We start from the raw sequence: 562888 nt of genomic DNA, 5'->3' as shown, positions 1-562888 counted from the left end.
CAAATGGCCCCGTAATGTAATCAGTCATTCCTGCTGTCCCGCTCCTGCCGTCCATCAGACTAATGACGATCCGGAACTGTGAGAAAGAAGTAAGGCGGCCGTGATCTCATTCCCGTGTCTGGAAAAAATGTCAACAAAAAAAACAAAAAAAAGAAATCGTCCTTCCAGGAAGCTCTAACTCACTCCTCTAATCAGAGCATCCAATTCCTTTATTGTCATGCAAAATCATGATCAAAATCCATCATCTTAATCCTGCTTTGTTGGCACAACCACGTCACGTTTTTTTGTTTTTTGTTTTTTTTCCTTGTCTGTCTGTCACAGAGCATTAAAATGCACGGACAGACGAGCGGTAATTAGCGGGCAAAAATGAATCCACGTGGCGCGAACGCAATTAAAGCGCCGTTTGGAGCACTTGGTAATCTTGCGTGACGAGGCTTACAATTCAATTAACCTCCGTTTTTTTTTTTTTTTTTTTTTACGCACTTTGTTTCAACTTCCTGGGAAGGCTCGTTTGCTTTCAACTTCACTTCAGTTTCGCTAACGGGGCCGCAGGAAATGTCCAGTTTGCGTCACGCGGGACACTTCGGCGGCCGCAAACATTTGTGAGTTAATTAAAACGGGACGATATCATCATTATTTGTGCGTATACTTCTGGTGACATTCTTCTCATAATCAAATATATTCCTTGTTTGGATCAAGTTTATTTGGCCCAAATTTGAAATTATTATTCAACACACGACTGAAATGGAAAAACCAAATCAAATGGCAAATGTGTAAACTGATATTGATGTCATTTCACCTGCACTCAATCAGCGCTGATTGGCCACACAGATGAAGGCAACGAGCTCTGCAAATCCTCAGTCAAAAAGCAAATGGCTGCCATGTCAAATACAGTCTTTTCATGACTTTCTGTCATTTATTTCAATAGACTTTTGACCATTTGTTATTTATTGTTGTTTGTAATATAATGGCCCAAAAATGGAAGCACAGAGAATCTCTAAAATGGTGAGTCACTCACACCTTGCCAATGCCATTAATAAACTATTGTGGTTGTAGTTTGTGGACTACAACCAAAATAAACAAATGAAGCATTTATATCCCTTTTTTGTCTTATTTTGCATATCTAGGTTAGTGAAAGACGACATTCTGGAAAAATGTGACCCCATCCAATGTGAGTTGATTTTATTTATTGATTTTTCAAAAAACGGGATTAACTCCCAAGATTGTTTGCTAACATACAACAGATTTATTTATTTTTTTTCATATTTATAAACATCATGACAGAATGTGATTGACTACCATTGACCTGAACTAAAAATGACAAAAACTTGCTGTGTGCTTGTGCTGCCAGGTAAGTTTAATATGAAGTTTATTTTGAATATTAAAATGAGTTAGCTGAAATTTTTGATATGTTGTTCAAGACAGGATTTTTGGGGGGGGCGTCAGTATTTAATTATTTTTTTTAATATTATTGTTGTTACTGGTATTGTGGCTTTTCCTATTTGTCTAGCACAGCACCAAAGGTAATGTGAAATGTTATGGCCCAATTTTTTTTATTTTATTATTTATTGATTGATTTTTTTTTTTCTTGTTCTGCTTTTTCAGTTTTAGTTTTTCCTTTTCTTTTTTGATGGTTGTTCTCTCTTTGATACGTTTTCATGTGGGAATATATGTGTGAAAAAAACATTTGAATAAAGATATTTTGAAATATAAAATGAATTAGCCAGTAATTGATTTACCTGATGGAAAAATATTTTGTTGAAATGGAGATAAAGGGGTAGGAATCTAAAAGTTAATACTTCTTCCTACTCCTTTTTAAACATGTAACTTACTCAATTGTGTTTTTTTTTTTTTTTTTTTCATTTTAGTTTTTTTTTTTAATCATTATTTTTTGCTGTTTACAAGTTTTGGCTTCACAATTTTTATTTTCATAATTTAAATTATTTTTTCCTATAGAAAAAAATTCAAATATATATCTTTTTTTTTTTAACTCATCACTGCCATTGATGTGTATATCCGTCAATGGCAGTGAATGAGTTAATGTGGTAACTTCATTATTTTTTATGTCACTTAATACCTTTAAAAAGTAATTTTTCTACTTGCTGTCGACTGATGATGACATCACCTGTGCTGAGGAAGTCGGCAACGACCAATCATGGCACAGTTTGCTGACCAAACCCAGAAAACAGGTGAGCTATGATTGGTCGTTACCTACTTCCTCAGCACAGGTGATGTCATCATCAGTCGACAGGAAGAGGAAAAAATTGGTTTTAAAGGTATTAATTGTACATGAAGAATAATGAAGTTATCAAATTCATCCTGGACAAAATATGAACATTTCACTGCTGAAAATTGTTCAATGAGTCAAGTATCCCTTTAAAAGTAAATTACACAGATAATTTTACCAAAGAGGAGGTTTATGGATGTAGTTCAAGAGGACATGAAGGTAGTTGGTGTGAGAGCAGAGGATGCAGAGAACAGGGTTAGATGGAGGCAACTGATTCGCTGTGGCGACCCCTGAAGGGAAAAATAAATTACACAGATGATTTTAAAGAAAGACCCATATATCCCAAATTTAGCATTTTTCCTTATTCTTATCCTTAACTCTTTGACTGCCAATAACGACGACTAAGATCACAATGTACGCCGCCATAAACGTTAAATGACGTCAACTACGTTTTTTTGTTTTGTTTTTTAAATCAATTTGAAGTGCTAAGTGCAGTGCTGCCTGGTCAATGGGTTGTGGAATCAAAAACACCCACTAACTATGGCCAGCAGATGGCAGCATTGTATCTCTTTTCAATGGGCTTAAGATATATGAAATTGCAATGAAAATGACGACATCTGATGAAATGGAACATTTACAAGGCTGACATGAATGATCAAAGCCCAAGTTCAATTTAATCTAATTCACAGAGCATCACCAAACAAACAAAAAATATTGGTGATTACTAAAGAACAGAATAGGTTAGAAATATACATTTTTCTTTTCTAATGAAGGAACGGAATGCAATTTTTCATGTGGTACCCACCAGGATTATGTAGTAAAAGTACACAATATTAGTTAAAATGCTCCAAATCGGCTGGCGCTGGTTGTTTTTTTGATAACGTGTGGAAAAAGTTTATTTAATTAATTACATAATACAATGAAATAAGGCCAGATATAGGCTGTGTCCGAAAGGAAAAATAAATGGAAAAAAATAAAATACAAATACCTGGCATCGGAATTCGACCATCCCTAGTTTGTTTCAATGGCTCTGCTTTGGTTAAATAACAAAAAACAAAAAAATGCCGCCAGGAAGTACATGTGACATCATTATAAGAAGGCGTTTATTGTTTTGCATATTGTTGACAAGTATTGTCAAGCAAAACTCTCCAATTTGTCAGCATTCACTGCAGTTCCCGCCTTGGGAATGCAATGTTTAGTGAAGTCGTCCATGTTTTTGACACAAATCATCCTTTTGTGTGTGTGTTTTTCCTCAGGTCAAGCAAGACGCCACGCTGCCATGTTGGATCACTTCCACTCGTAATGTGTGCATCTTGGCCAAGGGCAACCGCTTTCCCATGCAGTCCCGTCACTGACACCACAATCAGGAATTAGGGCCGCTTGTTTCCTCATCACTTGTCAAGAGGTAAGCGTGCGCGCGTATAAGTTTTTATCAAACCATTTGCGACAAGGGCAAGAACGACTTTGATATCTGTCATCTTATCTGCCGGCGGCCTGGGGGGGGGCGGCGACATGTTAACAAGAAGATGGCTCCAATGTTCTTGCAGTGTGTCAAATTCAGCGGATGCTATTTTTTTATTTATTTTTTTATTTGTTTTTTTTGGGGGGTAACGGCGCATCCCCGCTGAGGATGTGACAAGCAACCCACACATTTTCGGCTAATTGCAGCTTTGGATACTTTGAAGTGGCTGCTTTAATTCGACTTGTGGTGCCCGTCACATTAATGGTGGGCAAAAGTTTGTGAATGATTTTTTTTTTTTTTTTTTTTTTTGCGTGACAAAAATCTGACATTTGAACAGAGGTGGAGACATTTTTTTTTTTTAAAGTAACTTTAGCTTTTCAATTTCCATTTTCAATTACTGTCGCTTGTTATAACTCGTTAAAAGACGACGAGTAAGCGCGTGTAGCCGGCGCCGACATATTTGCAGAGTGCAGACACGGCACAATTTGGCCGAGTCGGCGCAAAGAGGGAGAGCGAGTTGAGCCCCAGAGAAAGCGCCAGGGCTCACCGTTTGTTTATTATTTTCCGACGCGCCGTCTCTTCCTGGCCTACTTTTGAGCATTGTTGAAGTATGTGGCAATTTAGCGCTGCACGCTTATGCAAAGAAGGGGGGGGAGAGTCTCATCATATGTTGCACACGACACCATTGTATTGTCTTTTATATGGGCGGTCAATTCTGAATTTTTATTTATTTTTTTTCCATCCTACATGCGACATGTATCTGACTTGTTCGTGATTGTGAACCGAAGGATTTTTTTTTCAAATCCAATCTTACAAAAGAGGCATTTTGTATGTAAATCAGATGTGCAACAGTTATAGGAGCAGAAAACCGTAGCGAAAAGGTGACATGAAATTATTTTGGTTGAGGAAAAAGTTGACTCAGTTTGCAGAAAATCTTTTCAATTGCCGCAAATGTGTCGGGAATGAGAACTGCATTGCATGTGTGTGTGGACGCAGTCTGTTCACGTTAGAAGTTGTTTTTGTTCAATCAATGAACATGAGATCTGATTTAAAAAAAAAAAAAAAAAAAGTGTACGTAGCATACCCATAACAAAACGTACCGGTAGTTTAATTCAAACACGAAATTTCACAATATTGTAGTTTATAATTTTGATTATTAGAGATTATAGCTTAAAAAAGTTGCATTAAATGAGAAAAGGAAATAAATTGATTACTACACTTTTTTTGGTTTATTTATTTATTTATTTATTTTATTGTAATAAGTACCATCGCTTTAAGCGACCGCTTCAGGTCAGAAACTGCATCAAAACCTTCATACAAAAACTCTAGCATACAAAAACCTAAAAAACGTATAAATACGTTTTTGGGAGTGAATGAGTTAATTATTAGAGATTGGAGGTTGTTTATATGCATTGCTGTTATGTACAAAAACACAATATTGTGTGATTTTTTTTTTTTCTTTTTAATATTTTCGTATACAATTATCGTATCGTGGCCTTCATATCGTGATATTTAGATATCGTTACATCCCTACTGCCACCCATTGGTGTGGCATGCACACTGCACTGCAGCTCTCAGCTAGGATCGTTTCATGTCCATTCTTTTGATTGGCTGTCATGGTCACAGCCTGTTTTAAAGCCACATAATCTTCTCTCCACATCGCATTCCCTCAATCGCTCGCTAACCCTTGTAATTGGGAACGCTCGAGACGCACTGATTTTCCTCCTGTACGTCCCTTCTGAGAAGAATTTGCTTTTTATTATCCGCCACGGTTTCCAATCTGGCAGTGTCGATTTTAACCAGGCCTTTCTGCCTGCTTGACTGCCACAATCAACGCCGGCTCCAATTTTATTTTATTTTTAATTTTTTGCTCAGTGTGCAGCGAGAGGCCCAAAAATTGCTGGCGTGCCGAGTCGGCGGCAGACAAACAACATCCACGCGGCGATCTGACACTGCAATTTGCGTACACGCGGAGAGGCAAATCCTCGCTCGCCGGCCTACTTTGCAAATCGATCATGCGGCACAAAACAGTGGCTTATATTTGTGCAGATGTGGAGTGGGGTGCAAAAATATGGTGGCAGTGTGTTTACGGAGAATATGAATGAAGGTATCATGCGACTTTTATACCTCCTAATAAGCCCCCAAGGCGGGGAACATTATGACTGGACATTTTTACAACCTCGGATGGTCTGCTCAATCATGCGGGTGCGTGTTGTTCAATAGATGAGTGTTTATATTACTTTCTCCAATGAAGGTGGCTAATTCCAATTAAATCCCCCACACAAATTGCTGTATTCATGTTAATATACATCTCATTTGTTTATTGGAGGCATGAAATGGTGCTTTACAAATAATGTGCCGTGCGTCTTTAATATATGTTCTTTTTTTTGTGTTGCACTTCAAAGTTGCTGAATGCTTCGCTTTTCGGGTTTGTTATTCAAATGCGCGCATGCCTTTTGGCCCTTCATAAGCATATTAATAGTATTTTGTCACACAAAATGGCTGGTGGTCATGGAGGCGTAATCAAACAATGAATTGCACCATAAACGCTTTCAAGCCAGGATGTGCTCATAATAACGCCGGCCAGTCAACTACTCGCTCGTTTTTTCGAGTGTTCGTAATCGGGGCCGTTAATGAGCGTCTTCGTGCCTTCTGTGTCGCCTTCTTTTTTTGGATTTTCCCATACTTCAGACAACTTGAACGCATCTCCCGCCCTGCAGTTTGATGAGTCAGCTGTAATGCACCGAGCATGCTAAATAAGTCCAAAAGGTTTTGATTTATTTACCGTATTTTCCGCACTATAAGGCGCACCTAAAAGCCTTCAATTTTTTCAAAAGCTGACCATGCGCCTTATAATCCAGTGCGCCTTATATATGGATCAATATTGAGCCGCAACAGGTCTCGCCATCTTGGATCGCTCGCTAATACGAATACTTTAGCTCAGAGAAAATAATAAAACAGCTGTTTATTCATTTTGGGAGTGAATGGAGTCGTCAGAAAGCTGGTTTGTAATCTATTAATAAAATTTGACTGACCTATCTGGCTGTTTTGTTGACATTCCCTTTAGCGCAGCACCATCTAATGGATATATAACGTAACCCCAGCCTCTACTTTTGCGACTTTATATGGGAAAAAGTTTTAAAATATGTCATTCATTGAAGGTGCGCCTTATAGTGCGGAAAATACGGTAGTTGAATGTTAAACTATTTGAAAGGATTGTTTTCAAATTTTATAAAAAATTGAACAAGTCTTTCTGAATGTGTTACTCGCCAAAGCACAAAAAAAAACATCCGGCTGTTAGAAAACTACAGTTGCTTGTTTTACTTTCGATGTCAGCTTGTACGGTGATGTCGTCACCTTTTCATTCCGCCGCCCTCATACTGGTTAAGGGAAACGTTCAGTCTTCGACAGCGTCGAACAATAACGTGCAACAGGACGGAATAAAACTTGTGGTGTCTTTTGAATAGAGAAGAATATTTTTGTTTGGTTAATTATGATTGTATTATAATTATTTTGATAGAGGGAAAAACTGTTTCTGAAATTGAAAAAAGTCAAGGTGTTAGCGAATTTTTAACTCATTGACTGCCATTGACGGAAAAAGACGTCAAATCATGCATTTTTGTTGGGCTGGCAGTGAATGTGTTAAACACAATGTGCCAATATATTTTGTGATTATATTGCAGCATCCTCCAATTGTTGCTTAAAAATCCATCAATTTTGGTTACATCTCATCTTAAGTCATTGACTGCCATTGACGGAAAAATACGTCAAATAATGCATTTTTGCTGGGCTGGCAGTGAATGTGTTAATGTTTCTGGTATGCCAATCAGAAATTCCAGGCAAAATTCTATATTTGTAGCTGAGTAAGACATCTTATTTTATGACTATATGGATGACCAATCAATTCGGTTGAATGGGTCTAATACAGGGTGTCTTGTGTGTAAATCATTTATGTATGATGATGTGCTCCCACTATGGCATAAATCACGATATTATATATAATGTAAAAAAAAAAAAATGTGTGGAAACCAATTATCTTAGTCATAACATATCTGAGGATTGGATGGATGACAAATGTATGTAAAATATCCTTACAGGCTAATTTTCTGATTAGAAAGTTTTCTATGTGCTCTGATTCTGTTAAGTGCTCATTGTTTAGAACATCTCGGCTATTACACCAATTTATACTGCTCAGCTGTGGTCCAACTATAAGAAGTAAAGTTTACGAAGGCTTAAAGTCGCCTACAATGATGCAATGAGGCTCCCTCCTTCGAGTTCCAAGATGGCGTAGTGCCAGTCAATTGGTCAGCCCAATGAAAACTGTTCTAGATTTACCTCGAAGGTTAGATTGCATTCATGCACAACTTTGTGTAGATTTTAATTTGCAATGTTTAGCATCGTTACATTTTTTATTTTTTAAATTTCGTATGGACCTGTCTGCAATAAAGAATGACTTGAATTATGTTTTGTGTCCACAAAACCCTGATAGTCATGCAATGTTCACTCGTCTTTCAGTTACCCTGTTTTCAAATTTGTTTATTTTCACATCCGCTAAACCGATGAAATGCAAATTTCTGGGGTGGCGCCGCGAGCTTCCAATCCCCCATAACTGATGACACATTTGCGTCATCCTCAGAAATATTTCACCACTTGATCATCCATTAAAGGAGTTAAAACGTGCGGAATGCTCTCAATGAGCCCGCACTTATTGACTCGCCGCGACGACTCCCTGTTTTGCGTTCGTTTATTACATATGCGAGCCCGGGACATAAATAAGTGTCACGTTTTTTTTTGTCTGGCGGGGCTTCCCGGAACACGGCGGGCCGATAGAATCGATGACTTTCTAAAAGCGCTTTTCTACGAGAGAGGATCAATGGGAGAGATCATTCCCACGTGTACACAAATAGAGCCATTGATGCTATTGAGTGCCCTCAGGACTGGATGCTAATGTTGGAGTGGTGACGGCTGCTGTATCTGCTTCCTACACTTTTCTCTCTCTATTTTATTTTTTTTTTTAACATCTCATAATGCAAGATGGAGCTGCTGTGATGGAACATAACACCTCGGGCTTAGAGTAATGCCCGTGAAAGGCGGCGCTCGCCCCGCCCCCGCCCCGACGTCTATATTTCTCCTCGGCTTTCGGGACAAACTTTTCCGAGCGCCGCTCTTGTCAAGTTTGTTTGCGTTTGGCTCGCCGCTAAAACCTTTTGATTGCTATCTGTCTATTGCCGCCGTAGATATGGAGGAGCTTTGCGTATTGTTATCCCAGGAAACCGCCCGATTCCCGCCGTTGCTCCGGTGACTCCCAATCCTTCCAAAAAATGATTTTGTCATGGATTTTCGGAAGAGAACTGCACGTTTTTCGAGTGAGTTTGTCACATAGAAAAAGAAGGGAAATGCTTCTCTGAGTCCTTTAGGAAATTCAAAAAAACACAACTATAATCCTGCGCAATCAGTTTGTAGTTCCCTTATGGAATTTAGGAACGAGGATGTTAAGTGATTGGTGGCTTGAAGATGTGCTGGCATAAACATTATTCGAATCACTTACCTGCATTCACATCCTGAATAATTTTTTTTCCTCTTGAAATTGGATCAATTTGTTTACAACATGCAGTCTATTGTGGTGGTTCTTAACCTTATTAGATGGAGTGAACCCTATAAACGTTCACCGAACCCTTCTTTTTTGAAAAATTACAAAAATATATTTTTTTCTATTAAATTTTTCAAATTCAAAAACATAGGCACATTGTAGCTGGATTGGCTGGCAACCAGTTCAGAGTGTACCCCGCCTACTGCCCGAAGCCGGCTGGGATAGGCTCCAGCAACCCTTGTGAGGAGCAAGCGGTTCAGAAAATGGATGGATGGATGGATGGATGGAGGTACACTATCGAGTAGCACTTTCACCCCATCTGGCTCTCCTCACCTTGAAATCAGAAAGTGTTGTGCTCTTTTTCTTCTCCATCTCAATGCAGATGAACTCATTCACTCCCAGCTGTTTTACTGGCATTTGACTCATTTTGCAAGGCCCACAGAATATTGTGTTATATTTGTTATAAAAACATGGAACCTACCAAAAGGTTTAGCATCTCTTCTTTCATTAGGAAAAAAAAAGAAAAAAAAAAGGATATTTTTATGTTTCCGCTTTGCAGCAATTAGCATTGGAATATAGCTAAGTTTAATAATTATTCACAAATCTGTTTAAAACAGTGGGGAAAAGAGCTTTTTGCAACATGGCCCCAGTTGATCTCTTATACTCTGCTGCCACCTGCTGGCCGTTTTCGTAATAACTACCTTTGATTCAAGCGTTCTCTTCAGTTCAGAGGCTGCATCAAAGCCTTCTGTATGGTCTAGCATTAAAAAAACAAAACAAAACAAAAACATATAAATACGTCTTTGGGAGCAAATGAGGATGTCTGAGGTCACGCCAGGGTTACGTTTGAGTTCATGACCTGTTAAGTTAGGGTTCATGACCGTGCGGTCAAGTGTCTGTTTCGTACTGATGTAACCATCATCTGGTTTCAACTGGAATGACGCTATGTGATGTCAGGACCTGTGTGATGTCAATCTTTAATCCTTTACTTTGTGACAACCAATCAGATCGATTCACTGTCTGTAGTAGCGTTCTGAGAAGTGTTTTGTGTTTGCCGGATTATTGCTTTCTGTCACTCTGTGCAACTCTCTTTGTTTCTCGTCCAGTCAAGTTTGTTCGACGCCTCTCGATGTGAATAAATAGTTCAAACCTTATTTGTGATCCAACCTTGAGCACATGACATATGGAAGTGTTCCTTGTTTTGCAAGACAGAATTGAGTTTGGAACATAGAAGGCAGCAGATACAATGAAAACTGCACAGGCCCCAGAGTTGAACCCTGTGGAACACCATATATTTGTGAATTCATATTACACATATTCCTCCAGGTACTAAATGTACCTGTGTACATACATGCACGGCAAACGTATCAATCATCTCCCCCTTCAATCATACATTTTCGACCGCAACCTCATGAACACGATTGAGAAAACCCGAACAGAGATGCTTTTCTTCCATTTTCACTTCCTGCAGTTGAAATGGTGTCGCGTCACGAGCAATTTTTTTTTTTTATGATTTTGATGTTGCTCGACTGCTTAAGTGAGTACAAGCATAAGCTGAAGTCTATCAGCTGCCACTTCCTCAAATATCCCTTTTAAACATGCTCTGATCAGCACAACTTTTAAGCTCGCGTCTTGTCGCCGATGTATGGAGGGAATTGGCTCGGAAATTAACACCATCATCTCCCGTGACCCGGCTTTTACTCGGGTCGAGCCGCCGAGCTCCGGGAGCCCCCTCCGGGGCTGTTCCCGCATCTTCAGGATCTTCCTGAGAATGCCGGGGTTGCTAGGCAACAAGCGGAGGAGTGGCCGGAATCACCGTTTGGGAACGTATCTGAATATAATTCACTCGTGTTCATACTTATTGATGTTTTCATCCGTTACTTGTTTCCATGTTAATGCTGTCATAACATTATCGCAAGCGTTCCTCTCGTGCATTTTATTGTGGAAGAGGCATTAAATAAAAATTGTTTTGGTACACTCCATCGCACCGTTGGCTTTCCCCTATTAAATTCTCTCCAATTCACTCATGTAGGACAACATTTCTAATTGCCATATTTAACATGTTCATTATTTAATTATTCTTTTAATTAATTTGTCACGACTAAATGATTACCGTCATGCAAGGGCTCTGGGCGTAGACCCCCCAATCCTCACCCCTCCCCCTTTTATGTCACTCGCTGGCGTTTCAATATTTTAGATTGCAGATGAGAAATGGGATATTCAGAGATTATATTCTCAGGTGTACTGACACTTTTTTTTTTTTTTTTTTTGCTGCAAAAGGCCTGAAAGTTTCACTGATTGTAAAAATGAATGCGGGGTGACTTTACTGCTGCTCAGCATGCAGGATGTGTGACGCATAAGAATGCATGTTAATTATTTGAGAGCCGTTTTTATATAGGGCAGTCACGTATGTAAGGTAGTCAGAAAAAGGATGCCGGCAAAGTTTATAAAGCAACACAACAGGTGTCCTGGCTGGTCCGCCGATATTACACTTGAGCATAGTTGAGGATACGCGGTTGCCATGGTGATGACCCAGCTGTCATTTACCCCAGTTAAAATGCCTGCCGACCTATCAGGAGGATTCTGGCCGCTGTTAAGGAAGTGATTGAGACTTAAAGCAGCAATAAGGATCCGCCAGAAATATTGTACACAGAAGACATGACTACGTGTGTGTGTACGTGTGTCTAGCAAGATGCTCACGTCGCTAACTGGCCTGATGGAGCACCATCACGTGTAATCTGGGGATTAATTACTGGAATTCGCCGCACCGCCGCTGATTTTTCTTGGAGACGTGTGCCGCTTTCCAGGTTAATCTGGATGATGTTGGATTTGGATGGCAGTTGGGGGGGGGGGAGGGGGGTGGGGTTGATTTGCAGGTACAGTGAAACCCCCTCATATGGTGGATCATCCTTGGCACACCAGCAGAAATGTCAAAATTTCAAGTTGTTTTACTGCAATATAAAAACCTAAACGTGAATTGGTGTCCGCGAGGTCGCCAGGTGTCAACATGGAAGTGGACTCAACTCAACTCAACTTTATTTATAAAGCGCTTTAAGAACAGGCGTTGCTGTATACAAAGTGCATAAACATCAGTTTTGCAGTAAACAAGGACAAAGCAAACGTTTTGAAGTGCGAATTTTTTTTTTTTTTTTTTTTTTTTACAAGTAAATACATTTTACATCAGTAAATAAAGTAGTGAATAAAGAGATAAATAAGTCGAATAAACATCAAATTCATACACACCACAAAACACCAAAACAGGTCTCATGGTGCGCCAAAAGCCAAAGAATACAGATGTGTTTTAAGACGTCTTTTTAAAAGAGGATAACGAGGCGGACTGCCTGAGATTTGAAAACAAATAGAAGAATCTTAAAATGGATTCAAAATTTCACGGGCAGCCAGTGAAGAGAGGCCACGATAGGGGTTATATGTTCCCTCTTACGGGCACCAGTAAGGAGATGAGCAGCAGCAGCATTTTGGACAGAGAGAAAAACAAAAGGGACATTTTTTTTTTTTTCCCAGTGCCTTTTGCTTTTGTCAGGGTTCCAGTAAACTTGAACGGGCGTGACAACAGCTTGAAGGAAGCACACTTTTGCATCTTTTCGGGAGAACCGCGCGGACGGAACAGTATGTTTGACAGCGGGAGAGTGAGAACAGGCGCTTAGGAATACTTTTTTTTTTTTTTTTTTTTTTTTTTTTTTTAAAGTGTTTTGATACGTGCATGTGGGAGGGGTACACATACATTAAAAATGTTTTTCAACAGTAAAGCTCTCGTGTATCGTGGGCGGGTCTGCAACGCATCCCTTGCGATAAACTTGTATCGCCACAAAACGGAAGTTGTTCTCTGAAGTGGTTAATTGTCAAGCGTGACATAGAACACGCCTGTATTTGTGTCAGCTGAAGGAAAACATACAAGAAACTTGCGGTTGCGAGCGAGTGAGTAGCGAGTAGAGAAGAAGCGTGACAGGGAAGGGCCCACGCACCCTGTCGAGCCGCCGGTGTTTACAGTGAAAATATTTGCCTGTCTGGGGGATCTGAGAGGCGCCAGATAAGGCAGCGACAGGTCCTGTCACCGGCAAAACCGTCCGTCTCCCTCCCACCTAAAGTCCTCTTTTTATGAAAAGAACATTGATTTCTCGTCGCTGTTTTGATTAGGCCGCCACCGCCACGGGAGCCTCATCAAAACACATCAAATATTCGCCGCCGCCGAGCACGTCAAACGGAACCCGCGCTCGCTCGGCGCGTTGTTCTTTTTTTTTTTTTAACTCAAATGAAGAAAATACCATGAAAATGTATTTATTTATTGATCTGAAACTTCAGTTTTAGAACTGTGAGCCACTGTATTTAACAAACGGGTTGCAACCTTTTTTTTTCATGTTAGAACAGCATTGAAATAAAATCTGAAGGCTTAATGTTCCATTAATATAACATTCTTCCATGCTTAAGGTGTGAAAGTTAGACGTTTTGTTGAATATTTTTCCGTCAAAAAATGGACATTAAAAAATTGATTCGGCTGCCTATTGAATCGAGTCGAGAATAGCGTGCTATAGTATCACGATATATTGCCGAATCGATTTTTTTTTTTTTTTTTTTTTTTTTTTTTTTTTTTTTTTAGTGGATACCATATGAAAGATTGGATTCCATTCTTTCATGAGAAAAGAAAAAGTATGTTTCTACCTTGTTTTTTAGTAATCACCATTTGAAATTAGATCATTTGAGTGACATAAGCGAAAATATAAAGAGAAAACAAGCTTTTTGTGAAATTATTATGATTATTTTTTTGCACAAAAGTGACTTTGTCACTAATATTTTTTTTTTTTGTGACAAGGCGGCGCTGCACAAGACGTTGCGCTGCCCATTGAGAGGAAACAAAAAAAAAAAAACGGAATAAAAGCAAATTAACGTTTATGGTGGCATTTTAGAATCCGTCATTAAACGTTTTTGGCCGTCAGAGTTTAAATTGCATCAATCTAGTGTGTCTTAAATAATCCTAAACTATTATCAATCTCATATTTAAGCGTGGAGAGTCCACTCACCTCCCAATTCTCCACACTCATTTTGTTGTTTGTGGTTCAATAAAAAAATAAAAAATGTGGCACCTTTTTGTTGGTGTAAAAATATATATCGTAAATATCAATAAAACTCTACTTTTACCAAAAAATGTTACAAAAAGCCAAAGAAAAAGTGTTTTCAGCTAATGGATCGTTATTTCCTGTATACACGGCCTTCGACTGTTTTGAGGAACTTCTCATCCAGTTGCATTAGTGTGAAGCTATAGCTGATGTTTTATTTATGTATGGCCTCGCATAACCTCGTTGCCCGTTTCTCTTTTCCCCTGACGAGAAAAAAATAACAAAAAAAAACCGTCACTGTCCTTGCACCTGCTGGTGCGTCGTGTGCATGCTTCAGTGATATTCAATGAGACACCTTGGCTCGGACTTGAAGTCTTTATGCACGCTTGCACGATACTATGTAAGCACAGTCAAAAGGTCAAATCAATCATTTTTCGACCAATCGGGTGAAATGAGATCTTTCGCCCACTCGCTGATCTCTCGCAACGCCCTTCGGGGAGTCGGTATCTTAATAAATGCTGAGTATTCATTTTTTAAAACTACTTGCAAGACGTAAACGTAGACTCGCTTTACTAATAACAGGAAAAGAATTGGTAGGCCTGCATAAACTTGACATTTGCAATTTCTTCAGCATGTGAATGTTGGATGACAAAATGTGGATCCATGTGGAATGATTATAGAATGATGTGAATCTGCAATTTTTTGTTAGCAAGGTAAATTGTTGAATGTGTTGAATGTTTATAATGTCAAATTGGATGTGAATCTGTTGGTTGAATCTGTCAGTGGGAATGAATGGGTAATTTTTGTGTGGGAATTTTCGTGTTGAAAATGAATTCACTGGGAATTTTTGGCAAGATGAAAATTATTTTCAGGGTGAATTGAATGAACTAAATGTTTTGAATTTGAAATGAGAACATGTGAATCTGTTATTGTGATATTGAAATAGCAATGAATGTTTTTTTGTTTTTTGTTTTTAATGAATGGGTTGAGAATGTTGACTTTTGGAAAACTACATATTTAGAATGGGGGGAAAAAAAAATGAATGGAATGATGTGAAACACGAATTAAGTAGATGCATGTCAAAAAATAATGGACAGAAGAAATATAGGAACTAGACATTTGCAATTTCTGGAGAAGATTCCGTGTGAAGGCTAAAAACAAAAACAAAACATTGAAGCATGTGGAATTAATTGGTAGGATTTTGAATAATATGGAACAACGTTGAATGACATGGAATTATATACCAGGGGTGTCCAAACTTTTCCATTTGAGGGCAACATACAGAAAATCAGAAGGACGCAAGGGCCACATAATGTTACGAAGAGAAATTGTGTTGAGTCCTAAAAATTGTACAAATTTATTTGTGCTTTTGCATATTTAGAAAAATGCTACAGTATATAAACCAATTTATTTGTAATATGTCAGTCGGCTTATTATAGTTTTGGAATTTTTCATTTTAGTTAGTTTTTATTAGTTTAGTTCTTTAAAAAAAATGCTTAGTTTTAGTTTAGTTAGTTTCAGTATTAGTTTTTTTTTATGTGTATTACTTGTGCGCATGAGAGCAACGTCATCTTTTGGTGCTTTTCTATTGGCTGCTGCTAGATGACGTCACTTCTGCGTGACATACTTTCAAACGTCATTTTTCCGGTTGATATCAAAATAAATCCAATAAAAATCACATTTAAAATCATACCCAAAGGCGAAGTACATGTTTGCTGTCATTATAGTTTGTTTTAGTTTTGTAACCATAAAATGTAGTTTGTCAGTTTTCATTTTTTAAAAAGCATTTTCATTTTTATTTTATTTCGGTAACAATATTTTTTGAATTTTAGTTTTTCCATTAGTTTTAGTTAACTAAAATAACCTTTTAATGGAATCTGTTTTTTGACACCCTCCCTTCTTACTTTGACCATCTCCAAACATTTTTGTTTTGTTTATTTTTATTTGAACTGAGTCAAATGCCGTTTTTAGCATATGTCGCGGGCCACTGAAAAATGGACGGCGGGCCGCAAAATGGCCCCCGTGCCGTAGTTTGGACACCAATGTTATATATATATATATATATATATATATATATATATATATATATATATATATATATATATATATATATAAATAATTAGCTGTAATGAGATGAATCTGTTGAAGTTGGATTTGGTCAATACATATGAAAACTGGAGGATGATATTTTGAATTTGGGGCTTTTGAAAAGTTTGTGAATCGGAACAAAAATGCACTTTGATTCTGAACCTTCGCTCTGGCAAGCTAACAGGTGACTTCTCCTTTAAAGTTTAGTGGCTGCACAAATGCAGTACCACCCTGCTGAAAACCCTAAAAAGGGACGACGAGAGTGCAGTTTGCATCCCAGCTGCTGTTCGCTGCCTCCCACGAGTGTCTTTGAAGAACTAATTGAGGTGCTCCTGTGTCAAATCGGCCAGGATATATATTTATTTTCACATTCTTCATCGCCAGATGTTGCCGTGATTAGAGGATGAGGAAGGAGTGATGAAGAGCAGAGTCCCCTTTCCACTCGCACCTTACTGAGAGCTGATTGCGCCCCCCCCCCCACGGGGCCGCTATCGTTGTCCCAAATTTGTCAAGTCTGGCCGCGCGGTCGTCCCTCCGCATGCTCGCCGGGCCTCTTGGCGACGCCGAGGCAGATGCTCGCCGCCCGCGGGAGGGACGAGCGTGTCTGCTCTAAAAAGGCTTAATGAATGGGAGCCGCCAGTTTTTGCGCGGACGACGCCAAGTCGCCGCAGCTGCACGGGTGCCTTCTCTCCACCTGCGACAACTCTCGCACGATTGGCTGAATCCGTTGACGGGCGCCTAAACCAACACGCCGGGAAGGATCCAATCCGTTCCAAATGGGCTTTTTTTTTTTTTTTTTTTGTCCCGGTGTCGGCTGATCTTATTGATGGGATCGTTTCAACAGCCCACGTGGCGAATTCTCGCCTCTTCTGCTATTTTTGGCTTAATTAGCCTTAATGAATTTATTTCCCCCTCATTGTCCTCCGGAGGGCTGCAGACTGGCCTCGTTGAAAACGCCGTCAAAATACAAAAAGCCGCATTGTCAGTCCCTCATCAATCTCAAGAGGTTAAATTGATGTTTGGTCCCGCTTTGATATTTTACATTTTATTTGCAAAAGCCTTTCCACTATTATTTTTTTTTAATTGTATTATTATTCCATTATCTTAAATCTGCAATGGAGGCTTCGAAGAACAGGTGATGGGGCTAATTAGTCATTAGTGAGGAGATTAGGGTCCCAAATGACAAGCGCATGCTTTACAAGGTCATAATTTGATTAAAGTCACCGCAACTTGATGGGAGAAGCGACTCTCAGATGATTAACTCAAGCCACCCTCCCCATCCCCACCACAACGAGCCCCATCTCCCGTTTCCGTCTCTGCTTCTAGAACTGACATGAGAATTGTTTACAAATGCATTATGTGTTGTTTGTTTTTTATACTGCACCGGACAAACTTCTTTAGCTGTCCAGTGGTAGTCTTACACTGGGAAACAATTGTGTGTGGGGGGGGGGGGGTGCAACAATCTGTTGTTCGCGTACCCTCCAAATAAGCAAAGTTCCACTGAATAGAGTTTATCATGTTTGGACTCATCTACATCTGGAAACAAACTATAATTAAGGCAAAAGTCATGCACGAAAATACAGTAGTGTGTCAAGTCCATTGAACTATTTGTAAATATCTGCAGTTGTCAGAAAGTGCTGTACACATAATATAACAAAATATATAATATAGACACAAAATAAAATAATTATGATCAGAATTGGTGCTGTCAGGTGAATTTTAAAAAAATAATCTAATTAATTTCAGGATTTTTAATGAATTAATCTAATTTATAATAATATTATTATTATTATTATTTATTATTAATAATAATAATTTATTTTAACCTCATATGTGCTGAAGGTCCCCAGATAAAGACATTACAAAATTGTCATGCATGACTAATCAATTGAATACACCAAAGAGAAGATTTGAAATCCACATTTTTATTGTTTGTGTGCTTCATAAATGAAATTAAAAAAAAAAAAAAAAAAGTTTAAACACATCAACAAACCAATTAGGCCAGGCATTTGTTTTTAAAAGATAATCTAATACTTTTGCTAAAAAATAAAAAATTAAAAAATAAATAAATTTAACCTAAACGTCCCAGCGACGTGAAAGATATACATTGAAATCAAAATGACAGCTGTGCTGCACTCGCGTCCACGTCTGGTGTGGTCGCTGCACCGTAGTGATGCGCCATTAAAGCCTACGGGTTCCTCAATGGGCCAAATTTCAAATGCTTGCACATTGACTTGCCACTCACGATCAATTGCGTTATTTGTTTTTTTAACGCGCTAATACGCAATGTAATTAATTAATCTAATTAGTGTGTTAAACTGACAGCCCTAATCAAAATTATAAACCGAACAAATGACAATCTTCTTCTCTATACGTCGCCCTCTTGGAGCAAAACTGTAGTTTTCGAACAGTTGGTCCATATCGGTGCGTTTCCGTGTGCGGAATTTGCTTTGCTCGACTTTAGCGCATTTCAATGGAGAAACGCTTCCCGTTGGATTTGAATGTGGTATACGTTTCCCCGAGGTCCACTGAAAGCCACACCGCCACTTTAGATGTGGTGAACCGCTCCCTCCGCCAGTGAATTATAAATACGCAAAAATCGAAAAGTGAGTTAACGTTTTCTAATGCACGTCCTAAAGTGGCCTTCTGGAGGAAGTAATAACCCTGAAGAATGAAAGAGACGGCAGACGGCGGCATGAGGAGGCCGAGTGGGCGATATTGAACCCGTCTCGTTTTGGTTTAATAACTAGGCAGGTGAGTTGGAGGTACTGTCGGTCGTTGAGGCCAAATTAAAGCCATGAGAAGAGAGACGGGTTTGTGTGACACTTTGTCACTTGGGCGACACTCGTTGATTCGTTTAATCTGTTTCTTGAATGGAGCAAACGAGTCAAACCCAAAATGAGAACACTCAAAAGTAACGACCGTATTTTCCGCACTATAAAGCGCACCTAAAAGCCTTCAATTTTTTCAAAAGCTGACCATGCGCCTTATAATCCAGTGCGCCTTATATATGGATCAATAATGAGCCGCAACAGGTCGTTGACCCTGCATGATCGGTGACACGCATGCTAGCTAATACTTTACCTCAGAGAAAATAATAAAACAGCTGTTTATTCATTTTGGAGTTGTCAGAAAGCTGGTTTGTAATCTATTAATAAAGTTTGACTGACCTATCCGACTGTTTTGTTGACATTCCCTTTAGCGCAGCACCATCTAATGGATGCATAACGTAACCCCAGCCTCTACTGTAGCGCCTTATATATGGAAAAAAAAGTTTTAAAATGTGTCATTCATTGAAGGTGCGCCTTATAATGCGGAAAATACGGTACAGTGATCCAAAAATTGACCTCCCGCGCCTCTTTCGTTCTTTTTTTTTTTTTCTTGGAAAATGTCATCGCAAGCAAGAATCACTTCAGTCGACGCGGAAATTTACTGCCACCAAAACTCTTAAATGTGAACTTGTCGATTTTCTTTTGTCAAGGTCCCACTGTATTTACATAATTTCAATAACGAAGGTGCTATTCAATGAATTAGGGGAACCCTGGTACTTTAAATTCCAACCTGAATTCCCCTGAAAAGTTTCCTGACAGTAAGTGCGTTTCCATTACCCTTTTTTTCGCAAAAATAAAAGCGATATTGTACTATTTCGATAAAGTACAATTTCGAATTGTCGGTGTTTCCATTGAAGAGAGTTTCACTTCTGAGGCGCAATTCTCGGAAAACACTCATCGGGCGGTTTCGGACATTTAGTCTTGGTGTTGTCTTTTGCGCTCATGACGTCCGGTAGCCGATACAAATCACTTCAGCATGTAAAACTCACATACAAAACCGAAATTAATAATTCTCAAAACAAATAGTAATTGCATGTTTAATAAAAAATACACATAAACAACGTGTTAGTCCTTTCCGCCGTCACATCACTACTAATGCGCAAAAAGTGTTTCCACCATTGCGAAATACTTCTTTTTCGATACGTCTCAAAAACCACCTCATGAGAGCGCAAAAACTTTTTTTGCGATATTTGAGAGGTTTTTCCGCAAATCCGGTGTTTCCATTACCAGCTTACTTTTGCGAAACATGCCTATTGCGCAAAACTGAGGGTAATGGAAACGCACCAATTTTCTGGTTCAGCCGCACAAGTTGGAGGTTTTGGCAGATGATCTCGGTTTTGGTTTGATTCTTGAGGGTGTTGCTCTGTTTAATAGATGAGAACTTCGGCCGCCAGGCTCTCGCCAACAGATGCGCTTTAAGCTTTTTTTTTTTTTTTTTTAATACCACACGCCGCCTTCCTTCCTCCTGCATGCGGCTCGTGAGCATCTCCAAGAGGGCCCCCCCCCCTTATCTCTGACTATATTGGTCATTGGGATCACCAGTCCATTACCTCTTAGTGGTCTCAGCCTTACTTTTTTTTTTTTTTTTGTTGAAAGCCTCTCCGTGTTTAGCCGAGTATCAATACGGCGAGGTGGAACCGCGCTCGCCCGTGACTCTCTGAGGGCGCTTTTGCTTCTTTTTTTTTTTAGACGCACGAGCGGTGCAAGCCGGGGTCGCGTTACACGGAGGAGCGCGCCATGAAACTCCCCATCCATTAGTCATGAAATAAGAATGCCAGTGAGTATAATGATGGTCTTTTTTTTTTTTTTTGCCTGAAAGTGGCCTTTGGGCGGCTCAGTGATCCCGCCCTTAAAGAGGGCACTTGATGTGGTTCACAAGAGATGGGAAGGGTTGAGATGAATCACAACGGGGTCATTAATGGGACACGTGGAAGAAGCGGTGGCTCCGCTGGATCGCAAAAATGTATGCTAATAGTCCAGATGCAATGAAATGCATAAAATGAAGAAACCACTGCAAAATGATGATAGTAGCAAATGTAATTTTTTTTTTTTTTTTTGTTTACTTGGACTAATCCTCTTTCTTCTCGTGGGTCCACTTTTAGGAAAATGGACGAGTGCACTAAAAAAAAAAAAAAAGTATAGTTAGACATGCATACCCATCTCGGTCATTTCCCGTGAGAAAATAGAATTGGGGATTAAAAAAAAACAAAAACGTATTTCTTCCTATTGGGGTTGGCCAACTGCACTCTTTCCCCCGTCGTCACTGAAAGCAATCATTTTACAATTGATTTTCATGGCTCAGGGAGAAATAATGGGAATTCTTTCTAATATAGAAATGTATGTGTTCCTTTTGGTTAACCGGAATGGACCATATTTCAGGCCTTGTCAGTTAGAGGGCAAAAATATCGCTACTTCCTGGCTCGGCTTCTGTTGCCTTGTCTCGAAAAAGATGGTCTGTGAAGACAAAGGGGCATCAACAGGGAATCAGTTTTGCTCAATTTTAGCAGCCATTGGCCCCAACAATACTTTGTGTTTTCCCATTGGACTCCCTTTCACAAATCCAAATACTTCCCCATCTATTTTCCCAGGGTTTATTCATTAGCAGCTGTCGACTACCCTGCACGGGTACCACTACTGTACCATTACATACCCGATCCCTCCAGTTTATTACCGCTATAGGAGTGTCTCAGCTATTATTAATTATAGCTGAAACCTATTGATTGACAGAGGAGGTGAGCGGGTTGAGGATCGCCAAGGCATTGGCATCCCCTTCGACTCCAAAGCAATCTCGGAGCAAAGTCGGCAAAGCTTGCTGCGATCGTGAGCTCGGCTTCACGTCGCCAATCATGGGGAAGAGGTGCAGATGTGGAAGCAGCTTGCCAAACACGTCCTGGCGGGACGGTAAGAGCTGCGATCGTGATGGAATTCATAAACGCTAAGCGTCGTCGACAGCCGTTCGCGATGTGGCGGTGAGAGATCGAGTCATTTTCAAGAACGAGTTGGATTGCATGGTGGCTCCCCCTGCTGGTTTGAAGTGGAATTGACTTTTTGTGAAACATTGGTAAATATGGACGAACTAAGCCCAACTGTAAACATTAGTAGGAAACGCTAATTCTCGACCTGACATCTTCATCTTTTTGTTTTTGTCAGCTCTTACATACTGTTCATTTTCTATGAATATTCTCATAATAGTCGATATAAAATAATGAAATACAGGTCTTTTCTAAATGTATTAATCGGACGCAGTGGCGAGCGGTGACTTTTTTTGAATGGGCATGCTGAAGTGTGACAAAAAAATTGGGGGGTATTTCAATGTTAAATATTATTTAATTATTATTTTATACTGCTGTGTAGGTATAAAATTAAAGCGGAAATATTCAAGGCTAACGCAGGCTGATACGCACACACTGTAATGTAACCAGCTCCGTGGTGCATGAAATGACAAAATCACAATTTGCCAATTTGTTGGAATTTACAGTATTCGAAACTGGATCGTGCCCATGATGTGGGCTCAACCCGGGAGAAGAAAAAAAAATGACAACCAACAATAAAGTTTTTTCACCAAAACTTCACTGGTTTGGAAATACTTCAAAATCGTGAATCTTAAACTAAAAGAGCATTTTTGTGCTTTTATTTTGAGTGTTAAGACTATTGAAGAGTGACTGTGCTGTTTTTTTTTGTTTTTTTTTGTCAAAATTAAAGGAAATATATTTGTTTAAAAATATATTTTAGTGATTTTTTTATTTATTTTTTTTATTTTTTTTATTTGTCAAAATGTACTACTGGTATCGGCAGTTGGTATCGATATCGGTGAGTACTGAGGGTCTGAGTATCGGTCTGAAAAAAAGTGGTATCGAACATCCCTCTTAAAATGTGAACATTTTTGTGTATTTCATGTGAGGAAATCTCATCAAAAATCAGGGAGTTTTTATTGTATCAAAATGTCAAATTCGATTCAAACACTGTTTAAGTTAATGCAGCGTTACCAATTCAATTACGGATATCTTGTTACCAAATGCTGCTAATCGTTACGTCCACCGCCAAACCGGCAGAAACCGCTTGAGTTGTCTTCATGCCAATGAATGTCAATTTATTGGACGATCTTTTGTAATAACACGCAGCTAAGTGTTTGAACTGATTTCGGGCTGCCGCAGTGTTTGGCTCTACACAATAAATAACTGAGACGTCATAAGTCATTAGCCTCAAACAAGACGATCGGAAGAACTCGTAAGCATTTTGGCCGGGGCCGCGCTTTTGCCAAATTATCATCAGCCGGTGTCGGGAGCAATCTGCATCCTCGGCCGAATCCTCACGGGAGAAAGGTCCTCAATTTGACCGACGGAATATCAATGAGCTTCTAACTAGTCAAAGTGAATGACAAAGGAAAAGAACGTGACTGTGTCTCGTCTCGAGTTCTCATTTGAGTTGAAGCTCGTGTTTATCATCTGATCTCCAGTCTTGACATTTACCTCCAAAAGGTAGAACAGGTGTTTTGCTAATGGCCTGTCATTCAACAGTTGGCGGGAAAGTCGCCGGGATCCCACTGAGGCAAAATGCCACCAATCGCGCTCACTATTTTCAACACGTTCATAATTCGGTACCAAGCAGCGGAGTTGAAAACCGTTTCTGTCGCTGGTCTCCATCTTGATTGCCGCTTCTAGAAACGGCCGTGTAACGTTCCTTTCACGTTAGTTGATATTTTGGTCGCCGCCTGCGCGTCCCCTTTTGGTTCAAACGCTTCCAAACTGTTAAGTGGAGTCGTTTCAAAAGCGGGCGTCATTTTAAAACTGCCGGAGTCACAATTTGAACCGAGCGGCAGATGTTTTGAACGACGCGTTCCGGTCCGAACGGAAGGATTAAAGTTAGCCGCTTTTTGGACCCGTGCCAGCGGAGACGCTGTTGGGAAGTATTAAGTCGAGTTATTCCGTTCGCGCCTGGCAGCCAAATAGTTGTTTGGAAAAACATTATGTAAATGATTACGGGATTAAACTTTGGTGGAAATAAATAAACTAAGAGCGTCATTACGTCGTAATATCAACTTGAAGAGCTTAAAAAAAATGATCGTGTGAGAACATGGTTGGCAAAGCACGGTTTGCTTGTTAACAGATGGTTGACGGAAGATGCAATAACTCTGCACTATTGCAGAGGAGGGGTCTTCTCTCTCGCATTGTGCGAAGGGAATGAAATGCGACACTCCAGAGGGCCCGAGTCGTTTCTTCAAAGCTAATGAGCAAAGAGCCGGCCGTGTCTCGCTCTCCCTGGAAGCATGTGCCGTGCAAGGTAATGGAGAAGCGGGACCGTTGGCCGGCGGCGCTCTCGTTGTAACCCGTCACGGCTCAGTAAGCGTCTGAGCGAAACATTTAAAAAAAAAAAAAAAAAAAAAAAAAAAGGGGCCAAGTTTTTATCTCCAATGAATTACCTTTTGCAGTTCGGGAGCTTCTTTAGGAATGGATGACTTAGGACGTGGACAAAGTCCGACGCCGTGTGCGTCAAGCGGCTCTATTTGCGCTGGCAGGCACAGGTGCGCGAACGGTATGGCAGGTTCCAGAAAGTTATTGGCTGACAGATGGAGAGGAAGGCGGGGTGCACTGGAGAGGGGAGGGGGGTCGGGGGAAAGGCTGGGCGACTCTTGGATCTGCTGAAAATATATATGCCGCTCCCAGGTGCTGATGGTTACCCAAATGAATGCCACTATTCTGTCAATATACTTATTTATTCCATAGCATCGAGTATGCAGGACCAAAACTGAAAAATTCGAAATAAATAAATGATTAAATGAATAAATAAATGACTAAAATTCCAAAATTATATCGACAAAAATAAATATAAATGGAAATAAATACGTTTTTATTTTAACTTTTTGTCATTTATTTATTTAGACATTTATTTATTTAGTCTTATCTATTTATTTAGTCTTTTATTTATCTATTTATTTATTTATTTATTTATTTATTTTGAATTTTGGCAGTTTTGGGCCGTACAGCCAAGTGGAAATGTTATTCAAATGAGGGGGCGGTCCTAAGCGGATTTATTTCCATTTCTATTTATTTTTGTAGATAAAATTTTTGGAATTTTATATTTTTTTTAATATTCATTTTTATTTTCACTTTTAGACATTTATTTATTTAGTCATTTATTTATTTTTATTTATTTATTATTTAGTCAGTGACGTCTTGGTGAAAAGATCGTTAGATAAAATATCGGGCTCCACAAATCCTGCCTAGCAACAAGCAGGCAATGTAAACAAAGTAACCTGACATGATTCTGCCTGCAGATTATTAAAAAAAAAAAAAAAAAAGAATGAAATGCATTAATATTAATACAGAGGAGAGTGGAAGAAGGTGTGTGAAAACAGGGATGTCAGAGGTTCTTTGCGAGTTTAATACCACGGCCGCGCTGTCTGGCTCATATTTTCCATTAATCTGCACTGCATGAATACTAATAGCCCAGTGGCTTATTGGCCCTGCCCAAGTCCGCGTATTTGATTTCCACGACCCAAAGTGACCTTTTTCCCATGCAGATGAGCTCACCTGTGTTACGGCAAGGGATAGGTGATGATTTCCTATCTTTTTCCATGCAGCTGTGCAAAGCGAGATCGACTGTTTTCATCCTTGAAGTAATTCATGTTGCATCGCGTGCTTTGTATGTTTTGCCACAGATATGCCGCGTTTTCTTTGCATATCGAATTAGCTCATTTATTTGAGTAGCATGCAAACAGATATGAGATGCCTTACAAGGTTACGCGCAAACAAGCTCGAGAGCCACTTTATCGCTTTACAATGCTAATTAATGCCTGGCGTCTTTATTTTCATTTGCAAACTTGCAACTCGCTCCTTTTGCCTTCGTCCACTCCATTTAACTCATTCACTCGCCGCCATTTTCACATTTCGCAATCCCGTTCGATCCCGGCTGTTTTACTGGATTTGGACTGATTTTGCAAGGCCCACAGAATATTGCTATAAAAGCATGGAACCTCTCAAAAGAAAGATTAAAGTCTCTTCTTTCATCAGGAAAAAAAAAAAGTAGTTTCTATCTGTTTCAGATTTGCAGCAATTAGCATTAGAAGAGAGCTGAGTTTCATCAGTTTTCACAAATCTATTCAGAATTGTAAGTACTTGAGCTTTTTTTCTAGATGGCTCTGGTTGATCTCCTTTGTTCTGCTGCCACCTGCTGGCCGTTAGTGTAATAACTACCATTTCTGCAACCGTTCTTTGCAGTTGAGAGGCTGCATCAAAGCCTTCTGTATGCTCTAGCATAACAAAAAAAAAAAAAAAAAAAACGTACAAAATACGTCTTTGGGACACTTAGAACATAAAAAAAAACGTATTTACACGTTATTGGGAGCAAATGAGTTTTAACCATTCAAAATATTGGTGATGCGTCGCCGTAACTTCCCTGCATTTGATCGACGCATTTTCTTCGAATTCAGACTCTCTTTGGCCTGTCTCGGAGCGCTGCTGCACATTATAGAGTTCTGTCATCCAGAAAACCTCCCCTGTGCCTCGTCACAAGTCATGCAGGTGGCAGAACCGCAGGGCTCTGCCGGTGACAGAGCTATGCGGGTCCTGGTTGCCACCCCAGGCGGCAGGATGGGGGTCCAAATTGTTTTTTTTTTTTTAAATGCTAGAGCAAACAGAAGGCTTGATACAGCTTCTGACCTGAAGAGGTCGCTTAAAACAATGGTAGTTATTACAAAAAAAAAGCCAGCAGGTGGCAGCAGAGTATAAGAGCTCAGACTTAGACTTGACTTTATTGATCCCTTTGGGATGGCTCCCTCTGGGAAATTTACATGTAAGTTTTTTTTTTTTTTTTTTTTTTTTTTTTTTTTTTTTTTTTAAATGGATCCCCTTTAGGGTCATTTCCGTTCTTGGTAATAGAATGTAAGTAGCAAGGTGTGGATGGATGAGGCCATGTCATTGACAGGATGGGGATGTGGTGTATTTATGACGCTTGTTGAAAATCACGGGGCTTTACAATGTTGCTATCATGCCAAGATCTCTGCGTTTATGGCTCACAAGCAATGGGATGTTAAAGATATATGACGGAGTCAAACAGATTTGCTCATTCAATATTAAAGCATCCACCTGCATTATTGCGCTCTGTTCAAATCGGAGGAAATCCACTGTTTGAACGTAAGAATCCAGAGTAAGGAGCAGAAGAGGTACGTTGTTGTCAGGATTTGTCTCCTGGTTTCTAAACTTGCAAATCGTACGTCCACTCTGTGCTCAGTTGTGCGCTCATACATGAACTGATGATGAAAACAAACTCACAAAGCATTCTCAAAGCTGGCCAATTGTAAAAAAAAAAAAAAAAAAAAAAAAAATTGTCTTTCGGAAGGGAAAGCCTTCCAGGATGTCTTCCAGGTCAGAATAGGACGATCATCATCTGGGATTAGCAGCCGTCCCGGTTCGCGTTCGTCGATCGCGGCGAAGCCTTCAATCCTTCACGCGTCAATGTCGTCGTCCGCCTTTCGAATTCTCACTATCTGCGTCCGTACTTCTCCTTCGCTTTCCCCCTCCAAGGCCAGCCTTTATCATGGCCCTTTTCAACCGCCCGCTCATCCAAAGGGGCGCCATCCATCATAATCAAGAAGACGGAGGGAGGTACGGGAACGCGCACACTTCAAGCATAGACGAGAGGAGACGCACCAGATCTGCAAAGGACAGTCAAGAAGACAGTTTAACAGTTTCATTTGAGATCACCTAAGTCTTAGAACCAGTTTTTCCATCTTTGGCACTATAATAGTGTATATACGAGGAACTATACTTTGTGATTAACTCATTTACTCCCAATAACGTGTAAATACGTTTTTTTTTATGTTCTAAGAGTCCCAAAGACATATTTATACGTTTTTTGTTGTTTTTTTTTATGCTAGAGCATACAGAAGGCTTTGATTCAGCCTCTCAACTGCAAAGAACGGTTGCAGAAATGGTAGTTATGACACAAACGGCCAGCAGGTGGCAGCAGAGCAAAGGAGATCAACCAGGGCCATGTAGAAAAAAAAGCTCAATTACTTACAATTTTAAATAGATTTCCCCATCATGTGTCATGCACGTATATACCACGAGGACACACATGCATATACAGCAGTATGCGAGTATTGGTAATGGGCTGACCATATAATCTGCTGTGAGCTTATGTGGGAGGTTGGCAGGATGCCAGCAGATGCAGTGTCAACCCCTCTCCCATTATTCCAGAGGTAAAAAATAAAAAATCCTATATTGATGCCTTCGAAGGCACAGCGGCCAGAGGCTTGTTGACTTGCTAAACAGCCCCGCTAGCAGACAGGCATTTTTCCCAGGATAAGTGCCGGGTAGGTGTCCACCGCCCCTTTCTGCAGCCTTTACAATGGCTGCCAGCATCTTTCCATTTGCTGCCAGTTCACCTTTCAGGCAGAGACCTACCTCTCCCTCGCTGCCGTTTGTGCGCGCCATCTGCGCGCAACACATTACGGCCACATTTAATTGGTTTGTTCCACACGTGCACGATATCCGATCCGACCCCCCCTGGATACGATTACCATGTTGATGAAAGCGCGTTTACACTATGAACGCGTCAGAAATGTGTCTCAGAAAATGCCCTATGAGTGACGGCACGGCTTTTAACTCATTGACTGCCATTGACGGAAAAAGACGTCAAATAATGCATTTTTGCTGGGCTGGCAGTGAATGTGTTAAACACAATGTGCCAATATATTTTGTGATTATATTGCAGCATCCTTTTTTCCTTTTTTTTTAATTTTTTTTTTTTAAGGCAAATGTTTAAAAATCCATCAATTTTGGTTACATCTCATCTTAAGTCATTGACTGCCATTGACGGAAAAAAACGTCAAATAATGCATTTTTGCTGGGCTGGCAGTGAATGTGTTAACCATCATGATTTTAATCCCCGTAATCAACTTGACCCTCTTTCGGCCATTTTGGCAACCTTCACACCAAGCAGAGCGTCAACAAGGGACGGCCACGTGAATGGCGCAAATTGATTTTAAGGGCGCCGGGAGGAGAAAAGCCGTGAGCCCCGCTTTTTTGCTATCAGCCGCTGTGTTTACTGCCTGATTACGTTAACAAGGCACATATATCACATAATTAATCCAGAAGATTACCATCAGAAATCTATAAGGCTGCAACATGCTTGCTCGAGTGCCGCCGTTAATTATATTTGTGATGCTGAAAGTGATTGAATGAAAACGGGGTCGAAGAAGAAGAAAACAAACTCATGCACAATTTCCTCCCTACATACTAAATATACAAACACTCTTAAATCCGACGTGTGTTTTTGTGCTCAATCGTTGTCAGAATACATACATTTTCCCCCGTGCTGATTGAGGTTTCAAGGTGCCAGGGTCGATTTCTGAAGCCCATTATTTCCTCACTGACGGATATAGACATTGTCAGCTAGACATTACTGCCCCCCGAGCGTAGCCAGAGGACGAACGGTGCCTGCCTTTGATTCCATTTCGACAAACTTTCCCTGTCTTTCCAGGCATTTTATGTGCACGCACATATATTCCCATACACATGTACACATATATACACGCTAGGGACGTAATGATAAGGGCAATATCATGATATTAAAACTGCCACAATGTCGTCATCGTCAAGTTCACAATATTTAAAAGGAACACATCTGTTAAAAAAAAAAAAAAAAAAAAAAGTCAGGTTGATTTCCATTTGTGCAGTTCTAGCACCCTCTAGTGGCTAGTTGATTAGTGCATTTTAATTTTCATGAGGGATGTTTTGGCCTTCTATGTTCAAAATCTATGCTAATTGCCAGATGAAGGGGAACCTAATTTGCTTGTGAAGCGATCAATGTGTGCTTGCATTACCAAATATGTGCCTCAATATTATTAGCGATTATGCAGTTGTTGTGTACTTTTTTTTTTTTTTTTTTTACAATATTGTGATCTTTTTTTAAATAACGCCAACGCCCCCACAATATCGTGATAATTATCGTATCGTGATGTTTGGATATCGTACATCCCTACTGCGCTTGTCCTGTATTTACACACTATCGAGCCATCCAGACATGCTCTGTCAATGGGAGGTGCCACCACACCAAATTTCTCGGGGTTGTATTGATGTCGGGTCACTAGAGGAAGGCAGTAATGGATACATAGTCTGCAATAAGAACTGCTGCCAAGCTCAGAGTGCAGGGCATTATTTATTTTTCTCATCCCCCTATCTTAGAACCGCTCAGGGGTCCTATAGAGAGAATCTTTGCGGGCATCCAGCAGGACGCGGTGTGGGATTTCCGCGGAGGTTTCGAGTTGCCATTTCCTGGCTGTGATGGATTATTTCTCGCGTCACCTCCGCCCGTCGCCGGCCGTGCATCTCGGCCCGCCACGCCGGTTTTGGCAAATACGGATGTACATGTTTATATTTATGGCTTTCGATATAAAAATGAGTGGAGGGGGCGGAGGAAGGTTTATCTCAGCACTTTGCTGGTCCCCTGACGCCGCCTCCTATCTGTAAATATCTCCAGACAGCCGTGTCAGGGATTTATGTGAAGGTGACAATGACAGGACGAGCCGTCCAATTGTTTCCGTCGGCTCCGTATCAGAGCCGTGTCGAAACAAATGGAACAGATAACGCGCGTTCTCGAAATGCGTGCACTTCTTGTTTTGCTGAGAAACGCCGCGTGCAGAAATTCCCACCTTTTTTGAAAGCGCTAATCTCGGTTACCATGGAGTTGACTTTCTACAAGAAGTCGCAACCTGTCCTTGCAGTGACGAGATGGGAAAAGTTGTCAAAGGCGTGCATGGATTGTCCGGGTGTGGCTTCAGTATTATAGTTTCATTGGAGTTTTTTTTTTTTTTTTGATTCAACCGCACTTTACCGCTCTTTTGGAGCCCGTTCGACCTTTGCATAAAATTGTCCAAAATGTTTATCCGCAGCACGGTAGAGGAGTGGTTAGCACGTCCGCCTCCCAGTTCTGAGGACTCCGGTTCGAGTCCAGGCTCCGGCCATTCCTGGGTGGAGTTTGCATGTTCTCCCCGTGCCCGCGTGGGTCTTCTCCGGGTACTCCGGTCTCCTCCCACATTCCAAAAACATGCATGACATGTTGATTGGGCGCTCCGAATTGTCCCGAGGTATGAGAGAGTCCAGAGCATCCCCCACCTACTGCCCAGTGCCAGCTGAGATAGGCTCCAGCACCCCGCCGCGATCCTCGTGAGGAATAAGCGGTCAAGAAAACGGATGGAGGTATCTATACCAATTCCTGATTGCGGAATACATTGATAAGGAGTGTGAAGTTTAATCTACGTTACGTTCGCTGTTTAGGGAACCAAACACAAAGAATAACAGCTCATTAACTCGTTTGCTCCCAAAGACGTATTTACTCGTTTTTTTTATTTATTTATTTATTTTATGCTAGAGCATACAGAAAGCTTTGATGCAGCCTCTGAACTGAAGAAAACGCTTGACGCAATGGTATTTATTACAAAGACGGCCAGAAGGTGGCAGCAGAGTATAAGAGATCAACCAGGGCCATGTTGCAAAAAATACTTTTTTTTTTTTTTTTGTGATGAAACTTAGCTATATTCTACTTCTAATTCTGCAAAACTGAAACAGATAGAAATATACTTTTATTCCTGATGAAAGAAGAGATGGTAATCTTTCTTTTGGTAGGCTCTATGTTTTTAGAGCAATAGAACACAATATTCTGTAGGCCTTGCAAAAGCAGCCAAAATCCAGTAAAACAGCCGGGAGTGAAGGGGGTTGCTCAGGCGAAAATGGCTGGGAGTGAATGAGTTAATTTTGCCTCTGCTTCCACAAGGGCCCGCCGAGCACGGCGTTCCACATGTGGTGCGCAGAAATGTATCTACTAATTTGTGTTATCTTAATTTGTTTTTGTTTTGGCATCTTTATTATTTTTATTGCAAACCACATAGTACCCCAAGCGAGGCGATGAAGCCGTCGCATGCTAATGCACGCGACGCGCCGTTGCGGGAATACGGATGTTTATGATTATTGGGACCTCTCAGTCGATGTTTTCATCTTCTTTTTTTTTTTACACTCTTCTTCTCGCTTGCTCTGATAGGCTCCTCGCTCGTCATAAATCTTTCAGCAGTGGTGAGAAACTGATCTTCTCATCCACTGTATGTCCCGTGCAACCGGTGGCGTAAAAGCGGCGAGTTTTTTTTTTTTTTTTTATTACTGTTAACCAAGAAAAAGGTCAGGATGTTTCCACCACAAAGAGGGACTTAAGTTATTCTGACGTAAATAGTATCCATCACATTTAGCTGCATTATTGGAGGATATAATAGCTTGTTACGTAGCATTTTTAGTAAAGTGGGAAAATTCCACTCCCAGGAGGAGAAAGCGCAAATGTTCCCGTTTGTACTCCAAGTCGGATATAGTTTATCATTCCTCCTAATTATTGTGCCCTCTTGCGTCTGAATTTAAAGCGTGTGACATTCATGCAGAAAACCACCTTGATTTGTTTCTTTTCCAATAACAAGTTGGGCTTGAGGCCTGAAAGTCAACCTTCCTCCCGAGGCTCGTCGTTGCCACTAAATCGTTTGTCACGTGCGGTACCGGTATATCTTAAGGCGCGCCAGGCAACTCCACCGCCAAACGAAGCGGGTGATGTGGTCATCAGATTACAGATTAAGCATTTGGGAAATGTTCATCTCAGGACAAACAAAGTGTCGCACATTTTGCCATTTAGATTTACAGTTAAACTTCGGTTTTCGAACGCTTCTGTTCTCGACTCGAATTTTATGTCTCAGAACTCGTCCAAAAAATCGGCTCTCGACCAAACTGAAAAAAGCCGAGCGTTCCTGAACGCAACTCACTCGGGAGCCGAGCTAACTCGAATGCCCGTAGCACATTTGTGTTGAAAGTTCGTTCGGAGCAGACCTGTTCATTGTTATTTACGCAAATCTGACTTTTTTTTTTTTTTTTTTTTTTTTTTTTTTTTTTTTTTTTTTTGCATCGTGTATTAGCCCCTAATCATGGGTTCAAAGAAAGCAAGTGCATTTTTTTTTTTTGTTTTTTTTTTTCATCATTTTAAATAGGATATCTTCTATTAAAATAAAACTGTCTATTTCTACCCTTTTCTATTTATGGTAAACAGTATATAGTGCAGTTTATGGTGTAAAATAGTAAAAAACAACAACTTTTTTTAGACTTGGAACGGATTATAATTTTTTACATTAATTATAATGGGAAAAATTGTTTCGGATTTCGAACAATTCGCTTTTGGAACAGCCTTCTCGAACGGATTATGTTCGAAAACCGAGGTTTGACTGTATCGTGTATTTTACATAAGACACAAATTATCACATGGACATTCAGTGGCAGTCGTTTTTTTTTTTTTTTTTTTTTTAAGTATCAATGAAGCATAACCAAATCAATTTATAAACAGTCTTATCTCCTCACAGGCACAGCAGTAAAGCAGGAGCGCTTAACTGTGCGCATATAAAACTACCACTAAGCCAAGCTTGAAGCTACCAGGAGGATAGGAGCACTCGTATGTGTGTTTCTCCATGATTTTGTGTGTGTGTGCGTGCTCGGAATTTTTGTAGTGTCATTTCAGAAAATTGAGTTTTGATAACTGACAATTTGTTCAGCTAGTGAAATGTCAAGAGTCCAAAAAAAAGATTGATGAAGTGCATAATAGATGTCTCAGATTGACTCTCTCTGCTGTGGGCTTCTTGAGTCCCACGTGCACGTCGGACCACCAAAATGGCCCCGAAATGAGATCCCTCCCGCACGCGCACACGCAAAACACACACGTGCGCACCTCCGAAATGGAAAACTTGCGCCGTCAATTGTGATTTCTGTCGGAAGTGTCCTTCAAATAATGGAGGCCGCTGACTGCGGTTCCGGTTCATTTGTGAGGCTCCATCGACACACCCGTCCGTCCGTGCTGGCTATGCTAATCTGGGCTGGTGCTCATGTGGAAATCGAGGGTGTAGTGGTACAGTCAAACGGTCTGTTCTGGCAAAAAAGCAACATCCCTAAAGGCATGGTTGGATGAATTTAGTCTAGAAAAGCATCTCATGTTAGTGCTAACCTTTTTCCAAGTCAAATTAAGTTTATTTAATCATTTCTACAGAGGTAGCCGCTCAAATTTCCACAGGTTGTTGTGTGCTGAGAGGTAGGATCCCGAACGCAGACACAAGTCTTTATTTATTTATTCACATTGAGAGGCAGAAACTAAGAGAGCGGTACACAGGAACAGTTGCGCAATAATCCGGCAAAACACACACAATTCTCAGACCCTTAACTCTTTGACTGCCAAAAGTTATCCAAAAAACAACCCCAACGGTGCCAGCCGATTTCGAGCATTTTCACTCACCTTAGGAATATTGTGCGGTATGACTACATAAACATGGTGGATACCATATGAAAGATTGGATTACATTCTTTCATGAGAAAAGAAAAAGTATGTACTTTCTACCTTATTACGTTTTCTAGTAATAACCATTTGAAATTAGGTCATTTGTGACATAAGCGAAAATAGAATAATATAACGATAAAACAAGCTTTTTGTAAAATGATAGATTATTTTTTTTTGCACAACAAGGACTTTGACACTAATATTTTTTGTTTAGTGACAAGGCAGCGCTGCACAAGACGTTGTGCTGCCCATTGAGAGAGAAAAAAAAATGAAATAAACGTAAATTAACGTTTATGGCGGCATTCATTAGGATTTTAAAATACGTCGTTAAACGTCTTTGGCAGTCAACGAGTTAAATAGACAGTTAATCAATCTCATTGGTTGTGGCTAGACATGTGAGTACTCGTACTGACATGGAATTCTCTGATTGGCTGTTGACTCCGTAATTACTGACATCAACAAACATATAGTCTAGAGATCATATAGCCTAGTTGAAACTGGATGCTGTTACATCACAAAAAAAACATATAAATACGTCTTTGGGACACTTAGAACATAAAAAAAAACGTATTTATACGTTATTGGGAGCAAATGAGTTAAATAGGAAGGACAGCGTCTTCAGAGTTCCTTATCCCTTCTTAACTCTGACCAGCATTGTGAGTGTAAATTCCCTCCATCATATATCCTGTCAAGATTGTTTGTTAAATTTGTCCCATCAGAGTTATCGATTTGATTTGTCCTGCATTGTAACACATTAGAATGTGGAGCTTGTAACGCTCCCCGTCTTTATCTGCCCAGGACGCCACGGAGCGGCGACCAAGTCTCCCCCCCCCCCGTGCTCAGCCACACGTGTAAGCGGACGCACCGGAACGTAACTTATTCCCCGCCGCTTGTTTTTCATCACCGCAAGACACCTGGAGATTAGGCGCTTCAAAACCCAAACGAGACGTTTTAAAGTGAGATTTGCAAAGCGTCGAGCGAGCAGTAATATTTATGCTTAATTTTTGTTATCTCGCCGACGACTGAAGTCCGAGGCCACGCTTGTTTTTAGACATTTATTACATTCAGATTCAATTTCCCTTCTTGGCAGGTATTAATTCTGTTTTCCATGTGTATATTCTTTCATCCCTGAATAGAAGCTTCATCTATTGGTCCGGGGTGCCTGTGGTATTTCACTCTGTTGCATAGGTACTGAGTCGTCCTTCTATGGCAGGGGTGTCCAAACTTTTTCATTTGAGGGCCACATACAGAAAATCAGAAGGACGCAAGGGCCACATAATGTTGTGAAGAGAAATTGTGTTTAGTCCAAAAAAATTGTACAAATAATTTATTTGTGCTTTTGCATATTTAGAAAAAATGCTACAGTATATAAACCAATTTATTTGTAACATGGCAGTAGGGTTATTATAGTTTTGGAATTTTTCATTTTAGTTTTTATTTTGTTTTGAGTTTTGTTTTTTTAAATTGAGTTAGTTTTACTTAGTTTTCATGATGGTTCTGTTATTTTTTATTTTTTAATAATTTTAGTTCTTTAATAAAGGCTTAGTTTTAGTTTAGTTAGTTTCAGTATTAGTTTTGTTTTTTGTTTTTTTGTGTAGTGTGCGCAATATTTAAAAAAAAACACCATGGGCGACGTTTTTATTCCGATTTCTATACAATTAAATCTACTAAAAATCATATTTAAAATCATCCCCAAAGGCTCATGCATTAAATTAATTACCAAAGACTAAAACAAAGGACGTTTGCTATAATTCTAGTTAGTTTTATTTTAGTTAGTTTTGTAAACATAAAATGTAGTTTCAGTTCGTTTTCTTTTTTTTTTAAAAAGCATCTTCGTTTTTATTTTATTAACGAAATTGTTTTTGGAATTTTAGTTTTTTTTCCGTTAGTTTTAGTAAACTAAAATAACCTTTTAATAGCACCTGTTTTTCGACACCTTCCCTTCTTACTTTGACCATCTCCAAACATTTTTGTTTTTATTTTATTTGAACTGAGTCGAATGCCATTTTTAGCATATTCTATGGGATTATAACTGCACACCAACATGAGAATTTCCTCCTCTGAGTTGTCGCAACAGCCAGGAAATTGCCTCCGATTGGCCACCTGATTGCACTATGATTATGTTGTCACTGGATGCTGTGATTATGATAGCCTGTAATTGCCGGTGTGCATTAGCTGCTTTGCAAAACACAAACCTCCCCGCCCCCTTTTCTAATGATGATGCGTGTTATCGCATCCCCCCCCCCCACCTCCATTTTGGACTCGCCGCGCTCTCAATCCAGCTGGCTGTCTTCTAAATTAGGCTCGATTTCATTGCCGTTATCTACAAAGCGAGGAATGACGATCCGTTGTCAACTTGCGACTGGTTGTACGTCAGTCACGATCGGATTGATTTTTGACCACGCACAGTTCAAGCAGCGTTATGGCAAACTTTCCGAACTTCAAGCCTCTTTCTGTTTCAAAAACAAGCATGTTTACTTCCGCAACGACTCAAAATTATCGACAGGTGCATTGGTCACTTAACTGTAAGATTTTTAGACCAGTGGTTCAAAACTCCACCAGTTTCCAAGTTTCTCAACTTGGCACTTTAAAACGACCACCTCTGGTTTTTATAACCCAGGTGCAGCAGATCGAATGAAAACAGCAGAGGCCCCAGAATTGAGCCCTGTGGAACACCGTAAGTTCCGTTTATACATGTGAATTCATACTGCACATATTCGTCCAAACACTTACCGTATTTTATTATTATGACCATGCGCCTTATAATCCGGTGCGCCTTATATATGGATCAAAATTGAGCCGCAACAGGTCTTGCTGTCAAGACGCTATCGGTGACGCGCATGCGCAGAAGATCCCGCCATCTTGGATCGCTAGCTAATACTAATACTTTACCTCAGAGAAAATAATAAAACAACTTGTTTATTCATTTTGGGAGTGAATGGAGTTGTCAGAAAGCTGGTTTGTAATCTATTAATAAAGTTTGACTGACTTATCTGACTGTTTTGTTGACATTCCCTTTAGCGCAGCACCATCTAATGGATGCATAACGTAACCCCAGCCTCTACCGTAGCGCCTTATATATGGAAAAAGTTTGAAAATATGTCATTCATTGAAGGTGCGCCTTATAGTGCGGAAAATACGGTACTTAAACAAAAATATATATATATTTTTATTTATTTATTTATTTATTTATTTATTTTTTGCTCGACATACTATGAAACTAATACAGTGGTTGGGAATCACTGAGTACTTCACCCTGTGAGAATAAAACCGAAATAACTGAGTCATTTTTAATGAATGAATTTTGTTCCCGATGAAATCACACTTGTGCAACACTCCTTATAGCTTCTCGTTGTGGTTTTGCTGTCAGGATTGATTGTGGCAATGTTTCTGTTTATTTCAGGAGAGAATAACACGGGAGGAATTATGTTTTCGAAAGGCACCTGCGCAGTTTAATGAGTCCGCCACAGTGTGTGTCGTAGTAATGAGCCGGCAGTCGGGTGGCGTCCAAGTTGCGCAGTTGTTTGGAGTGCGAAAAACACGGACGTGATTATTTGCGCTGGTTGGGACTGACGGCGTGCCCCGTCGTAGCGACGCTTCAGCTGTCTGCGTTCGAACAAACGGCGGGCTCATTTGCATCTCATTAACGCGACAACCCCCCACCCCCCCCCCCCCCCCCCACCAGTCGCGGCTCGCTTCTGAAGGATTTGGCTGGCCCGCGCCCCGTCTGAATTCCCCCCGCTGCTTCGTGCAGGTTACCGTCTTGAAGGCAAGCTGATTAAAAGACAGCAACTGTTCTTCGGGTCCGGTGAGTTGACTGATAGACTCGTGCGTTCGCTCTCTTCACGTCTGTGAGTGTCGCTTGATTAAAAAGGCACGACTCGGACCCTTGATGAGCATATGGATTAAAAACGGTTTGCCGTTGCCTGGACAACTCTTAATTGAAAGCCTAATGTGCACCCGTCGCATATTAATTAAAACCACAGGTTATAGCCCCTTGGGGCCGCACCATTTAGGTCCTATTAAAAATTAATAGCCTCTGTTAATTGTTATTGTGGTGTGAATCACATCTGTGGACAAATAAGACAATTTGGTTGAAAGCAAATATTTATGAACAACAAAAACAAAAAAAAAGTTCAATCGTCAATAAACATACAACATAGGGTGGTATTCATCAATTTGCCTTCAGGCCAAAACCATGTCTACAATAAAAGTATTGCTTTGGTGCCATCTGGAGGCATCTTTTTTTTTTCTTTTTTTCTAGAGCTCAGAATTGTTCATTCGGTAGTCTTACCGATTCAACGTCTTTTCATTGTTCTTTATTTTTAATTTTTTTTATTTTTTAATATGTGTGCGTTTGTTTGCGTGCATGCAAATACTTATACATTTATAATCATGAATTCACCTAAAACCTAATAAAAATCCCATTACCCTTCACCTTAACCGGATACTTCAGAGTCTCGCCAACCCCAGAAGCCTCTAAATTCCAACAAATTAACAAGATCTCAAGAGACCAGAGGAAAAACTAAAGAGAGGAAGGAGGGAAGGATCGATGAGGCAGAGTGAGATCCATAGAAACCAGTACATCCAGTCCATCAAAGTGAAATCCAGCACCAACCAAACACCGAGAACTTATTGAGACTACAGAGCATCGAGAACGAGACAAGACCAAGACTGTATATAGTCAAGAAAAACAAACTAAACAAAATAACCAGCAAATTCTAAGTGTTGTTTCTGAAATAGTACACAAATCTCAAATCTAGGGGACACTGGCACTCCAGGCGACATCGGGAAGGCAGCGCAGAACTCACTGAACACAGTACTACTGTCCTGGTCTCGACCAGTCTTGATGGAAAAATCCAGAGTCCACCTTCTCCGAGACCAAGACAAGACAGAGTGAAAATGCCTTCGATACCCGAGACGAGCCAGAGACCCTTAAAAAAGGGGTCTCGAGGTCAAGACCAATCTCAAGAACTAGTACAATATTACATCTTGGTACCAAGCAACGACAAATTAAATGAGGGGAGGAGCTTCATTTACTCAGGCCATTGTGTCGCTACCATGTGGCATCGAAAGACATTTACAGACCTTTTCGGGTGGATTCCGATTACTCCGGATTTTGGCTTAGAAAAACCATACAAACCATATAAAAAAAACTGTAACAAGTTACAAATTATGAAATATGTAATCTGCCGTGTCCGTGTCTTGCTTGGTCATTCCTGCGTTACGCCAACGGTGCAGACATGTTTTGTTGTAATTCAGAAGGTGTCACACCAAAGGATCGATTTCCCCATAACATTTAGCATTGATATTTTATGAATGTAGACTCAGGATTTATGTTAGAGCAAGATCTTCTTTTTTTTTGGACCCCCCACCACCACCACTTTTACAATCTGTGCAATCTAGCTGGAAAAAGCCCGTCTTCACCCCACTTATTTTACGCCCTGCCACTTAAGTGTAACTTATGGCAATGCGCCGAGACGGTTTCAACGCATATATCGTTGATTAACGACGTGCCAGCCTGGCTATGGAGCCCAATGTCATTCAGGGCTGCCCGGCGACAAAGGGAGCTCCATCACCTGCCGTTTCTGCCTCCAGCGATGATGACCTCGCTTCGCCTCGTCCTCGCTTGGCATCTGTTGACATCAATATTTTTTTTTTTTTGTTCCTGAGGATCAAACGGGAAGCTCCGGTTATCCGGGGCCTGCCTCAGAATCAATTAATCGATCTTATCACGGTGATGGCACCCGCATTTCTGGTGAGTCATCACTGATAAAATAAGACATTCCAGTAATATACAGTGGAACTTCTACTTACGAACGTCTCTTCATACGAAATTTTCGAGTTACGAAACGCCTCAACGGGAAAATATTGCCTCTTGTTACGAAAGAAATTTCTAGATACGAAAGGGAAAAATGCATTACCGAACGCTATGGCTATTTCCTACCATAGGTACCTATGAGCGTAAATACTATATCGGTGTTGGAGCATCGTTCTGGCATCCCATTGGCTAAGAGGAACCTCTACCATAGGTATCTATGAGCGTATACTAGATCGGTGTCTATACAGCGTCCTCATCATTCATCCCGCGGCCCATGAGGTGTTCCGATAGTTTTTCGTAAATGTATGAACTAACGGCCGACGAATTTGTGCAAAAATTCAAACAATTGGTGATTGATGAAGGCACAGTAAGTTTTTAATTGCGACGAGACGGGCCTTTTTTTGGAAAAAGAGATGCCTCGCCATACCGTTTCAGAATTTGTTTAAAAGAATCGCCTAGAAAAAGTGTTCACCAGTCGGGCGTTTGCTCACTAAGATGATGTTTGCCTTGGACAAAAAAAAAAAAAAAAAAAAAAAAGCAAACATCCATGGATCAGTTCTTTACAAAACACCAGGCAAAAAAAAAAAACACACTTCTGAGAGAGAACATGAACCAAAAGAGGGCAAAAAAAAACGATGACAACAGCAGTTAAAAAGGTAAATGACCATTTTTATTCTTTACTCTCTTTGTTTTTTACATTACGCACAACTCTCATTTATTGTGCAATAATCTAATTGTAACATGTATTTGTTACATGTTTTGATGCATTTTTATGCTTTATAAAACATTTATGTCTGAATTTTGGGAGGCTTGGAACGGATTAGGGCATTTACATGGAAAATGCGTCTCTACTTACAAAATGTTCTACTTAAGAACTTTCTTCCAGGACCAATTAATTTCGTGAGTAGAGGTACCACCGTATGTGGTTTCTTGCCTTACGAGTTGTGAGCGTAAAACAAGGTTGCAACTACGGGAATATTTGCCCCTTTCGGTGCCACGTGTCAGTCAAGCCAAGCGTTGGTCTCAGGAAGGCAACTGTTGGATTCTGCCTAAGGATTATTCAAGGAGAAATGGCACCTGGCCTGGGGGGAAATCAGCGGCGCCTTCAGCCGGATTACTCCTGGCACAATCCGGACATGGTCTTGTTTGATGTCCCCCACCCATCCGTCTTGTATGTAGTCTTTTATCTCACTCTAAAGTAATATAGTCTTCACTGCAATTTAATAATGGCCCAGCCCAGCCTGTCAGGCCGAGTTTGGCCGTTATCTCACAAAGGCCTGTCCACTCCAGCGACGAGCCACTCCATATTTGTGTGTGCGCGCACGTGCGTGTGTGGAAGTGATTTCATCCCCAGGGGAGGGACCTCATGCCTGTGTGTTTAAAGGAGAGGGAGAGTCGTGGACGGTGAGGGGAAAGAGATGGCGAATCAATTGATGTGAGTCTGTGCCGTGTGGCCGGAGCGAGGGGGAAACTGGGGGGGACAAGACACGACACGACAGGCAGGCAGGCAGTCTATTTATCCATCACTGTGTTTGCCTGTGTGTTTTGACCGCTTATCCGACTTGAGATCTAAATTAAGAAATAGCGCAGCTGATAGGACGGATGCTGCGGGCAGCACCTGAACGTGCGCTTATTTATGTGTGAGCTCGCTTCGTCATAAGTGAAGAATTTCAACTCGGTATTTGATGGAAAGGGCCAGATTTGATACAAATACATTGATATCCACCTCTGAAGTGATGAATTGATCAATAAAGGGTTGGTTGGGTTCGGCCCCATTGGGGGTCTTTTGATGAAATGTGACAGCGGCTCTTGTGGAAAGAGTCCGCCCCCCCTAGGACCGTATTTTATTTTTTATTTTTTATTAAATATGAAAAAAATGTGTATTAGTCCAATTGCAATCAGCTCTTCTTACTACAGTCTTACTACAGCAAATCAGTGGAATTTTGCTTATCTAGAGGGTAGGGCTGCGCGATATGGCCAAAAAATAAAATCTTTTTTTTTTTTTTTTTTTTTTTTTTTTTTTTGCAGTCATTCAGGACGATTACGATTTTAAGCGATTTTAACCTAATAAAACGTTTACTTAAAGGTTTCATTTATAATAATAATAATATAATATAATATATATATATAATATATATAATATATAATATAATAATTCCTGTGCAAAATGTTCAGACACCAGAAACGTATACTGATTCTCGATCAGTTTTAAGGCAAAATGACATCACATAAAAGCATTTGGATGTAACAGGACACAAGAACAACAGCTTTTAATCATCCAGAAGACAAAATTTGATTTCACGATTTAGCAAATTTTCAACGATTCGAATTTTTAAAATGAAGATGTATCGAATTAATTCGATTTATTGCCCAGCCCTACTAGAGGGTAAGTTGTAGAGGAAAATGTTGATGAATGTGCTAGAAAACTGACTTCAATTTTTAATCAACATGAAAATCAAACCCAAAACAATTTTTTTCAAGTTATTCCCCGATGTTATTGATTATACCCCTCCCCCCTTTAAAAAAAAAAAAAAAAAAAAAAACAATCCTATGACACTACAGTATATTGATTTTTGTTAAAACTGCCCTGAGGAAATGTGAAAAAGCAACATTTTTGTACTTGTTATATGGTTACGGTTTGGGACTGAGATTTCAATCACCATCTTAACTCATTCGTACCCAGCCAGTTTCACTGAAGCAACCCCCTTTGCTCCCGGCTGTTTTACTGGATTTTGACAGATTTTGCAAGGCCCACATAATATTGTGTTCTATTGCTATAAAACATGGAACCTACCATAAGAAAGTTTAGTCTCTTCTTTCATCAGGAAAAAAAAAGAAAAAAGTATTTGTATCGGTTTCAGTTTTGCGGCAATTAGCATTCGAATATAGTTAAGTTTAATCAATATTCACATTCCTGGTGAAAACACTGATAAAGAGTTTGTTGCAACATGGCCCTGGCTGATCGCTTATACTCTGCTGCCATCTGCTGGCCGTTTTTTTTAAAATAACTACCATTGCTTTAAGCCACCTCTTCATGTCAGAAGCTGCACATCAAACCGTTCTGTATGCTCTTGCAATAAAATATATATATATATATAATGTTTAAATCCGTTTTTGTAAGTGAAGGACAAAGTATTTAAAAAAAAAAACGTTTTTACACAATTTTGAGTTTGAATGAGTTAATGATAATGAATTAATATCTGACTTCACAAGTCCTCCACATCAGGTGACAACTGTTGTCATTTTTAATGGTTCCTTTTGCTTTTGATTTCAAGGGGGCAACATAATCGAAGTGCAAGCATGACCCCGGTCCACGCAAGCGCGCCGATACATCGACGGCCCCTTGCTGAAACCGTGAGCGAGGGCCTGTCAAACACGTCTGAGTAACCCAAATTGGATGCGCGGGAAGATTGACTGAAGCCCCCGCCGGGAAAAAAAATAAAAATAATTCCCCCGGGGACATCATTGCGCAGACTGATGAGTAAGGATGCGCGGTCGCGCATGATGGATAAATCATAAATATAAGCAAATGTATGGGTATGCACAGAGCTCGACATCGCCCGCATAATGTTCAAGGCTATTTTCCGCGGCGTCGTAAATGCATCTGCATAAGCGAGCGGATTTCATTTACCTCGCGAGTCGCGGGGCGTCGTGTCCAACAGCTCATTCGGCGCATGCTAATATATGACTGCACAGGCCTCCCCGTCATAATCACCCATAACACTAAAATGAGACGCATGACAGTAAATAGCAGTCAAGCCTTACAAAGACTATTTGGCACGGGAATGATTTTTGTTGCGAGCAAACACTTCAGATGCCAATAAATCAGACAGGTTTTTTTTTTTTGATATATTAAGCTGCTCCTTTTATTGTCATGCCCGGGTGCGGGCTGCGCATGCAAATAGAAAGATATATTTACTGTGTGTGCGTGTGGATAAGAAGAGAGCGAGAGATGCAATTCCGCCATCAGACGGCAGATTTGTTTTTCAATCAAAAAAGAGAATTTGATTTAAGAGCAGAAAGTGAACAAAGCACTTTTCCCCGGGCATAAGCAAACAACTCGAGAAATGAACACAGAAAACATTTGTCTCTTATATTCTCACTTGCGATAGCTGGCCGCTTTCCTTTAGCATGCAGAGCACGAAGCGGCCATATGTGCGCAGTGTGACGCGCCGTGACGAGGGTTTCGAACGGCGAGCGCGCCGGCCCCCGGCATCTGCACGGAAGGAACGTGACGGAAACACCCCCCGCTGATGTGGGGGGGCTCCGATGGGGTCAGCTCGACTTAATTGCACTGAGGGATCATGTGCGCTAGCCCGAGCCGGCGGCACGTCGAGCGTGGAAGGGGGGGTGGGCAGCGCCGCCATCTGCCATCCTGTACCTGCTAAACCGCGGGAAGACTCTTGGTTGTGTGCGGCCTTTTTCAGAATGTTTGTAAACAATTGCCGTACTTACAGGCGTCAAAGAATGAATGAATGAATAATTTGAGTGCAGAGTTAAGCTAACACTAACCTATTCTGGACGCCATTTCAGTTTAACCCTGAAATATTTCACTGCAATTGTTGCTGTGTACCAAATGGGAGCATTTGCATTCGGGATGTAACGATAAGCGCAATATCGTGATATTAAAACTGCCACAATATCGTCGTCATCATGTTCACGAGATTTAAAAGCAACACATTTGTTTAAGTAAGTTTGATTTCCATTTGTGCAGTTCTAGCACCCTCTTGTGGCTAGTTTTTAATGCAATTTAATCAAAAGAAAGATTCATGTATCTTCTTTCATTAGGAAAAAAAAATGTTTATGTTTCCGTTTTGCAGCAATTAGCATTAGAAGAGAGCTAAATTTCATCAGTTTTCACAAATCTATTTAAAATTCTAAGTAATTTAGCTTTTTTTCTAGATGGCCCTCGTTGATCTCCTTTGCTCTGCTGCCTCCTGTTGGCCGTTTGTGTAGTAACTACCATTTCTGCAACCGTTGTTTGCAGTTGAGAGGCTGCATCAAAGCCTTCTGTATGCTCTAGCATTAAAAAGAACAAAAAAAACAAAAAACAAAAAAACGTATAAATACGTCTTTGGGACACTTAAAACATAAAAAAACGTATTTATACGTTATTGGGAGCAAATGAGTTTTAAGCTCCTTCATTGTTGGCCACAGGTCATTGGGCGTATTAAAACGCATCGTGATGAGCGAAATTAGACATTAACCAAAGGAGTGGGCTGCTCCTGAACGCACCTGTCCACCTGCACTCAAACGAGCATCAGTATGTGGTGCATGACTGCACACCACAGATTCAACAGCAGTTAGGGCAGAGTTGAGCAATGGGACATTTTGTGTGTTAATGTCTGTTTTGAACTGGGAGGGGAAAAAAAAAAAAAAACAGAAATGAAGGCCTTCACTCATATCGCACCGCAACCACGCACCTCCTGCCTCCTCCATTTCCACTCATATTTCCCCAACGGTCCATAAAAAGACGGCCATTTGAGCGGGCACATTGATTCCGGGGCCTATCTGGCGATAAAATGGGCTCCTCTGCTTGCAGCTTCCTTAACTACCCAATTTGAGGGCCCTGATTTGGCCAGGCTGCGCGGCAACTATAAATAGTTGCAATTCTGAAGGGAAGTGGGGGCATCTTTTGCTAAAGACGCATGCGACTCGTCGACACCAAGCGTTTGGGTCTCGCTACCAGCTCTCCAGCAATTAATATTCAGAAACTGTGCTCAGTCAGCACCGGTAATCCCTCCTTTTATCACAGAGTTACGCTCCAGACAACTCCAGGAAAAAAAAGACACTAACAACTGAATATTCATTTTACGTTTCAGTATATATTAGTCGTACCAACAAGTATGCATGTGAGGTGCAGGTATGACTTTTTACTCACTTGGCCTTGTCATACTTGCATTCTACACTGTATTATGTGACACTGAATGTTTGTGTGCCTTTTAAAAAGGGGACTGTCGTGTTGAGCGATGTGAAAAATGTTTTAAGAAAAATGAAAACGAACAAACTAAATCTTAGGTTTATAAAATGATACAATTAGAGCAATAATGTCCATTGTTTTCCCAATTTTCAGTTAATATTACAAGTACAAATGAGTTTTAAGGTTGGAAAAAAAACTAATACTAAAATGAATACCAACATAACCAAAATGGATTTAAAAAATAATAATTAAAAGATTAACAAACTTCCCCCCCCAAAAAAAACACAACTAAAATTAGATTTTTTTTTTTATATATATATAAAGTATTCGTTTCAGTATTGCTGAACATCCGAAGCTACATAAGTACTCAACAAAAACTCTTAAAAAAACAAACAAAAAAACTAAAACTAATACCAACATAACCAAAATGGATTAAAAAAAACTAATTAAAAGATGAACAAACTTTTCCTAAAAAAAACAAACAAAAATTAACCAATTTTTAATTTTTTAATTTTTTTAATTTTATATAAAGTATTCATTTCAGTATTGCTGAACATCCGAAGCTACATACGTACTCAACAAAAACTCTTAAAAAAACAAAAAAACTAAAACTAATACCAACATAACCAAAATGGATTAAAAAAAAAAAAATTAAAAGATTAACAAACTTTTCCTAAACAAAAAAAAAAGAAACCCTAAAATTAACCTTTTTTTTTTTTTTTTTAAGTCAATACATACACCTGACTCGTATGCTTCGCGAAGACACGCCCCTGCTTGATCACGCGACATTGCTTGGTTGGCCTACTGTGGTTGGACTAATATATGTGCAATATGAATTCACGTGTAGCTACAACGGAATGTATGGTGTTCCACAGGGTTTAATTCTTGGACATCTGCCGTTTGATTGTATGTGCTTCCATCTTACTGCATGATTCAATACCAAGTTGAACTATTATAGTCCAGCACATCTATATATCTAGTAAAACTAACCCCCATATCTATATTTTGAATTTGAACAAAAAAAAAGTATTATTTATTTATTTATTTAAAAAAAAAAAATGGTGAAGGCACATAGGTAACTGGTAGGGTTCAGTACCACCAACAAAGTAAAAATTAGACTGACTAAAGCTTGACATAGAGGCACCCAGCTTTAGAATGTTGACTTCTATCTTTGTGACCTTGCATAAAAGTTCTTATAATTTTCCGTCTTATTAAGGCCCAAAGGGGCGTTTCTCGAAATCCTCCTCGAGCCCGTGTCCTTTTCTGACCATTAATGAAGCATCGTCGCCGGCCGCGTCGCTTTATCATGATCTATGAATCTCTGATTTTGATGCGATAGAAAAGCAATCACTTGTAGCGAGTCTCAAGGCGACACATTCGTCATCATGTCTTTGACGCCGCCCGAGAATTGGCTCATTCTTTTATATTAAAAGCGCTCATTTGTAAATATACACTCGGCGACGCAAAAAAAGAGACGCACTCGCTTCTTATTTTGATGTATGGTGGAATAAAGCAACAGTGCTCAGGTGAATGAGTGCCTGCCCGCCGAGCCGGAACCCTCGCACTGCACCCGCGTGAGGAAATTGAACTGGGTGGAGCAGATGATGGAGCACTTTTGCTTAAATGTGCCGTTTGTAAATGCGTGGATTTATTTTTCGCCCAGCCCAAGCATCCATTTTGCCACATCGAGACAACACATTGCAGAGCGATGCCGATAACGTGCCAATACATTGTCGCTTTTTCATCCATCTTTTACTGTGCGGCGTATAAAATCCTTAATGCTCAGTGGAGGAGAGCAGTTTCCTGATAGCGTCTGAAGTTGGCCATTCAATAAAGCGAAAGGCGTGAGACGAGTTGTGACTCGGATGTAGGCACGCTGGTTTAGAGGACATTTCATGACGTTTGCGTACTTCCGGGTGGCAAAATCGGGAGCTTTCTCTGATTGCACTGCTAATAAACAACCCCTTTCAAGAAGTAGTGGTTAAGAAAACAGTTTGAATGAAGATGTCGGCCTTTTAGTTTGAATGTGGTTGATCCTGGTTGATCTCCTTTGCTCTGCTGCCACCTGCTGGCCGTTTGTGTAATAACTACCATTTCTGCAACCGTTCTTTGCAGTTGACAGGCTGCATCAAAGCCTTCTGTATGCTCTAGCATTAACACATTCACTGCCAGCCCAGCAAAAATGCCTTATTTGACGTCTTTTTCCGTCAATGGCAGTCAATGAGTTAAGATGAGATGTAACCAAAATTGACGGATTTTTAAGCAAAATTTGCCTTAAAAAAGAAAAAAGGAAAAAAAGGATGCAGCAATATAATCACAAAATATATTGGCACATGGTGTTTAACACATTCAGTGCCAGCCCAGCAAAAATGCATTTATTTGACGTCTTTTTCCGTCAATGGCAGTCAATGAGTAAAAAACAAACAAAAAAACGTATAAATACGTCTTTGGGACACTTAAAACATAAAAAAAACACGTATTTACACGTTATTGGGAGCAAATGAGTTAATGAGTTTATTTTTTTCGCCCCTAATCCTTCGTCGTCTCCATCCTTGGCAAGGCACATGCGATCGGAGCAACAATTGACGCAACGTTCAAAAGTCGGGAAAGTACAAGAGGCAAAAGGCTAGTTTTTGTGAACAACTTCCGTCCTTTCTCCAGTCCTTTCCTGTAAGTAAGCTCTGCGCCCTCTTCTAAAGCATAATCACATTTACGCAACGTGTGCCCATTTATATGCAGCCGTCTGAGTAATGCAGCAGGCGAGCATCTCTTTGTTGCATTCAAGTGCTTCGTAAGTGGGGTTACTTTAAGAACAATCGCATAAGGACATTATTATAATGGAATGCAGAGAGTCTGTGAAAGTACCTCTGTTTGCCAGCCCACGCTTAGTCTGTTTCGAAAGAAAATACCCGTCTATACGAGAGCCCTTTTTGATGTCTTTCTTTATTTACTACTTTTTTTGATATTGAAATAAGTTGGGATCATGCCATTTGTATTCCAACGATCCATTTTTCAGATGGATTAGCTGTGCACGGTATTTCCGATCTCGGCACATTCACTTCCAGCCGTTTTCGAAGTATAAGGGTAACCTGACGTCCCGGTGTGTTTCCAAGTCGTGAAGGTCATGTTATCAAAATCAATCAATCAACTTTATTTATATAGCACCTTTCATACAAAACCCAACAAACACATGAAAACCACAACATGGCGGGGCACAGAAGTACCCTGTAAGGAAAAGGCACCCAGGAGGAGTTCATCCGCAGTGAGATGGATGAAGACCAAGCATCCCTCTCACTGTGGAGGCTCCCCCATGAGAAAACACTGGAGCTAAAAATTTCATAACTACCAAATAAAAACATTTAAACACGAAAAGAAAACAGTTAAACACGATAGGGGAAATAAATAAATAAATAAAAACAAAGCTACAAGACAATATAGATTAAAATAGTTAAATAAATAAAAGGGGATAAAAAAAATATAAATAATAATAATTAAAATAATAATAATAATAATAATAATAATATAAAAAAAAGATCAATCAAATGCCAAACTAAAAAAGTAAGTCTTAAGCCTCCTCTTAAAAACATAAATAAAGGCAGCTTCACCATGGGGTAAAAGTAAGTCAGATAAATAAGACGGGCCAAGACCGTTAAGACATTTAAAAACTAATAAAAGCACCTTAAAATCAATCCTGAAACGCACGGGGAGCCAATGCGGCGATTTTAAAACATTTAGCATTTAAAAAAAAATGCAAAATCGGTGCCAGTAACTTCCACACATCACTTAGGCCCAAATGCTAACGCTAAGTTTTTTTTGCGACTCGGAATGAACTTGACTCGAGCCCGACGTGACCTCAAAGGTGTTTCCGACGCCACATTTGCGCCCAATCGTTCGTAACTATCGCCCATAAATATAGTCACCTCGAGAACGCTAATAATGCGTCAATGCCTTTATGTGGCCTGCCCGTTCCGCCCATTAAGTCTTACACGCGTCCCCCATTGTCACACTTGTGTGACACCTTGATTGGCCCTCTCAGAGCAAAAAGTGGAACAAGCGTCGCCGAGTCGGCGGCGCTGAGCAAATGTATTCCACCTGCGTGACTTTCATTTTCTGCACGGTGTTTAGAGGCCTTCTGAAAATAGTTTATGTTCTGTTACTCCCACGCGCCACGAGAAAGCGGCAGACGTCTCCCGCAAGATGGAGAGCAATCTGATATCTTGGCGAGCCGGCGTCATTTTAAAATATGGCGAAGCCTTCTGCTTCGCTCGGGAGAGATGCTCTCTTTTTTTTTTTTTTTTTTTTTTTTTTTTTTTCTCCTGCCTGCGTGCACCCAACACTCCGCCGTGATGCATAGACTCTGACACTTTGACAGATGAACAGATTTGGAGTCCTCGAACCACCAGCCTGTTCGATATATAGGCCAGAGTGACGAGAATGTGTGTGCATGCGCCTTTTGATCCCGTCAATTCATTAACTGCCCGTTTCTGTGGCCTTTTCGAGTCAATTAATTTTGCAAGAAACCTCGAGAACTGAACAAATTTAACGACATTACATCAGACGTAATTAGATTTGTTTTAGACCGTGGTTACAGATGACTTTAAAAAGTCATTGTTCCTAAAATTAAATCACATTCAGCTGATTGAAGAATTAAGCGCCCAGTGCTACGTGAGTTTTTAGGACCTTTTGTGAAAATGACTCTGGATTTAGAAGGATGACGAGTGTGATTTCCAGTACCTTACTGTTTAACTCTTTGACTGCCAATTGTGATCCAAAAAAACAACCCCGATTTTTAGATTTTTAGCATTTCCACTCATCTTTCAAGGCAAACAAAATATTGTGCGCTACGACTACATAGCTATAAAAAGTATGTTTCTACCTTCTTCCGTTCTTTAACTCATTCACTCGCCGCCATTTTCACAGAAGCAATCCCGGCTGTTTTACTGGATTTTGACTGATTTTGCAAGGCCCACAGAATATTGTGTTCTATTGCTATAAAAGCATGGAGACTATCAAAAGAAAGATTAAAGTCTCTTCTTTCATCAGGAAAAAAAAAAAAAGTATGTTTCTATCCGTTTCCGTTTTGCAGCAATTAGCATAGAAAAGAGCTAAGTTTCATCAGTTTTCACAAATCTATTTAAAATTGTAAGTAATTGAGCTTTTTTTCTACATGGCCCTGGTTGATCTCCTTTGCTCTGCTGCCACCTGCTGGCCGTTTGTGTAATAACTACCATTTCTGCAACCGTTCTTTGCAGTTGAGAGGCTGCATCAAAGCCTTCTGTATGCTCTAGCATAAAAAAAAAAAAAAACTAAAACAACCAAAACATATAAATACGTCTTTGGGACACTTAGAACATTAAAAAAAAACGTATTTACACGTTATTGGGAGCAAATGAGTTAATAATTACCATTTGAAAATAGGTCATTTGATTGACATAAGCGAAAATAGAAAAAAAAAATAGAGAAAACATGCTTTTTGTGAAGATACGTTTTTTTGCACAACATTGACTTTGACACTATTTTTTTGTTTAGTGACACTGTGAATTAGTTTTAACGTGACAAAGACTTTGATCATTCACGTCATCGTTGACAACGTTCGATTTCCTCAGATTGAAAAGAGATACAATGCTGCCATCTGCTGGCCATAGTTGCTGGGTGTTTTGGGATGATTCCACAACCCATTGACCAGGCAGCACTCCACTGCCAATTGATTTAAAAAAAACAAAAAAAAAACGTAGTCATTTACGTCATTAAACGTTTTTGGCGGTCAAAGAGTTAATGAGCAAATTAAAATTAGTCAGTTGTATTGGACTTTTGTATGTGGCGCACGTCGTCTGCAAAACTCACCACGTGCTTACCGATTCACTGGAATCAGCTCCCTCGTTCCCGTGTTCCAAAAGCCAATGTTCTCCTGTCGAAAAGTGCCGAACGCAGACAAAATGTTCACTTTGTCTGCCTAAGCAAATAATTACTCTGATTAATTAGCTATGTTCAGGATATCCCGAGGCCAATAATCCATTAATGTAAAGTAAAAAACACAGTGGAAAATAGCTGTTAAGCTGACTCCCGGATGGTGCTACTCCAGTGACCTTCTCTTCCACCGCCTTGGAACTGCTTTTGAACAACAGACACTTTAACTGAAGTTGTTGAGTCTTGTGAATGGCCGCCATTGGACCGATGCTAATTCCCGACAGGAGGCGTATGCTTTTTCCGGGAATGTCATTTCAGCCTTTCCCCAGCTGTAAGGACTCCTCTAAACGAGTTTTCCCGGTAATCAAATGGTATTAAACGTGAGGTGTTGCAACCGCTCACAATGGCCTGTTTGTCTTTATGCAAAGAAACAACATTGTGGAATGGAAACGGTGTTGCAGACGATGATGATGACAGCCGCAGCGAAACGTCCCCCTCGAGGAGAAAACATTAGCACAAAGGGGAATATTCGGTTGGACACAAACACAACTCCAAAGAAATGTTGCTCCATGTCTGCTAGATGAGGCAGCTGTTTGCTTCGCAATGCCCCAAGTGGTCAAAAAGACACAAAAAAAAAAAAGGTGTAAAACTTGGCTAGCTTAGCTCGTGACAGCTGGAGAACGTCGGTTCAGCACATTCCTCAATCGCTGTCGGTGTGAATTGAAGTCGTAGCCTGTTGCGCCGCCGACATTAGCAGCTAACGCCGTCTGTGACGAAAGCCCAACGCCTTTCTTTTGCCGAGCATAAATCTGCAAGTGACTGCATAGCAGCTGTGAGTGTGAGATTTAGTTGTTCTACTTTTTGTTTTTTTAAATCATCCGGGAGGGACTCCAAGTCGAGCGGCTGCTCCTCCGCGTTGAGAGGAGCCAGCTGAGGTGGCTCGGGCATCTGGTTCGGATGCCTCCTGGACGCCTCCCTGGAGAGGTGTTCCGGGCATGTCCCACCGGCGGGAGGACCCAGGACACGCTGGAGAGACTATGTCTCCCGGCTGGCCTGGGAACGCCTTGGGATCCCGCCGGAGGAGCTGGTTGAAGTGGCTGGGGAGAGGGAGGTCTGGGTTTCCCTCCTAAAGCTGCTGCCCCCGCGACCCGACCTCGGATAAGCGGAAGAAGATGGATGGACTTTTTAGGTTTGGTCAGTTGCTTCGTTAAAATGCTGCAGGACAAACAAACGGGTGCATCAGGTTTTTACGGTGTTTCACAATGTTTTTCAACAAATGGAACAGAATTGCCCTGCGATTGGCTGACAACCAGTCCAGGGTGTCCCCCGCCTACTGCCCGGAGCCAGCTGAGATAGGCACCAGCACCCCCCGCGACCCTTGTGAGGAATAAGCGGTCAAGAAAATGGATGGATGGATGAACAGAATTCATTGTCGGAGTCAAGACCACACAAATCCAAAACATTTTCGAGACTAGAGAGTATTGAGATCGAGACAAAAGGAAGACTTTTGGAGGTCGAGACAGAAACAAGATCAAGACAAGTAAAAATGTCTTCAATTCCAAGACGAGACTGAGACCCTTAAAAAGTCTTGAATTACAACATCCATCCATTTTCTTGACCGCTTATTCCTCACAAGGGTCGCGGGGGGTGCTGGCGCCTATCTCAGCTGGCTCTGGGCAGTAGGCGGGGGACACCCTGGACCGGTTGCCAACCAATCGCAGGGCAGACAGAGACGAACAACCATCCACACGCACAAGCACACTTAAGGACAATTCGGAGCACCCAATTAACCTGCCATGCATGTCTTTGGAATGTGGGAGGAGACGGGAGTACCCGGAGAAGACCCACGCGGGCACGGGGAGAACATGCAAACTCCACCCAGGAAGGCTGGAACCTGGACTCGAACCGGAGTCCTCAGAACTGGGAGGCGGACGAGCTAACCACTCCTCCACCGTGCCGCCTAGAATTACAACAGTAGAACAGATATAAAGAAGAGAGATACAGTGTTCGTGGTAATCGATTCCCGTACCAATTAAGTGGACTGGAATCCTTTCCTGTGGCACACACGGTGATGTCTCACGAATCGCTAGTTTACGGTGTTTAGGAACCTTGGCAGAGGGCTGCGCTCTAGTGCTATTCTAGTTCTGATGATGTTCACACATGACTGGACCCACCCTGGGGTTAGAGCGCATCACCCACCTCCCCAAATCCCCCAACCCCCCCTTTTGGCGCCACGCCACGGATGGTTGGGTAATGTAACCAAATATATTCGCCCCCGCGAGATGCGCGCCGACAGCAGGGCCGCGATCGCGGCCAAGGCAATTTACAGCTCTAACAGGTATGACAATGCGGGCGGCTCTGTCAAGCCTTGTAAAGGTTAAACGGCCCTCATTTAATGAACCGTGGGGCCGCGATTTGGGTTTGTTATAGGTCATGTATTGCAGGCAATCGTAGCGCGGGTCTTCTGTCACGTGGATGTGTGATTGGGAGATGGATGGACAAAATGGCTCTCAAGGTTGGAGCAGACGAGTAAGTCAAGGACAGAGCGAATCTCTAAGCACTTGTAAAAAAAAAAAAGTAGACGCAGTCAACCCAATTCTTGCTCCTACTCCATTAGATGGAGCACTTGCGGCCGCCTCGATAGCATCCGCCATCTATTTTATTTATTTTTGCCCTTATTCTTATTTTTCAATTTCTAGGCTGGGGAAAGGTCAGGATTAGTTATCGACGCGGCCGTGTCGAAACCACACGAGCTACCCCGAAAGCAGTCCTCCCGATCCCCATGCAGTCGTCTAATCTGTGTGTGGACATGCGGGTTTATTTCAAATGTGTAGTGCTGGTGTTTTTTCTTCAAGGATCCTCACATTTGCATATCCTGGTGGAGTTGTATTGTGCGCGTCTGTGTGCAATTTGAAATATGCGAATTACAGGCTTTGGTCCGCCTTGCCCGAGCATCCTACTTTTTGCAAGCTGGTGATGATTCCCAGTTTGAGGGCCATGTCTCACAGTCCCAGGCCTGTGAAATGATGATAGAGGAGCATGAGCCCCTCACCCATCAGTCTTTAGCGCTGGCTTTTGCACCCCGTTCTTCACCTGCCACTTCCCTGTATGCTACTTCGAGGCTTGGTCGCGGTCAGTCCGACAGTGACGGATGTTCCTGGTCGGACGCGACTGCAGAACCCTCCCCAAAAGTCTTCCCAGCACCTGGTTTCAACCCCACCCGACTGGCCTGCTGCAGGTTTGAGCTGAGAGCAAATGATGGGATGGAAGAGTTACTCGGAGGAAGCTTTCGTTTGTGATTTCAACCACCTCCGATTGTTATGCAGCTGAAGTTTTATTTAGAGGATGCTTATCACATAGCTCGGAATCGCTATCTTGTCGAGACAACCCGTATCTCCGGCGCTCATCAAGCATCTCATCTATTTAACCAGAAGAATTTTGAGGTGCACAAGAACGATTTAGACGTTGAAAAGTCTGATCTTTATCCGCCCGCGTTTGCCTTTTCGCTCTTTGTGAGCCTTTTTCGAGACATTAACTACACACTGTACGAAATAAATCAAACAAATGGATTAGCAGAGTTAAATAGGTGTCAGGAACCTCACTGTGCCTTATGAAGACAGATCTGCCTCTTAGGGAGGCAATCAGGTATGGAACTTATCATAACACAAATTAGGAGGGATACCAATTTTTTATTCCACAACCCAGGGCTACATTTCCATAAAAAACGAATGGCCGCATGTTTTATTCTATACAGACGCCTTCGCTGTATTTTAAATATACATCTATATGTGATGCTGGAATTGCCAAGATTAATGCGCTAGTGGATTTTGAGATAATATGAAACGGGGTAATGAATGTCATTAATGTGTGATGCCCTTGCGACAAAGGCAGGGCATGCTCGTAAATTTCTTTAGAAGTGAACCAAAAAAAAGCCATTTTGTCCCCCCCAAAGACGAGCTACAATGTTGGGAAAATTTCAACATTTTGGAGATTTGTGAAAAACAAAATAGCAAAAAAGTTGCTAATAAGAAGAATGGGAACAGTTTTTTCTTTTATTTCAAAGAGGAGTGTGGCGCTTTCTACAAGGAGAAGATGTGGACCCGTCTGCTGTCCTAACATATTTGGATCAAATGGCTCCTTGTAAAAAATTAACAAATCCAAAAGCGTGGACGCTGCAGTGAGCTGTGACAGTGCCGACATGTCAGCTTATGAATTGAACATGAACTTCCTTTCGTTCTGTTTGGAGGTAAACTCTGTGGACACAGATATCCCTCCTTTGCACTTTGAACAACTTCAAACCTTCAGTTTTGGCCTGACAAAGAGTTGGAAGAAGAAATCAGCAAAAATTTTGGAGATCCAAGTGAATCGTGTCTCATACTGACTACGTCTGCATGCAGTAAATAACCATTTCATAACCTGAATATTGCCGGGTCACTTCCTGTTGATTTTAGGTCATTTTCTATTGAAATCAGGTCACTTCCTGTTAAAATTGGGTCACTTCCTGTTGATATTAGTTCACTTCCGGGTCACTTCCTGTGGAAATTGGGTCACTCCCTGTTGATATCAGGTCACTTCCTGCTCAGGTCGGCGCATATCCTGTCAAGAATCCCAGGCGTACCTAATCAATTGGCCAAGATGGCCGCCGCCCCAGGTGGGCGACGGGGCGAAAATCCTAGGCGTACCTAATCAATTGGCCAAGATGGCCGCCGCCTTGGTGAATTTTGGAACTGAAAGGCTGGAAGAGCTTATGGCGGAATATATTGAAGTTGGAATGAAGTCAATCGGATGAATAACGTGGAAGTAAATGGAAAATGTAGAATGTGGGAAATACACAAGCAGAAGTAAACAAAATTGGCTAAATATTGGGGACGCAGGAGGAGTATGTGAATATGTCTGTGTTTGTATTGACCATAGAAAGTTACAAGCAGAAATGATGTCCGTGCGTTGCGGTTTAGATGGGAGATGTATACATTGTGTTCTCACGCAAGTAAAGGGGTTATCCCGAATGATTCCGAAAATGGAATTTTGACCTTAACCCAAATATTGACTGCATGTAAACATAGTCATTTCAATCCGCGGACCCTTGATGCCATTCTTGAACACATCGGAAGGCATTTTTTTTTTAAGGGCAAGACAGCTGGCGTGTGAAAATGTCACGCCTGTAAAACTTGCCCCCACATGGACGTGGCAAAGGTTGGGAAGGGAGGGAGGGGGGGAGTTGTATGGCACGAGCCAAAAGGCCATTAAAAACTGTGATCATTTATTTTCACTCCTTGGCCTAATCCATCTCTCCGGGGAATGGTTCTGTCCTTATCCACCCAAGGCTACCAATCTATTCTCCTGTCTGTCTCCATGCATCAGAATGAAGCGTTGAAACAGTCAGACATGTTCTCGCCCTTCATTACCCGCTCACTCCCTGACTTGTTTCTTTTTAAGACTCCCCTCGTTCCCATTTCCCCGATTGCTCATGTCTTCCCGTTGTCACTTTTTTTTTTTTTCCTCCCCCGTCCTTTTAGCGCCCTCCCTGCTTTTTACACTGTCACAAACAGAAGGAGTTTCAAATCGTATCTAGAGAAGACTTTGCCCGGGCGACTCGGATGTTCGCTGTCATTTTTCACACTGGATGGATTTGTTTCTCTCAAAGAGATTTTTGCATCCCCCGCCCGCGCTAACCTTGCGTTTCGGGAAGAATACGGATGAGGGATGTCGGCCGCACGTGGCTCATCGCTCGCCAGCGAGTAAAAGTGACGCCTCGAATCAAGGTCCAATTCGGACGAGTCCCTCAAGGTTAGCCCTGCCGTTGTGTTGTCACTTTGCGGAGGGGGGGAAAGTGTTTCCGTTTTTACAACTCCTTTTTATAAATGACTCCAACGCCCCCAATACAACTGAGAGTGAATATTTATAAAGCACGAATAACCGCCGCTGTCACCCATGCATCGATTTAGGGCAATTTCACCCTAGAATAACCTAAACCATTTGTGGGTCCACACCTCATACTGTCATACGATCCAAAGTCATTAGTGTTAAGTCAATGACACTGTACAATCGTTTGGAATAATCGTAATTATTTGAGGGATACCCGGTGGGATTTCCAAGACTGCTGCGAGGGTTTCATGTTATGGAGGCCATTGTGTCCTCCATCTGCAGGCTTTCTGGCAAATGTTCCCGAAAAAGGTGCAATTCAGCCGGGTGCCTACTCGGGGACAATGTTAAATACATACAATTGGGCAAGTAATTCGATTAATAAGGCTTAAAATGCGCACGGAGGCAATGAAAGCCCAAATTCCCCCCCCCCCCAAACCCCCCCCCCCCCCCCCCCCCCCCCCCCCCCCCCCCCAATCCACTGAGTCTCGACTGGAAACACATTACAGTTTGTGTTCAAAGTTTAAATGGAGTCTGGGAGGGGGAGAAAGAGTTTTTGCGCTCGTTTCCGACTTGAATCCCTCCTGCTCATCTCTCTCTGCTCACTAGACTAAAAAAAGACACTTAACACGAGTCATAACGAAGCAAACTTGTAAAGCTTTGCAAGGAGAAGAGGAGCAAACCGGAGGATGAGAAGAAGCGCTCAGATCACTTGCGTCTATTCAATCTTTTGTTCGCACAAGTTTGATGTCAAATTGACTTTGATTTGGCTCGTCGTGCCGTAAAAGATCCGCTTTCGTACCTGAAGCTTTCCTGATAAAAGAAACCGTGGGGGCCAAACTCGCTCGGCTGGATGCAAGGGTGGGGGGGGGGGTGAAATTTCCCCCAGAAGAGTCGAAGTAATGAACAAGACTAAAGGTGTGTTCAAGCAGAAAGTGAAGCCAATTTTAGCCATGCATTCAGTCCAATTTGAGCGCCGGATCGCTTGTTGTAGTCTGCAATTATTCGGCCCCCCAAACATCGATTACACCGACAGCTCGGCTCCGGCTTGTTTACTTCCCTCTTAGCGCAAATCCTTTTCCTTTTCCTTTTTAGTCTTCCCGTCGCGTTAGCGCGCTGCTAATTTATCTCCGAGCGCAAGTTAAGAGTGGAAAGCGCTCGCAAAGTCATTACTTTGCGAGCGCGCCTTCGTCAAAAGTTAACAGTATGTGTCAAAAGGTAGAAAATAATAAAACTCCCGTTCGATGCAAGCGTCCTCAAATGCAGCACTGATTAAAAAAAAAAAAAAAAAAAAAAAAAAAAAAGAGGACTGATAGAGGTGAAATTATATCACCAAAAGAGGGAGTGTAATGAACCCTTTCACCTCCATTAAGCCTGAAAATTGGTTGTGGAGCACTTTAACTCTCCAAACAAGCCCAACTTTTTGGAACAGTATCCCCCCCCATACTTCTTTACATATTTTAAGCTTGTGCATTTCCTTTTCATAACGCAAGCTTATTATGTTGTGTTCATCAGATCAGTTTTGGAAGAATAAGCACAACGTTCCATGCGCACACTAATGCAGAGCAACGTATACTTTATTATTCGTTGACAAATGCAACCATTTCAAGCTTCCAGATATATTTTTTACAGTCTATTTATCGCACTTTATCATGCCACTCGAGTCATGCAGGAGGAAATGTTTGGGTCTTGTCTCATGTCTGGGGTCATCACGCTTGGGGTTGAGTTTGCGTTCATGACCTGTTAATCTAGTTTCAACTAGTTTTAGGCTGTGTGATGTTATATGACGTTTGGAACTCTCTGTAAGAACTACGTTGTGTCAGGAATCTTTCATCGCGTTACTGAAGAATCTTTGATGGTATATGATGTTTGTTGATGTCAGGAACTATCTGTAATTACTTGGGTTAACAGCCAATCAGAGAATTCCATGTACTGGTACTCACATGTCCAGCCACAACCAATGAGATTGATTGACTGTCTATGTAAGTGTCTGAGAAATGTGTGTGTGTTGGCCGGATTGTTGCTCACTGTTCTCTGTGCTTCTCCGCAGCCCGGGGGGGGGGGCTTGGCGTCGCGTGATTCTCGATGCATTCTCGTTGCTTTTCGTTTAGTCAAGTTATGTGAATAAATAGTTAAAACCTTATTTGTGTCTGCGCTTCGGGATCCAACCCTTCAGCACAAAAACAGTTTGTCCACATGACCCGCTTTAATGTGTTCAGGTGTCCGTCGCTACATAGATTCGGGTGACCACTGACTAGTTTTGCTTTTGAGCTTTGCGTCTCGAGTCTTGTCGGATTTCTGTTAACTGTTAAATCGCTAGCGGGCGTTTTTTTTGGTTTTGTTTTGTTTTGTTTTTTTCATCATGCCAGAGCGAGTACTTATTTACAGCTGTCAAGCAGGATAGATTTAGCATTAGCTAAAGTAATAGCACAGCAGAGCGGAAAGCTATTAACAGCAGTTTTCAAATGAAAGATATAGCAGGTGGACGCTGTTAATTACCGTATGTGTTTATTGTATAGGGACGGGGGCGAGTCGCGATAAAAGGTATCTTATCGGGCCGATAACCTGTTGGCCCTATTTCAAGGTATCGGTACTCATGACACGCGGCCGATACGGTATCATTCGCCAATCAAGAACTAGAAATGAGAAGAATAGGAAATTGATATTAACTCGAGTTGCGTAATGGTGCTGGTATCAATATCGAACATCGCTAGTTTATTGCATCACCTCAGATGAGAACACCCTTGATGTGCAGTGGGGGCACAATGAGTTATTGACTAATGTTACTTTGCCAGTTGCTGCCGACACCTCCTTGGCAGCACCGCTTTGGCCCCGCAAAAAGGTCCCCCGCCTGCCAGCGAGCCCGTCCCATAAGGATGAATGCATACTATAGATGAAGTAAATGTCAAGGCGCTCCCATGTTACATTTCAGGAATAAGTGCCACAGACAGAGCCTGTACTTTCTAGATATTATTATTACCATCAAAGCATACTCGTGGACGAAAAAAAATAATAATAAAAGGCAAGGATCCTGTGTAGTCCATAAAACAGAGCGCCTGTCTCCATGTAAGTGGGGGCGTTTTATCACTTCAAGCTCTGGGAGTTCACCCCTTGGTCGGCTCTCGTAAACATGACCCCCCCCCACCACCCCCCACTCCGCATCACCTTCCCTTCACCCTCCCCACCCTTTGCCGCAAACGCAAAAGAGGTGCGAGTGGCGCAGCGCGTTCGGGCGTCTCATTTTCAAGCGTCTTTTATTCGCCGCCCGCCGCACTTCCAGCGGCGCGGTAATTAATCCGCTTGGAGTGGAAGGAGGAAAGGGATGAAACGGGGAGGAATTGGTTGAATATTGCATGCTTGGATCGGCTGACGACAACAACACGCACGACATTGCGAGTCGCAACGCAGACGAACGCCACGCTCCTGACGGGTCACGTGCAAAACCAGCCAGTGGCATTCTTGTTGTCAATGGTGGAAAAAAACATGAAGAACTGATGGAAATATATGCACATTGGAGCCGTGAGATACCTGACTTACAATACAAGCGCTGTATGGTGACAGACGAGTTCGCTCACGTCACGACAAGCAGCAGTTTGGCAAACGAGTAAATATTGTTTCAAAAAGTGTCTTCAAGCTGTTTATTGCCACTGTGAGCTGAAGGTAAAACATAAAAAAAGGAGAATTACACATTGCGTAAAGTAAACACAGGGTGGCCAGGTTTTCAAAATTAGAAAGTGGGACACTATAATTTTGATGAAAATCAAATATACGATAAATTATCACCAGGAACTATTAATTAAAAAAAAAGTAAAAAAGTAATTAACTCTTTGACTGCCAAAAATGTTTAATAACGATCAGTAAAATCACCGATGTCTGTCGCCATAAACGTTAAATGACATCAACTACATTTTTTTATTTTATTTTATTTTTTTCCTCGGTGCACCGTTTAAGTGCAGCGCTACCGGGTCAATGGGTTGTGGAATCAAAAACACTCTAGCTATGGCCAGCAGGTGGAAGCAATGTATCTCTTTTTGTGAATGATCAAAGCCTTTGTCAGATCAAAGTTTGTTTTTTTTGTTTGTTTTTTTTAGAACGTGTGGCAGTAAAAGAGTTAAAACGTGTACAATTTTTCTAATGGGGAAAAAAATAAAATAAAATTAAAAGTATTAAAATATTAAAATAAAATATTGCCGAGTGTAAAATGGCTCTGTTTTTTTTTTTATCCGAATACATTTTGAAAAGTGACGGGAGGCCTGGGGCCAGCAGGGCAAAGGTGCGGCCCATCGGCGTCCACTCGGGTTAACTGGGCTGGGAGGAGCGGGCGACAAGGGAGGCCATCTTGGCCCGCCATGACCAACCGGTGGATCGATGCACTAAAAGGCGAAGGCAAAGGTCGCGCTGCTCTGTGGCAGCTCGGGGAGTCGCTGTGACAGCCACAAGGAAGAAAAGGAGGCAGGGGGGGCCTAACACCTTCTATAGCTTGAGACCATAAACAAAAAACACTCACATGTGCTTATGCAATACAACAACTGCTTCAATCAAAAGATTTAGGCGGCAACATCACTTGTTTTGCCCAAGAGCTCCCCCTGCAGTTGAAAAGTTATTTAATTAATGAAAAAAAGCATGAGCAGTTGTTGGGTTAGATACCTTGTGGTTGTCTACCGCCATGGATCATCAACCTCATTTATTATTATTATTATTATTATTATTATTATTATTATTATTATTATTAAATTTTCTTGACCACTTTATTATTATTATTATTATTATTATTATTATTCATCCATTTTCTTGACCAGTTTGTTATTATTATTATTATTGCATCTAACCACATAGAACCAACTAATGCACTATTTATTTAAACACTAGAGCTGTCAAACGATTAATTTTTTTAATCAGATTAATCACATCGCAGAATTTTGATTAATCATGATTTTTTTTTTTTTCCCCAACATTTTTGCTCGCTGCACATGCTCATCCTGCTTTTTCTTATCAATTAATTATTTGCATGAGGCAGATTAGATTGACACGGCAACCTAGAGAGACTGAAATATGATTGGCCGAGAGAGTTAACTAGATGAGCCACATACGGTCAAATGGAAAAAAAAAAAAAAAAAAAAAAGAATAGCCTGTTGAAATAAATGTAGGTCAGTGTTTGTGTGAGTTTGGGCCAGCAGACATCACAAACGGAGTTGCGAGATGCCACCACAGATAAATTTGATGAGCGCCAGATTGAGGGAGCAAAGCAGACCACCCCCCCCCCCCAATTTATCCTCCCAACTCCCGCTGTGCATTCAAATTGGTCTGCTCAATTTGACAAGCCGCTGTAGAGAAATTCTCCAGGATTAGGTGGCGTGATGTTGTTTATTTATGCGAGATCTTTTCACTGCGCCGTCGGCGGTGACAAAACTCCTCTCGGGGGCGGGAAAAGAGCTGACCCTTTTTATGATGCGCTCATCCTTCATCTGGGCCGCGACCGGAGACTCGGCTAATGCGCGTGTGCATGTGGCGATTCCTGAATGCCTTCAAATATAATCTTGAAGGGCAGCGTTATTAATACACTCGGCCTCTTTTGTGCTCAACCTCGACACATTCAAATGCAAAAAAAAAGCCTGCTCGTCAAGAATAACGCCATAAATAAGCCGGGACTTCGACTTTGGAGTTTAATTCCTTCCGTGGGCAAAATGAATCGAAACGCAAAATGAATCCGTTCCAGTCCCTCCTTGCTTGTGTTCTCATTTTGTACTGTGCCGTCCGACAACTGTGGCTCTCCTTGCCCACATGTGAGGGCATCGCATTATTTTACTTACTCCTTTTTCACGTCACTGCATCATTAAATCGGTTCCCGTTGACACAAAACGTGGTCGTTTTGTTGCCATACTGTGAATAATGTGAATCAAACGCTGAACGACGGTTTCGTTGGATTTCGATTTTTCCCAATTGGATTCAATTCATCTCAGTTCTAGCCAATATTGATTAATTATGGAACATCAATTCTTCTTAAATGTCAAGGACATGATACAAACTCCGCAAGTATTAAGTAAATTTTGCGGAGGCAGTGAAACCGGTCAAAGGATTTAGCTTAATAATGAAAGTAATAATCACTTAAGTGTTACACAAACAAAATTAAAATATTTTCATAATTCTAATTTAATAATTGTGACTATAAACTTAAAATAGTCTGAATTGTCTTAAAGTACAATAAGTCAGGTCTTTCATAAATTTAAGAAAATAATTTTAAATTCATGTGAACAGTAAATTTCAAGAAAACGGTAAGATACAAAGAACGGCCTATACAATTCAATTTTTTTCAGAATTTATGGGGGGAAATTAGATATTCAAATAATTCATGGTTTTATACCGTATTTTCCACACTATAAGGCGCACCTAAAAGCCTTCAATTTTTTCAAAAGCTGACCATGCGCCTTATAATCCAGTGCGCCTTATATATGGGTCAATATTGAGCCGCGAGAGGTCTCGCTGTCAAGACGCTTTCGGTGACCCTCCACGATCGGTGACGCTAATGCTAATATTTACCTCAGAGAAAGTAATAAAACAGCTGTTTATTAATTTTGGGAGTTGTCAGAAAGCTGGTTTGTAATCTATTAATAAAGTTTGACTGACCTATCTGACTGTTTTGTTGACATTCCCTTTAGCGCAGCACCATCTGATGGATGCATAACGTAACTCCAGCCTCTACTCTAGCTGGAAAAAGTTTTAAAATATGTCATTCATTGAAGGTGAGCCTTATTATGTGGTGCGCCTTATAGTGCGGAAAATACGGTAAATTGATATTGGGTTCGAAAAGGAAAAGCGATTTGATATGATTTGATTTTTTTTTTAAATCCCAGCCCTATTGTACTGTGCACACCCCTATTTGTGTTATATCACCTGAGGGTTATCTTAACTCATTCACTGCCAGCCCAGTAAAAACGAATCTTTGGCGTCGATTATGGGAAGAATAATAATCAGGATTATTTTGGCAATAGTTGAAGTCACGATTATTTATGTTTTGGCACAAAACAAGAAAATGTTTGTGTTGAAAAATATTAGGACCAAATTTAAAAAAAAATAGAAACACTATAATTAAGTTTTGGACCAAACAGAATTTATAATAATATATATTTATTTATGTTGGCAAAAATGTGAAAGTTGGAGTGCAGCATATGTACTGTGCAGTAGGGCAATATTTTATTTATTTTTTTGGTACAGAACAAGAACATTTTTAAACATAAAAAATATTAAGACAAATACAATTATTTGAAATACTATTTATGCAAGTTCCTTTTGGATGAAACAAAATTGATCAAACTAGTTATTTTTAAATAAAAAAAAAAAAGGTGCAAATGTATAAATTTAAACAACTCAATAATCTTTTTACTTTGCGATTATGCTGATTTTGCCATTGTGGAGTGTAATAACTGAAATTATAATTGAATTTCAATTAATTGCACAGCCCTACTTTGACGTGTATAGCCGTCAATGGCACTGAATGAGTTAACTACAATGTGACCCGTAATGAAAACAAGTTTGGCACAATTCACCTCGAATTGTATTCTTTTTTTTTTCTGGGTGTTGCCTAAAAGAAAGATGACCACAATGTTCCGCTTTCCTCCTACTTATCATCAAAAAGGTGCTTGTTTGTTTATAATAAGGGCCGGGGATGGAAATCTCCGCGAAAGGGAGAAGGTGAGGCAAGCGTGAGAAGGAGGCGGAGGGGATGATACCTGAGGAAGCAACGGCGGAATCCTCCCGTTGCTTAGCCAAGCGTTTTCTTTGCGAGGCAGAGGACGGCTTAGCCCAGAAATAGCAAAAAGATAGGACACAGTGTTATTAAGCACGGTTAGAAGGGTGAAATAAGATAACGAAGAGCGAATGTGCTAGCTGTGCAATCCAGGCCAGGGAACGGGGACGTTTGCTTGTCGTGCTCTTGTAAACACGAAGGCAATATCATGGCCGCCAATGGAGCGCGTTTCCAGTCGCGCCGTGTATTTTATCTGGGTGCGGGCGAGGTCACTCGGCAACGTGGCGCCCAGAGGGGAAAGTCGCCCACCGCGCGTTAATTTCCATCTCGCGCTCGACGTGGAACATAACTCAGGTGGGGGGAGAAAGGTCACGGCGCGCATAAATTTGGGGTCAAATGTTACAATCGCGCTGCCGTGCTCGCCTTTTATCAGCCCGCCGCCGCCGCCCTCTGCAGGCAGGCCTTGTTTGTTTTATCTGCCGCCACTCGGCTATTTGAGTTGGACACGAGGTTCATGACCACCTCAATTCGATCTAACGATTCCGTCGCTCAGCCTGCCCGCTTAACGTATTCGGCGCGGGGAGGCGATACGTGTCGGAGACAAAGCTCACGTCCGATCTCATTAGTGCAAAGGTTCCCCCCCTCCCTCCAGCCACACCCCCGCCCTTGAAGTGATGAATGTACACGAGCTGTGCGGAAAAAACAAAAAAAAACACGCCTCATCAGAATTGCATGTACAGTGCCACCTTGACTTGCGCGTTTCGGTCAGTGCCGAAGCTTGTTTGAAAGTTTTTGTTGATGAAAAATAGCACTTGAATTAAAAAAAAAAAAAAAAAAAAAAAAAAAAGTCAGGATGTACATATACTGTTTTTTTGCAGTATTCATGTGTTGGATGTGTGCGCTTAACTCATTCACTCCCAGCCATTTTCATATACTATTGCTATCAAAACATGGAACCAACCAAAAGAAAAATGTCTCTTCTTTCATCAGGGAAAAAATAAAAAATAAAAATAAAAATACGGTATTTTTTTTTTTTTATCTGTTTTTATGTTTTGTAGCAATTAGCATTAGAATTAGCTAAGTTTCATCATTATTCACAAACCTGTTGAAAATACTGGGAAAAAGAGGTTGTTGCAACATGGACCTGGTTGATCTCTTATACTTAGCTGCCACCTGCTGGCCGTTTTGTTTTTTGTTTTTTTTGGTTTTTTTTGGTAATAAGTACCATCGCTTTAAGCGACCGCTTCAGGTCAGAAACTGCATCAAAACCTTCTTACAAAAACTCTAGCATACAAAAACCTAAAAAAAACAAAAAACAAAACGTATAAATACATTTTTGGGAGTGAATGAGTTGACTCTTTTACTGCCAAATGTTATCCAAAAAGAAATCCCCTAGAGTGCCAGCCAGATTTCAAGCATTTTCACTCATCTTTCAAGGCAAACAGAATATCGTGTGCTATGACTACGTAAACATGGTGGATTCCATATGAAGGACTGGATTCCATTCTCTCGTTAGGAAGAAAAAAAAAAAGTATAATTCTACCTTATTATGTTCTTTAGTAGTCACCTTTTGAAAGTTAGAATGTAAAAAAATGAAAAAAAAAAAAAAAGCTTTTTGTGAATTGAGACGTTTTTCTGCACAACAGTGACTTTGACACTAATATTTTTGGTTTAGTGACGCTCTGTGAATTAGTTTTGATGTGACAAACGTATTTCCTAAGATCTGCCATGTTTTCATGTAATTTGTGAGCCAATTGAAAAGCGATACAATGCTCCCAACTGCTGGCCATTATGGTTGATTTAAAAAAAAAAAAAAAAAAAAGTTTTCAACTCATTCATCAAACCAGAGCTGCACAAGACATTGCGGTGCCCCATTGGGGGGGAAACCCCCCCCCCCCCACAAAAACAGTTGACGACAATTAACGTTATTGGCAGAACTCCATGGGATTTCCATTAACGTGAATTACCGTTCTTGGCAGGAAAAGAGTTAAGGGGCATGGCCAAGTGAGTGACATCAGGAGCTCTGACTCCAGCTCAAGGTGGTTTACCATGCAGTGTTTGCGTGTGCGCCTTATGAGCCTACGAATTCCAACAAAAACTGCAAATTTCACCATCAGTTCACTTGAGCGGTGGTGCGTCCGAAGCTTGCTCACAACATCGACCAAGCGACCAAGCTCATAGTGGAAAAACTCACAACGCGTAACGCGAGGTACCGCAGCACAATGGATGCTCCGAAGAGTTAGCCGGAGGTAACGGAGGTCCGCCTTTCCCGTTCTGCGCCGATATTCCGGGCGATGCCGAGAAGCGAAGCGGCGCCTCGGAGACGGAGAGGACAGGGGGGAAGACAAATTGAGGGAACCAAATAAATATCTATTTAAAAATAGCCTCTCAGCGCGGAGAGATTTGAAGATATTATCCTCAAAGGCTGCTGTGAGTGAGGCCGCGAGACGCGAAGGGCTGTCGACGGTGAAATATGGACGGCGCGTATATTCCCTGACAGCCTTTGGCTTTTCCTGATAGCGCCGCCGCCACAAGCTCGCTGCAGTGATCCATAGACTCTTTGTGGGGACTTGTGACATAAACGCTGAGGGCGAGATGCTGAAGATCCACCGATTTTTTATTTTATTTTATTTTTTTATTTTTTTTCCTCCCCCCACCCACCACATCATGCATGGGGGGGGGGGGGGGATTTTTCTACCTCCGACACGTCAGGACGACGGCAAGGGGACGGTTAGACCGACTCGTCCTTGTCCCTTTTTTCAATTTGACAAGGCAAAACAGCCTTGGGGGACGTTCAGGTCTATTTTCAAATTGACCATTTATAATCAGTTTTCTAAAAGAGGAAAGCGTTGTTGTGGAAGGTGGCGGGTCGGTGGGAGGGCGATAATATTGGCAGCGTGTTGTCATGAGCGTCAGCAGGTTAGACGAATAAAAAAAAAAAAAACATAGTTGCATAAAAACACAGTGGGGAACTGACCTCTTCAGAAAAGGAAAAAAAGGAAATGTATAAAGCGGATAAATATGCACAGCCTCTCTTTGTCGAATTATGTACCACCTAACGGTGAACCCGCACGCATTTTCTTGATGCTGCACGCATCAACACCTGCAAGGTCGCACCGGTTTGCACACTAGTTTGGGGCATCTCAACCGAAAATTTGGAGGGAGAGCATGCGCTTGTGCCAATTGTCTTCTGTTGCATTTAACTCATTTGCTCCCAATAACGTGTAAATACGTTTTGTTTGTTTTTTTGTTTTAAGTGTCCCAAAGACGTATTTATACGTTGTTGTTTTTTTGTTTTGTTTTTTTTATGCTAGAGCATACAGAAGGCTTTGATGCAGCCTCTCAACTGCAAAGAACAGTTGCAGAAATGGCAGTTATTACACAAACGGCCAGCAGGTGGCAGCAGAGCAAAGGAGATCAACCAGGGCCATCTAGAAAAAAAGCTAAATTACTTACAATTTTAAATAGATTTGTTAGGTTGATAGGTTCCATGCTTTTATAGCAATTGAACACAATATTCTGTGCGCCTTACAAAATCAGTCAAAATTCAGTAAAACAGCCTGGAGCGAACAGGATTGCAAAATGTGAAAATGGCGGCGAGTGAATGAGTTAAGGGTTAAATCAGGACTCAAATGATAGGGTAGTGGGGGGGCACAATTTTTCATCAGTGTTAACGGGGAGGCCACATAACCACGCACTTCTTAACCAGATGTATGACAAAAAAAAAAAATGTAATTAAGAACCAGCGCAAAGTGCTCTCTTGCATAAAAAGATTCAATTCAAGGACGGCGCAAAACTGCAGAACAGCAGAACTCATTTTGTGCATTTTTTTTTTTAACTCGAAATTTTAATAGCATTGGGGTAATATGTTTGACCTGCATGTCATTCCAAATCCGCAACAAATTATTAAGCATACTCATTTTGCAGTATAGGGCGGGCAAAAGACCACAACTAAACCATGTCTTCCATCTAGTGGTGAATGGTCATATTACACCTTAGAATTAGAAAATGGAAATGCTTCTATTCGTGAGGTGTAGGCCTGAGAATAGACAAAATCCGCACATGATTGACAGCCATTGAAATACATTGGGGCAGTGGTTCTTAACCTGGGTGTTATATTGTTATGTTATATTAATGGAACATTAAGCCTTAATATCTTATTTCAATGCTGTTCTAACATGAAAAAGGTTACAACCCGTTTGTTAACTCATTTACTCCCAATAACGTATAAATACGTTTTTTAATGTTCTAAGTGTCCCAAAGACGTATTTATACGTTTTGTTTGTTTGTTTTTATGCTAGAGCATACAGAAGGCTTTGTTGCAGCCTCTCAACTGCAAAGAACGGTTGCAGAAATGGTAGTTATTACACAAACGGCCAGCAGGTGGCAGCCGAGCAAAGGAGATCAACCAGGGCCATCTAGAAAAAAAAAGCTAAATTACTTAGAATTTTAAATAGATTTGTGAAAACTGATGAAACTTAGCTCTCTTCTAATGCTAATTGCTGCAAAACGGAAACGGATAGAAACATACTTTTTTTTTTCCTGATGAAAGAAGAAACTTTAATCTTTCTTTTGATAGGTTCCATGCTTTTATAGCAATTGAACACAATATTCTGTGGGCCTTGCAATATCTAGTAAAACAGCCGGGAGCGAACGGGACTGCTTCTGTGAATATGACTGGGAGTGAATGAGTTAAATATCGCCTACCCCCCCACAATATCGTGAAAATTAGTGTATCGTGACCTTCATATTGTGATATCGTATCGTGATGTTTGGATATCGTTACATCCCTACTACACAATGCGATGTATACATCCAAACACCAACCCCCACCCCGGAAGAATCCCGATTTTTGGCCATCAGACGGCACGCGCGTCGACTCATTGACATTCCCCAGGCGGAGCCCTACTTTTGCTTATGTAGTCACGGCGAGCCGGGGCCCCTTTCGCCGCGGATGAGAGGCCGCGGGCCGCTTTGCATAACGCCGCTCGATTTTTGGGGGAGCGCCGCTTGAGCGGCTGCTCAGCGGCCCGTGGCCCGCTGGCATTTGAGCAGAGGACGTCGGGGGCGGAGATTGCCTCAGGTGTCAGAGTGGCTTTGGAAGGCGGCAGCTGGAGGTCGTTTGTCCGGCGCATTGATTCCATCGCACCACCTTTCATTCTCTCCAAGCATTGATCCAAAACCCTTCCACAATGCACGTGCCCGCACGGGGGAATTGGGAATTGTGTCAATGTGGCACAGCTTTTAAACAAGCAGATTTTCAATCGGGGTGCCACCATAGCACTATACAAAATGGACATTGTTCTTAGAGGTCATTTGGAGTTATTGAGAGGAGAGCATAGATATACTGGATGTGTTGATAGGGCTGTGGGGGGTCCTCACTCCTAAATGCACACAGAGGCAGATTTCCCATGCCTTTTAGCATGTCACCCTGGCTATGAATCACTATTACGGCACCTATTTTATTTTTTATTTTTTTTTTCTTACCTGGCCACCTCAAAAGCTTTTTCATTACAGTAAGAGGAAGGCACGGCGAGAACGAGAGCGGGGCTGTGTTTGGTGAAAGGAGGGTTGGGAGAGTTGGGTTGAGTGGGTTAATTACAATAACAATGGGGGCGGCCCAAAAAAAAAAAAAAAAAAAAAAAAAAAAAAAAAAAAAAAAGGCATGCCATGGCAGGGGTTGAGCCGCTCTCATTTGTTTCAATAAGGTAAATTGATTCCTCTGTCCTCTGGTGCCATTTGCATCGCATCCATTTAGCATTTGTCGGCCCACTCTCCTCCCACGCTTTGACACCTGCACGCACACGCCCCCCCCACCACACGTGTGGCGGACACGGCAATCTTGTGGGAAATGACAAACATTTTTGTTGGCAATGTGGAGACTGGTTATGACAGTTGGCTAACACAAGTAAATATGAGTGCAAAAGTGGCTCAAAGCATGAGCTTGTGTTGGCGGCATGTTACCGTATGGCAGTGCTTCTCAAATAGTGGGAGGGCCCCCCCCCAGGGGACTCCATCAAGGGGCCGTTTGACCTCGGGGAACATGCTTTTTTATTTTCTTATTTTTATTTTTTTTACTGTGCTAGAATAAAGTGCAATTGCACCTCAACTACATTAGGGGGCAGTGGCGCTCATTATTGGCAGAGTGTGCACAGGGAGCATTCGCTCGGTGGTGTAGGGGTTTTGTTTGCACTGAGCATGCGCGCTTTGCACACAGCAAAAAAAAAAAAAAAAAAAATCAGCACAAATTATTTTAGATATTTTTGTTTTGCAGGTTAAAGTTTGAAAGTTGTTATATATAGTTGTTATATATATATATATATATATATATATATATATATATATATATATATAGTGCTCCTGAGTTAATGTTGGTGATCAGTTTGAATGCATTATTATTGATTTTATGTAATTTTATTTTGATTTTATGTAATTTTATTTTTCCGTATCATACGGTTGACATGGTCAGTCAAAAACATGTTTAGTTTAATTAAGGATTTTATTTTTATTATTTTTATTTTAATGATTGACACACTTGTGACATCACTTCCGTGAATAGCATCCAATATGGACGCCCCCGTTCTAGCAAAAATTTAGCCGTAAAAGTGCATTTTTTAGCTTTTAGCAGTCTTTCTTAAACATTTACTACCATCATGCCATACATTTTTGCTCACAGCAAAAAATTACTTTGCAAGAATGTTGAGCCTCTATGAAAGTCAAAACGTTGTATTCTGATTAACTCATTTGCTCCCAATAACGTGTAAATACGTTTTTTTAAATGTAAGTGTCCCAAAGACGTATTTATACGTTTTTTGGGTTGTTTTTTTTTTTATGCTAGAGCATACAGAAGGCTTTGATGCAGCCTCTCAACTAATTGCTGCAAAACGGAAACGAATAGAAACTTTTTTTTTTTTTTCCTGATGGTAGGTTCCATGCTTTTATAGCAATAGAACACAATATTCTGTGGGTCTTGCAAAATCAGTCAAAATCCAGTAAAACAGCCGGGAGCGAACGGGATTGCGAAATGTGAAAATGGCGGCGAGTGAATGAGTTAATATTACAGTGCTGGAATAAGAAATCAACTTTCCCTTTAAGACTTGCACAGATGTGACTCCCCCCCCCCAGTCTGAGAAAAATGCTTCTGTGCCTGCCTCACTGCCACAGACACACTCGGAGGTGCGAACACGTTAAACTCCCTGCATGGCAGCTCCATCATCAGTCAGTGCCACGGCAGATAGCAACAGCCGTCAGGCAGATGAGTGACGAGCAGGCACGCTACCCGGGCACCGGCATGATAATCGGCCCGCGGGGTCGACATCGACACACAAGCGGGCCGGCGCATTTCGACTGTACAATCAACATGCTAACGTGTAAGCTGTCAAACGGAGTTAGCAACAGTTCAGATGAGGCTGTGACGGTTAATTGACCATTAACTGGACCTTGTTTTGCAAATAAGGGCCACGTGTCGTTCCGGTGTGCCACCAGATGGCGCTGTTTGTCTTTTACCAACCTCTTTTTTTTTTCTTTTTTTTTCCCCCCCACCTTTGTTTTTTGATTTTGTAAGCCCAGCGATGATTGTTGCCCAGCAGCATAAAGTAGCCATAACGTGTAGTCAAAGCTATTATATATTTAACAGTAAGAAAAAAAAAAAAAGAAAAAAAAAAATCTTTATTGCTTGTGTTACTCTCAACAAGTTGGAGCGTAAAAGAAATCATTGTTAAGCTTGCTGCACATTAAACCCGCATTAAACCTATTTCTAAACGCTGATTGGTCAAAACAATATTTGGCACGGCCCGCATCAGTTATTTTGTTTTTAAGTTTTTCATTTGAGGGCCACATGCAGAAAATCAGAAGGACGCAAGGGCCACATAATGTTATGAAGAGAAATTGTGTTTAGTCCTCAAAATTGTACAAATCATTTTATTTGTGCTTTTGCATGTTTAGAAAAATGCTACAGTATATAAACCAATTTATTTGTAATATGGCAGTAGGGTTATTATAGTTTTGGAATTTTTCATTATAGTTTTTATTTCATTTTGAGTTTTGTTTCATTCGTTTTCAGGGTGGTTCTGTTAGTTTTTTTTAAATTAGTTTTAGTTATTTAATAAATGCTTAGTTTTAGTTTAGTTAGTTTAAGTATTAGTTTTAGTTTTTTTTATGTGTATTACTTGTGCGCAATATTTAAAAAACACCATGTGCGTGATGTCATTATTCCAGTTTATATCAAAATAAATCTATTAAAAATCACATTTCAAATTAGCCCTAAAGGCTGATGCATTAAATTATTTACCAAAGACTAAAAGAAGGACATGTTTGCAATAATTGTAGTTTTATTTTAGTTAGTTTTGGAAACATAAAATGTAGTTTCAGTTAGTTTTCTTTTTTTTCCAAAAGCATGTTCGTTTTTAATTTATTTCATGAACAAAATTGTTAGTTGAATTTTAGTTTTATTTTATTTTTTTGTTAGTTTTAGTGAACTAAAATAACCTTTAATAGCACCTGTGTTTTTCGACACCTTCCCTTCTTACTTTGACCATCTCCAAACATTTTTGTTTTTATTTTATTTGAACTGAGTCAAATGCCATTTTTAGCAAATGTCGCGGGCCACTAAAAAATGGACGATGGGCCGCAAATGGCCCCCGGGCCGTAGTTTACGTACACTACCCTAACATTCCTACAAAAAAAAAAAAAAAAAATCTGTAAATTTCAGTTCTCGGTCACCTAACAAAAATTGTTCTATCACAGAAATTCGCTCATTTCATTCGGTAAATATTTGATGTCCGACGATTAGTGTTGAGTGTAAACATCGCCGAAAAGCTCGACACGGGATTAGGGACTCCCCTTAAATGTGAAGCAGTTTATGTTTAGCAAACACTTAAGCGGCCCACAACCTGCAGCACTCGGCATAATACCGACGGAAGCCCCCTCGACTCGTCCCGGACAATTAGCGCTCTCCCCCGGATCAACAAGTTGGCGGCGTCGGGAGCAGAGGGCCCTCCCGCTGCGGGCCAGCGGGCACGTGAGAAAGCACTTCTGATTTCTATTAAGTGCTGGAGATTAAAGACGGCGTCTCGTAGGTCGGGTCGGGCCGGTGTTAATTTGAATGCATTAGCGGGGTCCGAGGCGAGATAATTCTCTCATTAGCGCCACTCAAACCCTGAGTGACAACACGGGTGAGAAGGGGAGCATGTCGTACAACACTTAGAGTTAATTAGGCCGTTGCTTCTTGAGCCGCCGCCGCCGCCGCCGTCGTATTCCCCAACTTGGACAACGGACACCATGACTCTGACAACAATAATCCAGTCATTTCCTGCGTATTCACAAATTCACTTATTTGCCCTTTTTATTCTGACAGCTATCCCTGCTTAACTCATTTGCTCCCAATAACGTGTAAAAACATTTTTTGTTCATGTTCCAAATGTCCCAAAGACGTATTTATATGTTTTTTTTTATGCTAGAGCATACAGAAGGCTTTGATGCAGCCTCTCAACTGCAAAGAACGGTTGCAGAAATGGTAGTTATTACACAAACGGCCAGCAGGTGGCAGCAGAGTAAAGCAGATCAACCAGGGCCATCTAGAAAAAAAAATTAATGACTTACAATTTTAAATCGATTTATGAAAACTGATGAAACTTAGCTCTCTTCTAATGCTAATTGCTGCAAAACGGAAACAGATAGAAACATACTTTTTTTTCCTGAGGAAAGAAGAGACTTTAATCTTTCTTTTGATAGGTTCCATGCTTTTCTAGCAATAGAACACAATATTCTGTGGGCCTTGCAAAATCAGTCAAAATCCAGTAAAACAGCCGGGAGCGAACGGGATTGCGAAATGTGAAAATGGCGGCGAGTGAATGAGTTAAAGGGTATTTTAAACCCTTCCACCGTTAACTATAAGCATATAATGATTAAATCTTACTTTTGACACCATAGTGATGTAATTTTTTTTTTTTAATTAAATATTAGGTGGTCTGCTGGTTATTTTTCTAACACGGAAGTAAAACACCCGGTTCAGTAAAACTCTCCCTTGTGTGATTGCCAATCCCGGGCGAGGCACAAGATATTGTGGAGAAGGAGGGGGGGAGAGGGAAGATGAGAGAGGGGAAAAAAAAGAGAGGAGAAAACAAACAAACAAACAAACAACCCTGAGCAGGTTGTGAACCAGGTACCTGCTGCTTAGAGGGTGATGTGCTAACCACTATCCGATTAATTCAGTTAGGTTCAGCAGCACAAAAGTCTTACTTACACAAGTGCCAGCCAGAATCTTTCTGGGATTTTAAAACAGCCAATTGTCATTGCACTTTGGCAATGCAAAAGTGAAGGATAATTGATTGCTTTGAATAAATTTGGACAGAATGTTTACTGATAAAGTCTACTTTTGTCACTATGCCATGGAGGCCTCAGAGAAGGTGGGCGTGCACTTAGTCCGAAGAGGCAGTGCGGGGGTGGGTCCGCACCTTATGACATCATAGTGTTAATGTCAAAATATTATGGTATTTTTATTTTTTTTAATATATTACGCGAATACACAAGTAATTTAGCTGATTAATCGTGATTAATCAAAATTAAAAAGTGTGATTAATCAGATTAAATATTGTAATGGTTTGACAGCACTAGACAAAACACAGTTGAAAACGGGTCCACCGCATATCTGCCTTTGTTCTTGACATGATCACAAAAAGATAAGACGTCGCTCCCAAGCTTGTTTCCTGGGGAGATTTGAAGCAGATGATTTTTTAGTTTTTTTGCTAACATTGTGTGTGAATATTGGGAGCACAAGGTTATGCACACGTCATTAGTCGCTCGGATTCCGCCCCGATAACTACAAAAAAAAAAACGCAGATTCTATTCTTGTGAAGGCCCTATAAATTGTCTCTTTTCCCCTTTTTTATTTCGAGCTCCGATTCACTCGCGCTTCCTGTCATTGTTCCCACGAGGCCGTGCGCTCGCCTCATTTGCCAACACACACGTGCGCGCACCCACACAGGTGTGTGTGTTGGGGGGCGCGCGCACACCTTGAATACAAATTCCTGCACCTCCCTCGGCCAAGCTTGAATATTCTAAGGGGGCTTTCAATTTTTCAGGCAGGTCCGCGAACTCCACCGCCTCTCCTCAGTGGTGCCACATCGCAGTCGAGAATTTCCTTCGTCGGGGTCATCGGCAATCCCGAAGAGGCTGAAAAAGAACTAACAACTATTTGAGTCGCCTTTCTACTCGGCGTGGCTCTGTCATAAATCCACTTCCTGTCTTCCGGGCAGAACCCAGCTTCTACCCCTCCCCCCCAAGCCACCCACTCTCTGTCTGTAAGCGTTTTTCATAACTCTGATGTCACGCTTGCGACATCCAAACACGGCTGGCGACGCTCGGAATAAGAGAGCAAAGATTTCGGTGTTCTTTTTTTTTTTTTTTGCGCTGGCGTTAAATTTTCTGTAAAGTAGGTCAATGGGATTGTCAAAGTTTTCTTCTTTCTTCTCTTTCCTCCACTCAATAGCAAATGAGCAATTGGATTGAGATTTGGGGAAGGGAGTGGCCACCGTTCATCTTGAAATGGAACCAACAATCTAATTAGAGATTCCTAATGGGAATATGCAAATGAGGCTAATCGGTAAATAGAAAAAGGTAATTATTTGCCACAAGTTGGCACGTTGGCGAGTGAGTGAGAGAGAGAAAAAAAAAAAGGGGGAATTTTGAGTTCACAATTGACTGCTAAATTATTAATCTAATTTAGAATAACTCAATAAATCCTGACTATTTTCTAACGCTTGTCCAATACAAATGGCCTCGTCTTTAGTCATTTGCCGGAATGTTCCTCGGGGTAAATCTCCGCCTGCGGTGGGGTGTGATTGAATGTTACAATTAAACGCACTAATTCATCGTCAAAAGCAACTTATCTGCGCGCGTGATATATCTGGCGCTTAATTGGAAGGCACATTTCGAAATGCTTTCCTCCGACTCTAATCACGACGAATTGGCTCCAAGTAAATGAATAGAAGGGCGATATTTGAAGTTTGGCTACTGCAATGAGTGAACGATTTCGATGCTAATTGATATTTTCCTACGAGCGCCAATCGTTCAGCGTGACGACGAGTGGACGCGTGTTTACCAAAGGAAACGATCCACTAGGGGTGTGATCAAAAAAATCGATACGGCAATATATCGTTGCGGGCCTCATTACAATACGCGTATCGATACGCAGGCGTCAGAATCGATATTGCTCGTTAACTTTAAATAGGCAGTTTGCCTTTGCAGCTTGCATTGTACCAAAAAAAAATAAAAACCAGCAGCGTCTTTGAAGTTAATTGCCTTCAATTAATGCAAAAGTAGCTCACCAGTGATTGGACACTGTGTCTTGCTAAGAAAAATGATAACAGAGGAAGAATATCAACATTTATTTACTTCTAAACTTAACATGGCACGTGTCTTAATGTACCAATTTTCCTATATTTTGTTTAGAATGTGTTACATGAAAAAAAATGCTGTTTTTATTTCCCCAAATATGTCAAATAAACACATTTTAGAGCTGTAATTTTAATACTTTGATATTTTTGCTCATATCGGCTCATGCCTATTAATAAATGTTCCCGGTGTGTCTATGAAAGCGGCTCCTTGCTCTGCACACATTTTAGACCAGCATGCCGCTAGGTGGTAAACCAGAAGAGTTACTAACAAAAATATTTTTGTCAGTCAGCATAACAAACATATCCTTTAGGTATACATATGACTGTTACTATAAAATGCAAGAAAATTTATGTAATATATCAGGATACGTATCGCCTTGAAGATCAAGTATTGGGCTACATATGTATCGCGATACGTATCGTATCGTGACCCCTGTATCGTGATACGTATCGTATCGTGACCCCTGTATCGTGATACGTATCGTATCGTGACCCCTGTATCGTGATACGTATCGTATCGTGACCCCTGTATCGTGATACGTATCGTATTGTGACCCCTGTATCGTGATACGTATCGTATTGTGACCCCTGTATCGCGATACGTATCGTATTGTGACCCCTGTATTGTGATACGTATCGTATCGTGATACGTATCGTATCGTGACCCTGTATCGTGATACGTATCGTATTGTGACCCCTGTATCGTGACCCCTGTATCGCGATACGTATCGTATCGTGACCCCTGTATCGCGATACGTATCGTATCGTGGCCCCTGTATCGTGATACGTATCGTATTGTGACCCCTGTATCGCGATACGTATCGTATTGTGACCCCTGTATCGTATCGTGACCCCTGTATCGCGATACGTATCGTATCGTGACCCCTGTATCGCGATACGTATAGTATTGTGACCCCTGTATCGTGACCCCTGTATCGCGATACGTATCGTATCGTGACCCCTGTATCGTGATACGTATCGTATTGTGACCCCTGTATCGCGATACGTATCGTATCGTGAGGTTGGCGGCAATATCTAGCCCTACGATCCACCTCCTCAGACTCCCAACAGGGCCCCTCAGATATTCAAATGCGCGCTTCAGCTTTGGAGCCCGCAAAGAAGTTGGATTATTCATGGCTCCGCAAAAGCGCGCCGTTCATCATAAGACAAAGGAGAATCTCACCGGCTTTGACGTAGATGGAGAGGGGCCACGGGGGTGTTATTATTCACACGTGTGCAGGGAAAAAAAAAAAAAAGAGAGATAATGCACAGCCAAACGGGTGCCGCCGTGCCACATGCTTAGGAATGCAAATAAAGTCTCTCGGCGGCGAATATAAATGACATTTTCTCCCGAGCGGGAGCATGAATATTAACTGTTGTACACCTGTGATGCATCGTGCCGCTTATTGCTGCGCTGACAAGACGCGTTTCGTGAAAGGTCACTGAACAACAGCGCTCCACCGAGTTAGCCATTTCTAATGATTTGTGATAAGAAGCACACTCGACGAGATGTCCCGGATAATAATAATAAATAAATAAATAAACTAAATCTAAGCCAGGAGTGTACAAACTTTTTCATTTGAGGGCCACATACAGAAAATCAGAAGGACGCAAGGGCCACATCATGTTGTGAAGAGAAATTGTGTTTAGTCCTAAAAATTGTACAAATAATTTTATTTGCGCTTTTGCATATTTAGAAAAATGCGACAGTATATAAAGCAATTTATTTGTAATATGGCAGTAGGGTTATTATAGTTTTGCAATTTTTCATTTTAGTTAGTTTTTATTAGTTTTCAGGGTGGTCGTTTTAGTTTTTATTAATTTATTATTTAAAAAATGCTTAGTTTTAGTTTAGTTAATTTCAGTATGAGTATTAGTTTGTTTTTTTTTTTGTTTTTTAAATGTGTATTACTTGTGCACAATATTTAAAAAAAAAAAAAAACCATGGGAGAAACATCATTTTTTGGTGCTTTTCTATTGGCTGCTGCTAGATGACGTCACTTCTGTGTGACATAACGTCATTATTCTGATTAATCTCAAAATAAATCTACAAAAAAAAAAAAAAAAATCACATTTCAAATCATCCCCAAAGGCTCATGCATTAAATGAATTACCAAAGACTAAAACGAAGGATATGTTTGCTATAATTATAGTTTTAGTTAGTTTTGTAAACATAAAATGTAGTTTCAGTTAGTTTTCGTTTTTTAAAAAGCATTTTCGTTTTTATTTTATTTGGGTAACGATATTGTTTTTTGAATTTTAGGTTGTTTTTTTTGATTAGTTTTAGTTAACTAAAATAACCTTTTAATGACACCTGTTTCTCGATACCCTCCCCTCTTAATTTGACCATCTCCAAACATTTTTGTTTTGTTGATTTTATTTGAACAAAGTCAAATTTTTAGCATATGTCGCGGGCCGCTGAAAAATGGACGGCGGGCCTCAAATGGCCCCCGGGCCGTAGTTTGGACACCGCTGATCTCACCTACCACTAAAACAGTGATTCTCAAAATGGTCTACGTGGCCCCCTCTAGTGGTAAGCGAAAGAATCATTGTCTAAGTACAGTTCAGTTCTATTGAACTTTTGAGTACAATACAATAGCATTTAATCTACCTAATGAGGGTGAAAAAAAAAATGAATGCACGGAATAAATTAACATCATTTGGAATGCAAAGCGAGTATCCAACGCGTGAAGCAACCCGGAAGTGATATGCAGTGTGACGTTTGCAACAAGGAATTTCCCATGTATCAAGACTTGTTTTCCTTTATTTTAGCGTCCTACTTAGCATAGTGATAGAATTACAATGTAACGGCACTAAAAAAAAAAATACTGCCACCATTGTAAATAACCGGAGAAGTGTTTTCTTGATGTTCTAAAGGATGAATTATTGTATTTTACGCGTGTCTTTGGAGGCAACACATGGTGGGGGCGTGTTTCTTGCGTGATGACGTCGGTTTAAAAAGACTGAATTACTCAAATTTTATTACACCTAAAATATAATGGGGATAATGTACACGTCCGCTCTTTAAAAAGTCAAATAGTGTCACTGTGGATAGAAAATAATCTTTTCCTTGCATTTACAGTGTTGTGCCACAAGATGGCACCAAAATCAAGGAAGTGACGCCTGTCTTCAGTCTGTAAACAGCACCGCCGTTTTTATGTTTGAAATTACATTTACATTCAGTAAAAATTGGAATGATCAATTAGTATTTTTTTGTTTTTTTCTAAAAGCATTCCAGAGTTTTGTTGTTGTTGTTGTTGTTGTTGTTGTTTTTACATTCGAGAAAGTAAACTGTACTGTACACGTTTATGTTTTAGCACCAGATGGCGCTAAAGTAAACAAATTTTAAAATGCGTTGCTGGGATCACCCGCATCACTTAAGTCATGAAGGATAGGGGCAATCAGAATAAGTTAGCATTAAAAAAAATATAATAATAAATTAGCATTGATATCAATAAGAGGGGCATTAGTGTGGTCGAGCAGGATACAAAAATAAGCTCTCGGGTTTCCACTGTCGTAGTGTGGCGGTTAATGGAGCTGGGTAATGGATACTTGTGTGCTCCTCTCCTGGGAAAGCATCACCTACTGTCAGAGGGGGTTGAAAGTGGACAACTGGACATATACCCACTGAGAGGCTCAATCAGCAGTGGAGTATGATGATGTGATGTGACCCCGTAACCACCATGGGAATGATGTTTTTTCTGAACTCATTCACTCCCAGCCATTGTCATAGAAGCAGTCCCGTTCGCAATTTTGCAAGGCCCACAGAATATTGTGTTCAATTGCTATAAAAGCATGGAAGCTATCAAAAGAAAGATTAAAGTCTCTTCTTTCATCAGAAAAAAAAGTATGTTTCTATCTGTTTCCATTTTGCAGCAATTAGCATTAGAAGAGAGCTAAGTTTCATCAGTTTTCACAAATCTATTTAAAATTGTAAGTAATTTAGCTTTTTTTTTTCTACATGGCCCTGGTTGAGCTCCTTTGCTCTGCTGCCACCTGCTGGCCGTTTGTGTAATAACTACCATTTCTGTAACCGTTCTTTGCAGTTGAAAGGCTGCATCAAAGCCTTCTGTATGCTCTACCATAAAAAAACAAAACGTATAGATACGTCTTTGGGACACTTAGAACATTTAAAAAAAAAACGTATTTATACGTTATTGGGAGTAAATGAGTTAATGATTTTTGACAACAAGGTGTAAAAAAAAAAAAAAAAAAAAGTCTCTGTGTTGCGCTGCTTGCTGACCTCTAAAAAACTGAGGCCGTCCGGCCAAGTTACGAGAGGGAAAACTCCACTCGTAACCGGTCTCGGGTTTGCGGATTAGGAAATCTAATTGAGAACGATCCACAGCCAAATGTTTACAGAAAACAGCTGCTTAAATCGCCACTTAGAAGGAATTAGAATAACATTTTTGTGTTGGCAAGCGCGGGCAGCAACACAGGCAATGTCTTTGTTTTCGGGAGTGTTGGTTGAAGGCCCCCGGCTGGGGGGGGGGGGGGGGGGCGGACGGGAGCCAAGAACAATCTGGCTCGCTTACTTTCCCTCGCCAGCGCTCTACCTGACCCCAGGATCTTGTTTCGTGTCATTCACGCTATGCGAAAGAGCACCGCGCGACCCTTTTGTGCCTCTCTGAGCTCTTGAACTCCTTTTGAATGGGGATGCGCTGAAGTGAAAAATGAAAAGACTTGAATGCTGCATTTTGACCGGTTTGTGATGATTGTCGTGATGATGATTGATGTTTTTTTCAGACAAGTACTCAACTCTGGAGTCGTCACCTATAACGCTATACAACTAGTACTATTGACATAAAAACACGAAATAAACAGTGAGAGATCATTTTAAACAAAGACCTATTCATTTGTCCTTAACTCATTCACTCGCCGCCATTTTCACATTTCGCAATCCCGTTCACTCTGTTTTACTGGATTTTGACTGATTTTGCAAGGCGCACAGAATATTGTGTTCTATTGCTATAAAAGCATGGAACCTATCAAAAGAAAGATTAAAGTCTCTTCTTTCATCAGGAAAAAAAAAAGTATGTTTCTATCTGTTTCCGTTTTGCAGCAATTAGCATTAGAAGAGAGCTAAGTATCATCAGTTTTCACAAATCTATTTAAAATTGTAAGTAATTGAGCTTTTTTTTCTAGATGGCCCAGGTTGATCTCCTTTGCTCTGCTGCCACCTGCTGGCCGTTTGTGTAATAACTACCATTTCTGCAACCGTTCTTTGCAGTTGAGAGGCTGCATCAAAGCCTTCTGTATGCTCTAGCATGAAAAAACAAAACAAAAAAACGTATAAATACGTCTTTGGGACACTTAAAACATAAAAAAAACGTATTTATACGTTATTGGGAGTAAATGAGTTAAAATTGCATGAAATTAGTGTCAATTTTCTATTCTTCTAATTTGTACTTCCTGATCGTAAAACGATCACGACGGCCACCATCACAACAAGGTCGCGAGTATTGGCCTGATGCTGACACGGTATCTGTCCCTATTTAGGATTATTTGGATACCAATATATCACAATATCAATAATTGCCCATAGATCCCGTATTGTGAGCTAACGTTTTTGTTTCATATCCGTTTCATGGTCAAGTTAAGTTGTCATTTTTGACCCAATGAATTCCGCCGTCTCTGGTGAGGTACACCAAAGCTCTCACGAGTTCTTCTAATTATGTCTCAATTGGCCCAACATGCTGGAGCAGACGTTTTGAGTGCAAAAAACAAACTCGCCGCTGTCCCACGAAGGGGCGCGTAGCTGGGCAAATTCCTTGCCCGCTCTTTGAACAACATGTGACAAGCAGCACTTTGACTCCCGGGCCAAACTGGGCCGATCAAAACGACTCTCGTTTGGGCTTGGCCTGAAGGGGAGACAAGCAGGTTACTCATATGGATGTGAGGGAGGGGCGGCGAGCTGACCCGAGGGGAATGCTGAGCGAGGAAATCTCCACACGCAGCGAGCGTCACATACTGCAAAACCCTCGTGCGCACGTTTAGCCGAAAGTCAAATGAAAACAAACCAAAGCATACGATTGCCTTGTGAGAAAATTCTTCGCCTATTAAGCGTTTCCAGTGGCTAAAAATAAAGCGGCAACCCAGGAAAGTTCATTTTGAGCCAGTGTAACATGAGGATGCGGCTGAGCTATTTGTGATATTCGTGTGGTGCGGAGGGGGGGGTCAAAGTTCAAGAGCGCCTCGTGAATTTGCCATGAATAAAACACGGCCTTTTAAGAAATATTTCCAGAATGAAACTCGCTCTGTAGGTGGTTTGTCTACCTTTCCTGGGGGGGTCATAAACATTTGCATTCCTGCGCTTGGCGTGTTAATGGAGATTAACCCGAATTGGAGCCTGCGTGTCAGCCAGTAATTCAGGTGGCTCATACCTCGCATACCTGCAACTATTGTGAGCTTGCTCGCGTCCTCTTGGAGCGATGAGGTTCCAAAAAAACAAGACGGCAGAGCCTTTGATATTCCCACACTTTGTACTTCTCTTTCACGAGTTCTTTGACCCGCTCACTGTTTTGAATAACAAGAAATACGAAGCAATCATCTTATCTCAAAGATGACAAGAGGGTCAAGCTGACATTTAAACCACCTGCACGTGGGAAGGCGTTCATGCCATTCTTCTCATTCAAAACTCATTCACTCGCCGCCATTTTCACATTTCGCAATCCCGTTCGCTCCCGGCTGCTTTACTGGATTTTGACTGATTTTGCATGGCCCACAGAATATTGTGTTCTATTGCTATAAAAGCATGGAACCTATCAAAAGAAAGATTAAAGTCTCTTCTTTCATCAGGAAAAAAAAGTATGTTTCTATCTGTTTCAGATTTGCAGCAATTAGCATTAGAATACAGCTAAGTTTTATCAGTTTTCACAAATCTATTCAAAATTGTAAGTAATTGAGCTTTTTTTTTTCCAACATGGCCCTGGTTGATCTCCTTTGCTCTGCTGCCACCTGCTGGGCGTTTGTGTAATAACTACCATTTCTGCAACCGTTCTTTGCAGTTGAGAGGCTGCATCAAAGCCTTCTGTATGCTCTAGCATAAAAAAAAAACAAAAAAAAAAAAAAAAAAAACGTATAAATACGTCTTTGGGACACTTAGAACATTAAAAAACGTATTTACACGTTATTGGGAGCAAATGAGTTAAAAGAAAAAAAAATGGATTTCTGAAGAAAATTAGGCCGATTTGAGTTTGCCTTTTAATTATTGTTCTCTTCAAGTATATTATTATTATTATTATTATTATTATTATTCTGCATGTGCTGACAGCAACTCCGAATCTGATTTGAAAGTTGTGCATGCGCAAAGACTCAATGGACGCACGGAAGCGTCAAGTGCGTAAACACTGTAGTCGATGAGCGTGTTTCTCTTTAAGAATCCCCCCCCCTCTCGCTTTATCTTTTTTTTTTCTTTTTTTTTTCTTGACTCGTGCCTGGTATGCAAACATAAATATAGCAGCAACGTGTTCGCACCGGGAGCAACATATCTCCAAATGTTACGTCAGACGTCACTTTTCCGCGCGCGTCGTTTCTGAGCTGAGTCAACAAGCGCCCCCCCCCGTCTCCCACGCCCCCTCCGCACTGTCACACGCACGCACGCCCACCAGCACACAGGCACCAAGCGGAGAGGGGGGAAAACGAAAAAAGAAAAAAAAAAGAGACGCGATCACTCGTCTCCATCGAGTGCGCAAAACAAGCGGAATTGTGGTTGCGAGATGACGCGGGGCGGCTGGGGCGCGAGCGGACTGCTTCTGATCGCGGTTTGGGTCAAGGTAAGGTTCGGAACAGCAAGTTGTCAAGTTCTAATCGTGACGAGTTAACTTTGAACAAGTACAAGTCGATGGGTATGTGCTGCTGTTATGAAAAAAAAAAATAATGCTCAATTGAATAGTAAACAGTTGATGATTCTACTGTATTATAATATATAGCTATGAGAGTGTATTATGTCACAATAGTTAACAGTATGTTTCACCATCGAATTGGAACAGGATTTGGACACAACCTGACATGTTTGTATATCTAAACGTCATGCAAAACTTGGGTGGCACTCTCAAAATGAACAGGAAAAAAAATATATATAAAAAATAGATAACTTATTTTGATTGTATCACTTGCCTATTAAGTATTCACTCCGATTCAGATCTTTTCGTTTATTGCTGCGCAGCAATCGAGTGGATCATTTTCACTTATTGTACAGCTCTGTTTAGTCCGAATCAATTACAATAAAGTTTGACAATTTGGGTCTAAAATAAATACAAAAATCACAACAGTGTTTTTAAGGATGCAACGATACCCAAACATCACGATATGAAGGTCACGGTACGATAATTATCATGATATTGTGGGGGTGTTGGCGATATTTAAAAGAGATCACAATATTGTAAAAAAAAGAGAGCTCATACTAAATTTTTTTTTAAAAAAAATAAAAAAAATAAATAAATTGATAACAAAATTGAGGCACTTAATTGGTAATGCAAGCACACATTGATCGCTTCACAAGCAAATTAGGTAGATTTTAAACATAGAAGGCCAAAACATCCCTAATGAAAATTAAATTGCACTCATAAACTAGCCACTAGAGGGTGCTAGAACTGCACTAATGGAAATCAACCTGCTTTATTGAACAAACTGTTGCAAACTTACAGTAAATATCAACAAGACGATCAAACCAATGCAACAATCAAACAAAACAAAAAAAAACAGTTAAAATGCCAGGGGAATACAATATTCAAAATAAAAATACTTTCAAATGAAAATAAATGTCACTTTTTAATAGGGATGTAACGATATCCAAACATCACGATACGATATTACCACGATATGAAGGTCACGATATGATAATTATCACGATATTGTGGGGGGCCTTGGCAATATTTACAAAAAATCACAATATTGTAGAAAAAAAAAGCTCATACTAAAAAAAAAAAAAAAGCACAATATTGTGCTTTTGTACAAAACAGCAATGCATATAAACCACCTACAATCTCGAATAACAATATTGAGGCGCTTACTTGCTAATGCAAGAACACATTGATCGCTTCACAAGCAAATTAGGTTCCCCTTCATCTGACAATTAGAATAGATTTGAAACATAGAAGGCCAAAACATCCCTAATGAAAATTAAATTGCACTAATAAACTAGCCACTAGAGGGTGCTAGAACTGCACAAATAGAAATCAACGACTTTTTTTAACAAATGTGTTCCTTTTAAATATTGTGAACATGACGACGACGATATCGTGGCAGTTTTAATATCGCGATATCACGATATTGCCCTTATCGTGACATCCCCAAGTGTTTTCGTGCTCATGTTCTGAATAACCTAGAAAAAAAAAAGTGGAAAAAGTGCATCACCCTTCCTTTGGGGCAGCACCTGACCTTTTTCGACGTTCCGTACCCTCGGGAAAGCCCCGAATATGATTTCGATAAGAGCGCGTGTCATCCTTATCAGCGGCGTGTGTGCAATCAGCTCTCGCTCATCGCCACCCCAGCATGTTGTCTCCTCTCGGCGGCCGTACGCTGTAGAACTGAAACGGACGGCACTGCAGGTGCTGAGAATGCATCACGGTGGTCCGGCCTTGATTTAGTCTAATCGGTGACATGAAGGCCGTCATCCAGCCAGCTTGGGTGTACAACTTCCTGTCTCTTTTTTTTTTTTTTTTTTTTGGCCCAAGAAAAGCTGGAAACTGTCACCTCGATGTGCACTAATTAGCTCTAGCTAGGCTCTTCCTAAAGGCGCCTTGAGTTTATCAAGAAAAAGGCAAGAGCCCACCCTATCGTGACTTTCTGCTCACCACGCATACCACCACCCGCACTTTTTTTTTTTTTTTTTTTTTTTTTTTCTTGCAGTTTTGTGAACCTGCTGGTTGCGAAAGTCAGCTCTACTTTTTTTTTGTTGATTGTCTTTCAATGTTCTAACTCAAATAGCTGGAAAAAAAAAATCGACAACAACACGACAGTGGCGGCAGGCGAGCGTCCAAAACATGACAAGCATGTGGCTAAGCATGAATCAGCACATTTGCAGGCCACTGCAGTGACACCCCCCATCCCCCCCCCCCCCCTCCCCCGCGGCGCTTGACTTTCGAGACGTCCGGTCCGCAAGTGGTCCCGGCGACTCTCCTCGTGTTCGACCTCGGGTCGGCGTCTTATTCTGGTGAAGAAGAATGGGGCTTCTATACTTGTGTCTTTGGTCTTTGGAGGTCCTCTTGTGTGTGATTTGCGTGTGTGGGCCAAGTGGCCCTGTGGCTCTGACCCTAAATGGAAGAGACCTTCCTTTGTGGGTGACATAATGGCATACCTTAAAGCGAGCCTTGGAGGACTCTCACGCCATTCGCTCGATCCGTGCAGCCATGCAGAATCTTCCCGGGAGGAAAAAAAACAAAACAAAAAAACAAGACAAATGCGCCCTTAACTCATTCACTGCCAATGACGACTATAGACGTCAAAATCCAAGCAAACAGCCAGTTTTAATTTTGAAAAAAAAAGAAAATTTAAAATTTTAATTTTAATTAAAAAAAATAATTTAGTTTGTTATATATCTTCTGACTAAATTTAATTAAAGCCTTAGTTTTATTTAAATTTAAATTTAAATTTTAATAATAATAATAAAAAAAAAAAGAAATTTGAATTTAGTTTTAGTTAGTCTTTTGACTAAATTTAATTAAAGCCTTAGTCATAACTCAGTCACCTGATTGTATTTTAGTTTTAATCCAACTTTAGTCAACAAAAATAAAGAGCAATTTTAGTCGACTAAAATTGGGCTTTTGGAGGCCGAGACCCAGTATGTGGTCTCAGTAAGACCAAGACCGATCGCAAGAACGTCAACGCCCGTGTTGTAGGGTAACAGGAATCCGTTCTACGCACAATTGTAGCACTTAGCAATGAAATTGTTGTCATCGTCGTTATTCATAACAACAATGATTAATAACTATGAATGAAAACAATGAATAACTAAAACTTCAATTCAAATTTCTTGTCAAAATTCGCACTGGCTGTTTGCTTGGATTTTTGACGTCTATAGTCGTCATTGGCAGTGAATGAGTTTGCCGACAACAGCGCAACAATTTCTCTTCTGTCGCAGTGCTCGGCAGCCACAATTCTTTTTCATGATCCCGCTGGAATTCACAAGGAAGTTGGCCACAAGAAGCAACAAATTGTCTTTGTTTATTCAAGGAAATGGCCCCACTTAACGTTTTGAATGCAGACTCCCATGGACACACACAGGGAAGCTGTTGGCAGGATCCAGATGGGCCAAGTCATGTAAATGGTCCCGAGTGAGCGGGCAACATCTACCGGTGCCCCCCAAAAAAACAAACCGATAGGACTTAATTGATTCTCCGTTTAGATTTGACGAGTGTGTTTGCTTGAGGGACGGAATGGGAAGCAAATTCATATGGAGAAGGAAAACTAAAAAGAGTTGGGTCATTTATGGGTCAAAAATGGACAGATACTCTACTTGGGTTAATTTGACACGACACTGGGTAAAAAATTGGGTCATATTGTATAAAACAACCCAGAAAGTTGGGTCAGATCGTCTTACTTGGGTCAGTTTGACCCACATTTGGGTAAGAAATGGGCTAATTTTCTGTTAAACAACCCAGAAAGTGGGGTGCAAAAAAAAAAAAAAAAAGTTGGGTCAATTTGAGCCACGTAGAGGATATCACCCAACTTTTGTTTTATTTGTTTGTGTCTTTCACAAAAAATGAAATGAAATAAATAATAATAAAATAAAGGGTCAATTTGTAAAAAAAAAAAAAAAAAAAGTATTAAAAAATCCTCTATTTGGGGCAATTTGAACCAAATTGCTGGGTTGTTAAAAAAAAAAAAAATGTTGGATCAATTTGACCCACGTAGAAAATATCACCGAACTTTTGTTTTATTTGTTTGTGTCTTTCACCAAAAATAAAATAAAATAAAATAAAATAAATAATAATAAAATAAAGGCTCAATTTGTATATAAAAAAAAGTATTAAAAAAAATCCTCTATTTGGGGCAATTTGAACCAAATTGCTGGGTTGTTAAAAAGAAAAAAAATAATAATAATAATTGGATCAATTTGACCCACATAGAAGATATCACCCAACTTTTGTTTTGTTTGTTTGTGTCTTTCACAAAAAATAATAAAATAAAACAACAACAACAACAATAATAATAATAAAATAAAGGGTCAATTTGTATTAAAACAAAAAAAGTAAATAAAAAAAAATCCTCTATTTGGGGCAATTTGAACCAAATTGCTGTTTTCTTTTTTTTTTTCTTTTTTTTTTCCTTTTTTTTTTTTTTTTAAAGGTAATTTTGTATAAAACAACCTGTAAAGTTGGGTCAGATCCTCCACTTGGGTCAATTTTGACCCAACTGTGTGTCAAAATTTGTGCCATTTTGTATAAAACAACCCATTAAAAAAAAAAAAAAAAAAAAAAAAATTTTGCATAAAAACAACCCAGAAAATTGTGTCAAATTGACCTATAAAGTGGACCAATCCATTTTTGATACATAATTGGGTTACGTTTGACCCAACCATTTTTAGAGTGAACATCTGGCTTTGGATGGACGGACGGACGGACGGACGGATGGATGGATGGAGCGAGCAAGTTTTTGGAGCGTGTTAACAAGGACTGTTTTCAATTCCACAACAAAAGCTTTCATTCTCATCTCATTGTCGCCATCTGGTCTTCATCTCTGCAGAGTGTGCCATTGCTTGAAAAACGGCCGTGTGTCATGTCAGGCCAAATCGAAGTGATACATATGTTTGCAAAAGCATCAACTTTTCACCGAGTGTTGCTGGCATTCTTGTGTGAGCAACTTGCTTGAAGGTGTGCCGGGATGCTCCCGTTGCAAATATGGGCCGAGCAGGCGTTTTATCCCGCCGGAGCTTGGCTGAAACGGTGAAACTCCATCCCGCTCTTGGTACACTGGTGAATAAAAAAAAAAAGTCACCGGGAACAGAATAAGAGATGACAGATGCCAAAGAAAGTCGATGGACACTGGCAAAGAGCGACTGAAGGCTGTGGAAAATGGGAATGAGAACAGGAATCCTCAGTTGAGACACTGGCACTTGAAATTGTTGTGCAAAGCTGATGGTTAATGCAGAGGTGGCTTGACTTACATGTTTACGTAATTTAAAAAAAAAAAAAATTTTTAATACTGAGCCAAAATTGCTGCTACCGGGAAATGTGGAAAAGAGTGAAGCAATAAAGGTAGTGTGATGCCCTCAAATGTGGGCAAGGAGAGCAACAGTTGCAAATTTATTTTCAGCTGTTTACGGGGTTATATGCCACGGAAGAGGCGGGACCACGTGATTTTGCACATCGGTTTATTTCCGGTCCGCGCAACCCGGACAGTCTCGCCTCTTCCGTGGCATTTTTTTTTTTTTTTCTTCATGCTTTATTGAACAAACTGTTGCAAACTTACAGTAAATATCAACAAGACGATCAAACCAATGCAACAATCAAAAAAAACAAAAAAAAAACAGTTAAAATGCCAGGGGAATACAATATTCAAAATAAAAATACATTCAAATGAAAATAAATGTCACTTTTTAATAGGGATGTAACGATATCCAAACATCACAATACGATATTACCACGATATGAAGGTCACGATACGATAATTATCACGATATGGTGGGGGGCCTTGGCAATATTTACAAAAAATCACAATATTGTAGAAAAAAAAAGCTCATACTAAAAAAAAAAAAAAAAAAAAAGCACAATATTGTGCTTTTGTACAAAACAGCAATGCATATAAACCACCTACAATCTCGAATAACAATATTGAGGCGCTTACTTGCTAATGCAAGAACACATTGATCGCTTCACAAGCAAATTCGGTTCCCCTTCATCTGACATTTAGAATAGATTTTAAACATAGAAGGCCAAAACATCCCTAATGAAAATTAAATTGCACTAATAAACTAGCCACTAGAGGGTGCTGGAACTGCACAAATAGAAATCAACGACTTTTTTTAACAAATGTGTTCCTTTCAAATATTGTGAACATGACGACGATATTGTGGCAGTTTCAATATCACGATATCACGATATTGCCCTTATCGTGACATCCCTACTTTTTAACCATATAACTCAAATTTCGCACATACAGTCAAAGTCCTCGCAGCCTTTTTTTTTATTCTGGCAGCCACTGATTGATTCCATATATCATTGAAGGTCTTTATAAAATAAAGAAAATGGTGGTTTATGAGTCCCAAATTTGCATTTGTGTAAATTAGAACTTTGCTAATATAATTAGCAGACCATTTCTTTGTCATATTCACCACTCTTTACAAAATAACCAGAAACAACATGCTCATAAAAACCAAACCAAATGTTCAATACCTCTTCCGAACGGGACAAAAAGAGGGTGTGGTACACGTCACTTGGGCGGGAAACATGTCAGGAAAATTAGCAGCAAAAAAAATAAATAAATACTCACACGATATAACTCCTGGCAAGATTTGCTTGGATTGACTTTTTAACGGCCACCTGTTTTACTTCACACCGTGCATTGCCAAGTGGCCACCAGTAGATGGCAACGTTACAGCAGAGGGACATTTATTTTATTTTATTTTTTTGTGTGGCGTCCCTCCTTTATCGTCCACAGTAGTGCGGCTTGTGCAGGTGGTTACCAAATCTCATTCGTTTCTCACCATCCAGCCTCTGTTTTCGTGAAACATGTTGGGACTCCATCTGTCTCTCTTCCGTCACTGCAATCCAGCCAGCGCTTGTTGATTTATCCCCGTTTTGTTTTTGTCCCGTCATCTGCTCACCATATTTTTTTTATTTATTTTTTTTTTGTACGGCTGCTCATGACTGGAGCTTCTCCGCTTGCACGCGTTCAGCTCTGTTCGACTCTGCCCCACCCTTGACCTCAGATCACTTCCCGGGGCAGGCCGCTGCAGTGGAAGTTGAGCTAACGAGAAGGGAGCGACCCCCCCCCCCCCCTCGGGGTGAGGACTAATTAGGAGGGGAGTCGAGCTAGGAGGTGCGCGCGCGCTCTTGTGTAAGTGTTGAAAACGGTACTTGAGAGGCCCCATTTGACACTTGAGAGGGCCTGACGAGGAAGGAATGGATGTAAAGGTCAACGAGGATGTTGAAATAGGAGAAAGATGAAGTGGAAATGTTTTTTTTTTAAGTTAAAACAATTACAAGACTACATTTAGCTTAATGCTAACAGTTGCTATCAACAGTTTTAGAAGCTACAAAAACGGGTGCAACACATTTAGACCAACTATACATATTGCTGTCATATATTCTTTATCCTCTGTAGAAAAACAACAAATATTACAGCATTTCCCTGAGCTACCAGTAGTAGTAGTAGAAGAAGACTCTTCTGTCTGTTTCTGCATGACTGTGTTAGACAACTGCCACTTTTCACACAATCTCAATGCAAGTATTTACATGCTATTTAATTATATTAATTTTCTCTTTTTTTATATATAAAGTACAATATGGTAGTGCTGATTTTCCTTATGGAAAGAAAAATGCTGGAACGCATTAATGGCATTTCCATTCATTCCATTGGGTAGTGGTGATTTGAGGTATATTTTGAATTAAACGCGTTTGTCAAGGCACTTTCCAGTGCCTTGCAAAAGTATTAGACCCCTTTGAGCTTTCTGACCATATTTTTGGAGGCAGTTGGCTGCACTGTGAGAAAAGGGGGTGAATATATTTGCATTTTCTGCTTTTCTTTCTTTAAAAAAAAAAAAAATAATTTACAATATCATAAATTTCGTTCCACTTCACAATTGTGTCCAACTTGGTTTTGATTCTAAAAAAAAAAAAAAAGTCCTCTGACATGGATGAAAACAGATGGAATAATCTGTTTAATTTTTATTCCACAAACACAATATTAAATCAGAATATCATGTTTAGACTCGTGGGGCACAAAGAACATTTTTTTCCCCTTTGACGAACCACTGGACTATATTATTGCCGCTTATTTAATTTGGAAAAAGACGGGATTTTTGTCTAAACATTATATTTTTTGTCATGCTTCCAAATGCTCATATCAGGTGACAGCTACAAGCATAACTTGAAGACCTTAGCATGAACTTGACTATGAACTCAACGCGACCCTTTTTATTATTTTTATTTGATATTTTTCTATAAGCTTTGCAGCATGCTGTTTCAATGTTGAGCGCTGATGGATGTTTGACCTGTACAATGACCAAACAAAAAAAAAAATACAAAAAAAATACAAAACGCACCCGCTGGCTGCTGTTTTGTTTCGAGGCATTGACTCGCTTGACGGCTTTTGTTTGTGCGTGGCGGTAAATTTCAAGTGCCACTGCGGAATTTCATCCCGGCACACCGTCGTCTGATGACTTTGCGCTTGCTGTGACTCACGTTTGCCCCATCGTGTTGGAATCTGTCATCAATCCGTGTCATCTGCCTCCTTTTTGCCCCTTTTGCACTGCTCATGTGCTGCTGCAGAAAAAAAAAGAAATATCTGTAATACTAGTAATAATAATAATATAAAGTTGTTGTTCAGTTTATAAAATTACGACAAAAATCAAATCTAAAATTGACCCTCCATCGAGTAATGTGCCAGGCAAACGATTGTTTTGCCAATCGTAGGGAGGAAGGAATGTGTGATTTAATTCTGACTGACAAAGCAGGAATGTTTCCACTTGCCAAAAAATAAATAAATGTTTGCAGGGCACTGTGTTGTCTTGGCTGTTTTTTTTTGTTTTTTTTTTAATAGATTTTTTTTTTTTTTTTTTTAAATCACAGCTGTCAAACGATTACATTTTTTTAAACAGATTAATCACATCTTGGAATTTTGATTAACTGATTCACTCGCAGCCATTTTCACAGAAGCAATCTCGCTCCCGGCTGTTTTACTGAATTTTGACTGATTTTGCAAGGCCCACAGAATATTGTGTTCTCTTGCTATAAAAGCATGGAACCTATCAAAAGCAGCAATTAGCATTAGAAGAGAGCTAAGTTTCATCGGTTTTCACAAATCTATTTAAAATTGTAAGTAATTTAGCTTTTTTCTACATGGCCCTGGTTGATCTCCTTTGCTCTGCTGCCACCTACTGGCCGTTTGTGTAATAACTACCATTTCTACAACCGTTCTTTGCAGTTGAGAGGCTACATCAAAGCCTTCTGTATGCTCTAGCATAAAAAACAAAAAAACAAAAAAAAACGTATAAATACGTCTTTGGGACACTTAGAACATTGAAAAAAACGTATTTATATGTTATTGGGAGTAAATGAGTTAATCATGATTAATCACTGAATTAAAAGGCCCCCCCCCCCCCCCCCCAACATATTTTGCCCGCTAAACCTGTTTTGTGTTAATTTTTTCGACATTTAATGTGATGAGGACATCTTCAAAAATTTATAACCACTGCACACGCTCATCCTGCTTTTTCTACTCAATTATTTGCAACAAACAAACAAATATTGTCTTACTATCGACTGTAAGGTCACTATTACGTGTTCTTGATTTCCACCATAAATAACGCGGGTGCCATTTTAGTACTTGGCCCATAAACATAAACAAGCCAAGAATGGTGTTTTCCTTTTAGCTCGGGGCTAATATTAAACTTTTATAACGCATGCTGGCTTCATGTAATTGCCCGTCTTCTGCGAAAGTGAGCGCAAAACATGTTAATTAGCAGCAAAATCCTGGCAGCTGGCAAACACATCAATATATTTGGCCAACGAGTCTTTTTTTTTTTTTTTTTTGCACAACAGTTGAAGTATTTATTGCTTTTTCCCCCCGACGCCAGCGAAATGTGCTAGCTCGGTAATGAATAATGCTTACCGGCTTGCTGTTCATTTTTGCTTAGCTTTCACACATGGGCAATTTACACAGCATGTGCAAATGGGCGGCGTACTGTAAACGGTCATGTGACACTGAAAAGGGTGTTTTATTACATCAAGCAAAAGATGCTATATTTGGTTACGTATGCAAATTGATTGCAAACATGTGTACCTGCAATACAATCGTAGGATATTCTTTTGCTGATATACCCCACTTCATTTTTTCCCTATATATCTGTATTTTCCATTAATTGTCCAGTTTTATGGAAATCTTTAAGCGTATGACACAAGCAGCGTACAGATGTACTTTTGTTGTAAATCCTGATTTCATGTCATCATACTGAGCCTCTCCCTTTTCCTGGAACGAATCGATTTCTGGTTTCCTGCGTCTCACTGGTTGGACTCTCCAAATGGATGACCACTGCTCCTTTTGCTGGCCCTGCAGAGTCGAGTTAAGTGTCACTGAAGGCAAAATGATTTCCTCTTCTAGAGTGAAAAGGATAGGGTTGTTGTTGTTGTTGTTTTTTTTTATGCTAACTTCCCATCCCAGATTGTTCGATTGAAGCTGTATCGAAAGTTGTTGCTGTGCCCCAGCGTGTTTTTTTTTTTTTTGCTCGTGGACACTCAGTGAACCCGCATGCCCGAGTTATCTGGATGATGCAAGAGAATCAGGGCAGATCCAGCACTTGTGTCTCATCGGTTTCAGGCACACCCAGCTGTTGTCATTATTCACCCCCGTTTGAAAGGCCTTCTGTCTTCTTGAATTGTTCATGTCACCGGACAGGAGCAGGGATTTGATCATTCTTGACCAAAACTGCTCTCAAAAACCATGAGCACGATGAACTGAAAATACAAAACCATATGTGGCCATTTTGGAAGCCACAATCGGCTTTAACTCATTCACTGCCAATGACGACTATAGACGTCAAAAATCCACGGTGTAAATTTTGACAAGAAATTTGAATTTAGTTTTAGTTTTTCATTGTTTTCATAGTTATTAATCATTGTTGTTATGAATAACGACGATGACAACAATTTCATTGCTAAGTGCTACCATCGTGCGTAGAACGGATTCCTGTTACCCTACAACACGGGCGTTGACGTTCTTGTGATCGGTCTTGGTCTTACTGAGACCACATACTGGGTCTCGGCCTCCAAAAGCCAATTTTAGTCGACTAAAATTGCTCTTTATTTTTGTTGACTAAAATTGGATTCAAACTAAAATACAATCAGGTGACTGAGTTATCACTAAGGCTTTAATTAAATTTAGTCAGAAGACTAACTAAAACTAAATTCAAATTTCTTTTTTTTTTAATTATTATTATTAAAATTTAAATTTTAAATGTTCTTTTTTTTTTTTCCAAAATTAACACTGGCTGTTTGCTTGGATTTTTGACGTCTATACTTGTCATTGGCAGTGAATGAGTTAAAGGGATTACGCTGTCCAAAGCGTAATGTCCAATCCACACCTAATCGAAATGAATCCAGACCGTCGCACGGTTGGATCTGCAGGATCTAATAGGGTTACCTTGTCAGAACCTTTAGCGTCCTTGGTTGAGACTTCTGCCTCTTTGGTCTCTAGCTGGTCTAAAACCTTAACCCATCTGGTTCCTAAGCAAAGTCCTCGAGAAAGTCCCTCGAGACCACTGTGTCTCAAGTGTTGTCATGTCCTTTGCAAGTGTCCGACAACCACCTGTCTTGCAGCGTCCATGCGATTCGCTTCTTCCTGCCCGCCTAACCCATCAAGATTAACAGTCTACTCAGCACATGTGCACCTCCTGAAGGCTTCACGTTTACAGGACCGGTATTTGGTTGTGATATTCAGTTTCCAACAGGATCTGTTGTGCAAGTTTTTCTTTCAGCACTTTCTGGATTCAGAGTGAAAAACAGTATTTGCCGTTTTCTGCGCACCATCTCTCCATTTCTTGACTTGACAAATACTCTTACAGTCTTCGTGTGCTGTTTGGATCGCCCCCGGACCCACAGAACGCGACAGCATCTGTTCCGCCCGGCAACGGTGGCCCCGTTGAATGGGCATTGGAAGGCTTTTGATGGCAGAAACAATTTGGGGGTCTATCGGATTGAAAGCTGAGATGCCAGAGCGAGTCTGAGCTTGAAGGTCTGAGGTGAGTATGCACATTTTGAAAGCTTTTGCTGGCTGTGACTGAATGGAAAATGTCTCTGGTTAATGTCTTTGAGAATGTTCGGTGTTCCTTTGAGATCCAGCGTGATCACTGTCTTTTGTTCCCAAATCAATTGTTCTTTTTTTTTTGGGGGGGGGAGTTTGTCTTCCACTGGATGTTTTTGGATATGCCCAGTCACGACTTTAAGCTTCTCAGCATTGTCTTTGTTTAAAAAAAAATTCAGCTGTTTTCTGTGTCGCTTAATAAAGCGCTTCAGATTCTTATTTGGTGAGCCTTTTAACTCATTCACTCCCAGCCTTTTTCATTTTCTATTGCTATAAAAACATGGAACCTACCAATAGAAAAATGTGTCTCTTCTTTCATCAGGAAAAAAAAACCCCATAGCATTTGACTCCGTTTAACCTGGACCTGGTTGATCTCTTATACTTTGTTGCCACCTGCTGGCCGTTGGTAATAACTACCATCGCTTTAAGCGACCACTTCAGGTCAGAAACTGCATCAAAGCCTTCATACAAAAACTCTAGCAAACAAAAACCTAAAAAACGTATAAATACGTTTTTGGGAGTGAATGAGTTAATGAGTTTAACCTGCTTGTTTTTTGTTTTTTTTTTGAAAGGGGAAGGACAAGAGTTAGGACAGAAGCCAGGGATTCTTCAGCACGCTTGTTCTGTAGCTATGCCCGACGTTGCCAAACTCTGCTCCCCACTGAGATGACCCTGGGCATGCGCTCCAGCTGTACAAACACAGCCTTATTGCTGAACACACTCTCATGTTTAAACTGAGCCAAATCCAATTATTTGGCTAGCCTTGAATCACCCTCCGCCCCCTTTTTTTTTTTTTATATATATATATTTGAAAATATTTCAGTAGCACATATTCAGCCACCATGTTCAGAAAATGAGCGCTGCTCTGCCAGGCTAAACAAGACCACTGTTCTCTTTTACATCTTTCTCGTGGTTGTTCCAGCGTCTCCCAACATGTTCGCTTGACACTTTTTATCCACTTTTGTTTTAAAAGAGAAACGCCAAAGTCGACAGGGAGGGGGCCGCGAACACTTTATCACTTTAAAGGTTGGCTGTGCTCCAGATGTCAGCGGTTCCAATTCATGCAAAAGCTCCTTGTTGCCAGCCATGGCAAAAGAATGACAAAGAGGTTTTAATGATTGGTCAGCATACTGGCAATCCTCCACCGAGGTTCCAGACGCACGTTTTTGGAATGTCTTTCAACTTCACCTTCTTTAAAGTCTTCTTGAAAGCAGCTCAATCGTTTGTTTTGTTTTCTGCTCTCCCAGTTTGTAGGGTACCTTTCAATGATGTTGTCTCGGTTAATTGTACCCTTTAGGAGTCGTTGAGACCGGTGAGAAAAACCCAACTGCCTGTGATCTCCATGTCGGAACCCTGTTTTCATCCGTGAGCCGTAAAAGCTTCTGAGTGAGCACGAATGCCTTCGTCGCTAGGCACGGCCGCATTCAAGATGAGGTTATGGATGACGCGTTCCACCAATTAACTCTTTTACTGCCACACGTTTTCAAAGAAAAACTTTGATATGACAGAGGCTTTGATCATTGACGAAAAGAGATACAATGCTTTAGGGGTGTTAAAAAAAAAAAAAATCGATTCGGCGATATATCGCGATACTACATCGCGCGATTCTCGAATCGATTCAATAATCGGCAGAATCGATTATTTTTTTTTTTTTTTTTTTTTTTTTTAGGATTCACACCTTGAGCATGGAAGAATGTTATATGAACGGCACATTAAGCCTTAATATTTTTATTTTAATGCTGTTCAAACATGAAACAGATTACAACCTCTATAAGACTGAAATTTCAGATAAATAAATAATACATTTTCATATAAATCTTACACTCTACAAGCTTACTGATTAGTATTTTCTAAATATGAATGAAAAAAAAGCGCAACAATCGACTTATAAATTCGTATCGGGATTAATCGGTATCGAATCGTGACCATTCGTATCGGGATTAATCGGTATCGAATCGAATCGTGACCTGTGAATCGTGATACGAATCGAATCATCAGGTACTAGGCAATTCACACCCCTACAATGCTTCCATCTTCTGGTTCAGAGTGTTTTAGATTTCCCATTGACCAGGCAGCGCTGTACTTAAGACGTTGAACTGAGAATAAAAAAAAAAAAAATGTTGACGTTATTTAACGTTTATGGCAATATACGTCGTGATTTTACTGATCGTTATTAAACGTATTTGTCAGTCAACGAGTTAAGGAACGTCGTACGCTAGTGGTTGAGGCATTGACCGCAGACTGCTCATGGCACATGTTGCTGCTGGCAAAAGAAGTTCAGGAAAACTCAACAAACTTGTGCTTGTACGGGAATCTTCATAGATTGCGTTTTATACTTAATGGTTCTTGCTTTCCAGTGCCGAGGTTTCATTTCCTTCATTGAGTGTGGTCGTGATTCGGGCCAAATGCTTGCCAGTTACAGCTATTATTGCATTGGTCTTCTGGGAGGTCTGGCATGGGCAGCTCGCTTGTGTGTTAAAAAGGGGGTCGGTGTTTGGGGAACTGGCCCAGTTCATTCTACGAGAGACTTGCGTTGTGATGCCGCATTGTTACAATAGAAATGGACAGAAATTAAATGGATTGAGTGCGTGTGTTCTCAGTTGCTGCCCCAGGCGGGGGAATGTTACTGTTACAGCTTGAGTGATAAGACAATTGAAAAATGAGCGACTTTGCTCCAGAAATGTCTGATTCAAGGCAACATTTTTTTTTTTTTCCCAAGAGGAATTTTATTCGTGTTATCTCTCAGGTCAGTATGAACTTGTGGAGCAACTCCTACTTAGGGTATTTCTCAGACACGTAGATCCCGATGAAAGTGAAACTTCGTTTTTACTAGTGATAGACCGATATGGCTTTTTCAAGGCCGATACTGATACCGATTATTAGTAGTCAAGGAGAACGATAACCGATATTTCAAGCCGATATTTATTTGCTGTAGAAGAGAAAATATTAGTGTAAAAATTAAAAAGTACTTTTTCTTTTTAATTTTAAACAATATTTAAAAATTATATTTAAAAAAAAATTGCAGGGAGTTTCAACATTTTTTTTTTAACTTTTTTTTTTTTTATTCTTAAAAAATAAAACTTGTATTGAATTCCCAGTGTCAATATCATTATTTATAAAGTGGAAATTGAAATAGATCCATGAATGAAAAGTTCCTGTATTTCACTGTGCAAAAAATGAATGCAAACGTAGCAAATTTGGGGTTTTCATCAGGATTCATAAAAAGTTTCAAAAGATTTTTGCAGAAGGTGAAAAAATTGTCAGAATGTGTTCAAAATACCCGCTTTATTGGCCTTCAGATTGGTCAAAAGGCCGATACCGATATTTGTCGAACTGCCAAATATCGGCACCGATAATCGGCCCGGCCGATAATCGGTCTATCCCTAGTTTTTACACACTGTTTTCAAGTGCAGCACCTTCAAGTGTTGGACCTCCCATATGAAGCGTTGTCGTCCATCATCCTGCGGCAGTCACCTTTTGAGTGCGGAACATTGTGCCGCCCAGCTGTCAATCTGATTCCTCAACGAGACGATATGATGATGAGGGTTTACGTATACAGTGTGTGTGGTTAAGAATAAAACTCTGAATTTGAATCTGCTGCCTTTTGTTGTTATGCTGCAACCATCCATCTTTAGCGATGCTGTGTGGTCTTGTGCTCAGTGGCTTCGAACCACACCTTGCTTCATTACTGCTTATAGCCAGTGATTATGGTTATTTTAATGCAAGCCACAACCAGACTATTAAGTCAATTGCACCTATTCAAGGGAGAACTGCAGCACAGTTTTGCTTATTTGCCAGTGAGAGACGAGACAGACCGAGACCGATCCCGAGAACTACAACCGTATCTCTAGCCATGACTGAATGACGTGTGGGATAGACTTCAGCACCCCTGCGAGCCTCGTGAGAAGAAGTAGTATGGATAGAAACAGTAGATTATTCTTCTGTCACCTGTTGACCGTTACGCAAATTGCCGCCTGCGGTTCAGAGCTACCCGCTGTCACATTTGAACGCTGATGCAAAGTTTTCCGAAAGTCAAGTCTTGCAGCTGAAAACAATTCTGAAAATACAAATCATGCAATTTTTTTTTTCAGTCCAGGGAACCTCACCCCAGCCTCTCCTCTCCGTGGAAACCTCCTTGACTAGTTCAAAACATCGAATTGCTACAAATAAGTGCAACTCAATGCTTTGTTTTAATTGACATGATTTGTAGCATTTATTGCTCAATATGTAGTCACAGATGTGTTGCAAGTTGTTGCATCATCGGCGTGAATCGACTCTTGATTTTGATTTAATTGGATCTCCGTGGCTTCAAGTCTCCACGGGCTCCTTCATCTCTGCCCTCCTATATTCAAATGAATAACATTTCGAAGCGCCGCTTGGCTAAATGATGGATTGGTCAATCTGCTTTTGGACCCAAGGAACGGAGGAGATCTCAGCAGAGGAGCGAGAAGATGAACGATTTAGGGGAAACAAACTTAAGGATTGTCCACCCTCGCTTGCTTGAGTTTCACATTCTTACATAATCTCCCGCCTGTGCTACATGCTGCAATCCACGAAACGCAAGGCCAAGGCCATCAATCATGGGTAGAGTCAGTAGTCAGGAAAAACAAGTGGCTTTTTTTTTTTTTTCATATTTAAGTGGGTGTGATGGAGGATGCGTTTTGGGTGGATGTCATAGCAAAAGTCAGAATGAAGCCTTCCAGCTGCCTCTTTTTGAAGCACTTACCCCCGGGAGAACGTCAACAAAGGCATGCCAATGCAAATGACCGAAAAGAAATGGGATCGGCATCTGTGAATTTGCCTCTTTAATAACCATGGAACATTAGTACCTCGGAACGTTGCTCCCGTCTTTGTTGTAAGCGTTCTTTCAGGAAATGATGAGCGACGGTGCCTTCGCCGACATCACCGTGGGAACCAATCTGGACCTGTCAGGACTTCCTGCAGCTGATACGCACTTGAAGCACCAAAAGGGCCAAACGTGTCAACTTCCTCTGACACATGAAAGCCCACTGAACTTTCCAGGATCCACGTTTGTGCACGTTGTTGCGTTGCGATTAGGCGGTTACTAACTTTGCTGCTGTTGAAAAGGCTGTTCTCAGGGCCTCCACGTTAAACCTAAAACTAGCTATTACTGAGTGGGAAAAACCACAGTTTCTGGTACAGAGATTAATGTAAATGGTAAATCTCTTTTGGTGACATTTTCCCTCGCTCCGTAATAGTTTCTAAAAGCCTTCGGCGGTGGATTTCACGGGTCTTTCTGTTTGTCGCGTCCCACCACATAATCGGCTTGTAGAAGTCGGGCCATTGTGGCCACACACATGGTTGGCAGGTGGGCTGAATCTCAAAGGAATTATGCGATTTTGCTTATGTTCCACTCTTTGGTCAAATGTCACTTTTTTTTGTCAGGTCCGGCGTGATGAATGGTGATTTATAGCGAGGCGAGGACACAGCCGGTATGAACATTATAGTCTTCGCTCCATGTTTGTATTGTAGTTTACGGTCCCAGACGCCAGCAGATAGTTGAAAAAAAAAAATGGCTGCCGACAACTATCATAAAAAATGATAGATGCTGTAACATTCGTAAGATTAGTTATCCAGTTCCCTGTACACAAACCTTGACACTAATATGCTTTATTATGCCTGTTTGAGGCTACAGCTGCTGCACCAATTACCACGTAGTTGCCTTGGTCTTCATTCGAGTTCATCCCAAACGTGTTTGAAGAATAGATAGTCACAGTCTTTCTCAAGCTATTCCCGCAAAGTTGGAAACATCGAACGGCCTTCATAAAGAATCCTTGTTCGGCGGACAGACGACACTCCAGAGACGGAGAAGTTAAAAGAAATCTGGCAGAAGGGCTTTGAGACATTCAAAGAGGGGTTTGGAGATTTGTAAGATAATTAAACAATCCATCAGGAAGTGGAGAACGTGATGAAAGTGCGAGTTTTGGTTTCTCAGGTATCTTACGTGTGAAAAGGGAAAATTGTAACCAGGAGGGATCTTTCGCAAGGGAAGCCAAAACTATGTCATGGCCTTCATTACTCATATCTGTTGCAAAATTACAGAGTAGCCACAAGCAAGGATTTCATTATTATGAGTGGAAAAATCTCACATTTTGGATAAGGTTCGGATATGGCAAAAGTCCTTCAGATACGAGAGAAATGTTCCTTTCATTTCCTTTGACGAGATTAGCGGTGAACGTGAGGAAAAAGAAGGCCACAATGTTTCCGATTCCAAAAAAAGTGTTAAGTGAATACTTGCATAAATCCCTTGAATGGGGATTAGCAAAAAATATCTTTTGCTCTTTGGTTTCATTCAGACAAGAGCAAGTCTTTTAAAAAGGCCTGTCCTTATTTAAACATTGGACGTGAACTTAATCAAAGGCAGACCCGCCTGTAACACAAGTCCAGGTTTTGGTCTTTGCTAGCATAGTAGTCAGTCGTTGGCTTTTCTTTTTTCTTTTTTTTTTTGCTGGAAGCGGGCACAATGTCAATGAAATAACATAAGTCTGATGTGATTACTGCTGATTTATGCAAGACCCTGCGTAACCCTGAGTTAACTTCCTCACTGCTTCCTTGCATGAGACTTTGAAATAATCGAACTGACCTCAGAGGTTAATGAGTCGTTGACCTCGTCGTCTGCTTTACTTTCTTCACTTGCCCTTTGTCACACTTGACGCAAACATTTGAGTCCATGTGGGATACCTGCTGCAGGAATGACTATTTTCTTAACCTCTGTCAGGCTTTGACGTCATACGCTGAGCGGACCTTCCAAACGGATTTGAGACATTCCAGGCGTTGTTGATCTTGAATTGTCATCGCTGCTGGGCAGGGACGACACGCTTGGGTGCAGCGCTGGGCGTTGTGGCCGAGGGTCTCGTGTTGCGTCCATATTTTGATAAGGCTTTCTCATGCTGGCCATTTGTTTCCCCATATTAAGCCCATTAAAATGTGCATTGATATATTGTGCGGGGGTCTTTAAACCCTCGAGACCGGTTGAGAAACGTGCAGTTGAGCCATGTTATTAGCTTTTCTCACATGTATAAAGTGAATTTTAGTGGTTTTCATATCTGACTGGCATGCCTCCAATGTAGTTATTTTGCTGGTGGCTAGGAAAAAAAAAATAAAAAATCAGCATTCATGGATTAATATATTCACCCCAACGCTTAGACCAAATTTGATCCAACCTACAAGTTTTTCTCACACAAGGCCTCACTGATGCAATTTTTGTGCCAGTGTGGAACCTCTAATGTTGAACAAAATGAGCTCCAGGATGATTTTGAATCATTTTTTCCCCCCACAACTTTGACAAACTTGAAGTTGAAAGTCCTATTTTATCGATGTGCATTCCATTCTTTTTGTGCTTTTTAAATATGCTTTGAATAAATTAATCGCAGTCTGCAAAATGGTATCGGCTCTCTAGCTGTTAGCTCACATGAGATAGAATGGAAGTATACTATAAGCAAAGCTGTTGTGTGCTGAAGGGTTGGATCCCAAAACGCCAAACTACACTAACTGACGAAACTTAAAAACAACGAGAATGCAACCGAGAATCACGACACGCCAAGCGTCCCTTGGGCAGCGGAGAAGCACAGAGAAACAGTGAGCAATAATCCGGCGACCACACACACTTCTCAGACCCTTATATAGACAATCAATCAATCTCATTGGTTGTGGCCAGACATATGTGTACCAGTACTGACATGGAAATCTCTGATTGGCTGTTAATTCAGTAATTACAGATAGTTACATAGTCCAGACATCATATAGCCTAAAACTAGTTGAAACTGGATGCTGTTACATCAATATCAAAACGGACACGTAACGGGCCGTGAACTCTGGCGCACGGTCATTAACTCTACTCAAACTTAACCCAGGCGTGATCCCAGACCTGAGACGAGACCCAAACGTTACTCCTGCATGACCCGAGTCATGACAAAAGCAGCAGGTAATGAACTGGCATTATCTAAATTAAGCAAAACGGTAGTTTTTGTTTCATGAAACCTCGACTGTGGATTATATGACAATTACTTATGGGGCGGCATGGCTCAGTGGTAGAGTGGGTCGTCTCCCATCGGTGAGCTTCTGGGGTTAACCCACACCCCTGGTGACCATGTCGAAGTGTCCTTGAGCAAGACACCGATTTGCTCCCAGTGGACCTGGCAGCGCCTTGCATGGCAGAATCCGACCACTGGTGTATGACGTTGTGAATGGGTGAATGTGAGGCTTCAATTGTAAAGCGCTTGGGGCACCATATGGTGTAGTTAACGCGCTATATAAAAAGCAGTCCATCTACCATTTTACTTCCCAAAGGGGTTTTGGTACATAGTCTTCAGTGAACCCAACATGTATGTTTTCGGAATGTGGCGGGATGACGCGAAAACTCACTTGAGCATGAGAAAAACGTACAAACTTCACACAGGCAAGCCGCAGATCGGCTTTGATACCTCAACTCAGGACTGTGAGGCAGATATGCTAAGCGTAATCCAATATGTTTTTATTGTCAAAAGCAAAATTGTGGCCCGGACAGAGACGAGCGTGTGCCCGCGGCGTCGTTAAGATGCGACCTCGGGGGCCCGTTCAAGAATCGTCAAGAATCCCCATCCGTGACGTTGACTCTGCTTGTTAACTAAGTGGAACTTGGCAAAGGTAATTGACCCGTGTCTTTGCCGGGTGTTTACGAGCGACGGAGAGCAGCTGCGGGCCCCCTGATCTGTGAATCCTCGAGAATGCGGGTCCTGCTGCGTTGCTAATGGGCCCTGTCCAACATTCCTCCCGCTTGTCCCCCCCACCACACGAGACGGGGTACTTGCTTAAGTCCGATGACATCACATCCATTCCCACATTTCGCCTGTCAGGAAGGACTTAAATGATTGCGAGCAAAAATAAAGTTTCCCTACGATATAAATGACCCAACTACGTAGGGTCATTCCAATGATGTTGCAATGCTTGGATTTACATTTTATCTTTCATCGTGATGGTCATTTTTCTAGCTAGTCCAAGGACACTGGTGATGGAATCTCTTGTTTCCAGGTTGTCGTGTGGGCCAACAACGGAGATGCAGTGTTCATCCGAGAGTTCACCCTCATTCGACGAGACCACTTCTCAGAGGAACCTCTCCACGACGCCAGCCAAAAACCTGAAGATCCGGTAAGCGTTTTGTTTTTTTTAATTCCATGTCGGGACGATTTTCTATACATTCCTTTATAATTCCTGCGGAAATGAATGAGTGTGTCCCATGGTAGCAAGAAAGTGGCAATAAATCAAATATGTTTACGCACGGGAGGATCCCGCTTGCTTATTATGTGAATGTCGGTGCTGTTGTTTTGTGTTTTGATGTGAAACAGTGCAGAAGATGCAAATACACACTCGCCGTAACCCATTTCCACCTCAGCTAGTTGAATACGGCAAAACCCCGCGATTGGCGAGGGATAGCGACAGTCCTGCCGTGAATAGTTCACGGCTTTGACTCCTAATCAAATATTGTGATTTTTTTTTTTAAGTTTCCTGAATCTGTGATAGTTTTTGAGCAGGACCAGGAACATGCTTACAAATCATGATTTATATATTAGACCAGCATGAATCCTGCGCGAACCTTTTCACCTGTACGGAACAAAATCTTCTATTTTAGAGTGAAATAAATGAGTTGATATTCTGTGAAAGATACATATCACAGTAAAAACGTTGTGGGATTGGAGGGCGACTAAACAAAAAGTGAATGAGTGATGTCACCAAAGACTTCTGAGGCCGCCTGTGTGTCATGCGAGCACGTCTTAAGACCAGGAGGCCGCAGACTCCCTGGAGCCATATTTGTGATTCCTTTCAGCACTCGCTTGGTCAAGGACTCCATGTTCCATGTTGGATCTTGGTTCGATATTGAGCTTGATCCACAGCCAAGATAAACGAGGTTTAATTAGCAAGCGATCCAGGAGGTGGATCCCGGCCTCTGATGACTATTCGCTTTGACTCCTGTGAGTATGCCAGGGCCGCTTCTGCGCATGAAGGCTGACCTCTCCTGCACCCTTTAACCCCGCCCCTCGGGAGGGACGAGACACGTTTGCTGTCTCTCGGTTTTCCAGGTGGCCGCATTCCAACACACTTCGGCGGACTCGGCCTTATAGCGTAGCAAGATTCATAGACAAATGTTCGAAGTGTGCGGGGGTCTGATGACTGAAATGTTGGCTGACTTGAATGAGTCCGAGTGAGGATTATGAGATGATTCCAACTTTTTCCACTCAGGGAAATTTTCCCCAGACGATTTGCTGCTGTTCAAGTTCAAACCGAGTCAAAAAAATGCCCGTTTGGGTGAACTCTTTCAAAGCCCAGTTTGTAAGCGAGATCTGAGACGTGGGAGAGGAAAACCTTCGGTTCTCCTCAGCCAGCTCCCGTCTAGACGGCAAATGTGTTCATCCTGTTGATAGGCGACTTTAAAGTCACTCTGAAAGGTGATCTCTTATTTAAGTGTGAGCTTATCTGGAGTCTTCCCAGAACTTCCCACCAGTGCTGACCAAGCTTGTACGGAATCTCCGTCATGGAGGTGCATCAGGACGGTTGCTAGTTTTGGAAGGTGTTGAGGATGGTTTGATTGGTTGCATTCGCAACTTGTCTTGGTATACGTGCAGTCACGCTTCTGTCAAAAGCAAAACTTCATCCATTCATCCATCCATCTTTACAGTTTCCATACTGGTTACCCTCACAGGTGTGATCCCAGCTGACTTTGGGCACGAATAAATCAACCTTGAATGTTGAAATGTTTGTAACAAAGGACAGAGATTATTTGCAAAGTAAGGAATGATGCCATTAACTCATTCACTGCCAGCCCAGTAAAAACAGATCTTTGGCGTCGATTATGGGAAGAATAATAATCAGGATTATTTTTGGCAATAGTTGAAATCACAATTATTTAGGTTTTGGCACAAAACAAGAAAATGTTTAAGCGTTTAAAAATATTAGGACCAAAAAAAAAAAAAAAAAAAAAATAGAAACACTATTATTAAGTTTTGGACCAAACAAAATTTATAATAATATATATTTATTTATTTTGGCAAAAATCTGAAAGTTGGAGTGCAGCAAATGCACTGTGCAGTAGGGCAATATATTATTTTATTTTATTTATTTTTTTGGTACAGAACAAGAAAATTTTTAAACATAAAAAATATTAAGACAAATAAAATTATTTGAAACACTATTTATGCAAGTTCCTTTTGGATGAAACAAAATTGATCAAATTAGTTATTTTAAAAAAATGTTTAAAAAAAAGGTGCAAATGTATAAATTTAAACTCCTCAATAATCTTTTTACTTTGCGATTATGCTGATTTTGTCATTGTGGAGTGTAATTGAAAATGAATTCTAATTGAATTTCAATTAATTGCACAGCCCTACTTTGACGTGTATAGCCGTCAATGGCACTGAATGAGTTAAAAGCACAGAATGGTTCTTTAGCGAATGAGCCCATATTTGCCTCCCTGACATGTTTGCTTTGACTAACCCGTGTATATTTACAAGATTGCTGTTTGGACAGAAGCTCCGGAGCAACGAATGTGGTGTCGAGCCACGTGGCGTTGGCTCTTCGGAGCGTTCTGTCATCCCCCCCCCCCCCAAGCCCCCCCCCCCCCCCCCCCCCCACCGTGTGTTGGTTCCGTCAACATACGCTCTCAGTAAATCCCTGGCAAGCCATGTGACCACCCTAACTTGATGTGGTCTTGCACCATTGCACTGTGGGTACTGCAGTTATGCTGCTGAGGTATAAAGCTTCACCACATAACAAATGTGGGTTTGTGCGCAGCCAAGAGTTGGCCCGCTACTGTTGTGTGCACGTTTTACACACAGATGCACACACATCTCTGCCATATTATGTTGAATCACTCGATTGTTAGTGTCACACGATTTACTATTCGGTGGACCGACTCTGTGGTGAAAAATTCGGAAGCCAAGGCAAGACTAGGGTTTGTCCAAACCACGTCAAGTCACGCACACATTTCCCGGTCAAGTGATTCCTATGTAATTGTTGACATATCAGGTCACACCGATGTTTATACTCCACAATGTTTGGCATGCATTTCCATAAACAGATATGCTCGTACAACTGGGGAAAGAAAAAGTCTCATCCAAGGATTCTTGGATGTCCTTGACTGCGCCTTGGCACGGCACACTCCAATGGACTCCAAAAGGAGGGGATTGTTGCTGTTAAGCCCCTCCTCGTTCACCGTGTGTTGGGATGGCAAGCGTGTTATTTTTATCGGGAATTCCCCAAACACCTTTCTTGCTTTTGGACACAAGTGCTGTTTTAAAAAAAAAAAATCGTTCCAAGCCCACCTATTAGCTGTTTATTATCGATCACAGAATGGCACTTGAATAAACTTGAAGAAGAGTGCGGCGCGATCTTCTGCATGAGTTGCTCATTGTGGGCACTTGGCTCAGACAGCCTGCGCTAATCTCCAGTGTAAGCAACAGTGTTATCCCGGCTGTAATTACCTGCCGCTGAAAGATCCCCCCCTGCCACCCATGCGGAGCGGAGTTTAGGTTAACCACTGGGCAACATGCAACCCTAAACGAATCCATCTCTTTAATGTGGGCTCTAATGGCCCGAGAATTACGTGGTTTTCAAGTCCAGAAAGATATGTCACGTTCCACTCGCTGTGAGAAAAAGGCTTGTTCTTAACTACCACTTGAAATCAGACGAAATGCTACAAAATCAACGTATTTTTCGGATTATAAATCGCAGTTTTTTTTTCCCATAGTTTGGCCGGGGGTGCGACTTATACTCTGGTGCGACTTACGTGTGAAATTATATCATTTCACGTTATTTTCACACTAAACCGCAAGAGGGCGCTCTCGGCCTGTGTCGATAAGTTCAACATTGCATCGTCTACCTCCCGAGTTGGGAGAGTTGTTTAAAAGTGACATCGAGGATGAAGATTTCATTGGATTTCGTGATTTTGGAGTGAAACTGATAGTTTGGTAAACTTGTTAGCATGTTCTTTATGCTAGCGTTATATGAATAACTTGTAGTGATGGGAACATAATTCACCCACGGAACGTTCCGGGTGGGAAGGTTTTGTTATGTGCAAAAGGGGAGTTAGCCTGTTAGCTTCTAGCTGAGTGGGGAGTTGCTGTTAAGACCTCAGAAGCTGATGTCAATAAAACGCCAGCCTTTGGCTCCGCCCTTCAACACTCCGCCTCCGACCCGTCACTGCTCGCTACGAACTCTTAATATGTTACGTCGTTACTGACATTAGCAGGCATGTCAGCCATGTAACGTTAGCATACCGTACGCTTATTCAGCCTGTTGTTCTCCCTTTTATTTTTATTTTAAATTGCCTTTGAAGATGACGTATGTTTTTGGTGTTGGATTCTACCAAATACATTTCCCCCAAAAATGCGACTTATACTCCAGTGCGACTTATATATGTTTTTTTTCTTCTTAATTATGCATTTTTTGGCTGGTTCGATTTATAATCCGGAGCGACGTATAATCCGACAAATACGGTATGTATGTGACAGTTCTGAATTGTACATCATACTCGCGTTCCCTTCATCCAGCCGTTCATCCTCACACATGCTTGCGTGCATGATTGACATCATAACATATTGACAGACGGTTCCGGTCTTTGCAGTTGAGAGTGCGCGAGCGTCCCTGTTGCGTACCCCAAGAGTTCATCCCTTTCCAGCCGCTGTGAGCGCACGCTTGCAAAAAAAAAAAAAAAAAGTCAATTGCGCGGCACTCCTGCTGGGCCACACCTGCACTTCTCACATGTGCACGCACACCCGACCCGCACACACTTTTTCAATACGCTGGAGCCCGCCGAGAAAATGTTCACAAACCACAAAATTGGAACGATGAGCTTGACGCGCTCGCCAAGCTGAAAAAGTGAACAGTGCTTGGAACTCAAGGCGCACTTGGACCAAATATTTATAGAACGCAGAGATAGGCCTTTGACTTTTATGAATAATTTAAGCCTCTGAGTGCTGATGGTCTGTGTACTTTAGCTTTAATTTGTTTAAAAGTAGCCAGTCTTGTAAACTCAACTACTGTGAATCTGACAAAAGGAGACAAATGTTGGGAGGTGACATGTGACGAATCCCTATAAAACAAAACCATAAAGAAGCGGTTAGACCAGCCATGATGTACGGAAGCAGCGCCACTTTTTGGAAAGTTGCGAAAATTAGCTTGATGGTATGGAAACGAAGATGTCCGCGGTGACTTGAACGGACAGCATAACTTGAATACATCAGGCAGTCCGTGATGGGAACCCAAATGAAAGCAAGACTTAGACATCTGATGAGAAGAACTGAAGGACGGCATGTTGGAAGAGAAGATCCAGATGGAAGTACAGGGGTCTTGAAATTAAGGAAGACCAAGTACAGAGACCGTTTGGATGAAAGGAACAGACTTAAAAGGACACAATTGGAGGAGGCTCATACGAAACTTTGGCTTCAAGTATGGAAAAGCTGCGAAGAAGATTGCAGTTTCAACACTTGACAAATATGGTTGCATTTATTGAATTTGATAAGGTAAGGGGTCTTGTCTACAAAAAAAAAAAATGGACTTGCGAGGTCTATCAGTGTGTTTACAGAAGAAGTTAAATGGTAGCGATGATTTCTTCTTGAGGGACTATGCATCCTGTTGCAACATGTGTTTTCCCAACTTTCCACCTATTAGTTCCATCCCCAAATCACAATCTGAGGCGGCGACCCAGCGGAGCACTGAAGCCTCCAAATTTATGGCTGATTACACACCAATGAGGGTCTCCCCCGTGAAAACTTTGCATTCTGTTGCGCGGAAACATGTGCCTGTGATTTATTATCCGAAATAGGATATCTGATCGGATTCTCAACCATCGATCAATTGATCATCTCGATTGTGCCAAAATCAGGCAAGTTATCGTCCTCCCCCGCCGCCGCATTCTTTACAGTAATTGCGATAAGGAAGGGTTTGTTTGGACTGTAAATTGTTGGCCAATTATTTGTGGCGCCTGGGGTTTTCCAGGTTGTGGACCACAAGCAAACCGACAGCATTCCTCAGCAAATTCTCAGTGTGACCTCACTTGGGGTAATGACAGGGGGTGGAGGGCGGCTCCTCCTCAGAACGGGGTGAGGTGGAGACGAAGTCTCTGTTTGAGTCGATTGCACGGTGCGACAAAGTAATGAGCTGGCGCTTGATCGTGTTTTTTTAGGCTTTTTGCAGTTTCTAATCCGTGCCACTAGGTGCCACCGCTGAGCTGAATGCTGCAGCTGCAAACGAGGCTTTGGAGGTTGTAGCGTCGGTTGAAATAATGAAGCTTTACTGGTGGTCTGAAGTTTTCTTTTTAATTCTCCTTTCCTTTGTCCATGCATAAACCGCTTACACCGTAAGAGCTGGAAATAAAACAAACATGACGCCATCAATTAAACATATTCTCATTTCCTCTAAACAGATACATTTAGGCTAATTAAACTCAAAATGTCAACACAAACTAAACAAATCTATTTAAAGTTTAGCTTAATTCTTCACCTTGTTACCACTTTCAACCGGGCTAAGTAACTTTAATGTTTGATTCGTCGTGCGTGAAACTATTTTTACTGCTTCAAACGTCTCGCGCTCTGAATCCACTTCCGTCTCTTACGTCATTCTACCTTTCCGCATACCTTCAAAATAAAGTTCCGCCGAAAGAGGAAGTTAGAAAATAAGAGTTCCAACATTGACAAAAAATTAGAAAATAAACTCGTTGTCCATTACAGAGGTCTTAACAGTGAGCTGCAGAGTAGTTTTACAAGTGAAAAATAAGTCTTAGTTCTTTCCTTGTTTTCCTTTCCTTGCCTCATCTCGGTGTTTACTGGCCGAGCATCCATTAAAGCTCTCACCACGGTAGCGTATTTAGACAGCTGTGAGGCTGAGGAAAAGCACTTTGAGGGGTTTTATGCGGGGATCGGGGTGCTGTTTTAGTCATGCATTCACATTTCCTCTCTCTCTGTGTCCATCAAGCGGAACCCATTTGAACTCCACAGAATGAGCTCGATTATGTTCTGTAAACTGTCACAGAAATTTGGGGCAAGCGTTAAATGCCGATTGTCTCGTCACAGGACGCAAAGTGCTGACATCGTAAGCGTCAAAACGGGTTCTTTAATCCTCTGATGTGTTCCTATGGCCGCATACTGACGGGAATATACTTTACTGTACAAACAAATGGTCTTGGGTGGTGACGAGTTTGCTCCATTTCAAGCTTTATTGGACATTTCTGGGGATCAAGGTCTCATTTACCAAACTCAGAAGTCCAGTGCAGTTTTATACCAGGAGCAACCGAGGTCAAGGCATTTTTCACGTGCTTCGTTCATATTTGAACTTTGCTGGAAGAGCTTTCGTGTGTGAGAGGTGGAGTCATTGTTTGATGCATGCCTTGTTTGAAAACTTAATTGCACGTATATCAAAAGAGTCTCATTGAATTTATGGCTTTTTCTAAGGAGATTTGGCGCTTGAGGTTTCCTTTAAAAAAATAAATAAAAAAATCTTTAATCATTGCCATATTTACAGGTCAGGCGTGGGTCATGACATGGAACTCAAGCTCCTTCTTGTGCTCCTTGTTATTGCATCATTATCTAACCGAGGGGAAAATGTCCGATACACGAGGACGCTCCAAAGCCTAACTTTGACCACCTTTTATCACATTACTATCGCTTTCAGTGGATGTTCCACAGCCAAAGACAACACAAAATACATTCCCAACAATGAAAAACACATGTTACACCGATGTGACTCAATTTTCAGGTTGAAAACCGAAACCGTGGCTCTTTATAGAGCCTTTAGAGCAGATCAGACGTCTCTTTTGGTGGTAATAACGGCTTTGCCTCACTCGGAGTTGTGAATGTTCCGCGCTCTCATCGGGTATAATAAGCTGCTGAGGCAAACCAGGTGCCTCGATGCTCGCAGTTGCATGGTTGTGGATCTGTTTTGTGTTGATGATTTAGTCACTTGGTACCATCTTGGTTTTGACCACAAAGATTCAGCTCAATTTTAATTAGATTTAGTATTGAGGAATAACATCCATCCATCCATCCATTTTCTCAAGTCACCTCAGTTGGTTTTATGCTAACTAGGGGTGTTAAAAAAAAAAAAAAAAAAACGATTCGGCAATATATCGCGATACTACAGCACGCGATTCTTGAATCGATTCAATAGGCAGTTGAATCGATTTTTTAACATCCATTTTTGTTGGAGAAATATTCAACAAAACGTCTAACTTTCACACCTTAACTCATTTGCTCCCAATAACGTGTAAATACGTTTTTTTAAATGTTCTAAGTGTCCCAAAGACGTATTTATACGTTTTTTTTGTTTGTTTTTTTATGCTAGAGCATACAGAAGGCTTTGCTGCAGCCTCTCAACTACAAAGAACGGTTGCAGAAATGGTAATTATTACACAAACGGCCAGGAGGTGGCAGCAGAGCAAAGGAGATCAATTACTTACAATTTTAAATAGATTTGCGAAAACTGATGAAATTTAGCTCTCTTCTAATGCTAATTGCTGCAAAACGGGATTTTTTTTTTTTTTTTTTTTTTTTTTTTTTTTTTCTCCTGATGAAAGAAGAGACTTTAATCTTTCTTTTGATAGGTTCCATGCTTTTATAGCAATTGAACACAATATTCTGTGGGCCTTGCAAAATCAGTCAAAATCCAGTAAAACAGCCGGGAGCGAACGGGACTGTTTCTGTGAAAATGGCTGGGAGTGAATGAGTTAAATACAGTGGTTCACAGTTATAAAACTGAAGTTTCAGATTAATAAATAATAAATTTTCATACAAATCTTTGTCGAAGTTTACTGAATGGTATTTTCTAAATTTGAGTAAAAAAAAAAAAAAAAATCGCAACAATCGACTTGTAAATTCATATTGGGATTAATCGGTATCGAATCGAATCACGACCTATGAATCGTGATACGGATCGAATCGTTAGGAACCCCTAATGCTAACCGTAAAAAAAAAATAAATAAAAAAATAATGCAGCTAGAAACTGTGGTGGCCACAAAGTTACAAAAAAAAAAAAAAAAAAAAAAAAAGAAACTATTTTATGAGAAGTACTTCAAAGAAGTATATAAAACTGCAGTTATGCTGCTCACCTTCCATCTGTCTTAACTTGGACTGGCGCTGGGGAATTACATCTCTATTCCGATCATCGGATTTGGGCAAGCATTGGGAAATGTGGTCGCTACTCAGCTGTAAGTCGTTAAAAAAAAAAAAAAAAAATCTATCCTGGTAAAATATTTGACGGCAGGAGCCCAGAAAACCGTTTTAACAATAACTTTGATGTAAATCATGCCTGAAGCACAAAAGAACGAGATTAATGCGCTCGCCGCGCACACTTGATTTGAGCAATATTCGGCATGTCCTGGCCAAACACTGAAGCAGGTGATCTGGGGCAGCCGTGGTAACCACAAAATCTCTTTTTATTTTTTATTTTTTTTTGTCGGCCCATGAATGACTTTTCAAGCTTTTATTTGTAGGTCTTGTGTTGTTGTTGTGTTGTGTTGAGATTTCAATCAAAGCAGCCTATTTTGGGAGTTACATTATTCATCCTCACGAGCTGTTTGAAGTCAAGACACCTCCAGCAATGTTGCGGTTGACGACGGCTTCCAAGTGGCTTGTCAATCAAAACGCGTTCGTTTCCCTTCTCTGGCATCAATAGTTGTCAAGGCAAATTGAGGCCGCCGTTTATTTTCTGTACTTTCACACTTGCAAATATGAGAAGGATTTCTTCTGAAAGCAAACACCAGGGTTCGCGAGGCTTGTGGAAGAGGCCCCGCCCCTTGGCGCTGCCGCAGCGGGGTCAAGCGGATGACCATTTACGGTGCGATTGCCGTGTTTTAATGAAAGCCAGAGTTGATTTGATCACAGGCTGGCACTAGATTTATAGAATCCATTATTTCTTTTGTTGTTGTTGTTGTTGTTGTTTCGTGCAATAATTGCAAAACGGGAAATTCTCTCTAGGATTATGATCCAATGCCTCTCGGCCAAGAGCTGTCCATCTACAATGGAGGTGTCCAAACTGCGGCCCGGGGGCCATTTGCGGCCCGCCGTCCATTTTTCAGTGGCCCGCGGCATATGCTTAAAATGGTATTTGACTCAGTTCAAATATTTATAATACATTTAATTTTAATACAAGTGCTATTAAAGGTTATTTTAGTTCACAAAAACTAACGAAATAACTAAAACTAAAATTCAAAAAATTTCCTTAACAAAAAAAAAAAAAAGCTTTTTAAAGAACGAAAACTAACTGAAATTACATTTTATGTTTACAAAAACTAAATCTAACTATAATTACAGCAAAAATTTCCTTCGTTTTAGTCTTTGGGAATTAATTTCATGCATGAGACTTTGCGGATGACTTTAAATGTAATTTTTAGTAGATTTATTTTGATCTAAACCAGAATAATGACATTTGAAAGTATGTCACATAGAAGTGACATCATCTAGCAGCAACCAATAGCAAAGCACCTTCAGACATTGCGTCCATGGTGTTTTTTTTTAAATATTGCGCACAAGTAATAGACATTTAAAAAAAAAAAAAAACTAAAACTAATTAAAGAACTAAAACAAATAAAAACTAACAGAACCACCCTGAAAACTAACTGAATTTAAAAAAACAAAACTCAAACCAAAATAAAAACTAAATAAAAAAAATTCCAAAACTAGACTAAACCAATTTATTTGTAATATGGCTATTACCATATTACAAATAAATTGGTTTATGTACTGTAGCATTTTTCTAAATATGCAAAAGCACAAATAAATTATTTGTCCAATTTTTTTTTTAGGACTAAACACAATTTCTGTTCATAACATTACGTGGCCCTTGCATCATTATGATTTTCTGTATGTGGCCCTCAAATGAAAAAGTTTGGACACACCTGATCTGCCAGCTTGTTAAAACACAAAAATAAAACACACAAATGCTCTTTTAGTTGAAGATTGACAATTTTGAAGCATTTCCAAACCGGTGAAGTTTTGGTGAAAAACTGCTGCAAGCTAGCGCCACTTACAGGCAAGGAGGACTCACTTAACGTCTTCCCCCCTCTGCCATCGCTCGCTTGTACTCGTCTGCGTCACCAGTACTCGAGTACTTGAAAAAAAGGCTGGTATCGGCCCCATACCGATACCTGGTATCGGTACTCGCCCATCCCTAAAAAAAAAAACATAGTTGACGTCAATTAACGTTGTTGGCGGTGCTCGTTGAGATTTTCCATTAACGTTAATTCACGTTGATGGCAGGAAAAGGGTTAAAAATGACGTCCATAGCCGTCAATGGCAGTGAATGAGATAACGAACTTCATATGGACGATATGTAATACCTGTTATGGTTCCAAGCCCGTTGTCTCACTAAAGATGTGGCAATTACCTTAATTTTTAAAATAGTATTTAATTTAATTAATTTTTTCTAATTTTTTTTTTTTTTTACATTTCCAGTACAAACTTGGTGGGTGACATTTTGAGCATTCAGAAGAATGAAGTCAGCACGTTTGACATCACAACGTGTGAAGTTGCAGCCGCCTTCCAACTCCTTGTTTGAATGAGCACGCTCGACTTGAGCCCATTTATTGATTGGCTGCTGTGCCAGACTTGAGGACCCCCCGCCCCACTCCCCCCTACTCCTCACATTGCACGTACAAATATACACTCCTCCCTCCCTCCCTCCCTCCCTTCTTCCATACCCTCCCCTGAATCCAAGTTACTACTAAGCAGCACAGGCACACGGAGAAAAGACTCCTGGCGGACCGGACGCATAGATTGACCCAAAGAGGAGCAAAAACGCCTTCATGAAGTCATGGAGGGTTCAACAGCTTGCAAACTGCTGGTGACGGCTATTCTTATCATGGTACTGTAATACCTGTTTTTTTTTTTTCTGCTTGTTTCCTATATAATGTTTTGCATTTCTTTACCATATTTGCAATTTCATCCCTAAATGTCACATGATGTTGTTGTTGACTATGCGGCATGTGACTCGCGTTGTCTCGCCTGGAGGTCCTTTTTAGCCTTACTGCAGAAGCTGAAAAGTGTCTCTTCCTTCCCTTGAGGTCAAATAGACCCCCCCCTCCCCCCCTCCCCCCCTCCCCCTCCAACCCCTTCGGTTAGGATGCATAAGAAAAGAGATCGAGCAGATGTGTGGCTATCAAATGTCTTGCCATCCAGCCTGCGTATTTAATAGAAGGTGCATGAGTCAGGTTTCTCTCTTTCCCCCCCCGTCCAGGAAAATGTCCTTAACGTGCTGACAGGTGACCTGCATCCAATCCGTCCGTCAGCGAGCGTCAGCGTGCTTGCTCATTTCCTCCTTTGCTTGCTTGACCGAGTACAACGGGAAGAGAGGCCACCTTTCTGTTTTTCTCATTGACAAACGAGCGGAGTCTGTCCCGTCCCGAATGCGCTCCAGCGGCGAGCGGGGACGGGATGAGACGGGATTAGATGGCCGCCAAGCGGACATGCGAGCCGTTTGATTGTTAGCGCCAAAATCCCGGCAAGGAGCTTGCGTTATCCCGCTTTGGCGGAAAACAATAGCGGAGCCAAAACGCCGTCGTCATCCTCCTCCTCCATCTCCATCCTTCTCGTCCTCTCCTCTCTCCACCAGGCTTGTTGTTGTGACTCACTTGGCTCGCCAGTTGACTGCAAAATTCTCTGATTGCTTTTCAAAAGGAGGAGAATTAAGAGGCTGCCCGACAAAGTCCGTTTATTTGCCGTGGATCCGTTTGCAAAGTCAAAAGTAGCGCCATCGCTTTGGCTGCGGTCCCTGGTTGGCTGTGTCAGCCATTTTCATCAGTCCACGCTAACTTCGAATAAAATCAACCTTGGGTCCCTGTGCTGTTCGGCAGCATCTTTGTTTTTTTTGTTGTTTTTTTTGCTCCTGTGCCCCAATGAAAATAAGATCATTTTACATAACTGCTTTCGTGAGAAGAAAATGGGCCAAGGTGGACTTGGGTTGCCTTCTGAATTGTGAATGCATTTTTTTTTTTTTTTTTTCCGCCAGAGGATCTGAATCTGGTTGAGAGACCGATATGTTTTTTTCGGGACCAATACGATACCAATTATTAGTAGTCAAGGACACCGATAACCGATATTTGGAGCCGATATTCATTTTCACTAAAAAAAAAAAAAAAAAAAAAGGGCAAAAAATATTAGCATCAAAATCTGGAAAAAAAATACAAATTCCAGCTCTTAATTTTGTTACAAATTTAAAACAAGTTTTAGGGTTAGTAAAATATTGGGATTTTTTTTTAATTTTTATTTTTTTATCTTAGTTAATTGACTCTTTTTTTTTTTTCCGTTTTTTTTTTTTTTTTTTTTTTTTTTTTTTTTATCTAACAAGTTCTGGGCTCTCCCAGGGGCAGGAACATGTTTTCAAAAGTTAAATAAAAACAAATTGTTTTCTACATGAAATAAAGTATTCCAAAATTTCAAAATATCTGATGCATACATTTTTACATATCTCAGTTTTAATTTCAAACCAAAACAGAAGGTGCAGAGAGTTCCCAGGGTCGGCAAAAATGAAAATGAAAACTTATATATATATATATATATATATTTTATTTACATTTAAATTAGTTCCCTGAAGTTAACACTTTTTTTTTTTTTTTTTTTTTTTTTAATGGATCTATTATCGGTCATATGATTCTTCGAAATGGCCGATGCCGATATTTGTCAAAATGCTGAATATCGGTGCCGATAATCGGCCCAGCCGATAATCGGTCTATCCCAAGAATCTGGAATAAAATCTTTGCAAAAGAAATTATGCAAGTGACTGGTAGTGGTGAAACCTGATGGGACGAGACAAAAAACATTCCTTGTTTTAGTCCGACTTCAGGGGCGTGCAGGATGAACTGTTGTGTAAACTTTTTCTCCAAATATGCTTTGATGGCCCACCAACATCAGAAAAGCCGTCTTTGTGTTTAGGTTATTGCGTGAAATGATACGAGGGACTTTTTTTTTTTTTTTTTTTCCCCCTCCTTTGCACCAATTTTCTTTTCACAGCCTCCAGTGAATGACAGATTATTTGATTGAATGTGTTTGCACCCCGAGTCTTTTCAGCCACATTCCGACTACCATGGGAGGTGGATGATTTGTCCCAGCGTTAGTGTTTTTTTTCAGTGAAAAAGAGGCGGGGTCTCCGGCCTGTCTTTTTTTTTTTTTTTTTTTTTTTTTTTTATTTTGCAGCGGCCGCTTTCTGAAGCATGCCAGCTTAGGCAGCCTCGCTTCTCGCCCTCCGGTGTCGGGCCAAAAGAAAGAAACATAACACGCGCGCAGTCAGACGGAGGTGATGCGGATCACATGACCGTGCCAGCCTTTTCAAAATAAACACCTTGTTTTACAGCTTGATGAATCTGTCCCATGAAATCAATTTAGAAGAAAGCACCGCCCCCAATCTCCATTCCACCCACTGCCAGGCTTCCTGTGCAGGATTCGAAGAGACGTGGGGGTGGGGCTTGATTGATTGAAGGGTGCGGAGGGTCATAGTTATTTTGGCTGTCACGTGCCATCTGAGATGCATGTTGTCCTCTGAGTCGCAAAAAAAATTCACCTTCTCACAATATTGACTTTGGATGCTGCGGTAAAATTCCGAAGGCCTGCCGCCAAATGCATCGCCCTGCGATTGGGCTCCGTCCATTTGATCTCACGTTCCCACCTCTCCATGCGCAGAGCTCGCGGACAGCCCGTTCGGAAGAGGACCGAGATACTCTGTGGGACGCCTGGGGCTCGTGGAGCGAATGTTCCCGTACCTGCGGAGGAGGAGCGTCGTATTCCCTGAGACGATGCCTCAGTTCCAAGTAAGTCTTCCACACACACAAAAAACAAAAAAACTTTGTGCTATTTTTAGGGATGTCACGGTAAGGGCAATATCGTGATATTAACTCATTCAGTGCCATTGACGGCTATACACGTCAAAGATCCATTTTTACTGGGCTGGCAGTGAATGAGTTAATGGTTAAAAAAAACAAAAAAACATTGTGCTATTTTTAGGGATGTCACGGTAAGGGCGATATCGTGATATTAACTCATTCAGTGCCATTGACGGCTATACACGTCAAAGATCCATTTTTACTGGGCTGGCAGTGAATGAGTTAATGGTTATAAAAAATAATCACTTGACAGCTCTAATTTTTGTTAAAAAAAAAAATCTAAGTATAATTATTCTTACACCCCCTTGTGGCCGTTTTACAGGAAATATAAATTAGAAGCAGAAAATTGCTATTAATTTCATGCAATTGTAAGGTAAAATGCTATATTGGGATGTATGTCTTCATTTAAAATGATCTGTTATTGTTTTATGGAGGAAATTTATTTTAAAAAATCACATTTTTAAAGTAATTAACTGATTAAAATAAGAGGAGGATGAGCGAGTGTGCAGTGGATCAAAAAATGTTCAAGATGTACTTTCAACAATAAATGTAGAAAGAATTAACACACAACAGGTGTTCTTCAAAAAAAAAAAATGTTGAAAAAGCCTTTTTGATTAGGTGATTAATCGAAATTCTCAGACATGATTAACTCATTCAGTGCCATTGACGGCTATACACGTCAAAGATCCATTTTTTATTGGGCTGGAAGTGAATGAGTTAAAACTGCCGCAATATCGTCGTCGTCATGTTCACAATATTTAAAAGGAACACATCTGTAAAAAAAAAAAAAAAAAGTCAGGTCGATTTCCATTTGTGCAGTTCTAGCACCATCTAGTGGCTAGTTTATTAGTGCAATTTAATTTTCATTAGGGATGTTTTGGCCTTCTATGTTTAAAATCTATGCTAACTGTCAGATGAAAGGGGAACCTAATTTGCTTGTGAAGCGATTATGTGTGCTTGCATTAGCAAGTAAGTGCCTCAATATTGTTATTCGCAATTGTAGGTGGTTTATATGCAATTGCTGTTATGGACAAAAACACAATATTGTGGTTTTTTTTTAATATGAGCTCTCTTTTTTTTTCTTTTTTTTTTACAATATTGTGATCTTTTTTAAATATCGCCAACCCCCCCAACCAAACCCCACCCCCACCCCACAATATTGTGATAATTATCGAATCGTGACCTTCATATCGTGATAATATCGTATGGTGATGTTTGGATATCGTTACATCGCTAGCTATTTTTAGTCGGCACAAATGACAAACGTTTATAGCGCTAGCCTGAACTCAGAGAGGCTTGGATCACACGAGCCGTATTTAGAAAACGGAATACCTCGTTGACCTTTCGATAAATGGAAACAAATTGTAAGCCAATTTGTACACATGCGTTCAAACACTATCCAGAGTCATTCCGACTTTTTTTTTTTTAAAAGAGAAACTCACTGCCTGCAAGTCTGGCTGCTTTCTATTAAACTGCCATATTTTGTCTTTAAAATTCAATCTGGTCGGCGTCTCTCGGCTGCTCCCAATCGTTCCGCCAAATAAACCCAGACAATTGGCCTAATGGTGTGAGCCAACCTCCCATAGTCTGCAACGGGAGTTCCCGAAATGCTGTTATGTCATCGGCCGGCCGCCACTAAAACTGTCCAGACATCCAAAGGGGCGGTGCCTGAGTTCGTTCCAGACAATAGGCACTGAAATAGATTGACTATTTATACCAAAGTCAAATCCAAGGACGTGGTCTTTATCGAAAAGGTTTGTGGCAAAAGGACAGAAATATTGGGCTAAAAAGACACATTTTCGAGTAACCAGAATGACTTCATTGCATTGCGCATTACTTCACACTTCACCTAATGTACCACCCACCCAAACCACCAAACGTAGCCAACTCGATTAGCAAGTGGAACAAAATGGCATGCCAGCTTCGTTCGTTCCACCACATCTTACTACCACACACGGTATCACACTTAGGCACCCTTTTAACTCTTTGACTGCCAAAAACGTTTAATCACGATTAATAAAATCACAATGTATGCCGCCATAAACGTTAAATGACGTCAACTATGTTTTTTTTTTTTTTTTTTTTTTTTTTTTTTTTTTTTTTTTTTTTTAATCAATGGGCAGTGCAACATCTAAGTGCAGCGCTGCCTGGTCAATGGGTTGTGGAATCAAAAACACTCACTAACTATGGCCACCAGATGGCAGCATTGTATCTCTTCAATGGGCTGCCCGTGTATCAAATCACAATGAAAGATGACAAAATCGGATGAAATAGGACGTTTTCAAGGATGACGTGAATGATAACGTTTTGATAATGTGCGGCAGTAAAAGAGTTATATGTGTTCTAAATCAAAATCTATGCTAACTGTCAGATGAAAGGGGAACCGAATTTGCTTGTGAAGCGATCAATGTGTGCTTGCATTAGCAAGTAAGTGCCTCAATATTGTTATTAGAGATTGTAGGTGGTTTATATGCATTGCTGTTATGTACAAAAGCACAATATTGTGCTTTTTTTTTTTTTTTAGTATGAGCTTTTTTTTTTTTTTTCCAATATTGTGATCTTTTTTTAAAATATCGCCAACCCCCCCCAATTATCGTATCGTGACCTTCATATCGTGATGATATCGTATCGTGATGTTTGGATATCGTTACATCCCTCGTAGCTATTCTACTTTTCTCATATTTCACCCCAAAAACTCTTGACGCCGTATTGAATTCTACTTTGACCTTGAAATTTGTCAGGAAAGGAAAACGTGTGTTGCTCATCCCGGACTGATTTGTTCCCCGTCTCTCCGACTTGGCAGAAGAACGAGTCTGGATTTGACTTAACGTTGTTGCGCCACGTGCGCTTCGACCCCCCCCCCCCCCCTCCGCCTCTGTCAGAATCATCTGTCATCTGTCCCTCCAAAACCCTGCCGTGTTGTGTCTAATTGCGGTTCCGCTCTGGATTTCCTCTGAAAGGTTTTCCAAAATAAACCGAATTGCCTTTGATTGGTTTCCTTGGAGTCGCGGATAATTGGCCCGTCATAGTCGCCGTCGATGTTTTATCATCAGTCGGCAGCATCAAAGCGCTGCAAAAATTCTGTTTGCTTGATAATTGGAGCGGAGATACTGGAGATTGTCGTCCTGACATGCCAAACTGTTCCAATGTGTTTGACCAGGTGGCAGGGTTGACTTCACTGTACTATTTGCAATAATTTGAGGATACTTTCGAGGCTGATCTGTCGTATTATCGCAACAGTCTAGTTCAGGGGTGTCCAAACTACGTCGGCCATTTTTCAGTGGCCCGCGACATATGCTAAAAAATGGCATTTGACTTAGTTCAAATGAAATAAAACAAAAATGTTTGGAGGTGGTCAAAGTAAGAAGGGGGGGTATCGAAAAAGAGGTGCCATGAAAGGTTATTTTAGTTAACTAAAACTAATGAAAAAACTAAAACTAAAATTCAAAAAACAATATTGTTACCGAAATAAAATAAAAACGAAAATGCTTTTCAAAAAATGAAAACTAACTGAAATTACATTTTATGTTTACAAAACTAACTAAAACTAACTAGAATTATAGCAAACATGTCCTTCGTTTTAGTCTTTTGGTAATTAATTTAATGCATGAGCCTGTGGGGATGATTTTAAATGTGATTTTTTTTTTAGTAGATTTCTTTTGATATAAACTGGAATAATGACGTTTGAAAGTATGTCACACCGAAGTGACGTCATCTAGCAGCAGCCAATAGAAAAGCACCAAAAGACGACATCGCTCCCATTTTTAAATAATGCGCACAAGTAATACACTTTTTTTTTTTAAATACTAATACTGAAACTAACAAACTAAATTAGAACTCAGCATTTTTTAAAGAACTAAACTAATAAAAACTAAAATGAAAAATTGCAAAACTATAATAACCCTACTGCCATATTACAAATAAATTGGTTTATATACTGTAGTGTGTAGCATTTTCCTAAATGTGCAAAAGCACAAATAAATTATTGTTCAATTTTTAGGACTCAACACAATTTCTCTTCATAACATTATGTGGCCCTTGCGTCTTTCTGATTTTCTGTCTGTGGCCCTCAAATGAAAAAGTTTGGACACCCCTGGTCTAGTAGTATCAAAAACAACCGGAGGCCAGATACATTTGACAGATACATTTTAGTTGTCTACCCACATGCGTTTGGAGTTATTTGAGATTTATCTTAGCATGGATCAATGTAAACTAGGGATAGACCGATTATCGGCCGGGCCGATTATCGGTGCCGATATTTGGCAGTTTGACAAATATCGGTATCGGCCTTTTGACCAATCTGAAGGCCAATAAAGCGGGTATTTTTGAACACATTCTTACAATTTGTTCACCTTCTGCAAAAATCTTTTGAAACTTTTTATGAATCCTGATGAAAACCCCAAATTTGCTACGTTTGCGTTCATTTTTTTGCACAGTGAAATACAGGAACTTTTCATTTATGGATCTATTTCAATTTCCACTTTATAAATAAGGATGCTGACACTGGAAATTCCCTACATGTTTTATTTTTAAGAATTAAAAAAAAGTAAAAAAAAAAAATAAAAAATAAAAAAAAGAAATGTTGAAACTCCCTGCAATTTTTTTTAAATATAATTTTTAAACAAAGCTGCCAATATCGTTTAAAATTGAAAAGAAAAAGTACTTTTTAATTTTTACACTAATATTTTCTCTTCTACAGCAAATAAATATCGGCTTGAAATATCGGTTATCGTTCTCCTTGAAAAAGCCATATCGGTCTATCACTAATGTAAACATGAATAAATGGTGATTTTTTATTTTCATTTTTATTTTATTTTATTTTTTGTCCTGTGTAAACGTCTTTATTTCATTGGAGGTCAGCAGATTTGAAAGTGTGATAAATCTCCTTTCACGATAGTGACTACAGTGTATGGTCACGTTGTACGGGCGCTATTATGTCTTTGCGAGCTCGTCGCAGAACCTCGCACGCTCGCCGCATGCGAAAAGTGTTGAGCTAACCCGCTGGTGCGTATTGTGGTTCGCCTCATCATTCAACACCGCCCAAAGCCAGTTTGACACAAGTGCTCCTTTTTCCCCTCCTTCCTCCTTCCTCTAGGACCTGCGAAGGGCAGAATATCAAATATCGCACATGCAGTAATGTGGTAAGTTCAGCATCTTCATATAGCGGAGCTTCCAACTGGGGGGATTTGTTACAGTGAACTCCTGCTTTTTGGCAGGGGGCGGGGATAGAGGCCAAGCCCTGCTGTGAATCGCTAAAATCAGAACGGCAAAGTAGATTATGCAAGTATTTGGAAGTACAAAGTTTTACTTTCACTTCCGACATATTTAATCGGTTGTAATGTCTGTAGATGTGAGTTGTTGTTTTTTTTTTTTTCCATGCTCCTACTGTGCTCCCCTTTGAGAGGACTCAAAGGGTTAGGGTTAGGGTTAGTCTTTTTTCTTATCTAAGTCAAGTCTTTTCTTATGTGAGATTTCAAGGCGCTGAAAAGAGTGTCGTCATTCATTCATTCATTCATTCATTCACCAGGTCCATTCGAGGACTTCCACCAAAACAGGACATCTCAAACTAGATCAGGGGTGTCCAAACCTTTTTTTTTATTTGAGGGCCACATACAGAAAATCAGAAGGACGCAAGGGCCACATCATGTTATGAAGAGAAATTGTGTTTAGTCCTAAAAATTGTACAAATAATTTTATTTGTGCTTTTGCATATTTAGAAAAATGCGACAGTATATAAACCAATTTATTTGTAATATGGCAGTAGGGTCATTTTAGTTAGTTTTTATTACTTTTTAGGGTGGTTGTAGTTTATATTAGTTCAGTTCTTTAAAAAATGCTTAGTTTTAGTTTAGTTACTTTCAATATTAGTATTAGGTTTTTTTTTTGTTTTGTTTGTTTTTTTAGTGTATTACTTGTGCACAATATTTAAAAAACAACATAGGAGCAACCTCATCTGAAGGTGCTTTTCTATTGGCTGCTGCTAGATGACGTCACTTCTGCGTGACATACTTTCAAACGTCATTATTCCGGTTTATATCAAAATAAATCTACTAAAACAAAATCACATTTAAAATCATCCCCAAAGGCTCATGCATTCAATTCATTACCAAAGACTAAAACGAAGGACATTTTTGCTATAATTAGTTAGTTTTAGTTAGTTTTGTAAACATAAAATGTAGTTTCAGTTAGTTTTCGTTTTTTAAAAACCATTTTCGTTTTAATTTTATTTTGTTAACGAAATTGTTTTTTGAATTTTAGTTTGTTTTTTCATTAGTTTTAGTGAACTAAAATAACCTTTTAATGGCACCTGTTTTTCGATACCCTCCCTTCTTTCTTTGACTATCTCCAAACATTTTTGTTTTGTTTTTTATTTCAACTAAGTCAAATGCCATTTTTTTTAGCATATGCCGCGGGCCACTGAAAAATGGACGGCGGGCCGCAAATGGCCCCCGGGCCGTAGTTTGGACACCCCTGAACTTGATGAAAAACACTATCAATTAATTAGAAACCTATACAAGATCACCCCCAAATATGAATACTTGACTGCTAATAAGCAGGAGTTCACTGTAACAAGCAAGCTATTGCACCATGTCATTTCACTTTGACATCACGTTAATGCTCAGGACTGCCCCGTGGATGCCGGAGACTTCCGGGCTCAGCAATGTTCAGCCCACGCTGACGTCCGCTACCAGGATCAGTTCCACGAGTGGCTTCCCGTCTACAACGACCCCGACAACCCCTGCGCCCTGAAGTGCAAGGCCAAGGCTTCCGGGCTGCTGGTGGAGTTGGCGCCCAAGGTCCTCGACGGGACGCGCTGCTACACCGAGTCCTTAGACATGTGCATCAGTGGCGCGTGCCAGGTGCGACAGAGACCTGCAGTATTATTACGAAAGAGCAGCCTGAACACAATCTTCTTCAAATGACGACGCGTCTGTGCATGCGTTCCAGATTGTCGGCTGTGATCACGAGTTGGGAAGCGCGGCCAAAGAGGACAATTGCGGCGTCTGCAGTGGCGACGGGTCCTCGTGCAGGCTGGTGCGAGGGCACTACAAATCCCAGCATGCCTCAGGAAAAAGTATGTCCGACGCTAGAACGTAATTTTGTCATTGCACGGGTTAAAATCAGAGGTGTCAAAATGAGTGCATTAATTTTGAGTTAATTTAAAGTTCCTTTAATGCCACTAAATTTTTTTTTAACGCACGATGAACTCATTTGCTCCCAATAACGTGTAAATACGTTTTTTATGTTCTACGTGTCCCAAAGACGTATTTATACGTTTTTCAGTTTTTTTTATGCTAGAGCATACAGAAGGCTTTGATGCAGCCTCTCAACTGCAAAGAATGGTTGCAGAAATGGTAGTTATTACACAAATGGCCAGCAGGTGGCAGCAGAGCAAAGGAGATCAACCAGAGCCTGTAGAAAAAAAGCTAAATTACTTACAATTTTGAATAGATTTGTGAAAAATGATGAAACTTAGCTCTCTTCTAATGCTAATTTAAAAATGCAATTATGCCATCTAGTGGCAGAAAAATAACCAACACAAATCAATATCACACACTTTTTTTTTTTCCCCAGTACATCTTTTTAATTTTAACTCAATTTTATGAATGAATGAAATGTATCAATGGCTAAAAGATGCAGCCATATTTCTATTATTTTTTTCCGTTTTGTAATGAGTATGATAACTTAAAAAAAGTTTTTTTTCTTCATTTAGAACAGAAATAAAAGTTGCGATTAATCGCGAGTTAACTATTGAAGTCATGCGATTAATTACGATTAAAAATTTTAATCGCCTGACACCCCTAGTTAAAATACATTATTAAAATATATTTTGTCTTTTTTTTTTTTTTTTTCCTCCCTCTCCTTCTCAAGCGGAGGATACTGTGGTCGTCATCCCCTTCAAGAGTCGACATGTGCGTCTTATCCTAAAAGGCCCGGATCACTTGTGTAAGTCCTGGTAGGTCCAGGATGCTCTTCCATCCAAATCAGATGATGCTGTACTTGTACTTGATCGTGTTCAATGCATTCTTTGACTGTGCAGTATATCCTTAACTGCATGTTCACCCAAATATAGAGCCTTTGGACCCAGCAGACGTGTCCATCAACAAGTGTCAACAGCAGACAAATTGAATCCGTTGCTAATTAAGTTGAACCTGCTGTATGTTTTCATTTCAAGTTAGCCTTTTTCCTCAATGGAGAGCTTTTTCATTCTCCTTTTTGGCATACAAATTAGAACCATGTGTGCACAGATGTTGACTGATGTTGGTTACTGCTCAATCCCGTGCTCCCCAATGTTTCCGTTGCCCTTAACTCTTTGACTGCCAAAAACGTTTAATCCCGATTAATAAAATCACAATGTATGCCGCCATAAACGTCAAATGACGTCAACTACGTTTTTTATTTTTATTTTTTTAAATCAATGGGCAGTGCAACGTCTAAGTGCAGCGCTGTCTGGTCAACGGGTTGTGGAATCAAAATCACTCACTAACTATGGCCACCAGATGGCAGCATTGTATCTCTTCAATGGGCTGCCCGTGTATCAAATTACAATGAAAGATGACGGAATCTGATGAAATATAACGTTTTCAACGATGATGTGAATGATAATGTTTTGATAACGTGTGGCAGTAAAAGATTGAATGCCCTTGTTGGAAATCCAACATGGCCGTCTTAGGTCAGGGTTGAAGTGAGGTCAAACCCAGTAAGAGCGAAGCTGCGGCATGTCAAACTTTGTCTCCAAACCTTCGAGCACATTTCCTGTCCGTTTGTTTAAAGTGCGGTCATGGTTGGCTCGTCAAGAGCGGGCACTTGCCAAGGATGCAAAATGTCAGCGGGATCCAAGACTGTGACAATTGTAGCACGAGTCGAAGAGTTATTTCCCTCCCATGAGTGTGCCCGTATGTTTTTCCCTGGTTTTTTTTTTTAGATGTGGAGAGTAAGACTCTGCAAGGGGTGAAAGACCGACGTATCTTGGATAAATCAGGGCAGTACCAACTGGAAAACACCACCTTGGACTACCAGAAACTGGCCGATAAGGAAGTCCTGCGAATTCCTGGGCCACTCGGGGCTGATTTCACCATCCAGGTAAGCACTGAGAGTCGTTTCACGTGCTTCAAATCTGTTTCGACAGTACTGTTCAAAAGTCTTACCCAGTATTATCAGTTTCTTTTGGAAGTTACAGTAGAATTGTCATGACCTGTAACTTGTAACAGTCACGTATGGAATCTCACCAATGTTCTTCTGGCAGGTCCAGTTTACAGGTGGACCGGACAGCGTCGTCCAATACATATTCTACCAACCCATCGTCCACCGCTGGAGGGAAACTGACTTCTTTCCTTGCTCTGTCACGTGTGGCGGCGGTAAGTGAGATACTAGCTATAAACCTGTGCATAATAAAGTTTGTAAACAATAAGTGGGTAGATACAAAGTGCTGTACATAAACATCAGTTTTGCAGTAAACAAGAACAAAGCAAACGTTTTGAAGTGCGAATACAGGTTGTTGTTGTTGTTGTTTTTTTTGTTTTTGTTTTTTTACAAGTAAATACATTTTACATCAGTGAATAAATAAGAAGTAGTGAATTAAGAGATAAATAAATACATAAATAAGTAGACTAAACATCAAACTCATACACACCACAAAACACCAAGAACAAGTCTCGTGGCGCGCCAAAAGCCAAAGAATACAGATGTGTTTTAAGACGTCTTTTAAAAGAGGATAACGAGGGGGACGGCCTGAGATTTGAAAACAAATAGAACAAATCTTAAAGTGGATTCTAAATTTCACGGGCAGCCAGTGAAGAGAGGCCAGAATAGGGGTTATATGTTCCCTCTTACGGGCACCAGTAAGGAGACGAATTCTGTGTTCGCCTTGGGTGCTCCGAGTCCCGCACCGCCCCACTGCCATATGGTGTTCCGCAAGGATCTGTATTAGGGCCCATTCTATTCTCATTATATCTACTGCCCTTGGGCTGTATGTTTGTAAACAATAAGTGGGGAGATGCAGAAAGGTGATTGAATATACTGTATTAAGTAGCCCAAAAGTTTTAGGATGAGCAATATGCGGGATATCATAGTAAAAATGTCTGATTTCCTTGTGTCAGGGTACCAGCTGACCTCCGCAGAGTGCTTTGACATGCGTAGTGGTCGTGTGGTGGTGGACCAGTACTGCCATTATTACCCAGAGAACAGCAAGCCCAAACCCAAACTGCAAGAGTGCAACATGGAGCCCTGCCTGGCCAGGTTACAAAGCCTGATTGTTTTTTTTGTTTGTTTTATTTTTTGAAGACACATGATATAATCTTGAATGGTTATCTTTTGTCTTTTAGTGACGGCTACAAGCAGATCATGCCGTATGACCTCTACCACCCCCTTCCTCGGTATGTCGTTGTGACTTCTTGACCCCCAAAAAAACGAGATCCAGTACATGCATACGCGTTTCAAACTTGCTGCATTGTAAGGTGGGAGAGCAGCCCTTGGACCGCCTGCTCCACTTCCTGCGGCGGGGGCATCCAGAGTCGCTCGGTTTCCTGCGTGGAGGAAGACATGCAGGGGACCGTCACCGCAACGGACGAGTGGAAGTGCCTTTATGCCCCCAAGATGGCCACCTTGCAGCCCTGCAACACCTTTGACTGCCCCAGCTGGATGGCCCAGGAGTGGTCGCCTGTAAGTTCAGTGCATTTTCGCTAATATAAAAGACATTTGTTAGGGGTGGTGAGGCTCAGGTGGTAGAGTAGCCCTAGTCTTGCAAAATTGACTGAAACATTTAACAGTTTACAGTGTGGTTTATCTTCATTCCGATTTTTTTTTTGTGAACGTAAATACTGACCACCAGCTCTGATTTCGACCCGGCAGGTTAAAAAATGTCACCCTTTGTCGCATCAGGCTCCATGAATTCATCTTAAATCTTCTGTGGCAGTCGTACAAACACAGAGAGGCAAAAAAAAAAAAAAAAAATCTTGGATGCAGTTTACCTTGCACATTCTTCCCGGAACTTGCCGTTTAAATGCTTGCTTTGGCAGAAGACATGCAAAAGTTGACGCTTGTTCATGCAGCAGTGGGGGATTTTGGACCCCCCCTCGAGTCAAAGGCCAAGACATTTAGTCAGTCAGAAAAGGATGAGAGCTGGCCAACTAACACAGATTTATCTCTGAATATATACATGGAGAAAGGTATTAACGAGGGATGTTCGATACCACTTTTTTTCAGACCGATACGCAGACCCTCAGTACTCACCGATACCGATACCAATTGCCGATACCAATAGTACATTTTGACAAATAAAAAAAAATCACTCAAAGATATTTTTAAACAAATATATTTCCTTTAATTTTGAAAAAAAAAAACAGCACAGTCACTCTTCAATAGTCTTAACGCTCAAAATAAAACACAAAAATGCTCTTTTAGTTTAAGATTCACAATTTTGAAATATTTCCAACTGCTGCAAGCTAGCGCCACTTACAGGCAAGGAGGACTCACTTAACGTCTTCCCCCTCTGCCATCGCTGGCTTGTACTCGTCTGCGTCACGAGTACTCGAGTACTTGAAAAAAGGCTGGTATCGGTACTCGCCCATCCTTAAAATATTGTATAAAGCCTACCGTGAAATTCTACCAGTTAATATACAAACTAGATTCATAAAAAGGGAAAGTGAGTATAAATTAAGAGGAATATACATTTTCTCTTAACCTAAATACAGAACAAAACAAAAAGAAGGATGTATTTCAACTCAAGGATTGGATTGTAAAGCAAAATCTTCTCAATCGATTTGTATTTTTTTTTTTAAATTTCAAAGCATATTTACTGCAAATATATATATCATAAAAGGACATGCAGTTGAATTATTTTTGAATTGTTCGGTAGTATTGTAACAGCAAACGCATCTTGACCGCTTGCTGTCATTGATTTTGTGTTGATTCTTTTTTTGTGTGTGTTGATTAGGGGCAGACAAAACAAGTTTTACTTCTTTCTGTCCCTTTTCAATTTTTTTTATTTTAAAGAGTGAAATAAAGTGATTTGATTGATTGATGGATTGATTGATCCCTAGTATTAACTATTCCGCCCATCCCCACCTGATTTCAGTGCACCGTGACATGCGGTCAGGGTCTGCGCTACAGGGTGGTGCTTTGCATTGATCACAGGGGGCTCCATGCAGGAGGATGCAACCCCACCACCAAGCCCCACATCAAGGAGGAGTGCCTGGTGACTGTACCCTGCTACAAGACCATCGGTGGGTTCGGAGTCATGCGAGGGAAACGGTTCCAAAATACGCCTGACTTGGTCTTCTGTAAAGTTCTGGGTGGGAACTTCCACTGGTTCTTCAGAATCGTCCCTGCACTCATACTGTCTAGGCCGCCCGCCCACATGGGCGAACGGCTCAGCCTCCCCATGTGAGAATGTGTGGCCTGATGGCCTTAACTGTTTTGTTTTTTACTGGATACTAGGGGTGTTAAAAAAAAAAAAATCGATTCGGCGATATATCGCGATACTACATCGCGCGATTCTCGAATCGATTCAATTAAAAAAAATCGATTATTTTTTTTTTTTTTTTTTTTTTTTTTTTTTTTTTTTTAAAGAGCTCAGAATTGTTCATTCGGTAGTCTTACCGATTCAACGTCTTATCATCATTGCCTTTTTTTTTTGTGTGTGTGTGTGAATCAATTTTTAAACTTCCATTTTTAATGGAAAAATATTCAACAAAACGTCTGACTTCGGGTTAGGATTCACACCGTGAGCATGGAAGAATGTTATATGAACGGAACATTAAGCCTTAATATTTTATTTTAATGCTGTTCAAACATGAAACAGATTACAACCTGTATAAGACTGAAATTTCAGATAAATAAATAATACATTTTCATATAAATCTTACACTCTACAAGCTTACTGATTAGTATTTTCTAAATTTGAATGAAAAAAAATCGCAACAATCGACTTATAAATTCGTATCGGGATTAATCGGTATCGAATCGTGACCTGTGAATCGTGATACGAATCGAATCGTCAGGTACTAGGCAATTCACACCCCTACTGGATACGTATGTCAGAATGCAGACGGCGCCAAGCAAGGACGAATAACAGCGACGCAACGGCCTAGCTCAAGTCATCTATCTAGTCATGAAGAGCCCTAATCTAACACTTCCCTCTCTCTGGGTGCTTCAGATACGCCCCCTGTGGAGGCCAAGCCGCTGTGGCATAAGCAGGCCATCGAGCTGGACGAGGAGATCGCCGTGACTGAGGAGCCGAAGTGAGTTACTGCACTGACAGTCCGCATTACGGCGAAGCCCTTATTGCAAAATAGGACTCGGCGTTGACAGTTTTCCCCCAAAAAACCTCGACGGCGTTGCGGTTGCGCTGGCGGCAGTTTCGAAAATGCACCTGTCGCCCGCACCTGTCAAAACACCGCATGCGCTGTTTTGGCTTGGAATATGTCATACGTGTGATATATCGGCGTGAAGGGGCCGAATGAGCAGCGTGGATAAACTCAATTTACAGTTGAACTAGATTGGGTTGAGCCCAGGAGGGATTTGCGTGCGTGTCGAGTTCATTGTTGGCCTGGTTCCAACTTCGATGTTTCACGCTTCTTTTCCTCCGCTGAAACACCTGCGTTGTCAGATATCGCTCGTAAACGTGATGGATGGGGTCACGTAAGGTGACAAAGGGGAAGTTGAAAGAGAGAGAGGAAAAAAAAAAAAAAAAAAAAAAGCTTCTGGGGCAGGTCCGCCTCCTTTGTCACAGGCTCGCCCGCAGATGTTGCAGATGTTTTTGTCCTTGCATATCGATTGACTAATAAAGGCCGTCCTCCCAAAGACGTTTTGGAGCGCGGCCCGGGCGCGTTGTTGCATGACTTGCGTTAGCGAGCGTGTTCGCCAGTTTGAAACATCTGCGACTTTGACTCATCTCTGAAGTGAGAACGCCGCAATGGCGGACAAACGAAGTGCGTCTTTCACCCGACAAACCACGCGTGTAATATGGGCTCGTTCACAAGCCAACACTAATACTGTATCTGCCAACCATATGAGGCAAAATTACAAAGACTAGTCCTGTATTGGATTTAAAAAAAAAAAAAAAAAAAAAACACTCAATGAAATATTTCCACTGTCGGAAATGTAATTGATGAGATTAGGAAGGAGCTTTGGCGGATATTGCAAACATCTGCTCACGGACAGACATCACGATAACTCACAAACATCTTTTTTTTTTTTTTGTCAACGTCTTTTATTTGTTAACGCTAAACACATCGCGGCCTTGTGAAGTAGCTAGCATGACTGCAGTTGAGGTCTTGTGGGAAGATGATTCAATTCAAGCGAGGAAAACATATTCATCCTTCAGTTGGGGATTGTGTTAATGAACAGCAGCTCGTTTTTACCAGCCAAAACATCATTTAGTCATCACAGGCAACCTTGAAAACAAGTCTGATTTAAAACAAAAAAATCCTTTCTTTGTTCTGTTCAAGGGGGAGCCAACAGAAAGTTTTTTGTTGAGAATATTGTGTTTGTGGTAAACGAATTAAGCAGCAAAATCCTTTTTTTTTTTTTTTTTTTTTTTAAGTTTTTATCCATCTCAGAGGGAGGCCATTTTGCCACTTGAAAATGCTCAGGTCACGTCCAATCGCGGCTCACCTGTTTTCCGAGTTTGGTCATGTGACATTTGCAAGCTGAGCCGCGATTGGTCGCCACCTCTGAGCCCTGAGCGACTGTGATGTCGTTTTCAGTCGACAGCACGTGACAAAATGGCCGCCCCCCCTGAGATGGATAAAAACAAGTGCATTTTGCTGCTTTATTCATATTCCACAAAAAAAAAAAAAAAGTGACTCTGACACGAATATTTTTTGTTTAGTGACGCGCCGTCAAATTAGTTTTAATGTTACAAAAGCTTTGCTCATTCACGTCAGCCTTGAAAACGTTCGATTTCATCAGATTGCGTCACGTTTCATTGGAATTCGCAGCTCTAATTCGGGCCCGAGCAGCTACCGCTGCCATCTGCTGGCCACAGTTAGTGGGTGTTTTTGATTTCACAACTCATTGACCCGGCTGCGCTGCACTTGGACGTTGCACTGACCACTGATATATTCACAGACAAAAAAAAAAAGTAGTTGACGTCACTTAACGTTTATGGTGGCATACATCGTGATTTTACTAAACGTTATTAAACGTTTTTGGCAGTCAAAGAGTTAAGGTTGATTTAATATCTTAACTCAAGTCAAAAGACCACGTCGAACTGAAATAGTGGAACTCTGGAATTCAAGCCCCCTCCAAACAAGAAAAATATGCAGGTTCTATGAAAATATGGAAGCAGGAAACGAGAGAAATTGCTGTGGACTTTGATGAAACGCAATTCAACACCTGTCATCCTAATTCGATGGGACTTCAGATCAAGTTTCAATGAATCAAATTCAAAAATGTATTTTTCTACTCCATGGCGAGCCTGCAAGTGATTCGTGTCCCTTTTCCCAGCTTCATCCCTGGCGCTTGGCAACCTTGCAGCAGAACGTGTGGTGCCGGGACTCAACGTCGCACGGTCAAGTGCCGGGTGTTGCTCTCCTTCTCTCAGACTGTCGCCGACCTCCCCGGTGATGAGTGCAAGGGCAGCAAACCTGCCATGAGTCGAGCCTGCTACCAAACTCCCTGTCAAAACCTACAAGGAGACAATGAAGAGGAAGAGGAGGACGAGGAGGAAGAGGAGGAGACCCTCCAAAGAGAGGAGCTGCATGAATGGGAGTATGACGGGTTCACAGAGTGTTCAAAGAGTTGCGGAGGAGGTAGGGAACTTTTCCAGTCACAATCGACTTATATTTATTGTTGTGGAATTTTTTTTTTTATTTTTTTTTGTGTTATATTTTATTGTCAGGGTCTACATTACATTATTTAACTCATTTACTCCCAATAACGTATACATACGTTTTTTTTTCAATGTTCTAAGTGTCCCAAAGACGTATTTATGCGTTTTTTTGTTTTTTTTGTTATGCTAGAGCATACAGAAGGCTTTGATGCAGCCTCTCAACTGCAAAGAACGGTTGCAGAAATGGTAGTTATTACACAAACGGCCAGCAGGTGGCAGCAGAGCAAAGGAGATCAACCAGGGCCATCTAGAAAAAAAGCTAAATTACTTCCAATTTTAAATAGATTTGTGAAAACTGATGAAACTTAGCTCTCTTCAAATGCTAATTGCTGCAAAACGGAAACAGATAGAAACATACTTTTTTTCCTGATGAAAGAAGAGACTTTAATCTTTCTTTTGATAGGTTCCATGCTTTTATAGCAAAAGAACACAATATTCTGTGGGCCTTGCAAAATCAGTCAAAATCCAGTAAAACAGCCGGGAGCGAACGGAACTGCTTCTGTGAAAATGGCGGCGAGTGAATGAGTTAAAGTTACCCAAAAATCATTTCCTGCATGTTCGTTTTCTTCTTCTTCAAAAAAAAAAAAGACCAAATGAAAGACTCACAATGGCTTTAAACATTTTGCATCCTATCTTCCAAAGTTCAGCAAGAATACAATTCAAGACAATTGAAGATGATGCTGTGCATGTCCTCTCAGTAGTCCAGCATCTTTCTTGAGTTCTCGATTTTGTATTTTACGTAGTCTCAGCTTGTGGAAGTCATGTCGACTGGTCATCCCGACAAGTTCCGTTGATCAAATACGAAGGTTCGATCGATACCTCGTTCGATTGTTCCTTGTCCATGATTGGTTGGATTGGTTCTCCGTAGGGCTGTGCAATTAATCGAAATTCAATTACAATTTCAATTATTACACTACACAAATTACAAAATAAGCATAATCATAAAAAGGGTACAGTATTAATTCCAATTTTTGAGTTGTTTAAATTTGTGCATTTGCACCTTTTTTTTTTTTTTTTTTAATTTTAAAATAATTTAATAAACTTTGTTTCATCCAAAAGGAACTTGCATAATTAGTGTTTCAAATCATTTTTTTTTTGTCTTAATATTTTTTATTATAATTGTTGTATTTATTTATTTATGTATTTTTACGTTTAAACATTTTCTTGTTTTGTACCTTAAAATAAATGATTGTCCGACTGGACAGTGCACATGCTGCACTCAAACTTCAAGTTTTTTCCAAAATAAGTAAATAAATAAATAAATACATATTATAAATATGGATTATTAATAATTAATTAATTAATTAATTAATTAAGTAGTGTTGATGGTTGTTCTTCTCTGTGTGCCCTGCGATTGGCTGGCAACCAGTTCAGGGTGTCCCCCGCCAACTGCCCATAGCCAGCTGAGATAGGCTCCAGCACCCCCCGCGACCCTTGTGAGTAGCAAGTGGTTCAGAAAATGGATGGATGGTTGTAAAATAGTGTTTCTATTTTTTTTTAATTGGTCTTAATATTTTTCAATGTGCAAACATTTCCTTGTTTTGTACCCAAAAAATAAATAAATGATCGTTTGAATAATCGGGATTTTATTTTTTGCCAAAATAATGGTGATTATTATTTTATTTTTAATTGTGCAGCACGAGTTCTCCACCTGGAAGACATATTTGCACAATCTAAAGTACATCTCGTACAAACTGTTGCAGTGGGTGACGTTTAATTCTGACCTCATTTGACGATAGTGTTTTTGCAATTGACTTTTTGTATATTAAATTGTATATTACTGTTTTAAAAAATGTACGTAATATGCCATATTTTCAACCTCACTTGCGTTTGAATGTCAGGTGTTCAGGAGGCTGTGATCATCTGCCTGAACAAACAAACCAGGGAGGCGTCGGCAAACCAGAGTTTGTGCGTGAGCACGCGCAGGCCTCCGCCGCTTCTCATGGACTGCAAAACGCAACCTTGCCCCCCCAGGTAAAAGCTTCAATGTCATAGTTCGAATGTTATTTTTCGTCAAATGTGCAGTGACCCGGGTTGTAAGGTTTCCACGAGCTCTTGCGCCTCCGCTCGCCTCGCACCTGCGACCAACTTGACTTGTGAGAAAACACATGGCGCTATTAAACGAACATAATCCCGTCGTACACCCGTGACATTATTTCAGTAAATCAGATGGAGACGGATTGCTGGCCGTATCACGGAGAACAGGAAATAACAATTGACTGCGGACCACTGATGGCGCACATTTGGATTTGACGCTTCTGCTGCTCCCTCTCGTCAGCGAACGCGGAGGCTGGAAGCCTGTTTTTGCAGGCCTTGAGTCTTGTTTTCAGGCACAACAAACGCTTGTATTGGACGTGTTTCCTTTGGCCTTCCGCTCCCTCCCTGAGGCCTCCTCACGCTCCCACATTAAACTGCACTCTTTGGATAGGATTAAAGTACGCTCGATTCATGAAGTGGGAGAGGATTTAGACCAGTGGTGTCCAAACTACGGCCCGGGGGCCATGTGCGGCCCGCCGTCCATTTTTTTAGTGGCCCGCAACATATGCTAAAAATGGTATTTGACTCAGTTCAAATAAAATAAAAACAAAAATGTCTGGAGATGGTCAAAGTAAGAAGGGAGAGTGTCGAAAAACACAGGTGCAATAGCAATCCCGTTCGCTCCCGGCTGTTTTACTGGATTTTGACTGATTTTGCAAGGCCCGCAGAATATTGTGTTCAATTGCTATAAAAGCATGGAAGATTAAAGTCTCTTCTTTCATCAGGAAAAAAAAAAAAAGTATGTTTCTCTCTGTTTCCGTTTTGCAGCAATTAGCATTAGAAGAGAGCTAAGTTTCATCAGTTTTCACAAATCTATTTAAAATTGGAAGTAATTGAGCTTTTTTTCTAGATGTCCCTGGTTGATCTCCTTTGCTCTGCTGCCACCTGCTGGCCGTTTGTGTAATAACTACCATTTCTGCAACCGTTCTTTGCAGTTGAGAGGCTGCATCAAAGCCTTCTGTATGCTCTAGCATAAAACAAACAAACAAACGTATAAATACATCTTTGGGACACTTAAAACGTAAAAAAACGTATTTACACGTTATTGGGAGCAAATGAGTTCAAGGTTATTTTAGTTAACTAAAACTAATGAAAAAACTAAAATTCATAAAACAATTTCGTTAACGAAATAAAATAAAAACGAAGATGCTTTTTAAAAAAGAAAACTAACTCAAACTACACTTTGTTTTTAAAATTAACTAAAATAATAATTAACTATGATTATAGCAACAATGTCCTTTGTTTTAGTCTTTGGTAATTAATTGAATGCATGAGCCTTTGGAGATGATTTTAAATGTGATTTTTAGTAATTTATTTTGATATAAACTAGAATAATGACATCGCACCCATGGTGTTTTTCAAATATTGCGCACAAGTAATGCACATTCAAAAAAAAAAAAAAAAAAAAAACTAATACTGAAACTAACTAAACTAAAACTAAGCATTTATTAAATTAACTAAAACTAATAAAAACTAACAGAACCACCCTGAAAACTAATTAAAACTTTTAAAAAAAATTAAAAAAACAAAACTCAAAAATAAAAATAAAAACTAAAATAAAAAAAAATTCCAAAACTATAATAACCCTACTGCCATATTACAAATAAATTTGTTTATATACTGTCGCATTTTTCTAAATATGCAAAAGCATAAATAAATCATTTATACAATTTTTAGGACTAAACACAATTCCTATTCATAACATTATGTGGCCCTTGCGTCTGTATGTGGCCCTCAACTGAAAAAGTTTGGACACCCCTGATTTAGACTTCACAGCGCGTGGGTGAGCAAAATCAGAAGTGTGTAATCGCGCTTTCCAAGTTGCAAAACGCATCAAGAGTTGGACATTGCAACACAGGCGAACGCGACAGCATGTGGCTTGTTGTCGTGATAATTAATAACGATATTTACAGGTGGGAAGCGGGGGAGTGGAGCCAGTGCTCGGCTTCCTGCGGGGTTGGCCTGATGTCCCGCACCGTAGCGTGCGCTCGCTGGCCGTCCGTGGGCGGCAACAGAACCGACATCCTGCCAAATGAAAAGTGCCACGGCCCAAAACCAAACCCCGTCCAGGCCTGCAACCGCTTCGACTGCCCTCCCATGTGGGAGACGCAGGAATGGGGGCAGGTAAAAAAAGACAAAGTCATCCCGAATAAGAAGATGATGTCACAATGGTTTGCTTGTTGTTGTTGTTGTAGTGCTCCAGTCGTTGTGGAGACGGAGTTGAGCGGAGACGGGTTGTGTGCAAACAGCGTTTGGCCGATGGCAGCAACCTGGAGCTGCCCGAGTCATTTTGTCCCTCCAAGATGCCAGTAAACCAGAGGCGGTGTAACGTGGAGCAGCGGTGCCCGCCTTTGTGGGTCACGAGCTGGTCCCAGGTAGGCTTGGTCCAGTCAATCACGTTAACTCATTCACTGCTAGCCCATTAACTCTTTTACTACCAAACATTAGCCAAAAAGAGAGCTAGCCGTTTTTTAGCATTTTCAAGTCAGTTCTTTAGGAATCACCATTTGAAAAAAGGGGGGGGGGGGAAGCATTTTTTTGTGAAAAGATAAATTTTCTGGCCAACAGTGACATTGACACAAATATTTTTTTCGTTTAGTGACGCTCTGTGAAGTAGATTTAATGTGACAAACACGACACGACATCCTCGGAAAAGTTGTTTCAGCCATGTTAGGTCATTATCCCATTGAAAAGAGATACAATGCTGCCATCTGCTGGCCATAGTTAGTATTTGTTTTTTATTTATTTTTTTCCAGCTCATTCATGAAACTGCAGCTGCCCAAGACGTTGAGCTGCCCATTGGAAAAACAAAAAAACAAAAAAAAACTAGGCATGTTCGATACCACCTTTTTTCAGACCGATACCGATACTCAGACCCTCAGTACTCACCGATACCGATACCAACTGCTGATACCAGTAGTACATTTTGACACATAAAAAAAATCACTAAAATATATTTTTAAACAAACATTTTTAACGCTCAAAATAAAACACAAAAATGCTCTTTTAGTTTAAGATTCACAATTTTGAAGTATGTCCAAACCGGTGAAGTTTTGGTGAAAAACTGCTGCAAGCTAGCACCGCTTACAGGCAAGGAGGACTCACTTAACGTCTTTCCGCTCTGCCATCGCTCGCTTGTACTCGTCTGTGTCACCAGTATTCGAGTGCTTGAAAAAAGGCTGATATCAGCCCGATACCGATACCTGGTATCGGTACTCGCCCATCCCTAAAAAAAAAAAAAAAAAAAACATAGTTGACGTCATTTAACGTTGTTGGCGGTGCTCGTTGAGATTTTCCCTTAACGTGAATTAACGTTGATGGCAGGAAAAGGCTTAAAAATGACGTCCATAGCCGTCAATGGCAGTGAATGAGATAACGAACTTCATATGGACGATATGTAATACCTGTTATGGTTCCAAGCCCGTTGTCTCACTAAAGATGTGTCAATTACCTTGTGAACTTTGGTTTTTTTGTGCAGTGTTCAGTGACCTGTGGAAACGGTATGCAAAGACTTGAGGCCGTGTGCAGGAAACAAGGCGAGGACGGACAATATCACACCGTCGATCCAAACAATTGCTCCTCTCTGGCGCGACCCACCAGGATCCGACCATGCTCCCTTCGGCTCTGCAAGAGTAAGAGAACGTCTTTTACGCTTTAACTCTTTGACTGCCAAAGACGTTTAACGACGTATTTTAAAATCCTAATGAATGCCGCCATAAACGTTAATTTACGTTTATTTCATTTTTTTTCTCTCTCAATGGGCAGCGCAACGTCTTGTGCAGCGCTGCCTTGTCGCTACACAAAAAATATTAGTGTCAAAGTCCCTGTTGTGCAAAAAAAAAAAGTATCATTTTGCAAAAAGCTTGTTTTCTCGTTATATTATTGTATTTTCGCTTATGTAACAAATTAACTAATTTCAAATGGTGATTACTAGAAAACGTAATAAGGTAGAAAGTACATATTTTTTCTTTTCTCATGAAAGAATGGAATCCAATCTTTCATATGGTATCCACCATGTTTATGTAGTCATACCGCACAATATTCGTCTATTTGCTTTGAAAGGTGAGTGAAAATGCTCGAAATCGGCTGGCACCGTTGGGGTTGTTTTTTGGATAACGTTTGGCAGTCAAAGAGTTAAGTGGAAGATTGTAAAGAGAATAACCGAAGCGGTGCATCTTTTGGTCACAGATTCGCTGAAACCGGATCCGACTATCCTGGCTCAGAGGAACGTGTATATTCAGTGGAGGAAGAGCAAAAAGGTCCATTTGGTGGTTGGTGGCACCGCCTATCTGCTCCCCTGGACTACTGTGGTCCTTCGCTGTCCAACCCGCCACATCCGCAAGGCAAATATCCAATGGTTGAAAGACGGGAAGCCTCTGGTGAGTCGCCCACAAATGTCTGTGACACCTCTGGGGTTAGTGAAGATCCAGCAGGTTGGTGCGTCCGACGCCGGGACGTACACGTGCGTCGCAGGTCAGGACAAGGAACATTTAGTCCTACAGGTCATTGGCGCCAAGCAGAAGTTGCACAGACAAGAGGCAGCAAGGGGACAGGAGCCCTCCATCTCCGAATCCATCGTCGAGCGCTTGCTCCAGCTCAAAGTCGAAAAAAACAAGACCACGTCCGAAGACGTTTTCGACATCCCCGATGTTGTCGTTCTTGATAGCCAGAGACTGGATGAGCTCGACGGCCTCAGAGGAAAGCAAGGCGAGCAACTCATTGATCAGCTACTCGGCGAGCTGTCCGTATCCCGCTATGAAAGCAACGAATCGTCTGTTCGCGATTCAGAAATGGACGTGCGAGGGCCCCTTCTTCGTAAAGCAAACACGAAAAGCCACTCAACCAGGTCCAGAAGTCCGGTGATCATCCAGAGCCCCGGGAAAGTGTCGTCGTCGGATGTGAGCGTGAACGTCGGGGTGCCGGTTTTGCTGCGGAAGCCCTATGCCAGTTTGGAATTCAAGTGCGAGTCTCTTGGTTACCCGGAACCATCCCTAACCTGGACCAAGAACGGAGAACAGTTGCGCTACGATAGCAGGTATGACCGGATGACTCGTGAACAAAACTGCAGGTGATCGATGATCATATCTTTGCACTGGCAGAATAGAAACGTTGCCTGGGGGCTCGCTAAGGATCCGGTCTCCGAGCCGGGAAGATGAGGGTCTTTACACCTGCACTGCCAAGAACCGACTCGGGTCCTCGTCACGCTCATCTTGGTTGCAGATTACAGGTGAGGACCAGGGTTATTATATCCATCCATCCATTTTCCGAACTTGTTCCTCACAAGGGTCGCGGGGGGTGCTGGAGCCTATCTCAGCTGGCTTTGGGCAGTAGCCTGGACTGGTTATCAGCCAATCGCAGGGCACACAGAGACCAACAACCATCCACACTCACAAGCACACCTCGGGACAATTGGAGCGCCCAATTAACCTGCCATGCATGTCTTTGGAATGTGGGAGGAGACCGGAGTACCCGGAGAAGACCCACGTGGGCACGGGGAGAACATGCAAACTCCACTCAGGAAGGCCGGAGCCTGGACTCAAACCGGAGTCCTCAGAACTGGGAGGCGGACGTGCTGACCGACTGGCACCATGCTATTATTTTAGTTGTATTTATTTTATTTATTTTTTTAATTAGTATGCATGGTGGTTATGTAACACATTTCTTACCTAGCGTTGCATTTCGGTTGAGCTAAATGAAAACGCAGGCGAGCTGAGCCATCGGAGTCAAAAGTCAAGCAGGCAAATTCATCGTCATCTATCGGCTGCCGCTAGATGACATCACTTCCCTTTGACACACTTTCAAACGTCTTTATTCCGGTTAATATCGAAATAAATAACACTTAAGATCACATTTAAAATCATCCCCAAAGGCTCATGCATTAAATTAATTGCCAAAGACGAATTTTCGCTACAATTATAGCTAATTTTAGTTAGTTTTGTAAACATAAAATGTAGTTTATTTTTCATTTTTTAAAAAGCATTTTTTATTTTATTTTATTAACTCATTTGCTCCCAATAACGTGTAATACGTTTCTTTATGTTTGAAGTGTCCCAAAGACGTATTTATACGTTTTTTTTGTTTGTTTGTTTGTTTTTTGTTTTTATGTGAGAGCATACAGAAGGCTTTGATGCAGCCTCTCAACTGCAAAGAACGGTTTCAGAAATGGTAGTTATTACACAAACGGCCAGCAGGTGGCAGCAGAGCAAAGGAAATCAACCAGGGCCATGATGAAAAAAAGCTCAATTAGTTACAATTGTAAATAGATTTGTGAAAACTGATGAAACTTAGCTCTCTTCTAATGCTACTTGCTGCAAAACGGAAACAGATAGAAACATACTTTTTTTTCCTGATGAAAGAAGAGACTTTAATCTTTCTTTTGATAGGTTCCATGCTTTTATAGCAATTGAACACAATATTCTGTGAAACTTGCAAAATCAGTCAAAATTCAGTAAAACAGCCGGGAGCGAACGGGATTGCGAAATGTGAAAATGGCGGCGAGTGAATGAGTTAACAAATTTATTTATTTTTTTTTTTTTTAGTTTTCGTTAACTAAAATAACCTTGGTGAGGACCATATCCCCTAATAGGTTAAGTCATTCACTGCCAGTCCTGTTAAGATTGATTTTTGACGCATATAGCCGTCAATGGCAGTGAATGAGTTAAAATAGCAAGTAAACGATCCTTTGGTTTGCGTTTTAGCCTCCCAGCTAACAGTTGCTGCATTGTACAGGCACATAAATGTTCCAAGTGTATTAGTGCCGGTCTAACCCCCAGGGACAAGCCTCCGTAAAGGGACAATGTTCGTCCATTTTGAGGCGAGATGCGTCTACTTTTCCGGTTGGAGCTCGGGAATTTCTGGGAAGTCGCACAGTTGAACACGGCCACCGCGAAGCAGCGGCTGGCTGGCCCGGCTGAGTCAGTGGTGGGGAATGTGTGCTGCGTTCCATCGGCACAAGTCCCCCCCCCCAGAGCCGCGTTGTCCCGCCTTCCCATCAAAGCGTGACCACTTGCAACCTCTCTGGATCCCAATCAAAGTGACGGTGCCGCCGCTTTCTGGCGCTTTTCTCACCCACATGACAACAATTAAATAGCTCGGGGGGGAAGTTTCAAAGAAGATAAGCCGAGTTTCAAAGGATAAAGAGGGATGTCAAGGGACAAGCTATTCTGTTTTTTCCCTCCGTTCACTGTATTTTCAGGAAGCAGAGGAAGAAACTGCGTCCAAGCTGTTGGAGACAATGTCCTCATTTGCCCTGATAGGAGCAACAGCAGCATCAGGTTGGCAGCCGCGATGCACCCGTTTTGGTCCGTTTTCAAATCGGGGACACGTGAAACTCTCTCCAAGTAGTTGGCGTGCGGACCCTTGGGCGCCGTGCTCAGCCAGCTGCGGCGGCGGCTCCCAGACCAGACGAGTGCGCTGCGTGGAGGGTCCCGACGGCGGCTCGACGGAAGTGGAGCGACATCGCTGCCTCGGCGGAGGCCGGAGACCGTCTGACACCAGGATATGTAACGTCCTGCCCTGCGCCACTTGGGCTACGAGCGCCTGGGGATTGGTAAGCTCGCTCGTGGTAGCAAATCGTCATGACAACTAGGGATCTGACGTGATATCGTGATATTGCGATATTAAAACCACAATGTCGTCGTCGTCATGTCACAATATTAAAAGCAGCACATCTGTTAAAAAAAAAAAAAGTCAGGTTGATTTCCATTTGTGCAGTTCTAGCACCCTCTGGTGGCTATTTTTTTTTTAGTGCAGTTTCATTTTCACAATGCATGTTTTGGCACTTCTATATTTAAAATCCACACGTAATATTCTTGTGAACTGAATCGATATGTGGAGGAACTCAATATGTGTGCGCCTCAATATTAAGCGTTATTAGAGATTGTTATGTACAAAAGAACATTCATTACAAGCACATTCACATCCTCCTGACTACCAGCAATTCAAATTTGTCCTCTGTAGTGGACCTTTTTAAACCTGAATATCTCCCACCCAGTGCATACGATTGAATTAACTCATTTTTGTGCTCTATCGGCGACATTCAGAGCTTTCCAATGATACCAAATGTGTAGGGGTGGGGCTTTGCTACCTTTGACTGCATCGTAAAAGAAAATGGCTTCCCTCAGCGCAAGCACTTTTTATGGAAGAGGAAAAGTCTTTAAAAGACTTTAAAAAAGGCTTTAAATGTTGTTAGCATGTTTTCTATAAGACTCTTAAGAACACATTAAAGTATTGTTTGAATTATTTTAACTGTATTTGAGCCTAGCATTTATGTTTTAAAAAATGTCCTCTGTAGTGGACACATCAATAGTGTAAAAATATATATATATTTTTTCTTTTGCAGTATTCTAGTTACTTCACAAAGATTGGGGAATATCAAAATAAACATGAATGGACAATATTTTTCTCCTGGTAGTCAGGAGGATATTGTGTTTTTTAGTATGAGCTAATTTTTTTATCGCCAACATCCCCACAATAACGTGATAATATCGTATCGTGATGTTTGGATATCGTTACATCCCTGATTACAACATTCTCTGACAAACTTCCGTACTTTTTGAATGTTTTAGTGTAGTGGTCAATGTGTGGGTCCAAGATTGGCCTCACAACACCGCAGTGTTTTCTGCCAGGACACAAATGGCACCAAAGTCGCCTCCAGGATGTGCAGTGGACTCCGACGGTAAAAAAAAATAAAAAAAATCACTGATCCGATGCAACGTTTCCCCCCATTAGATATCATTTTGTGACTCCGATTGATTCCCCTTCCAAGGCCGAGCTCCACGAGAAACTGCTCGGCGGACGCCTGCGCCCCGCGGTGGCGAGTCGGACCGTGGACGCAGTGCACCGCCACCTGCGGCCGCCACGGCTTCCAATCGCGGCGGGTGGCGTGCACGCAGCCGCCCAGCGGAAGCTGCGCGCGGAGGCCTCGTCCCGCCAGCTGGCAGCGATGCAACACGGTGTCCTGCGGCAGAGGTGAGCCTTTCCAAATTTGACCGGGCAAATGTCCGAGACGCGATGAGCATCCGTTTCATGTCTGAAAATGTAATATGTCACATTAACTTATAACATTTTCAAACAGTAAATGTACATAACAAAAAAAAGTCTTATTTGTAATTCAAGAGACATTTTTATGTAATTTTGGAATTAGACCAGTGCTTCTCAAATAGTGGGGCGGGCCCCGGGGAAAATGCTTTTTTATTTTTATTTTTTTTACTGTCCGAGAATAAAGTGTAATTGCACCTCCACTACATTAGGGGGCAGTAGCGCAGGGAGCATTCGCTCGATGGTGTAGGCGGGTTTTGTTTTACAGCAAATAAAAAAAAATGTAAAAAAAAATTAATTAAAAAAAAACGTTTGTACTGAGCATGCGCGCTTTGCACACAGCAAAAAAAAAATCAGCACAAATTATTTTATATATTTTTGTTTTGCAGGTTAAAGTTTTTTTTGTTTTTATATTGTGCACCTGAGTTAATGTTGGTGATCAGTTTGAACGCATTATTATTTATTGATTTTATGTAATTTTATTTTTCTCTATTATATGGTTTGACATGGTCAGTCAAAAAATGTTTATAGTTTAATTAATTCTATATTTAATTCCATATTTTTTTCTTTTTTTATTCTCTTATACGTTAATACGGATACAGTGTTATGCAGAGGTGTGCTTATAACAATTTATAGACAAATGATACTATTTATAGTTGCGGGGTGGGGGGGGGGGGGTCTTCTTACTAGGGGTCATGACAGAAAATAATTGAGAATCACTGAATTAGACCAACATTTTGGGATTACAGAAGGGAATCCATAACGTGAAAATGTTGAGTACAGTAGATGCTGTGCATGTTAAGCCTTAACTTTTTTACAGTAAGTGTTGTAGAAGTGACAGTCACTGATGCTTTGATGACCGTAGCCGCCGGAGAGTGTCACGACAGCACCAGGTACTGCGAAAAGGTGCGGCAGTTGGAGCTGTGCACGCTGCCGCAGTTCAAGACTCGCTGCTGTCACTCGTGCCTCGACACCTGATGGAAGGGGAACGTCGGCTGCCCGTCGAGGACCTCCCGCTTCTCCCTGTGACGCTGCAGGAATTCATTGAATGAAGGGACATATCGTCACACGATGGACATATTCAGATGTGATGTGATAACCACTGGAAAGGTTTCGAAACACATTTTCCAAAGCATTTCGGGTAGGCCAAAAAAAAAAAATTCCAATCTGAGTTTTGAATTCACAGATTGAATAGGATGGAGTTTGAAGTGAATGTTGCACTCATGACTGAAGCAAGCACACAATGCGAGGAAATAGGAGGAGAAAACTTATTTTGCACTTGAAACTCAACTAAAGTCTTTGTTAAAAACATGACTTGTTGATTTTTAATATTACATTTATATATTTTGCTTGGTGATTTTTTTTAAAGCTATTTGTCTAGATGTCTCGTTCAACCACTTTTTTTTTTTTTTTTTTAATGCTTTTGCACATTGAGTCGTGGCATGCCCATTTATGATGTTGCCTGTTTTTAATTCCTTCTTTTAGCTCCCAAATGACAAGCCAGCACAATGCTGAAAAACAGCAATATTGAAGCATGATTATTGAGTTTCTCCTTGAATTATTTTCTTTCTACTATAATTTTTTCATTATTTATTCACCAGATGGGCACTTTTGGATTCGGGTGCAACACGTTCGAGATGCTTTACATTTTGTTGAGTTGCGATTGTTTGATTTTATGAGAAGAAACCGTCATCAACATATCAAGTATACGCTTCAATTGAGTGTTTGTATTTTGTGTTATTTATTTCCATGCGTGTCTGTGTGTATAGTTTTGTAAATAAAATATTTGGGTTTATGTTGAAGTCGCCTAGTGATGATTGGATTTGATGTACATGCCGAGGCCGCCCTCTGCTGGTAACTTTGATCTGTCACGCCTGTTATTTTGTTCATGAAATAAAATGAAGTGCATTCCTTTCATAACATGTTTTTCCCATTGTTTTGTGTTATAACCACCTGAGGAACATAAAAAAAAAAGAAATGAAAGAAGTAGGCATTATTAATGGTTAATAACAGAAAACCCCGTAAGCTTATGTTATAGAAGTAATAGTTATTATTATTATTATTATTATAATTATTATAAATAATTATTGATATTACTGACATTGCTGCATGGACCATTATTTTCTTTGTTTCCTATTTTTTCCTTTTTTTTTTTTGTCAACGCTACGAGTGTGGCGCATACGAGTGACGTAATATCCTGCGACGGCTGTATAACGTGAGTTTTCATGCACAATAGAGGCTACTAGCATTCTTATCACCTTTTTTTTTTTTTTTTATCCTGCTACGTTTATTAATTTTTCAAATTATGTCCATTGGCGCATGAATTTCCACTTTACAAATATTTGCCGGACATGACTGCGTGTTTTTTTTTTTTTTTGTTTTTAACGTCAAAAGCCTCGCAGTAGCCCAACTGGGTAAGTGACTGCTGTAGTTTGGAAGTCATCTTTGACGCCGTGGTTGCGTTTTGGTTGACTCGGGCTGCGGAAGGAAAAGGAATGGACGAGCCGAAGACAATCGCGGATGACGGAGGAGGTCCGAGCAAAGAGACGGACAAGAAGAAAAGATCACGGGTGAAGCAGCTGCTGGGAGAAGTGAAGAAGCAAGTGGAATTCTGGTTCGGAGACGCCAACCTGCACAAGGACCGCTTTCTAAAAAAGCTGATTGACTCTTCGGACGATGGCTGTAAGTCACCCACATCGGACACAATTCATCGGACGTGTTTTTGATTGTTTTGAACTTGTACCAGATGTTGACTTATCTGTCGTGGCGAGCTTCAACCGCATGAAGAAGCTGACGAGCGACACCAAGCTGATCGCCAGGGCTCTGAAGAATTCGTCTGTGGTGGAGGTAACCTTTCACCAAACTCCTGCTTGTGTATTTTAATCCGACCCATTGAAAAGCTAAGTGTCAAAACTTTCAGGTGAATTTAGAGGGCGATAAAGTGAGACGACTGCTTCCCATCGGAGATGTTCCAGTTGACGTGGACATCCGCACAGTCTACGTGGTAAGCTCTGTTAATGTATACCATCTATCATTCATCCATTTTCTGGTGGCAAAAAGTGAAGCAATCCCTTTTGTATGTTGACCCATGAACATCTTTGCTCTATCAAAACAACAAACACGACAGCAAGATGATTTTTCCCCCCCCCAAATATCTGTTGAATGTGCTTTGTCCATTAGGAGCTTCTGCCAAAGGATGTGACTCACAATTGGATCGAGAAGGTCTTCTCCAAATGCGGACGCGTCGTTTACGCCAGCATCCCCAGATATAAAAGCACCGGCGACTCCAAAGGCTTTGCCTTTGTGGAATTCGAGAACCCCGAGCAAGCGAATAAAGCCATTGAGGTGAACATTTATTTATAATAAATGAATGATGAACTACTATAAGAGAGGGAAAAAAAATCAAAAGGGTTTTTTTTGTTTTTTTTCCCACATTCAGATGCTCAATAACCCTCCTGAAGATGCTCCCAGGAAGCCGGGAATTTTCCCCAAAACCTTGAAGGGGAAGCCCATCCCGGTGGCTGCAGACAATCCGCCGTCAGGTAGATGTTGGCGATATTTAAAAAAAGGGTACAATACTGTTAAAAAAAAAAAAAAAAAAAAAAAAAAAGGGCTCATACTAAAAAATAGAACAACATTGTGCTTTTGTACATAACATCAATGTTATGTTATTATTGTGTATTATAATCATTGTTATTATTATTATTATTATTATTATTATTATGTTAATATTATTATTTTATGTTGTTAATGCATGCAAACATTGAGTTCCTCCGCATATTGACTTGCTTCACGGGTTTATTACGTTTCCCTTCATCTGACCATTAAGCGTGGATTTTAAACCTAGAAGGGCCAAAACATCCCTAATGAAAATTAAATTGCGTTAAAAACTAGCCACAAGAGGGTGCTAGAACTGCTCAAATGGAAATCAACCTGACTTTTTGAACAGATGTGTTGCTTTTAAATATCGTGAACATGACGATATTGTGGCATTTTTAATACCACGATATCACGATATTGCGCTTATTGTTACATTCCTAGATAGGAGTAGTACTTGTAATACATAACATTTCCCAGGTGGAAGTTTTCAATCTTTCCAGTTAAGAATATGTGGTTTATTTTTTTTCCCATCAATATGTTGCAGGTGGTGGAGAGGAGGAGGAGAAGAAAAAGCGAAAGAAGAAGAAAAAGAAGCCGCTGGCCGATGAGGCCAAAGCGGCGCCGATGGACGCAGAGCCGTCGGATCAGCAGCAACGGCAGCAGCCGAAGAAGAAGAAGCAGCAGCAGCAGCAGCAGCCCTCGAACGCCGCAAGTCAGAAGACGTCGGGTAAAATCTCAGAGAAAAAGAGACGCCGCTCGCATGCGGCGGACGAATCAGAAACGGAGGTGCCCTCCAAGATGAGGAAGCTCGCGAAGAATGGCGAAGACGCGTCCGAGAGCAGTAAAGGTTTGTCCATTTGGCAAAAAAACAAAAAAAAATAAATAAATAACGCAATTGCATGCAGATCCTCCCGTGGAAGGCGAGCTCGGGAAAGAAAACCAAGAAGACTCTCTGGTCAAAGCCAAGAGGAAGAGGAAGAAGAAACACAAGGAGAAGCTGAAAATCGGCGAGGAGGTCATCCCGCTGCGGGTTTTATCCAAGTAAGAATGATGACAAAACGTGCGCAGGCGGCAGCGGGCAAAAATGTTTGTGTGTGCGTGGTCGTAGGAAAGCGTGGCTGGAGCTCAAGGTGGAGTACTTGGAGCTGCAGAAGCGCAGCATGGCGTCCCTGAAGAAGCGCATGACGCAGCTGAACGGCGACGAGCGGCACGGCGGCGGCGAGAAGAGTGAGTCGAGCGCCGCTTCGCTTCTGAACATCTCGAACGTGCACTCAATGCGGAGGATTTTTTTTTCCTTTTTCTTTTCTAGTGGAGGAGAGTGAGAAGCCAAGTAGTCAAGGTCCTCAGTTCACTAGCGGCGTCATCGTGAAGATTACGGACAGCAAGGCGCTTCCAGAGAGGAAAATGATCAAAGTAAAATGCATTTTAACCCTCGTTTATCTTTTATATTGTCGCTCCATCCCTGAATCGGTCCATGTTCCTTATCGTCACAGGACACACTGTGCAAGATCTCGCCAGTGGCGTACGTGGACCTGTTGGAAGGCGACACCGAGGGATACGTGCGCTTCCAGCGGCCGGAGGACGCGCAGGCCGTCAGCAATACCAGGGCCGAGCTGCAGAGGGCGCACAGCTGGCAGCTGGAGATCCTTTCAGGTAAGCCGTGCTGTTGTCCACATTTTTGCTTCCGTTGGGTACATAAAATTGATCCTTTAAAAAAACTAAAAAAACAAAACAAAAAAAACGTACTATTATTATTATTATTATTATTATTATTATTGTGAAGCACAAAAAATACAAAATTCAGCGGCCAACTTTTTGCTTCCAAGGGTTGGGTACATAAAATTGATCCTTTAAAAAAACAAAAAAACAAAAAAAAAAAAAACTTACTTTTATTATTATTATTATTATTATTATTATTATTATTATTATTATTATTATTATTATTATTATTGTGAAGCACAAAAAATACCAAATTCAGCGGCCAACTTTTTGCTTCCAAGGGTTGGGTACATAAAATTGATCCTTTAAAAAAAAAAAAAAAGTTATTATTATTATTATTATTATTATTATTATCCTTATGAAGCACAAAAAAAAATACAAAATTCAGCGGCCAACTTTTTGCTTCCAAGGGTTGGGTACATAAAATTGATTCTTTAAAAAAAAAAAAGTTACTATTATTATTATTGTTATTATTATTATTATTATTATTATGAAACACAAAAAATACAAAATTCAGCGGCCAACTTTTTGCTTCCAAGGGTTGGGTACATAAAATGTATCCTTTTTTAAATTATTATTATTATTATTATTATTATTATTATTATTATCCATCCATTTTCTTGACCGCTTATTCCTCACAAGGGTCGCGGGGGGTGCTGGAGCCCATCTCAGCTGGCTCTGGCCAGTAGGCGGGGTACACCCTGGACTGGTCGCCAGCCAATCGCAGGGGACACAGAGACGAACAACCATCCACACTCACAAGCACATGCATGTCTTTGGAATGTGGGAGGAGACCGGAGTACCCGGAGAAGACCCACGCAGCGACGGGGAGAACATGCAAACTCCACCCAGGAAGGCCGGAGCCTGGACTCGAACCGGAGTCCACAGAACTGGGGGGCGGATGTGCTATTATTGTTGTTATTATTATTATTATTATTCATTAATTAATTAATTTATTTATTTATATTTTTTTATTATTACTTAAATTCCCAAGGAAAAACTGCATGCACGATAATGGGCATTATGAACACAAACGGATGTGTAATTGGTGAAAAATAAGGAAGTGAAAGCATCAACATTCAGTTTCGCGGTAAATGTCTGGGTTGTGTTGTCGCCAAAAGGTGACAACGAGCAGAGGTACTGGCAGAAGATCCTCGTGGATCGTCAGGTCAAACTCAACCGGCCCCGGGAAAAGAAGCGCGGCACGGAGAAGGTGAGGCGGCAGCTCCCCGACGACACTTCCGTTTGACGATCAATCTCATCTTTGAAATCTTTTCCGTTTCAGCTCCTGTCCAAAGCGGAGAAGATCATTACAGCTCGCGCCAAGGAGGCCAACAAGCACATTCGCTTCCAAGAGGACTGACTGGCTGCTAATTGCAGGGACGATTTGTTTTTGTTTTTAAAACGTTTTTGTGTTTGCACTGAAGCACTGAGGTCAGCTTGTGCTCTTTTTGTGATGTAAATAATATGAAGCTCCCCCGTCAAGATGAGGACAAAAAAACAAAAAAAACAAAACATTTTTGTTTTTTTCTGTCAATGGACAAGTGGACTCTCATTCAAATGTGGAGTAGGGCTGCACAATATATATATGCAGTACAGGTGTTGGATCATATTGTGATATTTGACAGTTTTTAAAAGTTATTTTTAGTGTTAGTAATGCCAGAAGATACTGTTCACCTATTAGATGGCATTGCAAAAGTTTGCATATGATTGGTCCAAAAGCAATCTCACTGTGCGTCGTTGCAATATGCATAGTGCGAGGACAAGGTGATTATATTGTGCAGCCTTAATGTGGAGTACGCATTAAATTTTTTTTTAACATTTTCAGGATTGTTGACATAAATGACTACTAAATCTCAACCTATACGTAACCTGGTTTTAAAGCCTTCAAAGCTGTCCAGAGGATGAAGGAAAAGTTTGCTAAAATGACTGAGCAGAATATTGAGGTACTGCAATTGCTCTGGTAATGGCTTGACTTCTCTTATTTTTCATATTTAATATTTTCAGCTGTCTCACTCAAATCAACACAGCCTTCTCATATTTTTTTCAGAAAAAAAATACATTGGAGTTTTCTTTTTATTATTATTATTATAATATGGGCCAGCTAACACTGCTTTCATTCAATCTTGAACAATAATTTGCATTGATAATTGTACTTTTAAGAGTAATTCTGATTTTTTTTTTTTTACTTTAAAACAATAACCAATTTTTTTTTTTAGATCGTTAATGACAACACAAACAAAACAATCTAATTCGATGTGGTTTATTTTCTTTAAATACAAAATGAAAAATGACATGACGTGACATAACCCCCTCAAACTGGTAGCATTTGCTGCTTTTGTCCACTGGATGGCGACATTTTGCCCCCACAAGCCGTCATCTAGCGACCGCTCGCTAATTAGCATTAATTAGTATCTGCTGTGCCTCTTGTGTGTTTGTTCTTCAATGGCATATAATTCGTGTCGGCGTGTTCTATATTTAAAATCTAAGGGGAGAGCATTAATTCGACGTTCACGTTACGCTTGACTGTCAATTTGCAAGTTTAATTGAATTGACTGTACATACACTTGATTTCACGGCTGTCGTCATGCCGTGAGTGACTGCAGGATGCCACGAGAGTTTGGGGGCGTGTTGCTGCCATAAGGAGGGAAGGAGGAGGGGGGGGGCGTGTGTGCTTGTGCGTGGAAAAGCTCCGAGTGCCCACGCCGCCTTCACTTAACACGAGATTTCCTCTCAGCGCCTCCTCTTCACGTATACGCGGACGTCTTGAAGGCGCAACAAGTTTTTGCGGCGGTGTACGTGAACGCCTCGCGACCGTGAACGCGCGCCGTGATTCGGATGGAGCGGGGAGCGTCCGCGGGGAACATGGACGAGAAAAAAGTGGCCCCCCGGCGTCGGGCCGCGAGCGTCATCCCGTCGCTGTGGTGCTCCGTGGCGTCCGTCGCCTTCTGCGTGCTGCTCGGCATCCACGCAGCAGACGTCAGGCGCCGGCTGGCCGGCTTGGAGCGCGACGCCGACGCCTCGACGCGCGCCCCCGAGGACGACTTGGATGCGTTGATTGCGCAAAAAGTCAACGAGATGCTCTCCCAGGTGAGATTGATGCCCGATAGCCCTTAATTGGCCACGCTGACGTCACGATGCTTTAACCCCCCCTCCTTCCCTCCTGCAGCGTTCTTATGAGCAATTCGTCAAGATACGGAGCGCCCGGCAAGCGTCACCTGAATGCAACTGTCCTCCAGGTGAGTCACCCGATACGCGTGGTGGGGGGGAGGGATTGGGGAAGTGGTGCGTTCAAGGACGCGGCGGATGTTGCCGCATGTTTGGCAGCTGCGCTGTGACGGATACGCGCAGCTGAGATTTGAGTGAAGCGGCCTAAACATAGACGACGTACCGAGTGGCTGGCAAACCTTTTTTGCGATGATGTTGTGAAACGCGGACAACACATGAGCTTCCCGCTTCCCGCCGGTAGATGGAATCATTTTTGTTCCCTCAGCTTTGTGTCCGACGCTGTTTTCGAGTTCATTTGTGCTTCCGGCAAATTTGGATTGACATATTAACAGTCTCACAGTAGCTAGAAACGGCAGTGAAGCTTAAAAAAACAAAACAATAGTTAGTTCGATTTAAAGGTGCATGCAAGAATATCAATGGGCTCTTTACACAGCTAGTCTACTTCCTGAACTGAATACCACACATTTTGTTTCCTGTCTTTCATGAGAGGACAAACTGATTAATCCAGGTGTGGCCAATGTGGTTGTAGTTACTGAGATCAGGAACACCTGGATTAATCAGTTTGTCCACTCACGAAAGACAGGAAATGAAGGAATGGTGGTGAGTTCAGGAAGTAGCGGATTTGTGCAAAGAGCCCATTCAAAGTTGAGTATGGGATTCTTTGATTCTCCAAATTTTAAGTGAGTCCCAATTAGTTCTTTAAAATTGGCGACTCTAGTCCAGTCACGTCACTCGAGTTGCCCAACACTTGTGATTTAGCATTGTGAGCTAACGTTGAGCACGAGAGGCGCTTTCCAGTTCATCCCGATGACTCATCACAACTTACACTTGCTCTAATTCTCTGTTACGAAGGCCAGAAATAGCCTTTTTTGTTGTTTTTTTTCTCTTCTGAAACCGAAAGCGGCTCTTCTGAAAGCGCGGCACACTTTCCCGCTTTTGCTTTTGTGGCGCGTGCGTGCGGAACCTGAGGGGAAAATACTTGAATGGAGAGAGCCAGCTAACAAAACCCAAATATGTGAGCGTGCTTCTTCTCACGTGTTTCAACATTTACTGTCCTGCTCGCTTGACTTTTTTTTTTTTTTTTCTGTGGATGCAAGTCCACAGCAAAGCAAATAAGGATTTCATCGTATTTTTTTTTTTCCGGCCTTGGTGGAGGTCTGCGCTCGACCATTCAATATTGCAGTCAGTGGTTCATTCAAGTGCAGGCTTTGTCATGTGACGTGAGCTATATGTCGAGGTTGCAGAGGGTTCAAAGCTACCACAAAAACCCAGCTCACAGAGCCTCTGCCTCATCCCACCGGTGCCCTTTGACCTCCTTTGAGTTCCCTGCATGAGCTCACTCCGCTCTTCGCGGACACTTTCATAGACGTTCTTTTAACGTGTGGAACAGGCGCTCTTTGTTTTTGTAAAGGGAATTTTGTACAGTGCAGCGATTTAATGATGTTTGTTCCCATGCCATTCAAAGGACACTTTGATTTTAGATGGCTTTTCAGATCGCGAATTGTTTTGGAGGCCTGTGTCGGATAACAAAAAAAAAAAACAAATCAAAATCAAATTATGTTCATATTGACTTGATTCACTGCAGCCTCTTCCAGTTCTTGTTTGCATTTGAGACTTTCAGTCTCCACTTCAGGAGGTTTAAAAAAAAAAAAAAGATCCACACTTTTCCCACCTAATTGATGTGTAAATTGCCAGACAAAATGATTTTGTCGACCTGAGGATTCATTCTTCTGCGACCATCTTGAGTCACAAGTGAGCCCATTCCAGAAGCGGCCATGATTCACAGATGAGCTTGTGTGTAAACGGATCTTTTCCTTCTCCATATTTTGGCCTTTTCATCACTTTGGTAGATTTTGGTCTCATCAGTCCATAAAACTTTTGTGGCTCATCTCTGTACTCATTAGGAAAATCCAATGTAGCCTTCTGATTTCTTTTTGCTGATGAGTGATATAGAATACGTTATGTATAGTTCTTTATTGATGATGTAATTCATGAGGGTCGCAGCTGAATGAATTCTGAAGTCTACGAGACGATTTTGTCTGACAATTTACAGAAAAATGCATCCAAGCTAACCAGGATAAGATTCATCATGCAACAAGATGTTTCCGTTCTACCAGCACACCTGATTTGAAAGATCAGGATCAGTATCAGGCATGCTGATTATATGAATCGGGTGTGCTAGTGGGCGGAAACATCTAAAACCTGCAGGTCTCCGGACCTCGAGGATCGGAATTGTTGAACCCTGCAATTGAGGAAGCATTTTGCCTTCTCAAGTGGCGACTGAGGCGAGAAAGTCCTAGAAACCAAAAAAAGAAGTGAAAGAGGCTGCAGTATAGGCCTGGAAAAGGATTTTAAATGAAGAATGTAACAGTATGGATTAGGAGTGTGACGATAAATCGTGAAACTTTGTCTCCCGATGGATTATCGATATTTGTAGTTAATATTCAGCCACTATAACGGCTCCATTGTTCATGACTTATCGAGCAATTACTTGGCGGGCCACTAGGGGGAGCACCTCATAAGAGTGGCGGGGAATATTATTATACTATGATTTGTTTTTTAATTTTTTTATCTTTTTATTTTCTTTTTATTTATTGAATTATTTATTTTTATTTTTATTCTTATTACTTATTTTATTATTATTTTTATTCTTATTTTTTTATGATTAGTTTTATCGTGGCGTTAAGGCCTGAGCAATATAATCGCGGTATCGTCATATCGTGAGATAATCGTTATCGTGAGCCTTGTGTCGCATATCGTATCGTTCCCACCCCTAGTATGGATGTACAGTAAATAACTCGGAAATAAAAGCTGGAATTCTCAACTTTTGTCTTTTGATCTAAAACCCAACAGTCTTGAATTGACCTTCCTGTTTGCAATATTTTTTTGGGAGGGGACTGTGACGATGTCATCACGTATTGAATGTGTCAGTCGTTGGGATGTTGTGTACTTAGCGCACGCACGCATTCCAGCTCGGCTGGACTCCCGCTCCCTCGCCAAGAAAGTCATGAGCCGGAGGGGGAAGAGCGTGCGCCCATGTGTGAAGCGTCGAGAGGGCCCCCCCCACCCCTGCGGATCTCGGCCTCGTCCCAGTCGTCCGCCGCCGGGCGTAAATATGGCCGCCGCCGCCGCAGCAGGTGTGGCGAGCCTGCTTCGGGACACGGTCAATATTTGCGCTCTCCATCAAAGCCGGGGCCTGTTTATGGATGAAAACGCGTCTTGTGCCGTGTTGCACTGGAACGTTCATTGTCGTACGACACTTTATGCTCAGTTGTTTTTGTTTATTTCACATCGTATGATAGTTGACTGCATGTTCGGTTCACCCTTTGGGAAAACTTTACCGACTGCTTTGTTGCGCGTTTACAAACGTTCCGTCCTCGTCGCTTTTGGTCACATGGAAGATGACCCGGAAGTGTTTACGGCGCAGCTAAGGTGGACATGGTAGGAAGAAAAAAACAACGTGAGGGAACGCATTTTTTTTTTTCCAGTGTCCAAACTACGGCCCGGGGGCCATTTGCGGCCCGCCATACATTTTCTGGCGGCTCGCGGCAAATACTAAAAATAATTTTTCCAAAAAAAAAAAAAAAAAAAAGGGTGGATTAAACATTTCTAGCTATGCAAAGCCACAAATTTGCAGCTAATAATTCAGTTTCAGAAATAAAAATAGTTTCAATCACTTGTTGCTTAGTGTCAAGGTCCAATTTGTGAAAGCATCACATTAGATTAATGGTTCTTAAGTGTGGTCAGTTGACGACCGATTGTTCTTGTTGTGGTTCAGAATGTCAAGTTGGGATTCAGCTGCTGCTCAGTGGAGAGGCGCATCTATTATAGTAGCACACAGGGGCCACTATTTGCCTTGTGACTGTTAGCAGTTTTCAATAAGTAACTGCACATTATATCAACAATTTATAATTGCTTCATTGATTTTTTTTTTTTTTTTTTTACCATGTTTAACTCATTCACTGCCAATGACGGAAAAAAACGTCAAATGATGCATTTTTTTGGTGGACTGGGACTTAATGTGTTTTAATAAATAACAAATAAATAAAAATCAAAGTGGCCCTTGCAGCTTTCTATTTTTCTGGATGTGGCACTCAGAGGAAAAAGTTTTGGACACCCCTGCCTTAGGGGCTCCGTACCTCTCTGTGTGCGCTCGGCAAGTGTGTGGAAAAACACTCACAAAGGCTTTGCGTGCCCTCATGCGGCCGGCTCGTTGAAAGCATCCATCTGCCGAGGCATTTTGGTCAATAGGCTTAAGGAGACGCAGAATCCGGACAGCCTCTGGTTGAACGTGCCATGAAAGATGTAGTATCCCGAAAGCAGACTACGGAGCAAATGAGCCACATCACACATTAGCATGCGACGCAATAAACAAGCCGCGAGCGCCGCGTCCTTTTTTTTTTTCTTTTTTAATTTATTTATTTATAGCCTCCTAACTTCCTTCCGTCGCAGTCTTCCGAGAGGCCGCACACCGGGGAACGAGGAAGTCGGCGCGTTTCATTAAGCGACGGTCCCGGAAACAACGCAGGCTCTGTTGGAGGCGGGAGAGAGAGAAAATGACACTTGGAAATAATAACGCGCCGGAAGCTTGTGGCGGCGTGTGCGAAGCCAGACGTCCCGCCGTGGCCTCTCGCAGTTTGCATTCGAAAGCAAAGCGTCTCTCTCAGAAGCCAAAACAGGAAGTTGGTCAATCTATGGCCGAATAAACTGTAACGTCGCCGTTGCGTGAAATCCGAGTCCACGATATTGACAATATTGTCTTCTCTATTTATCTAAGAGGCCTTTTTTTAGGGCCGTTTCCCTCCAAATAACGACATTTTATGATGTGTCAACACTGTGGTTGAGGTCTGGTGAAGTCTTGAAGGCATAAATGTGCTTTTGTTAACGCTCGGCAGAAGTTACAACTTCCTCGCGGTCTCCTTGCTTTCACGTTGGCGCACAACAACGAGCTTATAAGCTGCACTGTTTTTGTATCCAGTATTTGGTGGGGTAAGCTTTTATGGAATGACTGATTTAATATTAGTTGCAGTGCAAATGTTTTCCAACAACAATGAAACCTGCTGCAGACGGCGATTGAATCCCCACAGACAGGTGCACGTCTGCAACACCTCCGCGAAGGGGGGGAGGCGAGGAATCGATATTGGCGAAGGTGAGAGTGTTGAAGATCTGCAACGAGACAGAAAACAGATGACTCGGGTTAGATGGAGTGGGGGGGGGCGCTGAAAGGCCTCCTTCTGTTCTTTGTCTGTGTTTACCCTCGAGGGGTGTCAGTAGGTTATGGCTACCATGATCTGCTCCATGCGCGAAGGGCAATGGCTTTGCCACCTGTGTACACGTCAAATATCATCTGACCTTACAAAATGAGCTTTGGCCCTTTCACAGTCAATATTGTTTCATAGGAGAAAGAAAATTGAATTGCACCTGATTTATGAAAGATTCTGTATAGGCAATCGAAGAAATGTTCTAGTCTAGACTAGGAGTTAGCAACCTTTTAAGGCCTAATAAATGACAGAAAATCTGTCTGGAGCTGCAAAACATTTGAACATGGTAATGAACGAAACCATGTGTTAGCTGAATGTACTGATGGCCCAAGAGCTAATTAGAGTTGCACCATAACAGAAAACTATGCAGAATCTTGTTGTTTGTAATTTTTCTTTTTTTTTCATCTGTTTTTAGACTTTTTTTTTTTTTTTTTTTTTTTTTTTTTTTTTACTTTTTTTTTTTTTTTTTTTTTTTTTTTTTTTTCTCTGACTGTCAAATTTAACTTAATTAAATTTTGTGGTAATTTTCTGTCTCCTTCCTTTGCTTGGATATTTTTTTTATTTATTTTTTTTTAAACATTTTTTGTTGCCTTTTTTTGCTATTAATTTATGACATTTGAAGCAATTTTGTGGAATGGTAATTTTCAGGATTCGTTTTGTTTTTGGACATCTTATGGTTACTGTTTGAACGTTTTCTTTTCTGCCTTTTAAAAAAAAAAAATAAAAATTAAATTCTCTGACATTTTCACCAAATTTCATGGACATTTCATGCTAAATATCTACTGTTCATCTTCCTTTTTGGACATTTCATGTTCGCTTACTGGACATTTTTAGGTGCGTTCAATCATTTGAAGAATATGATATTTATGAACTAAAAATAAATATGTTAAACTTAATTTAGATTATTATTTAGAGATCCACAGGAGAGGGACTAAAGAACCACACATGGTTCAGTCAGAGCCTCGGGTTCTAGAGGAAGTAGCATCCGTTTCCCCAGGTAGTATTTGATTGCAGCCATCTTCAGCGTGTTTCGCTGACTTCCTCCGAGCTCGCCTATCAGTCGACACTGCGCCAAACCCTCGAGGCTCTCGCGGGGACGCCGCAGATGTCGCAACCTGACGTCTGTGGTGACAAATAAAAAGCAGCGGCGGTGACCGTTCTCTTGTTGATGATGGGGGTCCCCGGAGTGGACCAGGCTTTTGACCTCCAGGGAACTTGGGAGGGAGCCGACGGGACGACACGCGAGACTAAAATAAAAACATCAGAGGGGGAAACTTGAGATTTCAGCCCATCTGTTGTGACGCTTACACTACGGAGGATGTTGCAAAGAATCGTGTCTGGTGGTATTTAAAGGCCCGGTATGCCGGTTTCACTCAGGAAAATGCACTTTTTAAATGCAAGATGTACGCTAACTTTCTCTCAGTCTACACGTCTGTGTTTATGTTAATCTTCGGTGGTGATTTTGTCCTAAACCCCCACACCCCCAGCCTGTATTTTGCCATTTTGTGTTTGTTTTGTAAACAGCGGGACGTTTCTTTGGAAAGACGGTGTTTACAAGCCTCCAGCCAATTGCAGAGCGGGGGTGTGGCATGTCGCAAATGGGGCCGGGCGAGCGTGTCGGCTGCGTGACATCACTCCCGCGGCAATTTGAAAGCACGCACGGATTATTATTTTTTTTTCCTCACTCACTCACTCACAGAAGTTTACGTGTGTGAATGAGCGAGTGGGGAAAAAAAAAAATCCGTACGTGCTTTCAAATTGCAGCGGGAGTGACATCACGCAGCCGGCAAATTCGCCCGGCCCTGTTGGCAACCACCCCCCCCTGCTCTGCGATTGGCTGGAGGGTTGTAAACACTATTTTTACACAGAAACGTCCCGCTGTTTACAAAACAACCACAAAATGGCAAAATACAGACTGGTTTACGACAAAATCACCACCACACGTTAAAAAAAGCCCAGATCTGTAAATTAAGAAGTAGTTTGTTTAAATCCTGTATTTAAAAAGTGCATTTTCCTAAGTGAAAGCGGCCTTTAAATTGGGGCCATTTAATCTGGACCGACCAGAATTTCGTTTGACAACACGTGCAAACTTTTGTGTTTTCTTTTGTTGAGGCGGCATGTGAGTGCAGATACTGGCCTCCTGCTGTCTTAAAATCCCTGGAGGCAACCTTGGTGAACTCACCGCACTCCATCATTTTCACTGTCAACTTACTACTTACACGACGGACTTGCTTGAGCCAGGACGCACGCATCACGGTCTTGAAACGGCCTTAAATAGGCGGACTCGGACGGGATGCCAGTCTTTCCGTCTAGTCCCGAGTGTCGTGGCTTGTAATGGACGTGTTATTTCAGCCAGCAAAGTTGGCCCGGCCGCATGCGCAAACGCGGTTCACGCAAGCGTGTCTTGCGGCCGCAGGGACAGTCCAGCAAGTTTTCCACCGACCAGCCAAAACACACTTTTGGTGCCGCGGGACTGACGGACGCCAAATTGCCGGGCAACATTTCCTCCAGTTTGAAGGCTTGTGGTGAAATCTTTACAACGTGGGAACGAACGAGGCAGGGGTGTAATAATCCGTACCACTGTTGTGCGTTTGCTCATAGAGGTCTTTTTTTTTTTTTTTTTGACAATCTGGCAGCTGCTCTGGGACTGCCATAGTAAAGTGTAATCCGAGAGCTGACATTGTAGTTGTGATCGGCGACAATTGGAACGTCAAACTGGATCTGCTGAGGTGCACGTGGCCCATCCACCGTTTAGGAATTCAACGCAACATGAGCCTCAAATTTGTGAGAAAAAGGAAATTCCGTGTCCCTAACTTGAGAAAAGTTTTGTCCGGAAACGGTAAACGGCAAACGGTAGCGCCGGCCGCGTCTCCTCGTCCTGTTTGAGCAAGCCGAACGCTAACGGTCCAAGCTAAGCCTCGATACGATTATATTGGCTGCTAATCCGACGATGGCGGCGGATGTGCCAGGGTTTTAATGTAGGAGAACGGCGTCTGGGTTATGATGATCTTAACTTGAAACTGGGGCAGATCAAGCCTCATTGATCCCCACGTGGTCTGTCGGGAGCAGATTTCGACGTGACAACAGGCAAGCGTGGCGATTGTTTACAAATAGGACTCGATACAGGACTGTCTCAGAAAATGAGAATATTGTGATAAAGTCCATTATTTTTTTTGTAATGCAATTAAATAGGCAAAAGTGCCATACATTCTGGATTCATTACAAATCAACTGAAATGTTTCAAGCCTTTTTATTATTTTGATATTGCTGATTACGGCTTAAGAAAACTCAAATATCCTATCTCGAAATATTAGAATATTTCCTCAGACCAAGTAAAAAAAAAAAAAAAAAAAAAAGCCATAATCAGCAATATTAAAACAATAAAAAAATAAATATTACAGTTGATTTGTAACGAATCCAGAATGTATGGCATTTTTCATTTATTTAATTGCATTACAGAAAATAATGGACTTTATCACAATATTCTCATTTTCTGAGACAGTCCTGTATACACGGTTGCTATTGGGTGAACTCAACTCGCCAGCGTGATCCGGTGGTCTGCCGGGAGTGGATTTCCGGACACGCAACGCACGCGGCGTGAATTGCAGTCCTTGCGGCGTCCGTACGGAAAACGCGGCGCAGCCGTTCCGCAGTCGGTGTGAATTGGGCTTCAGCATGTGGTCTTCTAATCCTTCATTACAGATTTTTAATTTCTGAATCACTTGGCCCTTTTTTTATTTTATTTATTTTTATTTTTAAATCACCATGGCAACACGTTGACGAGAAAAGGCCAGCGAAAGGCCGACATTGTCGGCGTTTGCGATGATTGCTCCCATTGTGCGTTGACATGTTTGACAGCGGCGGGTCCGACTCGTCATGTCTGCCAGGCAGCACGTTTGTTGATTGACGAGGGGGCCCTTTTTATGAGGGCCCCCGCTCGACTTTTATCGGCTCCTCTCTTTTACAAGAACCTCCGAGTAGTCGCCCGGGGTGACGGATGGTGACAACTGTCACGTTTTTAGCCACGTGGGAATGTCGGCGGGCGTTCGCTTGTCTACGTTACGTAACTCGATCCGAGTTTGAATTTTGCATCCGTGCCCCTCATGTCGCTTGCTCTCCAGCCTCTTAGAACGTGAAGAATAGCATCCCTCTTGTTGCCACGGCAACAGCAGATCAGCCAGCTGCAGACCTAACATTTTTTTGCGCTACTTTACTGTTCATGTGCGGTGCTTGTAAAAAAAAAAAAAAAAAAAAACTGCGCTCAAGTTTCATTTGAGGAAAAATTGGACCGTTGAACTACGAGCACTGGCAGCAGACCGTTTTTGGATCGAGACCTTGTGGCTCCTCGCCAAATCCTTTTATTGGCTCCACCGCAGGAGAAGTGGATGTCATTTTTAGGGTGTTTGTATAAGCACAAGATCTGATGATGATGATGATGATGTGGTCGTGCCGCGCGGTAAAATTATGCTGTAATTCGTTCAATTAACTGATTTCTACATTGATTCAGAATAATTGTCCCACTTTGTTGTCATATTTATGAATGAAATCTGATGACATCATCAACAAACATCCGTGCAGCAGAGCGCCAAATCTGTTGCCTGCGCCACTACATAGACCTGTTTTTTGCAAGTCTAAAAGCGAGTCTACCTTTTTAACAGTGCATACACGGATGCCCGTCTACCAAAATCGGGTATAATAAGTTTCTTTGGTATATTAACAAACATTTGGTGGACCAAAGGCAAATTGTCGTTGAGCAATGTGACAAGTGGCCGCCACCTTTGTGGAATTTTCTGACCTCAAAGGCTTTGAAAATCTTCTATTTGAAATAAAACAATTGTTGACGACTGCACTGATAGACGAGCCCACCTTGTTTTTTTTTTTTTTTTTTTTTTTTTGTACAAGAATCGGCCTTGTCCTCTCGTTGTGGATTCAGTCACCCTCATCTTTCTCATCACCGCCGCCGCCAAAGAGATTTACGATTTTACGGGCGAAATCGGGGTGAGGTTGCGTGACCGCCGCTCGACCTGGATCCGCAGCGCAGGCGCCGAGAGCGTCAGGACGGATGCTCGGCGCGCTGAGTCGGCCGTTCTTCGCACCGGTTATTGAGCGCCATCGTAAACTGCTTTTAATCGTCAACTCCATCAAATCCTCGCGTCGCTCGCGTGCCGCACTAACGACGAAAGCGCAGATGATATTAAAGTGGTCGATCATAGTTTATCATCTCCAACTGGTTGGATGTGAACCAAAATGTAAAATGTATCATTCAGGGTTAATAATTAGGGTTGCATATCGATTCTAATTTCCTCAATTGATTTGATTTCGAGTCACGAGTTCAATACGAATTTGATTTTTCCCGATTCGATTTAGTTCACTTTCAGTTCAATCCGATATCGATTAATTTTGGAACATCAACTCTTCTATAATGACATGATTTAAAAAAAAACAAAATCCACAAATATTTAATTGAATAATAAAGCCAATTTTGCGCAGGCAGGAACTCTTCAAATAATTTCATTTATTAATCAATCAATCAATCAACCTTATTTATATAGCACCTTTCATACATTCAAAACGCAACTCAAAGTGCTGGATATCCATAATACAAAAAAAAAAAAAAAAAAAAAGTCCCCCCCCTACTCCCCTATCACCATGATCGTACCCACAGACACACCCAAAACCAAACAAACACATGAAAACCACAACATGGCGGAGCACAGAAGTACCCTGTAAGGAAAAGGCACCAGAATTCTAAAAGTCTTAAAGTGCAGGTCTTCCATAAATGTAAGAAAATACTTTAAAATTCACGTAAACAGTAAATTTCAAGAAAAAGTCCTTTAAAATACTATTTTCTTAAGAATTTATGGATATTAAAATAATTGATTCATGGTTTTATGAATCGATATTGGGCTCGGCAAGGAAAATCACTTCAATATTGATTATTCTTTTTTTTTAAAATTTTTTTTTTAACCAACCTAATTAATAATGTATTGTAACTTTTAAGGAATGCTCGATACCACTTTTTTTTTATACCGATACTCAGACCCTCAGTACTCAGCGATGCCGATACCACTACTACATTTTGACAAATTAAAAAAAATCACTAAAATATATTTTTAAACAAATATATTTCCTTTTAATTTTGACAACAAAAAAAAAAAAAACAGCACAGTCACTCTTCAATAGTCTTAACGCTCAAAATAAAACACAAAAAATGCTCTTTTAGTTTTAAGATTCACAATTTTGAAGTATTTCCAAAACGGTGAAGTTTTTGGTGAAAAACTGCCGCAATCTAGCGCCACTTACAGGCAAGGAGGACTCACTTCACGTCATCGCTCGCTTGTACTCGTCTGCGTCACGAGTACTCGAGTACTTGGGGGTGGGGGGGGGGGGGGGGGGGAGGCTGATATCGGTACTCGCCCATCACGAGTAACTTTATTCAAAGCACTCGATTCCTTGGCAAAACGAAGGCTCGAAAAAGTCGTTGCGCCGCAAACGGCCGTTTTATTACCGCTCAATTGCACTTGTCAAGCTTCCACTTGTGTGGCCCTTTGGTGCCTTCCAAGTTCTGCAAAAACAAACAAGATGTCTCCTTGGCAAGTGGCTGGCTTGATCTGCTAAATAAAGAGCAGCGCTTGTTATTCTACTTTTGAGAGGAATGCAAAGTTTGTTTGTTTTTTTATGGCAAGAATTTCAAGTACGGTCTCTTCCTGCTCACAAATGAGCTCCCAGCGGAGAAGCAGGTGACGCTTTGGGAACACGAATACTCGGGATATGACGTGCACCAAGGCTTTTATTCTAATTAACGTGATTTTTGGATCGCCTGTAGCGACACTCTTGACAATCTGAGAGGGTGAAAATGAAGCGGAAAACGTCTTTCACGCAAATTTTTAACCCAACGATGAGCTGAGCGAGCTTCTGTTGAGCCAATCGTGCCTTGGAAGAAAAGGGTGCTAATTTTAGCTCCAACAATTTGCGGCCTCGTCTCAAGCTGTTCGTCGCTCGATTTTTAATTTGATGAGGACGCGGCATGAAGTTTTAATAAAGGCAAACAAAGGTCTGAAGAGCCTCTCCGGGCTGTTTCTAAATAATTGCAGGCCACAATAATGGAGAGTGAACTGACGTGAACTGTTTGGAGTGCCGTTTAGTCAGAGTGACTTCCTGGGGTGTTTTTGCTCGTTACCGCCGTTTGCACGCGCCTCCTCGCGTTCGCACCTCATCGGAGGCGCTTCGGGCAGCGAACAAAAAAGAATTCGCCTGCGTCTGATTTACAGGGCCACCAAAGTGGTACCGAAAATGGGAGAGACGATTCGGGGTCGGAAGACCGCAGAGGAAGTGGACTTTTTTTTTTTTTTTTTTTTGATTGACGACTTTTCAGCTCCCGCAAGCGACGGTGGCCGCTGAAGTTCGTGCGGAATGATGGAAGGCCAGGATGTAAATCACGCCGTCGCCGCCAGGATGCGGCATGTGGCCCGGGGCCTTAAGGCAGAGGAGGGCGCTCCAATTACTGGCGCTGTCACCAAACTGTGATGAAAGACCTTTTTTTTTTTGTGCGCATGTTTCAAACGCATCCGCTGAAGGAGGTCGGCGGCTTTATTTAACATTCAAGACGAGCGTGCAAATGTTTCTGTTTTTGTCACCTGAAAATGGAAAGCCGGCTGGCTGTTATGATTAATTCCAGCAGGGCTGTAAAGTGATATAATTCATGCCAGATTAAAAAAAATAAAAAAAAAATAAAAAAAAAACAGCAAATGATGTGACACAATTGAATCGCAATCAACTACAAGTAGTCAGCAGCATGCCATTAATTTAACTCATTAGCTCCCAATATCGTGTAAATCCTTTTTATTTTTATTTTTATTTTTATTTTTTTTATAAACGGGTCCAAGCCTTCTGCATATATTTGAATTTAGTCATTCAGATTAATATTAACTCATTTGGTCCCAATAACGTGTAAATACGTTTTTTATGTTTTGTGTCCCAAAGACGTATTTTTTCTTTTTTTCATTTTTATTTTTTTTTCAATGCTAAAGCATACAGAGGGCTTTGATGCAGCCTCTCAACTGCAAAGAATGGTTGGAGAAATGGTAGTTATTACACAAACGGCCAGCAGGTGGCAGCAGAGCAAAGGAGATCAACCAGGGCCATGTAGAAAAAAAATCTAAATTACTTAAAATTTGAAATAGATTTGTGAAACTGATGAAACTTAGCTCTCTTCTAATGCTAATTGCTGCAGAACAGAAACTGATAGAAACACTTTTATAAAAAGACTTAATTCTTTCTCTTGATAGGTTCCATGTTTTTATAGCAATAGAACACAATATTCTGTGGGCCTTGCAAAATCAGTCAAAATCCAGTAAAACAGCCGGGAGCGAACGGGATTGCGAAATGTGAAAATGGCGGCGAGTGAATGAGTTAAAGTTGGCATTTACTTGTCTGCATTCAACACATTTTACGATGCAAAATTCTTCATTGCAAATGCCAAAAGCGGGAAAATGCGGTCAAAGTCAACTTTCGGGAGGAAAAAAAAAAATGGCGGGTTCATCCATCATAAACGAGCAACAATATGTATGAAAACACGGACTTGATGGTCCTCATCTGTTCAAATGAAATGTGAAAACGTTTGTCATAAACACGAGAGCTTCTCTAGTGGTTTTGTGAGGCCAATATTGGAACGTTTTTTGTTTTTGTTTTTTTAATACAATAATGATAGATAGATGGTGCCGTACACTCAACTGGCCACAAGAAGGAGTACACCCAATGTTGCAGCTGTTCTGGGTTGATTTACTTTACAGTGCAGCCATTTTGTGAAAAAAAAAACAAAAAAAAAACAAGTCTGGATGTTTTTTGTTTTTTTATTATTAGTTTCTTTAACACAAAGAATAAACAGAAAAATTAAAACGTTTGAATGACACTCCATATGTGCAAAACCACCTGTCTTCGTAACGCATATTTGAGTCTAGGAGTGTGCCGATATATCGATATCGTGATACTTTGTCTCCCGATGGATTGCCGATACGCCTGCGCAAGTATCGCGATATTTGTAGTTAATATTCAGCCACGATAACGGCTCCATTGTTCATGACTTATCGAGCTATTACTTGGCGGGCCACTAGGGGGAGCACCTCATAAGAGTGGCGGGGAAATGGACGGAAGTCTTCAGGCAAAGAAGACTCATGAGCTTAGTTTTATTTTTTTTTTATAGACACATGTTCATATTTATATATTATATATGATGTTTATATATTTTATTATTATTATTATTATTATTATTATTATTATTATTATTATTTAAGCTTCTGTGAGTGAGTGAAAAAAAATAATACATCACACCATCTGATCCAAATCCTCAAATTATGATTGAAATTTTAATTTACCCACTCAAGCGAATCTCCAAACGACCACCCATTCATGCACCGCACTAATAATGACACTCATGCATGCGTGATATAATTTACTCTTCTGCTTATGGGATTAGCGTTTGGTCATCAATATGTGTTTCTAAGTGCGGCCTCCCAGTGCAAAGTAGTTGGCGCATGAAAGCATGCACAGTGCGACGTGATCACGGTGCGGAAGCCAAGGGGTCGTAGGTCACCGCTCTCAAATAGCCCCCCCCCAAGCCTGGGTACGTACGAGCGGCCCGGGCGGCTCTTGGAGGCTTTGAAACGGGACCCGCGGATTCCGGAGCGGGACGTCGGCGTGCCGAGACCCGCCGCCAGATCCCAGTTGTCGCGTCAGGTGTCGGCTATTTTGGAGACGACGAAGGACGAGCTCGCGAGCGTGCGACGGTGCTCGCGCCGCGGAGGAAACGCCAGCGCCAGCTCGTTTTTTTGAGTCTGCGAGTTTTTTACGCCGTGGGATTTGTGCCATCGTGTGTTATGAGTAGGAGTGTTCGATACCGCTTTTTTTCAGAGCGATACTCAGACCCTCAGCAACCTCCAATACCGATACCAACTGCCGATACCAGTAGTACATTTTGACAAATAAAAAAAAATAAAAAAAATCACTAAAAGATATTTTTAAACAAATATATTTCCTTTAATTTTTGACAAAAAAAACAGCACAGTCACTCTTCAATAGTCTTAACGCTCAAAATTAAACACAAAAATGCTCTTTTTGTTTAAGATTCACAATTTTAAAGTATTTCCAAACCGTTGAAGTTTTGGTGAAAAACTGCTGCAAGCTAGCGCCACTTAGAGGCAAGGAGGACTCACTTAACTCTTTTGCTCCCAATAACGTATAAATACGTTTTTTTAATGTTCTAAGTGTCCCAAAGACGTATTTATACGTTTTTTTGTTTGTTTGTTTTTATGCTCGAGCATACAGAAGGCTTTGATGCAGCCTCTCAACTGCAAAGAACGGTTGCAGAAATGGTAGTTATTACACAAACGGCCAGCAGGTGGCAGCAGAGCAAAGGAGATCAACCAGGGCCATGTAGAAAAAAAAAAAGCTCAATTACTTACAATTTTAAATAGATTTGTGAAAACTGATGAAACTTAGCTCTCTTCTAATACTAATTGCTGCAAAACGGAAACTGATAGAAACATTTTTTTTTCCCTGAAGAAAAAAGAGATTTTAATCTTTCTTTTGATAGGTTCCATGCTTTTATAGCAATGGAACACAATATTCTGTGGGCCTTGCAAAAATCAGTCAAAATCCAGTAAAACAGCGGGGATTGCGAAATGTGAAAATGGCGGCGAGTGAATGAGTTAACGTCTTCCCCCTCTGCCATCGCTCGCTTGTACTCGTCTGCGTCACGAGTACTCGAGTACTTGAAAAAAGGCAGGTATCGGCCCCATACCGATACCTGGTACTCGCCCGTCCCTAGTTATGAGCGATGAACAGAAGTCGTTTTTGTTCCACCTTTTTGTGGCGAACGCCCCGCTCGTATCTTGAGGGCGCCGTTGTTACATCTGTTCACAAGGAACAAAAGAACAAGCTTCCTTTTTCCCCTCTTCAAAAGGGGAAGGAATCAATTAGTCATCAAAAATCCCTCAGAGAAGAACCGTTAACCTTTCGGTGCATTAATGTTTCATCGCCCGCTGTGATTGGCCAAGCAAAAGCAGTGCCCCGCGGTGGTTAACGTAAATAAAAATGCCGCCATTATTATTCTGCGTCCGCTCCCCGAATCAGATTTATCGGAGGTGATGCCGATGTGAGAGAGGGCTTTAATGAATGTCTCCAAGATGCTGGCAGGTTCTCATGGATTATTCACATCGAGAGAGGCTGAGCTGCTAATTGATGATGCGCTGAACGCTCGCAGTTGCTGCCCTGCGGACATTTTGATTCGAGGGACGCTCGATCAGGTACATGATGGAGACGCTTGTGATGTCTCCAGCAAGAATAACCCGATGAACTTTGGTCACATGAGGTCAAATATGAGCCAAAGGGTCATCAGATTCCCCCCCCAAAAAAAAAAATACCACGCTACCCGTCTTCTTGTTTTTGGGGGCTCATTAGCAGCAACTCTGATTTCCAGGCCAAAGTCAGTCATGCAGACAAACAAACGTTCAAAACTAGAAAGGGGCTTTTGTCGCCGCTGATGATTAGAAAGGCCACAGCGTCCAAAATTCTGAGCGACGGAATGCTCGTTTTGCTGAGGGAAGACGCTTGGAATCGTTTCCCGAGAGCAGGGGTGTCCAAACATTTTCATTTGAGGGCCACATAATATGAAGAGAAATTGTGTTTAGTCCTAAAAATTGTACAAATCATTTATTTGTGATTTTTCATATTTAGAAAAATGCTACAGTATATAAACCAATTTATTTGTAATATGGCAGTGGGGTTATTATAGTTTTGGAATTTTTTATTTTGTTTTGAGTTTTTTTTTTTTTTTTAATTTAGTTACTTTTAATTAGTTTTCAGCGTGATTCTTAGTTTTTTTTATTAGTTTTAGTTCTTTAATAAATGCTTAGTTTTAGTTTAGTTAGTTTTTTTTTTTTAAATGTGTATTACTTGTGCACAATATTTAAAAAACACCATCCGCTTTATATCAAAATAAATCTACTAAAAATCACATTTAAAATCATCCCCAAAGGCTCATGCATTCAATTAATGACCAAAGACGAAAACGAAGGACATATTTGCTGTGACAATGTCATCCACAGAGTAGCATACTTTGCTAATTTAAAGTTCTTCAATGCAACGCACCAAAATCCCAACTCCAGTCATCACCCACTTTTATATTAGTGGTACAATCTGCCTCAAGACATGTCGTCATATGGTGTTATCAGCATCTGACCATTCTCTTTTATTTCATTTAAACATAGCTTGGGAGCTAAAAACTCAAATCTCATTTTCTCCTACTTGAAGTTTCAAGCTCCACTTCGGGTTTTAATGAAAGTGTTCCAATGGTAACTGTTCCTCTCTCTGGATTGAACCCATTGTTTCTTTAGCGGTTACCTACAGACGCCATCGGGACACATATCTGCCCATTTGAAATTCCTAGAAATCTTCGCCATCCATCCTTTTGGATTTTGGCGAACTCGGGCGGGGCGTCCGCTCGCACTCGCCGCCGCCCTTTGCCATTCATGAAACGCTTCTTGGTGACCCGGTGAGGTTTTTGCGGGAGGAAACGCAAACCGCAGGCATCCCCGCCAGCCGTTCCCATCATCCCTTCCCCAATCGCAGATGAGAGAGAGAAAGCCCTCGTGCTGACATGCTCCAGTGGCTTCCCCAACTTTTTTCCCTCCCTCTGCGTGCTAAAAATCGCGCTTATAGTCTTATAATGACAAGATGCAGTTGCCCGCTAAAAATGCGAACGCCTGCTCCAACTATGCTACTGCGACTGTGCCGAAAACGGCGCAAGCGTCTTTTGATCCCAGGATCAGGTTTGACTCTTCACGCATCTTCGACGAGCGATTGTGTCACAGCAGCTAAGTCGTTTGCCAGTCTGGGTCTAATCTGGTCGAAACCCAATCTCTGGTCCCCCCCTTTTGCCGCTTCAGACCTGCTGCTTGTGGTCTGCATTCCGCCCTGTCGAAAAAGAATTGCGCATTGTTGCCTCTTTAACTCTTGCAAACAAAACGCACATCACAGACGCCAGCTGGGGAACTGTTAACAACCAAGCAACGCTGGTCTGACGGCGAGCAGCTTGGCCATGGATTCATTTTGGTGTCTGGCCGCAACGCCCGCAGAAGTTCACGCCTCTCAGTTGGCGCCCCCCCCAACCCGGTATCGCGTTTCTTCGCCAGACCCTCATCGGGCTGCGCGATTTGAGCCCGGAGGTCCGCTGCTGTAAGTCTACTTGCAGCATCTGCTTGGACTCCCTTCGGGACGGGACGCGTGTTCACACTAATGAAGCTGGAAAAACATTTTTTGTCGCTTTTCCAAGTTGGCAGCAAACAGTCGGACCGCTTTTCACAGCCTCGTCGTTGTTGTTGTTGTTGTTTCCCATGTATGTTTATATTCTGCATCTCATTCGGAGGAATGTTCGTCATTCCCCCTGTAAGCAAATCCTCTCCGCCCGCTTTGCCAAAATCCTCCATGTTCTTCGCACTCTTGTGATGTGTGGTCTCGTAATGTCAAATGCTTCAGCTTTTACAGATGTTTACGTTGAAAAGTGGATCGAGTGTTTTGCAGGGTTCTTTAAATGCGTTCACGCTGAGCTCCTAGCGATATGTACATATTGATGTTTTTGGGCTAAATCTTGCTCCCTGTTAACGTCCTATTCACGAAGGATATTGCTCTAATGCAGGGGTGTCCAAACTTGTCGCTCCCATGGTGTTTTTTTTTTTTTTTTAAATATTGAGCACAAGTAATACACATTAAAAAAAACAAACAAACAAAAACCTAAAACTAACAGAACCACCCTGAAAACTAACTTATTTATTATTTAATTTTTTGATCTATTTATTGATTTCTTTTTATTATTTATTGATTTATTATTTATTTTATGTATTTATTTTTTATTTAATTTATTATTATTATTATTATTATTATATATTTTTTTTAATTATTATTTTTATTCTTATTTTTTTATGATTATCGTGGATTTAAGACCTGAGCAATATATCGATAATCGCGGTATCGTCACATCGTGAGATAATCGTTATCGTCAGCTTTGTATCGCATATCGTATCGTATCATGAGGTACCCCCAGGTTCCCACCCCCTAGTGGTGATTTTGCGCAGCATTCGTTCCCTCGACTCGCACTCGGTGGCGGTTTCAGCCGGTATGCGCGGCAGCACGCGGCGCCGCTCAAACTCGGACCGCCGCTTGCTCGCACTCCTCACTCGCATATTTCCTCGGAGTGCTTTCGCGTCGCCCCCCGTTGGGACGAACTATGCGTGCGCCTTCAGTGTTGGGTGGTAACCAATTCTAGGGTTGAATTTCCATTTGATTCGGATGCCAAAAGCCGCCGAAAATGAGATCGGTTAAATGCTGCATCATGCAAATGGAGATATGCGTCACGTAGGACGTTTGGAATTTCGTTGGACCCCCGAGTTCAAAGTATTGATTGATTTCGTCGATTCCTGGAGGCTTCCTCGGGCCTTTTTGGCTGCGTCTGTTCTGCGAGAGCATCGCCAGACGTTTCTACCAGTCTGTTTTTTTGGTGTACCCGTGACAGCTGACTGGAATTCTCCTTTTCGTTCCTCTCATCTTTGGCTCCTTGCGCAAGCCGCAAAATGTGCCTATTAGTTGTACTGCGTCCAGTGGTGGAACCCTGCGAGCGTTTCAATCCATATTTGACATTTCTCATCACTCAAGTTAACTCGTTTGGAGTTCTTCTCTTCTTTGTCATTACTTTTGCCAGTAAGGGTGCATTTTTTTATTTTTTTTTATTTTTTTTGGACTTTGCATACACTGCACTTCCCTCGCTTTTTAAATTCATGACTTTCAAGTCAAAGAGCCGCTTTGCAAACCATATTGGAGTCCTGGCCGCTGATTTCCAGCCCTGCTTGCCACCTCTCAACGCGTATCTCGTTATGCATCAGTAGTCTGATTTAAAAAGGCCGACGCTGTGTCAAGCGCACTTCGCCGGTTGCTGCTTACTTGCTGAATCTTTGGCCGCGTTTTCCCGCGACACAGCAAGTTCTTCTTTTTGTAAACTTGAAAAATGCAAATGCTGCCGAAAATGGCAGCAGAGGCTTTTTGTGTATATCAAATGTGCCATGTGACTTCAACATTAACTCATTCACTGCCAGCCCAGTAAAAATGGATCTTTGACGTGTATAGCCGTCAATGGCACTGAATGAGTTAATCACGTCTTAGAATTTCGATTAATCACCTAATCAAAAAGGCTTTTTCAACATTTTTTTTGTTGTAGAAAGCACATCTTGAACATTTTTTGAGCCACTGCACACTCGCTCATCCTCCTATTTTAATCAGTTAATTACTTTAAAAATGTGATTTTTTTTTTTTAAATAAATAAATTTCCTCCATAAAACAATAACAGATCATTTTAAATGAAGACATATATCCCAATATAGTATTTTACATTAAAATTGCATGAAGTTAATAGCAATTTTCTGCATCTAATTTATATTTCCTGTAAAACGGCCACAAGGGGGTGTAAGAGTACATATACTTAGATTGTTTTTTTGTTTTTTTAACAAAAATTAGAGCTGTCAAGTGATTATTTTTCATAACCATTAACTCATTGACTGCCAGCCCAGTAAAAATGGATCTTTGACGTGTATAGCCGTCAATGGCACTGAATGAGTTAAGAGTCGTAAAATAAGCTGGGCTGAAAAACGTTATGAGGTAACAGGATTGTGTCGCAATGAATTTAATGGCAACATGACAGGAAGCCCCTATTAGATTTAAATATCACAATTGTTTGGTTATTACACCACAACCATCAGGACACGCTGTCATTAGCCTTCCGTTCATTGCAGAAGGCCCTCGTTATCCTCTTTGTGCCAATCATCCAAAGAGCCTCCCCCTCTGACCTCCATGTTTACCTGCGTCGGCTTTCTCCGAGGCGCTTTGTTAATGATTTTTCCACTCTTCTGACTACCACCCCCTCCACTTTTTTTTTATTTTATTTTTTTTATTGTGGGTGGCAGGCTTAGGGAGGAGGTAAACAAACATTTAGTTCCCCCAGTGACAACATAACAGTCAGACTGTGTCGTGAGATGACTTCAAATGAATACAAAGCCCACGCAATGTGTTTTTTTTTATTTATTTTTTTATATTGGCTTGCAAGTCGTGTACAGTATTCATCCAATCATGAGGCTTAATGTAATGTCATCTTACATCGAGCTTTTTTTTTTTTTCCCCGTGGTAAGAGATGGATGATTTGCTGCGTTATTACCTCCTGCGAGAAAGCTTTACCTGTGAGAGGCTGAGACGAAACACAGCAGTTACCCAAGAGAATTGAAATGTCAAGGAGGGTTGAGCATTTGCGAGCGGAGAAATGAGATCCTGGAAGAGTTCCCGACGTTGATCATGTACACGAGCGCGCGATCCGTTTCCTTCTGAGCAGAACGAGCGACCAGACTCCGTTAATGAACTGCGGTTTATCAGGTACATTGTGATCGACGCGGAATGCCTTCGCTTATGGCGGCTGAGCACGGTCGAGGGGATGGAAGTCGTTAATTTTTAAGGGCTTTGGTTTTAATAGAACACGTCTCCCTGCAATTTCATTACTGTGGTAGCCGTAGCATTGAATTAAGGCATTAGGAAAAAATCTATTTCATTTTTTTTTTTTTAACTCACTCACTCGCCGCCATTTTCACATTTCGCAATCCCGTTCGCTCCCGGCTGTTTTGCTGGATTTTGACTGATTTTGCAAGGCCCACAGAATATTGTGTTCTATTGCTATAAAAGCATGGAACCTATCAAAAGAAAGATTAAAGTCTCTTCTTTCATCAGGAAAAAAAAGTATGATTCTATCTGTTTCCGTTTTGCAGCATTTAGCATTAGAAAAGAGCTAAGTTTCATCAGTTTTCACAAATCTATTTAAAATTGGAAGTAATTTAGCTTTTTTTCTAGATGGCCCTGGTTGATCTCCTTTGTTCTGCTGCCACCTGCTGGCCGTTTGTGTAATAACTACCATTTCTGCAACCGTTCTTTGCAGTCGAGAGGCTGCATCAAAGCCTTCTGTATGCTCTAGCATAAAAAAACAAAACAAAAAAAACTTATAAATACGTCTTTGGGACACTTAGAACATTAAAAAAAACTTATTTACACGTATTTGGGAGCAAATGAGTTAACTAGCTAGAAGAGCAGTTCAGATTGATGGGCGCCATGTACTTCCCCACTTTTTGTGGGTTGTGAACCCAAGTCAAGGTCCCGTTTGCTTCCATGCAGCTGCCAGAACCTTCGCGTAGCCACTTGGAATGTAAACAGCTCGTGACTTTTTGTCTCAAGCATCTCACCCTCGGCCATCTCTGGCATTTTGGAAGCACCTGTCTCCGCGGCTTTAAAAGCAGCCCAGACCTCGTTTGCTCGCGAGTCGCTCGTGCTTAAGAGAGCCTTGAAGTAGACCAGATGCTTGCCAGTGGGCGAAGATTTTGTCAGTAACAAAGTATGTTCTCAGAGAGGAAGTGTCTCTGTTAAGACAAACGTCAGCTGTCAGGCAGCCGCTTTTAAGGCTCGTGAAGCGGCTTTTAATCTGAAATATGACGAGGCAAATTGAAGAGCGTCTCAATGCGGGATTGATTTGATTCTTCCAGTTACCTTTTTACGGTTTCAAATTGCCTTTTATTCTAATGAGGTGATCTTCAAACGGGAGAAGGAGCATCCTTGTGGTACACCCCTGATAAAAGGCAGAGCTGCCTACACCTTTTCTCTCTGCGCTTATGCTCCTATCCCAAGGTGCTCTCTTTGTGTTTGGGGTAGTGATCGACCGATACGTTTTTTGTTTTTTTTCAGGGCCGATACCGATTATTCGTCGTCAAGGAGGCCGATAACCGATATTTCAAGCCGATATCATTTGCAGTAAAAGAGAAAATAATTGTGTAAAAAAAATAAAATAAACCTTTTTAATTTTAAAACTTAGAAACAATAGACAGTTTTGTTTAATTAAAATTTTAACAGAAATTGTAGAAAATGTCGGGAACTTCCAGGGTCATCAGCATGTGTTAAGCTAAATTCAAAACTAAGCAAGCAAATAAATAAATAAATAAATAGTTTTCTACTGTAAATAAAGTTTTCCAAAATTTCAATATAATTTCTAAATTTATTTTTTAATTATTATTATTTTTTTTTATAAATTAAAAAGTGTTGGGACTTCCCAGTGTTTGCAGTGAATAAATAAATAAATAATTTTAAAAGTTTTCTACTGTAAATAAAGTTTTCCAAAATATCAACATAATTTCTAAAAAAAAAAAAAGTCATTATTTTTAATAAATTAAAAAGTGTTTGGACTTCCCAGTGTTTGCAGTGAATAAATAAATAAATAAATAAATAAATAAATAAAGGCGTTTTCTAAAGTTTTCAACTGTAAATAAAGTTTTCCAAAATTTCAAAATAATTTCAATTTTTTTTTTTTTATTATTTAATGACGTAACTTGATTCCAGCTTTATTGCCCTTCCAATTCGTAAAACGGCCGATGCCGATATTTGTCAACAAGTCAAATATCGGCACCGATAATCGGCCTGGCCGATAATCGGTCTATCCCTAGTTTGGGGTGAACTTTAGACAGGTTGCAGACCAGCCTTCTTCCCCTGTGACACGAACATAGACTCAGAACTCCAAGTAGCCACCCCACAAACAGGTTCTCATGTACCGCCTGCTTTTACATTCGCCCTTTTACACGTGTAATGGCCTCTGGCAGCATGTCCAATGTCACGTAACGGCAAAACAACGGAACTGTGCAACAATGGTGCCATTGTGCACTTTGACATGCCGAGAACACCACAGACAATCACTGAGGAGTCTTGGGTCAATTTACTTGAATACTTGGTGAAACCTCAAGGCTGATTCCGCATCATTTGGTGTCTTTTGTTGGGTCTATATTCACAAGCCAAACAATTTTTGTGTTACAGTGCAAGTCGTGAAATTCATTTCAAATCATATTTAAGCATAGTGGAAAAGCAATGTCGTGTCCGAGCCAAGTCATTGGCCAATCTCAATCATGCTGACTTATTAGCAGGCTCCAAGTCCTGCTCAGTAAAAGCCCGCGCAGTCAAAGGTTGTGCGGAAAAGTATTGTTGTGGAATTACTGTAGTGTGCTTGTAAATTGTGCGCAGGGCTCATTTTCAAAGGGTGTTCCGTGGCAACGCTTTGGCAAATGGAAGCCCAATGAATGGAGGTCTTGGAGGGGGAAAAGTTGGGCTCCCACAATCCACAGTAAACATGTACAACTTTTTTTGGCCGCCCAAATGCTCAGCGAGCGTTCCCAAGCTTTTATGGAAAGAGCAAATCCTGAGAAGTATGTTGTCCGGACTTGGAAGACCAGCCACAATTTTCGGGTTTTAGCAAGAACAAGAAGGTGCAACATCAACTTTCTGGACCTGGTTTTGCCACTTCCGATGATCGCTCCTGGTATACTGCGGAGTGGGCAAAGCCGGACTATTTCATTGATGGAAGTGAAGGGAACTAATGCTAACAGTCTGTCTGTTTCAACCAAGATTGTCAGGACCGTTTTGTCTGCATCCCACAAACTTTCATTTAGGACATCCTTGTAACCTCTTTCTGATATCGATCCTTCAAATCGCAACATTATCCAGTAGAATTACATGCAGAGGGTCTCTGTATGTTTAATGATTGACAAAGTAATGGAAAACGAGAGTTGCCTTTATAGGCGCTCATGTTCGCACCATCAAACACTGCGAATGCTCACTCGCAATCCTGATTGATTTCCACGAGCATCCAAACATGCGGCGTAGCATACAACTGAACCTCCAACACTTCGCCTTCCCTTTCATCTGCTTCCCGCAAGTGCCTAACGTTCTCACAGAACATGCCGACGCCGTAATATGGCGGCCGTAATGTGAAACTGTGCGCTGCCGCTCCGCCGCCGCAGCAGACCGGCAATCAGTGAGGCCATTTTTCCGGGAGAAACCCGGTTTCTTTCCTCTGTTCCATCCTTCCGTATCAGAACTGTCTTCGGTGTCCTTGATGTCGTCATCTCTGGCCTGGTTTCCGTTCGGAATGAAAGCTTTGAAGTTCCGCGAAGCGAAGGCGTGGTGAAAGGTGGCACGCATCGGTGCCGTTGAGGCAGTTTTGTTGGAACGACTCCGCCTCCTTTGAGTCATTAGAGTTGAGAAAAATGATGAAGACTCAAGGCACCAACAGGAAGTCGAGGCAGGACAACCGCATCGGTTTTGGAGTGACGGACTGATGTTGGTCAAAATGACGTGGCTGGCAATCTAGATTCTAATTCATTCCAGAAGTTGAGGTTGACGGGATTTTGAGATCATGGCTCTCAAGGGCTTCAACGGATTGTCCAAAATGTGGTAAAGGTGTGTCTAAGGGAGATCTAGCTCAGTCAATGCTAACAACGCTATTCTGAGAAAGCTTCAGATCAACCCAGTCTTTCATCAAAACATATTAAAACTTTTTTCCCAATAACGTATAAATACGTTTTTTTAATGTTCTAAGTGTCCCTAAGACGTATTTATACGGGTTTTTTTGTATTTGTTTTTTTTTTTTTTTTTTATGCAAGAGCATACAGAAGGCTTTGATGCAGCCTCTCAACTGCAAAGAACGGTTGCAGAAATGGTAGTTATTACACAAACGGCCAGCAGGTGGCAGCAGAGCAATGGAGATCAACCAGGGCCATGTAGAAAAAAAAAAAGCTCAATTACTTACTATTTTAAATAGATTTGTGAAAATTGCTGAAACTTAGCTCTCAATTGCTGCAAAACGGAAACAGATAGAAACATACTTTTTTTACTGATGAAAGAAGAGACTTTAATCTCTCTTTTGATAGGTACCATGCTTTTATAACAATTGAACACACTATTCTGTGGGCCTTGCAAAACCAGTCAAAATCCAGTAAAACAGCCGGGAGCGAACGGGATTGCGAAATGTGAAAATGGCGGCGAGTGAATGAGTTAAATGTTGTTTTTTTTCTTAGATCCAACCAAGGGTTGAAGCCAAACCCTTTATTGATTAATTGATTCAGCATAGCAATTACATTCTTGTGCAGAGCATCACTTATGGATGCCCGTTTTGCTGGCGAATGACGGGAACCTTTAGTGTCCTAATTTAGAGGTTCTACAAATGACGAATGACAGACTGGCAAATGTTACCGATGCGCCCACCTCTGGTCTCCATTTGTCCCTCGCTATTGTTTACAAGTCCAAGGTTGGCGTGCGGTCTCCCGGCTTGCATCACCGTTTGAATCTTGCGTGTCTTCTTTTGGTTGATGGGGGCAACAGGACAGGATTCGGAGCGGAATCTGCTCTAATCTCACTCCATTACGGGCGACGCAAGAGGAGATGATTGTCCAGCGTAATTCAAACCGTCTGTAGATTTGGGTCCGCCGCTTTGATATATTTGCTCTGGCTCTCATTTGCATGCCGCCAGTGGTCGCGTGTGGCCGCCAGCTGGACCGCTGTGCGGAATAAGGTGCCTTTTAAAGGTCCCCCAAAAATCTTGAAAGCTACTTCTTAGGCTGCTTAGAGACCAGATCTTATGGAGACTTTGGATTGACGTAGCTACCGTCCGAGGCTCGCTTGTTGAAATCTTCGCCATCTTTTTTTAATGTCCCTTTGGGATCAAACCCGTAATAAGAAAGAGGTGTGTCGACAGAGTCGTTCCGGCGTTTCTCCCCGTGACCCGTCAGCCAGCTGAAACTACAGGCTCCGGATTACCAATGATCCCCAGAGTATGAGCCCCCTTTGGCCCCTTTTGACCTGGTCAGTTTGAGTGACATATCAGGAGGAAACACGATGAATGCTGCAGAAACACACTTCGTCTTTTGTCTTCTCTGCGTAGCCACAAAAATCTCCCTTTTGGTTATTTGACACGTGCAGTTGTATTAATTACAGTAAAAGAGCCATTTGTCATGTATGATTCCCATTTTTTTATTTCCCCCCTCCAACTTTCCTGCAGCCAACATGTTTTTATGTCCAGTCCTGACTGCAGTGAAAATAAATGTGCATGAAGCTTCTTGTTCACAGTTATGACTCAACGCTGGAGCTTTTGTGAGAAATCTTTTTTTTTTAAAGGAAACATGGATAGAAGTTGGGAAAACAGCAGCCTTTTTCATTTGCTGGAACGTTTGCCTTCCTCGGTCACGCTATTTCGGGGGCCTTTGGATTGCACTTCTGCAGCCTTTTTGGTGTCTCTTTAAGAGTCCTTTTGATCACGAGCCCGTCTTTGACAGTCCCGAGCGCAAAGACGATCTTATAATGTGGTCCCGAGTGTCTATATACACGCTTCATTTGGTTTAGTTGACTGGGCTGGAGGAAGAGTTCATTTCCCCAGGAGTGGGTTAAAGGTTGTTCCGGGTTGGGAAAATAAACTGTAAGTTGTGCTAGTCTACTTTTGACTGCTCAATGAGGAATCGTTTCCACTCTGGACCTGTGAAAGGGCACCGTTGTGATTTGACACTTTGGGTGTTTTGGAGGAGTCGAACGTGAGAATGCAGACGGACATGCAAATAGTTTCCTCGTTCAACAGGCTTCCATGTTTTTAGTTTTCAAAACGTCCATCCCTTTGTCGGACTCTCTCTCTCTTTCTGTCAACAAGATGGAGCATCAATGACACAAGAGTCTGCGCCCGTCACGCTCGTGTGCACAAACTAATCCCACATGGGTCAAGTAAACACCGCGTCGGACCACCAGCTCTTGCTACAAAATGGCTCGATGGAGCCCTGCGGTGCTGCTGTGGAAATAGAAGTCGAACGTTCGATTTATGAGCCTTTAAATTATTCACGTGGGTAAAAAGTCATAAAAATCGGAGTTAAAAATCTCCGTGCAAAAACCGGGTAAGAAGATGTAGAGTCAAACCGTGTTCAAGCTGGATCTGATCCGCATTGCGCATTTGGTAGCCATATAAAGACAAGTATTGAAATTTAAATTGCCGTATTTTCCGCACTATAAGGCGCACCTAAAAGCCTTCAATTTTTCAAAAGCTGACCATGCGCCTTGTAATCCAGCGCGCCTTATATGCGGATCAATATTGAGCCGCAACAGGTCTCGCTGTCAAGACGCTATCGGTGACCCCCGCACGATCGGTGACGCGAATGCACAGAAGATCCCGCCATCTTGGATCGCTTGCTAATACTAAGAATAAAACAGCTGTTTATTCATTTTGGGAGTGAATGGAGTAGTCAGAAAGCTGGTTTGTAATCTATTAATACAGTTTGACCTATCTGACTGTTTTGTTGACATTCCCTTTAGCGCAGCACCATCTAATGGATGCATAACGTAACCCCAGCCTCTACTGTTGCGCCTTATGTATGGAAAAAGTTTTAAAATATGTCATTCATTGAAGGTGCACCTTATAGTGCGGAAAATACGGTAGATTTGTTTTTTTTGTTTGTTTGGTCTACATTTTTAATTGTGTCTGAACATTGGAGCTTGATGCTATTTGGAAGCAGGATGACTGAAGGCCTACAAAAAAACTGAGCAGTCCAGGGGCCCCTGCGGTCCCTGTTTTACGACTCCTGGGTCTCTTAAACTTGCCGCCGCAGACGCGCACGAGCACAAGCGGGCACGCATCTTCGCCGTGGTGGAGGTCGGCCAGCAGTCACGACGCCCGCCGGCCGCAGGTGTTGGCTTCCGCATGATTTCACCGCGACATCCAATAGCCACGCAAGTCTTAAACACATACAAAGTATTTGATTTGAACTCCGCTCGGTGACATTTCTGCGCCGTCCGTCCCGATCGCTCTCAGGCGAACTCTCCACCATTGCGACCTTTTTTTAGCAGCATAAACCAGTGCATGCAAGTCTACATGATAACATGCTCATGTGTCCTCACTCGGGATGTAACGATATCCAAACATCACGATACGATATTGTCACGATATGAAGGTCACGTTACGGTAATTATCACGATATTGTGGGGGCGTATTTAAAAAAGATCACAATTGTAAAAAAGAGAGCTCATACTAAAAACAACAACATTGTGCTTTTTGTACATGACAGCAATGCATATAAACAACCTTACAATCTCTAATAACAATATTGAGGCACTTACTTGGTAATGCAAGCACGCATTGATCGCTTCACAAGCAAATTAGGTTCCCCTTCATCTGACAATTAGCATTAATTTTAAACATAGAAGGCCAAAACATCCCTCATGAATATTAAATTGTTCTAATAAACTAGCCACTAGAGGGTGCTAGAACTGCACAAATGGAAATCAACCTGACTTTTTTTTTTTTTTTTTTTTTTTTTTTTTTTTTTAAATTAACAAATGTGTTCCTTTTTAAATATTGTGAACATGTCAAATCCGTTTGGAAGTTCCATTGCTAATATAATTTAATTTGCATGAGCCAACACTGTTTCTGAAATCTGACTGGACAAAAAAAAAAAAAAAACTTTCACTGTAGCTCAACAAAAAGCAAAAAGCATTTCTATGATGGTCAGGTGTCCCAAAACTTTACTTTCTTTTCTTGGCTCCAGACTACCCTTCTCTGTCATAATAACATTCGTTCATCTGGTGCGTTTGTAACCACTCTGCACGCGTGTGTCCAAGATAGAACAATCAAAAGGGAAATTTTCATTGAGAAGTCGTGCCAAGCCAAACTTATTATGCCTCTTTTATTTTTAATACGCGCTGAATAGTTACTGCTGTGATTCTCCAAGAGTAACATTGAGATGGCACGCGCGTGTTATTCATTCTGAAGCCTTTGCTATGATAGGGCTGACTGGGACGGCTGTCCGAAGAGATACAACGCGGCCAATCAATGGGCTCATTAGCGCCCTCTTGCCTCCACCTGGCTGCTTCCATTTTCCTGCCTGGCACGACTCTCAAGTATGTCAGCACTCTTTCTCGCCAGAGGAAAGCACACTAATCTCGAAAGGTGATGAAAAGACGCTCTCGGGAGGCTTCCGTCTCGCGGGGCCTCTCCGGCCTTGACGCCGAATCCTGGAGGAAGAGCGCTCATAATGCCGCACAGCTATCTACGTAGTCTTCCTGTGTATTTTCTAAAAGAAATGTAGCATATGTATTCCGGTGAAATCTTGTTAGAAGATTAAACAAAATCGGTATTATTTGAGGAAACAGCTATAATGCTCATATTATTTTTTTTTTTTATCCCTAAAGCGAAATCTAATGGAAGTCCGGAAAATTGGAGATTGAAATGAACAGCGTTGCCACAGTTACCTTGAAAAAGTAACTTAGTTACTTTACTGATTACTTGGTTTTAAAAGTAACTAAATTGCGTTACTGATTACTTGATTTTAAAAGGACCGTATTTTCCGCACTATAAGGTGCACCGCCTTATAAGGCGCACCTTCAATGAATGGCATATCTAAAAAAAAAAAAAAATTCACATATAAGGCGCACCGCATTATAAGCCGCACCTTCAATGAATGGCATATTTCTAAAAAAAAAAATTCACATATAAGGCGCACGGCAGTATAAGCCGCACCTTCAACGAATGACATATTTCTAAAAAAAAAATTCATACATAAGGCGCACCGCATTATAAGGCGAACCTTCAATGAATGACATATTTCTAAAAAAAAAAAAAAAGAAATTCATATACAAGGCGCACCGCATTATAAGGCGCACCTTCAACGAATGACATACCTAAAAAAAATTAAAAAAAAATCATATATATAAGGCGCACCGCATTATAAGGCGCACCTTCAATGCATGGCATATTTTTTTAAAAAATTCATATATAAGGCGCTACAGTAGAGGCTGGGGTTACGTTATGCATCCATTAGATGGTGCTGCGCTAAAGGGAATGTCAACCAAACAGTCAGATAGGTCAGTCAAACTTTATTAATAGATTACAAACCAGCTTTCTGACAACTCCATTCACTCCCAAAATGAATTAAACAGCTGTTTTATTATTATTAGCTAGCGATCCAAGATGGCGCGATCTTCTGCGCATGCGCGTCACCGATCGTGCAGAGGTCACCGATGGTGTCTTGACGGCGAGACCTGTTGCGGCTCAATATTGATCCATATATAAGGCGCACCGGATTATAAGGCGCATGGTCAGCTTTTGAAAAAAATTGAAGGCTTTTAGGTGCGCTTTATAGTGTGGAAAATACGGTACTTTGAAAAGCAAAAGACCTTTGAATTGTTTTGTTGTGATGTGCGCGTGCCATTGCTGGGAAATCACACTACTAGCTTTGCGTGTTTAAGTTAATACAAGACAGCATAATTGCATTTCACGCAAGAAGTGCTTGAAGTTAAAATCTTCATGCCAACATCTGTTTTGCAAAGGCTTTGCACTTCAGAGGGTCATAAGTTCAAGGGGACTTCTATTTCTGTCAACGGCACGATTAACTGGTGACCTCGAATCCGGTCCAGAGTCGATTGGAGATGAATTCCAGAGCTTCATCTCGTCGTTCTGTTGTCAGCTGATCGCGTTGGGCTGGTTAATGCTGGAATTGTTTGGTGGACAATTTTCATTTTCAGGTTCCTCAAATCTAAAATACCGCTTGTACCCACAATTACCACGAAGATGATTCTGTAAGATTTGTCAATTAGCTTGGAATTGGTTGCCAGGCAACATCCTCAGCAGACACTGCTTTTCAACTTGCAGTTTATTCCTTCCTGTTTTTCTACGCCAGGATTTATTCATTGTCATGCGCCTCGATTATGAGCCTGGATCAAAAAACGGTCTTCCCCCTTTTTGCCAGACCTTTCCCGCAAAAATCCACCCAAAAACCAGACTGTGCAGCTTGGGTTCTGTTTGACCTGGATGCTCGCGGGTTGCCAGGTTGAATCAAGCCATCCGAGCGTGTTGCGGGGATTTAATGGGAGACGTTAAAGTCTGTCTCGACTTAATCCTCGCGAAATTCTTGAATGGGCCGCGCGGGCGCCTTTTCGCCAGCTATGCGAGAAATGAGCGCGTCACTCAAGAAGGCTCTCGAGCTGCGGAGACGTCGTAAAAAAAAAAAAAAAAAAAAAAGTCCGCCGACGCGAAACAAAGACTTGATTGTAAATCGTCTTTCGAGATATGCTGACAAACCTCCCATTCTTTGCTTACAGTCGAAGGACCAAATTGCAGGATCAAGACCAAACAAAACTATTTCTCTTGGGAGTTCCTTTGCGGTGTCAAATTCAGGAAATGTGCATCATGCATATGCACCGAGGTCAATTGGGATTTATAGTATAGGAGGATGAAAAATGAGTCAAGAAGGGGTGAAAATGGCGGTGCAAAGTGCTGACATAGCAAAACTATAATTAAATCTCTACCCTGCCCCTTACGCAAGAATATTTGATTCAAGGAGTTTGTCAATAATGCCACCAACAAGCACCAAAACCCGATTGCAAGGCAAAACAAAGACTCTCGTCAAACCTGATTGATGCTTTTGAGGTTTTGCTCCGGGACCCCGGCTTTGCTATTTTTGGCTACGCTCGAGCGTTAATGCCGAAGAAATGTTGGAAGGCTTTTTGGGGAGGGAGGCTCGCAGCGGCCTGCACGGAGCCCTCAAACTCTCCCCGTGTTTGTCCAGGGAGGCCGGCTGGGCCCGTCGTGCCTCCAGTGCGGTTTGTTTGCGAGCAGCGGCATTGTTGCTTGTTACCACTAAAACGATATGTTAGCGATTATTGTGGCCTCGAGTTAATCACACATCCACGTACTTTAGCCACAAAACGTAGGGACGAGCAACTTTTGGATTTTGGTGCAATTCTGCATTTGTTATTTTTATTTTTATTTTATTTTATTTTATTTTCAAGCTGCAACTAAATGATGATAGGCTATGCTTGTTTTGGTTTGTCACTAAAACACTTTACCTCAATTTCCAGGTCCTTTTTTTTTTTTTTTTTTTTTAACATAAGGACAAAATGCGTGCATGTGTGCATACATTCTCTTTATGCCATTTTTTATTATACGTTTTTCAATGCATGTATAAAAGATCCACTATCCTAACCCAACAACAAAAGGTTTGACGTTAACAACAAAATAAACAGTTATTTATTTTTTTCCCCCAGCATAAAAGTTCAAATTTAAGGACGTCACAAAACTGCTGAACAAGAAACCAACATTAAGTGCAAGAAATCATTTTGTACATGTTTCCACAAATATCAACTCACTCGAAATTTTAATATTATTGAGGTGCTATGTTTGTCTTGCGTATCATACCAAATTCACAAAAAAATTATTACCAGTCTTATTTTGTAGTATAGGGCCGTATAAGACACAGTGCAACAAAGACATATCTGCCATCTAGTGGTGATTGGTAGTATTGCAACTAAAAACTGCAGTCACCCCCTGCATTTTTGACCAGCGGATTCACATTGTTGTAGATTTGTATTTTATTTATTTTATTTATTTATTTATTTTTATTATGGGGAAAGAGAATATTGAATCTTTATCTGCGTTTTGTTAAATAATTTTTTGGGGGGGTATATGTTGGAATTATTTTTTTTTCCTTCAACCACCACCCCCCTTTTTTTCAATTAATAAATAATTAAGGGGCCACTTGGTGTGTGATTTGCCAATTGCTCATCCCTGACTTAAGTCATGAAAGTATAGCAACTTAAAATGCTCATTTATCAAACATAAATGTACAACTTTACCGTTGTAAAATCATTCCTTTTAATTCCATTTTCCTTAACTCATTCACTCGCCGCCATTTTCACAGAAGCAATCCCGTTCGCTCCCGGCTGTTTTACTACATTTTGCAGCAATTAGCATTAGAAGAGAGCTAAGTTTCATCAATTTTCACAAATCTATTTAATTAAAATTGTAAGTAATTGAGCTTTTTTTCTACATGGCCCTGGTTGATCTCCTTTGCTCTGCTGCCACCTGCTGGCCGTTAGTGTAATAACTACCATTTTTCCAACCGTTCTTTGCAGTTGAGAAGCTGCATCAAAGCCCTCTGTATGCTTTAAGCAAAAACAACAAAAACGTATAAATACGTCTTTGGGACACTTAAAACATTTAAAAAAAACGTATTTACACGTTATTGGGAGCAAATGAGTTAATATTAATCGGAATGACTAAATTCAAATATATGCAGAAGGTTCTGACCCGTTTGGTGAAATGTCGTGCTTTTCATGAAATCCACGTGTTTTTCCTCCTGAGGGAGCTGTTCCACCACTGCCTTAATTTGGAATGTGGCGACATCAGGATGCCTGTATGCTTTTGGCTTTTGATTGTCACAATATCAGGAAAGCTGTTTTCACTGGTAACGATCGGGTTATTCTTTCATTCGGCTTTGGTACGGAGAAATCTTGCCGAGGTTTTGCTTGGCCCGCGCCGAAGAGGACCCACGCTGGTACACTTTGCGGCGATCTCATCTTTCAGGTTGTAATCAGAGTCTTGAAATAGTGTGAATAGGCGATGGTATCTGAAAAGCAGTATAGCTTATTTTGTCTGGCCTGTCATCGTCCCGCGCGGCCAAGTTTTTCTCACGGGTGCGTCGCATCGTCGTCCTCTGAGTGCGTTCCAAAGTCATTACAAAGTCGATGACAAAGACGGGACTGCCAAGAACAGGAAACCATTCCTGTTGTTTTTAAAAAAAGACATTGATGAGAGCAGACCGAGCGTGCGTCCACCTGTGGTTACGCGCTTTAAAAAAAAAAAAAAAAAAAAACGCGCACGCACCCTCGGTTGGCGGCGTCTGACATTCTCCTGAAGCGGTGTCCAAAAAAGCAGAGCTGGAGACTGACGCGCTGCCAAACGGCGGGATGGAATTGAGGAGTGATGGCGGTTGAAGGAGAAGCAACATAAGCTTGCGTTTTGCACCCCAGTACGACGGCTGGAGGGACATAAATCACGCCGCCTTGTGTTGTCAACGTGATGAAATGCTGAAGAGGAGCGAGCGAAACCGAGGTCGAGTCGGGTCACGAACGTCAGCCCGAATTCTCTTCCTGTAAAACTCCAATCGCAACTTGAATACAAACGGTGTTTATATTAGGAAAAGATGGAAAGTAAGTTTATTTCCCCGTAGATAGCCACACACAAAATCCATAATTTTGCCATAGGAAAATAACGACAATAACGGAAAGCATATTTCCATACCTGCCATCAGTACTCAAGAGCGGACGGGCTCATATTTGCTTCTTGTTGCCTGGGAGTGAATTCGACCTCATACAAACACAAACCCAGGCGGGTCCGCAGCACATGAAAGTCACCAAAGCGTGTAATTGTCTTATTTCTCCAGCAGGCTGCTCGTGTTGACGGGGAAATGGCAAATGGGGGGGAACAAAACACAATGTATGGATAAACAAAGTCTCTGTAGTGAAGGGAATTTCCACGTTGCCTTTGTGGCTTTATTGAAAGCGGTGGTTCTTATCCTGAGCTGGATCCAACGCCAATGCTTTGGTGAGTGAGTCTCGCGGGTTCAACAGAGGTCAAGACACGCTACCTCACTCATGTGATTCATGATAGAGTAACCCTGCTTGGCCGTCATTGGCTGCCGGTGATCACGCTGTATTACTGCAGGGAATTTGGTGCACTCGGTAGTCGACTTGTGGCTGTTGTTGTCATGATTTGGTGCGTGGATGTGGTGGATGGTGGGGAGATGGCGGAGAAACATGGCAGAAAGAGGACTGACAGGAATGAGAATAACTTTATTGACTGGACGGGACATGGACGGACAGGGCATGATATGAGAGAGCAAAACTCGACTTGGCATGGGGTGAGAGAGGAAGACTTGACTTGGCATGACGTGAAAGAGGAACACTTGTCTTGGCCTGGCATGAGAGAGGAACACTTGACTTGGCATGGTGTGAGAGGACCACTTGACTTGGCTTTGTGTGAGAGGAACACTTTACTTGGCATGATGTGAGAAGAACACTTGACTTGGCATGACGTAAGAGGAACACTTGACTTGGCATGATGTGAAAGAGGAACACTTGACTTGGCATGGTGTGAGAGAGGAACACTTGACTTGGCATGATGTGAGAGAGGAACACTTGACTCTGCAAGACGTGAGAGGAACACTTGACTTGGCATGGTGTGAGAAGAACGCTTGACTTGGCATGACGTAAGAGGAACACTTGACTTGGCATGATGTGAAAGAGGAACACTTGACTTGGCATGATGTGAGAGAGGAACACTTGACTCTGCAAGATGTGATAGGAACACTTGACTCGGCAAGACGTGAGAGGACCACTTGACTTGGCATGATGTGAGAGGAACACTTGACTTGGCATGACGAGAAGAGTAGACGGGGAGATTTGAGTAATCGTGGACGAGAGAATATTTGAGAGAACACTTGGCGTGGACGAGAGAACACTAGACCAGACATAGAGAAACTTGACCAGACGTAGCAAAACTTGACCAGATGTACACACCTGGGAAACGCAGCAGACAGAAGGCACTAATTAGGTCAACACACACTGGGAGGGGCATTGACACACAGGTGGGCCTACTCAGACATAACGAGACAGGGGAAACGCACAAGAACACCAGACAAACACAGCACGCTCGCCAAAATAAAACAAAACCCAAACAAAACTGAAACATGACAGTTATGATGGTACATCGTGTGATTTCTTTATTATAATCCTTTCATACTATTTTGATCAATAAAAAAGTTTCAAGTGCAATTCTTGGATTAAACCAAAAAAAAATTCCTTTGTTGCAGGACCTCCGGGGAAGCGAGGAAGGCGAGGCCGCAATGGAGAACCTGGTATGTGTGTGTGTGTCTGTGTGTGTGTATGCGTAGTCACGGCTGGCCCGATCCACGATCGTTTAAGGAACGATTTGGGAGGACATCGGCAAATCCATGCTGTATTTTACAATCATGTAAAAGTTCCGTGTATATCTTTGGAGGCCAAAAACGTTTGTAGATGTGTAATTAGTGGTTTCAACTGTTGCCGGTTGGGTCGCCATAGGAACGCTAGATTTTCGCTCGGTTCGTCTTGAGAAGGGATGAGAAAGTTGAAAAGAGTCTGTCAGCATTTAAGAAAAAAAAAAAAAAAAAAAAAAGAGGCCTGCTCCCGAGCTGACTCATCAAACTTCATGGAGGCTGAGCTGCACTGTATTTGTTTACTGTGTGGTCACATGGCAGCACTGCATATTAACTCATTCACTCGCCGCCATTTTCACAGAACCAATCCCGTTCGCTGTTTTATTAGATTTAGCAAGGCCCACAGAATATTGTGTTCTATTGCTATAAAAGCATGGAACCTATCAAAAGAAAGATTAAAGTCTCTTCTTTCATCAGGAAAAAAAAAGTATGTTTTTATCTGTTTCCGTTTTGCAGCAATTAGCATTAGAAGAGAGCTAAGTTTCATCAGTTTTCACAAATCTATTTAAAATTGTAATTAAGCTTTTTTTCAACATGGCCCTGGTTGATCTCCTTTGCTCTGCTGCCACCTGCTGGCCGTTTGTGTAATAACTACCATTTCTGCAACCGTTCTTTGCAGTTGAGAGGCTGCATCAAAGCCTTCTGTATGCTCTAGCATAAAAAACAAAACAAAACGTATAAATATGTCTTTGGGACACTTGGAACATTAAAAAAACGTATTTATATGTTATTGGGAGCAAATGAGTTAAAATAAGGAATATGCACGAGCAGTTATTATTCCAACAGGATTTTTTATTTTTTATTTTTTGCTATGTGGATCACTTCGAAGCTTTTTTCCATGCGATATGGATGCAAGAGGCGGGAATTCCAGCGACAGGCAGACAATAGTGCGACGCTCCGCTCGACTGAACCTCTGAAATCCCGCCAGGCTTTTTTGTTTAGAACGTCTCAATAAACACGACCTCTTTTTCAACGGCGCCGTTGCGAAGCGCTTCCCCTTCTCGCTCGCCGGTCAGCCGGAGCGAAACGCCGATTTTCATTTCGCAGAATCTGCCGGCCGAGCGATCAAAGATGTTCAAGTCGGAATGCTGCGAGGGCGGTTTATTAAAGGCGGAGTCATACGGATCGCATGCTGCTTTTTTTTTTTTTTTTTTTGCGGTTTGAACAAATATCACACAAAGGATGTCAAGTTTACAGATTGGAATGAAAAGCCATCCATCCCTTTTCTATAGTGCTTATTATTATATATAATATGATGATATAGTGACTTGCAAAAGTATTTGCCCCGCCCCTTTTCAACTTTTTGATCTTTTGCTACATTCAAGCTTCAAACATACCGGTAAATATATTTTACTCAACCAAAATATAAATGCTGCACTTTTGTTTTTGTTCCCATTTTTTTTTATATGAGATTAACTCAAAGATCTAAAACTGGGCTAGAAAACCCGGTTTTCTGAGTCACCAGAATCACCCCCCTGTAACAAAACTGCACCTTTCAGAATGGCCTTTTATTGTAGGCAGTCTAAGGCACACCTGTACACTAATCATGGTGTCTAATCAGCATCATGATGTTGCACATGCGAGGTGGGATGATTTCGGCAAAGGAGAAGTGCTCACTGTGACAGTATTAGACTGGTTTGTGGACAATATTTGAGAAAATTGGTGATATTGTATATGTGGAAGACATTTTAGATCGTTGAGTTCAACATAAAAAAAAATGGGAGCAAAAACAAAAGTGTCGAGTGTAAAATTGGATTTTTATATTATTTTTTTTTGTATAAAGAGTCAACACCGGGGAATTAAATTTAAATGAAATTTGTTCTTCCATTCATTTCATTCATTTGTTTATTTGTTTCAGGCAGCAATCAACATTAACTCATTCACTCACCGCCATTTTCACATTTCGCAATCCCGTTCGCTCCCGGCTGTTTTACTGGATTTTGACTGATTTTGCAAGGCCCACAGAATATTGTGTTCTATTATTATAATATTAAAACATGGATCCTACCACAAGAAACAGTAAAGTCTCTTCTTTCATCAGTAAAAAAAAAAAAAAAAAAAAAGTATGTTTTTACCTTTTTCACTTTTGCAGCAATTAGCATTAGAATATAACTATGTTAACATAAACATATAAATATGTCTTTGGGATACTTAAAACATTAAAAATAGAACATATTTACACGTTTTTGGGAGCAAATGAGTTAAAAAAATATATATATATATATCAATTTTGCCAAACAATACTCAACTAAACCTCATTCTGAAAAGGAGTTGGAGGAAGAAAAACTTGTGATATTTTCAATTTGAATTCTTTCAAAACCTGAGAAGTCGGGTATGCGAAAAATTCACCCCCTTGTCTCTCAGTGCAGCCAAGCGAAGTTCCCCGATGATTTGCGAACGATCCGCTATTGATCTAAATGATTGATGATGACGATAAATGGAGTCCACGGGTCTCAGGAGGTCTGTTAAAACAATATTGGAGCGCAAAAGGCACCAAAGAACCAAAGAATACACCAGGCGGGTCCAGGACAAAGTTTTAAAGTGGGACGCTTTTCAATTTCCTCATCCTCCCTTTTCCATGCAAGACAAATCGGTTTATGGCCAATCCGAGCGTTGCGCTTATGTAACAGTCTGGTGCAAGTTAATTATAAGCTAAGTGGGCGAACTGTAACGAGCAATTTCATTTGCACTCTGATGAACACTTCAAGGTCGTAGGAATTTTTTTTTGAAAAACATTTTTCTTTTCAGTCAGCCTTTTAACAAGAAGCCCAAGGCAAATGTTTCATCGGATTTTCAGTCCCGGTGGCCAGTGAAACTCGTTTTTTTTTTTTTTTTTTTTTTTTTTTTTTTTTTTTTTTTTTTAAACATTTATTTTTCTGACGGGTACATGATACACAAAACAAGCACTACTAATTGCCTTTCCATTAACAATAAGTCTTTTTTTTGTTTGTTTGTTTTCTTTTTCAGGACCTCCTGTAAGTATGCCTGCTTTGCATCTTCGACTTAAAGACACAAAGGTACAAAACGCACAAAACATTCGCAAAAGTGCAGCAGATCTTTATTTCCCGTTTCAATCTACAGCTTAATGAGGCCACGTTGGCAAAATAGCCAGTCTCCTCTTCAAACGCGACATTTGTGTGCTTTTTATTCGGTTATTCTAGTCCGGTAGATGTTGCCACTCTTCATGTTGGACACTTGCATGTTTGTGCCCATCCACAAGAGGACAAAAAAAAAACGAATCAACGCCACCATAGATGTGCGTTTAAAAAGCTACAACAAATAAAAGCCAGTGTTGATTTAGTCCAGTGCTTCACAATTATTTTTTTGTCATGCCCCCCCCAGTAAGAAGAAACCCCCCTGCAACTTGAATGAATATCGTTTGTCTATAAAATTGTTATAAGCGCACCTCTGCATAACACTGTATCCGTATTAACATATAAGCGAATAAAAAAAAAAAAAGAAAGAAATTAGCTTTAAAGAAAAAGCTTTATTAACTGTAACAGAAAAGATTTAAAGTGCATCCGAAATTCAAAAATAAAATTAAATCCTTAATTAAACTATAAACATTTTTTTTGGCTGACCACGTCAAACCATATGAGACGGAAAAATAAAATTACATAAAATCAATAAATAATAATGCATTCAAACTGATCACCTGCAAAACAAAAATATATAAAATAATTTGTGCTGATTTTTTATTTATTTTTTTTTAGCTGTGTGCAAAGCACGCATGCTCAGTGCAAACAAAACCCCGACACCACCGAGCGAATGCTACCAGCGCACACTCAATAATGAGAGCGCCACTGCCCCCTAATGTAGTGGAGGTGCTATTGCACTTTATTCTAAGACAGTAAAAAAATAAATAAATAAAAAAGCATATTCCCCGAGGTCAAACATGCCCCCCTTTATGGAGCCTCGCGCCCCCGTGCACCCCCCCCCTATTTGAGAAGTACTGGTTTAGTCTGACAAATCTGGTGTCAGAATCAAAGCTTCTTCCCTCGGCACCGGCAGCCGTTTTCTCACCTCATTACACATCCGGCGCATCGCAGATTCCCTCCCTTGAGCAGATGGAAAACTTTTCGTCAAAGATAAAGACAAATCCATACATTGAAAATCGGCGTTTGTGTGTGCGTGTGCCGTTGCTATTATTTATCGTGCGGAGGCGAGTGGGATTGAACGCGTCTAATTCGCGTGTGCTGACTTCGCTGTAAAAGTCGTAAGATAATCCTGGGAGCCTTTTGCAGGCGCTCGTTCCCGGGGTCCTGGGAAGTAAGTGAGCCCAGGTGGTCCCGACCCCGCTCGCCCGGATTCTGGAGCTTTTTGGAAGGACTAACATGATCCATTTGTGTGAACAGATGCTGAGCATGTGTTGATAGCCTAATCGTGATCATTGCATTATCATCCTGATTAGGCCTCTTAATGATTGGATAGGTGACTTGAGCTAGGCCGTTGGGCGCATTTATCCAGTTGAAACCAGTTAAGAGCATCAGGTCACACATTTTCACATGGGCTAGTCTGTGTGGGTTGGCGGCCAAGACAGTATGAGTCGAGACTATTTTGCATAGATTAGACCTTACGCCAGGGGTGTCCAAACCTTTTCATTTAAGGGCCACATACAGGAAAATCAGAAGGACGCAAGGGCCACATAATGTTATGAAGAGAAATTGTGTTTAGTCCTAAAAATTGTACAAATAATTGATTTGTGCTTTCGCATATTTAGAAAAATGCTACAGTATATAAACCAATTTATTTGTAATATGGCAGTAGTGTTATTATAGCATTTGTTAGTTTTTATTAGTTTTAGTTCTTTAATAAATGCTTGGTTTTAGTTTAGTTTTAGTTACTTTCAGTATTAGTATTAGTCTTTTTAATGTGTATTACTTGTACACAATATTTAAAAAACGAAGGCCATTTTTGCTATAATTATAGTTTTAGTTTTGTAAACATAAAATGTAATTTCAGTTAGTTTTCGTTTTTTAAAAAGCGTTTTCGCTTTTATTTTATTTCGTAAACGAAATTAGTTTTTTGAAATTGTGTTTATTTCGTTAGTTTTAGTTAACTAAAATAACCTTTAATAGCACCTGTGTTTTTCAACACCCTCCCTTATTACTTTGACCATCTCCAAACATTTTTGTTTTTATTTTATTTGAACTGCCAGTCAAATGCCATTTTTAGCATATGTCGCGGGCCGCTGAAAAATGGACTTGCTGGCCGCAAATGGCCCCCGGGCCGTAGTTTGGACACCTCTGCCTTATGCTTTCAGCAGATAAGGCTGCACAACTGTGTACTCGATCTTTCTGGCATCAGGTAAATAGCTCAACTGAGAATATGGTTGTTATTATTTAGCATAGCGAGCATTAAATATAAAAGAACCGGTGAAAGTTTCCATCTGAACTTTACAGGCCCAATACCTGGTACCGATACTCGCCCATGATCCAGTAATCCTAATCAAAGGGTGTGTGTCATTTAACACATTCACTGCCAGCCCAGCAAAAATGCATTATTTGACGTCTTTTTCCAATGGCAGTCAATGAGTTAAGATGAGATGCAACCAAAATTGACGGATTTTTAAGCAAAATTTGCCTTAAAAAAAGAAAAAAGGAAAAAAGGATGCTGCAATATAATCACAAAATATATTGGTACATTGTGTTTCACACATTCACTGCCAGCCCAGCAAAAATGCATTATTTGACGTCTTTTTCCGTCAATGGCAGTCAATGAGTTAAGTGCACGAATAAATTACACAGCATCTGTATTTCCTCATCGTGCACCTGCACTTTATTTCAAGCAATTCAGAAGTCTTCCCAAAGCTGTGAGCGTGAAGTCTAATCCCCGACACGTTAGCAATATAAAGACCGGCAAACAAATCTCATTAGAAGTTTCCATAGAGGCTCGTTCCAACTCACACAATACGCCATATTGTCATTTCGGACTGGCTAATTGTGACACACTGTGGATATGGGAACCAGATGCAATCCCGAGTCGCTTTTCCAGTGCGGTTTCCCCAGCCGGGCCTAACCTCTCCGTCCAAATTGGAGCGACGAGCACCAGCCGCTTGTGGTCGTCCGCCTGTGCCCGTTCGACTCTGATTGCTCGCATGCAAAAAAAAAAAAAAAAAAAAAAGAAGTCTCAGGGGCTCGTGTGCTGCACCAGTAACAGATGGAGGTGTATAAATTCCCTTTGTTTTGTTTTTACTGCTCGGCTTGAATCCCTTTCCAACATTGTGCACTTTCTCCTGTAATGATGCCCGCAGCAGCCTTTTATATGCAAAACTTTTGCCCCAGCCAGCCACAATGGGATTTGCATTTGCTGCATCCAGATGGGACGTTTTTGTTTTATTTTTTCTCTCGAAAATCATCGCAATTCGAGAAGATTGCGCTTATTTCTTTGCGTGTGTAAAGGAATAGTTTTGATACCCTGGGAAAGAAGCTAATTTCGCCTTTCTTGCCAAGAGGTAGACGAGAAGGTGGATGGGGCTCAAATGGCTGCGTGGGAGATAGCCAGTAGCTGCTTAGCCTTGTGGCATGAAGATTGGAAACAGGTGCCAACGGCCTCCTTTGTGTCAAAAGGGACGGCGGAGCTTGGAATAACTCGTCGACAAATATGGGCACGCCGCTTGTTAGGGGTTGGACTCGTTTGCCTGTACAGTAATTCTTCTTGTCCTTAAATGAGTCCAAGTCCAAATCTCCTTCTATCCATCATGGAAATCTTATATTAAAGGCAAGCCAGCCCAAATATGTACACGGTAGTTTGTGGAATGTGATTTCAACATCCACGGGTATCGATTCTAATTTCCTCACAATCGATTTGATTTCTATTCACAATGGTTCAGTTTGATTCAATTTATCCCGATTCAACTCGCTTCAGTTCAATCCGACATCGATTAATTGTGGACCATCAATTCTCCTTAAATGTCAAGAACATGATAAAAACTTGTGAACTCATTCAACAACAAACAATCACAGCTCACCTGTTTTCTAAAGCTGAGGCATAATTTGGTTGTTCGCTGAGCCACGAGCAACTTTGACGTCATTTTCACTTGACAAGTGTGCAAAATGGATGACCCCTGCTTTCAAAATGGGTGGAGTCTTGCCACTTAAGTCATATTCCACAATATTAATCAGAATGGCAAGATGTTGTCAAGATGACAATCTATTTTTTTTCTGATAAAGAAATTATATACGTGTGTTTAACTTTTGTCTGAAGTTTATCAAGTTTGGCTTCAAACCATCACGTCATTCACCCTCTTAGTTCCGCTTGTAAACACAAGTCGAGTCATGAAGTCAACAATTCTGTTTACGTCCCGATCGATTAGCATTCGTCTCCATCCAAGTCGCCCTCTAGTGGCCGAAGGACGCACGGTTTTACGCACAAAATCAAAGCGGGCGACGCCCGCATGGCCGACGAGCCAAACGCTGCGGCGGGAGACGGCGAGTGGCTTCCTCCGCCTCCCGTTTCCAACCGCAAGCTTCACGCGTTCTCCTGCCAGTCAAGACTCCGATCGCCTCCTTAACCTTAACCATGTGCTCGTTATTGAGCGAAGGTCACCTTAGCATCAGGCGGTAATTATCTCGACTCGAAATATGACAGTTCCCTAAACGGTAACCATGGCGTTGACGCGTCATAAAACGGGATCGTTTTTATTGGTTTTGCCAGGCGCAATCTGTGTTTTGACATTCAGTATTTCTCCTGCTCTTGTCAGGAGTTTCGAGCTTGTGCTCCAGGAATTGTTTCTCTTGATCAAAATGTCGACTTGATAGATCGAGAAACATTGAAACCGCTTCCACGTTTTCGTTTGACTGTATGGAAACGAAGCGAGGCCGCTTTATGTTGTCGAGTTGTTGGCCCGGATTCCGCCAGTCCTCCCCGTTTGCTGTCGACACTCGAGGATGGCTTTGTTTAGCTTGCTGCGTACGCACACGCTTATTAATGTTGTGGAGCTGATCGCGCCCGTAAAGACCAGGCCGTAAAAAAAAAAAAACTAGCGTTCCACGGTGAGCTGATTGGATCCATGTGCTGGCAGGCCGCTTGGCCCGACGCCTCCAATACGGATCCGGAGCGCTCGTTTGATGGATGGCGTTTTTTTTTTTTTTTTTTTTTTTTGGACCTGGCTCCGCTCACGGGGCCGCTGTGATGAAAACGACTACAAGCCAGGTCCAGCAAGGTCCCGAGCGCCATCCCCCCCCCCTTCCTGATGTTTCTGCGTCTTGTCGGATGAGGCGGCCAAGCCCGCAAGAAATGATTTTTGCCGGTGTCCACGACAACTGCAGCAACACTGCAACAAGGTTTTGGATGCGGCATCCGGCATGGACGGATTCCGGGGCTGTTGGTCGTGTAGCAGCTTTTCACGTCGCTGACTTTTCATGCAGCTGGTAGTTTAAATCAATAGTTTAGTCTTCATCTACATCAACACTGTGTTAGTTTTCCAGCCACAAAATGATGACTAAAAGTACATTTTGGCAGACGGGGGGGGTGTAGCCACCTTTTGATTGACAGGTTGGACTCAAGTTCCACCCACTTGTCGTTATAAAATACAAATGTAATGCAAACAAACATGAAAGGTCAGACTGAAATGACATTTTTCTTAGGTTTTTTTTTTTTTTTTTTTTCCAGTTAGGGATAAATGCTCATATTAACATTTCGTTTCCAGACAAGTGGTTATAATACTTTTTTAAATGTATTTTGTGATGTGGCACACAACCAAAACGCACAAAATGAAAGTAAAAGCAGCTTCTTTATTAATAAAAAAAAAAAAGGTAAACAGACACACGGCATATAAAAATATTCTTTGGAGTCACAGTCAAAACCTGGCAGGATCTTTTCATGAGGCGTCGTTGACTCTCTGCCAGTAATACGAAGTCAAGTAAGTTTTATATTGTGTGCTTTAAATGCTGATACTCTCCATGTTGCTTGTGGCTTTGGCCCTCGCTAAGTTTCTGCCTTTCATATTTTCCTCCTTCCTTTTTTTTTTTTTTTTTTTTTTTTTCTCATTCGGTCCGTCCAGTACAGGAGACAGTGGTCACGGTTTGGCTGCGAGAGACTCAAGAAGCGAGATTTGTATCTGGATAGGAAAGTCGCATCATCGGCATCCAACGCTCGGCCGTAAAATCAGACGACGATGCGCACACGGGGAAATTCTGTTACAAATCTTCTTGCGGTTTCCCAGCATTAAGTGGCAAAAGATGTGTTATGTGCACATCATTTTTTTTTTTGTGATAAGTGACGGGACTTTTGGAATGTTTTGGAAATGTCCTTTTTCCAACCAATGAGGTCAAAGGTGACATCATTGGCATTGGCAAATCAACGCGACGTATTTCGACCCGGAACCTGATTGTTTTGTTGAGCAACCAGATTCTTTGCCCTTTCATGAGCAGAGTTGAAGTTCGTGACTTGTTACCATGGCAACCGCTCTTGAGCAATCATTCTCGCCGTGTGTGACTGCTTTTTGTTGGTGCAGTTAAAAAAAATATATATATGAGCAGCACTCACAGGTAGGGATCAGAAAGCTTCCTGGGGGAAGACAGAAAACCACAAGCTGCACAAGCAACGTGCTAAATAGACGCCCGCTGCTATTTTAGTGAAATACACTTAGAAACAATCTTTGCGGGGGGAAAGGGGGGTTCCCCTGTACTGCTCCCGGGCTTGTCATGTGTGGCAAAGTGATGTAAAAAAAAAACGATGGGCCACAGTCGGAGGCAGGTAGCAGGCTGATGACTTGCACATGATGTTAACTCTTTTACTGCCACACGTTATCATTCACGCTATCCTTGAAAACATTCTGTTTCATCAGATTTGGTCATGTTTCATTGTAATTTGGCAGCCCATTGAAGAGATACAATGCTGCCATCTGGTGGCCATAGTTGGTGAGTGTTTTTGATTCTACAACCCATTGACCAGGCAGCGCTGCACTTAGATGTTGCACTGCCCATTGCTTTAAAAAAAAAAAAAAAAAAAAAAAAAAAACATATTTGACGTCATTTACCGTTTATGGCAGTATACATCGTGATTTTATTACTCGTGATTAAATGTTTTTGGCAGTCAAAGAGTTAATATGAAAATGAGCACAGGAAGAGCCGACTCGCATTGACTTCACTTTCATCTTGCACCTGCAAACAAAATGATGGGCTCTTCCGTATTGCGGCCTATGAAAAGTTGCACAAAGCAAACCAAATTGAACGCGCCCATTGTTATTTTTTCCCCAATTCCAGCTCCAAATGTGTTGAGCGAGCTAAAATTGTTGGCTGCGCCGGCATCGATTTTCACGTATTGAATGGCCCAGCATCTTGATTGCAGTTTCACAATGGCGTCCCTCGGACGCGTGACTTCAAGCTGTTGAGGCGAAAATAGATTTATTTGAATCCATAGAGGAATGAGGGGAGGTACAAATCGGGTTTTTTTAAAAGTTTTTACCAGATACTTTAGTGCTTGTGTGTGCTTATTAACGTCTTACAGTGAAGTTCAACTAATAAGTGTCTCGTTAATCTTGGCGGCTGTCGACATGGCATCCTTGTGTCTAAGTGGGCGGTCAATTAGTCAGTTTGCCGTTGCCTAATCCTGCACTAAGTCCGACGTAAGATTTTCCAAAACCTCAAAATGTCGAACGAGAGCAGCTGAATGGTGATCGTACTTGTTTGAATTTTTAATTGAACACATTTACGGTAGGCTCAGGTAAATAGGTACACATTATTTTCACGAAATCCTCTCGTTTGTGATCTTTGCAATCTGTTTACTGGTCATCCGCCAAATACTTGTCTGAAAAATAACAAGGGAATTTTTTGCGCTATATTGCAATGTTGATTTTAACATTCCTCGTTTATTGTGAAACTGATATTTTCTTTCTTTTCACAGGGCCCTGCAGGTCCAAAAGGTGAAAAGGTAAATATTTTATTTATTCAGCCAATGTTACTTCATGGCCATAATGTTTATCCATCTTTATTTATTTTTTATTTTTTCCAAAAAACACCTTCACAATTTCTTGTTGTCAAAGTAGCTGATTCAGTTTAGTGTCTTAACAACTTCAACAGTTGCCTTTTTGCATTTGCAAATGTCTGGATATTAAAATGCTCCTTCAATCATTGAAAATTCTAAAGTGAGAGCCAGATGAAGTCCTTCCATGCTCCACTAAGCATTCCTCCACAAAACAGCAGCGAAGCCAGCAATATGAACCGCATTGTGTGCACGACTTGGTGAGCTAAACGTTTGGCTCCGAGACTAAAATGAAGGCCCTTGGATTGCCTCATTTGAATAAACCCCTACAACGCTAATTGGGACGATCGATATCTATTATCGATCCAAATGGTAAATGTAAGCAACACCAAAGTCCAACACGTTTGACGACGTCTTGTGGTTAGCGTTGATTCTGGAAAACCGAAGCGAGAGTTCGCTCGACGCCAGTCGGTGATGTTTGCTGAGCGTCCGGAATGATATTGCCTCTCCCGTGAACCTCTTTATCTGCAGTGAAACGAAATGAGAAACAACTGCGCGCAGTCTCCCACCCAAGAAGTGTGCGGCGGCGTGGCCGTCCTCCACTGCTTTTCCGTTTAAATCTGGCTCCAATGATGCACAGAATTCCGGGAGCTATTTTTGTTGAATTGACTCAGGCGCTGCGTAAAAAAAAAATCCTGTCCAAAACTGACACCTTGCTTGGTTGACTCTGGCTGAACGCTACCAGAGACGCGCGGTAGTCACAAGGTGTTAAAAGTCAGCGACCGATGCGGTTCGTCTTTTATAATCGCGTTCGTTTCCATTGAAGTCCAAACGGGCGTGATTGTGGTGCGTAACGTGTCACCTGGCGACGCTTATTCACGCCGCCCCCTTTTGCCGTCAAACGTCCCCGCGCTGCAAAACTCGTCTTTGTCTCGCATACCCGCCGCCCGTCACCTTCTCTTATCATAACACTCCCCGCCGCAATGAATAGTTGTGGCCTCCTGCGTTATTCCGCTTCGTCAATGTGTTCCGAGTTAGTTCACTGTTAGTCTTGGCTTATTAGTCGCCATTATTGAGCAGCGTGCACTGTTGATGAAATTGTCTTTCTCGTCATCTTGCAGGGGGATCAAGGCGACCAGGGACCACGGGTATGTGCCGTAACATCGATGACTGGGATGCATGAAATTCTTGGGAGAGAGTGTGCTGCGGCCTTGTAGCCAAATACAACAAGGATGACATGGCTTCTTATTTGGAAACCAAAAGGGGAAGAAAACGTGCAGATGACCTTAACTCTTTTACTGCCAGACGTTATCAAAGAACAACTTTGATATGACATTGACGAAAAGAGATACAATGCTTCCATCTGCTGGCCGTAGTTTAGAGTGTTTTAGATTCCACAACCCATTGACTAGGCAGCGCTGCACTTAGACGTTGCACTGAGAAAAAAACATAAAAAAATTGGTGACGTTATTTAACGTTCATGGCAATACACGTCGTGATTTTACTGATCGTTATTAAACGTTTTTGGCGGTCAAAGAGTTAAAAGATAAGGACCCATCCTCAGGTCCAGCGCTGTAATCATTCCCAGCTCTGTTGTTTGACACATTTATTTTTATTTTTTTTAGATAAAATATTCTACAAAGAATTAAATCAAATATTTTTAAACTGAGAAAAAATGTTGAAAAGGTTGATGATTTATTTATTTATTTATTTTTAAACACCGCAAAATGTCAAAAAAGGAAGGGGAAATGCAGAAAATTACCATAAAATGACCATGAAACTGCCAAAAATGTTAAAGAATTTAATTAAAAATGCAAAAAAAAAAGAAAATGTTCAAAAAGAAACCATAAAATGTCCAAAAACAACAAAAAAATGGAAAAAAAAGAGAGGCAGAAAATTACCATGAAATATCTTTGGAATTGCAAGGGGGAAAAAAAAAAAAAGTCAAAACTGATTTACAAAAGAAAAAGGCAGAAAAGAAAATATTCAAAAAGTAACTATAAAATACCCCCCCCCCCCCAAAAAAAAATAATAAAAAATCCCGAAAATTACCATAAAATGTCCACAAAATTAAAAAAAAAATATCAGAAAATTGATAGCCAAAAAATGCAGTAAAGTTAAAAAAAAAAAGCCATAAAATGCCCAAAAAAGAGGGGCAGAAAAACATGTCCATAAAATTGCCCCCAAAAAAATGTCAGAAATTTTACAATCAAAAAAGTCTAAAAATGTATAAAAATTACCCCAAAAAACCCTGAAAGGTAGAAGAACAAGAATCTCTATGTATTGGATGCTGCAGATTTTGTGTTGTTGTGCAGCTCTTGGCTCTATTTGCTTCATCACAATGTTCAAATATTCTGCAGCTCCAGACAGATTTTTGTTTATTCATTTGGCCTAAAATGGCTCTTTTGACGGTAAAGGTTGCTGACCCCTGACCTAAATCAAGTGTCGAAATCACTGTCAATGGAAACAAGCCTCTGGCTTTATTGTGTTGTTATCCCTTTGGTAGCAGTTGTCGTCGTATGTTTGTAAACATGATTTGCTGTCAATAAATATTTCAATCAATCAAAGAAAAAAGAAAAAATCCCATCCAGCCCGGCACGGGGAACCATTTCATGAGAAGCATGGAATTGACCAGCATTCCCAGTGCCACTTAAAATCATTATACATAAGTAAAACATTCCAAAGGAGTTGAAACACAGATGGACACCTGCAGCCCTTCATGAATATATATATTTTTTTTCAATAATATTCACTTCCGTCTGTTTTGACTCACATTTCGGTTCCAAAACGTTTCATGTGAGTCTGTTGAAATATGTTGATCCTGTTTGGCACGCCAAAGTGTGCGTTGAGCCGAAATGATGATGATGATGTGAGTGCGTCGTCCTGCGTGACGAGCTCCCAACTCAGAATTTTCATTTCTCTTCAAGTTAAACAACAGTCACAAATGCATCCACTCCCCACTTGTCCAGGTTTTGTTTACACGAGACTGCACATGACTCACATGGACTCACTATTTGTCACTTCCTCACGGGAATGCTCCTAATTGTATTTCATGGCGGCACGAGCAGAGGTTGAGTACGAGAGCGGATCTGATTCCAAACCCTTGCCGGCGCCCGCTCAGACGTCACCGATTAAGTTTTGTCGGCTTCGCTCCGGGCGACTCGTCCGCGCGTTGCAGAGCATTGCGTTTCATACAAATGGCCTTCCCTGTGAAATGGAATTAGCATTCTCAATATGACACGCCGTGCCGCTTATATTACTGTGACTCTCGTTTGACTTTACACGTTCGCCAGCACCGTGGTAATAACTCCTATTGATTTGGTCGACTTAAATTTGAAGTAAACCACGACAAAAGGGGGAAAAGGGCGGCAGTATTTGCTCTCCAGACAGGCTGACCGGACTAAACCGCGTCCTTTCGGCTAGGATTTCACGGTTGCCCATAATTTGTACCCTTTTAACCTAGGAAATGGAGTCATCTGTCTCTATGGGTTAAATGATTCAATACCTCCGAGGGAGCAACGGGGGCTGACAGCTCGGTAACGAGGACCAGCCAAACCCTATTTGTCTTCCAGAGTCAATAAATAAACTGTCCACTTCCAAGATACTATTTCATTAACGTCCAATTTGCAGCAGCATTGTTCTCAAATGGGCGCAAACGAACATCCAGTCGCATAGAAGGACAACAAAGAGCTGTTATCCAAATCGTATTACGTCCCAAGTGTGGCCTATTGATTGTGCGCGTTAGATGAGCCGGTATACCGTATATAGCCGGAGGGGGAAAAAATGTTTTGGCATCAAATACAGACGGAACGGGGCAAGGGCTGTCTGACCTTGCGTCAAACCGGCTGTCGCGTAACACGGGGAGTCAGCCGGAGCCCCCGCGGAGGCGGATAAACGTGGCGCTCTGCCTGCCCAAGTTTTGAGGTCAAAACTAAAGCGGATTTTCAATGAACTCTTGGAGTCCTTGTTTACTTTCCGGGCTACTTTTGAGCTTAATGTAAAGTCAAATAAATATAAAATGGGTTGTAAAGTTCACCGTTAACATTTGACAGCTGCCGTAAAATCCAGTGAATAGGATGCACCCGTGTATAATATAACATCGCCCTTAAAAAGCTAATAATACGGTCCCCTGATTTGCTGGTATGCTTTATCAGAGTGAATCAGAGAATTCTAGAAATAAAAAAAAAAAAAAAAAACTACGTAGGGTGACAACTGACTAAACTTTTTTTTTTAACTGGGACATTTCCGTTTTGAGTCTTGTGTCCTGAGTGCTGGTGGATTTCGCCACTTTTGTCTCACTTTTACACAGGACCTATCCTGGTGTGCCATTATTTATTTATATATTGATTTAGTCCAATGAGCAAGCCAATTGATTGGGCCTTGTATGTCAATCATATAATGTAGCATTTCATACAATAAACCAATTAAAAAGGAATTGTTAAATGCCTTCCTTATCTACTTCCACATGCACATTTGTTGTCATACCGGAACCAGAACTACTTCCTGCTTCTGTGTTTAAGAATTATGGGAAATGTAGTCAGGTAGAACGCGAACTGAGCGTTTTTTGGCGGCGTGTTTCAAATGTTACAATATGTGTGATCACAAGTTATGGGACAGAGCAGAAAAGGTTGGATAATAATGATGAGGTGCTCTTGACTTGTTTAGCGCTGTTGAACTGCCAACCAAGATAGCATTTAGCATTAGCTAACGCTAACTGTACACTCTTAGTAATTTTAGGAAGCTATTTTTTTTATTTCTTTACTTTTCTTGAGTTACGTTGTGTAGGAAATGTGCTATCAATCTGTTTTGTTTTGGTTTTTTTACAACCCCTAGGTTGGATAATGGTGAGTCCGCTGACATGTTTAGCGCTGTTGAATTGTCAACCAAGGTAGCATTTAGCATTAGCTAACGCTAACTGTACACTCTTAGTAATTTTAGGAAGCTATTTTTTTTTATTTCTTTACTTTTCTTGAGTTACGTTGTGTAGGAAATGTGCTATCAATCAGTTTTGTTTTGTTTTGTTGTTTTACGACCCCTAGGTTGGATAATGGTGAGTCCGCTGACATGTTTAGCTCTGTTTTACTGTCGACCAAGATAGCATTTACCATTAGCTAACGCTAACTGTACACTCTTAGTAATTTTAGGAAGCTATTTTTTTTTTTATTTCTTTACTTTTCTTGAGTTACGTTGTGTAGGAAATGTGCTATCAATCAGTTTTGTTTTTGTTTTGTTTTGTTTTTTTACAACCCCTAGGTTGGATAATGGTGAGTCCGCTGACATGTTTAGCGCTGTTGAACTGTCAACCAAGGTAGCATTTAGCATTAGCTAACGCTAACTGTACACTCTTAGTAATTTTAGGAAGCTATTTTTTTTTTATTTCTTTACTTTTCTTGAGTTACGTTGTGTAGGAAATGTGTTATCAATCTGTTTTGTTTTTTTACAACCCCTAGGTTGGATAATGGTGAGTCCGCTGACATGTTTAGCGCTGTTGAACTGTCAACCAAGGTAGCATTTAGCATTAGCTAACGCTAACTGTACACTCTTAGTAATTTTAGGAAGCTATTTTTTTTTATTTCTTTACTTTTCTTGAGTTACGTTGTGTAGGAAATGTGCTATCAATCAGTTTTGTTTTGTTTTGTTGTTTTACGACCCCTAGGTTGGATAATGGTGAGTGCGCTGACATGTTTAGCGCTGTTGAATTGTCAACCAAGATAGCATTTAGGATTTTATGGTTTCAGACAATGAGATAATCATTGTAATTGTGAAGGTCCTTTAAGGATCTGTACCAAAGACTGTCCGAGAATCAGCACATGGCCCACAGAGTTTCCACAGTGCCTGCTGCCCACATGTCCGGTCCGCCATTTGTTGGGCCCAAAAGGTGAAAGGCCAAGTTCCAAATCGAAGGTTAAGCAAACAAACCAATAACAAATTGGCCACGTTTCACCAACAAACATGCGGCCAGAGTTAAAATGCAATACGTGGCTGTGTGGTCCGTCCAAAGCTTGGCCGCTCGCTTCAGCTGCCAGTGTTCCTGGGTGGCATTTTGTTTGGCGACGGGACAAACCTGTGACTCCTGAATGCAAAGAATTCCGTAGCTTTTCTGCTTAATTTGGAGTCTGGTGTTATGTCATTTCCAGCGTTGTCTTGAAGTGGGCGGCAGATCAAAGTTGCCGCATGATGTCGATGTCAAATCTGAGGCCATCGCATGCGTACGACTCTTCCCTTAAATGTATTGAACCCATCTGTGCGTGTTGCCGCTAATCCTGGCCGCAGATGCAGACGAGGCTTGCCGCCTGTAAGTGGGCTTGCGCTTGTTTCTGGTGTGGTTGAAAGGATGCGTGTTCTGGCCCGGAGTCCGACGTGGCGGCTGTTGCTGATTGTCCTTGTAGCTGCTTTTCCGCCGTTTGCTCGGCTGGAGGCAGATCAGCGAATAACCAACATCCGTTTTAGTTGTTTTGTTTTTTTCTTGCAGGAAATCTGTGAATGGTTAGGACTTGTCCATTGTCCTGGTCGTGCGGCATCACCATATATAGTAAAGGTTTTGTTTTCTCTTGCAGAGGTCGGCTTTGTTTTAGAGTTTCAAAATGATAAATGTCGCAAATGCATAACAAGATAAAAACCAGAGCTCATCGCACCGAATTTAGTATCTTCCAACTTTTTTGTATCGTGGGTTCGCCTTGACCATAATCCAGTTTTCCTTTTCTGTCTTCAAGATGTTTGAGGTTGTCAATAACTTGAGAGATATTTGCACTTCAATACCACTTATGGCTTTTTGTGTGTTGCATATCTACGGCTGCGTTCTTTCTGGAACCGGCCCGCATGCCCTTGAAAGACCAACGTCTCAATGAGCCATGCCTTTTGAATTATCTTTGCAAAACCAGAATGATGGCACCAAAGACATGTTTGGATTGGCCAGATTAGATCTCCTCTTGAAATGTATGGGAAGCTCAATCTCTGAATGAAAGTAAATAACTCAAAACCGCAGATGTGATTCCTTTTTTTTTTTTTTTTTTTTCAGCCGTTTGTGGTCACAGACCTGAATCGCAACTCTCCGCTGACAAAAGTATGTCGGCCATTTTTAAGAATAATAAACTAGTATATAGTACAAGTATAATAAACCTTTGTGTTCAATATGTGACTGTTTATTGCTACCTCTGAGCGACTACTCCATTGAAAAAGTTGTTTTGTTTTTATCTCAGTGGGATATTTCCTGTTTACATGAAATGGGGGGAAAAAAAAGATATGGTGGAACACAGAATTCTATTGGCTCATTTGCAGGACCAGGTGGACATTAGTGGTAGTGCTCTTGAGTGGTTTATATTGCCTGACAAAAGTTTTTGTTACCCTTAGTTGCTCTCAGTCGCACATGGCGTTCCACAGGGTTCAATACTGGGGCCTTTGGTGTTTTCATTGTAACTGCTAAGCGTTGATAAAAGAACTAAGAGCCATTAAATGTACTGTGTCAGTCACACTTTCTTTAAAATAAACCTCAGCTTTACGGATGCCATGTCCACTCTCGTGGCTGTTAGAGTGCTTGCACGTAAACTTCAGTGAACTTTCCAACCAAGCATGTGAACCCGAAAGGATTCAAACATTGCTGGATTGAGATTAAAGTTTGTTTCCAGTTATAAATGACAAACCCCAATGTTTTCCTTCTTGATTCTATTTTCATGAATGGATGGTGTCTGTCGTGAGGATTGTTGACCGGGTAATTTGGGAAGCATTTGCTCAAATTTCCTTGATGTCAGAACAACACCGCGTCTCAATTTACCACCACGTTGGACTTCAAAGTCGGCCGTGCGATAATCATGTCAACAAACGGCCCCATCTGTTTATAGCATGTGGCACAAACAACAGGGAATGATTACGTGGTGATTTTATTGTAGTGCCATGGGACACATTTATGACCAAAAGAAAAAAATTTAAACGATGCACGTTTTGAAATCTAATACTTAAAACCTGACAGGGCTTATAAAAAAGTATGTGCAACATTAATACAAACAGGCCCTCGCACCCTTTTCCATGTCACTGTGACTGACTTTTTAATCAAGTTCAGGCATGAGTCCTTAAGACTTTTTTTTTTTTTTTTGTGTGTGCTAAATTATAGCACTCACCCACACTTAATAATTCCTTCCATTGTGTTGTTGCTCAGTCTTGAATGTTGTGCGTTGTGCCATGTTTACCCCTTTTAGGGATTGCCTGGTCTCCCCACATTAGCCGCTTTGCACAGCAATCAAATCCTGACCGTCAAGGTTTGTCGGCGGCAGCGTCGCCCCCGTTTGCACGGTGGCACCCCTCCGCTGCACTTGCCACCACCGCGTCCCGATTCAGCCCTCCCTCTATTGCAGGGGTGTCCAAACCTTTTTCATTTGAGGGCCACTTTTACAGAAAATCAAAAGGATGCAAGGGCCACATCATGTTATGAAGAGAAATAACAATTCTGAGCTCTCTCTTAAAAAACTAAAAATAAAAATAAATGGGAAAAACAAAAAATAAATTTAAAAAAAAATGGGGAAAAAAAAAAGTTATGAAGAGAAATTGTGTTTAGTCCTAAAAATTGTGCAAATAATTTATTTGTGCTTTTGCACATTTAGAAAAAATGCTACAATATATAAACCAATTTATTTGTAATATGGCAGTAGGGTAATTATAGTTTTGGAATTTTTCATTTTAGTTTTTATTTTGTTTTCTTAAATTTAGTTACTTTTTATTATTTTTAAGGGTGATTCTGTTAGTTTTTTTTATTAGTTTTAGACAGTTCTTTAATAAATGCTTAGTTTTAGTTTAGTTAGTTTCAGTATTTTTATTTTTTTTAACGTGTAGAATTGTGCACAATATTTAAAAAAACACCATCTTTATTCCGGTTCATATCAAAATAAATCTACAAAAAATCACATTTAAAATCTTCCCCAAAGGCTCATGCATTAAATTAATTACCAAAGACTAAAACGAAGGACATGTTTACTATAATTCTAGTTAGTTTTATTTTAGTTAGTTTTGTAAACATAAAATGTAGTTTCAGTTAGTTTTCTTTTTTTAAAAAGCATCTTCGTTTTTATTTTTATTTTAACGAAATTGTTTTTGGAATTTTAGTTATTTCGTTAGTTTTAGTTCACTAAAATAACCTTTAATAGCACCTGTGTTTTTCGACACCTTCCTTTCTTACTTTGACCATTTCCAAACATTTTTGTTTGAATTGAGTCAAATGTCATTTTTAGCATATGTCGCGGGCCACTCAAATATGGACGACGGGCCGCAAATGGCCCCCGGGCCGTAGTTTGGACACCCCTCCCTCTATTGCCACAACTTGCCTTGAAAGCATCTTTGGCCGACAGCCCGCTAATATGGAACAAGAAGCAGAATCTCCCTCAACTGAGACGCGGTCTGGTTTGTGTCCGTTGATGCTCAAACGAACGGACGGAAACGCCAAGAAAAATACGATGCTGGTGAACCTATGTGGCAAAAGTGCTGTTTTAAAGTTCATGCCAATGGTTCGCCACAAATCCTTAAATCCATCAATGCGGCCTTCTGTGCTGTTTCAGCGAGCGCTAACGCCGCTTTTCCTGCCAGCGGACAGCGGCAACAACGTTTTACAATCCGTCTTTGGTGTTTGTGCGTTGAGCGGCTCTTGGGGTTCCACTTTGCAGCCGGGACGACGAGGATGTAGATGATTATGATGAATGTTGGCGGCATTTTCACAGAGACAGAGAAATTCCCATGCAGTCCACACAGACTTAAGACGTAATTATAGCCTTTAAGCTCCAAAAAATTAGCAGACTTCCGACGCAAGACTGCACTCGTGATGCAGAAGTGTGGATTTCTCTGATTTGTCTGTGAAGATGCTCCTCAAAAGTTCAACAACATATTAGAGCTCTGATTCTATTTTTTTTTCCTGCATTCACTCTCCAACCACGCCTCCTTCCTCTTCTTCTGGGATCTCAACCTTCTTCATCCTTCTCTCGCCTCCGACCCGCTCGCCTGCTCAGATGGTCTTCCCTAAGATCAATCACGGCTTTCTTTCCGCCGACCAGCAGCTCATAAAGCGACGTCTCATTAAGGTAGCGGCTGGAATCTTCTTTCTCTGCTCTCGTCGTCTTGTTGATCGTTCTTTGTTTCTGTTTCTGTTCTCTCCTCGCTTGCTAACCTGCGAGATAAAGTCACGAGCATTCATCTCTTAGGATGCTCCTGCAGGACATTGTAGATGCACAGTTCAACTCGTAATGCCTGAATGTGTAGTGCATGACTAGAAACTAGAAAACTAGAAATCCAAAACGCCACCTTAGCATTTAACTGCAGTACTTTTTCAGTCTGTGTATTTCACAACATTGCAGCGTGGCTGACATTATCTTTGTTTTGCTGGCTCAGGGGGATCAGGGGCAAGCGGGACCACCAGGGCCTCCGGGGCCCCCAGGTCCTCCAGGCCCACGGGGGCCCCCGGGGGACACGGGCAAAGATGGACCCAGGGGAATACCAGGCGTACCAGTGAGTATTGAAATATATGGATGTATGTGTATATATTAGTGCTGTGCAGAAATGAATATTATATTTGTTACGTTCTGAGGTTGGATCCCAAAAGCGCAGACACAAATATAACACTTTATTCGCATAACATCAAAAGGCGTGGAACTAACTTGACTTGACCAGAAACGACAAGAATGCATCGGGAATCACGAGACGACACGCCCCCTCGGGCTGCGGAGATGCACAGAGGAACAGTGGTAATAATCCGACAAACACACACTTCTCGGTCTGTCTTAATCAGACAGTGAAATGATTGGATTGGCTGTGGGTAACAGGACTGACATGGAATTATTTGATTGGCCGTTGACCAGAAAAAGATATTAAAGATTCTTGACATCACATAGCTTAAAACCAGCTGAAACTAGACGCTGATTACATCGGTTGAAAACAGACACCTACCCAAACTTAACCCTGGCTTGACCCAGTCATAACAATATTTATTTATATAAAATATATATATATATATCTGCTATCCCCCCCCCGCCCCATTTTTTTTTTTTTTTTTTTTTTTTTTTTTTTTTTTTTTGGCAATTGTCTTCCCGGTTCATTGCTCGTCATATTCAATTTGAATCTCACTGTGCCGGGAAGCTTTCTTCCTATACATGCCATCCTAATGAAAGCTCGACAAGCGTAACATGATTGCGCTTCCCACGAGAATCGTTCCTCGTATAGATTTACATACACTTGGCCGTGTTTCGTTTGAGCAATAACATTTTCCACGTCCGCGTCACACTAATTGACTTGCGCTCTCACTCTCTCTCTATGAGACAAAGAAGCCGCAAGAAAGGCCCGTCAATTATGCTGTGCCGGAGCCTTCGCGGGAAGCTCCAGATGATCTTTGTTGCGCTGGCGGCGGGAGCGCAGAGAAATGAAGTGTTGTTAGCTGCCTCTCTCCAACTTCCTGATGATTCTTGTCAGCTCTTCCAGTCACAGTTGCTGCAGTCGTTGTTGTTTTTCCAAGAAATTAAACCTTCCTTGGCTTTTGGCGCTTTCTGTTTCATTTCTCCCACGGCAATTCTGCTCGAGGGTTGAGGAGTTTTCTCTTGAATGTAAACGACTTAGCTATGCTAGGTGTATGTGTTGTTTTTTTTTTTCACATCAATTATCAAGAGTGGTAATGCCTCAAGTTACAAGCACAATTGTCACCTAAAATATGTAAACATTAATCCTATGAATTCTTTACCACAGGGTGATCAAGGGAATCCAGGAGAAATGGGACCTATGGTAAGAACAACAATTTCCGCAAGTAACCACTGTTTGTGTGTAAATGTCACGTCACGTTCACAATGTCACATTCAAGCAAGTACATTTTAAAAAAAATATATATATATATATATTTAAAATAGGGCGTGGGGGCAATTGCAGTAGTTTGTAGGGGTGTGAATTGTGAATTGATTTTTTTTTTTTTTTTCAAATTTAGAAAATACTACTCAGTAAACTTGTAAAGTGTAAGATTTGTTTGAAAATGTATTATTTATTTTTCTAAAACTTCAGGAGGTGTTAATTTCCAACTGATATGGTGTAATCGAGGGGTGTGAATTTTCTAGTACCTGACGATTCGATTTGTATCACGATTCATAGGTCACGATTCGATTCGATACCGATTAATCCTGAATTTTTAAGTCCTTTTTTTTTTTTTTTTTTTTTTTTTTAATGTAGAAAATACTAATCAGTAAACTTGTACAGTGTAAGATTTGTTTGAAAATGTATTATTTATTTATCGAAAACTTCAGTCTTATACAGGTTGTAATCTGTTTCATTTTTGAGCAGCATTAAAATAAAATATTTAGTGTCCCATTAACATAACATTCGTCCATGCTTAAGATGCGAACCCTAAGACGTTTTAGTGAATATTTTTCCATCAAAAATGGATATTTAAAAATCGATTTGGCCGCCTATTGAATCGATTCGAGAATTGCGCGATGTAATATCGCGATATATTGCTGAATCGATTTTTTTTTAACACCCCTAGTAGTTTGTAACCGAAAAAGGACAATCACAGTGTCACGTATAAACAAGCAGAAACGCTTTTGGACGTAAATCGAACCACGCCTGCTGTCACTTAACCGAATGTATACGCGGATTCTGCAGCTTTTACGTCTCAAAAATACTGTAGTCAAATAAAACCGAATACAGCTGCGTGATTAGCTTTGGCTTTGTAACGTAAACACGTGCGGCGGCAACTTCAGACCCGTTCCGACGGGCTCCTTGAAATTGTCTTTTATAACATCCTCACATCTAAAACACTATTTACACTCGGGCTTGGCTGAGGGCCACTTATTGGCGTCCGCCCAGAATTGGCCAGCAAATCAATTTAGTAGCTCTCACAGGCGGCTGCTAGAATGCAATTAGATTGCGTCGCTACGTCGCAAATTGCGGGTAGCATTTGGCTTTTTCTCTGAGCACAATAAAAATAAATACATCAAGTACTCGCGTTACATCGGTTCTAAAAAGTCCAAAACGAATCTACAGCCACTTGTTTTAGAGACTTTTTTTTTTTTTTTTTTTTATTTTAGACACTGAGGAAAATTGATATGCACAGCAGAACTTTTATCATATAAAATTACAAAATATTGCATATTTCTTTGTATCATATTTATTTTAACTCTATTACTGCCACATGTTATCAAAAAAAAAAAAAAAAAAAACTTTGATATGACAAAGGCTTTGATCGGTCACGAAAAGAGATACAACGCTTCCATCCGCTGGCCGTAGTTTTTGTAGTAGAGTGTTTTTGTTTCCACAACCTATTGACCAGGCAGCGCTGCACTTAGACGTTGCACTGCGAACATTTAAAAACAAAAAACAAAAAAAAACATCATTTAACATTTATGGCGGCATACGTCGTGATTTTACTGATCGTTTTTGGCTGTCAAAGAGTTGAGAACAATTTATAAAATCTAAAACTAAAATTGCAAATTTGAAGTATTAAAAAAAAAAATCAAGTAGCAGCATTGTGAGCATTACACAGCACTCTGTCATTATTAAGCTGCATGAACAGTGACATAAATGGCATTAAAAAGCCCTTTCGGAATTAAGACAACAAGCTGTGGAAAAGTACAGCGTCCAACAACATGATTAATCTTACTCCAAGTGGATATTAAATATACAAGATATTTACACAACGTTTAATGGTTACTATGGCAAAAATGACTCACGGCGTGCAGTTGTAATTCCGTTACAAGACGTTGGCGCCCTGATACAGTAGGAACACGTTGTTCGAGTTAACAGCCACTCGAATACACATTTGATGGACTTTTTTGCGAATCAAAAGCTGCGTGTGATGAATGATCTCACAAGTGAATTGGAGGATGCAGGACGCTGATGGAGGACAATTTGGACGAAGTGTCGATTGGAGCTTATCTGCCAGAGGGTTGGACAAGGTTGTAACGCTAAAAAAAAAAAAAAAAAAATATCAAAAATCCTTGTCCAACAAAATCAATATATCATAAAAAGTGTGGAGCCAAAATCCCAACGTGGTGGCTCACTGTAATTCCTGAAATGAAGCGTATTATTTCACAAGCGTGCCAATAAATTTGTAACTCAAGACTGTTAAATTGTTTTGAAATATGAACAGCGCTAAGGCTGTTTAAAGATGTGACAGCGAGAGGGGAAAAAAAAAAAAAAAAAAGACGCAACATCTCCATCATGTCTCCGCCCAGGACGTGTCCTTGAAAATCAATCTAAAAAATCTGATACGCATGGAGAGAAAACGGGCACTTTGATCTTCAGGTCCAAAATGTGAGCTGCTCTCGGGTCTGGAGTGTCCACTTGACGCCGCCTGGCATTTTGGATGCGTGCGATTGTTTAAGCGACGTGGAGGAGATTTCGGTTTTCCAGCAGCCTTCGAGGACATATGGTGCTGGTTTAGAAGGATTAGAGATTTTTTTTGCCGGGCGGAGGTGGGAAGGGGAAGAGAAAAAAAGGAGGCACTAGTTTTAGGGATTTCAATCCAAATCATAAGTGCCATGAGGTTTTCTCTGTGGGGGGAAAAAAAAAAAAAAAAAAGTAAAGCTTTTCAGCTCTATTCTGTAGTTGCAGGGGTGTCCAAACTTTTTCATTTGAGGGCCACATACAGAAAATCAGAACAATGCAAGGGCCACATAATGTTATGAAGAGAAATTGTGTTTAGTCCTAAAAATTGTACAAATAATTTATTTGTGCTTTTGCACATTTAGAAAAAATGCTACGGTAAATAAATCAATTTATTTGTAATATGGCAGTAGGGTTATTATAGTTTTGCAATTTCCATTTTTAGTTTGTTTTGAGTTTAGTTTTTTTAAATTTAGTTAGTTTTAATTAGTTTTCAGGATGGTTCTGTTAGTTTTTGTTATTAGTTTTCGTTCTTTGATAAATGCTTTTAGTTTAGTTAGTTTCAGTATTTTTATTTTTATTTTATTTTTAATGTGGAGTATTGTGCGCAATATTTAAAAAAAACACCATGGGCGCGACGTCTTTATTCCGGTTTATATCAAAATAAATCTACTAAAAAATCACATTTATTTTACCAAATAAATTTCCCCCAAAAATGCGACTTATACTCCAGTGCGACTTATATATGCATTTTTTTGGCTGGTTCGATTTATAATCCGGAGCGACGTATAATCCGAAAAATACGGTACTGCCAGCAATGTGGGCCAGACTTTGACACTGGTCGGACAGCAAAAGAAACAGACCACATGAGGAGGTCTTGGGACTTGTGGGAACGCAATGGTGCACGCACGCACGTTATTGTGCTTGCGGTTTACCTCCGGTACATGAAAAACAAATCTTGCCTTTTTAGTGTTATTTCCATGTCACGCTGCCTTGCATTCCGTTCATTCCAAAAGGACCCACAATGCACCTTCATTTTCTCAAGCCTGCAAAGCGTAAACACAAATTCAGTTGCTTCAGTGTTTTGAAAGCGCCACGTCGCCGCCAACTCGACTCTGCCCGTTTTTGTTTACGCTTCTTGCAAAAGCTTTCTGATTGAAATGTTCGCCCTTTTAAATCAAGCAAATGCCGCCATAAGCTCTGTGGTGCTGTGCTGAAGCGCGCTGTTATGCTAACCGGCAGCTCTGCTGGTAAAACATACGACCCGAAGACGAGTCTTGTCAGGCTTTCGGAAAATAACTGTCTAGGAAAGCGTAAGGTCGCCTTCACATGTCAAATGAGAACATCAAATTGCAGACATTTAACTCATTCACTCGCCGCCGTTTTCACATTTCGCAATCCCGTTCGCTCCCGGCTGTTTTACTGGATTTTGACTGATTTTGCAAGGCCCACAGAATGTTGTGTTCTATTGCAATAAAAGCATGGAACCTACCAAATGAAAGATTAAAGTCTCTTCTTTCATCAGGAAAAAAAAAAGTATGTTCAGCAATTAGCATTAGAAAAGAGCTAAGTTTCATCAGTTTTCGCAAATCTATTTAAAATTCTAAGTAATTGAGCTTTTTTTCTAGATGGCCCTGGTTGATCTCCTTTGCTCTGCTGCCACCTGCTGGCCGTTTGTGTAATAACTACCATTTCTGCAACCGTTCTTTGCAGTTGAGAGGCTGCATCAAAGTATGCTCTAGCATAAAAAAAAACACAAAACAAAACAAAAAAAACGTATAAATACGTCTTTGGGACACTTGGAACATTAAAAAAAAACTTACTTATACGTTGTTGGGAGTAAATGAGTTAAGAATGGGAACAGACGCTTTCAAGGTTTGCTCTGTTAGGGAACTTCTTGAAATGCGGCTATTTCCTCCATTGTTTGCCGTTTCCTGACCTCGGACGAAAGCGGAAAAGCACTCCGTTTCCGATTGCTTCCCATTTGTGAGCATTCATCGTACTTATTATGGTTTTGGAACAAACGCATTGTGCTGATCCTCAGTTTGGCAGGGACAAAGGGCCCCGGATTACGACAGGGAGCTCTTGACTGCCGCTCAATCTCCCCCCCACCGACCCCAAAACCTCAATGGTGCTTTTCAGCCAGTAGCTCCTGAGTGCTCTCAGATGGAGCAGAGCTAATTAGTGCTCAGGCGAGTGGCACATGCTCACATACCTTAGTGGGTCGTAAAGATGTTTACCAAGGCCTGCTGAGGATGGCTCCGCAAAGGCAAGCAGAGGAGAAAAAAAAACCATTTTATGGGGAGAATCAAAACTTGCTTATTTGGTTGGTTTATGAAAACAAAGCAACAGCAAACTGTTCTGGTCTGAAGCGGAAGATCCTTATTTGTTCTTGTGATTACACTTTTTTTTTTTTTTTTTTTTTTTTTTTTTTACAAGTTTTCCTACATGGTCTTATATTTCAATGAGGAGCTATAAGAAGGAAGCCACCTTCATCCCTGGTTTGAATCATTTTTTTACAGAATCTGTTGCCATATTTGCATTGACTCGTTTTTGGGTTTTTTTGTTTTTTTTTTATTGACTAAGGCCTTCCAACCATTGCCTCATTTGGGTCATAAACCGACAGGCTTCCCGTAAGAAAAACAAGAATATGGAATATGTGGAGATCGCCACCAGCAAGAGATCGTGTTGTTGTGGTTCCTGTTCGGAGATGATGTTCATGTTGCATCTTTATAAAGACAACAAGACTTCAGCTGAAACTGGATACGACATTACTCAAAGCATCAAAGCCTTCTGTATGCTCTAGCATTAAAAAAAAAAAAAAAACACCCCAAAAAAACGTATAAATACGTCTTTGGGACACTTAAAACATAAAAAAACGTATTTACACATTATTGGGAGCAAATGAGTTAAGTGAGTCCTCCTTGCCAGTAACTGGCGCTAGCTTGCAGCAGTTTTTCACCAAAACTTCACCGGCTTGGAAATACTTCAAAATTGTGAATCTTAAACTAAAAGAGCATTTTTGTGTTTTATTTTGAGCGGTAAGACTATTGAAGAGTGACTGTGCTGTTTTTTTTTTTTTTTTTGTCAAAATTAAAGGAAATATATTTGTTTAAAAACATCTTTTAGTGATTTTTTTTTTTTTTTTTTCATTTTTCAAAATGTACTACTGGTATCAGCAGTTGGTATCGGTGAGTACTGAGGGTCTGAGTATCGGTATCAGTCTGAAAAAAAGTTGAAAAACCTCATAAAACGACTTAGTGCGAAATGTGAAGCTTTTCAACCGAATATAAAGCTGATTTACTTGCATGAATGCTACGATACAATTTCATATATCGTGGGTATGGAACGTAGCTCCCGCCATAAACGGGAGTTGACTATATTTGACCTTCCCTTGTGTAATTTTTATTTTTTATTTTCCAGGGACCTGAGGGGCCTCCAGGACTCAAGGTAAGCCACCTTTTTTTTAATTTTTTTTTTATTTTTTTTTTTATTTACAACCTTAGCTTCTCAATAAATCATACATCATTGCGGCGTACGCAGGAAGTGGTCGTCTATGAAGATACATGATATGACACGCGGCCTGAATAGACATGTTAAGGGCTATAACTCCACCAGCGTGGAGAACGGAGAGAGTGAAACGTGTGATGCGGTGATACAGGCTGATGCGAGCAGCAGATGTTGGCCGTGTCCAGCCATCAGGTAGCTGCCAGTGTTTGTTCAGTGTAACCCAATCAGACGCTTCCTGTCTGCGCTGTCATGCAGGACCTCACCGCCGGCAATGCCGATGCGTGTTGAAGGGGGGGGGGGCAGCTTGTTAATGACTGGCGAGTCTGGCCCCGAGGCTCACACAATTAGGTTTTCCTCATCGTGCGACCTTTTAGTAGCTTTTAAGGTGCCACTCAGGTGATTGAGGCTAATTTTTTACCACTTGAGGTGTTTTGGAAAGTGGATTTACAATCAAAACAGCGGTTACCATGGCAGCAGTGAGTCGTCGTCGTCGTCCTACTTAAATCGGCAGTTGAATGCCATCATTTGTCTCCCTGCTTAATGTTTTCTGCCGTGCAATTATAATGGGCCTAAAGTTGTTTTCTAATTATTTTCCCAGGGTTCACTGGGGCCTCCCGGTATTCCAGGTGTTGATGGACTGAAGGTGAGTTCATTCCAGTAAAAACACATTTAAGCGCTGCCGTTACTGGTTCTCGACATTCTTTTTTTTAATTTTTTTTTTTTATTGTCGTCCTCATATGTGGCGGGGGGGAAAAAAAAATCTGTCGTATATCTTGCCTCATAAAACAACTGTGCGTACCCAACACCGTTCTGCATCAAATTCCCAAAGCAAACAAAGAGGACACGCTGCAGGTGTTTCCCAACAGCCTGAAGGACCAATGGGGAATCATTTAACTCATTCACTCCCAAAAACGTGTTTTTTTGTTTTGTTTTGTTTTTAATGTTTTTGTTTTTTGTTTTTTGTTTTTTAATGCAAGAGCATACAGAAGGCTTTGGTGCAGCTTCTGACATGAAGAGGTGGCTTAAAAAAAATGGTAGTTACTCGGGGTGTGAATTGCCTAGTACCTGACGATTCGATTCGTATCACAATTCACAGGTCACGATTCGATTCGATACCGATTAATCCCGATAAGAATTTACAAGTCGATTGTTTTCATTCAAATTTAGAAAATACTAGTGTAAGATTTGTATGAAAATGTATTATTTATTTATCTGAAACTTCCGTTTTTTACAGGTTGTAACCTGTTTCATGTTTGAACAGCATTAAAATAAAAATATTAAGGCTTAATGTTCCCTTCATATAACATTCTTCCATGCTTAAGGTGTGAACCCTAACCCGAAGTAAGACGTTTTGTTACATTTTTTCCATTAAAAATGGAAGTTTAAAAATCGATTCAGCCGCCTATTGAATCGATTGGATAATTGCGCGATGTAGTATCGCGATATATTGCCGAATCGATTTTTTTTTTGACACCCCTAGTAGTTACTACAAAAAATGGCCAGCAGGTGGCGGCAGAGTGAGCTCAGCCACGGCTATGTTGCAACAAGCTCTTTTTGATAGTGTTTTCGCCAGGAATGTGAATATCAATAAAACCTAAAAATCTGTATTCTAATGCTAATCGCTACAAAACGGAAACAGACACAAATATATATATTTATTTTTTTCCTGATGAAAGAAAAGACTCGAATGTTTCTTTTTGTAGGTTCCATGTTTTGATAGCGATAGAACTCAATATTCTGTGGGGCTTGTAAAATCAGTCAAAATCCAGTAAAACAGCAAAAGGGGGTTGCTTCAGTGAAAATGGCGGCGAGTGAATGAGTTAAGAGATGCCATCTTTGTAATCTCCATCCAACATCGAGAATATGAGAACTTGTATGGATTAAATAGGAAACAGAGTGGTCGACTGTCGGCTTTAAAAACGTTGACTCGCTGAACTGGCAGTGTAGAATCAATCAACTCGAGAGAAATAATACTGATTTAGCACTCTGCGTGTGTTTGTGTGCTGTCCATAGGGCGATCTTGGCATCCCGGGACTGGACGGCATCCCCGGAGCCAAGGTCTGGTGCACACGTATTCCGTGTCATCATGCCATCTCATATTTCTTCCTCCTTTGAACTTACTTTCGCTTTTCTATTTCGCCTTCATTTTGGGAACAATTATGTCATTTGTTCTACTGTGCATGGATTTCGATGTAATCATGTTATTGTGAAAAATGGTACGCCCTGTTTTGACTTGCGGAATCTGATACTTGTCTGAGGATAAATGCTGCCATACCACAAGAGAATTGTCCTAATCCAACACGAATTGATGACAATCTGACCCACTGCAGCCTCGGTAATCCGCTCTGCTTTCTTTGCCAACAGGGTGAAATGGGAGAGCGAGGTGAAAAGGTGAGCGACTCGTTCAGATCTTTCAGGGTGATTGTTCACTCCGGAGGAGTATAACGATTGCGCCATGCAGTGGTGTCCAAACTACGGCCCGGGGGCCATTTTTCGGCCCGCCGTCCATTTTTTTTAGTGGCCTGCGACATATGCGAAAAATGGCATTTGACTCAGTTCATCTGAAATAAAAACAAAAATGTTTGGAGATGGTCAAAGTAGGAAGTGAAGGTGTCAAAAAACACAGGTGCTATTAAAGGTTATTTTAGTTCACTAAAACTAACGAAAAAACTAAAATTAAAGAAAACAATTTCGTTAGCGAAATAAAACAAAAACGAAGATGCTTTTTAAAAAAAAAAAGAAAAACTGAAACTACATTTTATGTTTACAAAACTAACTAAAATAAAACTATAATTATAGCTAAAATGTCCTTCGTTTTAGTCTTTGGTAATTAATTTAATGCATGAGCCTTTGGGGATGATTTTAAATGTAATTTTTAGTAGATTTATTCTGATATAAACCGGAATAATGATGTCATAGGTAGTCCGTGTTTTTGATTCCACAATTCATTGACCAGGTAGCGCGCACTGCACTTAGATGGTGAACTGCTCACTGATGAAAAAACATCCATCCATCCATCCATCCATTTTCTTGACCGCTTATTCCTCACAAGGGTCGCGGGGGCTGCTGGCGCCTATCTCAGCTGGCTCTGGGCAGTAGGCGGGGGACACCCTGGACTGGTTGCCAACCAATCGCAGGATGAAAAAACAAACAAAACAAAAAACATAGTTGATTTAACGTTTATGGCGGCATACGTCGTGATTTTACTAATCGTTATGAAACATTTTCGGCGGTCAAAGAGTTAATATAAACCGTAATGTTGCGCACGAGTAATACACATTAAAAATAATAATAATAATAATAGTACAGAAACTAATTTAACTAAAAAGTAAGCATTTATTAAAGAACGAAAACTAATTTTAAACAACTAACAGAACCACCCTGAAAAATAATTCAAACTAACTAAAAAAAACAAAACAAAACAAAAAAAAAACTCAAAATGAAATAAAAACTAAAAAATTCCGAAACTATAATAACCCCACTGCCATATTACAAATAAATTGGTTCATACACTGTAGCATTTTTCTAAATATGCAAAAGCACAAATAAATGATTTGTACAATTTTTAGGACTAAACACAATTTCTCTTCATAGCCTTATGTGGCCCTTGCGTCCTTCTGATTTTCTGTATGTGGCCCTCAAATGAAAAAGTTTGGACCCCCCTGGTTTAACCCATCACGTTGCTCAAAGACCCATCGTGATTTTTTTGCAACTTCTCAAAGCCCCCCTCCCCCCCTCCCTCACTCACTCCAAAACAATTTGGTGATCGACGGCCCAGTAATAATACTTTTGGCTCATTAAAAGTGCCGCTCACCTGAAGTATTGGAACCATGTGTGACCCATTTGAGTGACGTTGAAGTGGATTTAAGATGTTCATAAAAGTGCACCCCCAACCCCCCAGCCACTTTTATTAGCTGCTCTTGATGAATAAAGCAGCACACTCCTCTGAGGTTTTTGTTATTCTGTCTGCGTTGAAAACTAATTTTCTTTTTTTCTTTTTTTTTTTTTCATTGGCTTGCAGGGCGATATGGGTGAAGAAGGACCAAAAGGTGAAATCGGAGAGAAGGTACGTCCATTTCGATGTCGTACGTTTTTGTGGTTTCAAATAATCGAGGGCTTGGACACCATTTGGATTGGCATGATCCCCATCGGTGTTTGTCAAAGTCAATTACACTCCACAAACGTAGGGGGAGCTCTAGGACGAAGTACAGAAAAGATAAAAATGTTAATTCCGTCAGAGGGCAGCTCGTCAAATGGAGATCCAACAAAAAGACAAACTTTTCACAGTGGCGAAGTCGCTCCAAAATCATTTTTCATTTCATTATTATCATTTTCACAAGTGTTCATGCTGCCTCTATGATTAGTGCTAACATGTCAAATGCCTGACAAAGGAAATTTTAACATTTAAAATGTGTTTCAAATGGCAATTATGGCCTGGAATGTCCAATTGGTCTATTTAAGTGTCACATCAGCATGTGCAGAAAGATCCGCACAAATATCGAATTTCCTTTTGCGGACAACAGACAAATATTTTTTATTTTTTTTATGCGTCTCCTGAAAGCAGTAGGTATGAAAACAAAATGCTGCACAATCGCTGCACTCAAAACGTCGCTGTCAATTTAGCGCCGCTCAGCTCTGATTGTTTCTCACTTAACACAGTCTGCCAAGAAAGACACCGTTCACGGGAAACAGATGCGGAACGTCATGCGTGTGGGGGGGGGAAATGAGAGAGCGGCTCGCGCTCGACCGGGATCAGGCCGACCTTGGAAGCAAAATAGTTGGAGTGGACAAACGGAATTGAATTGAGTTGGGATCAAACGTGGTGATTACATGATGAGAAGAGACGGGATAGTGTGAGGAGCCGGAAATGCGACTCGTCCATTTTCTGCCTCGGCAAAGTATCGGATTCCGAGGGAATGTTTGTCACTGTCAGAGCAGGAGCCCAATCCATCAGCGGCTATATTTGTGCGCGTGTTTTTCAGGACGCGGGATGGGGGCGCTCGGTGATGCCAAAGTTAACAATAGGGCAGCACGCACTGTGGGGAAAATAGCGGGAACGCTCCGGGAAAAAGAGCGAAACCGCAGAGATTTTGGTCTTGAGGGGACTTTGCACGTTACAAAAGGGGTTTGTTTAGACAGGATTGGGTTGGGGGGAGCGGGGAAGAAGGACCCAGAGGAGAAAATGACAAGATGATAGATACACCTTCACTTGAGGCCGATGACGCCATTTCCCGACGAATGTTTTTTTGGCTGTGTCGCGTGCACGCGTCAAATGTTTAGCCACCGTGTTGCGTTCGCGAGCCATCAACACCTTTCGTGAATAATGCGTCTGCTGAAAACCAGCCATTGCCACACTTAAAAGTCAAACCGCAGGCTTCTTACAACGCTTAATTGTCACGCCAGTGCAAAAAGGATAGACCCGAGCAAGTGGCAATCCATATGGAGGTGCTGGAGTCTGCTCGTGCAAAAAAATGGCCACAAACAGATGTGGAAGCTGATCTACGAACCAGGTGCGCCATTTTTAAATGTCACCAGGAAAAAATTACCGTGACGTATCATCTATTGAGCAATGCGACTTTGAATTATAACTTGTTTCGCCAATCACAAGAAGGTGTCATGCCATATCGCTTAAAGGCGCAGTCTGTCGGATTCACTCAAGAAAATGCACTCTTTAAATACAGGATGTACGCACTTTAACTTTCTCTCAGTCTACACATCTGGGTTTATGTTCATCTTTGGTGGTGATTTCGTCCGCCAGCCTGTATTTTACCATTTTGTGTTAGTTTTGTAAACAGCGGGCTGTTTCTGTGGAAAGACGGTGTTTACACCCCTCCAGCCAATCGCAGAAGGGGGGGGGGGGGCGTGTCGCAAACGGGGCCGGGCGAACGTGTCGGCTGCGTGACGTCACTCCTGCGGCAATTTGAAAGCATGCACGGATTTTTTTTTTCTCCACTCACTCATTCACACACGTAAGCTTCTGTGAGTGATCCGCCCCAGCCCCGTTTGCGCCCCCCCCCCCTCTGTTATTGGCTAGAGGGGTGTAAACACTGTCTTTCCACAGAAATGTCCCGCTGTTTACAAAACAAACACAAAATGGCTAAATACAAGCTGGGGGGGTGCCGGTTTAGGACAAAATCACCACCACACGTTAAGAGAAGCCCTGATCTGTAAATTGAGAATTAGTTTGTTTGTTTAAATCCTGTATTTAAAAAGTGCATTTTCCAGAGTCAAACCGGCAGACTGCCCCTTTAAGCCAAAACTTGCATCTGCCTCTCCCAATTTTAAACAATTTTATGTTCTTTTGAATCGGGCGTTGGCATGAAATGTTGAACTTGTATGCAGCTGCTCGTGGAGCCTCCCCGCATCCAGACATCCTCGCTTCGGCAAATAGCTGGAAAATTGCCCAATTTACCAAGCAGCAAAGCGGTTGTGCTTTTATCTTCAACCTGCAAATCGTCGGCATGGGTCGCGGCTGCCTTGTAAAATTGGGAGCTGCGGCGACGCGCTTTAATCGCAGGATGTAGCCCTAGTATGCTAATTGGCCCAGTCGGGACATTTCGGCGAGCTGCGCCACACGCAGTTGCGGTTTCAGCTGCAGGTCTTGCGGCTCAGAATGAAATATTTATGAAATCAGGAAGCGCCCATAAATTGTCCAGTGAAGGTCCACAAGTGACGAAGCGACGCCCATTTGTGCGAAGTGCGCGCGTTGCATCTTCGGATAATTGTTCTCACATGGGCTACTGTGGAATTTCAAAATAAAAGCAAACGCATCCCTGTGTTAAATTACTGCACAGACTAGTATACGAGTCTTCGGGCTTTTGCCGCAAATTCTTCAATTGCAATTCTCGAGCAAATGCGCCGACTTGTTGGGAGTTCAGACGTGCTAACGCTCAAAGCCACCTTGTGTGCCATGCGTCGTAATGTGTCCCATAAAAAAAAAAAAAAAAAAAGCTTGAAGTGCTCAGCAAGGTCTGAGCAGCAGGCGCATGTGGAGAAAACCACAGTCTCTCTCTCTCTCTCTCTCTCTCTCTCTCTCTCTCATATGACCACACTTCATTAGACTCATTGGCCCCTTGTTTTGTCTGCAAGGTGGCACATGGGAGCAGTCTGGCTTCTTCTCGTCTGCAATTAGCGGAATCGGTTTGAGCGTTTATTCCATATCCCACTTGTGTGCCGAATTGTTCGCACAGTAGTGTGGGTGCTCTTTGTGCTCACCGGTAATATGATTCATCGCACTCGTAAGAAGGACTAGTGGGAACTCGTAAAACGTCTTGAGACATTTTGGACGCGAGATCTTAACTAGTAGGACTTAGCCCTGGAAACTCCAAGCAACAATTTTTCCACCATAAATCATCGCTCCACATGGGACTGTATGGCAGTTTCGGTCTTTGGGAGGAGCTAATTTGGCCCCTCCCCCTGTCACCTGTGGTGTCCCTCAAGGATCAATCCTTGAGCCCTATTTTTTTCACCTTTTTTTTTTTTTTTTTTTTTTTGCAGGGGGATGCAGGCTCTTCTGCAGCAGGCATCAAGGTAAACTTAGACTTAGACTTAGACTTGGCTTTATTGATCCCTTTGGGATGGCCCCCTCTGGGAAATCTACCTGTCCAGCAGCAATGAGATAATAAATAAATAATAAATAATTCAATCAATCAATAAATAAGGTTATTACACCAGAGGTTGAAATAATAATAAGAATAATAATAAAATGAAAATTCAATCAATCAATAAATAAGGTTATTACACCAGATATTGAATTAAATAAATTAAAGTGCAGTAAAGCACTTGAACAAGTCTCGTTGGCAAGTTTAAACCCCAAAACAGCATTAACAAACGTCATTGCTTTTTGTTCCAGGGCGAACCCGGAGAACCTGGAAGAAGCGGACACAAGGTAATGATGGATTTGCTGCCGCTGAAGCTAAAAAGCAAACTGACAGCACCCGCACGTCACAGAGCAGCTATCTGAATCCGCTTTCTCGACGCTTACAGCAGCGTGCTCGCGGGTTGCGCAACATCAAATAGCTCAGGATCGAGTTTTGATTCCAATCTCAGTCGAGCCTTTGTGTTCAAAGTGCAGAATGAGGACCGAGGGCCACGGGGGGCCTGCCGAGCAGAACCTGACGCTTGACATTTGGCTGAGGAGCATCACGGCGCTCTCATTTTTCATTTGCTTTGGCTCGAGGCGCGCCAACCTCACAGCATCATGCAATCCTTGAGGATGTACCAAAAATGTCTGATATGGGTTTGAAATGTGTTAGCTTCTTGTTAAACAGAGAAGCAAGCAGCAGGTTGTTTTCAAGGAACTAAACAAAAAAAACATTTAGCAAGAATACGTTGTGCCTGCCATGACGAGTCAAAACACGGAATTCCGACTAATATTGTGTTCATGGGAATCAGAATTGAACACAAAAAAAAAATCATCAATCTTCATCCATCTCTGGGCGCTGCCATGTTGGGCAATATCGCCCTCTGCTGTTGATCGAGATTAACATTACAGCTGCTCCCGTACTTGTGTTGTGATTGACGTGAAAACCAAACCAGGAAAACAGTTTAGCAGACTCCCGCCATGTATGCTAGCATAACTAGCACAATGCCGTCATGTCACCGTTTTTGACTAGGTACAATATAATCTTGCAAAAAAAAAAAAAGTGTAGTTCCCCTTCAAAAAATGCCGCAGCACATGAATAACTTTTGCCTTTTATGTGCTCCAACAGCTTTTAACAAGCACTTGCATCCTGTAAGCACAATTTACAGCCACTGCAAATGCGCTGACGTGCTGATAAACGATTATTCCCCCCCCCCACGTGACATCACACGAAGTTATCGTTGCGCATTGTGTCGCGAATGCCGAAGATGCAGCGAGAAAGGCTTTTTTTTTTTTTTTGTTCTTGACTTTTACAACGCTTTGATTCGCCACAGTGTGAAATTTACAGCTGTTGCCCCGATCGCTCAAGTGACGTTACAGCTGATCGCTCTCACACGCCGTTAATCTCCCCCCCCCCCCCCCCCCCCCAATCCAATGTGCCGTAAATACGGACGTTCAAACGGAGCCGTAGATCATTCGCAGCCCGAGATATTGTTTGGAAAGTCTCTCCGAGGCCTCATCACGGGACTGGATTGTCGGCGTCAGTACGTCAAAAACACTCTTTCGACTTTACAGTGTGTGACAGCTGAAGCTTTTTTTTTTTTTTTTTTTTTTCCCCAGCATAGATAAAAGCTAATCGCATTGCAGGTTGCGGGTTTGAGTGACTTAACAAACTAATCCATGAAGACGGCATGGTTTGGTGTGAAAGTGCATGTGCGCTACCTTCTCCTGGTGACAGCTACCAATGACGGACAACGAGGCACAGCAGGTCGACAAGTGTCATTTTTGTGCTAAATTAATTTACTCATTCACTGCCATTGACGGCTATAGATGTCAAAGGTCAATTTTTATTGGGTTGGCAGTGAATGTGTTTAACTCATTTGCTCCCAATAACGTGTAAATACGTTTTTTAATGTTTTAAGTGTCCCAAAGACGTATTTATACGTTTTTTTGTTTTTTTTGTTTTGTTTTGTTTTATACAGAAGGCTTTGTTGCAGCCTCTCAAATGCAAGAACGGTTGCAGAAATGGTAGTTATTACACAAACGGCCAGCAGGTGGCAGCAGAGCAAAGGAGATCAACCAGGGCCATCGAGAAAAAAGCTAAATTACTTCCAATTTTAAATAGATTTGTGAAAACTGATGAAACTTAGCTCTCTTCTAATGCTAATTGCTGCAAAATGGAAACAAACATACTTTTTTTTTTCCTGATGAAAGAAGAGACTTTATCTTTCTTTTGGTAGGTTCCATGTTTTTATAGCAATAGAACACAATATTCTGTCGGCCTTGCAAAATCAGTCAAAATCCAGTGAAACGGCCGGGAGCGAACGGGATTGCGAAATGTGAAAATGGCGGCGAGTGAATGAGTTAAAGTAAAAATACAAATGCAAAAATAAGGAGTCACTTTTAATTTTATTTTTTTTTATATCCGATTGCCAATTGGATAATGGAAAGAGAGAATGTTTTGTGGATTCCCAAAGCGCCTCTTAGCTTAGCTTGGCTGTAACATGTCGCAACTCTTCCTGTGTAGGGAGAGCCAGGACTTCCAGGGCTGCCTGGACTCCCAGGGATTAAGGTAAATGTTCTGCTGTTTCCCGTCACACCCTCTCTCGGCCCACTTTCCATCTGCTTCAGCCCACCCCAGCAAAAAAAAAACTCCAGCACCCCTGTGTCTCAAACAAAGGTGTTAGCATTGTGGTTTTTTTTTTTTTTTTTGTGGCTCCATCTGCATACATTTTCACCTGCCTTCTTCATGTATGAACAATATTTGTCAACAATGTACTAAATGCACAAATGATGATTGTGCCTTTTTTTTTTATACTTGTTCAACCTTTATAGTCTGAGTTGAGCTTCTTTTTTTTTTTTTTTAACTTAAGAGGCTCGAATGCTTGATGGATCTAACAGCATTTTGCTAACGTAGCACTCACCCACTTCTGAGCTTGCACTCTCGCCGCGTTCTGCGTCTCCTGCCGGCCTCCCGCTCGAGTGCGTGACGGCGCAGATGGTTGAGCGATAAATAAAAATGTGACTCAGCGTCGCACCTCATAGCCTCCGCTCGCTCCTCGTAAGTCCACGACGAGAATTTCTGATCGCTTTCCAAAAAGGTCGGTGCCACTGATGCATTTTGCGGCGCAGTCATGGGAATGTGTTTTGTTTTGTTTTTTTGTTTTTTTTGTCCGTGCATGTTGAACTGAAAGGCGTCTCTCACTTTGAATGTTAAATGTTGTTGCTTTTTTTTTTTTTTTTTCTTGAATTTAGGGAGAGCCAGGCTTCCTTGGCCCCCAGGGAGAGCCAGGCCTCCCGGGCCTTCCAGGAACTAAGGTGGGTAAGCTCCACTTTGTCAAAGAACTCTGTTTACGTCATTAACTCATTTGCTCCCAATGACGTGTAAATACGTTTTTTTTTTAAATGTTTTAAGTGTTCCGATGACGCGTTTTGTTTTTTTTTTATGCTAGAGCATACAGAAGGCTTTGATGCAGCCTCTCAACTGCAAAGAACGGTTGCAGTAATGGCAGTTATTACACAAACGGCCAGCAGGTGGCAGCAGAGCAAAGGAGATCAACCAGGGCCATCTAGAAAAAGAGCTAAATTACTTACAATTTTAACTCTTTGACCGCCAAAAACGTTTAATCACTATTAGTCAAATCACAATGTATTCCGCCATAAACATGAAGTGACGTCAACTACGTTTTTTTGTTTTGTTTTGTTTTTTGTTTTAAATCAATGGGCAGTGCAAGGTCAATGCGCTGCCTGGTCAATGGGTTGTGGAATCAAAAACGGCGACTATGGCCAGCAGATGGCAGCATTGTATCTCTTTTCAATGGGGTGCCTGTGTATGAAATTACAAAGAAACATGATGAAATCTGATGAAATAGAATGTTTTGAATGAGTTAAAAAGATTTCACATGGCTCGAGCGCTATTAAAGGAAAACTCGGGGCATATTTTATATTTGACCATGTTTACTTTTTAAAAGGAAATCCCAATCTATAGATTATTTTTTTCTGTGTCAATATTGAGGTTTTGATGTTTTGTTTATTGCTTGCATTACTTCTCAAAATGTCAGTGGGAAAGGAAGTGATCTGTGCTTCCTTTGAGCTGTGACATTATCACACTGGGAAGCCGGCTGCGACGCTCCGCATGTGCACGCAGGAGGATAATTCAACTGTACGCTCCTTGTCAGAGCCTACTTAATGCATTTGTTTATATTGGATTGTGGATTAATCCGACTACACAAGCAGGGGAATGAAAAACACTTTTAATATGTATTAAATATGCTAACAATGGCAAGTCGGCCCTTTTCTTTTTTTCAAAACTGTTTCGGTTGCTGGTCAAGTTGAGGAAAAGTGTCTTTTAGTTGCACCACAGTGCCATCTGTTGGCCATTTTTGCTCACAAAGCACTTTGAGGACTGCAAGGTGCAGACATAAATGTCAAGACATAAATGTGGAGCAGATGATGACAACCGACGACTTCCAGGACTGAATACTTGTTGTTTGTGTTGTAAAGGGCGAGAGGGGCGAGCACGGACCGCCCGGAAAAGGCGAACGAGGAGATCTGGGACCCGTCGGACCAAAGGTGTGTCATTCCTAATTGATTTTTGCCGCCCTCTACAGGCATATTAGTACCGGTTCTTTGGTGGTCCACACACACATGTCCTCTTTGTCTACAAATTTTTACCTGAAAAAAAAAAAATCCATTTGAAATCTTCGTTCGTTAGCAGAGTGCTGCCTAAACCAATCGAATCAAAGTCTTGATCTTAAAGCTCTACTGGGAGTTTGCGTCATGTCAACGCAATGGAAATGAGTTGGCCATTGTTTATGTCTGGCCCGGACCCGGCAGGTATAGCTTTAATAAACTCCAGTCTAAACTAAGATGACCCGCACATGTGTTTCACATGCTAATAAGAAAAAAAAATTTTTTTAAAATACCAAAAAGGTGAAACCTCGCCTTAATCGGTGACAGACTTCAAATAAACACCTTTGGTTGTTTTAGTGAAAGCTGACGGCGTTGCGCGGCTCCCCCGGGAGGTGCGTGTGTGTTTCTTTGAAACGGGACCTCCAACCGTCGAGGTTATGTTTTTTTTCGCCGGCGTCCCAGTGGGATGACATCGAAACCTCACCACCAACTTCAATAGCTTGTGAATCAGGAAAAGGCGGTAAAACATAAGTAGTCTGTCATCACAGCTGACAAAAGTACTCACACTCTGTACTTGTTGTATGAAGAAGTACAGATAAGACAGAAATGCTAATTCAATTCCAGTAGTTGTAGTGTCATTAATCATATGTATTTATATGCTTCATGATCATTCCTAAACTCTTATACACATTTCCTATTAGGGTTTGAGCTATCAAAAATTTTTGCAATCCATTTATACTACTGATTCACTACATAATACCATTTCGCAATAGGCATGTGAGGCGCTAGTATTTTTGTTCCAATGTGGTCAACAGTGTGACTTTTAAAGTGTGTGGCTTAAAAAGGCAGACATTTTACTGAATTGATTCACAAAAAAATTGCAAAGTAGTTAACTTATTCATTCCCAAAAATGTGCTTACATGTTTTGTTTTTTAATGCAAGAGCATACAGAAGGCTTTGACGCAGCTTCTCACATGAAGAGGTGGCTTAAAGCAGTGCAAGTTATTTAAAAAAAAAAAAAAAAAAAAAAACCGACCAGCAGGTGGCATCAGAGTATAAGAGATCAGCTAGGGCCATGTTGCAACAAGCTCTTTTTGTCAGTGTTTTCACCAGGAATATGAATAAAGATGAAACTTATCTATATTCCAATGCTAATTGCTGCAAAACGGAAAAAGATACAAAGATATATATATATATATATATATATTATTTATTTATTTATTTTATTTTTTTTTCCCCCTGATGAACGAAGCAACTCAATCTTTCTTTTGGTAGGTTCCATGTTTTTAACGGGCTTGTTTCAGTGAAAATGCGCTGGGATTGAATGTTAATGATCACATGAGAAAATAAATGTTTTTCAGATTTGGTCAAATTTTTTTTAACACTGCTGTTTTTTAGGCTGACACCAAACAACTGCATTGACCACCAAATCATTCTTGGAGCCAAAATATGTCAACAACTTTCCCTCGCTTCTGTTTCCATCTTTTCTTAAATCACACCGTCATCCATCAGAGGTTGAAACAAGTAACGTAAAAAGTAAAAATAAATACTCAAGTAAATGACAAAGATACCTGAAAACTCAGTAACAAATAATTTTTATTTTGTTCCTTGCCACCACTGTTTGTCCTGTACTAGTAATTGTCATCTATTTGATCAGGGTTCCCAAGGAGAGGCTGGCACACCTGGTCTCAAAGGGTCAAAGGTAGGAGTGTCATGTTGTCTCATCACCACTTCATCTTTCAAATGAACTTTTCAGATTCAGACACAACCCGTCCAAGAAACATGAAAATAACCGTGACCAACAGTGAGACAAAAGCCTTGCAAGTTTCTTTGATGAAAAGAAAAACATACGGAAAAGGAAGTGGGGAAAAAGTTTCATGCGCTTCCCCTTTCATTAAAGGGGGGCACATTATGAACCTGGAAAAACCGCAGCACTTTCAAGATAAGAAGCTTTATTGTCGTAAAATACAATGGAATTTCTTTTGGTTGCATTTCTCTTAATAGCAGCAGCGAGTCACATTAAAATATCTTAAGTCGACAGAACAAAAATAATAATAATAATAAAAATTCTTAAAAGGTAGTAAAATGCAGATTCAGTGTTTTGCTGCCATTCTGCTTGTTTCAATCAATCGGCGCACGAGAGGCCAAATAATTGATCTTCTCTCCATCCTGAATTAGGGTGAAAGTGGAGACAAAGGAGACTTTGGACCTGCGGGGCCAAAGGTGAGACTCTTACCTTCATGTGATGTCATCATCCAGTGCCACCAATATTTGTGCTCGACACGATTCTCTCTTTCATCCTCAACGAATGAATGAATGTGCTAAATGTCCACGTCCAGGGCCCACCCGGGCAAAAAGGAGACCAGGGGGCCACTGAAATTATTGACTACAACGGGAATATTCAAGAAGCGTTGCAGGTCAGACGGATGATATCATTTGCTGATTGAGACTTGGCGCTATTGTTTTAAAGTCACGGGGTTGAAAATGCAATTCTTAGGATGTGCAAAAAGAGAAAATATGCTGACACAAAGGTTTGTTTCCTCTGCAATCTTATTTCTCTCCTTTTGTTTTCATTGCGCTCGTTGGGTTTGGTGGGCTGCAGAAGATTACCACTCTTACAGTGACGGTAATTATTTGTCTGTACTAAAAAAAAATGCCATCAGCTTTTTTTTTTTTTTTTTTTATCGCATGAGCACAATTTTAACTTGGTTTGCCCATCATTTTTTTTAACCATGTGTGTACCAGTGACAGAAATGTCCAAAGTAAAAAAAATAAAATAAAATTAAAAAAAAAAAAAAGTGACCGTATCATCACCATCACCAGCGATCTATTAACTATGTTGGTCGTTCTCAGAATCTTTTAAAACAAGTATTACCCAGAAAAAAAAAATACTGAGCGCTTCAAATACCATCATAATGACCTACATGAAAATACAGTCATAGGTCTGTGTGTTAATATTCTTAATGCACACTACTAATTTGTAGCAATCATCAGCATTGGCATGCTCACGTCAAAATATTTGACATTGATGTCATGGACAGCAGTACCTTGACTTACGAGTTGAATTCATGACGTGACAATGCTCGTAGTTCACATCACTCATATTTCAATGCAACTTTCCACATTGCACATTGATATGAATGCAAATGACATGAATCCATTCCAGCTGCCAAATAATGCACCAAAAATTTGTAAGGTGTGTTTTTATTATTAAAAAAAAAAAAAAAAAAAAAACTCTAGTCTACAGTCTTGTGCTGTTTAAAAATGTACTGTAGTAACAAGGAAAATGTTTTTGGAAATAAAAATTCACTTTACTTAAAGATAATGTAAAAAAAAAAAAAATGTAATAGTTTTACTAGAAAGAAGGAAGTGAGAAGAATCTAATGCAGCAGACTGACTGCCGTTTTGAGGTGCGAGCGTGGTCACGGAACAAAATTTGTAAGTCAAGGCGCCATACATAATAGAATTGATGTGTCCAAGCTAACACGTTCTGGTCATCCTTGGCATGTGTTCACTTCTTTTGTACTTCTAAATCATCACATAACGTAAATAATTGCTTTTCGTGATTGTGAATTGTGTTGTCGTCATCTTCGCTTGTGTGCAGGGCCCGCCAGGTCCTCCTGGGCCCGTCGGACCGCATGGTATGAAGGTACATGTTCCAACGAGTGCTTACTGCTCTGAAAAGGGCCACAAAAAGTGACCAGCCGTCCTGTTTGTGCTCCGACAGGGGGACCGCGGTTTGCCTGGCCTCCCGGGACTTGACGGAGAACGTGTAAATATAACGTCGTCGACGTATCAAATCAATTGAGACTGAATGAGTGCTTTTATTTTTTATTTTTTTATTTTTTTTCCCCCCCCATCATCGGCGCTCATTGTTTGGCAGGGCTACAAGGGTTCCAAGGGAGACATGGGAATGCCCGGAGCATCAGGAGACAAAGGAGCAACCGGTTTACCCGGCTTACCTGTATGAAGAAGCGAAGATTCCCTCAATGGAGATTTGTGACTTGACGTGCTTGTTTTTATGGTGCAGGGTGTCAACGGGGTGAAAGGAGACAAGGGCGATTCGGGTCTGCCTGGTCCACAAGGCTCTTCAGTGAGTTTCAGCTGCCACACAACTGATGGGAACGTACAAACCCTCATGTGTCGCCCGTGTTTATCTCTTTAGATTATTGGCCCCCCAGGGGCCCCAGGACCTCACGGGCCCCCAGGACCTATGGTAAGTCTCGACATTGTACAAACAATAAAACATTTTAATAATAATTTAATATTCCCTCAAAATGACTCAAAATAAGGCTACTAACTCATTCACTCGCCGCCATTTTCACGGAAGCAACTCTTTTACTGGATTTTGACTGATTTTGCAAGGCCCACAGAATATTGTGTTCTATTGCTATAAAAACATGGAACGTACCAAAAGAAAGATGAGTCTCTTCTTTCATCAGAAAAAAAAAAAAGATATTTCTGTCTGTTCCCGCTTTGCAGCAATTAGCATTAGAATATAGCTAAGTTTCATCATTATTCACAAATCTGTTAGAAGTGTGGAGAAATCAGCTTTTTTTGCAACATGGCCGTGGTTGATCTCTTATACTCTGCTGCCACCTGCTGGCCGTTTTTGTAATGCCATTGCTATAACCGTTTCCTGCAGTTCTATTACGTTGAAAGTGTATCTAAGTTATTATATATTTGCTAAAATGCTTTACACTCATATGAACTTTAAGTGAACTGCTTTTTTTTTCTTTAGAACTGTACCAGACAGTGTGGCTGCGTTTAAAAATAAGTCACACCATCTGGGGCAGAAGCGGAAACGAGAACTTTCATTGCTAATGGATAATCACATGCTTACTCTCAACACGCTTATATCCAAGCAGACAGATATGTTATTTTAAGATAATGCAGCGATGCACCGTTGCGCTTTCCCCACCCCTTAGTCGTGCAACAATTTTTTGTAACCGGATAGGGAACAATCCCAATAAATAGAGAGAACCGCTGCAAGTGAAAATGAATGAGTCTTGTCTTCTCATCCTTGTATTGTCATTCAACAAGTTCAGAAGCTGCATCAAAGCCTTTTGTATGCTCTACCATAAAAAAAATTAAAAAAAAAAAGATAAATACGTCTTTGGGATATTTAAAACATTTAAAACGGAACGTATCTATACGTTTTTGGGAGGAAATGAGTTCATAGCTAAACTCCTAGCAACAAAAGTGAGTCCACCCCTAAGTGAAAATGCCCCAAGTGTCATCTTGGAGGTGTTTTTCGGGCCATGATCGTGTTGGGATAGTGCCCTGTGGTCCAGTTTCCCGACAGAGGGGACCAGGTTCTGCTTCGGTATGTCACTGTACATGTTTGCGTTCATGGTTCCCTCAATTAACTGTCGAGTCCAAGTCCGGCACCAAGACACTCCTTGACTGTAGGCAAGACTCACTTGTCTTTGTAGTCCTCACCTGGTTGCCACCACACTTTCTTGACACCATCTGAACCAAATAAGTATCTTGGTCTCGTCAGACCACAGGACATGGTTCCACTAATTATTAATTGAGCAAATGATCGTCGCCACGTGTGCATTCTGAAATGTAGACTTGTGACTTCTTTTGTCTTTCAGGGACCCCACGGTTTCCCCGGACCAAAGGTAACGAAGACCCCCTTTGGATTTTGAGTTGTTGTTTTGACCTTCTTCCATTGCAAAGACTGTTGGCAACTTTTCCAGCAAGCAATTTTGGTGCGCCGTGTGCGTTGCGCTTACAAGTGCTCGCATCTTTGTGACGCAGGGTGAACCCGGTTTGCACGGTACGAAGGGGGCACGCGGCGAACCAGGCCACAAGGGAGACCGAGGACCGTTAGGTCTCCCTGTAAGTACAACTGGTCCTCATTTGGTTTCGCGCTGCTGTTCTGTATTTGTGCATTTCTATGTTTGTAATATATTGACAGTTTGTGTGTGTGCGCTCATTCGTTTGCCTGATGAGTTTGCCAAATCCCAGTAAGCCAGCGTGTAATTTGGAAGTAAACTCGGCATCAGAATGTGCCGTAACAACAGAGTTCATCTGGTACTAATCCCGCCTTGTCCGTGTCCATGTCACTCATACGTCCGTAACCACGCAGGGAGCCTCCGGCTTGGACGGCAAGCCCGGGATTAGGGTGAGTGACCGAGAGGGTTCGACCACCCAAAACTCTCGTTGTCCTGTCTCCGCCTCTCAGCCGGACCCCTGACCCGCTTTTCCTACTTCCTGTCTTTCATTCACGAACAAATGCGTTCCTTAATTCAGTGGTTCCTTGACTTCCGAGCGCCCCAAGTGCATTTTTGGAGTTACCAGCTGTCGCGTGTGAGCCAAATTTAGAATTTGGAAGTGACGGTTTGCTCCCAGTGACGCCAATTTGTGAAACCAACTGTCTGCAACTTGGGTTTTAAGTTGGACAATGATTTGAAATTGGAGTAGGTAATCAGTCCAGCTTTTATCACTTCAAGCAGCTGGCAAAGGTGACGCCTCTTTTTTTTTTTTTTTTAGACAACAGCACTCGTGAACGGTCATCCATTCCTTTGTAACATCTTGGATTGATTACTACTTTACTTTGGAGTCAGCCAGCGCTTCAGAGTACCATAAAGGTACACAGGCACCCTCTATTTTTGATTAGTTCCGGTTTTGATTTACCGTATTTTTCGGATTATACGTCGCTCCGGATCATAAATCGAACCAGCCAAAAAATGCATAATTAAGAAGGAAAAAACATATAAGTCGCACTGGAGAATAAGTCGCATTTTTTATTTGGTAAATTCCAACACCAAAAACATACATGTCATCTTGAAAGGCAATTTAAAATAAAAATAAAATAGAGAACAACAGGCTGAATAAGCGTACGGTATGCTAACGTTACATGACTGACATGCCTGCTAATGTCAGTAACGACGTAACATATTAAGAGTTTGTAGCGAGCAGTGACGGGAGTCGGAGGCGGAGTGTTGAAGGGCGGAGCCAAAGGCTGGCGTTTTATTGACATCAGCTTCTGAGGTCTTAACAGCAACTCCCCACTCAGCTAGAAGCTAACAGGCTAACTCCCCTTTTCCACATAACATGTTCCCATCACTACAAGTTATTCATATAACTCTTAGCATAAAGAACATGCTAACACGTTCACCAAACTATCGGTTTCACTCCAAATCACTAAATCCAATGAAATCTTCATCCTCGGTGTCACTTTTAAACAACTCCCCCAACTCGGGAGGTAGACGATGCAATGTTGAACTTATCAACACAGGCCTAGAGCGCCCTCTTGCGGTTTAGTGTGAAAATAACATGTGAAATGATATAATAATGTGTTAATTTCACACATAAGTCGCACCCCCTGTCCAAATTATGAACAAACTGCGACTTATAATCCGAAAAATACGGTTATTTGTTTTAAAATGACACGGAACAAACTAAACTCTTACGTCAAGGTACCACTGCATTAGCGTTGTTAGCATGACCACGCAACTCATTCATTAACTGTAGATGTGCATGTGCACGCTGCACTGCTGTTCTGCAATTCCCCTTTTTGGGAGGAGAGCCGCTGTCTTTGGGTCACCACGTGGACGCTTCTCATTGCAGGGCACCGACGGGCCTCCAGGTCCAGCCGGTCCAGCCGGCCCAAAGGGGGACAGAGTAAGAAGCACTCCGCCGCACTCGCCTCGGTTTTGAAGCCCGGGCTGATTTTGTTGTTGTTGTTGTTGCCGGATCAGGGCGAGCGAGGGGCGGCGGGAGACCCGGGACCGAGGGGGCCCTACGGATTACCTGTGAGTGTGTGATTTCTATTTTGCATCTTTTTGCCCATGATAATTGAGATTCCCTCACCATGGTACTGATGTGCGTCGTTGCTGCTTTGCAGGGAGCGGCAGGAACACCGGGCTTGGATGTAAGTCTCGGGAAACTTGCATCAAAAGGCTTTCATGTTTTGACCGCATTGTCATTCCAAACATCTCATCGACATCCATTTTGAATTATTTTTGATGGATTTTCATCTGTACATCCCATCGGAATCAGCAAGTGTGACTAATCAAAACAGGGTTCCAGACAGTTTGAAGATTTCCATCTTGCGATATCCTTTGAAAGTGGCCCTCAACATGTATGCTTTCTCCTTCTCCTTATTTTTTGTTGATTTAATAAATTGCCCTTTTCTAGGGGTTGCCGGGTGTGAGAGGAGAGAAAGGCGACATGGGGGAAAGAGGAGAGAAGGTAGACGTAGATATGGATGTAGTTGCACTGCACTGATTCTAACACGAGACGACTGGTGTCAATGGACAGGATGAGCGTCTGAATTCGTTAGCGTCACAGCTAGCTCCTCACCTCGTCATCAAACCATGTCGACCAATCACATTAAGTCACCCCTCATCATCATCATTCCAACCAAGGTCCATTGACAGCAGGCTCTTCGCATCTTTGTCACCTTGCATCTCGCCACCTCCAATGCTGGAAAAATGACTAATTCCTCACTTATTTGTGCTAACGCTAGCTAGCTAGAAACTGTGGATTGCGCTGACTTCCAAATTACTGAACTGAAAAGTCAAAAAGTGAGAAGGATGATATTGTGTATGCATTTTTTTTTTTTTACTGTTTAGACTGCACCGGATAACGAGGGTGACCAGATGTCTCGGTTGACCGGGACTGTCTCAATTTAGCCGTGTGTCCTGAGGCCCGGATTTCGCGAGCGCCGTTGTTTTGTCACACTTTTACGCGGGTCCCGTCCCGGCGTCCGTTTTTTTGTTTTTGTTTCTTTGTTTGTTTGATTTTTAGGTCCAGTCATCAAACCAATTGGTGTGGCCATGTGTATGTCAATCACATAGTTGTCATAGTGACTTAGACTTAGACTTGACTTGACTTTATTGATCCCTTTGAGATGGCTCCCTCTGGGAAATTTACATGTCCAGCAGCAATGAGAACAGATAATAAAATAATTCAATCAATCAATAAGGTTATTACACCAGAGATTGAATTAATAATAATAAGAAGAAAAATAAAAATAAAATCAATTAATAAATAAGTCATAAAATAAACAAAGCAAAGATAAATTTAACTTAAATCGCTAGCCTGTGTGGGTTTATCATACCTCAACTAGAACTACTTCCTGCTTCTTGTATCTAAGAATCATGGGAAACGTAGTCCTATTCGTCTAATACTGTGTCAGCAAGTTGACCGTTTCTGGCGGCATATTTCCAATGTTAGTGTGGGACCGGCGCAAGGTAAATGTTAGCTAACGGTGCACGCGTTGACTTATTTACAGCTGTTGAGCTGTCAACCAAGATAGCATGTAGCATTAGCTAAAGTAATAACTCAACCACCAATCACCAGATATTTGTTGCAAATATTTTTAATTTTCTGAGAAATGTCCTGGTTTTAAATGTAGGAAATCTGGTCACCCTACAGATTCAACAGAGTAATGCATGACTCAAATGTTTGTCAAGAATGATGCTCATGTTGGAGGTGTTTTCCCTGCTACTCTTTCTCATCCTTTGTGCCCTCGACAGCCTTAAAAAAAAAAGGTGGTCAGCTTCACTCCCTCTGACTGTAATATTTATTTATTTATTTTCCCCTGAGAGATCAATCTAACCTCCGCTCTGCCCTTCTTTAATCACTCCCCTTTTCCGAATGTCACTGCTGTTCCGTTAAAAAAGTGATTTTTAACGTAACCAAATGGTTGTATCCACAGGGGGAGAAGGGAAAGAAGGGCAAAAAAGGGCCTAAGGGCGAGAAAGGAGAACAGGGTGCCCCTGGATTAGATGCACCCTGCCCATTGGTATGTCACAACTGTGAGCCGGAAGTCGCCTCCAGCTCTGTCGGGTGGTCTCCCTGAATGAGGGTTGGGGGGGGGGCCCCTTTGTGGCCACGCCGACGCCCAGCTAGCAGCTAGTGGAAAATAAATATATATTTAAAGCTGACTTGTGGCGTCGGCAAGGTCACGAGGCGACCCCGACCCGACCCCGCTCCTTCGCGCGCGTTAAGGTCCACCTCTGTCCCAGTAACACTCCGAGGTCATCTTTGCAAACAGGGTTTCCGGGGATTTAAGGGTGAAAAGGGGGAACCAGGGCAGCCAGGTCTGGATGGGCTGGATGCCCCGTGCCAATTGGTACAGTATTTCCTCTCTTTCCTCCACCACTAAACCCTTCTGCATGCCGCTCACCTTCAGCCATCAAGCCGAGACGCACGCACGCGCGCGCGCGCAGCACACACGCGCAGCACATCCTCTCATTTGTCACACGCGCACGACACCCACTGCATCCGACTAACTTCTTGACTGCACGCAGCCTTTTTTTTTTTTTTTGCAAACAATACACCTGGAATGTGACACGAACAAAACCGAGCTGGCATCAAGTCCCTTTTAACGCACCCCTTTCACACCCGATTAAAAATCCCAATCCCGTTTTCTTCTATCTGATCCCTCCAAGTTACCCTTTAACACGGCGCTAACGGACTTCTCAGCCCTTACGATTAACTCGTTCCCTCCTATTCTTGTACCAATTGGGCCGGACCATCACAAAAGGGGGACAATCCAGTGTTACATGAAGTTTCTTGTCATATTTTACATAATGCACCGTAAATCAGCATCCAACATGGAGCATTAGTATGCCCACGCACACGTACAGCATCTCACCTCACTTTGCAGTTTTCACCAAAACAATTTAAGAGACTTGAATTAGTGTAGTAGCTTGCATGCCACTTTCAGTTTATTTTGATGTGTATTATTTGCATGTATGACAAAATACCTTTTTGTAATCGTGTTACAAGGTTATTAGAGGTACCAAAAACTAACAAAATCTAAAATTAGGGTAAAAAAATGTTTTGGTGAAATCAAATGAAGAAAATGCTTTTGTAAAATGAAAACTCGCTGAAGCCAAAATAAAGCTATCAAAAACTAACTATATTATTTACCGCTCTTATATATACACCACTCGTAGCTGTTCCGACTTGGAGGTGGAGTGAGATGTGGACCCAAATTGAGAAGACTGAGCAAACGACGGAAATAAGCAACAGAGAGATTTATTAACAAGTGGGCAGGAAAACCAAGACTTTGAATAGACGGAACTGGAATTGACAGAACTGGACTTGATGTGACAGAACTGGACTTGACTTGCCAGAACTTGACTTGACAGAACTGGACTTGATGTGACAAAAGTGTACTTGACGTGACGTGCTGTGCCAGGACTTGACTTGACTTGACTTGACTTGACGTGACAGAACTTGACTTAACTTGACTTGACAGAACTGGACTTAACTTGACAGAAATGGACTTGACGTGACAGAACTGGACTTAACTTGACTTGCCAGAACTGGACTTGACTTGACAGGACTTGACAGAACTGGACTTGACTTGACAGGACTTGACAGAACTGGACTTGACGTGACAGAACTGTACTTGACGTGACGTGCAGTGCCGTCAGGACTTGACTTGACTTGACTTGACGTGACAGAACTGGACTTGACTTGACTTGACAGAACTAGACTTGCCAGAACTTGACTTGACTTGACAGGACTTGACAGAACTGGACTTGACTTGACAGGACTTGACAGAACTGGACTTGACGTGACAGAACTTGACTTGCCAGAACTTGACTTGACTTGACAGGACTTGACAGAACTGGACTTGACGTGACTTGCCAGAACTTGACTTGACTTGACTTGACAGAACTAGACTTGCCAGAACTTGACTTGACTTGACAGAACTGGACTTGACGTGACAGAACTTGACTTGCCAGAACTTGACTTGACTTGACAGGACTTGACAGAACTAGACTTGACGTGACAGAACTTGACTTGCCAGAACTGGACTTGATGTGACTTGCCAGAACTTGACTTGACTTGACGTGACAGAACTTGACTTGCCAGAACTTGACTTGACTTGACAGGACTTGACAGAACTGGACTTGCCGTGCCGTGCCGTGCCATGCCAGGACTTGACCACCAACCACAGACAAACACACCCAAAAACACAAAATGAAAAACAAAATCCCAACCTCACAGAACGAAAACATGATAGTCGCTAAAAGTGGTCTTGTGTCAAATTTATCTGTGTCCATTTTTAATTCATGTGTGTGCTGAACATGCTTCCACTGCCGGTTCAGTCTAATTGTGCGTTTCTGACGGTCGCAGGGTCCCGATGGTTTACCGATGCCTGGCTGCTGGCAGAAGGTAAGATAGTTTAGACAGTTTATGTGGCTTCTCTACGTTTGTTAATGTCGTCCTCACTTTTGTTTGCATGATCCACACAAAAAACAAAAACAAAATGGAACGTGAGCACACTTCATGTGGTTTTTTCTCTCTGTTTTTGTTTTTTCTTGCAGTGATCACTCTAACCTGAAACGCATGGAGTTTGTAAATAATGTTTCCTTTTTTGGTATTTATAGTTTGTTTGTTTTTTTAATGGGATGAAAAAAAAAAAAAAATGAAGTCTACGTGTTTGAGGATGCAAAACCAACACCAACAACAAAAGAAACCCGGGCGGGGATGCGTCACGCCCCAAAAGCTGCTTCTACTCACATCCACATTGTTCGTGTGTGCTTGTTGGTTGGTTGGTTCGTTCGGAGCTTGTGGCGGAACTTTACGTACTGGAGTGCCACAGGGCCCTGGCCTGGGCCCACTTGGACTCTCAGAGAGGAAGCAGAAGAATGAAGGCGGTGGGCGGGGGGTGGGGCAATCCGGACTAGCTCCCTAACACCAAAATGTTTTGTGCCGTCACCACCCACCCACTCACGCAGCATCAAAAAAAAAAAAAAAGACAAAACCTCGCAAAAGCATGTTACGTCTTGTGCGCACTGTTTTGGCTTCTGCAGAGGAAAAACTAACAACAACAAAAAGAGAGAGAAAGCTCTTGATTTTTATTCCCACTTTTTTGCTGAATCTTCCCAAGGGAGTCACGCCATGGCTGGTCGCCTGAAAAGCCCCGAAAGTGAAAGATGTTTATTGCTTTAATGCGTCCGTCCGTCCGTCCGCCTGCCGTGCCTGCAAGAGGCGTTGATGGGCGCCACCCACCCACCCCGCCGGGTCCGGGGGAACCCGCACCTCCTTCGGCTGCACTGATAACAATCCGCAAAGGGTTTTAGTTGGGGCGGGTGACCCCCTTTCTGAGCCGGTGGACGGTCTCCACGGAGACGGCTGAGGATCTACTGAGTGTTGATGGAATGCAATCGTGGTTTTTTAGTTTTACTTTATTATTATTTTTTTCCTTTTGATTTTCTTGCCAAAGCGTAAGCGGCCTGACTTGTTGCGTCATCTTTTTGGTTGTCGTGTTTTTCTGTCCCAAAAAAAAAAAAGTAGTTTCACATATACACACTTGTGCTGTTAATTATACATTTAAAAAAAAAAACGGGAACAATGAAGACGATTAAAGCCCCAAAAGTCTCTCGCACACGCAGTGTAGTATTGGTGCATTGTGGTCAGAATGACCTCTCAACTATGACCTTTCTATGGGTTCACATTAGTTCATTCTGCCTTGCTCCTTATGAGTTTTCACATTCTGTATTTGACTGAATGTCCCTTTCAGTAGTAAAGTTTCCATCCTTTTCGTGAGAAGGTCAAACAAAGATGACACGACAGCATGTCAGGCTTTGGCAACATGATGCTACAATGAGGTTTTTTTTTTTTTTATTATTATCTCATTGCTAATTGTTTTCTATTTGTTGTATGATAGCCTTTGGTGCCTGAAGCTTTTATTCATTCCTTTACCACAAACGTTATAGCATCTTTTCATTTATTGTGTTTCTTGGAGAGGAATGTTTGTGGTCAAATGTGTTGTATTTTTTTTACTTCACAATTGTGCACCCTCAAGTGGGTTCAGACAAAAAAAAAAAAACTCACCAAATGCTACTCGGAGGTGTCAATTCACTGCATGATTTCATACGTGTTATATCGCAAGTCCTAAATGGAACACCCACACGGCCATTTTGGTGCATTCTGCGAGCTTTTATTTTTTTTTTCTTTCCGAAATATGTGGAAGGAATATTCACCGGTTTCATCTTTGTCGTCGTGTCGTTTACGTATGACGCGATTTCTTTGCATACGCGACGTATTTGTATTTTGATGACATAATTTATTTTTCGATGATTTCTTGGATTGCTCGGGCTTTCCGAAGCGGCATTCCGATGTGTCGCTCGGGCGTCGCCATGACGACACATCTGCTTTGATTTTCGGTGCCCTGAATGTTGTCGGGCCCAGCCAGTGCGATGATTTGATTATTTTGATTTTTTTTTTTTTTTTTTTTTGCTTTTCTCTTCTCCCTTGTGTGCATTGAATGTAGTTTGGTCTCTAAATTGTTCTCGATATATATCTGTACATATGTGTGCGCGTGCGTGCGTATTCTGTATAGTGGATGAGTTCATAATGTACTGTTGAGATGTGTGCTCATTTGACAAAAAGTGCAATTTTATTATCACCTCGTGTGTGCGTGAGCGTGCGTGTGTGGAATGCAACAGGAGAATTACATTTCAACAATTTATGTAACACACATCCCTGCCCCCCCCTTTAAATGTACCACTTGGGGGGTGAGGGTATAATAATAATCTGAAATTCGAATGCTGCCCCTCCCTCAAGTATGTTTCTACAAATATATATTTTTTTTTTTTTTTTATGTCTTGAGCTTGTTCTTTTTAATTTGGTGTTTGTCCTCACACGGTGCTGTGTCTTTAGCATGTGCAGCTCTTTTTTTTTTTTTTTTTTTTTTTTTTAAGTCTGTGTTTATTTTTTTGTTTTTTGTGCACAAGTGCCAAAGTAATTCAACAATTTTTTGCCATTAGAAAATCTACAAAAGACTCTGTGATATGCTACATGTGGTTTTGGAACAAAAGATAAGCAGTCGTGTGATTTTTATTATATTTGTATTGTTTTTTTATTGTGTTTTCTGTTCTGCATTTGTACTATTTTTAATTTTTTGTTTTTTACCCATTTGATTGACATTTCTTTAAAACAAAAAACAAAAAAAGATCAATGTGTTAAACTCATGTGACTGTACTGTTGGAGCCAAATAAACAGTCTTTCGAATTCATCGCTGGTAATAACCTCGCATACATTTGCAATATTAATATCTCTGAAACTCTTGACCTCAGTTGGCTTGCAGGTGAGCTTCAGGTGAGACGTGGTTACACTATGACCAATTACGTTAAATGAAAATGAACATGAAATATGCAAAGTCTGAATTGGATGAATTCACTTGGAGAAGTTTATTAAAATAGGACCTCTATAAAAGGCCAAAAATGGCGACCAATTCAAAAATGAAGTCAAAATGGCGGACTTATAGGTTTAGCGTATTTCAGAAGACTTTTTTTTTTTTTAAAATATATGTATTTTTTTAAAAAAAAAAAGCTCTTTTCCTGTTATATGCCTCCTAGTTTTCGCAGATCTAAGTGACACATACAACCTGAAATGCTAATTCATTAAAATAATAATTTCAACCAATACAATAGGGACCTCGCAGCAGTCACTCCTCAGATCATGGTCAAATTAAAAAAAAAAAAGAAAACGGCAAGGTGATGCACGCGCGTTGCCAGCAGGTGGCAGCAGAGCCGCGCAGAGTTGAGACGCGCGTGTCCTCGGTCACCCTCACAAATGGGCGGCGCGCCTCGTCAGGCCAAAAAGTGCGTGAAGTCGTCAGCCCGTTGGAACACTTGCACGATGTGCGCCGAGAAGTTGGCCAAAACGCAGACCATCGACCTGAGGCGGAAGCTCATTGGGTATGAACAAAATGTGTTTGTTTATTCAAGACGACTTTTTTTTTTTTTTTCCCTCCTTTGACTACCTGACTGACTTTTTTTTTTCTTCCTTTCTACTATGCAGGCCATCATGTAAAATCTTCTTCAGTGAAGACCCCATTAAGATGGTGCGCGCCAGGGGTCAGTACATGTTTGATGAGAGGGGTCAGCGCTACCTGGACTGCATCAACAATGTGGCGCACGGTATGACGTCATCACAACAAAAAGTGCGATGATGATTAGATAGAAATTTTGATGGTTGCTGGGCAGCCACAGCATACACCTGTCTCACGATTTGTTTTTTTGTTTTCCCCCCTCCACACTAGTGGGTCACTGTCACCCAGATGTAGTTTCGGCGGGCGCGCGGCAGATGGAAACGCTCAACACCAACTCGCGCTTCCTGCACGACAACCTGGTGCTGTACGCGCAGAAGCTGCAGGCCACTTTGCCTGAAAGCCTCTCGGTCTTCTACTTTGTCAACTCCGGGTGAGTACGCACGCACACGGCGGCGGCGGCGGCGGAACGGGGAAGCGGAACCGCCTCTCGTATGTCTCTTCATCTCGCCCTCGCCTGCAGCTGACTTGCGGCTACACCGCATTCCGCAAAACTCGTCCGACTCGGAAAACAACGGCGGGCACAGAACTCCACCGCACTCGTTACACTTCAAATGTTTTATTTACTTTGTGTCTTACTTTTTTTTTTTTCCCATTCATTTTTTTAAATCCGGTAATGACAAAATATTCATGATAATATGGCTGCTCCAACTGCATTCATTATCACTCACCTCAGTCCAATAAAATGCTTGAATTTCTCTTATTCAAGCTTACATTGTGCACCTTAAGAGAAAGGACTTACATACTGTTGCTTTAAGTCAAGGAATATGCATCAGAAATGTAGCTAAAATTATTATATAGTGTTACTTAAATTCGAGCAACCAAGGATTACAGCATACTGGTGCAGATGTCAGGAAGACGATTATTGAGAAAAATACAACAAAGTATGACTGTTTGGTGATTGCATACTGTTCCTTTAAAGTGGAGGAGTGTAACGGTAATGAGTCAGCACATTTGAAACATGATAAAGAATGTCATCTTTATGACCTGTACATCCAAAAGAATTCTCCCCACCGAGTCATAAATCAACATGCTATGACGTTTGCGCAGATAGGTCAAAGGTCAGGTGGCAGCGAGATGCGTCAATAAGTAACTACGCCAACTATCGCAAACATTACCCTCAAGTGTTTCATTTGCTTTTTTGTTTTGCTAACAGCTCACGAAAAAAAAAGCTGCTTTTAACTTGAGTCCGCAAACAAAACGGTTCGTATTTGAATAACGTGTTATCGCTTGAGTTGTGTGTGTCGCTTGTCAGCAGAAATGACGTGCAAGTGAAACACACGTGCGGCCTCGAGCGATCGCGCGCGCGCGCGTGTGTGTGTTTAACGGTGACTCAGTAAACCGGACGACGGTGAGTGAATCCCATTGACCTTGGCGCCCTTTTCAACCCAGATCGGAAGCCAACGACCTGGCGCTCCGCCTCGCACGCCAGTACTCGGGCTGCCAAGATATCATCACCCTGGACAAGTGAGTCAAAAGGTGCGGGCCCGCTCTCCCCACGTTGACCCCTCCCCCTTTGAACGACTTGTTTGTGTTTTGTTTCAGCGCCTATCACGGCCACGTGACGTCTCTCATCGAAATCAGCCCCTATAAGTTCCGCCATATGGCAGACGCGCCGCCCAAACCGTTTGTCCACGTGGTGAGTGCAATTAAAACATTCACAATTGCGGCATGGCCTCATTTTCCACAACAAAATAACCACCTTAAATTTGCATCCATATCAAAGCTCAAAATAAGTTGATTTGCATCACAGTTTGCGGTCAAAATTTGGATTTTGCGCCTCTATGAAACAAAACATTACATCCCAAAACGGAAAATCACTTATATTGAACTGTAGCAATTTTGCCAAAATCTTCTCCGGACTTGACGCAATGCACTGAACGTCAACCTACGCAAGAGACGTAGGTGGTTGATTGTCAAAGTTAGTTTGGTGCTAGCTAGCTAGCAGCAAGCTTAACCGCGACTACTAGTGTGGCTAAACAAGTTACCGACTCACTCCTGAGTTAGTCAACATCACCTCCACGGCGGAAAATAAGATACACATCTGACAAGTATGGTTTTTCAGGAAGTGATGATGAGGAGAAACGGAGAAGCCATGCTAATTGCTAAGCTAGCATAAGACTGACGCGGCTAGCAGCAAGCTTAACTGTGACTAGTATTGCTAAACAAGTTTCAGACTCACTGAGTCCTGAGTTAGTAAACATCACATCCACAGCGGAAAATAAGATACACATCTGACAAGTATTGTTTTCACGAAGGGATGATGAGGAAAAAAAAAAACGGAGAAGCCATGCTAATTGCTAAGCTAGCATAAAACTGATGGGGCTAGCAGCAAGCTTAACTGCGACTAGTATTGCTAAACAAGTTACGGACTCACTGAGTACTGAGTTAGTAAGCATCACATCCACAACGGAAAACAAGATACACATCTGACAAGTATTGTTTTCACGAAGGGACGAAAACGGATAAGCCATGCTAATTGCTAAGCTAGCATAAGACTGACGCGGCTAGCAACAAGCTTAACTGCGACTAGTATTGCTAAACAAGTTACGGACTCACTGAGTACTGAGTTAGTAAGCATCACATCCACAGCGGAAAACAAGATACACATCTGACAAGTATTGTTTTCACGAAGGGACGAAAACGGATAAGCCATGCTAATTGCTAAGCTAGCATAAGACTGACGCGGCTAGCAACAAGCTTAACTGCGACTAGTATTGCTAAACAAGTTACGGACTCACTGAGTACTGAGTTAGTAAGCATCACATCCACAGCGGAAAACAAGATACACATCTGACAAGTATTGTTTTCACGAAGGGACGAAAACGGATAAGCCATGCTAATTGCTAAGCTAGCATAAGACTGACGCGGCTAGCAACAAGCTTAACTGCGACTAGTATTGCTAAACAAGTTACGGACTCACTGAGTACTGAGTTAGTAAGCATCACATCCACAGCGGAAAACAAGATACACATCTGACAAGTATTGTTTTCACGAAGGGACGAAAACGGATAAGCCATGCTAATTGCTAAGCTAGCATAAGACTGACGCGGCTAGCAACAAGCTTAACTGCGACTAGTATTGCTAAACAAGTTACGGACTCACTGAGTACTGAGTTAGTAAGCATCACATCCACAGCGGAAAACAAGATACACATCTGACAAGTATTGTTTTCACGAAGGGACGAAAACGGATAAGCCATGCTAATTGCTAAGCTGACGCAGCTAGCGCCTATAACACAGAAATTAAGAGGTTGTGGTGATTAAGTCCGTTTTCACAAACTTAAAGCGAACATCTTGAACATCAAAATAGCAGGCAAATTAATAAGTTAATAGGAGAAAAAATATACTTGCTAAACAGAAACGGAAATTAATTGCACTAGGCTACTCCAGCTAGGAGGTAATTAAGGCCTATAAGCTGACATCCATCCATCCATCCATCCATTTTCTTGACCGCTTATTCCTCACAAGGGTCGCGGGGGGTGCTGGAGCCTATCTCAGCTGGTTGCCAGCCAATTGCAGATAAGCTGACATATTAACACATTCACTGCCAGCCCAGAAAAAAACTACATCATTTGACGTCTTTTGCCGTCAATGGCACACTGCCAGCCCAGAAAAAACTACATCATTTGACGTCTTTTGCCGTCAATGGCAGTGAATGAGTTAATTTAAAAAAAAAAAAAAAGCAAGTTGCTCCTCAATAGAGGTTAATTGATTCGCAAAACTGCTGCACAAATATATACATATATTCTCGTAGTTCAATTCAAAAAGTGAAAGTCGTTCAGTGTTTACTGTAGGTGAAATTGGACTTCTGAAAAGTAGGTCTGTGGGTTTCATGAATATGTGTGACAAACCACTGAAAAGAAACGACTCTCCTTATTATTTGAGGCTGATTTGTGTCCTCGTCAGGCCCCGAGCCCGGACGTGTACAGAGGCAAATACAAAAGGGACCACCCGGATCCTGCAAAAGCATACGCCGATGAAGTCCGAGATCTCATCCGGCGAGTGCAAAGTCAAGGAGGAAAGGTGCTATCATGTCAAGCCTTGATTTCGATTGAGTCATTTGAACCCTGATCAGTATGTGAGGGTTAAAAGAGCTCATCCGGTTATCATGACACGTCTTCCCGACAGATCGCCGCTTTTATTGCCGAGTCACTGCAAAGTTGCGGCGGGCAAGTCATCCCCCCCGCGGGCTACTTTCAGCGAGTGGCCGAGTATGTACGCGCGAGAGACCTTAACCGTCTTTGCACTTGACTAAATCGCTCATTGTCGCCCCTCATAGACACGTCCACAGAGCGGGTGGGCTTTTCATCGCCGACGAAGTCCAGGTGGGCTTCGGCCGGGTCGGCAGCCACTTCTGGGCCTTCCAGCTGCAAGGCGACGACTTTGTGCCCGACGTCGTCACCATGGGCAAGCCCATTGGCAACGGGCACCCCATGTCGTGCGTGGTCACCACTAGGGAGGTGGCCGAGGCCTTCGTGTCGTCAGGAATCGAGTACTTCAACACGGTGAGAGCCATGCGCTGATGCAATCATCATTAAGGTATGAATATCAATCAGTTTCTTGGCTCAGACTGGCCCACTTTAGTTCAACACATTTTAATGAAGATAACAATTTTGACCTTATTAGCGTATCGATTGAAAGTACCTTACCATTCCGTTCAATAATGTTGATGTTGTATTTGATCAAAAATCTAAATTACAATTAAAAGTGGTTACAAGATCATGATCAGTGTTTATTTGAAGAAGAATGAGAATTTCAATAATTGATGTACTATATTTTTTGTTGACAAAAAAGGACCAACATAGAGCGCTGTTAAGCTAGCAAAATTGAAGCAGCTAACATGTCACTTCCTCTTTTCACTCTTATTTGAAATCCATTCACACAACTTCTGCCGAGCTACTTAACGGACTGACACTAACTTTATTTTCGAGCTGCCAAGCCCCCTTGGGCTGTGGAGATGCACAGAGGAACAGAGGTAATAATCCGACAAACACACACTTCTCGGTTTGTCTTAAATAGACAGTGAATTGATCGGATTGGCTGTTGACCAAGTAAAAGAGATTAAAGATTCTTGACATCACATGGCGTTTTTTTTTCTAGTTGAAACCAGATGATGGTTACATTAGTTCAAAAACAGACACTTGACTTCACGGTCATGACCCAAACATAACCCTTGCATGACCCAAACTAAACCCAGTCAGTTTTATTTTGAAAATGATAATCGGATGTATATCAATTGGTTTGAAAAATGTAAGCCTGCAAATTGGCACCAAAAAAAAAAGGGGCGGGAGGCCTAAAAATGTGACAGAAGAAACATCCAACAAAAAGAAAGCTTCCTATAAGAAACAATATTAGCAGTACTACTTAAAATTGAGGTAAATTGCTGCAGGAGCTTTTTGTTTTACGTAATATGTAGCAAGATTGCACAAGGCAAAGGAGCCTTCAAAATGGCCGCCCAAAAAAATGTATACATGCTTTTAACGCTACCCTGTGCATGTTTTCAGTTCGGCGGTAACCCGGTCTCGTGCGCCATCGGCCTGGCCGTGCTGGACGTGATCGCCAAAGAGGACCTGCAGGGTAAAGCGTTGCGGGTCGGAGGGTACCTGACCTCCCTGCTGGAAAAACAGAAGGAGAAGCACCCTCTGATCGGTGACATCAGGTAACAACCGAGTCCGATAAAGTGTGCCTCCGCCGGCGGCGGCGAGGAATAACCGTGTGACCTCCTGCAGGGGTCGTGGCCTGTTTGTCGGCGTGGAACTCGTGAGGGACAGGTCCAAGCTCACACCGGCGACGGCGGAGGCCCAAGAGGTCATATATCGGTAAGAGATGTCAACGCTTGCTTAGTGAACGCGCCCAGCCAGAATTATCGCCTTTGACCCTTGTTGCGGCCAGGTTGAAGGAAGAGAGGGTGTTGCTTAGCGCCGACGGGCCGCACCGCAACGTGCTCAAGTTCAAGCCCCCCATGTGCTTCAGCACCGAAGACGCCGACTTCGTAGTGGACAAAATGGACGCCATTCTCACAGGTGCGATGAGAAGACCTAAAAAAAAAACGAATCTTGCGTTTTGACAGATTGTTTTTCTCCCAGAAATTGAAGCAGCCACAGGTTTGAATACTACCAACACAATAAATGGTAAGAATGAGGTCAAAACAAAGTCAATCATTTGTGTACTTGTAGCAGGAATGACATAACCTGGCATGAAAACGTCACAGGCAACATTTTTCTTGTTTGCTTAAGGTGAAACTGGATAAACACACTTCCACATCATCACAGCCGCTTGGCAGTCAAGGTGTCAAGACATCATGAGACCGAGCAAGCGCGTTTGCTGACAGCACAATGAAAAGCTTGATTGTCAAATAAGATGGAGGAGGAGGATAAACTGCGAGGCAAAGCCTGCTCAGTCAGGTATTTGTTGTTTTTAGGGACTTGACCTAGTCAAGTATGAAACACGTGAAACGCAAGTTCATACGTGCGACGTCCTGGTTTATTGGTGCTGAATAAATTGATTCAACGGGACGTTTAAGGACATCGGGGTAACGGTACGTTCCTACTCAACATACCATGTGGCAAATGCCGTCGACTCCTGTAGGGGCATTTACACGCTGTGTTTGATCATATTTAATTCACGTGGTTTCTGATTATAAACAGATTCGCAGGTGCTCCTTTTAAAATGTAATCATGAGCGGTTTCCGTGCTTCTTTCTCACTCTCAGTGAAATGAATGAAAGCTTTTCAGTCATTAAATGCAGCATCAAAAACATTAGTGAGTTATTTTTCCTCAATCAACTTGCACCGCCTTAAGAGTTTCTGAAAACTGCTTTATTCAGGATTGTTACAAAAAGAGTTCCAAAAAAAAAAAAAAAAAAAAATCCACTTCATGCTTCATTTCCATTGCTGGTTTATCTCGATTGAATTTCTGCCGCAACATCAGTGCTTTCAATCCAGATGAATTATCATCCACAGTTGAATTCATCCCATAAGATATCCCCTGGTGAGGAGGAAAAATAAATAAATAAATAAAAAAAGTGAGCCAAATGGAGTGGTCACAAACATCGAAAGTTCCGGAAACTTACGGCAACTTCATGCGCATAAACACTCGTGCCATGAAGAAGCTGAGGATGACGCTGACGAAGCCGATGAAGAGCAACAGGAAGCGGTTGAGCTTGGGGATGTTGGGCGCGTTGGATCGGTCCAGGATTATGAAGCCCAGGCCTCCCATGGTGAACAGGAAGCTGGACGCAAGGCCCTCCATGATGTATTGGCCGTTCACCCTGCACAGCGCAAAAAAAACAAAAAAAACATGCTCGCATCATTTGCATAATGGTTCCAACCTGGGCAATGCGCTCACCTGTACGCCAGAAACGCCACCGGCCGCTGATGCCCGTGCTCATCTGTCATCGAGCCCACGCTCGGCGGCTCCACGATTACGTCATAGATGATACCTGGCAGAAAAAAAAATAAGTCATTTCCAACTGCACTCATTATAATTTTGACGATTTCACATTGTTTTGATTTCTTCCTATTTGTATGTGTTTATGTTTTATGATTATGGGTAACTTGCTGCCTTCTTGGCCATTGTAAAAGATGTTCTATCTCACCTGGTCTTTAAAAATAAAGGTTTAATATTAATTTGCGGGGTACAAAGTCAAGTACAGCAATATCGCTTCATTTTAATAACTACAGTATTTATTTCAGACCGTCACCGAACTGACGTAATAATTATACGACACGATGACGTAATCACTGTGCGACCGAGTAGGATCCAAACTCTTTTCTATTAAGCAGATTTAATTAACAATCAAGTGCAATCTAATATCTAATCTAAAAATGTCGACAAGCCGTGAAACGAGTTTGGCCTTGCCAACATACGTTCAGTCATTTCCTCGGACGTTCAATTCATCCAATTTGGTGGCTAATGCTAGCTTGCCTCCTTTCAGCGTTTTGAGGCAGATCCACACGAACGACGGCACTTGCAGTGGCTCCGTTTTATGTTTGAACGCGAATAATCTGATCAAATGTGTTGGGTTGCGTCGCCTTGTCTGTCAGAGAACGTTCGCGCGTCGGTCCGTCGCTTGCCTCACCTCCGGTGATGAGAAAGTATGAAAGGATGACGAGCGCGTAGACGCTCATGGCCGACGGCATGTGCAGCCAAGACGGCTTCTTCAGCTTCACGTTGGGGCATTCGAGAACGGTGAACGGGATGCTGTACAAAGTCTCCATCACGTTGGCGAAGAGGACCAAGAAGCTTGTTGTTCCGCTTGCTGCTGCCTGACCGGACGTCTCGGAAGCATTTGGTGACGTGTCCCGGAAGTCAAGTGAGTGACGTTTCTTTTTATTTTGCGCAAAAATACTGTATACTGTATGTATTTCGCTTTTGCCTCGAATTTACTTGACAGAAAATAACTTAAATTGGGTTAAATAAAATGGATAAATTGTATGTTTTATTGTTGCTAGCGAGGAATGTGTGCACGTCAGGGATGGCTCTTGGATGTTTTCGTACAGGGCTCAATGGAAGCTTGACCAATTCTATACTAATGGGGGCTGAGAAAAAAAATAATAGATTTTAAAATATCAAATTAAATGCTGGAGGGGCGCAATCGCCCACTTATTCCCAGTGTAGTGCCATGTCTGTTGAATGCACACATGCAAGGAAACAAAGCTATTCTGTTGGCAACTGGCAAAAAGCAATAAAAACAAAGAACATAAAGTGGACCTTTTTACAGTGTCAATTTTTTTTTAGTACCAACCCCAAAAATACATTTTAACATTGAATGCACATGTATTGGGGGAGAAAAAAAAAAAAAAAAAAAAAAAGTCGTTCAGGTACCACTAGAGGGAGCCCAAGAAGCACACTTGACATCAATTTGTCAACTTGATGAAATGAGATCAACTCACACAATCCATTTATTTTGTTTTTTCTTTATTGTGGCAATACAAACAGGCATATTACTTGGACTTCTGACTCTGTGCTTGCGCCTTGAGCACCTTGACGACGATCTTCTGCTCCTCGATCAGGAAAGCACGCTTGATCCTAGAAAAAGGTGATTATTGTTTTTGTTTTTTTTAAATAAAACATTAACAACATTAACAGACATTCTTTCTCCCTTTTGACTGTGCTCCTTCATACCTGTCACGCACACACTTGGCGCACATGGAGCCTCCGTAAGCCCTGCTGACGTGCTTCTTGGTCTTGGAGAGCCTCATGAGAACCTGTGGTCTCACAGCCCGGATCTGGGAAGAACGCGCAAAGTAAGCACCTGCACAAGACATCCAATCACGGAGCTGCTCCGGCACGCTTCCTTCCAACTTACTCCGCGCAGTCTTCCTGGGCAAATGCCACACGCTGATTTGGGGGCTTTGCCCACCTTCTTGGTGTACAGGTACACGATGCGGTTACCAGGCGTCCGGGACCTGCAAGACACGGGAGGCGGCCGTTACACAGCTGCACAAGCGGCCACAAACACGGGCCACAGACACCTACAGTCTAGTCTTGTTGGACGCCGTGTTGTAGGACAGCCTACGTCGGTAAGTCAGGCGCTGCACCATTTTCAAACTGCCAAAACAAAACACTGGAGTTAAAATGGCGAACGCGTTCGTCACCATAACAAATGCCATATGCGCAGTTACGGGAAGGAGTCATTTCGAACACAAACCAGACTTAATAGGTTTTCAAAAGAGTTGGCTTGTGGTTACAGCGAACGGCAAATGATGTTAACCGGCAGCGGCCTCACGATCACATCGACAACAAAACTTACAAGCCGACCAACAGAAAAATTGTCACACGAGTAATGGGGTCGAGATACTGTTAGTATCCATGTTTCGTGAAATCGATTGTAAACGCTAATGTGAGAAGGATTCAAGCGGATTCGCAAACGGTTATTCAACGGAGTTTCCATAGCCGCCATACCTGCTATCGCTGTGACCGGAAGAGGAAGGGCGAAGGCGGATGTGGAATGTTTAAAGCGCCTTCTGGCCTGTTGTTGCCATGCCCTCTACTGGCGATGACGATGTACTGCATGACCCTACAGGCACGCGTGTAAAAATAATAGTTTTGAAAAGTGTATGTGCTGATGCAAGTAAAAGAAGAAAAAATACAACAAAAATGCACGTGCTCTGAATTGTACAACGTAAAAATGTTTGCTTTGAATTTTATGCATTTAATAACGAGCTAGTTTTGGCTGAAAACAGAAAAATGCAAAATTAGCAAATGATAACTAACAAATACATCTTCCCTGCATGTCTTTTTTTTAATTTTTATTATTATTATTTAAGATTAGGCAGATAATTTTTAAAGGGTTTTACTGGCAAAAGACATGACACATTCCCCCGTGGATATTAATCGCTGGATTATTATTGCAAACATGCAAATTCCACCCAGGAAAGCCGGAGCCTGGACTCGAACCCGAGTCCTCAGAACTGGGAGGCGGACGTGCTAACCACTCATTATTTTGTAATTTTGTAATAATAACAACAACAACAACAATAAGAAGAAGAACAAGAATGCTTGTGTGGTAAAATTGAAGAATTTTCAGCCAAAATAAAACTAACGTCCATTTTGCAAGAAACATGAGGTAAACTTGGCACTTAATTTGTCCCCCAGACTTGAGTTTGCAACCTGTTTAGAGAACAATGTGATTAGATCATCAGGCAGGGCTGGGATGTGGGATTAACCTGCTTTTTCATCAGAAGATTCAAATTAAGGACGGCCCCCAACCACCACTACCACACACACAGAGAAATATAGTCCAAAATGAGTAACATCTGTAACTTAATCTTGTCAAATGTAATAGTTTCAAAAGACTGCATCATATTTGATTTAAATCTGCATCCAAGGTTTTTGTATTCGAGTTTACAACAAACTGTTTGGTGAAGCACGTCACCTCAAGCACACGCCATTACGCAATCCTCCCCGACCCCCCCCCAGTGCCCTCCCACACTTCTCCTTGGGAATTCCATGTAATCTGCTGAGATTTAAACCTGCTGCTCCCGTTTAAATAAATCGACCGTGATTAGAATAGAATCACAGCTCGCGCTTTTGCCTTCCCAACTGACATTGGGAGAGTGAAATATTTCTCAAGCGGAGCCCCGCCCCTTCCCTTCGCTTGACAGTTTGCCACTTGAGCTCATCGCAGAGTATTTGTACTCGATTACTCGGTTGTTTGTTTCCATCCTGCTTGCACCAGCGAGACAGGGTTGACCTTGTCAATCTCCCTGTGTCAATTTCCTCGTCCCTCACACAAAGCTGCCAAAGCTTCCCGCGTCTCCCTCGGCACATCTGGCCACTCTTTTTGTCTCCCGCCCACGGAAAGCCATGAAATATTAAGCGGCCATGTTCCACCGCCAAAGGTCACGCGGTGTCCTTCCCGCGTTATCGTGAGCTGAAGCCTGTGGATCGATACGGTCCCACTTTTTTGTCTGAACTGCCACAGGAACGAGATGCGCATCGCGTGTTGGAAGGGAACCTCGGTATTTGTTTGTTATATACTTTTGTTTTAAACATAAAAGTACATACATGATCCAGATTTCAGATTAAACTCATTACAGTTTTGTCTTATCGTAATAATGGTAAAGTTATGCAATTGTTTTGACACTTTAACAAATTCGTACTACGGAACCCCCCCCCCCACTGTATTTTGTTTGCTGTTGTGCGAATGCAAAATGGCTGCCACATCCTGACACTTCAGATAACAGAATCCTCTGGTGTATTGCAACAACAGAGGCTCCCTCCGGTGGCGTTAACGAGAAGGACGGCTTGAGTGAAAAGACGCTTAATATGCTTTTGTGTATCCACAAATGGAATTAGCATCTTCAGAAAAAACATGTTGCCACTCGGCAATCATGAAATTGTATTTATTGGAATTGTTTTTTATAAACAAATATTAGCACTTAAATGATCAAACCACTGCCAATAATTTCGAACTTTGCTGCATTTGTTTACTAAGTAGTGTATGGCCACAATACACTTTCTGCCCCGCAACTAGTTTTTATCTTCCATGTGGGAACTCGGTACGCTCAAAATTGGAATATATGTACCATGTGAAATCCTTCAAGCAGCATCTCACTTTCAGCTACCGCCTAATCAGCTCGAGTACTTGCAGTAACCATCAAACCTGCCTGAGGATTATCAATTTATTCATCTCCCCGGCGCAAGCAAACAGATTCATCTCTCCACTTTCCTGTTTTCGTCTCGCTTTAAATACTCGGAGCCACGTGTCATTGGTGATACGTTTTAAGAGAATCGCAGGTTGATTTTCCCAGAATCCCACCGATGGCCTTTTTAGTTTTGCTGACTGGGTTTTCCTGGGCGGCGAGTGGAGCCTCCGATTTGAGGCTTCCAGCATTTAATCAGCTGGAGAAGCGTCGCATGTGACCGAAAGTCATTATTGATAGACCTTTACAATCACGCTAGCTCGATAGCTCCCGGAACTCGCTCAATTGTCCTTCCCCGTTCACTGGAAAAACTCGTTTGCTTATCATCGCCCTATCTGCCCCCCCGCCCCACTGCTGACAAATCTATACAACTATGTGGAACACAAAAGCTCGGATTTAGCCGCCGGGCCCGAGCGAGGGGTGGGCCTGGTGCGCCGGTTCAGAAGTGGGCGCGGCAGCGCCGGCATGGAAATTTCTCTTGTTTTTGTCAAATCAAAACAATCATTGCCCCCGTCCCATCCCCTCCTCCTTCATGACCCACGCGTGACCAGTCAACACTTTTATGTTGGGAAGGCAGCCAGACCGCGAGCGGCGCGGTTGCCAAGCCATTGTTGGGGGGGTAAAAAGAGGTGATGGCCTGGAGGGATCTGGTTCGATGAGAAAAATGTCATCGGCAGAGCTGGCGTGAGGACCGCTGATTAGATGGACTTTTTTTTTTTAATAGTGCATTTTAATGACGAGTCTTATGAGAACATCCCCCTCTCATTGCCTTACATGTCCACTCAGCAGTCCATGTAATCACGTTGAAAAAGTTGATGAGACTTGCCAGCGTGGGGCCTTCAAGGGGGCTCCATGGAGGCCTCATGCAGACTTTTATGAAAGAAATGATGCATGGTAAATGTCCACGTCCATTTTGTTTCGATCCCAAACACATATTGAGGGTTTCTATGAATGCAAACAGTGTCGATAGAGTGAGGGAGCTTCTTTTAATGCCATCTGCCTCTGTGTTTCCTGTTAGGTAACAGAAAGCCCGTCGGGGGATGGCGGAAGGTCAATCAATAAGGTCAGTGAATCATGATTTATTATACAGTACGGTATATATACTAGGGATGCATGATAAGTGTTTTTTTGGGGGGGGGTTTCACCAACACGATAACTGATAACTTCCTGCTCCTATATATATATATATATATATATATATATATATATATATATATATATATATATATATATATATATATATAATGTGTGTTTGTGCATATATTAAATTTATTTATATTTATTTTAGATTTGTTTATTTATTTTAGATGTGTTTATATTTATTTTAGATTTTGTGTATTTATTTAGTGGGGCTGTCATGATTAATCGCATGATTTCCACACTTACTCGTATATATTTTATATCTGTTGTAAATGTTCAATAATTTACTTTCATTTTTTTTTCTATTGGGGCTCTCAGTCAATTAACGTTTATCATGATTAATCGCATGATTTCCACACTTAATCGTGATTAATCGTGAATTAATCGCACATTTTATATCTGTTGTAAATGTTCAATAATTTATTTATTTTCAATTTTTTTTTTTTTTATTGGGGCTGTCAGTCAATTAACGTTTATCACGATTAATCGCATGATTTCCACACTTATTCGCGATTAATCGTAAATTAATCGCACATTTTATATCTGTTGTAAATGTTCAATAATTTATTTATTTTCTTTTTTTTTCATGCACTTGTCAAGCATTTATAATATTGGTCCAATAGTTTTCTGTCCGATATTTATTATGCATCCCTAATATATACACTTTAGCAGTGGTTGCTCTCGTTCTACCCTGGCACCTGCCTTTTGTTTGCATACATTCTCAAACGGTCAGTTGGCCTAACTCAATAACTTCATAACTAAATACAGAGTAGCTGACCACCACTTTTGCATACGCTGACAATCCAGTAAAAGACGTGTTCCCTGTCTTTCATACTTGACATCTAAAGTGTGCACTGCTGCAGTTGCTGGAAGAAATGTGAGCATTTTAGATCACCCAACACACTGCTGCGTCTTCCGTGTAACCTTGAAATGACCTTTATGCCGGCATGCCCATCAATCAGCGTCCGGTCTGAAGCACGACCACCTGTTCGTGCAGGACCGAGGAGGGGGAGAGGGGACATAAAGAGTAGGAAAGCTGTCATTGCTCGGTAACCACGGTAACATGCAGCATCACCAAAAAAGCCCCACACATGCAGCAGCTTAAACCTTTTGTTGGGGGGGGGGGGGGGCAGATGCGCCTCTTTACCTGACTGTATCGCTCTCGATCACGTGGCCAGCACAGCTGAGCACATCACTTGGCTGTATTTGACAAGCTTTTCTTTCTTTCTTTTTCTTTCTTTTTTTTTAACAACCGATTAACGCGTTTGCTCTCATCCGAGGCAGGATGGATGCTGCTGAGCTGAGACTGTGAAGCGAGAGAGGAGGCGTGCGCATTTTTTTTTCCTCCCACCCCCCCGCCTCCTCCTCCTCCTCCGTCAAAAGCTCCTCCTCTGCCCATCGCTACAGCCGAGCCCGGTGACATTTTTTGTGCTCAATGAGAGCAAAGAGGGCACCGGACTGCGAATTTGCAACCTGCCGCCGTCCGTTGCCTCCGACCAAGGTAAGGCGAGACCGCACACGTCCGCAGACGCGCGTCATGCGTCTCCGCGTGCATATCGCGCGTTGGCTCGTGTGTGTTTTTTGTTTTTTTTTCCCCTTCTCTTTCTTTTCACTGAACACAGCTGAGAGGGCGACTGCATCAGTAAAGGGCAGAGTTAGCGGCAAACACAGATGGGCTTCGGCTGTCAAAATAATCGAAGATTAATAATAATAATAATAGCGTTCGGCCGTTTTCAGCAGCGTCATCACGGCTCGGATGCCCGTTATCCGACGGCCTTCTTGTTATTTCTCTTACTGCAGTTTTGGCGCATGCCAAAAAAAAAAAATCACCTGCCCCTATTAAGTTTTCCATGTTGTGTATTAAAGATCATCTGCAATGTTTGATTATTTGGGTTATTTATAATTCTTCAGCGCACAGAATTGGCAAAATGTTGTTTGTGCTGTCAGAAATGGAGGTTACAGTAGGTGTTAATTTCCAACTGATATGGTGTAATCGAGGGGTGTGAATTGTCTAGTACCTGACGATTCGATTCGTATCACGATTCATAGGTCACGATTCGATTCGATACCGATTAATCCTGCTACGAATTTATAAGTCCATTTTTTATTTTTATTTTTAAATGTAGAAAATACTAATCAGTAAACTTGTACATTGTAAGATTTGCATGAAAATGTATTATTTATTTATCTGAAACTGTTTGAACAGCATTGAAATAAAATATTAAGGCTTCATGTTCCATTAATATATCATTTTTCCATGCTTAAGGTGTGAACCCTAAGACGTTTTGGTGAGTATTTTTCCATCAAAAATGGATATTTAAATATCGATTTGACCACCTATTGAATCGATTCGAGAATTGTGTGATGTAATATTGCGATATATTGCCGAATCGATTTTTTTTTTTTTTTTTTTTTTTTTTTTTTTAACACCCCTAGTGTAATCCGTAATAATGTATCCAGTTGTGCCGGTATATTTTGTTGTCGTCATTCAGTAGCTTATCTGTAAATACTATTTACAAATGAAATTGCAACATGCGGGGTCTAACTGGTGTTACTTTTGTATTTTGCGGCCTTGCAACGGCAACAATGATAAAATCACGTGCTCTAAATTTCTCGTTGCGTCTTTCTTCTTTGTTGTTTTTCCAGCAGAGGCTAATATGAAGGGAACGTTTGGCAAGAAAGATCCAGGAAAGTGCCAGCAGTCCTTTCAACTCATTTGAGACCATGTTTTACCATCTCCGGTAAAACCCCGCCCTCATCCCACCAAACCAGCGGTACGCGACAGAAGCCTCCAGAGATGGATCCGCCGCGCGTCCGTCCGGCGGAGCCGCAGCCCGTCTCGGCGGCGGCTCCCTGCAAGCGGAGAGCTCACCGGCGTTTGCGGAGAAAACTGAGGCCGGCGCGGATCTTGGGCTTGGCGGCGAGCCTGCTGGCCGTAAGTGCCGTCTCCGTCTGTGCCTTGACGTGGACCTACGCCGGTTCGGGCCAATCGGCGGTCCCCCGGGAGAGCCTGCGCCAGCCCGCGCCCCACAGGACTCTGCTCTTCAGCCGGCAGCAGAACGAAGCCAACGAGTCGCTCGCCACGAAATCGACGGCCAATGGCAGCGAAAGCCAAGGCGAGTACCCGCCGGACCTTTTCACTCTCCTGGAGAGGCGGCGGGGCGCGGTGATCCTCCACATGTTCGGCATGATCTACATGTTCATCGCCTTGGCCATCGTGTGCGACGAGTTCTTCGTCCCGGCGCTCACGGTCATCACGGAGAAGCTGACCATCTCGGACGACGTGGCCGGCGCCACCTTCATGGCGGCGGGCGGCTCGGCCCCGGAGCTCTTCACGTCCATCATCGGCGTCTTCATCTCGCACAGCAACGTGGGCATCGGCACCATCGTGGGCTCGGCCGTCTTCAACATCCTCTTCGTCATCGGCATGTGCGCCATCTTCTCCAAGGAGATCCTCAACCTGACGTGGTGGCCGCTCTTCCGCGACGTCTCCTTCTACATCCTGGATCTCGTCCTTCTCATCGTCTTCTTCCTCGACAACTTCATCTCCGTGTGGGAAAGTATCACGCTGCTGTCGGGATACGCCGCCTACGTCATCTTCATGAAGTTCAACGGGACCGTGGAGGGCTTCGTCAAGAACTGCATGAGCAAGAACCAAGTGGTGGAGGTGGAGGTGCAGCCCAAGGTGAGCGGGCTTCTCTTGTCATCTTCCCAAAATCGGCCGATGCCCAACGTCCACTCTGAGGACGCGCACATCCATATCAGTTAGCCCGGTGGTGTCCAAACTACGGCCCGGGGGCCATTTTGCGGCCTGCGACATGTACTAAAAATGGCATTTGACTCAGTTCAAATCAAATAAAAACAAAACAAAAATGTTTGGAGATGGTCAAAGAAACAAAGAAGGGAGGGTATCGAAAAACAGGTGCCATTAAAAGGTTATTTTTGTTAACTAAAACTAATGAAAAAACTAAAACCAAAATTCAAAAAACTATTTACCAAAATAACCAAAATAAAATAAAAACGAAAGCTAACTGAAACTACATTTTATGTTTACAAAACTAACTATAATTACAGCAAACATGTCCTTCTTTTTAGTCTTTGGTAATTAATTTAATGCACGACCCTTTGGGGATCATTTTAAATGTGATTTTTACTAGATTTATTTTGATATCAACCGTAATAATGACGGTTGAAAGTATGTCACACAGAAGTGACGCCATCTAGCAGCAGCCAATAGAAAAGCACCAAAAGATGAGGTTGCTCCCATGTTGTTTTTTAAATATTGCGCACAAGTAATAACCTTTCTTTTTTTTTTTTTTTTTTTACAAAACCTAATACTAATACTGAAACGAACAAACTAAACTAAAACTAAGCATTTTTTTTAAAGAACTAAACTAATAAAAACTAACAGAACCACCCTGAAAACTACTAAAAACCAACTAAAATGAAAAATTCCAAAACAATAATAACCCGTGCTGCCATATTACAAATAAATTGCTTTATATACTGTAGCATTTTTCTAAATATGCAAAAGCACAAATAAATTATTTGTACAATATTTATAAACACAATTTCTCTTGATAACATGATGTGGCCCTTGGGTCTCTTCTGATTTTCTGTATGTGGCCCTCAAATGGAAAAGTATGTCACTTCTGTGTGACATACTTTCAAACGTCATTATTACAGTTTATATCAAAATAAATCTACTAAAAATCACATTTAAAATCATCCCCAAAGGCTCGTGCATTAAATTAATTACCAAAGACTAAAACGAAGGACATGTTTGCTGTAGCTATAGTTAGTTTTGTAAACATAAAATGTAGTTTCAGTTAGCTTTCGTTTTTTAAAAAGCATTTTTGTTTTTGTTGTATTTTGGTAACAATGTTGTTTTTTTAATTTTAGTTTTAGTTTTTTCATTAATTTGAGTCAACTAAAATAACCTTTAAAGGCACCTGTTTTTCGATACCCTCCCTTCTTACTTTGACCATCTCCAAAATGTTTGTTTTGTTTATTTTATCTGAACTGAGTCAAATGCCATTTTTTTTTAGCATATGTCGCGGGCCACTAAAAAAAATGGACGGCGGGCCGCAAATGGCCCCCAGGCCGTCGTTTTGACACCGCTGCCCTACACACTTCGTGGTTTGAAGTCGGAAAAGTCCGACTTCTGACCATCCTCGATTGCAGCATAATTTCAAGGTATCAGTCCAGCAGCCGATAATACTACAAATTAAATATCAGAAGAACAGAAATTTGCGATTAATTTCATGCAATTTTAAGGAATATATAAGTCTTGTCGAAATTATCTGTTTTTTTCAGGGAAATTTTCTGCATCAAAAAGTGGTATCAGTACTTGGTATCGGTGACGACTTGAGCTGGAAAAAAGTAGTATCGATATCCCTACTTAAAAATCATGTCGGCTGAGACAAAAAGAAGCTCGTTTCGGCTCGGAGGTTAATAAAAGAGAGTCAAATGTTAAGCTCCCCAAATTGTGTCGTCGCCCGAGTACCAAATCCCCGGAAAGTTCGAAGCGATCCATTCGCTTCACCTCCCTGCGAGTCAGCAGAACCCGACGACTGTCCGAGGCGCAAACGACGCCGGCAAACGCTTGCGCGGCCGTTCCCATCGTTGGCACCGCAGCGCCATCGGACACCAGCGTGCAGATTATCCACGCGGATTTAGCTTCCCTTGTGACATGAGGTGGAAATGAAATTTTGGAGCGCATTGTTCCCGTAAAGCTGTTATCAAGGCAGGATTTGCTCTGAGCACGTTTTTAAAAAAAAAATTCACTAGGAAGAGGCGCCACTTTTGACTTTTTTTTGTGGCGTCGCGCACGGTCGCGCTCAATCGGTTCGTTTGACAGGCGAGGGAGGAGGAAGGCGCGCCGGCTCAGTGCCAGACAAGCGAGGTGACCTTGAGCTGCAAAGCATTCTGGGTGCAGACACTGATGACTCTGCGTGTGCGCTTCAAGAAGCAATCGTAGATGCCGACGACGTTGCGGGTGTATTGCTGTGGGTGGCGCAGCAAAGGCCCACATTTAATTGGACCGTAATCTTCCAACGAGCCGCCATTTTTCATCAAGCCGTGACACTTTGGGGACGTGCGCACGTGTGTTATTTTGGGCTTTAATTGGCAATTTAGCGAGTGAGCGTAATGCACTTGAATTGTGACATAGATAGACAGACCGTGAACCCGATGCAAAGTCATCCAGCAGAATTCTATTGCATCAGTCAGTCAATGCGCTAATCCCCGTGCACAGCATGCGATTTGATTTGAGCAGCACAGATGTCGGAAGGATGTCTTCACCTATTTGTTCATCCCGACCGCTGCCTAATACCTTTGTTTACTTAATGAGCGCTCAGTGGGCGGGGTTAATCTCACGGCGGCTTTTTGACCGTAGCGCCCGCGAGAAGTGATTTTTAAGATTTGTTGTTGTGTGGCGGGGGGGGCGGGGGGGGGGGAATGTGATGTACCGTCTCGACGCACGGTATCACAAACTGCCGCACGTTCTGCTAAGCTTCTTAGTCTGCTGGTTAGTAGGGATGTCACAATATCGTGATATCGTGATATTAAAACTGCCACAATATCATCGTCGTCATGTTCACAATATTTAAAAGGAACACATCTGTTAAAACGAACAAAGTCAGGGTGATTTCCATTTGTGCAGTTCTAGCACCCTCTAGTGGCTATTTTATTAGTGCAACTTAATTTTCACTAGGGATGTTTTGGCCTAATATGTTTGTTTTTTTTTGTAATTTTCTATATTTATATTTTTATATATTTTATATTTCTATATTTATTATTATTATTATTATTTATTATATTATTATTATATTTATATTTATATTTATGTTATATATATATAATTATATTTTATTTTTTATATTTTTATATTTAGATATTTTTATTCTAATCTATGCTAATTGTCAGATGAAGGGGAACCTAATTTGCTCGTGAAGCGATCAATGAGTGCTTTCATTAGCAAGTAAGAGCCTCAATATTGTTATTAGAGATTATAAGTGGTTTATATGCATTGCTTTTATGTACAAAAGCACAATATTGTGCTCTTTTTTTTTTCCCTTTTTTTTTACAATATTGTGATATTTTTTAAATATCGCCAATGCCCCCACAATATCGTGATAATTATCGTATCGTGACCTTCATATCGTGATAATTATCGTATCGTGATGTTTGGATATCGTTACATCCCTACTTGGTTAGTGACTCGATGAGAATCAAGCGGGTTGTCCGCCCAAAGGTCTGATTAATGACCGACCATGAAAGTCCTGGTGTATTAGCAGAAGGGGGCAAATGAGGTCACCCGACACTTAATGCCGCTTCCGACCCCAGACTCATTTGGATCACTCTTCGATGCCCGCCCGCTCGTCATTAAAATGCGTTCACGGGTGAATTTTAATTATGCTTCACAACTGTAGGGGGAGCCTGGGAGGGATGGCGTTTATTCCTCACGTCGGCTTTATTGGCAAACGGCTGACTGGGAGAAAATCTGCACCGTGAAGCAAACCGGGCCAGGAAGCCGGTTAAGATTCCTCCGTCGTCGTCAGATAAGTTGCCGGTGCACGGAGGCAGATGTTGCATCTGCTGAGATGGAAAGGTTGCGACCTCTGCTCGCGGCATTAGCAAGCTATAAATAGCCGACGCAGAGGCGAGATTTTTTCGTCAGGATGGCGCTTCAGAGATCAGTTACAAAGCAGCCTGCTGGCGTTTCCTTCCTCAACAGGAAGTGAGCATGCTAGTGCTAAGTTAGCATGTTAATGTTAGCTTAGAATGCTAATGCTAATGCTAATTGCTAATGCTAATGCTAATGCTAATGCTAGGTTAGAATGTTAATGCTAATGCTAAGTTCACATGCTAATGCTAAGTTAGCATGCTAATGCTAGTTTGACATGCTAATGCTAAGTTAGCATGCTAATGCTAATGCTGAGATGGAAGGGTTGCGACCTCTGCTCGCGGCATTAGCAAGCTATAAATAGCCGACGCAGAGGCGAGATTTTTTTCGTCAGGATGGCGCTTCAGAGATCAGTTACAAAGCAGCCTGCTGGCGTTTCCTTCCTCCCCGTCGGCGATGCCGCGCTCGGCGCGACGTGAAACGGAAGAAACGCAAGCTTCACGTTTGTCAACTTGTCAGTCGTGACCAAACCGGTGCACGAAACGTTGCGAAGCATTGATTTTTTTTTTAGACGTGAAAAAGTGGCCTCAGGTGTCCAATCGTACGTTAGCGGCAGGAAGTGAGGGAGCAAATTTTGATTTTGAGTTGCCTTTTCATGTGTCGCCACGTTGCACAATCTTGCTGCAAAGGTTTAAAAATAGAGGAGCTGTTTGAGTTTGATCTCAGCGAGGGAAAAAAAAAAAAAAAAAGTCCGAGTTGTATCATCCGACGCAGCTGCAAGCGTGGCTGGACTTGGGCCATCAATAGCTCGGCGCCGTTGTTGTTTGTTTGGAGCTTGCATTCATGACTAATAACGCCGAGCGGCGCTCTCATTTGCATCCCAGGTGCTTACTGTGTTATCTCCGGCAGATTAGCATTTTGTAGCGCATCCAAAAGGAGTTAAACATCGCCGCGCGCAATTTGAAAAACAAATTATCGCCATGCGTGCGGCCATTGTGCGGCCCATTCCGGATGAATAATGTCGGTCCCCCACTCCCCCCTGGGGCTCGCCTGACGGGTGGTTAAATTGGAAGAAATTGAAAGTGTAGCTTATTATGAGTCCGCAGCCGAGTGTTTGTCTCCATTTAAGCACCACAGACAGCTCCCTCACGCTGCCTTCTTTTCCTAGCAGTTACTTTTGACATAGTTAGTCTGTTTACGTTCACTCAATATTTGGGTTAAGTTCAAAATTCCAGTTTCTGAAACATTCACAACAGCCCATTGACTTGTCTTAGCAGAAAGACGTTTCCATATCCCGATCTAAAGCACGACGCACGGACTTCATTCACTCGCCGCCATTTTCACATTTCGCAATCCTGTTCGCTGTTTTACTGGATTTTGACTGATTTTGCAAGGCCCACAGAATATTGTGCTCAATTGCTATAAAAGCATGGAACCTATCAAAAGAAAGATTAAAGTCTCTTCTTCCATCAGGAAAAAAAAAAAGTATGTTTCTATCTGCTTCCGTTTTGCAGCAATTAGCATTAGAAGAGAGCTAAGTTTCATCAGTTTTCACAAATCTATTTAAAATTGTAAGTAATTGAGCTTTTTTTTCAACATGGCCCTGGTTGATCTCCTTTTGCTCTGCTGTCACCTGCTGGCCGTTTGTGTAATAACCATTTCTGCAACCGTTCTTTGCAGTTGAGAGGCTGCATCAAAGCCTTTTGTATGCTCTAGCATAAAAAAAACAAAAAAACAAACAAACGTATAAACACGTCTTTGGGACACTTAGAACATTAAAAAAAACGTATTTACACGTTATTGGGATCAAATTAGTTAAATAGACATTCAATAAAAGATTATTATGTTCATGTCACTCACCACACTGATAAAATACTTTTCTAATCTGTTTCCTCCTTGCTCCGAAAATGTGTGGTTCTGTCCTGCGTCTCAATGTTTTGCAATGTTTGTTTACTTCTGCTACACGCAGACGTGTGTGTATACACTAGAGCTTGTCAAACGATTACATTTTTTAATCAGATTAATCACATCATAGAATTTTGATTAATCACTGACTTAAAAAAGCTTTTTTTTCCCCAACATCTTTGCCCGTTGCACACGCTCATCCTGCTTTTTCTAATCAATTAATTATTTGCATAATTTAAGATGGGGAAAAAATGACATACGTAAACATTTATTAAATGCTTTACTTTCAATGCATGTCGTTATGTTTATGGCTCAAACTCCAAAAGGATCACCTGCAATCAAAATTAATAGTGTGATTAATCTGTGGTAATACAATGATTAATGAGATATTTTTTTTGTGATTAATTAGTTCACGCTTTAACTTTGACACCAATAGTATACACAAAAAAATAATGTGAAAGCACTGCGGAGAAATCAATGAACTCAAATTCGGCTCATTTAGCGATTGGCAACGTAAAATGGCCGCCCACACATGGAAGTAGTTTAGACCAAGATTCCTCGCAAATAGAGCATGCGCAGAACACAAACCAAAGTTTCGTTCGATATGCGTTTATCAGACCAAATATTCTGGTTAGAAGAGGGACAACTTATTCGGGTTTTGCACATTTACATGTCCTTTCAAAAACACACATTTTGACAATATTCAGGATTTGAGAAGGTTATTGAATACATGTAAATTACATATAGATACAAATCTTGAAAGTCAAATTAAGGTTAAAATTTCTCACTAATTAGAATTCTCGAAAACATGAGACAGTATATTCTAAATACAGCGTTTGTTTTGTTTTGTTTTGTTTTGTTTTTCTGAGGGAGAGTCTGATGGCGAAGCAAGAAACTTGAGAGCTTTATCGATCCCGAGCTATTTCTGAACGCGCGCTCGAATTAGATAACTGCACTGTAAACGCATCATGTGAAGGGCGATGGGATCTTTATCTCGCCGGTGCACGAAATAAACACCCGGGAAACCTCAGCATTTTGTCTGATTGGCAATTAAATGGCTCCTAATGTCACAGTACTTGCAATTAGCTTATTCGCTTATTAGCTTCATTCAAAATGTTTGCTTTGTTTACTGCAAAACTGATGTTTATGTTTCTGTACACAAGCAATGCCTGTTCTTAAAGCGCTTTATAAATAAAGTTGAGTTGAGTTGGACGTCCGGCAGTCAACATTTGCGGATTTTCGCACTTATAAGCGGAAGTAGAAGACGTCGGGTATTTCCGTTGCCACACTTGCCTCATTTTGTCAAATCAATGACACCCGATCGACAGTATCGCTAACGATCGCTTCATTATTTCACTACGCATGTCAAACAAGACCCGCTCGGGTGCCGTATTTGCGTTTTTGAAGGCGGCCCGGTAGTTTTGCGTTTCCATCCTCTCGCGTGCGCCTCCCAAAAGCCGCCACCTGATTGGTCGGCGGGCGGGTGAGAGGAAGCAATTTTAGCTGGTGAGCGCTGCCTTGTGGGAAATCAGCCACGGTGGCGTCTTCTGTAATTAGTTCTGCTTGTTAGGGGGAAAAAAAAAAAAATGAAGGGGTTACTAATTAGCAAGTGGGCGGCTTCTTGACTCGTGCAAATTTTATCCCCGCCGCCCGCTCCACCACCGCCACCACCTCCTTTTAAAGATGGTTATTATCATCTCCAGGCAAAAAATGGAAAGAAAGGGCAATGGCTGATGTACATGGGACAAATCTCGGAGGGTGTTCTGTCACGCTCCAGCAGACAGGTTGCCTGCTGGAAGATTTGCACAAGTCGCTTTTAACAAGGCAGGCAGCTCGCAGCACAAAACTACTAATGGCGGGAACGCTGCAATCTGTCACAAACTGTCACTTCATCATTTTCATACCACACTGGATTATAAGGAGAGGATTTGTTGTTGTTGTTGTTTTTCCCCTCGTTGCTGCAATGCTAACTTGGTAACGCGCTTCAAATACGAAAAACAAGCTGCTTTGATTGGTTGGCTCCACCTTTTCCCTCCACTGTGGATGCCACCTCCAACGTGAAAAGTCGTACAGAATTGGCGGCGACGCGGTTCGAAGGTTTATAACGGCGGCGGTTATAAACGCCTCCATAAACGCCGGCTGACGTTCAGAGAGTCGGACGGAAAATCCCAGTTAATCTGCTGGCAATTTGTGACGCTGGAGTGGAAGCGCTGATGCGTGTGACACTTTTCTCGCCGATAATTCCCCGTAACGTTGCGCCACGTGCGCGTATCCCTTCCGTCCATCCGTCCGTCCGTCCGTCTGTCCGTCCCGCCAGCTGAGCCGCTCCCAAGAAGCATCCTGATGTGACATTACGTAACAATTGGAAGGGCGGGTATTAGAGGAGCGCGCAAACATACTAATCCCTCTGTGTGATTATTAGTCATATTTAATGTTGCCTTAACGAGCGACCCCGGCGTGTAATCTCAATCTGGCACCTGTACTGATTCCAGAAGTTAACTGTCAGATCTAACAATGCTATAAAATGAGGAACAGTCATGTCATTCTCTCCATTCTTAACTCATTTGCTCCGAATAACGTGTAAATACGTTTTTTTTAATGTTCTAAGTGTCCCAAAGACGTATTTATACGTTTTTTTTGTTTTGTTTTTTTTATCCTAGAGCATACAGAAGGCTTTGATGCAGCCTCTCAACTGCAAAGAACGCTTGCAGAAATGGTAGTTATTACACAAACGGCCAGCAGGTGGCAGCAGAGCAAAGGAGATCAACCAGGGCCATGTAGAAAAAATTACTTACAATTTTAAATAGATTTGTGAAAACTGATGAAACTTAGCTCTCTTCTAATGCTAATTGCTGCAAAACGGAAACAGATAGAAACAAACTTTTTTTTCCTGATGAAAGAAGAGACTTTAATCTTTCTTTTGATTTGCTTTTTTTGCAATTGAACACAATATTCTGTGGGCCTTGCAAAATCAGTCCAAATCCAGTAAAACAGCCGGGAGCGAACGTGATTGCTTCTGTGAAAATGGCGGCGAGTGAATGAGTTTGAAACACCTTTTTAATTTCCCCCTCGCTCTTCCACCTTCTCCGAGACATGCGTGCATTCATGGCCGCCGACGAGTCGCTCTAGAGCGGCGATGCTAACAACCCTATGAAATGAGGGTTCAAGTTCGTGAAAAGTCAAGCCATTCTCTCTCTTCTTGAACATTTTCTTTAATCCCCCCGCTCTTCCCCCTTCTCTACGACATACGCACACTCACGGCTGACAACGAGGCACTCTAATGCGGGCATAGTAGCGGACTATCCGGAGAGAAGATGCATTTTCAGGGTGTAGCATAGCTTGCTAGCATGAATAATATATTATAGTTGCGCCATAAAAACGCCGAGCTGAAAGAAGGCACTCAAGTTCTTTTATAATGGTGCAAGGGTGACTTTTTTTTTTTTTTTTTTTTCTCCACAGATAAACTGAAATAGTGAAAAATAGTTGAACTATATCTTCACAATTAAGTACTACATAGCTTGTTGGCACATTTTTAGCACGTATCTTTCAGTTTCACTATCAGTTCAAATGAGTTTTTTTGTGTGTTTGTTCCATAATCAAGTCACGTTTACAGCATTTCTGCACAATTTCAAAAAAAAAAAAAAAAAAAAGCCTCCAGATCATCTGACTGGGCCCGGTGAATCTTCTCACCACACGTCAACGCCTCCACATTTTGTACAAAGCGAGTGTTGTAGGCTGGGAAACAAAAAGCCTTCACACGCCACCATCCAAACAAATGCGGTCGCATGAAGGCTTCAGAGGGACGTTTCACACATGCGCACGTTTTTCCGTGCGACGGGTGCCGCTTTTTTTGTTTGCCTTTCAAAAATAGACGTGCCAGAATGCCTGCTGGCAAGGATGGTCGGGAAGTGAGTGATTGTTCAAAGGCCTGAGTCACACACCCGCTCTCCAAAAGTTCCGCGTGACAACTTGCCTCTTGTACTTTTCTTTTTTTGTTCTCGAGTTTGTCAAATGTCTTTTAGACTCAACAAAACGTTCTTTTGTGTTGACATTCGACAAGAATGAACCGAATTCGAACTGAATTAGCTACGAGGTGCCTTGAGATACGAGTAGCCCGACTTTGCGCCTGTTTTGAAATACAGACTGTCTTTCGGGTAATACAATAACATCTTTTTGCACGTTCAAATTACGGCGGTAGGGAAGAAGGCCATAATCGTCAAGCAAGTTATTTCCCGTATTTTTAACTCATTCACTCGCCGCCATTTTCACAGAAGCAGTTCCGTTCGCTCCCGGCTGTTTTACTGGATTTTGACCGATTTTGCAAGGCCTACAGAATATTGTGTTCTATTGCTATAAAAGCATGGAACCTATCAAAAGAAAGATTAAAGTCTCTTCTTTCATCAGGAAAAAAAAGTATGTTTCTATCTGTTTCCGTGTTGCAGCAATTAGCATTAGAAGAGAGCTAAGTTTCATCAGTTTTCACAAATCTATTAAAATTTAAAAAAGTAATTAGTAGCTTTTTTTCTACAGGGCCCTGGTTGATCTCCTTTGCTCTGCTGCCACCTGCTGGCCGTTTGTGTAATAACTACCATTTCTGCAACCGTTCTTTGCAGTTGAGAGGCTGCATCTAAGCCTTCTGTATGCTCTAGCATAAACAAAAAACAAAAACAAAAAAATGGATAAATACGTCTTTGGGACATTTAGAACATTAAAAAACGTATTTATACGTTATATGTTATCGGTTCAGTGTTTCATCATCCTCATCATGGACGTCTTTGTATGGTTGCGTCCGGCATGCTTCACATCTTTTGTCTTGTTCTTTTCTCTCTCTCCCCCTTCCTCTCTGATCGTCCTCTTTCTTTGTGTTGGATGAGAAGGCGAGTCCGGGGGCGCCCGAGGATGACGGCAAGCTGTCGGTAGGTGTTTCCTGTCTCCTTTTTTTTTTGTGTGTGTCGCTGTTAGATGACGTGTGTGTCTCCCACCGTACCGTGGCTTTGTGTTAACTTCATCCAAGCCGGAGTCGTTCCCGTCATACAAAAATAAGTGTCATGTAGGAAATCCACGTGCACGGGAGATCTGCTGCATTTGGACGCACCAGCGTTGGCCTTGGAGTAAAAGAAGGACGGTTCCAGCTACCAACTTTGCCCTCAGTTGGTGCACCGATTCCCCCGAAAGTTGAGCCCGGAAGCATGTGACGAATTTGGCGGTGCTCGGAAGAACTTCAGTACCGCTTAAAATGCAAGAAGTAGACGGGCTATTTTATCAACATTGCTCGGATGTTTTATGTAAAAGGCGGATTAACAAATCATATTCCTAGTGGGAGCATAATTGGAGAAGCCGGGGCATTCCGAAGAAGTCATTTCTACCTTCGAGCTACACGGGATTTATTTGACGAGAATATCGAGATGCTTCCCGATTGGCACGTCCAGGAAGTGTTTTCTTAACGCCGTGTTTCCCCCTTTCTCCTCGCAGGCCAGACCTCGGCTGCAGAGGGGGGGCAGCTCGGCCTCCTTGCACAACAGCTTGATGAGGAACAGCATTTTCCAGCTCATGATTCACACCTTGGACCCTTTAAGTGAAGGTGAGCGCCACATTTGCCTGTCGGCTTCAGTTTATTTGAAATATTTGGGAAATTTGAGTGGTTAAGTAGGGATGTAACGATATCCAAACATCACGATACGATATTATCACTATATGAAGGCCACGATACGATAATTATCAAGATATTGTGGGGAGGTTGGTGATGCAAAAGAAGGTCACAATATTGTAAAAAAAAAAAAAAAAAAACGAAAAAAAAACACTATTGTGTTTTTGTAAAATATTTTGAAAAATATAAAAATATTATAAATATATATAAAAAAATATATTTAAATATAATATATATATATATATATAATGAGGCACTAATACAAGCATTACAATAAATTGATACAATTATTATTAATAAAATAAATCAATAATTATTTATGTACAATGTGAAATTAATAAATACAATAAATTGAGTTCCTCCACATCTTGACTCTTTACAAGCAAATTCGGTTCCCCTTCATCTGACAATTAGTGTAGATTTTAAACAGAAGGGCCAAAACATGCCTAATGAAAATTAAACTGCGCTACAAAACTAAGCCACCAGAGGGTGCTAGAACTGCACAAATGGAGAGTAGAGTAGAGTTTGATAAAATTATTAGAAGGGAGTGGGCAGATTTTTTGGAAATAAATGACTCTCCAAATATATCTCCATCTCTTCTCTGGGAAGCAGGGAAAGCGGTAATTAGAGGGAAAATTATATCATATTCAACTTATAAAAAGAAACAGGATCAAAAATTAGAAAAATACCTGGAAGATAAAATTAAACAACTAACGGATGAATATGTATTAAACCCAAATAATCAAATATGGATAGAACTACAGAATATAAAAATACAGTTAGATAACATGTTATCTAAAAAGACAGAGTTTATAATACAACAGTTGAGATATAATAATTTTGAACATAATAATAAATCAGGTAAATTCCTGGCAAATCAACTTCAACGGAATCGGGAAAAATCTCTTATAACGGCTATTAAAGATATAAATGGTGAATGCACACAATCACCAGAAGAAATTAACCATATTTTTTATAACTATTATCGAAATCTATACACAGAAATTAATAGACCTAACCCTGAATATATTGAGGAATTCCTAAACAGCTTAAATATACCTCAGTTATCTATTGAACATAAAGATATTCTCGATACCCCGCTTACTATAGATGAGTTGTATCGTGCTTTAGACAGTATGCCTAATGGCAGAGCACCTGGTCCAGACGGCTTTCCGGCTATATTTTTTAAACATTTCTGGTTAATGTTTGCTCCATTATTTCTAAGAGTAGTAACTGAAATTAAAAGTAAAGGTGATATACGTCAAGATATGAATATAGCAGCAATTAAACTTTTATTAAAGCCAGAAAAAGACCCTACCCTCCCGTCAAGTTACCGACCGATATCACTAATTAATACCGATATTAAAATTATCGCTAAGGCCTTGGCATCTCGATTAGAGACGGTAATCTCGACAATTATTCATAGTGATCAAACAGGTTTTATTAAAGGTCGTCATTCTACTAATAATATTAGGAGACTCTTTAACTTGATTAGTATGTCACAGCGGCATGATAAAAAGGCAGTTGTTATTTCGCTGGATGCAGAAAAAGCATTCGATAAAGTTAACTGGTCCTTCCTCTTTGCTGTCTTAAATAAATTCGGCTTCGGGGAGTCATTCATTCAATGGGTCTCAATATTATATGATTCTCCTAAAGCTACAGTTACTACTAATGGGATTACATCACAGAGTTTTACTTTACAAAGGGGAACAAGACAAGGGTGCCCAATTTCTCCTTTATTATTTGCTATATTTATTGAGCCGCTTGCATTAGCTATACGTCAGGATAGACGGATCCAAGGAATCCACTCCGGGACAATAGAACATAAAATTAATCTATATGCCGATGATATATTACTCTATTTAGAAGAACCTGCTATTTCGCTAGGGGAAGCATTTAAATTAATAACTAAATTCTCTCACTTATCAGATTACTCTATTAACTGGACAAAATCAACATTATTACCTATTACAGAAAATTCATGGAATCCTACAAGTCAGGATCCACACTACTCCTTTCCTACAGGTAATTTAAAATACTTAGGTGTTAAAATTTCACCTAAGTTAACTGAATTAACTTCTTTAAATTTTTCACCATTATTGGATAGTATCCGTAGTGACCTGGAACGCTGGAATAATCTTCCGATCTCTTTAATAGGACGGATAGCTACTATAAAAATGAAAGTTTTACCAAAGATTAATTATTTATTTTCAATGATTCCATTTAAACCTACGTCTAACTGGTTCCAATCGCTGGACTCTGCTATCATAAAATTCTATTGGAATAAAAAAAAAGCCAAAATTAGTCTATCTACTCTTCAGGAAAGTAAATCTAAAGGAGGTTTAGAGGCACCAAACTTTATGTACTATTATCTAGCTAATCAACTACAATATCTTGTGCTATGGACACAACCCAACAGAGATACTAACTGTTGGTTGGAATTGGAGCAGAAGGATTGTAATAATCTTAGACTGTCAGATTTACTCTTTATTACAAAATCAATAAGACGACATAATTGTTTTAAAAACCCAATGATAGCCGCCACCCTGACTGCCTGGTGGAAGGCATTAGAAATTACAAACTCCCAATTGGCGCCCTGTGGGCTCTCTCCCATTTGGCATAACCCCGACTTTCAACTTAATAATCAGTCGTTCCATTTAAGCCTATGGGAGCAGAAAGGAATTACACACCTTCATCATCTTTTCTCAGATAATAAGTTTATATCATATACAAACTTGGTCCAGAAATATGAAATAAAAAAGGGAAATTTCTTACATTATCTGCAAGTTAAAAATATGGTTAAGAAACAAATCCCAACACTTCAAGATACGCTCCAACTGCCTGTCTTAGCTAAAGATATTATAAAGCTTTCTCCAACAACAATAAAGAAAATATCAAAAATATATAAGTTATTTTTATACACAAATAAAACGTATTTACCGACTTTAAAATGGGAAAAAGACTTGTCTATAGTTCCGGAACCAGACTTTTGGACCCAAATCTGTGAAAATGTATTTAAAATGACCAAACAGACAAATTTGCAACTTATCCAATATAAGATACTTCATAGAACATATATTACACAATATATGATGAAAAAAATGGGACTCTCTGACTCCGACATTTGTCTCCAGTGCTCACAAAACACTGCCGATACTTATCTTCATGCTTTATGGTCATGTACTCCAGTGCTGCATTTCTGGACTAAAATCTTGGAAAAGCTCGCTGATATATTAAACTGTAGGCTTCCTTTATCTCCAAGACTGTGTTTACTAGGTGACTTAACAATAACTGAGCGACCATGTAAACAATCTCAATCTATATTTATAGCCCTTACTATTGCTAAAAAAATAATCCTTGTCAATTGGAAAAATAAACAATCTCTAAATATCGACCACTGGTTAAACTTACTAATAAATTATATCTCAATGGAAAAAATCTCTGCCTTAAATAAAAATCAAGTATCAAGATTTAAACAAATATGGTCTATGTACATAGAATATTTTAATCTCAATTTGGCAACTTAATCCTGCCAAGATTCTGCCTGTTAACGAGAGCCACCACATCGTTACAACTTCTGTTTTCGCTGCTCCTGTATTTGGTATTTTGTATCTGATTGTTTTTATTTTTATATAGTCAGGAACCTAGTTGCTGCTAGTGGGCTCGAGCATACCACACTATACGACACTATACTCAATAACTCCTTAAGATCTATTTCTAGTGGGCACTAAGCATCAACACTTGGTGTTACTGCATGCTAATTAGTCAATTTTCTTGACGCCGTCCCCTGTGGTCGGGCGGGGGTGGTTCTGCCCCCCCCCCCCCCCCCCCCCCCGTTGTCTGCTCGGTGGCGGTTGCGTCTTGGCCGCTCCCTGGGCCCCCTGTGGGGTGCGGTGTTGGGGTGCTTCCCCTGGTGCCCGGGGCGGTGCCGTCCCGGCGCGGTCCGCTGCTCCGTGCCCGGCGGCGCGGTTCGGGGTGGGTGGGCCTCCGGTGTGCCCCGTGGTTCCCTCTCCCCTCCCCCTTCCTCCCCCCCGTCGCCTCTCCCTCCTCGCCTCCTCCCGCCCATCCTCCTCTGCCTCCCGGTCCCTTTTCCCTTGTCGCCCTCCCTCCTCCTCTCCCCCCCCGCCTCCTGCCCTGCAGCCGCCCTTTCGCCTTCTTGTCGTCTTCTCCCCGCTTCCCCCGCCCCCCCCCCCCCCTTCCCTGTCTGCCCTGCGGCCCCTCCCCCTCCCTCTCCCTGGGCCTGGGGCTCCCTCCCCGGCCCGGGCGTCGGGCTCCGGGGGCCGGGCGAGGGTTTGGGGCCTGCCCCGCTCCGGTATAACTCCTGGTGCCCCGGGCGGGCCCCGGTGGCTGGTGGGCTGTCCGGTAGCCCTGCTGCGCTGGCTGTCCGCCCATTGTGGTGCCGGGTGGATGAGGTGGGGGGCGGCGGGGGGTGGGGGTGCTGGGGGGCGGGCGTGCCACCTACACCCGCCGGGTTGGGTGAGGCCCCGCTGGTCGCTCCTCTTACTCACTTCACTAGCTTGCACTATACACTTTGTAAATATACACATAGGGCACACAACACATTTCTTGGTGGGGTGGGGAAGGGTGGAAACACCGTCTTCACCCTTCAACTCCCCTCCAATTTTAATGCACCTCACGTCCAAGGGGAGGGGTGAGTTGGGGCGGGGAGCCATCAGAGGGGATGGACTGCAGTGCCTGGCAGCGCTGTGGTCCCCCCCATTTGTGTCCCTGCCCCACCACTTTGTCCCTCCATTCCCTTTTTTAATGCACCACACATATACATATTCATTTTTTGGGGGGGGATACGGGTGTGTCGGAGTAGGGGAAATTTTTTCCCTCTGCTCCGACTCACCTGCTCCCAATTTTAATGCACCACACGCACACACTTGTATATACACTGGGTGGGGCCACATTCACGGTGTAAGGGTAGAGCTCGCCAGTCGGCGAGCTGGCGGACTCAGTAACAGGGTTAGGTGTCACTTGTACTCTGGCGTGACGACCGGGGCCTCTCCCCACCGGGCTCGGTGTTCTGGTGTCCCGCCTTCTCCCCTGGTGCTTCCTCCTCTGCTTCCCCCCTCCCGCCGCGGTGCAAATCTCGCGCGGCTGGAGGTGGGGTGGGCACATCTTCCCTCTCTGCGCTGCTGCCCGGTGCCGGTTTCCGGGGGGGGGTGGGGGGTTCTCGCGGGGGGCCGGGTTCGCGGGGGGGGGGGTGGCGGCCGTCGGGGGGGGGCGGCTTGTTTGGGGGGGGGGGTGGAGGTATGGGTGGGTGGGGGGTTGGGTGCTGGGGGTCGGGGTGTGTTCGGGGGTTTGGGGGTCGGGGGTGGTGGGGCCTGGGTCGTGGTGGATGGCGGGTTTGGGTGGGGTGCGGGGGGGTCGTGGGGGGATGGGGGCTGGGGACCGGTGGGGCGCTGTGGGGGCCCGCTGGGCCTCGTTCTGCGGCCTTGGGCTCGGGGGTGTGGGCCGGGGCTGGGGCGGGGGTGTTCCGGGTATCTGGGTCGGCTCGCTGACCGGTGTCCGCTCGGGTGGCTTGGGGGTGGCCTTGGTGCTGCCGCGGCCTGGGGATTCCGGGGGGGGTGGGGGGGGGGGGGGGGGGTGCTCGCTTTGCTGGACCGCGGTTGACGGCTTCTCTCTTTGGTGGTGGTCCTTATGCATGCCAGATCCGTCGCACCAGCATCTACTGAAACTCAACAGAAGTACCCTCTCCCTCCCACAGCCCCTTGAATCAGTTGGTGCTGGTGTCTGTGGTTCTCACTTTTCTTTATCTATCCTTCCCTCCTTCCTCTCTTTAGTTTTTCCTCTGGTCACTTGAGATCTTAATTTATTAGAAGTATGAGGTTTCTGGGGTTGGCATAAGACTCCGGTTTTGTAACCACGCAGGAGGGGTCTTGTTGGTGCTGGACTTCACTTTGATGGATTGGATGTACTGGCTTCTATTGATCTCACTCTGCCTTATCGATCCTTCCCTCCTTCCTCTCTTTAGTTTTTCCTCTGGGCTCTTGAGATCTCGCTAAATTTGCTGGAATTTAGAGGCTTCCGGGGTTGGCGTAAGACTTTGATTTTGTAATCATGGGGAAGGCAGGAAGTGTTTGGTCGGTGCTGGATGTCACTTTGATTTACCTTTCTTTTCTCTTTATTTCTTTTTTTTCTGACCTTTTCTCTGGTCTCCTGACCATTTAAATCTCACGACTCTGGCAAGATTCTGAAGTACCTGGTTAAGGCGAAGGGTAATGGGATATTTATAAGGTTTTAGGTGAATGAATGAGTATAAATTTATACGTATTTGCACGCACGCACGCAAACGCACGCAAACGCACACACGCAAACGCACGCACGCACGCAAACGCACGCACGCAAACGCACGCACACATACACACACACAAAAAAAAAAAAAAAAAAAAAAAAGGAAAAGAGCAATGATGACAAGACGTTGAATCGGTAAGACTACCGAATGAACAATTCTGAGCTCTTCAAAAAAGAAAAAAAAAAAAAAAAAAAAAAAAAAAAAAAAAAAAAAAAAAAAAAAAAAAAAAAAGAACTGCACAAATGGAAATCAACCTGACTTTTGGAACAGATGTGTTGCATTTAAATATCGTGAACATGACGACGACGATATTGTGGCAGTTTTATTATCACGATATCACGATATTGCCATTATCGTTAAATCTCTGGTGGTTAGCACGTCCGCCTCCCAGTTCTGAGGACTCGGGTTCGAGTCCAGGCTCCGGCCTTCCTGGGTGGAGTTTGCATGTTCTCCCCGTGCCCGCGTGGGTCTTCTCCGGGTACTCCGGTCTCCTCCCACATTCCAAAGACATGCATGGCAGGTTCATTGGGCGCTCCGAATTGTCCCGAGCTATGCTTGTGAGTGTGAATGGTTGGCAACTTGTCCAGGGTGTGCCCCGCCTACTGCCCAGAGCCATCTGAGATAGGCGCCAGCAACCCCCGCGACCCTTGTGAGGAATAAGCGGTCAAGAAAATGGATGGATGGATGTACTTGTGTTTTTGTTGGAAATTCCACAATTCTGTGACAACATTCCAGATAAGGTAAAAAAGAAAAAAGAAAAAATGTCTCGGGGGATTTCCCGAAAAAGATTTTACGTTCCTTGAGAGCCGAGCCAAGCCTGGAATGAGTCAGCTCAGGAGAGATTAGCGAGCCGCGCCGAGATGGGCTTTAAAGTGCCCATTAGCATGTATCAACTTGTACATTGCATCCCTAAGTATAACCATCAATCTGCATGGGCGCTTACAAAACAAATAGACACATATTCGTCATACTCCAGAAGAATATTTGCTTCTAACGAATGCAAATGGATTGTACAGGAAAACTGAGAATTCCCATCAGAGCAAATGGCGTGCATGAGGCTCGGTGATGTGCACCTGCAGAAGAATGTCTGATTGTGGATGTTTTGCTAATGTCGGGAAAAAGTACAATGCGGCGTTTTGGGTTGCATGCTCGGCGGGAGTTGAGCAGGTGCAGCCCGTCCCCGCACACACTCGGGCTTTTTAAGTGGAGCACACGATGGTGGGGGGGCGCGTGCATGTATATTTCATGGACAGTTCTGAAAATAAGTTGTCCGGGCGAGGAAGTCTGAGCTTGCTTTTTGGCTGGCTCGCTTTTCGCTCTTTGTGCTTGTCCAAATTGGCGTTAACGTTAACGTCAATATACTAATGCAGTGCTTCTCAATTATTTTCTGTCATGCCCCCCAAAAGTAAGAAGAAAACATCTCGCCCCCCCGACCCTCCACCCGCGACTATAAATAGTATCATTTGTCGATAAAATTGTTATACGCACACCTCTGCATAACACTGTATCCTTATTAACATATAAGAGAATAAAAAAAAAAAAAGAAAGAAATATGGACCAACTTACAACAAATAATATCTTTATTAACTGTAACAGAAAAGATTTAAAGTGCATCTGAAATTCAAAAATAAAATTAAATCCTTAATTAAACTATAAACATTTTTTGACTGACCACCATATGATACGGAAAAATAAAATGACATAAAATCGATAAATAATAATGCATTCAAACTGATCACCAACACTAACTCAAGAGCACAATATATATTAAAAAAAACAAACAAAAAAACTTTAACCTGCAAAACAAAAATATATAAAATAATTTGTGCTGATTTTTTATTTATTTTTTGCTTTGTGCAACACCACCGAGCGAATGCTCCCTGCGCACACTCTGCCAATAATGAGAGCGCCACTGCCCCCTAATGTAGTGGAGGTGCAATTGCACTTTATTCTAGCACAGTAAAAAAAAAAATACAAAATAAAAAAAATAAAAAAGCATGTTCCCCGAGGTCAAACCTTGATGGTGTCTTGCCTCCGAATATTTGAGAAGCACTGTACTAATGTAAGATGAATGCCGTTCCCAGTGCATTTGTGTAGCTTTTACAGTACTTTGATTTTTCACTTTCATCAGATGAAGAAACAATATGAATAATTTAATGATAACTCATCATTGTGCTCGTACTTTGACTGAGTGAGATGTGAGAACTGAGATCCCTTCCCAGAACGTTTCGATGCGTCAGGGCCGCTTGAAAGCTTCACGAGCGTTTATGCAAGAATCCATCCAAGAGTCAATTGCTTTCACCTACCGGTTAATTTGAACCAAAATTCTGTTTTTTGTCTCTTTCTGTCTCTCCACGTCTACTCTCCCCCTCTCAGAATTTGCAGACTCTGGTGAGTTGATCTCATTTCTGTCACCCTTGCCCCGCCCCTTCAATCATCCTGACCCCTCAACCTGGCGGCAGCTTGACGTTATCCCAAATGTGCCCTCCTGTTTGTACTGTTGACTTTCCACGATGTCAAGGGGTGTCCAAACTTTTCCATTTGAGGGCCACATACAGAAAATCAGAAGGACGCAAGGGCCACATCGTTATGAAGAGAAATTGCATTTAGTCCTAAAAATTGTACAAATAATTTGTTTGTGCTTTTGTATATTTAGAAAAATGCTACAGTATATAACCCAATTTATTTGTAATATGGCAGTAGGGATATTATAGTTTTGGAATTTTTCATTGTAGTTTTTAATTTGTTTTGAGTTTTGTTTTTTTGTTGTTGTTTTTTTAAATTATTTTTCAGGGTGGTTCTGTTAGTTTTTTTTTATTAGTTTTAGTTCTTTAATAAATGCTTAGTTTTATTTTAGTTAGTTTCAGTTTTAGTTTTTTTTTTTTTTATTATTATTTTTTTTTAATGTGTATTACTCGTGCGCAATATTTAAAAAACACCATGGGCGTGACGTTATTATTCCAGTTTATATTAAAATAAATCTACTAAAAGCCACATTTAAATTCATCCCCAAAGACTCGTGCATTAAATTAATGACCAAAGACAAAAACAAAGTACATTTTTTATATATAATTTTAGTTTAGTTCGTTTTGTAAACATAAAATGTAGTTTGTTTTCTTTTAAAAAAAAAAAAAAAAAAGCATCTTCGTTTTTGTTTTATTTCGTTAACGAAATTTTTTGAATTTGTTTTTTCATTAGTTTTAGTGAACTAAAACAACCTTTAATAGCACCTGTTTTTCGACACCTTCCCTTCTTACTTTGACCATCTCCAAACATTTTTGTTTTTATTTTATTTGAACTGAGTCAAATGCCATTTTTAGCAAATGTCGCGGGCCACTAAAAAATGGACGATGGGCCGCAAATGGCCCCCGGGCCGTAGTTTGGACACCTCTGCACTATGTCAAGCGTGTATTTCCATCCTCCTCCGTGGATGTCGTTTCTCTCCCTGGACTTTCTTTGTGACCACCTCTGCATCGTTTTTTTTTTTTTTTTTTTTTTCCCTCACCGAGCCCGTCGTCCTCTCTCTCCTCTTATTGGTTATTTAGCAGTCAATCTGTAAGCATCAATGGAGCTCATGTCCTGGCCAGATGGCTGACCTTCCTCAGGATTTCTAATCAATCAACCCGACAAGGGATTAAAGATGACCTCGCCCTCGTTTGCATGCATGTTTAATCTGCACCCGACCACCTTTTTTGGAGTTCCAGCAGAGCTTTCTTCCTTAGTGCTTGTTTTCGTTTGCAAGAAACGTCTTCAATGTCTGCATGGTCGCAGCCTGAGAACAGGATCACATGCACTGACAATCCTGCGCTGAGAAAAGATGTCCAACTCGTGAAAAAAGCGTGGTTTCGCCCATCACATATAGTGTACATAGAGAGCTGTGCATTGCACCCGGCAAGTGTCGTCGGAATCGATACTAAATTTTTTTTTTTTTTTTTTTTTTTTTTTTTTTTTTTTTTTTTTTTTTTTTGCGCTTCAGACTGAATCTCCCACACGGGTTCGCACGCACTCACTCAAATGGCTCAGCAGAGGTTTTAGAGGGCATTCCGCAAGGACAAGAGGGCCCCTGGTAAACAACGCCACCCCACGCCCTCGCTCGCCCCGCCCCTCTCTCTCTTTGTAACGGCTGAGCGCAGTGATTGGCCTCTCGGTCCAACGCCAGCTCAAGGCCTGGTCCGGACCTGGTCTTGACTTGAAGGCCCCGATCGGCCTATGGTACATACTAGGGATGTTCGATACCACTTTTTTTTCAGACCGATACCAACTGCCGATACCAGTAGTGCATTTTGACAAAAAAAAAAAATCACTAAAAGACATTTTTAAACAAATATATTTCCTTTAATTGACAAAAAAAAAAACAGCACAGTCACTCTTCAATAGTCTTAACGCTCAAAATAAAACACAAAAATGCTCTTTTAGTTTCAGATTCACAATTTTGAAGTATTTCCCAACCGGTGAAGTTTTGGTGAAAAACTGCTGCAAGCTATAGCGCCACTTACAGGCAAGGAGGACTCACTTAACGTCATCACTCGCTTGTACTCGTCTGCGTCACGAGTACTCGAGTACTTGAAAAAAAGGCTGGTATAGGCCCGATACCGATACCTGGTATCGGTACTCGCCCATCCCAAGTACATACGCAAGGCTCACGTTTGTCACAGATTAAATAATAAAGTAACAACATGTCGTATTTGCAAAATCACAACTTTGCTGAAAATTCAAACCACAAATCGACCAATTTGACTGCACGTATTTTCTGTTTGGAATCCGCTTAAGATGAAATGGAGAAGAGGAGAGGAGGACTTTTTTTTTTCTTTTTTTTTTTTGCGCTTTTGCACGCTCACCTCTGGATTTTTCACTCATTACACAAACTTGTCATCAAAGCAGCGTTGTTGGGCAGTTGAATGTTTTCGTTGCTGCTTGGCACTTTTGCAGCGGTTGACTTGGAGTTCCTTTTTTTGTGTGTGTGTGTGCTTGTTGTTGTGTTTTGTGTGCAGTGGTGTTCACTCTTTTCCTTTTCTCTGTGTGTGCGTCCGTTGCCCTTACCCTTCCTTGTCTTTTGCTGTGGCCTTGTAGAGCTTGGGACTTATGGGAAACTAAAATATTATCACTCAATGACTGAGGAAGGTAAGCCCTGAAAATTTTAAATTCTTTGTGGCGTCCCTTTCATTTTTTTTTTTTTTTTTTTAATCAATTTCCATCATGAGTGTGTCTTTTGTTTTTTTTTTTGTTTTTTTTTTTTGGACATTGCTGCAGCAGCTTGTCCTTTGTGAGATTTCACTACAAAAGTGCAAATCGTGGTGGTTGTGTTTATTTTTTATTTTTTTTTATTTTACTGTTGTCATTAGGGATGTTCGATACCATTTTTTTTTCCCAGACCGAAACTTCAGTCACCGATACCAAGTACTGATACCACTCTATATACAGCAATTCCTTACAAGTGCATGAAATTAATGGCAATTTTCGATTCTTCTCATTTCTAATTTCTATAGTCATGAAACAAACACAAGAGGGCCATCATGAGTGCTAATAAAAATGAATCCCTTCGGACCCATAGATGATTGCAGTGGATGTGACATATTTGCAGGTCTAAACCAAGAAAAACTCCAAATTTGGATGATGTCAACACTTGTGGTTCATGATTGTATCCTAGCGAACCAATCACAATCACAAGTGGATTTGCATGATGTTAAAAATGTTCCATATAAGCTTGTAAGTTTACAACACGTTACAACCATACTATCCTGCAGGCGTCCACTATAACAAATAAAAATGTGAGATAATCCGCCAAAAAAAAATGTGGAAAAAAAGACAATCAGTAAAAAAAAAAAATTAAAAAAAATTGCCCATCAGAAAAAATGCGGATCTGAAGGGGTTAAAGCCGGGTAACGACCCGTTACCGATACTGGTATCGGTACTCGTCCATCCCTAAATGTCAGAATCGTTTTACAGAATCTGTGTGGTGCTTCTGTACCATTTTCAGTCGACTACATGTTAGGGATGTAACGATATCCAAACATCATGATACGAAATTATCACAATATGAAGGTCACGATACGATGATTATCACGATATTGTGGGGGCGTTGGCGATATTTAAAAAAGATCACAATATTGTAATAAAGAGAGCTCATACTAAAAAAAAAGCACAATATTTTGCTTTTGTGCATAACAGAAATGCATATAAATCACCTACAATCTCTAATAACAAAATTGAGGCACTTAATTGGTAATGCAAGCACACATTGATCACTTCACAAGCAAATTATTCATTATTCATCTGACAATTAGCATAGATTGTAAACGTAGAAGGCCAAAACATCCCTAATGAAAATTAAATTGCACTAATAAACTAGCCACTAGAGGGTGCTAGAACTGCACAAATGAAAATCAACCTGACTTTTTTAACAGATGTGTTCCTTTTAAATATTGTGAACACGACGACGACGATATTGTGGCAGTTTTAATATCACGATATCACGATGTTGCCCTTATCGTTACATCCCTACTAACATGTTGCTCATGGTGTTATTTTGAAACGCTCATCAAAGAGGCATGCTCGTCAAAACACGACAGTCACGCCGCCTCCGCTACAGAGGCCGTTCTTCGTTTTCATCTTTTTTCCTTTCACCAAGAAATCCATCATTCATGTCCAAGCTTCAACTCGCACCTTCGCCGCCGCCGCCGCCGCCGCCGCTGAATTTTCCCGAGTGGAGTGAGTCATCCACATGGCGCTTTCATAAGAGGCAGAGCTCGTGTTAGGAAAAAAAAAATGAGCATAACAACAGCGACAACTTGAAGCTATTCTGAACATTTTTTTTTTTCTCAATCTTCACACAAATTGCGCAACTCGGTGTTCGTGTTAAACGGCACTCACAGGGAAAAAATATTCCTTTCTTTCAAGTCCTGGAAGTGGGGGGGGGGTTGATGTCAAGGCCAAAGTGTAAAGTTGTTAGCACAACAGCAAGAACGATGAAAAGATGATGCGTGCGTGCGTGTGCGAGGCCGAGGCCGGTGGTGCCTAACGATTTTGCCGGAAGGTCACAGACGAGCGCTGACATGGTCGGGCGAGCGCATATTGACATCGAATCACGCGCGCGCTCCAAAAATGAAAAAGCTATTGATTGCAAAAGGCTAATTGGTTGAAGGCAGGCCACACGCGCAGTCCTCGTCTCCTTCAAATGTCCCACTTTGCATTTCATTTCATATTGGGAGAAAGAACGTCACACCGTCGTTGCTGACGTCACTTGGGCGGAGTTGTCACGGTAACGGGGGAAACCTCGAACGCGCCCGTCGGCTTGCGTGAGAGTTTCGTGCGGAGGGCATTCCAAGGTCGCGGTGTTTCATCGACGTCCGATTTTTTTCATTTCGCCGTTGTGCGTCACCACTTTTTTTTTTTTTTTTTAGAAATTGACTGCTGCAACCCAGCCACGATGGCGACGCTCGTTGGCGTCATTTGCTCAAATGTGTTTGAATGGCTCGGCGAGGCTCGGATTTGTTCTTACTAAATCACACGCGCAAATATAAACAACCCAGAGACACCGAAAAACGTGCCTGAACCCTTTCATGTCCCATGTAGCTCTCACAAGAGATTGCCATCTTCTGACGCGTTCAAAAAAAAAAAAAAAAAAAGGCGACATGGGCTAGCTGACCTCCAGATGCCAAATGCAAGGACGACGACATGCGCGATCATCAGTTTATGTCAACAGCCAGCTGCTGCGCCGTCTACAAAAATGAATGCAGAAGAGTGGCCGGTTCCGAGTTCGGCGTTTGTAACGACTGCGCCGACTTTCTGTTTTGCAGGGAAATTCCGAGAGAAAGCGTCCATTCTTCACAAGATCGCCAAAAAGAAATGCCAAGTAGAGGACAGCGAGAAGGCCAACGGGGTTGCCAGCCGTTCAGGTAGGAAGTCTCCCAAGCTTTATTGAGCCAATTTAGCCAAAGTCCAACTGTCGCGTTTGAAAAATCCCACGACGTAACCAACAAAAAAAAAAAAAAAAAAAAAAAAACACAAACTGGACATACGAATGAGCTGAGTTTTTTTCCTGTCATGTCAAGTTTTTGAATTATAGTTCTATTTATGACTGGATAGCCGAAAGCCCATGCACGCCAGTGCAAGCCTTTGAAGTCACAGGGCGGCCATCTTAGTGACCATCCCAGCACGACCCCCCCCCCCCCCCCCCCCCCAACCCCCACTCCACCTCTGGCCTTATACTAACTGCCTACGAGCTGTATTTGTCTCATCTGTACGTATACCCGATAGTTTATACAGTAGTCTGCTCGCGACGTGGGAGTAACAAGATGGCCGCCCTGTGACTTCAACGGCTTGCACTGGCGTGTATGGGCTATCGACTATCCAGTCATATATACAAGTCTGCACCAAGTCTCTCTGAAAAACAGAAGTTGGTTATTTTTTGAATATTTTTTTTCTGTTTTTTTTTTTTAATATTTTTTTTCCCCCTGTTTTTCTAAGAATTTTTTTTCCTGTTTTTTTAGAATATTTTTGGGGAATATTTTTTTCTGTTTTTTTTTTTTTTTTATATATATAATTTTTCCCACTGTTTTTCAGAGTAATTTTTTTCTGTTTTTTGGAATATTTTTTTTATGACAGAAAAAAATATTCAGTAAAACAGGAAAAAAAAGATATTAAGAAAAACAGAAAAAATATTACTCAAAAAAACAAAGCTCCCCAAAAAAAATTTGTCAGAAAAACAGGAGTTTTTTTTTTGTTGGTTTTTTTCTCCCCCAAGTGAATGCAATACGCTTCCGTACAGACTAACTTGTATGAGCCAACAATGCTAGTTGGCTAATACAGCTATCACTCAAACGCCAAAGGGAAAAAAAAACAAACAAACAAAACTACTATCTAAAACCGCACTGTTTTGCGATTAGGTTATTGCACTTGGTCAAACCTCGATGTCGGTTAGATGTCGATTAATCGTGCAGCCCTAGTGATGAAGAAGTGCCAAAATGGATTTTTTTCCGAGCGCCATTCAGTCCATGATTGAAGCCAGCCCGTCGCTAATGTGAGCAAGTGTCACTTGAAAGGAAGGATGAGGGCGGCGGAGGCCGCAGGAACACTTGCATTGCCGCATTGTGTCGCGCAATCAAAGTGAGGCGCAATTATGTTAACGGGGCCGCATTAACACGTTAGCCTCTTCATTGTGCGCTCGCGTCGGCCATTCCAGCTTTTGATCGGCTGCGTTTTTCTTTCAAGCCGACGACTAACCTGGACTCATTTTTTTTTTTTTTTTTTTTTTCCATCCCTGCGCAGATAAGAACCTGCCAAACAGCTCCAGCGTTCAAGTGGAGGTGACCCCGCCCATGAACGGCACAGCGGGCCAAGAGGGCCAAGCGGTGAGGAAAAAAAAAAAACTCCACTCATGAAAGCACAACCAAACTTTTTGGAAGGGCAGCTTCCAAAAAAAAGAACCAACACGCTTCATGTTCACCTTCAAAGTTGAAGGCGGAATCTTGCGGGGGCGCTTCTTTTTTCGAGCGGCACGTGCCGGGAACATCAGTGGGGCGTTGGCTGGCGTTGGCGTTTGTGGCTATTTTCAGCCGCGCCTCCCACGGCGCACCTGTCTGTGTGATGACGCCGGGAGCGCCGCGTGCTGTCACACCAATTATTCATCCGTTTGGCAAGCGTTTGAAAGAAAGGAGAAAGCGGAGGTCAAATCGCAAACTTGGAAGTTCAACAAATATTTATTGATTTATCAAGAATCATCTCTTACTTGCATCCAAATATTTTTCTTTGTGAATATTCATGAGAAACCGAAAGCTTCCCCGGTTGCAAGCGACGGGGAATTTCTGACTCATCCCGTCTTTAGAGAAGCTCAAACGAATTGCGCATGTCTCGTCGGTGGATTATGGGATGGAAATAACAACCCATTTGAATATCTTTGAAGCTGAGCTTTACGTTCCCAGCATGGATGAATGTCATGTAAACAAAGCACGTTTATCAAAGTCCAATACTCGGATCAAATGTCACGTTTCACTTGCAGCGGGTTCAACGTCGGTGCCTTAAACTGGCAGGGGGTCCCCAGGGTGCGGGAATGGCCCCCGATGGGCTGGCATTTGCCAAGTAGGGAGCAGCCCCCCCCCCCAAAAGCGACGAAATCCAATCATAAATAGGGATGTCACGATAAGGGCAATATCGTGATATCGTGATATTAAAACAGCCTTTTCCATTTGTGCAATTCTAGCTCCCTCTAGTGGCTAGTTTATTAGTGAAATGTAATTTTTATGAGGGATGTTTTGGCCTTCTATTTTTAAAATCTATGCTAATTGTCAGATGAAGGGGAACCGAATTGGCTTGTGAAGCAATCAATGTGTGCTTGCATTAGCAAGTAAGTGCCTCAATATTGTTATTAGAGATTGTAGGTGGTTTATATGCATTGCTGTTATGTACAAAAGCACAATATTGTGCTTTTTCTTTTTTTAGTATGAGCTCTATTTTACAATATTGTGATCTTTTTTAAATATCGCCAACGCCCCCACAATATCGTGATAATTATCGTATGTTGACCTTCATATCGTGATAATATCGTATGTATCATGATGTTTGGATATTGTTACATGCCTAATCATAAATAGACCAATGGCTGCACTTAGATGTTGCACTGCCCATTGATAAAAAAAAAAAATAAATAAATAAAAAAAATTTTTAAAAAAACGTAGTTGACGTCATTTAACGTTTATGGCGGCATACATTGTGATTTTATTAATCGTGATTTAACGTTTTTGGCAGGCAAAGAGTTAAAAATGAATAAATAAATAAATAAATAAATAAATAAATAAAACTAAAACTAATTAATTCTAAAGTAAAACAAAGGGTTTTTGAAAAAAAATACTCTTAAAAACTAACAAACCCTACTCAAAAACTAATTAAAACTAACCAAATAAATTAAAAAATCAAAACTGCAATGATGTTGACCCCCAGTCAGCTAAGAATATGCTTATGTTTACTGTATATTGTCAGCGTTTGTTCAATAAAGCAATTGGAAGTGAGTTTTATCAGTGCGCGTGTGGGGAAAAAAATAATCAGCGACGTAGTGAACCCGTGTTGTAGCAAAGGACGACGAAAAGGACAGGAAGCATCCGTGGCTGTTTGTTGACCAGTTGTTTGTTTGTCAGGCGGAAGACGAGGAGGAAGACGACCAGCCTCTGAGCCTGTCGTGGCCCGAGTCCGGCCGCAAGCGCTTCACGTACCTCTTCATCATGCCCATCGTGCTGCCGCTGTGGCTGACGCTGCCCGACGTCAGGAAACCGGTAGGCGTGCTCAACGATGGCGGGAATCCCCCGTTTGCCGCTAACGTTCTCTCCTCTGCCAGTCGTCCAAGAAGTTCTTCCCCATCACCTTCCTGGGCGCCATCTGCTGGATCGCCGCCTTCTCCTACCTGATGGTGTGGTGGGCCCACCAGGTCGATCTCCTCACGCCCGCGTGACGCCGACCAATCGGCTCTCAATTGTCACTCCGGAAATAGCTGGAGTGACAGATGAGGCTTTATTTACTCTGAAGCCTTTTTTTTTTTTCTTCTATTTTTTGCAGATTGGAGAGACCATCGGGATTACCGAGGAGATTATGGGTCTGACTATATTAGCGGCTGGAACCTCCATCCCTGACCTCATCACCAGCGTCATTGTGGCACGCAAGGGCCTCGGCGACATGGCCGTGTCCAGCTCCGTCGGCTCCAACATCTTTGACATTACTGTCGGGTAAAATGGCGTCGTACAAAAAGCACCTCTCTTCTAATAGGGCTGTCAAATAAACATGGAGGCATCTCATCATATTATTACTAGTGTTGTTCCGATACCGTTTTTTGGCCCCTGGTACCGATTCTGATACCCAGCTTTGCAGTATCGGAACAACACTATTTATTACATATACGGTACACAAGTAGGGTTACACAATATGTGATATAGGTGTTGAATCTATTGCAATTTCAGTATTATTGCAATATTTCAAATGTACCCATTTTTATTATTTAATCAGATCAAGTCTTTAAGAGATTGGTATTGAACATCCCTCATTTTCACATTTTTTTTATGCAAGGCTTTATTTATGTAACACATTTCATACACAAGGCAACAAACTCAATGTTTCACAATGACTAAAAAGTGTGCACACACAACACTAACGACGTTCAGAAGCAAATCAGAGAAAATAAAAATTACAAAAATTACGTACATTGATAACATGTCAACACATTAACTTTAAAAACATTTCGTTAAAGTGAAAAAATGAAAGTCGTTTTGTAAAATCACAGTGAACTCGACCTTTTGGCATCTTATTCCATTTGCGTGCAGCATAACACCTAAATGCCGCTTCACCATGTGTGCTTTGATTTCTGAGCTGCAAAAGATCAACCAATAGGCAAATAGTTCAACCCAAGACACACTTAGGACCGCCCCCTCATTTGAATAACATTTCATGCTGACAGCGTATGCAGCATGAAATGAATAAATATGAGAGCAGAGCAATTTTTATTTGATATTTCATTCTATTTGTATATTTATTGTTGTGTTTATTTCCACAACTATTTTTATTTTTTTTAATCTTGTTTTTTAATTTTATTTATTTATTTATTTTTGTATATATTTATTTTTCGTATTATATATTTTTTTATTTCCATTTTTAATGTCCATATTTATTTATTTATTTATTTATTTATTTATATTTGCAGTACTGTATATTTTTTTTGTATTATATATTTTTTATTTCCATTTTTAATGTCCATATTTATTTATATTTTTATTTATTTATATTTGCAGTATATATTTTTTGTCTTATATATTTTTTATTTCCATTTTTAATGTCCATATTTATTTATTTATTGTATTATATATACTTTATTTCCATGTTAATGTCCATATTTATTTACTTATATTTGCAGTATATTTATTTATTTTTTTGTATTATATATTTTTTTATTTCCATTTTTAATGTCCATTTTTATATTTTTTATTTATTTATGTATTATTTTGGCATATTTGGTCCTCCATTCTATTCCATCCTCCATATTCGATTGTTCACCATGCCGACCGCAAATGCAGTCCAAAATAACCCAAATCGCCATCGCCGTTACGTTGACACGACTTTGACCGGACGCTCGTTTTTTGCGCAGGCTTCCGTTCCCGTGGCTGATGTGGTCGCTGTTCAGCGGCTTGCAGCCGGTGGTGGTGAGCTCCAACGGGCTGTTCTGCGCCATCGTGCTGCTCTTCCTCATGCTCCTCTTCGTCATCATCTCCATCGCCGCCTGCAAGTGGCGCATGAGCAAGCTGCTGGGCTTCATCATGTTCATGCTCTACTTCGTCTTCCTGGTGGTCAGCGTCATGCTGGAGGACCGGGTGCTCATCTGTCCCGTGTCGGTCTGAGAGGGGCCCGGAACACCGGGGCCCGGCCCCTGCTAAAGTTTCCACCCTCGACCAACAAAAAAAAAAAAAAACGCGCGGTGGGGATGCCAACAAGAGGCGCCGGACTTCGTCTCACCTGAGTGGATTTTCTGTGTTCTTTAATTAGCAGGTGATTGCGGGCACACCGGCCAAATCTGAAAAGCGTCATGCATGCCCCTTAGTGTCATTAGATCAGGCTTATCAAGACTGGCAGGTTGAGGAGAACCACCTCCTGTGAACTTTATTTTAAAAAAAATTGGTGTTACAGATGAAGCTAGCGCCCAAGAGACGGATAACGAGAAGATGGAAGACCGGGGGGGGGGGGGTGATTCTCCTCGGGGCAGGCTGACTCGTGTTCCGATGACTTCATTGTTCACTCTCTCTTAAGAGGATTTTCTTTTTCAATTTGAACACTTTTTTTTTTTTCCCATGAAATAATTAGCGGTAGCATTAGACGTACTGTAGCAGGACAATCTGCGCCTTCTGATTGTAAGATAACGCGTCACGCACTTGCACCACCACAAAAAAAAAAAAAAAAGGCCTCTGGAAGGAAACGCATGAGTACTTTGGGCTCACTAAGCCTCCATTATGAAGTTAAAGTAGAAAAAGAATTTTATCAGTGTAAACGCGTCACAATTGATAGATTTAGTCGGCCTGGAGTCGCAGCTGCACAGAAGAAGAAAAGAAAACGACGCTTGCAGATAAATAGTAGTAATCCGCATTTAAACAACTTGTATACCAAAATGTACACGTTTCCACCATGTTAACATGCAAACGTAAACCAGTGCTCAGTCTCGACGTAGAGAAAAAGATAGCTATAGTCAAGTTCACTTCTTAAACCGCAATGACCATCCCTTATCTGTAGAGGCACTATAGAACAAAAAAAAAACAATCCACCCATTTGTCTTTTGTACGCAAAAAAGAGAACTCCTAATCACAATGTGTGAGAATAGAATGTGGATTAAACACCAATATACTGAACGTGTTGTCATGCGTCTGCCCCGCACCCATCCAACTTCCCGTTTTGACGCCCTTTGACCTCAGCTTCTGTACAGCATCTGCAGGTGGCAATGACATTTAAACGAGGAGAAGAAGCGCTTGCGTTCAAAGTTCTTTTGGGCTGGTTACCCACCGACTACAACGGAACTCTTAACTATTATGCATTCAATTAGAAAAGAAAACAGGTTTTACTTTGTAAATATTTTTTTTTTCCAAACGAGCAAAACCAGTTTGGATATGACTTCTTTTTCTTTTTTTTTCTTTTTTTTTTATACTCATGTTGAGTATAATCTACGTAGGGCCGATGCTGACATTTTTTTCACGTATTGAAGTGCAAAAAAAAAAACAAACAAACATGGAAGTTCCACAAACTGCCTCTCCGGCTTGTTGAGTTATTGTCAGCTAATTTTGCTTGAGTTTGGACAATCATTGTGCACTTGAAAGACTACAAACGATCAACTCAAGGTTGCTTGACTGAAGCCGACGAGGACTTTTTGATTGTGCTTGATGAAGGTAAGTGAGAAAATGGCAGTTGACCGTTGGCACAAATCACCAATCAATGTTTTGCACTGTAAATGTCTTTATTTTCTTGGTGTTCATGTAAGATTGATTTCACGTGTACATATATACAGATACAAATTAACCATATAATCTATATATGTACAACACATTTGTCTCTATGTAAAAAAAACACAAAGTATATAATGAAACGAATAAAGCTAAGCTGATTCAAATATGCAACGAAGACCTTGCGTGTTGTTTTGTACCAAACCAACGTGATGCATCATGGGAAGCCAAGTGAAACAAAAATACAACAAACACCAGGTTATTCTTTTTTTTTTTAAGTATTCTGGATAGCATAGTGACTCTAAAATGAAACTTGTTTGCTTTATTTAATAGTCAGTGAATTTAGATTTTGAAAATGCGGTGGCGGAAGTTGACAGTGCTCTGTGACTAATAGTGGGAATGTGGCGCCCTCTTCTGGTCAAATCTGGACACCACAGGACAGTTTAAAAAGCAGGAAACATGCCAGGAAAATGGCTAAATAGGACAATTAAATGTATTTAATTGTGAAACATTGATAGTTTTTTTTAATGCGAAATCTTGAAAATATTTATTAGTTAAGGGGGGATTTGCTGCATTTAATCTTGTAAAGTATACTAAAGATTGAAAAAAATAATGTGAAGCCCTGTGTCGATTTTTAATCAAATTATAAAGACACGCTAATTGTTCTTTTGTCAATCCAGATTTACATGGTTATTGAAACTTATTCACTTCCAGCCATTTTCACATTTCGCAATCCCGTTCGCTCCCGGCTGTTTTACTGGATTTTGACTGATTTTGCAAGGCCCACAGAATATTGTGTTCTATTGCTATAAAAGCATGGAACCTACCAAAAGAAAGATTAAAGTCTCTTCTTTCATCAGGAAAAAAAGTATGTTTCTATCTGTTTCCGTTTTGCAGCAATTAGCATTAGAAGAGAGAGTTTCATCAGTTTTCACAAATTATTTAAAATTGTAAGTAATTTAGCTTTTTTTTCTCGATGGCCCTGGTTGATCTCCTTTGCTCTGCTGTCACCTGCTGGCCGTTTGTGTAATAACTACCATTTCTGCAACAGTTCTTTGCAGTTGAGAGGCTGCATCAAAGCCTTCTGTATGCTCTAGCATAAAACAAAAAACGTATAAATACGTCTTTGGGACACTTACATTAAAAAACGTATTTACACGTTATTGGGAGCAAATGAGTTTAAAAAAAAAATGTAACCACATTCTCCACACAAATATGAAGGTCAACTTGTTTGACCTTTGTATTGCATGAGTCACAGCTCGAATATGAGCAGTTTTGTCTGGGGAATTTTCCTTTCATTTTTATGGCACGGCAACTCACTCACAGCTTGATTTGCCAGCGATTTAGTCAGCACCGCGCGATCTCGGGGGCAAAGTTAGCAGCACGCGGGGCCCGGTCGGCTATTAAGGTCGACTTTGCTCGTTGGCCGTCATTGGCCGCGCTCGCGTTTGACTCAGCAGGAAGCGACTCGCGGGAGTCTGCAGCGCGGGCTGCAAGAGTGTGAGAGTCGACGGACGAGTCATGGTTTTATTTGGAGGGGGCCGGCTGGGTGGTCATGAAAATGAGAGCCTCGGCAGACTTGGATTGACTCACGAGTCATTGCTGCACGTGTGTGTCTTATTCAGCTGGATGGTCAGTGGTGGGGAAAAAAAAAAAAAAAAAAAGAGCCCAGCCAGAACCCAGATCTAAATCCAACTAAAAATGAGGCCGTAGGGGCACAAGAGATGGCCTGGCAACCCAATGACGTGTGTAGTTATCATTTCTCATGTTGGCATGACATTTCTGATTTCTGTTTATGGTAACCATGACAAAACAACAGACAACAACAACAACAAAAAATGACCTGTGAAGTGCTGCTTACTCCGGGAGTGGCAACGTCGACACGTTGGGAAGTGAGTCATCAATGTTGGAAGATTCAGCAGGAATGTGATTTTGTTCTTATGTAAAGAACAACATCCAGTCCGTCCACTTGCATCTGTGCAGCAGTTGTCATTCAAAAAGTATGCCCGACTAAATAAATACATACTCTGACTCAATTCGAGTAGTTTTCTGTTCATTTACAACAAGACTGCACAATCCTCACTTTTTTTTTTTTGGTCTAGACACTTTTTGAATCATTGCGTGATTCATGAAGCAGAACTCGTCATCAGCATATAAGATCGGGTGGAAATACCCGACTCGCAAACGCCACTGTGACGATCAAGGTTTTGATTATTACAATCAGACTTTTGGCTTTCAAGTTTTTGGCAGGTTTGGCCAGTCATCCCGGGATTCAGGACACACAATGAGCGCATGCGCCTCTTTCTGATTCCTTCGAGCGGCTTTGGAAACGCACACAAATTGGGGGCGGTGACGAGTTGATCTTGTCAAAGCGTCAAACTTCCTTGCGCGCCTCTTGGAGACTCACTTTGTGGCAGGAGAACGACGGTGGCTCGCAGGATCCAATCGTCGCAACAGGTAAGTCATCAGTATTGATTTTTTTTTACTCCACCTTATATTATATCTCGCGCACCAATATAATATACTTTTACACAGCCTCTCCCGGATGAGCAAGTCGACCACTGGGATCCCGAATATTGGAAATATTGGGAAGTGGGGCCAAGAAGGAAGGCAAGATGTTGGCATAGCTGTTATGTTTGAAACCTGCTATGCCAACAAATTGCCGTCCTTCTCGTCCCGAATCAGCAAGGCAGCATGATAGGACGCTGAGCAAGTTTGTCATTTTGTCATCATTGCGGTTTATGGTGCTCTTTATATTCAAATTGTGAGTATTGTCCCAAATAAATTGTGATTCAAAGCAGTGAAGTTGCTTTTCAACCATTTTTTTTTTCTCTTCAACGCACTACCCATACACACACGTACGCGCGCGTGATGAATATGAGAAATTGTGTAGTATCATCGAGTTTAAATGCTGTATTATTTTTTATTTTTCAATTGCAATAAATCTTGCCATAAAACCTCAATTGACGTAAAAACTTTACGCTGGCCCTTTAAGCGGTGACGAAAAGCGTCTCACGTGACTGCTAGTCACATGACCAGTCACTTCCGCGTTTGCTACGGCTTCAGGACCGCATGCAGGTGAGCAAAAGAATTATTTTCACATTTAATTTCACTTCTACGAGGGTTAAGCGTGAAGTTGTCTGTAAATTGTAGCGAGCTATATTTTTTGCTAGTTTGTGCATTCATAAACACGAATAACGTTGATTTATTTAAGGATCGAGACGTAAATGCATGTTTATTGCATGACAGGACAGAAAAGATGAGATGTTAAACTAATCAGTAAAATTATTGTCCACCACCTGAAAGTCCAAGTCAAATACTCAATTAAAAGTGGGTGTGGCTGTATTTGAGAAGGAAAGCATATTTTTCTATTTATTTGGGGGGTTTTTTCAAAGTGAAACTACAAGTAAAAATACAAAACTGTTTAACCATGTATTAAGTGCGGTGTTAGCATTCACAAAATTTCAAATATGTACCTTTTTATTAACTCATTCACTGCCAGTCATTATAGAAAATTTTTACATTTCCAATACTCACGTGATATTCCATTCAATAATTATATATAAACCGAATCTACCAAATAACAGAATAGACTCCCTACTTTTTGTCCCGTCCCGTTCTTTTATAATTGACAGCAGAAAAATTTATGTTTGCCAAAATACAGCCATTTCTCCCATGGACTCTGAAACTGTGTTTATTTCCTATAAAATGGGGCAATGATGTCATCTACCGGTGGTTGGGCATCAGTAAAGTTGTTTCCAAGTTTGATATTTACAGTGGAGCATGCTCAGATTCGCCCCCATTTAGCACCGCTCTAAAAAATACAATTGACAAGTATACTTGTCAAAGGCAGTGAATTTTAAGAAAAAAAAGACATGTATTCTTGTGGAATGCCATTCATCAAGTAAAAATCTGAAAATTCTGCATTTTTTGTCAATAGTGTAGTTTTGGGGGAATAAAAACTTCTTTTTGATAAACACTTATGACCCATTACGCTGCTTTTGGTCATTATGGTGATATCAATTTTTTTTGGTGGTGGTTCTTGGTATGAACCGTTTGCGAACCCGTGTAAAGTGCTCCACCGCCATCTTGTGGCATCAATTGCAAACGCCTTCTCTGGGCTATTAATTATTTGAAGGGGTCTTGTAATATTTTATGTTAACACGTAACATGTATTGAATAGCGATGAACAGCGAAAACTTCACACTGTGCGAGAAGATGGTGTCCGCGTCGTACGTCCGACAGGCGAGTGAAGCCCGCCGCGGGCACGAGCAGCTCATCAGGCAACTGCTGGAGCAGGTGAGGTCGTCGTTTGCGATTCCCCGCATCGTCTCACCTGGTCTCGTCTCACGCCTTTCGTCGGTTCGCAGGGGAAGTGTCCGGAGGATGGATGGAGCGAGGGCACCGTCGAGCTCTTCTTGAATGAGCTGGCCGTCATGGACAGCAACAACTTCCTGGGTAACTGCGGCGTGGGCGAGCGGGAAGGTCGCGTGGCGTCCAACATGGTGGCCAGACGGCATTACAGGTCCCTTCAGATGACGTTGCGCTACTCGCAAATATTATTTCAGGGAGCTGAAGCATAATAGGTCGCCGTTTTTTAACACACAGGTTGATCCATGGCATTGGTCGCTCAGGTGACATCGCGGCCGTTCAGCCAAAAGCTGCCGGGTCAAGTCTGCTCAATAAGCTGAGCAACTCTCTGGTGCTGGATGTTTTAAAGATGGCAGGTGTGCGACGCTTAGTGCAGCCAAATTGTGTCATCTTATTAGATTCGGCAGGGGATGTAATTGACGATTGCGGCCGACAGGCGTGAGGAGCGTGAAGAGCTGCTTCGTGGTTCCCATGGCGACCGGCATGAGCCTGACCTTGTGCTTTCTGACCCTGCGCCAGCGGCGACCGAAGGCCCGCTACATCGTCTGGCCGCGCATCGACCAGAAGTCCTGCTTCAAGGCCATGATCACAGCAGGTGCGCTCGCCGCGAGACCTCGGCCGCCTCGCGCGAGCTCAAACCTCCCCGTGTGCGTTTGCGTCGCTGGCAGGTTTCGCGCCCGTCGTGGTGGAGAACGTCCTGGAGGGCGACGAGTTGCGGACGGACGTGGACGCGGTGGAGCGTAAAATCTGCGAACTGGGAGCCGAGAACGTCCTGTGCGTCCATTCCACGACGTCGTGCTTTGCGCCACGAGTACCTGACAGGTAAGCTGACACGTAATTCAATATTAACTCATTTGCTCCCAAAAACGTATAACTACGTTTTGTTTTTTTATGTTTTTAAAACTTTTAAAAAGTATCCCAAAGACGTATTTATACGTTGTTGTTTTTTTGGTTTTGTTTTTATGTTAGAGCATAGAGAAGGCTTTGTTGCAGCCTCTCAACTGCAAACACTTGCAGAAATGGTAGTTGCTACACAAACGGCCAGCAGATGGCAGCAGAGCATGTTGAAAAAAAAGCTCAATTTCTCAGAATTCTAAATAGATTTGTGAAAATTGATCAAACTTAGCTATATTCTAATGCTAATTGCTGCAAAACAGAAACAGATAGAACTATACTTTTTTTTTTTCCCTGATGAAAGAGGAGACTTTAATCTTTCTTTTTCATGTTTTTATAGCAATAGAACACAATATTCTGTGGGCCTTGCAAAATCAGTCCAAATCCAGTAAAACAGCCGGGAGCGAAGGGGGTTGCGAAATGTGAAAATGGCGGCGAGTGAATGAGTTAAGAGAATAGAAAGTCTTCGTTGTCATTGTGTGTGCAAATACAACAACGTTGAGATGCAACTCAAGTTTGGTTTTTGAAAATAAAAAAAAGTGTAAGAGTCGCTTTCTGGTGGAAATGTTTTTCCGTGTTCCATCCTTGTTAATTTCGGCAGGCTGGAGGAGCTGGCCATGCTGTGTGACAAATATGACATCCCCCACATCGTCAACAACGCGTACGGAGTGCAATCATCCAAATGCATGCACCTCATCCAACAAGTAGGTGCGACGTCTGCAAGCACCGTGTATATATATTCAAGTTTGTTTTTTGGGTTTATTCGCCAGGGGGCCCGCGTCGGACGAATCGACGCCTTTGTCCAAAGCTTGGACAAGAACTTCATGGTTCCTGTTGGGGGCGCCGTAATCGCCGGTTTTGACGAAGCCTTCGTACAGGAGATTAGCAAGACGTACCCAGGTCGGGTGAGCTCATTTTCACATAATTAGGTGTTAATACCACTCAGACGAGATGTTGTTATTATGTATCCCACTTGATTTCTTGGCACGACATGACTGCTGCAAAGAGGCAGGGATTGCCTAGAAAGCCAGTGTGGTTTATAATAAGCAGTATATATCTGTTTGCCCTCTACTGCCCTCAGGTGGCCAAAGCGGGCACAACAGAAGGATCTGCATTTAATTGATGCAGTGTAATAAAAAAACAGTTTTTTATTCTGTTTAACTCATTCACTCCCACCCATTTTCATTGAAGCAACCCCTTTACTGGATTTTGACTGCTTTTGCGAGGCCCACAGAGTATTATGTTCTATTGCTATAAAACATGGAATCTACCAAAAGAAAAATTTGCATCTCTTCTTTCATCAGGGAAAATAAGAATATTTCTATCTGTTTCCGTTTTGCAACAATTGGCATTAGAATAATAGCTAGGTTTCATCACAAATCTGTTTAAAACAGTGGGGAAAAGTGTTTTTTGTAACATGGCTCTGTTTGATCTCTTATACTCTGCTGCCACCTGCTGTCTGTTTTTGTAATAACGACCACTGCTTCAAGCGTTTTATTCAGTTCAGAGGCTGCATCAAAGCCTTCTGTATGCTCTAGCATAAAAAAAACATTAAAAAACAAAACAAAAACAAAAAAAACGAATAAATACGTCTTTGGGAGCAAATGAGTTAATGATGTCACTACTGTCTGTTTGTATGGAAACAGGCCGAGCATCTGCATCTCCTTCCCTCGATCTCCTCATCACGCTCCTCACGCTAGGGGCCAACGGCTACAAGAAGCTCCTATCAGACAGGAAGGTGAGATGGGAAAAAGAAAAAAACACAAAACACAATCATGTTTCTTCTCATAAGCTCTTAATCTGAATCCCGAAAGTGTGATCGATGGATCATAAAGAGGAAATTTTCCCCTCTGGTCCCCCGATGCCATCAAGGCTCACTAATGCTGCCTCTTGCCCTGCATTGTGCATAAATAATGAGGCGGACTCCCCTTGTGGTTTTGATGGCATCAGCCCTCGGATGAAAGGCTCTCAAAAATTGATTTTTCAAAATTGCTTCATAAGCATAGCAATAAAGGGGTTTTTGTGTGGCGTGTATGTTCCCTTGCAGGAGATTTACGCGTTCCTGGCCGAGGAACTGAAGAAGCTGGCTTCGGCACACGGCGAGCGATTGCTTCACACCCCCCATAACCCCATTTCGCTAGGTGAGCTCCCCCCGCCTCGGACTGCACGTCACCTGATGTCAAATAATCACTTTGTGTTTTTGTTCCCTCGGCGCGGCAGCCATGTCTCTGGACGGGCTGCAGGCCAGCTGCGACCAGGCGCCGACTCAGCTGGGCGCCATGCTGTTCACTCGCCAAGTTTCAGGAGCCAGGTATGTGTACCGTCAACCCTTTTTGTTGCGGGGGTCCGTCCGTGACAGAAAACAATCTGCAAGAAAGTGGGTGGGGTTCCGCCCGAGGAAACGCCAAAAAAAACGGAATCCGGATCGCTCACGTAATCATTAGCGTGCGGCTGTTCGCAGGGTGGTGCCACTGGGCAAGGAGCAGAGCATCAGCGGACACACCTTTCGAGGGTTCATGTCGCACTCCGAGTCCTACCCGTGCCCGTACCTTAACGCGGCGGCCGCCGTGGGCATCGGCCGCGACGACGTCACGCTGTGCATCAAAAGGCTGGACAAGTGTCTGAAGACGCTGCACAAGGAGTCGAATCCACTTCGGAGTTCTCAACTACCACCGGCAAATTCAAATTAAATCAAAATATCAGCAAATTGAACTACATTTTTATTTTTATGCTGCAAAATCATGCTAAAAAGGATGGCGTCATTCTTATAACGAGATTCCCCGTGTGTGAAAATAAATATCTTGTGAATTTCACACAGCACAGAGAAGACTCAGAAGAGTGTTAGCAACTCTGCCAAGTATGATTTTTTGTTTTTTTTTGTATATTCATACTCTACTTTATTTTGGGGGAAACATATTTGCATTCACTTTACAGAGTCTCTATAAATAATATTTTGCTAAATTATAGTCAAACTCATAATCATGGTTGTAGTACCATAATACAGGGCCTAAAATTTGTTTTGTTTTTTTTCCCCCCCACAACCCTCACTTGGACAAAGGAAATAATTTTGATATTATTTAATCAGTGATTATTTAAAAAAAAAAAAAAAAAAAAAAGATTGTATCATCATGAAGTGCTTTAATGCAGACTCATTCAACTCTTTCAGGATTGTTTTACAATTTTGGAACACACCCAAATTTGAGTTGGAATTTACTTAAGATTCAACCCACTACAAATATTTATTCTGTCCGGGAACGCGAGTAATAATTTGACGTCTTCCTCATCGTCAATATGCGCTATTTTGTTGTTGTTGTTTTTTTTCCCTGCCATTAAAAGCCACGCATTTGTTAAATGTGCTCTTGTGTTTGGATTCTGCTGCTACAACACAGTCGGTGTTATTTTTATATTATGGTGTACTTAATAAATGCTAGATATGACTGCGTGGGGGCGTCGTCTACTATGCTGCAGTTATTTTTATGTATTTTTTATGTATTTATTGTACGTCTTGTGGCTTCTGGCCAAAATAAAAGGGCTGCCTGGAAGCACGCGCATCTCAGTTTTAGGGAGTCGTGATTTTGTCAGTGTAGCGGTGGTTGCTTGTTTAAACAGGACGACGATTGATTTAATAAATAATGAAAGTGCGCGGTTGGGGGCGGGGCGGGGGGGGGGGGGGGGGGTTCGAGGGGCTGCCGCTGATTCGCTGCGTCGCGTGGTGCAGGGTGGAAACGCGCCATCCAGCCTGCCCGGTTCCGTTCTCCCCACATGCAAGCCAAACAGCAGCAGCAGCAGGAATGCCGCCGACTCGAACATTTTGCGTTTTGCTTTGCGTGTGGCTGTGCCGCAGCATCCTTGCGAAGAAGCCCGCCCGCTGCCCTTCAACTTGCAGCTGCTCCAAGGAGTCCATCATCTGCGTCGGCTCCTCTTCGGTCCCCAGGACGAGCCCCCCCGGGGACATCATTTCTTTGTAAGTACTCGCCGTTCCTCCGAGCACGCACCAGCTAGTTGACGCAGTTCGCAATGCAAGTGGAGCAAATCCACATTTGGGCAGTTTTATTTCCATCAATACATGGATGCGTATATTTCCACGCTGACGGATGCTGTTGTGCTGTGCTTGCAGGAGCATCGTCAATGGCACTTTCTCAGAGGTCAAAGAGGCGATGTTCTCGCACATGCCGTCACTCCAGCTGCTGTAAGATCTTTCATTTATTTTCATCGTCCAAGACATGATCATGACACTTATTTGGGGAACTCTTGGGTCTTGAGCTCAGGCAGATATTCTCTATTTAAAAGCTATTAGAAAGCTTCCAACACTATCTGCAATTTTTGAAAGCACGGCAATCCAAGTCTTTGGCTCGCCACCGCAAGCCGTCAATCTGCATAAGTGCTTCCGCGGCCAAATGTTTCAAGTTGAATTGACACTCGGGGTGTGAATTGCCTAGTACCTGACGATTCGATTCGTATCACGATTCACAGGTCACGATTCGATTTGATACTGGTTAACTCATTCACTGCCAGTCCAGGACAAAAAAAAATCTTTGACGTCTAAAACCGTCTATGGCAGTGAATGTGTTAAAGTTGGATGTTCGCATGTTTTGAATATTCTTGGAGACTACACAAAAGTGTTTTTTTTTTTAACTATGTGTAGTAAACGCTGCAATTTACTGTTGCTTTAATACCAAGTTGATGCATAACGAAAAAGATTTTTTGCACATTGTTTTATTGCGTGTGCAGGAAAAAAATGAATCTTTGACGTCTAAAGCCGTCTATGGCAGTGAATGTGTTAATCCCGATACGAATTTATAAGTTGATTGTTGCGATTTTTTTTCCTTCAAATTTAGAAAATACTAAACAGTAAACTTGTAGAGTGTAAGATTTGCATGAAAATGTATTATTTATTTATCTGAAACTTTAGTCTTATACAGGTTGTAATCTGTTTCATGTTTTTAACAGCATTAAAATTAAATATTAAGGCTTAATGTTCCGTTCATAAAACATTCTTCCATGCTTACGGTGTGAACCCTAACCTGAAGTAAGACGTTTTGTTGAATATTCTTCCATTAAAAATGGAAGTTTAAAAATCGATTCAGCCGCCTATTGAATCGATTCGAGAATTGCGCGATGCAGTATCGCGATATATTGCCGAATCGATTTTTTTCACACCCCTAATTGACACCAAATTCAGCCTTTCACATGCTCTTTTTCTTTGATGACAGGCTTCTCAATTCCAACTCGCTTAGCACCATAAGAGATGATGCGTTCTCTGGCCTTCCACATCTCGAATACCTGTAAGTGGTCCGAAAAAATAGATTCTTGAAGAGAGACTATTTGATGTTGTCCGCAGCGGGTAACACAGGCTGAGCGAGTTGTTGTTCTTGGACAGGTTTATTGAGAACAACAGGATCGAGACCGTCTCCAAATACGCCTTCCGAGGACTCCGGGACCTCACCCACTTGTATGTTGATGGCGAAATTGGATTTGTTTGCCAAAGGAAGTGGCAGCAGCAAAGGTTTGATTGGTTGTTGTTTGGTTTTCCGGCTGTGTTGTGGCCGTAGGTCCCTAGCAAACAACAAGATCAAGGCGCTGCCTCGGGACCTTTTCAACGAGCTCGACTCCCTCATCGAGCTGTAAGTTGGGCAGTCTGCTCGTATTTGTTCTGCATTTGTAACGTCGGCGGTCATCTTCCGCAGGGACCTGCGCGGCAACGTCTTCCAGTGCGACTGCCGGGCCAAGTGGCTGATGACGTGGTTGAGGAGCACCAACGCCACCGTGTCCGACGTGCCTTGCGCCGGGCCGGAGGACGTCGAGGACAAGCGCCTCAACGACATGAGCTTGCAAAACGAGTGCGTCTCCACGGGTGAGAAAAGGCAACGCGCAACCTGGGGCACGTCCGTCGTTTAGAAGCTCACAACATGACAAAATCATTTGAAAGTCAAATAAAATCCATCATAGTCACCAAAGATGCTAAGCGGTTCAGATAATGGATGGGTAGATTATCGCTACAGGAATGTTTTGCTAGCCAAACTCTGACCAACCAAACAGAGGATGGAAAAATCCAAATAAAATTTCTTGACAGTAATATGACCCCACTAGTCTAAATATGGTATTCTGGCTAATATTGCATGAGTAAAATATGAGTTAAGCAACAAAATCCAGCAGTTTTTTTATCAGTATGAGAAGGCAGCCATTTTGCCACTTGCTGTCGACTGAAAATGACATCACACTCGCTAAAGTCTCGGGTCAGAACCAATCACAGGTCAGTTTCAGAAAACAGGTAAGCTGTGATTGGTCATTGCCTGAGCACTGAGCAACTGTGATGTCATCTTCAGGCGACAGGAAGTGGCAAAATGGCCGACCCCTGAGATGGATAAAAACGGCTGGATTTTGCTTCATAACTCAAATTCCACAAATGTAACAATAATCAGAATGTCATGTTTAGACAAGTGAGGTCACATATAACATATTATTGTCAAGAAATGTTTGGAAATACAGCTGACGCTAACACTATCGCTGAGGTTGGATCCCAAAGCGCAGACACAAATAAGATTTTAACTCTTTATTCAAATCGAGAGGAGTAGAACAAACTTGACTGGACGAGAAACAACGAGAGTTGCACAGAGGAACAGAGGTAATAATCTGACAAAACACACATTTCTCAGACAGCTTACATAGACAATCGATCTGATTGGTTGTGGCTAGACATGTGGGAAACAGGACTGACATGGAATTATCTGATTGGCTGTTGACTAGATAAAGAGATGAAAGATTCTTGACATCACATAGCGTATTGCCAGTTGAAACTAGATGCTGTTACATCAGTTCAAAACAGACACTTGACCACACGGTCATGACCCTGGCCCCAAATAACTCACAGGCAACACGGTCATGACAATCGCAGGGTTTCCGCCAGTGCTTTATAGGCCTGGCCCCATGCTAAGACTCTGCGTTGACGATGAGAAATCCCCTCCGTCAGATTTCATCCTGCACCAAAGCGTGAGCTCAGAGTCGCTGTCCGTCGACACGTTCGGCTACAAGAACGACGTCTTCGTGGCGGTCGCCGCTCCCGGCGTTGAGAGCTGCATGGTCCTCCAGTGGGACCACATCGAAATGAACTTCAGGACTTACGACAACATCACAGGTACACTTGGTGAACCGCATCAAGCACTTGTTTTGACTAGAGTGGGTTTAGTTTCCACATCTTTTTCCTTCAGGTCAATCCATCGTGGGATGCAAGTCGGTGGTGATCGAGGACCAGGTGTTCATCATCGTGGCTCAGCTCTTCGGCGGCTCGCACATTTACAAGTTTGACGAGGACCAAAGCACGTTCACCAAATTCCAGGACATCGAGGTGTCCAAGATCTCCAAGCCCAACGACATCGAGGTGTTCCAGATCGGCTCCGACCGCTTCTTCGTGATCGCCGACAGCTCCAAAGCGGGCCTGTCCACCCTCTACAAATGGAACGACAACGGCTTTTATTCCTACCAGTCCCTTCACGAGTGGTACCGCGACACGGACGCCGAGTTCCTGGACCTGGACGGGAAAGCGCACCTGGTCTTGGCGAGCCGCTCGCAGGTTCCCGTCATCTACCAGTGGAGCCGCAGCAACCGCAAGTTTGCGCTCCAGGGCGAGATCCCCGAAACGGAGGACGTGGTGGCCGTGAAGCACTTCCGCATCAAGGACGAGCTCTACCTGGCCGTCACGCGTTACATCGGAGACTCCAAAGTCCTGCACTGGGGTGCCAAGCAGTTCTCGGAGATCCAGGCGCTACCTTCCCGAGGCGCCATGATCCTCCAGCCGTTCTCCTTTAAAGAGCGCCACTATCTGGCCCTGGGAAGCGATTACACCTTCTCGCAGATCCTCCTGTGGGATGAGCAAGCGAGCGTGTTTGAGCGCTTCAAGGAGGTCTACATCCAGGCGCCGCGATCCTTCACCGCCGTGTCCACGGACCGACGGGACTTCATCTTTACGTCCAGCTTCAAGGGGAACACGCAGATCTGGGAGCACGTCATCGTTGACCTGAGCTCGTGAGTCCCTGCGACGTACTGCCGGGTTTCAAGAATCCAAAGTCTTCCGCGAATTAGAATTGTCGGGATTTGGTTGTAAGTGGGCGGGGTTTTGGTCATTTTCCACATTAGGCTGGGGAACTGTGGAAAAGTATCATAGTCAAACCTAAATAGGAACTTTTTTTTTCTCTCCAAAGCAGACATCCATGCAATATAGTATGATGACATTTCAACAGATTTACTTGTTAGTAGTATTTAATTGAAAAATCCCTTTTTTTTTTTTTTTATTGAAGACTAAAAACATGAACGGTGAGTTAAATGAGCATCCTCCCGTCCATAAATCCCAATGAAAAAAAACGTGCGTCTCAAACTTTTTACTCCAAGTACCACAAAAATGTACTGCACATGAATGAAATACCCATTGTAGCTAAATTAAAATATTAAATGCACATTTCTTTATTATAATATGTTCTATGCAGCCCCACTAGTCTAAACACAGTATTCTAATAATTAATATTGCACTTATGGAATATGAGTTAAAGGGATACTTGACTCATTGAATCATTTTCAGCAATTAAAAGTTATTTGTTTTTGTCCAGAATTAATTGATAACTTAATTATTTTTCATGTGCAATTAATACCTTTAAAAACGTATTTTTTTTGTCTCTTGCTGTCGACTGATGGTGACATCACCTGTGCTAAGGAAGTAGGTAACGACCAATCATGGTTCAAACTAAACCATGATTGGTCGTTACCTATTTCCTCAGCACAGGCGATATAATAAATATAATAAATTTGATATTTTCATTATTTTTCATGTACAATTAGTATCTTTAAAAGCACATTTTGCAACTTGCTGTCGACTGAAAATGACATCACAAGGTCTCAGGTAACCAATCACAGCTCAGCTTGTGAAGGTCACATGACAAAACCTAGAAAACAGGTGAGCTGTGTTTAGTTACCTGAGCCCTTGTGATGTCATATTCAGTCGACAGCAAGTAGAAAATTACTTTTTAAAGGTATTCATTGTACATGAAAACTAATGAAGTTACGATATTAATTATAGACAAAATATTAGCTTTTTACTTGCCCAAAATGGCTTAATGAGTCAAGTATCCCTTTCAGCAGCAGAATCCACCCATTTATCTCTGTCACCTGTTTCCTGAAGTTGAGCCATGATTGGTTGTTACCTGAGCAACTGTGATGTCATTTTCAGTGGACAGCAAGTGACAAAATGGCCGTCCCTTAGATGGATAAAAAATGGGCGGATTTTGCTGCTTAACTCACATTTGACAAACACAATATTAATCAGAATGTGTTTAGATTAGTAGGTGCACTTACAACATATTGTAATTTATTTATTTATTTTTATTATTTTTTTTACTCGACTCCCACATTAACAAATGTAGTATGCTGGATTAAAAACAACCTTGAAACCAGTGCAGCATGGCACAATTTGAACATTTAATTCATGGATTCTTTGCATACAGCGAGAGGCAGCCCGCTTTTTTTTTTTTTTTTTTTTATCTCGAGTCTCGAATTCATCAGTGCATGTGACTTCAGAATGCACTTGCATGTAGGGGGCGCTCATTAGCTTTGCACTTAGCATTTTGTTAGACGAGTAGCGTAGATATTCAGCTGTACTGAAATGACATTCTGCTGTGAAATTAATTTTCCCCAGTTATGAGCTAACATTCAATTATTTATGTATTCCCACGGAACTTTGAAACTTTTCAACTTTTCAAACTTTTTTTTTTAAATCCCCCGATGAAGCGTTTCGGAACATCATTCTATGTCAAATCAACCAGTTTTTTTCAGCTGTGGAGGTGTTATTAGAAATGTAAACGAGAGTCAATTTGTCTTTTTTCCTGCCACATTTGATTTCCATATTGTTGGATGAAGGAACGTTTTCTAATATCCACTTTGTTGCCTTCTTAAAGTTTCGCAGCTCTTTGCTTCTCATGTGCAGGGAAAGTCTTGAAGCACAAACCTTTGACAGTAATGCATACATAAATATTTTTGAGATGCCACATTAGGGTGGTCATACAGTAAAACAAGGCATGTAAATGCGACATGAGCTGAATTTCCAAATGTCGATTTGCAAATGACACGTTTGTTCCCCAAAAAGCCAACAAACACTAACTAACATGCCTGGCCGTCCAAAACGGATCTCAACACCTTTGTGCAATGATGTCATCATGTTCGAGCAGTTTGTAGGAGCATGAAAGCAAATATTTGAAGCCAATGATATATGTTATACAAGCGTCATGAATATCCATCCAAGCTTTCAGAATGTCAACATAACAATAAAAGCAAACATTGCAAGATGTTCTTGACGATTACTCTTCCATTTTTTTTTAAAGGTTTGGCAGCACATTTGTTTTTTTTAATAAGAATATCTAGCAATCTATATTTTACTTTATGAAAATTGTAGAATGGCATAATTAAATACGTAATTTAATGTGCTGCTCCTTGGCTGCCTGCCTTGACCACCAGGAGGCAGTACTGTATAAAAGTCACACATAAACGAAGAAGAATGCCGTGCTGGAATATTACTCTTTTTTTTTTTTTTTTCGAGAGCATAAAGAATACTATATGCCTGTTGGTATTGTTACCTGTCAACCATTCAAAGTGCCTTAGCATAAAAGTGAAATTAACCATCTTGAAGCCTCTTCAGGAATTGTTGTCTATCTGTCAAACTGCTGCTTGTTGTAAAGTGCCAAGAGTTCACTGTCAACATGGCGTCGCTGTCCTTCCGCCGTTGTCCTCGCTCAGTCGGTGGCGTCCACCGCGTTGACGTTACTGTCCAGCTGGTGTCGAAAAGACATCCGGGCTTTGGAGGAGAAATAAACGTGGGACCCCCGGCTGAGGCCGTCGCTGCCCCACGACGAGCTGGAGGTCACGCGGAGGTTCCTCTCCTCTTTGGACGACAGCAAAGTCAAGTTTAGCCAAAGATCGCGTTCGGCTCATCGGATGCGCGTCTCACCTGTCGCCGTGGGGAAGCCTTTGCTTTTGCAACGCTCTTTGCAGTGTCTGTAGAAGGGGAAACACTGCAGCATCTTCACGCCCATGGTGCAAAACGGAGGAGGTGGGTAAGTCGAAAAATGTTGTGCTGAAAAAGATAATATTTCACCAATTATGAATCCACTTTCAGGCGGACTCGGCAGCGTGCGATCGACGCAGATTGGATGTGTGACATCAACAGCCAGGTGAGCTGCTAAGCCTTCATTGTCTGCAAAGTCTTTCTCGGCTCGTTTCTTCGTTATACATAAGCGACCTTGTGCGTGTGTGACAATTTGCAGTACTTGAAGTAGGACAGCTGAGGCAACAATATTGTGGTTTAAAAAAATATATATATATTTTTTTAGATTGCCTTTTTGTTTTCTTTTTTGCTTGTTTGTTTTTGTAATTAAAATCAAGTAGCTTACTTATATTAACGGAAACATTATTTTGTATTAAAATAATTGTTACTACCAAAAAGGTCTTTATTTTATTCGGAATAGGTTGCATAACGGATTGTCATTTTTACATTAACTAATTTGCTCCCAAAAACGTATAAATACGTTCTAATTTAAATGTTTTAAGTGTCCCAAAGATGTATTTAGACTTTTTTTAAATTAATGTTTGTATGCTATAGCATACAGAAGGCTTTCATGCAGCCACTCAACTACAAAGAACGGTTGAAGAAGTGGTAGTTATTACACAAACGGCCAGCAGGTGGCAGCAGAGTATAAGAGATCAACCAGGGCCATGTTTAAAAAAAAAAGTTCATCTTCTCACAACTCTAAATAGATTTGTGAAAATTGATTAAACTTAGCTATATTATAATGCTAATTGCTGCAAAATGGAAGCAGATAGAAATACACTTTATTTCCTGATGAAAGAAGAGACTCTAATCTTTCTTTTGGTACGTTCCATGTTTTTATAGCAATAAAACACAATATTCTGCTGGCCGTACAAAATCTGCCAAAATCCAATAAAACAGCCGGGAGTGAAGAGGATTGCTTCTGTGAAAATGGCTGGGAGGGTTGTCGGTATTTGCTGAATGTAACTATTAAAGTAAACTTGTAATCTAATTTTGGTACTTTTAAAATCAAGTAATCAGTAAAGTAAGTAAGCCTACGTTTACTTTTGAAAACGAGTCATCACGAAAGTAACTAAGGTACTTATTAAAGAGACATTCGCTCACCACAAGATGGCACTAGAATGCAACGTCCTCAGTTCGAAGCTACGGTGCCTCAGAGAGACCACACTTCGCAAGCCTATCATCAAAAATTATGCATCGCAAAGTGTTTTGTACTTCAGGTTTCCGGAGCAGAAAGATGGCAGCATAAGCTCGTAATTAGTGATTACGGGACCTACGATTATATAAATACTGTACATTGATGTAATAGAACTTTTTTTTTACAAATAAAATTGAAATTAATAGTGTGTTTTTAAAATGAATGAACATTGAAAATTTCTTCCCCCTGGCTCTTTAAAGCAAGTAACCAGTATGTCCTGTTTTTTGTTTTGTTTTGTTTTTTTGTTTTTTTTTAAGATTAATTGGCAACACTGCACGTGGGTCATGTGGAATGATTGCGACATAAGTTGGGACTCTTAATCATTTATCTGTTTGCTACTGTACACAAACAATGTTTGCTTGTGTGCTCAATTTTGTTCAGTGCAAACAAGCCACTAACACCGACCGTCTGCTTTCTTTCAGGTGACAGCTGAGGCTTCTTCGGACCTTCTATCATTTTCTTGACATGAGCGATGTCACGCAACCGTAACCTGTTTGATCGCATGCTTCGATGGCCCGCTTGTAACAACACGTCGTCGGTAAGCTATGAAAAGTGGAACGCGCCGCACGTGTGTGTGCATACACGGAGCCGTTTTCTCTCAATCGTTTCCAAAAACCAAAACAGATGCATCCGACATCATCACGCCGAATTTTGCAAAGCAATCCAAAGAACCCACCTGAATCCAAGCAAACTGCTGGTGGCGGCGGGATGAGGCGTGAGCCAACAGTGGAAAGCTTCCTTTATGTTCCCTGCGCTCTCCGAGTGAACTTTAAATAGCTCACCCCGCACTGTAGGACACGCCTGCTTTCTGTTTTTTTTCCCCTCTTGCTTCTTCTGTCTGCCCTTCAATGTTTCGCCTTCATCACATCGTCCACGAGATTCATCCAGTACTTCGCCTCAAACCTATTTCTTTCTAAACCAATCATCAGTTAAAGTACTTTGATTGTATGTTTAAATCCGACCAATCTTGAATGTTTCCCAAACAAAGTGAGTAGTGACAAGGATACAAAGCTTCATTTGTCAATATTGTTGACCATGGTGAGGTCAAAGAAAGGAAGTCGTGGGGGCCACCTAACATCAAATACAGACTTCCTGTGTGAATTCAGTTATAACGTCCTAAGGCTTTTTTTTTTGTCAGTGATACTTGGTTTGGCGGTTTTATTATCCCAAATTTCCCGTGACTTTTCAGAGGAGTAATGCTAAAAGCAGATTTTCACCAAAATGTGCCGTAATACAGCATCATAATATAATAGTCTTCATTGACTGTGCTAAGCTAGCTAATTGTAAAGAGAAAAACCGTTAAAGATGCTTATGCATGTCCAAAATCCATTCCGCTTGTATTCCCCCCATGAATTAGCACTTCCTGTCTTGGCCAAAACAAAGATAACACATTGACCACATGCTTACGAATGTCGGTTAATAAGTGAGAAAAACGGTAAAAGTGTAACCATCTGGTTAAAAACGGAGCAAGTGAAGCGCAGGTCGAGTATTCCGGCTAATTCCTGCTTGTGGAAAAGAACAGCGCAGAGGCCTCGCCAGCTCGTTACGTCATTCTTGTACCTTTAGCCCGACCGTTCGTTCCCGAGCCAGAAAGTATGTCACTTGTCCTTTTTACACTATATTTACACTTGAAGGTTACGGCGCTCGCAATTGCCAGCAGCAAGCCGCCGTGTGGCAACAAAAGCTTAAAGGCTTAAAAACCGGCACCGCCTCCTCCTCGTCCTCTTCGCAACGCAAACCTTTGACCCCGTCTGAACAGCAACAATCCTATTAGATGTGGAACAAGACTTGTAATCACGTACGAGACGTGTCTGGCCGCGAGCTCACAATGATTCATCACGTTTGGAGTGTTTTACACATTTAATTATCAAACTGTGATTCGTTCATTTACACGTTTGACAAAACGAGACGCCATTTTATGACCTCCAGTGCAAGCTTTTAACACGTACGGAAAGGAACAAACGGTGATTGAATGCCGACTTTTTTCCAATTTCACTGAGCTGGGGGCTCATTCAGCAGTCTCAAGTTAAACAAGAATTACTGTGCAGACTGACTTGGTAGTTAGCAATGCTGTTGCACTCCTTTTCCACTGGGTGCCGCTGTTAACACATTTGCCAAGCACTGTATTTGTTTGAATGATTAATGACCTCTTAAAGGGAAAGTCAACCCCAAAATTTTATTAAATGCGTCCCCACTAGTCTAAACACGGCATTCTACTTAATATTCCACTTGTTTTGATCCATCTCAGGGGGCAGCCATTTTGCCACTTGCTCTCGACTGAAAACGACATCAGTTGCTCGGGTCACAAACAATCACGGCTCAGCTTGTGAATGTCACATGAGCAAACTCAGAAAACAGGTGAGCCCTGATTGGTCATTACTTGAGCAACTGATGTCGTTTTCAGTTGGCAAACAAGTGACAAAATGGCCTCCGCCTAAGATGGATAAAAATTGCCGCATTTTGTTGCATAATTCATATTACACGAATGCAATATTAATCAGAATGCCGTGTTTTGACAAGGGAGGGACACATGTGACATATTGTCAGAAAATTTGCGGGTTGACTTGCCCTTTAATGTGTTTCATTTGATATAAAGAGCCCAGTATGTAGCAACGTGACAAGGTTTGCCAGAAGACAATGTTTCACTTCAAATTCTCCACCAATAACCTTGTATGGGTCGAAATTCCACGCGGGGAGTTCTCTAAGTCGTGACAAAATGACTTACCTTTAAAATGACATCAGTAGCCCTTAAAAGCTCAACTTAAATACAGGGAGTCCTCGAGTTAAGGCACACTCGACCTAAGGCGTTTCCACTTTACAACGGTTACGCCCGGTTATTTTGGCCCCTGGTCCGCCATTTTGGCTCCTCGTCCGCCATATAGCCCGCAGTGTTTTCCCCTCATCCGCTATTTAGCCCTTAGCTAGTGCTAGTGCTAGCTTGCGCACTTGTGGGCTTATCTTTGGCTTTTTCGCCCTATTTTTTCCACATCATAGCCCCAAAGAAGAAAGCTTATCAATTTTGTTCTTCTATCAGTGTTTGTCCAGCCAAAAGAAAAGCAATTACCATGGAAACGAAGCTAGATAGCATAAAAAGATCGCAGAAGGAGACACCGACGAACATCGGTAAAGAAGTTGGACAGTCAGACAGCGTCTTATTTTTTATTTTAATGTATTTTAATGTATTTTAGATTTTTTTATGCAAATTATTTTGACGTAAATATTGACTTAATGGGGAAATTCAACTTAAGTCGAAATTCGGCTTACATCGCCAGCGTAGGAAGTTGGAAAGGAACTCCGACGTAACTCGAGGACTCCCTGTAGTGCAAATGTGAACATTATTGGTGAGAAGAGAAGAGCAGTAGAATAGCTCATGTATATCAGTCATCAATTGTGAATTGACAATATTTGTCGTGCCATTTGAGGCGCTCATTTCATATTTTTTGTCGCCCCACAAATTCCACAAAGATGGAGGCAGCTTGTCACGTTGCTACAAAATGTACACAAAATGGAGTCAAAGTAGCTTAAGCGGTATAAGTGCGACAATAAGATCTGTGGTGAAGAAAATCCCGATCTTCTCAAAGTGGGAGAATTCCGTTGCATCACGTTCAGCTGAATTTCACAGACCACTGTCATCCTAAAATGGAGAACAAGCGTTAGCTTGCGCGTGAATTTGAGACGTTCGGTGGATTTCACCGGGTCCTGATGGCTCGCCGACCTCCTTGCTTTCTCGACAGTCCCCGCAGATGCAGCCGATGCAGCCGTTGATCACCTGAAGGCCGCACAGCACCAGTTGCAGCACGCTCATCGACAGCAGGATGGAGAAGAGGACAACGTGCCACATCACCACATTCTTGGGGTACAGGCACACGTCCCACAAGGTGTGGTTCACCAGGTAGCTCTGATTGCCCCTGACAGGATGAGTCAGTTTCGACATTAGCACCTAATGCCATTTCGACCCGAAGGGCGAGTTTCAGCACTCACGTTCCGAGCTCCTCGAAGGGGTACTTCCAAACGTCTCCCTCCACGCGACACTTGGGTCCGATGGCCAGCCCGGCCGAGGCCACGCTGCAGCAGTAGATGGCGCCCACCAGACCGAAAGCCGACGAGAACACCGAGTTCAGCATCTAGCGGCGGCGAGATGAACCCGGATGTTATCTTGTCGCCACACCTCCCCCCCGTGTTTGCCTTTGCGCGTTATCTAATGGCGGTCTAATCTCAAGCGCTCACCCGGCAGCGGTTGCCGCAGCAACCCTTCCCGCAGCAACCCTTGCCCCCGGCCCTGATAGCGGAGCAGCTCGGACACAGCATCTGAAAACAATGGAAATTGGGGGTCAAAAAAAGTCACCTGTGCCTGAAAAGTGTTCGAGTGAGACGTGATGAGGCGCTTAACACCTGATGATTTTGAGGGGAAAAAAAATCATCAAGTTTCTAGAAATGCCTATCAAACAGCTGACCCGAGCCTGTTTCATCATCCCGCCGACGACTCCCCCAAAATAACAGCCGCGTTTGTCGAGTTACTCACAAAGAGGCCTCCTCCGATGAGACCCCCCATCAGCCACACCTGCAGGGAGATCTGATCGCTTTCCAGACTTTTGCCGTCGGGGAAGAAGAGCAACAGGTTGGCGATCATACAGACGAAGGCCGAAGGCAGCAGAATCAGGCCCACCAAGCGGGCGCACTTCCCCGTACAACACATCTTGCCTCGCTTTTTGACGGCTTTGCTGCCAAAAGCGCCGGTGGCAAAAGAGGAGAGCGAACTGAGTGCGTCACTCACTGAAAGTCAAACACGTGAAAGCGGAAGCCAGACAGGGAACAAAGGCCACCAAGGGTGGATGTGCGCGTTTATTTTCCTCATCTGATAGGCTGCGCTGTGGTACATTGATATTACCTCCCAATAGACTGAAGACATTACACCAGATGATTTGAAGTTCATTATCTGCTCGGATTATTTCAGTGCAGCCTGTTGACTCCGGGAGGCTGAGGGAGCAAAGGTGAAATGCTCACTCGTGTTTACATGGCACGCTACCTCCAGTGTTTACCATTGGGTCCAATGGAATCTCAAGTAGAGACAGCTCTGTGTCATCAAGTGATGTGGATTCGAGCTTTTATAATACCTATTATTGTGTTTGGCATGTTTGACCTTCAGGGCATGCCATTGTTTTGTGTTTGTTTTCTTGTATGTTTATTTGTTATATCCAAATGTGTGTTCGTAAATGTTAAGAAATCAGGGAACTCAAAGTCTCAAATATTTGACAAAATGTAAAAATAATTGGGAAAGAAAGAAAGAAAGAAATAAAGAAGGCCAAACAAGCCCGGCGGAGTCGTTCAAGGGTTAAAGTCCATGACACAGATATGAAGATTAACAAAAGAATTGCAAACAATAACAAAAAAAAACAAAACAAACAACAACAAAAACCTCGGGGAAATACTATGAAGAGATACCCAGCGCGCTGATGCACCCATCTAACCGATGTGACTCCGTGGCGGCCATATTGGTAGGGGCAAAGTTCTTATCGAAGGCAATGCATGGACAGAAAAATTAAGTCGTCACTTGCTCATTTCTCAACCGATTTTCATTAGTTTTACTTTTTGTCAACACCAAAAAAGTGTGCTATTATTATATGTCAATTGAAACATTTATACTTTTTTTTTTTTTTTTTTTTTTTTAATCTGTGAACGGATATTCCCAGCAGCTCCCTGGTCCTAGTTGTGCGTTTTCAGTGCAATGTGCCAGCATCCTTGTTCTTTCATGTTTTATTGCTGTCCATGCATTTGGATAAGCTAACGACTTTGCCCCTCCTAGTTTCACCTCGTCGTAGGCAGGCAGCTATAAAGGGGCGTGTCGTATCTACCTACGTTCATATCTATGACTGCGTCGGCTTGAACTGGTCGCAAGTTTTGTTGTGCGACAATAAAAACACCGCGTCACTGCCTGGGAAAAAAAAAAAAACGCCGAAAGTGGGGCAGACATGGCCGAAGCTCGGACCGAGGAAGACGAGGAGAGTATGAGGAGGGACAACAGGGAACAAGTGGTGCGACGACAGTCCAATGGCAGCGAAGGTAAAAACAACCTGAAGAAGAGCGATACAGAACAGGTCACATACACGACAACTAATTGACCCACAGATGTGCGCGGAGTTTCGGTGTTCTAGATTAAGCTTGTTCGGTCCAGGACGCCCCCCCCCCAAAAAAAAAAAATTAAACAAAAGTTGCCTGCCTTCGAGGGAAATCGTTACGATCACAGCAAAGTCGCATTTTTGAAGAGAAAAAAAAGTTATAATCGTTACAGGTATAGCGATGTAAAGCCTTAACATTCCAAATAATAAAGTTACAATTTAAGGGAAAGTCGCAATATTATGATATCCCGGAAACTGTTACTGTTAGACTCAAAGAGTGTTCAGCCCCTCCATGACTATTCATCCCTGCAAGTGAAACTCATATTATATTTTTTTAAGTAGACTACCTTCATGTGCAATTCATGCATCTTGCATTTTTATTTCTGCCGCATCCACACCTTGTCTTGCATCGATGCACGCATTCAAATCATGAATAAGCATTAAATCTTGCTATCGTGTTTATTTTATCTATGATTTTCATTTTCACAAGTCTTGAGCTAAACTGGAACATCGGGTATCGTATTTCTTGCCTCATGTAGAAATGTAAATTATGACAATAAAATTCTTTGAATATTCAGGTCAAAGTTCAAACAATGGGAATTAAGAGATTTTAATTATACATACGTCAATCAGGCTGAGCAGGTTCTGATCTGAGCAGATGTTAGTCCCCTTCAAATTCTTTATGTCCATGCAGTGGCAGGCTGTGCATTTTGGTACTTAATCCATCTCTGAATACCTCCACTATCATAGATATCATTAATACACGAAAACTGGACTACTGGTGGACTTTCTAGTTAAACCTGTGAACAAGAAAAGAAACTTCTCTGTTTGGGTTGGGGGCGGGGGCTGCAAACATCTGGAAGTGTGAAGAGCTGCGCCATAACTCCAGCAGAAGTTTCCGTGGCCAATCACAGTGACTTCCTGGAGACGAGCGAGCTCGGAGAGTCAGGAGTCCAGAGCAAGGAGGAGACCGGAGGGAAAGACGGCGAGAAAATCCGTCTAGGTTTTCGTGGGGAGACGACGGGACGGGCCGACGAAGAGGATTTTGGGGGAAATGTAACGTTTTGTGAGGATGATTGATTGCTGACGGTGCACTGACATTTCCTGTCATGACCTCTGCCGCGTCTGTCTGTCCCCCCCGCAGGTCGTCCCGGCAGGAGGAAGCCGGAAAATCGCCTCAGGTTGAACACTTTTTGCAAATTTTTCTGTGTGTAAACCAACATGTTCTTTGTTCCTTCCTTTTTTCGTTCTCGCAACGTTTTTTGTTGCTTGAAGTCCATCCCCATTCTGCTGTGTCTGCACCCCCACCAGCCCCCCTACTTTTCCTCTGACACACTCCTGAAAGTATTTGGGCTGTTGGCCGGTTGGCATGACAACCAGCCGGGGGCAGTGTCAGTGTGTGTTTATGGGGCAAACCTCAAAGTGGTTTTGTGTGTGTTGAGTCGGTGTGCTATCCTAATCTGCCTAGCAGCAAAAAAAAAATAAAAAATGCTCAAGCTACATTCAGACATCTTGAAATCCGTTTAACTGTTGAGCTAACTCGTGTTTTTCCATTTTTGTGTCTGTGCAGCCAAGGTCCACTTTGGTCCCTCAAAGCAGCTATCAAAAGATGTGAGTACACAAAACTGCAAAATATTTTGAAGAAGAAGCCTATGATTTTATTTTCTTTATGTCCCAATGCTTTTTATCCGTCAGCCACCAGCAGGGCTAGTTTCCCTGACTCTCCTCGAGACCGGAACCGGGACGGAGACGCCAGGTAAGGGGACGCTCTCATCTTTACCGCACGTGGCTTTTATTCATTCCCCCTGTCTTCCTTCCTGCTCAGGGGCCCCGTTGCCAGGCGACCGGAGATCACCATCCTGTCGGCCGAACCGCTCCCCTCCCCTTCCTGGTTGTCCGGAACGCCCGGCGCATTCCCGCCGCCTCCTCCTCCGGCCACGCAAATCTGGGGACCCACCATCCCGCCGTCCATACAGGTAGCGCCTCCGCCGTGATGCCGCGTTGCCATACGTGGAACTTTGATTCTCTTTCCCGCCCGTTAGCCTCCTCCCTCTTATGATGAGGTGATAAGGGAGAAGACGCAGGAGCTGGGCGTGCACATGTCTTCATCGCCCCCATCTGAATTATCAACATCTCATCCAGCTTTTCGAACGACTATCGCCACTCAGACAGACACTGGATCCTCTCCTGGTGAGAAGGCGTAACCAGGATGACTTAATGGGGAAGTCAACCCAAAAATGTTTTATGCAACCCTGCTAGTCTGAACACTGTATTCAGATTAATATCGTAACATTTAGTCTCAGTTTTAGTCCAGTTTCAATCACACTTAGTTTTTTTTTATCGTCAACCTAATCCAGTTTTAATTTTGGCTATTCTGTCGACTTTAAATCTATCATTTTATTTTTTTTATTTTAATCCAAGAAAACATAATTTTATTCGTCTAGCTTTAGTCAACAAAAACTGTCAACATTTTAGTCAAGGCAATCATTTTACCCCTGTACAGTATATATATATTTTTTGTCAGCAGATTATGTTGAACATTTCAGATCTAAAACTATTTCACATGCAATTTTCTCGAATCTTTTTGATGGAAAATCAACTTGACACACAATTACCGTCTATCATCAAGTGTCTACTATGGCTCCATGCTACGAGCTAGTAAGTTAGCAAGCATTAGTTAGCGGGCGGATTAATATTGTTGGAACGTTTTAGCCGTTGGCTTTTTGTTTTTGTTTTTTAAACATAATTTTCATCTCATTTTTGTTTATGAACTAAAATGTCCAAAGTTTTAGTCCAGTTTTTATTGAGTAAAGTATGTTTTCGTCTCGTTTTCATTAGTCGACGAAAATGCATACTGATTTAGTCCCAGTAATTGTTTATTAATGTGGGTTTTAGTCTAGTCGAGTATTAGTCCAGTAAAAAAAAATGTGCATTGATGAAATTATTTTTGTTTAGTTTTTGTTGACTAAATTAACACTATTGTGGAACATGAACTAAGCATGGGCGTGGGCGGCCATTTTGCCACTTGCTGTCGACTGATAATGACATCACAGTTGCTAGGGTAATGACCAATCATGGCTCACCAGTTTTCTGAAGCTGACCGATCACTGCTCACCTGTTTTTTTCTGAAGCTGAGCCATGATTGGTCATTACCTGAGCTCTGAGTAACTATGATGTCATTTTAAATTGACAGCAGGTGGCAAAATGGCCGCCCGACATGATGGATAAGAAATGGATTTTGCTGCTTCATTCATATTCCATAAATGCAAAGTGGGGACACGTACGTCATATTGTAAATATTTTTTTTGGGTTGACTACCCCTTACAACAGAAAATCAAGCACAATTTGTAAATAACACTAATTCTCATTGTCTGAAATTGTATTCGAACCATGTTTTTTCAGTGAAACAAGTCAAACCGCAGCGTCCGCCGATTCCCGCCACTCCGTCTCAAGCCGTCGCGGCAATCGACTCCCGTTTGACCCTGCCTTCTGAAAGCGGCCAATCGGAGCAGCTCCCCAGTGCCACGCCCCTTCCCAAAGAGGCGGAGCGCCCCAGGCCCCGTCCCCGATCCAGGCCCAGCGTGACCCCGGTTAACAACGACGTCAAAGTTCAGACGTTGGTGAAACTGCGAGAGGACGGCTTGGCCACGCTGGCCGCCCGCGCTCGCTGTGACGGCGGCAAACGAGACGCGAGTCAGGGAAAATATTTCCAAGAGCTCCTGGAGGCCTTCAGCTCCGACGATTGGGGGAACCCGGAGCAGCGAGGTGACGACAGCGGTCTCAGCCAATCAGAGGAAGAGGTGGAGGAGGACGACGAGGACATGGCGGCTCTCAGGGCGAGGATCCGGGCCTTTGAGCAGGAGCAGGCGCCGCTCGACGGGAGCCGTGGCGACTCGGGCGTCAACGAGGAGGCGGTCGCCAAGAAGCCCGAACCCCGGCCGCGCCCTCGTCTCCAAGGGCAACCGGTCAAAGTGCTCCCTCCCGCCATTGCCCCCAAACCCAAAAGCATCCCCAAAGCATCGGCCGTGAACTCCGCTGACGCCCCCTCTGAGATCCTAAACCCCAAACCGACGCCAATCACAGAACCCCTTCCGACCCCCGACCCCTCCCCCGCTCATTGCGCTGCACCTGTCCCAGCCCCCAGGCTCCCTGCACTGAAAGCAACCCCCTCCCCCAGTGAGACCCCATCCACAATCAAATCTACAAGCAGACCACCGGTTGCCCCACGGACAAGTGTGGGGGCCACGCCCCACGAGAAGGCACCTGTGGCCCCAACACGGCCCGCCAGACCTTCCACAGAGGTCAGCAGGGGGCCACAAACGCAAACTGACACTTCTGTTAACCTGACAGGTAAGTCTGCTGGATTGATTTTGTGATCTTCTTACCAGAGGATATCTTTTCCGGCCAGCTAATAATTGCAAGATCGGCCTCGATCAGTTGATCATATTGGGACTAAAAGACATATTAAAAGTGTACACCCCTGCTCAAAAGCCAGGTTTTTGTAATATAAAAATAAAGGCGACCAGGATGTATAATTTCAAAACATTGTCCATCGTTAATGTGACCTCCCGTGATGAAATCCGCAAGGCACGTGAGAAAATGTTTCATGGACTAATAAAACCAAGGTTGACATAATTCCATAACGACGCAATCACAACACCGCTCATTGCGAACAGAACATACATGCAGTTAAACGCGTCGGTGGCGACGTCGCGCTTTTGGGCTGTTTTTCATTCGGTGAGGGGGAGGCAATTCAATTGGTGACAGATGTGTGCTGACGCCACTGCACGAGTTTGAATGCGATTGGTTAATTTGCAAGTTATGGGAATGCCCGCTTGTGCAATCACATTTTGTCAGTCTATTTTTACCTCCTCCATTAATTGCTGGGGTTTTTTTTTTTATATGAAAACAATCTGGCATTTCAACAGGGGTGTGTACACTTTTGAACCAGCCAAGAATATTGGAATCAGGTGGCTGTGTAGGTGTCATTTGCCCTGAAACCTCCTCTGTTGTCGGCCGCGTCAATGCGCCACACCCGCTGGAAGAAAGCGAGCGTCACAGGAAATGACAACCAAACGAGGAAACCTGTTACTTTCCATGCCTGCGGGAAGACGAACTCCCCTTATGTTGTCTCCACTTCCTCACCGAGAAATCAACAATGAGTCTTTGCAAATCAGCTCAACTGCCCGACCTCCCCAGTTGCATTGTGGGTAACGTAAGCTGTGCACAATGCAGCTTTTGAGGCCGTATGCAAACGCGTACTGCGACTGTGAGAGCCAATTGTGCGCGCAGAAGTTGCTGCTCTGTGTGGACACGACCCCAAGCTCTGCGAAGACTTGTGGGGTTATGTTGAGTTTCAAAATAAAATTATGTGACAGCTTGCTCTTTAAAAGTGTAAAGTTCTGGGTGGGAACTTCCACTGGTTCTTGTATCTTAATACTCACAATATTATACAAACAGTAATAACCAGATGGCTGCAATTTCTCAGTTGAACTGTTTACTGGATGTCAGAAAGATCGAGTACACAGCTGCGGAGCCCTCTTCTATTAATATGCGGAAGAGGAATTGATCTATTCAGAATCGTCCCTGCACTAATACTGTCTAGGCCGCCGGCCCACATGGGCGAACGGCTCAGCCTCCCCATGTGAGAATGTGTGGCCTGATGGCCTTAACTGGTTTTTACTGGATAAGTATGTCAGAATGCAGACAGATAGAAAGGCGCCAAGCAAGGACAAATAACAGCAACACAACGGCCTCGCTCAAGTCATCTATCTAGTCATGAAGAGCCCTAATCTAACAAAAGCACTCAATTCAAAAGGATTTCCATATCATAGCATGTGGTTGTTGTTTCCAGGTTCCTCCCTGGAACCAAATTCGGTCCCTTCCAAGGCTTCCAGTCCCGCTCCCGTCCACACCAAACCGTCCCCTTGTCTAAAAAAAGCTGAAAATATTTGTGAGCCGCCACTCCCCCCAAGGTAAGACTGATGACAGTGTCTTTTTTTTTTATTTATTTATTTTTATTTATTTAATTTTTCATGGAGAATTACAGACATAAGAGATCAGAAATTCTACCCCTCTCCACTTAGCTCAACTTTTCTTCTTTGCAGACCTTCAAGTGTGAAGCACCTCCCCCCGAGGCCTCCGTCCATCAAATCCGTCCCTGCCCGTCCACCGCCTCCCGCCATCATCGCGTCGGCGAGCCAGCCTCGGCCGCCGTCTTCCTCCTTGGCGGCCAATCACAGACCGTCCAAGAGAGGGCCGCCTCTGCCCCCTCGCCCCAAGCCCGGACATCCGCTCTACACGGTACAAACGTGAAAGCTCACAAATGTGAGTCTGAACCGCGACATTATCAAAATCTCGTGTCCCAGAAACAGGAAGTGCTCATCGTCCTGGATGAGCTGCCGCCGAGGCCTCCGCCTACCGTGGTCACGCCACTTTGCAGCGCGACTGAATGTCTCTTGGATCTCGACGTGGCGCCCTCAGCGCAACTGCCGGAACCTGCCTTGGGGACTTGTCAGGTATGAGATGGTACATAAAGTGGTTTGATATTCACAAATTTATCTCGTCGTTTGTCCCGTTGTGGTTTTTATGCTCCTTCTTGTAAGATGCCACAAGATGGCGCCAAAGCCCTTGCTGAATTAGAGAGGCGTAAATGTACATTAAGGGGGTTCTACACAAAAAACGGGGTTGTTCAAGCGTTCAAAAAAAAAAAGTATAACATCCAATCATTGTTGATTTAAACAGCTAAGTTATTCATTTATTTATTTGTATTTTAGCCTAACAAATGTTAGCTAGCATAATGCTAATGTTAGCTTGTGGGTAGCATTTTGCAGTGAACAGAAATGAGTGGTTAATGGCACAACGTAAATAAATTTGGACTTTAGAAAGAGTATTTAAAAACATTTTAACAAACACGTGAGTTTTCATATGTCCGAAATGTTGACAATTCTGTAATGTAAACGCAGTCAAATACATACTCGCTCACTTCACTTAAATTTTTTTGTTTTCTCTGTAGCCAACCATGCAGAAACACCCCGAGCCGCCTCCTGTCAGGTCCGACACGCCAAACACTATCTTATTTTTATTTATTTTTTGAAGAGAAGACTCAATTTGTTGTTGACTTGTTTGTGCGCGCAGCGGCCCCCGTTGCGTCGCTTTGTTCGACCTTGAGGGAGCGGAGGATGACGAGCTCACCTTCTCCCAAGGTGACGTCATCAGCCTCCTGGAGATGGTTGATCAACAGTGGGGGCGCGGCCAGATGCGGGGACGTGTCGGGCTCTTCCCGCTGAGCTTCACGCAAGTCACTGAGGACCAGCCACCAGAAAATCCTGGTGGGTGAGCCGCTAGACTTTTTTTTTTTTTTTCTTTTTTTTTGTGTGTGTTTGTTTCCTCTGTGATGACATGATTCAACATCACATTTTTCTCTTTTTCCTCAGTTGCAATAACACCCCCAAAAGAAATAGAGGCGATGGAGTGGGCAGTGGCACTGTTTGACTTCCCAGGTCAGACCGCAGAGGATCTCCCCTTCCACAAGGGGGCGTACATCCAAGTGACAGAACACGTGGATTCTGAATGGAGAAGAGGGCGACTGGATGGGAGGGAAGGGCTTTACCCCGCAGCTTTCACGCAGGCCTGCCAGGGTGCGACACAGGGATACACAAAATAATATGCAGAACACTATTATGTCATATTTTTTTGAAAGTTGCCAAGTTTATCAAGCCTCTGCTGAATCGCTTTCTTCCTGGTTCCAGGTCAGCCGATCCCAAGCCAGAAGGCTGCAGTGAGGGGCGTGGCCAAAGCTTTATTTGCCTTCACCGCCGAGCATGAGGACGAGCTTACAGTGAAGGTAAGCTTATCGAAACGCGTCATCAAACAACATTTTCTGAGTTGCCGTTGTCCTCGTCCTCCAGCCTGGCGACATCATCACGCAGGTGGAGCCTGCCGACGAGCAGTGGATTGCGGGAGTGGTGGGCAGTAAGCGCGGAATTGTGCCCAAAAACTACATTTTGCTTCTTTGACGAGGAAATCTGCTGACGGGACATTTCGGGGTTTTGTGGTGGAGGTGAGGACAAAATGTTTTTGTCACATGACGTGCGTCATCGGCCTCACCCCCACACCCAAATGCTGTTCAATACTTCGAAGAAGACGCTGAAGCTCAAATGCGGGAGTTTTTCCTCTTCTTGTCGTATGTGTTTGAATATTAACGCGACTAACCAATCTTGTCGGATGTTTCCGTGAAGTGTCTGGACAAGAATGCCGGGAAGGTGTTTTCGGTGAGGTTACATGAATGTAATCAAAACAAACATTCCAACATTTAAATCCTAATAAAACTTTGCAACATTCCTCTAATGATGTTTTCCTCATCTGTTTTCGTTTCAGTGAGCTTCTACCGCTTCTTTCCATGCTACGTTTGTGACCAATTGGAATTTTGGAAGAAGGAACAAAAAATCCACTCATGGTTTACGATTTGTCAGTGGGAATAAAATTTAAAAAAAAAAAAAAGAGCTAGGCGATTTCGATTAGCGGGTTGTTTCGAATTTCAATTTTGTAAAGTATAGTAAACAGTACATCATATATAGGCAGTACAGTAACAGTCGGTTACTCTGCATCATAAGAGCTGGTGAGCGTGCACTTATATTCCCCGAGTGTGTGGGAACGCACCACCAGAATTGCCTTTGACCGTACAGTGCAGTTCTGAGAGACAGCAGTGGAAAAGTCATATTTTTATGTATAATGGTTATCAGTACTACGTACCACGATTTCAAACCAGACGTGATTAGTATGTAGCACTCGATATTAACTAATAATCGTATTTAGAATCATTTCAAGAGGTACATTGCATTTAATGTAGCTTTGGCGCCCTCTTGTGGTCATATATGTCAATCGGCCAAATGTAACTCCCGGTTGGGGGGGGGGGGGGCGGATAAATGTGCAATATCTTGAATTCATATTTGTTTCTCTGAATAAAGAACAAGTAACAAACTCCACTGCCTCTTTCCTTTAGTCATCAAGTGACCATTATTGTTTGCAGTTCTATGACAAGCGCCCTCACGTGGATTGACAATGAAAGCATACCATACCATGAAAAATATGCTCAAATCAAGTCGTGAAGAGAAATGTCTTTAGCATGAGACAGTTTCGAGCTAAACAAGATACAATTGGAAAAACCCGTCTGTACTTTACTCTTTGTGTGGGGACAGCTGGGGGCAGTCATTTATTTTCTCTCAGACAGCGTTCTGTCGTGCTCGTCCACCTGCTCCTCAGCACGCTTTTCCACAAAAGCATCCAACACTTCGACAAGGTAAGTGTTCACTTAATGGCTTTGTAAAATGTACTGCTTTTGCTCTCTTTTAAAGGTATGTGGCACTTTTGGCGTGCTTACATCTTGCTAGCTAAAACGTTTGCCCCTACGTTGGCGCTGAAAAGACTTCTACGAGGTTAAACTAACAATTCAAGTGTTTGTCTCTAATTTACAGTATCTGGACGAATACAAGTGATATTTTCCCAAAGTAGGCTAAGTAGACAAAATTTGTGCGTCTTCAAAACTACACGGAATCATGTATCTTTATATACATGCATGTTAATTCTGTCTACAGGTAGAAATCCTCCATTTGATCCTAAAATGGCCGACTTCCTGTGCGTTTTAATGTGGATTTACAAGGAAACTCATATTATTAAACAGACAAAATTGAGTCAAAATGGCGGACTGGCTGTCATTTGAAGCCGAGCTTCATGACACTTTTGCAGGTCTACTCCTGATATACATGTTAACAAATGTCATGTCCAGCCAAACCAGCTTGTATGGCTGAATGTTTAAAAGTTGTATGCTTGCGTCTCATCTTTCAGCCCAGCACGCCGCAAGCCTTCGTGGAAGAGGTCTCCAGTGCTGCTGTGCTCTCTTCGCTGGTGAAATGCACTTTCACAAGAGTACAAAAGTTTGACAAATTTTATTTCAGTGTGCGATGTAATCAAGGTTCAGGTGAGAACACTCTTGTCGTTTGTGTGCTGCAGTATGGCACGCTGAACTTCCTGTCGGCCTGATGACTTTCCAGGAGTGACAAGCTTCAACACACCAACTTGTTGGCTACAATCACAACAGAGCTTCACTGAGAGATGTGGAATATAAGACTGGTATGAAGTTAGCATTTTTGTTTTTCCAGGGTTGGGGAATCCAAGTCCAAAAAGGTAAAAACCCTGCCAAAGAGTCGCTTTAGCCCAGTGTTTCCCAATTCCAGTCCTCAGGCCCCCCTAGTTAGCAGGTTTTCCATGTCTCCCAATGCAGCTGACTCAAATGACTAATTAGCCAGCTCTGGAGAAGCCTGGTAACGATTCTCACCTGCGTTGCAATTGGGAGGCATGGAAAACAGGCTGGCTTGGGGGGCCTGAGGACCAGAATTGAGAAACGCTGCTTTAGCCACAGGTGCTTCTACTCAACTGGCAGGTAAAGGAGAGCTCATGGCCACCTGTTGAGTAGAAGCACCTATGGCTAAAGACTGTTTCAGAGTTTTTACTTTCTGGACCTGGTTTCACCAATCTAGCCTTTTTGTTTCATATATATTTAAATAAAATTCCCTTCTGCAGTTTCACCAAAGTTGCAATGAGGAACACTGCGGTTAGGACCCTCAACATTACCGGCTTCCTCAAGGGACGGAATCCTGTAAGTTTTAGATATTTCTGTCTTCAAATGCGCCTGCTTCAGAATCAGCTTATCCAGCTCTGCTGAAGCCTGAAAATTGGAATCAGGTGTATTTGAACTTGCAGAACTCGGGCCCTCAAGGACCACCACGCTTGTGGAAGCCTGCTAAACAAGGTACCTTGCCTTGCTTCATGTATCTGTTGTCCACCAGGTGGCGCTTAACAACCTGATTCACCCACCATTGCTGACTTGAAGTCGAGCTCAAGGTTTGAACCTGTTGCAAAGATTAACTTGATTCATCAAAGTATTTGACTTTTTTTTTTTTCTTTTTTTTTTTTTTTCTTCCCCTCTTTCTTTTGAACTGACTGTGTTGTGACTTAAATACGTGCTTGGAGCCACAGTTGAGCAATGTTTAAAAACAGTTCTATTGTAGGGTACTTCTAACTATAATAGGCCTGCGAGAACATTAGATTTAGTTTATGTACTAACCCCCCCCCCCCCCACCCACACTCGGCAAGTGAATATATTAACCCATCACAGGCAATCTTGTTAATTATGTAACAGTGTGCGAAAATAACACTTTGAATACTCATAACAGATGTGTTTCACGGCCACCTAATTTCAATGACTGATCTTTTATTCTGAAAACCGCATATGCTTACTGGTGGTGGTGGTGGCATTTTCCCCTCTTTTTGTTATAATTTCAAGAATAGGGTAACTCAATGTTGTTGGAGAAGCAGCTGTCAGTGTCGAATATCCAACCCAAAACTAACTGCACCTCACCAAACAAACGAGCTGCTTTTCCATCTGTCTCGTGCTATATCCCATTTCGTATTAGAAATAAAAATTCAAACTGTTATTAGACTTTAGCTTACTCATTCCAGACAACAAACGATAAAATCAAGCTGTATTTCAATTGTTTCCATTTTAAATCTAGTCAAATGAGCAATTTTTCTATATATATATATATATATATATATATATTTTAATATCGAACATATCCAATGACCAAAAGAGACGTGGACAATCTTTGAGGCTAGCAAAGTGTTCCTAAATGCCATTTAAGGTGGCTCGAGTTGGGGGGGGGGGGAAACAAAACAAAACTTTCAGATGGACTTTTGTCATGGAAAGCATTTGGAAAATGTTTTAATCTACTGCACTTGATTGAAGGTTAATAAGGCATGATAACAAGCACATACATGAACATAAGTTAAAGCATGTTGGTAAGGAGATTAGCTGCAAGTCCACCTTGTGTGTCTGCATCGCTAACAGTGTCAACACCGCAAGGCTCCTTTTTGGTTTGGTGTAAAGCAAAGAGCAAATAGGTAATACTTAAGACTGGCTCTAGCCCACCGGTCATAACACTGCATGTGCCCACAATTGGAGTTCTTTTGTTTTAAATCAGGGGTGTCCAAACATTCCCTTCCACTGGCCATGTTCAAATTCTCCATTTTGAATTTGTTCAAAGCATTAAAAATTGACCATCAGTGTGGGGGATAAACTTTATCATCCATTTTCTGAACTTCTTATCCACACTTGCGAAGCAATTCCAGTATCTCAAATAATTTTCCCCATTCAAATGCGGCACCGCTGTTTTCTATGCGTTCTTAAAAATATAATTTCAAAAATAAGCTAATAATGAATTTCTTGGCAGCTAAAAACAAAACAAAAGGCCACAGGCCGTAATTTGGACACCCATGCTTTAAATTCAAACATTCTCACAGACAACAGAATGATGGAGAAAAGGGACAAATAGTTAAGCACCATTCAAATATAAACCCCACACCCACCCAGAAGTCAATTTCCAACTTCGTGACAGATTCACTCACATGACAGCTAACGTGTTACAACATATTTCTAGGAAGCTAACAGGGTTTGTTGGACTGAAAGATGGCCTTGAGCAGCATAAATGTCACTTTTTTTTTTTTTTTTTTTTAAACCCTGTGTGGATCAGTGCAGACAGGCACAGTGCTTCTGGCCTCAGTTTAGGAAATATAAACAGAAGTTGCTTGGGATGCTTCTTCCCAGAAAAAGTGGAAGACATTCTGGATACGGGGAAAGGCTTGAAATAATCTATCCACTTTTCCTGATTTTTTTTTTCTTTTTTTTTTTTTGGTCTTTTTACGGATATTTCCAAAATACTGGATTGTCCTCCAGTTGACAGCAGTAGGAAGATTTGAGGATGCGCTTATGCTGATTGGATGAACAGGAGTTGGGAATGATCACAGATGAGGGATCGAGTTCTCCAAATTGTGTCAATTTGTTGGTATTCTCCGGGGGGGGGACTTGCTCAAGGATGAGATATGGTCCACTGGCTGCAGTCTAGACCAGCGGGGAAGGAACCTGCTTGGTTTCCAGCCCCGGAGATTCCTTCTCCGTTTCGCTCGTCTCCTCGTTGCCGGACTCGACGGGAGCGTCGTCCTGCGCGAGTGCACGCAGAAAGGAACGGTTTCATTTTTTTAGAAGACAATTGAGGAAATAATGGTGATGGAGAGTGCAAGCTCACCGACACCCATGGGTGCGAGAGAACCTCATCTGCTGTGAAGCGAGCGTCCACGTTCACCTGCAGCATCTGACTGATCAGCATCTGAGGGACATTGATATTGAGATCACTGCAGTGAACTACCATGTCCACACACACACAAAAAAAAAAAAAGTCATAAAAACAAATGTTTTTTTTTTCCCCCCCGATGTAGTGCTTTTTAATTATTTATTTTTTCCCTCAATTTTATCCCAAGAATTTGGCCCACAATTTATCCAATCCAATCCACTTTATTTCTATATCACATTTTATCAACGATTTCCAGAGTGCTGCACCTTGAGATCCGCACACTATCATACACATAAAATCTAGTAAAACCAACTATACAAATAAAAGTAAATAAAATACAATAAATAAAATAAAAAATAAATTATAAATAAATAAAAACATGGAGACCCCAAGGACCATATAATTCAGCCAAGGAATAAAAATAGGACTTAAGATGAGATTTAAATTTAGAAGGACCAGTCGGTTAATATATTTCGAATATAGATAGCAAAGTGAAACATCATCGACAAACACGAGTGGCAGAACTACATGTTAGGCAAGAGTCGGGCCGGGCCAGGCCAGCAAGCCTAAGTCAAAATGCCGGGGACGATTTTTTTTTTTTTTCCGTGCCAGTCCAGCCCCGTGTATAGGGCGATTGGCGGCATTGTGGGATGGAAGACGGCCGACTCCCGAACCGGCTCTCCTCATTCCCATTAGAAACCGGGCAGTGAATGTGCACATTGTAGAAGTATTAATTGACTCGCATCCATGAATGAAATTAGTGTGTTTGTACAGGTAAACTGAAAGATCACCTCTTGATGTCGGTAATTGCGGATCGTCAGATACCTGTCTATGAAAAATAGGGCCCTACTGTAAATTTATTTACTACATAGTTCTTAGTCTTTGGACATTTTCCATAATTATCTTCATATATGTATTAAGAAACTAATCTTTAATTCAGGTACTTTTAAAAGCTATTAAACTGTGAAATTTTAAGGATATTCCTAATAGAGAGTCATCACCTTTGCAGGAAGGCTGATGGCGTCCCAGTCCGGAGACGGGAATTCCAGTTTCCCTCTGAGGATCTGATCGAACAGCTCCTCCTGGACATTGTTCTCACTAAGGACGACGAGAACACATTTAGATCGCAAGACGATTCTTTGTTTTGGAAAATGATTGCCAGTTCAACAGTTAGTGCGTTAGATTGACTGACCTTCTGAACGGCGGGAAACCGCAAAGGAGGATGTAGGTGATGATCCCTGCTGCCCAGATGTCCACCTTCAGACCGTAACTTCACACAAACGCCCACAAGCAAATAAACGCCAGCTCGAAATAACCTCACTCACGCCGCGGTGTCCTCTCACCCGCTCTCGGCGATGATCTCCGGAGCCACGTAGGTCGGCGTGCCGCACACGGTGTAAAGCGGCCCCTCCACCACCGTGGCCAAACCGAAGTCTCCCAGCTTGAGCGACTTGGTGCCATCCGGGTACTCGCACACCTGGCGGGAACACAACCTGGTCACCGAGCGCGGTGGAGTCCGCGTTGGCCGTCTGTCCGCCCGCTGGGCGCCTACCAGCAGATTCTCTGGCTTGATGTCTCTGTGCACGATGTTCATCCTGTGCAGGTACTTGATGGCTCCGGCCAGGTTGTACACCATGGCGCTGGCGTCGTGCTCGCTGTACTTGGTGGAGGACGTGATGGCGTCAAATAAGTCGCCTCCCTTGACCAGCTCCATGACCAGGAAGAGCTGAGACGGCGTTTCGTCCACCTCGATGAGCTGGATGATGCTGGGGTGCCGAACCCGACGCAAGACCGCCACCTCGTTCTCAATCAGGTGCTCCTATTCAAATAGACAGTTTGTTTGGCTTTTTTGATACAGTTTGTCTGCACAAAATGATAATTGAGGTAACAAAATAACCTTCCCGCAGCAGCGAGCTTTGTCGATGATCTTCAGCGCAAACTCCTGCCCGGTGGACCTGCCAGGAACATCGGAACCATCACTCCGCTTTCAGCTCACAAGAACGAAACTTCCCGTGTTTTTACCTCTCGACGCACTCCTTCACCACCGCAAAGTTCCCATCTCCGATCACTTTCCCGATTTTGTACTTGCTGCTGATGAGCGACGACGACACCGACAGGTTTCCGTTCACTTGGGAGACAAGTTTGACGGTGTCACGTGGACGCTTGACAGACAGTTTGGCGGAAACGATATCACACCTTCAGGAGCGACGTCATCGGCGTGCTCATCCGCGCCGTTAACGTCGGCGGAAGAGGACCGGTGAGGCGAAACCTGCAGATGAGAACGATGCTGATCGTGTTGATGATGATGAAGACAGAAATATTTCCGTTTTAACAAAAAGCTCCACCTTGAGGCTGCTGCGTGTTCCTGGACTCGTGGGGGAAGGGCTTGATCTGGACGACTTTGCGGGGACCTGCGATCCTGATGCCTCATTGGCTGGAGAAGAAATGAAAGGATCAAGTTGAGTGATGTAGCAAAACGTCTTGTTCAGCTACGGAAACGTTTTTTTCAGGTCTTACCTGTCTTGGACTGCGGCGCAGCTTTTGCGGAAGCCTTGGAGGAGGCCAAACCGGAGCCGCTCGAAATCTTGGGAGTCGAAGTCCTCTGAGAGGCGGCGGGACGAGTTGCTTTGACTCGGCACTCTGGGAAAATAAGAGACAATTTCAATTCCGCTGCCCATGAAAAGATGGAGAAATTGGGATTTGGGATCAACTTTTTTCTAATATTTCCAACTTTTGGGAGTTTTGTATCTTGACTTTCTTTTTCAACTTGCTGTGAGTGCGTGTGTCTGTATGTGTGTGAGACCGTTAACGAAGGCCGCCGTCTTGCCACCGTGAGTGAGCACAAAGTCATCCTGAGCGTAACGAAACTTCTCCAGCCCGCAAGCCATGAACACATCGTCGTCCCCGAAGAAGTCCTGCAGACAGGTCAGCTGCACACACACGCACACACCAAAGTTATAAATAATAGTTTGGGAGTTTTCATTGTAGTTAATTATTATTTTTATTTTGAGTTTGTTTTTTAAATTTTAGTTAGTTTTTAGAGTATGTTTGTTAGTTTTTATTCATTTTAGTTTTCTTTTAAATGCTTGCTTTGGTTTAGTTTTTTTTTTTTTATGTATTATGAACTAAAAATGCAACAAAAATGTTTTAATAACAACCATCCACAAATCAAATACTGTATTGTTTGAAGTACCCTTATTTCCTGCCTGTGTCACTGGCGGTGTCCGTGCTTTTTTTTTTTTTTTTTTTTTTTTTTTTTTTTCTCCTTCGATCTGTGTGAGTATGTTTTAAAAATAGTCCCATGTTTTTAGTCTGTACAGGGAAAGATGAGAGTATCTTCAAGCAGACGTTTGGCTGTCAAGGCTTGGAACACTTTGAAGGCAAAATCTCAACAATGAGGTGCGCTATTATCTTATTCACTCACAACCATTTTCATCCCCGGCTGCTTTACTGGATTTTGAATGATTTTTCAAGGACCACAGAATATTGTGTTGTATTGGTATAAAAGCATGGAACCTACCAAAAAGAAAGATTAGTCTCTTCTTTCATCAGGAAAAAAAAAAGTAGATTTCTATCTTTTTACGTTTTGCAGCAATTAGCATTAGAATATAGTTAAGTTTCATCATTGTACAAAAATCTGTTCAAAAGCGTGTGGAAAGGAGCTTTTTGCAGCATGGCCCTTGGCTGATCTCGTATACTCTGCTGCCACCTACTGGCCGTTTTTGTAATAACTACCATTGCTTCAAACGTTCTCTTCAGTTCAGTGGCTGCATCAAAGACTCCGTAAGATCCAGCATAAAAAAAAAACCGTATAAATACGTCTTTGGGAGTATGGTAATATTTTAAATAGAACGTGTTTGGGAGCAAATGAGTTAAGATATGCTATTTTGTGTTCCAAGCTATCTGAGCTCACCTGTTTTCCATCCAGCGTGTACAGCCTCTTGACGGCTCCCGAGTCCAACTTGATGGCCTCCGTGATGTCAGCCAGCACTTGTTCAAAGGAATGTGCCGTCTTCTTGTTCAAGAGGATCCGCACCGCCTTACGCGGCTTGATGCCGCTTCGGATCACCGTCACCAGCTTGGGCTTGATGAAGTCTTTGCTCTCTCGGCCTTCGGGACGCTCTTTGCCGCTCCCGCCGACCCCGGCCGCAATCCCGGCGGATGCTGCCGAGGACCTGCTCGAGCTCGCCGAACCGCTTCCGGAAATGGCGCCGGGTTTCCAGCTCGGGACGGAGATCTTGGTGTAGTCCACTTTACGGTAAGGCTGGTTGGAGGCGCAAACGTAGCACTCGCCTGAGCACGGAGACATGAGGAGCTTAAAGTTGAGAAGATTGGACTTTCAGGTAATAGATATGCCTTATGTCACAAAGTAATGTATCAGTCTTAGTTTCCGTACATTAGTGCTCATTAGCGGTCTTTACAGTCATCAATATTGATGACTGGAGGGAAGTCCCTTCAACTGAAATCCTTTGAGTCTACATAAAACGCATCCGGAAAGCATTTCTCACAGAAGCATGTAGTCTCAGCACCTTTAATATTATTCTCTATTATTCTTCGCAGAGGATAAAGAATATATGCCTGTTTAGTTTGTCTACATGTTGATGCACTTCATGTTTTCATATATGTTGCTTCAAGGGTTCTAAAACCTCCACATCGATGCTATTCATTAGCTTTGAGCTAGCAGAAGGCATATCTGGCATCCTACTGCATACGTGTGTACCTTACCTTCCACCAGCTCGTCCATGCTGCTGATCTTCTTTGCGCCATCGATGGTGTAGATAGTCCGCACCCCTTGCGGCAGGTGGAGGTTGTCGGCCAGCGACCGGGTCAGCTCCATCAGCAGGGCGTCGTACGATCTGAAGCGATCGCTAGAAACTGCGTACACCAGCCCCTTAAAGGAGCGGTCCCCGTTGCGGTAAAAGCGCACCTTTTTGGCCCGCTTCTCCAAGGTGAGCGCCTGCAAAGTGCGCGTGCGGTAGTAGCTGCAGTTGGTGCTGTGCGCCGGGCTCGGAACCAGGCTGCTGCCCCGCGAGCTCGGGCCCGAGTTGTCCCGTTTCGCCCGAGCGGAGCGCCCTCGACGAACCTTGTCGCGTTCATCAAAGTGCTCCAGCTCCATGGTGTTTACTTCGGGATTGGGTCCAGATGCACTACTTGGGATTCATCTCGACCGAGATTTTGTGAAAACTGCTCTTGGGTGTCTCTAGAAAGCCATTTGAGATCTTTCAAATGGTGATTTCAGGAGATGGGAAGATTATGATGGGAAGCCGACCTCCACTTGGATCCTGAAAAGAAGCACAGAGGTGAAATGCTGTACCAGCTGTAAAATGTAGCCTCTATAAATTCTGCTAAATGTGCTCTCAGTAGCTGTATTTCATGGCTACAAATTAGCATTTGGAGCCCAAGTCGAGTTCTTCGCACTGCACTTAAGAATTATCCGTTCATTCAGATAGATTGAAAGAAACTGAATTGTCATTTTTCTGTAACCATCTAAATGATTTTGACCAAAGAAAATCATGCAAAATCTCCAAACCGATACTAGAGGAGGAGGGGGGGGGGGGAAAAAAAGCAATGGCTTGAATCAGGAGTCGAGGTCACGACAGCATCTGCAGCAACCTCCAGGTCCAGTCAGTCTCAAGCCGAGTCGGTCTCACTGACTCCAACCGCATGCTCACTGATGAGTCGGTTTTCATGCGTTCATAAGGTCAGGTGAGCTTTGCGGTGGGGGAGTCAGCATCACCTTGCAGCATGCAAACATGTCAGTCAAGGTTGCAGGTGCAATCCAGTCACGTGTTTTGCGTTGCATCCCATTCGGAACAACCTGCACACGGGATTAGAACAAAAGCATGAATCCGCCCAAACGCGTGCACGGCGGAGGGAGGCACCTACCAATAATGCCGTGGAGCCGGTTTGTTGCTATGGAGGTCCCACACACACATACGCACACAAAACCTACCCTTCCCTCCCCTCCTCCCCGGTGCGCAGGTTCCGGTATTTTCCGGCTGAAACGGCGGCTGCATGTGGATTGGACCGCGACGACGGCCGGGCCGGCCCAGTCAGTTTGTTATCCGGGGATTAAGCGATGCAGGCGGCGAGCTCGCGTATAGCGGGGATGCGCCGCGACGTGATCCGGATAGCAGCCGCTACAGCAGACAGGAGACGCCGGCACAACGAGCTTCCTCTCCCGCCCCTCCTCCGAGGCTCGCTCGCTCTCTCTCTCGCTCGCTTTCTCTCTCTCTCTGTCTCTCCGCGTCTTTTGTCTATCTCCCTCGACCCCTCCCCCTAATCTTGTCCCATTTTGTCACTTTAGCCAATTAAAGCTGAAATATGGCAAATGCCCGAGGAAACGAAATCTAATAAGAATAGATAGATCTGTAGATATAGCCTCTCAATATAGGTATCTGTAATTCGTTGCTCATGCATTTCCCTTGACTATAGTCATCAGTGAATGGTTGAATGTCGAAGTGTATGTTCATGTACGTGCATGCCTGGTTAGTGTGCGGTGTAGGGCAATTTTGACAATAATTTTTCTTTTGTAGAGAACCGAGACGGCATGATGTTCACTGCTGAGACCCATGGCTCGGAATGCCTCATCCAAATCCAAGTGCCACATTCAGAAAAATTGAAAGAATTGGCTAAGGTCAGTTTGATTTTAACCTTTATTGCACAAACACTAAAACAGACGTAATATAGGCTTTAATACAGGCCTAAAGAAATAAACTATATGTATTCATTATCTCACAAATGTTAATACACCCCTCACGTTTCTGCGGGTATTTAATTATATCTTTTCATTTAACACTGACGCAATGAAAAGTAGTCAGTGTACAGCTTACATAACAATGTAATTGTATTGCTCCATTCAAATAACTCAAAAAGCAGCCATTCAGAGCTAACCCCCATGGCAACAAAAGTGAGTACACCCCTAAGTGAAAATGCTCAGCACTGCCTTGACTTTCTTGGGAGCGCCTCACAAGCACAGGAATCCTCTCGCACTCCGTCACGAAGCTGGCGGACATCCGACACCTTACGCTGCTCCACCTTCCATTTGAGGATTCCCTTATCGTGATACTGATACTTTGTGAGATACTTTATATACTGTGTGTGCGTATATAAAACACCAAGTTCATAATACATTCATTTTCCCCTGACTCCAGTATACTCATCCGTGAATGTAAATGAATGTCTAAGTGTATGTACATGTCTGACAATATTGACAATAATTTCCTCGTCTCTTCGAGAACCAAGACGCCATGATTTTTTTTTTTTTTTTTTTTTTTTTTTTTTTTTTTTTAAAGAAAACAGTGCAGGCTAGTAATGATTTTCACATTATTGTTTATTGCACACAAAAAAACAAGCAGGCTTAATATATAATAAAAGAAAAAGCCTCTATGTACACTATGAGGCCACCTTTTACAGCGATTCAGTTTTTGGACCTCTCTGTAAGATTGGCCTTGGTATTGGTATCAAGGAAGTGATACATTTCAACTGAGAGACAAAAGCATTGCATGGCCCGTTAATGAGTTTCCCCTGCCTGAGTTGGTGAGTGATCGCTGTCGTCGTCCTCCCAAGGTGCCGTGGCGAACCCCGCCGGAGCCGAGATGGAGTGTGGGGCCGGGGTGTGCCCGAGGCCTTGATAGCGACCGGTCGTGGAAGGGGAGGCGGGCGCGGAGGCGGGAGCGGCCGCCGCATCCTGAGACAGGAGGCCGGTGTGCTCGCTGTGCTCGGGGCGGGCGGCGGTGGCGCCGGCGCCGAAGTACATCTTGTTGGGACGGCCCAGGAAGGTGCGGCCTGCAGGCAAGTGGTTTGTTTGGCTTTGGTCTTTGTTTCCATTTGAACGGCAGCAGGTGGACACGCACTCACCAACGTGGCGGACCTGCTCGCTGACGTCAGCCCTGATGTCGGAGAAGTCCCACATGGCCAGAAAGCTGTCGAAGCACGTTCCTTCCTCTGCCTCCTACATGCATCGATCAATATGAGGTCACAGTTAGCACATGTGTGTGTGTGTGCATATAGGACAGGGGTCTGCAACCTGTGGCTCTAGAGCCACTCTTTAGTGACTCAAGGGGGACTAAAGTTTAGTCCCTCGCCAGTTGATCTCTCAAAAAATTACCGTAGTAGAAATTATTTTTTATTTTTTTCCACAAAATATTCTTTAAAGGGATACTTCACTTATTTAGCTCATTATAGCAATAAAAAGTTAATATTTTGCCTATAATTAATTTGATACTTTCATTATTTTTCACGTACAAATAGTACCTTTTAAGAACGCATTTTGCAACTTGCTGTCGACTGAAAATGACATCACAAGGGCTCGTGTAACCAATCACAGCTCACCTGTTTTCTAAGTTTGGTCATGTCCTTCACAAGATGAGCTGTGATTCAACATTCAGTAAAGAAACAGCGAGTAATTCTGCGAGAACAGAATTAATCGCAGCGTCCAGTCGTCTGTTAGGTTTGTTTGTTTTCCCCCGCCCCGCCATTGGCGCTTTTTGGTTTCGTCCCGCCCTAAACAACGCCTGATTGGTGCGACCTAAAAAAGTTTGGTTGCAAATGAGTCAGCGGGAGCGGTACAAGATGTATTTTTCGGTGTTTGTGTATTCACAAATACATCGAATTCTTCGGTTATCTCAGTACATTAAAATGGCTCCTTTGACAGTATAGGTTGCTGACCCCTGACATAGGACGTGTGCATGCGCACCTGCACGTAGGGCTTGTAGGTGAAGGTGTAATGGTGAGCGATGGCAGCCAGGAACATTTCTATGCAGATGATGAAGTCCTGAATTGCAGGGGGGAAACGATCAAGATCGCTTTATTAGATGGACTTTTGCAAAATCAATTCAAGTTGTCGTGATAATTTGTGCCCGCCTGCAGTCCAGTGGCCACCGCCTCCACGCTGGCCCAGTCCCACGTGTGTTTCTCCGAGATGACTCCCACCTTCACCAGGAACGCGATCAGCACCGCCTGCCTGGACGGACACACAGCGCGCCATGTCCCATAGTGACACCAGGTGCTCTATGAATTATAAATCCGAGCTGGATAGTTGACATTGGTACCAGAAGGAGACGAACACCACCAGTTTGACGCAGAGGAACTTGCCCACGGGCCTGATGGGAGTCAGCTCCTCTTTCAGTGCTCGGTAGAGTAACACCAGACAGTACATGGCAAACTAAACACATCACACAACAAATTGTGAGCACAAATATATAATCTTTTAGTCCAGAGGTGTCCAAACTACGGCCCGGGGGCCATTTGCGGCCCGCCGTCCATTTTTTTAGTGACCCGCGACATATGCTAAAAATGGCATTTGACTCAATTCGAATAAAATAAAAACAAAAATGTTTGGAGATGGTCAAATTAAGAAGGGAGGGTGTCGAAAAACACAGGTGCTATTAAAGGTTATTTTAGTTAACTAAAACTAATGAAATAACTAAAATTCAAAAAACAATTTCGTTAACAAAATAAAATAAAAACGAAAATGCTTTTTAAAAAACAAACTATAACTGAAATTACGTTTTTTGTTTACAAAACTTACTAAAACTATAATTATAGCAAAAATGTACTTCGGTTTAGTCTTTGGCGTGATTTTTAGTAGATTTATTTTGAATGATGACTTTTAAAAGTATGTCACTCAGAAGTGACGTAACCTAGCAACAGCCAATAGAAAATCGCCTTCAGATGACATCGCTCCCATGCTGTTTTTTAATTATTGCGCACAAGTAATACACATTTAAAATAAAAACTAATACTAATAATGAAACTAAAACTAAACATTTATTACAGAACTAAAACTAATAAAAACTAACAGAACCACCCTGAAAACTAAAATTAAAAATTTCAAAACTATAACCCGACTGCCATATTACAAATACATTTGTTTATATACTGTAGCATTTTTCTTAATATGCAAAAGCACAAATAAATTATTTGTACAATTTTTAGAACTAAACACAATTTCTCTTCAGAACATTATGTGGCCCTTGCATCCTTCTGATTTTCTGTATGTGGTTCTCAAATGAAAAAGTTTGGACACCCCTGCTTTAGTCTAAATACAAAAATCTTTACAAAAAAAAATGTACCAGCTGCGATATGTTGTTGATGATGACCAGGTAGGACCAGGCATTATGAAAGCTGAAGTTGGCTTCGTCGTAAACGCCGCACAGCTGACAGACCCTACGGGGATGCCAAAGAAAAGCTACCGCAGTCACCTGATAGTTAAGTTAAAAGCGATTAAATCGTGTTACAGGAAGTAACTTACAGCGCTGTCACCGTGGTTACAGGCCGGACCACAGTGTACTGGAGGACTCCGAGCTTGCACCTGAAGAGCAGCACTCTGACGGGACAGGAAGTTGTTTTCATACCACGCTCATGTGACCAACCACCTCCCCCCCCACCCTTTCTCGTACTCTCCCATGGGCCATGGAGGGCAACAGCAGAGCGGCGGCAGGTGAGCCTGCTGCTGCTGGACCTCCAGCATCAGCACAAGGCTGGGGTACTGGTTACTCAGGAAGTTAAGCAGGAAGACCAGGAAGTTGTAGATGACGTACGCCTCGTAGCATTCCCTGCACGTATCCACGTAGATGGCCAGGCCGGGATACCTCAGGGCCAGCCACTGGGCACGAAGGGGAGAAATACAGCGATCCACGTTGTGTGGGGACACATCGGGGAAGGGAGCGGCCGTGCGTTTTGACTCACGCTGTCGAGGCTGTAGATTGGCACCATCCACAGGATCCTAAGAAAGTCCAAGGGGGTAGTTTATCACATGTTGCCATGGTGACTACAGCCTGAGCGAAATGTATCTTTTTGTCGGTGATTCTGATATTTGGCAGAATAAAATGCGATAGCCGATTAATCAGCCCATCAAAAATATATACTCAACAAAAATATAAACAATATATAAATATACATTGGTGGTGGGGTAGGGGGGTCTGGGTCAGTACTAACTGAGTAACAATTCAAAAAAAAAAAGCACCTTTTGGAGTGGCCTTTTATTGTAGGCAGTCTAAGGCACATCTGTGCACTAATCATGGTGTCGAATCAGCATGTTGATATGGCACACCTGTGAGGTGGGATGGATTATCTCGGCAAAGGAGAAGTGCTCACTATCACAGATTTAGCCTGGTTTGTGAACAATGTTTGAGAGAAATGGTGATATCGTGTATGTGGAAGGAATTTTAGATACATGAGTTAGTTCAGCAAAAACAAGTGCTGAGTTTATATTTTTGTTATTTCTGTCTTATGTTGTAATTTGCTTTAAAAAAAAAAACAAAAAAACATCTGCTTTTAATTCGATTAATTCGGCCTGATTAATCGTTCAAATCGTTATGGTGAGACTCTTATTGAGGGGGGGGTCACCTGATGATTGGCCTCTGCAGCTCCGGCTGCGTGTAGTGCACCAGGTGCTGCAGAATGTCCCACAGCGAGATCGGAATCGTGAGGAAGACAAAGACACCGGCGATGAACCACGCTTTGCTGTGAGTCCCCACCTGAAAACGCGCACACGCGGATTCCCTGAGATGCTGAGAGCGGATGACCATCGAGACACCCCCCAGCCCCGAAGTCCCCCCCCACCTTGTCCTTGTGCAGCTCCCAGACGCACAGCGGCACCACAGCCGCCAGCAGGATAACGTACAGGACCAGAACCAGCGGGCGGATCCATCGCCGCCACTCGGAGCACGAGCACGGCATCGCTGGACCTAAATCGTGTGACATGAATGTCTGCCTCAATCCAGATTCATTTAGTTCACTAGTTAATATTTATTTTGTGGCCCAAATTGGACACTCGATTTGGATGATATGTCCCAAAAAAAAAACCCGCTACTGCCACTTTGTGGCCATAGTGCGCTATAACTGGCATGGACACAATTGCAATGTCATATCTTGGACTGCGTTTTGGCGCATACGCTAAAATACTAAAATATTACAAGTAGTGCAATATGTGCACACTGTATGAAATATTTCATACGTTTGAACGTCGGAGCTTGTGATGATGCAGGCGCTGGCGGTCTTCGTGCAGGCTGCCGAGAGATTCTGTTACCAGGCAACGCCTTCTTCTGTCCCCCGCTCAAAACCGTCGTACCCTCCTCTCAGGTCTCGCCATGCGACCCCGATCGACGACCACCATCATCAAGTTGATGATCAATCAATCAATCGCCATCGTTATGCGCGCCGGCACGATGTGCGTGCGCACGCTGATTACGCCGTTGCGTCACGCACGCGACCTCAGTCACGTGCAAGCTTCGCATACTGGAAATGATTTTCCTCAGTTATGTTGTTTTTAATCATATTTATTGAGGCATTGCTGTATTGTCTCTTAATCTGAGTAAATTTAAAACAAAAGAGGCAGAAATGAGCAGTTAAATAACAAACAACCACAATTAAGAATAAGCGCCGCTTCTTGGATATATTATGCATATAATAGTAATTATAGGAGTAATTGGACCCGTTTCATTTCAATTGATGCAGTTGTAGTAAAGCAAAAAAAAAAAAGAAGAAATTTGTTGTGTGATGTAGTGTACGTAACAACCGTTAGAGGGTACTAGAGGACTCCAAATACTTCACAATGTAAAATGAAAACATTTTACAGGTAATACAAGAAACATTCAACTCTTTCTGCTGAGTTGAGAAGCGCACATTTTAATGTCAAATATAATGCCTGTATAATAATTAAAAGAGTAGTGTTGACTCTGAAATGCTCATATAATGAAAAACTCTTTTCTCCCCCTTGTGGTCTCTCCAGGCGTATACAGTGGCTCAGCTTTCCGTGTACTTGTACTGCAACTCAGAGTTGTATTGGCACCAGCAACACAAACAGGACTGTGGGAAAACACACACACACAGAGCAAGAATACAACGGATATACTTTCAGGTATGTCTGATAACCCCCCCCCCCCCCAAAAAAAAAAAAAAGATCTCATCTTTACCTTGAAGCAGTTTTTGAACTTCCGAGAGACAAAGTAGAGGATGATGGGATTAATGCAGGAGTTGATGGTGGCCATGTTGATGCTAAAGTAGTCCAACACCAACAAGAAGCTGTAATAATAACATTAAATCAGTGATTTAAAAATCACTGATTGAACGACGGAGCCACCTAAGGCAGAGGTCTCCAAGTTGGGTCCTCGAGAGCCCCTATCCAGCCTGTTTTCCATGTCTCCGTCCTTCAAGCACAGTTGAATCTAATGATCAGCTAATCAGCAAGCTTTGCAGAAGCCTGATAGCCATCCCGATCATGAATCAGGTGTGTTAGTGGAGAGAAACATGGAAAACAGGCTGGGTAGGGGCTCTCGGGGACCGAACTTGGAGAACCCTGCTCTAAGGTGACATGATAAATAAAAAAATAAATAAACTTTGCGTTCCCCCGCAAAACACTTTGAGTTCTCTCGCGCGAAAAAAAAAAAAAAAAAAAGCATCCTCTGCAAACTTTGCGTTATCTCGCAATATTTACGAGAGAACGCAGTTTTTTTTTTTTTGTTTTTTTGTTTTTTTTAAACCATGTCACCTTAGGGGCTCCGTAGAAAACGGAACGGAAAGGTGTTTTTATGTGTGCATGTGTTCCATATACTTTAAGAGGTCACATCGGTGTGCATCATGGGACTTGTAGGTCACCCTCTTGAGCAGGCGACTGAGATGCAACGGGAACCAGCACAGAGCGAAGATCAGCACCAGGCAGAACACGGCTTTGGCCACGTCTCGGCGCTTTGGCGATGAAAGCATCATTATTAGAATTATTGTCATCGTTATTGTTAATGCCGTCATGATCGTGATCAACATATTGCGCCCAACCGAACCGACCTGTTTCAGGTGTTCACTCAATGCAATCCGCAGATTTCCCTTGCGATGTCGGAGCATTTCGCAGGTCATCAAACTGTAGAAGAGGGCGGAGCACGCCAGAGGGACGCAGAAGTAGAAACCAAACAACCACCAGTCCTTGACATCCCGATAAAACTGAAACACAAGCCAGTCTCCTGTTAGTTACTTTTACTTACAGATGAAGTTCACCCAAAAATGTTGTTTACATTATGTTGTATGTGCCCCATCTAGTCTAGTCTGATTAATATTGTGTTTGCGGATTGATTATGAGTTAAGCAGTAAAATTCATCCATTTTTATCCATCTCAGGGGGCGGCCATTTTGCTCAGGTGAGCAATTGTGATGTCATTTTATGGTGACACAGAGTGGCAAAATGGCCGCCCACCTGAGCTGGATAAAAATGGGTGGATTATTCTTCATAACTCATATGCATAGAACATATTACTGTCAAGAAAATTTGAGATTGACTTCCTTTTAAGTAGGTGAGTTTAATCAATACATCTACATTTACCAATCAATCTGTACTACAAAAGTGCAAAGTATGAGTACTTTTGCCACCCTTCACACACACACACTCACTGTCATGAAGGGCGAACTGGGCTGCAGCATGCAGGTCGTCATGGTAACGTTGTTGTACTCAAAGGTGACCATATCGAAGCCGACGGCCTCCGGCGTGGCCAGCGCGGCCGACAGCAACCAGATAGCCAGGATCTCCACCGCCGTCGCCGTGGGGATGCCCCTGCCCGGCACCCGGGACCAGGATGCCACCGCACGGTACCTGATGCCGCCATTTCGGAGGTACACCTCAAGTTCCAACTTTTTACTGAAAATGTTGTGGGATTATGCGCGCGTCTACCTGTCCACGCTGAGAGCGCACAGGTTGAGGACGGTGATGCCGACCGAAGCTTTCTGCAGGAAGGGGAACAGCTTGCACAGGATCAGACCGAAGCGGCTGTCGGCAAATGGCCAGCGCATGGCTAACAGCTGCAAACACGCACACAGAATTTTTTTACAAGCGTGTTGGCAAACTAGTTTAAAAACATAAATCCCTTCTTCTGCCTGTCGCAACACGGCCACATACCTTGTAGACGTTGATGGGAATGTCGATGGCGACGTAGATGAGGTCGCCCAGGGCCAAGCTGGCGATGAGAGCGTTGGGGCCGTTCCTCATGCTTTTATTCTGGTAGATGATCCTCAACAGGGTGGCGTTGCCGACGACACCCACGGCGAAGATGAGGCACGACACGACAGTGTTGATGCACTTGAAGGTGCTATTGATGGCAGTGGTCCTCAAGCAGGGTACGGGGATGGACGAAGGAGGTCTCGTGCCGCCCGAGTCCAGCAGGTCAGCTGAGGTGTTTCCATGACAACAGGACTGCTCAGATAGAAGCAAAGCAATCAGCAGTGTAGCCAACATTGCTCCCATGGATGGACCTGCGTCACTCTCTGTATCTGGAACCCCGTCCCGTGAGGACTCGCTTTAGTGCGACACATGTTGACGCCCCCTTGCCACCTCCCAGTGGAACATCCCATAAACACCATTCACTTTTATTTCAGAGAATAAAGAGAATTTAAGTTGGCGGCCTCAAATCGACTTTATTAGCGTGTTTGAAGGCAAGTGTTGCCATGTGCCGCATGTTCTTTATGTTGGCGGCCTAATTGGTTGACTTAAAGAACAGGCGGGACCCACCTAACCACAAAGAGGAGGTGTGTATGTGTGGATCCTATCAAACGTGTGTGTATATTGTGTGCCCCATGCCAGACTTTGACAACTTGTGACAAAACAAACACACCATTTCCACCATGACGTCAACATGAGACAATAAAATGCTATTAATTGCTCGTAAAAACTTGGCCTGCACTCGCTTCATTGCCACTTCATTAGGTACACAAGCTAATGAAAAAAAACATGTATGAAACGACTAAAACAATGAATGCCCACTCTTTTGATTGACACTGTCGAGAGGTATATATATGACTTAACTTGTTTACGATCCGCCTTGGTTGCCAGGGAGACCGTTGCGGCGTGAGTTGCTATGGTAACAGCTAAAACGGCTAACTCAAAACAGCTCCTCTGGACGTCGCAGCTTACTTCAGTGTGCCACCGAACTTCGCAGAGAAGACGTCTTCTATACGTCATTGGCGGACCAAGCAGAGGTGAACTAATTCAAGTTATCACAGTAAAGGAGGGATTAAAATATAGTAAGTCCGCTTTTAATTGTAAATAACGTGTAATGAGTCCACTCTGCGAACTGCAACTCGGTATTTTATGTCATATACAAATAATAATGATGTACAAGGTGGCCTTTAGCCGACAGTAAAATAATAATCCATAGTTGAACCTGCTTTTCTGTATTTGTTCTTACTGTCCCTTCTTCCTAATTTTCCTTTCAGACTTACTTACTTCCTCTCCGACCTGCCTCTTTGCTTTCTAAAATATTGACCCCGCCTGCAGGTTGACTGACAGACAAGAATGGAAACGCCAGGCAGCTCTCTACCAGGCCTGTCCTCGAGGATCAAGAGGCAGAAAAGTAGGTAAGTTACATCTGTGGAAATGATTTATTCCGACAAATAATTGATCTTTTTCAACCAATGTTTAAAAGCGTTGTTGTTGTGAAACACTGGCTTAAGGTGATGGAACATGATGTGTCTTTTGCAGGAAGTCTGTCCAAGCGACGGATAAATCAGCACGGAGTCTCTCCAAGGAAGATATTGCAAAGTGAGTTTGGTTGCCATGCTCCTTTTTTTACGCAATTAAATTGATTTGCGCGTCTCTTTACGCAGGTTCATCAACAGTCGGAAGCAGAATATCTGCGTGGGCCTGCTTCAACATGGCTTCCACAGGTAGCTTGCGCCAATATTAAATGTATGCAGATCGCTCGTTTTGCTCTGACCAACCAAAAATTGTGTGGGAGGTAAACTGGAAATCTACTGTGCAGTAAATTGTTTAAGAATTAGAATTATTGGCTGACTTGATAGCCAGTGGAGACAATGGCTTTGTGCTGGCAATGTTGCATTAGAGTGCCTCATTGTTGGCTGTAAGTGCATATCACCCAGAGAAAGGCGGAAGGCCAAGGAGATAATAATCATTTTGTGTGTGGGGGGCTTGACAGCCAGCATGTGGCCCTGGTCATCAGGCAGGAGTGGCCACTTTAGAGCGCCTCGTTGTCAAATATAGGAATTGAGGTATAATAAATGCGCAGCCGCTGCTCTGTGTCAGGTCCTTCTCGGAGCTTTTCCTACTGCTGCGCTTGGATCAAGAGCGCAGGGAGGGGGCGGAGATCAACTCGGCTCTCAGTCTTCAGACGCCGTTGGAGGAGCAGCACGCCAAAATGGAGAGCATCGGCCTTCACCTGAGTCGCGCCGAGCAGGCCCAACGTGACGGTATGGAAGCACGTGAGCGCGCCTGCGTCCTGGCTTGCACGGGTCCAACGAACGGCCGCCGCAGGTCGCTGGCCGGCGGCGTATGAGCAGCGTCTGCATTTGGGCACGTACTTCACGGCGGAGGGGGAGGACCTGTGGCTCAGCCTGCACTTCTACCACACGTGCACAGACGCGCAGGAAGACGGATGCATGAGGCACGCCACCGAGGGACGAGCCTGCTTGGCCGAGCTCTACCTGCAGCAAGGTGCCAGCGCTGCCTTCCTGACTTCCTTCCTTGCCTCATATCTTCTTCTTTCATTTGCTTAAACATCCCTTTCAGCTTACAACTATTTTATGCCTTACTTTCCTTCCTTCTATCTCAGGCCTGTTCTTTTTTTTTTTTTTGCCTTCTTTACATCCTTCCTACCTTCCTCCTCAGGCCTGTTTTCTTGTTTTCCTTCTTTACGTCCTTCCTTCCCTCACACTTTATTTTCTCTTTTCCTTCCTTCCTACCACCTCAGGCCTGTTTTCTTTTTTCCTTCTTTACATCCTTCCTTCCATCACACTTTCTTTTCTGTCTTTTGTTCCTCCCTTCCTTCCTTCCTGCCACCTCAGGTCTGTTTTCTTTTTTCCTTCTTTACATCCTTCCTTCCCTCGCATTTTATTTTCTGTTTTTTGTTCCTTCCTTCCTTCCTTCCTGCCACCTCATGTCTGTTTTCTTTTTTCCTTCTTTACATCCTTCCTTTCCTCACTTTCTTTTCTGCCTTTTGTTACTTCCTTCCTTTCTTCCTGCCACCTCAGGCCTGTTTTCTTTTTTCCTTCTTTACGTCCTTCCTTCCCTCACACTCTTTTCCTTCCTTCTTTCCTTCCTTTCCTTTCTTCCTTCCTTCCTTCCTTTCCTTTCTTCACTTTCTCCTCTCTTGACCTTCATTCCCATATAGTATTTCTTTTCCTTTTATTTTACATCCTTCCTTCCTTTTTGTCAACCTTTTTGCCTTCTTTCTCTCTGTACCTGATCAGTACCACTCTTGACTCCACTTTCTTTTTTTTCATGATTCAAATTATTTGCCATTATTTGAGGTATCTTATTTTTTTTTTTTTTTTTTTATTTTTTTTATTTTTATTTTTTTAAACAACAATAAAAACAAACAAAGTGGATTCCCATGCACATACAGGTCAGCTGGACAAGGCGAGGGAGCAGGCCGAGCTGTGCGTGCAGATGGCCGACGAAGGCGGTTGGCTGGATTCGTCCGGTCGCTCCCTGCCGCGCCGAGCGCGCGAGAGCCTGTGGGCCATCTACAGCCGCCAGGCGGACGCTCGCATCAAGGCCGGCGACCCCTACGGCGCTCTCGAGCTCCTCCACCTTGGCTACACCACCGCCACCGAGTGTGAGTCGACTGCGCCGCACGCGCTTGCCTTCGTCCCAGTTGTAAAAAAACGAGACGTGTCCTGTTGCAGCTGAAAACAAACACATTGAAGGGGAAGCCGCTTATCAACTTGGACTCGCCTACTACAGCGTTGGCAACTATGACACATCCGAACAGGTGTGTGCGTGCGAGTACTTGACAGTGTGTGGACACGAGTAAGAGTGAGGGGCTGTTCTTTTTTTTTTTTTTCTTTTTTTGTAGTACCTCAACACCTCCATGCACATTTGCAGCACCACGGAGGATTTTGACGGCCTGGGAAAAGCCTACAAGGCCGTGGCCAAGTTATGTGAAAGGTACCACAACAGTCAACATCTTTTTTTGTTTTTTTTTATGATGACAGCTTTTATGTTTGTGTTTCAGTAAGGGAAACATCAACACCACCATCCAGCTCTTGGAAGCGTTGGTTGATATTTCCCGTAGCAAGAGCCTACATCACCACCTCGTCGATGCATGTCTATGTCTGGGCCACGTCTACACCAACAGAGTACCTCACACAAACGCACACACCTACACATACACGTCACAGAATCATGTCACAGTTCTGCTCCCTCTCTTCCTGCAGAGGCAGTATGACCAAGCTCGCGAGAGCTTGCTGCAAGGTTACAACGTGGCCTGTGACATCGGAGACGTGACTTTGGTTCAGAAGGCTCAGGTATATTATCATTACAATATATCAATACATTTCAGAATCTGTACTTCTTTTTTTTTTTTTTTACTTACCCACTTAAGTAAATGAATTCAATCAGTACCAGAGATTGTCTTTACACAAGCATTTGTAATTCTAGCCATGTACAGAGTGTGAATACTTTTGCAACCACGTTTACGCCCGTCAGGTGTCGCTGGCCAGCGCTCACACTCGTTGCATTGTGGGGAAGTACAGTGCAGACGTGGAATCTACCGTGCCGGCTGCTCTGTCCCGGCTTCTGGCCTGGAAAGTGTCAAGAGGACTCCATGAAGACAGTGACCACGCTGGCGTGTGCGACTATTAGACACATTATGAACTTTCCTGACAATTGTTTAGCCAATTGGTTAGATTGTGTTGCGAACGAAAGATTGCAGGATTGCAAGGACCTCAGGGTGAATGTCACTACTTCCCAAATGTAAAACTGTCGATTCTACTTTTATTTTAAAGCATTTTGTCAAATCTATAACTCTGACTCTCTTTTATAAAATCTATTATTATTATTATTATTACAGTTACGACAAAACAGCCAATAACAACACAAGAAAACGACCCCTGAAGTAACTCCCTTATTTATTTATTTTAACTTGTATGAATTAATTTATTTTAGAAACTTCATTTCAAAACAATGGATACGGAACATACAAAAAAATGAGTATAACAAGACTAAATAGGGGGAAACAAAATCAAGGCGAAATTAAAGATATTACACGAGTTAAGCAGCAGGTGGCGGTATTGTACTCCCAAAGTTATTTGCCAACCGACAATGATGGGGAGAAGAAGTATCAGAAGCTGCGTTTGAGGAACTCTTGACATCACAACTAGGAACTCTTGTCAAGCGGACTTCGTGTGTGGCCAAGACGTGAAGACGGCAGGCGAAAAGAGAGTCGTCACGGGCCGTTCAGCTTTTAAGGGGCCCGCCGGGTGATCCGGAAGAGGCCGTTGGAGAAACATGGGTCTACTGGCCACAATACGGAAGGAATGGTTCATCATTGGGATCGTACTGGTGATATTGTCGGCAAAAGTACAGCCCAGCTTCGGTGTCAAAGGAGGTGAGGTCACCAGGATGCGCATATGTCACAATACGATTAAATAACTGAAAGAAGCCGCACCATGTTCTATGACGTCTTAAATGGCAAGCGTGGCAGTTTTGCTCACCTACTAACAGCTATTTATTTTATGGACTACTCTACAAATTAGCTCAAATACCTGCATGGTTTGTGCCGAAGGCGAGATTAAATGTCATTAATTCATCTGACATATCACTTACGTGGAACATTATTGTCGTAGTTTTCCAAATTGAAGGTAAACGTGCAATCCGGAAGTTTCGTAAAGAGGTTTGGTGACACGTTGCATTCTCACACTAATGTCAACAAAAGCGCCTCTCCCACCAGGACACGTTTGGATCCCAGCCAGTGAAAGTGACTCTTGGTCAAGATAAATGACTTATCTCGATCGTAATTTGCCAAAGCAAACACGTTTATCAGAAGGGATGATAAGAACTACCGTGTGATGCGTTCATGGACTGCGGTCCATAACACTTTATCTTTTGAAGGAAAGATAATCTGCTACTGTGTGTTCGTTATATGCTGCTTGCAGAATTTCAGTTTGAAACAGCAGCACGACGATGGGTGGCTTGTTGTTTCCACGGTTACCATAGTGACCGCTCTTGCCTCTCTGTTGCAGGACCACTGAAGCCAGAGATCACCATCTCGTACCTCGCTGTCTCGCTCATCTTCTTCAACAGCGGCCTCTCGCTGAAGACGGAGGTGACAATCCCCGGGTGGGAACGCCGAAAGATGACCAGGAATTTCAGTTGATTGTGTTTTGCGCAATATTTGCAGGAGTTGACCAGCGCTTTGCTCCACGTGCGCCTTCACCTTTTCGTTCAGTCATTCACGCTGGTCTTCTTCCCACTGACTGTATGGCTGCTGGTCAGAGTGCTGGCGCTGACCACCATCGACCAGTGGCTGCTCAGAGGGTAAGACTGCATGTGAATGTGATCTTTTGTTCGAGCACTGTTGACTTTACCTGAGAGGACTCACAAAAGTCTCATTCATGACTAGCTATTAAGAAGGGCGTGTGTGAATGTGAACCCCATTCATCATGGGAGAGAGATCCGTTCCAGACTCGCTTTCACTCTGAAATTCTGCCATATAGAGAAACTGCATTAAAAAAAAATATATTTTTAAAAATAGTTTTACTGCTGCCACATGCTTTGCATTTAAGGCATCTTAGCTCTGAAGTCAACGTGGTCCTCATCCTCGTGGTGTCGTTGCCTAGGTTACAGACAGTGAGCTGCATGCCGCCTCCGGTCTCCTCGGCCGTCATTCTCACCAAAGCCGTCGGCGGTAACGAGGTAAGACGCACCTCGAAGAGGCGTGAAACAATGTGCCGTTGCCATGGTGATTTATTGGGTTTGTGTTGCCAGGCGGCTGCCATTTTCAACTCTGCGTTTGGAAGCTTCCTGGTAGGGTCCGAGCGGCGCGGCGCGGCGCGGCGCGCGTCTTTGAGCGTGAAGCGCTGTGTAACCGAATTCTTGTGTCGTGCAGGGCATCGTGGTGACACCGACCCTGCTTCTGCTCTTCGTAAGTCGCACCTGATAGAGCAAACATAAAATGTTTGTGCGACGACACAACCTTCCAATTCAAATTTATTTATAGATCTCATTTAAAAATAACAGTATGTATATAAGACTTTTTTTTTTTTTTTTTTTTTAATTCAAGGAGTCAAGTTCATATAAATCTCCAACTCAACCACAAGACATAGAACATTGTGTCCAAAATATAAAATACACAATAAAAAAATAAATGTCAACACCTAACTATACATAATAAAAAAATAATATAATCATGGGTGAATAAATGTCATTACCAATGTTTACGGTATGAAAAACACACTTATTTGGTTTATTTACATACTGACAATAAAGAGCCCTGCACTGCATTTCCCCTTTTATCCACTGGGCGGCACAGGTAATATAAGAATAAAATTCCTGTTTAAAAAAAAAAAAAAAAAAAAAAAAGTGCTATATTTTCAAAATAACATTGAATATTGCCACTTTTAATACTTAAAATCATACTGAGAGCAAGTTCATTCGGCTAGGAAGAAAAAAAAAAAAATTAAACTGTTTCCTGCAGCTGGGCTCTTCATCCGCCGTGGCCTTTGGCTCCATCTTCTCTCAGCTCTTCATGACGGTGGTGGTGCCCCTCGTCGTGGGTCAGGTACGTCGGCAAACCCTCGCGGGAGCAGCGAGCGGCGATCTCACGGTGTCACCCCCCCCTGCCGCAGGTGTGCCGCCGCTTCCTGAGGGAGTGTCTAGAGCGCAGGAAGCCTCCGTTCGGCGCCGTCAGCAGCGCCGTCCTCCTCATGATCATCTACAGCACTTTCTGCGACACCTTCAGCAACGCCAACATGGAGCTGGACCCAATCAGCCTGCTCATGGTCGTACTAATCAGTGAGTACATGCGCATCGACAAATATCGGGCGACCAAACAGACTGAACAGAACATGTTTTTTTGTATATTGTTATGGGGCGCTTAGAAAGTTTTTTTTTTGTTTTTTTTTTTTTTTTTTTTTGCAGTTTTCTCCATCCAGCTGTCTTTCATGCTGCTCACTTTTGGGTTTTCCAGTAGGTGAGTGACGTTCTCCCTCTGTTTGTCTTGAAAATAGTCGCCACGTGACGCTGCTTTGTCCGTCTTTGTCCGCAGGGCCGGCTCAGGATTCACTCCCGCCGACACGGTGGCCATCGTGTTCTGCTCCACGCACAAGTCGCTAACGCTAGGTATGCGCCCGCGCTTGCGGTCACGGCAAGATGCGCACTCTTAACAGTTGGGTCAAAAATAGCCCAAATTGGGTTAAAAAGGGACCATTTTGGGTTCCTCAATTTAGTGAAAAAGTTGGGTCAGATAAATAACCCACAAAACAGACCATATAATTGGGTTGCTTTATAGGTTATAAATTTAATTTGATCCAACATTTTGTGTTAAATAACTAAAAAAAATTTTGGTTGGTCCATTTTTGACCCACCTTTTTTTTTTTTCCGAGGGTGGCTGTGATTGACTTGACGTGTGTGCGGCGGGTGTGCAGGTATCCCCATGCTGAAGATCGTGTTCGCAGGCTACGAGCGTCTGTCGCTCATTTCAGTCCCGCTGCTTATCTACCACCCGGCGCAGATCCTCCTCGGATCCGTGCTGGTGCCGACCATCCGTAGCTGGATGACCAGCCGCCAGAAGGTGAGCGTGCCGGACTTTTTTTTTTTTTTTTTTTTGAAAGTCATTCGATTCAACTTGATTGCTATTAGACACGTTTTCCAAAAAGTTATTTCCATCATGAGATTTTGTCTTTCAAACGTTTTTGCTTTCTTGAGAAGGACTTACTGTTATTATGTTATTGTTGTTGTTGTTATTATGACATTTTCACTTGTGTGCTTCCAGCTGATGAAGATGTCGAGCCTGCAGCCCGTCTGATAAAGTGAACATGTTACCAGGTGATCATGTGCCTTATAGTGACCAATCAACAGCGACCTCAGCAAGGTGGCGGACACAAGGACCAACTGCCACCTTGCCACCTACGCAATGGCAAAAAAAAAACACAAAAATTTATTCTTCTATATTTAAAAGGAGCAAAGGTACATGTTTTATATTTGATAAGACGCGTGGTGTTGCTGGGACCATACTTTTTTTTTTTTTTTTTTTTTATTGTCTTTTCTACATTTCTACTCATTTCAGTTCAGCTTCCTCTTTCAGGAAATGTGAACTTTGTTACAGTAGTTTTGATATTGTTACAAGAGTTTTGATTTTGATAAAATGTATTTAATATCATGAATGTTTAAGTGATGACGACTCAACATGAACACCGAGACTCAAGTTCGTTTTCATGTGTCCGATGCTATGAATGTTTACAAGGCGTTTCCACAACATAAAACCAAAGAGCTTCTATATTTAGTCAAGTGGCACTCTGCTTTTGCCACTTTTTGTCTTTTCAATCACGAGTTTACAGAAATAATCCGAAATGTTCATCTATTTTCACAAAAGGAAATAAATGAGGATCCAAATCGTTTTTGTTTGACGCGCTGGATTGCACATCAGTCTCCAGGCGATGCTAATATGTCGTACTCGGCAAGAAGCACGAGGCTGTTCTCTCGGATTCGGCGAACTCGGACCAAATCGCCACATTCCTCAACGTGGATCATCCCTCGCTCGCCTCTCCCGTCATCTCTCACCCGGTTGTGCAGCGTCACCTCGGTGCGCTTCCCGCAGGCCTGCCTGTACACGTAGCGCACACCGACCACCAGGGCCATCCCCAGGCCGGCCGAGCAGCCCAACAGCATGCCCAGCTCCCAAGAGCTATGCCTGGGCACAATTTCAGGATACTTGCCCTCCATGCCTGGAGTTTTCGAGGGATTAAAGGGAATCTTGGTATCCGGTTTTGGTGCCTTTGGTTTCAGTTCTTCCCCAATGTTAGACTCGAGTTTGTGGCTGGAGGTTGATGGATTAAACTTTTGTTTGGGATTAGATGATACAATGTGGGTCTGTCTTTGGGATGTCAACAGTACGGGAGGTATTGAGGGGCGGTTGTTGAGGGAGCGACGTGGAGCTGGAGAAGGTCCTGGATGCAGGGAGGTTGCCTGAGAGGAAGATGCGGCAGCCGAAATCAAAGACAAGGATTCCACTGAGGTGGAAGAAGGGCGAGAACTTGAAGGAATGGATAGTTTGGTTGAGAATGAGGAGGAGGTGATGGTTGGAGACCTGGTGGTAGCAGAAGATGAGGGAGAACTTGTGGTTCTTGGGATGGAAGAAGTGCTGAATGGACCATCGGTATAGAATGTGGCCGATGATGGAGAGTTGGTGGAGCTACTTGAGAGAAATGTCGAGGTGGAGGACAGAATGATCGAGATCAATTTGGGAGGCGAAGAGACAGGAGAAGGTTTTGGGAGTGCGGAAAAAACAGGAGAGGTTTTGACTTGGCTGGAGGAATGTGTGAACGATGGATTCTTGGGTGTGTGTTCATCACGAGGAGTATTGACGCTTGGTGAAGATTGGGCGCTAACACCCTGAGAAGAACCGTAAGAATCGAAAGTGCTTATGCTTTTCACCATTGTGGATAGAGATGCCTTGGCATGATTAGCCTTTGTTGTGAAAATCGAAGCATTTAATCTTCTTGTAGAAAGTGAGGGTTGAGTGTAGGGTGGCACAGTTTGGGGATGGGCTTTGAACCATGGTTGGGGTCTAGTACTTGGCCGGACAAATGCTTTGTTAGACAGATTTTTTGAGGTGTTGCTAACATGTCCAGATTGAGACACGGCAGCGTGCCGCAACGTTTGATGAGAGCTAGCGGGAGGATGCAACTCTTTTCTGGAGTCGGATGGATCGAGCTTTGCACGGGGTTGGAGAAGAAGCTTATGGGTTGCAGACTTCAGAGGAGTTAATAAAAAGAGAATGGAAGGGGAAAGTGTCGGGGTGGAAGACCTATCTATGCCGGTGTTTGAACTTGAAGGAAGCAAAGACATAGACTGGATCCTTATTTCATGTGTTGTTAGGCTCCTCTGGGATGTTGGGTCATTTCGTGGCCCTGTTGGTTTCCGCGACGTTGGCACCGAGGGGTTTGGGTTAAGGAGGCTGGGATTTTCTAGAGGCTTTAGTAGATTTGCTGTCAACGTCCGTGGTTCTGTATCCTTCCAATGTGGGTGGGAGACAAGGGAGTAAGCCAGAAAAGACGGTGCAAAAGTTTCTACACGTTCATCTGGTGGGAGCGGAGTGATGAAAGGAAGGTGCGCTGTGTAAGGATCACCGCCCGACTCTTCAGCCAGAGGTCCTAAGTCCAAGTAGTTGTCCCTTAAAAGACTTCTTGAATGTTGAAGTATTGAGTTGGTGCTCTGTTGGTGCACAGTGAGTGGCACTGGACTCTCAGTGCTGCTCCAGACGTTTCTGGGAGTAAAGGTTTGTTTTCCTGACGAGGTTTGACTGGGTTTGTTCAATAGGGCTTAAAGGCCAAAAGATGAGACCAAAATGAATGTTAGTCATGGCAACGCAACTGAAGATGCATGTGCTATGTTTGTACCTGGCATTGGAGTAAAGTTGTCATCAAGGAGACCAAAAACTGCTCGTTCTGTCACTGCTCCTGTTGTGTTTCTACCATTCCAAATACTTCGACTCCCGTCACGCACCACTGTGGACTTGATCCCCGCCCAGTAAACAAAGTAGGACTGAACCACAGTTATACTAGAAGGACAAAGAATCCCTAGTGAATGTTGGGCAGTCTGTCAGAAATGTGCAAACTGTGGGTGTGGATTGTGGACTCACTAGAAGCGAATGTCTCCCACGGGTACATCAGGAGCCCGCCACACAAACGACAGGTTCCGCTTCAGTTGTTTGTCTGAGTGGGTGAGCGTGTCACCCTCCGACAGGCATCTGAGCGTGTGGGTCCCAGGTGGAGCCAGCGTCCAGGAACCGCCCACCAGAACCGGACCTTCTGCTGGGGACCCTGCCCCACCGGCGACTTCAGAATCTTCTCCGCTGCGGGCCTGCAGCAGGAAACCCATGAAGTCCCGAGAGCTTCGGACTGTCACTGGGATCAGAGGATCTCGTTTTAGCCTTTTGGAATCACTGTGCCGATCAATTGTCACTAAATTCAAGTGTCAATATTACCTGTAACCAGTTGCCCAGGCAGATATGAACGCACCGACGTACGAATGGTGACGTGGCTCTGCTGCAAGTCCTGAGGTTGGGCCCGGATGTGACCGGGACTCATTGTCTGGCAGGCAGCAGAACCTGCGCCGCGAGAGAACGCAGCGACAGGCAGGGCAACGCATGACAAGATCACGGTTGCCCCCAAATAAAGCAGGAAGGACTGCATCTTGATAGCATATAAAGAAGAATTCATCAGCTTGAGAGCAACTGTATTTGTGTTTTTAAACCGAGATCAAGTCTTTTGACTGTTCCTGGGAAACCTTCAACATGCATTTAACAAACACAAGCCGAACAAAATAAATGGAGACAGCGTTGTTTGTTCCTACCTTGCAAGGATGTCTTCTGTGTTGCACAGCAGATGTGTGAAGATGAGCTTTACATTTGTAGGGATTTTGGTTGTGGGGGGAGTTGACATAGAACCAAAGAAACTAGATCTGCTGCTCGTAACTGAGCGCAACCCCCTGGGTTGATTTGCCCAAGCAGCCTGTTTAAGACTCCAGAAAGCATACAGATATGACGTTTTGTCTTCTGAGTTGTCTAGAGGATCTAGTTCTACAGGATTAAGATCCCCCACCCCCCCGGATACCCCCAACAGGATGTACACCAGCTGCAGCCATGTCCCTCCAGGATCTCCTGAGCATTTGAACAGAAACACCCCCCCCCCCCTCCTCCTCACTCCAAGATAACACCAAGTCCAATCCAGTGCCACATGCAGGCTTGTACTGCCATGTTTCCTAAAACACGTTTGTGTGCCTTGTGAGATCTTAAAGTGTGCCACCGGAAATTATCTTATCCAATTAGTCCGCTTCAGTATTTAACACTGTGGGGTCCAGCCTCCACTGTTTGAGGCCTAAAATCACTCTGCCCTTTGACCAGAAGTAGACCACAGACGGCACACGAAAGCCGTCATTTCTAATCACAGGTTCTCTCCTGTCGTGGTGTCATAAATGCAGATGGATGACGATAAAGGTAAGAAGGACCTGCAAGGCCAATTTCAAATTCAACATATGCCAACATTAGATTGTACAAGATGATACAGTAACATAAAAGTAGGTGGCGCTTGGTTTGTTGATGCTGGTGACTGTCACACTGTGGTGGGTGCTGGTGTGTCCGTTTACTACTGTCTGTCTCCCTCTAGAGGCTCTGGCCAGGCACTGCACAGTAGACGTGCTTGAATGCTTTATTTATGCCATCGACGTGAAGTTGTACAGAAAGGATACAGTTTATCAAATTTTCCATTACGGTACGTTGTTTTCATAAGTTTTAAACTATAATGTGATGCAGATTTGGGCCATGAATCTATTTTTGTTTGTTTGTTTGTTTTTTCTGGGCCATTTTGAATGAAAGCGAATGCCAAATCTATATACCGGGATATTTTTATTTTTTTTAGGGGGGAAAAATGGGGTGCAGTTACAGCCGGCGGCCACTTGGGGCAACACAGCATACATGTGTACAAAAAAAATGGTATAAGTAGAGGAAGTGATTAACTCTTTGACCGCCAAAAACGTTTAATAACGTTTAGTAAAATCACGGTGTATGCCGCCATAAACGTTAAGTGACGTCAACTCCTTTTTTTTATTTTTTATTTTTTTTTTAAATATATCAGTGGTCAGTGCAATGTCCAAGTGCAGCGCACGGGCCAATGAGTTGTGAAATCAAAAACACCCCACTAACTATGGCCAGCAGATGGCAGCGGTAGCTGCTCGGGCCCTAACTAGAGCTGCGAATTACAATGAAACATGACGCAATCTGATGACATAGAACGTTGTCAAGGCTGACGTGAATGATTCAAAGCCTTTGTAACATTAAACCTAATTTGACAGAGCGTCACTAAAATATATATATATATAAAAATATTAGTATCAAAGTCACTGTTTTGGAGAAAATGTATCTTTTCTTTTCAAATTTCGCTCAATGTGCGTCTAGCATATAAACAATGCCAATCGTGCGATTTCCTTGCTGAAGACCCCAGACTATAAGTCTATAATAACCATTTTAGTAACTTGGTATATCGGGGGGAAAACTACTCTGCACACCAATTCATTCTTTTTATAGTTTACCTCGGGAATATCTTGCTTCTCTCAACCGTGGTTGACTTTACGTATATACTTTTTCGCTATAAGATTGAATGGGGAAAAAAAAAAAAGTTATTGTGATGAAGTAACGAGTAGAAAGTTCAGATATCTTTTCAAATGTAAATAGGTTAATAATATTCGTATATTTTGTGTTATCACTGGTGCTTGTGGACTCTTTAAAAGTGTTGACTGGGCTGTTTTGTTCCGTTCCAACGGACAAGTGTTCACCTTGCGTGTGCCCGCGTGAGCTTGGCGCGTGGACGGACCCACTGCGTCCCCCTCGCGCGCGTGCACGCGCACGCGTGAGAGAGACAGACAGAAAGAGAGAGAGAACGCGAGAGAGAGAGAGGAAAGAAAGGAGGCGGAAACCTCCCTCTGCCCTGCTCAGTGACCGACCCGTCATCCTCCTCTCGGCCTGGAACAAGACGTCTCCGCGCGGTTTTCGCCTCACTCCTCCCCTCGCCCCCCCCCTCTCCCAACCTCCACTTGGCACTGCTGGAAAGTGGCGGAGAGAGCCCGGAGGTCGACGCAAGAGCGCGAAAAAAAAGAAAAGAAAAAAATCATCGCCAGTAAGATGTGTGGTCTATATATAGGTTCTGCCCCGGACTGCACCATCTCACCCACCGCCGCCACCTGCCCTCCCGGTACCGGTAAGTCTCGGAAGGGGAGCGGCGAGAAGGCGTCGTCTGGTCGTCCCGGGGCGGGTTGTCGACGCGAAATGACCCGTGTGGATGACTTCAGAGGTCTCGTGAGGTCGAGTTCCGTTCAGCCATGTTGCAGGGGCGTGATGGAGAGAGAGAGAGAGAGAGAGAGAGAGAGAGAGAGAGGAGGAGGGTGGGGGCGACTGGGCTCTTGACACCTGCCCTCCTTCCCGGTACCAGCTGAAACGGAACAAATTTACCGCTTCCTCGGTACCAAAATTGGCGCACCGTCCTCCCACGCCGGGAATTGACTTTGTGACTCCGCGTGTCAGCCATGTTGCGACGGGGAAAGGGAGAGGGGACCAGCCAGCCAGCCAGCCAGCCAGCCAGCCAGCGAGGAGCTCCGGAACTCGGCTTCGTCCGTTTGGTACCGAGCAGCGAGGGATGGAGGATAGGAACGGGGTCACGGTCATTTGGCGACTCTAGTCAAGCAAGAATGTCGAGTTGTGAGGCGAGAGTGAACCGGGTCGTCGACATCCCAAAAAGGGGACCGATTTGGTGTTCGATTTTGAGTCACATATTAATACTTTACAATATTTGACTGTGATTGCACTTACCATCATTTTAGTTAGTTTTTTTTTTTTTTTTTTAACAATTTCAATTGCCGTGAGTGGAACATTTTTAATGATCATGATTTTATATAGGCTAGTTCAAATTTTGTTTTTGGACTGACAGTTTGTTGATTATTATTGATGACATTTAATCAGCGTTGGGTATTGTGAATTTGTTACCTCAATATTTGATTTAATTGCGATTTAATATTGAAATGATTTGTTCCATTCAGTAAAAAAACAAAGAGGAGGGCCTACCTGTTGACAAATTTTTAATATGTATTTTTATGGCTTTGCGAACATTACATGGTATGCCGCCTTCCATTTCTGTGCAATAAAATGTCTGAAAATGATTTGCACAGCAATAACTTATTTATGGTGTGTGTATAACTATAAAGTATAAAGTGATCATTTAAAATCTAGTTTGAGATGAATCAATATTTTTTTATCCAACCATAATCGGAATTGATTGTCGGAAGTAAGGTCAGGGCAGAGATGCTGCAGCCTGTTACCATGGCGATGTGATTATGACACTATCATCGGTCCTTATCCATTTAATAATTCTCTGATTCGGAGATTCACTTTGATCATGTTTTTTTTTTTTTTTTTTTTGTCACGCTTGTCATCCACCTTCCATCTTCATGCCTCGCTTTCCCTTCATCCATCTCTCACAGGTCAGGAACAGTCAGAGGAGTAGATTTTCATCATGCTCTCCTCTCCTCCGAGTGGCCAAGAACCTTCCCGTCTTATTTTAGCATCCCTCCTTTCGCATCGCTCGCCTCTCTTCTGAGTGTGACTCCCTTCCTCGTCGCTGGAAAATGAAGCGTAGGCCGAGCGCGTTACAGCCTCCTCTTCCTCTTCCTCCTCCTCCGGACGCGGCCCAACGACACAAACAGGCAGCTCATCGGCCGCACGTGCACGCCGACCACGGGCCGGAGACGCGCGCGGCGGGTTCGAGCCCCTCCCTGGCAGCGACCTCTCTCTTCAGCCCCGATGTCAGCACCAAGATGGCGTCTGACCTTCTCATTAGGCTGTCGGGTAGTTAAAATCACACACGCACGCGCGCGCACATGGCGTCTGTCTGATGTCTTTTTGTTTGTTTTTGTGTTGTTTAGAGGCCACCCAGAAGGTCCAGGTGCTCCCTGGGAGTCTTTCGGAGGGACGAGTGGGGCAGCAGGAGGAGCCGTGTTTGGCTTTGTCCCCAGACGGCCCCGGGGCCAGTCCCGATCCGCCCACGCTTACACACACACCTGAGGGGGAGGCCGCCACTCATACGCTGGCTTCGGACCTGCTCAGGAAATTGGCAGGTTTGTGTCTATGTTCGTCCATCCGTTTGCCTCACATAGGCAGACGACACGCTTGACTATCATGCATGAGCCGATATTCGAGTCTGACGGTATGCGATCACCGTGAGCAAAAAATACTGTGGCATGCCGAACCCTTGATTGCTCACCAGTCGATGGCGAGGACGAGACTACCGTTCACGCTCACGTTCACACTGTCGCACACGCTAACTACCTACACTGAAGTCAAGTGAATGTTCCCAGTCATTTGTTGACAGATGGAGAACATGAGCAAATAATGTTTTGATTGGCAGAGAGTCAGCTCCTGACCCGGCCCGGCGTAAAGGTCAAGGAGGAAGAGGACTCCATGGAAATCGAAACCCCGAGGATGTCAGGTGTCATCCGCGGTGGACCAATAAGAGACGTCCGAGGCCCATCTTCGTCAAGCGATGGAGGTCTTGTGGCCGTCAAAACTGAACGCTGCAAGGAGGTGGCGACGGAGAACCCGAATGTCAAACAAGAGGAGGAGGAGATCTCTACGAGCGCCTTGGCCGAGCAGATTCTCCTCAGGGGGAAAACGGAGGAGGAGACCCGGCCCAGGTTGTTCTCGGGGTTTGCGATGGAGGAACAGCAGTTCTTCGGAGACCAGATGTGCTCCGGGCCCAAGATGGCGGAGCAGTGCCTGCGAGCGGCGCTGTGGCAGGACATGTCCGTCAACCTGGCATCCACGTTGCTGCACCAGCTCTCAGGTTTAGCACACAACGCGGTCTACTTTTTTGTCACGTCAAGTGTCATGCTCACGTTTTGCGTTTGCTCTCCAGAGCGGGTCGCTAAGTCCAGCGGCGTGCCGGCGCTGAGGACCGGCACCCCCGCCAGGAGCAGGTGCGCATCCCGCTACCTTTTTTTTTTTTTTTCCCCCTTTCTTCTACTGCAGCATCCTAAGCAGTGCGTCCATGTCTTTGTGTCACGTGTAGTCCGGTCCTGAAAGTGGAGCCAGCCTGGTCCTGTGCCTTGGAACCTGCTTATGGTACGAAACAAACACGCAGTCAGCGCCTCCATGGGAGCAAAATTTCACTTTTGAGTCCTCTATTTGCCAACTGTAAACTCATTGTGGAATGCTTTTGTGAACTTCAAAACATTCACACGCATTTTTTAGCCACAAGAGACACACAATGTTGGATACTGAATATCATCTAAGTCTACAAAAAGTAACCAGTTCACTGTGTATTTACTGTAAAAGTGTTTTATTTTTGCAGCTGCAAAATTTGCAATGTGTGCAGCAAGTAAATTCACTGAGAGTCGTGCCTTGAGATACGAGTTAAATTTTTAATTCAACTCCATGACCAAGCTTGTACGTATTTCAAAACATTGAAATGAGTGAGAATGCTACTAATTTGTTCCAGACTAACAAAAAAAAGTGTTTTTTTTTATTAGAAAAATAGCACTCTTTAATGTTATACTTAATAAAAACATACAGTGATCACGAAATTAAATACAATGTAAAGAAATAATTTATTTCTACATTATGAGAATTCCATGTGACACCTTCTACGACTTGGCCACCAGGGGGCAGTATAAGACCGTCATGAATACACAAAACGAAGAAGACTTTCACAACTACTATTAAGAATAAACAAATTTTTCTCAGACAATTTTCTGGTGAGTATTGTTATATTGTCTGTCTACATGTGTTGCTATACCGTTTGTGGCCAAATATCCACATAAATCTAAAATTTTTGCAAATTTTTCAAAAAAATCAGGCAAACAACAGTTAATATCGCCAAAAACGTGTGAAGTCACTCTTATCTCAAGGCACCGCAGTACCGATTCAAATAGTTTATCACCTGAAAAAAGGTGACAAAAGTGGTTTGAAGAACAAATATAAAATTGCATAATTTGGCCTTGAAATTAAAAAAAAAAACAATAATTTAAACTCTTCAAATAAACTAACTTAATCCAAACATAACTTTTTTTGTTACTGTTTTTTCCCCTCAATATTCCAAATTGTGACTGTTAATTGCTTCCCAGGGCCCCCTAGTGGCCATGGGGCCCCTGAGCAGGTGCTGCCATCTAGTGAAAGAACATTGAATTGTTTTGCTTGATAACATTTGTTGCTTCTAATCCGTCTCCGACAGGCAATCCGAGCAACCCGCGAGGAAGTGCGAGCTTCTTCTACAGGTGAGTTGGCCTGTCGTCATGCAACTGCGAAGCTTGATTTGCCGACGCCGTGGCAACGGCGGAATTTCCTCCCTGTGCTCAGGTGTCACGTGTGCGGCTTCGAGACCGACGGGCGCCTCCTTTTCCGGGCTCACATGACGGAGCATCGGCAGCAAGAGCGCGGATCCTTCTCGCTGCATTGCTGCGCGTGTGACCACTCCACCAATCAGGAGGCGGCAATGAGGGCGCACGCTGACAAGCACTTGCTGGGTGGAGCCACCAGGTGGGACTCTTATGACTACTTATTTTTAGAGGATGTTGCTAAACGATGCTCTGTTTGTTGCTAAGAGAACTAAAACGTCTCTTTTTGTTTTTTGTATTTTTTTGCAAGATGCCCCCACAACTGCTGTCAACAGCAGAGGGCGATATTTCCCAACATGGCAATACCTGAGATGAAAATTGCTGAATGTTTGGGTCACTTCAAAATAGGGCTGCACAATATATTGGGAAAATATCAATATCGTGATATTGGCCCGTGCAATATGCATATCGCAAAGACGTGCAATAAAAATTTAATATGGAATTTGATGCATTTATCTGAATTTGACCAGTCAGTGGCTAACTAAAATGTGGTCCGCCATCCAATAGTTGAACATTATCGAGTTTTAATTACAATTAATTAATGCAGAATATATTGAGTTTGCTTATTTTTCTGCATGAAAATATGCAATTTTTTCATTGGAACATAAAAATGTCATTTCCTTAGGTACATGTTAAATATTGCAATAATATCCTAATCGTTATATTCAGAAACTATATCACATATTGCATGATTTCCCAATATCGTGCAGCCCTACTTCAAAACTTGCTCAGAGTTTCCAAGCAAATTTAAACCGACTGTAGCTAAAGTTGCTGCTCGGTGCTTTTTCTGGGCAAAAAAGTTGCTAAATCTAGCAACAAAAGTTCCATTGCATCAGTGTGTCCAGCGTTCCCTCGTTTATCGCAGGTGTCACGTTCCAAAAACTACCCGCGATAACGGACATCCGCGTTAATTGAAAAATAAATCATTTTTTCATATTTTCATGATTTTTTTTTTTTCGTTTTGGTGTGATTTTTACAAAATGCTTTTTTTGTTCTTTTTTTCCATTTACATTCATTTTTTAATTTAAAGTATGTTTATTTGTTTTTTAATTTACTTATTACAGTATATATATTTTATCATTTATTAGATATGTTTTTTTCATTTTGGTATGTTTTTTTAGTTTATTATGAATGCTTTTTCATTCATCATTTGCTTTTGTTTTTGTTTTTTTTGTTTAGTAATTTTTTTCCATTAAAAGTATGTTTGTTTTTTTTATTTACTTGTTATACAGCATAGTATATATTTTCTATCTACGGAATGCAATGTCGTGGAGCGACGGGACAGACACCGTTAGAAAGGTCTCGTCGAGACGAACCTGGGGATGCCCGTATGTCAGCGGTCGGATGTAGGGTTCGAGAGAGAAAGACCAAAAAAATAAACAAACCAAAAAGCACGCTGTAAAAAAAATCAGCGAGGCCGCGAAAGATGAACCCGCGATGAACGAGGGGACACTGCGCTCCGTGCACGCGCTAACCGCCGCACTTCACCTCCACCCCCGCCAGATGCCCCCTCACCCTTCCCGCCGGCAGCGCGCCGACAGTTACCACGGCAACCCCGCCGGAGACGAGCACCTCGGAACACCGCTGCCGGATCTGCCAGAGGTCGTTTCCCGGGCAACCGGAGCTGCAGGTTCACTTCCAGGGTCATCGCCAAGGCAACCAGTACCGATGCGAGCGCTGCGGCCACCTGACGCGCACCGCCAACAAGCTGGTGGAGCACGTGCGGGTGCACACGGGGGAGCGGCCCTTCACCTGCCACCTTTGCCCGTACAGCGCCAAGCGGCGGGACAGCCTGCGTCTGCACTGCAAGGTCAAGCACGGCGCGCACGCGAGCGTGGCCGCCGCGCACGCCCCCGGTAACGTGCACACGCACCGCTCCTACGCGCACGGAGACAATCCCGGCAAGCAAGTTCGGCGGCTGCACACCAACGTGCCCTCCTCATCCTCATCCTCGCCGCATCTTCCTCCTCTTCAACCCTCGCCGTGTGAGCGAGCGGGGTGGGGGGATTTGTCTCCCCTTGTGCCCATCACGACACTCCTCTCGCTCAAGCCTCACTCCGGCGCGCCCCCGTCCTCTCTCTCCTGCTCCCCTTCCACCAAACATTCTTTCCTTGGCTACCTCGGCCTGACATCTTTGTGAATGTCTTCTCTCGGCATCTTTCTCTCATGTCTCCTTCGATGGATGTAAAGCTCCTGCTGCCATGTTTGAGAATGTCAACAACTGATGCGCTGGCCGTCGTCGGCGTCGTAGTCCTCGCTGCCTGCTTTTAGCCAATCACTGGAGTGCTGACTCCTTTTCTTATGATTATATTGAATGATTATTATTATTATTATTATTATTATTACAAATAAGTATGTGTTGTCCTTCAGAAACTGCCAGCTTCGTCAAGTTTTTCAATGAATTTACAACAAAGATGAAAAATAAAAATAAAAATCATTGGACCAAAAATGTAAATATTACCTGAAGGTCATGAGCACCCTTGAAGTCTTTCATCTCCACAGCTAATGGTCAGGATCAATTCATGTTTGGGATGCACCAATACCGATTGGCAGGCACTGTTTGTCTGTACCAAGGTTATTTTAGTTCACTAAAATTAACAAAAAAAAAACCTAAAACTAAAATTTATAAAACAATTTTGTTTAAGAAATAAAATAAAAATGAAAATGAAAAACTAACTGAAACCACATTTTATGTGTACAAATCTAAAACTAACTAATTATAGCAAAAATGTCCTTCGTTTTAGTCTTTGGTAATTAATTTCATGCATGAGCCTTTGGGGATGATTTTAAATGTGATTTTAAGTAGATTTATTTTGATATTAACGCCGGAATAAGGAAGTTTGAAAGTGTGTCACATGGAAGCGACATCATCTAGCAGCAGCCAATAGAAAAGCACCTTCAGATGACATCACTCCCATGGTGTTTTTTGAAATGTTGCGCACAAGTAATACACGTTCATTTCAAACTAAAACTAATACTGAAACATTTATTAAATAACTACAACTAACAAAAACTAACAGAAAAACCCTGAAAACTAATTAAAACTGCGTTCTTCTTTGTCTCTTATCTGTGTACTCCTTTCTCATAGTGCCATCTAGTGTTTGAACTCAAAACACTAAATAACTGAAACACCTTGCGTTACAGGCTACATTTAATTAACAGGTAGAGGTTTAGAAAAACATGCAGTGAGATGTTAAAATGTCAGATTGTTACTTTCGTTACCTGTCATGTTCAAGAAAAAGTTTGTTTTCGAAGAATATCGAATTAAAACAGAAAACACATTTTCATCACAATTGCAAGCTCTATTGGCATCAAATATCATACTTGGTATCAACAACTTGTTGACAAAAAGTATTGGTGGTACTTGCATTCAATCTGAAAAAAAAAAAAAAAAAACTGGTATGGGTGCATCCCTAATAAATGTGATTTTTGTCCAAATGAACTGCATGAAAAAGTATCAGAATTTTATTTTTTATTTTTTGCGTAACGAGTTATAAATCACAGCTGAAGTATGTTTTGTCTTTGAAATGATTCCTTTTTTTTTGTGTGTGTGTTGCTTCACTTGGTTTGCTTGCGTAGTAGTTGTGTTGATGGGGGTTCTGAAGGACGAAGATTCTTTCTGATCTTTCTGTTGTATATAGCGACCCATGTGCACTTTGCTGGCTTGCTGATGCAAAACAAAAACAAACAGACTAATCATTATATAAGGGTTGCACCTTTTTTTTTTTTTTTTTTTTTATATATATATATACATATATATACATATATGCCAAGATTGTTTTCGGGACAGTTGGACCAGCGACTGTTGATTGTCTTGTGACAAATGAGCTCACGGATTCAGCAGAGCCAACAGATTTGCATGCGATCCGGATGGGTCGTGGAGAAGAAGGTCGTTGCGGTATCCTCCGCTGAATCCTGTTAGCTCCTGCTTGATCAATAAAGTTTCAATTCTGATAATGGCGGGTTCTTTGCTGCTTCGGCATGATCGGATAATCATGACATCCAAGAGTATGACTAGAGGCCGCAAATTAATAAATAAGTCAGAGCCATGAAGGTCACACTCTTCACTGTGCGCACACACACTCGAGTGGGAGGATGAGTGTCAATCGCCATGGGTCGTGCCCCACCTCCTTCCTTCTGGTTGCCAGGGTTACCTGGCCTGTTGTAGCCGATGGAGCTTACAAACAGGGTCATTATTAGATTTCAGTTTGGAAGGAGGAGGATGGGAGGACTCACAAGAAGATGGGCAAAAAACCCCAAAGCATTTGGTACCTTGACCTTCAGTGAGAATTTAAGTCAAGCCAACTGAATACCACCACTATCACGTTTCATTTATCATAAGGTTAGGAGCGACAAAATTAGACCTTTTCAATAATACGCCACTATTAATAAATACAAATTAAAAGAGGACATAACGATAAAGCACATTCAGTTGAGAGAGCCAATCAATGCATCGATGTTGCAGCCTCACCGCGAGCTTATTGGCTGCGTGACTTCCGCGTTGTGCGTTTGGCGGGCCGGAATGCGGAAGTGGTATGCTTTTTAAATGCCAGCTTGACGAAAACAAGCACGCGTCAAAAGAAAAGTACAAAGTTTCACTTTCGTGCCTGCCCGGCTTACATGCAGGCGGAGGAGGAAGAGTGGGCCTTCCTGGAAAACAAAAGTGAACGACGTCATATGTACGCGTCACCTTGTAGTCGTGTCGGTGTCGACTGCTCGTCTTTCATACGACATACATTTTGTGTTACTAAAAAAAAATATATAAGCGCTAGCATGAGTTAGCGTGAATCGCGCTGGGAACATGCAAGCGAGCGAGGAGGAAGCACTTATGGACGAATACTTGGACTCCGTCGGACTGCATCGGAAACGGGTGGCCAAGGACGGCTCGTGCTTGTTTCGTGCCGTGGCCGAACAGGTAAAAAACAAAAATGACAACGTGACAATCGATTTCAATGTCTGTTTTCGCCCGTGTAACATAATCAACTGCCAAGCAGGGTGTATTCAAATTGTTCATGCTTATTTTATTATTTTATATTGTCATTTTTTTCATACAAGATGCAGCCCACATCCTTGAAGGAACCCCGCCTATAATGAGTTTAAAAATGTGTTGGCATGGTGATGCAATCAAAAAAACGTTTGCATGCTTGACTACAATATTAACATTTTTTATAATTTCTCAGCCAAAGAATATGAGACCTCTGAGACCCTGTACGATCCCTGGCATTTCCACATTCTTTATATAAAAAGAGAGTTAGTCACACATTTGGAGACTTATAAAAGTTATCTTATGAATATAGCATCTCAGACAGTTTGGTTTTGAGAGCAGTTGCTAAGTATATAGAAAATGCCCTTATTTGACCCTTTTTGTATGCTCATATGTCTTCATGCATGCCCTCATTATAGGTTCTTCACTGTCAAAGTCTTCATGCGCGAGTACGGGCCCAGTGTGTTTGCTTCCTGAGGCATCACAGAGAGATCTATGAGTCAGTGAGTGCATGTAAAGTTTCTACTAAATGCCTTGATGGTAATAAGAGGCATTCGGAACGAGTTTGTTCATATTAGTCAGGTGTGGTCTTGATACTTGTATCCCAAAAGTAACTTGAGCATGTGCAGAAGTTTGGGTACCGTCCACACACTACATCAATGCTTTTTGGCTCCCCTTTTAGCCTGAGCAAGGTAGTTGTCACGGGTGATTATTGTGCTATGTTGTCATGTTGTGGTATTTTTTTCTTTGGGGCTGGCAAGGATTCACCTTCTCCAAGAGATGGCGCTGTGGTCAAAGATGCTGTTTCGTTGCTTTTTGTTGACATACTTTTGTTTTTGTTGCATTTCCTGTGTTCGTGACGTCAAAGGAGCTTGTTGATGAAGGCGCTGATGGAAATTTGGATTTGTTGACTTTTGCATGAGGTCTGCAATTGTTTTGTTTTGTGTGATCTGCTACCATTGCTTACATCACACGACATCTATTTGCTGTTTAGCTCACAGTGTAATTGTTGCGGAATTTTCAGTAGTAGAGATGAATGAAACAGTCTGGAAAACAATTTGTCTTTTTTGTTGCTTTATATTTGAAGCTTCAAATATACACAAGTGTAATCTTACAGAGTATTCTACAAGAAGTGATTTGTGAGAATGTGCGCAGTAAATTATTATCATGGGAAGATTTTTATGCAGCCTGGTTAGATTTTGGTAGGAGAAATGTGGAGCAGACAGGAAAGCAAGCAGTCTGTTCCGAGCAGGCTTATCAGTCAAGGTCACTTTGATATTAGACAGATTTTATTCCTTAAACTTCTATTTCATATTATAAACAACGTTTGACTTTGAAGTCAAGATGGCTACTTGTAGTTAGCTGAGATTTATGTTGCCACAAACAATTAAGAGAATGGTGATCAGAGATGGCACATGCTGTTGGATTTTCTTGTACTTTTCTTCCTACAGTGTGGCTGCAAATCATAAAAGGCCATCTTCAGTTACATTTATGAAAATGGTTGGTTATACTCATGATATGTTTAAACAAAGATTTTAATACATGTTACACTAAGACATTTATGCCCACTGTACACCTTTAAAATTGTTTGAAATTATTGACAATTTTCTATTCTTGCAATTTCTAGTTCCCGATTGTAAAACGGCAACAACCGATACCTTGAAACAAGGCTAGGTATCGGCCCGATCCCGATACCTGGTATTTGAGACTTGCCCAGCCCTAAAAAAATAACCACATAATGCGCCCTCTAATAACTGTTGGCACAGCTAAACACCATCTTAACTCTGGGTGTACCCAAACTTTAGCACATCCTGTAATTAAGAATAATAGATCTGACATTATGGATGGTGCTCGTTGTGTTGCCGCTGGAATTTTTTTGCGTGTGTGTGTTTAGTTCATTGAAGGGGATTTTGAAGAATACCTGCTGCGACTTCAGGACCCCCAGGTGTGACCTCCTTATACTTGCAACACAGCACTGAGCACCTGTTTGTGATTGTCTCAGCTAATGCCAACATTCGCTTGTTTTTGCAGCAATGGGCAGGCGAGGTGGAGATGAACGCGCTGGCCGTCATGTTCAAGTAAGCTTCTCAAATAGTGGGGCGGGCCCCCCCAGGGGGGCGCGAGGCTCGATCACGATCAATGTTTGACCTCGGGGAACATGCTTTTATTTGGATTTATTTTTTTTACTGTCCGAGAATAAAGCGCAATTGCACCTCCACTACATTAGGGGGCAGTGGCGCTCTCATTATTGGCAGAGTGTGCGCAGGGAGCATTCGCCCGGTGGTGTAGGGGTTTTGTTTGCATGCGCGCTTTGCACACAGCAAATAAAAAAAATAAAAAAATCAGCACAAATTATTTTATATTTTTCTTTTGCAGGTTAAAGTTTTTTTTTGTTAATAATGTGCTCCTGAGTTAATGTTGGTGATCAGTTTGAATGCATTATTATTTATTGATTTTATGTCATTTTATTTTTCCGTATCATATGGTTTGACATGGTGAGTCAAAAAATGTTTATGGTTTAATTAAGGATTTCATTTTATTTTTGAATTTCAGATGCACTTTAAATCTTTTCTGTTACAGTTAATAAAGCTATTCTTTGTTGTAAGTTGGTCCATATTTCTTTTTTTATTCTCTTATACGTTAATACGGACACGGTGTTATGCAGAGATGTGCTTATAACAATTTTATAGACCAATGATACTATTTATTGTCGCGGGGGGGATGTTTTCTTCTTACTAGGGGGGGCATGACAGAAAATAATTGAGAAGCACTGAAGTAAGCGCATGTATGGGATGTCTGCTCCAGTTTTGAGCTTATGAAAGCCTTTGATGGTTTGTGTGCCTTTGAATAGGAGGGACTTTGTGATTTTTCAACAAGCTGGCAAATCTCCAGTGGATATCACAGGCAACAAGTTCAAGGAGAAGGTCTGCGCCGGTGTTTCTTTTACATATCGTTTGACATTCGCTCCATGAACTGCATCTTTTCTCATGACCGTGGCACACATTTTCTGCTACGTACAGCAACACATCGTCTGTTTAAACCATACATACTGTGTACAAATATTTTCCAGTGTCCGGTACCTAAATGTACCTTTTTTTTTTTTTTTCCCCCAGGTCCAGCTGTCTTTTCTGAACGGGAATCACTACGACTGCGTTTATCCCGTCAGCCGTATAAAGAACGCTGCGTTCTGCCAGTGTGAGTCTCAAATATAGTCCATGTTCTATGGAAAGTTTTTTTTTTTTCCCCTATTGTATGATATTTTTGCACACTATTAGGGCAACATTAACTTTGCTCAAATGGCTTTACGAAAAGCCCTTTTAACGTTTGTTCAATACTTTTAATACCCAATTGAAGGAAGGACAACAAACTTTGATTGCTAGCTGGAGAATGAATGCTGAAATAGTTTCCAAGACTTAACAGGTGACGCGTGTATTTGCGCTGCAGCCATCTTGTACGAGCTGCTGTACGCCGACGTCTTCCAGGTGAGCCGGCGCACCGTGGCTTCCTGTCAGTCGAGTGGCCGAGCCTGCGAGCAGTTGAGTGACGACAGCATGGCGGCTTGCGTCAGCAGTGACGATTCAGATCCGGACGCAGGCAGCTCGTTCAGAAGCAGCAGCAACAGCAGGACGAGGGTAACTCCAAAGTTCTTTTTTGTTATGAGGCTTTCATGTCAAATGTCAGGATGAAGCTAAAATGCAATCTCCTCCTGACTACCAGCAATTCAAATTTGTCCTCTGTAGTGGACCTTTTTAAACCTAAATATCTCACACCCAGAGCATACGATTGAATTAACTCCTTTTGTGCTCTATAGAGGACATTCAGAGCTTTCCAATGATACCAAATATGTATGGGTGGGGCTTTGCAGCCTTTGATTGTATCATAAAAGAAAATGGCTTCCCTCAATGCAAGCACTTTTTAAGGAAGAGGAAAAGTAAGTGTATAACACTTTTTATTGAACAAATTTAGGCTTTAAATGTTGTTAGCATGTTTTCTATAAGACTCTTAAGAACACATTAAAGTATTGTTTGAATTATTTTAACTGTATTTGAGCCTAGCATTTAAGTTTTACAAAAATGTCCTCTGTAGTGGACGTATGATAGATTAAAAATAACAACTTTTTTTTTTTTTTTTTTTTTAAATGTCTTTTGCAGTATTCCAGTTACTTCACAAAGATTGGGGAATATCAAAATAAACATGATTGGACAATATTTTTTTTCCTGGTAGCCAGGAGGATATAGCCTTTTGTGTGTGTAGCATATTATGTACTGTATATCCCACAATGCACTTTGTGTGAGTGCAGGGTCGGGGCCGCGGCCTTATTTTGCCAGAAAGTGTACGTCGTTCGCTCAGTGAGAATCTGTACCGAAATGTTGCGTACGACCTGTGGCAGAAGTCCAAGAAGGGTGAGGCAGGTGCACAAGTCGCCTCCCATGTAAATCCACACGTGTTAATTCAGTCCAAATTCTTTCAGTACAACTCAAGCGGGATTACTGCATGGCTGCGGAGATGCAGTACACTGTAGGCCAGAACTGTCAGGTCTTGCACACTTTTTAAACCCTATATTTAGAAAAAATAAATAAATAAATCTTTTGGATGTATGCGCAGGCTTATTTGCTGCTCAATGATTTGTAGGTGTGGCTGGATGAGAGTGAGCAGAGCTACAATGCCATCATCGAGGAAGTACCGCCGGGTGATGGCCTGGTGACGGTTTACACGGAAGAGGAAGGCCAACTGTGCGTTACACATAATTGCAAATGTTATTACTTTATTATTTGACTATTGTTGTACAGTGGACACCCATTTACGCATGACCTATTTGCAGGTGGGCGGAGGTCGATATTAACTCATTTGCTTCCAAAAACGTATAAAAGCGTATTTTAAATACTGCCATGGTCCCAAAAACATATTTAGAAATGCGTTTGTTTTATGCGAGAGCAGGGGTGTCAAACTCATGTGTACAAGTTGCATTGCTCATTTGAGGACTGCTTGTGAAATTATGAATTTATTTAGTTTTGATTGTGACCGGCTGATTAACTCATTAGCTCCCAAAGACGTATAAATACGTCATATTTTATATGTTTTAAGTGTCCCAAAGACGTATTTATACGTTTTTTTTTTTTTTTTTTTTTTTTTTTTAATGCCAGAGCATAGAGAAGGCTTTGATGCAGTCTTTCTACTGCAGAAAATGGTTGAGTGGCAGCAGAGTATAAGAGATCAACAAGGCCATGTTAAAACGAGCTGATTTCCCCACAATTCTAAGCAGAATTGTGAAAAACGATGAAACTTAGCTATGTTCTATTGCTAATTGCTGCACAGCGGAAACAGATAGGAATATACTTTTTTACCTGATAAAAGAAGAGACTCTAATCTCTCTTTTGGTATGTTCCATATTTTTATAGCAATAGAACATAATATTTCGCGGGCCTTGAAAAATCAGTCAAAATCCAGGAAAACAGTTCAGTGAAAATGGTTGGGAGTGAATGAGTTAATTGGGCCAACATTACATTTTTTTAATTTTTTTTTTATTAACTTGACAAAATTGTGTCATGGGTCGGATTAAACGGCTTTGCGGGCCTGATCCGACCGGAAGGCCGTATGTTTGACACCCCTGTGCTAGACCGAAGGCTTTGATGCACCCTCTGACCTGAAGAGTTCGTTTAAAGCAAGGATAGTTATTACAAAAATGACCAGCAGGTGGCAGCAGAGTATAAGAGATCAACCAGGGCCATATTGCATATTTTTTTTCCCTGATGAAAGAAGGGACTTCTGTTTTGATTCATTGTCTACAATTTCAAAGCACACACACAAAAAAAATCAGCTGCACGCCTGCTTTCCTCTCAAAATTTGTCTGTCAAGTCACTTGTATACGCACGGTCATGCTAAAATCTGCACATGTGACTGCAGACGTGTTCCTCTGTGGAGCCTGCGACCGGCGACGTCAGCCGTATCCCGTCGCGGGAGGAGCGCTTGCAATGGGCAGCCAGGTAAGTGGCACGTTGGGCAATTTCGGATGACAATGTTGTGAAAATGGGCTTTCCTCTCATGTGATGTCCATGTCAAAGGTGAGGCGTGCTTTGTCTTCCAGAGGGGGCTCGGGGAAGGAGCAAGTCCTCTTCTCACAGAGTGTACTACGGTCCGGGCCCAAGTGGACGCGCGCACCAGCAAAAGTCACGGCCACCGCATGAAGTGCCGAGACGGCACAGGTAAGTGTTGAAATTGACCTGCTTCATTCGATCGCGACCTTTGTTCCAAATCGGTGGTGGTCTTCAGGGGGAGTGCACCTGACACTTCGTCTTTCGGTTTGACTGAGGAGGAGCGTTTGGCCAAAGAGGAGGAGCTGAAGAATGTGGCACTGGTGGAGATCAGTCTCAGGGATGAGCTCAGCTTTCCGGCTCTTGGGGTTAGGAATTCTCACTTCACTTGTTGTTTCCATCTTTCTTCGGGGTTGAATGAAATTTGTCTTCACCAGAGTCCACGTGATGATGTCAGAAAATTGTCCCCTTCTGCTGGGGAAAGACAGAAGAGCGCCGCTGGACCTCGTCAAAGTACCGATGCAGCTCCCTCGTCGCCTCCTTCCATGAGCTCTGTTGTCTTATCCTCAGGTGTCGTCCCTCTCGCATCAGCGAGCATCCCAACTCCCACGTTCATAGCGCCCATCGCACCGTCTCCGGTGGCGGCGAGGCTCGTTGTCCCCCATTTGTCCTCCCCCAGTCCTCCAGTATACATGCGCCCCTCGTCTTCATCACCAGTGTCTCCTCATCCGCAAGTTACCGATGCCCTCCAACTTTCAGCTCAGAGGCCAAGTAAGATGCGCTGCCTCGTTTTATAGGAACATTTTGTGAGTTGTGCACTATCGGAGTTGTCTGACGGCTTTTCAGATAAATATCCAGATGCTGGAGATGCCGGGAGTGTGTCAGTGCTCCACAACCAGGACGATGCAAATACGGACCAAGAATTGAAGGCTCAAGTGGCCGATGTCAGCGGCGACAAAGTGCGGGATCCCTCTCACAGCCAGAACGATCAGGCCCAGTCGGAGCCGAGTTCTTCTCCCCTCATCCACCCAACACTCCAGAATCCGAGTGAGAATTCACCTGCTCGTGACGCCTTGCCTGGTCCCTCCTCTGGCTCGCCGCAGCTGTTGGCCAGCACGCCGCTCCCACTCGGTCACTCCCCGACCCTGCCTGGAGGCATCCTCGTGCACCATCTCTACCAGGACCCCCTGTACCCCGGCTTCCCTCAGGGAGAGAACGGCAACGTGCTCCCAACTCCGGAATTTTCTCTCCGCAGTTTGGGAGAAGACCTCCCTCGGGGTGAGGAATGTCAAATGACGGGTTGCGGCACATCATGTCCAGTGCCGTCTGCTGATTGATGATTTTCCTTCTACAGATGTCAACATCCTGAGGTTTTTCTTCAACTTGGGTGTGAAGGTAAAGCACCGACGTTTTAGCCATGTTACATCAACTTTTTTTTTTTTTTTTTTTTCTTCAGCTGTTAGCTTGTTTTGAATAACTATGAAACAAATTTGTGACTGCGAACGCATTGTCCTTCAGGCATACACCTGGCCCTTCTACATGCCCTACCTGTACCTGCTGCCCCTGCAGCAGGCCCACATTATGCAGCCCCGAGTCCAGCCAGCCCAGATCCCCCACTGCCCTCCTGATGGCCCCCTCCAGCCCTCATGTCCTTCCGCGGCGGTTCCCGCGCAATCAGGTGAGCCCGCTGTTGGCTATGCTGACGTGTGGCCTGCACCCCACAGGCCGGCGTACCATGTGTTGCCGTGGCAACAGCATCCAGCGGCGGGATGTGGGCCGCAGACGCCGCAGTGTGCCGTGTTTCCATCATACCCGCAGGACCCCTACGCCAATGCGCTCCACAGAGGGCCCCCGCAAGCTTTTCCAGTCAACACAGCGCTTGCATATAATATGGGTACCAACATACTCGACAGTACTCACAAGAAATTAGTGATCTAGTGGTGCCTTGAGATACAAGTGACTTGAATTATGAGTGGGGGGGGGGGTCAATATTTGGCGGATTGTGGTTTACAATAATATAGGGTGCTTTTTGTCAGGTTGTGGGTGGAGGTGCTGAAATTTATTGTATTTAAATTTCAAAGAAGTGATGTATTTTGAGCTATAAGCACTAATTAAACTCATCTCATGGCGCCACTGCATTCTGCTTTTGGGTGAAGTTTCAGGAAAAATCAAATGTACTATAACCTTTCTAAGTTTAACTCAACTTTAAAGAAAGCCAAAATAAGCTCACGTGGTAAGGATCTAGTGCATTTTAGCTTCAATCTGAAATTTCACCTCATACTCCCAATATTCTTTATTCTTTATGGGAACTGTATTTTATCATTGTGTATATGCGCACATCCTTTAAGTTACATGATCCTTTTGTCTTCAGGGGAGGAGGGCATGAACATGATGCTGCGGCCTGACATCACCCCACCACTGGTACTCGATGTCCTTGGCACACCTCCTTTCGCCTCACACTGTCCTGTCTTCAGCTCGTTCTCTTTTCTGTGTAGATGTGGGCAGGGAAGTCAGGTTTAACATTTTGCTACTTGATTATTCAATGGTTTTTTGTTTTGTTTTTTTTGGGGGGGGGGTCGGTGTTAGCTGCTTTTAAGACTATTTTATTATTATTATTATTAAGTATAATAATAGGAATTCTAATGATATTAAAATGCAGTAGTGTAGTAAACGCTAAAAATAATACAGTACTCAATTTAATTTCGAGTGGTTGCACAAAATAGTCATCTTCCTCTAGATATATTTTTTGTTTTTTGAAGTTATACATGTACTGAAAATATGTTTCTGGATCTAGATGATTTTTATCGTGTCCTTTTTTTTTTTTAAGGCCCAAATGTTCTCAAAACCCAGATTTATTTATTTAAACCTAAAACCACTTTAAAATTATCCACAGGTTGAACATCAACGCTGCACTTAAATACGGGAAAATAAAAAATAAGCGTTGCACATAAACTATAGTTTGATTATTTTGTCTACCACCAGAGGGCATAACACTAGTGGCTACACTTTTAGAATCCCTGTCCCTATCCCTGTCATTTTTTTTTTTTAAACGTTTTGGAGGGGGAAGCAAAAACAAAAACAAAAATCAACAAACATCAAACAAGTTTAGCTAGCACAGTTTGTTCAAAGCAACTTGGGTAATTAAATAATTAGGCTAATGAAAGAGTTCTCTTGTCACGCCCACTTTTTTTTTTCCTTTTTGATGGCCCTTTGCCATCTGTGTCAATTCACTTAAAATGCTCACTTGTGGTTCTAATGGACAAATGTATACGTTTGTTTTTTTTTTCTTTTTTGGAAAGGGAAGAACAGTAGGCCTACCTTTTGCTCACAACCCTGCAAGAGGTTACATGGCACCTCCTCACCCGTCAGTGGGCTGCAACACAGACGAGGCTGATGAGTCATTCGGTTTAAGGGCGGCACCAAGCAGATTCTACGGAGGAAGACGACCAAGCGGGCGGGGAGGCTACAGGAAGAGACGTGGACGAGAACCTGGCAACTATTTCTGACGCACTTCATCCAATAAACTTGCCTAAACTGCAATAATTTTCTCGTCGTGTCTTTCACTTTGATCCTCCAGGGAGGGCGCCGGTTCTGCTTGCGATGACTGGAAGCACTTCCTGATCATAATTTAGCACCATTGGAATTTCAAGTCAGTCACTTTTCATTCATGCAATTTCGGTAACAAAATAAAATAAAAATTCTTTTTAAAAACAAAAACTACATTTTACTAAAACTATATATTGCGAAAATGTCCTTTGTTGTAGTCTTTGTTCATTTAATACACGAGTCTTTGGGGATGTTTTTAAATATATTTCTATATTAACCCGAACAAGGACGTTTGAAAGTGTCACACAGAAGTTATGTCATCTAGCAGCAGCCCGTGTGCGTGAGGTAAGAAATGTTACTTTTTTCATTTTACCATGGTCATTATTAAATATTGCGCACAGATAATATGCTTTAAAAAAAAAAAAAACTAATAAAAAGTAACAGAACCACCCAGAAAACTAATTAAAACTAACTAAATAAAATAAAAACTAAAATGAAAATTCCGAAACTATAATAACCCTGCTTATGACATGTATTTCAATGCGTGGAGTGGAACAGATATGTAATGGAGTGCTCTTTCATGTCCAATGTAACGAAGCACATGCATGAGCGCTGCACAGGAGCAATCAACATTCAACAGTATTTTATTATTTACATATGGTACAGAGGAGATCTTACAAAGAACAGAATGGCAAAGTTAACAAAAAAATGCAACAGTGACATTTGTTTTGGTTCAGCCCCCATTTCGGCGTGCCCCAATTGTTTGTGCAGCAAATGTGCAAATCAGTCAGCTAGGACAATTAACCCAATTATTTTAATGAACCTTGACGTAAATTGTGGGAGTACAATAAAATAATTCCTCATGAACGTACCTAATCAAAGGTTGCCCATATGTGACCTGACCTATGTAATACCGTAGCCAATCAGAAGCGCTACACAAAATGTTATTCACATGTGTACAGTATATTGCACAATCACAGAGAGGACTTGCAAAGTGCTTAAAACTTAATCATATATTTAATACATTTTTGATTTAAAAAAAAAAAAGTGAAAATCAAAGCAAATCTGACAATGTCACAAATGTGCTTTCAACTTCCTTTTGAAACGCGACAGAGGAGTCACCTCTCCAAATTCATCCTCTGAATGGTTCGAGCAAAACTTCTTACAGCCAAGTTTGACTAGCAAACCAGGTGTGTAGCAACTGGCACACAATATTACATTGATATCTTTTGGGTTTTAGTTGACAACGTGGAAAAAAAGATGCTTCACTCGTTTTCGTCATCTATGCCCTTCTCGTTGAAGCTCACCACTCTCAGCACGATGTCAGGGGGCAGTCCTCGTGACACCAGCTCCTTCTTAAGCTGCAGGACAAAAAGCGCCACTTAAAACTGTTCATCGATGTATTGTGAATGTTAAGCGTTGAATGCATACCCGCGGTAATCCGATACTTTGGATTAGGTAGTAGGAATCGAAGCTTCGGGCCAGGAACCTGACATCCAGGGCAAACAGCGCTAAAGAGAAAAGTCACTCAGCTGTCATTGGTTGCTTTGGTGGACAAGTGGCAGTGGAGAGCTGTTTTTGTCCAATCAGATTTCAGCATGCATGTGTTGCTGTCTAATCTGCACAGGGCCTTCAGAATCACTAGTGCAGGCTCCTGAATGAACTTCAACTAGAAGAGCAATGGTAATTCTTTAAACAATTCAAATTAGCGAGCTGACCTGCAATAACACCATCTGGGCCCGGTTGTTCAAAACTCGGTTATAGCTTTAACCATTGGTTAAGTAGATTTAACCGACCGTTAACTTTTAACGGCACTGTTATCTTGTTGTTCAAAACTCTGTTAACTTTAACCGGCTGTTACCTTTCTGTTCAAGTTAACACACCTAAGGACCGCCGCTGTTTCGTGGCTAATGCCTTCATGATGCCCACTGACCGCAAGAGAGAAGAGAAGAGAAGAAGAAGAAGAAGAGAAGAGAGAGAAAAAAAAAAAAAGTCTATCGATGGCTTGACTTTGACATTGGTGATTATTCTGATGTTACCTCTGAGCAGTAATAAAATTCCAAGTCTCATGCTTAGTCAAAAGAGAAAGAATAAAAAAAATAAATGTTTTTTGAGACAAGTTCTAAAAATGGACAGAGAAAACAAAAATAAATTATGATGAATTAAAAATATATAAATAAATAATATTACGAAAAATCATAACTTACTTCAACCATTGATTGTTTAAGGTTTTATTCGTCAGCAGAAAACCTCCAGCGTCTTTTAAAAAAAAAAAAAAATTTTTATCATTGAGTGCCAGCGGTCATTTGGATAGTATCCATTGCTTTCGCCGACCCGGAAGTAAACAAAAAGAGGAATTGTGGGATATATCGGCGCTAACCAGTGACGTAAATGAGACGGTTAACTTTGACGGTGCCGTTGACAAGCGGCGTGACTAACCATGTTTTGAACAACGCATATTTAACGGCCGGTTAGTTAACGGCGGGTTATGAATTTAACCGGCTGTTAGGGGTTAAACTGTGGTTAAAATTGAACAACTGGGCCCTGATTGGTTAGTCAGAGCAAAAACGGTTCAACTTGTAGAACGTGCTGTTTCATTGCATTTTTTTTTTTTTTTTTTTTTTTTTTTTCAATTGTGATTGCCCGCCACTGCCACCTGGTGGTGATGTCAAAACATTTATTTAAGAGGCTGGACTCACAGTGGTCAACCGCCACGGTGACACAACGCATCGGTGAGTGAATTTGACTGTGGGAGAGCAACATTCACATTAGCAAGTGTGCCAGTGAACAATGAGCAAAAAAAATTAATAATAATTACATACAGGTCTGGATCTAGAGTCGCTTGAACCATGAAGCAGATGGCATGTCGTTGGCCCGACTCCCGTTGAGTCGGCGTCCATGACAGAAGGAAGCTGCCGGTGCCCAACGACGTCTTCTTTATGCCGGCCGGCCCGCTGAACAACACTTGTGTGAGCCTAACACACGCACACACAAGTATACATGCGCCATTGATGATTCACGGAAGTGCCCAGCTCTGGTTATTGGTTGTAAATTGCTGCATATGATGTACAGCACGGGTGTCAAACATAAGGCCAGTGGGCCGGACCAGGCCCGCAAAGGGGTTTAATTCGGCCTTCGAGATGATTTTGTAAAGTTAAAAAATAAATAAATAAAATTGTAATGTCGGACTAATTAATCAGTCGGCCACAATCAAAGTATATAAAACTTTTAACTTCACAAGCAGTCCTCAGATGAGCAATGCAACTTGTATGGGGAAATCGTCCTGGATGTCATTATTTTACACACAACTTAAAGTTACGGTATGTTTACTATTATTATTATTATTATTATTATTATTATTGTTGTTATTTTTGTTATTATTGTTATTATTATTATTATTATATATATATATTTTTTGTCATAGACCGACAAACGTGTTAAATACGACACAAATTCAATTACTGGTAACAAATAGATATGACAAGGATTAGCATCCTGATTACATCATTAACTGCGCAATGCAAAGCATTCTGGGAAAAATATCTATGCAAAACAGGTAGATTTAACACGTCCAGGACTCAGTGTTGCCGCATTCCATTTGCATTTGTATTATTTTTTGGAACAATACGATTACAGTTGAGCTCCGTAATTTAGCGCTGGCACACAAATAGCGAAAATCTGCGTATAATTGACGGCAATCGTTTTTTTTAAGTTTTATACCGTTATTTTACCGATGCTTGCCCACTTGGTAATATATTTTCCTCCATGTGGCCCCTGAGCTAACATGAGTTTGACACCCCTGATGTACAGCATATGCAACAGCTGTAGGTTGTTAAAGTGTGATGCACCACGAGGAAGTGGTTTCAGTCGTCCACTCGTTGCGAACATTCACAGATCCGAACATAAATGACATAGAATGATACTTGAAAGAGACACGTACGTCGATCCCGATGCGTGTGCGCGGATGGGAATCTCCAGGGTACGGTTCACGAAAGCGTATAGATGTGCTCCGTCCTCAGGCGTCGGATACTTGTACTCGGGTATGAATGCTCCCAATAAGCACGGCTCCACCGGTGGAACCACTGTAAATTTACACAGGGAAAAAGTTAGTTACTGTAACTCAAATTGCCATCTCGCGTTTGCTAACTTGTGACGGGAGAACAGAAGCAAGGTAAGTTTGCCAGTGATTTTCCATTTTTAATCAATCGCGTGTTCCCCCCCAAAAATAAAACGCCAAAGTTCAAACTGATATACAGTGCTCCCTCGTTTATTGTGGGAGTTATGTTTCAAACACTACTCGTAATAATGGAAATCCGCGTTAATTTAAAAATAATAAAACTAAAAATAATAATACTGATAATTCTATATATTTTTTCGATTATTATATTTGTTTTTTCATTTTGGTATAATTTTTACTTTATTATAAATGCTTTTTCAGTCATCATAAACATTTCTTTTTTTCATTTACATTCCTTTTTTCCATTAAATGTATGTTGTTTTTTTGTTTTTGTTTTTTTTTTACTTTTTACAGTATACAGCACAGCATATATTTTTTTTTCATTGATTATGTTTTTTTTTGTTTTGGTATGATTTTTACTTTATTATAAATGTTTTTTCATTCATCATTTATGTTTTTTTGTCATTTACAGTCATTTTTTTTCTATTGAAAGTATTTTTTATTTATTTTTTTATTTTTTTATTTACTTGTCATACAGCACAGTATATATTTTCTATCTCCGGAATGCAATGTCATGGGGCGACAGGAGAGTTGGAAAGGTCTCGTCGAGACGAATCCGCGGATGCCCATATGTCCCCAGTTGGACGTAGGGTTTGAGAGATACGGCCGCACAGACCAAAAAATAAATAAACAAACCAAAAAGCACATTGTAAAAAAAAAAAAGAAAAAAAACACGCTGGAAAAAATCTGCGAAACAGTGAGGCCACGAAAGATGAACCTGCGATAAACGAGGGCAAATTTAGTTTATAGTAACATAGTGTCCATGACTAGATAACCTTAGCATACTTTACAATCATGTTATTGTTAGCGCTGCTATTTTGTTAACGCTGGTTTAATAACCGCATGATATTATGGGAGTCAGGGATTAGTGGCTTGCCCAGCCTGGCAAACACGACATTCTGACTCAACTCTGGTTAGCTTAGCTTCACACAGTCTCATAGAGGCGCAGTCAAAAGTAAAGACGGATGACAGAAAGTGAAAGTGTGTCGTACAGTAGGCAAGATTAAAGAAAAGGAGCTGACGTGGACAAATGGACCCAAACTTTGAGCACACCCTAAAAGTTAACCCTTTATGTTAAACAGTATGTGGACATCTCAAGTCCATCTCTAAAAATACAGAACGGTAACCCCAGTATTGTGGATACTGTCCACGTTAAACCGAAGATTTTTTTTTCTTTCTGTTCAGCTTTTTAAGACTGTCCCCATTTTTACCACTGGGCAGTGACAAGGTCAGCCAAGTCCCCAACGTGCACACTTTCTCACCCTTCAGAACAAACTGGACGGGCACATGGCCGATGACAGCATCTTTTCTGATGAATTCAGTGGTTCCCCCGGCATCAGTTAGAATCAAGTCCTTGCGAACGCGGTCCTTAACGCGTACTTGGATGGCATGCGCGCCCTCCGAGAGGCTGCCGTTTGGGGTGAACGTCACGTGACAATTCTGCAAAGAAGCGGAAGTCATCACTGGCCTGGGAATCAAGGAGGGGCTTGTTTTGCATGGGTGGCGGCTGCACTTACTTTCTCAACTTTTACAAAAGGAGGATTGTTGTCAGGGAATTCGGGGTCACATTCCACAAGATCTCCGTCTGGATCAAAGGCGGGCAGGCGCACGAAGCCTCTGGCGCAGTTGGAGGGGAACCTTGGGGATTCATGCAAACGTTCTGTGAGGTGACAGCTGGTTGCCACATTGCCCATAATTACGTGTCAGGGTAGTCGTACCTGATGACGGGAATCATGGTGGTCCGGGGGGACAAATTTGGCCGCCCGGTGTCGGACCTGGTCCTCGGCTCCAGATGCGACACGGCCAGCACATCCGTGACGCCATTGTCGACGTTGATCCACTCGATGCCGTCCAGACTGGAAGAGCAAGAATATTCTTACTTTTTTTTTTTTTTTTTTTTTTTTTTTTTTGCATGATTTGGAGTTTTTTGAGTGGATGTGGGTTGGACAAAATCTGGAATGAGCTCATCAGTAGGGACAGTGCAGATTTTTGGGAACAAGACAAGGTTGGATTAAGATGGTTTGCAAATGGAGACAACTGAAATAGAGATAGAGATAGATATCAGGGGTCTCCAGGTTCGGTCCTCGAGAGCCCCTATCCAGCCTGTTTTTCATGTCGCCGTCCTTAAGCACAGCTGAATCGAATGAGCCACATTACAAAACCACGTGTTGGGTTTTTGGGCAGGAATTGATTTAATGGTATTTCTATTTATTTTCAAAATCTCTTTTGAGTTGTGAGTGTGGTCCGGTAACAAATTACTGTGGGCCCCCCGCCAAATTGAGAGAAGACATTTTCCACAGATCGTTCAAAAATGTGCTTTTATAAGGCAATGGATGGAGAATATTTTGAATCTACCATATTGTCATTCTTAATGTTCCCTGGTTCACATTCCTCCATGTCACTGCTGTCCCTCTTCTTTTCTGCCTTATAAAACACCCCAAGATCTTAGTCAATCAAGATCTTATGCTTGTAACGGAGATTTCAAAAAGTATTTTTGACATAGTATGGGGTAGCATGTATCTGAGGAATCAACTGAAGTAAAGTAAGTATTTGTTACTTCATTATTTGCCGCTCCTAGTGGTGAGGGAAGACTTCCAGGTAAAGCAAAAAAAAAAATGAGGAGAGTTGGAACTAGTTGTGGAGAAACCCCGATTAGGTTGTGGAGACTCACCGCAGCGAAAAGTCATTGATCTTTGTGGTTTTCACGTGCACGATCACTTCATCCTGACACCACTCTCCACTGTTCTCGTCCACCTTTTCCACGGACACCACGCTGACCGTGCATAGGTTGAGCGGGCAGTCCACCACGGTGACGTTGCCGCACTCCTGGAAGCCCAACTTGTAGCGAACGATCGTCTGTGGAACATGAGGTTGCGATGCGAGCTGACATTAAGAAAGCAGAAGCTGACGAATGCTTCGGGAAAGGCAGAGAGTGCGTACCGTGTCGTCCGAGGACATCAGTGGGTCGTAGATGACGGCTGTGCCCGTATAGTTAAACGCCCGGCAGCTGCAGGCCAGCAGCGACAAGACCAACAAGCAGCCATGCATGGCTGAAGACCGGACCATAATTGTGTAACTCGTGACAAAAAAAGTCACAGATGAGCATCTGAAGTGAGCACCTGGTTGCAGTCTGACTTGTTCTCTTGGGAAAATGACGCGTCCCCATAATTTAAAAGCAGAATGCAAGGTGAGGCCTGGCAGGTTGCCATTACGCAATTAACGTCAGTGTGGGAGTGTGCCGGGTCACAAATGTTTTTGTGCAATTGAGGAAACATTTATTCTTTCCTGCAGCTTCACTGGCTTCCCATCAAGTTCCCGATAATCTTCCAGTTTCTCTTCCATTCTGCTGCTATGGTACTTTTTAAGCTGAGTTTGGAGCTTCTTTTTTCCTGACATTTTTTTTCCCCCCAGTAGAGAGGAAATTCCCTTACCTTGCTGACAATTGTGATTGTTACTTCAGCCTTCGTCAGAGCTGTCACACTTCCTTGTGTGACGTGATTCGATTCTTCCATTCTGACGCCCAAAGTTGCACTCACCTGACAAAGGAGAAAGTTGTTGTCAGGCATCACTCGTTGAGAGTTTGAGAACAGGCGTCACGTGTTTATGTCTACATGTCACCAGCTCAGGGTCAAAGGTGGGCAGTATGGCGTTATTCTGGTCTCTATGGGGTGCACACAAACAGCTTGGTAGCTGGTCGCCACAGTACCGGCCAGCACTTTGATGTTGGGGTGCTTTTACCTGAAAGGAGGCAGCACTGTGGCCTGGGGGGTAGTGTTAATTTTATCCGCCATTTTTAAATTTAGTCTCAGTTTTAGTCCAGTTTCAATCACGCTTGTTAGTTTTTTTCATAGTTAGTTAACCTCATCCGGGTTTTTGGTTAGTCCGTTTTTATAAATCTAGCGTTTTAGTCTTTATTTTAGTCCAAGAAAACGTTCGTCTAGTTTTAGTCAGGGCGGCACGGTGATTGAGTGGTTAGCACATCCGCCTCCCAGTTCTGAGGACTCTGGTTCGAGTCCAGGCTCCGGCCTTCCTGGGTGGAGTTTGCATATTCTCCCCGTGCCTGCGTGGGTCTTATCCGGGTACTCCGGTCTCCTCCCACATTCCAAAGACATGCATGGCAGCTTAATTGGGCACTCAGAATTGTCCCTAGGTTTGCTTGTGCGTGTGGATGGTTGTTCGTCTGTGTGCCCTGCGATTGGCTGGCAACCAGTCCAGGGTGTCCCCCTCCTACTGCACAGAACCAGCTGAGATAGGCTCCAGCACCCCCTGCGACCCTTATGAGGAATAAGCGGTCAAGAAAATGGATGGATGGATTATTATTATTATTATTATTATTATTATTATTATTATTGGAATGGTACAGCTGTTGGATTAATGTTACGTTATAACTATAATTTACTTTTTTTTTTCTGTCCCATTTGTCTGTCCATTGAAAGGGGGTGTGACTAATATGTGTTACATGACAGTGTCACAGTGACAGATTAGCAGAGACAAAATTTTCCATCCATCCATCCATCCATCCATCCATTTTCTTAAACGCTTACTCCTCACAAGGCTCGTGGGGGTGGTGGAGCCTCTCCCAGCTGTCTTCGGGCAGTAAGCGGGGTACACCCTGAACTGGTTGCCAGCCAATTGCAGGGCACACAGAGACAAACAAAAACCCACCCACACTCACAAACACACCTAGGGACAATTTGGAGCGCCCAATTAACCTGCCATGCATGTTTTTGGAATGTGAGAGGAGACCGGAGTAACCGGAGAAGACCCACGCAGGCATGGGGAGAACATGCAAACTCCACCCAGGAAGGAGTTATAATGTGAGAGTACCTCGAAATGACATCCTTCGTCCACAAAGGCCGAGACCACTGACTCGGTGCCAACCGTATTGGTTTGATTGGCCCGTGTAAGAGGCCGGGATGCGTTTTGGTAGGTAATTTGGTCGCAAACAGCTACCTGCAGAGCCATTCAGTGTTAAGAGCCGGTCTTTCAAGCACCTCCTCGGTGGTTTCCATGGCAACCATTCCCTCTGCCTACACTGCAGTCAAGGAATAGGTAGAGGGTACGTACCATAATCATTCAAGAGGGGTTCATAGGTCATCACTGTGCTCAGGAATCTGAATGCCTGGTAGCCTCAGGCAAGTAGGGACAAGATGAACAGGTAGCTCCACATGATGGACGATGGACACACTAGTAATAGGTAGTGTTGTTCCGATACCATTTTTTTGGCCACCGATACCGATACCCAGCTTTGCAGTATCGGCCCATACCGATACCATACCGATACTCAAGTTTTTTTTTTTTTAATTCAACATGAAAAAGCTATCCTGCTATTGGTTCATATGATCGAAGGACCAATAGGATATCTTAGATCGGCATACAGTGAACATGTCACATACCAGTGAATGTCATGCACCAGCAAGAAACAAGATGCTGCATCCAAAATCCTATATTAGCGTTGGAATTAATGGTATCGGCATGTTACTGGTGAGTACTCTCCGATACTGATACCACTGTTTTAATGCAGTATTGGCGCCTCTGCCGATACCAGTATCGTTATCGGAACAACACTAGTAATAGGAGTGCCTCTGGTCTGGCCAGCTTCCTGAATTGCAGTAATCATTGTCCATGGGTGTGACCTGGCATGAAGACATTTTGATTACTATGTGGCTGTCTGTGTGTTCGCATGTTTACAGCTTACCTACAATTTACACGGCATTGAATGAATCATTAATTCCAAGAACAGCAACATGGTCTCGACCCCTTAACCATACGACATTCCGATGCGCTTGAGCAACGAAGTGACAAGGGTGAACATTGCACATCATGGCTGATTGAAATTGCTCCTCAGGTCTAGAAAGTCCTGCGCTCCAGTGGTTGCCAGACCAGTTCTTTGCTTACGTGCAGACAGATTTATTAGAAAACTAACATGATTGAGGAAAAAGATGATGTGATAAAATCCATTTAGAATTACGCAGACATTTACAATGTATTCACCTTTTTTGTAATCCTCAAACGTATTATCTTCCTGGTTTGTGAGAGAATAGAAATATAGCTGGAGAGAAAACTTGCTCGACCACATTCCAAAAGATTGCGTTGTAGCAACAAGCAACCTGACTTACCCTAAAGTCTGTTCTTAAAAGGTTGTTATAACAATTGTGCGACAACAAGATTAAGTTGAAAGAAGCTGCAAGCATAATCAAATAATCGGGGGCAGCACGTTGAGCTAATGTTTATTAAAGTTGGGGGTTTGAATATCTGCTTTGCTCTTTCTGTGTTTGTATATTCTTCCGGTGCCTTCATTATGTTTTCTCGGGGAACTCCGGCTTCATAGCACATTACAATTGGCAATTAAGACATTTGTCACGGAAGAGGAAGAGACAGCTGTGGATTTTACTCCTGCCAGACAGGCTACCCTTCATACATCCGTATTATATACAGAAAGTGCATTACATTGTGTATTGGTCAAATGTTGCCATTGTATTATATCACATTTGAATTACATCACACATGTCAGAAATTGAGTAATTTGATGACTCCCCTGACTGGCTGGGAGTGGGACTATGCCAATGAGGCAAAGTCATTACTGTTTTAGCAAAAGTGAGCCAAGTTGTTAGCCTAGTGTACTCGTCTTTGTCATTTATGGAAACAGCCTCAGTTTTTAGGTTTGACCGTCTTCACACACGTCGACGTTGTGGCTGTGGCCACTTTTTGTTATCGGGATGTGTCTGTGCATGCGACTGCATTCATTGTTCCTCCTGAAAGTGGAAAATGTATACAATTGGTGATATTAACTGATTATAATAATTCAGGAAAATTAACAAGCGCCATTTACTAGTTTTTACAATTTAAACCTTGGTTATCTTTACGATAAGCACCTCCAACAAGGCCGACAAATGCCGATCAGGTGAGATTATGTTGGATTACAACTCCGTGGTGCATACTGCCACCGACTGTACAACAAATGGACTGAGATTGGCGAGTGCGACCGGACACATGTTTGCTATTTATTTGATATCAATATTCGTTGCCAGTATCGAGGCCGAATACTTTTCTTCTCGGGCATTTTGGCAAACTGCGCTTCAATCTAGTTCACAACAAATCAAGTAACGGCCTCTTTGTTGTTGAGCCCGCCTACTTTCTCTGAGCTCTCCCAGTGGTTGTGGGCACTGTCCATCATAGACACCGTCATGTGACTCCTGTTTACTTTACGGCATTTCACTTCCGCCTTCTGTCCTCGCTGTTCGCCACCTTAAATTTTCGGGGTGAAAATAGTATGAGTGAACTACAGAATAGTCGCCGCTGTCGTTCGGCTTCTTGCTGCGTGCTGTGGGACGAGTAGAGGCCCGTTTGAAGCAATGGACGGCGAGAGGTCACCGCTGCTGTCCGAGCACGACGGTGGCAAATCTTTCGGTGGAAGATCGAACGGAGTCCTTCCTGAAGCCCAGAGTATGTCAGAAATTTGACATTCCGATATGTCGACAGACATGTACGACTCACTTCATGTTGGGGAATTCGCCTGAGCTCTTTACGGTTGACGGTCAATGAATGTTTTTCACTTTTTTTTTTTTTTGGTGGTCATATGAACACGTAATGTTTTGATACTATAAAAGCATTTAAAACTACAACAACAATCCTTCGTTTGCTGTATAAATCACGTCACCCAATCTCGCCTTTTAAACCCACATTCAGTGTTGCAGATACTGCAAGTGTTGAACTTGAGGATGGCGTCCCCAAGTGGACAAAAATGATTCTGCCTTTCAAGTGCATAATTTTACAACAATTTAGAATGTGAATGGAAGGCATGTGATGAGCAAAATATTAAACTAAAGCATTCTTTCCCTGTAGGTTTGCTGCCCGATGAACCACCGCCGCCCTACTCACCACGCAGCAGCCCAGACAGCTGCAGCGGCAGCAATGCTCCAGTCATCAGCTGCCGCGTTTGTCAGAAAGCCATTTGCGTAGAAGGCAAGACGCACCAGCATGTGGTCAAATGTGACATTTGCAATGAAGCGACTGTGAGTTCCGAATGTTTACTTCTTACGCATGGTACGTTTCCGAGGGTTTAAAACGCTACAGTTTCTCCTCCCTTCTGCAGCCCATCAAGAACGCTCCGGCCGGGAAGAAGTATGTCAGATGTCCGTGTAACTGTCTGCTCATCTGCAAAGTCACGTCGCAGAAGATCGCGTGTCCACGACCGTACTGGTTGGCTCACACATTCTTGACCAATACTAAAGTCTAGCTAAGTTTGTTCTTTTCATTTCCATTACAAATATTGTTAGGTTAATAGACCTGTCTTGTTGGTCAAGTCTGGTCTCTAGACCAGTTTTTGCAGTGTATCCATCTTGTTTTTCATTTGAGCAGCCTAAAATGAAATGGAAGTGATATTTTTGTTGTTTTCCTCGCAGTAAACGGATCATCAATCTGGGTCAAGTTCACGTCGACAGGGAAAATCCGGAACCGCAGCGCTCGCCCGTCGGCGTCCGAGTTATTTGCGGCCACTGCTCCAATACGTTCTTGGTACGACGCGCATATGTCGACCGTCCTCCGTAAAAATCTCATGCGACTGACTCACCGTCTGTTTCTCTCCCAGTGGACGGAGTTTTCCGACAGGACCTTGTCCAGATGTCCGCACTGCCGTAAAGTGTAAGCGCCTCTTTGTTGATCTGCGTCGAGAACACCTCGACAGGAAGTGATGTCCGCGTTTGATTTGCTGTTTTTACAGCTCATCTGTTGGCTGGCGGTACCCGAGGAGGAGGAGCTTGCTGTGTCTCATGGTCTTCGCCGTGGTGGCCGCCTCCACCGCGGGACTGATGGTGAGTGTTGACGGAGGCGAGGAGAACGCAACGTCGGCACGGACGTAACCCTCCGTTTTGCATCCAGGTAGGAACATGGCGGCCCGCTCGGTACTCCAACGTGATCTACGCCGCTTGGGTGCTGCTCATCTTCATCGCTGTCTTCACCCTGGCCAGGACCCTCTACTGGAGTTGTCTGAAAATTAGCCAGCCCCTCCAACAGGATATAGGAGCATAGTGAGATGAATCGCTGACTGTACTTTTTAAATGTGTTTGTTTATTAGCAATAAAGTGAACCTTTGCTGTCACAAGGGTTAGGGACCAATCCCGGTGCTAATCATGTTCATAATTGCCTATATTCATAGTTTAAGCTGCTCCTCTGCTAACATTGTGCCTTATAAGGAGCATGGGTTAGTTAAAAACAAGAACACAAAAAATATGCGAGTATGTGTGAATAGATTTTAGTAACTGTTCACATTATTTCGTCATGATTCAAAATGAGTGCTACCGATTGAATCAAGTTGCACTGTATTGTGCTGTACTTTGTATTTGTTGATTCTTACTGTGAATGCTCAGACAAAATAATTTATATGCTGTTTTGTTGCACTCAAAAGAAAATGTTCAGGTCTTGCTGAACAGTAATGTGGAAAAACTACTGTCAATGTATATTGCTCAGTGCCTTGCTGCCTGCATGGCAATGTAAAACACCAAATGTCATTTTAATAAAAATGATAATGGCGATTTGGACTTACTGGTGTTACTGATGTTTTATGAGTGCTAACTGTGGGGACCTCCATGATTTTAGCGAACTGAATATGCATATTGTAAGGGGCATGCGCAACACTTAAGTTACCTATGAAAATAAAGCATGCAGTAGGCGTCCTATTTCTTTTTGAATAACTTCGGAATACTGTGGCAAAGTTGGTTATTGTAAACTTTGGACATTATTTAGCTGTTTTAAATTCGACAAGGTCATAGAATCTGAGAGTATTTAATTTGTGGAGCCCGTGGACATGGCAAAAGGTTGTTGTATACTAAGAATATAGAATGTTATTTATTTCTTTTTCCGTTTTCAAAGCGGAACGATAGTTTTTTGTTTTTGTTTTGTTTTTTAAGCGGAAGGATACAGAGTAACAAACTTCCGCTGGTAGTGACGTCATACAAGCGAAAGCTTGCTAGCATCGTCGCGGCGTAGGACACGACCGTCTGCGTTTAGTACGGTTAAGCAAAGGTAAATACATAAAAGCAATTTATTTGGGATTTTGTTTTAACATTATCATGATCTTTTGGTGTTGTGGTGTTTGGACAATCATCCAGTTGTATCGTCCGGAGCAAAGAGGCCTACACTTTTGTTAACAAGCGGGCATGGTGGCGTTTTTTTTTTTTTTTCTTTAACAAGCACATCGATTTTACGTTGTAAAGTATGTACAGTAATGATGTTTTCTGTCCCTGTTAACCAAAGTGTGTAACTTTGTGTAATTTTTTATTTTTTTTGGTGGGGGGCTATTAGTCCATGTCCATCTACGTGTGTAGCACGTTAACAGTGCAAAGAGGAGTACTGTACTGTCTGTCCTGTTAACGTCGTAATGCAATACTACATGGACACTTTGAAATACTTTTAACAAGATTTTAGCACAGCACGTTTGATTTATTATTATTATTATTATTTTAAAATAATTATTCGTTTACATTGTTTTGCATTTTACACCACTCTACAACAGGCATTTTAGTTGTGTAAAAAACTTCACCATTTGGAATGATCTTTAACACGTGTCTCTGATAATAACAGGAATAATCAGGGGTTTTCCTGACTCAAATAGAGGCAGAGGTGGTACCAGGTATTGGTATTGGTATTGGTGCCAATACCAGCCATCCTGCAGCCAATTTACGATCAGGGACTAGAAATTAGAAATTATATGAATACAAAATTGCCATTAATTTCATGGAATTTTAAGGAGAAATAATATATTGGGAAATATATGTCTTTCTTTATAATCATCTATCATTTTTGGATGGGGATTTTTATTTACTAGTGGTACTGGCATTTTGGTATCAGTAGTGGTTGTCGCAACCAGGCGTGTGCAACGGTTGCTCCATGATCTCTTTCTTCTTCGGTACAATAAAGTTTAAAAAAAAAAGAGAGCTCTTCCTTCAGTTGTTGCTTTGGATCTTTCTGGTGCACTGCTGCTGATATATCGGCTCCATAATGACGCAACGCTGCAACTGCAGTTAAAATACGTTGCTGCCGAGTTCAATCAACGCAGCAGGAGCGCTGTGTGAGCGATATCAGTGGCTCAGGCAGGAGGTGGCGAGCAATTAGGCGCAGGTGGCCGCCTCCAAATTTTGTACACAGTAAAAACCCTGATAATTCAATAAAAAAAAGTGAATAGATGTGTCTTTAAAGACATGGCACGTCATGTGTTGGTTGTTGAATATGCATTTACGCCAAGCCAATAAATCATGTTAAGATTTGTGTGTCATGATGCTGGTACTACTTCATCTGTGTCATTTTTTGCGAGAGATGAGCAGGGAGTGACCATGCGACTGTATCCGAAAGGCAAAGCAGAGTGGACGAGCTGAGACGAGACATTCCCGTCAAGGAAGCGTTCCTGTCCAGTGAGAAGCGGTCCAGTTCCCTGCAGTAACCTCATTTTGTTTGTGTAACTTTTCCAGCTTTGCGTTGACATCGAAGCGTTGTACCGCTTCTCCTGCTCCAGGCCCCCTCAAACAGCTCCCTGTTTGGTGGAGTAGCCGGGAGCTTGTTCCTGATTAGCCCACAGGCAGCCATGTCCCATCCCCTGTATAACCCTTATGCGCCCCAAAGAAGACAGACAGAGAGTGACCCCCACAGCCTGTCTTTTGTCGGACTTGGACCCAGCCTCAGCTCGCCTGCAGGTCGATCGCAGGCTTCTGACAGGCAGGCAATTCCTTCACTGTTGGCCAATTATCGGCCCCAACAAAGAGCCCAGACCAACGACGACATCCCGGCTTTAGACCAAGATGCTCGCAGGCAGATTCCTTCGCTGGTGCCCAATTATCGGTCCCAAATAAGAGCCCAGACCAACGAAGACATCACGGCTTTCGACCAAGATTCTCGCAGGCAAGAGTTCCTCTCCCCAGGTACATCAGCAAGCTCTTACCAAAACATCAACAGACACTTTGACGGCAGTGGTGGATCTGTCAATCGTCTGTCAAATTATGGCCGAGCTGCTGTTGATGACACCTCCACCTCTTATTATCAGCCGTCCACATCAGGGGGTCGTTCTTTGTTTGGCGCCTCCGGTGAGGATGATTGCGATCGCCGCTCCATTCCAAGGCGAGATTACGGCAAACCTGATGTGGCCAAATCTGAGCCCGCTCAACCTAAATATACATCCGAGACGGCCGCCAACATTCTCGTGCATTTTGGACTTGAAAAGGACGATTTGGAACATCTTATCTCCTATCCTGAAGATCAGATCACCCCTGCCAACTTGCCTTTCATCTTGCGGCAAATCCGCATTCAGAAGGCCAAGAAGGCCTCGGATGCTGATCGGCCCAAACCGTTCACTGAAATTGCCCCCACCCGAGGTGGCTCTGCTAGTGGGGACAGTTGGAGAGGTCCTGGACTGACGGGGATGGAAAGAAAGGACACACCATCTCCTCTTCTCCAGTCGAGTAAAGTGATTGACTATGGACATACGAGCAAATACGTTGGCAGGTTGGAGGAGGACGTTGAGAACAGATCTAAAAGAGCTGAGGGCGATAATTCGCTGACAATGGACAGTTTGGACAGAAGAAGTCGCGGTCAAGAGCCGGTGCAGCAAGCGGGAAGCAGCGCTACGCAGACACCTTCTTCCCGGGATCAGGAGGAACTTCTTACCTCTTTCTTCAGATCCATTCTGAAATCTAGCCCTCCCAAAAGTCACGACCCGGTCAAACCAGCGGCGACGAGTGTACAGTCAGCGTTCCCCACTTACTCTTTGCCGCGTAAAGACACAGGTGGTCAGAGTCGAGACATCAGACCTCAACCCCCGAAACCCGCTGCTTTTGAAGTTGAACGAGTGCAGGATAAGCCTAAGCCCACCATCAATCCACAACAGTCAGCTGCTGTGCTTCGTCCCGTCCATCCCACCAGACCCGGCCTCGTAGTCCTCGGAAGAGACAAGGCCAAAAGCAGCAGCGGTGACCAGTGTAAGAATCAAGCTCCAGCCGTTGCAGACAGGGCCAAAAAACTCAAGACGCCTGCACAGCAGTCGACTATCAAGAAAGGGCAGCCACTCAAGCAAGAGTCCAAACAGAAGACAGTGGAAGTCAAGAAGAAGCAGCAGGCCCCCAAGACCCAGGTCAAGCAGCCACAGTCAGCAAAAAAGAAGCCACTTCTGCCGGTACCCGTGCCTGCACAGCCGGCGTGGCAGCAGTTCCGACACGGCCCGACCGGTTGCCCCATCCCGAGTATCTTGAGTATACCAACAACTCCGTTGTTTGGCCTGAATCCAAGCACCGGCGCTGTACGTCTCCCGCAACTGCTCCCGGCGCAGGTGTCGGCCTCCAAGGGTTTGCCGACGACAGCCATGATGCTGGACTATGCGGCGGCCACGCCCAGAGTCTTTCCACACAAGTGTTCTCTGTGTAACAAAGGGTGCGCCCAGATGAAGGTGAGTGCACCACCCCTCTCTTGTTCTGTCTCGCTTTGGATGCAAGCGTCTTTATTTTTTATTTTATTTTTTTCCCTATCACACTTTGTACGCAACACTGTTACATTTTGTGCTATGTTTGACGTGGACCTGTGTTTGTATATCGAGCAATTGGCTGTCATCTTTTGAATCGCAACAGAAGAAACCAGCAATGATGACCATGAAGAATCCTGATTTTTTTTTTTTTTTTTTTTTTTGGGCTACTTTTATCTTCATGTTTTTATCACTGATTTTTATCCCATCAACAATTGTACTCATGGACGAGCATTTGCCTAATATTTGATACATTGTTTTTTATTTTATAAGCCACGCATATTTTGCATTGACCTGTGGGATCCCAGTGACTTATTACCTCCCTGCGGCGGGCATTTTTTTTCCCCCTGATGCCAGCATGACCTCCAGGTATAGCAAGAACCAAGTCAACAAGGACATTCATTTAAAGAAAAAAAAATTACTGGGGCTCCTTGGAATGATGCCAAGTGGACTTGTGTGCTTCAGCAAGGAAACGCATACTTTTAGTGTGTCTGTTATTTTGATTCCTGGGGGAAAGTCATCGTGAATTCAGAGGAATATCAAAACGTCCTGTGGAAGCTGTGATTGTGAATCTTTGTAATGCTGATATTAATACCATGTGCTGACTGCTCCTTTCATTAATTGCTGTGTTTTGCCTATCAGGACTGGATCGCTCACCAGAACACCAACCTTCACCTTGAGAGCTGCAAAGTCCTTCGCAAACGGTCTGTGTTCTTTTTTTTTTTTTTTTTTAAACTTGTCTACTTCCAAAAACAAAATTCTTTTGTTCTTGAGATGTTTGACCTTGCTGTAGTCTGATGTCTGATGTAAAAGATCAGAGAAAATTTTATGTGAAATAGTTTTAGATCCAAAATGTTCACCGATCTGTTGACAGAAAAATATGTACAGGGCTAAAATGATTGTCCTGACTAAAACTAGACTAAAATATTGACAGTTTTTGTTGACTAAAACTATACAAATAAAATATTTTTTTTCTTGGGGACTAAAATAAAGACTAAAATGCTAGATTTAAAAATGGACTACACAAAAACAGGATGAGGTTGACTGTGATTAAAAACTAACAAGCATGACTGAAACTGGACTAAAACAGACCAAATTTAAAAATGATGGTTAACACTAGTCTGGTGAAAGTTGGACTTGGTAACACAAGTTACCTAATCAGAGATGTTTGATGGTACCACACAGATATCCAAAATGGGATGGGGACGTGCTGCATGTTCGCGAGGCAGAAAAGAAGTCCAAGTCCACACAACAATCTCAGAGTAAAAAAAACCATCGTGGTGCTCGCTCATCTTCCCGCCCCAGCTCTCCCCGACGCGGTCGCAGCTCTGAGATTGAAAGAGATAAGAGGACGAGGAGGAGGACTCGATCCCGCTCGCCTCACAGCTCCAGATACGGCAACAGGTGCTGTCGCATTTTCAACCTATTTTGCGGCATGGCTTCTTTTAGGCTTGAATTTGTCATTCTGTAAATGTACCAGGTCTCGTTCTTACTCCCCAAGCCCGCCCGAGTACCGTCGCTCGCGCTCTAGAAGCTACGAGAGGCGCCCTCCTCGGCACAGCCAAGATGGGCACTTGTCATCGAGAAGGAGTCGTGAGAGGCGGTCGTCCTCGCGCAGGCGGTCTTCCTCACGTAGGCGGTCCTCTTCGCGCAGGCGGTCTATTTCACAGAGCCACCACGATAGGCGCTTGTCACCAAAGAGAAGCCGTGAAAGACGTCCATCCCCTAAAAGGAGCCATGAAGAGAGCGCCGCTCCGCGGAAGAGCCAGCAGACATCAGTCAAGGCAGAGAGACTCGCAAAGAAGCTTCTGGAATCATCAGGTCTGACCTTCTCGACAGGCACGTGACGCAATAAAGCTCACGTGAATTAACCACTTTGTCTTGTGTCCAGCTGTCCAGTCGCTGTCAAAGCAGTCTGACTTGGAGACTATGGTGAAAACTCTGGCCCCCGCCTTGTTGGCGGAATTGGCAAAGATGAAGTCGACTCCTTCAACCGCCACTGTCACATCGACAGCCTCCTCCTCTTCTGCAGCCAACAAAAAGTCAGTGGTAGCGAAAACCACCTCTGGCCTGCAGAAAGCTTCGGCTGCCAATACCAAGGTTTGGTGCACGGGATTGCAAAATAAAGGTACGGCCTTCTTTCTGACTTCCTTCAGCGTGTCATTGTCCTGTTTGTCTTTGCACAGTCTGTGAAAGCCTCCGTCCCAACCTTTGTGACGCTCGAATTAGTTCAACGTTCTCTCACCTACGACGACATTGTTGCTGCTGTCGAGCAGTATGGAAAAACCAAATCAGTCGTCCTTTTTCGCGCCAAAAATCAGGTAGTTTTCTCTGTTGTTCTTGCCTCATATGTTGTGAGTACTATGTTCAGTGCTACCGTGTCTTCAAAGTCTCACTCACTGTTTTCACTTTGTATGTGTGTGTGTGTGCGCTTTTGGAAAGGCAATTGTGTGTTATGAGAAAAAGGAAGATGCAGATAAATTGAGGAACTCGAGGAACCTCAAAATAAAAGGACATCCCGTCTCAATTCTGAAAGATACGGTGGGTGTGTTGACACTGTATTTGCGTGGTACTTTTCTGTTGATAAATCCAAACGAGTTTGTGTTCTGCTGCAGAAGATTGCTGCCACGACGACAAAGGACCATCCTCAGAAGTAAGTGTCAGTTGCTTTCGCCTCACGTGATTGCGTCAAGTAAAAGGTCATTACATCATAATCACATCGTTATCCTAGAACTCCACCTGCACCATCCAAAGTCTCTAAGACGCAAACATCAAAAAGTGCCTCTGCCACACCTGCTGCTCAAGGCAAAGCAAAGAATGCCCCGGGCAAGCAGATCAGCAAGCCTGTGAAAAAAGTTGTTCCAGTGAAGGCCAAGATAAAACCCACCTGCAAGGTCACCAGGGAAGCACAAAAAGCTCAAACAAGTACAGTGAATTCACCAGGTGGCCCTGCTGCAAAGAAGATGGATACCGAAGACAAGCAGCACAGTGTGGTCAAGGGAAAAGAAGCACCACAACCAGCAAAGGTGAAAGTACGTCCGCAGCAAGCAGTGGCTGACAGCAAGCTGCTGCCTACGGAAGACCTAAGTGACTTGCAAGCTCCGCCCAAGCAAGAGTGTACCGAGCCCATGGAAGTAGACCCTAGTTTAGCGACCGAGGAGCAGAACCATCAGACTGTTGGGCTTCAAGTGGAACCCGCAGGAGGGCCAGTGCCTGCCCAAGTCGATTCATCTGCCAAACACCCACGTGAACTTGAAAGCACAGCTGTGCAACAACAAGGTTTGTTGCTCCGTATCTATGCTGTCCGTTTTTGTTTTTTTTTTTTTGTTTTTTAAACCCACAAACCTGGTATTTGCATAGGTTTAAATTTATTCATTTTTTATTCCGTTTTCAAATATCAGTATTAAGCACAATAAATATTAAGAATAAGTGCTTATAGCAATAGAACACAATATTCTGTGGGCCTTGCAAAATCCAGTAAAACAGCCTAGGAGTGAAGGAGGTTGCTTCTGTGAAAATGGCTGGGAGTGATTGATTGATTGGGTTTTATTGAAAATATAAACACATCACAAGTATAAAATACAAGTTGTAGTTAAAAAAAAAAAAGAGAAAAGGAAAAGTAAAAAATGTCAATAGTATCATAATTTACATGTTCAAAGGGAGTAGGAAGAAGTACAAAAACTTATATAGTCCTACTCCCTAATGCTTCTATCATAATAATATACTAATGAGTTAAGTACGGTAACTAACTATTCATACATTCGTACCACAACTGTCATTATTTTAATTTTGTTATCCTTGGTGATTCCAGCTAAGACAGAGGCAGCAGTCGTAGAGGATGCAACCCCCCCACAGGGTTCTGAAGCAGTACTGGCAGAGCATGCAGCGCCCCCATGCGGATCGAACCAAGCAGCCATAGAGGCCGTGGTACCCTCATGCGGCTCGGATGCAGCACTGGCGGAGACCTCATCCCAACGTTGTTCTGAAGAATCATTGAACGAGGATGCGGGTTCCTCACGTAATGCCGAGGCAACAGTGAAGAAGGATGCGGTGCCCCCACGTGGCTTAGATGCAGCAGTGAAGGTGGATGCAGCGCCCCCGTGTGGCTCGAGCACAGAGGTGAAGAAGGATACAGCGCCACAGTGCGGCTCCAGTGCAACGGTGAAGAAGGATGGGCCTCCCATGTGCGGTTCCGACTCAGCAGTGAAGATGGATGTGGCGCCCCTGTGTGGTTCCGATGCAGCGGCAAAGAAGGATGCGGCACCCACGCATGCCACCGAGTCCGCAGTGAAGGAGGATGCTGCGCCCAAGCACGGCTCCAATGGAGCAGTGAAGAAGGATGCGGTGCCCCCTTGTGGTTCCGATGCAGCAGTAAAAAAGAATATGGCACCCCAATGCGGCTCTAATTCAGCATCAAAGAAAGATTCCGCAGCCTCGTGTGAATCCAGTGCTATAGTTAAGGACAATCCAGCTCTCCAGAGTGGCTCCAATGCACAAGTGAAGAAGGAAGCGGTGCCCCCTTGTGGATTGGACGCACCAGTGAAGAGTGCGGCGCCCCCCTGTGGTTCCGGTGCAGCAGTAAAAAAGGACGTGACACCGCAAAGCGGCTCCAGTGCAGCATCAAAGAAAGATTCGGCGGCCTCGCGTGAATCCGGTGCAATAGTTAAGGACAATCCAGCGCCGCAGAGCGGATCCAATTCAGACGTGAAAAAGGGTGCGGCGCCCCCATGTGGTTCGGACACAGCAGTAAAAAAGGATGTGGCACCCCATTGCAGCTCCAGTGCAGCATCAAAGAAAGATTCGGCGGCCTCGGGTGAATCCGGTGCAACTGTGAAGGACAGTGTGACGCCCTCAGTCATCTCAGACGAAACAGCAAAGAAGGATGTGACACCCCAGTTCGTCTCCGACAAAATAGTAAAGAAGGATGCAGCGACCCAGAGTGGCTCCAATGCAGCAGTGAAGACGGATGCAGCGCTCCCGTGCAGTTCCGACACAGCACTGAAGATGCGTGCGACGCCCCCATGTGGTTCTGAAGCAGCAGTAGAAAAGAATGTGGTACCCCAATGTGGCTCCAACACGGTAGCAAAGAAGGATGCGGCGATCTCGTGTGAATCCGATGCAACAGGTAAGAACCATGCGGCGCCCCCGTGTGGCTCAGGCGCCGCAGCAAAGGAGGATGCAACGACCTCGCTCGAATCTGAACCAGTAGTGAAGAAGGAGGCGGGACACTCACATGGCTCGAATACAGCAGCAAAGGGGGATGTGGCGCCCCCGCGTGGCTCAGGCGCAGTGGCGAAGGGGAATGCGCCGCCCTCGCAGAAGTGTAACACAGCAGCAAAGAAGGATGCAGCGCCCCCATCCGGTTATGATGCATCTTCAGGGCTCACCATTGGAGAGAGAATGAAAGAACATTTGTTAGAAGACAGAATCGGTAAGCCCCCAACGTGTCAACATCAAATCACTCATAAGTACTTAAATGTCATTTTGTCTCTGTTTCAGCGTGCTTCAAAACCAAAACCTGCTTCATGCAAAAAGTAAGATTTCATCAGACTTCGACTTTTTGAAAGATTGACAACCAACCAATGGCTATGATGTTCTGTCTTTATGCAGTTTTTGTCAATGGGTAAGCACCAGCTGTTGATTACCAACCTGCCCGAGAATGAGCACAGCTACTGCGAGCGAGACGTTATCGATGTGATCAAGCCGTTTGGATTCAACAACGTTGATGAGGACATCTACATATTCCCTCAAACAAAAATGGTAGACCATGCTTTCCTCCTCAGATCCGCGTCTCTTGAATTTGCCACCAGGCCTACTGCATGTAATTGGAAAACGATCATCTTTCAGGCATTTGTTCAAATGATGAGACCCCAGTCTGCACGCGATGCATTGAAAGCTGGCTCAAACGGAAAATTAACTCTCAAAGGCTTTAAGCAGAAGTTGAAAGTGCGCGTCCTGGGAGGATGTGTCGCCATGTGGCCGGTATACACCTGAAACCAACTCACACAATACAGGCGACTTGACATGATCTTAACCTGCAGTTTGTGTTCCAGGCTGGCTTCTATAAGTCTGTGATGCAGCTGATGAAATATGTAAGTGAATCAATCAGGGTTAAATGTGATGACTGTGTGGTCAATTTTGTTTGCAAACATCCATTTGGACCTTTTTTTTTTTTTGTAACTTGGACTTGCAGGAAACGGGGAACCACCCACCGAGAACCATCTATATCAAAAACATTGGGCCGAGCGAGGCTGCCAGCGTCAGAGAAGCTTTGAGGAAAATCGGCGGTGTCAAAAACTTCATGCCACTCCTTAACAGGGTTAGTTGTGTCGGAACAGTAATTTCAGGAGTCAATGTGAAAGTCGTTAATATTTTACCGATTTTTTTGCAGATCTTTGTAGAATTCGAGTCTCTCATCGATGCTGATCGCTTCGGTGTTTGGTACTTTCTCCACAATAAGTCCCCTACCTATCAGCTCCATAGGTTGGCCGTGGATAACATTGATCGCCCTTCACTACGTAAGTCCCTCAGGACGACCCTCCGGCCGACATCAGGATGTAAAATGAGCACTGGTACATTTCTTCCGCCACAGCACCAAAACATCCTGAAAACGCCATGCCAGACAGCAGTGTGGCGTTTGCCGGGGCTGCCGTTCTGACATATAAATATGGCATTCCGCAAAACACCTGTTCCCCATTTTACCTGACCATGAGGACAGTACCCTACTTGTTTCCAACCATTTCCCCCTGGTTCGTCATTCCACGTAAGAGCCACACTTCTTCTGTTCCAGGCGCCCGTCTAACATGTGGAGTCAGCAATGCGGTGTGCTTCTTACAGAGTTCCTGACTGTCAGCGAGGAAACCAACATTTACGAGGCCCAGCTTAGCGGCGCGGCAGCGGTGCGAACGATAATGTTGACAGGCTTGCCTCAAGACCATTACAAGCACGAGGATGTGACACAGCTTCTGCGTCCATATTTAACCAGGAAGGACCTTGAGTCACTGTACTCGGATGTGAACGTGCTGCCGCTCCAGAGGAGGGTGAGGACACTTGCGGCGCCGCACGCCGTTTGGATGACAATGCGCTCATCACACTTTGTTGTGTCCTGGCTTGCAGGCCTTTGTGAAATTCAATGACTGGAACACGTGTTGCCGCTTCGTCCGCAGTCACTTACGAAAGAGGCTGTCGGTGGGCGGCTTCAAAATCTCGGTGCACTTTGTCCTGCAGCACATTTTCTCTGACCGCAAAGAGGTGCAAACACTGGCACAAACAACTATTGATGATGTCACTGAGCGTGTGATGTTGTTTTTTGTTTTTTTTAAATTAATTTTTTGGCTATGTTGACAGGAGAACATTTATGCATCGCTGCTGGGGCTGAGCAACTCAGTGAGTCGTTAGCGTGAAAACCGTTAGAGCCGTTCAGCGGATTGGTCGTAAGGACTGCTTCTTTCCTGCGTGTCTTGCAGTTCGTTGGAGAGGTGGAGTCGCTGGCTGAGCGCCTGATTTGCGTGGAGATCTCGGAGACCCGAAGAGACACCATAAGCTTTGTTCTACATTTGGTCTCGTCTCATGCCACTTTTGTCAACTACCTCCCTCTGGCCCACCGGGTACATTAATGGCAACATTTCTGATTGTAAATCCAGACCAATGACGATCTCTGTTTTAATGATGATTTCACCACGCCAGATATACATCGAGATGGCTGATTCTGCAGGGGTTGCGTGTGTGGTGGAGAAATCCAAAGATTTTAAACCACGTTCTCAGAGAGACTGCAACGCTTGGTAGGTTTTTTACTTCTCTTTTAATGCAAGTGTGTTTGTTTATTCTTCTCTTTAAACTTCTCTTTACTCATATTGTTAGGGTTCCAGTTAAATATTTTGCCAGGTAAGGATTTCCAATAACTGAACAAATGATATGATCAAGTCATTCCAGAAATCGCAGCCTTTTTGTTTAATTTCAGCATAAAGAACCTGAAACGACACCTTGACAATCCAAAGGTGAATCTTAAGAAGGAAAACAGCGTTGAGGCCGCTCCGTCGACCGCCCCACCGGCCACGTGTCCGCCCACTGTGCTATCAGCATCTCCCGCCGCTCCATCAGCTGATTCTGGACAACCCGCCAAACCCGCATCAGCGCCACAGGGTGAAGAAATGGCAGATAAAGACGACGGCACAAAAGCGGCATGTTCGATTGCTGAGGAGGCCACGGCTGTTCCTGAGGTTCATGACGATAAAGAGAACATTTCGTTAAAGGATGAAACGCTGTCAGCTTCAACCTCTGGTGGCAATGAGACCCTTGCTGTTGGCAATAACAATATAACAGCTAAAGAAGATATTAAAGAAGAAGCTCCCCCCGTTATAGAGGAAACGCTTGTGAAAAGTGATGATGGCTTGGTAAGTCTTGTACTGTGATTTTTGTCACCATAGAAATAATCGTCTGAATAGTATATGTCTGTTGATGATTGACAAATGTGCTAATTCTAATGTTGATTTCTGTCTTCAGAGGCAGGGTGATTTTGAAAATGACGTCTTTTTAAATGCAATTCTATTTAACCAGGAAACCTTCGACATGGATGAATTTGTCACAGTTGATGAAGTTGGCGACCTGGAGGACAGCACCAGCGAGGCCCCCTCTCGATCCAAGAGACCTTCTTCCCACACTGAACCACTTCCTGCTTCCAAACGGACAAAAGCAACGGCCTCACAAGAGTCCAAGGGCTCTGCACCCACCTCGTCCAGGAGCACCAGAAGCTCATCCAGAAGAACCCGCTCTTCTGGTACCAAGTCTGCACCCCCTACAAGGACCACCCCAAAAAGAAGCCACAAAGAGGCGAAGAATACACATGAGAGAGGTCAAACTTTACCTCCCACTGAAGACAAATTGGTGACAGTGGCCAGCGAGGAAAGTTATCAGGTGTTGGATAGTGTTGGCGAGGACCAAAAATCTCTCCCGGACGAAGCCAGCCACAAGACGCCAGATGTCTCTGGAGATGGCGGTGCTGAGCCCAAAGCCGCTCCGGATCAAGACAGCGTCGGCCCAGTTGAAAAAAATGTAGAGGAAGAGCAGACACAAGCCGTTTCTACACCGAAAGTTGACGAGCAGGAAAACAGAGAACAAAATGAAGTGACAAATGTGGAGGAGGAAGATGTTAACAAAGAAGCGATGGCAGAATCCTGCCAAACAAACAAGGACGCTGTTGAGGAGCCACCTTCAGCTGACATTGATAAACAAGAGACCTCTGGTGCCAACCTAGGTAAAGAAGACACTACGGCCTCAGGACAAGAGGAAGAAGCAGAAGCATACCAGGTGATTGATTCTGTGGAAGCTTCCGCTGAGAACGATCGTAGGGTCCCAGAAGCGCGTGAGACACGCGCTTCTTCAAGAGCCCTCAGGGGGAAAGTGCGCACATCTTCAAAGAAGCAGGAGATGTATGTCGTGGTGGATTCGTTACAAGATGGACAGTCCAGTAGCACAACAGCTGCAGGTAGGAGGCGGAGCACCAGAGGAAAAACACAAGAGCCGAGCACCAAAATGCCTGCGACGGATGAGCCCACTTTCCACATTATAGATTCTGTGGAAGATGAAACAGGCGTCACCGCGAGAGCCACCAGAGGAAAAAGGGGAAGGCCGACTAAGAAAGACGCATCTTGTGAGAACAGAGCTCAAGAAGAAAAGGATGCCACGAGGAAAACTCCTTCGAGAACGTCGCATGAAAGCGCGAGGGAAAAAACACCGATCAGGGTTGAGGCCATTATCAAAGAGGAGCCCATCTATCAAGTCCTGGACCAGGTGAATGTGCTTCCAGCTACCAGACAAAGAGGAAGAAAGGGAAGACCTAAGAAAGAGGTTAAAAGGATGAAAGTGGAAGAAAATGACACAGTTGATGAAGAAGAAGCAGCGACATTCCAAGTCGTAGACTCTGTGGAAGACGAGACTGGCCAGGATCTGCTATCTACTGAGCACGCGCGGTGTCGTCCAAAAAAGGAAGATGTGACTGACGTGACATCTCCTGTAAAACCAGAGGATGAGGAGGAAGCCACATATCAAGTGGTTGATTCTTTGGAGGAAGATCCGGCTGAAGAAGAAAAGAGTGCCACGGACGTTTGTGGCCCGGTGAACACGGACGAACAACAGACTGAATGCGGAGATGAAGCATCAAAATCTGAAAAGGAACAGGAGGCTGACGTGAAAGACGACGAGCCTTCCCAAACGAAGTCCGGGACACCGCACGGAAAGGAAGATGACACTCTGCCTGAAGCGAGCGCTCTCGTACTGGACCAAGTGAGCGACGAAGAGGAAGACTTCTCCGACGATGTCGCCGAGAAGCCAGCGGAGCCAAAGGGGCGAGCCGAAAAGGAAGGACGAAGGACGAAGAGTCAGCGGCAGGAGTGGAACAGGTCCAGAAGATCGCGGACCAGAAGACGAGAGGATAAGGAAGAGCTGGTAACGCTGGATCAAGTGGTCATGGAGGAGGCCGGCAAGGAGCCAGCGCCGGGCAGCGACGCTTCGGAGGGGGAGCTCGCTCTGGTGACTGTGGATGAGCTTGTGCTGGAGCAGGAAGAGGCAACCGGGCAGCACCCGCCCGGAGAGGGCGACCAATCAGAGGAATGTCTGAACCCTGAGGTGACTGTTCATTATGGCCTCAGCATGTGCAAATGTCTTCAATGATAAATCAAAATTTGCAGATACTATTGCTATCATATACAGTTACGCACTAACTTCAACATAAATCACCCCAAAAAAGTTTAAAAGTGATGATTTGGTGCCTTCATTTTATTTTTTATTTTTTTATCGCTTTGATTGAAGGTCACACAAGTCAGCCATTTTGTCTTGAAGCAGCAATTTTAAGGTCAATTTGGCCATTTAAAGTGATCCTATCATGTCACACTTTTCCATAAGGTTGAGTAACTGCGAGCAAATCGTATGAATGGATGATTGACAGGTAGGCCCAAAATACATTATCAAGCAATCAGTTCTTTAATAGAGAACTTTTTGCAAATTGCTTCACAAAGCAGGTAATACAAAACGAAGCCCAATACCCCATTTGTAATCGTCTGAATATATATGATTGAAAAACATGACAAGGTGGTGAACAGAGTGCACTGACGAATTGTTTTCTCATGCAACTTTTGTGGTCGCTAAAGGTGTCTTGTCGCATTTTGCAGACTCTTCTGACTTTAGATGAGATTGGTGATGAGGATGAAGATGGGAAAAGTGAAGCTGTGCAGACCTCTCAGTCTACCAAACGCAAACATGGCGACGACACGGGTTAGTGATAAGTAAATAAAGGTGGAATCATTTAAATGACGGTTCAAAGGGATGCAGATTTGATGTTTTTTTTTTTTTTTTCTTCAATGTAGAGGACAACACAACCTTGGTGACACTGGACCAGGTGGGACACGTTGAAGAGGACGTCGTGAGTTGCGGAATTGAGAAGCGACATCGATCCGCTTCTGGTTAGCCTCACGTGTAGACGGTATGTCAAAGGTGATATGAATCGAAATAAAGCGTTTCACAATGTGCCGCAGAGAGCATTTCCACCGGAGCGAACCCAGACGAGACCGAGGCAGCGACCTCATGTGATGCTTCCCAGCCGCCGAACATCCACCTGGAGGCAGAGGAGGCAGAGGAGGAAGAGAAGGAAGAGAAGGCAGAGGAGGAAGAGGAGGAGGAGAAGGCAGAGGAGGAGGAGAAGGCAGAGGAGGAGGAGAAGGCAGAGGAGGAGAAGAAGGCAGAGGAGGAGAAGAAGGCAGAGGAGGAAGAGAAGGCAGAGGAGGAAGAGAAGGCAGAGGAGGAAGAGAAGGCAGAGGAGGAAGAGAAGGCAGAGGAGGACAAGAAGGCAGAGGAGGAAGAGAAGAAACCAACGGGGGAGGAAGAGGAGGAGGCAAAAGGGGAGGAGGAGAAAGAGCAACCTGCATTTGCTGAGGAGCCTGTGCAAAGTTCACTGCAAAAACTGGGTAAAAGCAATGATGACAGGGAATGTATTATTTAATTGAACCACTATTATTGGCAGACAGAACAGAAAACAATTGAAGGATTACTAAAACAGCTACCATAATGTAAAAGTCATGTATGTCGACTGTATAAAATTATCATTTTTACTTTCAGATAAGCTTACACTTTGAATAAAATCTCACTAAGTTAGCATAACTTCAGAATTTCTTTATGTATAAAAAAGTGAGACAACACAAAGCTGCCTGGTAAGCAGTATCTTGAGAAATTGAATCATAGTTGGATTGAAGTTTTTTTTGTAGGTAACGCACCCTCATGGCGCTTGTTTTCGTGTAATCGTGTAACCATTGTGGTGGTGGTCTTCTGCAGGCAAACGTACGGCGGAGCTCATTTCAACCACTGCGAAACGATCACGTTCTGAGTCTCCATGTGGCGCGACAGCGTTTGTTCTGCCAGCTTTTAAACCCAACAACCCTCTCGGTAATCAAAATGCACATTAGTTTTTGTTTTTGTCCCCCCCCCCCCCTTTTTTTTTTTGCTGACAATACTTATCTTTTTTATTGGTGTGCAGGTACTGAGTTCATCATGCCAAAATCTGGCTATTTCTGTGACCTCTGCTCAGTATTTTACCTGAAAGAGAGCACGGCCAAACAAGCACATTGCAGCAGTAGGAAGCACTATGACAACTTAAAGGTATGCTCCATTCACACACACGGCGCCTTTCTGCAAATCTCCCCTTTTATAACTCTTTTTGTCTCTCAACAGAATTACTACCACAAGCATAAACAGAATGCAAGACCTACTCAAGGCTCCATCTCTGATTGAGCTCTGTTTCAATGACTGTAAAAAAAATAAAAGAATTTGTTTTTGTTGTCTTTACACTTGAGCTCAGTGTTTTCCATAGCACAATTTGATTCAGGAGCGCCATCATGTTTGTTTTTAGTCATTTTTAGTTTTGTTGTAGGTAATGCAAATGGGAGACAACAAAAGTTGTATCCTTCCAGAGCTTGTTTTTGTGTGCATTCAAATACTGTCAATTGTTGACATCATGTAAACTGTTGATTAAATGATCACAGTAAAATGGCTTCTGTTATGTGAGAATTCATCAGGTATGATGTGGTAAATTGATAGAGATAAGAGATATATCGAGAAGATAGATAGATAGATAGATCTCAGGGGTCTCCAAGTTGGGTCCTCGAGAGCCCCTATCCAGCCTGTTTTCCATGTTGCCGTCCTTCAGCACAGCTGAATCTAATGATCAGCTAATCAGCAAGCTTTGCAGAAGCCTGATAACTAACGATCCTGATCATGAATCAGGTGTGTTAGTGGAGAGAAACATGGCAAACAGGCTGGATAGGGGCTCTTGAGGACCCAACTTAGAGAGAGAGAGAAGAGAGCGCGTACGTACCAAAAGATTGTTTTGAGGGTGGGGGTATAGTGACTCAGCAGCCTGCAGTACCGCGTCCTTACCACAGCACGTCACTGTTTATATAAAGACGGATGTCCGAGCTAAATATTAATCTCAGAAGAAATTTGCGCTGTAATAGCGCGTTTTTGTTTGTTTGTTTGATTTCATGTCGACATATGTCATTGACACCTCACATTTAAAAGCGGGGCCTCGTAGAATGCAACAGGAACAGGAAAAAAAGTACAGATGAATTCAGGAAATATTCCAAATAGGTAAACTACTCTTAAACGTTCTCGGTATATCTTTACTCTATAAAGTCGTAAAACTCAACAAATGGAAGTTCCCTCAGCTTTGGAAGGAGTGCAAGCTGTTGAAATGTGAGTATTTCCATATCTGTCACTACCAGTCTGACTCAACTAGCATCACAGCTATTAGCTAAGCCGCACAAAACATGTTCTGTAAAAAATAAAAAAGATTTTTAAAACACGGGAAAAAATGGCTGATTAATGACACCTTAAATTTATAGCACAAAAGTACAGTACGTATAGCTTTTATTGTAAAAACAGCCACATAGTTAAATAGTCACATAAAGATTTGATTGGATTCTTAGGTGCTTGTTGCTGGATTTTAGTTTTTAGCATTTGCACATTGCTGTCTAGTTTCTGTACTCAATCACACTTTGACAAAGGACAGTATACTACTTTGACAACATCCCAAAAATAACACACACATATATACAGTATATGTATATATTCGGGGTGTAAATTGCGTAGTACCTGACGATTCGATCCGTACCATGATTCATAGGTCACGATCCGATTCGATACCCATTAATCCCGATATGAATTTAAAAGCTGATTGTTGATTTATTTTATTATTTTTTTTAAATTGTTTTTACTCAAATTCAGAAAATACCATTCAGTAAACTTGTACACTAAGATTTGTATGAAAATGTATTATGAATTGATCTGAAACATCAGTCTTTCTAACTGTGAGCCACTGTATTTAACAATCAGGTTGTAACCTTTTTCACGTTTGAACGGCATTGAAATAAAAATATTAAGGCTTAATGTTCCATTAATATAACATTCTTCCATGCTTAAGGTGTGAAAGACGTTTTAATATTTTTCCATCAAAAATGTTATGTTAAAAAATCGATTCGGCTGCCTATTAAATCGATTCGAAAATTGCGTGCTGTAGTATCACGATATATTGCCGAATCGATTTTTTTACACCCCTAATATAATAAGAACTCAGTATCAGTCATACAGCATAATACTTGTACTCTTGTATATACTAATTTTTGAAATAATTGTATTAAGGTCATTCAATCGTGTGTGCCCTGTCTGTTAGATGAAGTTTGACATCAGCGAACGTGTGTTTGGGTATTTTGGTATGTGCACATTCGTGGTCCAAAAATAAAAAAAGCGTGTGTGTGCGTGTAAGGGGGGGGGCATGCTGGTGGGAGTGAGACAGTTTAGGGCAGCAGCTGTAATTTAGCAGTCGGTCTCTTTCTCTCCCTGACTGTCGCTATCTAATACGAGTCACTTGTCTCCCAGGACATTTGGATATTCCACCAGGTTTCTGTTGCTCTGTGTGTGTGTGTGTGTGTCATGCTGCGTGTGTTCATTCTGTGTGCAGAACGCCTGCAAACGCCGGATGACGACATCAGCGACGCCTACTGCACCGTCACCCATGAAGGTAAGGGTGTGGTAGAGATGGTTTGGAAAGGGGATGGAGAAATTGATGTGCGGGAAGATGAACATTATTATTATTGTTATTATTATATGTGTTATAATTGATCCATGCACTGGTCCCCCCTCCTCCTGCCAAACAGCTGAGAGGCTATTATTGGAAAGCTGGCTTCAGTGTCTCCCGGTGGGAGGGGGCATGCTGCTGACTCAAGATCTCCATCCATGTTATTCTGTTGTTGTTGTTGTTTTGACAAGGATAGAAACTTGTGTCAAAGGAAACACAAACACGATGGCACAGATACAATCAGTAAACAAAAAGAGATGGCAGCACTGCAGTTAGCAGGAGGACAGATGAGGAAGAGAGAACAGGAAATGTTGGGATTTCCTCTGGATGGGAGGTGTGAGTATGTGTGTGTGTGTGTGTGTGTGGACACACTCAATTGTTACCCACTTTTCCTCTGAGTGGGATTCAGTCCTGCGGAGAACCTGCCACAGTTGAGGACTTGCCTCATTTGGATTGTTGTTCTTACAAGCCAAGGCACAGATGAAACGCACTTTTTTTACTAGTTTTTTTTTTGTTACATGAAACCTCCAAGGACATTTTTTTTGGTCATTTTTTCTTTTTTGCCGTTTGGTGTGATTCATCATCGATCGCCAATCTTGGCCGGTGATGTAACGATCTCCAGTACCAGAGTCGCCAACTCATTTGAAGTTTTCCACCATGTTACGCTGCGTTGTTCAGCGGGCCAACAACCTGAGGCACTCGGACCCCCTGGCCAGTGTCACCTTTCGAGGTAAGAAGAGGATGCGTACCTGAGGGGGAAGCAATGCCTCCTTTTTTTAATTGTGCCTCATCTTTAAGAAACTCAAAACAAAAGATGCCGAGTCATGTTTACCATCTTGTGTTACTGTTGCGGATGCAGCTACAAAGTTAAAAACTAGTATGCTTGCTGTCATATTTCCACAAAGTTCCAATTCGTCATGAGGTGAGCACTTCTCTTAACTTCCTGCCTTTGTGTGAGTGCCATTTCCTGTTGTATGGCACGCCAATGAAGAGCGCCTTCATCCCAATATGGTCTCATTCGCCAACTGGAGTGATGTGATTGAAACGTTTTCACAGGAAAACGGAACAGAAAGGGTTCAGCAAGAAGCGCGTTCAACTCGGCGCCACGCTCCGGTCACCGTCTATTCTCGGCCCGTGAACCTGCGCCAAGCTGAAGCCGCCAGGAAGTTGACGCGGTGCCACTTCCCGTCCCAGAGACGTCAAGTTAGAACGCGCGCTTGTCGGGAGATGGAGAGTATGCGCACCCTCTTGACCCCTTCGAGGAAGGGCGGAGGTGTTTTTGTTAAGATATCTGCCGAGAGCGGAGGCGCACTTACGGTGCGTGTTTTGTGTGCGTGTTCTCACGAAAAACAGGAAAGCAAACAAGCATGAGCCGAATGTTTTTTTTTTTTTTTTTTTTTTTCTCTCCGTGCGCTAAGGTGCTTCTAAGATGGATGACGTTCTCTCTTCACTTCCTTCAGGGTCTAAGAAGAAGACCAAGGTCATCAAGAACAACCCCAATCCCGTTTGGAACGAGGTGGGCTCTCGAGAACTTCTCAAATCTGAGACTCAACAAGCGTGAGGTCAATTTACAGCTCGGATGTGAACTTTCACCTCCAGGGGTTTGAATGGGACCTGAAGGGAGTTCCTTTGGACCCGGGTGCTGAGCTACACTGCGTCATCAAGGACCATGAGAAGATGGGGAGGAACAGGTGACGACAGCTAACCTTAGCATTGGAGAAGGGCAGCTGTTTGCAGATGTTGCCACAGGTGTGTTGTGCGCAGGTTTCTGGGGGAAAGTCGGCTCGCCGTCAGAGATGTACTCAGCTCTCCCAGCTTTGCCGCCTCCTTCACCGTCTCACTGCTGGACACCAAGAGGAACAACACGGGGGTGAGAGCGATTCTTTTGGAGTTGACTCTGTTTGCTAGGGGTGTCACGATTCGCCAACTCCACGATTCGATTTAAATTTCGATTTTGGGGTCACGATTCGATTTTTTTTTCGATTTTTTTTTTTTTTTTTTTTTTTTTTCTCCGCTCCCCCACTTTATAACACAGAGGCATATGCTTCTGTAGGCTAAGGCTAGTCTATGATCATTGGTTCTATTCATTGTACAGTAAATCTTATTTCAAAAGATCGGCTACATATAGGTGATGCAATTTCCATATTATTTTTGTGTAAATTTATGTAATATATGATAATTGACATTAGGCAGGAATGATCAAATTCAAAGAATTTATTTACAATATAAAGTTAACCGTCTTGTTCTTACTGAAGTGTAAAATAAAAAATAAAAAAACAAAAACAAAAAGTCACAGTGGGTGCCTGCCATCTATTGACTGTTTTTGGTTACAACAGTGTGCTGTGCGTTCCTCTTAAAATAATGTGCAATGTGCAACAACAACAAAAAATATATTGTATCCAAAGTCATGGAACAAATACAGCCTGAACAAACTATATCCCAACATTTACAGTTGCTGGGCATACTGTAGCGTGGTTCAAGTACACTAATTAAATGTTTGAATCCAGCGTTTTCCAAGGCTGCAGGTCTGCTGCTATAAATAGACCTATGGATCTGGCGTTTCGCGCGAGCTGAAGTGTGTGGAAGTTTCACTGTAAATGAGGATGAAATAGTTGGTTGGACCGTTGTTTTCCCACTTCTAGTTGAATTTGATAAATCTAAATCTTTGTGATGCCTGCGTAAATGTCCCGTCATGTTTGTCGTGTTTCCCGTTGTTACGGCTGGCGGCTCGGGCCATTCAGTTTGAATGCGCCAGCGCGACACTCTGATTGGAGGACTGTGCCAGCGCGACACTCCGATTGGACGACTGTGCCAGCGCGACACTCCGATTGGACGACTGTGCCAGCGCGACACTCCGATTGGACGACTGTGCCAGCGCGACGCTATTGTGTATCCGTGTATTATACCCCTATTAGTTATTGTTTCTCCTCCGTTCTGTCAGTTCTGTCAAATGCGGTTATTATTTGTTCACCTTCCACTTTCACTCCCTTGTCAAACCCCTGCCTGAAATTTCAATTAAAACTACTCAGATGTTAAAGTCGACCCGTGTTTATCTACTCTATATTTTCTGTTATTGTGTTACTTCCCTTCCCCTTGACGAGCCGGGCGTAACACCGTGGCCGAGTACAGTACGCGCCCATAGCATATCTTGCAACTGTGGTCTTTTTATCGACAACGTGAACGTTGTCGACATAACTCACCGGGAACGCAAAATGTTTCCAAACTGGTGACGAGAGAAGCGGGAGCGGCTTGAAGCACCATTGCTGTGTCTGTCCGCGCTTGCCATCATGACTGCAGGAGAAGTCAGCTAACAAGTGCCGTTAGCTAGTAGCTGAATGGCTGCGTCTCATTTGCTTTCCTGGGAGGTGGCGGTGGCGGCGGTGGCGGCGGTGGCGGCGGGCGCGGGGGGGGGCATCGAATCGTGTGTCCTCTCTTCTATTTCGATGCTCGAAATCGTGACGTAATTTCGATCGATTTCGATAAAAAATCGAAATCGTGACACCCTTACTGTTTGCACATTTTATTTTTGGTTCAGCTACCTTATCGTAGTTTCCTTTGTAGAGACTGTCTACTTGAAATTCCCATTTTATCACGTAAATCTGGTTAATGGGGTTTTGCTAACTAATGTTTCCTCTTGCTGTCGACTGATGATGACATCACCTGTGCTGGGGAAGTCGCTAATGACCAATCATGGCTCACCTGGTTTCTGGGTTTGGTCCACAAGCTGAGCCATGATTGGTCGTTACTTATTTCCTCAGGTGATGTCATCTTCAGTCGACGGCAAGTAGAAAAATTGGTTTTTAAAAGTAAAAATTGTTCATGAAAAATAATGAAGTTAATCAAATTCATTCTGGACAAAATATTCACTTTTTACTGCTGAAATGCATAATTGCCATGGATATATTTGCAATGCGCAGTCAGACGTGGGATTCGAACCTGGGACCTCCTTGTTACTGGGCAATGCACTTAACCTAGTGCGCTACCGAGTGCCAGAGAGCTGGTAATGATGATCAGTTGTATGTTTGAAAGTGGGCATGGAAATTGGGACTTAGAAAAAGTTCAACATCAGTCCCATTGAAAATTAATGGGGGAAAGTTGATATTTAATGTTAAATTGTGCTGGTACTGTAAGTAATGCAGACTCAGATGATATAAATACCCTGGAAGGCGTGAATTTTTGAAGCAAGTTGAAATTTGAATGGTGTAAATCAGAAGTATTATGTGGGAGTTGTTTCTCGGCAAATAAGTGAGGAGACTAAAAATCTGAATAATGTGTGGAATGCTTTCAGCATTCCCACAACTAGTGGGCTGCATAGAACATATTCTAAAGACATTTTCTGAGTGTTGACTTCCCTTTAATACAAATGTAGTTATTTAATATTATTAGTTTAGTCTTTATTTTAGTACATCCGTGCAGTATTGAAAACTTAGCCAGTGAGTTTGTGTTCCACATTTCATACAGTCTCCTTTGCACAAAATTGACTGTTTTCTTTTGTTTTGCTCTTGTTTTAGGCAACACTCACCCTGCAGATTTCCTACATCCCTCCTCCTGGATCAGCTCCTGTCTTCCAGTCCCCGTCACTGCCCGAGTCTCTGCCTCACAGCAACCCCAATGTGGAGCTGGACACTGTCACAAGTAACATATCTCGCACTTCCCCGCCCGTAGGGGTGCCGGTTGCCCGTTGTTCAACAGTTTTGTGTCTGTGCAGTGATCTCCCTGGACACACTGGGCGAGGAGGACACGGAGAGCATGATCATGCTGGAGGTACCGGAAGAGCAGGCTGCGGACGACGGGCGCTCCATGGTGGTGGTCGGCCCCCAGGGACCTCAGGGCCAGGAGTCGCCCGCCGCCCAGACCCCCAAACGCTCGCCGCCGGCTTACCACACTGGGCTGAAGAGGAGGCGGAGGGGTGCCAGCAGTCAGCCCAAGCCACTGGCCAACAAGCCGCAGGATATTCAGGTACGTAAAGTAAAGAGGCCGTGAGCACCTTCTAGTGGCTCACGTTGACGCCACCTGCGCAGGTTCGCGTGCGGGTCGTCCAGGCTCGACAGTTGCCGGGCGTCAACATCAACCCCGTCGTCAAGGTTACTGTAGCTGGGCAGAGCAGGAGGACTCGCATCCGCAAAGGGAACAACCCGACCTTTGATGAGGTAAAGTGAAAAAAATGGAGCAAGTTATTCACATTAATTTTTTTTTTAACTTTGTCAGTGTTTATCAAGTAAATAAAAATCAGTTAAACAAGCAATTTCATGTTGTTGTTGTTGTTGTTGTTGTTGTTGTTTTTTTTTTTTGTTTTTTTTTAAACTGTAGGTATCTTTCAGGGAAGCAAAGTGGAGGAAGCCATTTATGCTTGAAAAAAGACATCTTTAAAAAAAAAAGTGTTCTGAAGAGAATGTTATTTGCATATTTAGAAAACCTCTACAGTAAATAAAACATTTATTAGTGGCAAATATTTTCAGTATGGACGGCGGGCCTTAAGTGGCCCCCGGGCCATACTTTGGACACCCCTGGTCTAGGTATAGGAATTCACAATGACAGCACTCACAAGAAAATGCACAGAGAAGTTTCATTTTATCTTTTCACATTCATTTTTATATATATTTTTTATAACGTTCTTATAATTTTCTGAGGGTGCTGGGGCAGAAAATTGTTTTTTTTTTATACCATATAAGTAACTACGTTTAAACTCATTAAATTTAAATAAAAGGTTAGCTTATTTATTTTAATGTAAATAATGAGATTTTAACATTGAAAAATTGTACATTTTAACTTCTTCAATTCATTACATCTTCTTTTATTTATTTTTTTTTTTATTTTTGATTTGATTAATTTACATGCATATCATGAAAGAAAAAGAAATGCTAACTTATCCACAAATAACTTGCTCCCCACTATACTATCAGCCATGTCCATGTCCCGTGTGCAGACTTTCTTCCTGAACTTCTTTGAGACGCCAACCGACTTGTTTGACGAACCCATCTTCATCACGGTAAGTGGCCCTCATCCTCTTTTTCTTAATTTTTTTTTATTTTTTATTTTTCTCCGCCCCTTCTCAACTGACGGGCCTGCCGTGCGGCCCGACAGGTATGCGACTCGCGCTCCCTCAGAACGGACGCCGTCATTGGTGAATTTAAGGTGAGCGTTTGGTGCAGGGGTCACATGTGAGGAGGCCTTTGCAAAGCTGAATTTGATCTGGAGGGTTTGCTTGCTTGTGTCGACAGCTGGACGTGGGCACAATCTACAGCGAGCACCGTGAGTAGCAAGTAGCTTGCCGCCGCCGCCGCCGCTGCATAGTCACGCGAAATAAGCAGCCTGTGTCTTCGGCAGGACATTGCTACTTGAGGAAGTGGCTGCTCCTCTGCGACCCCGACGATCTGTCTGCTGGAGTTAGAGGTTACCTAAAAGTCAGCCTGTGGGTGTTGGCCGCTGGAGACGAGCCGCCGGTGAGAAGAAAACACATTAATGGACTCATTGCTTAAGACCTATTTGGATGGTGCTGCTTTAACTCAGTGGTGTCATCCTTATTTTCATTCAATTCCATTTCTAAACATATCAGATTGGAGTAAGCGCTTGATGGTGAACACGTTAACTCATTTGCTCCCAAAAACGTATAAACACGTTCTATTTTAAATGTTTTAAGTGTCCCAAAGACGTATTTATATGTTTTTTTTCTTTTTTTCTTTTTTTTTTTTTGGGGGGGGGGGGTGTTTTTGTTTTTTATGCTAGAGCATACAGAAGCCTTTGATGCAGCGTCTCAACGACAAAGAACAGTTGAAGAAATGGTAGTTATTGCGCAAACGGCCAGCAGGTGGCAGCAGAGCAAAGGAGATCAACCAATTCTCATTAGAGTTGTGACTAATGATGAAACTTAGCTAGATTCTGATGGAAACAGAATTATACTTTTTTTTTTTTTTTTTTTCATGATGAAAAAAAGAGACTTTAATCTTTCTTTTGGTAGGTTCCGTGTTTTTATAGGAATAGAACACAAAATTCTATGGGCCTTGCAAAATCAGTAAAAATACAGTTAAACAGCTGGGAGTGAAGGGGATTGCTTCTGTGAAATTGGCAGGGGGTGAATGAGTTCAGGATTGATGATTCTTGAGTGGCCTTTCAGGCGGACAAGCGCGAGTGCGTGGAGGACAAGGAGGACATCGAGGGGAATCTGCTGAGGCCCGCCGGTCTGTCCCTCAGAGGAGCAGCCTTCACATTAAGGGTCTTCCGGGCCGAGGACCTTCCTCAGAGTGAGTCGTGCATGAGCGCGTGAGAGACGGGTGGTGGATTCCGACATACTGACATCCTCTCGTGTGCAGTGGACGATGCCTTCATGGATGGGATGAAGCAGATTTTTGGATTCGACAGCAATAGGAAGAATTTAGTGGATCCTCTGGTGGAGATTTATTTTGCTGGCAAAACAGTACGTTTGTCTGTGCAAGTGTTTGATTGCCACATCGCAGATGTCAAGATACATATTTGAAACTTAAAGATTTTTTTTTTTTAGGTCTGCACAAAGGTTCTGGAGAAGAATGCCAATCCGCAGTGGCACCAAAGTCTTACAATGCCAATTAGGGTGAGACCTGCAAGTGTTTGAATGAAATCTGCAGTGATAATTTCATCCCTGAAAAATTTTCATGATGTTTTTCATCACAATTTTTTTTTTTTTCCCAGACGAAAATTTAACAAAAACTAAAATAGAAGCCATTCACTGAAACGATGACGATAACTAAAATTGGCTGGCAATTTTGTCAGTGACTAAAACGAAATCATCAACTAAAATTGGATTCAAATGAAATACATCAGATGACTAAATTACAACTAAAAGTTCAATTAATTTTAGTCAAAAGACTATACCAAACTACGTAAATTATTGTCATAATTAAAAAATCTCATGTAAATCTCATGAGATGTTCAATAAGTATTGCTTGTTTTTCATTCTTTCCACCCAGTTTCCGTCCATGTGTGAGAAGATGAGGATCCGACTTCTCGACTGGTTGACCCCTTTATTTTCACCATTTTGTATTAGCATCTCGAAATCACTTAAGATATTTTCCTTTTCCTCCCTACATGTTCTCCTGACAGGGACCGAGCCAGCCACAATGATGTCATCGGCACCGCCCACCTCTGTATGTCCAAGATCTCAGCGCCAGGTGGCGAGATTGAGGGTGAGTTGTGCTTGAAACATTTGTGACACTCTGTGCTCCATTCTCTCCTTTACACACTATACTAAACCTATGGGACTTTAAAAAAAACTTGGTGTCTCCTTTCTCTCTTACTTTGGTTCTCTATCTGTCCTTTCGACTTCCTGTTTATGCTTCAGACGACTTGACCCCACGGAGCGTCCAATCTGGCAGTATGTCGTCTGTCCTTTTACTTTTCTCCTTGTCAATTTCCATCAGTTTCAATCTGATGAAACTGGTCGATGTTGTAGTTGTTTTTTTTTGTCCGTCTATCTGTCCACAGTGGATGACACGCTCGGGTTTCTCCCTACGTTTGGTCCGTGTTTTGTCAACTTGTATGGCAGTCCTAGGGAGTTCAGCACCTTCAATGATCCCCATGAAGCCCTGAACCTTGGAAAAGTAATGTTTTAAATCATATTATCTTTCTGTGCAATGAGGTAGAAGGCGCTTTTTTTTTTGTTTTTTTTTATTGTGGGGGTTACTTTCCAAACCTATCCACAATAGGTAGAAAATCCACGATATAAAGAGCATACAAAAAGAATTTAATATGTAGTTTTATCCTTCCCACACTCTTTATGCACATTCAACACTTTTTTTTTTAACACCTTGTAAACTGCAGTATTGATAAGTGATGTGTACAGTGAACACTGTAGATGGCAGAAATGCCGAATATGTAGCATTCCATAGCTGTTTTTTTATATAATTAGTTGACACTACGCAATATTTGTTTTCAGTCCTGTGCAGTATTTATATAAATTTAAAAAGCTCGTAAAACGTAGATGCATTCAACAAAAACATCTACAGCGTAATGGGGCGGAGATAGGTGAACCAAGATATAGTTGGGGGATGCAGTAATAGCAAAAGTAGAAAGACAGGTGGTCCAACATAACATGGTAACGCTGCTTCTTTTCGTCTTTCAGGGCGAGGGCGTGGCCTACCGAGGTCGAGTCTTGCTGGAACTAACCACAAAGCTGGTGGACAAACCAGAGCCCAAAAATGAAGACATCCCATCGGATGATCTGCTCGTGGTTGAGGTGAGATGGAAGCGAGGAAAAAGTCCAAATGTAATATGAAAAATAGGGGTGTCAAAATTAGTGCGTTCATTTTGAGTTAGTTTAAAGTTGATTTCGAGTCCAGGCTTCGGCTTTCCTGGGTGGAGTTTGCATGTTCCCCCCCGTGCATGCGTGGGTCTTCCCCGGGTACTGCTGTCTCCTCCCAAATTCCAATGGCAGGTTAATTGGGCGCTCTGAATTGTCCCGAGGTGTGTTTTGTGAGTGTGAGTGGTTGTTCGTCTCTGTGTGCCCTGGATTGGTTGGCAACCAGTTCAGGGTGTATCCCGCCTACTGCCCGAAGCCGGCTGGGATAGGCTCCAGCGACCCTAGTGAGGATAAGCGGTTAAGAAAATGGATGGATGACTAAAAGATGCAGCCATATTTCTATTAGTTAAAATATTTTTTCCATTTAGAACATAAATGTTTTATTCTACATTTAGAACAGATAAAATTTGCGATTAATTAATTGAAGTCACTTGATGAATTATGATTAAAAATGTTAATCGCCTCACACCTCTAATAAAAAGTAAAATTACTGACAAAGTTTAAGCTATTATACTTTTCCGCTTCGCTCTTCAGAAATTCCTCAGGAAGAGGAAGTACTCCCTCTTCGTGGCGTTCTATTCTGCCACGCTCCTCCAGGATGTTGACGACGCAGTCCAGTTTGAGGTCAGCATCGGCAACTACGGCAACAAGTTTGACTACAGCTGCCTGCCGCTGGCCTCCACCACACAATTCAGCAGGGCCGTGTTTGACGGTGGGTCACGTCAGCGCAATCCACGCCGGTGTCCGTTTGTGTTGTGCTGATGCGTTGTCCACTTTTGTTTTCCAGGTTGTCACTACTATTACCTCCCGTGGGGCAACGTGAAGCCGGTGGTTGTTCTGTCGTCAGCGTGGGAGGATATTGCGCCGAGGATTGAGGCTTTGAACATGCTTTTGGCCGCGTTAGACCGACTGGTGAGGTTCGGCTGGGTTGAATGTCATGTTTGACACAGATGTCATTGCGCATGTGTGTGTCCAGGAAGCCAACCTGCAGCGGGTGCGGCTGGAAATGAAGGCGGGAAGCGATATGGACGAGCTGGAGCTCCGAGTGGTGGAGCTCTTGGATCAGGTGATCGCAGACTGCAGGTAAGATTGTTAAGATGAAGGTGAAGCCATGTTTGTTTCACGCTTTCTCACCGTGGGCATTGTTGTTGGCACTCTCCAGTCAGGAGCTCCCTTCTCTCAAGCGCTGGCCGTGCGCGACCCCGCTGGACCGCTCGCTCCGACACATCCGCTCGCTGCACCTGCAGCAGATAATGGCGGCGGCGCTGGCCCTCAAACACGGACCGGCCACGGAACTTTCCACGGTCATGGAGCAGGCAGAGGACTGGGCCAGCCGTCTGAGGAGCTTGGCCGACGAGGTGCGCCCGTCAAGAGGGCTGGGAAAGGCAAACGTTCGTCGAGGAAAGCTAATCCTTTCTTTCTGCAGCCCCAGAACAGCCTTCCTGACATCGTGATCTGGATGCTGCAGGGCGAGCGACGGGTGGCGTACCACCGCATCCCGGCACACACCGTCCTCTACTCTGAGCGCCACGGCGGCAAACACTGTGGACAGCTTCAGACTGTCTTCCTCAAAGTGAGAAAGAAACATATCTCTTCTCTAAACCGTTGTTTACCAGAATTTATCATCCAATCTAATTTTATATAATTTCTGTTTTGAAAAAAAAACATTTAGGTCAATCACTGCTCTAAACGTAGTAGGTTACTCACGTGCCATCTCTGTCCCTGGGATCATATCCACAAGGGATGTAACGATAACTGCAATATCTTGATATTGCGATATTAAAACTGCCACAATAGTGTCGTCGTCATGTCATGATATTAACTCATTTGCTCCCAAAAACGTATAAATATGTTCTATTTGAAATGTTTTAAGTCTCCCAAAGACGTATTTTTATTTTTTTTTATTTTTTTGATGCTACACCATACAGAAGGCTTTGATGCAGACTCTCAACTGCTGAGAACGGTTGGTAGTAATTACAGAAACGGCCAGCAGGTGGCAGCAGAGTATAAGAGATCAACGGTCAGATGAAGGGGAGCGTAATATGTTTGTGAACCGAGTCAATATGTGGAGGAACTCAATGTGTGTGTGCATTAGCAAATATTGTTATTAAAGATTGTAGGTTGATTATATGCATTGCTGTTATGTACAAAAGCACATTATTGTTTTTTGTTTTTTTTCGTTTTGTTTTTTTTTTGGGGGGGGGGGGGGGGTTACAATATGTGACCTTTTTTATATCACCAACCTCCCCACAATATCGTAATAATTTGCATATCGTGACCTTCATATTGTGATAATATCATATCGTGATGTTTGGCTATTGTTACATACCTAGTATCCACAAGGTGGCGACGGAGAGGCCAAACTTCCTGGTCAGCTCAGGGTCAAAGTTTGGTTTGGACTGGCCGCGGACGACAAACACTTCAACCTGTACGCTGAAGGAAAGCTGTCCGTGTTTGCAGAAACGGTAAGATTCATCGCCGGCCTCATCATATCAACAGTGGCTGGCTCACTTTAAAACTATTTTTTTTCCCTTTTACATCCAGTACGAGAATCAGACTCGGCTCGCCCTAGTGGGCAGCTGGGGGACTACAGGTCTTACTTGCCCCAAGTTTAGTGACGTGACTGGGAGGGTGAAACTGCCCAAGGAGAGTTTCAAACCCTCGCCTGGCTGGACCTGGGCCGGGGACTGGTACATAAGCCCCGAGAGGACGTAAGTCGTTATGGCTCCCATAAATTCAACGCATCAGAAATAACGCAATAAATTAATCATCTGCTTTCAATCCGATGACAGACTGCTTTTTGATGCCGACGCCGGTCACATGACCTACACGGAGGAAGTCTTTGAAAACCAGATGAGATTACCTGGTGGGCAGTGGATTGGCATGCACGAGGGATACACAGACGTGGTACAGATACCTTTTGTTAATTGGTCCCTATATAATAATAATAATTAATAATAATAAGATTTTATTTGTAACACTTTACATTTATAAAATAAGTCTCAAAGTGCACGGTACAGGCAGAGTAAAAGGTAAAAAAAAAAGGATACAATTCGATAAAAATAATAAATAAATATTAATAAATACATAATGCAAAAATATATCATGCTTTAAAAAAAATCTGTTATATAATTTATTGCAAACTCCTGTTTGTGCGGTAGAATGGAGAGAAGGCCGTGCCTAAAGACGATGTGGAGTGCCCACCGGGCTGGGTGTGGGAGGAGCCGGAGTGGAGCGAGGACCTCAACAGGGGCGTAGACGATCACGGTGCGTCGGCATCTGCAAAACGTGTCGTGAAGGTGCGTTTTTGACGAGCCCTCCTCTTTATACACCAGGCTGGGAGTACGGCATCACCATCCCACCGGACCGGCGGCCCAAGTCGTGGGTCCCCGCGGAGAAGATGTACCACACCAACCGGCGAAGGCGGTGGATGCGCATGAGAAGGCGGGACCAGCAGAAGATGGACGCTCTCAGAAAGGTAACTAATTACAAAGTTAAAAAGGTAACTTAAATCCACAGTTGTTTGTACCCTGGTAGCTACATTTTTTTTTTTTTTTAAAGTTCAAAACTATTTGAAACAAAAACATTGCAGCGCAGCCCACCAATTAATAATTACTGACTGAAATAATCACCAACATGATGAAGACGAAGGGATGAAGTGGAGCCTTTTGGTATTGACCTAACTGGAAAAATCCACCAGGTGGCGCTGTAGCTGCACAGATCCACTCTCAACTTTGAACTACTCAGTCAAGCTTGTGTTCTACTACTGAAGGTGGAAAAAGCACTTACACTTTTTTTTTTTTTTTTTTTTTTTTAACGTGTCATCTGTGGAGGGTTGAAAAAACTTCTGAGTCTATCTTGATAAAGTAGAGTAGAAAGTGCAGATGTCTATTTTCAATTGTAGGGCGAAAAAATGGAAAAACAAATACTCAAGTAAAGTACAGTAATAAAGTAGCGCTTGTTTACTTCCCACCACTGCCTGCCACGCATCGTCTTTTGAATCTTTCTGAGCTTTCCCGTCGTCGTGCCCTCGCAGCAGCGTCCGGACGAGGCGGCGTGGGAGGGCTGGGAGTACACCTCGCTGTTCGGCTGGAGGTTCCACCTGAAGCCGAGGAAGACGGACAGCTTTCGGAGGCGCAGGTGGAGGTGCCGCATGGAGCCCCTGGAGAAGACGGGCCCGGCGGCCATCTTCGCCCTGGAGTGCTCCCTGGTGAGACGCCCTCGGAGAGCGAATCGTCAAACTCGCCTTTTGACCTTTTTGCCTCGTCTTGCGGCCAACAGAGCAGCATCGAAGACAAGCACGACGACAAGTCTGTCACCACCACGTTTGGAGTGAACAGACCCACCATTTCCTGCTTTTTTGACCGTGAGTATTTCCTCCTTACGGTGTCTTCCTGCTCATCGCTCTGCTCATGTTTCGTCTATTTTCAGGGGGCACCCGCTACCACCTGCGCTGCTACCTGTATCAAGCCAGGGAGCTGATGGCAATGGACAAGGACAGCTTCTCTGGTATACTCCTGGGAACTCTCAGCATAAAACGATGTGAAAATGTGCTGACTGAGGACTCAGTTATTACACACAATACACACTTAAATCAGCATCAGGATAACCCCTTAGGGTTATTTATATTTCTGTTTACATGAGCTAATGGGCTATTTGCATAGCTCACCATGAGTAGTGCAATAGGCCCTTCTAGTGTGACGTCACATTTGGGTGCATAACATTAACCTCTGACTGTAAATTCCAGGCAGACATGATGAATGTGCCATATTATCTTTAGTGAAATAATTATTCATAATTTTTTTTTTTTTTTTTTTTTTTTTTTTTTTTTTTTTTTTTTTTTTTTTTTTTTTTTTGCATAAGTATTCAAGTAATTTTGAACACAAAGTTAACCATTTAAAATCCAGGACCAGAAAGTTAAAAACTCTGCCACAGTTGGGCTTTTAGCTACAGGTGCTTGTAACCAGCAGGTAAACGAGGTAATTACGAGAAGCACCTGTGACTAATCCCAAACTCTAGCAGCGTTTTTACATTTTTGACATGGGTTCTCTCATCTCTGTTTAAGCACGATTATCACAATAGGAATGTGTTGCAAACATGCGGCCTTTTTGTTAGCCGCTAGCAAGCTAAGATAGCTTGAAAACTTCGATATACAGCAAGACGAATGTATCCGGACAAAAATGATTTAATGAATGACGATTTACGCTATGAAGGTAGTGATCGATGTGCTGTTTCAACTAACTCCATTTTTTTTGTAACTAGCAGCTCCAAACGGTTGTTTCCAATGAGTCACAGTAATGTAGTGTCCTACTTGAGACGTTTTTTTGTGACACTTGGCATACTTCCCACCTTTTAACGAAAACGCTCACCGAAAATCAAGCTCACTACATTCATTTGTTATGGTGGGGGCTTGTCCTCCAGGAGGCGGAGTGGGAGCTAAGCAGTGACGTCAGCTGTGTATGTAACATTAGAAGAGTGCTAAAGAGGAAAAAGGAATGAAAGAAAGGAAGGATGCAAGGTCATTTAGAGGTTAATTTAGCACTGGTGGGGAAAAAAGCAAAATAGCTTCAGTTGATTCCAACGCTAACGGCTCCTCTGAGACTCTTCCGTTGGCCTGGAAAAACAAACAGCCGCGCACGTCACTGTACCTCTCTGTGAGCGCTTCGGGGTAACACTGAAACCTCACACTCCATCCGGCCCGCAAAAATGATGGCGCTTTTCTCATTTCAGACCCCTACGCCATCGTGTCTTTCCTCCATCAGTCCCAGAAGACTGTAACAGTGCGAAACACCCTCAATCCCACCTGGGACCAGACGCTCGTCTTCTATGATGTGGAGATTTTCGGGGACCCTGACGCCACAATGGCCAACCCCCCGCATGTGGTGGTGGAACTGTATGATCAGGACACATACGTGAGTTGGAACGCTCTTCAATAAAGGATGAACTCGATTGCAAAATGGCTTCTTGTTCAACAACGCGCCGCAGGGAGCAGACGAGTTCATGGGTCGTTGCGTGTGCTCGCCCTCGCTGAGCCGCTCGCCCAGCCTGGCCTGGTTCCCCATCCGCCTCGCTGACAAAGACGCCGGTGAGCTGTTGGCGGCGTTTGAGCTCATACGCCGGGAGAAGGTTGGTTGGCGTTTTTGGATGTTTTCAATGTTGAGGTGTAAATGAATAATAATGATTCTCCGCAGCCAGCAGTTCATCATGTTCCGGGGCTAGAGGTGAGTTCATTGACTTCCTCTTCCGTCTTTGTTCATTTGGCCTTCATTAAAATCTTGTTGCTCGTTCCCCCTCAGGCTGACATTGGGACTTCAAGCCATGTTCTGGATGAGGTAAGTCCCAGGGTTCAAATTGGGGGTATGGGATTCCTGTGTGGAGTTTCCACATTCTCTCCATAAGCTTGCATGGGTTTTCTCCGGGTGTTTCCTCACACATTCCAAAAAGTTTATACACTTGAATAATGATGATGATCTTGTGGCAAGTTAGTTGATATCCGTGTTTTTTTTGTGTCTCCCTCAGTTGATGTTCCCGGGATTCCTCTGTGACAGCGTCGAGACATGGGTACGCAAATTGAGCACCAATTTCAACTAAACTCACACTTTTCCCCTTTAATAAAATGATTGTTTACAATTGCTGTCTCCTTTTGGCAGCCAGAGGAGTCGGACCTTCCGTGCCTTCCCCCTCAGAGGGAACCCAATGTCTTCGTGGTGCCTCAAGGGATCAAACCTGTTCTGCAAAGAACAGCCATCGAGGAACGGCTGTTTTTTATCATCACTTCTTGAACTTCTTGTGGGCTTTGAAGCACACCTGTGACGTGTCATGTCATCGAGTTCCAAGCGTAAATTGGGGGTCAACAAATTATGAAATATACAGAAGTTTTAAAGATAAGATGTAGAACCAACGTGGTTGAAATGTGTCGTAAAAAGTGCAATGTTCTAGAACAACCTGAACAAAGTAGCAGGTAGTTAGTTTTTAGCTTGTCAAAATCAAGGATAATTTTAAATAATTATAAATTAAGAGGTAAGCACTTTGTGACTAAGGTTAAAAAGTATTTAAAAGGGAAGGCAATAAACCAAAAAAAACAAGAATAACGGTTAATATTGCATTAATGGAATATGAGTTAAGCAGTAAAATCCAACAGTTTTTTTAATATATCAGACGGCGGCTATTTTGCCACTTGCTCCCGAGTGAAAATGACATCACAGTTGCACAGGTCTCAGGTAACAACCAATCACAACTCAGCTTCAGAAAACAGGTGAGCTGTAATTGGTCGTTGCCTAACACGCGAGTCACACTGAATGCGGAACGGATGTGGAACGACATCCGTACGGACGCTGCAAGGAATAGAAAGCATTTCAACCTGCGTGTCAATTCACAGCAGCTGCAATGCGGTGCGTATCGGATGTGGAGCTGTGGAAGGTTTCCGCAAGGCTTCTATTTTTTTCCCGGATTCCACATGCGGATTTCTATGAAGCTGAAGAAATTATACGAGCCGGACAGGTAGTCAGGCGGTAGATCCGGCATATTTCAAAATAAAACCGTTTGCGAACTCGTTTTTTTGTGGGGGACACAAGTGGCAAAATGGCCGCCCATGAGATGGATAAAAATGCCTCAATTTTGCTTCATAACTCGCATTCTACAAACGTAATATTAATCGGAATATCATGTTTAGGTGAGGTTATATATAACATATTATTGTCAAGAAATGTTTAAGGTTGACTTCCCTTTAAGAAATTGGGCAAATTTGTTTAAATACAGATTCGCCTGTTAATAGGTGAAGGTTGGGAAATACTGATCTAGTACATAATCAATCAGAAAATCTCTTGCGTGTAGGTTTTGGCATGGGGTGTTCGCAACCTGAAGAGCTTCCAGTTGGCCAGCGTCACCTCACCCAGCCTGCAGGTGGAGTGCGGCGGCACCACGGTCCAAAGCTGCGTCATCCGCAGCATGAAGAAGAAGTCCAACTTTGACGTCAACACCCTCTTCCTCGACGTGGTGAGCGGCAAACGTTGCAGACTGACCTTTCCTCGGTGCCTTTACATCGCACCTTCGGAAAAGCCGCGGCGAAATGTGGAAATGCTGCGCACTTTTTTCCAGCTGCGGTGCGAATCGGTGTTGTCTTATTGTGGCAGCGCGCACTCGCGGGATGGAAACATTCTCATCATTTTCCCCTAAACGCCCGTCAGGGTGCTGCTGCAGTGTGACACTTTCAGCCCCACGCTGGAAACATATTTTCCACTTCAATCAGTGCGACTATTGGATGTCGATTCAGTTTGCGTTCAGGTAAACAAAGCAGGGTGACTAAGGTAGTGGTCATGATGATCCTCATCCTAATTTACTTTACACAGTGTGTAATCTGGACCTCTTTAGTCGAAAACAAAGCCATCATTGTTGTGTATGATTGACCACAGGTTTATGAGACCTTTTACATCTAGTGCAGGGGTCTGCAACCTGCGACTCTGAAGCAACATGTGGCTTAGTTCCTCTCCTGTGGATCCAAAAATAAATAAATAAAAATAGTAGAAATTAATATAATTTGTTACATATTTAATTTTATTTGTTTAGATAAAATATTCTATAAATGAATTCATGATTTAGATAAAAAAAAAAAAAAGATTTACATTTTCAAAAAATGTCAAAGTCCACATTTATATATAATAAGAGAGATAATAATAATTAATAAGAGAGACGAAAGGTAGATGATGTTCAATGTTCAAAAACAAAAGAAGAAAGGCCAGAAAATTACCATAAAATGTCAGAAAATTGATAGTGAAAAAGGCAGGAAAAAAATGTAAACAAAAAAAGCCATAAAAATGTCCAAAAAAAGGGAAGAATAGAGTCAGGAAATGACCTTAATATGGCCATAAATTGTCAAAAATGTAAGAAAATTGATGGGGAAAAAGGCATGAAAAAAAAAAAGTCATAAAATGTCACAAAAAAAAAAGGGAATAAGAGAGGCAGAAAATTACCCTATGTCCAGAAATTGCCAAAAATGTCAGAAATTGAACAGAAAGGCAGAAAAGTCTAAAATGAATAAAAGAATTACAACCCCCCCCCAAAAAATACTGTTTTCTTCATCACAATTTTCAAATGCTTTGTGGCTCCAGGCAGATTTTCTGTTATTTATTTGGCCTTAAATTGCTCTTTTGGCAATTAAGGTTGCTGACCCCTAATCTAGTGGAAGAGTATTTATTGGTGTGTCATTATTTGTAGTAAACCCATCATCATTTTTGGACCAACTGAATGAAATTGGATAACGTCCTGTTGCACAGCGGTTGGGAATCACTAACTTGACATTCTTGACTGTCGCAGCGACTCCCCCTCGAGGAGCTCTACATGCCCCCCCTTGTGATCAAGGTCATCGACAACCGGCAGTTTGGCAGGAAGCCTGTGGTGGGCCAGTGCACCATCCGCTCGCTGGAGGAGTACCGCTGCTCCCCCGGGGAGGAGGACGAGGAGGCGGAGCAAAGGGAGCAAGCGGAGGCAGACGGAAGCCGAGGTGAGACGACGGCGAGGTTAACGCGATCGCGTGACGTCATCAACATCTCTGCCTTTGTGCGCGTACAGGTGTGATGCCCCGCGTGGTCAGTGGTGACGTCTTCATCACCGTGGATGATGAGGAGCCGCTCATCGCGCACCAGGTTGCATCACTCTTGTCATCTTGAATACACCAAAAGATGCAAGCAAATGATTTTTCCTTCCTGTCATTGTCTATACTAGAATGCTTTGTAGAGTTTTTTACTAATATGCATTAACATGTACTCACAAAGCTCCAGAACTGACATTGGACATGTAATATATATCAATTTGCTCATCCAACTGTCCAGCAGTTACATTATTATTTATCTGTACATTATACACATTTCAAGGACACAAATTTAGTATTTCCTGTCTACCTTCTATCAAATTTGTGTGTGTTATGACCAAAATTCTAAAATATCCCCCCCCATCTAACTGTGTATGCACTCCATGCTCTATGCCAGGGGTGTCCAAACTTTTTCATTTGAGGGCCACATACAGAAAATCGGAAGGACGCAAGGGCCACATCATGTTATGAAGAGAAATTATGTTTAATCTTAAAAATCGTACAAATCATTTATTTGTGCTTTTGCATATTTAGAAAAATGCTACAGTATATAAACCAATTTATTTGTAATATGGCAGTAGGGTTATTATAGTTTTGGAATTTTTCATTTTACTTTTTATTAGTTTTCACGGTGGTTCTATTAGTTTTTATTAGTTTAGTTCTTGAAAAAAATGCTTAGTTTGTTAGTTTCAGTATTAGTATTAGTTTTTTAAAAAAATGTGTATTACTTGTGCGCAATATTAAAAAAACAACATGGGAGCAAGGTCATCTGAAGGTGCTTTTCTATTGGCTGCTGCTAGATGATGTCACTTCTGTGTGACTTACTTTCAAACGTTATTATTCCGGTTTATATCAAAATAAATCTACTAAAAATCACATTTAAAATCATCCCCAAAGGCTCATGCATTCAATTAATTACCAAAGACTAAAACGAAGGACATGTTTACTATAATTATAGTTAGTTTTGTAAACATAAAATGTAGTTTCAGTTAGTTTTCATTTTTTGAAAAGCATTTTCGTTTTTATTTTATTTCGGTAACATATTGTTTTTTTTGAATTTTAGTTTTTTCATTACTTTCAGTTAACTAAAATAACCTTTTAATGGCACCTGTTTTTCGTTACCCTCCCTTCTTACTTTGACCATCTCCAAACATTTTTGTTTTGTGTATTTAATTTGAACTAAGTCAAATGCCATTTTTAGCACATGTCGCGGGCCACCGAAAAATGGACAGCGGGCTGCAAATGGCCCCCGGCCGTAGTTTGGACACCTCTGCTCGATGCCTCTCACCTTTTGTGTGTGTCTGTGTGTTATGTATGTGTCTGCATGTGTGTAGCTTGCAGACGGAGCCAATTCCGCTATTATTAACCTCTCCGCCTCTAGCTGCAGCATCCATGTGGGTAACAAACGTTGATCTTGCCTCTTTCATTCATACACACACGCATGGCATAAATGCTGGGGCTGAGTATCGACTCTAATTTCCTCAATCGATTCGATTTCGTTTCATAAGAGTTCAGTTCGATGTCGATGTTTCCTGATTCGATTCGCTTCAGTTCAACTTAATAATGATTTCATTATGGAACATCAATTCGTCTTAAATATCAAGTATGATAAAAACCCCACAAACATTAAATTTTAAGTCCTAACATTGACATCAGAACAAACCTAACTAGACGAGAAACAATGAAAATGCATCGAGAATCACGAGACGCCAAACCCCCTTGGGCTGTGGAGATGCACAGAGGAACCGAGGTACAGAGTTAATTAATCCGACAAAACACACACTTCTCGGTTTGGCTTCAATAGACCGTGAAGGGATCCGATTGGCTGCAGCTAGACATGTGGCTAACATGGACTGACTGATTGGCTGTTGACCAGAAAAAGAGATGAAAGATTCTTGACATCACATAGATCATGACATCACGTAGCTTAAAACCAGTTCAAACTAGACGCCGATTACATCAGTTCACTTGACCTCACGGTCATGACCCAAACTTAACCCTGGCGTGACCCAGTCATGACAAGTGTAATGTCAGCTTTTTCGTATTTACATGCAGAAATTTCACTTTCTAGTGGTTTCACGACAGACAGACAAAAAATTTTCGCTCCCTGCTAACTCGAGGTCGGCCATTGGAACGTTTTTATTGATGGCGTTTATTTTCAGTGCGACACTTGATGGATCGCAGTGCCTGCGCCGAGATGAGGACGGAGGATGGAAGGGGATGAAACACGACACTTCTTACATTGTGCTCTTGCGGCCGCGGCTCGGCAAAAGAAGCGGCGCTTGCGAGACGAGGTCTTCGCAAAAGCTCCGCACGCCGCGCAGTGCGGTTACGCGTGAAACCGGATCCCCCCCCCACCCGACCGTGCTCCTCGTAACATTCTTCAATTTTATTTATCCAAGCCAGGTCAATCAGAAGACTTTGCGTGACCCCGACCAGACTACACACGCTAACGCTCACGTCGCATGCGCGCGCACACTTCCTGGCCTGTCGTGCACCCCCCCCCCACTGCTCAACAGTAATTGGGGGTGATTTCTTTCTCTCTAAACAGAGATATTTGTTTTATTAAGCGTCCGATATTGAAGCCAGTCAAATTAAAGGCTTGGCTTTCTCTCTGGCTGCAGCCAAAGTCAACAGTGCTGCTACACTGTAGATCCTTTGCACCGCAGACAGTGAGCAAAGAGCGGCTTAAGGAGGGACAAAGTCAATAAAGCAGAAGCACAATGTTAAAATGGGAGTTGAAAGAGGGAGGACTAATAAGTCATGGCAGCCTAAAAAAAAAACAAAAACAAAAAACTTGCTCTCATGGCTTGCTGCTGCTTCTTTCATGAGCTTGATCATATGTTGTGATGATGATGACCAGATTACCCGTCGTCTCGTATTTTTCTTTGGGACTTGGAAACGTTTCAGAGGGCCGACTGCCGGCGACGTCACCACCGACACCCCTTTTGATATCTTCAATATATGTTCCACATTTTAAATATGGGGCAACGCACGTTTGCTGCTTAGTCGATGTTGGCGCGGGCGGCCCACAGAGGGCGCGTTAAAACGCCATCTGCTGCCCTTTTGCCACGCCATGGCGGAAAAATGAGGAAAAGCCGCGGCGTTTATGCGCGAGTGTGGGAAACGGGCGTGAGGGTATTCCTACGCTGAGCCCACCCCGCCATGAGTGCGCTCTTGTTCAACATTCGGGCGCCCACACAAAAGGGAAAAAGTGGCGCATGAGCATTTTAGCGGCCCTCGGAGGGTTGAAGGTGGGCGAGGCAACACGGGGTCAAAGTCGAACGTGTGCGTGCCGCTTTGTAGTCGTCGCTTCTCCGGTTCGACTGTGAGAAAAATGACTAAAGCGAAAACGTGAGATGACTTTTAGTCAACTTGATGACACTCACGCTCTCATACTGGGAAAATGAGTCTCCGTAAAAAAAAAAAAAAAAGCGGACGGCCCACATCCAAACCGCAGAAAGCCGTCAGTCAACATTTGTAGAGAATGGAAGACGGCGAGTGCGGCCTCACATGACTCATGGCAGCCGCGCTCGCACTTTACAAGCTTTACTTTCACGCCAGCGCACATTCCAGAACAAAGAGACTTCTTGTTTTCTCCAAGAGCAAACTCTTCATGTGGTTTGAGGAAAAAGTCGGAGAAATGTGTTAACAAGCGACTTAGAACGTGTTTAATCTTCTACTTTGGAAATCTCCGCAGGCACCCGCTTTCATTGATTTATTGATCGATTCTGGTGTCAGGTGCACTTATTCGGCGTGAGTGAACATTTTCCGCAGCTGACCTCCGATTGTTCCCCCACACCAGGAAGAGGAGTTGATGGATTGGTGGAGCAAGTTGTATGCGTCCACAGGAGAGACCAACAAGTGCGGGACGTATTTGGAGCAAGGCTCGGACACCCTGCAGGTCGGCTTGCCTTCAACGTGGCTCTTTTTCTTCAATTTCAATATGGATCTCGTCCTCAGGTCTATGACGGGGAGTTGGAGAAGGTCGAGGCGTTTGAGGGTCTATCGGATTTCTGTCAAACCTTCATGCTGCGCCGAGGAAAGACGCAGACGGAAGGCGAAGATCCTTCAGTGGTGGGCGAGTTCAAGGTGAATCTTCGTCTCCTAACAGCGATGCGACGTCGTCGTCGTGGGATGTCAAATGTTCGTCGTTGTCGTCGAGCCAGGGTATGTTTAAGATCTACGCCCTGCCAGACGACCCCTCGGCCCCCATGCCGCCCCGAAAGTTCAGGAAGCTCCCTCCCAACGGCGTGGAGGAGTGTTTGGTTCGAGTTTACGTCATCCAGGCTCGAGGACTTCAGCCAAAAGACGCCAATGGCAAGGTCCGCTTTGTGAGACACTTTTGATGTGTATCTTGTGTATCTTGGCATCGTGTTTGTTTTTGTTTTGTAGTGTGACCCCTATGTGAGGATCACACTCGGAAAGAAGACCATCAACGATCAGGAAAATTACATCCCCTGCACTCTGGAGCCTGTCTTTGGAAAGTATGTGCAGTTATCTCTTTTGCTGCCACACGTTATCCAAAAAAAAAACAACAAAAAAACGATTTTGAGCATTTTAACTCATCTTTCAAGGCAAAAAGAATATTGTGTACTTTTACTATATATACAATGTGGGTACAAAATGAAAGATTGCATCTTATTCCGTTCTTTAGTAATCACCATTTGAAAATAGGTAATTTGAGTGACATTGAGCGAAAATTGAAAAGATGAGAAAACAAGCTTTTTGTAAGAAGGTACATTTTCCCCACAACGGTGACTTTGACACTGATATTTTTTGTTTAGTGACGCGCTGTGAATTCGGTTTAATGTGACAGACTTTGATCATTCACTTCATCCTTGAAAACGTTCTATTTCATCATGTTTCATTGTAATTCCATACACCGGCAGCCCATTGAAAAGAGATACAATGCTGCCATCTGCTGGCCATAGTTAGCGGGTGTTTTTGATTCCACAACCCATTGACCAGGCAGCGCTCCATTAGACGTCGCACTTCCCATTCATTAAAAAAATAAATAAAAATAGTTGACGTCATTTAAAGTTTATGGCGGCATGCATCGTGATTTTACTAATCATTATTAAATGTTTTTGGCGGTCAAAGCGTTATATTTTGTGACAACATCAAACTTGACTGTCACTACCGCCGGGCCCATTTTCATTTGCAGTTTTTCTTTTGCAGGATGTTCGAGCTGAGCTGCTCCCTCCCCCAGGAGAAGGACCTGCGTGTGACGCTGTACGACCACGACGTGCTGACCAAAGACGAGAAGATCGGCGAGACGGTTATTGACTTGGAGAACCGCTTCCTGTCCAAATACGGAGCCGGCTGCGGTCTGCCTCAGTCGTACTGCCTGTGGGTGTTTTACGTCACCGTACGCCACCAGTCACATTGATCGCGGGCGCCCTCTCACGCCGCCTGTCGCCCCCCCCCCGCATGCCGGCTGTTAGCTCGGGTGTAAACCGGTGGCGAGACCAGCTCACGCCCAGGCAGCTGCTGTCCGGAGTGTGTGAGCGGCAGAACCTGCGGAAGCCCGTCTACCACAGGGACATCGTCCTCTTCAGAGGGGTGCAGTACACCGCAGCAGATCTCGGTGAGATACGATTTTTTGGAGGTGGACGTATCTACTTGTCTGTTGCAGGAAAATGTGCAGCTTAAAGCAGTCACTTACTTGACATGCCCTCACATCTGGGAAAGGAGAGACTACAGTTGCCAATGTACTCGTTTGCGGTTTATTGAACAGCAATAGCAGAGTAACACAAAATGAGGACATTCGTGCAGGAGTGAAGTGTGTCATTGGAGCGTGTAAATCAGGGGCAAGTTCGTCCAACTCCTGTAGCTCCCCTGTGTATGTAGAAATGTAGAAATATATTTTTTTTTTACATATTTATTTTCACAGGATGAAATATTTTTTAAATTAATGATTTTAATAAAAAATATATATATATTCAAAAATGCAAAAGTTGTCAAAGGGGGGTAGATGAAAAGGTTTTAAAAATGACCTAAGAATGTCAAATGAGTGACCATAAAATGTCCAAAAAAAAGGAAGCGGAAAAGCAGAAAATTACCATAAAATGTCCATGAAAAAATAAGGCAAAAAAGAAAACATTCAAAAAGTACCCATAAAAAGTCCAAACACAAAAGAAGAAGTCTTGAAAATAACCAGAAAATGTCCACAAAATTGACCCAAAAAAGGTCAGAAAATTGATTTAGGAACAGACAGAAACGATGTTCACAAAGTAAGCATAAAAATGTCCAAAAACAAAAGAAGAAATCCCCGAAATTACCCCATAAAATGTGCAAAAAATTGTCAAAAGACAGAAAAAAAATTGACAGAAAAAAAAGCCATAAAATGTCCAAAATAGGACAGAAAATAAAATTACCATAAATGACAATAAATTTGACAAAAAGGCCGTAAAGTCTAAAAAATATATATATATAAAACAAAACAAAAAAAGAGAGAGAAAGAAAATAAAAAGCTGCGATTGGCTGGCAACCAGTTCAAGGTGTAGCCCGCCTACTGCCCAAAACCAGCTGAGATAGGCTCCAGCACCCCCCGCAACCCTTGTGAGGAGCCATATTGGATGCTGCTGTCATATTTTTGTATTGTGGTGCAACTCTAATTAGCTCTTGGGCCCTCAGTACGTTTGACAACTCTAACTCACTGTTTCCTTCATCACAATCTTCAAGTATTTTGCATCTCAACACACATTTATGGTGCTTTATTTGGCCTTAAAATGGCTCTTTTGTGTAAATCCTTGTGTGAATGCCTTGACATGATTTCTATGAGTATTTTCTTAACTCGTATTCATCATGCATGTGTTGTTTTTAGCGGACGGACACGTGTGCCAACGCCACCTGGGCCCCATCGAGGAGCGTCTCTCGCTCCACATTCTCAGGCAAATGGGTCTGGTACCAGAACACGTGGAGACCCGAGCGCTGTACAATCCGCTTCAGCCCGACATCGAGCAGGTAACTCCTCGTTCCGCTTCCCGTTTACATCTCCTCCTCACTTCTGATTGGCTGTTTCTGTCCCTCCTCGCAGGGACGACTGATGATGTGGGTGGACCTGTTCCCCAAGTGTTTGGGACCACCTGGGCCGCCCTTCAACATCACGCCACGCAAGGCCAAGAAGTAAGAACTCGCACAAAATCAAGTTATTGATGTACTTGTTGCATTTAACGTTACTTCAGTAAACGAAGACGATGCAATATAATTTCCCGCGCAGCACACTCGGTTGGGAATCACTGTTCTAATCAATAGACGTGCAGGTTCTTGCTGCGCTGCATCATCTGGAACACCAGCGACGTCATCCTAGACGACGTCGGCATCAGCGGGGAGAAGATGAGCGACATCTACGTGAAAGGGTGGGTGCGAAAAGACCCGCGTCATCAAAGCCAACCCATGTCGACCTCGGCGCCTGCGTCCGTTTCAGCTGGCTGGACGGGCACGAGCACAACAAGCAGAAGACGGACGTCCATTACCGCTCGCTGGACGGGGAAGCTAACTTCAACTACCGATTCGTCTTTCCTTTCCTCTACTTGCCCGCCGAGCAGCTGTGCGTCGTCGACAAAAAGGTGAGGAAGAGGACAGGAAGTGGTCGTCAGCGGAATATTGTGGTCAACTTTTTTTGTCTGGTATGACGCGCTTGTCTCCATCTGCAGGAACATTTTTGGAATCTGGACAGAGCTGAAAGTAAACTTGCTCCCAGACTGACCATTCAGGTGTGGGACAATGACAAGTTCTCCTTCGACGACTATCTTGGTACTTACACACTTTTTATTGCATGAGTCACTTTTTTTTTTAGGAATTGAACCGACAACCTGCAAAGATTCAATCCCTTCCCGAGCTGCTGGCTCCTCATAAATGCTTCTTGGAAAGTAGGGTAAATTTTATCTGGCTTTTTTAAATTTAGTCTCAGTTTTAATCCAGTTTCAATCACGCTTGTTATTATTATTATTATTATTATTATTTATTTTTTTTAATCAGAGTTAGTCCACCCAATCCAATTTTTATTTAGTATTATTATAAATCTAGTCTTTATTTTAGTCCAAGAAAACATAATTTTATTCGTCCAGTTTTAGTCAACAAAAACTGTCAACGTTTTAGTCAGGACAATCATTTTATCCCTGTATATGTCATGTTTGGTTCTATGTGGTTCGGTTTTGAACAGTTTGGATCTAAAACTATTTCATATACAATTTTCTCTAATCATTTTTTTTTATTATTTTTTATTTTTTTATTTTTTAACACCAAGTGTTGATGCTTAGTGCCCACTAGAAATAGATCTTAAGGAGTTATTGAGTATAGTGTCGTATAGTGTGGTATACCACTCTAATCATTTTTAGGTAAAACAACTTCAACAACACAATCACAGTATATCAACAAGTGTCTGCTACGGCTCCATGCTACGAGCTAGCAAGTTAACAAGTGTTAGCGGGCAGATTAACATTATTATTGGAACGTTATAGCTCATTAATAGTCCCAAGTGCTGATTTAGTCGTAGTTATTGTTTATTAATGAGGGTTTTAGTCTAGTTTTAGTCCGGTGAAAAATGTGCGTTGACAAAATTATTTTTTCGTTTTCATTGACGAAATTAACACTACTGAAAAGAAGGCCGTATTCCCAGACTGCTACCTTAGAAAAACATTGAATTCATGCCGGGTGACGTGAAGATGGTTTTAGCTAATTTTTGGCGCTAAATCTAGTTCGACGTCAGTGTGATAACCTTAATTGCTCTTCTCTTTTCCACCACGCTGGCAACTTGCGTCTCTCCCTACTCGAGCTGTCAAAATTCCGCCTTTCTTCAAGCCTGGCGCCGCGCCAGCCAGCTTCATCCTGGTGAATAACCGGCCGCTCGCCTCGTCTGTTCTTTCTTTGACCGAGACACGAAGATGAGGAGAGCGAGGAGGAGGACGATGAGGAATCCAGATTGTGATCTGTCACCATGTCGGTGCGCTGCGGCGTTTCCCGTCGCTCAGGTTTATTCGGCTCGTACTCGGCGCGGCGGCGCGGCCACCTCAAAGCATTTCTTCCATTCTGGCCTGTCTTCAGCTCATCAGCGCGACCGCTGCCTTTCTTCATGCTCCTGCTCGGTGTGAGGGTCAGACATTTTTCCTACCGTTGAATACTCGGGAACCCTGGAAAAACGCTTGCAGTGGACGCGTCGTCTCTCTCCAGTCGTTCATCACGCCGCAATGCTTCCATATTTAACGTCAGCCCTGATCAAACTGCACTAACGTTCACCTCGGGATCCCTCAAAGGTCCGTGAATACGGAAAAAGGGGCTGACGCTGATCTCATTTTCCTTCATAATCCATAAAATCATCAGACACAGCTTTGACCTTTCAAGGGAGACACGTTTCCAAGTCGGGATGCATTAAACGTCGCGCCGCTCGCCGGCCATCTTGGAAATTCCTGTGGCGAGTGAGTGAGCAAATGAAAAAACATGAGCACCGTGATGTTCCTTCACTTTTATTACCACCTGACAGCATCGCAGAAATCAGAACTTTTCTGTCCGTTTTGCTTATCTTTTCCTTGAACCTGCTTTTACTGTCATGACTCGAGTCATGCAGGAGTAATGCTTGGGTCTTGTTTCATGTCTGGGTTCACGCCTGGGTTAAGGGTAAGTTCATGACCTGTTAAGTTTGAGGTCAAGTGTCTGTTTTGTTCTGATGTCAGGAACTATCTGTAAGAACTATGTGATGTCAAGAATCTTTAATCGCGTTGCTGGGTCAACAGCCAATCAGAGAATTCCGTGTCAGTACTGGTACCCACATGTCTCGCCACAACCAATGGGATCGATTTACTGTCTATATAAACTGTCGGATTATTGCTCCCTGTTCCTCTGTGCTTCTCCGCAGCCCAAGTGGGCTTGGCGTCTCGTGAATTCTCGATACATTCTCGTTGTTTTTCGTTTAGTCAAGTTACGTGAATAAATAGTTAAAACCTTATTTGTGTCTGCGCTTTGGGATCCAACCCTTCAGCACACAACAGCTTTCATGTTAGAATTTTAGCTTCAGCATATTCACCTTTTCATTTAATCTTTTTTGGCCTCTGTAAAAAAAAAAAAAAAAAAATAAAAAATACAAAATAAATTTGCTTTGCCTTCAGGTCACCTGGTAATGGATCTGAACCGCATGATACGTCCCGCCAAGTCGCCGGAGAAGTGCGACCTGCGTCTGCTGGAGCAGCCGGCCGACCCGCGGACGTCTCTGTTCGAACAGACGACCGTCAAAGGGTGGTGGCCCTGCGTCCGCGACCAGGACGGACAGAAACTCCTCGCTGTAAGCCAATGAACATGCAAACCGCACCCACTCCCAAAAATGTCAACTATATAGACAGGTTGTGTTTGCCCCGGGATGCTTGTGACATGTGGTGACCCCGCAGGGGAAGGTGGAGATGTCGCTCGAGATCGTGACGGAGCAAGAAGACGAGGAGAGACCAGCCGGGCTCGGCCGAGACGAGCCCAACTTGAACCCCCACCTGGAGGAACCTCGGTGAGTGCAAACAGAAAAGACTGAGCTTCAATAAACAAAAAAAAGTAATTAAAGGAGGGAGAAAAAAATCTTATTAAAATATAATAATAATATTTTCTTTTAATGATTTGCCATCGGTCCTCTCAGGCGTCCCGAGACCTCCTTCCTGTGGTTCTCGTCCCCCTACAAGACGATGCGGTTCATCCTGTGGAGGCGCTTCAAGTGGTTCATTGTGCTCTTCCTCGTCCTCATCCTCGTCCTCCTCTTCCTTGGCGTCTTCCTCTACTCCTTCCCGGCAAGTTGGCGGCTGTTTTCCGAATCATTCACTCATTCCCTACTCACTCTATTAGTATTTTTATACAGCGATAGTTCAATAAAATGTCTACTCAAAATCCCTATCTAGTGATTAGGGAGTAGGGAATGAGTGAACTTTTCCAATCAGTCACTCATTCACTGCCTAATCACTAAATAGAGATTTTATATAGCAAGAAATAAACAGTGGACCGGGCTGACCCACAAATAGTGAGAACAAAATAAAATACAATACTCTGTCTGGTGTGCACCACTTGGCCACCAGGTGGCAGTATAATAGTCATGCAGACAAACAAAGAAGAGTTAACTCAACAGTTGTTCAAGGGATACTTGACTCATTGAGCCATTTTTAGCAGTTAAAAACTCATTTGCTCCCAAAAACGTATTAATACGTTTTTTTTGTTTTTGTTTTGTGTCCCAAAGAGGTATTTGTTTGTTTTTTTGTTTTTTTATGCTAGATCATACAGAAGGCTTTGATGCAGCTTCACAAATAACGGTTGCAGAAATGGTAGTTATTACACAAGCGGCCAGCAGGTGGCAGCAGAGAAAAGGAGATCAACCAGGGCCATGTTGAAAAAGAGCTCAATTGCTCACAATTCTAAATAGATTTGTGAAAATTGATTAAACTTAACTATATTCTTATTCTAATTGCTGCAAAATGGAAACCGATAGAAATATACTTTTTTTTCCTGATGAAAGAAGAGACTTTAATCTTTCTTTCGATAGGTTCCATGTTTTTATAGCAATAGAACACAATATTCTGTGGGCCTTGCAAAATCAGTCAAAATCCAGTTTGCTTCTGTGAAAATGGCTGAGAGCCAATGAGTTAGTTAATATTTTGTCCAGAATGAATTTGATAACTTCATTATTTTTCATAAACAATGAATACCTTTAAAAACTATTTGTTTTTCTCACTTGCTGTTGACTAAAGATGACATCACCTGTGCTGAGTGAGGAAGTAGGTAACGACCAATCATGGCTCAGTTTGCTGACCAAACCCAGAAAACGGGTGCGCCATGATTGGTCGTTAGCTATACTTCCTCAACACAGGTGATGTCATCTTCAGTTGACGGCAAGTGGAAAAAATAGTTTTTAAAGGTATTAATTGTATATGAAAAATAATTAAGTTATCAAATTAATTCTAGATAAAATATTAACTTTTTTTGCTGGAAACTAAGTCAGGAACTGCACTTATAGTAGTTGATTTTTCCAGAAGATAAAGTATATATGCTTGTGAGTATTATAATATGAAAATGTTCCACCCAGCAGCCCTTCTAAGTAAACATTCAAACGGCATTACAAAATGGCAACACACTTTCTAGGGCACTATAGGGAATGCTTGCCAAACTGCCTGTTGAAAGTCTAATTGTCTGTCTTTGTCTTCATGACCCGCAGAACTACGCTGCCATGCGGATGGTGGGCCCGTTTGGACCGGCCCGGGTATCAGAGTGACCCCCCCCAAAGACAATTCTCCCATCACAAACACGGGTCGTGACGCGCGCTCGTCTCGTCTCGCCTGCGTCACGCTCGTCTCCCTCGTGGCGTCTCTTCATCTCTCTTTCCGTTTCATGCGCCCCTCTCATGTGCGCTCACGCAGCGAGGCGGGCGGAGGAAGAGCAGCCGGCAGAAGCTGAACGGCTGCCACGGAATCGGAGATGGATTCTGATGTTGCGAGCGCCCGCTGCGACGCCTCCGACTCGTTTCGCTGCGGCGAGGAGGAAAAGTTCCAAACGGGCTCGTTATTCTCTTTGAATGCCGATCGCGAGCGCTGCTGCGCTGGCGCCGAATTCTCAGATCTTCGTTTCCTCTTCCTCTTCCCCTCAGATGCTTCTTTTTCTCTTCATCATCATCATCAGCAGCAGCAGAAACAGCAAAGGTGGATCAAGCCACTGATGGAAAAGTTAGTCTGTGAACTCGACCCGAGTGGAAAAGTTGACTTAGTCGGCCCGCAGGCAAAGACCGAGTGAGCCTTGTAAACAAAAGTCCCATTGAGTACTCAAAACACTGGAAAGACTTTTTGGTACCCGACATGCCACGTCCAAACCCGGTGCCGCTTGATGGTTCGGCCTTCACGCTGCTTTCCTCTTGCGTTTCATTATAGGCTACTTATCGCCTTCATTTATGCAAACTTATCTTACGTGCCTTGAGTCCGCTTGAAGCTACTTGAACAAAATACACTGTGAGGGAAATTGGGCTCTCAACTTTACAGGTGAATTTAATTTGACCTTCTGTAAACCTTTTAATGCGCATTGCCCCTGTTAAAATTTCTTCTAAATTTGACACAGTACAGAGACTAGTTTTGTTTCAATTTGAATGATTTAAAAAAAAAAAAAAAAAAAGCCAAGTCTATAAAATAGAGCTAAAAAATCATGAAAAATGACACACCACTCAACTGTCACCTGTAAATCAAACGCCAAAATGGATGTTACTTCATCTAGCATATTTTAAGCCTACACTTAAATTTGAGCTGTGATATGTCCACATCATGGGGCTTTTCCTGGCCATGACAACGAGGCGCTCTAAAGTGGAAACACCATCCGGAAGCCTCAGTCCACACACGAGCTGTCAAGTCGGACTTTTCAAAAAAAAAAAACAAAAAAAAAACTCGATCTTCCATTTTGTGAGTGACCTGCATGCACTCATGGCTGACAACGAGGCGCTCTAAAGCGGCAACACCAGCCCGAAGCTCCCGTCCACACGCGAGCTGTCAAATCGAACTTTTCAAACAAAAAACAAAAACTCCTTGATCTTCCATTTTCTGAGTGACCTGCATGCACTCATGGCTGACAATGGGGTGCTCTAAAGTAGACACACCATCCATTGTTCTGTCTTTGTAGTTTTACAGCACTTATCTTCAAACACATCTGATGTATTTCGAAACAAATCTCGGAATTGACCTAATGGTGTCTTTAATTGCAAATTCTGGTTGAACCAGGAAATAAATTGGTCTACCTGTCAAACACCTGTTGTGAAAAATTAGTGAATAAACAGTTGGATGTCCCTTCAAAAGTTAAGAGAAGGCCAGATTAATTTCACCTTGTATAGATTGTAGTGAATTTTACGTCCGCAGCCTAATATCCCAAACTTTTTGTGCATAGTCCGTCTCCATGGCAACAAACAGGGACACACCCTAGATGTTTTTTGTCTTAGCAGTATTATCAATAAAGTTTGACTTGACAACACTGGCTCCTGTTCTGACCTGACCTGGTTGTGAACTCCCCGACAAACTCCCGCGAGTGATTTGCGTCCTGAGTTCTCAGCGCTCCAAATGAGCCTTTCCTCTCCATGCCTGGCGCTACCACATCCGGCCTCATCCTCGGCCGCTCGCCTCGTCCTTGTCTCGTCTTGGGTTTCGCCCTCGTCCTCGGGGCGTTGTTATGGTCATCGTGAACTGCAGGTGAACCGCCGACCGCAGTGTGTGTGCGTGCGTGTTGGCGCGGTGTGGGTGGGCTGCGGTGGGGATCTGTCTTCGCTCCTCCGGCTCCCACTTTTGTCGACCTTCACCCGCTTCCTCCTCCTCCTCGGTGATGTCGCCTCTTCTCCTCCGCTACCAAGATGGCTGCCAATTTTGTAACAGTGCTTTTCATACTTTTCCCCCTTTTGTTGATAGGTCAGGAACAGTAATGGCTTGAAAAAAAAAATGTTGGCGTCCCTCTGGGTTGCGTTTTAGGTACCTTAAAATCCAAATCATCCTCTCATAATCAGCGTTCCTCCTCACAAATCCACCACGGATGGGTCAAGGTCGACCAGATGTGGTGGAAAATGGCTGCGGGCGAGCGCATGCACGTTGTTTGGTTCTCACCTCGAACATGTGAGGAGTCCGGCAACATCAAACGTTTGCGGCTCGTAAAAACGCGAGGTAGCGATGTCAGCATCGCATAACGCATGATGACATCAGCCGGAAAACACGATGAGACGTCAAGCAGATGTGTTTCACGAGAGGGAAAACGTCTTTACGCACGTCGTTAGCGGTAAGTAATACACTCTGTTCTAAATGAGAAGTACTGATTCAACTCCTTTACAAGACATTGCAGATGTCTGTTTTCAAATGTAGGTGCAAAGAGAAAAAGGGGTCAGAAAAATTAGGCAAGTACAAACGATCTGAAGATCTACTTAAGTACAGTTAGTATTTATACAGCAACTAAGTATTTGTAGTAGCGAATGGCTGCTTTCCAATGTGACATACCGACGCCCAGTTCACAACTTGTGTGATGAGCTTGTGTTATTTGTTTCCCGCTGTCCAGACTTTTCCACGCCATGTTCCTCTCATTAGTCCTCGTGTTAACTGGCGGGCAGGAATGCTCGCTGGGAAAAAGCTGTATAATTTAACAAGATTGTTAATCACAGGATTGTTGCAGCGTGAAGTCAGAGCGTGGCCCAGGCCCGCCGCCGCGCCTCTCTCACCTCTTCCTCTGGGTCATCTCGAACTGGGGCAGGCCCAGACTTCAAGAAGGCCCTCTAAATAAAGATCACAGGAGTGACGCCAATGGCTCCATCCTGTGACCCCCCCCATCTCCTCCAAAATGGCACAATCCTGGAATTTTCCCATGTCTTGACCTTCGCCCCTTTGCCGCCGGTTGTGGAACAATCATGAGAGTCCGGGACGGCTTTATTCTGAAGGGACTTTTTAAAAGAAAGCTGCTGCGAATGAACAGAATGTCACACACACAGGTCCACTTCCTGCATGGGACAGGAAGTGGCGCAAGGTGACTAAAAGCATCCTGCTTTTCATGATTTTCCAGTGAATTAAATGCTAGCACGGTCATGGCAGTGTGAGTTGGAACCTCACAAGCACACACTCACAAAGCATTGTTGGGAAGCATTATTTGTAATTATTGAAGTTTTTCAGGTATCTATACTTATTTTTATCCCCAACATTTGAAAACATTTTCGTATTTCTATACTTATGTTGTCAAAATACTTCTTAAACCTTCAAAGTATTTGTTTTTATTTTAAATACACAGCTTCACCACTTTTTGTGAGTACAAGCTGAGACATAATTGGCCGGTCCAAATTAGCATCAGTAATTACATTTAATAAACTAAATGAAGGCTATTATGTTTTCATCAACATGGAAATTAAATGTGAGTGGGGTATTAAAAAAAAAACTTTATTGGATGTTTAATGTGCATATGTTGGTCATCTTGTGTGTTCACACTTGCACAATCTACCCGCATTGTAAACTTTGTGTCGTGCTGTGATGATTGCTCTATAAATGTGAGTCATCGTCGTAGTCATCGTTGTTTGTCACGTAAATCCCCCCACCCACGCCCTGCTTCCTCCCGCAGCGTCAATGCACTGTAGAGAATCTCCGCGAGAGGGCGCCAATGTGCCTATGTCGCGTTGTTGGCGTCGGTCATGTGAGCAGAAGAAGGTCACGCCAAAAATGCATGACAGGTAAGCTAACATTCTGTAAGTAATTAAACATTGAAGCGCTTAAGAGGGAGTTAGCTTTACACGAAAATTTCATCTGGGGTATTTCATTCCATTAAAAAAGACATGAAAAGGGACAGAACGAAGGAAAACTCATGTTATCTGCACCGAATAAATGACAGCAAGCGGTCAAGACATATGACACAGTTGTGACTGTTCAAAATGATGTTTTAAAACATGGGGAAAATGTCAACAAGTCATAGGTACGTTTCAGATGACGTATAGGTATATAATTGGTTTCCGTGTGAATACTGTAATACAAGCTGTAAAAATAAAAGTAAAAATAAGTTTCAATTGCCAATTCAATTTAAACATTGCGAAGTGGTTATTTACGCCGTGACCGGCAACGAGCCAGCCAACTAGCGTTATTTTGCCATGAATGGAGATCCTGACGTTGACGTCACGTGTCCCAAAATGGCCGTTAGCGCAGCCATTTTGGCATTATAGACAACGAATCTGCCACTTTAAGTAAACGGCAAACGCCACACTTGAACAATGATTGACAGCTGTTGTGGACCAGATGCTACAACGAGAAGAGGTAAAAAAAACAAAAACAAAAACAGAATACTCCAGGCTACTAAAAGAAGAATCAATCCGTAGCCGATATTGCACTTTGTACATGGTGGCTGAATCAACAGATGTTAACTGTTAGCACATACAAAATGTGGGGGGGGAATAATCTGTTTCATTCATTTGTGCTGCTGCGGTTTAACACAGTTGAATTAATTAATTAATAACTGACCAACACCATAAGGAAGACTTTTTACACCGCATAAATGACAACGGCCGCGGCTGATGCTATCTCTTCACGAAGTTTGTAATTTGTTTTGTCACTGAAAATAGGCTGTTATCAGCATTACCAGCTCCTAGTGCTAAAGATATTTTAAGGGCCACAAGATATCAATTTGTCTTGTGTTGAGAATTATCCAATACTATACTAGCACAATGAATCATGGGATATATTGCTTATCGAGTGACCATTGCTTGCGTTGGCGGTTTCTGGCACATATATTATGTGAGGCCGGTTGGACAGAGTGACTTTGCTGCGGGGGGGCGGCAACGTGCCTCAGAATAAAAATTAAAAGGGGTGTCTCGCACTGGGTGCCACTCAAGCTCGGCCGACACGAATGCATAGTGGGGATAATCTATACTCACGACATTCCAACAGCGCTACAACATGGCAAACTCACAATATAGGGCACTATATATAGTGAATAGGGATTGATTCCCAACACAGCCTAAATGTTTGGAGCCATAATGGCGCCTCAAAGAGTTGGGAAGGCCGCCAGCGCCATGATGCCATTTCCTGTTCGCCGCACTTTTCTTTTAATTTGCTCGTCTGCATTTTTTTTATAACTGACTTTACTGTGCGTGTATGTATGTGCTGTGCGTAGGCACTGCAGCTGGAAGACTACAAGGACCATTGTGGCTCCGATGCACCCCCCTACTGTGAGTGTCAAGACCCCTACACACACAAGCACACATTTAATTGATGTAAGGTTTAATAGTAAACGTAATGTGAGTGCGTGTGGTCACCTTGGAGTACCCACGCACATGTGCACACATCTTTGATGTGGCAGAAAGGCCTCTCACTGGTCCTTGGCAGCGATCCAGCAGCCAATCAGAGTCCTCGGCCAATTAGAGGAGGCAGGTTAAATGTGTCTGTGTTAAATAAGAATAAAAGCACATCTATTTTAAATGCCAAACACAATACATTAAAAAAAAATGTTCATCAAAAATGAGGCAGAGGTTTTATTTACAAAAAGTGTAGTTTAAAAAAAAAATCACAGAAAATGTATTGGACTTGAATGTTAAATACATCTAAACAAGGGGTGTCCAAACTACGGCCTGGGGGCCATTTGCGGCCCGCCATACATTTTTTGGCGGCCCGCGGCAAATCCTAAAAATAATTTTTCAATGCTATTTAAAAATTAAAAAAAGAGGGTGGATTAAACATTTCTAGCTATGCAAAGACACAAATTTGCAGCTAATAATTCAGTCTCAGAAATAAAAATATTCATCCACTTGTTGCTTAGTGTCAAGGTCCAATTTGTGAAAACATCACATTAGGTTAATGGTTCTTAAGTGTGGCCAGTTGACGACAGATTGTTCTTGTTGTGGTTCAGAATGTCAAGTTGGGATCAGCTGCTGCTCAGTGGAGAGGCATATCTATTATAGTGGCACACAGGGGTCACTATTTGACTTGTGACTGTTAGCAGTTTTCAATAAGTAACTGCACATTATATCAACAATTTATAATTGCTTCATTGATTTTTACCATTTTTAACTCATTCACTGCCATTGACGGAAAAAGACGTCAAATGATGCATTTTTTGCTGGTCTGGCAATGAATGTGTTAATAAATAACTTAAAAAAATAAAATAAAAATCAAAGTGGCCCTTGCAGCTTTCTATTTTTCTGTATGTGGCCCTCAGAGGAAAAAGTTTGGACACTCCTGATCTAAACTGTACGTAACATTTTACATTTACAAGAGTACAAACAGTATGAATAAATAATTGCGTGATTCTTTTGCGTACCACTAGAGGGAGCCATGCACCACTAGTGGAGCACCACACTATCACTTTTTACACTAATAATATAGGCAGTTGTAAACATATTTCCAAAATGTAGGCGTGTTTGCTGGCTTCCTTTTTGGTCCATGCGCACCGACGTCCAGGTGAAAGGACTCCTCCAGACCACGTCAAGTGGACGGGGGGGCGGCGCTTTTGTTCCAGTTTCAAGAGCGGGCCCAGTTAATTTTTTACAGGCCGCCAACAATATAGCCTTTCTTCCTGCGGGGAATGGGAGCCATATGGAGGCGCCGTTACTGTACCTGCGCTCTCGCACAGACGCCACATTGTACTGTACAATGGCGACGGAGAACAGGATGGCTTAGGAAGCGTTTTTTGGTGTGGGGGTGTGTGATGTGCGGCTTAACACCCGTTTTCAAGGTGATTTGTGAGTCTTCTCGGACTGACGTGAAACGTGCACGCAGGCGTCCCGCCGGCTTGGGACTCGGCAAGTTCTGCGGGTGAGAAACATGATGAAAGCGCGGGTGGGGGGGAAGTGACGCACCCAACTTATGATAATAAGGTGCTACTTTACGGCTCCGGCAAGGGTCAAAGGTGCTGAGAGAGAGGGATTTAGTGACTTGCTAATGCTCAACTAATCAATATTTTTATTGGCGTAGTAAATCAAAAGGCGTCGCATAAAAAGGGGTGTTTATTCATGATGCATCGCTGGATTGAAATCTATTTGTTTTGCTCCTCAAGTCCAAATATGACATCATCTTTTTATGACTCCAAAAGTCCCGCCTGCCGGCCGCCATGGCAGCTAAGTGCTGTCGCCGTATGATGGATGGACGCTGCAGGCAGACGCGGCCAGGGTGGGGACACTTTTTGGTGCGCCGAGCTTGCTCCTCAGAGGTCAAAACGCAGCGATGACATCAGCGGCGTGTCGGCGAAGGTTAATGGGCCGCAACAAAGCAAGTGGCGTTGCTTTTGTCCAATTAAGGGACTTTGGGACGTGGTTGAGGCCGAAGTACATGTTAAAATTGGCAAATTCGCTTCAAGGGATACTTTACTTATTAAACCATTTTTGGTAGTCAAACATTAATATTTTGCCTGTAATAAATTTGATATATTCATTAGTTTTCCTGTACAATTAGTACCTTATAAAAACACATTTTGTAACTTGCTGTCGACTGAAAATGACATCACAAGGGCTCGGGTAACCAATCACAGCTCAGCTTGTGAATCTCACATGACCAAACCTAGAAAACAGGTGAGCTGTGATTGGTTACCTGAGCCCTTGTGATGTCATTATCAGTCAACAGCAAGTTGCAAAATGTGTTTTTAAAGGTACTATTTGTACGTGAAAAATAATGAAGGTATCAAATTAATTATAGACAAAATATTAGCTTTTTATTGCTATAATGGGCTAAATAAGTGAAGTATCCCTTTAAAGGGAAAGCTAAACCAAAACTTTCTTGTCAATAATATGTTTTATTTTCACACACGAGTGTAAACAGCGTATTCTGATTAACGTTGTGTTTGTGGAATATGAATTAAGCAACAAAATCCTCCCGATTTTAGCCATCTCAAGAGGCGGCCATTTTTCCACTTGCTGTCGACTGAAAATGACACCATAGTTGTTCATAGCTCAGGTAACAACCCATCACAGCTCACCTGTTTTCCGTTCGCAAGCTGAGCCGTGATTGGTCGTTAGTTGTGTTATGATATGGGTTTTGTTTTTTGTTTTTTTTTGTCATGTTTTCCTTCTCTATCAATGTCTCGTCAAGTTTTATCATGTCCTCCTGTGCTCGTTTTCCTGTTCCCTTGTGTTATCCAATCAGCTCCCCAAGCCACTTGTGTGTTGCCCAGGTGTCTCTCGTTGTCTCGTTACTGTGTATTCAGTTCCCTGCTTTCGGTCAGTCCTGGTCACACCTCGTTTCCTGTGTCTGTGAGTCCTGCCTGCCTGTTTACAGCTAGTAAGTTTGTTCCCTGCTTTGGTTTGTACTTTGTTTGTTTTGAGTTAAATTAAAGAATGCTTAAGAGCACACCCGCCACGCCTCGCCTTACCCCCCAACTTGGGTCCACAAACCCCCACAAACCTTGACAACTCGAGCCCCGTGAGCAGCTGTGACGCCAATTTCAGTTGACATCAAGCGGGTAAATGGCCGCCACTGTGATGGATAAAAAAAAGGGTGGATTTTGCTGCTCAATTCCTATTCTAGAATACCATGTTTACACTAATGGGACAGCATAAAACTAATAAAGAAACTTTTTTTTGTTTGACTTCCCTTTTAACTCATTTACTGCCTTTGACAAGTATACTTGTCAATTGTAGTTTTTAGAGCGGGGCTAAATGGGGGAGAATCTGATTATGCTCCACTGTAAATGTCAAACTTGGAAACAAGTTTACTGATGCCTAACCACCGGTAGATGACATCATTGCCCCATTTTATACAAAATAAACACAGTTTCAGAGTCCATGGGAGAAATGGCTGTATTTTGGTAAACCTACATTTTGCTACTGTCAATCATAAAAGAACGGGACGAGGCAAAAAGTAGGGAGTCTCTTCTGTCATTTGGTAGATTGGGTTTATATATGATTATTGAACGTAATATCGCGTAGGTATTGAAAATTTTTAAATTTTCTAAAATGAATGGCAGTGAATGAGTTTTAATATCAGTTTATTGCATCACTCACCGATTCACTGCTCATGTGTTCAGGCCAAAGAAATAAAACTTTTTTTTACATTTATTTTTATTATTTTTTTTTTTTTTGTGTGTGTGCAAATTAATGTCAAGCTACCGCTAGTGAATCAACTCCAAAAGCGATGACATCATTTCACGTCTGCTATTTTCCCATCTTTGGTTTTCCTTGTGCGGATGGTTCGCTTGTGTCGAAAAGTAGAGAAGCGGCCTGTTGTGTCTTCCGCGCACATGTGGAAATATGTTTGTGATTAACGTGGTCATCATTCATGGTCGCATGCGGCTGGTGTTTTGTGTCCACACACACACACAAAGAGTCATGACACAAGAAGTTTAATTCTTCTGTGCTCACCACAAACATTTAGCCTGTGTGAGTTCCTTGCTCTCCCAATGTTGACATTTATTGCAGTTTATTTTCTGTTTGTAAACCTTTTCCCACACTTTTTCATTTCTCAGCGCGTGACGCCAAGCGTCCGCGTGGAAGGAAGGTGTGCAATTGGCAGGCGGCGTTCCTCGTGACCTTGCAACCGTGAGCGGCGCGAGCGTCTGGCGGCAGATGCCGTCAAACGCTCACGTTTGTCTCCAGCATGTGAGCGTCACGCTTGATGATTGAGTCCATTTGTTGTCCATCGGAGCGCAGGAAGGAGCTCCTTTGGCCCCGCGGCCTTGGACGCGCACAAAGGAGGAGGAGGAGAGGGAGGAATGCGCGAGGAAATGAGAAAAGAACTCGGAGATGAAAGTCGCGAGAACAAACGTGTTCGTCGGAATGATTTTGGACAGGCCGCCTCCTCGTCGTCCCACCTGGATTAAGACGAAGAGTTCGCCATCCAAATCACTTCATCACTCTGAGCTTCAATGGCAGCTTGGAAAATGTCAAATATGAAAGACGAAAGTTCTCATTTCCTCCCAAACGGACTTCTCGAAGTCTTACGCGGAATGCTAATGATTCGTTTTAGCCTCAGGGAGGGGCGGAGGTGGGTGGGTGGGGGGTTGTGGGGGCATTCAATAGCTGCATTCAAAGGTTTCATAAAGGAGGGCTCAACTTGATTCTTTGACCTCTTTTGATACCTCACTGATGTCATGTGACCGATACAACGACCTCAAACGTGTCCACTTTGTCCGTCTCCTCCCGCTCGGTCCTCATTTTCATTTCCTCCGTCTTGGTCGCGGCGAAAATCAACATCAGACAGACGCGCGCAGAACAAGACTTTGGCAGAAGTGTTTACGTCTCTCCCCCCTCTTGTCTCCCAACAGGATCCACATGTGCCTTTGACTCGTTCCCACGTGGTGAGGACATGCCACGCTACACTTCCACCCTGTGTCAGGTCAGCACTTTTCTTTCCATTCACTTGATTTGATTGAGATGTATCGCACACACGCACGCCGTCAGCTACTGTGTAGCTCTGCTAGCATGTTCGCGCGCTACTTTCACCCCATGTTTTACTTGGGTGACGTCCAACTGTCACAAAAGCACTCCTGCTTACGGAAACGCCCGCGCTAGCTGGAGCGGGTCGCGATCCGGACAGTCGCCAGGGCAACCTTGCCGCCGCATATAAATAGAAGCGGAGATGGAGTGGAGGTGTAATTACACGGTCCATCTTCTACGTGTGTCAAATGGTCAACCGGGACTCCAGCCCTGCTTGCCCACAAGAAATGAGTCAGCGCGGCGTCCGAGGCTGTGTTGGGAATATAGGGCGGTCGCCATTTTGTTTTGCTGTTCCAATGTGGGTGTCACGTGAGGTGCGGAATTTGGAACCAAAAACAGACAGGACACGTTAAAAGTACTGAGTCTCTTTACATCCAAAAATAGACAACAAAGTGTCGTGGTTCGTGGAGTCTGGATGGACACAAAGGCGGAGAAACAAGGTTGGGAGACAAATGGGGATGAGAATAACTTTAACTGAAACCAAGTAGAAGACCGGATGGGACCTGAGTGGACTGAATGTGGACAGACTTGACATGATGTGGACAGACTCGTCTAGACGTGGAAAAACTCGTCTAGACGTGGAAAAACTCGACTAGACGTGGAAAAGCTTGACTAGATGTAAACTCTACCAGCACAGCACACCTCAACAGAACAAGACAATGCAATGCTACCACGACGCGTGAACAAACCCCACTGACTAAATACAACACTAACAAGACACTCGTGGGAAACACAGCAGGCAGAGGGCACTAATTAGGTCACACATACTGGGAAGGGAAGACAACACGCAGGTGGACAAAGTTAAAGATAACGAGACACGGCAAGAACTCAGGACAACCACTACAAACACCTAAAACCAAACAAAACCTAACCCCATGGAACCAAAACATGACACAAAGAGCTGGGCTGGATGCAGATGGCCTGGAAGAAAGAACTTGACGAAGAAACATTGACCAAAAAACGTTGGCATACTGACAAAGAACCCTTGATGCACTGAGTAAAGTGTCACTGAGGAACTCCAGCTGGGGCCCCTGCTCAGTTCTCTATGACAGAATAAAGGCCTATATTACAAAACAAGGGTGTGACAAAAAAAAGGACGATAGCAACCGACATTAGAAAGACGCAAAACAAACCCACAGGGAAAAACTCACCAAATTTCTTTGTAGTAAAAAACTACTTTGTATTGTTGTGCTCACATGCTAACATTATAGCCATAAATGTCAATAATTTATCTAGTAAGTCCAACTTACATTGCTGTTTTAGAACCAAAAAGTAGTAGTACTTGAAATGTAGCAAAGCAATACACGCTTAAAAAAATCAAACAAAAAAAGTTGGTTCACAAGTAACTCAAATTGGGTCGTGTATCTGATGATGCTGCAGGCGAGGTTAGAAGAACTTTGTGAAAATCCCTGTGTAGTGATTAGCGAGTCGGGAATGATGAATGATTCCGAACGCAGAGTTCGGAATCGTTCATCATTTCCGACTCTCCAATCACTACTCGGGGATTTTGAGTTGACTTTTTAGTGAAGATTGGTCGTTGCTTCCTGGTAGAGCCGCCGCCACCACCGCCGCCCGTCTCCCCCCCACCACCCGGCTGCCACGACCGCAGATTTATCCTAGAACAAGAGGCCATTCAAAACTCATCAAGTGTTTTCGGAGCCAAGGGCCTGGAGATGACTCTCAATATTTCCCAGCGTGCTTCACTCCACGCCAGCAAAGCAGACATTTTGGGTTGAGCTGCAACGTGTCCGAGACGGAGTGTTTGATGGCGGCGTGGCGTTTGTTTTGACAACTTCCCCAATCAGCGGCCTGTTTGTTGTCGGTCGTTGCCACGGCAACCCGCCGAGGGTCGCAGTGGCCGCCTGAATCAATCAAGCGCAGACGGACCTGTTAGTGGAGCGCCGTGTAAAAGTGGGCTTATTATTGGATGGCACGCGCTTCAAAGATGCGCTGCTGCGTTGGGTTACCATGAGAAGTGGGAGGGTGAACATCAGCAAATGGTTTGGAAAAGGATTGTAAGGATCTGTCAGGGGGGCGGGAAAAAAAAACCTTTTCAACCTCTCACATGCTCGACCGCCCCCCAAAATGGGTTGTCTGCCCCCTCTTTGAGGAACCCACCAAAACCTCCGCTCGGTCGCCGTAATTACGGGCAACTCGGTCTGTGTGGCATCTTTATAAATCAGCCAAAGCACGAAATATTCCAGGCGACATCTCGTAAACAACAACGCTCGGTTCCGTTCAACTCGAGCTTTGATGGTTTCATGAGCGCCATCTGACTTCCCGCTTGGGACATGACGCAACATGTCGGTCTTGTGGCTGCGAATTGACGACCAAGACGTTTTGTCTTCTCATCCTGCAGGGTTCCGTTCCACTTATGTCGCTCGGGTTGACGCGCAGAATGGAAACTCAAGCAAAGCGTCGTCTCCGATCCGGCCTGATAAGCCGCACAAAGAGTCGGGATGTAATGACGGGCATTACGCGCCGCTGATAGCATTGAGCGGCGTCAATAGAAACGAGGAGAAAGGACGGGGGAGACGGACCGGACGATAGCAGGGGGTCGGGTTTCGTGGCTTCCATGAGAAGGAAGCGTTTCGGGAGCGCGGACTCAACATGGTGAAATCATTACGTCGCGGCGAATCCTCACTGCTCTGTTTTTCTTGCTCACGCCCGTAAACGTCGCTGTTTAATCACCGCGCGGAGCAGGTGCAGCGCGCACCTCTAAACCAACAGGGAATGTTTGCACGGGGCGCCCGGCCATCGATCAGAAAGGGGCGTGACTGACAGGGTGCGAAACACACACCCCGCCGGCGCACTCTCGACTTGTTTTCACTGGGCCCGTCGGAGGAAATGGCCGAGGGTTGCAGACGGGCTAATGAGAGGCGTCACGCAGCTGATTGGGAGGCTGCGAGCCATCAAATGAAGCGTAGCGCCTCTTCTACAGAGCGCTTGCATTGACGCGTGCTGGAATATTCATGGCAACTAGTGGAAATGATCTTCCCGACAGTTTTTCCACTGCCGGGCAATCATTAAGAACAACTTTTGGTGCGTAAGATTCAAGAAAAGAGTCATTAAAATACAATAACACTTAGAGTTCATGTAAAGTGAAAATAAATGTAAATTTGAGTCATTAAAAGAAATCGCCAAATATGCAAAATAAGGTTTCAAAATAGTGTTGTTCCGATACCGATACTGGTATCGGCAGAGGCGCCAATACTGCATTAAAACAGTGGTATCGGTATCGGTGACTACTCACAAGTAACATGCCGATACCATTAATTCCAACGCTAATATAGGATTTTGGATGCAGCATCTTGTGTCTTGCTCGTGCAAGACATTTACTGATATGTGACATGCTCACTGCAAACCGATCTAAGATATCCTATTGGCCCTTGAATGCTCTGAACCAATGGCAGGACAGCTTTTTCATGTTGAGGAAAAAAAACCTTAGGTATCGGTATCGGCCGATACTGCAAAGCTGGATATCGGAATCGGTATCGGAGGCCAAAAAACGGTAAAAATCAAGCTCTTCTCTTCGCACTGGAATGTGGTGGGACAACGAGGCGCTCTAAAGTGGCCGCACATGCTCGCCTCCAGTTCTCAATCTTGTCCAACATTTATCTCCAAAAATACATTTGAGTGGTTCTCAAAACATCTCTGAAAAATGACCCAATTCGAGAGTCAATATTTTTTCCCTTTAAAAAAAAAAAAATCACCAGATTTGACTGTTTATTATTTATATTGCATACAAATTATAATACAGAGATAAAAGAAACAACCTTACTGAGATTTGTGCTGTTGTTTATGCGTGAATGTATTTTGAGCAATGACAAATAGCTGTCGTGACCGATTCCGTGTAAACGAGCTCTTAAATGTATCACTGTCATAAACAGTTGTTACCAATAAACTGGCAGAATGAAATTACAGCACAATATGTTTCATCGAGTTCCACGCCATCCATAATGTGACAATACGATGGCAGAAAAAAAATCCCGTTGTGGTTGTGTTATTCTGAGTCCGCGAGGAACCTCCGATGATTTACAACTGTACTTAACCTTATGCTTATGCTGGAACTACTTAGCGAGTAATTTACACGTTGATTGTGGTGTGGATGGATACTTTTTTTTTCACGCGAGTTGCTGGCACTATTTTTTTTTTTTCGTGTATTCCTGAGCATGAGTCAGCATGAGTTTATTTGATCATATGTGCTCCAAATAATTTTCCTCCCATCGCTTTTAGCGCCCCCCTCTGACGCAGCACCCCTATATGGTGCATATCCTGCCTACCCCCTTTTTGCGCCACTGTACCATCCATATGCAAATAAATGACTGTTACATGACTGACTGTCATGTAAAATGACAAATTGAATCATGTCACCTCTGATGGGAGGGAAGGTGTTTGGGTTTTTTTAATGAGGAGGACAAACGTCCGTAGGAGTTGCTTAGTTTCCACAGCGAGTTGCATCAGACGGGCTAGCCTTTTCCTCGACCCCGATCCGTGGAGCACACACACACACACACAGTTGTGAATGGATGAATGGATGAATGGTGGAAAACAGATGATCGGCATCAAGGGTCTGAGAAAGCTGTCTGGCGCGCACACACACATACCCAGATAAACCCGCTCTTTCTCTTATCTGAAAACAGAAGAGGAAAAGGAAGACAGGATTCTCTTACAGCGTGGAGACAGTTCTTATCTCCGACCCCCTTTAAGCGCCTCGTTGTCTCCCCTGTCTCGCCCCTCGGTGTCCCCCGCTCAGCCTCCCCGTCTCCCGCCGTGTCCCAGCGTTGTTCTTGGCCTCTCTGGTTACTGTTAAAAGGCCGGAAGAAAGGACGGGCAGAAAAGGAGGGAAGGCGACCATGACGGCAGACAAAAGGGACCACTTAAAACTTCCCCAAGATGTTGCTGAGTCTGTTTGCATGCCCCCCCTCCGCCCTCCAATCGGGGTGTCCCTCGTCACCCTCCTCTTCAGCTTCTTTACCGCCACCAAGCATTAGGGATGTAACGATATCCAAACATCACGATACGATATTATCACGATATCAAGGACACGATACGATAATTATCACGATATTGTGGGGGCGTTGGCGATATTTAAAAAAAGATCACAATATTGTAAAAAAGAGAGCTCATACTAAAAACAAAACAATATTGTGCTTTTGTACATGCATATAAACCACCTTACAATCTCTAACAACATTATTGAGGCACTTACTTGCTAATGCAAGCACACATTGATCGCTTCACAAGCAAACTAGGTTCCCCTTCATCTGACAATTAGCATTGATTTTAAACATAGAAGGCCAAAACATTCCTAATGAAAATTAAATAGCACTAATAAACTAGCCACTAGAGGGTGCTAGAACTGCACAAATGGAAATCAAAACCTGACTTATTTTATTTTTTTTTAAACAAATGTGTTCTTTTTAGATATTGTGAACATGACGACGACGATATTGTGGCAGTTTTAATATCGCGACGATATTGCCCTTATCGTGACATCCCTACCAAGCATTGCCGCTAGACTTAAAAACTGAAACCAAAAAAAATCCCCATGTTTTTACATGGCAGAGTAAACGTGCGCGCAAACATCAGTGTTGACGTCGATGCATGTTTATGATCCTTCTCGGGCCCTTAATGGGCTGCTCGCAAGGGGGGGGCAGCGCTCAGGCCGCCATGTTGGCGGCGTCGCCGCCGTCGAGACATTTTGATGCGGAGACGCACACACAGAGAGTGCGCAAACCGCCTCCCGCAATGTACAGTAAAGACGGCGTGTAGAGCCCACTAATGATCCCCTCCAGGCTTCGTGGTGCCAGTTAACACCAACACATGTCTGAGGTCACACGCGCACACGCACACGCACAGCCTCAGGGGCACCGGAACACCAAGTCCTTCTCATACACATTCCAACTTATAGCAACATTCAAAAAGAGGTGAAGGGTCAGAGCCGTTGGCACCTTGTATACGTTTTACAGCCACACGCGCACGCACACACGCACGGCAACACTTTCTCCTCTTAATCTCATTTCCAAGTTTCCTTGAACACACACCTGTCAGGTATGTTTTAATAGCAGTGTTTGGTGTCAGTAGCGTGTCCAAGGCCTTGTTTTACGGCTCTGTTCCCACACGGCACCGCCCACTGCTCTGTATCGTCAAAGTCAGACGCTATCACATCGACCTGCAGTTTAATATTTGTGCCATTAAATTGTTTTAATTTGTCCTCAATCTGCATCTTTTTTATTTTATTCCTTCCATCACATTTATGGTATGTGGTTGCTATGTTTTTCCTCCAATTAGAATCTAGCATTTTTTTTATTTTTTTTTACTGTAACCATGTAATCTGCGCAGGGCCTTCACAATCAGCATAATTTAAACTGTATTCGCAATGTGTATGTTTCTTTAATTAAGCAGTCAGCAGACGTGTTTAGTAATGTGCTCCATTGACTCTGTTACATGAACTGAAGTCACTTTTTGGATAGATTGCAGTCATTTTAATCAGTGAAGCGGTTACAACAGCGGCTTTTTGAAACGGAAAGCTGCGGAGGGTTACCAGTTTGATGCTCGCGTCAGGAATGACAAATTTGCTCAAATTACCCTCAATAATGTTTATGCTATGTTGTTATTGATAGCGAATGATATGCATTCATGTAAAGACACAGATCATGCTTATGATATCTGATGTTAGGTGTTTTTCCATCGCTGGAACTTTTGGAAAATTTTTCAGTTTACCAAGGTAAACTGAAAAGTTGGTGGAAAAACGCCTTATGTCAGTGTTGCATCACTGGTAAGCTATTTTTAGAACAGGCCCACAGGCTACTCGTGGTCCTTGGGGGGCTACCACATTGGTGACCCCTGCCTTAGAGACCTCGTTTTACCTTCAAATTGTCCACAAATCATCTGAATTTCAGCCTCTCAACTGCAAATATTCTCAGATTTCTGTCAGATTGATTAGCTTTGTGTTGAATCCAACTAAGACATTTGCAAACATCTGCTTTTGCTTTGGGAAAACAATGGTCAACATTTCTATTTTCTAGCATGTTGTGAACCAAACCAGTGACTCAGTTTACGTTTGTGCGTTTTCTGCACTGTCAATTTGAAATAATGACTTATCCAAGTCAGGTAAATGGATAATCCGTCGTTGCAGCTCCACTATTTATCATCGCATCGGGACTGGAGCTGAAGTGGAAATGGAAGAAAATTTCGTTTTAACCATGACTTCGCCGCGCTGTTTAGTTTTATTGTTCTCTACACATTAAAGACGTTCACCTTTCATTCGCCCTCGTAAGGTTGTCGGCCGTCAATAAAAGTATGCTTTTCTTTTCCAACGCTGTCGTCGCCTCCTCACGCGGCCAGACAAATATCTGCGGCCGGTTCATGCTCGGTAGCCTGAGACTTTTCCTTGCTGCCCGTCCGCTAGCGTACCGACCACCAAAAAGCCGGAGACGTCTTTTTACGGCAGGCGGTTCGAGCGCTTCCGAGTGCGCTCATTCGTGTCACGAGGGGGCGTACTGGCTTGATCTTTTAATCGACTTGTGACACCGCTGGAGCTTCACTTTCTTGGCCGCGCATCTTCTTCCCAATATATCTGCCGTATCTTCACCCCCTCACCTCCCTCCCCGCCTTCCACTAGACTATGAAATCATCCTGTGTCAGGGCCCGCCGCCGTCTCTGCTTTACAAATCGCGAGCGGCCGCTGGCTCGCCGCGAAACAGGCGCCCGCCAGCTGGAACGAAAGACGTACGCGGAGAGCAGGAAAAAGGCGGGCGGGAAGTATTGGAAGCGAGGCGCTCGTACGGGTCGATGACAGACCGAGCGGGACCATGAAAGGGGGAGCGAAAAGGCCAAGGGGTGTCTGGTTGGGAAGGTTGGCGAGGGGGCACGCTCGTGAACTTCATATGAATTTCTGCGGCTGGGGAAAAAGGTGTGTGAAAAGTGTTTTTATGGCGGCGGAGAGCAGAATGTGTTTAAGGGACTGCTGGGGGAGGGTCAGGAAAAGGTCCAGAGGTTCATAAACGCCCCTCTTCCTGCACCAGGAGACAGTCCTGGCTACTGTTTTGCCAAAGTCAAACATTTCGTCCTCCTCTGATCTGTGTCAAACACATAGACGGTGTCATGACTGTTTTGTTTGTGGCAAATGTCTGTTTGGTTTTATTTGACTTTAATTGAACTGATGCAAGATGCAATCGGCATGTAACTGCAGTGTTTTTGTTTTATGCGAACTGATGCAATCGGCATGTAACTATGTGATGTCAAGAATCTTTAACCTCTTTATATGGTCGGAAGCCAATCAGTTTTACCCCCACGTTAGTTAGCACAGAATCAGATAAATCCATGTCAGTCCTGTTTCAGCGACCTATCAGGGTTACCCATATGTTTGGCCGCAGCCAATTAGATCCATTCACTGTCTATATAAGACTGTTCTGAGAAGGGTGTGTTTTGTCGGATTATTACCACTGTTCCTCTGTGCAACTCTCGTTGTTTCTTGTCTAGTCAAGTTTGTTCCATGCCTCTTGATGTGAATAAATAGTTAAAATCTTATTTGTGTCTGCGCTTTGGGATCCAACCTGAGAACATAACAGACGGACCTCGACTTGCAAGTATTGATCTAATGATAACAGCAATATCTGGATATTTAAAATTTTCATAATATATTATCATCATGTCACGATATTAAAAGCAGCACATCTTTTTAAAAAAAGTCTTTGATTTCCATTTGTGCAGTTCTAGTACCCTCTGCTGGCTAGTTTTTTGCAGTTTAATTTCCATATGGCATGTTTTGGCCCTTCTATGTTTCAAATTCATGCTATTGGTCAGATGAAGGGGCACGTAATATGCTTGTGAACCGTCATTTTTTTTATTTTTTTTCATTGTCAATATGTTGAGGAACTTAATATGTGCGTGCATTAGCAAGTAAGTGCCTCAATATTAAGTGTTATTCAAGATTGTAGGTTGTTTATATGCATTGCTGTAATGTACAAAAGCACAATACCGAGTGTTTTTATTTTTTTATTTTATTTTTTTTAAAACAATATTGTGACCTTTTTTTGTATCGCCAACCTTGCCACAGTATCGTGATATCGCATCGTGATGTTTGTATATTGTTACATCCCTACTTACGATTGCCCCAACTTTAGAGTTGTTCAAGTTAGTGACGAGTGAGCTTCTGGTCCACCACCACTTCAGTGAAGTGTGGCAATAAAGTGGCTAATACCCTCGCATGTGGGCAAGGAGAGCCACAGTCACTGTTTAATGAACAAGATGGTCAAACACACAAACACGAGTAGCTTCTGTAGGCCACAGCTCACACTAAGATGCTCACACCGAGACGAACCAGATTCTTTATGTTTTTATAAAATCAGTGCTATTTTTCTTAATGCCTGGCAGTTGGGATCATACAAAAAGCTGGAGATCAATATCTCCCATTTGTTGGACATTTATTACCCGTGTTTCTTCATATCTGGTTTCTCCCACACTTACAGGTGGTGACTTCTTTGGGGAAAAAAAAATGAGTCACTCAACTTCTTATCTTTTCCAGTGAGTCGTTTGATGGTAAATTTAAGCAATAGTCTGGATTTTTTTATTTTATTTTATTTATTTATTTATTTATTTATTTTTAAATGTGGGCAGATTCATTTCCACGTATTTGGCAACTTCTTAGCTAATTTTTACAATATTTTCTATCATTGTATCAGTCATACCTCCTTCGATCCCTTAAAGGGATACTTATTTAGCCATTTTTGGCAGTCAAACATTAATATTTTGTCTATAAAATTTGATACTATCATTATTTTTCATGTACAATTAGTACCTTTCAAAACACATTTTGCTACTTGCTGTCGACTGAAAATGACATCACAGGGGCTCAGGTAACCAATCACAGCTCAGCTTGTGAATGTGATGACCAACCCGAGAAAACAGGTGAGCTGTGATGTCATTTTCAGTCGACGGCAAGTTGCAAGATATGTTTTGAAAGGTACTAATTGTACATGAAAAATAAAGTATCAAATTAATTATAGACAAAATATGAACTTTTTATTGCTATAATGGGTTTAATAAGTGAAGTATCCCTTTAAAAGTTCTTACATTAGTTAGCTTTTTGTTGGTCACTTTGCTTATTCTTCATTTCGTGCCATACATCTAATTCCACACATTGTCAATGTCACCAACGGCGAGCATCGGACTGGCGCACTCTCGTCTCATCCTGGGGAAAACGGGGGTGGGGTTAAGGGGGGGTTTGCAGATTTTCCTCCAGCCGCTGCGCACGCACACGAGACATCTGCGCGGCAGATTTTGATTGTTTCTTTTTGGAGTTGCTCTTTCATCCCGCTCCTCGTCATCTGAGGAACATCAAGCGGCGGTTCATGGAAATGTCAGCGTGAGGGAGGTGGGGCGGGCAGCGGAATCGGCGGCGGCGGCGGCGGCGGTGCGAGGGCGAGCTACTGACCACTGTTTTACACGTTTCCTGCTAAGCACGTTTATGAAAAAAAAAAAAAAAAAAACGACTGGTATTTCTGATGTTATCAGGGTTGTTTGAATAAACGTGCTCAAAACGGGCTTTTCCACACTGCGTCAATGAGGCATTCTAAAGCGGCTGCAACAGTGCAAACACCTGTCCTGAAAATTTTTATTTTAACTCGCTCTTCCTTCCACCATCTTTCCGTGACGCGCGCGCACTCATGGCCAACAACGAGGCACTCAAGGGACGTTTTCGGGATGTAAGCATAGCTAGCTAGCTCACGACATGTCAAACATGTCCACAATGGAGCACTAGAGTGCACCGTTGTCAGTCTACACGTTTTCAGCAATTATGTAAACGGCCTAATCCAGTCACCATCTTCTACAGTACAAGACTAAATAGAATCCCTTCCAAATAAGCGAGGCGTTGGAACTGACGTAAGCGTGACAACCATGCGTTCCAGTGGCGCGCCAGTTGAGGTCAGCGTGAGATTTACTGCTTTAAGAAGAGGAGTGACAACAAACACACGAAAGGGGCTGAGTGTCGCCTCTGAAAGATGCCCTTTGTTCTGCCAGCGGGGGGAACATTATGGCTGCAATTAAGACATTATCCGCGTTAAACGTGTCCACCAATTATCTCCTAATCATCACCCAGAGTGTCGCGCAATGGCTTCCAGGCTTTCGGGCTCCATTTCAACATGATAGAAAGCACATTGATGTCAAACCGCTTCCTTCCATACCTTTATCATTATTATTGCTATATTATTATTATGTCTCCTCTTTTTTTTTTTTTTTTTTTTTTGAAATGTCAACCACAATCTCTTTTTTTGCTTTCATGGCACTTTAAAACGATGCCATTATTGGTTTTGCGACATTTAACTTTAACATTCTTCAGTTATCGCACAAGTATGCCATCCCGTCCGACTTCAGCGCCTCGAAAACAGTCGCAAATTGCAAAGCGCTGACACAATTTCAGGGTCACTACTCGCTGCAGTTTATGCAATTTCATCAAATTACAGGAAAAGTCAAGCACACCTGCAGTTGTGATTAGAGGTGCAACAATTAATTGATTATCAAATTCATTATTGTTTTTTACATTTATTTTTTAATTGTCCAAATGCTCAGAATTTCACCTCCTCAATAGTAAATATTCTCCGGTTTCTGCAGTCCTCCATGAAAGCCGATCTTTTATCTTTTTATCTTTTGAACCAAACTTTGGAAAACAATAATCAACATTATTGCCTATTTTCCTCACATTAAATACCAAACCAGCTACTGAATCATAATTTGTTTGTGCACTGTCAATTTGAAATAATGTCTTTTTGAATTTTAACTTTTTTTTTTTTTTTTTTTTTTTTTTAAATCTGATTCATTTATTCTAAAAAAATAATTGACAGATGAATCGATAACTGAAATAATCATATAAGCAATAATAATAAGTTTAGACTGTCGACACTGTCAGTTTGCTGGGTGAAACCCACCCACCCATACCAGTACGAGGACTCAACTCTTGAGTAGTTACCTATATTGCCACTATGCCTGCACTAGCATTTCCACACAAAAAAAAAAAAATACAATGACCCCAATATAGCATTTTTTCTTAGAAAATTCATTAAATTAATTGCAATTTTCTATATCCCTCTTGAAGTGAACTTGACCAGAAAAGTTGTACGCACGCCGAGAACTCACACGCCACTGTGATCCAACCACACGAAACATAGGTCAAAGGTCACAGGTTAACTAAGGGGACTCACAGAAACTGAAGTGGGGTGGGTGGGGGGCTTTTGCAGTTGTAGGGGTGAGGAGGGGGGCGGGGGTTGAAATTTGCATCTGGCCTCCAGATGGCTTGTGAGTCATCCTCGGGTTAGATGCGCGCACACACACACACACACACACACACACACACACACACCGTATAGAAGAGCACATTTTGGCTTCCCCCGCTGAGACGAGATCATTCCCAGCTTGGGTCGATCCACGGGTAAACTTGACACCTGACACGCACACATGCACCGGACAAACAGGACCGTGCACATCACATCCTAATGAAGCAAACGTTTACATTTTACGCCACTACAGTTTCAGCAAAACTCCTGAAACGTGTCAAAGGTCATCATCGCAGGGTGTCGTATTTTTATTTTGTAAATTTTGGCAACGATAAGAAGCGATGCGGACGTGCGCGCCCGCAGGAAACACGCCGACGAGCCCGCCCCCGCCTGCCAGTGACCCGGTGACATCATCTACCCTCACGCGACCGACAATAAGAAGCTAAAGATAAAGCGTCGCAGATCATATCAGATCGCGCGCGTGCAGATTGCGTATGTGCTCCAGAGGTCACAACCTTTGATGTCTTCCTGGAACTGTTGTGTAACTTGGGATGTTTTGGCGAGTCGGTGCCAATGCAGTGTGTGTGGGTGTGTGCGCGCGCGTGTGTGTCGCCTCTCTGACACACATTTGCAGATGTTTGTGTGGTTATGTTGTTTTGATGTCCTCCACATTTTTCAACTGCTTTTGGTTTGTTGGGGTGAAGTCGTGCATGGCTTTTCGGCTTTGTGGACAAACAAGTCAGCTGTTAATCACCAGAAGTCAACGCGTGTGTGCGTGGGCGTCTTTGCCAGTTCCATGTTTGTGCGCGTGCGTGCGTGTGTGTCCCTTGGCCTCCACAAGCCCTCCATCTTCTACTTGATTTTATTTCCATCTGAGGTTGTGCGTGTGTGCGTGCGCGTGTGAGCATGGCCAAATTGAAAGTGTGAAAAAACATGTCGCATGAATGCTAATAAATCATTGATCCGCCATGTGGAAAATCAAGCATCCATTTGAGATATTAACTCATTCGCTGCAGTGGACTTTCAGCGGGCATCTTTGGATTGGAGATCAGCACAGCTTTTGCGTAGGAATGAATGAGAACAATTCACGAGCGGCGAGCAATAGAAGCAATGAACACAAGCAGCCAAAACAAACGTAACATACCTCCTACACGAGACCTGTGTTGCATTTACTGACACTCGGACATCCATCCATCCATTTTCTTGACCGCTTATTCCGCACAAGGGTCGCAGGGGGGTGCTGGAGCCTATCTCAATCGCAGGGCACACAGAGACGAACAACCACCCACACTCACAAGCACACCTAGGGACAATTCGGAGCCCCCAATTAACCTGCCACGCATGTCTTTGGAATGTGGGAGGAGACCGGAGTACCCGGAGAAGACCACGCAGGCGCGGGGAGAACATGCAAACTCCACCCAGGAAAGCCGGAGCCTGGACTCGAACCCGAGTCCTCAGAACTGGGAGGCAGACGTGCTAACCACTCGACACTCGGACATAAGAGTGCTAAACAAAATGAATGGAAAAGTCCATAAGATCCATGCCTCAAATGGGCGGGCACAATCATCTTGATGGGCGGGCACGGACCCCTATGGCCCGCCCATGGTGACGGGTGTGTGTGGAGTAAATAGAGTTGCTGTATAGGTAGGGGACTCTTCTTTAAAGATGGCTGCCAGCAAATGTGTTAAAAAGAACATTACTCATTCATGTTTATAGTGTGATTCCTTTTATTTACATGCTGAAGTTTGTCCATGTGCTTGTAAAACGCAAACACGCCAGAGCTTTGAAAGGCCGCCTCACTTTGCCAATACACGGTTTTGCGCTTGTGAGCCCGCCGTGGGGGTTGGAGGAGCAACAAGCGCAGGTGTTTCCGAGGTAAAAGAACGGTCGCCGTGTTCTACAAATTAAGCAGGATTTATAGTTTCATGGCCAGTTCTAAGACACAGTGTGATTACGGATATACGGCGTTATAAGAAAATTGTGTGATTTTTGCTTGGTCTTAATGTGTTCTGACAGTTTTATCTTCTTCACTTTCATCGACGTTGCAATGTATAATGTCACATTTTCTTTTTGCGCACGTTCGCAAGCGGACCGCAGCTGCTTTGAAGCGCATGTTTTACACTCGTTGCTTTTTTTTTTTTTTTTTTTTTTTTTTTATGCGGCGAGGTCGGAATTAGGTGAGCATTAACGACAATGCCGATGTTACGTAAAATCACACATGCCAACACATAGTTGTGAAAGCCAGTCCTGTGGGGAGTTGAGAGTTGACAAGGTTAATAGGTGAAAACGATTCCGCTTCTCACACACATACACGCGCGCGCTCGCGGGTCGAGTAGAGGTAATGATGACACTGTTGGCGCAATGTTCACGCGCGCACGCACGCACTAACACACGCACATGTGGGCTCGGGTCAGGCTGAGGCTGAAGTTGAAGATTTGCTTTTCAGTTGGAGCCTGGAGAGCAATAAATAAAAAGAACAGACCTCGTAGCAACACACTCACGCACTCACACAAATCAGACGGTAGGTAACATAAGATGCGACATTGCGCTCTAAATATAAGGAACGGGCCCATAAAGTTATATAAAACATTTTTGCGGCGTTGATTTGACCACAATGCAAGACTGTTGTATCACCAAATCAAACCGCAGCATAACTTGTCTTCAGTGGTACAAGCCCGCTGTCACTGGCGCTATAAAAACACTTGGAAAGGTTCCCCATGCTAGTGTTGCTAACATTAGCATCCGTGTTAACGGGAATTGTTTGCATTGAATGGCGGGAAATTGTATGTTCGTGTGGGCTAGTGTACTTGTATTAATTTCTGTATTTTAGGAACTTTTGATTCTTGGACTGAAATTTCCCCAGAACTGAGAGTTTCAAGAACTAAAACTTCCTTGAATGTATAGTGGGAAGGCAGTGGATACTTTTGATACTTTCTTGCAACTAAAAGTACCCAGAACCAAAGATTCCCAGAACTTTAGGTGAAAATTTGGCTTTGTACTAGCCTAATTTTATCTGTCGCATGTTATGAATTTTTGCTTCTTGGCCTAAAGGTTAGGGGTGGGAACCTCTGGCCACCTACGATACGATATGATATGCCATACAAGGCTCACGATAACTATTATCTCACGATATGATGATACCACGATTATCTATATATTAGCCAGGCAATAAATCTACAATAATCTACGATAAAACTCATCATAAAATAATAATAATAATTTAAATAATTAATAAAAAATAAAATAAAATCAATATCAATAAATAATCATAAAAATTGAATAAATAAAAAAGTAACAATTCATATTTTAATAAAAATAACGTAAATATAATATTGTGCAAAATCTAAAAAAATATAATTATTATTGTTATTAATAATAATAATCATAATAACAATAAATACTAAAAAATAATAAGAATAATTAATAATTTAAAAAAAAACTAAGCTCATGAGTCTTCTTCGCCTGAAGACTTGCGTCCATTTCCCCGGCACTCTTATGAGGTGCTCCCCCTAGTGGCCTGCCTAGTAATTGCTCAAAAAAGTCATGAACAATGGAGCTGTTATAGTGTCTGTACATAAACTACAACTATCGCCATACTTGCGTAGGCGTATCGATAATCTATCGGGAGACAAAGTATCAATGTTTTATTGAAAGTAAATATTGGCTTCAAATATCAGTTAAGCTGAATATTAATAATAGGTAAGTCCCCGCTGTTCCTAACGACTTGAAGTGGAAACGGGGCTAAGGGGTTCTCTAAACCAGAACCAGCAGTACCCAGAGTTTTTAGTGGGAATGCATTGGATACTTTCCCACTTTTTTGCTTGGTGTGAGCAAAAAGTCACCAATTTTTTCTTGTCCACCTCAGTCGCGTTCATTGGATCAAGTGAAAGTTTGTGCGTGTGTGTGTGCATATTATAGGGGTTGGTGCAGGTCTCGGAGAAAGGCAGGTCACAAGTTCAGCACCCCGTGTGAAGTTATGGGAGACTTGCAGCGCTCCGTGTGTGTGTTGTGGAAAGTGGGGGTGTGACAATGTGTAAAGGTGCGTTTCGGGTTACAGCTGGCGGCGGGGGAGGGAGGAGGGGGCGGAGGGGTAAGTTTGCTTGGACCGGGTGAGAGTTTTGGGGTTGCCGAGAGGCGACGAGGTGAGTTGAGTGCTCGCGGGGCAGGAGCCGCAGAGTCGAGTTTCGGGTCAAAAGGTGTCGGGAGGGAGCGGAGGAGAAGGTCGTGGCAAAGAAAGCGAGAAAAGAGGAGAAAGTGGAGCTTGTTGGGGGTTTGGCGAGGCTGCTTGGATTCACACTGCAGTTCTCTTTTTGAGCCGATATGCAGTTTTTGGGACTGTCATCCATGTACTACTACGCAAGTGTTATGGAAGTAAACAATACAAAAAAATAATAGATATTTAAAGAGAAAAAAAGGTTGGAATTCCAAAACCAAAAACAAAACATTCAATATATGTTTCCCATGTAAAAATGTGGATAGATGAGGAAATAAATATAGGAATATCCGTAAAAAAAAAAAAAACAATATTAAAACATATTTTCAAAAAATGGGGGGGGGGGGGGGGGGGGGAATCTGCCTGCAAATGTTTTACTGTAGTTTTACCTTGTAATATCTAGTTTCACCACTAGAAGGTAGACATGACTTAGCTCTTGCACTTGATGTTGATTTGCTGTTTGGATGCTTTGTGCCATCCTTGAATGGTTATTTTTATGCAAGAGAGCCCTTTGCAATGAAAAATTCTATATATTGTGAGCGCATATTTTGTCCATATCAAAAATACAATTTGTTTTCATATATCTGTGTTCCTGTGTTGCCCCCCAGTAGCACTGATTGTGGCCCCATCCAGCATTTAAGTTGCCCATCCCTGGTCAAGGCTATTACTGTACTTTGTTTTTAAGGGGTGTGGCCTAGTGAGCACAGGCTAGTTAGTCTGCATGTGAGCATTCAGGTGTGAGTTGTGGCCTACAGCAGATCCTTCTCAGTGTCTTCATTTTGCTTATCATTCCAGCTCCTCATGAAAGGCTTAAAAAAAATCCAGTTTGACTGAGAGAACAACGAGCTGACTTCTCTCTTTTCCCTTTCCCGTTAGCGATCTTCAAACAGTTTGCCCTCTGGAAGACCCTCGCACGAGTGTCCTCCAGAGCCCCCCAACTATTCCAGTAATGTGGAAGTGTTTATAAGCGCGCGTGTCTCCCAGCGTCCTACAATAGTATTGTGCTTGGCTGCAGCGCCGATCAGCCTGGCATGGAGCGAACGGTAACGCCACCTGGGCTTCCTTCTTCGATAGCTTTCCTCAAAAGTCCAAAACTCGGCCTGACCACGCCATAAAAAAAAAAAAAAAAAAAAGGTGTTTGTGGCGTCAGGAACACTTAAGCGATGAATTTTGAAAAAAGGCAGACGAGCCGGACGGAGCCAGGCGATCTGGTTCCCTCTTTAGCCGAGTCATTAGTCGGGACAGGCCTTTATGATGTGTTTACGGCTGCAATACCGAGGCTGGACAGATCTGTGTGCGCGCACTCACCATTATCTCTCAATCAAACATGTCATTGCCGGGTCAAAAATAAATCCTCCAGACAAAAAAAATTCATATCTTGGCATGCTCAAGCCTTATTGGAAATTAGTGCGTATGTGCGTGCGTGCGTGTGCGTGTTCCAGCCAGTGAGCCATGACTTTAGTGCAGACAGATGCTGAATCCATTGATGGAGAATGAAAGCAATAACTGGCTCTGTGCACAAACGTTGGCTGCACTCACTGAATAAAGCTGCTCGCCAGGTACGGGATAGAGAGACATACAGTAGGCAAAGAGAGAGAGAGAGAGAGAGAGGTGAAGGGTGGATAATTACCCCTCAAAGAATGAAAATAATGAAAAACTCAGTTTTATTTTCCTTCAATGGTCAACTTTAATTTCCCATAATTACCTTGCAAAGATTTTTTGGGGGGGATTTTCAAGGTGAGCTCACTAGAGGGAGCCCAGGAGGACGTGAAACCCAGCACTCACCTGGCGCCGCGTGTGAGACGCGATGAGGACTTTCTCCTCAACAGCCCGAACGAGCCTCACGGACACGTGTTGGTGGAAGCGCGAAGCGTTCAAGGAGAGCAAAAAGGAGGAATGTTAACAGTCACGCTTATTTGAGGAATGCAGAAAGCGTGAAATGAAAAAAGGAAAAGCATTCAGTTACGGGAATCCAACCGAGTGCTGACCGGCTCGTTTTCACCGCAAACACAAAGGCGGAGTGTGTGTCTTGTGTTTGCACGACTTGGACTATTTGGCGGCGGCGAGCGGATACATTTCCCCGCTCGTCTTCCCGCTACATGACAGCGGAGAGTTTGAAGGCCCATAAACGCTCCTTGGACGCCGTCCCGTCTAAAAATAAGTGAACGGGTCAAAGACGTGGAGGTTTCCATTGACTGTCTTGTATCTCTATCAGTTAGACACTGTGGCAGCTGCCACGCGCGTTTAATATCCAGCCTCAGCACCAGCCAAGGGCCGAAAGGACTCACATTCGCGAAAAACTTGTCCACCTGCGTGTGTCTACTGTCTTCCCTTCTCAGTATGTGTGACCAAACAGTGCCCTCAGCCCATTGTGTTTCCCAGGTGTGTCTTGTTAGTGTCTTGTTAGTGTTGGTGTATTTAAGTCAGTGATGTTTGCTCACGCGGGGTGGAAACATTATCTTCTCTTGTCCAGTCTTGCGTGCTGTGTTGGTGTCGTTTGCCGTCAAGTTTCCCCACATCAAGTCTCCCCACGTCCAAGCCAAGTCTCCCCGCGTCCAAGCCAAATCTCCCCAGGGCAGAGCGCCTCATTGTTGGCCATGAGTGTGTGCATGTTATGGAGAGAAAGCAGAAGAGCGAGGTAATTTTGTAGTTAGTCTGATAATGTGTGACTTTTTGGCTTTGGGCTACTGTGGCTGTTTTAGAGTGCCTCGTTGTCACGGTGTAGAACAGCACCATGACAATGCGGCGGGATGTGGGATGTGGCCCAGCTACCGCAGGCTTTTTAAGTGGAGAAAGGTGAATGAGTGAGGGGAGGGGGGACTTAAAAAAAAATAAAAAATACATATCTGGTTAAGGCTACTTTAGAGTGCCTCGTTGTCACAGCATAGAAAAGCCCCGCAACGACCCGTCGAAATATATTTTCGTGGCTAAAACGCAGGCTTTTTAAGTGGAGAAAGGTGAATGAGTGAGGGGAGGGGGGACTTAAAAAAAAAAATACATATCTGGTTAAGGCTACTTTAGAGTGCCTCGTTGTCACAGCATAGAAAAGCCCCGCAACGACCCGTTGAAATATATTTCCGTGGCTAAAACGTGTAGCTGTAAGAAAAATGTTCAGGTTGCAGCAGTGATATTTGACTGACAATTTACAGTTGAAGGGTGCGTGATTTTGGCACATTCAGGACACGCCCACTGTCGTGTGAGTGGAGAGGCTTAATTTTTCACAATTATTTAATATACTTAGTCATTTTAATTTGTGTAATTATTCAAACTTGGCAGGGCTAACGCTCTTCCGTGATGTCAATTTTTCAAGACATTTATTTTCACTTTAAAGGGTCTTTGGGTGAGAGTAGAGATCCGAAAGGTTTTAATTTTCAAGTGTTGAACCAGTGAGATAGGATATTGTACTTGTTGTTGCCTGCAAAGGGCTGCCCGTCCTCCGGTACAGTGCGTGCTCCGTCTCGGGTGAGGAGGTCAAAACACGACAGTTACAAGATGCTCCCTTCTCCCCGGCATGACGCGTCCAAACCTCTAATCAGGCCTCCTGTGGTCGCCAGAAGCCGTCTGCTGTAAATCAGCTCCGTAAGGCTCTTGCGCGTCCTCAACTTGACTCTCGTCTCATCTGTTTGCTATTCTGCCCCGGCCGTAAAACTGTCGCACGCGCGTTATTTGCCGCATCCACCCTTACTCACCTGATCGCCGCACTTGTCCCCGCCGCCTGTAAGGTGGGTGTTTGTTATCAGCGCAAAAACGAAGCAAGATGGCCATCTTTTATGTACCACATTCTCTTCCAGCACTCCCGCTGCCGGTTCAGTTTTGTTTCTTTTCCTTTGTCCTTCGAGACCTCAGGTCAGTGCGAGTTCAGGGACTGGATCCCCACCACAGGACATCCCAAAACCACAGCTATGACTCTTTGTATGTGTTCACGGCTTCCTCGTGATGCATTCAGGGACCCGGAGGAATGCCCGCCTCTGATCTGTTTGTGGGCCGTTTTGTTCAGATTGATGAGCTCGCCTTGCCGCGACGCGCACGCACCCGTGCTGACTTCTCCATTTGCGGGCTTCTATGAATAGCTGAGCTGACCAGAAGCATGCAGCAATGAGCATCCTTGGCCCGCGCCCAACTTCAACTGAGCGTGTTTTGCTTGAGCTCAGCGATACAGACGCTCGCCAAAACAAGTCGTCTCGCTACCGCCGGCCACGTGTAGGACTGTGTGTGCGTCTGTGCCTGTCTGCGTGTGTGTTTTATCTACATGTCGTCCCTGAAGGTGACTCATGTGGAAAGACGATTTAGAAAAATGACCCAGTTTTGACCTGGTTTTCCGTCCTGCTTTGGACTGCTTCAAAATCCAGCAGAACCGGATTAGACAACTTAACCGGCCTTTGTTTTGGTGCGTCCTCGCCAAACGCGCACACCTCCAAAACCAGCATCTTTGTTCCTCCACATTTATTATTTATCCAGAGAAGGATCAAAGATAGGATGGGAATGTTGAAGGACAGGTCCCAGCAGAAGATTCTAAAACGCACACTTGGCCGACCTCTGGTTGACCTGCTGGGATTCCACGCGAATCATCATCGCTCCTTCCTTGATCGCAACTTTGGAAACCAGCGCAGTGCTGTCATCATAAACAAGGTATTAGCAATGACTCAGGCCACACCCTCTTTCACCCCACAGATATGTAGCGTCACGGCTTCGAGGTCCCGACTCTGTTTAGTTGTGGTTTACGTGACCGCAGCGTTCCTCACTAGAGTGTGCGTGCGTGTTTGTGTGTTGAATGAATGGAATGAATGAGTCATGTTTGTGTACGGCGGCTGTGGTGGCGTTTTGGTGCGTTGGTATCTTGCAGCAAATTGAAGGTGGAACACGAGGCCTGGTGCAGCAATTCCGGGTGGTGGGGGGGGGGGATCATCAGAGATTGTCAATGGCTGCTGTCATGATATGGTGCGAGGATGTGGTGGATGGTGGGGAGATGGACCCAATGGCAGAGAAACATGTTAGGAAGAGGACTGACAGGAAGGAGAATAACTTTGACTGGAACTAAATAAAGGACTGGATAGAACGTGGGCAGACTGGGCAAGACGTGGACAGACTTGGCAGGACGTGGACAGACTTTTGAGTTGACGTGGAGAGACACTTGAGTTGACGTAGGGAAACTTGACCAGACGTAGGGAAACTTACAACACAGCTTAGCACACCGGACAAGACAAGAAAAGACAATGCTCCCACGATGCGTGAACAAACCCCACATACTAAATACACTAACGAGACACTAACAAGACACACCTGGGAAACACAACAGGCAGAGTGCACTAATTAGGTCAACACACACTGGGAAGAGGAATGACACACAGGTGGACCTACTCAGACATAACGAGACGGGGGAAACACACAAGAACACCAGACAAACACAACACACTCACCAAAATAAAACAAAACCCAAACAAAACTGAAACACAACAACTGCAAAGGCTCTGGGCAGATTAGATTGACATGGCAACGCAGACAGGCTTAAATTTGATTGGACGAACAAAAATGGGTCGTCATCTGAGGTCAACAGTAGCTCAGGTTTCACTTGGATCACAGCAGCATTACTCCTGTGTCACATCGCCACAAGTGTGTGTGTTGGGGGGGGGGGGGGGGGTGCATTTGTGCATGTGTGCATATCAGAACCGCAGCATAGTCTGAAGACGACGTCACTTGGCAGGCAGACCCAAGCCCAAATGTTAATGCTTGTTGGAGTGCCACTGCAGACAGACACACACAAGCGCAACAATTCAAGCCACGCCACTAAAAGTAGCCTTCAGCTCTACCTGCTGTTCTTTTCGTACACACTGCACGCACACACACTTTTTTTCCACTCGCTGATTGATGAGCGAAATAAATATTTTGGACTCGCCCATCTCTCTCTCTCTCGCTCTCGCCACGGTAAGATGAATGTCTCTGAGAAAGGGCCGTTCATTTAGTAGCCCTCCATTTATTTCACGCGCACGCGCACACCCACGCTGTGGTACACGAGCGACGTGCCAGAAAATCTCGGCACATCAGCAGTTTGCGCGACGCCCAGAGCAGCAGCCAAGCAGGTCGCCTCGCGAGTGTAAATTAGCAACAGAAAGAGAAACGTTTCCAGTGGAGAATTTAGGGCCGACGCAAGTGGCGCGCGTGTGCGTGCTGTGCAGGCAATCAAGTCTTGTCTTGTACAGTACACAGCACAGAGTTGAGGTCTTTCTGAATTTCAAGTGTTGATATTAACACCTCAGACAATCAAAGGGCAGGTTAAAGTGATGCAACACTTATTAATCATTTTCCAGTATTGAATTAGGCATTGTGTACAAAGAATAAAAGTGCAAATATCTTTGGCATCTTATTCCCTGAATTTTGTTTGAAGTGTCCAAATTCGATCGTACGGTGTGGGACGCCATGTTCCTGGTCACGTGATCGTGATGCCGTATCCCGTGCGTAACCGGAAGCCATCTTCGTTCATTTCAATGGGAATTTGCTGACATAATGAGTGAGAAAAAGACGTCTTGGATCCCAAATACTGTTCAGAGTAAAGTCCTCAACACGTCCGGTTTCATGTCACATAATAATAATAATAATAATAATAATAATAATAATAATTAAACAAACCGTAACTTTGAATTGTGTGTAAAAATAATGACATCCAGGATGATTCCCCCGTACAAGTTGCATTGCTCATCTGAGTACTGCTTGTGAACATACAAATTTATTATGTTTTTGTTGTAGACTGCTGAGTAATTAGTCCGACTTTACTATTTTATTTTTTTTACTTTACAAAATCATCTCGCTGGCCGGATTAAACCCCTTTGTAGGCCTCACCCGGCCCGCGGGCCGTATGTTTGACACCCCTGTTCTATATGGTCTTCACTTGGCCCGTCTAAGTGTGTTTACCTAATTTATGTTAATTTGCATTGACCTGTCTGTGTGCGTCACCAGTTGTGCTATTTTGATGTCGTTGAGGTCGTATTGATGTTCCGATCTGAGGGTTGATGCTGAAGTCGCATTGGCAGAGATTGAATTTACATGTGATTTTTATCCACGTTTATTCAGTTTGTTTGTTCGCCTGTATATGAGTGGCCATGACCTATGTCGGAATTGTGCCGCTTGGTCTGTTTAGTGATAGTTGGCGTTTTCTCGAGAAAATGACTCCACCGACAAGTAGTGGATCCTGTGGCCAGTGATAGGTGCTAGTATTGATGGTTTGGATGTGAATGCTTGTGTGGGCTGTCAGCCGCTGTGGTCCACACTCTCCAAAATGCCATAAGAGATGTGCTGCACGAGCCCAACAAAGCAACCGATCTGTGACTCACTTTAGGTATTAGCCATGCCCCGGTCCAGAGGGCAGTCCTCAGCCAGCTACAGCGGTTATGTCCTGGAATATAATCCACCGATACGAGCCCAGACAGATTCATGCGGAGGACAGAGAACTTTTCTTCTCTTGAAACGGACCACATCGAGCCGCCGCCGCCGCCACGGAGACGGCTTCGCCGTCGTGTGTTTGGTGTCTGATGGTCATTTCCTTCTCACTCTGACGTTAGCTTGCAATTAGATAGCTCGTTAAAACAACGCTAGACGCGCCAGGGGGAATCCTCGGCCAGCGCCACTGTAGACTTTGGATCCGGCCTCCGCGGATGACTGTCAAATCTTTCGCTTTATTGAGCTGAAGCAAGCACGGTGGAAACCAAATGATTCTGTACGACCAGTGAACTGGGAAATGACACCTTCAAAGAGGGAAAAAAAAAGTTGAACATGGTGTATGATTTTTTTATTTTGTCCTCAAGTAGCAGAGGTGTTAAACGTTTGGAAGGAATTATGACATTTATGCATTACCAAAAAATCCGCTACCCATTGTTTAGGTGGACGGTCTTGAGTCCATGTAAGCATGCATCCAATGCACAAAAGAACAGTAATGCTGAGGTCCTGATCTCAATCCTGTAGAAGATCATTGGAAAAAGATTAACTCTGCCAGGAAAGAAGTCCTGCAAGTGTTTAAGAGAGAGTGGGAGAGACTGTCAGCTGATTTCTGCAAGAAGCTTCTAGCTGTCACAAACATTTGGAGAAAGTCATACTTTGAGCAGCAAACTATTAAGTAAGCCCGCCCCAGTCTATGTGCTCGCAAACGTGCCTGAGGACGGACAGAAAGAAGCCATTGTTCTTTCTGGAAGGCCGGGGACGCTGCCGCTGAGTGTGTGTGATGACATCATAGCATCGTGTAAACATGCACAGCGCATTAGAATTCCACAAGCAGCACACTTGTCAATATGAGCTTCTTCTGCCCCTCGTCGATCGTCTCGATTGATTTATTTATTTTTTTTTGGCGCTGCAAGGTCACAGTGAGATGATAAGAAAAGTCATCGGAGACGGGGAGATCCACTTTCACTTTCCTGGAAGCGTCAACGCTCTGGTTGCTACGGCAACAGTGATCGCGGATCATTTCCTGCTAAGCCGGTGTCGGATGTCGCGTGTCGGGACGTGCGGTTTCGTCATCTTGAAGCACTTAGCGAGCATCTTTGAAGTGTGTGTGTATGTGTGTAGGTGTGTTTTCTCTCCTCTGTTTCCTGTCAAGATGAAGAAGTTTATGGAAAAACTTCCGCCTGGCATTTCGCAGCCGACTTGACCTTGGACCTTGTGTTTGGCGCTCGCCAATGAATGTGAGTGAGCGAGTTTGCGAGAGAGAGTATGTGAGAGATGTTGCGCTAATGACCCATTTGATTTACCTTGACCTTTGACCGCAAGTGTCTTAAAGCTATTCCTGTCACACATCAGCTCAGCACTAAAACATGTTAACTTCTAATACTGTATGTCTTAAATGTATTTGAACTCAACTCTTACTGTGTCAAATATTGAAATGCACTGAATTGCACTTTCACAGCAATTTTTTAATGGAGTCTCAACATTATTGTTTTTACTACATATTTTATTGCAGGAGTACATTGAACAATCATGGTTACAAAAACAACCAAGAAAGAAGACATTCATAATTCAGCTAAGCAACATAATATTTCCTATGAAAAGAAATCCAAAAATATGTACAGGACTTTCAGACAAAGCATCAGGAAAGAAGAAATGTAGTCGCTTGGCCCTTAAAAAATAGTCTTACGTTACTCTTACCCCCAAGTGCTTTGCGTTTTTCCATAATTAATAGTAAATAAAATGCAGCGTTAATAAGTCTGAATAACAAAAGACGGAATAATTACAGTAATCAATTAACACTATAAACAATTTCAACACTGTGTACGCAATGTAAATGAAATCCATAACAATCTATAGAAATCCAGTATTTTCCAAAGACCTTTTTTCATTTCGGCTCAAAACTAAAATAACTCTGGAGTAGAATAAAAAATAGAACAATAATAACATTAATATTAGGTTATTAGTCGATAGCTGATTTTTCCCGTGGCTTGCGAGCTTGCTTAAGTATTATACAAATTATGAAAAAACAGTAGCACGTTAACGCTCTTTTTGCTTTTTACAAACTGCAGATCTTAAAATTATATACTGTATATTTATGTGTGTATGTACTGTGTGTGTATACACTCACTTGCCTGTTTCTGAGTTTCATTCATTGCAGTACAATTCTTTTAGTTAGCTATCACGCCTGGTAACTTGTATGTAAGAAAACAAAGTGAGCTTGACAAAAACAAACAAGTATGGACATCTCAAACTCTCCGTGAGACGACGTCCACAAAGAAGCAGCAAAAAGAGTACTTGTCATCTGTTTTCCTGAACAAGTCAGTGGTGTGTTAAGACAGGACCGCGAGCCATGCTATCGGTCGTTCTCCGTGCCCCGCCCCCTCCCTCTCAAACCTGGTTGGTCCGCGCCACTCGGGCTTTTGGTTGGTTTGAGGGGCGCTCGGATGGAATGATTCTGCTGGGTTTTCTCTGGACGTGCTCGCGAGGAGCAGCAAAGTGGGAGCGACGCGACGTTCAAAACTAACACGACGACAAGACAAGGACGAGCAGCATTTACATGTCGAGTGGGCCTTTTTTCATCACTTGCTGGTGTTTGTGATGCTAGCTGTGAGCAACTGATAGTTGTCAACGTAAGCGGCGTGTGCTAGTTTGCTTACGATACGTTCCCGCTTCAGCAACTTTCCCATGAAATAATCTAGCAAATGAGCAGGCAGGGAGATTTAGCCAATCGTGAGGCAGAAACAACCACGTGCCATCTTTCCAACAGCAAAGGTGAGCATTTTTAAACCGAACAAAATTTCATCCAAAGGTGATTGGGAATGCAGTTGAACGTTAGACTTTAGTTTTCGTGGGAAAGTAGTCAAAGCAAACAATCCACAGACAAAACTGTTCAAAGAGCCAAGCTCACATTTTACTTTTGATTTGGGGGAAAAAAGAAAGAAAGAAAAGACACTGCCTCCGGATGACTGGATCTTTGTCGCCCCCGTTTACCCTGCTACAGTGACTGGCCAATTTGGATTAAGCAAAATCCCCAAAGCCTTTGCTTCCTGTTCTCCGTTACCCTGTTTGATCCATCTTGCCTATCAACGCCTCATTTCCCCCTGCACCCCATGACACGTTCCAATGATATTCCATCACTTTTTGTTGAGATGAGAGCAGAATCCTTATGGCAGCCATCTTCTTCCTCTCCCGTGGGAACAGGAGGTGAAAACGTTCCTTTTAGTCCGAAAATGTGGCGTCCTTTTCCCTCCCTCAATCACCCCATCACCGGCTTCACACGGTGGCTCCGAGCAACTCCTCCGACTTGGCCATGATCTCGTTCTGGTTAGAGTCCAGGCCGTAGAACTTGACCTTCAACCCATCCACCGGGTGGACCACGGGCACGGTGACCACACGGGGGAAGTGTCGCGTGGCCAGCTCAAAGCGGCTGGTGCTCGCCAGCTCGATGGCCAGGATGCGCAGGAAGAGCGTGGCCAGCTGCTTGCCCAGGCAGGAGCGGACGCCGCCGCCGAAGGGTAGGTAGTGGAAGCGCCCCTCCTTGTCTTCGCCACGCTCCTGGCTGAAACGGTCGGGGTCGAAGGTCTCCACGTCCTTGAAGACGGACGACGTGTCATGGGTGTCCCGGATGCTGTACATCACACTCCAGCCCTTTGGAATCTGCACCCCCTGCAGGCCGAAAGGCAAGAAAAAAAGTTTCAAAAGCCACTTTGGAGAGATAAAACAGATCCTCAGAACAGCGCCCTTCCCAAATTCCATCCATCCATTTTCCTGACCGCTTATTCCTCAAAAGGGTCGCGTTGGGGTGCTGGAGCCTATCTCAGCTGGCTGTGGGCAGTAGGTGGGGTACACCCTGGACTGGTTGCCAGCCAGTCGCAGAGCACATAGAGACGAACAACCATCCACACTCACAAGCACACCTAGGGACAATTCGGAGCGCCCAATTAACCTGCCATGCATGTCTTTGGAATGTGGGAGGAGACCGGAGTTCCCGGAGAAGACCCATGCAGGCACGGGGAGAACATGCAAACTCCACCCAGGAAGGTCGGAGCCCGGACTTGAACCCGAGTCCTCAGAACTGGCGGACGTGCTAACCACTCACCACCGTGCCGCCCCCTTCCCAAATTCTCAAGTAAATTGAGTTCAAGTTTAAAACAGGTTCCATACTTACGTCGAGTTCAAAGGTCTGCATGGCGGTTCGATAAGCCCCTGAGACGGGCGTGAAGAGCCTCAGAACCTCCTTGATGACGCAGTCCAAGTACTTAAGGCTGACGATGGTGTCCAGACGCAGCTCGCCCTCGGGGCACAGGCGGCCGTTGTGGAGGAATCCCCGCACCCTCAGCTCCTCTCGTAGGCGCTCCAGGACCGGCGGGTGGCGCAGGAGCTGCATGATGAGTGAAGTACTGGCGCTGGCCGTGGTGGCAAAGGCGGCAAAGATCAGCTCGATGGTGGATTCCTGCAACAACGCGCAAATATGTCGTGTTGGCATTCGCGGGAAGTTTGCAAACGTGACGTTTTGTTGGCGGGAAGCAGCAGCCAATGGGATGGATAAACAACACGGACGCTTTCTGCTGTGTGTGTGATAGGGCCTCCCCAGTTCACTTTCAGTGTGTGTGTGTGTGTACAGGAGGCCTCTTTCAGACCCTCCAGGGGGAGTGTTGACTTATTTTTGGCCCTGGACTTAACCCAGAAACCACATGGAGAGAGAGAGCGAGTTGAGTTTCCACAGAATTCCTCGGAATGACTTGAATAGGTAAACAGAGGGTGTGCCCGTACGCCCACTGCGAGCGCGTGTGCGCGTCTCATGTTCTCGCTCTTGCTCGAATGATTGATGAGTGACGCCACAAGTGCGCTTGTGTGCATGTGAAGAACTTTCAGTCCCAACCTTGAGCTCCTGCATGGTGAGCTCGGCGCCGTTCTCTTTGGCGCTGTCCATCAGGACGTCCAGGGCGTCGCTGTAGTCTTTGCCGTGCGTGCACAGCGGCTTCTCCCTGATGGCTTTCTCGATGCTTTTCTGCAGCTTGTCGCGTGCTCGCAGACCCTGCACACATACGCAAGGACATGCAAAAATCACATTCAGTCTCTGAAGGCAGTTTTCCTGGTACAAGGCACGGCGTACGTACCTTCCGGTAGCCACTGAAGGGCATGTCGATGGGCAGGCTGAAGAGGTTGTTGACAAAGTCCTGGAAGGTGGAGAACAAGTGCCTCATCTCCTCCTCTGAGACTCGGAATCCCAGCAGCACTCTCACCGCCATGGTGAAGGACAACCGCTGGCTTTCCCTGATGAAGCATTCCCATTCAGAACAGAGCCTATGGGTTGTTGCTCGTGGGTGGGTTTTACCTGTAGACGTTGATGGGCTCAGGGTTGGAACTCCACACTCGCAGGCTCTCCTGGATTACCTGCTGGATTTTGGGCAGGTATGACTCCAGGGCCTCGTGGCTGAAGACTTTGGCAAATACCTGCGTGCACGGATGAATGGAGACGGATCAGCATTACGGGGGGAGCAGTTCCGAGCAGCACTGTAGTACAGACTCGAGTCCAGATTCGACAAGTTTTTTTGTTGCCTCAGACTTGACTCGGACTCATTGGAATCGCAAAATATTTGTATCGACTCGACCGAGTCTATGTTTTCATTCCTAAAAGTTAACGTCCTCTTTCAAAAGAACCTTGAAATAAAGTTTTGCAGATGTTTAAAGTAGACTAGCATTGACTTGGACTCGGATCTTGATTTGGACTCGATAAGGCGGACTTGACTCCAGCCCTGGATCAGAATATTGGTGCCTTGCTCAAGGACACAACAGCCATGGATCAGGTGATAATTGTACATGGATGCTCCCATTTCCCACACATTCTTCTGTTGGTCAATGGCAGCCATCTTAACCGCTTTACCACGGCTGCCCCCCCACACATGAGAGAAAACTCTTTTTCTCCCTCGAGTCAGCACAACTGCAACATTGTTTATCCGCCGAGATGATTTACAAGTTTATTTGACGCGCAAAAATGCTGACGGCATGATGGGAAATTTACACAATGGTGGAATCATTTCTGTACATTTTTGCAAAACTAGGTCTCCCGCTGACTTGTCATGACTTCATGACAAATAACTGATTACACTCTTGAATATGTTTGTGGTTGTGGGAATATAATTTGTTTATTATATCAGAAGATTATCGTTTTTAATTCATTTTAACCTACACGCTTGTGTAGCATTAGCAACATGGTAATGGTTTTACAGTTTCTCCTCTGATAGTTTATAAAATAACATTGTCTTCATTTATTTGATTTTTGCCAGGTGACACGACGCCACGACGTAATCTTGTGACAACTAGTGCAAGATCGCCGGAAATAATCCAGGTTAGGAAAAAAAAAACACACAAATGTTTGTTTGAGGTGTCCGAATTGGGAATCTGCATCATTTTGGGATGTTTTTGGGTGGGGTGTTGGTGGGGGGTGCAATTGTTCAACAGTCATTCTGCCACACCACAAAAACGTGACTGTCTTTCTGTAGCCTGAGGCGTGCGCACACATACACACAGTGCGGTATAGTGAGCGACACACAGACACAGTGGTCCTAATAACGTCCATATGTCTTAAATTATGTGCTTTAAGTGCTGTGAGCTGCTGGTTCCTCAAACATGTAAAGACCCCTTTATTCCTCTCGCCGGCCTTCTTTTCCTTCGTTGCTGCCTTCGCCCAACCTTCCATGATTTTTTTTTTTCTATTTTCTTCTCTACTGACTCACCTGATTCTATTTTTTGCTCTACTAATGCCCATCAATCAGTCAATCACTCAATCAATCAAACTTTATTTGTAAGTGCTTTACATGAATTAAAATAAACACCCCTTAAAAAATGATCCTGTACAAATCTTTAGATTTACACGCAGAAAAGTTAAAAATAATACCTTACTAGAGAACCTAAGACTGGGCACAGATTTTCCAGGAGAGGAAACACTCGAGGGAAACTTCCATGCCGCCAATCTATATTTGACTGACTTCTTCACTTCTATTTTGTACTCCACTGTCACCTGACGTGATGCATTACGTTTGATATTGTCGTAACGTCATCGTGTTCTTGGACATGCCCATTGAGGAGTCGGGATGCATGCACGTGTGAAAGGACTAGTTTGCGTCTCACGTGGCAGCCCCCTCTACTGGCTCCAGGCCTGCAGGTGCAGCAGCCTCTCTCTTGAGTTGCTCCCAAATTCAAGCAGAGCCTTAATCTGCGTCCTTATTTCATGCTTGGCTCCTGACTGAGCGAAGGCGTTTACATCACAATGACACAGGATGTCGCCACCTTTTCCATCTCTCGTCTGCCATGTTTCACAGAGCGCGTGCTCAGGTCGGTGCACGTGCGTGTGTGTCGGGGTCACCCGCAGAAAGCCCCTCTTTGTGCCTTTCTAATCAGGGGTCATTACATGAGGTTAGTGCAGAGGGTCTCCAGGGAGTTGAGAGCCAAGATTAGAACCCTGACTTTAAATCCGAACCGTAGTTTGAAACCCTAAATTTGAAACGCTGGCACACAATCTGCAGGCCCGATCAGAGCCCAGATTAAACCCGGCTGACCTCTCGTGGCCTCGCCGTCCCCATGTGCCGCCCCACTTGACCCCGCCCACCTTCTGGAGGACCCGGCGGGAGAAAGTGAGAGGCTGATTTACAGGAAATGCACTGGATTACGCCTTAATATGTGTGCTTGCGTGCATGCGTGTGCGTGTGTGAGTGAGTGTGAGCAAGGTAGGTATTTGCCCTGGGGACGAGGGGGTAATGGCAGTAAGTGGCTGATTACCTGAAATTGTCCTGGCGAGGAAAAGATGGCGGAAAGAGAGATAATAGGTGGCGTCAAGGAGGAATTAAAGGGGAAGTCAACCCAAAAATGTTTTTGACAATATGTTCTATGCAGCCCCGCTAGTTCTGATTGTTTGTGGAATATGAGACAAGCAGCAAAAGCCGTCCATTTTGCCACTTATGGTCAGCTAAAAGATAACGGTACAGTTGCTCGTGTAACTACTAGGGCTGTAACGATATCCAAACATCACGATACGATATGAAGGTCACAATACGATAATTATCACAATATTGTGGGGCGTTGGTGATATTTAAAAAAGATCACAATATTGTAAAATATAGAGCTCATACAAAAAAAAGCACAATATTTTGCTTTTGTACGTAACAGCAATGCATATAAACCACCTACAATCTCTAAAAACAATATAGAGGCACTTACTTGGTAATGCAAGCACACATTGATCGCTTCACAAGCAAATTAGGCTCCCCTTCATCTGACAATTAGCATAGATTTTAAACATAGAAGGCCAAAACATCCCTAATGAAAATTAAATTGCACTAATAAACTAGCCACTAGAGGGTGCTGGAACTGCACAAATGGAAACCAACCTGACTTTTTTTTAACAATGTGTTCCTTTTAAATATTGCGAACATGACGACGACGATATTGTGGTAGTTTTAACATCACGATATCACGATATTGTCCTTATTGTGACATAACTAGTAAATACCAATCACAGCCCACCTATTTTCTGACGCTGAGCCGTGATTGGGTGTTATCTGAGCACTGAGCAATTGTGATGTCATTTTAAGTCGACAGCAAGTAGCAAAACATAAGATGGATGAAAACAGGTGGATTTTGCTGCTTAACTCACGGCCACATTGTAGTGCTGGTTACCAATTATTTGGATTGAGCAGACGTGCAGAGACTGAATCAGAGTACGGCTTTAATTATTAGAGGAAATGCTGTTACGTGGCGTGCGTACTGACCTTCCTCCTCTTGCGGTGGATATCGCCAATGCTGTTGGCGAGCGAGTTGGGTCCGAGCAGGGCAGCGGTACTCTGCGGCCAGTCCACCGTCACCAGCGTGTGCTCGCCCATGAGCACCTTGCGCACGTTCTCGGCGCCCGTCACGCGGATCAGCGGGCGGCCCAGCAGGTGGGTCTTGAACACGTTGCCGTACTTTTGCCTCCGCGACGCGTGGAAACCCGAACCCTGCGTGGGAGGGAGGTGGAGAAACATCCGGGTCAAGTGGGTCACGCCGTGGTCGTACACAACGGACGCCGTTTCTCGGCTGGAAAGAGACATTTTGGACTCATGCCCTGTAAATGGGGCTGTGTGTGCGCGCGCCTGAAACAGCTTACACACAAGTACGTTATTCACACACACGTGTGTGGTGACACGTATGCTCGCAGCAAATTCATAAAATTCACAAAAATGTGCAAAGTAAACAAACATGGCGAGGCTGCAGTGTGACAACACTAACTGGTTTGACCTTGGAGGCCTCTTGGGGGAAGAGATATGTGCAAGAGTCACACGCACACACAGACTCAGACAACTACATGACGACTGTTTGGTGTCGAACATTTCTCTTATTTCCTTGTTTCTGCATCTTGTTGTTGCAGCCCTGTAATATTTGGTAAAGTAACACTCCAGTCCAGCTGGGGGCAGCACCTCTGACCCACTTGCCAGGCCAGAAAGAAAAATCAATGTAACATTAACACTCAATAATACTGTATCGTACTTCATAAAAACATGTAATTCGTCTAATTTAATAGAATGTAATCAGTAGTTCGTTCATCATCATAATTTAATTATGCTATTATGATTCATATTGAGATTGTGGAATATGAATTAAGCAGCAAAATCCAGCCGTTTTTATCCATTTCAGGGCACTTATTGTCGACTGAAAATGTCATCACAGTTGCTCAAGGCTCATGCTGTATTCGAGGATGGTCGGAAGTCGGACTTTTCCGAGTTCATACCAGGAAGTGTGTACGGGAACGCCCCGGAAATTCCACTCGCGAAGTCGGGGGGGGAAAAAAAACAAAACAAAAACAAGGACCCCGACTTCACCGGCAAACTACAATGTGACGTCACTCTGAATGGCAATTTATGCGAATATAAAACTAGGTGGGAACTGGGAAAAACCAACTCGGATATATCCGACTTCCGACCATCAGGTAACGACCAATCACGGCTTGCGAACGTCACATGATCATAATCAGGGAACAGGTGAGGCGTCATTGGTCGTTACTTGAGCCCTGAGCATCTGTGATGTCATTTTCAGTCGACAACCCGGTGGCAAAATGGCCGCCCCGTGAGATGGTTAAAAAAAATAGGTAATTTTGCTTTATCTTTGTATGCCTGAGTCAAAAACATAATAAAAATCTCTAGTAGGAAAGTAGTAGTTTGTCATTTTTTTATTTTACTTTGCTTTGATAACAGTTGGCACTTACCAAGCGGTTCAAGAAGGGGGCAAATGGTTTTTCACAGGCCATTTGAAACATTTTAGGCGTGGGGTGGAGTTTGTCCCTAACCCCCGCGGATCGCAAGGCTTCACTCTTTTTTATTATTATTTTTTTTTTTTTTTTTTCCCCCCCCATGACTCCCACGTTCCTGTCACCCGCAACGTCGCCTTACACCAATTGAGCCCAGATGCGGCTAATTAGCATTTTGTAATTGAGCTAACCCGCCTCAGATGTGTGCGCCTTCATGAGGTGTCGACGTCTTGTCCCCGCCGCCGGCGCACTCGTAAACGTGACCCCCCGCAACCCTCCCCCGAACCTCCGGTGAATTTGTATTTTTCATCCTCAGCACATTATTTCGACTTCAAACTACTGATCTGAACTGTTTTCACAGCTACTGTATACTTCCTCTTTTTAACTACACGCATGCACACACCAGGTTGGTGACTTGCCTCTGGAGCTCTCGGGGTATGTGTGACTGCTTGTGTGTGTGCGTGTGTGTGTGTGTGTGTATGTGGGGGTGTGTGGGTGTGCGTGTGTGGGTGTGTGGGTGTGTGTGTGTGTGTGTGTGTGTGTGTGTGAGTTGTTTTCCAAGCTACATTTTGCTGCCACATGGATGTAGAGTGGTTTAGTATGTCTGCTTGGCATGCTGACCTACACGCACGCACACAGTGGAAGGGGAGTTCCTTCAGCAGCCAGACAAGGCTCCCTTTCACACTCCCAAGATACACCATCAAATTGATGCGCGTGCGTATGCGCAATACGTCGCTATATGATTTTCCATTTATTTTTCTCCATTTTGACTTTTCCACACACATTTTTTGGCTGCGTCCAAAATGTTTTCATGTCTTGTTCCTGTGTGCGTGGAGGCGTGTGCACGGGGTGTGGTGTGGATGACATTTAGCTTAAAAAGGTGAGAAGTCGACTACACCCCCCCCGTCCCGAATCTGGCAATACGCACAAAGACACAGGCACACGTACACACACAGCAAGCATGGAAAAGTTGTGATGTAATGACGCCGCTCGTCTCTCGCAAGAGAACGTAACCACATACAGGTTTTCGTGCACACACAAAATTGAAGCGACACGCACAGAAAAGCCCGATCGCCTCATGGGCGCACCTCCACAAACTCGAACGGCAAAATAATAAGTGAAGGAGAACATCCCAGAAAACGTCTCTCTGCCGTGCGCACACGCCCAGGGTCCGAGCAGCGCTAAAAATACCCGCGTGTTCTGTTGGCCTTGGCCCGCCGACGAACCTGCACCGGGGCCTTATAAATGTCCCCTTTGTAGCGCCGTGGAAATGTCCAACAAATGACTCTTTTTATTAGGCTATGACAAAAAAACACAGCTAATTATGTTGACTTAGATCTGCGTGCGTGCGTGCGTGTGCGTGCATGTGCGTGTGACATATCGCGGTGATGCTGAGCAGAGAGACAGTGGGGGTTCGTGTTATGGGGAGAAAAGGGGGTACTGAAGCGGTGAATGAAAGCGAGAAGCGAAAGCTTCAAAAAACACGCACTCAAAATAGCAACGTCAAGTCAAGAAAGGATGTCGTGTGACGATTCAAGTCACCATAAAGCAGCACAGAAACACTCAAAAGTATTTCTACTCGTATTTCACAAATACGCTGAGTGGTGTGGGAGAGGTGTAGGAGAGGCCAAAGAAAAAAACAGTTAGCTTAGAAAGAGTCACAGAGGATAAAGAATATATGCCTTTTTGAGTATTGTTATATTGTCTCTCTTCTTTTAAGTCGGGTTGCCAACTCTCTGAAAAATAAATAAGCGATGCCTCGTCAACAAGGATGGCTGACCTGATTGCCTTCAACCTTGCTGCTGTGGTTTTTTTGTAGGTGTTTTTTTAATTTTTTTATTTTTTTACTATTTAAACCCGAGTTGAATAGGATGCATATTTTTGAATGATATGAACACATAACCCCACTGTTTAACAAGTGGGACGGTATGTGCTGCTTTGAAGACCCCTTTTTTCTTTTATCACTCAGTTCCGTAGACCCCAAAATTATGTTTGGCAGAGGCATCTTAATTCTTTAATCAAAAGTATACAGGATTCCTCCTGTAAAAATCTGCAAACATTATAATTTATACATGTATTTAAGTCAAGTTGTAAAATGTCTCAAGTCCTCTTGTTTATATTTACTAATTTAAAATACTCATAAATCACAATGTTTCTACTAAGTACGATCTCAAATGTTCTCCAATCTCGATACTGGTAGTGGTAATATGGCAGCCTCTCGGCATCAAAAGTCTTGGCCAATCGGCTATCCAGTTTTGCGTACAGATCAGTGTCGTGACTAAATGTGCTGTCCGCTCATTGGTCACATAGTCTTTGGAAGGTTACCGTAAATTGTCACGTAAAGGGCACTGTTGTTTATAATTCCATTGACATTTTTTGGACTATTTTTGATTCTCACGGTATTACGGGACAAAGGTCCTTTGACAATAGGGGACGCGTACTTAAGTTCTAAATATGGAACGATTCCGTATTCCAAGGGACGGTTGGCAACCCTACTTTTAACTTATGACTACATAGACGCTTTTTGTTAGCCCATCTATGATGTTTCCCATTGTATATTAGCATTGTTAGTTGACTTGTGCTGACCATATTTGTATTTTATTTAGTGTAACAGTAAACTTCAGTTGAATGACTTTGTTCTTTCCGCAATGACCCGAGTAGATGATGGTAGTCCGGAGTTTCGAACCCGCCACTCGGCCTGATTGACGCCTGAAGCCAGAGTGGGCGAAACGAAGGTTAAAAATGAGGTGGGGGGGGGGCGGGGGGTTTGGAGGAGGAGGAGCAGCGTGAGGACAAGGGGGCGGCCAAAGGCTGCGAGGGAATTCCTTCCCTCTTTTCAGCTGTCAATCATTCAGACGCTGCCAGAGATGCCAGGGAACCTGCGTGTGCGCGCGCGCGCGTGTGAACGCCGCGATAGGCCCTCGATTGGACAATGACCCGCGTCGCCTTGCGGTCACGCCGTCACATCAGAAAGAGAAGAGGAAGGAAGGAAGGAAGGCGAGGAGGCGGGAAAAGAAAAGGAGGAAGGCGGAGCGCGAGAGTGTGGCGGTTGAGGAGGAGGAGGAGGAGGAGGAGGAGGCGGACGGATTAGCGAAGAAGGGCCTCGGATAGTTCAGCCAGAACACGAGTAGAATGCGGCGAGGGGAAGAGAGAGCGAGAGCCTTGGCCCCTGACCTGAGGACATTTTAGAAAAGGAGATTATGCTTGTTGAAAACGCTCTAAGCGCTCACCCCGGGACCCCCGCTAATACCCCCGACACACACACACACACACACACACGCATACACTCTGCGGCAGCGAGGCATGCTCCTTCGCCACAAACTAGTTTGCTCAAATGCAGAAAAGATGGTAGTGAGGTGGTATTAATTGAACTTCTTTAATTCAGAGGTTGGTTTGGAAATACATTATCGTCTGAAGATAGTAGCTGAAAACGTGCTAAGACTGACAACTATGTGGTACTTAATTGTGATACAGCATTCGGCTACTTTTCAGTTTTCCTAATTTTTTGGTGCATCCAATGATGTGGCTACTTTAGAGTGCCCCGTTATCAGGCATAAGTGCATGCACGTAATGCAGAGAATGGTAGAAGAGTGGAGAAAAAAAAACATTGTATAAGTCTAACTTGACCGCCAGCACGTGGATCAGAACTTTGCTTTGACGTGGCCACGTCAGAGTGCCTCGTTGTCACCCGTGAGTCTACGCATGGCACGGAGAGATGTTGGAAGAACAAGTTTTTTGTTTTTTGTTTTTTAAGTTTAAAGTCAGACTTGATAACGTATGGACCGGGGCTTCGGACTGGCATGGCCATTTTAAAGCGCCTCATTGTCGGCCATGAGTGCACGCACATCAAAGTAAGAAAGGTGGAAGTAACAGGAGGGAGAAGGGATTTAGTTATTTTGTTTTTATCTGACTGCATAGTCAGCATGTACACCAAGTTCTCGGAAATATATAGGTGAGGCCAAATAGTGTGAATTTTTGGGATTTGATTGACAGTTGAGTATTGCGTAGGGCTGTTTGAGAGGGAGAAAGGGCTTCATTTTTCACAATTTTGATTTTTTTTTTGTTCTTTTTTTTAGACACTTTGCAGGACATTTATTTTCACTTCACAGGGACTTCAAGTACAAATGTTTCAGAATTTACTATCAAGGCGTCAATCTTGACTGACTTTACCTCTCTCATTTCTTCGTGTTGTCATCCGCGGAGGTCAAACAAACAAACCAATTTACGTAAGAATCAAAAGTACAGGCATTTGTTTCCAAATGTCGGGAGTAAAAGTAAAAACAGTCGAATGTACTTCCCACCACTGCTAAAAGACACACACATCGGGTCCCAAACTGAATCCGAGCTGCTGCAAAAAAAAGTCTACAGTGTGCGCGTAACCACAACCATGCCATGTAGCGAAGTAATGGAACCTTCGACGGCGAAGCCAGCCATCACACAGACGCACGACGGCGGCGGAGAGTTCTGGTCCGTTTCAAACATCTCCTGTTGCCCGCGTCCATGTGGTTTGAATCTGTGTTACGTTGTAATAGCCGGGGAAAAGTTGCCAACTTTTTTTTTTTTTTCTTCCCCTCGCCGATACGAGGGCGTCCGCTTTTGTTGACACGTTCGGAGATTCGATTTGAAAAGGAACGCCGGCGTTCGTTTGACACTTTTTTTCGGGGTGAGAATTTGGAATGTTCTCATCAATGGGTGTCAAATTGTGTAATCATGTCATCATATTCTTCCATATTTTTAACAAACAAACTGAAGTTGTGGAAAATAGAGGCAAGCAAATGTCGTGTGCATCTATTGTCCAAATCATGTTCAAGCATTTGGTGAAAATAAAAGTCTTGCAAAACAGATTAAGTGAAGAAAAATTGCCATATTTGTGCAGAAAACAACAAATTCATTTGGTAAAAAAAATAAACAAATTAGAATCACTTTTAGTTTATTTTGTGGGCCATATAAAATAATGTGGCAGTCTGGATCTGGCCCCGGACCTTGAGTTTGACACACCGTTCACGTTTTGCTTTTGTGTAAAGAAAATGAAAAATGAAAAGTGACCTCCACCAAGGCACAACATGAAATATCAGATCACAGAGCAATTAAGAAAATTGTGCACTTAAATATCATGTTTGCACTTTTTGTGTTTTTTTTTTTGGGGGGGGGGGGGGGGTGCATTTTTTTTTTTTTTTTTTTTAAATACCATGAATTGGATTTGGTTGTCATGAATTTGGCTTCTAATTGTATTTCAATTTGTTTTTAAAAATCTCTCTCAGGTTTAATGTTATGATTGTTTTCATTTTACGTCATGTTTCTGTTCATTTGATTTTGACAGAAAATCTGTCCCGAAGTTTGTATTTTTCTTCACTTAACCAGTTTTACGATTATTTATTCACAACAAATCTCAGATTTATATCAATTGGACAATACTTAATATGTGCTTGTTACTATTTCCTATGACGTCTGACTTTAAATTTAATTGGTCTATTAGTAAAACGTTTTACAGCAATTCTCCAGTATTTTGTAATAATGGAAAGCGGTTGAAGTCCATTGAACAGCTTGAATGATAAGTGGCTTACACACAGAGGTTGAAGTAATAATATAATAATAATAATAAAGTAAGGTTACCCAAAACTGAAAAATAACTTACATTTGAGACATTTTATACAAAAGGGTGCAAGACTTAAGTGCCTTTGAACTCGTCTGGAATAAACTGGGCAGGAGCGACACGCGTTCCAAAACTTTTGACTGGTAGCGTTTAATAAGAATGAAATGTAGAGCCGAGAACACAATGACGTAATAATGGAGCCCGAAGCAGAATAAAACAATTGGGGGTTCCCTTCCACCATGTTTTATCTGTTTTTTTAAAAAGGAAGAAAAAAAAATGCGCGTTTTGAGCGTCCCACGGGGCCGGCTATGCATTTATATGACTTTCAACCTCTGAGGGGAGAGCCCAACTCCGAACCAAATTGAGCATCTTCTGCCTCCTCCGACCTGCCAATCAAAGCACGGCGGTGCAACGTGTTGCGCGCGCAAAAGAACCGACCAGCAAAGCGAGGAGCGAGCCGGGCAGGCGGTCGCCGCTTACCTGCAGGAGCCAGTGGCACGTCTCGCCGATGAAGGGGAAGCCCATGGAGCCCTTGGGCATGGGCAGCTTGCACTTCTTGTCCCGCGTGGCGGTCCAGCGTAGCTGCCACAGCTGCTGTGACACGACGAGCAGCAGCGCCACGCACAGCGCGCACGCCGCCAGCGTGGCCAGAGCAGACAGCAGGTCGAAGGTGTCGAAGAGCATGCTGGGGCCGGGGGTGGGGGGGAGACGCGACGAGCTCCTAGCAGCCGGACCACCTCATGCCGCTCGCATGAAGGTGAAGATGATGATGACGACGACGAGGAGGAGGAGGAGGATGCTTCGGCTTGCTGCTTCTGTGGGCGCGCGCGTGTGGGCGCACTGTGCGTGTGTGCGTCAGTCAAATGAGTGTTTATATAGCGCGCAGGCAGCGGCCAAGGTCTCCCCCCTCCCCGCCCCTCTGCTCCACCTCCTTCGGCTCCTGGAGGACCCCCACCTCACCCACATCCCCCTCTCAGGAGGAGGAGGAGGAGGAGGAAGAGGTGCGCACCCGCCGTGTCAACATGTTGAACTCTAGTCACCTGCGCACCGGAAGTAAGCCAAACAAACGTCAACTTTACAAAAGTCGCTCTCTCGATGCGCAGCTGCGTCAACCGATGTTTGAATCCGACCGAGCGGCTTTTGTTGGCCTCCTCGAGTCGGAGGAGCGCACGACCCGGCTGAGATAACTTCCGCTCAGGATTGGCGCTACAGATGATAAATGGACTGGAATCCATCTTGTGTGACGCGCCAGGGGCCACGCCGTAGGTGCGCGCATGCACGGGCTTTTCAACACTGCATGTGTGTCTTTGCGTCACGCGCATCTTTCACTTCGCTCATGCTTGCTGTTGTGATCGAAGCGCAATGTCGCCGCCTGGTGGCAACTAAGCACACAGCAGGGCGCCAAACATACCAATGTACAGTATAATTACTGTTCCTCCTTGTAGTATTATTGTTACATGTACACAATTAGCACCGCATTTCATCATAACATTCTTTTTTAACAAAATTAATTCATGGAAATTAATATAGTGGAAATTAAATATTTTAGGATCAAACTGTAGTTCAATTGATGTGAAGAATTGATATGGTAGGGGGGAATCTCAAAGCTTTTTAACTTAGTCAGCCATTCCAATACAAATTTCTCATAGGGAAAAAAAAAGAACTTAATATTGTGACATACTTTATGATGTATTGTAAAAAATATGTACATATTTTTTTTTTTTTTGTATATATCTATTTGCTTTAACTTACTCTGCTGTTGCTTTATTTACTGCTTTCCCTGGATAAATGTTCAGTAAAAAAAACTGTAGAAAAATTAGTACATGTTGTACAACGCATGTTCCATTTCGGGCTTTCACTCATGAAAGACGGCAGCATGTTTCATGTCAAGTTTATAGTGCATTTTAGGATAGGAGAGTAGTATTTTGACAAACATCACAGATTTGTTTCAGGCTTGTTTGAGAAGACAAAGTCAGTGATGTTTTTTTAATTTTTGTCATCAGGTGCAACATTCATCAGGATGCCTTCCACCACTGGGTGTGACTCCGCCCACCACCAACAAAAGCTAAGCACCATGAGGACTTTGGACATAAGGTAAAGGTAGGAAAAGCTCTTCATCCTCATCCTCGGGGTAATGATGACACGGTCAGTCCCGTTCAAGTGTTAGAACATTTATTGTGCAGTGAAAAGAACCAAATCCCCGTTAGTGTGAATGCATAGATGTCCCTTTTATTCCGAAGAGCGGTGCGCGGGTGTCCATCGGGCCGGCCGTTCAGGCGTGGTGCTGCGCGATGAGGTTGCGCAGCTGCTTGATGACGGCGTCGATGAGCTTCTGCCTGTCGCGCTCCGTCTTTCGGAACTGCGCAAAGACCACGTTCTTCCTGCTGCTCTCCCGCATCCTGACGCGCAAACACAAAGCGCAGTGTTGTACGCTGAGCAGTTGGATTTTGGAAAATTAGGCCTTGATAGCATTTTGCTAATCACCAGACATGTTCAGTATAACGTACACATAAAAGTCTGAACTATATGCAGTTTTCTTTAAACATACTTAACTATATTCATCATTTCATATGTAACTAAAAAGTGAAGCGCGGAGAGTCTGTTACCAAAATAATCAGGTGCCGTCATTGAATGCGGTGAGTGATCATTGCTAATTGCCTCTCAAAGTATCCACACACTTCTTATTCTTGCCCGTTTTCTGTCCTAGTGAAAATCTGCTTCTTCCTTGACAATCGCACCATGTTTTTGTGGTACAAAAAATAAATAAATAAATAAAAAAATTAAAAAAATAAGGCTGCTAAATTAAATTTTTTCACATTGGTCCATTTCAGTTGCTCAGTGTGTGGCAGGATTATCATGCATATTTTTGGATTGTGAGAGATAATCGTAGTACCCTCCCAAAAAAACACACACAAGCATGGGTACAACATGCAACTTTGACCAACACGGTTCATATGCGTGTGAGCTGTGGCTGACAACAGCTCTACTAGTGCGTTTGTCAAATTCGATAAACGGCTGAGTGCATCAGCATCTGTGGCTCTCCTTGCCCACATGCGAGGGTATCAATACCTTAACTCATTCACTCCCAGCCATTTTCACATTTCGCAACCCTGTTCGCTCCCGGCTGTTTTACTAGATTTTGACTGATTTTGCAAGGCCTACAGAATATTGTGTTCTATTGCTATAAAAGCATGGAACCTATCAAAAGAAAGATTAAAGTCTCTTCTTTCATCAGGGAAAAAAGTATGTTTCTATCGGTTTCCGTTTTGCAGCAATTAGTATTAGAATATAGCTAAGTTTCAGCAGTTTTCACAAATCTATTTAAAATTGTAAGTAATTGAGCTTTTTTTCTACATGGCCCTGGTTGATCTCCTTTGCTCTGCTGCCACCTGCTGGCCGTTTGTGTAATAACTACCATTTCTGAAACCGTTCTTTGCAGCTGAGAAGCTGCATCAAAGCCTTCTGTATGCTTTCGCATAAAAAACGTATAAATACGTCTTTGGGACACTTGGAACATTAAAAAACGTGTTTATACGTTATTGGGAGTAAATGAGTTAATTGCGCTTTTTTTTTTTTTTTTTAACTTCACTTCAAACGGCAGCACGTCAGAACAAACAGGTCATGTTCACACGACTTAGTAGTTTGTGCGTACATGCCGAAAACAATACTCACGGCTTCGACAACCTGCCGGCACGTGACAAACACAAGAAAGAGAAAAAGGACGAGCTGAGAGCAGAGCGCACGGACGGACGGGCGGGTGGGCGGCACGTGAGGACGAGGCCGCGAGGGGCCGACTCACTTCTCCAGCAGGGCCAGCGCGGCGTGCGGGTTGACGCGCAGATACTTGCAGCCGGATTTGCCGTAGTCGGCCAGGTAGCTGGACCAATCCCATTGCGTGAACAGCTCCAGCAGCTGCAACAACAACAAAGGACAAAATAAATGACCCACATTTCAAAGTGTTGCATAACCCGCCGCACCCCCCCCCCCCCCTTTAACCCCGGGTGCGCACGGTCTCCGCCTTGAAGAGCAGCGAGCCGGGAGCCCCAGTGAACTCTGGGTAACACCAAACACACAAGAGAGAAACCATATGTGAGCGAGGGATGAGAGAGGACGAGGGGGATGCAGAGGGATGGCGAGCGAAACCACATGTTGGGGGAAGGGAGTGGAAATACGCAAGCCACTTGGACGGCAGCCGCCAGTGCCTTTGAGCGGGCGAAGCGCGCGGCGTCACGCCGGCGCGACCGCTTGCAAACAAAAAGTGCCGCAAGACGGCGGTGAGGAGGCAGGAAAGGTACAGGCAAGTCCTTCTCTAAATAAAAAAGGGTTTTGTTACATGTGTAGTGGAATATTGGTGAAATATCTTTTTCCATTATTTAAATATTTATAATTGATTCACTCTAAATAATAAATTATACAAATCTTAATGAATCAAAATCACCAAAAAATAAAATGAGCATTACTTATACCACCAGTAAATTAATCTTTTGAATTCAAAATACATACATAGGAGTTAAAAATAGAACATTTATTTGAATAAACAGTTACTTCTAGTCCGAGTTCCCATAATGCATTTCGATGGAACTTTGGAGAGCCATAATATATTGTGTACAGCAAGGTTATTTTAGTTAACTCAAACTAAGGAAAAACTAAAACTAAAATTAAAAAGAAAACTATTTAGTAAACGAAATAAAATAAAAAACGAAAATGCTTCTTAAAAAAACGTAAACTAACTGAAACTACATTTTATTTTTACAAAACTAACTATAATTATAGCAAAAAATGTCCATTTTAGTCTTTGGTAAATTAATTTAACGCATGAGCCTTTGGGGATGATTTTAAATATTATTTTAATTAGATTAATTTTGATATTAACCGGAATAAGAATTTTTGAAAGTGTGTCACACAAAAGTAATGTCATCTAGCAGCAGTCGATAGAAAAGCACCTTCAGATGACATCGCTGCTATGGTGTTTTTAATATTTCACACAAGTAATGCACATTTAAAAAAAAAAAAAAAAAACTAATACTAAAACTAACTACACTAAGCATTTATTAACTAACTAAAACTAATAAAAACTAACAGAACCACCATACAAACTAATTAAAACTAATTAAATTTGAAAAACAAAAACTGAAAACGAAATAAAAACTAACTAAAATGAAAAATTCCAAAACTATGATATCCCTGGTGTACAGTAGACTCTCTTCTTTCACCAGAAAAAAAAAATTCTACCCTCCACGACGGTGAATTAGATAATTGGTTAATTAGATTAATTAAAAATACATAATACAATAAGATTTTTTTTTAATATACTATGAAAAATGACTGTACATACACATGCAAATTTATGGTTGCCAACCTGACAAAGATGGTTGCGCAAACAGGACGCGGGGGCACGCAGGTGCTATCGGGCCGGCCGATAGCGCAGAACAATGACCCCGCCGCTGAAGCGGCCGTCCCGTCCCCATCCCCGTCCCGTCAGGCGGGCCCCCGAGCGGCGCTGTTGTCATGACCACTGGCTGACCCGTCGTCACGGCGATAAGGCCCGGCCACAGACGGGGCAGGAAGTTGAGGCGGGGGTCGAGAAGAACGCGCCGCGACCTCTCCCACACCGGCGCAAGCTCGAAGTCATAAATCCCGCCAGATAAGAGCGCGCTTTTACTTTCCGCCGTCATCTCGGGCGCCGCATTACCCCGAGAGCTGCCGTGCGCGCACGCACACGCGTGTAACACATGCGCATGTGTCCCATCAGATAAGAGAGTTGCGGGGGTCTTAAGACAAGTTTCCGCCCTCCCTGGCACCAGTGATCCCATTGACCTTCCACTGCATTGCACTGTGTGTGTGTGTGTATGTGTGTATCTCTGATATCACGTAATCACCCTTTAACCCCAGATAAATGTATATGATCGACATACAGTAGGCTACACAAATCGATATTTGGATTATGGGTGAGATTTCAGGATAAAATGCACTCTAACCTTTCCAGGTGAACTCAATTTAACCTTTAAACTTTTGAAGTGCACACTGGAAGTCACCAAGGAATTTTGATTGATTGGTCGATACACTCATTTACGCACTGGGAAGTAAAAAGAGAAAAAAAAAAGTCCGTCATAGCTTTTCCGTGTCCATCAAAATCGTCGTATCGTCCGTTTGTGAAAGCAGTCACGTTTCCGTGCGCGCGCGCAATCGGCGGGCGAGCATTTACACGTCCATCTGCTGCTCATCCTCCCTTTCGGCCGCTTTCAACCCCCACGATTGACACTACCCCCCCCCCCCACGCCCCACCAAACCCTCCCGCCCCATCGGAGCGCTCACACGCTTGAAGGGAAGTGTCGGCCTCCCGAGGAGAGCGAGGGGGAGCGAGGTCGAAAGACCACCCTGTACGTATCACTTTCACCTGACTGGACGCTTTCACTCAGCATCAACATCCCGCCGCATTCACAACCGAGGCCGGAATCGACCACGACGCCAAAAGCCAAGATGTCGGTCTTCGAGCCAAAAAAAACAAAAAAAAAACAGAAGATGTCGCATTTGCGTCCGCTTTCGCCATCTTATCACAGAAGTTTAAAAATAGATATCTAAAATTCTGCTATGACAAAGATGATGTCATTCATTCGTTTAACAGGATGTTTGCAGCTGTGTGTCTTATTTTGGACGGGCCAAGCTCGTCGAGGTAAACAAAACACCCTTACAGGGCAAGTCAACCCCAAAAAGTTTTTTCAAATACATTCTTTGCACCCCCACCAGTCTAAAAATGTCATTCTGATTAATATTGCCTTTGTGGAATATGAAATAAGCAGCAAAATCCACCTGTTTTTTATCCATCTTAGGGCTTGGCCATTTTGCCCCTTGCTGTCGACTGAAAATGACATCACAGATGCTCAGCTAACAACCAATCACGGCTCCCGTATTTTCTGAGTTTGGTCATGTGACAGTCACAATCTGAGCCATGATTGGTTGTTACCTGAGCAACTATGATGACATTTTCAGTCGTCAGCAAATGGCAAAATGGCCGCCCCCTGAAATGTGGGTAGATTTTGCTGCTAAATTCATATTCAATTTCCACAAACGCAATATTAAATCATAATAGTGTGCTCAAGCTAGTGGGGGATGTATAGAACATATTGAAAAGAAGAAGTCGTATGTACAGTAATTACACTGTATAAAAGATATTCTCTTTTTTGTACAATACAGTGCTATTGTTTTTTGGGTGGGGCTAAAATAGATTAATGGCATTTCAATTTAATACAATAGGGAAAAGTGATTTGATACATTAGTGCATTACTCGAGTAAATTTTCCATGTCTGAGCGATGCCGCTGCCGTTTTTTTTTTTTTTTTTTAAGACAGTCAAATCAATCGCAAAATCTAATCAGTCACGTTGATCAGTTTTAGAAAATCCTTCAAACGCGACACTTGACAGAGAAAAATCTCTGCGGGAGCGCACAACTAACGGGCCCGTCAGCATGATTTATCGGACGGGCGCGTACGAGGCCGTACGGGAGCGCGGGCCCGTGTGAGAACGCGGGCGGTGGCGCTAGCCAAAGAATGCGCGTGTGAAAGGGGGGGGGGGGCGCGCTGGCACATGACACATGACACATGTGAGGTATGAAAAGCTCCTTTTGACATGACGAGAAAGGCGTCAAAAACAATGAGCGGCGAGGGGAAAGAAAGCGGAGGACGGAGATGGACGGGAGGCAGGAAAAGGAGGGACGAGATGAGGAAGAGGAGGATGAAGCCGAGGCACTGCATCATCCCGACAGGCGCAGAAAGAGAAGCGAGGCGGGGAGAAAGCGGGATTGTGACAGGAGGGATAAAGGGCTATCCGTCTCTGTCCGTCACCTCATTCATCCTTGCCGCTCCGTCCTGCCGGCCCATCTGTCATCCGCTGTCACGCGCATACAAGCGGACCTCACCCTCCGGAGTCCAAAAAAACACCAACCGAGGTTCTGTTTGGTCCGATACTTCCTGTGAGGCGCCCCAATAAGCTTCCAAATTGTTACTTATTTTCGTGTTGGTCGTCGGTGGTTGTTTTTTTTTTTTTTTTTTTAGAAAATCATTTATTAGAGAGCGTTTATTTGAATAAATCATCGTTTCCGTCACCTGTGGACTTTATTGAATGTAAAATTAGGTCTAGGGCTGTGAAATGCCTAGTAACTGACGATTCGATTCGTATCACGATTCACAGGTCACGATTCGATTTGATACCGATTAATCCCGATACGAATTTATAAGTCGATTGTTGCAATTTTTTTTTTTTACTTCAAATTTAGAAAATACTAATCAGTAAACTTGTGTAAGATTTGTATCAAAACGTATTCTTTATTTATCTGAAACTTAAGTCTTATACAGGTTGTAATCTGTTTGTTTGAACAGCATTGAAATAAAATATTAAGGTTTAATGTTCCATTAATATAACATTCTTCCATGCTTAAGGTGTGAACCCTAACCCGAAGTAAGACGTTTTGTTGAATATTTTTACCTTAAAAATGGAAGTTTAAAAATCGATTCAGCCGCCTATTGAATCGATTTGAGAATTGCGCGATTTAATATCGCGAAATATTGCCGAATCTATTTTTTTTTAACACCCCTAATTAGGACACCAAATTAAAAAATAAAGTAAAAGAAAAGGTCACGATTTTGTGTTCCTAACAAGTTTGTGGATTGTGAGACGGTGCCTTTTAAAGGACGTTTGTCCGAGTCGAGGAGGAAGATGGGCGGAAGGATGAAAGCAGAAGAGGGGAAAAAAAAAAAAAAAAAAAGACAGCAAGGAACGAAGAAGACGACAACGTAGACAAAGACCTACTTGTCTCAAGTCACTGAAGGCCAGAAGCAACGTGTCACCCTGGAAGCCTGCGACCGGGCCGGCTCTGGCAAAACCTGTGGGAAAAACACAAACGGTCCACCCCCGGAGTGAGGGAAGAGAGGAGGAGGAGGAGGACAGGAAAAAAAAAAGAGAAGAATAAAAGACCTGGTTAGATTCGCTATGCATCAGGACAGATTGGCAGACAAATGACGGGCGGGAGGGGGGAGGGGCGGCTGTTCGAGTCATGTCAGAGAGGGGAGTGTGTATATGCGTGCGTAAGCGTTTCATTGTTGTGGCGATGCTGGTGCGTGCGGAGTGCGAGCGGGGGTCTCGGCGTCACTTGGCAAACAAGCCCAGCGGAGAGCCGAGGTGTCCAAACGTTTTCTTCCGAGGGCCGCATAACGGAAAAATCAGGACATTTTCATCATCTGTGACATTCTTCACCCTTAATTTAACACACTTAAAAAAAAAAAGAAAAAAAAATCCTTCAGATTTGTGAATCAGTCGATCACCGTCAGGCAGAAATCTCGTCGATTCAAAGATGGTCAATTTCAGATTTTTCCAGAAACAAATGCTATTCGTCAGTCCCCATGGCGACTGTTATTTTTTTATACATTACCAATTTAAAGTGTCACCTCAAGATTGAAAGTATTAATGTTTTTTAACACGTGAAAATAGTAATCATGTTTTGTTCAAACAAAAGAATTGGGAAGATGATATAAAAAGTAGTTTGCTTTTGTGGGGCATTAAAAGCTTTGCTTGAGTTTCGCGACTAACTAAATTTAGCGTGACTACAAATGTGCATAACTGGAAAAGATTGATATAAAACCAATTTTTTTTTGTAAAACGTTGAAAAGGACAATTTTACGTACCGTTTCAATTGTTCATTTTAGAATACAGTGTTTTCTCGCTATAATGCGGTTCACTTTTCGCGGTTTTGCTCTATTTTTTTTTGTGCAATTCTGCATGTATAAGGAATATAAGATTATAAAATTTGGTTTGAACATTGAGAATGTTTAAACGAGAAATGTGAGAAAAAGTAAATGGCTCAATAAGAGGTGTCATTTATACTAAATGTAAAACACAAAGCTAGCTACTTCGCGGATTTCATTTATTGCCGTTTTTTTTTTTTTTTTTTTTTTCGGACCCTAACCCCAGCGGAAAACGAGGGAACACTGTATGCTAAATAAAAGTGGACAGTGGGCCACAAATGGTCCCCTGGCCATAGCTTGGACACCTCCAGTGTAGCGCGATGAGGCTTTCACTTCACACAAAATGGCGGCCCCTTCGCACCGCGGCGCCGATTACACGCCTGCCATCTCCAGTGACCCCGTGACACAACAAAAGGCGGCCTTTTCTGCTCAACGCCGACACCAGCGACTCAACTTCGATTTCCTTTTTCAGTCTTTTTTTCCTTGATATTTTTTTTTAACCCCGTCTGATGTCTGTCACTTCCTTCCTGCATTATGGCGGCCATTTTTCTCAAAGTACGTTTGAAGCCCAAAATTCACCTCTAATCCCTCCTTTTCAAAGTCCACGTTGGTTTTCATTCCCTCGCTCCCCTCATCCGTGCACGTTTCTCTCTTTTGTCTGCTGTACTTGTCTTTTTTCCTTCTCGCACCTCATTCGTTTAATCCGATTTTCCCTCAGCCCCTTTCATCCCATTGCACCTTTTGTCTCCTTTTAATCCATTTTAAATTGTGTCTTTGGGAGAAAAAGTTCGGATTTTGACCCAGCGGGAGGTGGAACTGTTGTATCACAGCGCCCCCTTTGGGTCAAAATACAAACTACATCTGCACCCCTGGGTTTAAAAAAAAAAAAAAAAAAAAAATCATGTACTTTGAACCCCCTTTTTCTGTCCCATTAACTCATTTGCTCCCAATAACGTGTAAATACGTTGTTTTTTGTTTTTTTTATGTTTTAAGTGTCCCAAAGACGTATTTATACGTTGTTTTTTTTTTTTTGTTTTTTTTTTTTTTTTTTTTTTATGCTAGAGCATACAGAAGGCTTTGATGCAGCCTCTCAACTGCAAAGAACGGTTGCAGAAATGGTAGTTATTACACAAACGGCCAGCAGGTGGCAGCAGAGCAAAGGAGGTCAACCAGGGCCATCTAGAAAAAAAAAAGCTAAATTACTTACAATTTTAAATATATTTGTGAAAAACTGATGAAACTTAGCTCTCTTCTAATGCTAATTGCTGCAAAACGGAAAAAGATAGAAACATACTTTTTTTTTTTTCCCTGATGAAAGAAGAGACTTTAATCTTTCTTTTGATTTGCTTTTATCGCAATTGAACACAATATTCTGTGGGCCTTGCAAAATCAGTCAAAATTCAGTAAAACAGCCGGGAGCGAACGGGATTGCTTCTGTGAAAATGGCGGCGAGTGAATGAGTTCAATAGACAAATGTTTTTTTTCACATTTAAACACATTAAAAAGCCTTTTAATTAAGACTGTAGCTCTCCTTTCCCAATAAGCAAGGATATTTTAAAAAATGCATTACAGTGGGGGAACATTGCACACTCACCTTCACACTCGTCGACGTCAGCGTTGAGCTGGTGCAGCGCCCCCATGGAGATCTGCTTGACCTCGGGGTCGAGCAGCAGCTGCAGCAGCGACGTGGAGATGTGCTTGCACGCCGACATGCACGCCGTCTGCGCCACTTTGCCCTGAAGGAAGAGACACTGTTAAAAAAAAAAAAAAAAAAAAAAACATGGCCGGGAGCGAAGAAGCTTGAAACCCGATTCCCCCCGCCCCCCCTCACCCCAGTTAACGACGGCTTCAACTCGCATGGAAATCCAATTACACACGTTGGAGGAACACACACCGGATGTCCACACAGACGCAACCTCTGGGTCAGTCATAATAGGGTGGGATTGAGCGTGAAACGAGCTAATTGTATTGACATGGTTTTTGGACTGACATGCGCACACCAGTGGCGGGCCGTGCATTTGTTACCTGGGCATTCAGTTGCGATTTAATTCACCTCTTTACCATCACTATCACAATATAAGTAGAAAAACATACAATACTAAAGAAAAACGTTTTCAAAACGTGTGTTGACGCCCCCCTGAAACATTCATCACGGTGAAGTGGGTCGCACTTGGATGTGGTCACCTGGTAACAAGCATCCTGATGTATCATGTTAGCATCTAAATTGCTAAACCCGGGAATTCCCTCGCGTCAGAACACACACATACATTTATGACACAAACGTGCATCACTGCGCCTTCACACGCCACCGCATGCTGCTGGCTCAACTCTCAGGCTAGAACATGGGGGGTGGGGGCGATTAAGGGGTTAGCAAGGTGCCACACAAATACTCACCGGCAAGATAGCATGTTCTATGGGCGCACCCTAAATGGCGAGAGACAAACCACAGATACACTACTCACAAGGAAGTTTGGGCTATTTGGCTTTCGGGTGAGATTTAAGCATTTTGGGAAAAATATCCAAACGTTATACAGTTGGACATGTGCATTCAATAATTTCAACAAAGGTCACAGTGCATTTCGGAAATTTCTTTTGAAATCCCAATATCCCCAACTTGTTGGAAGTAGTGTATGTATAGTGGAACCTCTGTTCATGAATGACCTGGTTCACAATTAGATTTACAAACAAATATTACTTTGGTTTAGGAAGTACGCTTCAGGGCCCAGTTGTTCAATTCTCGGTTATTTTAACCACTGTTTAAAACCCCTAACCGCCAGTTAAATTCTTAACCCGCCGTTAACTAACCGGCCGTTAAAGGGATACTTTACTTATTTAGCTATTTTTGGCAGTCAAACGTTAATATCTTGCCTATAATAAATTTGATATTTTCATTATTTTTTCTATTTTTTGTGATGTAATTTTCAGTCGACAGCAAGTTGCAAAATGTGTTTTTCAAGGTACTAATTGTACGTGAAAAATAATGAAAGTATCAAATTAATTATAGACAAAATATTCACTTTTTATTGCAATAATGGTTTAAGTAAGTGGAGTATCCCTTAAATGAATGAATGACATCATCTTTGTCATAGCAGAATTTTAGATACAACTTTCTTTTTTTTTTTTTTATTCAACTATAACACAACCCATAAAAACAAGGTTAACGTAACTTGGTTGTGGGTCTGGAATGGATTACTTCTATATTTATTGTAAAGACAAACATCGCTTGTGTTTGCGAACAGATCTCGTAATGGAATTAAGTTTGTGAACCAATCTTCGCCCACGTAACGATCTCCTCATGGTCACGCGCTACCACTACCAGGATATGACTTTTGGGCCCGAGTGTGAGCAACTCCACTTCTCTCATTTCAGAGGGTCATGCCACTCAGATTTACTGATCCGCAGCATCCGATCTGCTTAGGCGGCCCCACTCTGCGCGCGTGTGACAGGGTCACGTCCGGCGCTCGTGGGGGTGTAAAGCAAAGCTCCTTAGAAGTGCTGAAAAACACTTAGCTCAACCGCTGTGTGTGCGCGAGCACGTGCGCGTACGTATTCTCACGTCCTGCGACAACAGGACTAGCATGATGGGGCGACGACATGACGACCAAGTGTCTCAGTGTCGTGTCAATAACCTGAGCTGGCGGCGTCATCTGCACCGCTTTAATGAGCCGAGCCCAGCGCTGGGCTAACCATCTTAAGCAAAAGCAACTGAAAAGCGCCTCGTAACGAATGCCATGTTGACGTGTGGTGCTAACACGCGGTGTAGGCGGGGACATCAGGTATACATACGAAAGCATGTCCACCATATTGAATGTGTCACATCTGTGTCATTCTTTACATTTTCACTTGGCAATTGGAAATTAAAAAAAAAAAAAAAAAAAAATGGGGGAGTACTGATACCAGGTATCTGTATCGGGCCGATATCTGGCTTTAGTTCAAGAGTATCGGCACTCACGACTTGTGGCCGTTTTACGATCAGGAACTAAGAATTATAAGAGTAGAAACTTGACATTAATTTCATGCACTTTTAAAGAAAAATGACATTTTGGGATATATAGGTCTTTATTTAAAATCTGCCAATTTTTTTGTTAGGGAAATTTTATCTATCAAAAATATGAGTGGTATCTAGTGGCATACGAGGTTATTTTAGTAAAGGAAAACTAATGAAATTCTTTTCGCAATATGATGTTACGACGGCTAAATACGAATGACACATTCAATGATGGGGTTCATATCTATTTAGAGACTAGCCGTACTCACGGGCAGGTTAGTGAAGACGCTGAAGGTGCTCTTCAGGAAGGCCATCAGGTCCAGCAGGTAGTCGCTGGGCATCGGCGCCGCGCTGCTCGGCACGGCCGCCATCCAGTCGTAATCCGCCAGCTGCAAGAACTGGTCGATTTTGGAGTTGAGGCCGGTGTAGATCTCCGCCTCGGCCGCGTGACGAGCGTCCTGCGAAAGCAGACGAGCTGTGACCAGAATACGTGCCCGGCGCCGGATTGCACTCGCACGCCATGCCGACCTTAAACGTGGACGTCCCGTACAGTTTGGTGGCGTTGGCCGTGTCTGAGGGAACATTGGTGATGTTTGATATGAACTCTTCCAAGAAGTGGCAGCTCTGCTCCAAGTGGGTGGTGTTGATGATCACCTGCACCAACTGGGCACAAGCAGGCCAATCGTCACTCAGTCAAGTCGTGATGGCAAAATGTCAAGCCACGTTTGCGCGCACGGTACCTCAGCAAGCCCCACATTCTTCTTCTTAATGGCGTAGTGCAGACAGTGGCTCAGGGTTCGGGTTAGCAGCAGATTGGTGGATTTGCGGATCATGTCGTCCACCTCTGTGGAGCTGTGAAAGTACACGCACATACTTTCATTTGTTGTACAGCGTATGTACAAAAAGCCTTCGATTTGACAGGGTTTTTCCTGAATACAAAATTCAAAGGCAGCCACCTCCACCTAATTTGCGCCCCACCTCCAGCCTGAGCCACTGATATCGCTCAACACAGCACTCCAGCTGTTGATTGAGGTCGGCAGGAAGGCATTTGAACTGCAGTTGCAGTGTTGCGCCATTATGGATATAAATATATTTAATGTACTGAAGAAGAAACAGATCATGGAGCAACCGTTGCGCACGCCCATTTCCTGGTTGAGAGGCAGAAGTGGCGCGCCCCAGCCATCTCTGAAGTCATTTAAAAAAAAAATATATATATATATATATATATATATATATATATTTATTAACTCTTTTACTGCAACACGTTATATAAAAAAAAAACTTTTATAATGACAAAGGCTTTGATCATTTACGTCATCCTTGAAAACATTTTATTTCATCAGATTTTGTCATGTTTCATTGTAATTTCATACACATTGAGCCAATTGAAAAGAGATACAATGCTGCCATCTGCTGGCCATAGATAGTGTTTTTGATTCCACAACTCATGACCAGGCAGTGCGCTCTGCACTAAGACGGTGAAGTGCCCATTGATTTAAAAACAAAACAAAACAAAACAAAAAAAAAACATAGTTGACGTCATTTAACGTGTATGGTGACATACATCATGATTTTACTAATCGTTATTAAACGTTTTTTGGCGGCGAAAGAGTTTTAAAGAAAGACCTATATATTCCAAAATAGCATTTTTCCTTAAAATGACTGGAATTAATGGCAATTTTCAGTTTTTCTAATTTCTGGTCGTAAAACGGCCGCAAGCAGGCAACCAATCGCGAGTTCCAATACCTTGAAATAAAGCCGTGTATTGGCCCGATACTGATACCTGGCATTAACACTTGCCCGTCCCTAATTGAAATAAGTATGTGTAAGATATTGATTCTCCCACAACACTAAATGATCAGCTCAGGGCCGGCAAGAAGCTCACATTTCCTGTTGCGAGTTCCAGAGCCACTTAGCGAGTCTCGAACACACTCTTGATTTTGTTTGCTTTGAAATGTGCCGCATGTCCAAGCTGAAGAAAAACAGGTTTTGGAAGTCTGCTCAAGGTTTTCATGGCAGCGAGAGCGTCTGTCTGGGCCAAAACTCGCATCTCGGTAAAAACGCGGCAGCAAAAAAAAAAATCACAATCAAAAATGGAGTCTAGTTAAGAAAGAAGACGCAAACAACTTGGGCTTTTGTTCTGTGCATACATGTGTGATCGTGAGTTCATTTCCAGGGGCCTGTGGCTAATACACACATTCCGGCCAATTCGCTCGATTGTCTGTAACTGGAACTGAAAACGCACACACACAAACTTCTGCTCACTCTGCACTTCTCCAGGAATTTTTTCCCCCTGCTTTGAATTGTTGGAATGTATTTAGGATTCTTTTACTTTTTTGGAAACACAGAGTTCTAACTGTAGCTCACCCCAGGCGGCATGATGTGTGTGCGTGTGTTTGGCGAGAGCCAGCGCGTGTCAAAAAGTCAACGTCCGCGAGTGAACTCTGCAAGTGCGCAAATATAGACGCGCCGCAGAATTTTGATCGAATTTCATCGCGTTTGCGCTGCCATCAGCCACAACAGATGTGCGAGAGGGAATTGGGGGGGTTGTTGCAGTCAGGGGGAGGCCAGCGCCGCGGCGACCAGAGGCCAAAGGGCACGTAAGCAGCTACTTAAACGCTACATATGCTTTCCTAAATGCGAGGACTTGTCTGGGGTGGATTACGGGTGAGCCAACGTTGACAACACAACAGTAGCTGCATCCCAACTGGAACAACGAGGAAGCGCCAAGATGGACGCGTGCGCGCTTGCGTGGCCGAAAAAAGCGCTTGCAGCGAGCGCCCGTCTGTTTTCTCTCCAAGCCTCGCCGCATGTTCTTTCTCAGTGACGCCGCGCTCGGCTTTCGCAGCTCATCACGTTCACGCGCGGCATCCCTTTTCACCTTCCAGCCTTTCTTCAAGTAGACCCAAATGCTCGCCAACATCTCGACCGGGCTGCTGATTAAATCACAAAGGTCACGGAAGGATCAACAACTGCCGACCTGCTCCGTCTGTTTCCGGAGAAGCTGACGGGGCAAATTGTTACTTCCATACAAAACCTGACTCACTTTAAATCCAATCAAACATCTGATCCACTTCAATAATCCTGCAACTGCAACTTTGTGTGCGTCATCAACAAAGTTGTGCTCATTACTCAGTCAGCCTAGAAATTTTCTTTACTTTGGCGTATGCGCCCCGACTCGTCTAAACACTGCATTCGGATTAATATTGCGTTTGTGGACTACGAAATAAACAGCAAAATCCAGACATCCATCTCAGGGGGCGGCCATTTTGCCACTTGCGGTCGACTGAAGATGACATCACAAGTTGTTCGGGGCTCACAGCTCACTTGTCTTCTGCATTTGCTCACGTGACGTTCGCAAGCTGAGCCATGATTGGTTGTTACCCGAGTCCTGAGCAACTGTGATGTCGTTTTCCGTCGACAGCAAGTGGCAAAATGGCCGCCCCCTGAGATGCCCCATGTCAATGCGACCCCTGAGCTCTGTAACGTTACGTGTGGAGTCCCACAGGGGTCGGTACTTGGCCCCCTCTTGTTTAATATTTATATGCTTCCGCTTGGCAATATTATGCGTAAATATAACGTAAACTTTCACTGTTATGCTGACGACACTCAATTATATTTTCCTATAGAAATAACAAATCCGCAAAACTGAAGTAATTTGGAGGCGTGTCTCGTCGACATTAAACAATGGATGCCGTTTAATTTTTTGCTTCTTAACCCAGATAAAACAGAGATGTTGATTGTCGGTCCTGCTCGTCATCGGCGTCTGTTTTACGAACACCTCTCAAAACCTTGATAAATGTACTCTTAGCCGAAGTGACTCAGTAAAAAAATCTTAGCGTTATTTTTGACCCAACTCTCTCTTTTCAAATGCGCATTAAAAATATTACTAGAACTGCTTTTTTTCCCATCTTCGGGTTGGATTTGGATGATGACCCACTTCCGTGACGACGACTTCTTGCAGTGCATCAACTTCCTCAATGGACTTTTGCACTATTCTAGTTACTAATGTTTAGTATCATAATCTATGTAAATTGTTGCCCATTCGGCATCAATTGCAGCCTGGTCATCCTGGAAGGGGGATTACCACATCTGGGGCCCCTTTTCGGGGTTTCTTATTTTTTTCCCTGTTTTTTTTTTTTTTTTTTTTGGTGTTTTTTTTTGGGTTTTTCCTTGCCCTTTTGTGGTTTGATCCGGGGTTGTCGTTGCTATTTGTCAACTGTGGACATGTGAAGCCCTTTGAGACTTTTGTGTGATTAAGGGCTATATAAATAATCTTGACTTGACGAGATAAATAAAAACAAGTGAATTTTGCTATTTAATTTATATTCCACAAATGTAATATTAATCAGAATGCCAAGTTTAGATTAGTGGGGCTGCATAGAAAATATTATTGTCAAGAAAATCTTTGGGTTGACTTTTCCTTTAATGATTGTGCTATTTTGAAATGCGTTTTTGTTTGATTTACGGTAACCATGATTTTGTGTGTGTGTGTGTGTTCTTGTGTGTGGCCAAGTCCCAGTTTTGTGGAATCCTCCCGCCGCATAGCGCAAGATGTTCCCTGATTGCTCGTCTCCTCAGTGGAAAAGTAGCTGCTTTGTTTGAGTTCCTTCTTCCATCAAGCGTAACCGGCAGTGCGCGCACACGCGCAGCCGTACTGACCTGCACTTAAGATAAAATTCAGATGGCCCAAAAGCATCGCCAGCACGGCTCCACCTCGTGGGCAATTTCGGGACATTACTACGACTTGACCATGGCCCGTTTTTTTGTTTTGAAGCATGGTCAAATTGGGAGAGCAGCGTTTGAAAAGACGAGCCCGCAGCAGGCCTGTGAGTCTCCGCGGCGCAGGAGGAATTTTGATGAAGGGGAGAAAAGGGGAGAAAAGGGGCAACGTGTACCTGAGGTGCAGGTCTTCAGAGTACTTGAGACAAGCGTAGATGAACTCTTTGAGTTGGCAGTAGACTTTTGGCACAAACTCAGAGAAGGGAAGCTTCTTGGGGAAGGGAAGCTGCACAAGAACACAGCGGCATTTTCATGTCAATTGGAATCTTGGATCGGGCCTTCACGCGCCTCTAGCGCCCTCTACCTTCTCCAGCTCGGGGTCTTGCAGGGGAAACTGCGAGGTGTAGTGTCTGTAGTCCTGCTCCGTGGACACCGGGATGGGACTGAAGTTGTCCTGGTCCAACACCTGCCTGTGGAGGAGACGCAGGTGAGCAAATGGCTTTTCTGCTGAGGCCACGACAAGTCGGTTACAATCATCCCACAGGGGCAGGAGAAGGGGGGGTCATTCTCTTGCTTGAGGTTTTACTCCCCCCCTCACAAGTCCCCCTCTTTCATCACCCCCTTTCTTGTTTGGCTCTCGAGACTTCGGACGTTCCAACGTTCCATGGAGAGGCCATGAACCGGAGAGTGCTCCCTCTCCAACAATGCAACACATTCCTGTGGCTTTCCCGTGTGGGTGTGTGTGTGTGTGTGTGTGTGTGTATGCACGTGGGGGAGAGAAAGCAAAACGTTTTGAGTGTTTGTTTGTGCGCTGGCTCTCAAAGTCCCACTGGTGTCCCTGCACACACGAAGGAACAATGGCGTGCGGTGCCCTCACACGCATCTTAGGAGGGGCACTACCCATCCTGAACGGTAGAGAATGTTCCGGACGTCGCTTTAAACCACTTCCTGCCTCTGGATGGTCGTTAAACTTCAAAAAAAAAAAAAAAAAAAAAAGGGGACGTTTCCCACAAACTGGCGTGTTTGTGTGGCCTTTTGACCGGGTCACCTCCTGAAGGGCATGTCGGCTCACAAATCCCGGCATACCTGAAGGTGACGTTCCATCTCTTGAGGAGGATCTCGCTGTATTGCTCCCTCATCTCCAGCAGCATGTCGAAGAGCTGGGACACCGGGAAGCCGTAGCCCTGCGGGAGAGTCTCCATCTTGAGGCCGACACGACACCCAAAACATTCGCACGCAAAAATGCAGCCAAGTATGACTTCTCCCAGACCTGAAGTGTGTCAGCAAAGAGGACAATGAGGTTCTTCAGATCCAACACCAGGTCCGGGTCGTCACAGTAGGACTGAGAACACAAAAGCTTGGATCAGTGCGTGCGTTTGTTTGTTTGTTTTTTCACGGCATTTGTCATGTGTGGCTTTACAGAGTGCGTCCTCAGAGCGGCCACAATTTTGGACAGCGCCAGCTCCCACAGCTCCTCCACGTAGGCTCTGTTGACCAAACCTTGCGTGGTGTGAAGCACATGATCCTCCACCACGAAGAACCTGAGGAGAACGCCGCACGTCGCAGGTGACGTCACCGTACTTTTCTCACCACATCAGATCAAACAAGAGCAACTTACCCGACGATCTGATTGAAGTACCGTCTGTAGCCTTCCAGAGTTTCGTGCTGGAAAAGTGAGAACAAAGCACGTCAACAAGCATATTTTGCAATTTCACACATTTGAAGGAGAAGTCAACACAAAGATTTCTTCCCACTAGCCTAAACAGTATTCTGATTACATTACGTTTATGGAATATGAGTTAAGCAGCAAAATTTAGCAGTTTTTATCAATATCAGAAGGCAAACATTTTACGACTTGCTGTTGACTGAAAATTACATCGTAGTTGTTTAAGTAGCAACCAATCACGGCTCAGATTGGGAAAACAGGTGAGCCGCCCCCCTTTTTTCTTTTCTTTTTTTTTTTTAACTTTACAGAATCATCTCGAGGGCTGGAAAAAACTTTGTGGGCCTGGTCCTTATGTTTGACACCAGTGCCTTAGACCCAAAAAAAACAAAAAAAAACCTTAATCACCAATATTAAAACAATAAAAGGCTTGCAATATTTCAGATGATTTGTAATGAATCCAGAATGTATGGCATTTTTGCTTATTTAATTGCATTACAGAAAATAATGGACTTTATCACAAAATTCTAATTTTCTGAGACAGTCCTGTAAACAAAATGTTGGTGTTGACTTCCCCTTTAATCATAGTGAAAGTCACGTATTTATATTGTAGCCTACTGGTCCAAGTGTCATATGTGTTACGGTGTTATGGTGAGTGCGGTTAGCGGTGTGCAGACCCAAACAGAGTGATGTGATACCATGTTAGAGTGTGGCTGCAGCACAAGGCGAGCCTGTTTCCTCCGTTGCTTTCGGTAGTAGTTCTCAAACACCTCACGCAAACCCTGAAACACACATTACAAGTATGAGCAGGAGTGTGCTGTGGTGTTAAAACCTTTTAGGAAGCTGTGGCAAAATGACTGAATGATGGGAAAGTTGAGATAACGTGCGCCTGTGGTTAAGATAGCCACTGACTAAAACTTGCCGTCCGACATCAAACTAAAAGCGCTCTCTGAACATTGAAGCTAGTATCTCTTTCCTTCCATGACGCAGCACTTTATCACGGCCTCCTCTCCAAAACAGCACCGGTGCACACAGATAACAACCGGCGAGAGATAACGAGGTCAAGTGGCAGGGATGAGGGAAAGTAGTGTGCCTTGTCAGGAGAAGGTGCTGAAAGATTTAACCTTCTTCACCTCGGAGGTCTGAAAGGGGGGACGGCGGAGGGGGAAGAAAAACAACACGGCATTAGTAGCACTAAGTGATGTCAGGCTACTGTCAGCTACTAGCGCGTCGCTAACGTGCGCACTCTTGCTGGCGCTAAACCTTTCGCTGACCTCTTTCCTCGCCGTCATGTCACCCAGTTAGCCTCTCTCTAACCCCACTCTTCCCTCTGCCCCCTCCCGCCATCGCTCACTTTCTCCTTCCTGTCAAAGTTCATGCACTTCCTGTCCCCCCCTGCCAGAGCGCACACACACACATACGGCGAACAGAAACAGTCAACCCAGTGGATGTGTTGGCCCGGTCACAACCCCAAAGAGCCTGCTGGGCGCGCGCACACAATATGTGGAGCTAACCCAGTCATGTCGCCGTCACTGCAACCGACATGACACACACTGCAGCCACCTGGTTGGAGCTCGGCCAGGCTCTTCTTGTGAATACCCCCCCATCAGGCTGCAACATGTGACAAGCCGCCGTCTCGAGTCACCAGTTCTAAAGAAGCAGCTACCCGAAGTGTCGGCACGTGGCGAGCAATCATTTTGTGACGCCTTTTCTTCCGCTGCCAAGACGTTTGTCACCAACTTGTTCCAGTTGGAGCGATGAGCTCACCAGCACAGTGTAGATATGTAGACAGCGGTACACCGGTGAGAAGTCGACCAAATCCTGAGCACCGGCCACCTGCACACAAGAAAACAGGAAGTTTTTCTTAATGACAGACTGGTGGATAAGGTCATTCACGTGAACTTACAACAACAAGGAGGGACGACGACATTCCAGAGATGAGGAAGAGCAGGTAAAAAAAAAAAAAAAAAAAAAGCCTTAAGGAGGAAAGTAGGAGCACAAAGAGACCAGAGGAACATAGGAAGAAGAGACTCAAGGGGACAGCCGTGAATGACGGGAAAAGGAAGACGTGCCAGGGGCAGGGACGGCGCAAGGTTGGCATCGGCGCCGACGCGGCCGTAACCCCGGCGACCGCGGGGTCAAACCTTTGTGGGAGCCAAGGCTTCAAGCAAGTTTACAGGACGTAAATAAGGCAAAAGGGACAACAGGGACCTGAGAAGAGAATGGCAGCACCAGGGTGACAAGTTCAGCCGCATTGTGCTCGGCCTTCCTTCACCGCGAACACGTCGGCGGCATAAAAGAGCTTGGATCCCGCCAGGGGCGACTTGAGGAGTTCATTGTCCCCGATACTTTGGCAATAGTGGCACAAGTTCGGAGTAAACATCCTCGTTAATTCCCACATTCCCATTAACGCCTCACTATTTGTTTCTGCTTTTCACTTCAACACGCGTGTTAAAATTTAAACAACCGAGTCCAATTGTGTGTGCGTGTGTGTCTCTCACTTGGTCAGCCTCCTCTTCATCCCCCAAATCCAGGATGTCAGAGTCCAGTTCTAGCCTGCCGTTGCTCTGCGTGACCCCGCCGGCCGCCGTCTCTCTCCCGGGGTGGCGGCCAATGGGCTGCCTGGGCTGCGTGGCGCTGTCCAGAGAGCGTTGCAGCTGGGCCTGAAACCAACAAACACAAATGGGTGGCAGTGTCACCAACGCTTACTTTCCTGGCAGACAAATGCGACAATGTCAGGAGGAGGAAAACTCCCGGCGCTGCTGTTAAGGCGGTGAACTCGGGAGCAGCCGCTCCATTTTTCTCTATGATGGTGCTCCGCGCCGACCCAGCGGGTACCCTCCGCCACGCGCGCACGCGTGTGTGTTCAGTAACTAAATACAGGTAATCAATCTTCTTCCACTTCACAGACCCAACAATCTGTTTCCCATTAGTGTGTGCGCGTGCGCGCGTTTCGGACTACCGAACACTCAGCAGAAGTCGTAGCTGCTCCTCTTTCTCCAAGTAAATATGCAAAGAGGTTAGAGAGGGAATACATGGAAAGATGAGGACATGGAAAGACTGAAATGAAGACAGACGAGAGTGTGACTGAACAATAACAATAAACATGAGTAACATTTGAAGAACCCTCCTGAATTCAGCCAGTTGGTATAACAACGAAAAGGATTGTCTGTATTTATTTTTCGCACTCAAGTACATTTGGACTGACACGGAACGCCGGAAAGTTTGGATTTCCGAGTGTGAACATCTGATACGTGATAGCGTATCTCGATCACAGGACGGTCTTATCCTGCTGTGTCGCGGTTACGCGAGCGGATTCGGAACAGTCGTCCAGCTCGACCGCTGGCGGAAAACTCGACTTGGAGAGGACGTAGGTGACTTGAGCGTTGCAAACGAAAAACGGCTCTTGGACCGAGCGTGACATTTTCAGAAATGCTCCGGCGTGCGCATCTCCAGCACGACTGCGAGTCGCCCCGCTTCTCCTTGGAGGATCATCCATCTGTCGCCAAGCGTTCCCGTCCCACCCCCCTCATCCTGCACTTTTCACCCAACAACATTCCCCAAAAAAACAAGAGGCCTCACTTTGAGCTTCCTTGGCCTTGGAAAGCACAAAAACAATGAGCTAAGTGCTGAAAAGCAGGATTTCTGCGTGCGTGTTTGCACAGACCGCATTGTTCCATATGAAAAATATGGGAGGATGCTTGACGAATGGTGTGTGTGCTCCCTTGTCAACACGTGCAGAGGTAATCCAGTGTCTGACGAGCGTCCTCCCATCCCGACATACCTGCCTGATAGCCGTCTCTCCAATTTTGTCCGAGTGTTTTCGGATGCTCTCCAGGAAGTCCTTCAGCTGGGTCATGGCCATGTCACGGATCTGCGTCCGCAACTTGGGAAGGTTTTCGGCCATGATGGCGCAGAACCGGTACTGGCCTGCCCTGGGAAGACATGTCTGCTCCAGCTGTTCCGAGGTGCGCAACGCCGGGTAGTACCTAAAACACACGTAAATACTTGTTTGTTTGTTTTTAATACACATTACTCTAAAGCACAATAACAGAACACGCACTTTTGTGCTTGTGTCAACTTTGGCTGACCTTATGCTGCTCTGTGCTCTTACAGGGGACCAAAAAAAAAAAAAAAAAGCATTCATTTATAAGGAAGGAGACTTCTGTCTTCAGGTCAGGGACGGGCCATTTGGAAGAAATTCCAAAAAAGTGCTCTGGCGCCACCTCATGGATAGCAGGTAAACTACCTTACATTACACTACCTCACATTACAATTGCGGTCCTCGAGGGCCGGAGTCCTGCAGGTTTTATAGATTTCCCTACTTCAAGTGCAGCTGATTCCAATTGAAAGGCTTGTTCTGCAGAGCTTGCTGATGAGCTGATCATGAGTCAGCCATGTTGAAGAAGGGAACTATCCAAAACCTGCAGGACTACGGCCCTCGAGGACCGGATCTCGCCACCTGTGCACTAAGGGGCAGATTCACTAAGAATGCGCTGCGTCTGCTAATAGCGCGAAATGTTGCACCACAACTGCACCCGCAGTCTGCGCCCAGTTACCCACCTATTCACTAAGGATATTGCTCTAATCATATACTGGCGCAAACACGCCCACAAAACTGACAGCTTGGAGCAAATTTGCGCCTGATTTACCACACATGGCAATGGACTTGCGCCAAGAACATGGTTGTTATAGCAACAGTTGCGAGAAAGATGACATTAGCATTTTTACCGGTTAGCGCCATGCAAAGGCTACACAAACCTTTAGTGAATAGGCCCCTAAGTACGACCTAAAAATTCACAGGCCGTGAAAAGCAAAAAATGCAAATAATTGATACTAGTCTATTTGTGTATCGGTTCCACTGAGAAAATTGTGGATTTGTAACAAAAGTATCGAACCCGAGTCGCAACATAATCGTTATTCTTCTTGAGCCTTAACTGGATACGACTTCCTTGCTGTTTTTGACTCGCTCAAATGAGTTCACGTTTCCAGGTCATAGAGCACCACCTGCTGCTCTAGCGTGCACTTGACAACCTTTACAATAGTCATACCTTTTGGCGTCCATTTGTTCCTGAAGGCGGCCGTACATCTCCAAAACTGGCACACAAAAACGGGTTATGTTAGGACCTGATGGCGTGTGTTTATGTATGTACGTGTGTGCATGTTACCTGGCAGGCAGTGCGTCAGTTTGTCGACGGTGGTCGCAATGTTCCTCTGTTGCACCCGACACTGTCTCAGCTCCTCCATGGAGTTCATGAGCTGCACAAAAGTAGGAGAAGTTGTGAGGATAATTGACGTTAACGTTTATGATGGCAGTGATGGGACTTGCCTCTTTGCCGTCACCCTGAATGGACCTGTTGGTCTCAGTCACCTGACTCTGCAGGGGGGTAAAAGGAGCGACAGGTGAGAGGCAGGCGATGCGACGTCCGCCTTCGTACCCGGTTCTCCTCTCCACACTACCTTCAGCTTCTGAGCCTCGCCGCGCACTTTGAGCAGCTCCGTGATGGAGTCGACGAAGCCCTGGAAGTGATGGTTGCACATCTTCTCAATCTCGCGGTCGTGGTTCCGGATCCGGGCATCCAGCTTGGCCATGAACAGGCCATGTTCCTGGCCGTCGTACACCGAACTGGATGGGGGGGGGGGGGGGGGGGGATTGGGGGGGAGGTTACGTGAGGCATTCAGCCAGCTATCCATTCCCATTCCTTCCTCTGTTGCAGCGCACTTGCCTAACTCGACCCCCCACTCTATTTAAACGTGTCAGTATTTGAGTTGTGTATTCATCTGTTGTTGTTTTTTTGTTTTGTTTTTGTTTGCACCTTGTGGTACAGTGATAATAAAGCTATTATGATTCTGATTTCCTGTAAGGGAGGTGGACTGGAAGCACTAGATGGTTCAGAGGTGAGGGAGAGGGAAGCCACACACAGACTCACGGCCCCATTTTTGGCAGCAAAGGATGCAATTCTTCCTGTGTTCTTTTCCTGTGTACACCTGTGCACGGCGTAAATCCCCTACCCTCCTGTTGACCGGGAAGTGACTGACTTGAGGAGTACAATGGATAGACGAGCGCTTTCTTTTCTCCTCCCAGAGCACAACAAGTCTCTTGCATGCTTGGGAATGTGTGTATCTGCCGACTAAATAGGATGCACGATGACCAAGTTCCTGAAGAGCCACAGCACCAGCCAAGTCGACGAATGAGCATAACATTAACGCAATCGCTGCCATTTGATAGGCCGACTCCCAAACACGTCAGAGGAATGTTGCCGCTTGTCTCATCCTGCTCACACAGCCCGAACACATCCTTGTTCAATGGATTGAGGCCCATAACCGCCTGTCACAACAACTCCCCCCCCAACACACAAACTTCTAACTCAGGGCACGTGTGCCCCCTAGTGGTCGTGAGCAGCATAAGGGATGACGTCAATGCAATCTGATTGGAAGCTTCGATCGATTTTCATTCCAGACCGCTTATCTTGGATCATGGATGAGCTGGAGCCTGCTCCTGTTAACTTGTTGGACATAGAAAAACAATTACTCACACAATATAGAAATCTTCTGGTTATTTTAAATGCATGTTTTTGAAATGTGGAAAGATGTGGAAAATCCCAGCCGTCAGAACTGTGAGGTGGACAACTAGACATGTTACTGCACCGTGATGCAATATGTTTTACTAGCTCCGACGACACAACTTTGATCCTGAACTAGCGCCACATTCCTGTATTTGACATAGTTGGCAGAACGGTTGTTGCACTTGCCAGTCGCTGAAACAAGTGGAGCAGTGGCAAGGTAGCCGTCTTTCAACCAGAATGTTGTGGGTTCGACTCCCGCATGTTCCGAGATCCGCTATCAGTGACCTGAATTATAATTAGTTAGCACAATCGGCTAAAGTTGGCCTCATCCATCTGTGGACAGAAGCTCATTCGCCGAAGCCCGGCGCTATTCGTTTTACATCAGCCAAGGCATGTTTGCTAGCTGTCCGATAATGGACGTAGGCTTTTCAAAGTTTTGGGCGACGAAGCCGGGCGACCTACCGCAGCGTCGGCCCAATACAGTTGCTGTCCGTGCTCTCGATCTCGCGGAGGATTCGCTCGTGCTCGGCGGCTGTCTCCACACTCGCCATAGCGCATGTTACTCCGGACGGTTCCGAGCTTAGTTGAGCCGAGCTGGGCTGAGCGGACGAGCTGGGTTCAGTGCGTCATGTTGCGCCGCCGGGGTTGCTTCGATTTGTGTGCTCGGTGCAGACCGAGCGAGCGGGGCGACACTTGGTAATAATGACCTCATATACACATCGTAGACTGCCGGCCTGCAGCATGAAAAAAATCGATCACAGTAATCAAATGCATATGTTGTTACCATTTGTTTACGTTTCATCCAAACCACATTTGAACACAATTAATTATTTTATTTTTTCCCAACAATGTTGCTAATCAAGAAACATTTTAGCTGTATATTTTTTCTCAAGTTGTCGGATTCGCCCAGGAAAACCGCGCTCTATTATTTCTTTCAAAAAAAATTCAAGACAGGCGACGAATCAAATATAAGGCGCGTAACATTTTTCGAGTCCGTTCTTGAAACTACTACCTAGTTTGTGCTTTTGTTTTGAAGGGAGGACATCCGGCGGGGTCTATGTGACGTCACCTGCTGAGTTGAGAGAGCGCGCCCACAAAAGTTGTCAACTTGTCATGGAGGTAAGAAAGGTAAAAAAGTGATGCAGAGTCACAAGAAGTTGCGTCTGACTCGAGCACACAATCCTTCACGCTACTCTGTCTTCTTTGTTATGACTTTTGACGCCTTTAAAAAAACGATTTATTTCAGCCAGAGATCAAAGTCCGCGCGTGATAGACGGTCTAGACTAGCTGTTCATTTCACAATATTGACAGATGGAGCTAAGGTGGCTAACAAAAATGTTCAAAACAAATCTGCCTGCAAAGTACAAACTGTAATGTAGATATTTTGGCACCGTCTCTGTAAAGGCAGCATTTGTGGATGTAGTTGTTCCATAAAGAGCTTATGTCTGTGTATACAGTATAGTGTTGTTTGACAAAACCTGAAATAAAATGCATTCATATTGAGTACGTATGTTGCAAATCACGTAAACCCCCCCCTTCTGCAACGCAGCCCCAAAAGAAACTGATCAACTCTGCAGTGGACTGCGTTGACGAGGCTCTCTGCGGCCTGGTCAGGGCCTCCAGCGGCCTGTCTCTGCTGCGGGGCCACCGGGTCGTGCTGCGCTCAGACCTGGACCGACTGAGGGGCAAAGTGGCACTTCTGTCGGGAGGAGGGTCGGGACACGAGCCTGCGCACGCGGGTATGACTGACGCCTCTTGAACAGCTCACACGATAGCGTTTTGAGTCTTTTTCGAAACGTTGCATCCAGGTTACGTGGGTGCTGGTATGCTGTCGGCAGCAGTAGCGGGGGCCGTGTTTGCATCTCCACCTCCCGCCAGCATCTTGGCTGCCATTCTTTGCCTGCACAGTGCAGGTAAGCTGACCTGTTGATTCCACTCTGCTGGCGTAAACACTATCCGAAGCACTGACCTACATTGACAACTAAATTTTAATATTTGGTCTATGAAATTATGTTAATTTATTCAAAATAGTCTGTTTTCTTTAAATATGGCTTTAAATAATGTAATGTATGCCTGTGACCCTTCAGGAGCATCTGGGGTCCTTCTGATTGTAAAGAACTATACAGGAGACCGCCTCAACTTTGGGCTGGCCGCAGAGCAGGCACGCAACCACGGCGTGGATGTGGAAATGGTGGTTGTTGCTGACGACTGCGCATTCACCTGCCCCAGTAAGGCCGGAAAGAGGGGCTTGTGTGGCACTATTCTCATTCACAAGGTGAAAAATCTACGTCTGAAACGTGCTGAAGATAAAGAAAACACATCACACACATATGTTGGAAGACGTAATGACACTTTTTTTTTTTTTTTTTTTTTTAGCTGGCAGGTGCCTTAGCAGACAAAGGCTGCTCATTGGTCCATATTGTTGCCAAGGTGACGGAGGTTTTGCAGGGCATAGGTGAGGCTCATGCGCCAGTTCGCACCCGTGTGTCAGCCCGCGGGAAACAACGTCGCGTTGTGTTCCAGGTACGTTGGGAGTCAGCCTGTCTCCGTGCAGCGTTCCGGGCTGTCGGCCATCTTTTGAGCTTCCTCCAGGAGACATGGAGCTCGGCCTGGGTGCGCATGATTATTGCACGATTTGAATTCAAACAGAAGGTTGACTTCCTTGGATAAGTGCTTTCCGTCTTGTGCAGGAATCCACGGGGAACCTGGGGTGAAAAGATCCAAGGTGAGTCTCTCAAGGTGCACACATCCTTCGTCGATGTCTCATGTTTTTGCCCACCAGGTGGCGACAGCAGATGAGGTGGTATCAACCATGATTGATCACATGACCAACGCGGCGAGTCAGTCGTGCTTGCACCTGAGGACAGGTAGGACAGTTGGCGCCTCGAATTATGATTGGGTTGACCTTGTGCCCCTCTCCGACACAGGTGACGTGCTCGTCGTCTGCGTGAACAATCTCGGCGCGCTGTCACGTCTGGAGATGGCCGTGGTGACTCGAGCTGTCATCGTCTGTCTGGGTGATGACGCGGTTGATAGCAAGATAACGATCCAAAAAACTCCTGTAGCGCTCATGGTCTCCATATGCTTGCAGAGAATCGTGGCATGGTGGTCGCCAGGGTGATGGCCGGGTCCTTCATGACGTCACTGGAGATGGCTGGAATGTCGCTGACATTGATGAGGGCCAGTCAGGAAATACTGAAACTCTTTGGTAAGCGAAGACCCGCACGTCTTTAAAACAGGCAATGATAATAAAATATTTTAAGCTTGCATCTTTCTCATCTAGATGCCAAGACCAGTGCCCCCGCCTGGCCCAACCTCAGCAGCGGGTCCATGAGTGGCCGCGACTACCTCATGGAGCCCACCACGGTGTCTTCAGGGGCACATGATGACATGCAGCCCGAAGGTTCGTTTCCTGATTGACACTCATGGAATAATTTATGTGGCCGACAAGGTTATTATTGTTAACTAAAGCTAACAAAAAACCTAAAAATAAAATTCAAAAACAATTTCGTTAACGAATAAAATAAAAACAAATGCTTTTTTAAAAACCAAAACTACCTGAAACTACGTTTTATGTTTACAAAACTAACTAAAACTAAATATAATTACAGCAAAAATGTCCTTCATTTTAGTCTTTGGTAATTAATTTAATGCATGAGCATTTGGGGATCAGTTTAAATGTGATTTTAAGTAGAATTATTTTGATATTAACTGGAATAAGGAGGTTTGAAAGTGTCACACGGACGTGACATCATCTCGCAGCAGCCAATAGAAAAGCACCTTCAGATGACGTCGCTCCCATGGTGTTTTTTAAATATTGTGCACGTCATACACATTTTTTTTAAAACTAAAACTAAGCATTTATTAAATAACTAAAACTAATACAAGCCACCCTGAAAACTTCTTAAAACTAACTACATTTAAAATAACAAAACTCCAAACGAAATAAAAACTAACTAAAATGAAAATTCAAAAACTATAATAACCCTGGTTGGCTGAGAGATCCCAGGAAGCATCTGTTGACTGTTTTCTGTATTATTTTTTTTAGATGTTAGCCAGAACCTGAGCTGCACTGTGTTTATTTACACACATTGCGCTGCTAGAGCTCCTTGTTGCACCTTTCTGACTTAACCTGGTTTACTCTGCGGGAGCACCACCTTGCTTACCGTAATTTCACTCTCTGTCAGGTCCCCAAAGTCCGGTGATGCGCAAGGTGTTGGAGAGGGTTTGTTCTACACTGTTGGAACGCCAGGACGAGCTCAACACGTTGGACCGTGCTTCTGGCGATGGCGACTGCGGGAATACTCACGCGCAGGCAGCCAAAGGTGACCACAATGCAATCAAAAGCATATGTGCATTACTGGGGTTCTCAAAATGAGAGAAATTATTCCAAAGATCCATCCCATAATCTTGATCACCATTAAACATAACTACTACATGCACATCACTTGAAGGTATGTATTTTTTTTTTTTTTATTGCAAATTATTTTGTCAACCCACCAAGTTAGCACCTTTGGGTTCCCCGGTCCCCAGTTTAAGAATAACAGCTACACCGCATTGACAGACAATGATTATTCAGCCATTCAGGTGTGGCTCCAGAGTCACGTGGTCCCTGGTTGCCCTGGGCAACTGTTGTCTGCCCTAGCCGCATTGGTGCAGGAGAAAATGGGCGGGTCTTCAGGCGCGGTAAGTGTTCCGTTTTGGTTGAGGATTTTTTTTTTTAGAAAAAATATTTGGATTTTGCACACATTGGCATGCAATGTTTTTTCTCAGTTGTACAGTTTGTTCCTCACGGCAGCGAGTGGTCACATGATTGGGGGGCGGAGCCATGCTGCAGCGTGGGCCAGTGCAATGCATGCTGGGATGCAGGCTATGAGAAGGTGGGTGTTTTAAAACAAACCACTGCAGACTATGTATTTGAACGCCGATCATCAGGTAACATGGTCCGAAAACTGTTTTTTGCAAACAATATCTTTTTGGCAGAAGTTCCAAATAACCACTTGTGATTCATCCAGCAGAATAATAACTTAGTGTTCAACTAAACAAGCACTGACAGAATGACTGACTGATCACACTGATTTTGAAATCAACAGATACGGCGGTGCTGATTTGGGAGACAGAACTATGGTGAGTCACATGGATTGTTTTGTTTGTGTAAAAAGCGAAGCAGCACTATTTTGTTTGTTTGTTTGTGCAAGCTGCTTTCCGTCCTCTCTCCCCATGCAGATAGACGCTCTGCATCCCGCCGTAGACGAGCTGATGAAACTCGACAGCACGTCCCCTGGCGGCGAGATGGCCGTGCTGAAAGCTGCCGTTCAGGTGCGGCAAAACATCCTCAACCCGTTTTATTGTCTTGTCGCTTCCGCGATTGCGCAACTCGAGAGCGCCTAACGAGACCGTTTCGCCGTCCAGAAAGCAGCCGCAGGCGCCGAATCGACGCGCAGCCTCGCGGCCAAGGCAGGCCGCGCCAGCTACATCGCGGCCGAGCGCCTCACCCTGCCTGACCCCGGGGCCAAGGCCGTCGCCGCCATTTTGAGCGCCGTGGCGGAGGCCCTTGAGGAGCAGTAGTTGGTAGAAACACATCGTCACAGCTGTACTACAAGTCCATAGGATGTAAAACTACAACCTTGTAGAATTCTGTGAGAAATAAAGTGTAGAATAAATGGATGCATTTACCGGTGCTTTCTACACACACACTGTCAACTAAGGAGACAAAAAATACAGTTCACACAAAAAACGGACATATTCCATCCACAAATGTAATTGCACCGCATGTGGACGTGCTCTTAATGTTTTTTTGTTTTGCTAAGCTTGAGAAACCACAAGAAAGCAAGCAAGAGAAAGAACAAAGTGTTTTGGCCAAAATAAGGAAGGAAGGTGCCTGGTTGTCCCAACTCAACCAGTCCGGCCACATTGAGCCGGGAAACCGACACTCGAGTGGGCGTGGCAGAGGAAAATCACAGTCGTCGCACACCCCGATTCTTCACTTTGTCGACGGGCTTCCAGAAGAGCGACCTTTATCGATGCCAGAGGCAACCACTTGAAAATCAGGTACACACTCTCACTACCCTTAATTAAGCATAATAGAATAAAATGGAAATGTACGCTTGTAACTAGGAGTTGGTTCTCGTCAGGGGAGGAAAGTTGGGAGCAAGCCAACAAGAATTTGTTGTTTAAATAAGGAACCTAGCTAATGTCTTTATTCCTTTTATTTCAATCCAAATTGAAGTTAACTTAACACTGAAATCATTTTTAATCACTTTCACCTGGATCATTCCCTGAGAGTATATTGGAAAAAAAACAATATCCCCAGTTACATTATATACAACTTTTATTCTGAATATCCTCTGTAGCTGTTGTTAGCAATAATCATGAATATTACATTTGCTTGTGTGACCAACTCGTCTGGCAAATGTAGTGCGATTGACGTCACGGGGGGAATTTGTTGACTCAGGCTAATTAGGTCATCTTGAAAGAGCGTTGTCTCGTTTGTCATCTTTGAGCCGCTGACAAACATTAACAAAACTTTATTTTGGAATGGAGCTAACCAGCATGACAACAACAACACTTTGAAAACTTTGTGTCGAATGGCACCTTCAGGATGTGATTAAAATCTCACCGAGCTTCATTCCTAAAATCTTCGCTTCGTCCTAATCAGATTGGAGGGTGTGTTTGTGTTGACTTGGGGCCCCTCTGCATATTTAACAATTGTCTTGTGTTTGACGTTGGATAGTGATTTTAAATTGGATTTGTGAATCGGTAGCTTCTTTTTTATGATTATTATTATTTAGCTTTGGCTTCAAGCAAAGGTGAAGCCTTTTTAATGCGATTTTCTTTGGAGTCGGCCAGCCTACACTTCAACATGTTCTCATTTCTTAACTGGAGCACGTAAGAGGGAGCATGCACTTGAGCGTTCATATTAATTTAACACTTGTTGAGATGTGTGTGGTTATTTTGACCCCAAGACTTCTGTTTTTCCTCAAGATGGCCTTTATTGGTGATCTGCTACATGAGCAGTTCCAGTGCTCAATCTGCTTGGACATATTCAATAACCCGTCATCCACGCCATGTGGCCACAGCTTCTGCGTCTCCTGCATCAACCAATACTGGGATGGGGCCAAGGTAGGTGCTTGAAGTCAATCTTCCAGGACTGTCGTCCACTCACGTGTCTTCCCTCTACAGGTGTGTCAGTGTCCTCTGTGCAAAAGGACTTTCCAAAAGCGTCCGGACCTCCAGATTAATCGGACCCTGCGTGAGATCACTGAGCAGTTCAGGGACATGTCTGGGGGCGGGATAGTGGGAGGAAGCGTGGCCAAGGAGAAGAAGGGAGTAAAAGGGCGAGAACGCGCCATGCCGAATGAGTTGCTGGACGAACTGACGAGTAAGCTGCCACGACCTCACGCCAGCATGCCAGCGACCAGCGAGGAGCAAGGTCAGTTAACGCTGCTGAGTCTGTGTCATAACAAAAACATGTAAATATAGGTCAGTGCTTGTGACGGTGTTTCGGGCTGACGGTCTACCACTGTTGTGTGATAATCAAGGTGGCAAACTGCCCATGGCGTCTTCAGTCCCCATCCAAAGTCCAATCTCTGAAGCGACGAGCGCCGGCGGACCCTCACATGCCGCCTCTCGCGCGCCCGAGTCTTCCGGCCGAAGAAGGTTCACCGTGAGCGGGGCGGCGAGCAGCCACAACATTCCTCTCTGCGACGTTCACAACAGGGGGATCTTGGTAACCCAACACGCTCGCTTGCACACTTTTTGGCGACCACGGCAACACCCTCATTGCGGTCTCTGGTGTCAGATTTTCTGTCGGACCGACGGGGAGTGCATTTGTCCCAACTGCGAGACCGAGGCGCATTTTGACCATGACACCGTGACAGTGGAAGCAGCGTGGACAGAAAAGCAGGTGTGCTTGCTGATATTTTGACTCAACAACTTTATTTATAAAGCACTTTAAAACAAGCATTGCTGTATACAAAGTGAAATGAAACAGAAATCGGTCATGCAGTAAAGAGTAAGATAAGTCAAATCAGAGCAAAACAAAACATTGTAAGTATACAAGTGAATAAAATTGACATCAATAAATTAATAACAAGAAGTAGGTAAGTGAATGAATATTGAGTTATTTTGAGGTGTTTGATTTTGGTCAGATTAGTTAGATGAGTTTTGCAGTACAGTGTTCCCTTATTTATCACAGGTGTTACATTCCAAAAACGACCCACGATAATGGAAATCCGCGTTATTATTAATTCCGGTTAATTAAATATATAAATATATATTTGTTTATTATGGGTTTGTTTTCGTTCTGATATAATTTTTCTTTATTATAAATTCTTTTTCATTCATCATATATGTTCCTTTTCTTTCACATTCATTTTTTCCATTAAATATATATATATTTTTAATTTACTTATTACAGTAAACAGCACAGTATATATTTTTGCCTTTTATTAAATGTTTTTTTTTCCGTTTTGGTATGATTTTTACTTTATTATAAATGCTTTTTCATTCATCATATGTGCTCTTTTTCATTTACATTCATTTTTTCCATTAAAAGTATGTTTTTTTTTTATTTACTTATTACAGTATACATCAAAGTATATATTTTCATTGATTGTTTTTTTGTTTTGATATGATTTTTACTTTATTATAAATGCTTTTTCATTCATTGGTTTTTTTTTCATTTACAGTCATTTTTTTTCCATTAATAGTATGTTGTTGTTTTTGTATTTACTTATTACAGTGTACTACAGCACAGTATATTTTTTTTTCATTGATTGTTTTTTCATTTTTATGATTTTTAGTTTATTATAAATACTTTTTCATTCATCATTTGTTTTGTTTTTTCCATTTACAGTCATTTTTCGACCATTAAAAGTATGTTGTTTTTTTTGTAATTTGCTTGATACACAGCACAGTATATATTTTCTATCTCTGGAATGCAATGTTGTGGAGCGACGGTATAGACACTGTTGGAAAGGCGTCGTCGAGACGAATCCGCGGATGTCTGTATGTCCCCGGTCGGACGTAGAGATACGGCCACGCAAAGACAAAAAAAAAACAAAAAAAAATGTACAAAATCTGCGAAACAGTGAGCCCGAGAAAGATGAACCCGCGATAAATGAGGAGACACTGTATAGTTCAGATTTTGTTTGTGTGTGCATGTGCAGGCACAGCTCAAACAGACAGAGCAGCAGACCAAAGAGATGATCCAACAAAGACTCCTGAAGATTGAAGAGATCCGAACGTCGGTGTCTGAACTGGAGGTCTGTCCAGCGCGCGCACTTGCCGTCGTTCGACTCGTTCCACTGGACGGAATTGTCCATCTTTTTTGAGAAATGTCTTTGCGATATTTTGTGCGGACCCAGCTGGCGGTGGAACAGGCGACGACGGGCAGCGTCTGCATGTTCTCGGCGCTGATGGCGGCCATCGAGCGAGCGCAGGCGGAACTGATGAGTGTCATGGAGGTCAACCGGTGCGCGGCGGAGACCCAGGCGGCCGCCTTGATACGGCAGCTGGAGATGGAGGTGGAAGAACTGCGGCGGCGGGAGAGCGTCCTCGCGCAGCTCTCCGCCACGAACGACCACGTACAAGGAGTCAAGGTGAACCGCGTCACTGTCGTAAAGCGCCGTCATTCGACTACTATGGAAAAAATGTGTTTGCTCCACAGAATTTCGCCACGGTCCCTGCTCCTCCGCCCACCAAAGACTGGTCAGGGGTTTCCGTCAGCTGTGACCTGGGGATTAGCGCCATCTACAGGTCGCTGGCAGGTGAGGTGGAGAAGTTCCAGGAGCAGCTGAGGGGCATCACAGAGAGAGGTGAGTCCAATTATCTTTTTGCCGGTCGGGATTTTGTCAAGGTAATGCTGCGGGAGTGCGCTTGTCTGCCCTCTAGCGTGTTTACATTTGTGTTCATGAACAGACGATTTCACCAATTTCATTTAATTAGTTTTCACTTTTTAAAAAATGTAGCTTAGGTCATCTATCTGTTGCTTTGAACTTTTCAGGTTTCACTGCCTCATCACTGGAGACCAGTCCGGCACGTCCACAGCCCAGTAAGTGTCGCACTGTGTACACCAAACCTTTTCCAGCAAGGGCCATAGACAGGCATTTGGGGGGAAAAAAAAAAAAAAAGTTTCAACTTGGTGTTACTGCAGTGTTATTTTTTGCACGAGGAGGAGGAAAATAATTTACTTGACCCAAACTCTCCCCACCCAAACTCGCTGCTGCGATTATAAATAAGTATTATTTGTTTATAAAATGGATTTAAGTAGCCCTCTGCAGAGGAGCACCACTGCCACCTACTGGGGTGGATGTGCAATTGCCAATTACATTTTATTCTAGAGTGCCAAAAAAATTAATAAATATTCCCTGTAGTCACACATATGCGACACCCCTGGCATCGCACCGCGCCCTCCCTGGGGGACCCGCCCCCACATTTAATATGTTACTTGCAAAAGGTTTAGTACTGTATTAGTGTGATATCAAAAAAAAAAAAAGTGTTTTGTAACATTCAACTAAAAACGGTATTAATTGGAAAAAAAATGTGTGATACTAAGTTACTAAGTTATAACTGTCACGTTATTTACAATTTAAAAAAAAAAAATCTTGACTTTTTTTGTTGCTTTTTACAGTTCAAAAGTTAAATAATGTGGTGTCTTGTGACATTCAAATTTACTTACAATTATAAATTTTAAAAAGGTGTCAATTTTTTATGAAAATTTAAAAAAATAATAAAAAATGCTATCTGATTAACATTTTTAAACATTTATTTAAAAAACAGAGTATGAAAACTTATAACTTTTACATAAACTTTCTTTTACATATATTTATCATTATTAAAAATATGTTCATATATATATATATATATATATATATATATATATATATATATATATATATATATATACATATACATACACACACACACACACGCATTTGTATTTAATTTTTTGAATTGCACATTTTTTTTGTATCCATTTATATTTTCGCTTTTAGTCATTCATTTATTTAGTCATTCATTTAATTATGTAGTCATTTATTCATTTTGAATTTTGGCAGTTTTATTCCTCCATACGTAACATGTCTGCCTTTCCCCAGGGATGAGAAGGGTGCAGGAGTATGTAGGTAGGTTGACCGAACTGTTCAGCATCCACATTTGTGCACGTGGACGTCCCCTTACGCCGATCGTGCGCCTCCTTTCTCAAATCCCGCAGTGGACGTCACGCTGGACTGCAACACGGCGCATCCCAGACTGCTCCTGTCCGACGACATGAAAAGCGTGAGGCGTCCACGCCGTCTTCCGGAACAGGTTTAGCGCTGCTTTCCCGCCTCACGTCGGTGTCCGCTCGTACAGGTGCGCTGCAGCGATCGGCACCAGTTGCTTCCGGACAACATGGAGAGGTTTGATCGCGTGGTGTGTGTCCTGGGGAGGGAGGCCATCTCCTCCGGGCGACACTACTGGGAGGTAAACGCGCACATTTGCTGGTTGGCTGGCCACCGTACCAGCGGCGCCGTTTCAAAGTGTCTTCCGTGTCAGGTTCAAGTGGGTGGGAAGACGGATTGGGATCTGGGCGTCGCCAGACAATCCATCAACAGGAAAGGCAAGATTGAGGTGACGCCAAATAATGGATACTGGTTCCTCAGCTTGAGAGACAAGTGAGTCATCAGGATGTTTGATACTCAAGCTAAAATTATTACGTATGGCGCTTTCGGGGGAAATTTCAGGATGACCTTTTTAGGTGATGGTGTGGGGGGTTTAGGACAAAATCACCCCCACACATTATGAAAACCCCATATCTATTTAAATCCTGTATTTAAAAAGTGCATTTTCCTGAGTGAAACTGGCAGACAGTCCCTTTAAATGCAACCACAGTTGTGTGCTCTTACAATTTTCCAATTCAGTCGCGCTCCAGACAGCTGAGATTTCTTGTAAACATCAATTTAGGTTCATCCTGAAATTTGACCCAACTTTTTGTGAGTCATGATTACAGCTTTCAAAACGACCTCCTGTCCCTTCCATCCTCAGGAACAAGTATGCCTTTCGCACCGAGCCGTCCACCGACGTCCACCTCAACCTGCGACCCAACAAGATCGGCATATTTGTCGACTTTGAGAGGGGGCAGGTTTCCTTCTACAACGTGGAGGCCAAAATCCACATCTACACGTTCAACGACACGTTCACAGAGTGCATCTTCCCCTTCTTCAGCCCCTGCACCAACAGATCGGGAAAGAACGACGGGCCGCTCATCATCACGCCGGTCGACGCGTCGGAATGAGCCGACCCAAAGTGCGCCATTCCATCGACACGACTCTTTGCTTTTTCTTGCTGGATTTCTTCAATCAGTTAAAACGGTCGTATTTCAGTTATTCATGCAAGCATTTTCAAAAAAAAAAAAGAATGTAAACTTGATGATGAAATGATTTTATTACAATTGAAAATGATTGAACTGAAACCACAAGGTCTCTCGATTTTGGTGAAATTAGTGACTAATGATAGGATTGTGGGGAGGGTGTTAGCTAACTAGTATTAGCGTACTTCATTGGCATGCCACATCAATGTGGCTAGCTTGAATAGGACACGCCCACCGGTAACTTCAACACGTCAAATCACATCGTGGAATCATCTTGATTGTAAAGCAGCATAGCAAGCAGGTTTTGATTCAGTCCCCGAGTACAATCAAAAAAAGTTTCAGCATCTGACGTCAGTTGATGCGGTCCTGCTTCATTTGAGACTTGGCCTTCGCCTTTTGCATCAGAATGTGCTCGGCGAACTCCCGCACCACGCCGTTGCCGCCCTCGCGGTGGCACGTGTACTTGCACGCGTTGATGGCCACCACCGGCGCGTCGGCCGGCACGGCGCTCAAGCCGGCCAGGTTGAGGCAATCCACATCCGGCGCGTCGTTACCTGACAGACAGACAGACAGACGTCACGAATGGCGGGTTGGGAAACATACACGTGCCATTTTCCACAGGGTTGCGATCTGGGTTACCTATGTACGCCACATCCCTCCAAACCAACTTCCTGGACTCCAGCATGGCCGCCAAGTCGTCGACAGGCTCGCCTCCCACCCGTACCACCTGGCAGCCCGTCCGCTTGGCCAATTTGTCGGCCAGCGTCTGCTCCACCGGGTCCTCGGAGCCGGTCAGGAGGACCACCTACGGACGAGCGCGCGCGTCAAGTCGAGAAGGCTTCGGGTACGCGCGTGCGCCGACAACCTCCACGTCCTCTTCCTGCAGCGTGCGGATGGCGGCGGCGTCTCGGCTGTTGATGGACATCATCTCGTCTCCGGCTGCAGATAGGTAGATCTTTCCGTCCGTTAAACATCCCGCCAACTTGCAGAACATCAGGCGAACCACTTCTGGAGTGCCACGGCCGAAGTAGCCATATCTGTGAAATGGAGCGCATGGAAAATGAGGTGTTTATTGGTAGGAAGTATTTTTTTATTGTTATTATTTATTGTTAACTAGGGGTGGGACACTATGGGTAACTCACAATTCGATACTGTGACGATATGTGGCCTGTGATAATATCACGATATCTATGATATTCGATATCCATCCATCCATCCATTTTCTACCGCTTATCCGAGGTCGGCTCGCGGGGGCCCCCACAAACAGGACAGGCGAGAGTAAGTACTGACGGTGATGGCAAGGGTTAAAAAAAAAAAAAAGTCACGATTGGGATTGGATGATGGATTTGAGTCACAGATCGAATGGTCTTTTGGATCCGAAAACAAAACAAGATAAACTGATTTATTTTAGAAAACACTTTTGCCCATTTAAAAAAAAAAAAAAAAAAACTCAAAATGTCTGATATGGTCATTTAGGATTTATTAACAACTAAGTGCAATAAGAGGCAGATACATTATTATTTTATACATGGTCCATATTAAATAAGGTATTAATTGCTTAAAGTTGTTTTACTAAAACCTAAATGGCAAAGGTGTTTTAAAAAGTAAATGAAAACAAAAGTTCTATTGTCTTCTTTTTTTAAGTAATGAAAAGGACAAAGTGCAATTTAAGGCACATTCCCTTCCTTGAAAGATGGAGAATGAATTATAAAGTAGCCTAGTTCCAGGATATTGAAAAAAAGTAATGAAAAGCAAGCCAGGTATGTCACGCCAAGTTAGCCTTAGCATAGGCGACGTGTTACGTTAAATGTGTTTCGAGATAAATCCGTCATGTGCATCGCGTTGGTATGCCGTCATAAAATAGATACTTTCGTTAGTGTATCGATATATTTATTGCAACAGAGAGCACAACAAACTGATATTAACCTGAGGACTCGCTGCTCTGCAACAGGCCAGTCGATGTCCACATCAATGTCCACGCTGTACTCGGGAAGCATCTCATAGTAGGACACCTTCCCGCTCTGGACGCACATACAACAGTCAAGTTAGTTTTTTCGAGTTGCCACCTCACAGCAAAGTGTTTTCAGCTCACCTGCGGGCGACCTTTCTCAATGAGCTCTTTGGTGTTAAAGTAGAAGGAGCCGTTCTCACACAGCTCGCCATCCCAGTCCTGACGCCGAGGGCGGTTGGCCGGGTCCAGGTTGAAGGCTTTTGTCACTTCACCAGCTGAGGGGAGGAGCAGCACTTTGAAACGAGAGCGGCAGACCGAGAGGAGCGCCGCGCGGGTTCACCCACATCCTTTCTTGACCTCCTGCCAGCGGAAGTGGTGCCTCCGGACCACCGAGAAGACCGAGTCGTAGCCGTGCGCGGTGATAAACTCCAAGGCCTCCTTGATGTGGAACGGATGGAGACATGGCGACGTGGCCTGGATATGGCACAGGATGTCCACATCTGCAAACAGACCAACAGCTCAGTGTTGCTTTTCGACACAGCTTCTTTTGAGCAGGGCTCAAAATATTTCAATTGTGCGCCGTCTCGTACGTGGATTGAGTCGTATAAACTCCTGGATGGTCTCCAGTGACGACGAAGAGTCTCGGGAGACTTCAGGACTCCGGCGGTGCACCTGGGCCCCCCAAGCCAAGGCCACCTGCTCGATCTTGTCATGGTCGGTTGACACCCACACGCTGTTAACAGACATATTTGGACGGTCTTTGAAAATCTAACATTGAGCCTTTGCACCAGATTTTGTGGCAAATGCAAAACCTACTACAGTATATGCAGGATTTTCTCATTTGCATATTTGCACTGTGGATGCACATGTGGAATTCAAACCGCCTACAAGATGACCCCGCCCATTGTTGTGACAGAAAGGTCACCTGACCAACCTCCTATCAGGTTCACTGAAGAAATGTTGAAGTGCAACGCGTACTAGCTGCATTAGATCACATGACTGATAGGACGTTTTGCAGTTTAGGCACTCAATATGTACTTGTATAGTTACATATGCTGTAGCGATTGTACGCCCTTTAGTATAAGTAGGCTAAGCGGTGCTTTGTTTGCATTTGGATTAGTGCAAATAAAAGAGCGACGCTTTAGTTGACGCCCAACTATTTTTCAAATAGAGCTGCAAAGCATGCTGGCAAGTGCGCATATTCACCATCGCGACAATATTAGGTGAATGTACTCATATCTATGAATGTACCTGTCAAAAAGCTCAGAGTCCACAGCGGCTCTGAGGACCCATCCGATGAGCGGCACCCCGGCCAGCATTTTGATGTTCTTCAGGGGGATGCCTTTGCTTCCGCCCCTCGCCAGGACGAGAGCAGCGATGTGCCGCTTCCCGCTGCCTTCTTTGCTCATCTTACCACCGGTCCCTTCGCCGCCGTCCACAACTCTCTTCCGGGAAGACATGGCCGATTACAGCAGAAAGCTGTGTCTGTCAAAAGAGCAGCTGGAAAGTGTCGGGTAGGCTGACGTTTTTCTTGTGTTGCGCTCTTCTTCGGCGCTCTTAGAACACGAATGCTCACTGTCGCCGCATGCTGGTCAGTTGCAGTAATGCATGTTTGGAATTTAGATTATCGACTTTTTTTTTCTTTTTCTTTTTTTATTCTTCCTTCTTCTGACATTTGGGCGAGAGTCGAGGTACAAAAAAAAAAAAAAAAAAAACAATGAAATAATGTCAGGAAACCTATAGAAGAACAGTTGACTGCCACCGTCCAGGCACGTTTTGGTTTTCGGGGTAACAGTACACGTAGATAAACTGTTTACTTGTTCAGCATTAAACACAACAATCTCTCACACACACTCGTAAATATGTGACGTGACCAGTATTTCCTCCCATCGCGAGGCCCCACTTTAATAGGCCACAAATTTGCATATATTAGAGTCCCTCCCAGTGGACTTTCGCGTGCACCCAAAATTTTCTGCTAATGGGTGTCGTTGTCCACCATAGAGTAGGGTGTACATCTCGGGCATTGAAAGGAAAGAAGTTAACGGTCAGGGAAATGCGGAGTAAGTTCGCCGTGCTAAGCTGTCGCCCCAAACTACTCGGACCGCCCGGGCAACATACCACACACCCATCAGCCTCTCCTTTGTTAGACATGCACGCAAGCAGCCATTAATAGCATTGGAGCTCGTGTTAGCATTTAGCACAACACAGATCAGTGTCAAAAGTTTCATATATTATTTTTCCTCAATAATTGAAAAACTTCTGTGGGGAAAAGGTGAAAGTAGATATGAGCATAGGCCTACTGTCAACTTCACAAATCAAATCTGACTGATTGTACAAGCCAGGTTTGTCAACACTGTGACAAGTTTCAACTCACAGCCAAAGAGAGCATTTAATCATATTTTAGAAATGTGTCATAAATGTTTTTGAGAAGAGGAGTTTGATTGTTTGGTGTGTGTGTGTTTTTTCTTTTGTTGCAGTCCAGTTTCTCGAGCACCTGGCAGGCAAGCATTTTTCCGTTTGATGGAGATTTGTGACTCGACACGAGCGTGTTTCATTTGCAGCCCTCCTTCGTGGCACAGTGGAAAAGGCGGGCAAACCGGTCGAGCAGGTAAACTGAGGCCTACGCCCCAAAGAGAGTTCTCCCTTCTTTTTCTTGTCACCGTTATTTCTGAGGCGCATGCGCGCTGCCTCCGCTCGTCCTGCTCTATAAGCGACTACCTGTGCTGTCGTGCCCTACCGCTCGATCCGTCAAAGTTATTGCGACCCGGGTTCCCTGCGTGTGCGTGCGTGTGTGTGAGTGCGTGCGTGGACGTTTCTCGTCGCTTCCCCCACCCCAACCCATGCGGGGAACATAACGGACTTTAGCTCAGGTGGATTCCTCACCTGCGTGACGATCGCGGAGGAGAGCTCAGGTGGGCTGAGGCGCGGAGGAGGAAGAAAGGAAGCAGCAGAAGAAAAAAAAGAGTCTGAGTCAACATGCCCCGAGCCTTCCTTGTGAAGAAGGCAAACGTTTCGCCGGGCAAGCGGAACTGGAGCGAGCTGCCGGACCACGAGCGAGGAGATGTCTACATCCCAGGTGAGTGCACGCTAGCTCGGCGCAAACTCTCCGGTTCCGGGTTCTCTCTGTTCCCGAGCTAGGGGGCCGGGTGGGGGCAGCATTGTAACGGGCCCGAGCGGCCGAGTAACGGGGCAGCGGTGGCGAGCTTTCACTTGGCTTTGGTCAAGTACGGTTTTAACTTTCATCCAAGTAACAAAAGTTGAAATAGGCTATACTGTATGTTTCTTTACCATACAATAGGCTATCAGTTCTGAAAACATGGGGTGAGAAATTACAAAAATTAGATTTTCAAGCTCGTGTTGAGGGGGAAACAAACATTGGACATTCAAAACAACGTCGTTATTAACATTGTGACGTTAAGCTGATAACAACAGCAAAAATAAAATTATTTGATTAATAATGAGTTAATGGCAACAAATGAAAAAAAACTTGGAAAATAAACTAGAAAATAAAAAGAATCTTAACTGAATCTCTCTCTTTTTTTTTTGTCAGATTAGATGTATAATTTTTGAACACCACAATCTGGTGGTTTGTTTTGCAGGCTGGCACAAGACAGAACACATTCGCCACAAATCAACGAATCAGAGCCAACGTTAAAAATGTATCGTAAATAAGGACAGGGATGTGGAATATCTTGCTTCATCAAATCTGTTGTTGTCAAAAGAAATATCTTTACCGCTCTCTCGTTATATTATTTTTTACATGGTGTTTGGGAAAACATGATCCCATTTGACAAAGAAGTGCCAAACGTATACCGATCGACGTCTGTTTTCAAATGCGAGTACAAGTAACAACGGGAAAGAAATTTCAAGCGTCTGCTACCTTTACCACAGATCATTGAGATTTTTCTAAAATCTTGTTTGCCCCCCCATCTTGCTGCTATGAATCCCCCCCCCCACACACACACACACACACACACACCAACTTTACATTGAAGCGCACCCCCTCACGACAACAATCCCCATTGTTGCGTTTGACTGGCAACATCAGATAACAAATAACAGACTGCACCCTAACACCCCCCATCACTTTGTCATCATTGTCCCTAACTTCTTAGTGTGGCATCTTGTTATATGGTGTGGACTAAAAAATACTTTTTTCTAAACATTATTTAAAAAAAAAAAAAAAAAAAAGACTATTGTGTTTATTCAAAAAAAAACATGTGAAGAGGACCTTAATTGAAAATATAATCATGTCACAATTGAAATAGAGGAGGTGATCGCAATTTTCTAAATTGTTCATCTCTAGTAAACACTGTAAAGGAAGTGTGAATAATTTTCCGTACACTTGAAGAAGATTCCACCAAGCCCAACAACGGTCTCCAGACAGGTATGTGCCGTTACTTGCTCTACCTGCCCAACGTGTGTGAGTGTGTGTGTGCGCGCAAGACACACGTATGTGTGGCAAGTTCCATAAAAGCTTGGAGTGTTTTTAACTTAACACAATTATCAGCATTTTTCTTTACTAATTCATAAGAAATCCCCTTCGCGTCGCAAAGCAGAAAACATCTGAGCCAACATCTGGAAACATCAACAATGGCGCATTATACTTGACGGCGCTGACGTTGCTCGTTTAGCCTCATCTTAAGCTAACATGCTAAGCTAGTTAACAATGCCCAAGTAATTACTTGCCTGTGTGCTTTCGTATGTTTCACCACTTCTTTCTAAAAATCTCACCAGCCAACCATTTTATTTGACAACGTCATTTCACTATCAGGGACGAAGTGATAATTTCCTTGACGAAAATGTTTTGTCATAATTTTTGCCATGAATTTTTTTTTTTCCAGACAAAAAAATGAAATGAAAACTAAAATAGAAGTCATTCATTGAGATGATACTATAACTAAAATTGACTGACAATTTTGTCAGTGACTAAAACGAAAATGAAAACAACACAGTGACTCAGTGAATCAGAAAGAATGAAACGCGGGTTGGAAAAATGAACCACTTGCTCATTGTTCACTGCTCATGCACATGTTTACATTCATTGTGCAGCTGTAAGATTAATCTTTTTTTATTTAAGTGAAAACTAAGTTATATTATTGTCAGTTCAACATGTTTATTGATAGTCAAAATACTATCAATAAAACTACATTAAAAATGCCTTGTCAAAATTAACATTGTCAGGAACTCATCCTAAACCAGTGCTTCTCAAATAGTGGGGCGGGCCCCCTCAGGGGGGGCGCGAGGCTCCATCAAGGGGGGCGCATTTGACCTCGGGGAACATGCTTTTTTATTTTTTTATTTAGATTTTTTTTTTTTTTTTTTACTGTCTTAGAATAAAGTGCAATTGCACCTCCACTACATTAGGGGGCAGTGGCGCTCTCATTATTGGCAGAGTGTGCGCAGGGAGCATTCGCTCGGTGGTGTAGGGGTTTTGTTTGTACACAGCAAAAAAAACCAAATCAGCACAAATTATTTTATATTTTTGTTTTGCAGGTTAAAGTTTTATTTTTTTAATATTGTGCTCCTGAGTTAATGATGGTGATCAGTTTGAATGCATTATTATTTATTGATTTTATGTAATTTTATTTTTCCGTATCATATGGTTTGACGTGGTCCGTCAAAAAATGTTTATAGTTTAATTAAGGATTTAATTTTATTTTTGAATTTCAGATGCACTTTAAATCTTTTCTGTTACAGTTAATGAAGCTATTGTTGTAAGTTGGTCCATATTTCTTCCTTTTTTTATTCTCTTATACGTTAATACGGATACAGTGTTATGCAGAGGTGTGCTTATAACAATTTTATAGACAAATGAGGGGGGGGGTTGGGCGGTCGAGATGTTTTCTTCTTACTAGGGGGGGCATGACAGAAAATAATTGAGAAGCACTGTCCTAAAACTAAGCTAGTACTTTGTCGGAATCTTGTCTCCGCTGCCTCTGGTGGACAAAGGGTGTAACAACAACACGAAACCGACTCGTTAGGTTGTTTTGATAGATGGTGTGTGGGTGGGTGTGTTTGCTCAAGGTGTCTATGCGACCGCAGGGTCCGTTATAAGTCCTGGCGTCCTCTAAAGATTAACCGAGTGGAGGAAGCGAAGACAGACACACGCACACACACAGACTCTCCCATCGGAGTGATCTTGAATAACACGAAAATATGAAGTATGAATTATGGTAGCAGCAAGTCAAGTCAAGTTTTTCTTCTTCTCCCTTACTGACCCCCAACACCGTCAGTGCACGACACACACGCACACTCATTCTTGGGCAAAGTGGGCGGGCTAGGCAAACAATAAGATGAGATTAAATATCCAGCCTGCAGCAGTCGCCACGGAAACTATCCAGGCTAATTACAAAGATGTTTAAACGCTCGATATCACCGCTTCCGGTTTGGGACATGCCACCAAAAAAAAAAAAGAAAAAAAAGCCCAACAAGACCCCCTTAGGTGACGTCACTTGAGCACATCATTTTTCGTGTGGCTTTGAGTTTCATGTGAGAACCACCCTCTCTCGCACTCGCAATCAGTGAGATGAGAGGAGCTGGTCCTGCAGGCCTGTCTGGTCAGACGGGTCCAATCAGGCAGAGTTCTTCGAAGCGTCTGTTCAAAAGTTATTGTTCAAAGCCTCTGCTTAAAATATATATATATATATATATATATGCTTAACCACACCCCCCACCCCCAAATCTTTGTGCAGTCTCCATTTTCCCGCCGTCCGTCTTGATGATGGAGGATGAAGCGAGTCCAGCGGAGGTGGCGCCGCTCTGCCTGGCCAAGCAGTCGCTTCCCGAGCGCCAGGCGCACGCCGAGCTGCCGTCCTGCACAGCGCTGAGTCCGGCGGCACCCCCGGACGAGGGGTCGGAGGTCATGAGGAAGCCACAGGGTGGCTTGGTGTACGTCCGCTCTAAAATAAAGGTGAGGAGGCTCGGCTCGATTTCATTAGTTTTGGTACGGACGGACAAGTCAAGTAAAAATAAATTCTTTACAATAATATCTTCTGTGCACTTCACTAAACACAGCATTCTGATTAATATGGCGTTTATGGAATAAGAATCTAGCAGCAAAATCCACCCGTTTTTATCCATCGCCGGGGGCGGCCATTTTGCCACTTGCCTTCGACTGAAAGTGACATCACAGTCGCTCAGAGCTCAGTTAACGACCAATCTTAGGTCACCTGTTTTCTGAGTTTGGTCATGTGATGCTCTCAAGCTGAGCCGTGATTGGTCATTACCTGACCCCTGAGCGACTATGATGTCATTTTTAGTTGACAGCAAGTGACAAAATGGCCCCCGAAGAGGCTCTCTTCTAATTAGACAAAAAAAAAAATCAAATATCCATATATATACATGCATCCAAAATGGCAGTAATCAGATGAGGCTCTGATTGGCCAGTACAAACAGGAACTTCTGCTCCACTCCCATCACAGGTGACCACGGGCGAATTGCTGTCCGACCCCGACCTTCATTTTCCTACCTTGACCCCCATGACACTGCCACACGCCACCGAGATGCCCGTCGCCGTGACGACAGCCACCTCACCCACCAGGTTCACCTCCTCGGTGGTCCCATCGGCGGGTCAGACCCCTGCGAGCGGAACAGCTCCGCCTTACGCTTGCCAGGTATCCACCTGGACCAAGTTCTTGGAGGCGGAGCCTTATGGGGCTCCGGTGCTGATCTGACCGTCCGCCTTTCGTTGCGTTCAGATTTGCCACAAGACGTTCCAGTACCAACGCATGTTAAACAGACACATGAAGTGCCACAACGAGACCAAGCGTCACCTGTGCAGCTTCTGCGGCAAAGGCTTCAACGACACCTTCGACCTCAAGAGACACGTGCGCACGCACACGGGTATGTCACGTGGTGAAATCATTTACACTGGTAGAACTAGGCTGTAAATGGCACCAGTAGTGGTAAAAAAGTCTAAGTAATGAAATAAATAATTCCATCCACCACGCGCCAAGATGTTTTTTTTTGTTTTTGTTTTGTTTTTTCGCTCAGGTGTGCGTCCGTACAAGTGTGAGCTGTGCGACAAGGCCTTCACGCAGCGCTGCTCGCTGGAGTCCCACATGAAGAAGATCCACAGCGTGACGCTGCAGTACGCCTACAAGGAGCGCCGCAACAAGCTGTACGTGTGCGAGGAGTGCGGCCACACGGCCGCCACGCAGGACGAGCTGCTAATGCACCTTCACTCCCTGCACCCCGACAGTGCCCTCTTGAAGGGGAAGGGGGCGCGGCGGGGGGGAGGGGAGGGCGAGTCCACGCCAGGCTCCCCGCAAGGAGCCGATAGCGACGACACAACAGGATCAGCAGGCCAGTGAAGTTAGGAGAAGGAGCAAAAAGGACTCGTCGCGATTCACGCATGTGTGTCCGTGTGTATGAAAAGCACAACAAGCAGTTTGTTTTCTAAACGGGATTCGGATGGGATCGCCTATAAAAATACTTTTACACCTTTGTACTGTATGTGAATATGACTCGCAGGACTTATCGTAAAGCAACTTATTAATTTTCTATGAAAAACAACTTTATTCATTAAAAGGGATATCTAGATGGAATCACAAGGAGTGTGTTGTATTCGTCAAGCACATATGCAAACATGCCGCTTGCAAAGCAGACGGGATCACATGGCCGAGCTGGATGAGAGGGTGCGGTCGGATTCCTGCTATCTTGTCAGGTCTTGTTGGAGGAATCCAGCAAACGCCCTCTTAGCTTGAGGGCGTGTGCAAGCGGACGCATGGATAACGGTCTGGAAATTTCACTCGGGCCAATCACAACTGGGTAAATGTCACGAAAAAACAATCAGAGAATATGTGCAGTAGTTGACAAATCAAGTATAAGTGCAGAAGACTCCACTTTCATTGATCAAATCATTCACATCAGAAATGTTTATGGCATTCCACAGGTTATACATTACCGTTCCATTGCCACATCCAATGTGGCGGCAGCGTTGACGCACTACTGGCTGCTCTTGGCGGACATCAATGTTTGACAGCCCTATGACCACAAGGGGGTGCCAGCGCTCACTTGAGACACCCAAGATGCGCCACGCTATCGCCATCTCTTGGTCAGTATGAGAAATGTTGAATTAGTTTTACTCGTTGCGGCAACGAACTAGAAAACGAAGCTGTTTTCCGATTTTGGCGTTTCTACATTGACAAAATTTCCTGCAACGCGGATCAACCCGCGCAGACATGAAAATCATCATCAAAAGCATCACATTTCAATCATTTCAAAACTTTATTTAAAATTAAGATTGTGATTCAATTTTTAGAATAGATCTTTATAAGGACCCAAATGAGAACAGTTAATGCTGATATTTTTTATGTGCATAAATCTATAATTAATCTAATTATTTCTTTTTTAAGTTATATATTTGTATTACCAATAGATGACTTCTTAACCGCTTACTCCTCACAAGGGCCGCGGTGGTGCTGATACGCACATATTTTTCAAAATCCCTCCAAAATTTTAAAAATACAAGGGAAAAAAACTAAATAACAGTGGAATTGTCTTTGGTAAACGAATGATTCGGGACGCTGACAGCTGTTTGTTTGATTGGTTGCATGTCACCGGAAGTTACGTACATCACGTGACTGAGCAACACATCAAAAGTACTCCCACAAAAATACAGGTTGTTCAACTTTAATTTAGTTCGCTATTGATTTTGTTGTTGCTGTTGAAAGATCAATGTAATCACCAAGATTTGAAGTTTGCCCCCATCAGGAGGGCAAACGCATTCGTGTCACTTTAAGAGGCTCCTGTTACCGGAAGTCAAAGGGGCGGTTCCGGCCGAGTCACACAACGGAACACCTCCGCGGGACTAAGTCGAACCCGAGTCGTGTCCCAACCCGAGCCCGAACCGTCCTGTCATGGTCCGTCGGCGCACAAGTGGGACATGGCGTCGCTAGCGGGCTCGAGTGACGCCAACTCCGCCGAACTGGACGCGTCCCTGCGCCAGATGCTCAAGGCCATCGCAGACGAGCGGAACCGACTCAACGTCCGTCAGGAGATCAGCGGCCTGGGTCAGACTCGCTTTTTTTTTTTTTTTTATTTTAATCACGTCGTTTGATTGCGTCACGTTAACACGTTTTAGCATGACGGAGGGGAGTGACTCGAGCTCTTGAAAATTAGCCTAACGGTATCCGGCGGTCACGTGACCGAGCAACAAGTCGAAACGCCATGATGTCACCACACAGGAGGACGCCCCAACTTGCATGACGTCATCCGTAGCTCCCGAGGCTGGCACGTGCATGTGTAGATTGTCTTTTATGGGGTTTTGTATGTGTTTGTCCATTTGAAAGGATGTGTGTGCAACTGGCCCTGATCAACAATGTGTTTATGAATGTCCAGTATGTGTGAGTGAGAATTAAGAGGTATATCTCAGGATGGGTGTCTTTTTTTTTTTTTTTTACCTCGATACTATCCATTACGTGTGCTGTACTGGTTGCTTGGCAACCGCCTCCTTTGACTCCATCTAGCTAACGGAAGCTACTCAACCCTGTGCATGTGCGCGCAGGCTGCGTGAAGGACGACCGCATTGTGTTCTGGACGTGGATGTTCTCCACGTACTTCATGGAGAAGTGCGCCCTGCGGCAGGACGACATGCTCTTCTACGTGCGCAGGAAATTGGCGTACGTGGACGCGGATGACGGTGATGGCAAGAAGGTGAGCGCCTTTCCCCATGATTTAGTCGGATGACGATTGAGATGATGTCATCGCCCGCGTTTGTCGTTTGCCGGGGGGGCCACAGGTGGAGGTGGAAGTTTACAGGCGAGACTCCAAGAAGCTTCCGGGCCTCGGAGATCCCGACATCGACTGGGAGGAGAGCGTCTACCTCAACCTCGTCCTGCAGAAGGTCGCACGCATGTGCATCAAGCGCACACGTGTCGGGCGCGTCGTGACGTGCGCGTGTGTCTTTCAGCTTGACTACGTGGTGACGTGCGCCGTGTGCACGCGCTCGGATGCCGGCGACATCCATGTGCACAAGAAGAAATGTCAGGTGAGGTCACTGATATGAATGCATGACTGAATAGCAGATAGGCCAAGACTTTTGAGGTCGCGAGGCCGCCATGTTGCTCCTCCCAAGGAACGTTTCTCGGCATAGGGTCGACATTGGAGAACATTTGAGACAGTACTTAGTAGAAACAGCATGATTTATGATGTTTTAAATTTGTTAAACATAATCAAGAGGAGGGCAACTGGTTAGCACGTCCGCCTCCCAGTTCTGAGGACTCGGGTTTGAGTCAAGGCTCCGACCTTCCCGGGTGGAGTTTGCATGCTCTCCCCAGTGGGTGAGGCCTTGGCCTTCATGCATCAGCATTAGCATTAGCATTAGCATTAGCGTGCTCATTTCATTTCTTGTGGCGCATAGGAAGTGTTTGCGTCTCCCAGCAAGCACGCCATGGACAGCAAAGGGGAGGAGTCAAAGATCAGCTACCCAAACATTTTCTTCATGATTGACAACTTCGATGAGGTAACCGCACTCACTGGCGACCAGTCTATGTCACAGTCCGCGTGTTTGCAGAAAATGGCCGGCGACCAATCCACGGTTACGCAGTGAGTTGTGCAATTGCCGCAGGTGTTCCAAGACATGAGCGTGGGCGAGGGCGAGATGGTGTGCGTGGAGCTGGTGGCCAGCGACAAATCCAACACCTTCCAGGGCGTCATCTTCCAGGGTTCCATTCGCTACGAGGCGCTCAGGAAGGTGTACGACAACCGGGTGAGACCGCCGGCGCGGCGCGCTAACCTAGCGTGGAAGCTAACGCGGCGACCGCTCGGGGCGCAGGTGAGCGTGGCGGCCAAGATGGCGCAGCGGATGTCCTTCGGCTTCTACAAGTTCAACAACATGGAGTTCGTGCGCATGAAGGGGCCGCAGGGCAAAGGTCACGCCGAGATGGCCGTCAGCAGGGTGCCCGACGGAGCCGACGCGCAGCACGCCCAGGACGACGGCACGCCCACGCGTGACAGGGTGAGCCCACGGACGCTTCCTTGTGGCATTTCTTGGGTTTTACCGACCAATATGCATTTTTCGAGGCCGATGCTGATACAGATTACCGATTAATCTGCAAATTATTTAAAAATATATATATAATACACAAAATTAACCCTTTCTCCAATTCCTTTTCAAAGGCTTCCACTTATGCACAAACTTTCGCTAAGACAAAAAATCCTTGGATGTTTGCATCCTTGAGAAAAAAAAGAGTCTTTGAATCCTTGAAATATCAACTTTATAACTGGAAATGACAATGACAAAATAAAAATAGCAAGAAAGTAATAAATAATAGAATAAACTAAAATAATAGCAACTGACAAAATGGTAACAAATACTGACTGTTCCTGCGTGTTTTGGCCTCTTGGGGGCAGTGTAGTGCCATGCATCCATGGTGTACACACTTAAAGGGAGTACAAAGAAAGTTGCGATTGAATTCTATTAAAATAACTCGTTTTTCACACATTGGAAAGAATTTGTGCCTTTGCGAAGTGTTATCTCATCTGTGAGTATGTATTCCCACATGAGTTGTGTGTGAATATTTGTTATTTGAAGGTGACATCGTTCAGTACGCCGCCGACCCCTGAGAGGAACCGGCCGTCGTTCTTCTCGCCGTCACTGCGGCGCAAGGTCCCGCGCCACAAGATGGCCGAGATGAAGAAATCACACTCGGCCAATGACAGCGAGGAATTCTTCCGGGAGGAAGATGATGAAGGTAAGGGCCAAGGGTGAAAGTTCAAAAGGCGGAAAAATCTGCCCGCTGTATGTTTTTTCAGAGCTCCACAGCGCCACCAACCTGCGCTCGCGGTCGCTGTCGGGGACGGGTCGCTCGCTGGTGGGATCGTGGCTCAAGCTGAACCAGGCCGACGACTTCCTGCTCTTCTCTCATCTCACCTACGTCACGCTGCCGCTGCACCGCATCACCGCAGGTGAGCCTTCATCGCACGCAAACGCAGATTCAAGTCTTGCTGGAGGGATTAAAGACTTTGGAACGAGTGAATGGTGCGGTGGTGTGTTGTTTTTTTGTGTGTGTGTCAGACATCTTGGAGGTGCGTCAGAAGCCCATCTTGATGACGTAACAGCGGCGGCGCGGATGCCTCGCTAGCAAGTGCCTCCCTGCATCAGGCCGCCGAGAGCGCGGTGGCGCCCCCCGGGGGCCACGCCCGAGCTCCACGCCCGGACCGGACCGATGACAACAACCAGCTGTCCAACAAGTGCCTCCTCCTCTCCATGCTCCTCCTCCTCCTCTTCTTCTTCACGCTCATCTCCACTATCACACCTCAGCAAAAATTTGACATCTGACTTGACAGGAAGTGATATCACTTGACTTGTGACATTACTCTTGACAAGAAGTGACGGGAAATGGTATTAATAATTAAGTATTAATCATTCTCAACTGGAAGTGGTGTGATTGACAAAGTGATTTTAATTTGTGAAGTCACTCTTTACGGAAGTGGCGTTGCTCTCAACAGTGACGTGACTTGCCAGGAAGTGACATCACAGGAGTTGATATCAAGTGATTCCACTCTTGACAAGTTTTTCGACTTGGTGGAAGTGATTTCACTTGACAGGAAGTGACACCCTGTAAATGTGCCGCTTAAGTTGGCGTCCTAGCCGCCGCCGTCTGCCTTTCCAACATGGCGGCTCATCGGGCGCCAGTGGCGCACTGATGCTAAAAAGGGAAGGAGACGCTTGACGGAAGCGACACGTTGCCCTTTGGACTTTTCAGTGACTTAAGTTGTAAGATGAACACTTGATGAGCCATCATATGACTCACGCATCACAAGAGCGGCGCTTTTGATGTTTTGGCATCCTTCACGCGACACCACAAAAAATTTCTTAACACCGACGTTGTTTGACAAAATAAACCAGAATGACAAGCTTCTCGTTTGAATTTATTCCCAACAGGTGTGCCAAGGACACTTGAGGGGGGAGAAAGTCTGTCAGAGTCTGTGATAGAGATAAGAGAGAAAGAAACAAAAGTCCCTCCTTGTGGTTCAGCTCAGTAGGAAAATTTAAGAAAAGTAAAACGAAGCTGGAAGAAACGCTTTCAGCTCCACGTCTGCTGGAACCGAAGGAGTTTGTGTGGCCATCAGCCTTTTCTCTCCTCCAGAGTGTCAAGCAGCTGGTCAGCGTCTTCGGCCGTCTTGACACGGATGAGGAGGCTGACGGGGGCTCCCGGATTCTTGTCGTCGATGGGCGGGTTGGGCACGCACACCACCATCACGTAGTTCTTGCCCTCTCGCGAGCAGCGCATGTCGGCGCTCAGCAGAATGTTGAGGAGGATGTTTCCTGCGGGACGCGAGACCACAAGTGTTACCGCCGTCTTCGCCACTGGCTTCGTGATGCCATTCGTCCGCCCTTACCCAGGTTAGTGTCGGCCCGGATGATCATCTGTGTTTTCTCGTCCGCCGTGTGTTTGAGGTGCAGCGTGCCGACGCCTTTCTCCTTAAACTCGCCGTCCTTCTTGTAGAACAGCTTGCACCTGCCAGATATAGACCAATCGCTGTTAGCATAGCATCGCTAAACGGTGGGCGTTGCCAAGCGTCCATGCGTACTTTTTGGAGTAGAAGGCGCCGTCCTCTTTGATGTCTTTGACCTCAGGTTTGGGTGGCTCGTACATGTCGTCCCCTGCGTTCTCCTCTAAGCAAACGACAAATGACATGTCGGCAAAAATTCTTTACAAGATAACCTTTTCGTTTTCCAAATTTGGTGACGTGTTCTCAAGCGATATTAAAGGGATACTAAAGTGAACAAAGTAAAAAGTGAACATTTTGTCCAGAGATAATTTTATAACTTCATTATTTTTCTTGTACAATTAACAACTTAAATAATTTTTTTCCACTTGCTGTCGACAGAAGATGACATCACCTGTGCTGAGGAAGCAAGTAACGACCAATCATGGCTCACCTGTTTTCTGGGTTTGGTTAGCAAAACTGAGCCACGATTCTTCAGCACAGGTTATGTCATCTTCATTCAACAGCAGGTGGAAAATTTAGTCTTTAAAATGTATTAATTGTACATGAAAAATAACAAATTTACAAAATTCATTATGGACAAAATATTAACTTCTTGCTGTTGAAAATGTCTCAATGAGTCAAGTATCCCTTGAAAGTATTGCTTTGGTGCAACACAACTATGCTGATGTGAGTTGAGGAGCTTTATGTCGTGTTTTGGCGCCCCTTTGTGGCATCTTGGAACATCACACTTCAAGTCAATTGCAATTTTCAATCTTGCAATATGATAGTGATTTAAATTAGGGCTGCATAATATCTCAAAAAAATATCGCTATCGCCCCATGCAATATGCATATCGCAAAAATATGCAATAAAGTTTCATATGGAATTTGATGCTTTTATCTGAATTTGTCCAGTCAGCCGCTAACTAAAAATGTGCACCCCATCCAATAGTTGACCATTATCGAGAGGTAATTACAATTAACTTAAGATTATATTGAGTTTGCTTATTTTGCTGCATGAAAAACTGTTATTCTTTCATTAGATAATAAAAATGTCATTTCTTTAGATACACCTTAAATATCACAATAATATCTATCGCTATATTCAGCAACTATATCGCATGATTTTCCAATATCGTGCAGCCCTAATTTAAATTATAGTAATAATATGCCACTTCAGTTAAAGGTTTTTATGCCCATGTGAAATATGTGCTATGCCACCAGATTTTGTTTAAACATAAAAAATATTTGCACAAAAACCAATTGTGCATACTGCGTACAAAAAGTAAAAAACATGACAGTTATGTACAAATGCTGACAAAAATTAAAGCCTTAAAAAAATCTGTTTAATTCTAATTTAAAACTGAATTGGGGGTATTAATACTGTGGTGCATCAAAATTAATAATTTTTAGCAGTCATGGAATTATATGTGGAAGTTGAAGAGTCATGCCATGCTTTGCTGCCATCTAGTGGCATTTATTGTCAATTACTAACTTTTGAGTTTGTTCCCTGTTGACGTACCTGAAGGCGCGCTGCTCTCCGTCTTGGCAAAGGGTTGCGAGGCGCCGCCGAACAAGGAAAAAGTGGGCGTGGCGGTCTTCAGGACGGAGGCGTCCACCTTCTGACCGAAGTTGAATGTGGCGGCGGGCGAGTTGTTCATCTTGTCTTTGAAAGAAAAGGCGGCGAAGGAGGAGGAAGCGGGAGGCGGGTCGTCTTTGTCTTCGGCGGCGTTGGCGCCGTACTGTCGCTCGATGGTGGCCAGGTGGCGCTCATAGTCGCGGAAGATGGGCTGCAGGTCGCACAGCGGGTTGTCGTCCACGTGTTTGCTGATCCAGTCGCGGACGGAACAGTTGAGAGCCGTCAGCTGCCGGCTGTACTCTTTGCTGCCGCTGACCAGCTTGCCACCGCCGGCAGAGGAGGCGGAACCGTTAAACGCCAGCCCTGAGCAAGCAGAGGTGATAGCAACGTTAGGCAATGTGAACTGTACAGGAAATGACATCACTGCAGGAATTGACGTCAACAGCAGGTAGTCTGACAGGAAGTGATGTCACAGTTCACTTCCAAATTTAGATGTTACAATTTTTTATTTAACATTTTTTCCTGTTTGTTTTAACTACACTTGTAGGTTTTTTAAAGATGTTTGTTTATTTTTAGATGTCAGTTTGGAAACAGAATATTTGATGGTTAACCAACTTGAGTTCCAAATGATGTGACATCACTGATGACTCACCAGGTGGGGTCGCAGTTATAGATGGTGACGACGTGGCGGCGAAGGATGGCGCGCCGCCGCCGTTCCCATTAGTCAGCTCGCTCAAGCCTTTGAACCCGCCTCCATTGCCGAAGGTGGAGAAGGGCGACGGTGAGGAGGATGAAGAGAAACCTTTGAACCCTTTGAAGGCCCCTCCAGCCTCACCCTTAAAACACATCAATATGTTCGTTATGATGATGATCATGATGGAGATGATGATGTCATCCATTTTACCTCAGCAGCAACAGTTCGCCGCTTGGCCTTCTTGATGGCACGGTTTTTCATCACATCTTCTGTGGCCACAGAGAAGGTTCCGGCCTAAGAAGACAAAACATTCATGATACCCGATCGCGTATTGATGCTGATGCAAAGCCTTGTGGGGAAATGTGACGTCACCTCCTCGCCCTCGTCCTCCTGGTCCCAGTTCCGGTCCGTCAGCTCTTTGTCTGCAATCCGCTTCGCCATCGCACCTGTACCACACAAATTGCGCTCGTGAGTCGACTTTTGAATAGACAGTGCGCATGCGCAGCGACAAACCCGCTCACAGCCCCTTCGTGGACTTGCACCTCAACGCACAGACGCACTGCCTGCTTCTTCTCAACAAGTAATGTAAGCAAACGCATATTCATACATTTGTTTTTGCATAATACGACCATATTAATATTAATTTAAAAAAACAAAACAAAAGGGAAGCAAGTAAAATGTGTCCCAGTCACGTGACAGTAAGACGCAGGTGGGCGGCGTGTGCGTGTAGTCGTAACAAGTAAGGTCAACTTGAAAAGTGGATTTTCGAGGGCGTTTGTCGTGTCAACATGCCCGCGACAATCAGCCAAACGCGGCTACCGTCCCGTCGAACCAAACCCGCTCGGGAGCTAACGTTAGCGTCGGACGGCTAACGCGTTCCCAGTCGGAGGGTTTTCCTTGTACCTTGCGTGCCGGCACAAGTCCGAAGTGTGCGTGTGAAGGAAGAAGACGTCCGGGTGAGGTTTCACAGGCCAAGTGGCATCACAAGAAGCACGACTGCGATTTCAACGAGCTTCTCTCAAGCCGCCATTTCACGTAGCAACACATCCGCATGAGTTTGCCGCCCGGTCGCATTTGTGCGCATGCGCACTCCTATGGCATTCTGGGACTTGCAGTTTCTCCGCCCGTTTTGCTGCTGAAGGACTTTAGAAAGAAAGAAAAAAATCGTTGGTAAGTTGTTGTGGTATTAGTTGATGATGAATTACATGATGACCTCTGAAAAGTTTGCAGAGGAATCATCGGACTTGATGTGCAATTCTTTTTAGTTTCCAGCTGGAGGCGACACCGATCAGATGTCATGGAAGTAGACCGGAAGTGTTCATAAAACAAACAAACAAACAAACCTATTTTATGTTTTAAACAATTTCAAAGTAGCATTACAGCAGTCGTATTCATAGTTTGGTTATAAAATACGTAAAATAATAATAAAAAAGTAATGATTAATGAGTTATTGTGGATGTCAAATTGCTTGTGGCTGTTTTGTTGTTGTTTTGGACTAAAGAGTAGCAAAGGCAATTTGATAAAACGGACCTGTGAGAATGTAAGAATAGCTTTACACCTCCCACAAATATTAAACACATTTCAACTCATTAAAACTCTTAAATGTATTAAGACACTTTGAAGTAGGTTCCTTAGCGTGCAAGCAATGACGGAAGTAATGACGACACCAGGAAACCACACAAAGCAGGAGGCACATAAATGTAAGTATGTTGATATTTATTGTTATTGAATGTCATAGTAATGATAGTGGTTATATGGAAAATGCTTGCTTGAACTTGAAGCTGTTTATTTGAAGCCATAAGAAAGTCTGGACAGAGTCATGTGCATGCACCATATTGTCACCCAGCTTGACATAACGTCATTAACTAATTCCAAAATCTACCATATGGAAGGGATAATTACCACAGAAACCTCACAATATTTATACTGGCTGATGATGTGAGGTTATCCTACTAGGCCACTAGTTAGTGAAGTATTAAAAAAAAAAAAAAAAATAGGTGCCAATTATTAATGGAAGAAAAATCATCTTTTTTTTGTTATGTACGGAAACTGGACCTCTAGATTTCACCCATCGCAACAAACACAGGTTGTTAGTGGCCCCTACTGCAGCAGAGGGCTGCTTAAGCACCTGAGGAGCAGTTGGGGTATTGGTGTCTTGCTCGAGGTCACTGCAGCCTTATGTCCGGGGATTGTCTTGAACCAGGGTCCCTAAGGTGTTGGATGACAATCTTAACTACGGTCGCCTCATTAGGCTAACTTAATTCTTTTCTCATGGCTTAAGTGTCAGGTGACGTCAGGTCAGTTTACCTTAAATCTGGTTAACTTATTGCTAACATATGCGAAATGTCGTTGAGGGGCTAATGAAAATTAGGTTCGTTGTTGCTGCTCCAACTCCAAGTGTGTAAAAGTAGCAGTTGTTTGAAAATTTATAATTACCACTAATTCTCTGTTAATTGCTGATTTTTATTCTCAGGAATCCATGTGTCATTTGAAATTATTCCTTTGCCTCCAGTTTGGTGCCAGTAAACAATCGAAAGTGAGTTGAGGAGCTTCGTGTTGTGCTTCGACATTATCTTGTGGCATCTCAACGCCAAGGATCTATGGTGAAGTAAGTTGAGGAGAGTTATGTAGTGCTTTTCATGTGGCATGTATAATTTATTGTGACCCTTGGTCTGTGTTTGAAGGTTTTGCGTTACTGTCAATTAAGTTTAGTTGAGGACCTTCTTTCCCTCGTCTTCGAGTGTTTAGTTAAGCTGCATGTCTTCCTGTAGAGCTCAGTGCTACCCAGCATGTTTGTGGCACAACAGGGTCCTGCAGTCAAGTTGTGAAAATCTCAATTTGCACCAAAAAAGATGGCTGGAAAATCTGCTATATGGTGGGAGTTGAGTGCTTGAGCAAAAATAAAATGTTTGGACTAACTGGCGTTTGGAGGTCATTACAACGCTGTTGTGACGATTGGTCAGCCTCACCTCGCTATTCCCATTCGAATCCACCAAGATGGCCAAACGAGATGCCGCCCAAATCAGGGCAGATTCCAGATGTGAAGGACCCACTTTCCTTTCTGTCTCCTCCACCAGCAAGTCAAGGAATGCACGTGGGACGTGCGATTGTACCTCTTCCTGGCCTTTCAAATGACTCGTCAACAAGTGTGCGGGCAGAAATTGTGGACACAAGAGAAACTTTGCCTCTTTAAATGTGCCATCCCTGTCTTCTTTTTCTTCCTCTGAAAGTTGTTTTTATTTCCTACTTCATTGTCATGTGCTTCCCATCTTTCACCATTCTTTCACCTATTCACTTGACGAGCTGCCATCTTGTGTGTGCATGTCACTCATGTTTATCTTCACGCATGTGTGTGTGTGTCAGACAAACATTTATTTGTGTGCATTTTTGTTTCTGTATTAGTGTGTGTGGGTGAGGATATGTGTGTCAGGCTCCACATGTTCATCTATTGCCTTGTTGTCAGGGTTACTCGTTTCACTAGTCTGGGAAGCCGTCGGCACGTTGCTCTTACTGTTGTTGTTGGCAACTGGCCAAACGTGAGCACGAGAAGGTGAAAGGCAAGCATGAACTTCTAGGAGCAAAAAGTGGCCTCAAGACGAGACGTGAGGATGCCCGCAGAACGCATGGAAAGCTTCTGAGGCGACCGGCAGGCAGCTTGCAGACTTTCACCACTCAGCCATGAAATGCAAAGTAGCATCCTGGGCCGGGTGGGGGAGGGGTTCATGTGCAGGCCAGGGATAGAATAGAAGGATGCAAGGAAGAAAGGGAGGGAGGGAGTGGCGGACGGTGGTAGAGATGGAAGGAGAGACTACTTTTTGTCCCCACTTCACACAAGCCCTCACACAACAAGTTTAACATAAAGCTAGGATCTATGATGATGTAGATGAAGAACAACATCATGTTGTCTCTGTCCGTGGTACTACTTTCCTTTTACTCCTTCACCAATCACAGTTCATAAAAGAACCAGAATTAATCACTCATTTAGAATCCGCATACAAAAGAAGAACAAAGTCAAAGCCGTTTTGACAATAAAACATCCACCCACCTCTTCGATTGGTCTTTGCATCTGTCCCGTCACGTGCTCAACTCTAGATTGGGTCAGGCCTCCCCTAAAGTGGCCTCTCATGCGTCCACAGGGCCCTCTGACCAATCACAGCCCGGCCTGTGGTCCAGGGGGCGGGCCTAAGTGGAATTGTCAAGGGGGTCAGCCACAAATGGGGGGGAGGCACAAGCTAACGTTTGTGTGACATCACTCCATAATGAACAACCATTCAACTTGCACTTGCAACGATACTATTTTTTTTATTAGTCACTACTTGTACTGGTAACTACTTGCACAAGTACTATTTTCACCTAACCACAGACATTTACTACGACCTTCACTAATAATAATATACTTGTGCTGCTATTTTCACTACTAACAATTTGATTATTTGCATGTGCAACTATACTTGAACAAAAGTACTTTAACTAGTAGC

The 562888-nt window shown here is 43.0% G+C and overlaps 32 protein-coding genes and 5 long non-coding RNA genes across 74 annotated transcripts; 24 read left to right on the top strand and 13 right to left on the bottom strand.

Moving 5' to 3' along the window:
- Positions 1–828: 828 nt before the first annotated feature.
- Positions 829–21065, top strand: LOC144003102 (uncharacterized). The gene is made up of 4 exons (XR_013278886.1): positions 829–1005; positions 1128–1171; positions 3484–3632; positions 20960–21065. It is a non-coding gene; the product is annotated as an uncharacterized LOC144003102 (long non-coding RNA).
- A 64826-nt stretch (positions 21066–85891) lies between these two features.
- Positions 85892–150911, top strand: adamtsl3 (ADAMTS-like 3). Of its 4 annotated transcripts, none has more exons than XM_077498928.1 (26): positions 85892–86039; positions 107257–107373; positions 121881–122008; positions 127176–127221; positions 128704–128940; positions 129029–129155; positions 129953–130027; positions 131007–131164; positions 131328–131439; positions 132181–132319; positions 132406–132456; positions 132538–132742; positions 134157–134304; positions 135237–135321; positions 137531–137835; positions 139757–139889; positions 141866–142076; positions 142148–142327; positions 143431–143584; positions 144141–144987; positions 145052–145179; positions 147148–147226; positions 147297–147501; positions 148520–148629; positions 148720–148922; positions 149857–150911. In XM_077498928.1, exons 1-26 carry the CDS (start codon positions 85983–85985, stop codon positions 149967–149969), a joined length of 4353 nt encoding a protein of 1450 aa, XP_077355054.1. In that variant the 5' UTR covers positions 85892–85982; the 3' UTR covers positions 149970–150911. The 4 variants fall into 4 exon arrangements, with proteins under 4 accessions (XP_077355054.1, XP_077355053.1, XP_077355056.1 ...); XM_077498927.1 differs by having other exon boundaries at positions 147294–147501; XM_077498929.1 differs by lacking the exons at positions 85892–86039; positions 107257–107373 and adding an exon at positions 118904–119070 and having other exon boundaries at positions 147294–147501.
- A 290-nt stretch (positions 150912–151201) lies between these two features.
- Positions 151202–156135, top strand: larp7 (La ribonucleoprotein 7, transcriptional regulator). Its single transcript, XM_077498931.1, has 12 exons — positions 151202–151673; positions 151738–151838; positions 151912–151995; positions 152172–152336; positions 152431–152533; positions 153136–153438; positions 153497–153632; positions 153700–153818; positions 153901–154004; positions 154085–154244; positions 155432–155523; positions 155596–156135. Exons 1-12 carry the CDS (start codon positions 151487–151489, stop codon positions 155671–155673), a joined length of 1632 nt encoding a protein of 543 aa, XP_077355057.1. The 5' UTR covers positions 151202–151486; the 3' UTR covers positions 155674–156135.
- Positions 156136–156966: 831 nt separating this feature from the next.
- On the top strand, positions 156967–250520 carry col25a1 (collagen type XXV alpha 1 chain). Its single transcript, XM_077498932.1, has 39 exons — positions 156967–157400; positions 157480–157549; positions 194371–194415; positions 197503–197510; positions 205384–205410; positions 206583–206609; positions 213654–213713; positions 215448–215519; positions 215827–215943; positions 217171–217206; positions 223219–223245; positions 223904–223948; positions 225319–225363; positions 225670–225696; positions 227327–227371; positions 230803–230835; positions 231158–231193; positions 233415–233459; positions 234143–234205; positions 235391–235459; positions 237177–237221; positions 237698–237742; positions 237859–237936; positions 238122–238145; positions 239124–239168; positions 239247–239291; positions 239403–239483; positions 239550–239612; positions 239685–239735; positions 241120–241146; positions 241286–241366; positions 241617–241652; positions 243101–243154; positions 243232–243285; positions 243378–243404; positions 243671–243724; positions 245196–245282; positions 247634–247672; positions 247825–250520. The coding sequence occupies exons 1-39, from the start codon at positions 157149–157151 to the stop codon at positions 247825–247827; spliced, it is 2088 nt and encodes a 695-aa protein (XP_077355058.1). The 5' UTR covers positions 156967–157148; the 3' UTR covers positions 247828–250520.
- A 604-nt stretch (positions 250521–251124) lies between these two features.
- etnppl (ethanolamine-phosphate phospho-lyase) lies at positions 251125–257863 on the top strand. 2 transcript variants are annotated; one of them, XM_077500924.1, is made up of 13 exons: positions 251125–251205; positions 251309–251427; positions 251550–251709; positions 252729–252803; positions 252882–252975; positions 255245–255361; positions 255467–255549; positions 255618–255843; positions 256843–256997; positions 257068–257157; positions 257231–257361; positions 257425–257469; positions 257575–257863. In XM_077500924.1, the coding sequence occupies exons 1-13, from the start codon at positions 251147–251149 to the stop codon at positions 257586–257588; spliced, it is 1368 nt and encodes a 455-aa protein (XP_077357050.1). In that variant the 5' UTR covers positions 251125–251146; the 3' UTR covers positions 257589–257863. The 2 variants fall into 2 exon arrangements, with proteins under 2 accessions (XP_077357050.1, XP_077357051.1); XM_077500925.1 differs by lacking the exon at positions 251125–251205 and having other exon boundaries at positions 251384–251450.
- A 270-nt stretch (positions 257864–258133) lies between these two features.
- ostc (oligosaccharyltransferase complex subunit) lies at positions 258134–259638 on the bottom strand. Its single transcript, XM_077500926.1, has 4 exons — positions 259418–259638; positions 258685–258778; positions 258410–258607; positions 258134–258324 (listed from the first exon to the last, which is right to left on the bottom strand). The coding sequence occupies exons 1-4, from the start codon at positions 259554–259556 to the stop codon at positions 258306–258308; spliced, it is 450 nt and encodes a 149-aa protein (XP_077357052.1). The 5' UTR covers positions 259557–259638; the 3' UTR covers positions 258134–258305.
- A 601-nt stretch (positions 259639–260239) lies between these two features.
- Positions 260240–261223, bottom strand: rpl34 (ribosomal protein L34). Its single transcript, XM_077500022.1, has 4 exons — positions 260818–261223; positions 260648–260747; positions 260464–260567; positions 260240–260367 (listed from the first exon to the last, which is right to left on the bottom strand). Exons 1-4 carry the CDS (start codon positions 260949–260951, stop codon positions 260283–260285), a joined length of 423 nt encoding a protein of 140 aa, XP_077356148.1. The 5' UTR covers positions 260952–261223; the 3' UTR covers positions 260240–260282.
- A 3287-nt stretch (positions 261224–264510) lies between these two features.
- On the top strand, positions 264511–299816 carry slc24a2a (solute carrier family 24 member 2a). Of its 8 annotated transcripts, none has more exons than XM_077499590.1 (12): positions 264511–264549; positions 267273–268312; positions 279028–279074; positions 279631–279739; positions 288483–288497; positions 291177–291227; positions 293903–294001; positions 295374–295456; positions 297236–297370; positions 297433–297522; positions 297651–297817; positions 299227–299816. In XM_077499590.1, exons 2-12 carry the CDS (start codon positions 267424–267426, stop codon positions 299474–299476), a joined length of 1935 nt encoding a protein of 644 aa, XP_077355716.1. In that variant the 5' UTR covers positions 264511–264549; positions 267273–267423; the 3' UTR covers positions 299477–299816. The 8 variants fall into 8 exon arrangements, with proteins under 8 accessions (XP_077355716.1, XP_077355717.1, XP_077355720.1 ...); XM_077499591.1 differs by having other exon boundaries at positions 264519–264549; positions 267276–268312; XM_077499589.1 differs by lacking the exon at positions 264511–264549 and adding an exon at positions 265772–266127 and having other exon boundaries at positions 267276–268312.
- Positions 299817–303398: 3582 nt separating this feature from the next.
- sepsecs (Sep (O-phosphoserine) tRNA:Sec (selenocysteine) tRNA synthase) lies at positions 303399–309881 on the top strand. 2 transcript variants are annotated; one of them, XM_077501228.1, is made up of 12 exons: positions 303399–303517; positions 305244–305359; positions 305431–305585; positions 305669–305787; positions 305868–306026; positions 306100–306253; positions 306927–307029; positions 307096–307225; positions 307972–308063; positions 308373–308466; positions 308546–308636; positions 308787–309881. In XM_077501228.1, exons 2-12 carry the CDS (start codon positions 305246–305248, stop codon positions 309013–309015), a joined length of 1440 nt encoding a protein of 479 aa, XP_077357354.1. In that variant the 5' UTR covers positions 303399–303517; positions 305244–305245; the 3' UTR covers positions 309016–309881. The 2 variants fall into 2 exon arrangements, with proteins under 2 accessions (XP_077357354.1, XP_077357353.1); XM_077501227.1 differs by lacking the exon at positions 303399–303517 and adding an exon at positions 303749–304138.
- Positions 309882–310026: 145 nt separating this feature from the next.
- lgi2a (leucine-rich repeat LGI family, member 2a) lies at positions 310027–315203 on the top strand. The gene is made up of 8 exons (XM_077499725.1): positions 310027–310289; positions 310443–310514; positions 311539–311610; positions 311706–311777; positions 311878–311949; positions 312013–312179; positions 313296–313460; positions 313534–315203. Exons 1-8 carry the CDS (start codon positions 310117–310119, stop codon positions 314349–314351), a joined length of 1611 nt encoding a protein of 536 aa, XP_077355851.1. The 5' UTR covers positions 310027–310116; the 3' UTR covers positions 314352–315203.
- LOC144003463 (uncharacterized) lies at positions 312864–320279 on the bottom strand. 2 transcript variants are annotated; one of them, XR_013278991.1, is made up of 4 exons: positions 319286–320279; positions 317313–317438; positions 313872–317246; positions 312864–313771 (listed from the first exon to the last, which is right to left on the bottom strand). XR_013278991.1 is itself a non-coding variant. In XM_077499737.1 (3 exons), exons 2-3 carry the CDS (start codon positions 317395–317397, stop codon positions 317098–317100), a joined length of 234 nt encoding a protein of 77 aa, XP_077355863.1. In that variant the 5' UTR covers positions 317398–317438; positions 319286–320263; the 3' UTR covers positions 315769–317097. The 2 variants fall into 2 exon arrangements, 1 of the variants encoding a protein (XP_077355863.1); XM_077499737.1 differs by lacking the exon at positions 312864–313771 and having other exon boundaries at positions 315769–317246; positions 319286–320263.
- On the top strand, positions 316866–323919 carry LOC144003466 (uncharacterized). The gene is made up of 5 exons (XR_013278992.1): positions 316866–317414; positions 317481–317535; positions 319032–319147; positions 322344–322501; positions 322572–323919. It is a non-coding gene; the product is annotated as an uncharacterized LOC144003466 (long non-coding RNA).
- tm4sf5 (transmembrane 4 L six family member 5) lies at positions 320457–323575 on the bottom strand. Its single transcript, XM_077499736.1, has 6 exons — positions 323498–323575; positions 323132–323382; positions 322837–322917; positions 322591–322733; positions 322325–322517; positions 320457–322243 (listed from the first exon to the last, which is right to left on the bottom strand). The coding sequence occupies exons 2-6, from the start codon at positions 323303–323305 to the stop codon at positions 322226–322228; spliced, it is 609 nt and encodes a 202-aa protein (XP_077355862.1). The 5' UTR covers positions 323306–323382; positions 323498–323575; the 3' UTR covers positions 320457–322225.
- Positions 323920–324347: 428 nt separating the features above from the next.
- On the top strand, positions 324348–333074 carry LOC144003454 (uncharacterized). The gene is made up of 15 exons (XM_077499718.1): positions 324348–324669; positions 325870–325906; positions 326296–326336; positions 326421–326481; positions 326551–326701; positions 326768–326915; positions 328128–329075; positions 330580–330700; positions 330833–331028; positions 331094–331243; positions 331741–331778; positions 331863–332056; positions 332162–332365; positions 332477–332571; positions 332636–333074. Exons 1-15 carry the CDS (start codon positions 324579–324581, stop codon positions 332741–332743), a joined length of 2583 nt encoding a protein of 860 aa, XP_077355844.1. The 5' UTR covers positions 324348–324578; the 3' UTR covers positions 332744–333074.
- Positions 333075–333814: 740 nt separating this feature from the next.
- On the top strand, positions 333815–343464 carry LOC144003462 (uncharacterized). 2 transcript variants are annotated; one of them, XR_013278990.1, is made up of 9 exons: positions 333815–334026; positions 334572–334631; positions 334737–334856; positions 335307–335382; positions 335573–335627; positions 338922–339725; positions 339820–340837; positions 341224–341311; positions 341841–343464. It is a non-coding gene; the product is annotated as an uncharacterized LOC144003462 (long non-coding RNA). The 2 variants fall into 2 exon arrangements; XR_013278989.1 differs by having other exon boundaries at positions 334572–334652.
- Positions 336436–344137, bottom strand: LOC144003456 (serine/threonine-protein kinase DCLK2-like). 4 transcript variants are annotated; one of them, XM_077499722.1, is made up of 14 exons: positions 343799–344137; positions 342638–343730; positions 341826–342205; positions 340716–340842; positions 340430–340552; positions 340258–340346; positions 340109–340181; positions 339935–340040; positions 339810–339867; positions 339256–339731; positions 339105–339182; positions 338914–339010; positions 337868–337948; positions 336436–337782 (listed from the first exon to the last, which is right to left on the bottom strand). In XM_077499722.1, the coding sequence occupies exons 2-14, from the start codon at positions 343026–343028 to the stop codon at positions 337684–337686; spliced, it is 2178 nt and encodes a 725-aa protein (XP_077355848.1). In that variant the 5' UTR covers positions 343029–343730; positions 343799–344137; the 3' UTR covers positions 336436–337683. The 4 variants fall into 4 exon arrangements, with proteins under 4 accessions (XP_077355848.1, XP_077355849.1, XP_077355846.1 ...); XM_077499723.1 differs by having other exon boundaries at positions 342638–343194; XM_077499724.1 differs by having other exon boundaries at positions 336437–337782; positions 339256–339389; positions 339465–339731; positions 342638–344137.
- Positions 344138–345227: 1090 nt separating this feature from the next.
- On the bottom strand, positions 345228–350117 carry LOC144003459 (transmembrane protein 184C-like). Its single transcript, XM_077499734.1, has 12 exons — positions 349875–350117; positions 349481–349605; positions 349265–349395; positions 348605–348641; positions 348316–348521; positions 348168–348242; positions 347989–348082; positions 346966–347078; positions 346778–346877; positions 346611–346688; positions 345773–345866; positions 345228–345700 (listed from the first exon to the last, which is right to left on the bottom strand). Exons 2-12 carry the CDS (start codon positions 349595–349597, stop codon positions 345426–345428), a joined length of 1320 nt encoding a protein of 439 aa, XP_077355860.1. The 5' UTR covers positions 349598–349605; positions 349875–350117; the 3' UTR covers positions 345228–345425.
- LOC144003467 (uncharacterized) lies at positions 345722–351745 on the top strand. Its single transcript, XR_013278993.1, has 3 exons — positions 345722–346919; positions 350649–350777; positions 351734–351745. It is a non-coding gene; the product is annotated as an uncharacterized LOC144003467 (long non-coding RNA).
- LOC144003465 (endothelin-1 receptor-like) lies at positions 350258–353983 on the bottom strand. The gene is made up of 7 exons (XM_077499738.1): positions 352799–353983; positions 352574–352701; positions 352297–352495; positions 351701–351853; positions 351471–351604; positions 350833–350941; positions 350258–350725 (listed from the first exon to the last, which is right to left on the bottom strand). Exons 1-7 carry the CDS (start codon positions 353141–353143, stop codon positions 350663–350665), a joined length of 1131 nt encoding a protein of 376 aa, XP_077355864.1. The 5' UTR covers positions 353144–353983; the 3' UTR covers positions 350258–350662.
- Positions 352376–357658, top strand: ttc29 (tetratricopeptide repeat domain 29). 7 transcript variants are annotated; one of them, XM_077499733.1, is made up of 12 exons: positions 353729–353874; positions 354173–354252; positions 354377–354436; positions 354502–354561; positions 354938–355101; positions 355166–355345; positions 356256–356468; positions 356539–356624; positions 356709–356800; positions 356868–356991; positions 357070–357159; positions 357341–357658. In XM_077499733.1, the coding sequence occupies exons 2-12, from the start codon at positions 354191–354193 to the stop codon at positions 357494–357496; spliced, it is 1287 nt and encodes a 428-aa protein (XP_077355859.1). In that variant the 5' UTR covers positions 353729–353874; positions 354173–354190; the 3' UTR covers positions 357497–357658. The 7 variants fall into 7 exon arrangements, with proteins under 7 accessions (XP_077355856.1, XP_077355859.1, XP_077355858.1 ...); XM_077499730.1 differs by lacking the exon at positions 353729–353874 and adding an exon at positions 352376–352515 and having other exon boundaries at positions 356539–356662; positions 356738–356800; positions 356868–357159; XM_077499732.1 differs by having other exon boundaries at positions 356868–357159.
- A 289-nt stretch (positions 357659–357947) lies between these two features.
- Positions 357948–362249, top strand: slc10a7 (solute carrier family 10 member 7). The gene is made up of 12 exons (XM_077499735.1): positions 357948–358241; positions 358876–358958; positions 359034–359170; positions 359473–359548; positions 359621–359659; positions 359742–359777; positions 360330–360413; positions 360481–360646; positions 360773–360824; positions 360900–360973; positions 361279–361424; positions 361626–362249. The coding sequence occupies exons 1-12, from the start codon at positions 358142–358144 to the stop codon at positions 361656–361658; spliced, it is 1026 nt and encodes a 341-aa protein (XP_077355861.1). The 5' UTR covers positions 357948–358141; the 3' UTR covers positions 361659–362249.
- Positions 361971–365256, bottom strand: reeld1 (reeler domain containing 1). The gene is made up of 4 exons (XM_077499719.1): positions 364839–365256; positions 364494–364758; positions 364252–364412; positions 361971–364173 (listed from the first exon to the last, which is right to left on the bottom strand). Exons 1-4 carry the CDS (start codon positions 365071–365073, stop codon positions 362276–362278), a joined length of 2559 nt encoding a protein of 852 aa, XP_077355845.1. The 5' UTR covers positions 365074–365256; the 3' UTR covers positions 361971–362275.
- Positions 365257–365635: 379 nt separating this feature from the next.
- LOC144004019 (uncharacterized) lies at positions 365636–375745 on the top strand. 3 transcript variants are annotated; one of them, XM_077500892.1, is made up of 9 exons: positions 365636–366123; positions 368882–369245; positions 369323–369514; positions 369805–370239; positions 370312–370372; positions 370465–370517; positions 371626–371668; positions 371751–371930; positions 373292–375745. In XM_077500892.1, exons 2-9 carry the CDS (start codon positions 369026–369028, stop codon positions 373926–373928), a joined length of 1821 nt encoding a protein of 606 aa, XP_077357018.1. In that variant the 5' UTR covers positions 365636–366123; positions 368882–369025; the 3' UTR covers positions 373929–375745. The 3 variants fall into 3 exon arrangements, with proteins under 3 accessions (XP_077357018.1, XP_077357016.1, XP_077357017.1); XM_077500890.1 differs by lacking the exon at positions 365636–366123 and adding an exon at positions 367286–367605; XM_077500891.1 differs by lacking the exon at positions 365636–366123 and adding an exon at positions 367286–367708.
- A 542-nt stretch (positions 375746–376287) lies between these two features.
- otud4 (OTU deubiquitinase 4) lies at positions 376288–386347 on the top strand. 3 transcript variants are annotated; one of them, XM_077499550.1, is made up of 19 exons: positions 376288–376703; positions 377192–377275; positions 378667–378717; positions 378804–378850; positions 379624–379696; positions 379886–379967; positions 380217–380404; positions 381073–381175; positions 381244–381308; positions 381405–381505; positions 382677–382756; positions 382858–382975; positions 383043–383172; positions 383242–383575; positions 383651–384082; positions 384159–384199; positions 384323–384698; positions 385176–385225; positions 386109–386347. In XM_077499550.1, the coding sequence occupies exons 1-19, from the start codon at positions 376590–376592 to the stop codon at positions 386196–386198; spliced, it is 2559 nt and encodes an 852-aa protein (XP_077355676.1). In that variant the 5' UTR covers positions 376288–376589; the 3' UTR covers positions 386199–386347. The 3 variants fall into 3 exon arrangements, with proteins under 3 accessions (XP_077355676.1, XP_077355675.1, XP_077355677.1); XM_077499549.1 differs by having other exon boundaries at positions 386104–386347; XM_077499551.1 differs by lacking the exons at positions 376288–376703; positions 377192–377275 and adding an exon at positions 377333–377695 and having other exon boundaries at positions 386104–386347.
- A 629-nt stretch (positions 386348–386976) lies between these two features.
- LOC144003380 (uncharacterized) lies at positions 386977–394607 on the bottom strand. Of its 2 annotated transcripts, XM_077499552.1 has the most exons (10): positions 393528–394607; positions 393259–393443; positions 392306–392443; positions 392105–392225; positions 391850–392027; positions 390291–390432; positions 389173–389325; positions 389050–389096; positions 387782–387861; positions 386977–387711 (listed from the first exon to the last, which is right to left on the bottom strand). In XM_077499552.1, the coding sequence occupies exons 1-10, from the start codon at positions 393651–393653 to the stop codon at positions 387616–387618; spliced, it is 1266 nt and encodes a 421-aa protein (XP_077355678.1). In that variant the 5' UTR covers positions 393654–394607; the 3' UTR covers positions 386977–387615. The 2 variants fall into 2 exon arrangements, with proteins under 2 accessions (XP_077355678.1, XP_077355679.1); XM_077499553.1 differs by lacking the exon at positions 389050–389096.
- LOC144003381 (type 1 phosphatidylinositol 4,5-bisphosphate 4-phosphatase-like) lies at positions 388700–400120 on the top strand. Of its 2 annotated transcripts, XM_077499555.1 has the most exons (8): positions 388700–389082; positions 389175–389317; positions 398433–398602; positions 398683–398789; positions 398993–399104; positions 399178–399230; positions 399310–399400; positions 399468–400120. In XM_077499555.1, the coding sequence occupies exons 2-8, from the start codon at positions 389290–389292 to the stop codon at positions 399615–399617; spliced, it is 711 nt and encodes a 236-aa protein (XP_077355681.1). In that variant the 5' UTR covers positions 388700–389082; positions 389175–389289; the 3' UTR covers positions 399618–400120. The 2 variants fall into 2 exon arrangements, with proteins under 2 accessions (XP_077355681.1, XP_077355680.1); XM_077499554.1 differs by lacking the exons at positions 388700–389082; positions 389175–389317 and adding an exon at positions 397783–398033.
- A 393-nt stretch (positions 400121–400513) lies between these two features.
- Positions 400514–416919, top strand: LOC144003176 (uncharacterized). 3 transcript variants are annotated; one of them, XM_077499123.1, is made up of 33 exons: positions 400514–400610; positions 402053–404016; positions 404731–404792; positions 405274–405492; positions 405569–405909; positions 405980–406188; positions 406275–406409; positions 406531–406629; positions 406704–406741; positions 406820–407367; positions 407900–409519; positions 409588–409622; positions 409699–409848; positions 409936–410070; positions 410142–410180; positions 410282–410407; positions 410480–410606; positions 410681–410851; positions 410926–411128; positions 411205–411339; positions 411436–411474; positions 411555–411695; positions 411775–411869; positions 411949–411972; positions 412049–412481; positions 412645–414711; positions 415254–415356; positions 415449–415544; positions 415617–415711; positions 415847–416045; positions 416410–416520; positions 416612–416733; positions 416806–416919. In XM_077499123.1, exons 2-33 carry the CDS (start codon positions 402166–402168, stop codon positions 416863–416865), a joined length of 9828 nt encoding a protein of 3275 aa, XP_077355249.1. In that variant the 5' UTR covers positions 400514–400610; positions 402053–402165; the 3' UTR covers positions 416866–416919. The 3 variants fall into 3 exon arrangements, with proteins under 3 accessions (XP_077355249.1, XP_077355248.1, XP_077355247.1); XM_077499122.1 differs by having other exon boundaries at positions 406707–406741; positions 415617–416045; XM_077499121.1 differs by having other exon boundaries at positions 415617–416045.
- A 2010-nt stretch (positions 416920–418929) lies between these two features.
- On the top strand, positions 418930–452029 carry dysf (dysferlin, limb girdle muscular dystrophy 2B (autosomal recessive)). Of its 5 annotated transcripts, none has more exons than XM_077498881.1 (57): positions 418930–419149; positions 420667–420722; positions 420806–420897; positions 420971–421076; positions 423718–423841; positions 423915–424165; positions 424228–424356; positions 425133–425195; positions 425291–425341; positions 425428–425458; positions 425534–425649; positions 426321–426447; positions 426517–426620; positions 426705–426773; positions 427150–427193; positions 427283–427365; positions 427521–427553; positions 427664–427779; positions 428301–428414; positions 429012–429189; positions 429265–429389; positions 429454–429560; positions 429640–429835; positions 429904–430050; positions 430811–430942; positions 431022–431188; positions 431270–431384; positions 431639–431744; positions 431813–431955; positions 432514–432687; positions 432759–432843; positions 432909–432986; positions 434208–434389; positions 434463–434603; positions 434669–434698; positions 434774–434809; positions 434997–435038; positions 435128–435230; positions 436312–436472; positions 437790–437976; positions 438045–438118; positions 439398–439457; positions 441869–441967; positions 442027–442155; positions 442233–442388; positions 442459–442550; positions 443245–443415; positions 443511–443653; positions 444893–445032; positions 445106–445194; positions 445332–445427; positions 445496–445637; positions 445725–445824; positions 448173–448345; positions 448449–448558; positions 448685–448832; positions 450245–452029. In XM_077498881.1, the coding sequence occupies exons 1-57, from the start codon at positions 419062–419064 to the stop codon at positions 450299–450301; spliced, it is 6411 nt and encodes a 2136-aa protein (XP_077355007.1). In that variant the 5' UTR covers positions 418930–419061; the 3' UTR covers positions 450302–452029. The 5 variants fall into 5 exon arrangements, with proteins under 5 accessions (XP_077355007.1, XP_077355008.1, XP_077355009.1 ...); XM_077498884.1 differs by lacking the exon at positions 418930–419149 and adding an exon at positions 419522–419936; XM_077498882.1 differs by lacking the exon at positions 427521–427553.
- A 2681-nt stretch (positions 452030–454710) lies between these two features.
- On the top strand, positions 454711–520562 carry LOC144003608 (uncharacterized). Its single transcript, XR_013279028.1, has 6 exons — positions 454711–454820; positions 455677–455731; positions 460753–460823; positions 491134–491195; positions 502722–502818; positions 518959–520562. It is a non-coding gene; the product is annotated as an uncharacterized LOC144003608 (long non-coding RNA).
- Positions 486327–501553, bottom strand: cyp26b1 (cytochrome P450, family 26, subfamily b, polypeptide 1). The gene is made up of 7 exons (XM_077500034.1): positions 501199–501553; positions 493615–493839; positions 490182–490300; positions 489964–490120; positions 489726–489881; positions 489012–489296; positions 486327–488509 (listed from the first exon to the last, which is right to left on the bottom strand). Exons 1-7 carry the CDS (start codon positions 501400–501402, stop codon positions 488117–488119), a joined length of 1539 nt encoding a protein of 512 aa, XP_077356160.1. The 5' UTR covers positions 501403–501553; the 3' UTR covers positions 486327–488116.
- exoc6b (exocyst complex component 6B) lies at positions 502874–528115 on the bottom strand. Of its 2 annotated transcripts, XM_077500029.1 has the most exons (22): positions 527856–528109; positions 526288–526453; positions 526157–526204; positions 525996–526086; positions 525879–525924; positions 524612–524816; positions 523329–523490; positions 522595–522663; positions 521526–521609; positions 520783–520829; positions 520585–520705; positions 520435–520506; positions 520251–520348; positions 519529–519634; positions 519341–519450; positions 515183–515294; positions 514971–515105; positions 514712–514900; positions 512049–512190; positions 509523–509596; positions 504518–504630; positions 502874–503117 (listed from the first exon to the last, which is right to left on the bottom strand). In XM_077500029.1, the coding sequence occupies exons 1-22, from the start codon at positions 527942–527944 to the stop codon at positions 502991–502993; spliced, it is 2406 nt and encodes an 801-aa protein (XP_077356155.1). In that variant the 5' UTR covers positions 527945–528109; the 3' UTR covers positions 502874–502990. The 2 variants fall into 2 exon arrangements, with proteins under 2 accessions (XP_077356155.1, XP_077356154.1); XM_077500028.1 differs by lacking the exon at positions 509523–509596 and having other exon boundaries at positions 527856–528115.
- tkfc (triokinase/FMN cyclase) lies at positions 527279–533056 on the top strand. 2 transcript variants are annotated; one of them, XM_077500033.1, is made up of 18 exons: positions 527279–527610; positions 528430–528512; positions 528943–529132; positions 529202–529306; positions 529481–529668; positions 529770–529848; positions 529917–530006; positions 530084–530118; positions 530176–530260; positions 530321–530410; positions 530485–530601; positions 530677–530796; positions 531581–531718; positions 531973–532079; positions 532167–532273; positions 532487–532520; positions 532620–532712; positions 532806–533056. In XM_077500033.1, exons 2-18 carry the CDS (start codon positions 528507–528509, stop codon positions 532959–532961), a joined length of 1740 nt encoding a protein of 579 aa, XP_077356159.1. In that variant the 5' UTR covers positions 527279–527610; positions 528430–528506; the 3' UTR covers positions 532962–533056. The 2 variants fall into 2 exon arrangements, with proteins under 2 accessions (XP_077356159.1, XP_077356158.1); XM_077500032.1 differs by having other exon boundaries at positions 528430–528521.
- Positions 533057–533202: 146 nt separating this feature from the next.
- Positions 533203–539847, top strand: LOC144003603 (E3 ubiquitin-protein ligase TRIM39). The gene is made up of 14 exons (XM_077500031.1): positions 533203–533444; positions 534378–534515; positions 534576–534825; positions 534935–535122; positions 535195–535299; positions 536564–536659; positions 536762–536995; positions 537064–537211; positions 537400–537447; positions 538493–538519; positions 538609–538673; positions 538749–538859; positions 538932–539050; positions 539421–539847. The coding sequence occupies exons 2-14, from the start codon at positions 534378–534380 to the stop codon at positions 539668–539670; spliced, it is 1779 nt and encodes a 592-aa protein (XP_077356157.1). The 5' UTR covers positions 533203–533444; the 3' UTR covers positions 539671–539847.
- Positions 539801–543269, bottom strand: cmasa (cytidine monophosphate N-acetylneuraminic acid synthetase a). Its single transcript, XM_077500035.1, has 8 exons — positions 542948–543269; positions 542287–542429; positions 542041–542196; positions 541838–541971; positions 541672–541766; positions 540611–540782; positions 540385–540550; positions 539801–540299 (listed from the first exon to the last, which is right to left on the bottom strand). Exons 1-8 carry the CDS (start codon positions 543154–543156, stop codon positions 540097–540099), a joined length of 1278 nt encoding a protein of 425 aa, XP_077356161.1. The 5' UTR covers positions 543157–543269; the 3' UTR covers positions 539801–540096.
- Positions 540009–550245, top strand: ovol1a (ovo-like zinc finger 1a). Its single transcript, XM_077500036.1, has 9 exons — positions 540009–540820; positions 541697–541789; positions 541878–543210; positions 544174–544304; positions 544567–544772; positions 548392–548609; positions 549121–549312; positions 549397–549541; positions 549692–550245. Exons 5-9 carry the CDS (start codon positions 544673–544675, stop codon positions 550009–550011), a joined length of 975 nt encoding a protein of 324 aa, XP_077356162.1. The 5' UTR covers positions 540009–540820; positions 541697–541789; positions 541878–543210; positions 544174–544304; positions 544567–544672; the 3' UTR covers positions 550012–550245.
- Positions 550246–551337: 1092 nt separating this feature from the next.
- On the top strand, positions 551338–555561 carry kiaa0930. The gene is made up of 10 exons (XM_077501470.1): positions 551338–551712; positions 552207–552355; positions 552441–552545; positions 552612–552689; positions 553062–553163; positions 553269–553409; positions 553476–553658; positions 554235–554394; positions 554456–554608; positions 554718–555561. The coding sequence occupies exons 1-10, from the start codon at positions 551586–551588 to the stop codon at positions 554756–554758; spliced, it is 1239 nt and encodes a 412-aa protein (XP_077357596.1). The 5' UTR covers positions 551338–551585; the 3' UTR covers positions 554759–555561.
- Positions 555562–559493, bottom strand: nup50 (nucleoporin 50). Its single transcript, XM_077501471.1, has 8 exons — positions 559314–559493; positions 558783–558856; positions 558621–558704; positions 558369–558552; positions 557660–558079; positions 556238–556322; positions 556046–556164; positions 555562–555971 (listed from the first exon to the last, which is right to left on the bottom strand). The coding sequence occupies exons 2-8, from the start codon at positions 558849–558851 to the stop codon at positions 555772–555774; spliced, it is 1161 nt and encodes a 386-aa protein (XP_077357597.1). The 5' UTR covers positions 558852–558856; positions 559314–559493; the 3' UTR covers positions 555562–555771.
- Between the last annotated feature and the right edge of the window lie 3395 nt (positions 559494–562888).

Source organism: Festucalex cinctus, chromosome 16 (genome assembly GCF_051991245.1).
Source record: "Festucalex cinctus isolate MCC-2025b chromosome 16, RoL_Fcin_1.0, whole genome shotgun sequence".
Lineage (NCBI taxonomy): Eukaryota > Metazoa > Chordata > Actinopteri > Syngnathiformes > Syngnathidae > Festucalex > Festucalex cinctus.
This window is presented reverse-complemented; position numbering and strand designations above follow the sequence as displayed.

What these genes read in the sequence shown, in the direction of transcription:
- adamtsl3 (XM_077498927.1), top strand. Translation starts at nt 85,983, where the DNA reads ATGACGCGGGGCGGCTGGGGCGCGAGCGGACTGCTTCTGATCGCGGTT. An exon ending in GGGCTGATTTCACCATCCAG is followed by an intron (nt 131,165 to 131,327) that starts GTAAGCACTGAG and finishes TTCTTCTGGCAG; the next exon opens with GTCCAGTTTACAGGTGGACC. An exon ending in GCCGTGACTGAGGAGCCGAA is followed by an intron (nt 135,322 to 137,530) that starts GTGAGTTACTGC and finishes CCCTTTTCCCAG; the next exon opens with CTTCATCCCTGGCGCTTGGC.
- larp7 (XM_077498931.1), top strand. Translation starts at nt 151,487, where the DNA reads ATGGACGAGCCGAAGACAATCGCGGATGACGGAGGAGGTCCGAGCAAA. An exon ending in ACATCCGCACAGTCTACGTG is followed by an intron (nt 151,996 to 152,171) that starts GTAAGCTCTGTT and finishes TTTGTCCATTAG; the next exon opens with GAGCTTCTGCCAAAGGATGT. An exon ending in AAGCGAATAAAGCCATTGAG is followed by an intron (nt 152,337 to 152,430) that starts GTGAACATTTAT and finishes TCCCACATTCAG; the next exon opens with ATGCTCAATAACCCTCCTGA.
- col25a1 (XM_077498932.1), top strand. Translation starts at nt 157,149, where the DNA reads ATGGAGCGGGGAGCGTCCGCGGGGAACATGGACGAGAAAAAAGTGGCC. An exon ending in CAGGTGTTGATGGACTGAAG is followed by an intron (nt 223,949 to 225,318) that starts GTGAGTTCATTC and finishes TGCTGTCCATAG; the next exon opens with GGCGATCTTGGCATCCCGGG. An exon ending in CTGGACTCCCAGGGATTAAG is followed by an intron (nt 233,460 to 234,142) that starts GTAAATGTTCTG and finishes TCTTGAATTTAG; the next exon opens with GGAGAGCCAGGCTTCCTTGG.
- etnppl (XM_077500924.1), top strand. Translation starts at nt 251,147, where the DNA reads ATGTGCGCCGAGAAGTTGGCCAAAACGCAGACCATCGACCTGAGGCGG. An exon ending in CCAAACCGTTTGTCCACGTG is followed by an intron (nt 252,976 to 255,244) that starts GTGAGTGCAATT and finishes TGTCCTCGTCAG; the next exon opens with GCCCCGAGCCCGGACGTGTA. An exon ending in AATGGACGCCATTCTCACAG is followed by an intron (nt 257,362 to 257,424) that starts GTGCGATGAGAA and finishes TTTTTCTCCCAG; the next exon opens with AAATTGAAGCAGCCACAGGT.
- ostc (XM_077500926.1), bottom strand. Translation starts at nt 259,556, where the DNA reads ATGGAGACTTTGTACAGCATCCCGTTCACCGTTCTCGAATGCCCCAAC. An exon ending in ATACTTTCTCATCACCGGAG is followed by an intron (nt 258,779 to 259,417) that starts GTGAGGCAAGCG and finishes TTTTTCTGCCAG; the next exon opens with GTATCATCTATGACGTAATC. An exon ending in GTGGCGTTTCTGGCGTACAG is followed by an intron (nt 258,608 to 258,684) that starts GTGAGCGCATTG and finishes TGCGCTGTGCAG; the next exon opens with GGTGAACGGCCAATACATCA.
- rpl34 (XM_077500022.1), bottom strand. Translation starts at nt 260,951, where the DNA reads ATGGCATTTGTTATGGTGACGAACGCGTTCGCCATTTTAACTCCAGTG. An exon ending in GCCCAGGAAGACTGCGCGGA is followed by an intron (nt 260,568 to 260,647) that starts GTAAGTTGGAAG and finishes CGTTCTTCCCAG; the next exon opens with ATCCGGGCTGTGAGACCACA. An exon ending in GCCAAGTGTGTGCGTGACAG is followed by an intron (nt 260,368 to 260,463) that starts GTATGAAGGAGC and finishes ACCTTTTTCTAG; the next exon opens with GATCAAGCGTGCTTTCCTGA.
- slc24a2a (XM_077499590.1), top strand. Translation starts at nt 267,424, where the DNA reads ATGGATCCGCCGCGCGTCCGTCCGGCGGAGCCGCAGCCCGTCTCGGCG. An exon ending in AGGATGACGGCAAGCTGTCG is followed by an intron (nt 279,075 to 279,630) that starts GTAGGTGTTTCC and finishes TTCTCCTCGCAG; the next exon opens with GCCAGACCTCGGCTGCAGAG. An exon ending in CGGGGTTGCCAGCCGTTCAG is followed by an intron (nt 294,002 to 295,373) that starts GTAGGAAGTCTC and finishes ATCCCTGCGCAG; the next exon opens with ATAAGAACCTGCCAAACAGC.
- sepsecs (XM_077501228.1), top strand. Translation starts at nt 305,246, where the DNA reads ATGAACAGCGAAAACTTCACACTGTGCGAGAAGATGGTGTCCGCGTCG. An exon ending in AGCTCCTATCAGACAGGAAG is followed by an intron (nt 308,064 to 308,372) that starts GTGAGATGGGAA and finishes GTTCCCTTGCAG; the next exon opens with GAGATTTACGCGTTCCTGGC. An exon ending in CGCCAAGTTTCAGGAGCCAG is followed by an intron (nt 308,637 to 308,786) that starts GTATGTGTACCG and finishes GGCTGTTCGCAG; the next exon opens with GGTGGTGCCACTGGGCAAGG.
- lgi2a (XM_077499725.1), top strand. Translation starts at nt 310,117, where the DNA reads ATGCCGCCGACTCGAACATTTTGCGTTTTGCTTTGCGTGTGGCTGTGC. An exon ending in CCCGGGGACATCATTTCTTT is followed by an intron (nt 310,290 to 310,442) that starts GTAAGTACTCGC and finishes CTGTGCTTGCAG; the next exon opens with GAGCATCGTCAATGGCACTT. An exon ending in CTCGACTCCCTCATCGAGCT is followed by an intron (nt 311,950 to 312,012) that starts GTAAGTTGGGCA and finishes CATCTTCCGCAG; the next exon opens with GGACCTGCGCGGCAACGTCT.
- LOC144003463 (XM_077499737.1), bottom strand. Translation starts at nt 317,397, where the DNA reads ATGGGCGTGAAGATGCTGCAGTGTTTCCCCTTCTACAGACACTGCAAA. An exon ending in AGGCTTCCCCACGGCGACAG is followed by an intron (nt 317,247 to 317,312) that starts GTGAGACGCGCA and finishes TGTCGTCCAAAG; the next exon opens with AGGAGAGGAACCTCCGCGTG.
- tm4sf5 (XM_077499736.1), bottom strand. Translation starts at nt 323,305, where the DNA reads ATGTGTTGTACGGGGAAGTGCGCCCGCTTGGTGGGCCTGATTCTGCTG. An exon ending in TCATCGGAGGAGGCCTCTTT is followed by an intron (nt 322,918 to 323,131) that starts GTGAGTAACTCG and finishes CATTGTTTTCAG; the next exon opens with ATGCTGTGTCCGAGCTGCTC. An exon ending in CCCTTCGAGGAGCTCGGAAC is followed by an intron (nt 322,518 to 322,590) that starts GTGAGTGCTGAA and finishes TCATCCTGTCAG; the next exon opens with GGGCAATCAGAGCTACCTGG.
- LOC144003454 (XM_077499718.1), top strand. Translation starts at nt 324,579, where the DNA reads ATGGCCGAAGCTCGGACCGAGGAAGACGAGGAGAGTATGAGGAGGGAC. An exon ending in ACAGTCCAATGGCAGCGAAG is followed by an intron (nt 324,670 to 325,869) that starts GTAAAAACAACC and finishes TCCCCCCCGCAG; the next exon opens with GTCGTCCCGGCAGGAGGAAG. An exon ending in CCAGCCACCAGAAAATCCTG is followed by an intron (nt 332,057 to 332,161) that starts GTGGGTGAGCCG and finishes CTTTTTCCTCAG; the next exon opens with TTGCAATAACACCCCCAAAA.
- LOC144003456 (XM_077499720.1), bottom strand. Translation starts at nt 343,028, where the DNA reads ATGGAGCTGGAGCACTTTGATGAACGCGACAAGGTTCGTCGAGGGCGC. An exon ending in AAGCTCGCTGCTGCGGGAAG is followed by an intron (nt 339,732 to 339,809) that starts GTTATTTTGTTA and finishes CTATTTGAATAG; the next exon opens with GAGCACCTGATTGAGAACGA. An exon ending in CCATCAGCCTTCCTGCAAAG is followed by an intron (nt 337,949 to 338,913) that starts GTGATGACTCTC and finishes AATGTCCCTCAG; the next exon opens with ATGCTGATCAGTCAGATGCT.
- LOC144003459 (XM_077499734.1), bottom strand. Translation starts at nt 349,597, where the DNA reads ATGCCGTGCTCGTGCTCCGAGTGGCGGCGATGGATCCGCCCGCTGGTT. An exon ending in GGGAGCTGCACAAGGACAAG is followed by an intron (nt 349,396 to 349,480) that starts GTGGGGGGGGAC and finishes GCGCGTTTTCAG; the next exon opens with GTGGGGACTCACAGCAAAGC. An exon ending in CTGCAGAGGCCAATCATCAG is followed by an intron (nt 348,642 to 349,264) that starts GTGACCCCCCCC and finishes GGACTTTCTTAG; the next exon opens with GATCCTGTGGATGGTGCCAA.
- LOC144003465 (XM_077499738.1), bottom strand. Translation starts at nt 353,143, where the DNA reads ATGGGAGCAATGTTGGCTACACTGCTGATTGCTTTGCTTCTATCTGAG. An exon ending in CCAGTTCGCCCTTCATGACA is followed by an intron (nt 351,854 to 352,296) that starts GTGAGTGTGTGT and finishes CTTGTGTTTCAG; the next exon opens with TTTTATCGGGATGTCAAGGA. An exon ending in TGAGTGAACACCTGAAACAG is followed by an intron (nt 351,605 to 351,700) that starts GTCGGTTCGGTT and finishes TCATCGCCAAAG; the next exon opens with CGCCGAGACGTGGCCAAAGC.
- ttc29 (XM_077499730.1), top strand. Translation starts at nt 354,191, where the DNA reads ATGGAAACGCCAGGCAGCTCTCTACCAGGCCTGTCCTCGAGGATCAAG. An exon ending in ATCAAGAGGCAGAAAAGTAG is followed by an intron (nt 354,253 to 354,376) that starts GTAAGTTACATC and finishes TGTCTTTTGCAG; the next exon opens with GAAGTCTGTCCAAGCGACGG. An exon ending in CTTTGGTTCAGAAGGCTCAG is followed by an intron (nt 357,160 to 357,340) that starts GTATATTATCAT and finishes TACGCCCGTCAG; the next exon opens with GTGTCGCTGGCCAGCGCTCA.
- slc10a7 (XM_077499735.1), top strand. Translation starts at nt 358,142, where the DNA reads ATGGGTCTACTGGCCACAATACGGAAGGAATGGTTCATCATTGGGATC. An exon ending in GCCTCTCGCTGAAGACGGAG is followed by an intron (nt 358,959 to 359,033) that starts GTGACAATCCCC and finishes CAATATTTGCAG; the next exon opens with GAGTTGACCAGCGCTTTGCT. An exon ending in GCACAAGTCGCTAACGCTAG is followed by an intron (nt 360,974 to 361,278) that starts GTATGCGCCCGC and finishes GCGGGTGTGCAG; the next exon opens with GTATCCCCATGCTGAAGATC.
- reeld1 (XM_077499719.1), bottom strand. Translation starts at nt 365,073, where the DNA reads ATGAATTCTTCTTTATATGCTATCAAGATGCAGTCCTTCCTGCTTTAT. An exon ending in GCCTGGGCAACTGGTTACAG is followed by an intron (nt 364,759 to 364,838) that starts GTAATATTGACA and finishes CTCTGATCCCAG; the next exon opens with TGACAGTCCGAAGCTCTCGG. An exon ending in CAACTTTACTCCAATGCCAG is followed by an intron (nt 364,174 to 364,251) that starts GTACAAACATAG and finishes TTGGCCTTTAAG; the next exon opens with CCCTATTGAACAAACCCAGT.
- LOC144004019 (XM_077500892.1), top strand. Translation starts at nt 369,026, where the DNA reads ATGAAGCGTAGGCCGAGCGCGTTACAGCCTCCTCTTCCTCTTCCTCCT. An exon ending in GTTGCTGCACCAGCTCTCAG is followed by an intron (nt 370,240 to 370,311) that starts GTTTAGCACACA and finishes TTTGCTCTCCAG; the next exon opens with AGCGGGTCGCTAAGTCCAGC. An exon ending in TTGCTGGGTGGAGCCACCAG is followed by an intron (nt 371,931 to 373,291) that starts GTGGGACTCTTA and finishes CACCCCCGCCAG; the next exon opens with ATGCCCCCTCACCCTTCCCG.
- otud4 (XM_077499549.1), top strand. Translation starts at nt 376,590, where the DNA reads ATGCAAGCGAGCGAGGAGGAAGCACTTATGGACGAATACTTGGACTCC. An exon ending in GAACGCTGCGTTCTGCCAGT is followed by an intron (nt 379,968 to 380,216) that starts GTGAGTCTCAAA and finishes TTTGCGCTGCAG; the next exon opens with CCATCTTGTACGAGCTGCTG. An exon ending in GCAGCAACAGCAGGACGAGG is followed by an intron (nt 380,405 to 381,072) that starts GTAACTCCAAAG and finishes GTGTGAGTGCAG; the next exon opens with GGTCGGGGCCGCGGCCTTAT.
- LOC144003380 (XM_077499552.1), bottom strand. Translation starts at nt 393,653, where the DNA reads ATGGTCCGGTCTTCAGCCATGCATGGCTGCTTGTTGGTCTTGTCGCTG. An exon ending in ATCAATGACTTTTCGCTGCG is followed by an intron (nt 392,444 to 393,258) that starts GTGAGTCTCCAC and finishes TTGCTCTTCCAG; the next exon opens with TCTGGACGGCATCGAGTGGA. An exon ending in AAAGTATCGGATTACCGCGG is followed by an intron (nt 387,712 to 387,781) that starts GTATGCATTCAA and finishes TTTGTCCTGCAG; the next exon opens with CTTAAGAAGGAGCTGGTGTC.
- LOC144003381 (XM_077499554.1), top strand. Translation starts at nt 397,943, where the DNA reads ATGGACGGCGAGAGGTCACCGCTGCTGTCCGAGCACGACGGTGGCAAA. An exon ending in AGTCCTTCCTGAAGCCCAGA is followed by an intron (nt 398,034 to 398,432) that starts GTATGTCAGAAA and finishes CTTTCCCTGTAG; the next exon opens with GTTTGCTGCCCGATGAACCA. An exon ending in ACTGCTCCAATACGTTCTTG is followed by an intron (nt 399,105 to 399,177) that starts GTACGACGCGCA and finishes TTTCTCTCCCAG; the next exon opens with TGGACGGAGTTTTCCGACAG.
- LOC144003176 (XM_077499121.1), top strand. Translation starts at nt 402,166, where the DNA reads ATGTCCCATCCCCTGTATAACCCTTATGCGCCCCAAAGAAGACAGACA. An exon ending in TCATGCCACTCCTTAACAGG is followed by an intron (nt 410,408 to 410,479) that starts GTTAGTTGTGTC and finishes ATTTTTTTGCAG; the next exon opens with ATCTTTGTAGAATTCGAGTC. An exon ending in AGCACTATGACAACTTAAAG is followed by an intron (nt 416,734 to 416,805) that starts GTATGCTCCATT and finishes GTCTCTCAACAG; the next exon opens with AATTACTACCACAAGCATAA.
- dysf (XM_077498881.1), top strand. Translation starts at nt 419,062, where the DNA reads ATGCTGCGTGTGTTCATTCTGTGTGCAGAACGCCTGCAAACGCCGGAT. An exon ending in CAGGGGCGTAGACGATCACG is followed by an intron (nt 431,745 to 431,812) that starts GTGCGTCGGCAT and finishes TTTATACACCAG; the next exon opens with GCTGGGAGTACGGCATCACC. An exon ending in CAGTGGTGGGCGAGTTCAAG is followed by an intron (nt 442,156 to 442,232) that starts GTGAATCTTCGT and finishes TCGTCGAGCCAG; the next exon opens with GGTATGTTTAAGATCTACGC.
- cyp26b1 (XM_077500034.1), bottom strand. Translation starts at nt 501,402, where the DNA reads ATGCTCTTCGACACCTTCGACCTGCTGTCTGCTCTGGCCACGCTGGCG. An exon ending in TCCACCGCAAGAGGAGGAAG is followed by an intron (nt 490,301 to 493,614) that starts GTCAGTACGCAC and finishes CCGTGCACGCAG; the next exon opens with GTATTTGCCAAAGTCTTCAG. An exon ending in TGCAGACCTTTGAACTCGAC is followed by an intron (nt 488,510 to 489,011) that starts GTAAGTATGGAA and finishes TTCGGCCTGCAG; the next exon opens with GGGGTGCAGATTCCAAAGGG.
- exoc6b (XM_077500028.1), bottom strand. Translation starts at nt 527,944, where the DNA reads ATGGCGAGTGTGGAGACAGCCGCCGAGCACGAGCGAATCCTCCGCGAG. An exon ending in GCGAGGCTCAGAAGCTGAAG is followed by an intron (nt 526,205 to 526,287) that starts GTAGTGTGGAGA and finishes ACCCCCCTGCAG; the next exon opens with AGTCAGGTGACTGAGACCAA. An exon ending in AAGACCCCGAGCTGGAGAAG is followed by an intron (nt 519,451 to 519,528) that starts GTAGAGGGCGCT and finishes GTTCTTGTGCAG; the next exon opens with CTTCCCTTCCCCAAGAAGCT.
- tkfc (XM_077500032.1), top strand. An exon ending in TGATGACATGCAGCCCGAAG is followed by an intron (nt 530,797 to 531,580) that starts GTTCGTTTCCTG and finishes ACTCTCTGTCAG; the next exon opens with GTCCCCAAAGTCCGGTGATG. An exon ending in TCACGCGCAGGCAGCCAAAG is followed by an intron (nt 531,719 to 531,972) that starts GTGACCACAATG and finishes ATGATTATTCAG; the next exon opens with CCATTCAGGTGTGGCTCCAG.
- LOC144003603 (XM_077500031.1), top strand. Translation starts at nt 534,378, where the DNA reads ATGGCCTTTATTGGTGATCTGCTACATGAGCAGTTCCAGTGCTCAATC. An exon ending in AAGGGTGCAGGAGTATGTAG is followed by an intron (nt 538,520 to 538,608) that starts GTAGGTTGACCG and finishes CAAATCCCGCAG; the next exon opens with TGGACGTCACGCTGGACTGC. An exon ending in TTCCTCAGCTTGAGAGACAA is followed by an intron (nt 539,051 to 539,420) that starts GTGAGTCATCAG and finishes TTCCATCCTCAG; the next exon opens with GAACAAGTATGCCTTTCGCA.
- cmasa (XM_077500035.1), bottom strand. Translation starts at nt 543,156, where the DNA reads ATGTCTTCCCGGAAGAGAGTTGTGGACGGCGGCGAAGGGACCGGTGGT. An exon ending in GCAGAGCAGCGAGTCCTCAG is followed by an intron (nt 540,783 to 541,671) that starts GTTAATATCAGT and finishes TCCATTTCACAG; the next exon opens with ATATGGCTACTTCGGCCGTG. An exon ending in TGCAGGAAGAGGACGTGGAG is followed by an intron (nt 540,551 to 540,610) that starts GTTGTCGGCGCA and finishes GCTCGTCCGTAG; the next exon opens with GTGGTCCTCCTGACCGGCTC.
- ovol1a (XM_077500036.1), top strand. Translation starts at nt 544,673, where the DNA reads ATGCCCCGAGCCTTCCTTGTGAAGAAGGCAAACGTTTCGCCGGGCAAG. An exon ending in CTCCGCCTTACGCTTGCCAG is followed by an intron (nt 549,313 to 549,396) that starts GTATCCACCTGG and finishes CGTTGCGTTCAG; the next exon opens with ATTTGCCACAAGACGTTCCA. An exon ending in ACACGTGCGCACGCACACGG is followed by an intron (nt 549,542 to 549,691) that starts GTATGTCACGTG and finishes TTTTTCGCTCAG; the next exon opens with GTGTGCGTCCGTACAAGTGT.
- kiaa0930 (XM_077501470.1), top strand. Translation starts at nt 551,586, where the DNA reads ATGGCGTCGCTAGCGGGCTCGAGTGACGCCAACTCCGCCGAACTGGAC. An exon ending in ATGACGGTGATGGCAAGAAG is followed by an intron (nt 552,356 to 552,440) that starts GTGAGCGCCTTT and finishes GGGGGGCCACAG; the next exon opens with GTGGAGGTGGAAGTTTACAG. An exon ending in TCAACCTCGTCCTGCAGAAG is followed by an intron (nt 552,546 to 552,611) that starts GTCGCACGCATG and finishes TGTGTCTTTCAG; the next exon opens with CTTGACTACGTGGTGACGTG.
- nup50 (XM_077501471.1), bottom strand. Translation starts at nt 558,851, where the DNA reads ATGGCGAAGCGGATTGCAGACAAAGAGCTGACGGACCGGAACTGGGAC. An exon ending in GGCGAACTGTTGCTGCTGAG is followed by an intron (nt 558,553 to 558,620) that starts GTAAAATGGATG and finishes ATGTGTTTTAAG; the next exon opens with GGTGAGGCTGGAGGGGCCTT. An exon ending in TATAACTGCGACCCCACCTG is followed by an intron (nt 558,080 to 558,368) that starts GTGAGTCATCAG and finishes CTGCTTGCTCAG; the next exon opens with GGCTGGCGTTTAACGGTTCC.